Source organism: Schistocerca piceifrons, chromosome 6 (assembly GCF_021461385.2).
Source record: "Schistocerca piceifrons isolate TAMUIC-IGC-003096 chromosome 6, iqSchPice1.1, whole genome shotgun sequence".
In the NCBI taxonomy this organism is placed as follows: domain Eukaryota; kingdom Metazoa; phylum Arthropoda; class Insecta; order Orthoptera; family Acrididae; genus Schistocerca; species Schistocerca piceifrons.
In genome coordinates, this window is record NC_060143.1 from 366,664,038 (window position 1) to 367,151,624 (window position 487,587).

The 487,587-nt window shown below is 41.5% G+C and overlaps 1 protein-coding gene and 1 non-coding gene across 6 annotated transcripts; one reads left to right on the forward strand and one right to left on the reverse strand.

Annotated features, from left to right (window-relative positions):
• Window positions 1–71,848: 71,848 nt before the first annotated feature.
• On the reverse strand, window positions 71,849–71,923 carry Trnat-ugu. Its single transcript has one exon. It is a non-coding gene; the product is annotated as a tRNA-Thr (tRNA).
• Window positions 71,924–220,904: 148,981 nt separating this feature from the next.
• On the forward strand, window positions 220,905–484,401 carry LOC124802628 (ATP-dependent RNA helicase TDRD9). 5 transcript variants are annotated; one of them, XM_047263517.1, is made up of 26 exons: window positions 220,905–221,033; window positions 257,546–257,750; window positions 264,585–264,770; window positions 271,853–272,074; window positions 272,223–272,426; window positions 272,534–272,707; window positions 282,226–282,413; window positions 282,606–282,757; window positions 282,878–283,044; window positions 284,077–284,244; window positions 298,677–298,839; window positions 309,300–309,427; window positions 313,207–313,425; window positions 354,567–354,793; window positions 359,682–359,828; window positions 370,212–370,359; window positions 374,281–374,514; window positions 404,533–404,760; window positions 406,781–406,918; window positions 410,794–410,934; window positions 417,185–417,327; window positions 437,973–438,107; window positions 442,279–442,417; window positions 460,656–460,777; window positions 476,823–477,041; window positions 483,663–484,401. In XM_047263517.1, the coding sequence occupies exons 2-26, from the start codon at window positions 257,565–257,567 to the stop codon at window positions 483,790–483,792; spliced, it is 4,308 nt and encodes a 1,435-aa protein (XP_047119473.1). In that variant the 5' UTR covers window positions 220,905–221,033; window positions 257,546–257,564; the 3' UTR covers window positions 483,793–484,401. The 5 variants fall into 5 exon arrangements, with proteins under 5 accessions (XP_047119473.1, XP_047119478.1, XP_047119477.1 ...); XM_047263521.1 differs by having other exon boundaries at window positions 220,918–220,986; XM_047263519.1 differs by having other exon boundaries at window positions 220,954–221,029.
• The last annotated feature ends 3,186 nt before the right edge of the window (window positions 484,402–487,587 follow it).

Sequence of the window (487,587 nt, forward strand, 5' to 3'; positions counted from 1 at the left end):
ATTGTTACGGGCAATGAAGCATGGGAGGCCTACGTCACAGCAGAATCAAAGCAACAGTCCATCGAAGTTGAGCAAGGGCATAGTTTTGCTGCAAGACCCCGTCCGCATGTGGCGAATCAAACCAAAGATCTCATCACATCTTTTCGATGGCAAACTCTAGATCACCCTCCGTAGAGCCCCGATCTTGCGCTCAGTGACTACCATCTGTTCCTGCACTTGAAGAAACACCTGGGCGGTCAGCTTCTTCAAGACGAAGTCAAAACTGTGATGATACAGTGGTTAACAAGTCAGGCGGCAGACTTCTATGAGGAGGGTATTCAAAAACTGGTACAACGTTATGACAAGTGCCTCAATATTGACGGAAATTATGTCGAAAAGTAGATTAAGGTACAGGCTTTCATGTAAAAATAAAATTATTGAAATATCTTAGCACGTCTTTTTTTAATTTCAAAACGGTACTTATTTAAAAAACACGCCTCGTATTATTATGATCGTTTCTCCCTACGGAGGGGGTGTCAACATAATATTTTCGCATTCGGAAGAGAAAGCTGGCGATTGAAATTTCATAATTAGATCTCGCCGCAAAGAAAATCTCTTTTGTTTCTGTGACTGCCACCCCAACTCGCGTGTTATATCAGTGACACTCATCTGTACTGCGCGATAACACGAAACGAGCTGCCTTCTTTGCACTTTTTCGATGTCCTCCGTCAATCCTACCTGATAAGGATACCACACCGCGCTGCAATATTCCAGCAGAGGACGGAGAAGTGTAATGTAGGCTGCCTCTTTAGTGGGTTTGTCGTATCTTCTTTGTTCTGCCAACAAAGCGCGGTCTTTGTTTCGCCTTCCCCACAATATTATCTATGTGGTCTTTCCAATTTCATTGCTCGTAATTGTAATTCCTAGTTATTTAGTCGTATTGACAGCCCTTTGATTTGTGTGATGTATCGTATACCCAAAATTTATCGGATTTCTTTTAGTACCCATGTGGATGACCTCGCACTTTTCTTTGTTTAGTGCCAACTGCCACTTTTCGCACCACACAGAAATTCTCTCTAGATCATTTTGTAATTGGAATTGATCGTCTGATAATTTTACTAGATGGTAAATTACAGCGTCATCTGCAAACAATCTAAGGGGGCTGCTCAGATTATCACCTAGATCATTTATGTAAATCAGGAACAGCAGGGGGCATATGACACTACCTTGCGGAACGCTAGATATCACTTCTGTTCTACTCGATAATCTACCGTCTATCACTACGAACTGTGATCTCTCTGAGAGGAAACCACGAATACAGTCACACAACTGAGACGATACTCCATATACACGCAATTTGATTAATAGTCGCTTGTGAGGAACGGTATCCTAAGCCTTCTGAAAATCTAGGAATATGGAATCTATCTGATCCCTTGTCGACAGCACTTATTACTTCATGGGAATAAAGAGCTAGGTGTGTTGCACAAGAACGATATTCAGGAAAAACACGGAATTTCTATACCAGGATGGCTGGATGGGGGTTTGTACCGCGGTACTCCCTAATGTGAGGCCAGACTCTTAACCACTGCCTCACATCGCTCGGCTCCAGAATCGAAGGTGAATAAATACAGCTCTGCAGTTGATTTGTCTTTTCTGTGGGAACACTGTCGGTCAAAAATATGGTCGCATAATTGTGTTACATGTCAGGAAGCTAAAAGAAACAAGGGAGGACGCTATCGATGTCGATGTCATTAGAGACGATGAACAACTCGGGAAAGGGGGCGACGATAAGGGCGCAAATGGGGAAATCTGCTGACGTAAGTGACTTTGGGACAGAGCATCTTGGAAACGGTCCTTCTCAATAGCACCATCCCGCGTTTGGACTTCTGTGAGTTTGAAAACCCACGGAAAATCTATACCTGGATTGCCGGCTGTTCGCTCACTACTGTATGGAAAGTGTTTGAAGAACGGTGGAAGAGAAACTGCTCTTGGATTTTTGGTTATCCTTTTTAATTTGTAGACTAGTAAGTGTCCTAACTTATTACTAGGTCAGCAATTTTTCGTGTTATGGGGCCTAGGTATGGGATGTTGGCAAGTATTCAAACTCCCGGTGTATTAAAAATTCATAGTTTCTGTTATTTTTGCCCGAGTTATTAAAGTTCAAACCATATAAAACCCCTTTGTGGGAAACTCTGTATAGCACAACAATGTCGATAAAGATGCCCATATGCAATTATTACATAAATTGCCCAATTTTTTTCAACTTTCCACAAATTTGTATCGGTTGGGTTCAGTCCCTTTCAAAATGTACGGTTCGTTTGAAATTACCATCACGTCCCTCAGCTGCTTCAGGCATAGGAGGGGGCGGTTCCTGTCAAACAGCACGGCCGATATCCTCCCCCAGTCTGGCCTTGTCTTCTGTCCATAACAACCTCGACGTCGACGGCGCTTTAAATCCTTAACCTACTTCCTCTCGTCCTTTCCACTCATCACTGAAGAGAACGCGACGTCACTGATCCAAGTCCTATCCTAGCTGTTCCCCTTGCCCACTTTCTTAGCACAAAAGTGTGCTGCGAAGAAACAGTGAATAGACGACGTGTGTACGGCCTCAGCTTGAAACGGCCCTGGACCTGGACTGGTTCAACAGAGTTCACAAGCCGCATAGTCCAGTCCCCGATTACAAACAGTCCGCTCAACGTGAACTGCATTCAGAAGGCAGGTCTACTCTCACAGCCGCTATATAGGTCCTCTACTTAGCAACTCCCTGTCGTCTGTAGAGTATCGGTGCAACAGAGGGTTCCGATCTAAAAACACCACCGGAAAAGTGCTCCTATCGGAGCACAAAAAAGTCGAATATGTTCCTCTCCAAAAGACACTGACAGAAAAGAGGGGAGTCAGCTGCATCAATCCTCATTCCGCCTTCCTCGCCAAAAATTCTGGCATGCGGACATATCTGCGTTCTTTTATCACAGAACATTCTAAACCCTTTTACCCATCCCTCTTTGTAGTTAAGGCTTCATACTCCGTTTGTCCTCTCACTGCCTCTATACATGTCTCTCTCCCACTGTCTCCTCCTCTCCCTCCATTCCATTGCCACTCTCCCCTCTCTCACTTACACTGTCTTCGTCTGTCTTTCTTTCCCGCTGCCACGGAGCTAAAAAATTCTGGGAGGTCAAACTTATTTTCTTCCTTACACCCACGTGTCCAAAATTTCGGTCCAAAATCCGCCCTCTGCTACACTCTTGTGTTAGTTCGTCGGTGTGGAAGGATCCAGACCCCCAAGCCTCTGTATACTCTCTATTCATCTCTATTTTTCATTTCCACTGTCTCCTCTCTCTTTTGTTCCTACCGCTTCCATCTCCATCCATCTCTCTTCCGCTTTTACTGCCACCTCCCTCTTTGGCTCCCCCTGGCACTGTCTTTATTCACCTCTCTTTCACGGACAGTTCTTATCTCCCGCTGTCCCAGTCTCCTCTCTCTCCGTCCCCCACTGGCACTGTCATCTCTTCCACCGCCACTGACACTCTCTTTCAGTACAAAAAAAGAGTGAACGTGTTCGCACGTCAAATTTTTTGGCGAGGAAAGCGGAATGATTGAGGCACCTGGTTCCCCATATTTCTGTCAGTCTTTTAAAGAGAAACATATTCGCCTTTTTTGTGCCCTGACAGGAGCGTTTCTCCGCTGGTTCCCTCCGTACATAAAACGAATTCTATAGCTCAGTAACGTTTCGAATGTTTATTCATATACTTCAATGCATTGATATACTTTGACATATATAAACAACAAAATAATTACACATAATATAAGGTTAACGCAAAAAACGTTTGCTTTACATTCTCTCTGGCTACTTTTCTCATTGATCGCAATTAATCGAAAACGCCCGGCTTATGATTTGTCTCTTAAAACAGTAAAAACTGAAGTTCAAGCGACCAGTCAGGAAGAATCAATGCACAAAGAAATGGTATACGGAAGTACAAAGGAATGAAGAGATACGCTTGAAGTTCACAGAGGCTATCGATACTGCGGCAATGAATAGCTTAGTGGGCACCTCAGTTGAAGAGGACTGCATTTGCAGTCTTTCCAGTTTCACATAAGCTTTGGCAGTCTTTTTAAGTCCTTTTCAGACATGTTAAGACTTTTTTTGTCACTGCAGTACCAGTTTGCGCACATTTGTATAGGCGTGAAGTGCCCATTATACACAGACAGCGCCTCATAGACTTTTATTGGTGAAAAAATACTGACTACAACACTTAGTTTGGTGATCTCAGAAGCCTTGCGATGACGCTAGAACTCTTGCCATGTATTCACTACGTCAGTTAAAACTACATTTACGCCTCCACCTAATATTACGGGCATATTTTACGTGAATAAGTACGGTAACTTTAAACCTCTGGAACTCGGTAACGGATAATGATATTTTATTTTGCTTGCAAGGTAGCAGAATTCCTTCACTTCGTAGTCCCCAATTTCGATGTTAAGTTTGTCACTAATCTCATTTCTGCTAGCCCTCATTATTTTCATCTTTCTTCGGCTTACTATAAATCCATATTCTGCATTCATTAAACTGTTCGCTACATTGCTTCTCACATTCACTGAGAACAGAAATGTCATCAGCGAATCTTATCATTGATACCCTTTCACCCTGAATTTTAATCCTACTATTGAACTTTTCTTTTATTTCCGTCACTGCTTCGTCGATGTATAAAGTTAACAGTAGTGGCGAAAGACTGCATGCCTGCCTTACGTCCTTTTTAATCAACATTCTTATTGTTCCTTCTTCGTTTTGTTCACATAGGATATTACCCGTTTTTATCTATTGCTTACACATATTTTCCTGTGGGTTTTCAACATCTTGCACCATTGTACACTGTTGAACGCATTTTCTAGGTCGATAGCTCCTGTTAACCCGACTTTGTTTTTCACAAGTCTTGGTTCCATTATTCAAATGCAACGTCACAGCTGCCTGTTTGGCGTCTTTACTTTCCGAAAGCCTAACTGATCGTCATCTAATGGACTCTGATTTTTCTTTTCATTCTTCTGTATATGTTTGTTGTCAGCAACTTGGATGCATGAGCTGTTGACTGCCAACAGTTCTCTCATTTGTTTGCTCTTGCTATCTTCGGAATTTTGTGTTTGAAATTTTTCTGAAATCTAGTGGTCTGTCACCATTCTCATAGATTCTACACATGAATTTGAATAATCGTTTGGTTACCCCCGTCCTCCCCAAATGATTTCAGAAATTCTAAAGGAACATTATCCACGAATTCACTCATATTTAGTCGGCACTTTTCCACAGCTTTGTTAAACTGTGATTCTCACACAGGATCTCGTAAGTCTTGCGTATCGTCTCCAATATTTTCTTCTATCACTGCATCAGAGTACTCTCATTCGTAAAGGTCTTGAATATATTCTTTCCATCTCACACACGGGTGCTATTCCATCGTGAAATAATATTGCATTACTCTCCTCCGAATCTGCATTATGAAGCATGTACTAGGTTTACATGAGTAGCAGCGGTAGTTAAGTGTTCATTAAGTAGTTGTATGAATGACATACACGGCTGCCAGTGATATTACTCACTTGTACTAAATGACGATAATCTAAGAGCCGAAATAGCACGGAAACAATAAACAATTTCAACAACTGTTTTAGTCTTAAGCACGTCATTCATACAATCCTAACAGCTGGGGAGCAGGAAATGCACGAACGTAAAAATTCGTTCCTCCCAGTAGCACTTACACAATAACTGGTTACCACAAGGCGGTTAACTAGCGGAAAATAACCACTTTATGACCTAAAAGTAACGTTCAAGTGCGCGCTGTCGCGTAATAACTCGAAAGCGAAATGCCAGAACTACAGCTGTAGCTGCCGCAGCGTTGCTTCTGTGCGAACCAGAACACACGCGTTCCACACACTACGAATATGCGCAATATGTGTGCGATATTTGGGATCGGAACATCAAACCCAGTATTCTTCCTTCTCTTGTTCATTCCGCGTCAATCTATCGACTCCAACGGCCCCTGTGGGTGAGATAAATGGAAAATTACAGTTAAATCGTACTTCCAAATCGGTGTTAAAATGTCTCCGCTCAGTTTACTGAGTGAGTATGTTAACTGATCGGACTCCACAGTTTGATGCTTGAGTCACACCAACTGTCAGGTTGGGAACCGCTTCTTATATTATACTAGAGAATATAAAAGGCAGGACATGGGGAGCAAAATTCTGTCATCGGGCACTACAATCTCATTTCCGATCCAATGTCACAGACGATAATATACTTTTTTTGTACTGGATGTCACATTATTAAGGTAAAAATACATTGTTTGCTTTGCAACAAAATCTTTCCTTTGCTAACCACATGCCTATCAGTAGTCAGAGCTTTCAGTAGTTAGAATCTTTTCTTTAGCTGCCAGTATTGGTGCTTCCGGCATTGCTGTAGTTCGGGTAATAAAGATTTTTTTGAGGTAAGTGACTTATGTGATGTATAGGTTATTGTTAGGATTTCTTCTTATTCAGGGCCATTGTTTTGTCTTAACTATTTGAAGTCAGGTTATCCATTTTAAAGCAGTCTGATCACGTTATCCTTGAATATTGTGAGTAATTAATGAATAGGAAAAGTCTGAGTTCTGTTTTTCAGGGCAGATTCTGTAGGTCAGTGTTGAAATGATAAAATAGCAAAGAGACAGTATAGTCAGTTTCACTCAGCAGTTTCAGAATTAAATAACGCAGAAGTTATTTCAATTTAAGTAAAAGACTATTAAGTTTCAGCAAGCCTATATTCAGGACAGCGGAAATTAAAATGTCCTGTGGTGCCTCTTCTGCTCCCAGTCGGCCGGTTAACATCCTACCCCCCTTTAAAAAACCTCTCAGTTAATACTTGGTGGAATTATTTGTGACCGGAAGAATAAGAACGTTTCTGAAAATGCGCACGCTTTATTGCTCATTAGCTAACGGCTTTCTCTTTTGTGTGGCATAAAATTAAATATAGGAAACACAAAACCAGTAAAGACAAAGAGACAAGCAAAACAGTACACATTTCTTCAGTCCTTAGCTCCCAGCATTTTTTCCTCTCTTATCTGGCTACAGCTTTATACGGCGTGCTTTGTTTTCTGCTAAAGAATCTCTTAGCTCATTAAAGTTCGTCAAACGTTTTGCTACATGAAAAATCACAATGTCGTTGTCGAATACCGTAAAAGCTGTTAATACGAATAGCACCCAAGACTGGTGTGATTTCTCAATTTGATTACGTCTATTGAAATAGGCCTTTCTAATATTGCAGCAATCGTAATACACGCCAAATACGCGAGACTGTTTTGGCGCAAATGGTCATTTTTATGTACTTCATTTACATAAATAACGCGACAGAACATAATTTCCGAAGTACCAGTATCAAATGCCGATTAGGCCTACTACAAACAAAAAGTTTTATGTTAGGAAATAGTTTCACATTTCATTCATATCCTCCAGTTTCTCAAGCACGAGACCGAAAAGTAGCAATACGAAATTTTTACATAAATTTGGAATCGTCATATTCTTCCATATAAGTTGTGTGATGTCCCCGTTCCTTCTCCTTCCTCGTTCCAACAAACAATCTTGTCATCGCTAATTCTGTAACTGTTGCTGCCATTTTCAAAACTTATTCTCCGGTTCACTTCACTAACCCCGCCAGTATCGCAGGTTCAGTTAGCGCGCGTTTATTCTCCGGTTAGGTGTCCTACGTGTTCGTACAACGCGTTTTCCGCGCTATTCCGAGAATATAACTTAAAATGGTTGATTACCGGGCAGTGTACAACTGGTAGTGTAGTGATCTGGCAAAAATTTTCTGTCAACATTTCACTTTCTTGGATACACCGAGAAGATAATGTGTAATCATTCTTACCTGTTATTCCTATTAGTCGTTTATTTCCACTCTGGTACTCCGAATCTATGGATTTCGCTAGTAATTATAACAACGCTTATCATTCGCACACTCAGTCAAGCACACAAACAAACAGCCGATTGGCATTCACCCATTCGGGTTTATTCGGCTCAGCTCCTATAGCCCTGTCCCTTTTGCTGCGGGAAAGTTTTTTATTTGTAGATGCGACCGGGATTCCCCTGGCAGACACATCACGTACACTATGTACGCATTCAAAGACCAACTTACGATTCGTTCAGAAAACAATTTACAGCGTGTTCAAAAATATTCAAAAACCAACCGGGATACGTTTCAAAATCAAATGACTAATCGATAGAGCAATGAGCGCTGGTTGCTAAGACAGATTTTTTTCTTCATGAATATGAATCTGAAATTGCCGCCCGAGGCAGGTACCCCGGTTTGCACCATCTCCTAGATCCGGGCCTACGCAGAGGTGTCAAAAGAAGGGGTGGACGACCTTCCCATCGTGCGACATGTCCACGATGGCACTGGATAGAATGGTGGTGAAATTTGGTGCCATTGTGACATCACTGACCTACCTTACACCTCGGGTGAACTTCTGAGCTGTGGCTGTTTTTCCACATGTGTCGATACCTTGTCGGCTGTGGCGTCGCCGAGCCAGAGGATGACGTCGCAGGGCGCCACGCTTTTGCCCATTACAAAGGAGGGCTGAAGGCACCTTTGAGTCAAATTTCTATGCGTCGGAACGAGAGACAATTACGGCGTTTCGAAAGAGTGAAACCTTTTTCACGAAGAGTAATTGAGGCAGTGTAATCAAACTGTCTACGCTACAAATATTGCGATAAGTAATCGAGAATACCAGGTTAATTGTGTACAAAAATTATCTTAATAAGCTCTCAAGTATAATTCGTAATCTTATAACCTAATAATTTTAACTCGAGGAAATATGCACAGCGGTGAAATTTAATTCAGAAGATATATCGGCGAGTGCTTCTCAGGCGGAAAACGACGACGTTGGACCCAGCGAAGCTGCAAGCGGTGTACAAGGGACGCCTATATCGGAAAGTAGGGCACGCGTGAAGTACGAGTGTCCCTGCTCTTTCAAACAGCACTATCACTGGTCAGCGCCCGCAGCGTGTGCCAGTTTACGCAGTTGATTCCCTTAACAGAAGCCTTTACCTTACAGAAGTAGCCTCCCATCATCTGCCTTCCTTAATGCAGTTAGACGTCTCGTCCGAAGGAAGGCCTTTAAAGCTCGTTTTACGAGAGCAACTTTCTGGTGAGAACGGAGTAAAGCTGTAGGTATGCGTCTTATGCCTCCATGTAAATCAACCGCCAGTCTCGATCCTAGTGGGTCAATGGCGTCAACGGTCAAATGACTCTGCCCAGTATTAACTTCTAAAATATGGAGTATGCTGCGGATGTGAAAAAACATGGGACTGTGGTATTGTCTGGCAACATGGGAAGTTTACCTAATCCCAAAGAGCATACTCCAGCTGTAGTAATAGATTTTGTGTCTTCTTTTTCTATTTTGTTGCTTGCGTTGCTTTCGTGACTCTTTGCAAAGACAGCTCGAGGTCGTGGTGTTTTTGCTACTACAAGAGAAACGAAATATATGAAAGCAAAAAAGTATTTACACTTTTTAATACATAGACAACAAAATCCTGCATTGTGCATAAATATGAACGTAAATAGACAAGCGTTTAGTAATTAAAACTGATTAAACAATGAAAACGTCAGACATAGATCCGGATGCTAGCCAATCCTGCTGGTTGCGCTGTTGTTTTTTACTTCGAGCGCCACCTGTGCAATGTCCTCAGTACGTTGCAAGTGTCATATGTGGTCAGAATAGTGTTCTGTGTAGTCGTGACTGCACTATAATGGAGCTAAGTGAACATGGGCAAATTTTTGGTGATCGTATTGCGGGTTCTTCCGTAATCAAAACAGTATGAAGTGTTTGGTGTTTCATGAGACGCTGTATCTAAGATCTCTACTGCGTACACGGAAAGCGGATGAACATCATCCGCTAAGTCACAACACGGACGGAAGTGTATGCTGAGTCACCGTGGAGCAAATTAAGACACCAACAGCTGCAAAAGTCCCTGCGGAACTGAATGTTACAGTCGCCAACCCTGTCAGCACCAAAACAATGCGAAGGTAAGAGGCGTGTTTTTTTAATTAAGTACCGTTTTTAAATTTAAAAAATAAGTGCTAAGATCTCAATAATTTTATTTTTTCACGAAAGCCTGTACCTTAATCTACGCACTGACGCCATTACAGTCTGATTCTTCCTTGTTTACGTTGTGTACTGAGTGTTTTAAGATGCCTCCGACACTCGTGAGTCCCGCCGACTGTGAAGTACGGGCTGTTATAAGATTTCTTAGTGCTAAAGGCCTAAAAGTGATCCATATTCATCGTGAGATCTGTGCAGTTTACGGAGAAAACATTGTGAATGATGGAATGGTAAAAAAGTGGGTGAGACCATTTAAGATGGCCGCACAAATGTGCATGATGAACAACGGAGTGGGCGTCCTTCGGTCGTTAATGAAAGTTTGGTGCAAGAAGTGGACAATAAGGTAACAGAAAACACACGCTTTACGATTTACTCCTTGTGGGATGACTTTCCTAATGAAACTTCCTGGCAGATTAAAACTGTGTGCCCGACCGAGACTCGAACTCGGGACCTTTGCCTTTCGCGGGCAAGTGCTCTACCACTTGCCCGCGAAAGGCAAAGGTCCCGAGTTCGAGTCTCGGTCGGGCACACAGTTTTAATCTGCCAGGAAGTTTCATATCAGCGCACACTCCGCTGCAGAGTGAAAATCTCATTCTGGACTTTCCTAATGTTTCGCGTAGTGTTTTGTATGGCATTGTGACCGAGCACTTTAATTACCGAAAATTGTGCGCTCATTGGGTATCGAAAATGTTGACGGATGTGCACAAAACCAAACGTTTAGACAGTGCAATGACCTTCCTTGAGCGGTACCACAACGACGGTGACGATTTCTTAAGCCAAATTGTTACGGGCGATGAAACATGGGTGGCCTACGTCACACCAGAATCAAAGCAACAGTCCATGGAAGTTGAGCAAGGGCATCGTTTTGCTGCAAGACAATGCCCGTCAGTATGTGGCGAATCAGACCAAAGATCTCATCACATCTTTTCGATGGGAAACTCTAAATCATCCGCCGTACAGCCCCGATCTTGCGCCCAGTGACTACCATCTGTTCCTGCACTTGAAGAAACACCTGGGCGGTCAGCGTCTTCAAGACGGTGACGAAGTCAAAACAGTGGCGATGCAGTGGTTAACAAGTCAGACGGCAAACTTCTTTGAGGAGGGTATTCAAAAACTGGCACAACGTTATCACAAGTGCCTCAATATTGACGGAAATTATGTCGAAAAGTAGATTAAGGTACAGGCTTTCATGTAAAAATAAAAGTATTGAGATATCTTAGCACGTCTTTTTTTAATTTCAAAATGGTACTTACTTAAAAAAAACACGCCTCGTAGTTCCATAAGCAAGGAATTACAGGGCGAGTTGGAATTCCAAAATAACTGACAAGTGATACAAATGCCTATAAGAGGAGAACGTGGTACTGAAGACATAAAACCTAGGCTATGGAGCAATGGAAGACAGTCATTTTGACGGATCAGTGTTACTTCACACTGCTACCAAGTTTACGTCCCAAGAGTGAAACAGTTGGGGGTTCGGTGATGATTTGGGCAGCCATGTGGCGTTCCATGGGCCCCATGGTTACTCTGCATGTTCTTATTGTTGCCAATGATTATGTGGCCATTTTGGCTGATGAGGTACATCCTCTGGTACAATGTTTATTTCCCAATGGCGATGCTGGGTTCCAAGATGACTGGGCCCCTGTTCACGCAGCTCGCACCGTCCCGGACCGATTTGGGAGCTCGAGGATGAAGTGTCGCGTCTCCCGTGGCCACCACAGACAGCAAATCTCAGCCTGAATGAGCCTTCGTTGTCTACTTATACTTTGAAGAGAAGGGCGCTTGTTCGCAATCCAGCGCCGTCATCGTTACCTGAGTTTGCCACAATTTTGCGGGAAGAATGGTGTAAGATTCCCTTGAAAACCATACAGGACCTGTATTTATCCATTCCGAGACGAATGGTTGCTGTTTTGAATGCCAACGGGTTTCCTAAGCCATGTTTGGAGGGTAATGTGTTGTGCTTTGGTGTTTCCATTTTGTTGTCAAAAACCTGTATTTTCTCTGACTCACGAGAGGCTGAAGAACTTGAACTGGCAGACTCTTGAAGACAGACGCTGACCACGCCGCGCTAGTCCACTTACCAAATTACGAGAACCAGCATTAGATGAAGAAACTCAAGTGACCTTTTATCCCTCTACGTATCGTCCCCGTAGGAGCCGCGAAGGGATAACTGCGCTACTTTCAGCACTCACATTGGTATTTAAGCCGTCATTCTTCCAGCAATCCATACGCGAATGGCACGCGAAGAAGGCTAACATTTAGGTAATTGCCCTCTGCCATGCACCTCAGATTGGTTTGCTGAGTCATTCTGTGACAATAATGGGAGTGAAACAGAGCATTACACAGAAAAAGCCGAAACATCAAACGTCTTTTTCGAACACTGTTTCACAGAGGAAGATCGTACTGAAGTTCCTCCTTTAAATCGTCGTATAGACGACAAAATGACATATATCGAAATACATGACCAAATGATAGAAAATCTACTGAAATCGCTCAATAGAGGAGGGGCCACTGGACCCGACGGGATAGCAGTTCTACTCTGCTGAAATCATTTCTTCTAGCAGCGATGTAACGTAGGTCTCTAGAGAAGCGAAGCGTCCCTAATGATTGAAAAAAAAAAAAAAAAGCGCAGGTTATTCCCGTTGCAAAGAAGGGTCGTCGAAAGACACACAAAGCGATAGCCATCCATCTCAGAGGTCGGTCTGCTGTAGAATTTTGGAGGATGTTTTGTACTCGCATATTATGACATTTATGGAGACCGAAAATCTCCTCTGCTGGAATCACTAATGTGTGAAACCCAGCTCGCTCTATTCGTCGATGAGATCCAGAAAGTAGACGAAGCAGATGCCGTATTCCTTGACTTCCGAATGGCGTTCGCTGCATTTCTGCACAGCCACCTAGTGAACAAAATACGAGCATACGGAATATCAAACATAATGTATAACTAGATTGTAGACTTTTTAGCAAACAGAATGCAGCATGTTTTTCTGGACGGAGTCTTCAGACGTAAAAGTAACTTCGGGTCTGAACCAGGGTCGTTACTCTTCAAAACAGAGATATAAATGACCTAGCAGATAACGTCGGAGGCTCCATTAGGCTTTTCCTGGATGATGATGATGTTGTATACAGAATAGTCGCAACGCTAGAAAACTGTAATGAAATGGGGGAAGACCTCGATGCAAGGAGTGGCAATTGACCTTCAGTATCTACCAATATAACATACATGGAATACATAGACAGAAAGGCTCTCTATTGTATGATTATACGATAACACAACAGTCACCAGAAAAAGTTACCAGTATAAAATATCTGGGAGTATGTGTACGGAGCGATCTGAAATTATTTTAGAAAATGTATGTTAATTTTGCTGTATTGATTTTTACACATTTATTCCGACCGGTTTCGGATTTCAAACATCATCCAGGGAAAAGCATGGATGATGGTTGAAAACGGAAACCGGTCGGAAGAAAAATGTAAAAAATCAGTACAGCGAAGTTGACATTCATTTTCTAAAGTATATTCATGCTGTAGAATGTCGTTTAAAAACATGTCTGATTCTCTACATAAAATTAATCTTCACGAAATGAAGTCCATCAACAAAAGAAGTAGATTACGCAACAGTCGTCCGACAAATACTTCAATACTGCTCGTCAGTCCGGGATCGGTACCAGATAGGACTGATAGTGTAAATAGAGAAGATCCAAAGAAGAGCAGCACTTTTCGTTACAGGTTCATTCATTAAGCGCCAAAGCATCACGGAGATGTTCAGCCAACTCCAGAGGCAGGCGCTTCAAGAGAGGCGTTCTGCTTCACGGTAAAATTTGCTGTTCAAGTTTCCAAACCGTACGTTGTTAGAAGAGGCAACCAATACATTGCTTCCTCTTACGCATATCTCTCGAGAAGACTATGAAGATAGAGAGATTCATGCCCACATGGAGGATTAGTACAATCTTTCTTCCCGCGATCCATAACGTGACTTTATCAGGAAAAGAGGGAAGTGACACTGGTACACAAACTAACCTCAGCCACACACCGTACGGTGGCTGGTAGAGGGCAGATGTAGATATATGTGTGTAGTTGTAGACAAATTTGAGCAGAGAATTTAAAAAAAGCGTCAAGAGCTAACATCCGCTGTCAGAGACGGCGACAGGTAACCTGCCCTCTGCTTTTGCCCAGACATTCTCGTCTTTGTCGGTCTGGAGCACTCTTGAACTTTGTGCTGTTGTTTCTAGAAGGAGATAAGGTGGTGTTCTCCTTTCTTAGTCCTTGGAGGCTAGGCGTCACCTCCGCTTTCACCACTCCGCATAGATCTTTCGAAAGGCCATCGCTATTGCTGAACCTCGCCTAGTCTAAAAGCTTTCGGTGAAGATGTGGCTTAAACTAACGCGAAAATGGCATTCGGTAAGTTGCCGTCAGATAATTCGAAATGTAAGAAACACTTTGTACTAGAAACGGGCAACAACTTGAAGGCATTTGCTAGGCACATTCAAGCAGTGAATAATATTAGCATTCCGGTCCAACCCCGGACTTCAGTCGGCTAATACCCCTCTCGTCCTAGAACGGGACAGTATTCTATTGCGTTTCCGATCTCAGCCAGATCCTGCGTTCCTGGTATGCAGAAGTGTCTCTGAGAAAGTAGGACACGATGAAGATGGATACTGCTCTTGACTGGCTTAAGGATACAATCTACTTAGTTGGTATCGAACACTTCCTTCCATATTTTCTTGCTTGTCTTTGTTTTTCTGTTCATAATTGATCCTATACGGGTGCCGCTCGATTGTGAAAAACATGCACACCACTGACTTATCTTCAAAGGTAGAGAAAAGCTGAAAAGAGCAAATATTGACGCTGTATTTTCTAACTTTGTCCGAGGACATATGTGACAGGCGCTGGCTCATCCTAGTGGCGCTACAAGGAACCTTCATCATCATCATCATCATCATCATCATCATCATCATCATCCATGATCTGGTTGATGTATTCTAGTCTCGGCCTGCCTTATGTATTTTTCCCTTTACTGTTCCTTCAAGGAACCTACCAGTGTGTTTTTCTGATACCAGTTGTCCGGAAGTAAGACACGAAATCACAGCGGAGCACAAGAAATCAATGATTAATTAATTAATAATCTTTGGATAGATGTACTGGTAAAATTACTTAGCTTTCTTTTGTCTGTAAGCTTCTGTTAGATTAAGATGCGAGCGTTAAGTTTGCATGAATTGTATTTTATTTTTAACTGAGCGTAATCAATACATTGCTGTATTAAAAAAATTCGTTCTAGTTAACGGGTTACAATTAAAAATAGTTTTCGTTCTTAAATGAGGTAAAACTAAAATCGTTAACTCTGCTGAAATTAGTAACTGGTGAACTAACTGGAATAGAAATGATGACTATACACTTAACAGTTTCAGTTGGTGTATTGACAGACGAAAAGGACTGTTGTTAGATTTTTCATCAAAAATTACAGTAGCTGATGTGAGAAAAGTCTGATCTGCTGGAATTTTCTATTGATTCAATTCACATTTCAGGAAAAACTAAACCGGCGGAACATCATCTCCAGACAAGAGGTAAGCCGAGATAGCTATGTTGTTTTTCTTATTGTTATTTTCGCTTTTAACTTTCGACTCTGTCGTTGCCGAACCAGGGTCCCTTACCCTAAAATAGATACATTTACGCTTCTCTATTATCCCTGAAAGTTTCTAACATCATTACAGACTCAATCTGTAATGTACGACTTTTACTGTTGTTTTCGAACTGTGACTGATTCTTTATAACTTTCTAAGAGTGTAAATATACCGTATTGTCGGTATTCCAAAATTTTCCAAGAGTTTTCAACAATTTCTGCCGGGTAAATCAAAAAATATTCCCTAAAAAACGAAAAAGGAAAAATAGCAGACAAATCAAAAACTCTCAAAGTTTCTCATGCTGTACTTCTTCAGAGACATGGCTCAGACCAAATATTACTACAAGTTCGTTAAGTCTAGACACCTTTATCTAAGATTCGACATCCACTATCTGATCAAAAGCATGTCGCGCGGGGTGGCTGCGTAGTCTGGGGCGTCTTGTCATGGTCCGCGTGGCTCTCCCCGTCGGAGGTTCGAGTCCTCCCTCGGGCATGGGTGTGTGTGTTGTCTATAGCGTAAGTTAGTTTTAGTTAGATTAAGCAGTGTGTAAGCTTAGGGACCGATGACCTAAGCAGTTTGGTCCCATACGTTTTTGATCAGAAGTATCCGGACACCTGGCTGAAAACGACTTAAACATTTATGGCGCCCTCCATCGGTAATGCTGGAATTCAATGTGGTGATGGCCCACCCTTAGCCTTGATTACAGCTTCCGCTCTCGAGGCATGTTCAATAAGATGCTGGAAGGTTTCTTGGCGAATGGCAGCCCATTCTTCACGGAGTGCTGCACTGAGGAGAGATACCGATGTTGGTCGGTGAGCCCTGGCACGAAATCGGCGTTCCAAAACATCCCAAAGGTGCTCTATGCGATTCAGCTCAGGATTCTATGCAGGCCAGTCCGTTTTCAGAGATGTTATTGTCGTGCAACCAGTCTGCCACAGGCTGTGCATTATGAACAGGTGCTTGGTCGTGTTGAAAGATTCAATCGCCATCCCCGAATTGCTCTTCAAAGTGGGAAGCAAGAAGCTGCTTAAATCATCAATGTTGGCCTGTGCTGTGACAGTACCACATAAAACAACAAGGGACGCAAGCCCCCTCCATGAAAAACACAACCACACCATAACACCATCGCCTCTGAATTTTACTGTTGGCACTACACACGCTGGCAGATGACGTTCACCGGGCGTTCGCCATACCCACACCTGTCATCGGATCGCCACATTGTGTACCGTGATTCGTCACTCCACACAACGATTTTCCACTGTTCAGTCGACCAACGTTTACGCTCCTTACACCAAGCGAGGCGTCGTTTGCCATTTACCGGCGTGATGTGTAGTTTATGAGCAGCCGCACGACCATGAAATCCGTTTTCTCACCTCCCGCGTAACTGTCACAGTAGTTGCAGTGGATCCTGATGCAGACTGGAATTCCTGTGCGATGGTCTGGATCGATGTCTGCCTATTACACATTACGACCCTCTTCAACTGTCGGCAGTGTATGCCAGTCAACAAACGAGGTCGGCCTGTACGCTTTTGTGCTGTACGTGAGCCTTCACGTTTCCACTTCACTATCACGTCGGAAACAGTGGACCAAGGAGCGTTTAGGAGTGTGTAAATCTCGCTTACAGACGTATGATACAAGTGACACACAATCACCTGACAACGTTCGAAGTCCGTGAACTCCGCGGAGAGCCACATTCTGCTTTCTCACGATGTCTTAATGACTACTGAGGTCGCTGATATGGAGTACCTGGCAGTAGGTAGCAGCACAATGCTCCTAATATGAAAAACGTATGTTTTTGGCGGTGTCCGGATACTTTTGATCACATAGTGCATTTGCAACGAAATCCCAAAACAGAGTAATTCGTACTTCTCAAGTATCTGCACCTGGCATATCCGCCCATGACGTAATTTTGATAACTCGCTAACTGGGTTCTGTTATTTGTAAGTTCTTCAAGTCACTCAGGAATCTGAGAATTTATTCCGTACGTTCGAACTTTCGATAAGAGTCTGTAGTATGGCACTGTGCCAAACGCTTTATGGAAATTAAAGAAAATGTTATCTGCTTGTAGCTCTTCATCCACGCTTCGCAGATATCGTGCAAGAATAGGGCAATCTGAGATTCGCACGAGCGATGCTCTCTAAATTCGCGCTGATTTGTGGACAGAAACTCTTCCGTCACAAGGAGATTACGAGAAGTGATAAAAAACTAAGGCTACATGGTTGATCATCCCGAAGTTTCATCTGTTATAGAGAAATTAAAATCTTGAACACAGCTGGATACAGAAACTGTGGAATGGAATCTTCGTGAGGATAAAGTAAAATACAATCACTTGCAGAAACGAAAGGTTTATTCAGTCGCCTTGACCTAGGTTTAGACAGCTTTAAAAACTTCTTTAAAATGATTAATGGTTGCACCTTCAATAGTTAACATTATATACATTTTAAAGTATAGGTATACAGAAAAAGTGAAAAATAACTCATTACAATACAAATAATTATTTACGTTACAGGTTACATAATGTTGAAATCGTAGGCATGAGGCACCTATGAAAGCTAAAATTCACCTCCTTACTGCTGAAACCATACGAATCATGTTGATCGTCATTAGACAGTACTTCACAGATTTATCTGATAAACTTAGTGCGCCGATATCTCTTATGTTAAGACAAGTTCTGGACGCGAGAGGGCCGTACCTGTATGCGCGGGATGTGTGCGCAAGAGTGAATGACAATAATAGCACTGAAATGGCTTAAAAGAATTAGAACATTAAAATTGTCACTTAGAAACAAGGGATTTAGGGACTATATGATAACAGGAAGACTGAGCGCATTGCATTTTATTAGGTTACCGTACACAATATTTTTTATACAACGTAAACAATAAAATAACATGAAGTACATCATTTGTGAGTGAAAGCGAGAGGGTAAGGGCAAGGGGGTGGGGGGTGGGGGGGGGGGGGGAGAGGAGAAGGTTGGGGTGGACGGAAAGGGCGGATGTAAATATTAGGGACAATTATTATAAAAATATGAGTGTGTGAAAAGAGAGAAATTAGAAATGTGCAGTAATTTTGATACATCCGATTGGCAGCTGGGCGAGTTTCAGCCACCCGCCACATTTCAGCTCTAGTTATAAGTAAACAAATGGCGACTCGTTTGGAAAACTGGTCTCGCTAAGAAATCCGCTCTTTTATTCGATTATTGAGAACCAAACAACTTATCGTAGCTGAAATTCTCCGGCAGCTGGTAGAGGTTTACAGACCGTAATATCTCGGTAGCATGTCGCACAATGGTGTCGAAAGTTGCCGACCCAGCATAGCATCCAACAGACTTGAACATTGCTCGCGTGGAGGAACTGATTCAGGACAACAGAGGGATTGCTCACATGCCGTTAGAATTAGGAATGTCGTTCGGAAGCGTTTGTCACATTGCTCACCACGTTCGCGCGAAGCAGTCAGGAATTCTCACCAAGGACATCATCTTCCTTTACGAGAACGTACGACCTCACACAGCCAAGAAGACCATCATGCTGTTGAAGCAGTTTCGTTGGGACATCATGGAGTACCCTCCCTACAGGACGGTCCAAGCGACTTTCGCCTTTTTCCTTACTTGAGGAGTCATCTAGGAGGCCGACGATTCGCCTTAGACGAGGAGGTAAAACACTTCGCGACAACATGCGACAGGATTTTTACCAGGATGGTATATCCAAACTCACGCCACGAAGCGACAGGCGCCTAAACCGATATGGAGACTATGTCTAAAAATAACCTGATGACTGTACTAGTTGGCTGTATTCGTTGTGTGAAATAAAATTTACATGTTTCACTGCGGACTTTGTAACTTTAGTTTCTAGTCACCCCCAGCATATTCGAACTTAGAATGTGCTCCAGAATCCTTGACAGTTGCGTCAAATTTGTATTTTTAAATGGAAATCTTTAATTTTCGTTGCAAGATGGCTGTATCAGGCTACGCGTTGCTGTGGATCAGTCTGGTTAAATTGGGGAATACGGACGGGAAGTGGATATACCTCTAATCCCCCCCTGCGTCAGCCCATCTCCCCATCCCTTGACACTAATTGCCCATCTCCTCCTCCTCCTCTCTCTGTCCATTATCTCCCCCTCTCAATATCTCCTCTCTCTCTCTCTCTCTCTCTCTCTCTCCCCCCCCATCCCCTCGTGCCCCCTCTTTTCCATAACCTCCCCTTCCTTTCTCTGTCCATCTTCTCTCCCCCCTCCTCTCTCTCTTCCTTTCCTCTCCTGCTTTCTCTCTAAACATTGGACCGATTTCAACCATACTTGGTACACGTATCCCTCACTGGCAACAATCGCTTTCGCGGTAAGAACCACCTACCTTTATAAACAATGAGATGCGTAAAGAGCTCCCGCATCATGTATGAAGTTTTGTTACAATCATTTTTTACTACTAAGACTCCCTCAGTCGAGTCAACTTAAGAAAATCCCTAACACCTAGCAGCGCTTTTGAAAGCTTTCAACTGCGAAGCGCAAATGGCTACATTTGAACACAATACGTCGCGTAATTTTTGAAATTTTGGAGAGAATGTTTACCTTTATGTATTACGTATATATATTATCTGTCCGTCTGAATGTTCATTAGAGTGTTCTGTAAAATTTTAAATACCTCTTTCATCAAGAATCTTTCGAGATTTTTGGTAACAATGTTTCCACTTTATATATTACATATAAAATTTATGTACTACATTTACTAAAATATCTCGCCTATCTCTGTCTGATGTTAATTAGAGTAGTAAATCGGTCGATAATTTTTAGAGATTTTTGGTAATAGCGTTTCCCCTATTATATATTACATATTTATGTTTCTAACGGCAACGTAGTCTTTTAATGTGCGACGAAACCAAACGTTTCAGAGATGTTCAGAACTTAACCATTGTTCTACTAACCAGAAGTACAATCTTTCCGTGGACATTTACGACGGTTGCTTGCAACATGATACGTGTCATTGGAGCTCATGCTCTTGTAAACACACTGCTACATATTATTTCGGATTGTAATGTGCGGTCGAAGGCTAACATGGTCAAAAACAATCTGAGTGTATAAAATGATGCGCGTATGTGAATACAACATCTGTCAAAATTTCAAGTCAATCGACTACTTTTCTAGACAAACACACGCATGTCGAATTTTTGTGCATGAAGTTTTTCATTCTATACTAGATATTTCAACTTTTGCCTGAAACAGTTATTTATTATCCTATTAGGTGCAGCTGTTATCGGTGAAAATAGGGTAAACCTCACTGTTTATAAGGAACCCCCTTGTTAACCGCATGTATTAATTCCATATGGAAAGTGGATGTACAAAATCTTTGTAGAACTGTACTTTGTATTTTTTTAAATGTAGGAGTGTGTTTACAAGAGCATAAGCTGCAATGACACATATGTTGCAAGCAATCGTCGCAAACTTCCACGGAAAGATTGTACTTTATAGTTAGTAGAACAATGGTTAAGTTCTGTACATCTCGGAAACGTTTGGTTTCGTCGCATATTAAAAGACTACGCTGCCGTTAGAAACATTTTGTTTCACAAACGAATGGGCAGCTAAACGCAGTGGAGCCCTTAAGCGTTCTGGCATTTCATTCTTCTCTTCTCTTCCTCTCTGTAGCCGCGCTCTCTCTCTGAGGCAACACATCTGCCCAGTAGGCTCAAGCAACCTCTCTGAAAGCGAATATTAAGGGAAGCTCGGAGCAAAACATACGAGACAGAGCTGCTATATAAATTACTCGGAAAAATGTTATAAATACGAGCGTCGGCGCTCCTCTCTGGCACAACAAAGATTTGCCAACCCCAAACAAATAATAAAAGGGGGCAGGCGAGCGATTTACGAGCGGCAGGTCCGCGCGACGTCTCGCAAACTGGTGCAGCGCGAGGAAACATCTGTGCAAACTGGCCTTGAGCAGCCGGCGCTCAACCAACAAACGCTTGCGCGCTATCACTCGGGCCCTGTGGCAGATTCCCTCAGTCCTGCGAAAATTCTTTCTTCAGATTGGTACCGTATGTGCTACACTTGAGAGTCGTAAATCCACAATTTCCCAATAATTGGCCGATTGTCTCTGTCTTTTACACAGCGTTACATTGTTGTTGTTATGGCGTTCTGTACATGGACCGGTTTCATGCATCTCTTCGTGCTAATCCATCCTGCTCAACACTCTTCATCTCTTCATAACTATCGCAATGCGCATCCATTTGAACCCGCTCAATGCTGTCTGTCCTTGACCTCCCCCACATTCTACAATTTGCACCTCGCCCTGCCCCAAACACAAACGCACTTATTCATTTGCAAACAGGCGACTTTGTGATACTTCAGTATTTATCTGATCAACTGATTCCTTATTTTAATCAAGTTGTGCTTTAAATTTAATTTCTTCCCAGTACGATTTAGTACCTTCTCATTAGCCATCCGATGCATCCATGTGACCATCATCATTATCATCATCATCATCATCATCATTTGTTTTCCTCCCAAAAAATTATCGAAAGTCGCGTACTTCTTTTAATGTCTCGTTTCGTAATCTAATTCCCTCAGCATCATCTGATTTAATTCTAGTACTTTGCCCCTGTTTTATCTCTTTTGATATTCATCTTACAACCTATCCTTACTGTTCAACTCTTCTAAATTTTTCGCGTTCTCTGACATAACTGCACCTTCATTGGCAAATCTCTAAGTTTTTATTTCTTCTCCCAAAACTTTAATTTCGTTAGTTGCCTTTACTGCTTGCTCAATGTACACACTGAATAGAATGAGGGATAGGCTACAAGTCTGCCTCACTTAACTACTGCTTTTCACGCGCTCCACTCCCGCGAATTGCAGTCTTGTTTCCATACAAGTTATGAAATGCCTGTTCCTCCCTGTATTTTATCCCTGTTCCCCTCAGAACTACACGAGCCATGATCCACAGATTTTGTCCAGGAGGGTCAACGGGATGTGGAAAAAAAGTCAAATTCGAATTTTTTCTTTAAATGCAGTGCAGTGAAACAGGGAACGAAAGGTTAACTACAATTTGTACAGAAACCAGACTGCTGCTATAAGAGTCGAAGCACATGAATGGCAGACAGCAGATGAGAAGAGATTTAGACACTGTTGTATAGCCTATCGCCGCGCGGGATTAGCCGAGCGGTCTGAAGCGCTACAGTCATGGACTGTGCGACTGGTCCCGGCGGAGGTTCGAGTCCTCCCTCGGGCATGGGCGTGTGTGTTTGTCCTTAGGATAATTTATGTTAAGTAGTGTGTAAGTTTAGGGACTGATGACCTTAGCACTTAAGTCCCATAAGATTTCACACACGTTTGAACATTTTTATAGCCTGTGCTCTGAGCAAGCAGCAAAGGAAACAAAAGAGACAGCAGAAAAATAAATTAACCTCTTAATGCCGAGTGTCGCGAATTGCAATCATACCAATGCTGTGCTAGTAACTGGAAGGTTAACTGTCTTTGAGCGTCAGTGTCGGTAATTGCTGATTCTGTACGAAGCTACCAACGCTATTGACAAGCGCTCAGTCTCCTGAGTGTTTCGGATATCTTTAAAGCGCCACAGTTTCTGATTTTTATCTTTCATCTAGAAATTTATTCAATCATGAAGGGGTTAAAGTTGAAGCGGTTATAAAAAAATCAAAACGATGGCAATGAAGTCTAGCCAAATTCAATCCGGAAATTAGATGAGGAAATTAAACACTATAACTAGTATATGAATTTTGATAGTTGGGCAAAAAATTAACAAACTATGGCAGAAGTCGAGAGGATATAAAAACCAGCCAATTAATAGCAAGAAAAAGCTTTGCTGAAAAGGAGAAGTACTGTATTTTAACATCGAATATAAATTTATACACGTTTCTTGTAGTGGCCGTTTTCGCAGCAATTGCAATTTACAAATTTAAAGGTAAGGAAGTCGGTGCAGAAATGTATGTCTGGAATGTAGACTTGTATGGAAGTAAAACGGTGGACGATAAAAAGTACAGAGCAAAAACAATGTAGGACCTTCTGAAATGTGGTGCTACAGGAGACTAGATGGGTAGTGGAGCAAGGAGTGGATGTAATTGGGAAGAAGGACTTTGTGATACAATTTGACTAAAAAAATGGATACGTTGACGGGACACATGCCGAGACGTTAAGGAGAAGTGAATTTGGTAATTGAAGGGAGGGAGAGGGAGTGGGACAGGAAGAGGAAAGGGGTGCAGAGATGAACACTAACTTCTCATAAACTAGTGTGGAGAACTACATGAAAGCATACAATGAAATGACTTAACATTATGAAATATTATACTGCTAAAAATTATACAAAAAATTAAAAGTTTCTGACAAGATGCTCTTCAAAGGAGTAAATAGTTTTTCTGCTCAGAAATGTGTGTAATTCTTCACAAAGACCACATTTCACGTACGACTTAATATACTCTGGTGAGTTTCATTACACATGTGTACATGTATTTGACTCCTGTGCTAACTGTAAGACTATCTTTACGGAGGTAGTCTCCAGACCAAGTATTGTATTCTTTTTTGCACTGATCTTCAGGGACCTACTGGTAATAATAAAGGACATTAACGAATGTATTTACTGTGAAGCAGTTATCACAATACGAAGGTTTTTAGAAGGGACTTTACACAACATTCTGCAATGATTACCACATAAGGTGAAGCTGCCATCTATCCAATAAAGCAAAGCTCACGTCTATCCGATAAGGTAAAGCTGTCGCCTCCATCTATTCACTCCAGAAATATAGTTTAACGTGAACTCCGAACACAGGGAAAATTGCCGTTTGTCACATTAACAAGTCGTTGGCAGAGAGGAAAAATTCTAGCATCGAATCCGGCTCAAACCCTTGAGTTTCGCCTTTCTAGTCCGACGTTACCCAGTATGTCACCAAATTCCAGATATTATTGTTATTACAAGCTTTTGTATTCTGGTTTTCAGTTCCCGAAATAGAAGTTCTGTAGCTCGCAAGTAAAGGGAAATATACAGATTAAACACGTTCCTCCATTTTTAAGTGACCTATAGCAGTACTAACGTGCACTGCAAACGTAATTGAACTCTGACACTGTAAGTTAATACTTATGTTTAGCCCCTAAAGCTCTCTAATTGTTGTACCGGGTGGTTATAATGAACGTGCAGCTACTCAAAGGTGTCCAATATGGGCTGTAACTTTCGTATGGCAGCGAAATTTGAGACATATTCTAATGCGTTAATATGGAACCTATTTACGCTGGACAAAATTAGTTCCAATTTTGGCCACCAGGTCAGTTAGTTCAATATGAGCACCGGAGATGTCGATGTCATGCTCCACTCGTAAAACGACTTTATCAACAGTTGCTCACATCAGTTCCGGTGGATTCCGAGCAACGTGATGTTGTATACTGGCCTTCAGATCAGGTATAGACCAAACGTGTTCCTGGCAGTCGCGTTCTTTTATATACTTCCAGAGCCAAAAATCACATGGATTCAGATCAGCTGATTTTGCAGGCCATGATCTGGAAAACCTCGGGAGATAACACGTTGGTGGAAAGTTGCATTAAGCAGATCTTTCACTAGGCGAGAGACATGAGGTGTTGCCCCACCTTGCATGAAAACAATGGTTCCAGAATGAGATTTTCACTCTGCAGAGGAGTGTGCGCTGATATGAAACATCCTGCCAGATTAAAACTGTGTGCCGGACCGAGACTCGAACTCAGGACTTTTGCCTCTAGAGCACTTGCCCGCGAAAGGCAAAGGTCCCGAGTTCGAGTCTCGGTCCGGCACACAGTTTTAATCTGCCAGGAAGTTTCAAAACAATGGTTTCCACGCAGTTGCGGTCTTCCAAAGCAGGAATCACATGCTGTACAAGGTGGTCTCGATAAGGTGCAGACGTCACGGTACACCTTACAGGCCCTCTGCATTATTCTGTTCAAAGAAGAACGGACCGAGAATAAAAAATGGCTCTGAGCACTATGGGACTTGACATCTGTGGTCATCAGTCCCCTAGAACTTAGAACTACTTAAACCTAACTAACCTAAGGACATCACACACATCCATGCCCGAGACAGGATTCGAACCTGCGACCGTAGTTCCGGACTGAGCGCCTAGAACCGCTCGGTCACCACGGCCGGCGACCGAGAATAAAGATACTTGTTGTATGTGACTGCGTGGTGTGGATTCACGAGTGCAATGACTTAGTGTACAACACAAGGTTTAACAGTATCCCAAATCCGGCTGTTCTGTGTATTCGTTGCACCTCTAGTGTAAAATGTGCGTCTTCACTCTACGAAATATGTCATCAGTTACGATCCGCGCCAGAAATCGAAGAGCAAATTCAGAACGTTGCTGCGGGTCAGGAGGTTTCAGTTGGTGCACCGTCTGGATCGTGTGCGGGTGCCACTGTAAAACAGACCGCACAACTTTCCGCATTCTCGACCATGACAAGGAGAATTCTCGTGACTCAACACAAGCATTAGCACTACCCGTGGCACGTGCTGCATGGTCAGTTACAGGAAGCAACCTCGTCCACAGTTTCCCGGTGCCACACCCATCTCACCCGTGTCAGCGAGTTTCGCCGCCATACGACAATACGTGGTCTAGGGGTAGCGTCTTTGATTCACAATGAAAACGTCTTCGGTCCCGGGTTCGATCCCCTGCCTAAATTTTGATAAATAATCAGCATTGGCGGCCGAAGACTTCCGGCATAAGAAGTCATTCTGCCAACGGCCTTGTCAAAGAGGGGCGGAGGAGCGGATAGAGGTTCAGGGCACTCTCTTGTCCTAGGGGTGGGAAATTGCCGCCAAAGGCGGAAGAATCAGCAATGATCAACGACATGAGAATGCAGAAGGCAATGGAAACCACTGCATTAAAGACACGTAACGTGTATCCACAGGACATGTGGCCTGTAATTGAAGAAGTGTCATGATGATCTCTCCATTGGCAAAAGATTCCGGAATAGTCCCCCATTCGGATCTCCGGGAGGGGACTGCCAAGGGGGAGGTTACCATGAGAAAAAGATTGAATAATCAACGAAAGGATAACGTTCTACGAGTCGGGGCGTGGAATGTCAGAAGGTTGAACGTGGTAGGGAAACTAGAAAATCTCAAAAGGGAAATGCAAAGGCTCAATCTAGATATAGTAGGGGTCAGTGAAGTGAAGTGGAAGGAAGACAAGGATTTCTGGTCAGATGAGTATCGGGTAATATCAACTGCAGCAGAAAATGGTACAACGGCAGTAGGATTCGTTATGAAAAGGAAGGTAGGGCAGAGGGTGTGTTACTGTGAACAGTTCAGTGACCAAGTTGTTCTAATCAGAATCGACAGCAGACCAACACCGACAACGATAGTTCAGGTATACATGCCGACGTCGCAAGCTGAAGATGAACAGATAGATAAAGTGTATGAGGATATTGGAAGGGTAATGCAGTATGTAAAGGGGGACGAAAATCTAATAGTCATGGGCGACTGGAATGCAGTTGTAGGGGAAGGAGTAGAAGAAAAGGTTACAGGACAATATGGGCTTGGGACAAGGAATGAAAGAGGAGAAAGACTAATTGAGTTCTGTAACAAGTTTCAGCTAGTAATAGCGAATACCCTGTTCAAGAATCACAAGAGGAGGAGGTATACTTGGAAAAGGCCGGGAGATACGGGAAGATTTCAATTAGATTACATCATGGTCAGACAGAGATTCCGAAATCAGATACTGGACTGTAAGGCGTACCCAAGAGCAGATATAGACTCACATCACAATATAGTAGTGATGAAGAGTAGGCTGAAGTTCAAGACATTAGTCAGGAAGAATCAATGCGCAAAGAAGTGGGATACGGAAGTACTAAGGAATGACGAGATACGTTTGAAGTTCTCTAACGCTATAGATACAGCAATAAGGAATAGCGCAGTAGGCAGTACAGTTGAAGAGGAATGGACATCTCTAAAAAGGGCCATCACAGAAGTTGGGAAGGAAATCATAGGTACAAAGAAGGTAGCTGCGAAGAAACCATGAGTAACAGAAGAAATACTTCGGTTGATTGATGAAAGGAGGAAGTACAAACATGTTCCGGGAAAATCAGGAACACAGAAATACAAGTCGCTGAGGAATGAAATAAATAGGAAGTGCAGGGAAGCTAAGACGAAATGGCTGCAGGAAAAATGTGAAGACATCGAAAAAGATATGATTGTCAGAAGGACAGACTCAGCATACAGGAAAGTCAAAACAACCTTTGGTGACATTAAAAGCAACGGTGGTAACATTAAGAGTGCAACGGGAATTCCACTGTTAAATGCAGAGGAGAGAGCAGATAGGTGGAAAGAATACATTGAAAGCCTCTATGAGGGTGAAGATTTGTCTGATGTGAAAGAAGAAGAAACAGGAGTCGATTTAGAAGAGACAGGGGATCCAGTATTAGAATCGGAATTTAAAAGAGCTTTGGACGACTTCGGTCAAATAAGGCAGAAGGGATACATAACATTCCATCAGAATTTCTAAAATCATTGGGGGAAGTGGCAACAAAACGACTATTCACGTTGGTGTGTAGAATATATGAGTCTGGCGACATACCATCTGACTTTCGGAAAAGCATCATCCACACAATTCCGAAGACGGCAAGAGCTGACAAGTGCGAAAATTATCGCACAATCAGCTTAACAGCTCATGCGTCGAAGCTGCTTGCAAGAATAATATACAGAAGAATGAAAAAGAAAATTGAGAATGCACTAGGTGACGATCAGTTTGGCTTTAGGAAAAGTAAAGGGACGAGAGAGGCAATTCTGACGTTACGGCTAATAATGGAAGCAAGGCTAAAGAAAAATCAAGACACTTTCATAGGATTTGTCGACCTGGAAAAAGCGTTCGACAATATAAAATGATGCAAGCTGTTCGAGATTCTGAAAAAAATTGGGGTAAGCTATAGGGGGAGACGGGTCATATACAAGATGTACAACAACCAAGAGAGAATAATAAGAGTGGACGATCAAGAACTAAGTGCTCGTATTAAGAAGGATGTAAGACAAGGCTGTAGCCTTTCGCCCCTACTCTTCAATCTGTACATCGAGGAAGCAATGATGGAAATAAAAGAAAGGTTCAGGAGTGGAATTAAAATACAAGGTGGAAGGATATCAATGATACGATTCGCTGATGACATTGCTATCCTGAGTGAAAGTGAAGAAGAATTAAATGATCTGCTGAATGGAATGAACAGTCTAATGAGTACACAGTATGGTTTGAGAGTAAATCGGAGAAAGACGAAGGTAATGAGAAGTAGTAGAAATGAGAGCAGCGAGAAACTTAACATCAGGATTGATGGTCACGAATGAAGTTAAGGAATTCTGCTACCTAGGCAGTAAAATAACCAATGACGGACGGAGCAATGAAGACATCAAAAGCAGACTCGCTATGGCAAAAAAGGCATTTCTGGCCAAAAAAAGTCTACTAATATCAAATACCGGCTTTAATTTGAGGAAGAAATTTCTGAGGATGTACGTCTGGAGTACAGCATTGTATGGTAGTGAAACATGGACTGTGGGAAAACCGGAACAGAAGAGAATCGAAGCATTTGAGATGTGGTGCTATAGACGAATGTTGAAAATTAGGTGGACTGAAAAGGTAAGGAATGAGGAGGTTCTACGCAGAATCGGAGAGGAAAGGAATATGTGGAAAACACTGATAAGGAGAAGGGACAAGATGATAGGACATCTGCTAAGACATGAGGGAATGACTTCCATGGTACTAGAGGGAGCTGTAGAGGGCAAAAACTGTAGAGGAAGACAGAGATTGGAATACGTCAAGCAAATAAATGAGGACGTAGGTTACAAGTGCTACTCTGAGATGAAGAGGTCAGCACAGGAAAGGAATTCGTGGCGGGCCGCATCAAACCAGTCAGTAGACTGACGACAAAACAGAAGAACTGACACTGGTCTCCCGTGAGTAGTTCAAAATGGCTCTGAGCACTGTGGGACTTTACTTCTGAGGTCATCAGTCCCCTAGAACTTAGAATTACTTAAACCTAACTAACCTAAGGACATCACACACACCCATGCCCGAGGCGGGATTTGAACCTGCGACCGTAGCGGTCGCGCGGTTCCAGACTGAAGCGCCTAGAACAGCTCGGCCACACCGTTCGGCCCCGTGAGTAGTTATTTAATTTTATTATATTTATTTTATTATATTTATTTTATTATATTTATTTTATTTTAATATATTTAATTTCACTATGACCGTCCGGTATTTGATTGGGTGCCTGTTTTTACAGCATGTGAGTTCTACGATAAACACTAAATATTATTCACTGAGTTTAGTCAAAATTTGAATCCAATAGCCCTCAATAGTTTTTTGACGTTTTCGAGTGTTTCGTGAACTGCCTTTCAGTAAGAGTTTGTTTTTCTCTCTACTTGCAACATTCGAGAAAGAAAGGTCAACCGTTGCTGTTTACACGGTTCCACTTACGTGGCCCAAACCCCAAACAAGTACAAGCAATCGCATTGGTACGCCACTTACATTGCTATTGTGTTTACACAATACTGTATGTATAACTCAGTTTGTTTAATGTCGAGGGATGGTTCTTGTCAGCGGAATGTGGTCTACGTACGTACAGTTATTTCCCATGGCATGTCGCCAATTCTCTGAGCCCTAAAGCAGAAGAACTAGCGTTGTGTTATGGTGTATAATTTGACCTATAGTAACCCCGGCAGCAGTAGGTTTCGCATGTGGCTGGTTGTGAGAGAATCGGGAAGGAGCCCCACAGAAAAACGCAGGCGGTCAGTCAGAGGAAAGGAGACGGCATGAATGAAGGGGGCGGCCATCAGGGAGGAAGGTCGCAGCAATAACAACAACAATAGCGGAGGAGGCCTCGCCTGCGCTTTCCGGTTTGTGGAGGCAGCTGGCGCTGCGCGTGACCGTCCATCTATCTGGAATCTGATGCGCCGGCACCCCGGGCCTACAAAGGCGGACGGGGGAGGTGGGGGCGGCGATGAGTGATGGGGCCTCCGGTGTGCGGACTGTGGCCGTGGCCAGTGGCGGGCCCGGCGTGGCAACGCCGCAGCGTCCCGGCTCTTAACCTGTCACACAGCTGGCGCCGGTACAGGCTGCCACCGGCACCGCACGCTACCCGCTGGCGGCTGCTCTCGACAGTCCGGTCGCGTCGCGCTGCCGCAGACACCGCCTCAGAGGCCGCCTAGTCGCTCGCTGCAGTTGCAGGTCTTCGCGGAATCAATTGCGCAGAAAGGAAAGTACGGATCCGGAGGGGCGGGGGGGGGGGGGGCATGACTCTCCCGAACTCACCCCCACCCAAAAAAAAGAAAAAACTTTTCAGTAAATGCCTGGAGAGGATGGCATACTCCAGAAATGTTAAAAATAGAGATGGGCTCATAAGAACTTACGCTGTCTTAACAGAAATATGGATAATTAAACAGCTCCAGAACGAAATTTTCACTCTGCGGCGGAGTGTGCTCTGAAATGAAGCTTCCTGGCAGATTAAAACTGTATGCCGGACCGAGACTCGAACTCGAGACCTTTGCCTTTCACTGGCAGCTATTTATCAACTCTACTGGGATAGCACTCGCCCGCGAAAGGCAAAGGTTCCGAGTTCGAGTCTCGGTCCGACACACAGCTTTAATCTGCCTCAGTTTCATTTCAACGCACACTCCGCTGCAGGGTGAAAATTTCATTCTGGAAACATCCCCCCAGGCTGTGGCTAGGCCATGTCTCCGCAATATCCTTTCTTCCAGAGTGCTAGTTCTGCAACGTTCGCAACCGGCGCTTCAGTCTGGAACCGCGCGACCGCTACGGTCGCAGGTTCGAATACTGCCTCGGGCATGGATGCGTGTGATGTCCTTAGGTTAGTTAGGTTTCAGTAGTTCTAAGTTCTAGGGGACTGATGACCTCTGATGTTAAGTCCCATAGTGCTCAGAGCCATTTGAACTCAATAAAGGCAAGGCCTCCGGTGCAGACTGTGTCCCAATAAGGGTCCTTTCAGAATATACTGATACAGTATAATAGCTCCATACAGAAGCAGCATACACGAGAAAGTTTGATAAGACACACCAAAACCCCAGAACGGAAACAGGAGTGATCTGCTGAACTGCAGACCCATGTCGCTGATGTGGATTTGCAGTGGGGTTTTTGTAATATACACTGTTCGAACATTACTGATTACTTCGAAGAAAACGATTTATGACAGACAGCCAAAACGTATTCAGAAAATACCGTTCTTGTGAAACACAACTAGCTCTTTATTCCCAGGAAGCTGTGAGCGCTATCGACACGGAGTGTCAAATTGATTCCATATTTTTACATGTCCAGGAGGCTTTTGATATCGCTCCTCGTAAGCGACGTCTGATCAAATTGCGTGCCTATGTAGTATCGTCTCAATTGAGCGACTGGATTCGTGATTTTTTGGTAGAAAGGTCACAGTTCGTAGTAACTGGTGGAAAGTCTTCGAGTAAAAGAGGAGTAATACCTGGCATTCCACACGGAAGTATTATAGGCAGGCCGGCCCGAGTAGCCGAGCGGTTCTAGGCGCTACAGTCTGGAACCGCGCGACCACTACGGTTGCAGGTTCGAATCCTGCCTCGGCCATGGATGTATGTGATGGCCTTAGGTTAGTTAGGTTTAAGCAGTTCTAAGTTCTAGGGGACTGATGACCTCAGAAGTTAAGTCCCATAGTTCTCAGAGCCATTTGAACCATTTGTTATAGGCCCTCTGCTGTTCCTCATCTACAAAAATCTGCCGCCAGTTGCAGATATCAGGGGCTGGCGGTGAGGGCAGTTTGGTTGTTGAGTATTTACTGGTTATTAAGGAGTTCGCCCTTCTTGTTTCTATCTTTATGTTGGTGACACTTTTCTGAGTTGGTCTGATGGAAAGAAAACACTGCATCAATTCATAACATTGAACAGTAAAACAACGTAACTATAAGACAGTATATATCCCAACGAAGAAACTCACCGCGGAAACTGAGAAGGAAGGCAGTCTACCGTTCTTAGACGATGACCTTGGACACTCGAGGTATCATAAAGCGACCCACACATACCGCTATCTCAACGGGACAGTTTCTATCGTCCTGCCGTAAAGACCGCTGAGCTGAACCCACTGATACGTAGAGCAAGAAGCATCTCAGCGCCGGAATAAACCATGCAACCTCGGTGTCGAATGAAAGATGGCTGTCGAGCACTTGAAATGAAGACAGATGTCTCCATAAAGCACAGGTCCCGTTCTAACCAAACAACAAGATCGGCAAAGACGTTCCTCTCGTTCCGTTGTGCAACATCGAGTGAAACTGGACATATCTCGCAGTGTGACCAAAGAGCGCGGTCGGCGGCGTTCGAGCCGCAGCTGGCACCGCACCGAGACAGCTGTGGTGGCGTAGGCCGGAGGACAGTTACCTGCTTCGCTACAAACGATCGACATCTTATGGAAGTCAGTGCCAACGGCTAGGTGGAGCGGGCGGGTAGTCCACGTTTATCTAGACTAATTTCGTTTCGAATGATCGTTCCTGCCATATCAGCGAATATTGACCATTTCTTCTGGAACAACTTGTATACTTTGTGTTCAGGTTACCTCAGCATTTACCGAAATAAAATTAACAGTGATACGTACAAACCAGTGAGAAGTATAAGTACCAAAAACTCGTATTTAAACAAACAAATTTTGAAAGCACAACATACTTTTATGCACCTCTCTTCGAAATTAAGATACATTATTTCTCTCTCAAACAGTTGACAAGCCTAGTCATGGAAAAGGTCGGAAAAATATGTAAATCAAATCTCTCAAAGCCAAAGACTGATAAGGAACCCATTCAGTACAAGGTCGCAGAAGGACAATGATATTTACCGCATTCGATGCCCTCCATATTCCCTCCCATCGTACGACGTGTATATTTCTATTGTCTATTGTCAAACTACAATTTATGAAAGATGTTTATATTTTATTAATAGTATTAAGTAGGAATAATTAATATTTGTCATGTTGGAAATAATTGTGATAGCAGGGAAAGTCTGCACCAAAGTATTGTTGGCAAGAGAGACAACACATTGATATAATTTTAAAAAGGGTGGGAGAGACAGCGTATGGAAACATTTTAAGAAAAGAGCGGGAAAGACAGCGCATTGATACATTTTGTAATGGTAGCAGGGATTGTCTGCACCTGAAAGCATTGTTGGCAGGAGAGACCGCACTTTAGCGTTCGTGGGAAGTCAGTAGTAAGCGAGATGTGAAGCGAGTCGGTAGCAGGTCTGAAGCGAGAGGTTGAGAGGAGCGGTGTGCCTGCCAGCCACTAGCTATGATTTACAAGAGATTCTAAACGGATGTACAGAGAGATCAGCTAACTATTATCATAAGAGGAACTAATATTATTCAATTATTTTTTTGAGAAACTCGTGACTACCGAAGGTATGTTTGCGCAATGCTAGTTGTACGATTATTGTAAAAAGTAAGTCCCATTTGAACGTTTGTAAAAATCATTTCATTCAGCATATAATTAATTTTTGCCAGCAATATTGCATTACTGATTATAATCCATCTCAAAAAAACCATCAACGTAAAACTTCGCAAAATTTTATTGTTGTCAAGAGAAAGTTTAACTATGAATTACGTAACTTAAGTCAAATTAATTAAAGAATAACGTCAGCTTTGGTAATAAATACAGCCACTTATTATGACAGCCCACAGCAGCTAATAGAGTATAGTAAAACAGAGCAAGTATATTCATGTCGCAGTTCGATGTAGCAGTCAGATGGCGATCCAGTAACAGTAAAAAAGGTAAGGAACAGTTTTGGGTTACTACAAATAACAACTGAGGGCCACAACGACGACACATTCTATGTTTCGTCGAAATAATCAGAAAATAACTTTTAATAAGCAGCATTTAAATTTGTATGTGAAGATTGAGAAAGAGAATTAATTTCAAAGGGAAGATTTCATTTTTTATTATTAAGCAAGAGGTAGAAATCCTAAGGGAAGGTTTCATAGGTTATTGTAAAAGGGAAGGTTGCGTAACAACAGAGATATAGAGGAGACGGGAAGGTTTCACCATGCAATCACAATATTGGCTGCTAATGGAAAAAGGGGGTGAGACTGTAAGTATCCATAGGTGAGCACGCCATGAGGCTACGGAGCGTGGTTGAACTGCCTAGTAGACAGTAACTCACAAACGTGCTACAGTACTACTGGTGTTGATACAAAGCAAAACAATGGTAACTATAAACATAGCATTACATCTACAACAACAGTTGACGAATTTGACGTTTCGTCAGAAAGGAACACCAGTGAGAAAGAAGTGGCAGATAAAATGTTAACGTTTCTGCAACAGGAGTCAGTGGAATGTACGGTGTCGTATGTGTTCGAAGAGTACAATGACGTCGATACGTGCTTAACAAGTGAAAGAGATGTTCAAACAGGTGTCGAACTACGTGGTTCATCATCTTTGCCGGACAGAAAGTCACACATCCCCGCTCCAGTAAAACGTAGGAAAGGGCAATCGTTGTGCTAGAAGCGGGTACTAAACATAATAACGTACATGGAAGATCATCCGCAGCATAGTAAAAAAACAAAAATAAACAGATTTCTAATAAGTCCGCAGCAATATGACCTTGTAGTGCATAAGAAAAACTACGGATATTCAAGGGAGGACAAGGCGCACGTGTTACAAAAACTGGAGTTTGCGAGTTTTAAGGATGGTTCGATACAATTTACAGGATGTGCATGACAGCGACCTACTACGTTATGCACATCAAATTGCGTAAGAAATAAGATTACAGTGATTCCAAGGGAAGCAGTGAATGGTTGCGTAACTTGAAATAGCGCTACAGAATTGGAAGACGTAAGATAATGAAATTTCAAACAAAGCGTTAACTTAACGATTAACAGCGAACTACGGAATCGACTCGAAAATTTGTAGATGAGAAACAAACTTACCCCATCATTCAGTGAGAAATCTGTTTTCAACTCGAAACAATCGGGACTTGAATTGGAAATGAGTATGACAGGAACCCTGGAAATTAGAGGTACCAAAAAGAGTTGTATCACGATCAACTAACATCAATGCGTTAACGCGGTCGTATATAATTACGCCGGCTGTTAACCTAGATGGTAAACTGACTGAAAAGTTATTTACTGTGCTGCGAGAAGTTGGAGGTGCTCTCCCCCTACGCTTCATTCTCACGTGCCTGATCTTATGAAGGTAGTAGGAAACATTTACGTCACAGAAAGCCAGAGAGGGAAATGGGCATAAGAGAACTACAAGAATGGTACGAGCACTGCTTTTGGCCAATAGCTGGTCAAAAGAACTTGCTTTCGCGCGATTCCTGGTCTGCTTATAGAAACCATACTGCTTTAGAGCAAACTATCTCTCCTGAAAAGTGTGTGACATTGCAATTCAAACCACCTGGAACCACCGGACAAATTCAACCTCTGGATATTATTGCACTATCTGTAGCTACGCCTTAAAGGATAGCCAGTTTCAGGATAAGCTCCACGACAGACTGCTTCGCAATCTGTCAGTTCTCATCACCCCGTTATACCAACAAGACTCTATATGCATTCTTTAACAGTGGATACCTAGCTGAGCGTTCTGCACGGTTTTTTAATTCCCCGAAATTCGCCTTCCACCTTGATGGTGCGAGTCTTGGTGATCACTGTGGCGCGCCGTTTTTCATTCGGTGTTCATGGTGCAAGTTAATGGTTTGATCTGAACATTTCTTGAATGTCAACGATGTCCATTTTGTGAAGGATGTTATGTTATGTTACCCGGGGACCTAGAAACGACGGAGAGGCTCCGTCCCCGCCGCAGATGCAGTGGTCCACAACCCCACGACGACTACCGCAGTCCACTTCACCCCTCTGCCGCCCCACACCGAACCCAGGGTTATTGTGCGGTTCGGCCCGTGGTGGACCCCACCAGGGAACGTCTTACACCAGACGAGTGTAACCCCTATGTTTGCGTGGTAGAGTAATGGTAGTGTACGCGTACGTGGAGAACTTGTTTGCGCAGCAATCACCGACATAGTGTAGCTCAGGCGGAATAAGGGGAACCAGCCCGCATTTGCCGAGACAGATGGAAAACCGCCTAAAAACCATCCACAGAGTGGGCGGCTCACCGGGCCTCGACACAAATCCGCCGGGCGGATTCGTGCCGGGGGCCGGCGCTCCTTCCCGCCCGGAAAGTCGTGCATTAGACCGCACGGCCAACCGGGCGGGCTTGTGAAAGATAATACATACATCCCCTGAAAAGTTAGTCTCTGTATCTCCCAGACACTCATTTTCTGATGCCCAGAATGAGTCATTAGCAGCTAATATTTTTCCTGACGTAACGGTTGACACAACTTTCAAATGATTGAATTTGCAAACTCGCAGTCAAGGGGTTCCTTGCGAGTGAAAATATTCACTAGATCGATTTGGTTGTTTCGTTCGACTGAAAGAAAGATACTTAGCGAAACAAGATCGACTGGCCCATCGATTACTGAAACCAGTCGGTTGTCTCATCACACTATCGTTAAGGAAGCTTGTAACCGAGAGAAGGCTAGCGACGCAATCAATGGACCGCGCAAGCGTGGTCGAGTTATTGCCGAATTGCAAGTCAACACCGTCCGGAGAAGCAAGCTGCTGCTTTTATTGTGTCTGTGCGTGGGCGATAAGGCGGACGCTGTGTCCCTTTGTCCATGCAGCCGGACGTGTCGGTTCCGCGCTACTGCCAGCTGCCGCTTCCGACTTTCCACAGCACGCCGCAGCCACCAGCTGTCTGCACGGACACACGGCCTGTGTGTGGGGTGCCCTCTCCAAACCCCACCGCAACAAACTGAACACAACTCCCCACAAAACTGCTCCAAAAAGCTTTTACACAGACAACGTGTGGGGACTATGATTCAAATAAAGCAGGAAATGAAAACACGAGTCTTATGAAAATAAATTTAAAAAATTTTGCTGTGAAATACACTAATGTGTCAAAACACTACGACCACTGGCCACAACGAGACTGACAAGGGGACCACCTGGCAATAGAATTTTTGCTGTGCAGTATCTGAGACACTGCGTGGACGATCATCCGCGAAGTGGGATCATTGTTTAGCATCAGCTCTAGAATATTTCACCACAAATGAAAATTTGTGCCGGACCGGTACTCGAACCCGGATTCCCAGCTTGTCGCGAGCGGTCGCCTTCACCACTTTTGTTATCTGAGCACGCTTCCAGGAACAGCCCAAATCTCACCAGGAGATGTAATTCCCAAAAATTCTGCAAAAAAATTGACTTTGAAGTTTTTCCAGGAATTTTAATTAATTAAAGTTCAGGCGATTTTCACGGCAGGCCTTGTGGCTCACTCGGTAGTGACGGAGGATGGTACTGTGTGGTCGTAAGTTCGAATCTTGCTGTGGTTTTCTTTCTCGTTCTATGTTTTCGTTCAGTTCGAAACCTACATCATTCACATATAAAATTCATGCAATGTATGGCAATAAACAAATATCTAATCATCTTTTCATGAAAAATACACGTCGTCTTGTTTCTAATTACATATTTCAGCTTTCATTGCAAACAAATTCTTAGTTACCGATATTTATAAAAGATTGCTAGCAAATTTGTAATTTATTTTTATCTAAACAATCTTTATTAACAACGTTTTATAAAATATCGATCGTTAATAATTTATATATCCACCGTAAACTGGAATTTTGCATAGGGTATCAGTATGTAATTAGAAACAAGAAGACGTGTATTTTTCGTAAAAATCATGAATAGATATGTGTTAGTTAGCATATATTTGACGAATTTTATATTTGAGTGATGTAGGTATTCGAAATGTACGAGGAAAGACCTAACGAGATTCGAGTAGTGATCCCCAACTACAATCCTCCAATGCTACCGACTGAGCCACTCGTCCCATTGTGAAAACGCCGAAACTTTGAAACGTTTATATATCAAGAGAAATGGCAGTCTTTATTCAGATACGGTATTTACCATTATGAGCGTCTTTGGATGCCTGAATGCACGTGTGATACGTTTGTCTTTGGCTACCACAGGCTGTAGTAGGAGCGGACGATAGAGGCTTGCGAGTGAGGAGCTGTGACAGCGGACGTGCTGAATATAGAGTGAATTTTACTTGAGATGCTCCCTGCTGTGTGTTGTGTTTGCTACGGAATATAATACAGAATCGTCATATTCGCTATCGCTTGCTGTGCTAGAATAGAATTATGTTTGGTATTTGTCATAGCAGCACCGAAACACGAATTCTTAGCGCACCACCACGTTCAATGGAAGCTATTTCCTTGCAGGCACACGTCTTTTGCAGAAGCGGTACCAGGAAACACAATTCGTTTGGATACAAAAATACTGTTCCTCCTTTGATCTACTTCGAAGCGAACCAACTGCATTTGATCATTCCTGTGAAAGCAGGTGCACTAAACTGATGCAGAATTAAAGAATGTATCTTCAGGGAAGCTTCCCCCCCCCCCCCCCCCCCGCAATTTCTGTTATTCTTCAGCAAGTTGGGAGCAGTTTTTTTTTGTTTCGTGAAAATCTTAACCTGCTTGTAGAAATAAATATTATAGGCTACGCAAAGTGGAGCACATTTGGTTGGTATAATTTGAGTAATCTTGCATAACATATACTATATAAATTATATTCTGTACGATGAAGCTGAGCCGGCCGTTGTGGCCGAGCTGTTCTAGGCGCTTCAGACCGGAACCGCGCTGCTGCTACGGTCGCAGGTTCGAATCCTGCCTCGGGAATGGATGTGTGCGATGTCCTTGGGTTAGTTAGGTTTAAGTAGTTCCAAGTCTAGGGGATTGATGACCTCGAATGTTACGTCCCATAATGCTCCGAGCCATTTGAACCATTTGATGAAGCTGAAATAAAAGGGCACGGGAAAGATTAGAAGCAGTGTAGCCAGCGGGTTAGCCGTGAATCTTAGCCGCTGCCCTAGGCTCGCTCTGTTGCAACACGACTAACGTTACGAATAGATGAAACGCATAAACTCGGAAACTAAGGGCCGTCGCAAGATAAGCTGCTAGCGAAGTATTCAGGGCAAATCCGTATACAAAATGTGAGGTTAACTGGTCTGAAGGTCCGCTTGTCCGTGAGCGAGTGAGGAAACTGCCGGCTGCGCACTTTCGCACCGCGTGCATGCCTAGCGATGAGAAACGAACGCCGTTCAGGCGTGTTCGTCACGCTGATGCAGTGCCGTACTGCACATCGCATTCTGCGAGGTGTGCATTTCGCGCATAACTTGACGAGTATTTACAGATAAACCTTCCTCCACGCAATCCACCACCATCTATTATTTGCAGAGGAGCCAGCCGAATAGCTTGGTCGAATATTGTAAAATATTCTATGTGCATTTATAAAAATACTTCAAATTATGGTGACATTCGTTGTGAACCTTTTCTCTGTAGACTCCGTCTGCTTTTCGATACTACAACCTGCTTCACCATTCACTAAATGCGTGTCTGCAAGTTTCCGCAAGGAAGGCAATCCGTCCTGTACTCTTTAACAGCACATTTTCACCATGTACATATTACAGAAGATTCTGTATTGTTTTTCGCGGTTGCACCATCAGTGTCGATAAGGATGCAGGTGTTTCTTATGGAACGTAGGCCGTTTATATACACGTCCCTCACACGCAATGCACACTGAAGACCCCGTACCACTCGAAATATTCACTTCCGAATGTTAGTTCAAAAATAGATAATACCCAGTTTAGCATCACATGCTAATAACGAGAACAGTCCAAAGGTCGAAAAAAATAGAGTTGTGGTTCGTAAATGCAAGAGCTCAGTAACCTGCTGAAAAACAAGTGCAAAAATTAGTTAAAAATTAGCTGTATCTGACTGGAGATGAGAGTGAAAACAGTTGAAACGCTTGAGACTTAATACCAAATACGACATACTATAACTTTTTTGTACTGTTCCGAACATTTTGCTTTGTGGAAGTACGTCGCCACTCCTCCTCCTGATTGTCATCAATCATGATAATATTCATTGGATCGTGCAGAAATTTACACTTTACTGTGAAATGAATACGAGTACCACTTTTGACGTGCTTGGATGGCATGTACAGGTACAGCTGCCCATGCAGCTTCAACACGATACCACAGTTCATCAAAAGTAGGGACTGGCGTATTGTGACGAGCCAGTTGCTCAGCCACCATTGACCAGACGTTTTCAATTCGGGAGAGATCTGGAGACTGTGCTTGCCAGGGCAGCAGCCGAACATTTTCTGTATCCAGAGAGGCCCGTACAGGACCTGCAACATGCGGTCGAGCATTATCCTGCTGAAATGTAGGGTTTAGCAGGGAACGAATGAAGGGTAGAGCCACGGGTCGTAACACATCTGAAATGTAACGTCCTCTGTTCAAAGTGCCGTCAATGCGAACAAGAGGTGACCGAGACGTGTAACCAGTGGCATCCCATACCATCACGCCGGGTGATACGCCAGTATGGCGATGACGAATACACGCTTCCAATGTGCGTTCACCGCGATGTCACCGAACACGGATGCTACCATCATGATGCTGTAAACAGAACCTGGATTCATCCGAAAAAATGACGTTTTGCCATTCGTGCACCCAGGTTCATCGTTGAATACACCATTGCAGGGGCTCCTGTCTTTGATGCAGCGTCAAGGGTAACCACAGCCTTGGTCTCCGAGCTGATAGTCCATGCTGCTGCAAACGTCGTCGAACTGTTCGTGCATATGGCTGTTGTCTTGCAAACGTCCCCATTTGTTGACTCTGGGATCGAGACGTGGCTGCACGATCCGTTACAGCCATGCGGATAAGATGCCTGCCATCTCGACTGCTAGTGATACGAGGCCGTTGGGATCCAGCACGGCGATCCGTATTACCCTCCTGAACCCACCGATTCCACCGGCGACAACCTTGTGAATGCTCTGAAAAGCTAATCATTTGCATATCACAGCATCTTCTTCCTGTCGGTTAAATTTCGCGCCTGTAGCACGTCATCTTCGTGGTGTAGCAATTTTAATGACCAGTAGTGTATATACCTCAACACGGGGCCACGAGAGCCCTAACAGTTTTCTACAGAGACAATGTGACAATGTAAGCGGACAACGTCTTGTCTATGTTATCACCATCCTCTAAGACGTGAGTTCCGTAAGAACGTATAATAGCCCTGTCTTCTTACAGCAGGTGTGTGAATGACTAAAAGCATACGCCGCACTTGTCAATTAGCGGAGAACTACCGACAAAGGCCTTAGCACATACAGTGTTTCCCCATTCCGACATTTCCCATTGCGAAGAACGTGTCCGAAACAACCGTCCGTCTTAACTCTCCATTTAGACGGACGTAGCGAGTTTCTCAATCCTCGCTTTTTCTTGTACCGAACAGAATGGATTTCTTCCGCTAACAGAGAGAAAATACTTCTTGAGCAATACCGCTTCCTAGCCCACCAGCTCTCCGGAACCAGTGCCCGGCGTTACTGAATGTTCACTTTTCACGCCGGCCGCCGAGTACAGCACCTCTATGGCGCAGAAAATACAGTCAAGAGAGAATACCTTCGGGGCTCATTAGTACGTAGAACAGAGACCAGTTCCATTCCCTTCGACACCAAGAACAGAAAAACTGCCGTGAAGCCGAAGTTTTGGCAGTAACACCTCAGTGATCTACTATTGTATAGGCATAGTCCTGTTAAACGTGACAGGCTCTTGCCTTCCTCCGATCTTTGACATGGCTTATCCAGATAGTAACAGGAGGACCTATAGTTTAAAGTCGTGCATCTTGGCACTTTTAGCATAAGTAGTTCATTTTCAGAGGAGAGAAAAGGGGTAAGTGATGGAAAAAATCCTAAGATTCCGGACTGAACTTCGGACCGCTGGGTTTATAGGCCTCTATATTTATGACGTCTGTCTGTAGTCAATTTTTGGAACATGGTTTATGCTTGCGTATTATTGACGTTTATGGAGCCCGAAAACCACCTCTGCAGGAATCAACATGGTATCCGAAAACAACGCTCGTGTGAAACCCTGCTCGCTCTGTTAGTCCACGAGACCCAGAAAGCGGTAGATACAGACACCCAGGTACTATTCCTTGATTTCCGGAAGGCGTTCGATACACCTAACGAACGAAACACGAGCGCACGGAATATCAGACCAACTTTGTGATTGGGTTGAAGAGTTTCTAGGGAACACACAGTCAACAAGGATTTAGAAAACATCGTTCTTGTGAAATACAACTAGCTCTTTACTCATATGAAGTCTTGAGAACTACTGATAAGGGATTTCAGATTGATTCCCTATTTCTAGATTTCCAGAAGGCTTTTGACACTGTACCACACCAGCGGCTTGTAGTGAAATTGCATGCTTATGAAATATCGTCTCAGTTAGGTGGATTCGTGATTTCCTGTCAGAGAGTCACAGTTCGTAGGGATTGACGGAAAGTGACCGAGTAAAACGGATGTGGTTTCTGGCGTTGCCCAAAGTCGTGTTATAGGCCCGTTGCTGTTCCTTATCTATATAAACGATTTAGGAGACAATCTGAGTAGCCGTCTTGGGTTGTTTGCAGATGATGCTGTCGTTTATCGACCAGTAAAGTCATCAGAAGATCAAAACAAATTGCAAAACTATTTAGAAAAGATATCTTTATGATACAAAAATTGGCAATTGACCGTAAATAACGGAAAGTGTGTGCTATAAGCAATCCGTTAAACTTCGGTTACACGATAAATGAGTCAAATGTAAAGACCGTAAATTCAACTAAATACCTAGGAATTACAATGACAAACAACTTAAATAGGAAGGAACACATAGAAAATGTTGTGGGAAAGGCTAACCAAAGACTGCGCTTTATTGGCAGGACACTTAAGAAATGTAACAGATCTACTGAAGAGACTCCGTACACTACCTTTGTCCGCTCTCTTTTGGAATACTGCTGTGCGGTTTGGGATCCTTACCCGATAGGATTGACGTAGTACATCGAGAAAGTTCAAAGAAGGGCAGCACGTTTTGTATTATCGGGAAATAGGGGAGAGGGTATCACTGTAGTTATACAGGATTTGGGGTGGACATCATAAAAACAAAGACGTTTTTCGTTGCGGAGGAATCTTCTCACGAAATTTCAATCACCAAATTTCTTCTCAAAATGCGAAAATATTTTGCTGATGCCGACCTAGATAGGGAGAAACGACTGATGGGAAATCAGAGCTCGTGCGGAAAGATATAGGTGTTCGGTTTTTCCGCGCTCTGTACGAGATTGGAATAATGAGAATTATTGTGAAGGTGATCCAATGACCCCTCTGCCATGCACTTAAATGTGATTTGCAGAGTATCCATGCAAAGCCGGCCGTCGTGGCCGAGCGGTTCTAGGCGCTTCAGTCTGGAACCGCGCGACCGCTACGGTCGCAGGTTCGAATCCTGCCTCGGGCATTGATGTGTGTGATGTCCTTAGGTTAGTTAGGTTTCAGTAGTTCTAATTTCTAGGGGACTGAAGACCTCCGATGTTAAGTCCCATGAAAAATAGAAAAAAATATCCATGCAGATGTAGATGCAGAAAAGAACACAGCATGTCATTCTGAACGGAGACATCTTCAGACGTAGAATCAACTTCAGTCGCGCCCCAAGGGAGTGTTATAGGACCATTAATTTTTACAACTTGTTGTTGTTGTTGTTGTCTTCAGTCCTGAGACTGGTTTGATGCAGCTCTCCATGCTACTCTATCCTGTGCAAGCTTCTTCATCTCCCAGTACCTACTGCAACCTACATCCTTCTGAATCTGCTTAGTGTATTCATCTCTTGGTCTCCCTCTACGATTTTTACCCTCCACGCTGCCCTCCAATACTAAATTGGTGATCCCTTGATGCCCCAAAACATGTCCTACCAACCGATCCCTTCTTCTAGTCAAGTTGTGCCACAGACTTCTCTTGTCCCCAATCCTATTCAATACCTCCTCATTAGTTACGTGATCTACCCACCTTATCTTCAGCATTCTTCTGTAGCACCACATTTCGAAAGCTTCTATTCTCTTCTTGTCCAAACTGGTTATCGTCCATGTTTCACTTCCGTACATGGCTACACTCCATACAAATACTTTCAGAAACGGCTTCCTGGCACTTAAATCTATACTCGATGTTAACAAATTTCTCTTCTTCAGAAACGATTTCCTTGCCATTGCCAGTCTACATTTTATATCCTCTCTACTTCGACCATCATCAGTTATTTTACTCCCTAAATAGCAAAACTCCTTTACTACTTTAAGTGTCTCATTTCCTAATCTAATCCCCTCAGCATCATCCGATTGAATGTGACTACATTCCATTATCCTCGTTTTGCTTTTGTTGATGTTCATCTTATATCCTCCTTTCAAGACACTGTCCATTCCGTTCAACTGCTCTTCCAAGTCCTTTGCTGTCTGTGACAGAATTACAATGTCATCGGCGAACCTCAAAGTTTTTACTTCTTCTCCATGAATTTTAATACCTACTCCGAATTTTTCTTTTGTTTCCTTTACTGCTTGCTCAATATACAGATTGAATAACATCGGGGAGAGGCTACAACCCTGTCTCACTCCCTTCCCAACCACTGCTTCCCTTTCATGCCCCTCGACTCTTATAACTGCCATCTGGTTTCTGTACAAATTGTAAATAGCCTTTCGCTCCCTGTATTTTACCCCTGCCACCTTCAGAATTTGAAAGAGAGTATTCCAGTTGACGTTGTCAAAAGCTTTCTCTAAGTCTACAAATGCTAGAAACGTAGGTTTGCCTTTTCTTAATCTTTCTTCTAAGCTAAGTCGTAAGGTTTTAAAACTTATAAATAAATAATATGGTAAACGTCGGAAGTTCCACGATGAATTTCGAGGATGATGCTGTTGCATACAGAATAGTTGCAACACTAGAGAATTGTAACGAAGGGCGGGAAGACCTGGAGCGGAGAGACACTTGGTGCATAGAGTGGCAACTGACTATCAATATAAACAAATGTAACGTATTGCGAATATATACAGAGAAAGACTCTACTGTATGATTATAGAATTGCAGAACAGTCATTGGAAGCAGTTACCTCCATAAAATATCTGGGAATACGTGTACAGGGAGATTTGGAATAGAACCAGTACATAAAATTAATCATGGGTAAGGCAGATGCCAAAGAGAATAAGTGGCAGAATCCTCAGGAAAAAGCTTACAAAGTACTCTCGACTGCGGCTGCGTGCGCAGGTAGGCGACGACATTCAAAGCTCTGCAAGGGAGTGCGAAATTCAGCTACGATAGAAAAGCAGAGCGCGCTTCACCTTGTCCGTGTGGTAGAGCTTTACATTGAAACTAAGTCAACGGCAACGACCCAACAAGCTTTCCGCAGATTCAAAACCAGCACATATGCGTTCCGGATGGCCATACCATACACTTTTTTTTTTTTTTTTTTTTTGGTGGAGGGGGGGGGGGGGGGGGTACGAGCCCTCAGCGGCGAAGTTATCAACGCTCTCGTGTCTAACAGGCTCTGAGCACTATGGGACTTAACTGCTGAGGTCATCAGTCCCCTAGAACTTAGAACTACTTAAACGTAACTAACCTAAGGAACCACACACATCCATGCCCGAGCCAGGATTCGTACCTTAGACCGTAACGGTCGCGCGGTTCCAGATGCCTTACAGGGATGGGTCAGTTCGCGATAGAAAGTCTCCTGGACGACTCCGAAATGTTAGGACACTAGTGATCATCGACGGTGTACGGGCATCAGTTCATCCGATCTGATGGCTCCCGATTTCTTCCTCTGGGCGTAACGTAAGTGCAGAGTGTTCGAAAATCGCCCTGAATGCCTCCAGGCGCTGCAAGCCAACATCCGTAGAGAAGTCGCCGGTATTTCTCATGTTGTACTGGAGAACACTTTGCGTAGCAGCTTCATAGCTCGTATACATGAGTGCTCCGGTAAAGGCTGTGCTCATTTGAGTGACGTGATGTGATCTTTAAGAAGTTAGTGCTATACATCACATGAAACTCCAATGACCATTTCAAAGACCCACTAACTCATGTGCATTTGCAAAACATGAAGACGTATGTTAATAAAGTTTTTGTAAAAATTTGAAAAACGACTTTCTGTTGCATTTATGGATTATCGGCTTGGATCAGAATACTAATACAGACTCTGGATTTGCCATGGCAATAAACATGACAAGGTTAGATAGAGGGGGCAAAAGGAGATGGAGAGTGGGGGAAGAGATGACAGACAGAGAGGCATAAGGAGAACAGAGACAGAGAGAGGAAGAGGAGGTATGGAGCAAGAAGTGGGAGGAGGAGATGGACAGATACGGAGGTGAGCAGGAGATTAGGACGTGCATCCATCTGCCAAAAATAATAGAAATGTGTACTTCCTCTTTTCTTTCTTTTTCATTTAACCAGACTGATGCACAGCAACGTGTAGCCGGGAACAGCTAGTTTATAATAACCTTGTACAGTGGCATTCGACGCAACCTTCGGATTGAGGGCAGGATTACAGTCATGTTTCCCTCGCTCCATTTGAGAGTAGAACAGTAAAGGGGATGACAAAGTACCATCCGCCGTGCAGTGCACACTGCCCTGCAGAGTGTGTATGTGTCCGGCTAGGGGGAATAACAAGTGGCTACTTCATCTCGCACGGGTGGCACCCCTCGCCACGCAGGCAGAGATAAAGAGCGCGGGGGTTGCCGGCGGCTGGAGACTGGAGGCTCCAGAGCGGAGGCGCGCCACCGCTGGAATGTGCCGCCCCCGCACTTGTCCGGCTTCTGCCGGATGCCGGCAGCCGCAGCTTCCCCACACGGTCGGCCCGCCCACGCCACGCAACGGCCACGACAGCTTCCAGCGAAACTGGAGCGCGCTACTTCCTTCCTTCCTCTGAACGCCGCGCTTCTGTGTCCGCCTGGAAGTTTCCAAGCGTCACAAAACGCTTATCGCCGTATCACCTGAAGTACCGTAGTGGCCTAAGACAATTCAGCGGTAATTGCCCCCCCCCCCCCCCTATCCACAGCTACATAACCGCTGGTTATAATTACAGTGCAGCTTCTTACGGGGGGTCCATTGTGGCCTGTAATTATCGTATGGTAGCGAAACGTGGCAGATGTACCGTTGCGTTAATGCGAAACCGATCTCGCTGGAAAAAGTTAGTTCCTATTTTGGCGACCAGGTGAAAATCTGGCGCTGTACAGTATCTCGTCGACATCTCCGGTGTTCATATCGAACAAACTGGGTTAAAAACAACATTTACGTTACGGTTTTCTCACTTGTTTGACCTTTTCTCTCCACGATCCGTTGAGAATCCTATACACGCGGAAACATTTTTATACGTCTTTCTTGCATTCACAGCGTCATATTGCACCTGTTGGCCAAAACTGAAACTTATTTTTTTCTAGTGTAAATCAACACATTAAAGATTGGAATATCTACCAAGTTTCGCTTCCATACGGTAATTGCAACCTACAAGGCACCTCTGTGAGTAGCTGCACTTTAATTATAACCATCCAGTATATAGATACTCAGCTTGCCACCATACGGTGTATGGCGAAGAGTACGCTGTACCACATCCAAGCGTCCCATTTCCTGTTCCACTCGCATATCGATCGAGGGGAAACAACTGACTATACAGTACGTTCCAGAGGGAATGCTCAGTGTTGAGGGATATGACGAAAACGATCATCTGAAGCAAAAAAATCTAGTACACATAGCCGCACAATCAGCGTAACAGCTGATGCATCCACATTGCTGACATGGAATAATATACAGAAAAATGGAAAAGAATTTGGAGGATTTGTTGGATGACAATCAGCTTGGCTTTAGGCAAGGCAAAGGCACCAGAGAGGCAGTTCTGATGTTGCGGTTGATCATGGAAGCAAGTCTAAAGAAAAATCAAGACACGTTCATAGGATTTGTCGACCTGGACATAGCGTTCGACAGTGTCAAATGCTGCAAGATCTCTGAAGTTCTGAGAAAAATAGGAGTAAGCTATTGTGAAAGAGGGGTAATATAAAATATGCGCAAGAGCCAAGAGGGAACGGTAAGAGTGGAATTTCAAGAACGAGATGCTCGGATTGAATAGCGTTTAAGGCAGGGATGTTGTCTTTCAACCCTGCCGTTCAATCTGTACAGTGAAGAAGCAATGAAGGAAATAAAAGAAAGGTTCGAGAGTGGGATTAAAACTCAAAATGAAAGGACATCAATACTAAGATATCAATAATAAGATTCGCTGTTGACATTGCTATTCTCAGTGAAAGTGAAGATGAATTACAGGATCTATTGAATGGAATAAACAGTTTGATGAGTATAGAATATAGAGATTGAGTGTAAGTCGAAGAAAGGCGAAAGTAATGAGAAGAGCGAGAAACTTGATCAAATCGTTTCGAGTTGACAGCCGAGTCAGAGCATCATTATCGGGCAACGTTTCAGCAAGTTTCTTACTTGTCATCTTCAGGCGAATGCCTAGATTTTATCATAGAGATTCTCCGAGGAAGCCTGCATTCTCATACAACGACAAACGTATCAGAATTGGGGATCAGCAGCAAAATAACCCCTGATGGGTGGTACAAGGAGGACACAAAAAGCAGAACAGCACTGGCAAAGGGGGTGCTCCTGGCCAAGAGAAGCCTACTAGTATCAAACGCAGACCCTAAGCTGAGGAAGAAACTTCTGAGAATGTACGTTTGGACACGGCATTGTAGTGAAACATGGACTGTGGGAAAACCAGAAAACAAATGAATCGAAGCGTATGAGATGATGTGTTACAGACGAATGTTGAATATTGGATGGAGTGATAAGAATTGACCAGGGAAAGAATATATGGGAAACAGTGACAAGAAGAAAGGACAGAATAACAGGATTTCTGTGAAGACAACAGGGAATAAGTGCTATAATACTAGAGGGAACTGCATAGGGCGAAAACTGTAGAGGGACACAGAAACTGGAATACATATAGCAGATAACTGGGGACGTAGGTGCTACTCTGAAATGAAAGGTCGGCGCAGTAGAGGAATTCGTGACGGGGTGCATCAATCAAGTCAGAAAACTTAAGACTCAAGAAAGACATCGGCTCGAAAATGCATACCGTAAGAGGGTTGGGTTGTTGTTGGGTGGAGGAGACCAGGCAGCGAGGTCATCGGTCTCATCGGATTAGGGAAGGAAGTCGGCCGTGCTTTTTCAAACGAACTATCCCCGGTATTTGCGTGGAGCGATTTAGGGAAATCACAGAAAACCTAAATCAGGATGGCCGAACGCGGGATTGAACCGTCGTCTTCCCGAATCCGAGTCCAGTGTGCTAACCACTGCACCACCTCGCTCGGTCCATACCGTAAGAGCTATCAGCACTTGTTCAGTAGAAGAAATGTTTCACAATAGCGAAGATGAACAAGTGCTCATATCTCTTAAGATGTGCACTACAGTCCATGTTTACTGGACTTTTTTCCTTGTTTTGGTTCATTTTAGCATCTCTCAAAATGTGGAATGCAACGAGCTTGCAGTAAAAGAGATGTTTCACGATACCAAAGATGAATACGTGCTCATAGCTCTTAAGGTACGTATTTTAGAACCCATGTTTACTAGACCTTTTTGCTTCGAATGATCGTTCCTATCATTTCCCTGAACATTCACCATTCTAACTGGAGCACCCTGTATGCCTCCGTACAAGCACTAATTTCCGTTCTGCAGGCAGCCGCAGATGCCGGTTCTTTAGGTTTCCTCAACAGTGTTTCGCGAAAAGAACGTCGTTTTCCCTCTACAGATTCTCATCAGAGTTCACGCACAAAACTGGCGCGTTGATCGAGTCTCGCAGTAACATATCTAGCAACAAGCCTCTGAATTGCGCGATGTCTTCTTTTGCCGGCCGTAGTGGCCGAGCGGTTCTAGGCGCTTCAGTCCGGAACTGCGCGACTGCTGCGGTCGCAGGTTCGAATCCTGCCTCGGGCATGGGTGTGTGTGATGTCCTTAAGTCAGTTAGGTTTACGTAGTTCTAAGTTCTAGGGGACTGATGACCTCAGATGTTAAATCCAATAGTGCTCAGAGTCATCTGTCTTCTTTTGCTCCAACCTGGTGGGGACCCTAACCGCTTGAGCAGTCTAAATAATGAGTCGCAGAAATGTTCTGTACATCGTCTCCATTATAGATGAACTAAACTTTTCCTAGAATTGTCCCAACGATCCGAAGTCGATCATTCGCCGTCGCTACATCCGACCTTAAGTGCTCATTTCACTTCATGTCGCTTCTGCAACGTTACGTTTACCTATTTAATTGAAGTGAATGTCTCAAGTAATATACCGTTAATACTGTATTCGAACATTACAGAATTGTTTTTCTTACTCGCCTCCATTAATATATATTTTTCTACATTTAGAGCAAGCTGCCTTTTATCACACCAAACAGAATTTCATTCTAAGTCACCTGGTATCTCTCAACGTAAACACATTCCTGTACACTACGGCGCCATCAACAAACAGTCGCAGACTGCTGCTTGCCTTAGCACTATATCGCTATGACTGTACTCTGTTCAAATGGCTCTGAGCACTATAGGACTTAACAGCTGTGGTCATCAGTCCCCTAGAACTTAGAACTACTTAAACCTAACTAACCTAAGGACATCACACACATCCATGCCCGAGGCAGGATTCGAACCTGCGACCGTAGCAGTCGCGCGGTTCCGGACTGCGCGCCTAGAACCGCGAGACCACCGCGGCCGGCGACTGTACTCTGTACGAAACGCAATACACGTAATTCTCTACTGCACTTGATCTCTCTACCCAACTAGAGATAGTGCATGAGGGAGAGAAATCACTAAATATAATGTATATACAGAATGAGTCGCGTAGGATTTAACAACACTTCTATTTCGTGAATGATTCAAGATATTGAAACGACGTTTTCGGCGAATGGTAGAGGGTTACAGGTCGTTGATGCGTGGTTAACAGGCTTAACTCGTCAATGAACCGAGATGATGAAAGAAGCATGTCTTCAAAGAGAGGAGGAAAGAGGAGTAGAAATACTGAACGCTTCTTAACGTTGACATTCCAAATTTTCGCAAAATTATCTGGAAATGAGCTCAAATTGAAAAGTTAGGTCGTCAGAATCGGCTGCTGCGTTGCGAACACCGTTATGTGGCGCTCAAGCAAGGCTCCACTGTTAGGAGCAGCAAGAAGATATGCTTACGCCAAGGTAATATAAGAATCTTAAGGGAAAGTATAATTAATCCATAAAAAACTGAAAAACTGTCACAATTTTGGTGAAATGATTTGTGTAAAAGTAAAAAATAAAGCAGATTAGTGAAACGTTTGATGCACATTATTTGCAATACGTGATTTCGAGCATCATTCAAAGACGTGTCTTATGTTTCTCTAATCTGCTTTATTCCTTACTTTTAGACACATTATTTCACAAAACATTTGTTCGATTTTACAATTTTTTGTTTTTGGTTTCATGTTTTATTCTGGAAGCACGGTCTTATTGACACCTCATTTGCTGCTTCTTTTCTCGAAATATACTAAATTTAGTACTTGATTCGAAGGAAGTCTTTTTCATCTTTATATATACCATCTATGTAACTTTTTATGCGCAGTACGGCTAGGCCTTGAAAAGATGAACTTTTGACATTTCATTTACGTAGCTTGCAGCAGCTGTTCGTAAATTATTTTGATTCGCAGTCAAATGAAGTTCATTATTTTCAAGAAATAAAATATTTTTTATAAAGTTAGATCTCACGCTGATAAATTTTATACTCCTATTGTCCATTTCCCACTCTTAGTTTGGCTACGAAAGGTCGGACAAAAACCCATTGATAGCCAGCCGCGGTGACCGAGCGGTTCTAGGCGCTTCAGGCGGAAGCGCGCGACTGTTACGGTCGCAGGTTCGAATCCTGCCTCGGGCGTAGATATATGTGATGTCCTTAGTTAGTTAGTTAGTTCTACGGGACTGATGACCTCAGATGTTAAGTCCCATAGTGCTCAGAGTCATTTGAACCATTTGAAGGAACAGGAAACGATTCTATGTCAATCAGCGAGCAGTTTCGGTGCACTGTGGTGGTATTCTTCATTACAACATGACCTGGAGCATTTGGATGACATGACATGGGGAAGAATCATCGGGAAACGGGAAGGAGCTCGAAGTGTGACAAGTGCAGGCCTGGAGTACGGTATTACCCACACCATTGTTTCACATGAACGGGGACCGTTCAGAAACACAGGCACCGCAGACTGAAGGAGTTAGTCGACCACTGTCGCAGGCAAGAAGGGACGTACGTCAGACAGCAGGCGCAATTACAACCACATTTAACAGGACAGCAAGACACGCATCCCACGCTCCACTGTGGCAAGGCGACTGCATTGGCGTGGTCTCTGCCCGACCGACCAGTACATTGTGTTCCGTTGACATCTGCACGGCGGCGGTGCCAACTGCGATGGTGCCAAGAGCATAGGGACTGAACCAACGAGGAATAGGTCCACGTGCTCTTCTCGGCAGAAAGAAGATTCAGTGTGAGTAGTGTTTCTGGATACACACTCATAAGGTGGTGCAAGATCCCCTCGCTACTAAACTGATACTGTTATTACTCAGCTTAGCCGCGAGTCCGTAGAAGGTGGTATATGTGACGTACAGTAGAACTGGTCAGCATTTCCACCCGGAGTTTGCGACTGTAAGTCTGACCTTTCTTGATCCGCCTCGGTGGGTCGTGTCGTCGGATTTCCTCCTACCTGTGAGTGGTGCAGCTCTCGTAAATGTCGTCCCGTGCAGATTCTTCATTGGCGCACTGGTTTTGTCTGTCGGTAGAAGCTAAAGATCTGAAACTGCTGTCGATCAACTTTGGCGTATCTATTTACTCGAAATTAATATTCAGTATGCCGTAATATCACTTTTATTCCTATTAGATCAATAATGAAACACTCATGTCAGAAACTACTCGTAACCGAGAGCATGGCTACCATCGAACAAGACAGGAAGAGCGCGTAACACCGACTGCCGACTTCGGCGCGCAGTCCGTATCTCTTACTAGTTTCGTCACAGTTCGTGGATTTCCGATCAAGTTCGTACTTATTAAGATATGCATTTGTTAATGAACGGGTGTGAATCTAAACGAGGCAAAATTGTGATAAATAGTTTTAAACATCCAGAGGCTCCTCCTAGTATTCATGTTGTCATAAATGACTTTAATTATTAAATATAAATAAACAAAATCGGTGACTTTCGTGCCAAGATGGCGGTACTTCCCGTCATGTGTATTTCCCAGGCTAACGCTTGTTGCTACGGTCCAGTGCCGAGCCCCACCCCACTACGCGCGACATATGGTCGCTTCATCACCTAGCCAGCCAGCGTGGGAAATGCTCTCCGATTCATGGCCGGCTACGGACTACAGCACTTCCTAACTAACGTGAATACATCAATAAAAGACAATAATTTATTAAAACTGGTAAAAATGTCTTCCTCACGTAAGAGGCACCTTATAGTGGGAACACGTAAAGCACACAGCAACGATGTCGAACATGATTGTTTTGGTGATCCAGGTGTTGTGGTGTGGGGATGCATGATGCTGGATAGGCGTACTCACTTCTAAATCCCTAACACAGTACAATCACCGGTCGATATTATCGTGACACTGTACTCCTTCCCCATTTGCGTCTTTTCGAGAGTGAATTCCGCTCTGACTGCATTTTTATAGACGACATTGCGCGACAGCATCGAACAGCTCTTGAAACGAGAGGATACTCGGCGAACGGACTGGTCTGCTCATTCCTGGACTTCAGTCTCATCGAGCACGTTTGGGATGCGTTTGTGAAACGTACTGAATCACTCATACATGTACCAACGACCACACAGCAGTCTTCATCCGCGCTGACGTACGAATGGAACGCCGTACCAGGAGAATTCCTTACCGACCTTGTGGCCACGATGGGAGCACGTTGCAGAGCGTGTATTGCCACCGGTGGTGATCACACACCCTGTTCAGGACCATGTCCCGCCTTTTTTTAATGTCCAGGGGATGATCACTAATTGTGGTGAGTTTAGTGTAATTATTGTTTTCGAGTAAAATTGTTATTTCTGTTCGTGGTGTTGCAAATTACTTTCAATTGCTGCCTGTACTATACTGTAGCGATGCTTTCTATGTACACTCCTGGAAATGGAAAAAAGAACACATTGACACCGGTGTGTCAGACCCACCATACTTGCTCCGGACACTGCGAGAGGGCTGTACAAGCAATGATCACACGCACGGCACAGCGGACACACCAGGAACCGCGGTGTTGGCCGTCGAATGGCGCTAGCTGCGCAGCATTTGTGCACCGCCGCCGTCAGTGTCAGCCAGTTTGCCGTGGCATACGGAGCTCCATCGCAGTCTTTAACACTGGTAGCATGCCGCGACAGCGTGGACGTGAACCGTATGTGCAGTTGACGGACTTTGAGCGAGGGCGTATAGTGGGCATGCGGGAGGCCGGGTGGACGTACCGCCGAATTGCTCAACACGTGGGGCGTGAGGTCTCCACAGTACATCGATGTTGTCGCCAGTGGTCGGCGGAAGGTGCACGTGCCCGTCGACCTGGGACCGGACCGCAGCGACGCACGGATGCACGCCAAGACCGTAGGATCCTACGCAGTACCGTAGGGGACCGCACCGCCACTTCCCAGCAAATTAGCGACACTGTTGCTCCTGGGGTATCGGCGAGGACCATTCGCAACCGTCTCCATGAAGCTGGGCTACGGTCCCGCACACCGTTAGGCCGTCTTCCGCTCACGCCCCAACATCGTGCAGCCCGCCTCCAGTGGTGTCGCGACAGGCGTGAATGGAGGGACGAATGGAGACGTGTCGTCTTCAGCGATGAGAGTCGCTTCTGCCTTGGTGCCAATGATAGTCGTATGCGTGTTTGGCGCCGTGCAGGTGAGCGCCACAATCAGGACTGCATACGACCGAGGCACACAGTGCCAACACCCGGCATCATGGTGTGGGGAGCGATCTCCTACACTGGCCGTACACCACTGGTGATCGTCGAGGGGACACTGAATAGTGCACGGTACATCCAAACCGTCATCGAACCCATCGTTCTACCATTCCTAGACCGGCAAGGGAACTTGCTGTTCCAACAGGACAATGCACGTCCGCATGTATCCCGTACCACCCAACGTGCTCTAGAAGGTGTAAGTCAACTACCCGGGCCAGCAAGATCTCCGGATCTGTCCCCCATTGAGCATGTTTGGGACTGGATGAAGCGTCGTCTCACGCGGTCTGCACGTCCAGCACGAACGCTGGTCCAACTGAGGCGCCAGGTGGAAATGGCATGGCAAGCCGTTCCACAGGACTACATCCAGCATCTCTACGATCGTCTCTATGGCAGAATAGCAGCCTGCATTGCTGCGAAAGGTGGATATACACTGTACTAATGCCGACATTGTGCATGCTCTGTTGCCTGTGTCTATGTGCCTGTGGTTCTGTCAGTGTGATCATGTGATGTATCTGACCCCAGGAATGTGTCAATAAAGTTTCCCCTTCCTGGGACAATGAATTCACGGTGTTCTTATTTCAATTTCCAGGAGTGTATTTTGCAAAAACGGACGTAATGTCTGATGGGATACCGCAATCACTGTTTATAAAGTGTTACTTATAATTCGTCTTGATTGCAAACATGTTAATTCACATGACTGGTTTCGGTTCCTCTAGAACCACCTTCAGATCCGCATTTTCGATTACAGGAGTAACGCGTCCACACACAGCAACCTTCACATGTGACGCAGCATGGGAATGTTGCTGTGTGTGGACGGGTTACTCCTGTAACCGAAAATGCAGATCTGATGATGGTTCTACACAGTGCTTTTTTTCTAAAACAAAAAGTTTGAGGGTACTCCGAAATTGGATATAATCCAGCAAAAATCACTTATAACTGAAGCATGGGATACCACCCGTCTACTTTTAGCCTTGACGTCATCAACATATCGAACTACCAAAAAAAAAAAATGGTATCGGACTCTTCAGCTGACTTTACAGCTCAAATGAAGCAGGCGATACCGAGAAAAACCCAAACATACAAGAGAATGTGGTATCTAGCACTTCAGTTTACATCACCTCAAATGAAGCATGCGATTCCCATCAACCCCTGAACAATAAAAGAAAATGGTATCGTACACTTCAATTGACCTATAATACACCTCAAATGAAACAGCAAACGGAACGGCAAACGAATAAAGAACAAAAAAAGAAAGATGGCAATGAATCGCGAAGGATCATGGTAGCGGGACCGTAGAGACATCTATCGGTAGCTCGGCTTTGAGCGTACGCATATCCGTTTAGCACTACCATCGCCCACTATTAGAGGGCGAGGGCACTACATGCTTATCGACCTGGCTGCCAGCGATTAAGTTGTCGAGGACGGTTGCCGCAGCTTCGATATGCTGAAAACAGTCAATGACATCACTTTTCCCACCAAAAACTACACTGGTATCGTTCGTATTGCAATTACCAACACGAAAAAATGAAATAAAAAATTTACGTCCGTGAAATAAATCTTTGGCACTCTTCCAAGTTCTCAACATCGTAAAATAATTGTCGGCGAAAAGGTTTAGGGGTACGCATCCCCCAGAAAAACAGCACTGGTTCTAGATGAACCGAAACTGGTCATGTGAATGAACATTTTTGCAATCAAGACAGATTATAAGTAACTTTCTACGTATGATGCAAGTTTCGTCGAGCCATGTTACTTGGCAGTGATACATACATAATGCGAAAGCTACTTTTGTCCTTAAGTTATTAACACCAGCCGCGCGGAGTGCCTGCGCGGTTTGAGGCGCCATGAAACGGATTGCGCGGCCCCACCCGCCGTTGGTTCGAGTCCTCCCTCGGGGACGTGTGTGTGGTGTGTGTGTGTGTGTGTGTGTGTGTGTGTGTGTGTGTGTGTGTGTCTTGTTTTTAGCGTACCTTAGTTTAAGTTAGTGTATGTAGTGTGTAAGTGTAGGGACCGATGACCTCAGCGGTGGTTTGGTCCCTTCGGAATTCACACACAGTTGAACAGTTATGAACACCAGTGTACTTTGATTGTGATGCGTTCAGTTTATGTGGACGCTACTTGTAACATTTCCGTTGTGCCCGCCGCGGGACACTTTGTCTTCCGTATTTCTACCCAAAATGCGTCTTATCAAGTGCTCGTCCCTAGCGGCGTAAGGTCGATGGCGCTCCAGCACGGCCACGGTCACAGTTACGGCGAATCCGGTGCGACCAGTTTTACACGGAGAGGGCACAGAGCAAGTGCACACACCAGTGCGGCCACCTAGTAATGCGCGCCAATACTTGGACATGCAACCTTTCAGAGAAACTGCTAGAAGCAGATCACTTTGAAATAATAAAAACAGCGATCGACACACGGAAAATGTGTGTATTTTCTACCAATAAGGATCGTGGATAACTCCCTGTCGACTTGTAAGTCCAGTTTTTATATATTCACGGTTCTTCTCTTAAAGATATTGTTGAAAATGTCGACCACAATGATCACGACAGCCCCATCGCCTTGCTTCAAGAACCCCAGAGTTTGGTGTACTACAGTGAACTCGATGAAACTGGAACCATGTATAGAAAGAACTGCAGCAGTATAGCACAGAAGGCAACTTAAGGAAATACACGCCGGCCGGGGTGGCCGAGCCGTTCTAGGCGCTACAGTCTGGAACCGCGCGCGACCGCTACGGTCGCAGGTTCGAATCCTGCCTCGGGCATTGATGTGTGTGACGTCCTTAGGTTAGTTAGGTTTAAGTAGTTCGAAGTTCTAGGGGACTGATGACCTCAGAAGTTAAGTCCCATAGTGCTCAGAGCCATTTCAACCATTTTTGAAGGAAATACACAATAAGACGAACAGAAACGACACTGAAGTCAACGCCATTTACGAGGGTCACTCCAAAAGAAATGCACACTATTTTTTTAAAAATCCATCTCTTAGTCTACATGTTTGAAAGTTTTACAGTGTGTAGATACATCCTTTACGAACAATATTTTCATTTCTCCACATAATTTCCATCCCTCTCAACTGCCTTACGCCATATTGGAACCGGCGCATGTATACCCGCACGGTAAAATTCTGGACCAACCTGTTGGAGCCACTGTTCGGCAGCGTGCACAAGGGAGTTATCATCTTCAAACCTTGTTCCACGAAGAGAGTCTTTCAGTTTCCCAAAGAGATGATAGTCACATGGAGCCAGGTCGGGACTGTAAGGCGCTGCAAACCGTTTTTCTTGTTTCTTTATGAGCCACTGTCAACATCCTGGGAACCCACCTGGCACAAACCTTTTTTAACGCCAACACTTTCAGTATTCTGCAAACACTTCCTTCCCCCATCCCAACTTAGCGTGACAATTCGTTCACTGTGACGCGTCTGTCAGCAGTCACCAATTCGTTAACTGTCTGGACATCGTCTGGAGTGTGTGCAGTGCGAGGCCTGCCGCTCCGAGGCCAACCTCAATATTGCCGTGCCCGCTTTCATCACGTAACCTGCTTGCCCACCGACTAACTGTACTGCGATCGACAGCAGCATCTCCATACACCTTTTTCAACCTCTTGTGGATGTTCCCCACCGTCTCGTTTTCACAGCACAGGAATTCTATGACAGCACGTTGCTTCTGACGAACGTCAAGTGTAGCAGCCATCTTGAAGACATGTTGCGACGGCGCCACTCACGGGAACAGGTTGAACTAAGTTTGAAAACAAGCGGAAAGGATGTATCTACACACTGCAAAACTGTCACACATGCAGAATGAAAACTATATTTTTACAAAAATAGTGTGCATTTCTTTGGGAGTGACCTCGTATGGTTCTTTGAAAATTACAAAAGACGTAATTTGGTGATGCTCTGCAACGTGCTCCCATGCTGTTCATAAGGTTCGTAAGAAGTTGTTGTGATAGGGCGTTCCAATCCTCCAACAGCGAGGTTCACAGCAGCCGGATGGTCGTTGGTTTGGGGTTGGGTTGATTTGAGGGAGGAGATCAAACAGCGAGTTCATCGGTCTCATTGGATCAGGGAAGGATGGGGAAGGAAACTGGCCGTGCCATTTCAAAGGAACCATCCTGGCATTTGCCTGAAGCGATTTAGGGAAATCACGGAAAACCTGAATCAGGAAGGCCGGACGCGGGATTGAACCATCGTCCTCCCGAATGCGAGTCCACCTCGCTGGGTTGATAGTCGTTGGTGCATGTGGACGTGGCGCAATACATCTCCCCAAACGCATCCCACACGTGCTCGATGTGATTTAAGTCGGGGAGAACGGGAAGGCCAGTCCATTCGCCGAATGTTCTCTCGTTCCAAGAGTGCAGTTCGATGAGGTCACGCGTTATCATCCATAAAAATGAAATCAGGGCCGAATACACCCGAGAAGTCGCAACAGTGTTGACCGGTGGTGGTGGTGATGAGTTGGGTTGAGGGGGCGCTCGACATCACGGTCATCAGCGCCCTGACGAAAAGTCAAGATGAAATCTAATGGGTGGGCACGAAGGCTGTCCCCCCATGCAGAGCAGTTTAGAACGTACGAAAGTCTGCCAACTTTCCCCACCAGTTTAGGGAAGAGACCTGATAGTTCACAAAATTTCACCACTCTGTTAACACTGGTATCGGTATCTGCGAGGACGGTGGGCAGATCTCCAGCGAGACCGAGGACTGCCCTATTATCAGTATATAGGACGCACGTAGCTACAATATGCTGAACTGAAAGCGGCACGCGACAAACTTCACAGAAAGATGGATCCTCCCCCCGGAGGAGGAAGCCATATGTGAAAGGGCTATGCCCGATGTGCAGTCTGGTAAGCAAAAACCTCCTTCCAGCGGCGAGGCTGACACGAAGTCCGCCAAGCTTTTGTAGTAGGTTTGAGCGACCGCATTTTGTTGTCCACACCTGCAACCACTTATTCAGTCTCCCACTGACGCGTGATGAATCTGTCAGAAAATGAGACAATGGCGTGAAACGGGATGGGACACTGATGAACAGCACCATCCCAACATGCTTCCTTGGCAGCTGTATCAGCCATGTCGTTACCCTGTATCCCAACGTGGCCAGGTACCCAGCGAAAGATCACCTCCTTGCCACGGCGTTGGAACCGCTGGAAGCAGTCATGAATGTGCTGAATCAGCGGGTCTACCGGATACATCTGGCGAAGCGCTTGCAGTGCACTACGAGAGTCGGAACAGACAAGAAAACTCGTACTTGACTGGTGAGTGTACCGTGTTCAAAGATTTGGAGGTCAGTATGCCCTTGCGACATTATGTCTGCTCAGACCATAAAAGCTGGACCATCAAAGGTGCATTAGGCGTTCCCAACTCTCGCCATATCATTGTATATCCAGAATCACTAGTCAGACAATCTGCTATCGCTACCCATTTCCTCGTTGGCCCAATCACCATGTTCTTGGCACAACCCCAACGAATACCGCCGACTTGTGGGTGTCAACGGAATACATCGTACTGATGGTCGGGCAAAGAGAACACCCCCACGCAGTCCCCGCATCCCTGTGGAACGTGATATTTCGTTCCTCGCAATCTTGTTAAATGTAGTTCCAATTGCACCCTCTTTTTGGCTTGGGTCTCTTCTTGCCTGTTGCATAATGCAGAAGTCTTCTGCAGCTGTAGCTGACCTTGGTCGACCACTTCCACTCGTTAGGGCAGCAGTGCCTTTGGTTCGACGCTCCCCCTGTACGCGAAACAAATCTATGAACAGCACCATAATCCTGTCCGTAGCTCAGTGGTCTGCGCGACAGACTGTCAATCCTAAGGGCCGGGGTTCGATTCCCGGCTGGGTCGGAGATTTCTCCGCTCAGGGACTGTGTGTTGTGTTGTCCTAATCATCATCATTTCATCCCCATCGACGCGCAAGTTGCCCAAGTGGCGTCAAATCGAAAAACTTGCACCCGGCGAACGGTCTATCCGACGGGAGGCCCTAGTCACAAGACATTTACATTTACCATAATCCTGAGCTACACTAGTCATACTTGGGCCTTTCTCCGCTTTTCGATGATTTTTTCCCATGTGAAGTCATCTAAATGCTGTCTACGGGCCATGTTGTAATGAAGAACACCTCCACAGTGCATCTTAACTGACCGCTGATTGACACACAGTCCTTTCCCCTAACTTCAACTGCATCGTATTGCAGGGCCACTACCATATGGCGCTACAGTCGTTCTCACCTCACCTCACGACAGGTGGCGTCCAGCTTTTTGTGCACCACTGAGACGCCTCTGGTAACATGCTCCCGCACTTTCCATTCATTTCCATAGAGCAGTTAATACGGGGTGTTTATAAATGAATATCGGGGTTTTAACGCTTCATAATATTTATTATGTTAAACTTACAGTTATAAATGATATGTCAAATGAAAGAGCAACTCAAACAGTTTTACCAAGAACCTTACAAATGTTCAATGTGAGCCCATTTGTCACACGGCACACATCACGTCTATAGCCGAGTTCTTCCCAAAAGTTGATAAGTGTGTCTTCAGTGATTGTAGTAACAGCTGCTTCAATCCGGTTTCTTAATTAAGGGAGGTCTGCTGGTAGCGGAGGCACGTACACATGATCCCTGATGAAGCCCCAAAGGAAAAAATCGCATGGCGTTAGGTCGGGTGAACGTGGAGGCCATGCAAAGCAAGCCCTGTCATTGGGCCCCTTGCGGCCTGTCCAGCGCTTGGGTACAGTGAAGTTCAACCAATCGCGTACTTCGCTATACTAGTGAATATTTATAAGGTTCTTGGTACTGTTTGAGTTGCTCTTTCATTTGACATATCATTTATAACTGTAAGTTTAATGTAATAAATATTATAAAGCGTCAAAACCCCGATGTTCATTTATAAACACCCTGTATATTGTGGTACTTTACCTATCTTGTCCTTGCGATGTACTTCCGCGGCTGCAAACTCTTAGCAATCAGGTCCACTCTAGTATCTCGTATACTAGTTTCTTCACATGCCTACAGAAGAAGTAATCCATTGTAGTCACGTCCGGTGACAGAATTTGAGAGACCGTGTGAGTATGTGTGTGTGTGTGTGTGTGTGTGTGTGTGTGTGTGTGTGTGAGAGAGAGAGAGAGAGAGAGAGAGAGAGAGAATAAAAAACATTTAAATGAGCTATTGCTTTTATGAATATGTTCCGAAGAAGTGGCAACTGCGCATCTGAAATGGGATAACGTGGTTTCCGCCAGAATTTAGCCCGTTATGTTAATGACCGTGTATGAGTTAGATCTTTGTCTTGCTCATCCGGGAGCAATTAGCGTTTTATTTGAGGCTGTGGTGGTTGCATGCTAATCATCTTCAACAGCCAAACCAGTTAGCTCTGTAGCGCTACTTATTACCAGCAAAGAAACGTCAGGCACAGAATCAGACGAAAATACTCTACTGCGCTTTTCGCAAAGAGATCTTCAACGAAATTTGATCAGTTAGTGGAAGCGAAGTTTTCTGTCGAGCTCAAAGATTTGGCTCACCAGTGAAAACCTGAAATCATCAGGTATGATCTCCAGACAGATTAGCAGTACTGAATAGGGAACGATTGAGTAGCAGAGAACGAAGTGCGACTACGTTTGTCTGTGTCGCTATGAAGAGCAACTCTTGTCCTCATGAAGTATATTTGGCAAATGGTACAACTAGTGACAACAAAGCAAAGGAACTATCAGTCGATCAAAACCGAGCACAAGGACAAAACTTTCTGTAACTAACAAAAAGAAATGACATTAATAGCAAAACCTACAGAAAACAAAAATAAGTTTGCTACGAGTCTAAACATGGAAGATGTTACGGCAGTAATATTGTATTACATTTTCGTCATTTCAACGCAGCAAGCAGCTGTTAGGCTTAAAAGCAGAACAGCGGTTAATGTGTGTGTGTGTGTGTGTGTGTGTGTGTGTGTGTGTGTGTGTGTGAGAGAGAGAGAGAGAGAGAGAGAGAGAGAGAGAGAGAGAGAGAGAGAGAGTGTCGTGGGTCCTCTTCCAAACAGCAGTAGCGCAAACTCTCACACAGATGTCCACGTGGTTAAATGTTTGTCCTGTCGTCCAGTTCCTACACACATATTCAAGTTTGCTTGTTGCAAGAGAAGATCAATGAATACGTCAGTAAAAAAGAGAGCTGGCACGAGAGAACTGATGGAAAGACTGAATCTCTCAGATCTAAGGGTTCTACATGTGCAGATGATGAGTTCGTGCAGACGTCAGCCTTTGACTTCTGTGAGCAATGTGCATCTGTTAAAAGGTTTCTACGCTTTTTGCAGTTTTCGATAATTTAGCTTTTCGGTAACAATTCGGTGCAAGGTTGTACGGGACACGTAAGGAAATTGCATAGCAGGCTCATTAGCTCTAAAGCGACACTCTCTCTCCACTTCTGTACTCGCTTACTCAAAGGGTACGCTACAAATACGAGGGCACGGTGAAGAGTACAGCCTCCGAATTGTGTGACAACTGTGAAAGCTTTTTAAATAAAGAAAGTTTCACATTATTATTCTTCGTGTCTACATTTTTATTTTTCAACATAGTGACCTGGCGACGAACACATTTCTAAATGGTTCAAATGGCTCTGAGCACTATGGGACTTAACTTCTGAGGTCATCAGTCCCATAGAACTATTTAAACCTAACTAACCTAAGGACATCACACACATCCATGCCCGAGGCAGGATTCGAACCTGCGACCGTAGCGGTCGCGTGGTTCCAGACTGGAGCGCCTAGAACCGCTCGGCCACTCCGGTCGGCGAACACATTTCTCCCAATGAGAAACCAGTTTGTTGATACCGTCACGTTGTTTGACTTAGTTAACACAGCCACAAGCTCACTTCTGCCTGCATCGCTTCATCACTAACAAAATGATGTCCTCGAAGGTTATCTTTAACTTTTGGAAAGAGATCAAATCGGGTGGGGCCAAGTCGGGCCTATTTTTTTTTCTTTTTTTTGTTACGTTTTTAGGGCGCAAAACTGCTACGGTCATTAGCGCCCAATGGGGCCTATTTGGAGGATAATCAATGAGAGTAAACCCAAGCCGTCGGATTTTTGCGGATGCCGCAGCGCTCGTGTGGGTCTGGCATTGTCACGCTGAAGGAGACTCCATTTTGCAATGAGTAGTTACAGTAGTGACCGTAAAAGACACTCGGCGTAGTTATTTATTTCGGCTGACATTTCAACTCGCTGTCAGTGACACTTTACAGGAGTACGAGAACTTACCCGCGCTGGAAATATTTGTGGAAGCCACTTCCCAAGCCCTACCTGATCACTGGGGATAACGTGTATTAAAAAAGTTATCATCTACAAAATTCGCAGAAATTTCGATAAGAGCATTATTCCCTGTAGATTAGCACCGCAAAAAATCGACAGAACAGCAGATGGCAAAACGGATGTAAATTGTTGAATATTTCACTGGCACGAATGAACCATATTAAACTTTCCTGTAAAACATCATTACAACAGATGACATGAACCGGTACGTAAGAACTTCAGTCTACGCCAAAGTCTATGCTACCAACAGCTTTATCAACGCTTCCTTACGTGTAGTTAACCAATACATATTGCTTTTTCGGTGAATTACAGCTGTATGATGAGCGACATATATCTATTATGATTAGACATCGATACTGCTAGAATCGATAATCGATATCCCGCCGTGTAGTAACACAGTGACTGTTAGCGTGCAGTTAAATATTAAACAAACCGGTTTGCTGCAGTGACAGTCATAAAAGTCCGCAGCAAGTGTTATGATGAAGCATTACAGTTCATCAATGTACTAGTAATGTAGACGTTCTAGCAATAAATACAAAACTAATGAAGCACGGGAAGTCCGAAATCTAAAGAGAAACTTTTCCTATTCAGAAAAGATGATCAGTGCAGCACAGTAAATGGAAAAACAATCTTCTTGCATCCAACACAGGCTACATCATGCTGCTCCACAAATCTATGAGCTGCAGGACTCTGGGCCCTACACAATAACAACAACAACTGCTAAGACTACTGGACGCCACTTTCTCAACCCCCCACCCCCAATTTTTTCGATATTACCATCATAGTGGACATAATTTATCACATAATTGTAAATTCATTTAGATTATGCATGCAAAAAAGACCCTATGATGAGGAAAAACATGCTGGAAACAAATCGTCGAGTCTTAAATTCAAACAAAATAAATGAGGTGAATGTAGAAATATAAAACAAAACATCATTTCAGTGATATAAGATGAGAAAGTCTTTTAGAGATATACGACCATCTTTCGTTCAGCACTCAGAAAAATTATTAACAATCAGCCTAATCAATTTCTCTGGCTTCTGTAATTTCACCGCTGAGGTGAGTGTACGTAATGATCGTCGCCTTTCTATCAAGCGCTGTTGGTACAAGTTCAAATCCCGCCTGCGCACCTTTTTTCGGTTTCACCGTACAAATGTCCGTTAATTAGTAAATGTCATGCAAAATTATTCAAAAATAGTAATTTTCGCCTTAGTAATTTTATTAACGAATCAGTCATTACGGTCAACTTTTTTCAAACGTGTATTCCCTTTATTACATGATGGATTACAGAATTGTATTACTCGCTACCGCGTGCATCGCTTGTAGTGGTAGAACACAATTCCAGACGGCATTTCTCGTAGAAGCAACCTAAACACAAATTCGTAGATAATGATGTTTGGTTTATGAGGTGCTCAACTGCGCGGTCACCAGCGCCTGTACGAAGTCCCAATTTTTTCACAGTCCAATTGTTACACAGTCCAATGCAGCCACTGTCACGAATTATGATGATGAAATGATGAGGACAACACAAACACCCAGTACCTGGGCAGAGAAAAATCCCAACCCGGCCGGGAATCGAACCCGGGACCCCATGATACAGAGGCAGCAACGCGAACCACTCGACTGCGAGCTGCGGACACAAATTCGTGTATCACCACGCACATTTAATGAAAGCTACTGCTTTGCGGGTACACGGACTTTTCAGAAGCAATACCGAAAACAGTTAGTTTAAATACAAGGAGGCTGCTGTTCTATCAACTTCGGCATGAACAACGCGTGTTTGATTACTCCTGTGAAAGCACGTGCCTGAATTGATACAGAATTAAATAAAGACTTTTTATGAATCTTCCCTCGAAGCGATTACTCTATTAGTCTTTAGCAAGTGGGGAGCATTTTGAACTTTGTTCGTAAAAATTTTAACCTGCCTGTTAAAATAAGCATCACAGGGTTGGCAAATCTGTACCACTAACGTGGTTGTCGTGAAAGTTAAACACTGCGATATGTTCGCATGGTTCAAACATGACGAACATTGCAGGTATGCGAGGTACACATGAAAGTTCCACATCGATTTTCTCGGAAACTAGAAGGCATAGCACGAAAAGTAGCTAGCCAGGTACTCAGGACAGGTGCCTGTATGGTTATGCAACCGTGGATATCAGCGCTGTCAGAATATAGGTTTGTCTCTGTAGCGACGCTGAAGGGCAGCCACCGTTGGCTGATGAAATGCGAAGCGGCAGGCCAATGACTGCAGTGGCTACACACAACATTCAACGAGCAGATGACATCATTTGCTGTGGCCGCCGGATGACTGCAGATAATTTGTTCAGCAGTACCATCCTCAGTAAAGGCAGTGTGATGACGATTATTCAGCAGTTGGGGGTTTGTGCAACACGGATACCAAGAATGTTAACCGAAAAAAAGCCGTTCAATTCTTGAAGTTGAAACATGGGTTCATTTGTTTCGAAACGGAATTAAAGAGACATTTATAATGGAATGGCATCACAGAAACTCATCGAAGAAGAAAAATTTCAAAAGTATGTGATCGATAGGGAAAGATAGCTGCGGATTTCTGGGATGCAGCGGGTATGATGACTGATTTCGTGGAGCGAGGATGCACAATAAATTCTGTCCAATACAGCTAAAACCATGTCTTCAGCGAGTTCGCCCACCAAAAGCTATGGCGGATCTTGTACTTTCCATGACAACGCAAGACCACACACCAGTCGTCACACCACGGAAGACATTGTGAAAACTGGATGGGAAGTCTTGCTTCATCCGCCATACAGCCCTGACCTGGCACCAGCGGACTTCCATCTATTCGGGCCGCTCAAAGCAGCTCATCGTGGGATTCACTTTGAAGATAACGAGGCGGTAAAACGTATGTGCGTCCGTGGCTTTGAACGCAGGACCATCCATTTTACACTATTGACCATTAACATTGCTACACCAAGAAGAAATGTAGATGATAAACGGATATTCATTGGACAAATATATTATACCAGAACTGACATGTGATTACATTTTCACGCAATTTAGGTGCATAGATCCTGAGAAATCAGTACCCAGAACAACCACCTATGGCCGTAATAACGGCCTTGATACGCCTGGGTATTGAATCAAACAGAGCTTGGATGGCGTGTACAGGTACAGCTGCCCATGCAGCTTCAACACGATACCACAGTTCATCAAGAGTAGTGACTGGCGCATTGTGACGAGCCAGTTGCTCGCCCACCATTGACCAGACGTTTTCAATTGGTGAGAGATCTGGAGAATGTGCTGGCCAGGGCAGCAGTCGAACATTTTCTGCGCCCAGAAAGGCCCGTACAGGACCTGCAACATGAGGTCGTGCATTATCCTGCTGAAATGTAGGGTTTCGCAGGGAACGAATGAAGGGTAGAGCCACGGGTCGTAACACATCTGAAATGTAACGTCCTCTGTTCAAAGTGCCGTCAATGCGAACAAGAGGTGACCGAGACGTGTAACCAGTGGCATCCCATACCATCACGCCGGGTGATACGCCAGTATGGCGATGACGAATACACGCTTCCAATGTGCGTTCAGCGCGATGTCACCAAACACGGATGCGACCATCATGATGCTGTAAATAGAACCTGGATTCATCCGAAAAAACCATCGGAGGCGCTCCTGTTTGTGATGCAGCGTCAAGGGTAACCGCAGCCATGGTCTCCGAGCTGATAGTCCATGCTGCTGCAAACGTCGTCGAACTGTTCGTGCAGATGGTTGTTGACTCAGGGATCGAGACGTGGCTGCACGATCCGTTAACAGCCACGCGGGTAAGATGCCTGTCATCTCGACTGCTAGTGATACGAGGCCGTTGGGATCCAGCACGGCTTTCCGTATTACCCTCCTGAACCCACCGATTCAATACTCTGCTAACAGTCAATGGATCTCGACCAACGCGAGCAGCATTGGCTACAATTCGACCTTTATCAAAGTCGGAAACGTGATGGTACGCATTTCTTCTCCTTACACGAGGCATCACAACAACGTTTCACCCGGCAACGCCGGTCAACTGCTGTTTGTGTATGAGAAATCGGTTGGAAATTTTCCTCATGTCAGCACGTTGCAGGTGTCGCCACCGGTGCCAATCTTGTGTGAATGCTCTGAAAAGCCAATCATTTGCAAATCACAGCATCTTCTTCCTGTCGGTTAAATTTCGCGTCTGTAGCACGTAATCTTCGTGGTGCAGCAATTTTAATGGCCAGCAGTGTACTTGTTAAATGACCGACCAAAACTGTGGAAATGGACGGAGATTATATCGAAAAGTCATTAATTAATCGTCAATGTTGTGGTTTCCAACTTAGGTAGTTGCAGTTGAAATTCTTGACAAAAACGAGGCATTACTTTTTGACTGATCTTCGTACTAAATGCATTCACAGGTCGTTGTTCATAGTACGCCGATCCAGTATATATGTGCTTCATAACCAGTCAGTAACGGCGGTAAGGAGGAGGCTAGGGACAGGCCGACTGCTTTCTGCTAGTGTCGGGAGATGGCAGCAGTGAGGGTGGCGGTGTGCTCATTTGTAGGCGTCACAGGCAGTCGGAAGCGAGCGTTTATCACGTCGCGCCGCTAATGCATTCCAGGGTCCCCATTGTCAAGGCGACAATGGCTGCAGGGGCCCTCCTTCTGGTTGGCCGGACACGAGAGGCTCTCGATCGTCTTCCAGTATAAGTGCCCCGCCGTACCAAGAGCAGGAACTGATGAATGCCTCTATTAGGGGAAAAGCGCCGAAGAGCGTCACCACCAACGTAGGCCGCACGCTCAAACTCTGGAGAATAAGGAAAATCGTTCTTTACCATACAGTAATTCACCATCAACTGTTCTGGCTATTGATATCTGCAGCGTTAAATTAATCCTTAAGTACTACGGCCGTTGACAGGAACATGGGTGTATGTGTTTGTCCTTAGGATAATTTAGGTTAAGTAGTGTGTAAGCTTAGGGACTTATATGGAGAAGTCTTTCAACCCCCTTTTGTATCTACCTGCTTGTGGAAGAGAGGAGGATGCAGATCATCATTCTTGTGGATGTTTCAGATGACATGAAAATTACGGCGATCCTGTTACACAAACGTGTACAGCTCGGTCATGTGTTCCAACCTGGCTGATGTGTCCTTCAACAACGTAGCCACAAAGCCTACGACGCATTTTTCAGCTGCCTGTCACTGATCTCCAAGTCTCAGGTAAAAAAATCATGACAAATACAAAACCAATTAAATACATAGAAACAAATGGTTCAAATGGCTCTGCGCACTATGGGACTTAACATCTGAGGTCATCAGTCCCATAGACTTAGAACTACTTAAACCTAACTAACCTAAGGACATCACACACATCCATGCCCGAGGCAGGATTCGAACCTGCGACCGTAGCAGTCGCGCGGTTCCGGACTAAGCGCCTAGAACCGCTAGACCACCGCGGCCGGCTGAGGTCATCAGTCCCCTAGGCTTAGAACTACTTAAACCTAACTAACGTAAGGACATCATACACATCCATGCCCGAGGCAGGATTCGAACCTGCGATAGTAGCAGGCGCGCGGTTCCGGACTGAAGGGCCTAGAACCGCTCGGCCACAACGACCGGCGTACACAGAAACACAAATCGCTAAAAAAGGTTAAATTTTTTTGAGAAACTATACACCAGGATAGACCAGAAGTATTTGGAACAGATGTAAGAGATAATAAAATGGAAAAGAACTTACGGTTTGACAAAAAATACCGACAACTAGAAAAGCATATCTAAAAATTCAAAACTAACACGCTACACCATAATGGTAAGACCAGAATGTTTACATATGTTTACGCTTAAACAAACTATGAGCTCGGCAGAACAGAGGTATTCGAAAGACGGATTATTATAAAAATAATGGGTGCTATACAAACTACCGATGGTTGGGAAATGAGAAAAAACGAGGAGATCGACGAAAACATGCGAAAAATATCAGAAGCAAATGGAAAAGTGAAGATTAATCCTTCTTTGGAGACCTCTACTGACTGAATGAGAACAGGCTAACGAAACAAATATTCCTACAGTTCTGAAAAAAAAGACGGCTGTAGCATTTACTACAGAAAAAACTAGAAAGAAACACCATCAAAGAATTGGAAATAACGAAAGCAAAGCCTTTAAAAATGAAACAGTAAATTTAGATGACTTTTAGGGCAGAAGAAATAAGAACTCTAGAACAAGGGTGGAAGGAAGGAGAACACGACATGAGAAGATGGAATACTGGAAAAACAGGACAACAACAAAGATAAAAGAGGAAATGAAGCTTTTAGAATCTAATTGGTCAACATGAATATATACAGGCACATATTTTATCTATAACTGATAAGAAATTGTGATTTTTTTTATAGAAAAAATGGTTCAAATGGCTTTGAGCACTATGGGACTTAACTTATGACATCATCAGTCCTCTAGAACTTAGAGCTACTTAAACCTAACTAACCTAAGGACATCACACACATCCATGCCCGAGGCAGGATTCGAACCTGCGACCGTAACGGTGGTGCGGTTCCAGACTGTAGCGCCTAGAACCGCTCGGCCACTCCGGCCGGCTTTTTTTTATAGCCAGAGAGTTGTTTATTGATAATAGAGTCATCTGGGAAAAGTTCGAGCTGCCACTAATATATTAACATAGAGAGGCTGTGTTCCGGCGTAACGACAGGCGCCGTCACGAAGATGAAGAACGCAAGAGCAGAGGAGGCTGTGAGACGTCAGGCCCGCTGCCTAGGGCCGCACCACGACAGGAGTGACCTCTAGCCGAAGAGAATATAAGGGCCGCTCCTGACAGCCTCGACCGGACATTATAAGACGGACACCAGTCGACCCGGATTAGAAGAGAGCACTAGAAGAGCTGTTACTTGTGATCCATATCCATTACTTGCATTGACATTCTACATCGCGAAAGACATTATTTGCATGTCGCCAATACCTTGCGACACGACATTGTAAACCAAAGTTAAGCATTAGAATTATATATTAATACCTTTAGCTGCTGACTGGCGTTGATATATATCAACGGGGACAGGTGAAAATGTGTGCCCCGACCGGGACTCGAACCCGGGATCTCCTGCTTACATGGCAGACGCTCTATCCATCTGAGCCACCGAGGGCACAAAGGATAGTGCGACTGCAAGGACTATCTCGCGCACGCCTCCTGCGAGACCCACATTCTCACGTTATATGTCCACACACTACATTCGTAGTGTCCCTACCCAACACACTCATTACTCGTGGAAGACATTCGGGTAATATGTGTGGATCCGCAGAGAAGAAGAAGATCATGGGCGGTTCTGTGTGTGAAATCTTATGGGACTTAACTGCTAAGGTCATCAGTTCTTAAGATTACACACTACATAACCTAAATTATCCTAAGGACAAACGCATACACCCATGCCCGAGGGAGGACTCGAACCTCCGCCGAGACCAGCCGCACAGTCCATGACTGCAGCGCCCCCTAGACCGCTCGGCTAATCCCACGTCATGGCCGGTGTTGCCAGAACTATATACTTATATATTTAAGTATAGAGTTAAGTATTGTCAGTCTACTTTATTGTAATAAAAACTATTAATGTGATTTGCTTGAATTTTTGTATATTTATCGGAGAAAGCAGCATCCTTTAGGCACCCAAAGAGAGGGAAGGACCCTACAGGTTGTATCGTGAATGCATTTGCCAAGTTGTTTTAGTCTCTCCCCCTATGTTTGTGTGGTGCGTTACGCCTATCCCTTCGCAGTTACTTAAGGGGAGGCTCAACTCCGAAACTTCATTTTTCTCAAAAACATTGTAATGACTATTAGACATCGTTGGATTGCAGTATGTACAGCATGAGGGGTCGCGACACAATGACTGCTGCCACAGTGGTCGAGATATTACCTGTCTGTCGGAGACCTGCATCTGATGTACTGCTGGCAAGATGCACTGGTGGCAAGACACGAAATGCAAATGAAAGTTTGCACAGTGTCATTTGGTCCCAAGAGTTTCAAAAGAGAGAAAAAAAAAGAAAAAATAGTTTTTTTAGATGTTTCTCAGTTCAGACGGGATGTTTGACGACTGAAGAGGACAGGACTCCCCCCACTCCTTTATCACCTTCCTAGAAGAAGGTCTGCTTATCTAGAGATCAACGACCGCTCAGGCAGTCTACAAGATGTTGCCTGCAGAAGGAAAAATTCAAGGAAAAGGCTACGCTGGTCTGGAAATTACAAGAAGAATCAGCCTCACAGGAACGGAAAACATACGGTGCTGGCGAATTTTAATGGGTTTGTGTCTCGTACTAGCATTCATTTTTTAATAAAATTTTAAAATCTATTTCCCCGTAAGTTTATTCATCTAAGTTCAGTGCAATTTTTTTATCCTGAATAATAAACAATATGAATAAAATGTTTGCAGCATGAAGTCTTGAGGCATTTGCATACTTCTATGCATGAAATATTGTCGGAAACGCAGTTTTTCTATTTTGTTATCACATTTATGTACTAATAGTTAAAGAAAATTATAGTTTGAAACTTAAAAAGAAAGACTGAAAGTAAATTAACATTTCTCAAAAAACGAATGCATAGAACGGTTGAGAAAAGAGAAATAGCTTTTGAATGTAGCTAAAAAATCTGGATTGTGCAACTTGAGGTCTGAGTACCAAACGTTGGTTTTCAAGAATACCATTAAATCATATTAAAAATTCATAACTAAGAAAAAAATGAAGTTCTGCACTTCAAATGATGGGTAATGTATTTCTTACATGAAAGACAGAATTTTAAAAGCCGGTTGACGTCTGCAAAGTAGAAGAAAATTTAAATTTTTGGGTGGAGTCTCTCAAGCTACAAATTACGTCAAAGACTGTAACGCACATATCCAGTCCACTCCAAATCCTGAAGCCACAGCTGGTCTGTTTCTGTCTACAAACTTTTAAGAGTCAGAGGTTCTTCGGTAGACGTCTACCACCGGGAAAATTCTTTGTCTTTCGTTAGGACTTTCTTCCTCGTTAGTTCCCTCTTTTACCCCATACATGCAAAAATAGGATTTTAGGTTTTCCGGATTTTGGCTTTGTTCACCACGCACATCTCAGCAGCAGTCGGCACTGTGATTTTGCAGTGCAGTGCTTCCCTGCGAACGTCTGGTACAATGTTACCCCTGAGGGATGACCGGCCGGGGTGGCCGAGCGGTTCTAGGCGCTACAGTCTGGAACCGCGCGACCGCTTCGAATCCTGCCTCGGGCATGGATGTGTGTGATGTCCTTAGGTTAGTTAGGTTTAAGTAGTTCTAAGTTCTAGGGGACTGATGACCTCAGATGTTAAGTCCCATAGTGCTCAGAGCCATTTGAACCCTGAGGGATGCATTTGTGCTGCGTGTTTTAATTCGTGAGTATTGAACACCAGTAATTTCTTTTTTTATTGTTCAGCCTGCCGATAATTTTATCGAGACATTCTTCGTTTCTCGCCGTTACGTTTCGCATTACTAGATTAACTACTTTTACTTGAGTCAGGAAGCTGAATTACAACACGCCTTCCCGGAAGCGAAGCTTCGATATGCCACTACGTACCGAGACAGATGCCAGCATGACTCATTTCACAAAGCCGCGGTCGATTTCCTGTGGAAGACTTGTCAACTGAAGTGCTGCGTCTAACGATTTCGACATTCGAAACTGTCTTCCTTCAGAACGACACAATGTTTCGAGAAGTGGAGAATTCGCCAAAGAACTTCCTTACTTATAAATGACCAGTTCTCTAGTCCGGTGTTTCCCAGCCTGGGAATAATTACTCCCGAAGGGTAAAATGAAATCTTCTGAGAGGTAAATACTAAAGAATTCGATTCTGTTTCAGTCACGAAACTAAATTATTTTAAAAGGTCATTACTATTATCACATTTTTGTAAGACTCTAATACTGATTATATAAATTAGCAATACGTAACTACTTTTTCTCAGTTATTAGCAGTAATGCGGTGGACGTTACAGCTTCCCACACAGTTCACCCACTACATACATATTTTGTGTGCTTTGTCCCGTACATCGCTGATGGTAAAAGTGAGACATATACTTAGGAAAGGCTACGAGAAAATGTCTTCTCCAAGTGTACATAGTATCTGCAGTAGTCTAGAAATTACTTCATTACTCACTTCGAAACACATAAATGAAATAATTGACAGTACGACACAGCATTAACTACATAAGGACTACTGTAGTTCTGTACAGAGTATTATTATTATTATTATTATTATTACTATTACTGTGGTCAAATGGTTCTGAGCACTATGGGACTTAACATCTGAGGTCATAAATCCCCCAGAACTTAGAACTACTTAAACCTAACTAACCTAAGGACATCACACACATCCATGCCCGAGGCAGGATTCGAACCTGCGACAGTAGCGGTCGCGCGGTTCCAGACTGAAGCGCCTAGAACCGCTCGGCCACCCCGGCCGGCCGACTGTGGTCAGACACAAAGCATTAACAGTGTGCAGTCTTCCAATTTCGGCCAGTTCAGGGCTAAGCAGCGCAGCAATCAAGTTATTTACGAACAATAAGTACAGTGCAAAGATAACTTGTTTTTTTTTTTAATGGCGTTGCAGTGTCCAGGTCAACTAAGTCCTGCAGTGGGGAAGAGTAATTCAAGGGAGGTATGTTTTGTAACTAATGTCTGCCCTCTCTATGGACAGTCAGTTTTCTTATCTGAGAAGGAGTTCTGAGTAGCACTTGCTATGCATTACGAATTCCTTCGTCATCCTTTATAAAAAACACACACACACACACACACACACACACACACACAAACAAACAAACAATCTAAATATCAATCATCTTTCATCATTTTAAAAACAAAAGGGTTCCAAGAAAAGTCATTCATTCTACAGTTTAGTTAGGTGTTGAAGTTTGTGATAACATGGGGGCGAGGAGGATGCTAGATAATGTCTAATTTCACTCAGGGATAATTGTCTAAGAAAGTTTGGGATACACTACCGATTACAATGCGCGAAATCTTCACTTACATTTTTTAGTGGAGATGGTTGTGGGTTGGCCTTTTGTTAATAACAGAAATTACTGCGTCACAGGGGACGGTAAATGATCAACAGACAAGAAAATGTGTGTGAAATCTTATGGGACTTAACTGCTAAGGTCATCAGTCCCTAAGCTTACACACTACTTAACCTAAATTATCCTAAGGACAAACACACACACCCATGCCCGAGGGAGGACTCGAACCTCCGCCGGGACCAGCCGCACAGTCCGTGACTGTCGCGCCTTAAGCCTCTCGGGTAATCCCGCACGGCAATAGAGACAAGAGTAATATAATTTCTGTTTTATGTAATTTTACGATTGTATTCTGCATAAATTTGGTGTAGCTAAACTGCTGCTATAACTGGAGCTCATTTTCACTTTTTTATATTATTACTTTATTATCTTCAAGCTGCAATACGCTTACATTATTTTGTGTATCTAATTTAGTAAGCGGATAATCTTTAAGGGTATTCCCGTTGTAAATGTCAAAGAGAGTGGGCGAAAAAAAAGAGTCCTTGTTTTATTCCCTGATCAATTTTTATTTCATCTGTCTTCCTCCCTCCTGTATTTATAATTATTCTTATTTCACGATAGCAGTTTTTGCGCGTTGCCCTAATGAGGCGTGGTTGTAATGTTCCTCTTACTTCAGGTCCCATTGATTTGCCATTGTTCGCACTATTTCAATTCAAAGCTGCATGTAAGGTGTATATGCTGCTATGGCTAGCAGTAATGCAGAGTGCTGCTATAAGGCATAGGTAGGCGATTCCAAGGGTCAGCAAGCGTACGATCGCCATATCTGACGTTAGCTGCACTTGTGCTTTTTGCCTGAGAAACCGACCATGCGTGAGGTCGTTTGTATTACTCGCGCAAACAAAGTTGACACTCGGCGCGGTGGCTGATGGAAGCGACTGTAAAGGCATTTCTCATTTGCAGTCACTCCCATCGGCCTGTGCGCCGAGTGTCAACTTTGTTTGCGCGAGTAATAGTGGAGCAACTGCAGGCGCCAGCGACAGTTTACATTTAAGCGCGAAATAGCTACTTTTTCTGTATTACTAGAAAATAAATGCTAGCGACAGTCTAAGATTCATTAAAGCTTTTTTAATATTATTATACTACGCAGCAAACTAATGATAGCGGAGACGCTACCGAAAAAAATACGAATCCTTCCGATGTCCCACGAAGTTTGCTAGTGATTCTTGTTGAACGGCAAGTAAGTCAGTCGGCGTTAAGACTTAGGGGAATCTCGGTAAAGTGGCAATCGTAACGAAAATGTTGATTTTCTTTGCCGCTATGTCGTAGAGCGTCAGTGAAAAAGTGATGCCTCCAATTTTTTTTTCCCCTCCGTAAATAAAGTCTGTTGAGCGAAAAGTTTGAATTTGGCGCTATTCCGCAAAGGTTCTTCTCCAATTCACTCCAGTAGTAACTGTCTGGGTCAACAGATGCCAGTACTGCATTGGCTTGAAAAATGGACGACATCGAAGTTAGTATTAGACAGCAGAATGCGGAATCTGCAACGCCCATTCGCATTCATGAATAGCTAAAAAAATATGTACGGTGATGCAACAGCGGACATCAGCACTGTTAGATGATGGGTTCGTCGCTGTAGCTAAGCTGAAGGACAAACACCGCTGGCTGACGAAACACGGAGCGGCAGATCGGTGACTAAAGAGACTCCACACAACATTTAGCGAGACGGTGACATCATGCGTGGTGGCCGCCGGATAACTACAAATAACTTGTGTCGCATTACCCTTCTCAGTAAAGACAGTGTGAGGACGATTATTCAGCAACTGGCATACTCAACGGTTCGTGCAACTTAGGTACCAAGAATCGTAACTGACAAAATACCGCACAACTCTTGGATACGAAATATGGTTTCATTACTTTTGAAACAGAATCAAAGAGACTTAATGGAATGGCATCACAGAAGAAGGAAAATTCATAAACATGCGATCGGTAGGGAAAGTTATGGCTACAGAAATCTGGGATGCAGAGGGTGTGATTATAGTCGATTTTTTTCTATCCAACACGTCAGAACTGTCAAAGAGCTTAAAGCACGTCTCCAGCGAGTTGGCTCAACAAAAGCCATGGCGGATGTTGTTCTTTTGCATGACAAAGATAGACCACACACCAGACGTCACGTCACTAAAGAGATTGTGGAAATTTTACGAAAAGTCTTGCCTTATCCCGCATACAGCCCTAACCTGGCACCACCAGACTTCTACCTGTTCGGGCGGTTAAAAGAAGCTCATCGTAGGATTCACTTTGAAGATGAAGAGGACGATTAACGTGTGTGCATCAGTTCCTTCGGAAGCAGGACAGTGTGTTTAACCACAGTGGAATACATGCCCTTGTTAAAAGATGGACCAAAACTACGAAAATGGCCGGAGATTATACTGATAAGTCAAGTTAGTCGTCAATGTTGTGGTTTTCAACCTACGTTGCTGCATTTGTAATTGTTGACCAAAAATAGACCTTGCTTTTTGACTAACCATTGTGGTTAAATATATGAAATGTATGTGTATAAACTACATTGAAGCGCCAAAGAAACTGGTATAGGCCTGCGTATTCAAATACAGAGATACCTATATGTAAACAAGCAGAGCCGGCCGGAGTGGCCAAGCGGTTCTAGTCGCTACAGTCTGGAACCGCGCGACCGCTACGGTCGCAGGTTCGAATCCTGCCTCGGGCATGGATGTGTGTGATGTCATTAGGTTAGTTAGGTTTAAGTAGTTCTAAGTTCTAGGGGACTGATGACCTCAGCAGTTAAGTCCCATAGTGCTCAGAGCCAAACAGAATACGGCGCTGCGGGCGGCAACGCCCATATAAGACAACAAGTGTCTGGCGCAGTTTTTAGATCGGTTACTGCTACTACAATGGCAGCTTATGAAGATTCAAGTGAGTGTGAATGTGGTGTAATAGTCGGCGCATGAGTGATGGTACATAGCATCTCCGAGGTAGCGGTGAAGTGGGTATTTTCCCGTACGACCATTTCACGAGTGTACCGTGAATATCACGAATCCGATAAAACATCAAATCTCCGACATATCTGTGACCGAAAAAAGATCCTACAAGAACGGGACCGACGACAACTGAATCCATCCGCTCGATACATTTTGAAACGAGACTCGTCTGTCCAGACAACATGTTTCCAGTCATCAACAGTCCAATGTCGCTGTTGACGGGCCCAGGCGAGGCGTAAAGATTTGTGTCGTGCAGTCATCAAGGGTACACGAGTGGGCCTCTGGGCCTCCGACTCCGAAAGCCCATATCAATGATGTTCCGTAGAATCGTTCGCACACTGAAACTCGTTGATGTCCCAACACTGAAATCTGTAGCAATTTGCGGAAGGGTTGCATTTCTGTCACGTTGAACGATTCTCTTCAGTCGTCGTCGTCGACCGCGTTGTTGCAGAATCTTTTTCCGGCAGCATCCGATGTCGGAGATTTGATGTTTTACCGGATTCCTGGTATTCATGGTACACTCGTGAAATGGTCGTACGGGAAAATCCCCACTTCATCGCTGCGTTGGAGATGCTGTGTCCCATCGCTTGTGCGTCCACTATAACACCACGTTCAAACTTACTTAAATCTTGATAACTGCCATTGTAGCAGCAGTAACCGATCTAACAACTACGCCAGACACGTGATGTCTTTTTTAGGGGTTACCGATCACAGCGTCGTATTCTGCATGTCACGTATCTGTGTATTTGAATACGCATGCCTATACCAGTTTCTTTGGCGCTTCAGTATATTTACTTAATGGCGCTGAGCTTCAAGTGGAAAGTATCTCTTTTCGAATCGATGACAGTAGTATTACGGCCCGTTTAGGAAGTTCAAACAGGTCAGACACATCAACATCAATCTGCAAGACTTCTTTAAAGTCAGTACCGCCATTAGACTGTTTTTTATTTGCAGTGTTACATTTACACGATCACGATCATTATTTCGGTTTGAAAGTGCCATTATCAAGTGTTTTAAATGTTACACAGTGCCTAAGATGGCATACTGTTGTATTCAAAATACACTAATATAACCGTGGCCCCACATTATGAAGAGAATTATTAAATCTGCAAGACGTCAGTGCAGGACGCCTAGCTACAGTTATAACTTCTAGACTGAGTGTCACAGCCAGTTGTGTGATTCAGTTCGTAGTGAAATAGGTCTTCTGGACTCGTATAAAAATTTTCGTCAACATAAATTTCCGCGACTCCAGAGGTTTGCAGTTACGATTATGTCGATATTTTAACTACATACTTCGGCGAGCAACTTTTTTCCAGCGAAGAGAACAAAATCTATGTACAGAACCACGTCCACACATTGCGACGTTAAATCTTATCTTCGAATTCGCAATGCTCAAAAAGTGGCACCATATATTGATGCTTTAGCGGATAGAAAAATTAGCAGAATTCATTGAAATCCAATGTTTTTAGTTTAAAGTGTGAAAAGACTTATCATGAAATGCAATTTGATTTCCATTTAAACTTCGTTGGAAAACTACATTCTTTATGAGGCTGCACCATTCTCAAGAAGTATGAGAGTTAGTATTCAGCAGCCCCGTGTTCTTCGCCTGATCAATTAAAAGACATGTCAAACTCGGGACCTCTTCCTTTCGCGGGCAAGTGCTCTACCATCTGAGCTACCCAAGCACACACGAAACACAAAGGTCCCGAGTTCGTGTCTCGGCCGGGACAAAGTTTTAATCTGCCAGGAAGTTTCATATCAGCGCACACTTGTTATATCTCATCAGTGCAACAATCTTAGAAAATAAATTTGACACGAAAGCTGTTGTATCCGGGAAGTGTGGAACAAAAAAGACTGGAGGCCTCAGTGGAAAAACAACTTTAATATCTCAATTGAAGTTCACACAAGATCTGAATGCAATCAGACGAAATTGTACACCAGGTCACTGTCAAAATCATACAACGCTGTCACCTCAAGTCTCTATACGTCCGTAGTTGCAAGCGTCGAGTCCAAACACTTTGCGAGGATGCAGTCTGACTTCGCCCTACCGTCCATGGGGGGAGGGTGGGCAGAGTTTCTAACTAGTCCAGCGCGCAGGAGTACACAGGCCGCCGATGAGCCCGACGTGGCGTGGCGTGGCGTGATTGGCCCGTAGTCGGTAGGTTGCTATTTCCCATGTACGCCAGCTGGCGTTGCTGGAGTTAGCGCGAAAGCGACTTAGGGGTGGTTGTGTGTGCGGTGTTGAGCGGTGGTAGTGCCGCCGCGTATCGGCCGTGAGCTGAACGCCGTCTGATTCTCGGCCACGGAACACTGTGCGCCCCGGTGCAGTCGTTGATGATATTGTAAAAAGCATCAACTAGCCGCAGCGAAGTGATAAATCTCCGCAGAACCAACATCAGCGACCGTAGAATCGACTCGCTGACAGTAGTTTCTCGTGCCGAGCTGGCTTGTTCCGATTCTTGCTCCCCTCCGCTGCAGTTCCCACCCCTTCCCCCACCATTACAAACCTTGAGCCGCCCTGTTGCTCACTCCTTAGGCGTGAGCGCGAGCCAGCTCTTACGAGCAGATCCGTGAACAGGCTTCGTATACACCAACAACCAGGAATGAAATGACCGTATGCCATAATTGGCTGGGAGACCCATCTCAGGCTTTTCGGCCGCTTAAGGCAAGTCTTTGTCTGACGCCACTTCGGCGTCTTCCGCTTCGATGCCGATGAAATGATGATTCGAACTCGGGACCCCATGCTCTAGGGGCAGCAACTAGATCACGAGCTGCGATCAACTGGCTGTGCGCCGTGTTTACACGGTGAGCAGCGGGTTTATCGCGGACTATAGCCCGGCAGAGTCCGCCACCGGCGGCGCTGGAGCCCGCGTTCCCGTCCTTGCCGGGTCGCCGGCTGCACCTGCCGCGTCCGCTGACGTCACGAGGGCGCGTGGCAGGAATGCCGCCCGGCAGCAAGCAGCGACCAGCCGCGCATAACGGCCTAGGCGCGCAACACCACTCCTGCGGCGTCCGCCTCTCCTGCAGTGCCGGCGACGGTCTAGCCTACCCCGTCTTGTTGCTGCTCTGCTCAAACACACGGTCCAGCCACATTAATATGAACAGCGCCTATGTTCGATGTCAATATGCCGAAACTGCGCACAGACGGCAACACTACTAGCAGTGGGGGCTGTATAAAGCGTGCCACGGGTGGGGGGGGGGGGGGGGGGAGAGGTACGACGTTGTCTGACACTTTCATGCCCCGGGCAGGAGTAGCACTTAAGGGAGTATCACATTCCCAATCTACTCCCTAAACGAAGTAGATTTACCCGAGACCAACACAGTTTACTGGTGCTCCGCAGCCTCCACCATGACATTACAAATAATGACAGATGACTACCTACAGATGACTGTTACGGTGCCCGCTTATTTCCAAGTCCGTATCGATCGTAGTGCTGAGTTTTCACTGAGACGGCGCTTTGGCGCTTGTTTCCGTGGGTGATCGCTGGCCGCAGCTTAGCTGGAGGCGTGTGAGGAGGAAAGAGGTGGCTGCCTTGGCGTGGAGACAGTTCGGCTCGGCTGGGCTTGTTTGCGTATGGACGCCGAGTGGGGCCCGATGGGAAGACCATACCGTGATTTTACGGTTAATAGTGTGAACAGCAGCGTGGTGTGCCGTTTAACTTGATTCGCAAGGGGAGCAAAATCTCGCCTGTTGTAGTTTGCCGAGCCTGTGTTTGAAATACCTTCTATGTGCGGCGGTATGTCATTTCGTCCTCCTGTCTCTCCGTCGCTGGGATTGCTATCCTCATTTACCGTCCCATGGATGTATATCCGTACTCTACTAGACGCTGGTGATGGAAGTGTGTCGTTCAGCGGCACGTTAGTCTGGGTGCTTTATGTTTGATCTTCAAGTGCATAGTCTTCGAGTGGCACTCCTTAGAGTTTGCCTTGCGCTGTTAGATTGGAGTTTATTTTGTCTTGTGGTGCTTCCGCTCTCCGTTAACGAAGGTTAAGCTTGATTCAGCACTCCGTACGACGCTTGGCACCTCAACAGGGGAGTCGGAGCCACCTTCGCGACTAAACGGAAGCCTTTGGACTGAGGGGTCTTGTGTTTTGCATATTGTTCATAAATTGTTGTTTTGGTATTAAGTTGGCTGAGGTTTCTTATGGATTTCCCGGCATTTGGTCTGTTGTCCGGCCCGGGCTAGGTGTCGGAGGAGGAGGAGGAGGAGAAGATTAGTGTTTAACGTCCCGTCGACAACGAGGTCATTAGAGACGGAGCGCAAGCTCGGGTGAGGGAAGGATGGGGAAGGAAATCGGCCGTGCCCTTTCAAAGGAACCATCCCGGCATTTGCCTGAAGCGATTTAGGGAAATCACGGAAAACCTAAATCAGGATGGCCGGAGACGGGATTGAACCGTCGTCCTCCCGAATGCGGGCTAGGTGTCGTTATTTTAGAAGTCGGTCCTTGTTTTGGCTTAGTACGATTTTGGTTTACTGCCTGCTGGTTCTGGTAGTACGCCGGGTCGCTGTGGTTGTGTTGCATTTTGTATGGGGCTGTGTGCTCGGAGCCGTGGAGTACCATGATTTTATTATTATTATTTTAAAGTAACATTATCACTTAAATGATTTAATTCTTGTTGCGTTAATTGCAACTTGGGCACTGAGAAATTTAGTAGTGTAATCACAGAACATTTAATAGTGGCACATGCCCGTTTACCTGTTTTGTAATCTGTTAATTACCGAAAGACCTTAAGCTCATAGTCATATGTGATTTTCTTAAATTATTGTATTTTTATGTCATGTTATTGTTTTTTAATTTGCTGATCACTGGTGTACTGTTCCAAGTATTAAAATGTTTCAGGTAGCTATTACTTGGGTGGAACGCCCGGAACCGCAACGGAGAGAGTAGTTGCGTGCCTTACGTGTCCATTGTTTGTTTTGGTGCATCTGAGTTAAGTATTTTGTTGCCTCCTCCCTTGCGGCCCCGTCGTCTTCTTCTCAAACATTTCCTTCAAGGCATTTTAGTTAATTTTATGCTACTATTATTTTAATTTCTTACATTGGTAAAATTGTGCGGCCTTCATGATGCACACTGTTTGTCATAGCGGTGTTGATGTGCCATTGTAATTTCTTGAACTCCATTGTGTGTGCCCTTCGTGATACATATTGTTTGTCATAATAGACTTAAATATGCCAATAGTGTGTGTGTGTGTGTGTGTGTGTGTGTGTGTGTGTGTGTGTGTGAAATCTTATGGGACTTAACTGCTAAGGTCATCAGTCCCAAAGCTTACACACTACTTAACCTAAATTATCCTAAGGACAAACACACACACACACACCCATGCCCAAGGGAGGACTCGAACCTCCACCGGGACCAGCCGCACAGTCCATGACTGCAGCGCCTAAGACCGCTCCGCTAATTCCGCGCGGCTATGCCAATAGTAATGTCTTATATATCATGATGTGCGTGTGTAATGGCGCAATAAATGGATGATTGTTATTTCTGTTTTTGGCGCCCTTCGTGCCTCCTTTCTTGTCCCTATTGGTACGCTATCCTTGTACTTGTGTTGGTAGGCCACATAAACTACAACACTGGATGCAAAAGTGGAGAATTAAATCAAACCCAACCAATATAAAAACAATATTCTTTAAACACGAAAACCTAAACCAAAAATAAAATGGTGATATTCGACCCACTTTCCTGGGACTGAAGAGACTTGTTCAACGCGACAGTAATGCAACCCTTAGGCAAATTGCTGCAGATTTCAATACTGGGTCATCACCAAGTGTCAGGTCCGTCCCCGGTAGCTGTTATCAAAGTCAAGAAAATATACCAAAACTTAATGAACTTTCAGACCAAGAACATCATAGAACAAAAATACGTCGGTCACTCTTGGCATGATATCTGGAGGAACATACACCACCCGTATTTACCAACAAAAGTGCGGTCATTGTGGTACTACTTTGTGAATAGGAAATTTCCAACGAACTCCAGACTACATTCCATTCACCTGGCTGATTCCCCTTTGTGTACCACTTGCAACCTGATTGATACAGATGAACATCAATTTGTCTGTGGAAATGCGAATAATATATGGTTGTCAATCAGAAAAAAATTAGCAACTATGCAGAGAAAACCGCCGTATTTGATAACGCCAGCGTGCCTTTTATACCCGGAAGAGGAGCTATACCCCACCTGGAAGAAAAATGCCGTCAACTGGTTGAAGGGACACGCGGTATTTTACCTGCTGTCCAGTAAAGAAAGGAGCGATGGAGATTTTTGGACGTACATTTCCGACCAGCATCACAAGCTACTACGCATGAATAATTATTATGATACATACGCCAACTTCCTCAGAAGAACAGTCATGTGAACTCCATTTTCGATTATGCGATTCAGAACATGAAGAAACGAGAGACAATTTGATCTTTGAAAAACAAATACGATCAAGTGACGAACATCACTATCTGGTTTAGACTTGGATTTTTTTTTCTAAAATGCCAAGGAACCTTTGTTTTATTACTTTTAAATGTCAGTTGAAAAATATGTACTACTGTGGAATGTTATGACTAATAAAAAAGATGGTAGAGCAAAAAAAAAAAAAAATGTAGCTGAGTGGTCAGCGCGACAGACTGTCAATCCTAAGGGCCCGGGTTCGATTCCCGGCTGGGTCGGTGATTTTCTCCGCTCAGGGACTGGGTGTTGTGTTGTCCTAATCATCATCATTTCATCCCCACCGACGCGCAAGTCGCCGAAGTGGCGTCAAATCGAAAGACTTGCACCAGGCGAGCGGTCTACCCGACGGGAGGCCCTCGTCACACGACATTATTTATACCAAGTGTCAGCACGCGAACCGTTCAACGAAACATCATCGATTTGGGGTTTCGTAGCCAAAGGCCCAGTCATGTACCCTTGATGACTGCACGACACAAAGCTTAACGCCTCGCTTGGGCCCGTCAACGCCGATATTGGACTGTTGATGACTGAAAACTTGTTGCCTGGTCGGACGAGTCTCATTTCATATTGTATCGAGCGGATGGAGACAACCTCGTGCATGTCAGCAGGGGACTATTCAAGCTGGCGGAGGCTCTGGTGTGAGGCCCGTGCAGTTGAAGTAATGTGGGACCCCTGACACGTCTGCATCCTACTCTAACAGGTAACAAGTACGTATGCATCCTGTCATAACCTGAATCCATTCACGTCCACTTTGCATTCCTACGGACTTGGTGATTCCACTTGTACAATGCAACACCCCACACGTCCATAATTGCTAGAGAGTGGCTCCAGGAACACTTCTCTATTTAAACATTTCCGCTGACCACCAAATTCCCCAGACATGAACACTGGACCTCGACACAAATCCGCCGGGCGGATTCGTGCCGGTGACCAGGCGCTCCTACCCGCCCGGAAAGCCGTGCGTTAGACCGCACGGCCAAGCAGGCGGACACTCGGACAGGTGACACGTACGGAAGCGTCCTTTCTTATCAGCCACATCCATTCATGCCCAGTGTGCATTCCAATGGACTTGGGCAATTTCAGCAGGACAATGCAACACACCATACATCCAGATTGATACAGGAACATTCTCCTGGGTTTAAACACTTCCTCTGGGCGCTAAACTCCCCAGAAGTGAACATTATTGGGCATATCTGGGATGCTTTGCAACGTGTTGTTCAGAAGAGATCTCCACCCCCTCGCACTCTTACGGATTTATTGACAGCCCTGCAATAGTCATGGTGTCAGTTCCCTCCGGCACTACTTCAGACATTAGTCGAGTCCATGCCACGTCGCGTTGCGGCACTTCTGCTTGCTCACGGGAGCCCTACACTATATTAGGCAGGTGCACCTGCTTTTTTGTCTCTTCAGTGCATTAAAATTTGAATGGGCTGTACCATGTGCATACGCAGAGGATAAAAACATGGTAAGAGCAAAATTAATGCATTGGGTTGTTACTGAATTTAAAGTTTTTCCTAATTACAATTTTGCTATGCATTTAAAGAAAATAAAATCTAAAAAACTAAAAATCTGAAGTTGCAGGAGACAGTTTGGTTGGTTACACTGTTGTAGCAGGAAAATCCCTATGCATTTGTGACAAGTTAATATGGGTGACACACGTACACAATAACTGTAGACATTGATAACCTAGAGTGAATATAGGCAACATACTATACGGCACCAAAATCTCTCGAGAGGGAGCAGGCGTCTCTTTCATACCTCCTAGCCGTAACAGAGACGTCACAGATGAAACGATCGTAAAATCGACTTCCATCTCGAATACACTGCGATCCCTCCAATAATCGAAGTCTTGTTCCGTGGCTGCAACTGGGACACATCCGGCTATCAGCGGCCTAGCGCCGGGAAGTCAAGTGCGGGTATAATATTCCCATGGCCAGATGTTCGCCCAGATGGACCCTACACTTCTTTTGCTGAAACGCAGTAGCCGGCCCGACTATAATTATTTCCACGTTCGGCCCGCGCAGCTTAATCTGCCGAGAGATTAAAAGCGCATTAGCCTGGCGGGTCCCTCTCCATGTGCTGCAGGAAAACAGAGCCGTCTGTCGATCCCTGGAGTAATGCTTCGCTTGGACCACTGCAGCGCAGAAGAATGAACGCAATCGCGTTGAAATAAGCTGTATCACAATGCAAACGATTTTATTGCGGGCTAACTTACAGTTGACAATTATATTATACGCGGGTTAATTCTTACAAAATCAGCAACCACTCTCTGTAAATTATGTTTATCACTAATTAAAAATGGCGTCGCTATGGAATCGACAAGTTCATCACCAGACGTCTGTTTCTGGCTGCGGCGGTGGTTTCTTGGGGTTGTGATATCCTACTTCTGTATCCAATTCGGGTGGCCACCAAACGGTGTGTGGTAAAGAGTACTTTTGGTAACTTTATCTTGCCCCCTTCGCTGCTACACACGTGGCGCTTGGGATGAATAAATGCAGATAAGCCTTAGTGTGAGCTCTAATTTTTTTCTGACTTTCTCGTTCTGTTCATTTCACGAGAGGTACGTGGGAAGAAGATGGACGATTTGATTGATGGGATTAAAGGAACCAAAGTACGAGGTCATCGTTCACTCAGTCCTTTGTGTGACACGCCGGGAATGGTTCGCAGAGAGAATGGACACAAAAGACAAATCCCAGTGACTCAGACTGTGTCCGAGAATCAAGTAAAGCAAGAGGTAGAAGCAAGAAGAGGTGAGATAAGGGTATAAGGGGTGAAGGTGGTAGAGCTGCGCCGGCCACAAAACAGCTGGAGGCCGCCGGCAGACTTCATGCGACGGGAGATGCACCCTATGCACCCGACCATGGCTTCTACACCCTCTGTTACAACAAAACTAACTACACAGACAAGTCGATAAAATCTCAAGGAAGAGGACGGAAACGACGAGACAGTAAGCCAACGACAGATGTAAAAGAATGGGGAGAATTAATAATGAAAATATATCGTTCTAGAGATAATTTAGTAATTTCAAATATCCGTGATGTAGATATACAGACCGAAGGGACGAATGAAAATCTGTACTAAGGAGCGAGGAAGAAGGCATGTTAAGATAATCCGTGCAGTTGTGCAAAGCCACTGTACCAGGGTGGCTAGTGGTTAGCGTATCTGGCTAGACAGCAGGAGACCTGGGTTCGAATCCTCGCCTTGCTACAAATTTTAATTCTTCGCTTCAGTTTGTATATATACATCGAGAATTAAAATGATGGGAAAGACAGGAGCCAGGTTGGACCACCGAGCAATCGCAGCCATGGGCCGCTGGGTTGGAGCAAACGCCCGGGCACCCTGCCAACTCCTCAAGCGGCCGACGAGGCTAACGTGCCCTACGTCAGAGAGGAGTAAAACCTACTCTCAAGGGTCAAACACAAAGCCAGATCAGCCGCTTTAGCGTCGCCCGCTAGCAAGCAGAAGTAGCGAGTCTGCAAGTTTGAGATTTCGCTGTAAGGTGGCCAAATTAGGGCTGCTTAGTGGCTATACATCTATACATCCCACCCTACTCCTACTTTCTGATAATTATGCGTTGCTTATGTTCTTTTAACAAACATATTAATTCCTAATTATGGCACATTACTGGAATTTTGCTAATTGTATAGTCCCTAATGGCATATATTTATCTCTTACAGCAAAAATTTTATGGTTCATTTAGTTTTTATTCTGCACACTTTTCAGAATTCTACTTCTAATAGAATCCTGCATGGTTTTAGTGCTTTTATGATCTTCTGATTATGGCATACTACTGTAACTCTGCTAAATGTATAACCAATAAATGGCAAGAACTTTGCAGTTGATTTACGTTTTATTCTGCACAAATCTCTTTCAGCTACCAGCTTTTTATTTAGTGGTGCCTTTCGCGTTATTTACATCACTTTATAATATTTTCTCTCCTGTTCTGCACGCAAAATTGTCAATGGGAACGTGAGCAGCAGGGCTAGTCTCTCCTGTCATTCACTTCCAGTCGCCCTCACAGATTGTGGTGTCACGTACCGATACCACCTCACGGCCGTCGCGAAGTGGACAACGGACTTGCAAGTTTCCGTCAGACGCTGACAGCGGTTGTGCGGCGGACCCAACGGAGCACACCCACTGAGCCGAGCCTCCAGCGGCTGTGGGCTAGCAGCGACCTCTGCCGGGGGTCGCCACGCTTGCGCTCGGAGCCACCAAGTACGCAGACGCCGCCTGGTCGCAGGTCCGACACCATCGTTCGTGCTGTAGTGCAGGAGGCCTCTCCCTTCTTGACACTGTCGTAGTGGGACCCTGTTTCCTGCTGCGATCCTTGCAATCAGTCTTCGTACACTTGGAGAAATACAAGTTAAGTAAATCTTCCGTTTACATTATTATCTTGTTTGCTAATCATTGCCGTCCGGTGTGACCGAGCGGTTCTAACCGCTACAGTCTGGAACCGCGCGACCGCAACGGTCGCAGGCTCGAATCCTGCCTCGGGCATGTGTGGTGTCACAAGGCTTAGGCCTGTCCCACCCTTCATTAAATCGACCAAGACTTACACGAATAATTGTAAGAACAGTTATTATTATGTTGTTTTTTTTTGGATTTTCAGAAATACTGTGGGAAGAAAGTTTATGTTGCAGATAACGTGGAAGACCTTGCCCAACGATCACCACGAAAGTTCGACGTAGCGGCAAGTGGGCAAGGAATAAAACGAATGCTGCAAACGACCGCGAGCCATGGAAGAGCCTGGGCCGTGAGGGCGTCGAGCTTCCTAGGTCGTTGTTGGACGTCGTCAAAGGAAGACATATTCTGCTTTCTCTTTGCAAACAGATCGATCGAGTCTTGAAAGGTTCATGTAAAACGTATAGGTGGGTGACACAGTAGGTGGGACCCGACACCTGCAATACTTCCACAGTTATTAAAAAGTTGTTAAACGGCAAAACCAATAGTTCATCATTTATATAGATAAAAAGTAGTAAAGATATAGGAAAGGAAGAGTTGCGGCGTCAGAACGAAAAGTGATACATCGCTCAGCAACGAAGAAGGGCGTAAACCGCGGGCGTTACGTGGTGAAAACAAATCAACTAATAAAATAGAAAGTCTATAATTAAGCATAAAGCCAGGTAACACTGCACATGAATGTTTGTGATGTCCTTAGGTTACTTAGGTTTAAGTAGTTCTAAGTTCTAGGAGACTGATGATCTCAGAAGTTAAGTCCCATAGTGCTCAGAGCCATTTCCTAATCATTTTTGCTTCCCTACAGGTGTGGGGCGCGTGCAGTTATTCATGTGCAATCCAATGGACTTGGGCAATTCCAGCAGGACAATGCGACTGGCCCGTCAACACCGACATTGGATTGTTGATGACTGGAAACATGTTACCTGGTCGGACGAATCTCGTTTCAAATTGTATGGAGCGGATGGAGACAACCTCATGAATCCATGGCCCTGCATGTCAGCATGGGACTGTTCAAGCTGGTGGAGGCTCTATAATGGTGTGGAGCGTGTATAGTTGGAGTGATACGGAACACCTGATACGTCTAGATACAACTCTGACAGGTGACACGTACGGAACCATAGTGTCTGATCATCTGCATCCACTCCTGTCCACTGTGTGTTCCGACGGACTTGGGAAATTCAGCAGGACAATGCGACACTACGCGTTCAGAATTGCGACAAAGTGGCTCCAGGAACACTCTTCTGTGTTTGAACACTTCCGCTGGCCACTAAACTCCCCAGACGTGAACACTATTGAATATATCTGGGGTGCCTCGCAACGTGCTCTTCAGAAGAGATCTCCACCCCCTCGTACTCTTATGGATTTATGGAAAGTCCTTCAGGATTCATGGTGCCAGTTCCCTCCAGCACTACTTCAGGCATTAGTCGAGTCCAGGCCACGTCCTGTTGCGGTACTTTTGCGTGTTCGCCGGGGCCCTACGCATTATTAGGCAGGTGTACCAGTTCCTTTGGCTCTTGACTGTACAAATGGAAGCCTTGCAATTGAATCGGTGAGATCCATGTCTGTCTTTGGAAGTGTCCCCAGCAGATTTTGAACTATCACACAGGCGAAGAGTAAGAGTACCTTATTGTGGAGTGCTTACAGTAAGACCTTCGGTACACACACCATCAGATTATTTGATTGTCGCTCTAGCGAAGTAGGCGAGTGTCTGCAATATGTCTCGTGGTCTTATCGTGGCGTGTTTATCTTCTGCCGTTAGGTCAGACGATAGAAATGCCACTTGCACCCTTAGAGTAGCAGATTGACGGTGACCAACTTTATAAACAGAACTTGATTAATTTTCACACACATTTATTAAAATAATAAAAATCAGACATTATGTAACTTGATTCTGGATGCCGTTTACAATTGACAATCTGAAGTTCCTTTGGTCTTGGTACGTTAATTTTATTCTCACATATCTCTGATACTTGACAAAGTGTATTCATTTATCTTCATGGCTATGTACAGGAATATGGTAATCTTATTAGGCGCAGACTGAAACTTGACTACAGACTGGTGCAAACTAATGCAGACTGACTAATCGGAGGTCTGTACACTCGTTATAATACCTCGCGCGTTCAGGTATCACTGCGCGAGTGTGATCCGCGAGGAGAAAAGGTTCTACGTTAGCAGCAATCTCATTGGCTGCGTTACATATTAATACGCGGATCGGCGGAAGCAGAATTTGGTCCGTCTCTCAGGCGGCGCCATCTCGTAGTGCGGAGACGGACGAGCGCTGCGCCTGCGCTGTTGTGCTTAACGGGGCGCGCTCTAGTGGGAAAGTTGTGTACGCGCTGACTACGCGGAACTATGTACACAACACTTACAGGGTGTTTAAAAAATGACGAGTATATTTGAAACGGCAATAAAAACTAAACGAGCAGCGATAGAAATACACCGTTTGTTGCAATATGCTTGGGACAACAGTACATTTTCAGGCGGACAAACTTTCGAAATTACAGTAGTTACAATTTTCAACAACAGATGGCGCTGCAAGTGATGTGAAAGATATAGAAGACAACGCAGTCTGTGGGTGCGCCATTCTGTACGTCGTCTTTCTGCTGTAAGCGTGTGCTGTTCACAAGTGTGCTGTAGACAACATGGTTTATTCCTTAGAACAGAGGATTTTTCTGGTGTTGGAATTCCACCGCCTAGAACACAGTGTTGTTGCAACAAGACGAAGTTTTCAACGGAGGTTTAATGTAACCAAAGGACCGAAAAGCGATACAATAAAGGATCTGTTTGAAAAATTTCAACGGACTGGGAACGTGACGGATGAACGTGCTGGAAAGGTAGGGCGACCGCGTACGGCAACCACAGAGGGCAACGCGCAGCTAGTGCAGCAGGTGATCCAACAGCGGCCTCGGGTTTCCGTTCGCCGTGTTGCAGCTGCGGTCCAAATGACGCCAACGTCCACGTATCGTCTCATGCGCCAGGGTTTACACCTCTATCCATACAAAATTCAAACGCGGCAACCCCTCAGCGCCGCTACCATTGCTGCACGAGAGACATTCGCTAACGATATAGTGCACAGGATTGATGACGGCGATATGCATGTGGGCAGCATTTGGTTTACTGACGAAGCTTATTTTTACCTGGACGGCTTCGTCAATAAATAGAACTGGCGCATATGGGGAACCGAAAAGCCCCATGTTGCAGTCCCATCGTCCCTGCATCATCAAAAAGTACTGGTCTGGGCCGCCATTTCTTCCAAATGAATCATTGGCCCATTTTTCAGATCCCAAAACGATTACTGCATCACGCTATCTGGACATTCTTCGTGAATTTGTGGTGGTACAAACTGCATTAGACGACACTGCGAACACCTCGTGGTTTATGCAAGATGGTGCCCGGCCACATCGCACGGCCGACGTCTTTAATTTCCTGAATGAATATTTCGATGATCGTGTGATTGCTTTGGGCTATCCGAAACATACAGGAGGCGGCGTGGATTGGCCTCCCTATTCGCCAGACATGAACCCCTGTGACTTCTTTCTGTGGGGACACTTGAAAGACCAGGTGTACCTCCAGAATCCAGAAACAATTGAACAGCTGAAGCAGTACATCTCATCTGCATGTGAAGCCATTCCGCCAGGGACGTTGTCAAAGGTTTCGGGTAATTTCATTCAGAGACTACGCCATATTATTGCTACGCATGGTGGATATGTGGAAAATATCGTACTGTAGAGTTTCCCAGACCACAGCGCCATCTGTTGTTGAAAATTGTAACTACTGTAATTTCGAAAGTTTGTCTGCCTGAAAATGTACTGTTGTCCCAAGCATATTGCAACAAACGGTGTATTTCTATCGCTGCTCGTTTAGTTTTTATTGCCGTTTCAAATATACCGGTCATTTTTGAAACACCCTGTATATTAATGTTCACTAATAGGTGTCCGAATGCTTTTGGCCTCGTAGTGTACCTTGAGGAGAGACTTTCAAAGAACTTCGTGTTGCTTGTTAACAAATTTGTGTATTTTAGAAAGGCTTTTCTTTCTACTGCCAGCCCGCCTTTTTGTATCCCCTCAACTCCGGCTCTTGGCGCGGCAACCGGTCCGCCTCGCTTCCTCCGTGCGGAGGAGTGGAGACAACGGAACTGGCTTATCAGCATTCATCCCACACATGACGGATGCACGCGGCCGCCGTTTTCTGAAGAAGCTAGCCAGCAGGCGCGGCTCAGTGCTGCCGCAGCCGCCTCGCCGCCGCTTCCTCGGCGCCCTGCCCCAGGGGCCAGAGTGCCCCGCTGTGGGCCGCAGGCTGCGAGATAACGCGAGAGGCTACGCAGCGCCCCTTATCTCGCACGCAGCTGCAGCCGCTCACCTTTCGCTTATCGCACCATCGCGCCCGCAGTTCTGGGAACGAGGCTGCTGCTTCGATGCGCCTCTCAAAACGCGCCACAGCGAATTCTAAACAAGTACAGTAAGACCGCAATCTTTGGTTTTGGTTTCATTTATGCCGATGATGCAGTAGTGGCCACACAGGATAAAACCTTTGAACAACTGGAGGAGAATCTCACAGGAGCCTTAACAGAACTTACTACGTATTACGAAAGCAACAATCTCAAACCAAACCCTAGTAAATGTCAAGTATCCGACTTCCATCTTAGGAACAAACAAGCCAAACGGAGACTCCGAGTCATGTGACAGGGGAAGAGCTGAAGCATACAAATAGCCCAAAATACCTGGGAGTAACATTGGACAGAGCGCTTACTTTTAAGCAGCACTGTCACACTGTGCCAGGAACAACATACTGCGGAAGCTAACAGGTTCATCGTGGGGAGCTCAACCACACGTTTTGCGCACCACAGGTCTGGCGCTGAGTATCTCACAAGGGAACCTCCCAATCGCACTCCCCTCAGATTTAGTTATAAGCTGGCACAGTGGATAGGCCTTGAAAAACTGAACACATATCAATCGAGAAAACGAAGGTTCAAATGGCTCTGAGAACTATGGGACTTAACATCTATGGCCATCAGTCCCCTAGAACTTAGAACTACTTAAACCTAGGCCTAACTAACCTAAAGACATCACACACATTCATGCCCGAGGCAGGATTCGAACCTGCGACCGTTGCGGTCACGCGGTTCCAGACTGAAGCGCCTAGAACCGCACGGCCACAAAGGCCGGCCGAGAAAACAAGAACAAGTTGTGTGGAGCTATGAAAAAAATAAGCAAAATATACAAACTGAGTAATCTATGCGCAACATAGGAACATAAAGGATAGAGTGAGCTCAGGACCGCCGTGGTCACGCGGTTAGCGTGAGGAGCTGCGGAACGAGAGATCCTTGGTTCAAGTCTTCCATCAAGTGAAAAGTTTAATTTTTTATTTTCAATTATTATCTGTCCGTCCGTCTGATGCGATCACTTTTTTGGGAGTGATTATCACATCCACAAGAAAACATAAATCGGGCAAGGTAGAAGAATCTTTTTACCCCTTCGCCAAGTGTACAAGTTACGTGGGTCGACAACATATTCCTGTCATGTGACGCACATGCCGTCACCAGTGTCGTATTGAATGTATCAGACGTGTTTTCCTGTGCAGGAATCGGTTGACCTATGACCTTGCGATCAAATGTTTTCGGTTCCCATTGGAGAGGCACGTCCTTTCGTCTACTAATCGCACGGTTTTGCGGTTCGGTCGCAAAACACAGACACTAAACTTATTATAGTGAACAGAGACGTCAATGAACGAACGGACAGATCATAACTTTGCGAAAATAAAGAAAGTAAACTTTTCAGTCGAGGGAAAACTTGAACCGAGGACCTTTCGTTCCGCAGCTGCTCACTCTACCACGAGACCACGGCGCTCCCAAGCTCAGTCTCCTTGATGTTGCCTATCTTCCGCATGGACTACTCAGTTTGTATATTTTGATTATTTTTTTCATAGTTCCACACAACTTCTTCCCGTTTTCTCGATTGATCTGTGTTCAGTTTTTCAAGGTCTATCCACTGTGCCAACTTATAACTAAATCTGAGGGGGGTGCGATGGGGAGGTTCCCTTGTTAGGAACAAACAAGCCAAACGGAAACTCCGAGTCATGTGGGAAGGGGAAGAGCTGAAGCATACAGACAGCCCAAAATACCTGGGAGTAACATTGGACAGAGCGCTTACTTTTAAGCAGCACTGTCACAACACTAAAAAAAAAGGGTCCGTGCCAGGAACAACATACTGCGGAAGGTTCATCGTGGGGAGCTCAACCACACGTTTTGCGCACCACGGGTCTGGCGCTGAGTATCTCAGCAGCGGAATACGCGGCGCCAGTCTGGAGGAACTCTGCTCACACTAAGCAAGTTGACGTCGCCGTAAACGAAACTGTACGTATTGCCACAGGATACCTCAAACCAACTCCCAAAGACAAAATTTATCCCATCATCATAGGAATAGCACCACCCACTATCCGCAGACAAGTAGCCGCCGAGATCGAAAGATCAAAACAAAAAAATGATCCTCGACACACGATGCATATGCAGCGAAAACAACGTGTCAGGCTGAAATCCCGCAGGAGTTTCATTGAAACTACTGAAGAGCTCGCCACCAAGCCCATCGCAAGGCGACTATCTCTTTGGGAAGAAATGGTGCCACACTCCACAATGGAAGTACTTGAGGAGGGATCTGCAGGATTTCAACTACCTTTTACAACTTGGAGGTCATTAAACTGGCTGCGCGCTGGAGTAACTGGGTGCAAATCAAACCTATTTAAATGGGGCTACAGTGATAGCGATAGCTGTGAATGCGGAGCAATACAGGACTTGGACCACCTACTGATTTGCCCAGATATGTCTATAACGTGCACTAAAGGCGATATTTTGAAAGTCAATGACAAAGCAACCGACGTTGCTATTTACTGGGAAGGGAAAATATAATTGGTGCATCCGGATATGGAAGAAGAAGAAACCGCAATAATCGGCAGACCCGATTGTCTGGTGCGCTTCAGAAATTTTGCTGTCTGGCACAGTGTTTTAAACCCAGAGGAGGCACCAGAACCTGCAAGTCCTCAGACGCCTTATACACTTTTGTGAAACTCGCTGAGAGTAGCCAACAGTACACCGCTTCTGATGTCAAGAATCTCCACATCACACAAAATAGTTTTTGTCAAGAAAGAGTTCAATCAAAGTAACAAGTTAGCATTTCTGAAATGCTCCACGGTGCCAGAAGAAAATTTCATCTAGACCATCAATGGTACAGGGTGTTTCAAAAATGACCGGTATATTTGAAACGGCAATAAAAACTAAACGAGCAGCGATAGAAATACACCGTTTGTTGCAATATGCTTGGGACAACAGTACATTTTCAGGCAGACAAACTTTCGAGATTACAGTAGTTACAATTTTCAACAACAGATGGCGCTGCAAGTGATGTGAAAGATATAGAAGACAACGCAGTCTGTGGGTGCGCCATTCTGTACGTCGTCTTTCTGCTGTAAGCGTGTGCTGTTCACAACGTGCAAGTGTGCTGTAGACAACATGGTTTATTCCTTAGAACAGAGGATTTTTCTGGTGTTGGAATTCCACCGCCTAGAACACAGTGTTGTTGCAACAAGACGAAGTTTTCAACGGAGGTTTAATGTAACCAAAGGACCGAAAAGCGATACAATAAAGGATCTGTTTGAAAAATTTCAACGGACTGGGAACGTGACGGATGAACGTGCTGGAAAGGTAGGGCGACCGCGTACGGCAACCACAGAGGGCAGCGCGCAGCTAGTGCAGCAGGTGATCCAACAGCGGCCTCGGGTTTCCGTTCGCCGTGTTGCAGCTGCGGTCCAAATGACGCCAACGTCCACGTATCGTCTCATGCGCCAGAGTTTACACCTCTATCCATACAAAATTCAAACGCGGCAACCCCTCAGCGCCGCTACCATTGCTGCACGAGAGACATTCGCTAACGATATAGTGCACAGGATTGATGACGGCGATATGCATGTGGGCAGCATTTGGTTTACTGACGAAGCTTATTTTTACCTGGACAGCTTCGTCAATAAACAGAACTGGCGCATATGGGGAACCGAAAAGCCCCATGTTGCAGTCCCATCGTCCCTGCATCCTCAAAAAGTACTGGTCTGGGCCGCCATTTCTTCCAAAGGAATCATTGGCCCATTTTTCAGATCCGAAACGATTACTGCATCACGCTATCTGGACATTCTTCGTGAATTTGTGGCGGTACAAACTGCCTTAGACGACACTGCGAACACCTCGTGGTTTATGCAAGATGGTGCCCGGCCACATCGCACGGCCGACGTCTTTAATTTCCTGAATGAATATTTCGATGATCGTGTGATTGCTTTGGGCTATCCGAAACATACAGGAGGCGGCGTGGATTGGCCTCCCTATTCGCCAGACATGAACCCCTGTGACTTCTTTCTGTGGGGACACTTGAAAGACCAGGTGTACCGCCAGAATCCAGAAACAATTGAACAGCTGAAGCAGTACATCTCATCTGCATGTGAAGCCATTCCGCCAGACACGTTGTCAAAGGTTTCGGGTAATTTCATTCAGAGACTACGCCATATTATTGCTACGCATGGTGGATATGTGGAAAATATCGTACTATAGAGTTTCCCAGACCGCAGCGCCATCTGTTGTTGAAAATTGTAACTACTGTAATTTCGAAAGTTTGTCTGCCTGAAAATGTACTGTTGTCCCAAGCATATTGCAACAAACGGTGTATTTCTATCGCTGCTCGTTTAGTTTTTATTGCCGTTTCAAATATACCGGTCATTTTTGAAACACCCTGTAGATAATGGTCCAACGTAGCCTTTTCCACGCAGTCGGCAATGTCAGATATCTATGGTATTCCTATAGACAGCGATTCCAATTAAACAGCACCAAATTCTTTGTAACAATATTAAATAGCTTGCTCGTGGTCTTTTCAAATCTGTGGTGTTTCTTTTATTTCGTAACTGGCGTTAAAAACTATTTATGCATAATGTTGTTGGTGTTGAGGCAACGAACAGGAACAAATTTATTTTTAGTTCAAAGGTACCGTTACCGCTTTCGAATCATTAAGCTTCATCATCAGACGGCTTTCATGCTTTCATTACAACATGTGCTGCGTTTTTTACTGATTCCTTGCTTCTTTGTCAGCGACGTCGTTACCCTCTTATCACAACGTGGCCAGGTACCCAGCAAAAGATCACCAACTTGCCACGGCGTTGGAGCCGCTGCAAGGAGCCATGGATGAGCTGAATCAGCGGGTCTACCGGATACATTTGGTGAAGCACTTGCAGTGCACTAACAGAGTCGGAACAGACAAGAGTACGGCGATGTCTGTGAACCTTCTCCAGTGCCATCATCAGAATGCCATATAACTCCGCATCATAATTTGTAAATTGTTCTGGAAGACGCACTTTAAAAACCCCATCAGGGAAAACCACGGAACAACCGAAAGTATTCTCCTGCTGGAATCCATTGGCCTGCAATATCACTCGATCTGAATCCACGTGACTTTTGGCTCTGGAAATATTTAAAAGAACGTCTTTATCTGGGACACGTTCGACCTCCATCTGATCAGACGGCGACTACATAGGAACACGTTGTTCAGATTCCACCGCAACTGCTGTGAGCAACTGTTGATCACGTCGTTTTACGGTAACTCATCGACATCTCCGGCGCTCGCATTAAGCAAATAGCTTAAGCAGCGGACAATAATAAATTCAACATTATGCCTCTCTCACCTGTTCGACCTTTTCTGCTCACGTTCCGTTTCCAATCCATTACACACGGAAACATTTCTGTACGTCTTTCTTGCATTCGTAGCGCAGATTTGCACCTGGTGGTCGAAATTGTAACTAATTTTTCCCCGCATTAGCATATCAACCAAGTTTCGCTGCCATACGATAATTACAGCCCACACAGGATCCCTGTGAGTAGCTACACCTTAATTATAAGTACCCGGTACTAACACCTTTATCTTATTTCTAACCCTCACATCTTATTCGCTGTGGAGGGATACTGACTCATTTTTTCAGACTAGCAAAAGCGGATGAATAAAACTGCAGCTACCACCACCACCTCTACTTCTACTACTACTACTACTACTACTGCTGCTGCTGCTGCTGCTGCTGCTCCAGGATCACGATAATTTCACCGCAGAGATCGTGCACGACTAAGCAGCCTTCCTTATGGCGTTATGAACGTTAACACTGACTGACTTGAGCTGCATCTGCCTAGAAACGGCACGAAAGAGCGCGCTGAGGTGGCGCTAATGCCGACAGAGGGCTGTGTAACGCATGCAGACCTCCTGTGTACGGTTGCCTCGGCGAGCACGGCACAGCAGACGGCGCTAGCGTGCGCTGGCAGAGTCCGGCGGACAATGGTGGCCATTGTGCGGGCGGCGACACGTGGGCCGAGGCGGGCTTTGTACGTGGCCGACACGGCTGTCTGCGGAGAGTCGCGGGCTCAGCCACCAACAGCCATCCACTTAGGCATTGCTCTCGGGTGAAGTCTGACGTCAACCACGTACTCTTCCTTTACAATCAACATATATTCCCCAGGTATCGTTATAAATCTCGTATAATACGTAATCGGTACGCATGGGACAGCAAGCGCTACCTATAATGCTCCAAAACGCCGCACATTAAAACGGGATTTTCCCGGCGCTCATATCTATGGTCCTGTTGGTGATAAAAACGTAGGCTCAAGTGTTATGATGAGCCCTTGGGCTAGATACCATTTGCACGAACAACTGAATGACCATCATATTATATCCATCCTACAGTACAGCATCAAAATTCGAGTATTATACACTTCCTTTAGCTTCGGCAAATGGAGGAAGTCGCTTGCTTCTTTTTTCATTATATCTGCTCTGTGGTGCGCCCTAAGAGGCTTGTAGAGTGACCATTTAGTTCACGAGTGCTTCCTGAGAATACCCGAAAAATGTAGATTTTGCGTACTAAAACCGAGCCGCGGATTCCAAGACGGCTGTACACAGAAAATGGTTGTAATTTTTGCGATACACACTACTGGCCATTAAAATTGGTACACCACGAAAATGACGTGCTACAGACGCGAAATTTAACCGACAGGAAGAAGATGCTGTGATATGCAAATGATTAGCTTTTCAGAGCATTCACACAAGGTTGGCGCCGGTGGCGACACCTACAACTTGCTGACATGAGGAAAGTTTCCAATCGATTTCTCATACACATACAGCAGTTGACTCGCGTTGCCAGGTGAAACGTTGTTGTGATGCCTCGTATTAGGAGGAGAAATGTGTCGGATTGTAGCCTATCGCGATTGCGGTTTATCGTATCGCGACATTGCTGCTCGCGCTGGTCGAGATCCAATGACTATTAGCAGAATATGGAATCGGTGGGTTCAGGAGGGCAATACGGAACGCCGTGCTGGATCCCAACGGCTTCGTATCACTAGCAGTCGAGATGACAGGCATCTTATCCGCATGGCTGTAACGGATCGTGCAGCCACGTCTCGATCCCTGAGTCAACAGATGGGGACGTTTGCGAGACAACAACCATCTGCACGAACAGTTCGACGACGTTTGCAGCAGCATGGACTATCAGCTCGGAGACCATGGCTGCGGTTACTCTTCACGCTGCATCACAGACAGGAGCGCCTGCGATGGTGTACTCAACGAAGAACCTGGGTGCACGAATGGCAAAACGTCATTTTTTCGAATGAATCCAGGTTCTGTTTACAGCATCATGGTGGTAGCCATGGACCAAACATTCCGCGTAGTTTGCGAACAGTCTCTGTATATTTGTAACAAGTTTTCAGTACGACAACACGCTGCTCCGTACTTCAGAAACGCGACGATACCGGGTCTGAAATTTTAACAAGTTCTTCTTAAATCTTAGCAAGTTCTTTGCTGTAATATATCACGTCTCCATATTCTTCGTTCAGTTTCATCAAGCAATTTCATCACGTGCTCCGTGCCTGCTAATCAGCACGAAGTGCTTATTGATGTGCCAGAACAATGAATCCCATACAAATCGTCTGTCGATCGTGGTTAATATTTTGCTCTTTAACCTCCACTAAATCTTTAAATTCTTTCTCCGTGGTGTAATGTCACACCACAGCAGATTTGCGATACCCGTCGATAATGCGATTACATGGTAGACACAGAGTTCTGATCCTGTTCTTCTGTGATTCCCATTCATTTTTTAAGACTTGTGACAATAGATCACCATACTGCCTCTTTCTGTGCAATCGGTGGACCCATGAGCTTCCTTTATACCGCGAATAAATAGCGAAGAATAAACAGCACCGACACTACGATTCGGCGGATGAAGAAAGTCGTGGCAATCGCAAAGCGTCGCGCCAAACGCTACATGAAATGTCACGCTCTACCGAGTACTTCCGAGAAGGACCGAGACAGGCCGAACCTCGGACCGTGTGCAGCAACATCGTACACTCGTCATGTTTTGCACACCCAGGCCCACGAGAAAGACAGGCCGTGTCGCGTACGTCACAGCACGTGACTCTGCAGGTCTTAAGGTACCTTCTCACAGAGAACCAACTCCAACAAACAAAAACTTGCAACTGTTGTAAGTTTGGCAAACTTGCAACTGTTGTGAGTTCGGCAAACTTGCAACTGTTGAAAAATGTTGACAACAGTTTCAAACTATTGTTAACACACGTTCGACGTTTTTATTTTTTGTTACATGAATGCAATGGAAATGGATTCTGACTGAAGATTTGCCATTTGTTATGGTGGGAGATGACGCTTTTGCTGTTTCAGAGTACATGATGAAACCATACGCAGGGTGGCAAGATAAAGGCAGCCAGGAAAGAATATTTAATTACCGAATATCTCGCGCTAGAAGAATTGTGGAGAATTTTTTTGGAATATTACAAACAGTTTTTCGGTGTCTTAGCACAACTAGGCACTTAAGTCCTGAAAAAGCAACATTACTGATTTCTGCAACTGTATCTTCTCACAGTTTTCTTAGAAGAAATAAAGAAAGTGTCACAGTTTCTCCCCACCTAGCAGTTTAGATGTGGAAGATCCAGAAAAAGGCAAGGTTTCGGATGCCAGCTGGAGGATATCTCCGGAAAAAAAAATATCTTCAGAGGAAGGGAGGCAGCGCAGGAAGAACCGCAAAGAATATAAGGGATGAATATGCAATCTACTTTGTATCGTATGTTGGTAAAATGAAATGGCAAGAGGAATATGAATAAATAAATATCGACTAAAAAGACAAATGTAATTAAATACTTCTGAACAAAACCCTTATAGCTTTAGTTATTAACAATACAGGCAATTAATTTGCAAACTGCTTTCTATCAGATTTTGACAAAATGATATGACAAGAGAAATAGATAAATTTCCGAGAAAATACAGTCGTAATTACAAAATTTCCGACCAATATTCTTACAGTTTCAGATACGCTAGTAAATGACATTTGACTTAGGGTTGTTAATATTTTTCTCCCTGACTTGTTCACGCCTCCCAAATACTTCATATGTTCGTAAAATACTCATTTCAGAACGTAGATCTCAGTTGTTCCAGACCCACTTTTAGTTTTGACCATTTTACAATGGTCACGATTGTACTGTGTTTTCATTATGTCAATTTCCTTTCACACTCCAGAAGCGGTACACCAATTTTATCCGAAACTTCTTTCAAAAAATCTTTCAAAAATGGTTCAAATGGCTCTGAGCACTACGGGACTTAACATCTATGGTCATCAGTCCCCTAGAACTTAAAACTACTTAAACCTAACTAACCTAAGGACGTCACACACATCCATGCCCGAGGCAGGATTCGAACCTGCGACCGTAGCAGTTGCGCGGTTCCGGACTGCGCGCCTAGAACCGCTAGACCACCGCGGCCGGCCCACCCAGGGAATGCCATCCGGTGTGGTCGCTTCCGGCGATTGTCGCAAGCTGTTCACTTTCAGACGTTTCACGCAGTACACCCCAACGGCCATCTGTCCGATGCAGCATTAAACGTGATTCATCTGAAAAGGCCACCTATCGCCACTCAGTGGACGTCCAATTGCGGTATTGACGAACAGACTCCAGTCTTAGTCGCTGATGAACAGCTCTCAGCATGGGTGCATGAACCGGGTGTGTACTGCGAAGGCCAATTCACAGCAACGTTTACTGACCGGTCGTTGCGGAGACACTGTTGGTAGCAGCTTTATTTTTATTGGCCGGTCAATTGCTCAACAGTTGCACGTCTATTCTCCCGTGCACATCTCCGCAGCTGCGGTTCAACCCTGTTATCTATGACCCATGGAGCACCACAGTTGCCCCTGCGCTGGTTTGCCATGAGCGGTATACGTTAACCACGGTGACACGAGAACAATTTACCAACTTAACCGCTCCGGAAAAGCTTCAATCCTTGGTCCGAAAACCAATGATCATGTTCCTTTGGGCGTCAGATGAATCACTCAGTTTCCGCATTACAACAACGACTGCGCTGTTTTCCCGTCCTCCCGACACGGTTTATAGAGACTCACTGCTAGTGCTTCCACCTGCCACTTGAGGATGGTTATTGCACGTTGAAGTCGAACGTAGGTGGTGCTCACATTAATGTAACTGGAACGTGTATAAATGATCAACCATAATACATCTAACAAGGAGACGGCACGACCGTGGGATCGGGGATTTGTCCGAAATTTTGTGTGGTGAAAGAGGACCCCTAACACCTCACGTGGTTAAAATATTAGGACGCACTACCCGGAAAATCCCGGGAAAAATCGATCCAAAGCTTCTTAGGTGCCGTATGAGTATAAAATGTTAGTGCACTGCCGAGACGCCGTCTGTCCTAGATATTTATGGCTCGGACTCTTACGCCAGACGTCTCGGGTTCGATTCCTCCTCCGGCACTTTTTTTTCTTCTGTTTCATTTTCTTTTGTTATTCCACCAATTATTCAGAAAGTTTCCCAAACCTACATTATCTTTAACAAATTAGTTACATTATTGAATAAAAATTATTTTCTTTTTGTCCAACAACACAATTCATGGCGGTGGGTTTTCCATTTTTCATTGTAAAGTATGTGAGGAGAAACATTGGGTTTTTAATCAGAATAACAAAGTCGATTGGGAAACATTCAATTTTTATACATATAATAATTATAAACAAGAACCGCAGTGGTAATTATCGTAAAAACAAACAAAGCAATAATATTTGCGACTCTTGCTCAACATATAACAGCGGATTTTTTACAATCACAGGGCGTTTGCAATAAATCTGTACAAAAACATGCCCCATTAACATTTACGAAAATGTTTCGAGTTTCTGATAATTTTGAGGCAAACCAGGAATATTGAATCATGTCTCGGAATATTGGTGACGATAATTGATGGTGAATTATAGAATGAATTTTTATACAGTCTTCCCGGGAATTAATTTCACGATTCTTCTGTAACAATACGCTGCAATTTTGCAAGCAACAGAATAAAAAACAGTGCTGGAGGAGGAATCGAACCCGAGACCTCTGGCGTAAGGGTCTGAGCGCTAACCATGTAGGCGAAACGGCGGCTCGGCAACGGCGTAACATTTTATTCTCATACGGCACCTAAGAAACTTTGGATCGATTTTTCTCGGGATTTTCCGAGAAGTACGTCCTAATACTTTAACCGTGTGAGGTGTTAGGGGTCCTCTTTCACCATACAAAATTTCAGACAAATCCCCGACCCCACGGTCGTGCCGTCTCCTTGTAATAAGGAGAAACATTTCTCCTTTCTGAAGAGGCAAGTATTTAAATGAAGCCTAAAGGAGAAAATACAACGCCTGAAAATGCAAATAATATTTGTTTCAAAACTAATAACTGGTTTTCTGCAAGTGGACTGTCGCTGTAGTGACTTTCGCAGCGGTCGCCTTCTGATTTTTCGTCACGATTCCCTCCAATGACCGCCTGTCACGATCGTGACGATCGCTCAACACATGCTTTCCTCCGCTTTACGCCTTAGCGGACGATGTTCTTCCGCTTCCCCTGTATGCGGTATAAATCTTCGACACTGTGCATCTTGAAACGCCAAACACGTAGCTACCTCGGTTTTGGAGGCACCCACAGTACGAGCATCAACAATTTGGCCACGATAGAGAACACTGAACACCGACATAATGCACTTAGAACTCCATAGAACACTGATCACGGCTGACACTTGCAACGTATTAAGGATATGAAACTTGCTCGCAGATTAAAACTGTGTGCCGGACCGAGACTCGAACTCGGTCCGGCACACAGTTTTAATCTGCCAGCAAGTTTAATATCAGCGCACACTCCGCTGCGGAGTGAAAATCTCATCCTATTAAGGATATTGCACATATGCCGAAAGTGGCGAAACACAACAGCGCAACCTACAGGCTTGGGTTAGCATCTGTATTTATGTTCAAGCACGCATTTTTCGCGCTATTTTTGTCCTCCAGCTCTACCTGAAAAATGGAATTATTGCACGACACAGTTCGGGAGATACGACGTTTTCAATCGGGCGTAGGAGTTAACTGGTAACTGGCCGAGTTGCTTACAAGGGAACCTCCCCATCGCACGCCCCTCAGATTTAGTTGTAAGTTGGCACAGTGGATAGGCCTGGAAAAACTGAACACAGATCAATCGAGAAAACAGGAAGAAGTTGTGTGGAACTATGAAAAAAATAAGCAAAATATACAAACTGAATAGTCCATGCGCAAGATAGGCAACATCAAGGATAATGTGAGCTCAGAAGCGCTGTGGTTCCGTGGTTAGCGTGAGCAGCTGCGGAACGACAGGTCCTTGGTTCAAATCTTCCCTCAAGTGAAAAGTTTATTTTTTTTATTTTCGGACAATTATCTGTCCGTCCGTCCGTCCGATCCGAGGTAACTGCGCCGTAGTATGGGGACGCTACACCTAAACAAACATCGAAACACACGACGTCAGTCGATTACAGCGCACGGAAGAGAGAGTATTCCTGGTAACGAGGCTCCCTGGCTGGCAATTGACTGTTCGCTACTTTGGACAAGAGTGCATGTATTCCGTGGGCAATATGAATCCAGCAAATATAGCTCGCGACTTCAATAACAATCACACGGTTTTGCGGTGCGGTCGCAAAACACAGACACTAAACTTATTACAGTGAACAGAGACGTCAATGAACGAACGGCCAGATCATAACTTTGCAAAAATAAAAAGTAAACTTTTCACTCGAGGGAAGACTTGAACCGAAGACCTCTCGTTCCGCAGCTGCTCACGCTAACCACGGGACCACGGCGCTCCTTAGTTCTCACTATCCTTGATGTTGCCTATGTTGCGCATGGACTACTCAGTTTGTATATTTTGCTTATTTTTTTCATAGTTCCACACAACTTCTTCCTGTTTTCTCGATTGATCTGCGTTCAGTTTGTCAAGGCCTATCCACTGTGCCAACTTATAACAAAACCTGAGAGGGGTGCGATGGGGAGATTCCCTTGTTAGAAGCTTCGTTTTTCCTTGTCAACCGTGTAGTGAGGGGCTGAAACAGTGTGCGAACAGAGCGGTCGTCGACAGCAGGCAGGCAGGCAACAGGCGAGCTACTACAGCGGCTCTGGCGGTGGGTGTGTGACCTTCCGTTCCCTTCCCTGCCGAGTTACGCCCACCCACGCGGCGCGGTAAGGCGACCCACGCTGCGGGCGGCCACGCCCATCACCTTTCAACATTTTAGCTGCTCGTTTACACCGCCGGCGGAAAGGGCGTGCGTTGGCCAACGCTGCAGCTACCGTCTGCCCCACTCGGTGCGATCGCTGGCGCCTGGTGACAATTCAGTCACTGCTGACAGCGCATATCGCCAACTTTCGACAAACTACAGACATTGGAAGCATTCTGATAGGGGAAAATCAGTAGGTAGTCCAAGTAACCTACCTCTGCGTACATACTCTGCAAGCCGCCGTACGGTACCGTAGGGTATCATGCTAGGCATTCCCTTACCTATTCGATATTGGGAACCCGAATTCTTGTGTAATGTATGTTACGGTATGGCCAATACGGCTAATAAACTTATTCAGCTACATGACAAATATGCATCCTCAAAAGTTGGAAAAGTAAGAAGGAAACCTGCACCTTGGTAACTGAAGAACTAATACGGCTCATGAACCTTTTCAGAGACGCTGCACATCGGGTATACGAACTATGCCCCACGCCTGAAAATCATATTGCTTACAAACAGAAGCGGAACAATGTCATTCAAGCTGTGACAAGTGCAAATGTGTCATGCCCATGCATTAACCGACAACAGAAACAGACCAGCTGTTCTACGGAAAAATCTGCGTTGTCTCGTTATTGACCCACTACTGTCCACTATAACATATCTTCAACCATTCCATAACGACAAGCATTTTCCCTGAGACCTGGAAACAGGGACTACTTAAACCAGTACCTAAAAAGGACGTTGCCATAGAACTCTCTGGTTACCGACCTATTTGCAGTCTTCCTGCAGTGTCCAAAGCCTTAGAATATATAGTCCACAAACAGATAACAAAATACCTAACTATAAACAACCTACTAGATGAATACCAATCACGTTTCCGTAAACATCGCAGTAGAACATCTGCCATAGTAAAGGTAAGAGATGACCTCTTGCCGTGGATGAACACGACGCGATTATCACGTGCTTCTTAGATTTTAGCAAAGCTTTTGACACTGTCGACTTCGACATTCTCCTTGCCAAAATTAGCGGCCTAAACTTCTCGACACGTGCAGTACTGGTTTCGCTCATACCTGACGTCTCGCCAGCAATGGGCCATGTGTGGCACCATAGAGCCACAATGGAAGCAGATAGCATCAGGCGTCCCCAGGGTTCACTATTAAGTCTTATACTCCTTTCGTCGCACGCAAATGATGTTGCTACAGCAAATACCACATGTACACTGATGACCTTCAGTTGTATCTTAGCGCAAAACCTATAAACCTGAAGACAGCTATTAAGGACCTCAATACCGACCTGTGTTCAGTATTAAAATGGGCGCACGATATAGTGTTAAAGCTTAACCTGTCCGATATACAAGCGGTACGGTTTGATCAGTCTAGACTAATTAGCCCAAATTATCGGGAATTCCTACCATCTTTAACCCGAAATGGGACAAATACTAACTGCTCTCCTTTAGCAAAGGGTCTAGGAGCAAAAACTGTACTGAGCTCGTAACTGCAATGTGCACGAACGCATCAGCATCCATGCTCAACAAAAAGTATAAAAAGCTACTCCCTCTTGACCTGAGAAAGAAATTTGTACAGACACTTATTTCCCATTATTGAATATACTGATGTTATCCCTAGACGTCACATCTTCAAATGGGACAGCCCTTGCTGTGACTTTAGGTCACTCCTGAGAAAAAAATCACCAACTTGACCTCATATTTTAAGGAGTAAACAGCGCACTCACACAAGATATCAGTCGCAGCAATCGATCCCGAGCGAAAACCTGGGCCAAAATTGTGATAGTACGCAGTTATGACCTCCTGAAAGTACAGGTTTTAAACTTCCGAGTGCACCGGCTGTTTGTCGCTCGCTCGGCCCCATTGCGGCCCCCAAATGCCGGAGGACGAAGTACTATACAGCGGAGCGAGTAAGAGGTTGTGAGTTACTGCTGTGATATTGCTAACATGCTTTGTTCATTACGTCGAAGGGTATTCACAAATGTGTAAATGAATGAAACGAATGAGGGTGTCATTAAAGCAGCAGCGTGATGATGATAATGAGGTCCCATAATCCGAGGAGCGTAGGGGACGATGCGGGGGACCCGCACCGCTGTACTAGGCAAGGTCCTAGTGGAGATGGTTTGCCATTGCCTTCCTCCGACCGTAATGGAGATGAATGATGATGATGAAGACGACACATCAACAACCAGTCATCTCGAGGCAGGAAAAATCAGTGACCCCGCCGGGAATCGAAACGGGACCCCGTGCGCAGGAAGCGAGAACACTACCGCAAGACCACGAGCTGCGGACTAGCGCTATTAAATTATTAAGATTGCTGTTGAGCCTTAATTTCTTTGAATTTTAAAGCTGAAACTGTTAAAATATGTTTGCAGGAGATGCGCTATTATTCATCGTGATTTGCATGATAGTTATAAATCGGAAATCATTAACTTTATTTCATAATAATTCTTCGGATGCTTAGGTTTATTCATTTTAGGCGAACGTGTAGCTGCAGAATATCACTACCGAAATATCGTTAAATTAATATTTGACTTATATTTGCGTGAGGTTGATATGTTACGTCGCATGTTACTATTTTTCTCGTAGAATAACATGTATTCTCGAACAAGATTCCAAAACACGTTGGGAAGATGTGCCCATCTCCCCGCTCCTCTTCCCACGCTTTCAACAACCCACGAATAGGAGTCTGGTTGTTCTCCGATATACAGTACTTCGCGCTCCAGCGTTAGGCAGCTGCCGTGAGGCGGAGAGAGTGATAGACGAACGGTGTGCGGCAAACTTCCCGGATTTAAACCCAATCGAGAATCTGTGGGACCACCTCGATCGGGGTGATCGCGTCATGGATCCTCAACCGAGAAACATAGCGCAATTGGCCGCGGCACTCGAGTCGGCATGGCTCCACACCAAACTGTTCAAATGGCTCTGAGCACTATGGGACTTAACATCTAAGGTCATCAGTCCCCTAGAACTTAGAACTACTTAAACCTAACTAACCTAAGGACATCACACACATCCATGCCCGAGGCAGGATTCGAACCTGCGAGCGTAGCGGTCGCTCGGTTCCAAACTGTAGCGCCTACAACAGCACGGCCAGGCTCCACGCCCTTGTCAGTATCTTCCAGAACCTCATTGTTCCTGCACGTCGCGTAATAGTCTGCGCTGGAAAAGGTGGTTATTCAAGCTTTTGATAGGCGAGTGATGCATTTCGCATACGTACATACGATTGCCGGGTGCCACCAGTGTGCATTAGGTGTTGTTACCAGGCCTGGTAGGGTATAGACAGACGACGAAAGTCGTGGGACATCTCCTACTATTGTGTCGGACCCCCTTTTTTCGGCGTAGTGGTCCTACTCGACGTGGCGTGGACTTACCAAGTAGCTGTAAGGCCCCTACAGAAATATTGAACCATACTGCCCCTATAGCCGTCCATAATTGCGAAAGTGTTGCCGGTGCAGCTTTTTGTGCGCAAAATGACCTCTCGATTATGTGGAGGAGGAGGAGATAAGTATTTAACGTCCCATCGACAAAGAAGTCATAAGGGACGGAGGGCAAACTCAGATTAGGGAAGGAAGGGAAAGGAACAGACAATGCCCTTTCAAAGGAACCATCATGGCATTTACCTGAAGCGATTTATGGAAATCACGGAAAACCTAAATCAGGATAGCCAGAAGCGGGTTTGAACCGTCGTCCTCTCGAATGAGAATCCAATGTGCCAACCTCCGCCGCCACCTCGCTCGGTCCTCTCGATTATGTCCCATATATGTTCGATGGCTGGTCAAATCATTCGCTGGAATTGTCCAGAATGCTCTTCAAAAATGGTTCAAACGGCTCTGAGCACTATGGGACTCAACTTCTGAGGTCATTAGTCCCCTAGAACTTAGAACTAGTTAAACCTAACCAACCTAAGGACATCACACACATCCATGCCCGAGGCAGGATTCGAACCTGCGACCGTAGCGGTCTCGCGCTTCCAGACTGCACCGCCTAGAACCGCACGGCCACTTAGGCCGGCAATGTTCTTCAACCAGTCGCCTACAACTGTGGCCCGGTGACATTGTGCACTGCCATCCATAAAAATTCCATCGTTGTTTGGGAACATAAAGTCCAAATTGTCTCCTAGTAGCCGAACATAACCATTTCCAGTCAATGGAAATGAGCGTTTGGCGTCACTGCCTGGGAGGCACCTTGCGGGGCAGGTCCGGTCGCCTTGGTGCAGGTCTTATTACATTCGACGCCACATTGGGCGACCTGCGCTCCGGATGGGGATCAAATGATGATGAAGACAGCACAACACTTAGTCCCTCAGCGGAGAAAATCCCCGACCAAGCCGGGAATCGAACCGGGGCAGGTAGGCCGGCGATCCGTCACGCTGACCACTCAGCTGTCGGGGCGGACATTTCCAGTCAATGATCAGTTCAGATGAAAGGGAGCACCCAGCCCATTCCATGTAAACACAGCCCACGCCACTGTGGAGACAGCACCTGCTTGCACAGTACCTTGTTGACAACTTGGATCCATGGCTTCGTGTGTCTGCGCCACACTCGAACAGAACCATCAGCTTTTGTCAACTGAAATCGGGACTCATCTGACCAGGCCACTGTTCTACAGTCGTTTAGGGTCCATTCGATATGGTCACGAGTCCGATAGAGGCTGCAGGTGATGTCGTGCTGTTAGCAAAGGCAGTCGCGTCGGTGGTCTCCTGCCTTAGCCCGTTAACGCCAAATTTCGGTGCACCGCCCTAACGGATACGTTTGTTATACTTCCACATTGATTTATGGTGTTATTTCACACAGTGTTGCTTGTCTGTTAGCACTGATAACTCTACACAAACGCCACTGCTCTCGGTCGCTAAGTGAAGGCCATCGGCCACTGCATTGGCCATGATGAGTGGCAATGCCTGAAATGTTGTGTTCTCGGTACACTGTTCACACAGTGATCTCGGAATATTGAATTCCCTAACGATTTCCGAAATGGAAAATTGCATGCATCTAGCTCCAACTACCACTTCGGTTTCAAAGCCTGTTAAATCCCGTTGTGCGGCCATAGTCACGTCATATCATTCACCTGAGTACAAATGACAATTCCGCCAATGAGAGCGCCTTTTTATACCATGTGTACGGTGTACTATTGCCATATGTATATCTCCGTATCGCTATCCCACGAGTTTTGTGATCTCAGTGCATAAGAGGCCTGAACAGCGTCAGATGTTGAGTGATCACTGAAGGACACGGTGATGCTGTGTACAAGTGCGAGACGGCGTCAGTAGCACCAGACATACACTATGTGATCCAAAGTATCCGGAAACGTGGCTGAAAATGACTGTCAAGTTTTTGGCGCCCTCCAACGGTAATGCTGGAATTCAGTATGGTGTTGGCCCACCCTCACCCTTGATTACAGCTTCCACACTCGCAGGCATACGTTCAATCAGGTGCCGGAAGGTTTCTTGGAGAATGGCAGCCATTCTTCACGGAGTGCTTCGCTGACGAGAGCTATCAATGTCGATCGGTGAGGCCTGGCACGAAGTCGCCGTTCCAAAACATCCCAAAGGTGTTCTATAGGATTCAGGTCAGGACTCCGTGCAGGCCAGTCCTTGACAGGGATGTTATTGTCGTGTGACCACTCCACCACAGGCTGTGCATTATGAACAGGTGCTCGATCGTGTTGAAAGATGCAATCGCCATCCCCGAACTGCTCTTCAACAGTGGGAAGCAAGAAGGTGCTTAAATAATCAATGTAGGACTGTGCTGTGATAGTACCACGCAAAACAACAAGAGGTGCAAGCCCCCTCCATGAAAAACACGACTACACCATAACACCACCGCCTCCGAATTTTACTGTTGGCACTACACACGCTAGCAGATGACGTTTATCGAGCATTCGCCATACCTACACCCTGTCATCGGATCGCCACATTGTGTACCGTGATTCGTCACTCCATACAACGTTTTTCCACAGTTCAGTCGTCCAATGTTTAGACTCCTTACACCAAGCGAGGCGTCGTTTGGCATTTACCGGTGTGGTATGCAGGCTCTCGACCATGAAATCCAAGTTTTTTCACCTTCCGCCTGTCATAGTACTTGCAGTGGATCCTGATGCAGTTTGGAATTCCTGTGTGATGGTCTGGATCGATGTCTCCCTATTACATATTACGACCCTCTTCAACTGTCGGCGGTCTCTGTCAGTCAACAGACGAGGTCGGCCTGTACGCTTTTGTGCTGTACGTGTCCCTTCACGTTTCCACTTCACTATCACGTTGGAATCCGTGGACCTAGGGATGTTTAGGAGCGTGGAAACCTCACGTACAGACGTATGACACAAGTGACACACAATCACCTGACCACGTTCGAAGTCCGTGAGTTCCGCGGAGCGCCCCATCCTGCTCTCTCGTGAAGTCTAATGACTACTGAGGTCATTGATATGGAGTACCTGGCAGTCGGTGGCAGCACAATGCACCTGATATGAAAAACATGTTTTTGTGGGTGTTCGGATACTTTTGATCACATAGTGTAACTTTAAACCGGCCTCATTGTGGGTATCCACTTCAACAGTTCGTCGAATCGCGCAATTTCGAAATTTGTGGGGCATTCGGATATGACTTCGGCCCAGTGTTGAAACCAAGTGAGATGGCGCTGTGGTTAGCATACTGGACTCGCATTCGGGAGAGCGACGGTTCAAACAATATCCGGCAATCGTGATTTACGTTTCCCTGATTTCCCTAAATCGCTTCAGCCAAATGCCAGGATGGTTCCTTTGAAAAGGCACGACCGTTTTTCTTCCCCATCCTTCCGTAATCCTCGCTGTCTGGTCCTCTCCCACAAATAAACCATCAAACCAACCCGATATAGGATTGTGTGGGACCATGAGGGCAGCCATACTCATCGTCAATGTTCCAGTCGACGACATGCGACCCCCCCCCCCCCCCCCCCCCCCACAATGGAGGATCATTACTGTACCGTGCACCGAGCACAAGGTAACCGCTTCACATTTGCGCCTACCACCCGAGAACAAGTAATCCTTGCACCACTGGCCAGAGACTAGCAGCAGGCGGACTAGGTAATTAGCGTCCCATGCGTGGGCTGCTATTTAAGCCACAACACAAATGGATACTTCCGGAGTGCTGCCGTGACCAGGACGATCGACTGTTGATGAATAGCGTCGCAATTTCAGCAATGAGTCGTGGTTCTGCATTAATACGTGTGACCGTCGTCGCTCAGTGTACGGGCGACCTGGGGACAGGTCCCATTCCTCCAATGTTTTGGAGAGGCACAGCTGTATTATTTCTGGTACTGTCCGCCCCCCGGTAGCTGAGTGGTCAGCGCGACAGACTGTCAATCCAAAGGGCCCGGGTTCGATTCCCGGCTAGGTCGGAGATTTTCTCCGCTCAGGGACTGGGTGTTGTGTTGTCCTAATCATCATCATTTCATCCCCATCGACGCGCAAGTCGCCGAAGTGGCGTCAAATCGAAAGACTTGCACCAGGCGAACGGTCTACCCGACGGGAGGCCTTCGTCACACGACATTTCCATTTCTGGTATTGTGGTGCGGAGAATCATTGAGTATGTTTTCAGGGCACGACTGGCAATGACTGAGCGAACTTTGACGGACATTATGTTTCCTCGCGTGTTACCTCTCACGCGATAGTATCGTGGCATCACTTTTCAACAAGACAGTGCTCCTCTACACTTGGCAGTTGTCTTTGCGTGTTCTTGAGGTATTATGTGGCCAGCAAGATCCCCATATCTGTCCCCGATTGAACAAGTGTTGGACCAGCTCGGACGTCAACTCCACCCTAGTGCCAACATTCAGGACATCAAAGACCAGTAACAACAATGATTAGTCACCCGGCCACAGCAGATGTTACAACGGCCTCGTGACACCCTGCTCAACAGAATCGGTGCATGCATCCACGCCAGAAGGTGTGCAACGTCGTACTGAAAGGTTCTTTGTAACTTTCACTCTATTTTGTTATCACTGAAATAACACCACAAACCTATTCAATCCGTGAAGTTTCATTTCGTTTCCTCCTCTTCTTCTGGTTGCTTACCTTTTTTCTGTCAGGTAGTCTGAAAATTGAACAGGAGCGGAACCAATATCGATTCATTCTAACAGAAATACTGTGCTGGTGCAGTTGAAACGGAAGACAATAGCCTTCTTTGATTTCTTCAGTCTGGAACACGAGATAGTGCATTTTAGGTCGTGTATCCATGAACCTAGCCTATTAGGCCTATATAGTAGGGACGCAACTGAGCTCAGACTTCGTCCGTGGGAGATTGGAACTTTTATTTGAAAGTGCACCTCCGATTAGTCCCCTTTCTCCGATAGTTTTGAAATGCAGGTTTTAACGAAGATGAAGGTTCACTATTTTAACTTCAAACATTAAAACGCCAAACAGCGTTTCAATCCGTACTAAAGTCTGATACACAGTATAACTCTTCGATCATGCTAAAATTTGTGACGCCTCTGCCCAAAAACGGGCAACAGTAGAATCGCAGACCATCAGTACAGTACAAGCTACTTCCAATACAGTAGAAGCTACTGAAAGTAGCCCTCACACTGAGAAAAAATAGATAAATTCAACCTCCAATCTTTGTGATCAAATATTTCAATGGATTTTGATGAGGACTCGGCCCACAGCCTCAGTGTAGTTGTTCAAAGTACTCATTCCAAAAATGGCCATTAAAAAATATTTCTTGCCATTAAATAAAGAACGCTAGAGTCAAAAATAAAGCAATATAAACTTAAAACTGAAAACATAAGGTACTTCGGTTAGATGTTAAAGCCCACTCTACAACGTTTTGTCGTGACATTTCCCGGCATTCTGAACCCAAATACTTGTGGCGGTGTAAGTACGCATATACGCAATTCCATACACAACCTTAGCAGGAGCCATGTGGCAAGTGCAACGGGAACAATCAGCTTGCAGAAAAACAAAAACTACATTCACACCGAAACTAACTGCTCGTGTAGCAATGTAGTGATTATCAGCGGTAAAACGACAAGGCGTGTGTGCTCGAGACTAAAAAGATATTCGTATTTGGAGTCGATATCATATGGTTTGTGAAGCGTGTACCCACAACGGACGAACATGGTGGCCCAGGAGAAATGGTCAGTATTCAGGGATATGAAGGAACGACCACTTAAGCCAAAAAAAGTCTAGCAAATATGGACTCTAAAATGCTTACCTTACAAGATATGAGCACTTTTTCAATCTCTTCTACTGCACGCTCTTTGTTTTCCGTATTTTGAGAGGTGGTTACATGGACCAAAGCAACAAAAAAAGTCCAGTACACATGCGCTCTAAAGTGCATACGTTAAGAGCTATGAGCACTTGTTCCTCTTCGCTACTGCGAAGCACATCTTTTCTACTGAACAAGTGCTCATATCTCTTAAGCTATGCATTTTAGAGCCATGTTTACTAGACTTTTTGCTTCGAATCTTCGTTCCTGCCACATCCCTGAATACTGGCATTCTTGGTGGGACACCCTATGTGTACTAATGTAAAAAGGAATAAATGTAATTTAAAAGTGGGTAATACCCAAATACATACGTACAAGTACATCTAATCGCAAGTGACACTCCATACGATGGCAATGATGTGACTTGCCAAATCAAGGGAAATATTTTAATGAATAGCAATGATAAGACCACTCCAAAGCTAAGGAATATCTTAACCGTTCATGCTATTCTTTGGTTTGGAAATCGCAACTGTTTATTGTACAAAAGATAAATTAACACAATTATAAATTTATTAATTTTTATTTTCTTTCGGTTCTAGTGTTTACACGCAATGTATGTTCCACATGAGTATGATATTTCTTTTCATGGGTGTAACGAACTATCTGCCTTACCCTTCATTTCACTACAAATTAGTTGTAATTGTGTGTCACTTGTTATCTTAATATGACATTGAAGCCATACATTACAAGCGATAAGAAAACTACTGTCGTTTATACCGCATGACTTCAGAGTTATATTACGATAACAAGTGACACACAACTAATTTGTAGCGAAGAGAAGCGTAAGATACATGGAGGTAAATCACAGTGATATTACGGTTGGCCATTATCTAGCAGATTCGCAAATTAAGAGAGCGGAAAAGTGGATCAGCACTTGCCTCTGGAATAATATATATAGTTTAAAGAAACATTTTGGCAAGCTGTGTACGTATCTGCTTCATATCCCCTACTTCATGCCCAAGTTGTTTTATGTTGTTAGAGAGTGTATATTCAGATACGTCGGGTTCTGGACCAAATATTTATTCCGCTACTAACACATGCACATTCTGTGTCACTACTAAGATGTTTCACAAAAACGTAGTTATCAAGAGTCAATCCCTCTTTTTTTTTATTGTTGAAGCATCTTCAACAACCACATGATCTATGCTGTCGGGACTAAACTGCGTATTTCATCTTTTCATAAAACGAAGCATGAGAAGCAGCTTTTTAAAAAGATGAAGAAGAAGAAAAGCTTATGAATCTGCATTAAATACTCTTTTACATTTCCAGCACACAAAATAAATAACGTTATTTTCTGGGATACCAGACTAAATTTACTTTATCAAGGTGCGATCAGTAATTTTAAGCAAGCATAATTACTGTTGAAATAGGATTACTTGCCAGTGTGTCAGGACTAGCGAAAACAATATAAGCAGACTGCTCATACAATGTACATGAGAAATCGCGGATAAATACGGTAAGAGCACACTTATTTATAGTCACATAAATAAGGTATCTTGGGAAATGAAATACGTAGAAAATAAGAACGCCAATCTCTCGAGATTTATGCCGTTTAAACATGTCTTAAATAATTCACCTATTTACGTGTATTTTCTTCATAAACTAAATCCGCAATTCCTGTTCTGTATCAACATGTTCGCATGTGTACAAAAACAAAAGGCCAAAAATTGTCTGAGCGTCGCTGGAAATATATAATAATGTCTTTTTGTGCAGCTGTTGACTTACAATGTCTTCTGCAAAATACTTCGTGCCACTTTACGTTATGCTTTGACTTCGTAAACCAAGTCAGCAGAATGTGGTCTTTATTTCATTTGTTATCAAATTGGGTCCTATCTGAGACGTATTCCGCGACATATCTTAAGACATTCATATCTTGGCTTGTATTTGGTGCATTATTCAAGTGCCGTACAGAAAACAGTATTATCGTTACGCCATCTATTCGTGTACCTATAACATGATGTATTACTATCTTCACTACAGTAAAAATAACAACTGTTTTTTGTAAATACATATGTCCTGGAAGTTGGAACCAATTCTTAAACGTAAGAGACCCATCTTTTTCCCTCGAACGTAGGGAAGCTAAACAGTGCTACGTAGACATGTCCCATTTCGTAACAGTATTAACGTTGCCGAAAGCTTGATGTATCCGCTTTGACCTGTGAAGCGGTCGCAGCAGGTTCCGGAAACCCAGTCCGAAGGCCACGATAAAAAGAAACAATAAGATCGCAGTCCAGCACTAAAACACGCTCAGCCGTTGCGCGGGCGCGTGGCAAAGTCCCTTACGAAGAATATTCCTTCAACTAGTACTGTCTTGCTGTCGTTTCTCACAAGATTTTCATTGCACCATTCTAACGAACATTACCTCAGGTACCAGCCAGTTGACGAGCGTGTTTTACAGTAAAGAAGAGAACGACCTGGAATGACCCCAACCACAAGTGACGTTAACCGATGGCGCAACTTCAGCGACAATGCCCAGAAAGTTTCTGAAATGTGCGCCCAAGAGCACCTAGCTAGAAGGAAAACGGTGCGAGGTCGTGTGTTTTATGCTGACGGTAAGGTTGCAACTCCTTAACTACCGCCCGCTGTTAATAGTCAGCAACCTTGTTTACTCACCACGCTGTCCGTAGAAGGCTGCGTCGTCGGCCTGCGCTGACGCTGTCTCTGGACACAAAACAGTGTTGCGTTGAGGAGCAGGCAGTCTTCTGCTAAAACAATAACACTCCCTACACGGCAGACCCTCCACGCCGAAAGGACGCCACGGCAATAATTAGCGAGCAGGCGATAATAAACACGCAGCGATGTCAGTTGTCTGTGCACTAACTGTGGAAGCACTGTTTAACGATACATTCATTAATGAAGACGTTTTCGTGAAAAACGCGTCGGCCACAATTTTCACTGTCGAAACCTCTGCTGGAGCGTTCACACAACCGCCAAGCGTCACCACGGACGTGCCAGCGAATGCAGAAAACCGCCGGCTGCCGCCCGCTGGCATCACGTGACTTCTTCCCGTCAAGAACAGCGATTTCCGCGACGCCCTGCGGCTGCTACGTTAACTACTAGTAGCGGTTACTACGTCAGCGCCACGTAACGAACCATTTGTCAACTAAGGTGCCCGTGAAGTTTTAAGTTACATCACAATGCACTCGCACTTCATTGCACCGGTAATAGGTGAAAGTACTAATTATTTAGCTGAAATGTACGTAACTATTCGAAAGCACTAGAGACAACGGAGGTATATACTTATTTTGACCGTCGGCAAGTCGAAGGTGAAGACGCAAAACGACTTGCACAGATTACCGCTACGGTTCCCAACCTGGGGGTAAATATTTATTTATTTATTTAGCATCCGTGTCATCGTACAAACCGCGGGGGTAAAATGAAATTTGCTGAGGGATAATATCAAGAGGGTTCGATTGTGTTTCGGTCAAGAAATTATGTTATTATTGGAATTACTTTTTCCACAAGACAGTAATACTGATTACGCATGTTGCCAAGTACTTATTTCCAAATACTAGCATTAGCGCATGACACAATGTGCTGGAGGTTACAGCGTGTGGAAGGATGTGTGAACATTATCTTCCTCACATAGTACATACACTCCACACATACTTTGTACCATGCATCTATGTCAATGTTGAAATATCTCATGGAAATTCCTGCTCCGAGAGTTGTAGGTAGTTACCGCAGTGGACCAGTAACTGCTTAATTATTCACTTTGCAATTGATAAACAAACCAGTTAACAGAACAGCACAACAGTAACTACATGGGCGTGCTAAAAAAGTAATGCCTCCGAATTTTTTTACGTGACATCTCTGAATGCTTTTTTAAATAAGACAAATGTTATTAAAATTCTCCATCTCTACATATTTGCAACCCTCTGCCGCTGAAGGGCGCCGAATTCTGGCAATGTGTGACGTGACTATGTCAGTCCGTGAGGAACAGCATGCTCTAGTCGTTTCGAATTCAAAGAATTCATCCACACGTGGAGCACCATATGCCTAACCTTCCGCATGACAATATCAGACCACACACGAGCGCTACGACAACAATCCGACATCTTGGGTTCAGAGTCATCGATCATCCTCCCGACTTGGGCCCATTCGATTGTCACCTGTTTACAAAACTTAAAGACCACCTTCGAGGACTTTACTTTGACAGTGATGAAGCGGTGCAAGCACAGGTGATGTGGCTCAGTTAACACAATCACGCACTCTACAGTTAAAAGTTTTCACATAAAAAAATCTGAGGCATACTCTGGGTAATACATTGCCACAGGCCCGCACAGCGCAATGACGGAAAAAAACCCAAAGAGGTAGCATTGCGAGATAAACGAAAGTTGGTAGGCGTGTTTCTACATCAGAAAGACGACCTCTATTCAGATTTTGAGCCACTCTCATAAGAGTGGCGATTGTAGCGTCACCGTGAGGATGGAAGTAGAGTTTGCCTTACATATGCGCTGCAACGGTCGTGAGCTTTAGTTATCTTTGAAATTGGACGTAGTGAGCTCATGGTAGCCAAATATGCCTTTAAAACGACAAATATGTCATAACCAGCAGTTCACAGGGTTTGAATGAGGTCGTCCCTTCCGCATACTGCAAAAAAATGGCTCTGAGCACTATGGGACTTAACATCTGTGGTCATCAGTCCCCTAGAACTTAGAACTACTTCAACCTAACCAACCTAAGGACATCACACACATCCATGTCCGAGGCAGGATTCGAACCCGCATACTGCAGAAAGACCTCGGCAGGAATGTAGCCACTGTACATGACTGCTTGCAGCAGTGTTCATGAGAATTTGCGGTCCCAGGAAGACCGGGCTCTGGACGGCCACGTGGCACTACCGAAAGAGAAACACTAGATCAGTATACGGCTGTTGCGCATCATACTGCAGCTGCAGCAGCGATTCGAGCAGCAGACTGCACCGCAGCGACACAACGAACTGTTACAAATCGACTATCTGAAGGACAACTCCTAGCCAGACGTCCTGTAGCGTGCATTCCACTGACTCCAGACCACCACAGTTCGCGATTTCAGTGGTTTCAAGCAAGAACTAATTGGAGGGCAGGGTGGAGGTCTGTTGCATTTCCCGAAGAAAGCTGGTTGTGCCTAGGTGTCAATGATGGCCGTATGTTGGTTAGAAGTAAGGCTGTTGGTAAAATATTGATATATCGATATTTTTCTAGCACTATCGTTCTATATGGGCCACTATTTCCTCCGCCGGCCGGGGTGGCCGTGCGGTTCTAGGCGCGTCAGTCTGGAACTGCGTGACCGCTACAGTCGCAGGTTCGAATCCTGCTTCGGGCATGGATATGTGTGATGTCCTTAGGTTAGTTAGGTTTAAGTAGTTCTAAGTTCTAGGGGACTGATGACCTCAGAAGTTAAGTCCCATAGTGCTCAGAGCCATTTGAACCACTATTTCCTCCCGAAATATCAATATCGAATGGCAATATGGAGTTCCGATATTTGTATTTTATGTTAAATTACTTTCGCAATTTTAAGTAAATATTTGGAATTGTTCTTTTTAAATTGTAGTAAAACATGATTTTACTTTCACTGTGTGAAGGAGTCTTACTACGTTTTGAGCTTTCATCACATCGTCATTCTCTGTAACTGCGCGAAGCAAGTACAGGTGGCGTAAAGTAGTAGTCCGACTGCACTGGGGAGTGGCAGTATCAATGGAATAACGAGACTTCCGCTGTCAAGAAATAGCACGCCAGCTGCATTAAAAAAAAAAAAAAAAACAAAAAAAAACGCAACTAGTGTGCTATTTCTTCACATCGGCATTCCTCAAAAACATTTGCTGAAAATTATGAATAAAAATATAAATGACAGAATTGGTCTTTGCTGTTGGGGGAGACGTGTTAGGGGAAATGCTGACGTAATCAGTGCTCCTCGCTACTAACAGAAACTGCAACGTTTAACTTCACCTTGCTGTTTTGATACTACTACTGCTAGGTCGCTGGCGTTTGCAGAAATGGAAAAACATGGAAAGTCGAAATGAAGTGTTCCGGACAAATTTGATGTGTGGCGAAACGGAACGACGGGCCAGTCAGACGCCTTTTATTGCGCCACTTACATGCAGTTACCATTGTTAGCAAAGTGGTTATCCCCAAGCGAGGGCGTGAATCGTTTTCCTTTCAATTCTTGCTGTAAGGGGGATAAGCAGGCTGCTAGCTTGTTGATCCATATAATATCTAATAATAAATCAGTACTTCAATATACAGGCCTAAAACCGGCAGTATATTTACAATCTACAGTCGACATTTTTTTGGCCGTTACGTCGATATTTTTACCGTCGAGATACAGGGAGTTACAAAAAGGTACGGCCAAACTTTCAGGAAACCTTCCTCACACACGAAGAAAGAAAATATGTTATGTGGACATGTGTCCGGAAACGCTTACTTTCCATGTTAGAGTTCATTTTATTACTTCTCTCCAAATCACATTAATCATGGAATGGAAACACACGGCAACAGAACGTACCAGGGTGACTTCAAACACTTTGTTACAGGAAATATTAAAAATGTCCTCCGTTAGCGAGGATACATGCATCAACCCTCCGTCGCATGGAATCCCTGATGCGCTGATGCAGCCCTGGAGAATGGCGTATTGTATCACAGCCGTCCACAATACGAGCACGAAGAGTCTCTACATTTGGTACCGGGGTTGCGTAGACAAGAGCTTTCAAATGCCCCCATAAATGAAAGTCAAGAGGGTTGAGGTCAGGAGAGCGTGGAGGCCATGGAATTGGTCCGCCTCTACCAATCCATCGGTCACCGAATCTGTTGTTGAGAAGCATACGAACACTTCGACTGAAATGTGCAGGAGCTCCATCGTGCATGAACCACATGTTGTGTCGTAAATGTAATGGCACATGTTCTAGCAGCAAAGGTAGAGTATCTCGTATGAAATCATGATAACGTGCTCCATTGAGCATAGGTGGAAGAACATGGGGCCCAATCAAGACATCACCAACAATGCCAGCCCAAACGTTCACAGAAAATCTGTGTTGATGACGTGATTGCACAATTGCGTGCGGATTCTCGTCAGCCCACACATGTTGATTGTGAAAATTTACAATTTGATCACGTTGGAATGAAGCCTCATCCGTAAAGAGAACATTTGCACAGAAATGACGATTGACACATTGTTCGATGAACCATTCGCAGAAGTGTACCCGTGGAGGCCAATCAGCTGCTGATAGTGCCTGCACACGCTGTTCATGGTACGGAAACAACTGGTTCTCCCGTAGCACTCTCCATACAGTGACGTGGTCAACGTTACCTTGTACAGCAGCAACTTCTCTGACGCTGACATTAGGGTTATCGTCAACAGCACGAAGAATTGCCTCGTCCATTGCAGGTGTCCTCGTCGTTCTAGGTCTTCCCCAGTCGTGAGTCATAGGCTGGAATGTTCCGTGCTCCCTAAGACGACGATCAATTGCTTCGAACGTCTCCCTGTCGGGACACCTTCGTTCTGGAAATCTGTCTCGATAGAAACGTACCGCGCCACGGCTATTGCCCCGTGCTAATCCATACATAAAATGGGCATCTGCCAACTCCGCATTGCACTGACTGCAAAACCACGTTCGTGATGAACACTGACCCGTTGATGCTACGTACTGATGTGCTTGATGCTAGTACTGTAGAGCAATGAGTCGCATGTCAACAACAAAAAAAAAAAAGAAAAAAAATGGCTCTGAGCACTATGCGACTTAACTTCTGAGGTCATCAGTCGCCTAGAACTTAGAACTAATTAAACCTAAGTAACCTAAGGACATCACACACATCCATGCTCGAGGCAGGATTCGAACCTGCGACCGTAGCGGTCACTCGGTTCAAGACTGCAGCGCCTAGAACCGCACGGCCAATCCGGCCGGCCGCATGTCAACACAAGCATCGAAGTCAACATTACCTTCCTTCAATTGGGCCAACTGGCGGTGAATCGAGGAAGTACAGTACATACTGACGAAACTAAAATGAGCTCTAACATGGAAATTAAGCGTTTCCGAACACATGTCCACATAACATCTTTTCTTTATTTGTGTGTGAGGAATGTTTCCTGAAAGTTTGGCCGTACATTTTTGTAACACCCTGTATGATGCCCATTTTCGATATACCGAGGGCCGACAATGATACTCTTTTAAATATCGATGTAACAGATTCAGGATATTTTTAAAAATATCAGCCGTTCTAGTTAGAAGGCGGCCAGTTGAGGGAATGCAAACAACCAGTCTGCATGCTTGACATACTGGACCTACACATGGAGTTATTGACTGGTGTGCGATTTCGTATAAAAACAGGAGCCCTCTCGTGGTTATCCCACGCACCCTGACTGTAAACTTGTATGCCAGTCTGGCGATTCGACCTGTTGTGCTGCCATTTATGAACACCATTCCAGGGGGTGTTTTCCAACAGGATAACGCTCGATTACATACCGCTGTTGTAACCCAACATACTGTACAGAGTGTCGACGTGCTGTCTTCGCTTGCTGGATCACCAAATCTGTCTCCAGTCGAGCACGTATGGGATATGGAAATGGAAATGCCGTGTAGCTAGGGTCTCCCGTCGGGACTTGCGTGTCGATGGGGATGAAATGATGATGATAAGGACAACACAACACTCAGTCTCTGAGATGAGAAAACCTCCAACCCAGCCGGGAATCGAACCCGGGCCATTAGGCATGACATTCCGTCTCGCTGACCACTCAGCTACAGGGGCGGACGTGTGGGACGTCATTGCACGATAACTCCAGTCTCATCCACAACCAGCATTAACTGTCCCTGTATGCTCCAATTTAAGTGCAAGAGGCATGGAACTGCATCCCACAAACTGACATCCGGCAGCTGTACGACATAATGGACGCACGTTTGCATGTTTGCATTCAGCATTCTGGCGGTTACACCGGTTGTTAATGTACCAGCAGTTCACATTTGCAGTGGCTTAACTTACACTTCAGCAGAAACGAAAGGTTCGTTCTACGGATCGGTGCGCGGAGTGTCAGATCCCTCGACCAGGCAGGTAGATTAGAAAATTTAAAAAGGGAAAAGTATAGGTTAAAGTTTGATATAGTGGGAATTAGTGAAGTTCGGTGGCAGGAGGAACAAGATTTCTGGTCAGGTGAATACAAGGTTATAAATACAAAATCAAATAAGGCTAATGCAGGAGTAGGTTTAATAATGATTAAAAAAATAGGAACGCCGATAGGCTACTACGAATAGCATAGTGAACGCATTATTGTAGCCAAGATAGACGTGAAGCCAACACCTACCTCAGCAGTACAAGTTTATACCCCAACCAGCTGCGCAGATGATGAAAAGATTGAAGGAATGTATGATGATATAAACGAAATTATTCAAATATTTAAGGGAGACGAAAATTTAATAGTCATGGGTGACTGGAATTCGATAGTAGGAAAAGAAAAGAAGGAAAAGTAGTAGGTGAATTTTGCACAGAGCATAACTTAATCATAGCTAACACTTGGTTTAAGAATCATGAGAGAGGGTTGTATACGTGGAAGAGGCCTGGAGACATTGGAAGGTTTCAGACAGAGGTTTAGGAACCAGTTCTTAAATTGTAAGACATTTCCAGGGGCAGATATGGACTCTGATCAGAATTTATTGGTTATGAACTGTAGACTAAAACTGAAGAAACTGCTAAAAGGTAGGAATTTAAGGGGATGGAGCCGGGATAAGCTGAAACAACCAGAGGCTGTAGTCAGTTTCGGAGGGAGCTTTAGGGAATGCTCGACAAGAACAGGGCAAAGAAACAGAGTAGAAGAAGAATGGGTAGCTTTGAGAGATGAAATAGTGAAGGCAGCAGAGGATCTACATCTACATCTACATGGATACTCCGCAAATCACGTTTAAGTGCCTGGTAGAGGGTTCATCGAACCACCTTCACAATTCTCTATTATTCCAATCTCGTATAGCGCGTGGAAAGAATGAACACCTATATCTTACCGTACGAGCTCTGATTTCTCTTATTTTATCTTGGTGATCGTTCCTCCCTGTATAAGTCGGTGCCAACAAAATACTTTCGCATTCGGAGGAGAAAGTTGGTGATTGGAATTTCGTGAGAAGATTTCGCCGCAACGAAAAACGCCATTCTTTTAATGATGTCCATCCCAAATCCTGTATCATTTATGTGGCACTCTCTCCCATATTTCGCGATAATACAAAAAGTGCTGCCTTTCTTTGAACTTTTTCGATGTACTCTGTCAGTCCTATCTGATAAGAATCCCACACCGGGCAGCAGTATTTTAAAAGAAGACGGACAAGCGTAGGGTAGACAGTCTCCTTAGTAGGTCTGTTACATTTTCTAAGTGTCCTGCCAATAAAACGCAGTCTCTGGTTAGCCTTCTCCACAATATTTTCTATGTGTTCCTTCCAATTTAATTTGTTCGTAATTGTAATACCTAGGTATTTGGTTGAATTTCCGTGTTTTATATTAGACTGATTTATCGTGTAACCGATGTTTAACGAGTTCCTTTTAGCACTCATGTGGATGACCTCACACTTTTCGTTCTTTAGGGTCAACTGCCACTTTTCACACCATTCAGATATTTCTTCTAAATCGTTTTGCAGGTTGTTTTGATCCTCTGATGACTTTATTAGTCGATAAACGACAGCGTCATCTGCAAACAACCGAAGACGGCTGCTCAGATTGTCTCCCAAATCGTTTCGCCAGAAATCACTTCTGTTTTACTCGATGACTTTCCGTCAATTACTTCGAACTGTGACCTCTTTGACAGGAAATCACAGATCCAGTCACATAACTGAGACGGTATTTCATAAGCACGCAATTTCACTACGAGCCGCTTGTGTGGTAGTGTCAAAAACCTTCCGGAAATCCAGAAATACGGAATCTATCTGAAATCCCTTGTCAATAGCACGCAGCACTTCATGTGAATAAAGAGCTAGTTGTGTTTCACAAGAGCGATGTTTTCTAAACCCATGTTGACTGTGTGTCAATAGACCGTTTTCTTCGAGGTAATTCATTATGTTCGAACACAATATATGTTCTAAAATCCTGCTGCATATCGACGTTAACGATATGGGCCTGTAATTTAGTGGATTAATACCTTTCTTGAATATTGGTGTGACCTGTGCAACTTTCCAGTCTTTGGGTACGGATCTTTAGTTGAGCGAACGATTGTATATGATTGTTAAGTATGGAGCTAATGCATCAGCATACTCCGAAAGGAACCTAATTGGTATACAGTCTGGACCAGAAGACTTGCATTTATTAAATGATTCAAGTTCCTTCACTACTCCGAGGATATTTACTTCTACGTTACTCGTATTGGCAGCTGTCTTGATTCGAATTCTGGAATATTTACTTCGTCTTCTTTTGTGAAGGCATTTCGGAAGGCTGTGTTTAGTAACTATGCTTTGGAAGCACTGTCTTCGATAGTATCTCCATTGCTATCGTGCAGGGAAGGAATTGATTGTTTCTTGCCGCTAACATTCTTCACACACGACCAGAATCTCTTTGGATTTTCTGCCAGGTTTCGAGACAAAGTTTCGTTGTGGAAACTGTTATAGGCATCTCGCATTCAAGTCCGCGCTAAATTTCGAGCTTCTGTAAAAGATGCCAATCTTGGAGATTTTGCGTCTGTTTAAATTTGGCATCAAGTAGGTAAAAAGACGAGAGCTAGTAGAAATCCATGGTTAACAGAAGAGATATTGAATTTAATTGACGAAAGGAGAAAATATAAAAATGCAGTAAATGAAGCAGGCAAAAAGGAGTACAAACGTTTCAAAAATGAGATCGACAGGAAGTGCAAAATGGCTAAGCAGGGATGGCTAGAGGACAAGTGTAAGGATGTAGAAGTGTGTATCACTTGGGGTAAGACAGATACTGCCTACAGGAAAGTTAAACAGACCTTAGGAGAAAAGAGAACCACCTGTATGAATATCAAGAGGTCAGATGAAAAATCAGTCCTAAGCAAAGAAGGGAAAGCAGAAACGTGGAAGGAGTATATAGAGGATATACAAGAGCGATGTACTTGAGGGTAATATTATGAAAATGGAAGAGGACGTAGATGAAGATATGGGAGATATGATACTGCGTGAAGAGTTTGACGGAGCACTGAAAGACCTAAGTCGAAACATGGTCCCAGGAATAGACAACATTCCATTAGACCCACTGATAGCATTGGGAGAGCCAGCCATGACAAAACTTTTCCATCTGGCGAGCAAGACAGGCGAAATACTCTCAGACTTCTAGAAGAATATAATAATTCCAATCCCAAAGAAAGCAGTTGTTGACAGGGGTGAAAATTACCGACCTATCAGTTTAATAAGTCACGGTTGCAAAATACTAACACGAATTCTTTATAGACGAATGGAAAAACTGGTAAAAGCCTGCCTCGGGGAAAATCAGTTTGGATTCTGTAGAAATGTTGGAACAGGAAAGGCAATACTGACCCTATAACTATCTTAGAAGACAGATTTAAGGAAAAGCAAACTTACGTTTCTAGCATTTGTAGACTTAGAGAAGGCTTTTGACAATGTTGACTGGAATACTCCTCTTCGAATTCTGAAGGTGGCTGGGGTAAAATAAAGGAAACGACAGGCTATTTACAATTTATATAGAGACCGGATGGCATTTATAACAGTCGAGGGGCACGAAAGGGAAGCAGTGGTTGAGAATGGAGTGAGACAGGGTTATAGCCTATCTCCAATGTTATTCAATCTGTACATTGAGTAAGCAGTAAAGGAAACAAAAAGAAAAATTTGGAGTAGGAAGTAAAATCCACGGAGAAGAAATGAAAAATTTGAGGTTTGTCGACGACATTGTAATTCTGTCAGAGACAGCAAAGGTCTTGGAAGAGCAGCTGAACGGAATGGACAGTGTCTTGAAAGGAGGATATAAGATGAACATCAACGAAAGCAAAACGAAGGTAATGGATGTTGAGGGAAATAGATTAGGAAATAAGACACTTAAAGTAGTAAATGAGTTTTGCTATTTGGGAAACAAAATACGAGTAGCTGATGATTGTCGAAGTAGGGAGGATATAAAATGTAGACTGGCTAAGGCAAGGAAATCGTTTCCGAAGAAGAGAAATTTGTTAACATCGAGTATAGATTTAAGTGTCAGGAAGTCTTTTCTGAAAGTATTTATATGGAGTGTAGCCATATATGGAAGTGAAACATGGTCGATAACTATTTTAGACAAAAAGAGAATAGAAGCTTTCGAAATGTAGTACTACAGACGAATGCTCCTCCTAATGAGCAGGTGCTGAATAGAACTGGGGAGAAGAGGAATTTGTGGCACAACTTGACCAGACGAAGGAATCGGTTGGTAGGAAGGGCACCTTCTGAGGCATCTAGGCATCACTAATTTAGCATTGGAGAGCAGCGTGGAGGGTAAAAATCGTAGAGGGAGACCAAGAGACGAATACACTAAGCAGATTCAGAAGGATGTAAGTTGCAGTAAGTACTGGGAGATGAAGAAGCTTGCACAGGATAGAGTAGCACGGAGAGCTGCATCAAACCAGCCTCTGGAGTGAAGATCACAACAACAACAACCTGTGAAGTTGCAGTGGTCGCTTAAATATATTACCTATCAAATGTATTTCATTATTCTACATTAATTATTTCTTGGTGTTGGGACTTTTTGTCATCAGTGTATTATTATTGTTATTATTATTATTATTATAAGTGACAGTGTCTGGCACTAAGCACTTGCGGCCCTAAGATGTCAGTTCAGAAAGAAGGAGTCCAGCAACCATGTAATTTACAGACAATAAGTATAGCATACCTATGTTAACTTGGTTGATTTTAAGTGGAGTTGCAGAATGTGGTTGAAGTGAGTGCAGTTAGAGAGTAGAATGGTGCAGAGGAAGCATATTTTTGTAACAAATGTCTGTCCTCGATATGGCTAGTTAGCTTTCTTTTCTGAGGAGGAGTCGTAGGTAGCATTCGCGGTACATTGAGAATTGCTTCAACATTCTATAAAAATTATTAAAATATGAAGTTCCAACTGTCTCATTGAATATTAGTTTGTGGTTTAACAAAACACCTACAAAGAATAAATATCAATTATCTTTCGTCAGTTTAAAAGCAAAAGTGAAGAAAGTTGTTTCCCATTGTACAGACTAATCGAGCACTAATGATGTCGATGATAGTTGCGAGAGAGGGTGTGGTTGGGTACTAGATAATATCTGATTATCTGATTACACTGAGGGGTAATGGTCCCACAAGGGTTGGGAACCACTGGCTTTAGACGGATACATGCAACAGTCCGTATAATAGGTGCTAGTAGTTAAAAACTTCCTCAGTTCTGTCCAGAAATTAGATGATTTATATAGGGTGTAACTAAAGTCTCTTTCCAGATTTTGAATGCTCGTAGTGCGGACCAAGGCAGCTAAGTTTAGCACAGGAACTCATGTCCGAAGACGTTCTGTTTCCCCGTTACACGCAAAATAGCACAACACACGTTGCTTTCTGACTCCCTCTATTGTCTGTGTCCGGTTACAATCGGGGCTCGATGTAACGATTACCGGTGTCAGCTCTTGTACAGTACCTACGACCCACGTTTCAGAACACACGATCACCACTCCCTGGTCCTCCAGCATCTGTCACAGTCATCACCCGTGCCAGTAGGACTTACCTGGATGCCACAGGGGTCTAGTAAAACAAGGATTTCATGTGACCCCACAGACAGTAGTCTAGTGGGTTCAAGTCGGGAGAACGCGCAGGCCAAGCAATCATGTCATCACGACCTGTCCACTGTTTCCCAAATCCTTGATCCAGATGGCCTCGGATCACAGGAGAAAAATGAGGTGGTGTGCGATCGTGTGCAACCACATTTTTTGACGCTCATGCAGTGACACATTTTCCAAGAGTCCATGCAGTAAGCTGTCAAGGAATCTCAAGTAAGCGGCACTCGTGAGATATGGCCCAGTCACATATCCATCCAGGAAACCTGCCCAAATGTTCAGATCGTATCATTCCCGAAACCCATGAGGGCGTGCAGCAAGCAAATTTCATCAGTCCACTCGTGACTATTGTGGAACTAAGAACACATCCCCTGGTGAACTTGGCTTCATTTGTGTAAAGGATCCGCCTTGGACATTCGGGCTCGTCCACACGACCGTGCAAGAACTACCAGCACAAGTGAAAAAAAAATGACTCTAAGCACTATGGGACTTAATATCTGAGGTCATCAGTCCCCTAGACTTAGAACTACTTAAACCTAACTAATCTAAGGACATTATCAGTCCCCTAGACTTAGAACTACTTAAACCTAACTAACCTAAGGACATCACACACATCCACGCCCGAGGCAGGATTCGAACCTGCGACCGTAGCAGCAACGCGGTTCCGGACTGAAGCGCCTAGAACCGCTCGGTCACAGCGGCCGGCCAGCACAAGTGGACTCGTGACGCAGAATCCTGTGGCTGCGTTCCCTGTACCTTTTGGGGGGCTGTGAGTGTAGTTGCTGCTTGTACAGAACATGCCAGACAGTTTGGTGATACAAATTCAGTCCGCCTGCTATATTTCTGGTGCTCGTCATCGCTTCCTTTTTCCTGCATGGAGTAAAAACTCGGATGTAAGGCCCTGCTGGTACAACCGTCTCCGAGGCTCGCTGGTACACCGTAGCAAAGATGAAGTGTAAAGGTGCCTGGCAGTCTGTAAAAGTGGCCATGGGACGGCAGGTGATCGGCGAATGACGTGCATAATACCCTAGTCATTCGCCGAAAGTGCGAGAGATTTGAACGTGTGTTATGGTATTTTGAATGTAACCGGGAAGCGATAAGTTTCCGGACATGAATTCCTACAATAAACCTGACTGTCTTGATCCAACTACAGGTCTTCAACGTCTGTAAAGGGAATTTAGTTGCACACCATAGATACACGGTACAGTCATATTAATGTAACCACCGCCTATGTTCGACGTCAACGTGTGATAACCACTCGCAGACGGTTGATGGCAGCACTAGCTCTGGAGGGTATGAAGTGTGTCGGAGGGATGCGGAAAACAGTGCAGTCGTTGTAACACGGAAATGGAGCGATTTGTATGACGTCCAAAGGGGCATGATCATTGGCTTTCAGCCCAAGGGTGGCAGCATTCCCGAAGTGGCTGAGTTTGAAAATTGCTCTTATGCCACAGTGGTTAAGCTACACCAGGTATGGCAAAATGGCGCTACACAAAATTGGCGCCGATTAACTGTGCACCCCAGGCCATAAGTGACACGGGTGAACGACAGCTGCAGAGATGCGTGCAGGCAAATAGACGTGCAACTTTGCGCATTTGCGCAGATGAACTAAGTGGCTACGAATAGCGTTTCCTCAATTACCTTTCAGCTAACTTTGTTGCATATGGGTCACCGCAGCTGCCGTTTGATTAATCCACCTATGCTGGCTGGTGTTCATCCGTGAATTTGCTGCAATATGCAAGTCAGTAACGTAACAGGACATCCACTGAGTGGTATCAGGTGGCCTTTTCAGATAAATCACGTTTTATGCACCATCGTGCAGAAAGCAGATATCATGCAACAACCGTTGGAAGGGTCAGGATGGGGGAGGGAAAGTTATGGTCTGGGGAATGTTTTCATGGTATTCCGTGAGTGATCTCATCATTATAGAAGGCACAATATATTAACAAAAGTATGCATCTATCCTTAAGGATCATATCCACCTCTACATGCAGTTTATTTTTCCTCGGCACAACGGCATCTACCAGGAGGACAATGCAACGTGTCACATAGCTCGCAGTGTACGTACATGGTGCAACCCTTTATCGTACTCTTCTGGCCACCAAACTCCTCGGATTTAAACCTATTCTAGAATCCGTGGTAGCATCTCGATGAAACTGCTCGCCATTCATCTTCAGTCGAGAAATACAGCTGGCCACTCCACTGAAGTCGGTATAGTTCTACATCCCTCTCGACACCTTCCAGAACCTCAGTGACTTTTCCTGCACATCCTACAGCGGTCGGCGCTGGAAAAGATTTTCAGGCTTTTGACAGGTGGCTGGACATTGTATAAAATAATGAGCATAAAAAATACACGCATAAAAAAACGTTTTGCATCACCTTAGTTCCGTGAGTTCCGTAACCGGCACAGAAAATTGGAATAGGCATCAACATAAACATCATTTCCGCCCTTTTTATTGTTCATGAAAACCACACACTGCATGCTGTACGACAATACAGCGAGACCTTCAGAGGTGGTGGTCCGGATTACTGTACACACCGGTACCGCTAATACCCAGTAGCATGTCCTCTTGCATTGATGCGTGGCTGTATTCGTCGTGGCATACTATCCACAAGTACATCAAGGCACTGTTGGTCCAGATTGTCCCACTCCTCAAGGGCGATTCGACGTTGATCCCTCAGAGTGGTTGGTGGGTCACGTCGTCCATAAACAGCCCTTTTCAATCTATCCCAGGCATGTTCGATGGGGTTCATGTCTGGAGAACATGCTGGCCACTCTAGTCGAGCGATGTCGTTATCCTGAAGTACGTCATTCACAAGATGTGCACGATGGGGCTCGAATTCGCGGAATTAGCCGAGCGGTCTAGGGGCTGCAGTCATAGATTGTGCGGATAGTCCCGGTGGAGGTTCGAGTCCTCCCACGGGCATGGGTGTGTGTGTAAACTTAGGGACTGATGACCTTAGCAGTTAAATTCCATAAGATTTCACACACATTTGAACATTTTTTTGGGAGCGAATTGTCGTCCATGAAGACGAGTGCCTGGCCAATATGCTGTCGATATGGTTGCACTGTCGGTCGGAGGATGGCATTAACACATCGTACAGCCATTACGGCGCCTTCCATGACCACCAGCGGCGTACGTCGGTCCCACATAATGCCACCCCAAAACAGCAGGGAATCTCCACCTCGCTGAACTCGCTGTACAGTGTGTCTAAGGCGTTCAGCCTGACCGGGTTGCCTCCAGACAGGTCTCCGACAATTGTCTGGTTGAATGCATATGCGACACTCATCGGTGAAGAGAACGTGATGCCGACCCTGAGCGGTCAATTCGGCATGTTGTTGGGTTCATCTGTACTGCGCTGCATGGTGTCGTGGTTGCAAAGACGGACGTCGCCATGGACGTCAGGAGTAAAGTTGCGCATCATTCAGCTTATTGCGCACAGTTTGAGTCGTAACACGACGTCCTGTGGCTGCACAAAAAGCATTATTCAACATGGTGGCGTTGCTGCCATGGTTCCTCCATGGCATAATCCGTAGCTAGCGGTCATCCACTGCAGTAGTAGTCCTTGGGCGGCCTGAGCGAGGCATGCCATCGACAGTTCCTGTCTCTCTGTATCTCGTCCATGTCTGAACAATATTGCTTTGGTTCACTCCGAGACGCCTGGACACTTCCCTTGTTGAGTGCCCTTCCTGGCACAAATAACAATGCGGACGCGATCGAACCGCGGTATTGATCGTCTAGGCATGGTTAAACTACAGACAACAGGAGCCGTATACCTCCTTCCTGGTGGAATGACTGGAGCTGATCGGCTGTCGGACACCCTCCGTCTAATAGGCGCTGCTTATGCATGGTTGTTTACATCCTTGGGCTGGTTTAGTGACATCTCTGAACAGTCAAAGGGACTGTGTCTGTGATACAATATCCACAATCGACGAATGTCTTCAGGAGTTCTGGGAACTGGGGTGACGTAAAACTTTTTTTTATGTGTGTAAATTGAGAAGGAATAATATTCCGTTAAAAACGAAAGGTCTGTTGTGAAATGTCTCTCAGATGAGAGGGATTTTTAACTCAGATACACTATTTACCTTTGATTATGAAAGCTAATGCGTTTCGAAGCGTGTTTCTTTGTTTGTATGTCTTTTCATGCAATCAAAAGTATTTTTAGTAACGACAAATGTCTGGGCGTAACAATCTGTAGTGATATGAAACAACATGATCACATAGGCTGAGTCGTAGATAAGGCTCGTGGCAGATTTCAGTTCATTGGCAGGATACTGGAAAAAACGCAGGAAGTCTACAAATGAGGCTATTTACAAATCACTTGTGCGTCCTAGCTCAACAACATTGCTCAAAGGAGTAGGGCCCATATCAAAATAGGAATAACAGTGGAAACTGAAGGCATACAACAAAGAAGTGTGGCACGGGTGGCCACGGGTTTGTCTGACTTGCGGAAGAGGGTAACCGGAAATATTGAAAAACCTGTATTAACAGACTCTTCAAGATAGACAAAAATTATCCCACGAGGGCCTACTTCCGAAGTTTGAAGTACGAGTGTTAAGCGAATAATCCAAACATATTGCTCCACGCCCTACCGTAGGGACTATAAACACAAAATTGGGCTAACGACGAGGTGCATTCAAGTTATAATGCCCCCCTTTCTTTTCTCAGGACTGGAAACAGGTAGAAACATGCAGTTTGTTTTAAAATACGCGTGCACTCGTTGTGAATATGTGAGAGGGTGGCAGCACTGTAAGGTACACAGAATGCTAGCGGCAGCAGTGCTAACGAGTACATAAAATGGCGACGTTGTCATTACAAGAACATAATCTAATCATCCGTTCTTCTCTATTTGCGTAGTGCGACATTGACTGAATTCACCACCAGTTGAGTGAGACATATGGTGACGGTGTCATAGTTGTGGCTAATGTGCGTGCATTGGTGTGACAGTTCAGGGAAGGCAGCACGTCACGTGACAACAAACCAAGACTTGCCTCGCACCAACCGGCCTACGACGCGATCGAACGAATGGAGATAGCGAATGAGAGTGGAACACGTCGCCAGCAGCGTTGGCATTTCCATGGGAACTGTGCGCACAATCCTGCACGAAGACCTGAAAATGCGAAAAACGTCCTCCAAGTGGGTGCCACGAATGCTGACAGACGACAACAAGGCTGCGCACGCGGATTGTTGTCAGGCAATGTTGACGCGTCATGACGGCTTGACTGGGACGTTCTTTTCATCGGTTGTGACAATAGATGAGACATGGTTGTCATTTTTCAATCCTGAAACGAAGCGCCAGTCAGGTCAGTAGAAGCACATGCACTTACGGCCACCAAAATTATTTCGGGTAAGCGCCAATACTGAAATAATAGTGGTGGGCGTGTTCAGAGACAGCGAATGCGTAATCCTTATTCATTGCATTCTATAGGACAATACGGGGACAGTTGCATCCTACCAATATGTTTTGAACAACAAGCTTCTTCCAGCACTGTGTGAAAAACAACCAGAAAAGAATGTATGTGTGCTGTTTCACCAAAACAACGCACCAGCGCATTGGGGGGGCTACGACACTGCAAGTTTTTCGTGACAGCAACTTCGAAGTGATGTCTCATGCTCCCTACTCACTTGACCAGGCTCCTAGGGACTTTTGACTATTTCCAATGATAAAATACACTCCCGGTTATCACACATGCACTAGCCAAGCCATTACTGGGGCAACTCTTTTCTAGTGGTCAATCCGGATTCCTGAAGAAGCGTTCGCAGCAACCATGGAATCTTGGTACCGATATTGTGAAAAATGTGTATAGCTGCAGGGAGAGTACGTCGCGTAATGCACAAGTTTCACAGTTTTCGTGTGATTAGTTTGTGAGAAAAAATGGAGAGTTTACAACTTAAATATACCTCTTGCAGCATGCAGAGAGACATTTAAGTAGTCATTCTACCCGCGCCCCATACACGATTTGAATGGGAAGAAACCCTAACTGCTATGCACAGTAGTTTGCAGAGTATGTATGTACATCTAGAAATATATATAACCATTTTCATCTTAACTTTTACTTTTGTCAAATGGAACTATATCGTTCCATAGACCTTTTCAATTCTCACACATGTATAATGTATGTATGCAGATTGAATCGACGAATGAAAATTTGTACCAACGCGGGGATTCGAGCCCGAGTCTGCTGCCAGGGTAGTGCATGCAGTTGTGCAAAGCCACTTTGCCAGGGTGGTGCAGTGGTTAGCACATCAGCAGACTCAGTTTCGAATACTGGCCGTGGTACAAATTTTCATTTGTTGCTTCAGTCTGCATATATACACCATTCTCCTTCTATGTTTTACTATAAATATTTTGGCTGTTCTTACAGCACAGTTTTTGACCTTTCCTTCGCACTTGCATATCGAAAGCAAACAGAATACGAGTATACATTTTAAACTAGAATAGAGGAGAGCACATTGGACTCGCATTCGGGAGGACGACGGTTCAATCCCGGGTCCGGCCATCCTGATTTAGGATTTCCGTGATTTCCCTAAATCGCTCCAGGCAAATGCCGGGATGGTTCCTTTGAAAGGGCACGGGCGACTTCCTTCCTCATCCTTCCCTGATCCGATGAGACCGAAGACCTCGCTGTCTGGTCTCCTCCCCCAAACAACACAACCCAACAGAGGAGAAAGACTAGAAATGTAGGCAACGGCTTCTAGAATTTGGCAACTTCTAGAACAGTGGTGGTACCTTTTGGTAAGTTCAAATGGTTCAAATGGCTCTAAGCACTAAGGGACTTAACATCTGAGGTCATCAGTCCCCTAGACTTAGAACTACTTAAACCTAACCAACCTAAGGATATCACACACATCCATGCCCGAGGCAGGCACGATTCGAACCTGCGACCGTAGCAGCAGGGCGGTTCCGGACTGAAGCGCCTAGAACCGCTCGGTCACAGCGGCCGGCTTCTGTAATAACTAGAAACCTTAGTAATGAGTGAAAAATGATTTCAGCCTCGCTGCGATTTACTCAGAGAAGTGACGCAGCTGTCTGTGTTTGACTGCACCTGCTGATGTGATGTCAACCCCGCCGGCACTATTATTCTCCAATCCACGTAACACCAACAGAGTAGAAACAAGAACGCAATACATGAAGTCTAGCAATAACACCACCGTACTGTCTCATTTCTAAGCAACCGGCTAATAATAAGCCAGTTAGAAGGCCGACCGAAAAGCACTATGTTTCACCTGCATGCAGATTTAGATTACTAATGTTTTTGGTGCTCCGAAGTTTTATCACAGACACGTCACCATAGTTATGATTTCTTAAAATTAAATGTCAATTAATAATATCGTTGCCGGCAGCTGTGCCCGAGCGGTTCTAGGCGCTTTAGTCTGGAACCGCGAGACTGCTACGGTCACAGGTTTGAATCCTGCCTCGGGCCTGGCTGTGTTTGCTGTCCTTAAGTTAGTTAGGTTTAAGTAGTTCTAAGTTATAGGGGACTGATGACCTCAGAAGTTAAGTCCCATACTGCTCAGAGCAATTTGAATAATATCGTCAAATAATCTGTGTGTTCAGCACGGTCGTGTGATTAGAGATGTCGAATTACAGAGCTGAAGGACCTAGGTTCCACCCTGTTGTAGGTTCGTTTATATGACCACATCAAACTACAATTGTCCGCCCACAACTGTGGGTGCTTTGACTGCTGTGGGGGATGGTTCATCTGAACTACAAGGTATGGAATATTAGTTCATTTTATTACATGAATGGCCGGCCGGAGTGGCCGAGCGGTTCTAGGCGCTACAGTCTGGAACCACGAGACCGCTACGGTCGCAGATTCGAATCCTGCCTCGGGCATGGATGTGTGTGATGTCATTAGGTTAGTTAGATTTAAGTAGTTCTAAGTTATAGGGGACTAATGACCTCAGCAGTTAAGTCCCATAGTGCTTGGAGCCATTTTTTTTATTACACGAATGAATAAAGAGATGTTCTTAAATTGATACAATCCTTTGCTACAGAAGTGCTTGAAAATTTACGACTGTCATTGACTAACAAAGCATCATTTGATGTACCGGTTCAAATGGCTCTGAGCGCTATGGGACTTAACATCTGAGATCATCAGTCCCCTAGAACTTAGAACCACTTAAACCTAACTAACCTAAAGACATCACACACATCCATGCTCGAGGCAGGATTCGAACCTGCGACCGTAGCGGTCGCGTGGTTCCAGACTGAAGCGCCTAGAATCGCTCGACCACAACGGCCGGCATTTGATGTACTATTTAACAAAGTGTTCTCTTAAAGTACAATGTTCAACATTTACAAAAGTATATTTCCATCTGAGAATTGAATAACATATTAGTCCTACTCGATGATGTTAACTACTACAGCTGAGGTCACGAACTGGGGCAGCGCGTTTCCATGCTCGTCTCTATAATGACCTCCGTGCGAGAGTGCTACTGTGCTGAGAGAGAAGCGTGGTCTTCCAGGAATACCTCCCCTTCATCGTGTGGACTGCAGCGGGACTTCACTGACCTCTAGGGTACCGACGTCAGTGATCAACTTTAGTGTGCCACTGCGACTTGATGATACCACACTCGTTTGTTTTTTCCCCTTCTTCGCGTTTGTAGCAGTTTCTGGGATCAGCACTGACATTTATATTCTTTCTTGATACAAATGTTTTGCCGTTTTATCTGAATATGTCGTGAATTCTCAGGATGGGTTTAAGCGGCAGAAATAAGAAGAACATGGTAACCAACATCGAGGATTTCAACAAATTGAAATCATATCTCCTTGACGACTCCTTCTATACCACACATGAATTCTTGAATATGAGTAAATAAATCTGGAGATATAATATATGCATTTTGTGCCATTTAAGGGAATGGAATAGATACACTACTGGCCATTAAAATTGCTGCACCACGAAAATGGCGTGCTACAGACGCGAAATTTAGCCGACAGGAAGAAGATGCTGTGATATGCAAATGATTAGCTTTTCAGAGCATTTACACAAGGTTGGCGCCGGTGGCGACACCTACAACGTGCTGACATGAGGAAAGTTTCCTACCGATTTCTCATACACATACAGCAGTTGACCGGCGTTGCCTGGTGAAACGTTGATGTGATCTACATCTACATCTACATTTATACTCCGCAAGCCACCCAACGGTGTGTGGCGGAGGGCACTTTACGTGCCACTGTCATTACCTCCCTTTCCTGTTCCAGTCACGTATGGTTCGCGGGAAGAACGACTGTCTGAAAGCCTCCGTGCGCGCTCTAATCTCTCTAATTTTACATTCGTGATCTCCTCGGGAGGTATAAGTAGGGGGAAGCAATATATTCGATACCTCATCCAGAAACGCACCCTCTCGAAACCTGGCGAGCAAGCTACACCGCGATGCAGAGCGCCTCTCTTGCAGAGTCTGCCACTTGAGTTTTTTAAACATCTCCGTAACGCTATCACGGTTACCAAATAACCCTGTGACGAAACGCGCCGCTCTTCTTTGGATCTTCTCTATCTCCTCCGTCAACCCGATCTGGTACGGATCCCACACTGATGAGCAATACTCAAGTATAGGTCGAACGAGTGTAAGGAGGAGAAATGCGTACCATCACGTTTCCGACTTTGATAAATGTCGGATTGTAGCCTATAGCGATGACGGTTTATCGTATCGCGACGTTGCTGCTCGCATGGGTCGAGATCCAATGACTGTTAGCACAATATGGAATCGGTGGGTTCAGGAGGGTAATATGGAACGCCGTGCTCGATCCCAACGGCCTCGTATCACTAGCAGTCGAGATGACAGGCATCTTATCCGCATGGCTGTAACGGATCGTGCAGCCGCGTCTCGATACATGAGTCAACAGATGGGGACGTTTGCAAGACAATAACTATCTGCACGAACAGTTCGACGACGTTTGCAGCAGCATGGACTATCAGCTCGGAGACCATGGCTGCTGTTACCCTTGACACTGCATCACAGACAGGAGCGCCTACGATGGTGTACTCAACGACGAACCTGGGTGCACGAATGTCAAATCGTCATTTTTTCGGATGAATCCAGGGTCTGTTTACAGCATCATGATGGTCGCTACCGTGTTTGGCGACATCGCGGTGAACGCACATTGGAAGCGTGTATTCGTCATCGCCATATCGGCGTATCACCTGGAGTGATGGTATGGGGTGCAATTGATTACACGTCTCGGTCACCTCTTGTTCGCATTGACGGCACTTTCAACAGTGGACTTTACATTTCAGATTTGTTACGACCCGTGGCTCTACCCTTCATTCGATCCCTGCGAAACCCTACATTTCAGCAGGATAATGCACGACCGCATGTTGCAGGTCCTGTACGGGTCTTTCTGGATACAGAAAATGTTCGACTGCTGCCCTGGCCAGCACATTCTCCAGATCTCTCACCAAATGAAAACGTCTGGTCAATGGTGGCCGAGCAACTGGCTCATCACAATACACCAGTCACTACTCTTTATGAACTGTGGTATCGTGTTGAAGCTGAATGGGCAGCTGTATCTGTACACGCCATCCAAGCTCTGTTTGACTCAATGCCCAGGCGTATCAAGGCCGTTATTACGGCCAGAGGTGGTTGTTCTGGGTACTGATTTCTCAGGATCTATGCACCCACACTGCGTGAAAATGCAATCACATGTCAGTTCTAGTATAATATATTTGTCCAATGAATACCCATCTATCATCTGCATTTCTTCTTGGTGTAGAAATTGTAATGGCCAGTAGTGTAATTGAAATATTTAGGTATAACACTATAATAAAAAAACTTTTTTCCTGTGCGCATTTATTGTGCATTTGACACGTTCCACATCATAACGGTTTTTCTGTGCTTTTGATCAATGGAACACGTAACTAACTAACTAACTCCAAAGTTATGGATAAATTCTGCAGCAGAAAACAGTGACGTATCGACTTCATTTTTCGTAGTTGAATGAGTACTATTTATTGTTCTACTATATGTTTTGTAAATGTGTTTTCTGTTTATTTTTGTGACGTTGTACCACATGATAAAATCTTACAGGAGTTTTCTCGAGTGCAACAGTGAGCGTGTTTTATTTTTTGCTTCCTACTACTTGACGGAAGATAATATAGCTTCCACAGAGATAATATAGCTTCCACAGAGGGATAGGCTGTAGGCTGCTTGTAATGAGAGGGCATGCCTTGTTGATAGTTAGATCCGCCGCTTAGGTCTGCCTAATCACCTTTTGTGTTTTGGTCTTGATTCCGAACTTTGATGCAGCTATCTACTCGGCTCTATACTGTGCAAGCCTATCTCTTAATGACTACAAGAACCTACATCCATTTGAATCTGCCTACTGTAGCTTAGCGTTTGTCTCCCTCCCCACCTTTCCTTCGAATACCACAAAGGCACGCACACATCTAACTGCAAGCCTGACAAGCATGCAATATCAAGCATTTTGTGCAAGCATACTTGACCATCTGCAGGGTCATTTTGTGCAAGCATTATGGCTATTTAAATTGCTTATCAGGTATACATTTAGAGCTATCAGGAAGCCTTTACGAACGGCTTCAGCTCTGCTAGGAACTCATTCAGTGAGTTGTCTGAATGTCTGTGGTCCCATACGTCCTCAAGAGCCGAAACCAGAGAAGACAGTGGTGCTGGATGCTGGGGTCTGGAGCGAGGTCGCCATTCTGACTAATTCCAAAGGTGTTCCATTTGGTTACTGTCCACAAACCATTGTCTCTGATTTATGACAGGGCGCATTGTCATGCTGATTACAATGATTGTCCCCAAACTGTTCCTGTACAGTACACGGTACACAATGCTGAAAAATGTGCTCATATAGATAAAATTCGCCAGGGATTTGCAAAACACGAATCCTTCTATTGGACTGTCACAGAAAACTCTCACTTCAAGCCACTCTTTTCCAACCATGCAACGTCCTATGCCGCCGCTCTTTACCCTACATCAATAGTCGCTCAGCACTGACTACGGAAATAGGTGGTTTCTGAGTAGCTACTAGACCATTGAACTACTTATTGTGCTAGCTAGACTACTGGCAGCAGTTTGTACCTCACGAGTGATTCAATCCGCTGGTTTCATGCCATTTTTACAATCCCCTCCGCAATGCTCTGTGCCAGTCAGTACGTGATCTTGGTTTAGCTGCTGTTGTTCCTTCGCATTTCCACTTCACACTGTATCGCGAGCAGTCACTTGGGCAGCTTCAGAGAGGTTAAAATGTCTTTGATGAATTTGTTACTCGTGATATCCAATGACTAGTCCACATTCCAAATCAATGAGCTCTACTGATCGACCCATTCTTCTGTTGCTGTTTTCCTGCTGATAACGCAATACCCCCTGATTATTTTTATAATGGTGGGTCCGCCTCTCGTGAAATCTGCTGGCCAGTTCAGCGTACATAGTGGTGTCCAGATATTTTTGATCAGACAGTGTTAATGTATACACATACATGCACTCCGTCTTCAGGTCACAAGTGGCCCATGGGGATGATCCGACCGCCGTGTCATCCTCAGATGAGGATGCGGAGAGGAGGGGCATGTGGTCAGCACACCGCCCTCTTGGTCGTTACGACGGTTTTCTTTGACCGGAGCCGTTACTATTCGGTCGAGTAGTTCCTCAGTTTGCATCACGAGGCTGAGGGCACCCCGAAAAACGGCAAAAGCGCATGGCGACCTGGATGGTCACCCATCCAAGTGCTGGCCACGCCCGACAGTGCTTAACTTTGCTGATTTGACGGGAACCGGTGTATACACTGTGGCAAGGCCGTTGCCATACACATACCTAAATAAAATTTTAATTTTTGTCTGCGACGGCGGGAGACTAGAAATAAATTAAAGTAGTTCCAATTGTCCAGTCCAACCAACTTCTTTGGAGGTTTCCTTTGGTCATTAGACGAATTCTGGAACTTGTCCCAAAAGGGATTCCCTGCGCCCCCCTACTAGCCAGTTGCTGGAAAGAACGAAAGCCTACTACAGCCAGTCCTGCTCTCACAAAAGCTAGCTGTGTTTCAACAATATTGAATTGAAAGCTGGCAATGCAAAGATGGATACTGCATATGTTAAAACTTTAACAAAATTGTCACTCGACAAATTAGTAATGAAACGGGAGTTTGAATAGCCGGCGTTACTCAGTCACGCGGAAGTATTAACAGTCGCCACCCCCGAAGCGTAAACAATTCAACACTGTTACTCGGTCAGAAAGACAGCACCCTCGACACTCTTGAGCGAGACTTCGAGCGAGCTCAGCGTAAAGCCGGTAGAAGAGTGCAGGCCGAACAGCATTCGTAACAAAATCTAAGAAACGCTAGGTAGAACGCGATACTGCCTAGCCGGTGTTCGACTAAGCAGTAAGGACACGCTAATAAATTCGTTAAGAAAATGTAGCGGAAATGAAGACCGCTGACAACTCGAAAAGAACGGAACCGATTCGGTCATTACGAATAACTTCGTAGAACAGTGCCTCTCCTGGATGACCCTTACAGCCTAGACCACTTGATTGTTAGGATCGCTGGTGTTCATGTCGTTCACTCTCGATTCTCACGTACCGAAATAGGTGACGCAGTGGTTAGCACACTGGACTCTCATTCGGGAGGACGACAGTTCAAATACGCGTCCAGCCATCTAGATTTAGGTTTCCCGTAATTTCCGTAAATCGCTCCAGGCAGATGCTGGGATGGTTCCTTGAAAGGGTACAGCCAAATTCATTCCCCATCCTTTACACAATCCGAGCTTGTGCTCCGTCTCTAATGACCTCGATGTCTACGGGACGTTAGACCCAATTTCCTTCCTTCCTTCGATTCTCTCTGTGGAAATGAGCGTACGGCATCGTTGGCCGAGAGGTCCCATCCGGGGAAGTTCGGCCGCCAAGCGCAAGTCTTATTTCAGTCGACTCCACATTGGGCGACTTGCGTGCCGGTGATGAGGATGAAATGATGATGAGGACAACACAACACCCAGTCCCCGAGCGGAGAAAATCTCCAACCCGGCCGGGAATCGAACCCGGGTCCGCTTGCATGGGAGGCGAGTACGTTACCACCCAGCTAAGCAGGCGGACGATTCTCTCTGTATGGTATGGTAACATCTTGTGTGTGAGAATGTTCTACTGTTGGTCTTACACTTGCTGCCTTATGAGAAAATCGATCCGTAGCCACGGATTATGAAGTCCAGTATCCAGTACTGAAGTCAGCACAGCAGGCAGCGCTGATGGGTAGTCCACAGATCTAGCAGCATGACTCCAATTCATGGCAGAAGATGCCCTAAAACTCCAGCGTCGCACGAGTCTGACAACCTACTGTATTGGTGGGCAAAGTCATGACATCGCGGCATCCAACATCGTGGTCCACCAGATGAGACAAAGCGAGCAGTGATCTCTGAGGGACTAAGTACTCCCTGAAAAGGAGTGTGAATCAAACACACACAATGGTCACTGCAATCTCCAAGCAGGGCTACCAAAAGGGATGTCTACCAGTGGGCGGCAAAACGGTGCACCAAGATGTCATTGACTTCCACTCTGGACTGATGCAGCAGTCTTGAGTCTGCTGTTGGATTCAACAGATTCCTCTGGTGACTACGTAGCCACCAGCCATCGCAGAAGACATGGCGACGACTTGCATACTGAGCAATAAGTGGAATACTCTGAACTATGTTTTACTGTGTCTGACAACGCCGCAAAGGTCCTTGGTCTGCATCCTGACAAATCAGCAGTGGTATCCAGCCCGACTGTGGGCGACCCCTGCAAAACACAGAGAAATTGAAGTACGTCATTACTGAAAAGAGAAATTTTCCCAGAACCAACTACAAAGCAAAGCTCCACGTTCTGGGCCCAATCAAGACAAACCCTCCGCCGTCTTGTCATCTGCCAATGGCGTCATTTGAATGCCATATGGAGAGGTTTGGGATCAGCATACCACTATCCCAGCAATTGTCAGCTTTATTAACCTTCGAGCCTCTACTTCTCAATAAAGCCGCTTCTCACTGGGCATCTCGAGGCCTAGCGCACCCGGTTCCAGTCCTCCAACCAATAAAAATATTTCTGCTAGTACGAGGAATCGAACTCAGGTCTTCTGCATAGTATCCAGATGCGCTGACCACTTTTTTTCTTTTGTTATCCGTATTTATTACAATAATACAAAACTGACCTTACGGACTTCTGAAGAAATATATCTGAGAGAGCCCACACAAAATTTTGACTGTAGGTGCAGTTCTCATATACGTCTATGCTAAATAATCTTAAACATACTTTGCACCAAAGTTAATCCAGTAGAGACTGAAACAGTCACAAAAGGGGTTTCTTCATAAAGTAATAATGAAGAATTTGAATCGACACACTGGACATCAGCTAGGTCTCTTCTGACTCAAATGTTCTGATTTTGGCGTATCACACGGGTATGTATTTAATTCTTTGTGATATACAATAAAATCAAACTGAAATGTTACAAAGATACTTCAGTATTTCTACAAATAAAAAAGGTAATGTCCGGAAATTGCCAATTGCCAACCTGGCTGACATTAACAAAGCAAAAACATACTGCTCTTACAAGTGCCATCTGCAGGTCAAGAAAGAGAAAATGGGAAATTTGTCGCAAAAGAAGCCGAGTAGCACTGTGGTGTAGCTGTTATGATACTAACCTGTTGCATGAAGGGTCGTAAGTTCAAAACAAACCTGTACTGCACAATTTTAATTTCTATATTCGATTCGAGTACATTCTAGAAGTATCCACAAAAGTCAAGAATCATTGCACTGGAATGTTCTGTAGCTGCATATATGCTGCATGTGTTCTGGGCGGAGGCAGTTCGCTCCATGCTCTTGCATGTGCTTGTGCTGAATAAACCTTCGTTAAGTGAAGTTAGTGTTGGTCATTTATCTAATTACGCCTTCTACGTGACAATATAGTTGTGTCATTTATTCAAGTAATTTCCCTCTTTACTATAAGGAACGATCAAAAAGTTTACGTTCGAAGGCCGTACAGTCCAGAATCGGAATGTCAATGAGGCAAAATAACCCTGAGCATTGAGGGAATCATCCACCGGCGCACCAGGGTGAAGACACCTATTTGGCGAAACACTGATTCCTGCTGCATGGAGAAGTCCTTGACTGCCTGCTACATATTCTTGTCCGACGGGAATCGGCGACCCTTCAAGGTCTTTTATAAGTGACTGAAGGCGTGATAATCTATTAGGGAGAGATAAGGACTGTAGGACGGGTCCACGAGTGTCTCCCACTTGAGTTGGCGTAACTTCTGCGTTTCATTATTTGCGATGTGGGGACATGTATAAGTAGTATCATGAAGCAGCAGCATTCCTTGGTAATTCGGTGTACCATTACACAATGGCGGTGACCGATGGATGTCTACCGGTGTTTGTCCTTCGGTAGCCAAGAAAAGAATTAGACACGTTGGTCCTGGAAGTAACGTCGCCATAGTTCACGTTTCTGCATTTAGCACACGCACGAAGGAAAGACACACTTGCTACACTATTGTGTGTGTGTGTGTGGTGAGCGAAGTGTTATGAAACAATGTGTGTATAGTGTGTGCAGTGACTGATAGTGAGATATGAGTGAACAATGTGGCATTACATTATTTAATAAGTTATTTGTAAAAAACAGTATTGTATACCAGGAGTAAATCTAATGAATGTCTCTAACTAGAAGTCTGTAAATATATGTGTATACGAATTAGCTTATTTTAAATTGATCTAAATTTGTAAATACTTTGATATGTCCTTCATCCTTGTAAAAAGAGATCTAAGAATGAGTGAAGCTACTACTACTACTACTACTACTACTACTACTACTACTACTATTCCCTTGCCTACATGTCGATGCTTATATACCTGCACAGGAGTTGCGCCTTGTTGCATATAGCAGCAACAATGTCTTCAGATGAAAACTTTTTGATCTCCTCGTATACATTCTTATTTTGCCTTTGTTGGCAGAACGCAGAACCAAACCGCAGGATGAAGTGTCAATCTTTTCCTCAAACTGCAGAAACAGTTTTAACAGATAGATCTATACTTCCATAAAATCACAAAGTTTTGTTAGTATTAATCAATGATTATGTGTCCTCCACAGGATTTACATAGATTTTAAACTTAACATACCACAGCATTCTGTAAAGTAGTAACATACTGTGTGCAAGAAACTCAACAGTTCAAATAGCTACAATAAAATCAATAAATGTGAAATAAGCACGTACTCAATATAAAAAGGACGTTCAATAAGTAATGGAACACATTTTTCTTCTTCTGAAAACAGGATGGTTTTACTCAGGATTCCAATACACCATATTATTCCCCACTCTTCTGGGTGCAAAACCCTACTTTTGGGCATAATCTCCTTTCTTGGCGACGGCGTTACATCACTGTACTGGAAGGGCTTGCATGCTCGCATGGTACCAATCTTTTAGTCGACGTCGCATCCAACGTCTTGCTGCATTAATAACCTCGACATTGTCCATGTACTACTTCCCGCTAAGTGCATCCTTCATTGGCCCAAACAGATGTAAGTTGGATGGCGCGAGATCCGGACTGTAGGGTGGATGAAGAAGAATATTCCAATGAAGTTTTTTGATTTCCTCTCGTGTGCACAGACCTGTGTGAGGCCACTCATTATCATGCAGAAAGAGTAGTTCGTTTGCCTTTTGCTGGCGACGTAAACACTGAAGTGTTGCCCGAGGGTAGCACAATACACTTCTGAGTTTATCGCTGCACCACGAGGGAAGACATCTGATAAAGTGGTCTCTTCATGTTCCCAGAAGACCATCGCCATGTCTTTATCGGCTGAGGTTGGGGCTTTGAACTTTTTCTTTAGAAAAGTGATGATGTGGCCCCGCTCCATGGAATGCGATTTTGTTTCCAGTTCGAAGTGATGAACCTATGTTTCATCACCTTTGAAGAAGTTTTCATCGCCTGTGACGAAGTTCGACAAAAAAATAATCTCGATCAGCCTCGTAACGAGCAAGCAGTTCCACGCTGATGGTCCTTCGTTGTAATTTATGGACTTCTATTAGGTGGTGAGGAACCCAGCGTGCACAAACCTTTGGGTATGCCAACTGGTGGACGAGTGCGTCAGCACTACCAACAGAGACGTCCAATTGTGCAGCGAGGTGTTCGACTGTAATCCATCGATCACATCCAACCAGAGTGTCTGTATGTTCAATCATAGCAGGAGTCAGCTGTGTGCGGCCGGTCGACGCGGAATATCGGACAGATATGCGCGTCTTGGTTTCAATGATGACATACGTTTCGCCCAGCGACTCACCGTGCTTTTGTTCAGTTGCGTGTCTCCGTAGAGATTCTGCAAAGGCCTATGAATATTTGCGATGCTCTGGTTTTCCGCCAAAAGAAACTGAGCGACAGTTCCCTTCTTGGTCCGCACTTCCGTTACAGACGCCATTTTGTACGCTACGTATAGCGGCGCCACCTGTCGGAACTTCATGAAACTATATAAGCTGAAGCGGGAGTATACCACGGTGTTCCACAACAAATTCCGTATTTTTCCAACTTAAACTGGGCGAGAAAAGATAATGTGTTCCATTACTTATAGAACGTCCTCGTATTATATAACAATGCAAACTTCAGCAAAAGAATCAAATAATAATTACATGCAATGATTTATGTAGTTCGTATTTTTCTGAGACTAAAGCATTGAACAAGAGGACATATTTTGAGTGATATGCAATCTGAAGCTATGCAGTAATTATTTCCTTTATTCTAGGGAATTAATACTGTTCATCTGAATTTCAGTATTCGCGACATTCAAACAACCAACTGTTATTTATTTAAAAACATCAAGTACTTCTTTTGTATATACATTGGTTTTTGTCGCCTTACCATGGTATTGAGGGCCCTTTTACAATACTGGAACACCAACAGCAGCAAAACTATCTAAGTATTTGATAAAATCGTGATATATGGAGCTCAGTGATCCTTTAACAAGTATTCCACAGAGCTTCTTAAGGTAAGAACTGCGAAACACAACAGCTACAGCTACAGCCACACTGTAGGACAGTGTAACTTGTAACCTCCCCACAAAATTAATTGAATTGAAATTAAAATAATTATTATGGATAGCGATTCTAATTTTTGTGTGACCTCAGAACAAAATTGGTTCCCATTTATAATCTCCGTGCACAAATGCATTCACATTTAATGTACCCACAAAACTCTTTTCTCATTTAATGTAAGCTCGAAACAGAAAAATTCCTAAATCTCATAATAAAAAATAAATCCAGTAACCTGGTAAAATTTGGACGACAGCAGTGCTGCGTCATGGCCCTGTAAGATCATTCTGAATAAAAAGCAAAAATTCTTATCTCAATAAAAACGGCGAATATATCTGCTCTCACTTAACATTTTTCCGGCGCAGCTCACAGCTCAGTGCAATGCTGGCCTATACATTTGTGATTCGTGAAAGGATGCAACTGATTTTTTTTGAAATGGATGCTTTTTTTAAATTTACTTTATATTGCAAAAATTATTATTAGGACATTTTTTTAAAACATTTGGATGACAGTTCAGATACATTACTAGATATGCGTGACGCTGCTTCTTTACCTTATACAATAATACTCCATCTCCAGATTCCCGACCAGACCAGACTGCAGACAAGCGCAGACAACCTCAGACTAGCGACTAGCAACAACTAACTGCTACAGTTACACAGTTCGTACTGCAGTCAACGCTGCTCTCTAGTCAGTGATTCTATATCGCAGGCAGCGCATACCTCTTACATAACCCTCCACTGGGGGGGGGGGGGGGAATTTGGCAGCGATGGTGAGTCTGAGTCAATTGGACTTGCCATGAGCAACAAATTTTTCTTAATTAACTAAGTTTACAGTCACAGAATATATACATATATGTAAGTGCAGAACATGAAATAAAATATAGTGCACATGCACTGAGTACAGAACATATCAAGCAATGACAAAATGTATACACAATGAGTACAAATCATATTAGCAAATGACATAAAGTGCATACGCACTGTAGTACAGAACATATCAAGAAATCACAAAATGTATACGCAATGAGTACAAATCATATTAACAAATGACATAAAGTGCACACGCACTGTAGAGCAGAACATATCAAGAAATCACAAAATGTATACGCAATGAGTACAAATCATAGTATCTTTTTTTACCATTTTACAAGAACTAGGATAGTAAAGGGAAGGATTGCATCATGGTTGTAGCACAGTAGGTTGCACGTAGCTGCACTGAAAGTCCATATCTTTCTACAGAAGCACAACACCAAGTGAGACAATCTGAAGTTCTCTTCCCTGAAGTATTAATCAGTGTAGCCAAGACACTGAAACGTCGTATTAATATTCAATGTTATCATTTTGGTAGTACATTAGGTACACCAAACAGTGGGACCATAATAACATCTCCATCGCTCAAGGTGGTGGACAGCATGTCGTGTCAACACCACGTTTTTGTAAGGTACACCAACGTAGAATTAGTGCAAAAACCAAATATAGTGCTCCATGATCATGAGGATAGACAGGACAAACGGATATTGCAGTAATTCCTGGTAATTAGGTCGGAAGGTGAAGGACATTAAGTCTTATGCCAGTCATCATTGAGAATTACACTAGTCTATCATCTGATTTGAGTAATTGGTGGCACTCATCGCCTAGTTACTGAACATTTCTGTACTATGGACGAAGTATTACAGAATAATGTTCATAAGTCATCTGATTATAGTGAACATTGGCACTCATTGCCCAGTTACAAACCATTTTATGCATTATTCAAAAGTGATCATTCAACAAGAGTTAATTAATGGCATACTATTTACATAATTCAGCTAGTTATAGTAATCATTGGCACTCATTGGCCAGTTACTAAACATATAGCAAATATTGAATATAACAAAAAATTTTTCATCATTCAAGTGACATACGACATATCTAAAATAATTATTGGCACTCATTGGCCAGTTACAAATCATCAGAAGTCATCCTTCAAAACAGGAGCTAATGAGTGTAGCATCAAGCTACTAGTATACATATATATAGCATGTAAGTGACATAATACAAATATAAGAAACAGTGGCATTCATTGGCCAGTTACTAAACGTATAGCAAGTATTAAATATTACAAAACATTTTTCATCATTCAAGTGACATACGACATATTTAAAATAATTATTGGCACTCATTGGCCAGTTACAAATCATCAGAAGTCATCATACAAACGGGAGCTAATGAGTGTAGAGTATGTATGCATTATTACAAAATATCATTCACTATTACTCAGAACTCATCATTCAAGTGACATATTTAAAATGTAACACACTGTAACTATTACTCAAGGTCTGTGATTAGAAAAACATCATTCAGTATTACTCAGAACTCTCTTAAACTTGTAGCATTATTTGGGACTGTTAATACTTTTTTTATACTAGCAATGCATTGTGTTAGGATCGATAATTGATTGCTGGGGCATAACAATATTTACTCTTGACTTATTGCTGCAAATGAGGATAGGTAACGTCATTCGTCATGAGTCAGCTGTAGCAAGGTTATGAAACAAATAGAGTATATGTGATCACATTCATGAATAACACACACAAATGGGTAAAAAAATGCAAGTACTAGAACAGGTTTAATGACCATCTGCTTATAGCACATTAATTTCATGAATAGCTTCTCCTGGAAAAAATACAAAATGGATTATTAAGCTGAAAGAAGAAACGCATATTATGCTGAAAAGTAGTGAACTTCGAATTAATAGGTAATGAAATGTGTGTTAAATATATATGTTCTCTAGCTGTCCTTTCCAAAACCTTCAGTCATCATACCATGCGACATAAGACATACTGTCAAAACGAACTGCAACAAATACTTAAATAACTACATAGCATTTCTTAACTAACAGTAAATGTATAACTTCATCATTATCCTCATCTGCAAAGAAAAACTTAAAAGTGGTGCATTTGGTGGCCATATAAAGTTTATCACTATCAACACCTGTAAACAAAAACTTCATTATTCATATCACCATAACTTCATTATTATCATCACCTATAAAGAAAAAACTTCATTATTCATATTACCATATTCTTCATCACTATTCATCACCATTCATTATCATCTGCAAGAAGACACTTCATTATTCATATTACCATTTACTTCGTACAACTATTCTTAGTATAGAGTTCCTTATTTCTAGCATATTTCATCACTAAAACTAAGATGTGTAGTTCTGTCTGGCAGCCTGCATCAATCGCCTCGTATTCTGAAAGAAAAAATTAGGTAAGCCCGCTATTATACGATGTGTATAGTATATTCTTGTTAAGGCTTGTTAATTCTGATCCATTTACTCTTCGTGACGAGGTATTGTATCTTCTTTCGTTCATTTCGAAGGTGAAATTCCCATTTCATAGTAATCCACTGTGGTTTGTTTAATTTATTTCTTTTACACATTATTGCTTTCTGAAAATGATGAACAATGATTAATGTCTTGCATTTAAATCATATACCCATTAAATAAAAACTGGTTTCTAGTGATATAATTGAGCATACAGCATAGCATGACAGAAAACTTAATATGTCAAAAACATAGACAGTGTGCAGGTGCAAAAATGTACACAGAGTATCATAATGTAGCAGCAAAAAATGTAAAATAGTCACGATGTTGAGATATCATAAGGCAAAATGTCAAAGTCAACTGGTGTTTGTTATATCTTAAATATTTCATAGTGCATACAAACAAAACAGGAAAACAATCATACATACATGAAGAATGGAAAATGTGCACGGTCTGATGTGTAACGACAAGAAAAAATAAGATAATCATCAGTAAGTGTTCATATAAATATAATTGCATAAGTAGTCATAAAATGTGTAAGTTTATCTGGAAAAATGTGCACGGTGTGATGTGTAACGACAAGAAAAGCGACCTGCTAACCTTACCTTGCCGGGCACTTGCCAAGAAAAAATATGATAATCATCAGTAAGTAGTCACATAAATATAATTGCATCATTGGTCATATAAAAAGCAGGAAATGGCATTACGGTGTGATAAATCATAAAGTATATTCATTTAAGAAAGGGTTTAATATTGGAGACATGGTGATTGCCTTTCCTTTTTCTGGTTCTCAAAGTTTCGACGTGTACTACATTGGGGTGAGGAATGCTGCGAATTCGATATGGACCTGCGTATAGAAGCTCAAATTTACTACACCTATTCTTTCCTCTGTTAGATAAACAATGTATGTGTACTAATATCTTCTGTGAAAGTCACGGCATGTACAAACCTGTTTTTGCTGTCTTCTCCGGCGCTCTGCGGCATGTTTGATGTTGTTCAGCGCAATGTCAATTATTTCATGGTGTCGTAGTCGACGAGATGTAGGAAAGGTTACTAATTCTTTAATTTTGTTAGGTGGTTCAACATTTTTCAGTATAACAGTCGGAGATAGCATAGTAGATTCATTTGGTATGGAATTAATTACATCTTGGAATGAGAGTATGTGTGTGTCCCAATCAATATGTTTTTTATGGCAGTATATTCTACATAGTTTACCAATTTCTTTCATTGGTCGTTCACAAGGGTTCGAAGAAGCATGGTACCTGGATATATAGATCGGAGAAATGTTCCTAGCTCGTAACATACGTGTCCATATAGCAGATCGAAACTGTGATCCATTGTCGGAAATTACTTTCAATACATGCCCTACATGGAATAGAAAATGTTTTACAAATGCTTTCGAAACAGTTTTAGCAGTAGCTTTGCGTAACGGAGTGAAGGTAACAAATTTTGAAGTGAGTTCAACAGCGACAAAAATGTAGCAAAAACCTCTATTAGTTCTGGGAATCGGACCAAAAATGTCTACAGCAGCCATGTGTCTCAATTTAACAGGTACAATGGGATGTAACGGAGGAATATGTGAAGTCGTATCTGACTTAGCTTTCTGGCAGATTTTACATGACGCTAAAACTCGTCGAATACGTTTCTCCATGTTGGCAAAATAACAGTTCTGTCTCAGTATAAGAAAACATTTTCTGGCTCCGTAATGTGCGTAATTTAAATGAGTATACCAAATTAATTTGTTAACAAGCTCGTCAGGAATACATAATAACCAATTGTTGCTGTCAGGGTGAGAGCGGCGAAACAGAATATTATTGCGTACAGTGTAATGGTTTCTAATGGTAACATTATTCCTATCTTGCCGAAGATGTTTAATCTCTTTCCATACGTTGTCTTTACTCTGCTCCTGTGCTATGTCTCGTAATGACGATGAAATAAAATTTTCAAATGCAACTTGTTGAATATACATGACGCTGAAATTTGCTTTGCAGAAGTTGGTTGCGATGTCTTGCTGATTGTTGCTGAGAGAACGGGATAGTGCGTCTGCTACAATATTTTGTGTACTGGGAATGTGAACAATTGTAAAATTAAATTCCTGTAAATAAAGTTTCCATCTGCTTAATCTGTCGTGTGTAAATTTAGCAGAAAGTAAAAACTGTATAGCTCTATGATCTGTGTAAATGGTTGTGTGTCTTCCATAAAGAAAATGCCGAAATCTCGTAAATGCCCAAACAACACATGATGTTTCAAGTTCTGTAACAGAATAATTGCGTTCAGCAGGTGACAGAGTGCGACTCGCAAAGGCGATGCTTTTAATTACTGTAGTGCCATCTTCTTCAATTTCCTGAAAAATGTGTACGCCTAAAGCGGTGTTAGAACTGTCGGTGGCAATGGAAAAATTTCTAGTAAGATCTGGATGTGATAAAAGTGGTGCATTCAGCAAAGCTTGTTTCAGGATCACAAATTCAGAATGTGCTTGCCTATCCCAGGACCAAATAGTGTTTTTACCTGTCAATTGACATAATCTAGGGGTGTCTAAAGCAGAGTAATGAATAAATTTACGAAAAAAGTTAATGAAACCCAAAAAGCTGCGTAGTTGTTTCTTCGTCGTAGGAACAGTAATGTCACGTAAAGCTTGAAGTTTTTCCGGGTCAGGCGCAATGCCTTCTGCTGAAATTACATGTCCAAGAAATTTTATAGAAGTTTTGCCAAAGTGCGATTTACTGAGATTAACTGTGAGTCCTTGTGCACCAAAAGTTCGTAACGGTTGTTCAAGAATCAGATTGTGTTCAGACCAGTTAGCTTCTGCAATAAGAATGTCGTCTACGCACGTTGTGATTCTGTCTTTAAGTTCTGTCGGAAGTATGCTATTCAAACCGCGAATAAATGCTGCTGAAGAAATAGTTAAACCGAACGGTAATTTACAAAATTGATAACAGTCACCAAAACAGAGAAAAGCCGTGTACTTTCTGCAGTTCGGATGGAGTTGAATTTGCCAAAATCCCGATTTCAAATCTAATGTGGAATAAATAGCAGTACCATGAAATTTCTGTAGAAGTTCCTCTAATGTCTGTGGGCGATCTGTTTCATTAATAATAATGTCGTTGATGTGACGCGAATCAAGTACGAGGCGAAGTGAACCATCCTTTTTCTTAACAATATGGAGTGGGTTTATGTACGGACTAACTGCCGGTTCAATAATACCTTGCTCAAGCATAGCTTGCAATTCTTTCTTAACTTGTTCTCTGTGAATGTATGGAATAGGATAATGTTTGGCTTTAAATGTATCGTGCTGTTTAACTTGAAATTCATACATAAAACCGGACATAGTACCAGGAACGTTGTCAAAAACTGGAGCTTGCTGTAATAGAATTTTGCGTAGTTGCGTGCGTTCGTCGTCTGTATTTGCACTGCTCTGTTTAACTTTATCAGAAATCATTTGCATAACGTCATAGTCGGCTTCGTCTGGAGTATAATAGTTGTGTACGTACGTATCTGTGAACAATGTGGAATGACAGTCTATGTTACGTGATGCGGAAATGACCTCTGTACGATTAATTGTTTGTTCTTCTGCAGATAAAGAGTGCTGAAATTCTAATGCCAGTTGTACATTTTCATCCTTTAACATTAAATAGGAATTTTGAAAGTCAATAATTGCGTCGTGTTGTACCAGAAAATTCGTACCTAAAATAACGTCTGTCGTCAATAAGGGAACAATCCAAAAATTTGAGTGAAATGTATGACCTGCAATGCAAAATGATAAATGTGTCTGTAATTTTACATCTGCTCCTTTACCAGATATTGCTCCTTTTACTTTAGTTTTGCCTAATGGTTGCGACGGATAGGTATTCTCTTTGTTACATTCGTTGAAAGTTTCCTCATTTATAACTGACATAGATGATCCAGAATCGATTACTGCTGAAAATTTAGATGATCCAATCTTTACTTCAATGACAGGGTGTGAAATGGTTTTTTGAATAACTGGTCTCTCCTGCAAGAGAGTGTCTCGGATGTCGTCAAAAGTAATAACATTTTCGTGAACAAGATTCTGCGTGTCAAAAGTATTGGTTGTGTTACTGGAAGATGCAACCTGCACTCTATCTAGTCAAATTCTATCTGACGTGCTATTATTTTTGGGAGGATGCTGTGGCATTTCCACTATTTGTACTGTTCTGTTATTTCGTCCTGACGTATTACGTTCGGGATGATATCTACTGTCTGGTTCATTCATGATAATTTGTTGTTGCGGATGATTTTGTTGTTGGTAAGACCAACTGTTATTAAACGTACGCTGAAAATTGTGTTCATTACTTTTACGTCTGTCATGATAGTCATTTCTATACGGTGCATTGCGATAGGAATTGAAATGGTGTGTTTTCTGTATGTACTGATTTCCTTGTTGCTGTGCGTTACTATTTGTTGGAGGTGACGCTATACGTGTAGGCGGCGAAACATTAAAGCTTGGTTGACCTTGCAGACTGCATTGTTGGTTAGGTATGCTAACCGGCTGGCTTTCATGCTGTTGCGGTGAAAAACGTCTATTGTTACCAAAATGTGGTTCCTGTTGCTGATAATTTTGACGATACTGATAATTAAAATTTTGTCTGTTATTAAAGTTCTGGTGGTTGTCGTTCCTGAAACGTCTATTAGCTTTGCTATTGAAATAGCATGACTGATCGTAATTGCTGTATGTTGGTTGTCCTTGGTTATTATATGAAAAATTTTTGTTTATGAAGGAATAATCTGATTGCTGAACTTCCAAAAGCTGTAACAGATCTCTAAATGCCGAAATATTTTCTTTCTGATGACCTGTTAAAAGTGATACTCTTAATGATCGTGGTAATTTAGAAATACATAATTGGATAAGTGCAGATTCACTGTATGGCTCACTTAAGTACTGGTTTTGTTGGACCATGTGTTCAAAAAATTGCGTGACAGTGGAAAAATATGAGTTCTCATAATTCGGTAAGCTAATTAATTGATCCTTGATTCCGCGCTGTGTCGTCTTCGATCGATACGCTGACAGAAAAGCATTCTGAAATTCTTCTACCGAATAGCACTGTCTCCGATCGGTCTCATACGAGCTGCCGGTTCGCCTTCCATAAAACTGCAAATAAATTCAAGTTTGTGTGTTACGGGCCAAGTCGGTGGAAAAGCAAAGCTAAATTGTTGTATCCAATCCATGGGGTGAATCTGTGTTCTGTCATTTTTAAATACTTTAAATTTTCTCACAGATAGAAAATGCTTGTAATCAAAATTATCGTCTCGGAATGTTTGAACAGGTTCAGGATTGTATGAGAATCTATTTGTCTGTGACTGTTTCGAATCTAACTCATGTACTCTTTGTAAATTACCTAAATTATACAGGCTGTGTGAGTGTGAGAAATGTTCGGAATGTGGCGTATGCTGTGACTTGTTAGTGACTGAAACATTTTTCATCTCTGTCACTTCTTGCTGTGAAGTTGATAATTTTCTACGTAATGTATTATTGGACGAATCTATCTCACTGATCGTCTGCTGTAAATATTGGAATTCAGGTGTTTGATTAAACGAAACTGGTGACGTATCGTCTGATTTGGTGTCATTATTATTTTCGATAACATCAACACGACTGGCCAATTCATCATATTTTTCAGTCAGTGCTTTTACCTGATCATCGTTTTTATTATCACAAGCGTTAATTTGTTTTTGTATTTTACGTGTGGTTTCGTTCAATTTTTTAACGTCTGCTTTGATGGCATCGGGATCCTGTATTAGTTCTAGTTGTTCCAGTCTGTCGGTCACTGTCTGAAAGTCTAATGTGTGTGTGTCTGTTTTTGTTTTAAGGCCCGTCCACACGCAACGATCTGTCTGCGCAAATGTCTGTGCACATCACATCTGCGCAGACAGATCGTTGCGTGTGGACAGAAGATTTGCACCAACCTGAGGTGTGTGCAAACCTGGAGGTTGGAGTTGGAGGTTGGTTTGAGCGAAACCTCTCAAATCTGTCGGTTCAAACCACATATGCGCAGACAACTTGGAGCGTGTGGACAGGAGATCTGGCGCGAAACAGCTGTTTGCTCAGTCTAGTGTTTGTATTTGTGTGCACAGGGCATTAAAATGGCTGATACTCGTCAGTGTTCTCGAGAGTTTGTAAGTGAATTCATTGAAATATACAGAAACCACCCATGTTTGTGGAAGATTAAAAGTAAAGAATATAGTGACCGAGACAAAAAGACAGCAGCATACAATGTTCTAATTGAAAAATTGCGGGCAGTTGACGCCTCGGCAAACAGAGAAACAGTAATAAAAAAAATTCGTTGCGAACTGTTTACCGAAAAGAGTTATTCAAAGTTCAGAAATCTAGATCTGGTGTAGGAGTAAATCAAGTATACCACCCAACGTTATAGCATTTTCATCTGCTTGGCTTTCTTAGTGATCAAGAAACGCCAAGACCAAGCAGGAGTACAATTGAAGATGAAATTGGAGTGTCAATGTTCGAGGAAATGGAACACGAGGTAATGTAAAACAATATATTTGACATACGTTTATCAAAGGTTTATTCAAAATAATATATTTGTGTGCAAACATAATAGAAAATTAACTGCTGTTATAAAAAGAAACATGAATATATTTGTCCATGTTTTAGGTTCGCCCTGCAACTCTCGCAGTAAATTTACGTGAGAAAACTGCTTTCGCTTTAGCAGCCACTGTCTACACCATTTTGACCGCTTTCTCTGTTTCCTGTGGTTGGTTTGAATGTTTCTTGCAACACAAGTTGCGAACAGAGACCACAACAGAACTTCCTCCATTTCTATATTTCAAAATAACTTAATTAAATTTTTGACGTTTACGGGGAGCGTAGTCGCTTGCCACTGATATTTCTTTTCTATACCGACAGATGGCAGGCGAGTAGTAGATTGGGGTTTGTGTCGTGTGAACACACCACATTTGCAGCGATCTTTTGCATGTACAGCAGACATGGGCAAACTGAAACACGTAACTGTTTCGAAACAAATGAAACAGTACACTGTAATGTTTCGATACGCTATTTCGAAACACTGAAACAGTTTGTTTTTTTGTGATCCAATAAACCTACACATTTTATCATCCTGAATGTCTACTGTATACGTATGTCCATATAAACACAAATGAGGTGCAAAAGCGCTAATCATTTCGCAGAAAGTATCAAACTATCACTTGGGCGTCTTGGCAGTTTCGTATTTCGTGCAGCAAATGCGCTGCTTTCGTGTTGTGTGACTTTCATACTTTTCAGTTGGCTGAGGACAGCCATAGCTGAAGACAGAAGAACCACCACGAACGGAACTGGAGGTGGGAGCAAACTGCAGAAACAACGGATATGCTACTAGGATTCCCACGTTCCGTTAGTATGGGTAATATACCCATCTTGCTAATTTCCATGCACACAAAGGGAATCACTGTGGATAATAGGCACAGTGGCTATAGACTCACAAATAATGCCAAATAATTCGAATAAATAACAAAATATAACAGAAAAAATTTTGTCTTTCAAGGTGTTTCGAACCGTTACTATAAATTCACCATGCTTCCCAGCCCTTCCCGTTCACCATTTCACTATCAGTGATATGTCAAACAGGTTGCTTGCAATTATACCTACATCAGATTTATGTATATGTCTAATAACTGTCACTCTACGCCTTTTTTTATTCAAAATGTTGTAGGCTTACTTGCGTTTCTTAATATGATTACTGTACATGACCAGAGAAACGTGTGTTATGAAAAAAGTGTGATTTAACTGAATGATTTTCACATATCTATTATTTTGAATGTGAATAGTTTTTCACATATCTATTATTTTGAATGTGAATAGTATGCGTTGTTTTATTGTTTGGTTAGTGTTTATAAAGCAGATGTTACGCCATTTCGGAATAGGACAGTCAGATAGAAACGAAGCTTTATTTTCGGATATCTTAAGCTTCATGCTATTGCTTGTCAAAAAGATTTCGACACTCTTGAAAGTGTTTCACAAAGTGGTATGTTGTGTTTCAGTACCTGTGCCGAGCCCGAATCTCGTCCGACACAGAGCGGAATGAAACATCACTGTTTCCATACAATTAGTCCGTTCCAAGCACAGGTGGATTGAAACAGCCTTATTTTGAAACAACGATACAGTTTCTGTGTCTGGCTCGAGATCGAATCTGTTCCGGTTATCCGAGACACGGGCGGAATGAAACACCACTGTTTCGAAACAGTGAACCACAGCCGTTCCGAAACACTGAAACAGTTCCACGTATCGATACACTGTATCGAAACATAGAAACAGTGGCCAAGTCTAATGTACAGACATCTGCGCCGATGTCTGCGCAGACAGATCGTTGTGTGTGGACCGGGCTTTAAGATCGGAGATTTCATCACGCAATTCGGTGTTCAACTGTTTGATTTCGTCTGATACTGTAGCAATATTGTTGTCTACGTATGTTTTTGCTTTCATAAACAATTTACGCTTATCTTCCTGTCTCTGTGCAGTAATTGTTTCCATGACTTGTCGCTTTACTTTATTCTGTTCCTGTATAAATTTGCGGTAACGCGTTTCACTGTTTCGTAGGTGGTGATTAAAACGTTCCGCAATTTGACTGTTCTGTTGGTCAAGTTTCGCGTCTACTTTCGCGTCCAGTGTGTGTGAAAGTTCTGCTGACATTAATTTAAACTCGTCGCGTAACTGTGTTGCGTTTTCAGAGCATTGTTTAGCGACTGCACTAATTTCATCTCTAAGTAATTTCATTGTAGCTGCTTTCGTATTCCTTAATTCTTGAGCCACAGATCTAACTTCTTCACTACTGCTCCTAGCACAAGCCTTAATTTCCTCACGTAGTAATTGTTCTTTAGTAGTGCAAAATGGCTAAGCAGGGATGGCTAGAGGACAAATGTAAGGATGTAGAGGCGTATCTCACTAAGGGTAAGATAGATACCGCCTACAGGAAAATTAAAGAGACCTTTGGAGATAAGAGAACAACTTGTATGAATATCAAGAGCTCAGATGGAAACCCAGTTCTAAGCAAAGAAGGGAAAGCAGAAAGGTGGAAGGAGTATATAGAGGGTCTATACAAGGGCGATGTACTTGAGGACAATATTATGGAAATGGAAGAGGATGTAGATGAAGATGAAATTGGAGATATGATACTGCGTGAAGAGTTTGACAGAGCACTGAAAGACCTGAGTCGAAACAAGGCCCCCGGAGTAGACAATATTCCATTGGAAGTACTGACGGCCGTGGGAGATCCAGTCCTGACAAAACTCTACCATCTGGTGAGCAAGATGTATGAAACAGGCGAAATACCCTCAGACTTCAAGAAGAATATAATAATTCCAATCCCAAAGAAAGCAGGTGTTGACAGATGTGAAAATTACCGAACTATCAGCTTAATAAGTCACAGCTGCAAAATACTAACGCGAATTCTTTACAGACGAATGGAAAAACTAGTAGAAGCCAACCTCGGGGAAGATCAGTTTGGATTCCGTAGAAACACTGGAACACGTGAGGCAATACTGACCTTACGACTTATCTTAGAAGAAAGATTAAGGAAAGGCAAACCTACGTTTCTAGCATTTGTAGACTTAGAGAAAGCTTTTGACAATGTTGACTGGAATATTCTCTTTCAAATTCTAAAAGTGGCAGGGGTAAAATACAGGGAGCGAAAGGCTATTTACAATTTGTACAGAAACCAGATGGCAGTTATAAGAGTCGAGGGACATGAAAGGGAAGCAGTGGCTGGGAAGGGAGTAAGACAGGGTTGTAGCCTCTCCCCGATGTTGTTCAATCTGTATATTGAGAAAGCAGTAAACGAAACAAAAGAAAAATTCGGAGTAGGTATTAAAATTCATGGAGAAGAAATAAAAACTTTGAGGTTCGCCGATGACATTGTAATTCTGTCAGAGACAGCAAAGGACTTGCAAGAGCAGTTGAATGGAATGGACAGTGTCTTGAAAGGAGGATATAAGATGAACATCAACAAAAGCAAAACAAGGATAATGGAATGTAGTCTAATTAAGTCGGGTGATGCTGAGGGAATTAGATTAGGAAATGAGGCACTTAAAGTAGTAAAGGAGTTTTGCTATTTGGGGAGCAAAATAACTGATGATGGTCGAAGTAGAGAGGATATAAAATGTAGGCTGGCAATGGCAAAGAAAGCGTTTCTGAAGAAGAGAAATTTGATAACATCCAGTATTGATTTAAGTGTCAGGAAGTCATTTCTGAAAGTATTCGTATGGAGTGTAGCCATGTATGGAAGTGAAACATGGACGATAAATAGTTTGGACAAGAAGAGAATAGAAGCTTTCGAAATGTGGTGCTACAGAAGAATGCTGAAGATTAGATGGGTAGATCACATAACTAATGAGGAAGTACTGAATAGGATTGGGGAGAAAAGAAGTTTGTGGCACAACTTGACCAGAAGAAGGGATCGGTTGGTAGGACATGTTCTGAGGCATCAAGGGATCACCAATTTAGTATTGGAGGGCAGCGTGGAGGGTAAAAATCGTAGAGGGAGACCAAGAGATGAATACACTAAGCAGATTCAGAAGGATGTAGGTTGCAGTAGGTACTGGGAGATGAAAAAGCTTGCACAGGACAGAGTAGCATGGAGAGCTGCATCAAACCAGTCTCAGGACTGAAGACCACAACAACAACAACAACAACATATATTTGCCAGTCACACACATATATATAATGCAAGTTAATTTTTTTGAGTCATCATTCTGACTGTTTTGATATGGACCATCACAAATTCTTCTCCCTATTACTAAATGACTGACACCATGCACGGTCTCCTCTCCCCGTTGCAGGTTGTGTAACTAAATCGCTTCCAGTCACGACAAAATTTTTTCTTTCAGTGTTTCATATAATTATTGATAAAACTTTAAGGTGCTTTCATAATCTACTCGCTATGAGGTACAATCTTACATTAAAACTTTAGCAAAATAAATAAAGTGTCACAGTCAGAAACCGTGTGTACATTGTGAGTCAGCGTAACACACAGCGCGGTAATTACCCAGAGTATATTCGAATTGTATCTGACATTACACATATTCCAAACTTTTTAGATATTATTTGTCGGTGAGACGTCCACAAAGTAATGAAAGAAAAATGGTTACAGCTTACTACATTTTCATTGGTCGTGCAGTAAAAAATTGGCATGACTCTTCAATTTATTACTTTTTTATTACTAACTGTATTCGCAACATCTTTTGCAGACAGTATTCACATATACCACTGAACGTACAGGCAAGATTGCATCGTTGTGTGACACGCACCTCAGGAGATATGACATGATAGATACTGAGATACGTGAGAAACTAGCTCTTCATAAACGGAGCGCATATAACCAGGACTACTCATTCTATATTTGATAATGGGGGCACTTAGGGACTTCCAACAAATTTTAAACGAGTCTAATTTCTAATAATGTCTCTACTTTCTCTTGCTTAACGTCAAATATTTAACACATTACCTCATTTGTAAAGCAATTAGAGGTTTGAAACTGTTATATATATATATATATATATATATATATATATATATATATATATATGAGTTCGATTCTTTAAATAATAATGTGTTTATAGCCACCCCTATGCACTCCACAGTCACTTGTAGGATGCTTATGTCGCTGTAGATGTGTGGCGCTACAGCTTTTCTCTCATGATTGTATCCTGATTTATTTTAATCGAAGAAGTTGCGAGTGATAGGAAGTTCAAATATGTTTCTTTATTTATCCTGAAACAATAATACCAATCATGTGGATATACCTTCAGTTCAGAGAAACTTAATGTGAAAATACGTTTTACGTTTAGTTTAACTAATCTTTACCCCACATATCGCGTTTATCCTTTCAGTTCTTTGTTTTTCGCATCCCGAAGAGAAAGACGACAAAACCAGCAAATCATCTTTGCCTGAGGACAACGTATTCGAACAGAAATTAATGATTGCACAAGCATTCTTGGATTGTGTGCAAGCGAAAGGAATTTGCACATGTTCGCACAAAACGCTTGGTCGTACAAGCTTGTCACATATCTAGCTGCGCATGTGGTCGCATTAAGGCAAGTGAAGATGTTTCTTGTTGTGCTCCACAACTAGTGTCCGTTACTTTTGCGCACAACATTATTTCTAATAGCCATTTACGATTTGGATAGTGCTGCTTGAAATACGAGGTACTAAGATGTTTCAGTTCAGCTACTTTTGCTGTAAGGCTTATTTACAACTTCAGGGACATAGAAATCATGTTTTTATTCGCTGGTCTCCTACGGGGTAGTACAGTGTCCAGCCATATTTATGTGACTACCGCCTTTGTTCTACATCAACTTGCAATAACGACTCACAGACGGCACGTGGAAGCACTAGCAGTGGAGCATATACAGGGTGTTACAAAAAGGTACAGCCAAACTTTCAGGAAACATTCCTCACACACAAATAAAGAAAAGATGTTATGTGGACATGTGTCCGGAAACGCTTAATTTCCATATTAGAGCTCATTTTAGTTTCGTCAATATGTACTGTACTTCCTCGATTCACCGCCACTTGGCCAAATTGAAGGAAGGTAACATTGACTTCGGTGCTTCTGTTGACATGCGACTCATTGCTCTACAGTACTAGCATCAAGCACATCAGTACGTAGCATCAACAGGTTAGTGCTCATCACGAACGTGGTTTTGCAGTCAGTGCAATATTATCAAATGCGGAGTTGGCAGATGCCCATTTTATGTATGGATTAGCACGGGGCAATAGCCGTGGCGCGGTACGTTTCTATCGAGACAGATTTCCAGAACGAAGGTGTCCCGACAGGGAGACGTTCGAAGCAATTGATCGGCGTCTTAGGGAGCACGGAACATGCCAGCCTATGACTCGCGACTGGGGCAGACCTAGAACGACGAGGACACCTGCAATGGACGAGGCAATTCTTCGTGCAGTTGACGATAACCCTAAAGTCAGCGCCAGAGAAGTTGCTGCTGTACAAGGTAACGTTGACCACGTCGCTGTATGGAGAGTGCTACGGGAGAACCAGTTGTTTCCGTACCATGTACAGCGTGTGCAGGCACTATCAGCAGCTGATTGGCCTCCACGGGTACACTTCTGCGAATGGTTCATCCAACAATGTGTCAATCCTCATTTCAGTGCAAATGTTCTCTTTACGGATGAGGCTTCATTCCAACGTGATCAAATTGTAAATTTTCACAATCAACATGTGTGGGCTGACGAGAATCCGCTCGCAATTGTGAAATCACGTCATCAACACAGATTTTCTGTGAACGTTTGTTGGTGATGTCTTGATTGGGCTCCATGTTCTACCACCTACGCTCAATGGAGCACGTTATCATGATTTCATACGGGATACTCTACCTGTGCTGCTAGAACATGTGCCTTTACAAGTACGACACAACGTGTGGTTCATGCACGATGGAGCTCCTGCACATTTCAGTCGAAGTGTTCGTACGCTTCTCAACAACAGATTCGGTGACCGATGGATTGGTAGAGGCGGACCAATTCCATGGCCTCCACGCTCTTTTCATTTTCATTTATGGGGCATTTGAAAGCTCTTGTCTACGCAACCCCGGTCCAAATGTAGAGACTCTTCGTGCTCGTATTGTGGACGGCTGTGATACAATACGCCATTTTCCAGGGCTGCATCAGCGCATCAGGGATTCGATGCGACGGAGGACATTTTGAACATTTCCTGTAACAGAGTGTTTGAAGTCACGCTGGTACGTTCTGTTGCTGTGTGTTTCCATTCCATGATTAATGTGATTTGAAGAGAAGTAATGAAATGAGCTCTAACATGGAAAGTAAGCGTTTCGGGACACATGTCCACATAACATATTTTCTTTCTTTGTGTGTGAGGAATGTTTCCTAAAAGTTTGGCCGTACCTTTTTGTAACACCCTGTATAAAACCCGTGTCTGAGGAATGTGGAAAACAGTGAAGTCGTTTTCGTAATGCGGAAACGTCCAAAAGGGCATGATAATTGGCTTTAGGGTCAAGGGTGGAAGCATTTCCGAAATGGCTAAATGTGTAAACTGTTCGCACGCCACCATGGTGAAAGTATACTGTGCATGGCAAAATGGCGCTATCCAAAACCGATACTGAAGCAACTGTGGAGTACCAAGGAGCATAAATGACAAGGATGAAAGACGGCTGAGGAGGTGTGTATTGGCAAACAGACGTACAACTGTTGAGCAGCTGACCACCCAAATGAACCAAGCGGCTACCAACAGCGTCTTCTCAACGACCGTTCGGCGAATGTTGCTGCGTATGGGCCTCTACAGTGGACGCCTTGTTCGTGCACGCATAGTGACTGCTGTTCATCAGCAACGACGGAGGAAAATAGAACGAAATGCCGCAACTGGACGTCCGGTGAGTGACGACAGGTGGCTTTTACAGATGAATCACGTTTTACGGTCCACTGTACAGATGGCCGTTGGTGTGTACACGTGAAACATCTGAAAGCAACCACACTGCAAGGATCCAGTTGGAGGGCATTTCCTGAGTGGGCTCGTCATTCTGGAAGGCACAGTGGATCAACGCAAGTATACATCTGTACTTGGGAACCGTATCTACCCCTGCATGCAGTTTGTCTTTCTGCAGAACGATGGCATCTACCAGCAGAACAATGGGACGTATCATTCACTTCGCAATAAACGTGTGTGGTTCAAAGAGCACCAAGATGAGTTCCTCGACTCCCTGGTCACTAAACTCTCCGTATTAAACTCAATGCAGAATCTGCTGGCACTATAGATCCTCAACCAAGAAACCTAGTGGAGCTGGGCGCAGCACGGGAGTCGTCGTGGCTCTACATTCCTGTTGGTTCCATTCAGAACTTCGTATATATACAGGGTGGTACATTGATAGTGAACGGGCCAAATATCTCACGAAATAAGCGTTGTAACCTCCCCACCGTAGTTTAAAAAGAAAAAGACAATACTTAATACAAATGGTAATGGGAGCCGAGTGTAACCTTCCCACCGAAATTTTAAAGTAATGACAATATTATTTAGGAATGCTAATGGACATTGCGCTAAGCACAACCTGCCCACAATGAAATGTACTGACAATGGCAACAAAAATGTGAAATTCGCAATCTGACTCAAATATAAATTCTTCAGCAAAAAATTAAAGTCTATTCAGTGATAAGAAAATTCAATTAAACCGAAACATCGGTCTTTGGCCCTGTGTAAAACAATCAGAATTAAAGTCTTACCTCAGAATAACTGGATGTCAAATTTCTGCTCTTTTTCGTGCGCACGGCTTGGAGGAACTGCATTGCAAATAATAATATCCTTTTTTTTTTGATTTTACTGAAATTTTTCTTTAAAAAAAATGGAGTGAAATGGGAAGTGCAACGAAATCTTTAGTTCAATAAAAAATAAAATTTTGAAAAAAATGGTTTTGAAATAAAAATTATTATTGGCGCACTTGTTGGAGAATAATTACAATAAATAAATTTTTACATTATCTAATGATTATATTAATTAACAGTATACCTCATTCAGCATCTTGACCAGTGTTGCCGACCGCCTACATCACACAACCGCACTGGGCTGCTACTACTGACCGACCGCTCTGCATGACGACTAGCTACAGACTGAGTACTGCTCTGCATAGCGACAACTAGCGAACTGCTCGCAACACTCGCGCGGTCAAGCGCATACTCTCTGGTCAGAGACGCTGCAATGCCTCGCCATCGCTGCTGCGTTACATACGTGTTTCATAACCCTCCACTGGGGGGGCAAAAATTTGGCAGCGATGGTGAGTCATTTGGACTTGCCAATCGCGGCAAAATTTTTTTTTAATTAATAAACTTCTACAATTTACAGAATATTTAGATGTAGTACATAAATTAAATGTTGTGCACACGCACTAAGTACAAAATATATAAGACAAAGACAAGATATGAGTACAAAACATAGTAACAAATCAGAAAAATGTATATACAAATTATTTGACAGATAACAAAGTGCACAGGCACTGAAAAAATTCATTGGCATATTCAAAACAAATAAACAGACTGGCAAAAAATATTATGTTGACAAGTAACATGAGTGCACATGCACTGCAGTTGAGAACATATCAACAAATGATGAAATGTATATACAATTAGTAACAAATGACATAAGTGCATACGCATTGAAGTATTGAATAGTACAAATCATATTGAAAAATGAGAAAAGTGTACAGGCACTGAAGTTCAATAGAAAACATGTTAACACCTAACATAAGTGCACATGCACTGTAGTTCAGAACATATCATTAAAATAAAAAAATGTATATGCAATATAAAAGACAAGAGTGTACATATACTGTACTTCAGAACAAATCGAAAAATGTCTTTAGCATTTTCGCAATAAATAAACATAATGGCAAAAAAAAAAAATCATGTCCAAAGTGCACACGCACTGAAGAAATGTCTTTAGCATTTTCACAACAAATAAACATAATGGCAAAAAAAAATCATGTCCAAAGTGCACACGCAATGAAAAAATGTCTTTAGCATTTTCACAACAAAAAAACATAATGGCAAAAAAATCATGTCGACCAGTGCCATAAGTGTACTCGCACTGGAGTTCAACAAATCGAAAAATGTATAACCTATGAACATAAATGATGTTACCAAAAAAAATTTTTTTTTTTATGTGACAAGAATCAGGATAGGAAAGGGAAGGATTGCATCATGGTTGTAGCACTTTAGATTGCACACAGCTGCTCTGAAAGTCCATATCTTTCCACAGAAGTACAGCACCAATTGACACAACTTGAAGTTCTTTTCCCATCAGAATTTATCAGCGTAGCCAAGACACTGAATTGTCGTAGTAATATTTCATGTTTTCATTTTGGCAGTACATTAGGTACGCCAAACAGTGCGACCATAATAACGTCTTCATCGCTCACGGTGGTGGACAGCATGTCGTGTCAACACCACGCTCTTACAAGGCACACCAACGTAGAATTAGTGCAAAACCAAAGATAGTGCTCCATGATCACTGGGATAAACAGGACAAAATGGACATTGCAGTAATTCAGGGTAGTTAGCTCATGAGGTGAAGGACATCAAGTCACATAATATTGACAATTACAGACTTAATTAGTAGTTTGTGGCATTCATAGCCCAGTTATTGAACATTTCTGTACCAAGTATGTAGTATTACAGAAAAATGTTCATTAATTGTTTTACATAGAATCAGTAGTCTTCTTTTCCTAGTTACAAAGTATAGCATGGTTAATTAATCATTTGTCATTCCAATAGTATTAATCATTAGCCTTTTCCTAATTATAAAGCATTATTAAACAGTCACATTCATTTCCAATAACAAAGTATGAACATTGAAAACAAGAGCTAATTAATGGCATAATTAATAACATAATTCGTTGATTGACATTAATTATTGGCACTCAGTGGCCAGCAAGTATTGAATGGAATAAAACATAGTTCATCATTCAGTATTACTCAGATCATTACAAAGTCAATATTAAAATCAGTTAATTACAGTCATAGTATTAATAGTCATGGGCATTATAAGTAGTCTCATTACAATAAACAATGTTTCTCCTTCAGTAGTATTCAGATCATTACAAAGTCATTATTAAAATCAGTTAATTAGTCATAGCATTAATAATCATGGGCATTATAAGTAGTCTTATTACAATAAACAGTGTTCCACATTCAGTAGTATTCAGATCATTACGAAGTCATTATTAAAAATCAGCTAATTACAATCATAGCATTAATAATCATGGGCATTATAAGTAGTCTCATTACAATAAACACTGGCAGTTATTAGCTAGTGACAAAGCATTATCTTAAATCTATACCTTTTTTTCTTTTTTTTTTTGTCTCATTAAGAAGTCATTACTCAAGCGACATACTATTCAGAGCTAATCAGCATTACTCAGAATTTTCTCAAATTGGTATCACTATTCGGGACTGGTAATACATTTTTTTTGTTAGCAATGTTTGCGTTGGGATCGATAATTAATTGCTGAGGCATAACACTATTTGTTTTTGACCTATTGCTGCAAATGAGGATAGGTAACGTCATTCATCATGAGTCAGCTGTACCAAGGTTATGTAACAAGGCAGTATATGTGATCACATTTATAAATGATAGACACAAATGGGTAAAAAATAAAAATGCAAGTACTAGAACAGGTATAACAAGTAACAGGTTTAGTAAGTATCATGAAAAGCTTCTCCTAAAAAAAATACAAAATGGATTATTAACCTGAAAGAAGAAACGCACACTATGCTGAAAAGTAGTGAACTTCGAATTAACAGGTAGTGAAATGTGTATAAAATGTGTTCCATAGCTGTCCTTTCCAAAACTTTCTGTCATCCTACTATGCAATGTAACACCTGCTGTCAAAGCAAACTGCAACAAATACTTAAATAACTACATAGCATAAATACATAACTTCAACACTATCCTCATCTGTAAAGAAAACTTCATTATCCATATCATCATAACTTCACTATTATCATCACATGTAAAGAAAAACTTCATTATTCATAATACCATTTCCCTCATCATTATTCATCAGTATTCATTATCATCTGCAAAAAATCACTTCATTACTCATTATACAACTATTCCTTATCTCTAGCATATTTCATCACTAAAACTAAGGTGTGTAGTTCAGTCTGACAGCCTGCATCAATCACCTTGTATTCTGAAAGAAAAAATTAGTTAAGACCGCTATTCTACGATGAGTATAATATATTCTTGTTAATGTTTGTTAATCCTGATCCATTTACTCTTCCTCATAAAGTTATTGCATCTCCTTTCGTTTATTCTGTAGGTGAAATTCCCATTTCTGTTGAATTTATCTCTTACACGCATCATTTCTTTCTGAAATTGATGAACAAAGATTAATGTCTTGCATTTAAATCATATACCCACTAGATAATGACTGGTTTATGGTAACATAATTAACCATACAGCATAACATGACAGAAAACGTAATGTGTCAAAGACATTGACAGTGTTCAAAGCTAAAAATGTACACAGAATAATACAATGCAGCAGCAAAAATGTAAAACAGTCACGATGTTGAGATGTCATAAGGCAAAAAAAATGTCAAAGTCAACTAGTGTGTGTTATATCTTAGCTATTTCACAGTGCATACAAATAAAACTGAAGTACAATCATACACACGAAAAAAAAAAATGGAAAAATGTGCACGGTCTGATGTGTAACGACAAGAAAAGCGACCTGCTAACCTTACCTTGCCGGGCACTTGCCAAGAAAAAATACGATAATCATCAGTAATTAGTCAGGTGAAATAATTGCATTAGTAAATGGCATCATAGTGTGTTGAATCATACAGTGGTTTCACTCAATAAACGGTTTAATGTTTGAGATATGGTGATTGCCTTTCGATTTTCTGGTTCTCAAAGTTTCGACGTGTACAACATTGGGGTGAGGGATGCTGCGAATCCGATATGGACCTGCGTATAGAAGTTCAAATTTACTGCACTTACCTTTTAATTTACTGGATAAATAGTGTGTACGTATTAATATCTTCTGTCCAACGTGAAAGTCGCGGCGTGTACAAACCTGTTTTTGCTGTCTTCTCCGGCGCTCTGCGGCACGTTTGATGTTGTTCAGCGCAATGTCAATTTCGTGGTGTCGTAGGCGACGACTTTTGGGGAATTCTACTAATTCTTTAATTTTGTTTGGTGGTTCAACGTTTTTCAGTATAACAGACGGAGATAGCATAGTGGATTCATTTGGAATGGAATTAATTACGTCTTGGAATGAGAGTATGTGTGTATCCCAATCAATATGTCTTTTGTGGCAGTATATTCTACACAGTTTACCAATTTCTTTCATTAATCTTTCACAGGGGTTCGAAGAAGCGTGGTACTTGGATATATAGATCGGAGAAATGTTTCTGGCTCGTAACATGCGTGTCCATACATTACTACGAAATTGAGATCCATTGTCAGAAATTACTTTCATCACATGCCCTACATGAGATAGAAAATGTTTTACAAATGCCTTCGAAACAGTTTTGGCAGTAGCTTTGCGTAACGGAGTGAAAGTAACAAATTTTGAAGTGAGCTCAACAGCGACAAAGATGTAGCAAAAACCTCTGTTAGTTCTCGGAATCGGACCAAAAATATCTACAGCGGCCATGTGTCTTAATTTAACAGGTATAATGGGATATAATGGAGGAATATGTGAAGTGGTGTCTGATTTAGCTTTCTGGCAAATTTTACAAGACGCTAAAACTCGTCGTATACGTTTCTCCATGTTAGAAAAATAACAGTTCTGTCTCAGTATAAGAAAACATTTTCGTGCTCCGTAATGTGCGTAGCTTAAATGAGTGTACCAAATTAATTTGTTAACCAGTTCGTCAGGTATGCATAATAACCAATTGTTGCTGTCAGGATGAGAGCGGCGAAACAGAATGTCATTGCGTACAGTGTAGTGGTTTCTAATCGTAACATTATTCTTATCTTGCCAAAAGTGTTTAATTTCTTTCCACACGTTGTCTTTATTATGCTCCTTTGCTATGTCCTGTAATGACGATGAAATAAAATTTTCAAATGCAACTTGCTGAATGTACATGACACTGAAATTTGTTTTGCAGAAGTTGGTTGCTACGTCTTGCTGATTGTTGCTGAGAGAACGCGATAGTGCGTCTGCTATAACATTTTGCGTGCCGGGAATGTGAACTATTGTAAAATTAAATTCCTGTAAATATAGTTTCCATCTACTTAATCTATCGTGAGTAAATTTAGCTGAAAGTAAAAATTGTATCGCTCTGTGATCTGTGTAAACAGTGGTATGTCTGCCATAAAGAAAATGCCTAAATCTCGTGAAAGCCCATACAACACATAATGTTTCCAGTTCTGTAACGGAATAATTTCGCTCAGCAGGTGACAAAATGCGGCTTGCAAATGCGATGTTTTTAATTATTGTAGAGCCATCTTCTTCAATTTCCTGAAAAATGTGTACGCCTAAAGCGGTATTGGAACTGTCGGTGGCAATGGAAAAATTTCTAGTAAGATCTGGGTGCGATAAAAGTGGAGCATTCAACAAAGCATGTTTCAAATAACATTCTCGTGAACAAAATTCTGCGTGTCAAAAGTAATGTTTGCGTTACTGTAATATGCAATCTGTGCTGTATCTGGTTAAAATCTATCGTACGTGCTGTTATTTACGGGAGGATGTTGTGGCATATCCACTATATGAACTGTTCTGTTATTTCTTACTGACGTGTTACGCTATGGATGACACCTATTGTCTGTTCCATTCATGATTATTTGTTGTTGCTGATGTTGTTGCTGCTAATAAGATCGACTGTTATTAAATGTACGCTGAAAATTGTGCTCGTTATTTTTACGTCTGTCATGATAGTAATTTCTATACGGCGCATTGCGATAGGAATTGAAATGGTGTGTTGTCTGTACGTAGTTATTTCTTTGCTGCCATGCGTTACTATTTGTTGGGACTGGGACTATACGTGCACGCGGCGAAACATTAAAGTTTAGTTGACCTTGTAGACTGCATTGTTGGTTAGGTATGCTAAGCGGTTGACTTTCATGCTGTTGCGGTGAAAAACGTCTATTGTTACAAAAAAATGCGTTTGCTGTTAATTTTACACATACTGATGATTACGATTTTATCCGTTATTAAAATTCTCGTGATTCTGGAGTGCCTAATGAAAATTGTCACATTCGGTAAAAATTTGTCTTATCGGGTTTTCATTACATATTCTTAATACTAGGTAGAGCAATAGTTAAAGAGCAATTTTGATAGATATAAAGGATAGTAGAAGAAAAGGCAGCAGTGCAGAAAACTAAAGATGAAACAGCACTACTACAGCTCGGGGCCCTATGCTCGCTACGGCACATATTCATTAAAGCGTAATGAATCCCCTGAGGTCAATTACGCACTGCAAATAAATTTTAGCTTTTGCGTTGCAAGCAATAGCGGTAAAATTCCAAAAGCAAATAGTTGTATCCAAGTTAATTCTGGTTTCTTCATTATAGGCAATGCTGTTGTAAATACAAAAATAAATTGTCGCATCTGGTTCAAAGCTAGCTTCTGCATTACAGGCAATAGCGGTGAAAGCATAAAAACAAATTGTCGTATACAGCTCAAAGCGTGTATCTGTGTTCTGCCATTATTAAATTCTTTAGATTTTCTTACAAATGCAAATTGCTCGAAATCTACATTCTCGTCACTCAGTTTGAGACCACGTTCAGGTTTGTGTGTGAATCTGTTCGTCTGTGTCATTTCGGATTTCAAGTTGCATAGCTTTTCAGATTTTAAGTCGCGTGGCTTTTCGGATTTTAAGTCGCGTAGTTGCTGTAAATTTTTCACATTATACACGTTGCGTGAGTCAGTCAAATGCTCGCAATGTGGCGGATTCTGTGACGTATTGGTGACTGAAATAGTTTTTAATTCTGTTACTTGAAAACTTTCGACATTTTGGTTGTTCTGTCGTTCACTTTTATTATTGACTTCCGTAATCGCAGCGTGTGAAACTTCCACTGACTCTAAATTAACTTCGTCGCAAATCTGTACTGCGTTTTTAGGGCATTGTTCAGTGATTGCATTAATTTCGTGTACCTGTGTTTCGTTTGCTGAACATTGTTCGGTGACTGCAATAATCCCGTCTTTGTGTGATTCTGTTGTGCCTGCACGTGTACTGTTTAATTCTTGTGCAACAGTGCCAACTTCTTCATTACTGTTATTAGCACAAGTCTTAGTATCCTCACGTAATTGTTCTTTATTGTCCTGACATTGCACGGTAACAGCTGTAATCTGCTCACTAACTTGTTTGTTCTGTTCATTAACATTACCGTGTTTTTCTCTCGGCTGTTTAATACTTTCAGAAAATTGTTTGTTCCGTTCTCTAAATTGTTTGTTTTCTTCTTCCAGTCGTTTGTTCTGCTCATCAAGTATTTTACTACGTTGTTTGAACTGTTCACTAAGTTGTTTGAGATTTTCGTCATTTTTATCAAATTTTTCATTAAACTGTTTGAAATTTTGCCGCAAAAATGCCATAATTGGATCCGATTCAAAATTAGCATTTCTATTCACTGTGCTATTCAATGGTCGATCTGGAATTGTCTCGTTTTGCGTGATCATTTGGTCATTCTGTAATTTACAAAAAGGTTTGCCAGTTAAACATACACTGTCAGACCCTATTTCGGAATTAAATAAATCCGTCGTACTTTCACTACACTGACCATTTTCATTCGAAAAATTTGTTTGTATGTTACTTAGATTTTCCAAACCGGTTGTGTTAAGCTGGGTAGCGCTCATTACAATGGAGCGTCCCGCGTCATCAATTGTCGTCAAATCAACACAAGACACAATCGAGTTCGTTTGTTCATCATTAAGACAAAAGTCATCATTAGTGGTTGGAATACACTGATTGTTAGTGAACGCAGGATTGTCATCATTACATTGCGTGTCACAATTACTATCAGTCACGTTGTTTAAGTCGGTAATTTCGTTCATAATACCTCGCGATACACTATTCACAGTCTTTCGCGGCATTTTTACAGTAGTCACAATTATTCACAAAACAAATAAGCACAATGCAAAAGCAACACACAAATACAACAAAGCAAACGAATTGTCGTTGATCTGTGGAAAGAAAGTCACAAGTTAGTAAAAGCGTTGCGCCAAATCCTAATTATATCTAAACAAATAAGAGCAGATATCTGACTGTTCCTCAAAAGACTCTCAACGAAATACGATCCTGGACTGGGTGTCGCCAAGTGTAACCTCCCCACCGTAATTTTATAAGAAATGTCAAAGACAATACTTAATAGAAATGGGAGCCAAACGTAACCTCCCTAGCAATTAAATTTAATGACAATAAAAGTGAGAATCGCAATCTGACTCAAGTATAAGTTTTTCATAAAAAAAATTAAAGTCTATTCAGTGATAAGAAAATTCAATTAAACCGAAACATCGGTCTTTGGCCCTGTGTAAAACAATCAGAATTAAAGTCTTACCTCAGAATAACTGGATGTCAAATTTCTGCTCTTTTTCGTGCGCACGGCTTGGAGGAACTGCATTGCAAATAATAATATCCTTTTTTTTTTGATTTTACTGAAATTTTTCTTTAAAAAAAATGGAGTGAAATGGGAAGTGCAACGAAATCTTTAGTTCAATAAAAAATAAAATTTTGAAAAAAATGGTTTTGAAATAAAAATTATTATTGGCGCACTTGTTGGAGAATAATTACAATAAATAAATTTTTACATTATCTAATGATTATATTAATTAACAGTATACCTCATTCAGCATCTTGACCAGTGTTGCCGACCGCCTACATCACACAACCGCACTGGGCTGCTACTACTGACCGACCGCTCTGCATGACGACTAGCTACAGACTGAGTACTGCTCTGCATAGCGACAACTAGCGAACTGCTCGCAACACTCGCGCGGTCAAGCGCATACTCTCTGATCAGAGACGCTGCAATGCCTCGCCATCGCTGCTGCGTTACATACGTGTTTCAGCGTCAAACGAAAAAACTACAAAGAATGAAACTCGTCTAGCTTGAAGGGGAAAACCAGATGACGCTATGGTTGGCCCGCTAGATGGCGCTGCCATAGGTCAAACGGACATCAACTGCGTTTTTTTCAAATAGGAACCCCCATTTTTTATTACATATTCGTGTAGTACGTAAAGAAATATGAATGTTTTAGTTGGACCACTTTTTTCGCTTTGTAATAGATGGCGCTGTAATAGTCACAAACGTATAAGTACGTGGTATCACGTTGTAGGGAAGCAGCCTACTCACGCTGTAGTAAATTCACATCAGTTTCCATTGTGTGCCAGCCAGTCTGCTGTAACTCTGTAACTAGCTCTGACGTCATAAATGTTGCGCAATACCTTAAAAATCAAGCAAATGACCTAAAACTTTTCTGGCATGTCAGAAGTAATACTAAATTAATGTGTGTTAAATATCAGTTCGATAACTTAAGACATTTTCGAAATTTGGACGTTTTTCTAAAAAAATCATTGGAGCAACAGATTCATTTTTCATAATGATTTAATAAAAACAGTACTTTGGATTTCACAAATTAAGACTTTAGTGGAAATTCATGATTTTCTGGTTTTCGTCTCAAAACTGAAGGAAGCAAGATAGATTAAGTAGGTTAATAAATAAGGCTAGGATGTTTAGATTTAAATAGGTTGGAGGTCCGCTATGATTATGAAGATGTGTAAAGTTTCTTTTTAATACCTATAAAATTATAGCGATAGCGGATCTCAAAAGGGGCAGTTCAGAGCTCATCTACTGCATGCAGTGTAATTTAATTAATTCTCTCGCCCAAAGTATTTAACTTAGCCAAGTCAAAATTTTATTATCAATACTTACCTGCGTGCTGAATGCACGTTTAAATTAAAAGCTTCATCGGCCATAAGCAAAAGAAGCTATAAATTATTATGTAACTTGAAGTGGTGCGTTACTAGCCCAGCGGCTAGTCGAGAGAGCCGAAAAGATCAGGCGTTCCCTTCGCCGTCCGCACCGCGGCTTTATATATAAGGACGCTACGCGAGGAAGCAAGGCCCCAGTTCTCTCCAGACGCTGAATGACACGCCATCTGTGTCGGGAGCCGCGTCGCATCAGTGTCACTGCTACAAACAGCCTCGGGTGCCGTATTAAGTTACTAGAGATACGCGGAACCATGAAAACATTTTATGTGAAGTGTTAATTCTGGAATGATTTTCATTATCTAGCTTCAGTTTGCGTATTGTCGTATTTTCACGTGCCGTCGTGGGACAGACATTCTACCAAATATTTAGAGTGGCGTTTGATGAAATATTTTCATCAAATTATGGCGAGCATTCTTTGTGACATTTAATTCGGACTTTATAGTTGCATCAGCGCATTAGACTCTGAACTGCTCTGTTAGTTAGGTTGTAGGGATACTTGTGTTTTTTATCAGTGAATTTCAGAATATACTCAACTATTTTGGAAAACCGTTTTTGATTAGAAATCCCGGACAATCTCCTAATTCCTCAGAGCTATAAGTTGCAGCTATAATTGTATCTCAAATGAAGTGGGCACTAGGATCTCTATTACTGGTTCCATGTTTTATTAAATCACTTTCTGGGTGCCAAAAAGTAAATAGAGAGCCAGTGTTGAGAACGGCGAAAGACAGCATTAACAACATTCTAAAAGCCAGAAACTGATTCAACTTGCAAGTGTTTATACAGCAAACATAATTCATTTAATTGTTTTTACAAACTCATCCGCCGCCCCACAACGTAACATTCCAGCCAGTACAGACGCTATTTGCTTCGTGATACATTACCCGTGTTAAAATGAACCCTTTACCAATTGCGGAAAAGGTCGATATCGTGTTGATGTATGGCAATTGTGATCAAAATGCCCAACGGGCGTGTGCTATGTATGCTGCTCGGTATCCTGGACGACATCATCCAAGTGTTCGGACCGTTCGCCGGATAGTTACGTTGTTTAAGGAAACAGGAAGCGTTCAGCCACATGTGAAACGTCAACCACGACCTGCAACAAACGATGATGCCCAAGTAGGTGTTTTAGCTGCTGTCGCGGCTAATCTGGACATTAGTTGCAGACAATTTGCTCGAGAACCGGGAATTTCAAAAACGTCCGTGTTGAGAAAGCTACATCAACGTCGATTGCACTCGTACCATATTTCTATGCACCAGGAATTGCATGGCGACGACGTTGAACGTCGTGTATAGTTCTGCCACTGCGTACAAGAGAAATTACGGGACGATGACAGATTTTTTGCACTCGTTCTATTTAGCGACGAAGCGTCATTCACCAACAGCGGTAACGTAAACCGTCATAATATGCACTATTGGGCTACGGAAAATCCACGACGGCTGCGACAAATGGAACATCAGCGACCTAGGCGGGTTAATGTATGGTGCGGCACTATGGGAGGAAGGATAATTGACCCCCATTTTATCGATGGCAATCTAAATGGTGCAATGTATGCTGATTTCAAGCGTAATGTTCTACCGATGTTACTACAAGATGTTTCATTGCATGTCAAAATGGCGGTGTACTTCCAACATGATGGATGTCCGGCACATAGCTCGCGTGCGGTTGTATTTTAATTTAAAAAACCGACCTGTTACCAGCTGTTCGTCTAAAATTGTGAGCCATATGTTTGTGACTATTACAGCGCCATCTATCACAAAGCAAAAAAAGTAGTCCAACTACAACATTCATATTTCTTTACGTACTACACGAATATGTGATAAAAAATGTGGGTTCCTATTTTAAAAAACGCAGTTGATATCCGTTTGTCGTATGGCAGCGCCATCTAGTGGGCCAACATAGCGCCATCTGGTTTCCCCCTTCAAGCTAGACAAGTTTCATTCTTTGTAGTTTTTTCGTTTGACAGTTATTTCGTGAGATATTTGGCCCGGTCACGATCAATGGACCACCCTGTATATATATAACTCTGATAGTTTTTTTTTTTTTTTTTTTACAAGCACTCGATATGCGAACCACGAGTGTCCCAGCAGACGTCAATACGGTAATCGTATTCTTGCCATACCTGTCTCAGCATGGCATCGTCGACTGTGGCAGTCGCTTCCCGTATTCTCTAGTTGTAAGTAACTTTCCATTCCCTGTATGTTGTCCCTGTTACTTCCAGAATTTCCAATAGTGTAATTCACTCAGCACCGTCAAAAGCTTTCTCTAAATCTGTTGTTGTTGTGGTCTTCAGTCCTGAGACTGGTTTGATGCAGCTCTCCATGCTACTCTATCCTGTGCAAGCTTCTTCATCTCCCAGTACCTACTGCAACCTACATCCTTCTGAATCTGCTTAGTGTATTGATCTCTTGGTCTCCCCCTACGATTTTTACCCTCCACGCTGCACTCCAATGCTAAATTTGTGATCCCTTGATACCTCAAAACATGTCCTACCAACCGATCCCTTCTTCTAGTCAAGTTGTGCCACAAACTTCTCTTCTCCCCAATCCTATTCAATACCTCCTCATTAGTTACGTGATCTACCCACCTTATCTTCAGCATTCTTCTGTAGCACCACATTTCGAAAGCTTCTATTCTCTTCTTGTCCAAACTGGTTATCGTCCATGTTTCACTTCCATACATGGCTACACTCCATACAAATACTTTCAGAAACGACTTCCTGACACTTAAATCTATACTCGATGTTAACAAATTTCTCTTCTGCAGAAACGCTTTCCTTGCCATTGCCAGTCTACATTTTATATCCTCTCTACTTCGACCATCATCAGTTATTTTACTCCCTAAATAGCAAAACTCCTTTACTACTTTAAGTGTCTCATTTCCTAATCTAATCCCCTCAGCATCACCCGATTTAATTTGACTACATTCCATTATCCTTGTTTTGCTTTTGTTGATGTTCATCTTATATCCTCCTTTCAAGACACTGTCCATTCCATTCAACTGCTCTTGCAAGTCCTTTGCTGTCTCTGACAGAATTACAATGTCATCGGCGAACCTCAAAGTTTTTACTTCTTCTCCATGAATTTTAATACCTACTCCAAATTTTTCTTTTGTTTCCTTTACTGCTTGCTCAATATACAGATTGAATAACATCGGGGAGAGGCTACAACCCTGTCTCACTCCTTTCCCAACCACTTCTTCTCTTTCATGCCCCTCGACTCTTATAAGTGCCATCTGGTTTCTGTACAAATTGTAAATAGCCTTTCGCTCCCTGTATTTTACCCCTGCCACCTTCAGAATTTGAAAGAGAGTATTCCAGTCAACATTGTCAAAAGCTTTCTCTAAGTCTACAAATGCTAGAAACGTAGCTTTGCCTTTTCTTAATCTTTCTTCTAAGATAAGTCGTAAGGTTAGTATTGCCTCACGTGTTCCAACATTTCTTCGGAATCCAAACTGATCTTCCCCAAGGTCCTCTTCTACCAGTTTTTCCATTCGTCTGTAAAGAATTCGTGTTAGTATTTTGCAGCTGTGACTTATTAAACTGATAGTTCGGTAATTTTCACATCTGTCAACACCTGCTTTCTTTGGGATTGGAATTATTATATTCTTCTTGAAGTCTGTGGGTATTTCGCCTGTCTCATACTTCTTGCTCACCAGATGGTAGAGTTTTGCCATGACTGGCTCTCCCAAGGCCATCAGTAGTTCTAATGGGATGTTGTCTACTCCGGGGGCCTTGTTTAGACTCAGGTCTTTCAGTGCTCTGTCAAACTCTTCACGCAGTATCTTATCTCCCATTTCATCTTCATCTACATCCTCTTCCATTTCCATAAAATTGTCCTCAAGTACATCGCCCTTGTAGAGGCTGTCTATATACTCCTTCCACCTTTCTGCCTTCCCTTCTTTGCTTAGAACTGGGTTGCCATCTGAGCTCTTGATATTCATACAAGTGGTTCTCTTCTCGCCAAAGGTCTCTTTAATTTTCCTGTAGGCAGTATCTATCTTACCCCTAGTGAGACAAGCCTCTACATCCTTACATTTGTCCTCTAGCCATTCCTGCTTAGCCATTTTGCACTTCCTGTCGATCTCATTTTTGAGACGTTTGTATTCCTTTTTGCCTGCTTCATTTACTGCATTTTTATATTTTATATTTTCTCCTTTCATCAATTAAATTCAATATTTCTTCTGTTACCCAAGGATTTCTATTAGCCCTCGTCTTTTTACCTACTTGATCCTCTGCTGCCTTCACTACTTCATCCCTCAGAGCTACCCATTCTTCTTCTACTGTATTTCTTTCCCCCATTCCTGTCAATTGTTCCCTTATGCTCTCCCTGAAACTCTCTACAACCTCTGGTTCTTTCAGTTTATCCAGGTCCCATCTCCTTAAATTCCCGCCTTTTTTCAGTTTCTTCAGTTTCAATCTGCAGTTCATAATCAATAGATTGTGGTCAGAATCCACATCTACCCCTGGAAATGTCTTACAATTTAAAACCTGGTTCCTAAATCTCTGTCTTACCATTATGTAATCTATCTGATACCTTTTAGTATCTCCAGGATTCTTCCAGGTATACAACCTTCTGTCATGATTCTTGAACCAAGTGTTAGCTATGATTAAGTTATGCTCTGTGCAAAATTCTACAAGGCGGCTTCCTCTTTCATTTCTTCCCCCCAATCCATATCCACCTACTATGTTTCCTTCTCTCCCTTTTCCTACTGACGAATTCCAGTCACCCATGACTATTAAATTTTCGTCTCCCTTCACTACCTGAATAATTTCTTTTATCTCGTCATACATTTCATCAATTTCTTCATCATCTGCAGAGCTAGTTGGCATATAAACTTGTACTACTGTAGTAGGCATGGGCTTTGTGTCTATCTTGGCCACAATAATGCGTTCACTATGCTGTTTGTAGTAGCTAACCCGCACTCCTATTTTTTTATTCTCTAAATCTACAAACGCATAAATATAGCTTTATCTTTATTTGACCTATCTTGTAAGACATGTCATGTGGGAAGATCTGCTACATCACGTGGTAGAGGCAGTACATACACTAGATCTTTAATGTGTGGTTTTCTGCTAATGACTCTCACTAAATTTTGAGGAAACATAGTTTATATAATTCTGTACAGTAAATGGCACAACACCATTGATAAATATACACTCCTGGAAATTGAAATAAGAACACCGTGAATTCATTGTCCCAGGAAGGGCAAACTTTATTGACACATTCCTGAGGTCAGATACATCACATGATCACACTGACAGAACCACAGGCACATAGACACAGGCAACAGAGCATGCACAATGTCGGCACTAGTACAGTGTATATACACCTTTCACAGCAATGCAGGCTGCTATTCTCCCATGGAGACGATCGTAGAGATGCTGGATGTAGTCCTGTGGAACGGCGTGCCATGCCATTTCCACCTGGCGCCTCAGTTGGACCAGCGTTCGTGCTGAACGTGCAGACCGCGTGAGACGACGCTTCATCCAGTCCCAAACATGCTCAATGGGGGGACAGATCCGGAGATCTTGCTGGCCAGGGTAGTTGACTTACACCTTCTAGAGCACGTTGGGTGGCACGGGATACATGCGGACGTGCATTGTCCTGTTGGAACAGCAAGTTCCCTTGCCGGTCTAGGAATGGTAGATGATGGGTTCGATGACGGTTTGGATGTACCGTGCACTATTCAGTGTCCCCTCGATGATCACCAGTGGTGTACGGCCAGTGTAGGAGATCGCTCCCCACACCATGATGCCAGGTGTTGGCCCTGTGTGCCTCGGTCGTATGCAGTCCTGATTGTGGCGCTCACCTGCAAGGCGCCAAACACGCATACGACCATCATTGGCACCAAGGCAGAAGCGACTCTCATCGCTGAAGACGACACGTCTCCATTCGTCCCTCCATTCACGCCTGTCGCGACACCACTGGAGGCGGGCTGCACGATGTTGGGGCGTGAGCGGAAGACGGCCTAACGGTGTGCGGGACCGTAGCCCAGCTTCATGGAGACGGTTGCGAATGGTCCTCGCCGATACCCCAGGAGCAACAGTGTCCCTAATTTGCTGGGAAGTGGCGGTGCGGTCCCCTACGGCACTGCGTAGGATCCTACGGTCTTGGCGTGCATCCGTGCGTCGCTGCGGTCCGGTCCCAGGTCGACGGGCACGTGCACCTTCCGCCGACCACTGGCGACAACACCGATGTACTGTGGAGACCTCACGCCCCATGTGTTGAGCAATTCGGCGGTACGTCCATCCGGCCTCCCGCATGCCCACTATACGCCCTCGCTCAAAGTCCGTCAACTGCACATACGGTTCACGTCCACGCTGTCGCGGCATGCTACCAGTGTTAAAGACTGCGATGGAGCTCCGTATGCCACGGCAAACTGGCTGACACTGACGGCGGCGGTGCACAAATGCTGCGCAGCTAGCGCCATTCGACGGCCAACACCGCGGTTCCTGGTGTGTCCGCTGTGCCGTGCATGTGATCATTGCTTGTACAGCCCTCTCGCAGTGTCCGGAGCAAGTATGGTGGGTCTGACACACCGGTGTCAATGTGTTCTTTTTTCCATTTCCAGGAGTGTAGACTGTGAACAGAAGTCTGTCGCTATGGCAGAATACACAAAATTTCTGGGTGTTCGTATTGATGAGAAATGGAATTGGAAGAAACACATTGATGATCTGCTGAAGCGTTTGGGTTCCGTCATTCATTCTATTAGAATTGTTGCAAATTTTGGTGATAAACATAAAGGCTACTATGCCTGTTTTCATTCACTGCTTTCATATGGTGTCATATTTTGAGGTAATTCATCATTAAGAAATTATTCATTGTGTTCAAGCACGTAATCAGAATAATAGCTCACACCCACCCAAAATTACCTTGCAGACATTTACTTAAGGAACTCGGGATATTCGCAGTACCTTCACAATACCTATATTTACTTATGAAATTTGTCGTTAATAACCCATCCCAATTAAAAAATAACTGTGAAGTGAATAGCTACAACACTATAAGAAAGGATGGTCTTCACCATTCTGGATAAAATCTCACTTTGGCACAGAAAGGGGTGAATTATGCTGCCACAAAAATCTTGGTCATTTGCCAAATAGTATGAAAAGTCTGACAGATAGCCAGTCAACAACTAAAAGCAAATTAAAAGAATTTCTGAGTGACAACCCCTTCTACCCAATAGATGAATTCTTAAATATGAAGTACTAACTGTAAAAAAAAATTTTGTGTAAAGAAAACTTATGTTAAAGTGATAAAGTGACACATTCCACATCATTACAAAATGTCATGTTCATGATTCATGGAAAACGATTAATGTATGTATGCATGTATGTAATAGTATAGTATGCCCAGAAGTAAGCTTCGTGTTTATGTCATCAATATATAGCAGAAACAGTGTGGGTCCAAGGATTGAGTCTGTGGTGCACCATATCTAACAGATGTTGTCTCAGAGGACTGCACAGTACGCTGATGAACATTAGTATACTTTTTTTGAAACTTTATTTGAACTTTTTGTACCCTGTTTGACAGGTATGAGTCTAACAATTGGTTTGCTCTTCCTCTTTTGCACTTCCTGGTGTTGACCAGAAGTAATTTATTTATTATCTAATGGTTTTATGGTTTTGTTGAGATATTCATACACTGCTATGGTTGTTGTTTTTGTTTGTCTTTATCTATGCTGGTGCTTTGATATTAAAGAAAATCTGTTAATAAAAATTCCAATCTGGTATAAAATTATTTTTTTCAAATATTTTTCAAAATGTTCTGAGTTGTGCTACTTGCCTGTAATTAGCTACATCATTTTCAGAGCAGTGAAGGCCTAAGTCATAACGAGGCCCCTGAAATGGACGATATTCTCTAGAATTATTGCGATCCTTGGAAGAGTTGGCAGAGCTGAGCATGAAAAAACTATTTAACCCGCTGTGCAATATATGTGAGACAGGAGAAATTCCCCAAAACTGCAAGAAGGATTTAATAATTCAGATTTCAAAAAGTTAGGTGCTGACAGGAATAAATATTAACTCATTGTTACAAAAAACTTGTGCAAGTTATTGATGGAAGAATGGAAAAACATATGGAGACTAAACTTGGGGAATATTGGCATGGGTTTCTGGAGAATGTGGGAACACATCAGGGGATACTGGCCACATGACATGTCTTAGAAGATAGGTCAAATAAAGATGAAGCTATATTTATGGCGTTTGTAGATTTAGAGAAAGCTTTTGACTGTGCTGAGTGAATTACACTATTGGAAATTCTGAAAGTAACAGGGACAACATACAGGGAATGGAAAGTTACTTACAACTAGCACATAAACCAGGCTGAGGATATAAGGTTATAGACTATCCCTGAAATTATTCATTCTGTACACTGAGAAAACTGTGAAGGAACCCAAGGGAAAATTTAGAAAGTGATGTAAAATTCAGGGAGAAGAAATCACAACTTTTATGTTCGTTTATGACTTTTTGAATGTGTCAGACATCTACATCTACTTTTACACCGACATCTACATCTATACTCCACAATCCACCATGAGGTGTACGGCAGAGAGTAATCGCTTTGCATCAGTTATTAGGTTTTCGTTCTGTTCCATTCATGTATGGAGCACAGGAAGAATGATTGTTTGAATGCCTTTGTGCATCCGGTAGTTATTTTAATTTTATCTTCACGATCTCTATGTGAGCGATACATAGGAGACTGTAGTATATTCCTAGAGTAATCATTTACAGCTGGTTCTTGAAACTTCATTAACAGACTTTTTCGGGATAGTTTACATCTATCTTCAGGAGTCTTCCAGTTCACTTCGTTCAGCATCTCTGTGACACTCTACCACAGATTAAACAAAACTGTGACCATTCATGTTGCCTTTCTGTGTACACATTCAGTATCCCTGTTAGTTGTATGTGCTACAGGTTGCCCACACTTGAGCAATATTCTAGAACCAGTCACATGAATAGTTTGTAAGCAATCTTCTTTGTAGATTGATTGGACTTCCCCAGAATTCTACCTCCTGCTTTACTCATGACTGAACCTATGTGATGATTCCATTTCATATCTCTACAAAGTGTTATACAAAGGTACTTGTATGAATTGGCCGATTCCAACAGTGACTCACTGATATTATAGTCATAGGATATTACGTTTTTTCGTTTTGTGAAATGCAAAATTTTAAATTTCTGAACATATAGAGCAAGTTGCCAGTCTCTACACCATGTTGAAATGTTATCAAGATCTGACTGAATATGTATGCAGCTTCTTTTGGATATTACTTAGATAGTACTTCATTATAGATAACTGCATCATGTACAACGAGCCTGATAATTTCTGCAAGGTCATTAATCCACAACATGAACAGCAAGGGTCCCAACACACTTCTTTGGGGCACACCCAAAGTTACTTCTACATCTGACAGTGCATCTCCATCCAAGATAACATGTTGCATCCTCCCTACCTAAAAGTCCTCAATTCATACATAAATTTCACTTGATACCCCATATGATCGTACTTTTGACAATAAGCATATATATGGTATAGAGTCAAATGCTTTTCAGAAATCAAGAAGTACAGCATCTACCTGAGTATCTTGATCAAAAGCTTTCAGCATGTCATGCGAGAAAGTGCGAGTTGGGTTTCACATGATCAATGTTTTCATAATCCTTGGTGGTTGACATTGAGGAGGTTCTTTTGTTCGAGATACCTCATTATGTTTGAGCTCAGAATACGTTGTAAGGTTCTACAACAAATGAATGTCAAGAATACTGAATGGTAGTTTTGTAGGTCACTTCTGTTATCCTTGTTGCAGAAGGGTGGGACCTGTGCCTTTTTACGAGAACTGGTCACACTTATTTATTTGAGGGATCTATAATAAATCTTATTTAGAAGAGAGGCCAACTCAACTGTAAATTTGGTATAGAATCGGACAGGGACTCCATCGGGGCCTGGAGCTTTGTTCAATTTTAATGATTTCGGCTGTTTCTCAACACCACTGACACTAATTCTTATTTCATTCATCTTTTTCATGGTACAAGGATTAAATTGGGGCAATTCTGCTGGGTTTTTCTTTCTAAAGGAGAATTTGAAAATGGAATTAAGCATTTAACCTTTTACTTTGCTACCCTTCAATTTTTGTTCTTGTCTCATTCGCTAGGGACTGGACACTAACTTTGGCGGCACTAACTGCCTTTACATACAACCTGAACTTCTTTGGTTTCTGTGAAAGAACACTTGGTGATATTCTGCTACAGCAGTCATCGAAGGAATCACGCAATGCTCTCTTGACAGCCTGAAATAGGTACACACAATGAAAATTGTAAATTTTAACATATTATCCAAGAGCGTAAGCATATATCAATTAAAAACATGTATGTGTGAAAGAATGCTTCGAGGCAGCTATCACTGAGGCAAAGTATGTGTAAGAAAGAGCTAATGTTAGGCCATGCAGTAGTAGGCAGTGGTTGCTCAAGAGGAGCCAGAGGAGCATGCCAGAGGCTGGCACTGTCTGTTGCGATGCTCCGGAGTGGACAGGAACTTAGTATTAAATATTCAGTGTAATAATTTCGGTGTTGGGTATTAATGATTTATGGAAGAAAAAAGATTTGAAGTAAAATTGATTAAGAAAATACTACAAATATTGTAATGAAATTTTGATGAAGAATCTTTCCACATATTGTTACATCAATCTACAATAATGTAATCGATATTCATGTATTTATGCGCTTTTGCTGTAGACAGAATTTGAACGAGACTAGCTTTGTATGTAACCCTAAGTTTTTTGTTCTATTCTTTGTGAAGAATATTTGCATAAATGTAATGTTTTATGATATGGCTTAACAGTTGCAAGTCAGTTTCAGAATATAGTAAGTTTTTCAAGTAAGGTATCACAGTCATCTCCTCAGTCAAGTTCTGTCTCCAAATTCCAAGTCGTTTTTATTTAAACAAATTCTGTGTCTCAGTCAAATATATTGCATTTTGGTTTGTACAACTGTAGTTAGTTTTGTAGTGCTGACAGCAAAACAACACATTATCTAAGGTGACACTAATACAAGGTAAGAAATTTATTTCACACAGTTTATGGATTTCCGCACAGGGACCACTTTTGTACTTATTAAGATTTGCAGGGATGTAGTAAGATTGAGTAGATCTGAATATACTTACTTCTAATTTGTCATTCTCTTAGACAGGTTTTAATTAAACATATAACACGTCAGCCTCAGTTATGTTCAATTATCACAGTTGCTGACAGGGCTGCACAATGCTAAAAATTCTTAGGTTTTAATTAGTTTGTGTTTACTAATATTGGTTTCTTGTTAGGAGACAGTTTGTTTAAAACAGGGTCATGTATTTACATGATATACGTAATCAGATACACAGTCAGCACACCACTTGATATAACTGTTCTTTGTTAGATGTAAATATCACACCTTACTTTAGACATAAACGTTACACTTGGAGAAAACATTGTCAGGATTGTAACTCTCTGAGCATCTTTCGGTTATAACACAGTCAGACTTACGTTCTGCCCTCACTTGCATAATGAGGAGTTTAGTTACAAATTTTGTTGCTATGTATTAACTAATTTGTATTAATTTTTTTCAGCAGGTCAATGGCAAATTTTTTGCTCGATTATATTGTTGTTCATTGCCTTTGTCTTGGTGATTGTTCTGTCATTGACTTTGTTAACTGAGTATGCTGTGCAAAACAGTGAACAGTCAGTAGCGTGCTAGTGTAACAAACACTAATAATATGTCCAATGCACAGAATAACTTTACTGGTGTGGAAAGAGATATTAATAATACTTCATTGCCTGTTGTGCAGCGTACAGCAGACAATGAACACACATCATTAGTGCCTAATGAACAAATTTTCTCAAATGTGACATTTCCGAGTAATGTGAACGATCAGACAGCACATTATGCTGAATCAGAAGTTACTGAAACAGAGACAGTGTTCAAAACCTACATTCTGAACAAATGCACATAGATTGTGTCAATTGTAATACGAATGAAACTGCAACAGAAGTGTCCACAGACGACACAGTTGCGCAAACAACACATGATACAAGCTTAAACCCAGTAGATTCTGGACACATTACATCAGATTCCAGTCCAAAGCTAAGTAATGATATTTCTGTGACTATGCTTGAATCATCTCTCATGCAACAAAATATTTAAAGTACATCACACAGTGAAGTTCAGACGGGAAAATATCCCCTATTGATGATTCTTCAACAACTGAATAATAGTATGAATGAACGTTTTAATCAAATATCTGTGAAACAAGAAACCACAGCAAAACATTTAACTGAGAAATAATACAACATAGCAAAACAGTTAAGTGACGAGATTAAAGCAGTTGCTCAGCAATGCAGTGACACTACCAAACAGTTATGTGACGATATTCAATCTTTCTCACAACAAATGAATGAACATTTTACAGGACAAGAAAATAAGCTTAATGAGCGCTTCACGAGACACACCGAAGCACGTAACACTCGTTACCACCAGTTTACACAACAACAGGACGAAACAGCCAAAAAGCTTCTCCAAATATTAAATGCAGACCCACAGGAATATTATAAGAAACTTTTTAGTCAAGTTAAAACTTTTGTAGACAACAACATAAACACAGTTTCTGGTGCAAGATACAAACATACAGATCCAAGCCGATCTAAATGAACACAAAACAGAAACCAATACTCATCTTCAAAACACAGAAGACATACACACAAAAGATTTATAGATCATCACAGATAGAATTGAGAAGCTGTGACTCGTAAATGATTCTGTCGCATTTAAATTTGACATTAAGAAACTTACAAAGAGCACATGTAGGCTACAGAAGCATATTGACACTATTGATTCCAACAGTACAGGTAAATGCAATCGCTCACTGAGAATTATCATGACCTGGCTACATGAGTGGAAGCTATGGAAAATCACAATATTGCTAAATCTGATGACACTTCACCTATACCATTTATCCATTCGCAAGAATATCAGTCAGTGCAGCATAGCGTTAATCAACTTGGCATACACAACATGTTACATGAGAAAATGAACAGTTCCCATCAGGATGCTTCGATTAGGAATTTCGCGACGTTCAGTCAAAGTAATACTAACTCACAGTCAGAACAAACACAACATTTTGGGAATTCCCCTTTCGCACATAATATTGGTAGATTACAGTGTGACAGAGAAACATACACTGAACACACATCAGCATGTAGGCACTTTCACTGTAGCGAGCCTCTACAACACGTAGGACAAGATGGTTTTGACTCTAAGCATTTCCTCTCAGTTCGCAAGTTTAAAGTCTTAAGAAAAAGTAAATCACAAATACATCACTTAGACTGGATATGGCAGTTTTCATTTTCATTACCACGTAATTGGCCTGTCAGCCCTAAATTAGAATTTATCTGCAGCTTTTTGGAAAGCAAGCTGACCACTCGTGTGAGCTCGATCTCTAGACAATTTTATGCAGTAGAAGAGTTCCAGAATGCCTCAGTATCGGCCTACTGGTCTGAGGTACCCAAAGAGGCATAAAAGACCAATTAATTAGTCTACCGAATTTTGGAAATTCCAAGTTTTCGACAATAATGTCATTCTCTGAACATATAGTTCAACAAAGTCACCACCTCACAGAACCTTACAGCCAATCTGCATTAGTACAACTTTGTATCTCTGAATTACCACAATATATCAGAGTATCACTTTTAACTAGCCAACAAAAGGAAAGCATTTCTGTCTTTCTGATTAATAATTCGCTAATAAGAATTTTTCTTGGGGTAATTACAATAATTGTATGAACAGAAGTAACAACCAACCAGACCACTTCAATAACAAGGGTAATAACCCTTTCCATAATGACAGTAATTATTAAGGAAATTTCAAGAAACAGCGTCATTATGACAATCAATTCCAGCCATACTAGCGAAAGTACCAAATAGTAATGACAATCAAGGATTGCAGCCTCATGTTCAACAACAAAACCAAGCCCTCAGACGAACTGATATGGCATCCAAGGTCAACGTGACTTCAGCATTCCACCGCCGAATTTTGTGGCCGCACTATGGCACAGCAATTAGACGCTGACTCAAAGCACTAACTTTGTGCAGAGAAACCACTTGTCGCACTTGCACTGCGATGCCCATACGAGAACAACTCTCACAGTAAGAAACGCATAAATCATAAACACAATTTTCAGCACAGTTATGGAAGCAGTAATTTCTTTCAAAACCAAACTCAACCTCAGAACAGCAATTTGTTTTAAATGAACCTGATGTTCTCTTTCATTCACAACAAAACTACACTGATGAGAATTACAGAACAGTGGAGATAGTTAAGATACTGCAACAGGATCCCAATTGTAATTTGCAGCCAAACAGAACATGACTAGAAAATACACCCATTGCGTTTTCCAGCAACATAGGGCACACTTCGCAGCCTCTTCATATAATTAGTGAAAACGTAATAACATTAGATGACATAAGAGACACATTGTTACAGGAAAAACACAAAACCCAGCAAACCATTTCTCATCCTGTAATCGATATTCTAATAGGAACACACTTGTATACAGAAATTATTGATTATTGTTCACTTGTCTCAGAGATTAATGAAACAGCCTTTAATAAATACAACCATAGTAATTATTGCGCTAAGCAAAATTAAACTAAGAGGAGCTACTTCAGCAAAGGAGTCCATGTCAACAAACATATTTATCATTTTCAATTGCAGGTATCACATTCCATTCGAACTTCTGGGATGTTCCCCTCCTCACCACTGATGTAATAACAGACATGGATTTCTTAGTTACACTTGATGCGATTATTGATTTTAAGAACTTATATCTGATGCTTAAGAAAGGCAAACAATAAATCGCTCTGGAGTTTAACAACACGCTTTCGTCAGAAGACCAAGACATTAACCATATTGAGCTAATTTTTGCATCTAAAAACACCATTTGCCAAATAACATTTTTTTACAGATACGTATTTTCACAGTAATAATGATCTAGCAAATGATTTCGACTAAGATGTAGCATAAACAAATAATGAAAAGTAAGCAAAGCCAAGCAACTATGGATGATGATAGACAACTAAACAGTTAAATGATATCTTAATGCAACTCTCTCAGATACTTGATATCATTCCCGAAAATGTTTTCATTCTCTTAGACAGAGCTGCTATGTCAATAATAAGGAGAAACGCATATGTCGAGTTCTGGCAACATGTAAGATTTATCAAAAAGCAGAATGATCCACTGTATCTTATATTGCTCCACTGTATCCGACTGCTCCCATTAAATTACCCGCATGGCTGCTGTTGATATTTTTGGATCCATTCCAAGGATGAACAGAGGATTTTGTTATACTTTTGTTGCAGTTAAATTTACATCAAAATTTGTCTCATTTGCGCCACTAAGCATAGCAAGCGCCAAAGTCGTAGCAGGAACATTTACCAAAGATTTTTTTGCCACATGTTGGTCACATCCATAAGGTAATTTCTGATAATGTATCATAGTTTTAACCAGCGATTTGGAAATGCACATTGAGAGCTAAAAATATTTCTCCTATTTACATATCCCAATATCATGCATCTTCCAAACCCTTCAGAATGTTTAATGAGGGAAATTGGTAAACTTTCTCGCATTTATTGCCACAAAAAACGTAGTGAATGGGACAGACACATTTCATCGTTCCAAGATGTCATCAATTCCTTGCCTAATGAGTTAACAATGTTATCTCAGTATCTTCTTTTGAAAAATGTAGAACAACCAAACAAAATTAGAGAAATAGTATCTTTTCCAAAATCACACCGATTACACCACGATGAAATCATTGATATTTCTCTCAACAACATTACGCTAGCAGCACAGCACCACAAGAAATTACAGAAACAGGAGAGTCATTTTTGCGACTTCCAAGCTGGACAGAAAATATTGGCACACATGCATTATTTGTTGAATAACGGTAAAATTCGATGTAGCAAGTTAGAAATTCTTTATCTCGGACCTTAAAGGATTCGTAGGTTACCACTCACAAATGTTATTCATATTGAAACATTGTGGACAAGGATGTCCAGAGCAACTATCATGTTTCTTACATAAAAAAATTTATTGAGTAAACTTTGTCTTTTCTCTCTATTATGATGCACCAGTTAGCATATGTGTCACAAATCAACATAAAATTTATTTAATTTACATAGATTTTCTATTTTAACATGTTTTGCAGTATGTCTAATGCCATTAACATATATTAACCATTTTCTATGTCCTTTTGATATGTTACTATGCTCTTACCTACATTATGTTATGTAGGATTAAGAACCTTTTTCACATTGTAATTTTTACTGTACACTTATCATCATCATTCATGTTCCACGCTCTGATGTGCTATGTAATTATACCGAAATATTGTCCCTTTAGTAAGTGCTAAATTCGCGCTTGGATTGCACTGCCAATGAAAATAAATCATTAAGGCAGAAACGCAGGAATACAAAACAAACTATATGGTGCAAAAATAATTCCTTTCACAAACTAATATTTTTTCTCCAGGTCTTGCAAAAAAAAAAAATACAAAGATAAAACACCACTCACTGTTTACCTTTTCTCTTACCCACTAACCATTTCTTACAGTAACCCACCGGAACTAAGCAATTTGCCATGAAATACTTAGGTTAAGATTATTAATGGTGATGTTAGATTTAAGGATCCTTATGATGTTTATTATGTTTTGCTAGGAGGATATTTATGAAATGAAGCAAATATTAAGGTATGTGCTGATACTATAGAGATTTTGTGAAATGAATGGTTATAAGATATACAATGATGATGCTTTTTTATGATGTTATTTTATAATGTGCATGTCTGTACAATATTTCAAAGTTCACTTGTTTAAATCATTGTTAACACTGATTAGGACTGTTTTTGAGGAAAGTGACTAGGTGTAATAAACTTATTCTGTTCATTTTTTTTATGACCAGTAGATGAGATCTCTCAGAGTTACAGCCTATAGCTAATTGCACTTTAAAATCTTCATTAGTTATCCTCACCCTTGTATGGTTTACTTTAATGCACTAGTATAATGTGGTTCTAGTTAATAATAATTTTTGCATGTCTATGTTATTTTGGCACTATTTTAGCTTAGCAATGTGATCACAAATTTTCATCTGTATTATTTTGTCTTGACTATTGACACATGACTATGGACGCTTACAATTTATATTTTTTAGCTACTAAGTACACTTTGTCTTACTATCTGTATCCCAGTAGACATGGGCACTCCCTAATACCTGATAATTTATTGTACAAATATTTACCCATGGAAGAACAACTATGTACTGTAGGTCTTAGCGTGCTACTTATTATTTAACACTCATGTATCTTGTTGTTAGTGTTTATTGTGTATGTTAGGCCCTATGTTGTCACTTAACAATGAAAACTTTTACATATTATGGTCACAAGTTGTCGCTTAGTGTACTATTCCATGAAGTTGCTATGGTTTGCTATGCATTGTATGCCTTAGCTTGCCACATGTTATTTATCACTCATGTATCTTATCACTATGATCTGCTATGTACGATATGCCTCACATTGCCATTTATTATCTGAAAGTTGAAGCATCTTTTTTGAGTCTCCTTCAGGAACTCACTATATACTTTTGTATAAATAGAGATTAGATACTGTAAGATGTAAGGCTGTAAATATTACAGAATAGACTTTAATCATAGAGACAAGTTCGCACTTCTAGATTACTAGCTTACTTATAAACATTTTCTTTGATTTCCATGGTAAATTATTCAGTCTTTACCTAACTAGGTGTTCACCATCATTTTGTGCTAAATACCATTTCTTATGAGTGTAATATTAGCTATCAGTTATTTATGATGCAGGAGTTGTCTATGTTTTCATACAGGCACAGCGATGATTTTGACATAAGATATACCAGACTGTCAGTTGCACCTTTTAGGTCATATTTCAAAGTGTTAGTACTTACCATTACCAATTAATCATTCAATTACAATCCTGTTCATCGTCATTGCCGTCGAATAATCAACTTACGCTCAAATCTACGATGAAATGTAACAATACCAATAACACGCTATTGACGAGATTCTTCAATAAACCATGAGCTGTGATGATACATGTCATTGCATCCAGAACTGGACCTACAAGACTTTAGTGTGTCAGGTGGTCAAACTATAATGGGTACTACAGTTTCCCATAGACATAACTGCATATGCTCTAGACCACAATACGCAACTTCAGTCGACTTTGTGTAATGAGCTTCGAGTAAAATGAGTTATTATAGTTACACTTCTCATGATATGGTACAGCCACTGTTTATGGACACTTAATGTGTGGAGTACATGAAAGCAGACTCATTTTAAATGACAACTGACTTCTATCTTGATTCTGTCCTTATTCCATTCTTTTTACTACATGCCTCTTGTTATGATTTATTTTGCACTGACATTTCTAAGTAGGGTCATAGTCATATGTTGTTTGTGAGTCATTTGCCACGCTATTCACCAATGTGCAATATGTTTCAACAATTATAGTGCACATGAGCACTATTTGCAATGAATAATATCAATATTATCTTTTTTTCAGTACTACACAATGATATAATGTCACTATTTCGTATCTTCAGTAACAAAACGTTTTGTAATATTTAGATATTTTCACAACTCTAGTGCAATGGAGCACCACAGTCAGTTAATATCTGTAAATTTTGTTAAAAACTCTTATGATTAGAACAACTGTATATGTAGCCAAATAATTTTGTACACTATTTTACTTCAATAACACTTTTTCTACTGCATATTGAGAATTTGTAGGTTTGTCATTACTACAAGCCATAACACCCCAGCCAGGTCCTTACCAGGGTGGCTGTGGGGTTGTGAAATACGTACATATAATGAAAGTTGTAAAATTTTAACGTATTATCCAAGAGCATAAGCGATATATCGATTACAAAGATGTATGTGTGAAAGAACGCTGCGAGGCATCTATTGCTGAGGCAGAGAACAAAGATGTTAGGTTGCGCAATAGTAGGCAGTGGTTGCTCAAGAACAGGAGGAGTAGCACACCAGAGGCAGGCAGTGTCTGTTGCAGTGCTGGTGGGTGGGGAGTCGCTTAGTATTAAATATTCAGTGTAATAATTTCAGTATTGGGTATTAATGATTTATGGAAGAAATAAGATTTGAAGTAAAAAAATTAAGAATATGTAGAAATATCATTTTGGAATTCTAATGATGTGTCTTTCTACATATTGTTACACCGATCTACAATAAGGCAACCAATATTCACATATTTATGCGCTTTTGCTGTAGAACGAATTTGAATGAGACTAGCTTTGTATGTAACCCCAAGTTTTTTGTTGTATCTTTTGTAAACATCATTTGCATAAATGCATTTTTTATAATATGGCTTAACAGCTGCAAGACAGTTTCAGAATATAGTAAGTTTTTAAAGTAAGATATAGTTAGTTTAGTAGTGCTGACAGCAGAACAACGCATTGTTCAAGGCGACACTAATATGAGGTAACAAATTTGATCCACAGCGTTTATGGATTTTCGCACAGGGACCACTTTTTTACTTATTAAGATTTACAGGGACATAGTAAGATCGAGAAGATCTGAATGTACTTACCTCTAATTTGTCATTATTGCACACAGGTTTTAATTTTTTATTTTGATAATAATTGTTGCTATGACCACATCATGGTCACAGATACCAGTTTCGATGTGGACATTCTGAAAGAGGTCAGGACTATTTGTTGCCATTAGATCCAATATATTTCCATCATGAATGAGGTTCCAAACAATCTAGGTAGTTTTCTGAGAAGGCATTTAATGAAGTTTCACAGGATGTCTTATGACACCAACCACTAACAAAACAATATTTTTCCCAATTAATTTTTGGATAATTAAAGTCTCCACTGATGATTACAGTATGATTTATGTACAAGTGAACTGAGGTTTTCCCTAAGTTTTTTTGTTACATCAAGAGATGAGAATGATGGGCTACAGAAGGCTGCAATTATCATTTTTTGTCTTCCCCTGATAATAAATGTCACGCAAGCAGTCTCACATGCATCTTCAATTTCTACATCAGTGATTTGAGTTTCTTGTCTACTGTGACAAATTCACCACCTCCATTTCCCATTTGACTATCCTTTCGGTATACATTTAAATTTTCCACAAAAATCTCACTGCTGTCGATTTCAGGTTTTAACCAGCTTTCTGTACTTAGTATTGTGTGAGATTTACTGCATTTCATGAGCACTTCAAACTCTGGCACTTTGTTGTGAATGCCTTGACAGTTTACCATTGGGATCTTAATATCCTCACTTGTGGGATGCATTTCTTTCGATCTTACATTGATACTTCTGAGTTTCCTATAGCTATCTAAACTGGGTAGAGTATCGCTTGATCCAGAAAACCCTTGTGTAAAACCCACACACAGGCAGCTATCTGAGTGGCAGCCTCTGATGTGTAGTGCACACCTGAAAGTCCGAGCCTAGCTTGTCACAGAACTCTCAGCATCTCTGGTTCAGATCTCCCTCTCGACTCAGAACCAAAGATCGATGATCACTTCTGGAACAACGCTGCAAATTGTGAATTTTGTTGAAGATCCATGTGCAAAGCTGGTCTTCTCAATCTTCGCTACCAGTCACTGGAATGACACAAGAATGACCTCAGAGCTAAGGAGCTAAGACAACAGGCATTGTTTGATCCAACAAATGCCACAATGTGCAGTTGCTTGCACCCTGTTCCCTCAATGGCTGCTGGAATAGCCTCTTCAACATGTTGAATAACACCCCAGGCATACACAATGAGAACACCTGCTGTCCTTTCCTGTCCCTTGCTGCCATTTCCATAAGACGTACCTTCATTCGCCGTACATGTGAACTGCCGACGATTAATAAACACCTACGCTTTTGTGTTGGCCTCCTTCTGACGCTGGACAAAATAGATTTCCCCAAAACAGATGAAGTGAGTCCCAGTGGCTCAGTTTCATTTTTATTGAAAGACACACCTCAAAATTGTTGGTTAGGGGGATTGATACAAAGCTCTGAGTCCTCCCTGGTCCCCATCCACCCAGTACAGGACTCCTAGATCTACCGTTCACATGTCGCTCGCAGTCAAGTGGACAAATAATGAGAGATCCTGTACGTTCTGCAGAGGAGACAGGATCCACAGGAGAGGGAACCACTTGACATACCTCTGGTACAGCCGTTTGAAGTACATGACTCTCAGGACCTCTTCCAACACATCGATTCACAGCAGCTGCCAATCCAGTCGTTTGATAGTAATCAGGGCGATTTCCAGCTGCTTACGAACATCAACCAACTCATCCCAGGCTCGAGAGCAGCGTTCAGAGTGCAGCTGCACTTTGGCTGTGCAATGTATTATAAGGCAGTGAACAAACAAATTTAGCTGCGTATATTGCCACAGTTCGCACGGCTCCCCCACTTTGGAGGTTTGAGCCCATCCTCAGGTGTGTGTGTGTGTGTGTGTGTGTGTGTGTGTGTGTGTGTTTTGTCCTTAGCGTGTGTTAGTTTAAGTTAGATTAAGTAGTGTCTAAGCCTAGGGACCAGTGACCTCAGAAGTTTGGTTTAATAGAAACTTACCACAAATTTCCAAATAACTTTAAATCAAGGCAGGTGAACTAAAAAGTTGCTAATTCCCTATAAGAATTGAATTAAATACACAAAACGAGATTTCTATTAATGTAACACAAAAACCTGTGGTAAAAACTGCAAGTATTAGTTTCCTAAACCGATTTGAGGTTGATTATAGTTGTTAGCAGACTCGAAAACAGAGTTTATTTATGAGAAATGCTGATAATATATAGGAGTAATAGATGTAACATAAAATCTGCTACAGTAACTAAATCACAAACGCCGATTTGCTGCAGATTGCTGAAACGTAACAGTGTAATTGAAACCCATTTAAACACGTAAATTTTAACCATAAACAGTAATTTCTGACATAGAGGTGTACGGAAATGTGTACTTGTGGAAAAGTTAGGAAGAAAATAATTATAGAATCTTAATTAGACTAATGTGTAGAAGTTCTGCAAATGAAGGGAATATTTTCCACGAATGGAGTCTCTAGTAATAAATAAAAAATGTAAATGTATTATTGTAAATACATATTTAAGAATTTATTCTCGAATAAAATAACAGACATGTACTAATATCAAAGTGTACTAACTGTTTTGAAAGAAACACACGTTTATATATGTATTTTCAATTTTTCTATGTCAATTTTAATTGTTAATTAATCAAAAAATGATTCTAAACAATGCCAAGGATTGTTCGGGATTGTTAAGAAAGTATAAATAGTTACAGCCATGTTGGCAAAGGGAGTCAGTACTTTGTGTGATGTTGGACAGAAAGCATGTAGCTTGTGACTAAGATTCATTTCATTATTGTAAGTATGTTAGAAATTATTTGAGTTTTGTAAAGAAGGTTGGATTTTTCAAATAAACAATATTCTGAAACTTAATACTTGATTAAAATTCATTTGACTTATAGTCTATTTTTATAGTTGTTGTTTAAGAATCTGGGACCATGGTTGCAGCATATATGGTAACTTCGAAATAAAGAACGTTTTTAAGTGGTGCATGGAGCTGGGATGCAGTGTAATTCTATAAACTAATCTCGTATTTTGTTTCAGAGTTAATTTGCTTGTTGAAATATTAGTCCATTTTTTCGAAAACTGAAAAACCAAGGAAGTGAGTAACACTACAAATGACATAATGACACTTACATTGAAACGCAACTTGGAGAACCAACTGTAAGTACAAAACTTATTTGAATTTTTACTTTTGGAAATTGTTTTTTTGTCTGCAGTGTCATTATGGAGGATAATAGGAAGGTTAACAACAATAGGGTAGTTGACAATAATGGGGTGGTTAATGGAAACATGCAAAATAGTGTAGATATTACTAATAATAATATAGTTAATGAGGACAATGACATCAGAGAGGATAGTGACCACAGTAGTCTATGTTCACCCTGTCGTGGATTTGAACCTAATGTATCAGCCTTGGATAGGTTAGTTCAGCTTACGGAAGAACAAAAACGGTCGATTGACGAGCATAGAGTCACTCTTGATCAAAAGCTTGATTCAATCGACACAAAATTAGACAAACAGGAACCCACATTTGCGAGACAAAAGAGAGTTTAGAAAAATGCTGGGAAAAAGTAGACGAAAATTCCACAACTGTGACGACTATAGAAGGTGAAATTGTCACCTTGAAATAGGAATACCAGATATTTGAAGAGAGACTAGATTCCCTAGAAAATTTGGAAAAAGTTGCTACTGTAGAGGTGTTACAATTGCAAAAGCTCAACAAAGATTTTTTAAAGAAATTCACAGAAACAGACCAAAATATACAGAATTTCACTAAAATCGCAAACAAGAATTTCGCAGAATTAAAATAAGATGTAGGCACTTGTTTAGGCGAAATTTCGAACTTCAAACCTAAATTTCAAGAAATCAAAGATTCCATTGCTGTGAAAAGTTTCTGTAGTTACAGTCCATTCTGGAACAATGTTAACATAAAAAATTTTCAGGGGAGGGCAATATACATCCAGTTGATTTCATGAACCAGATGAAACATAACTTTGAAAATAAAATGAGCGATAATTTGAAAATTTTAATTTTTTAAAAATTTTTTAGATGGGGAGGCTTTGTCTTGGGGGAAACAATCAATCAAACCCGAAATGTCGTTTAATGAGGTAGAATGAGCTTTCGTGAACAAATTCTGGTAAGAAACAAAACAAACCAGAATTAAGTCAGAATTTTTGAATGGGCCAGATTTCAAACTGGGTAGTGGACACATGAAAATCTTACGTGAATAACAATTACGAACTTTGTTACATCTTGATTGACCACTAGACGAGATGATCCAGATAGATGCATTAAAATGTAGATTGCCAAACAGGGTACAGTGGACTCGGTACAGTGGACTCTTGTCTACGGATCGGATGTTACAATTGAACAATTTCTTAGATATATAGATAAATTAGACTTAGCATGAGAGAGAAATGACAGATGTAATGACAGATCTGATGATAGCAGGATTAACAATAACAGAGCTTTCAATGATCATTTTAATAGTAGATTCAGAAATGATGACAGAAGAAATGGGGAGAGGAATGATGGGGAGAGACCAGAGAACAGGAATTTCGAACCAAGAAGTAAGCAGTATGCAGCAAATTTAAGGAAACAATAGTAACAATTTTGAAAATAGAAGAAATGGTCTAGTAAACTAAGACCTGCACCTTTTGGAGACTGGCAAAAGGGGCAAAAAGACATGGGAATTACAATCAGGTACATGTAGTAATTCCAGATGGGGAAGAGGCAGAACAAATAGAACATACCAAAATTTTGTACCCAGAATACAACATGAAGTGAGTAGAATGAAGTTTGATAGGGAATTTTGGGAAAAATTTTTATCTGAAAACAAAGATGAACAAAAAAGTAAAAATTCTAAATCCGAATTAGAAGAAAACACTTCGACAAATTTCTTTAACAGTAGTAATGCAGTAGTAGTTGTTGATAGTGATGAGAACAGGTCTGATGAGTATGGTTTAGTGGTAATGTTGAGTGACTGTGAAATGAGAGAAAAAGCTGATACTGATGCTGTATGCGTGGAAGCTGATGTTCATGTGCTTGGTAATGGAAATGAGAATGACAGAGTAATTCCAAATGAAATTGCAGTAGGTAATAGACAGGAAAATGAGGATGTGGTAGAATAGAGTAGTCACAGTGTTGAGGTTGTTGAGGAAGTGTGTGAAGAGAAAAATGAATTTGGTGTTGAAAATAATATTAAGTGTGATGGTGATGTTTCTAATGAGAATGTTTCAGATGATGATGATAATGATGTTGATGATGATATGTTACTTACAGAATTACATGGGATGGTTTATGTAGAAGTTAAAGTTGATGATTTGATGCTGAATGATTCTGTAAATTCTGGTGTGTGTTTGAGTAATGAATTAGAAACCAGTAGAGTAATGCATGATAGATTAATGTTACCAGTTGATGTTAGTGATGTTGTGTCTGAATGTGTTTCTGAAAATGGAAAAGAAGATCAAATTAGCGATAGAGTACTAAGTGTAGTCAATGACTATAGTAGCAAATGTCAGTATGGTGATCAAAAGTGTAAGGTCTTAAGTGATATTTGTCAGTGTGTACTCAGATGATAAAATTGCCATAAATAGTATGGGACAGTCTCGTGGTGGTAATATGATTAGTGAATGTATTCAAGTAGTGGAGGAAGGGAGTGTCTGTATTGAAATCAGTAGCTTTCTGACAGATTTGCGGGAGCTTTGCAAAAACAATTACCCAGTTAATGTAAGTATCACAAAACCGAATAAATAACCAGCAAATAGTAAACTTGTGTTGAAGAATGTATACTCTATGCCACACAGACAAATCCATGCTGTACACCTTGTTAAGACACGTTATGAATATTCTGACCCAATAATAATAAAAACACTAATTGAAAGAAAATTGCAACTCATAAAAAGCTCAATTAATGTCCACTGCTTTCTGCGAATTCAAACACTGACAAGTGAGAAATCGGATAACTTAATACATTTGAAACTAATGCTGTAAAATTTTTTGTAGTTTATATTCATATTTCTTTTATGTGTGAATATTTGTATATTTTTACCCGTATTTTGTCTATTCATAGAGTGGGGGTTGAAAAGAGTATTTTTGAACATTTGTATATGCTTTTACCCAGCATAGATTGGAGGTTGTTTGATATTTATGTAGGACCATTTGAATTTGTTGTTATTTGGACTTAGGAATGCGACACAAGTGAAATTGTGCAGACAACCTTAATCACCTGTTTAGCATCATGATATTTGTTCTTTGATATTTGACACACCATTGGAAAATTATTTGTTATGCTTCTTAATTTACACAGTCAAGATCATACTGTATACTTTAGCAAACTCTTTGGCGAGTACTTTAACCGAGTGGAAGTGAAATAAGCAATAAGAGGAAATTTATTTTCATTTTTGTTATTACAGAACATTTGAACATTTTTTTGAATTATTATGTCCATCATAAATTATGAATTAAATAGTGATTTGAGGAATTTAAATAGTTGAGAATACATTATGTGCAATGTATAGTCAAGGCAAAATCTGGGGGTGAATATCCTCTCAGAAACAGTAGTTTGGTGGTGAAATTTAACAGATGGGGGATCTGTGGTACTTTCATAGATACACAATGTGGCATATGGTGCCTTGCCCCAGACAGTGACTCCATATTTATTTTCTGGAATCACTTGACTTTTACTATCCTATCATGTTAGTAAGAGCAGTTAGGATCCTTCTACTATCCTAGAATATACAGTGCGCAATTTGTGAGACACAAGTCTATATCTTAACCAGGTACTTAACTTAGAGCGTGGAACAACAAAACAACACCAGTTTCAATTTTTTTAAGAAACTTGTATTTTTTAAAAAAGATTATATCCGTTTTTCTTATTAAGATTCATTGTGTAGCGATTTGCTACTGTGTACCAGTAAAATACGAACATAGTAAATTAGTATATGGTCCTTCAATGTGAAGGAATAGGATTTATTACATGAAATTTTCAGTGAGAAAGCAGATAATCTGACTGAATGTGGTCTGGTATGGATATTAAGTACATGACAGATGATGTTCAAAAATATTGTGTGATTCTATCAAAGCTATGGATTCTGATGAAACATGTTGTGACAGGCATAACAATTGTGTAAGAACAGTAAGAACTGATGCTATTTCAAATGATGACAACCTCAAATCATTCTAATGAAATCGTACACAGGTGGTTGTAAGCTCTTTTTGCAATTGGGGGGTGGCGAACCCGAGGCTTCAAGCTGGTGTGACTCTTTCCTTTTCAAGTCACATCCTCTCTCACTTTTCTGTACAAACTCACCTTCTTCCACTTTCTGATTTGGACGTATAGTTAGAGACTGGATGCCAAAAGGAACAGGTGCACATATCTCATACTAAGTCAACTGCCCTTTCTGGTTATCTGGAAACGAGTACAAACTTTGAGCGGGTTTAATAATGTGTGGTTTAATAATACAACCAGAGTATGAATTTTGAAGAGAGTTGGTGTAATATTTACTTATCATGTCTGTACAGCTACTCTCACTATGCCGGTAATGTTATACTCTCATTGTGCTGACGATTTTGTGAAAAGTTGAAAAAATGTTTAGAGTTGGTATGAAGTTTACTCAAGATATCTGTGCTGTTATAGTGACATTCTATCACTTTACATCTGGGATGTGATTACAATTAGGTTAGACTGTCTGTAGTCTTATATATGTTTCTCATTTGGTCTGTCCTGTTACTATACCTATTATGTGAAAGTCACTGAATAAATGTTGATTTACTATCAAGTATGAAGATACTCTATGTCATGATCTTGTCCTTAACATGTATTAGATATGCTGTGTAATTGGAAAAGGAACATTTATCAGAAAGAAATTTATTATGTTTGTATTACTTCTGTAATCCATCTGTGGAGTATAAAAAATGGAATTTTATGTTGGAAATAGTTATTGGGACAGAAGTGTTCTGATTCCCAGGATTTAAGAATCACACATTTTTATTTTCATGTGATTTCTACCGCTGCAATGACCCAACCATTGGTAGTCTTATTTAATTATTCCATCTTAGTACTATAAGGTAGGGATGATGTTTGTGACATGTCTGATATCTGTATATGTCATGCTATCTCCTTAGTGTAGATACAAGGTGTTCTTAGTCACAACGTCCACACAAATCTCAAGAAAAAAGGGCTCAGCTATCAATTTTATGTGATACAAAATGTTTGATTTAGGTGCTGTTCAGTACTGCTGTATGTTACAGCAAGTCATACAAATGTTAGCTTACAATATAATTCTTAATGAAAACTGGTTAAATTTCTCCAACATCTTATTGAAAATACTCTGATGACCACTAACGACTCATATGTAATGAGTAGCAAAGGAAAACTAAACATTGAGAATTCCAATTCGTGGTATAGATGTGGTTCTTGCAGACATCTACTATAAATTGAAGTCTAGTTGATTCATTGATACGTAACTGATGAGGAAATATGTATTTACCATACCTTTAGAGTGGCTGAACTAACCATTTTACTCCTAATATTAACCCACTCATATTTAACCACTGGTACTTTACCCTTTGCCTAAAGCTATGTTGGAATTTACCTTATCTGTGCCCAATTTTATTTACTGTCTGATCTAATGTTGCTACATCATGTTTAATGTGGTGACAATGAACAAGAAGTCTGTCAACTGGTTAACTAGCAGTATATATTCTGGAAGTACCCTGCTGGTACTTAATTTACCAATGTAAATTTGATTCTACAGTGGCATGTGGCCATAGTGGTTCTCAGTCTCTAGAAGAAGATGCTGAAAAATTTGGGATGACAACTTTCAAGCTACAAGAACAAGGTGCCTTTGACAGTTATTGTGGGCAAATCCCTTTATCCATCCTTGTGATTTCCTGACTTGAAATGTTCGTGTCAGTTCAGTTGCTCTAAAGTCTGAGTTTGACTGGTAAAGAAACGAGGACGTTTGGTCCTACAAGTGGTACAGTTATTATGTCAATTTCAACAGTTGAAAACTAACATAATTCTCCCAAGAAACTAGAAGTCTAAAAGGCTAACAATTACTGTTTCTTGTAAATTTCTTGACAACTACCTTTACATGATATGATGCATACTATAATTATCTATTTAATCTGGTCTACCTAGACTTAATATAATGATATACTGTTACATGCTACAATTTCACAAACCCTTTTTGGGGTTGTTGAAACGTAACAGTCTAATTTAAATCCATTTACACATGTAAATTTTAACCATAAACAGTAATTTCTGACATAGAGGTGTATGGAAATATGTACTTGTGGAAAAGTTACGAAGAAAATAATTATGGAATCTTAATTACACTAATGTGTAGAAGCTCTGTAAATGAAGGGAATATTTTCCACGAAGGGAGTCTCTAGTAATAAATAAAAAATGTAAATGTATTATTGTAAATACAAATTCAAGAATTTATTCGCCAATAAAAAACAGACATGTACTAATATCAAAGTGTACTAGCTGTCCTGAAATAAACATACGTTTATATATGTATTTTCAAATTTTATATATCAATTTTAATTGTTAAGTAATCAGAAAATGATTCCAAACAATGCTGAGGATTGTTCGGGATTGTTAAGAATGTATGAATAGTTACAGCCCTGTTGGCAAAGGGAGTCAGTACTTTGTGTGATGTTGGAAAGAACGCATGTAGCTTGTTGAGTAAGATTCATTTCATTATTGAAAGTATGTTAGGAATTTTTTGAGTATTGTAAAGGTTGAATTTTTCAAATAAACAATATTCTGAAACTTAATACTTGATTAATATTCATTTGACTTATAGTCTATTTTTACAGTTGTTGTTTAAGAATCTGGGACCATGGTTGCAGCATATATGGTTGAGTACAAACCCCAATTTTAATTATAACTTCGAAATAATATATAGTGCTACTCTTCTTTAAGGACTCTTAAATCTACTGTTCACATGTCGCTCGCAGTCAAGTGGACAAATAATGACAGATCTTGTACTTTCTGCAGAGGAGAGAGGATCCACAGGAGAGGGAACCACTTGACATACCTCTGGTACAGCCATTGTAAGTACATGATTCTTAGGACCTCTTCCAACACATCGATTCACAGCAGCTGCCAATCCAGTCGTTTGATAGTAATCAGGGCGATTTCCAGCTGCTTACGAACATCAACCAACTCATCCCAGGCTCGAGAGCAGCGTTAACAGTGCAGCTGCACTTCGGCTGTGCAATGTATTATAAGGCAGTGAACAAACAAATTTAGCTGCGTACATTACCACAGTCCGCACGGCTCCCCCGCTTTGGAGGTTCGAGCCCATCCTCAGGTGTGTGTGTGTGTGTGTGTGTGTGTGTGTGTGTGTGTGTGTGTGTGTGTATGTGTGTGTTGTCCTTAGTGTGTGTTAGTTTAAGTAGTGTCTAAGCCTAGCGACCAGTGAACTCAGAAGTTTGGTTTAATAGAGACTTACCACACATTTCCAAATAACTTTAAATTAAGGCAGGTGAACTAAAAAGTTGCTAATACCCTATAAGAATTGAATTAAATACACAAAACGAGATTTCTATTAATGTAACACCAAAACCTGTGGTAAAAACTACAAGTATCAGTTTCCTAAACCGTTTTGAGGTTGATTATAGTTGTTAGCAGACTCGAAAACAGAGTTTATTTATGAGAAATGCTGATAATATATAGGACTACTCTTCTTTAAGGGAATAATAGATGTAACACAAAATCTGCTACAGTAACAAAATCACAAACTCCGATTTGATACAGATTGCTCTTAGATCATGCAAAGGACGATGGTAGCTTCCCAAAACTCTCAAAATGCAAGTTTATTTGCTTTGATATACAGCGAATATCAGGGTGATCTATTCTTTGGCAGAACTATGAACCACAAACGCTGATTGGCTATGACACTCATACTTGTAACTTTCGAAAATGTAGTTTTATAAGCGTCCAAAAATTATTAAAATAATCTGTTTCTCACAAAATTGTACAATGAAATTAAAGACCGATTGTTCTGAACCTGGATAGACCTACTGTTGTCACGAAACTTTGAAGACCACAATTGAGTTTAAGCCTGTTGAGGACAACAGTACAAGTTTATCATGGCACTCACATATGTTCAAAAATTCACAATATATATTACAATACAAACGGGCATTCGTATGATCAATGAAACATTACCCAGAATCCACGCAAACAGTAAAATATGTGAATCTGGAACTTTAAATCGGCACACTATCTTGCACACGCAGTCTCATACAATGGAAAATTCCTAACGCGGCTTTTACAATTAAACAAACGTGCATACTGCACGAACTTCTTACTTGGCTGACTCTGTGCACACTTCTGCACTGATATGCCAAAGAAGAACACTGCAGCCTCAGTTTATCTCGATCAAAATCGCTAAAATTTATAGCACCAACAAAGCACGTTTTCTGTCTGTTGCAGCTAACAATGACATGGCAATGGATTGGAATGAGCTGTTCAATAGAATGGGTAGTGCCTTGAAAAGAGATTATAAGATGAACATCAACAAAAGCAAAATCAAATGTGCTCGATACAATTCAGGTGATGCTGTGGGAATTAAATTCATAAAGGAGGCTCTAAAAGTAGTTGATGAGTTTTGCTATTTGAGCATAAAATAGGTTAAGTAGAGAGGATATAAAATACAGACTAGTACTAGCAAGACAAATGTATCTGAAAAAGAGAAAATTGTTGTCATCATATGTATATTTAAATGCTAGATGTCATAGGTACTTGTCTGGACAAATGAAATGCGGATAGTAAAAATTTCAGACAAGAAGGAATAGAAGTTCTTTAAATATGGTGCTAAAGAACAGTGCTAAAGATTAGACGGTTAGATTGAATAATTTGTAAGGTGATACTGAATCCGATTTAGAAATAAAGAAATTGATGATGCAGTCTGAATTAAGAAGGGAACAGTTGATATATTATCATTGATGCTTAATTACTATGTACACACATAATGTAACATTGTACTAAAACTAAATTTCTAATTAGGTATTACTTCTTTGGTAGATTTTTAATCGCTTGTTTATTGCATCTGTCGGCACTTGAGCGAGATTGTTTAAACGCTCTGGTTGCGCCCACTTCCCCTACGTGGGTAGTATGGGCTCCAACAGTCCAAGCAGTGTCCAAGTTTTTATTCGTTAAGGTCGTCTAATATTTTTAATGCAAGATATCGTTCACATTTCTCGTAAATGGTTAGGGGAGAGGGCTTGATGAGACAGATACATATTTCCTTGCATATAGAGTTTGTGCCTATGCCTCTGATCTTTAGAAAACAATACTTCTAATTATGTAAACCATAAGTGAAGAAAAGAAGAGACAAGCGCAGTGTGACATATTTACCATTCTTATCTTTCTCTCTTTTTAATATTCCTCTTCTGTTTTCTGATTGTACCTGTTCTTTGGCTAGCTTTTGTTTTGGGAACCAGATAATGACAAAGCATTGGATTGTGACACTTACAATGGCTTGTCCCATATTACTTGTACACTGGCTGTATAATATGTAATCAACAGGAACAAACAAATAAATAAAATAAATAAATAAAGTGGTGTGTGCAAGACAAAACTCGTATTTGAGTCCTTTTAGTAGGGCGTGTACTACTCCAATTAACAGTGGAGGTGTAGTTCAATAAGAACCCAGTAGCATTTAAATGCCGAAGTTAGTAACATACACGCACTGAATTTATAAATTGCTATTAAGCATCTCTACACATAGAAGTCTGTGGCTGTGTGGCGTCTTCTGTCATCGTCCAGCGCCGACATGCTCGGTTGTTTGAAAGTACAGTGCTGCGAAACTTTCCCGCTGGACGCCAGAGACGTTATACACAAGCAACATTTGTTCTGTGTTTTATTCTTTGATCGTTGATTTCTGTTCCACGTTCTACTCCGTGGCGAAAGCGTGAATCCAAGTGTGTTAGATACGGAATAATTTACCGTACTGGACTTTTCTCACGCCTTCGCACAAGTTATCGATTGCAGTGTATTATTGTCTGTTCCGACCGCAGGGTTTCGTTAATAAATTATTCCATCAAGCTGAGACAAACTTACTTCTCTTAAGCCGGGTTCACACACGCAACGAAAGTATCGCCACAAGTCAAGTCATTCTGGAGTGGCGCTGTGAGCTACCGTTCACATAGGACGCTACAAATTCTTCGTAATTGCGCAGTTTGCAAAATGGCGTCACCCGTCTCAGCTGATTAAACGGCTGTACACATTACTAAATAAGATGTTTTGGAAACATAATAAATGTAAAATATTACTTACCAAAGTGTTTCTCATCTCTCTTGTCTCTGTTGGAATTGTGTGAACAATATATTTCTTGTGTGACAGCGCAAAGCGCACTGCGTAAAACAGACCTCTTTGGCATTGTCTAACACTCTTTGTGTGCGCTAATTATTCTGTTGTGCTCGCTGTTCTTGAATGTGCAAATACAGTTATTAGTAAAATGCCCTTTTTTTCCTCCTTTATACTTATTCAGCTGCGCAAATTCCAATAGGTTATGGGCCCAGGCTGCATTTGGAATAAGTATATCAATAAAATAGTAGGGAGAAAGTATTGGAAAAGTTCCAATTTACGTGAAGTGTGAGTTATCCTTACAAGATGGTCGCAATTTTTTTCCACATTATTTTTCGGTGTTCTTTACGGCAATAAAAAGCAAGTTACCGTTAAGAATGAGTGCGGCACAAATTCCACAGATTGAAAGGCTTACAGGTCGCGAAAACAATGCAACCTGGAAGTTCGCAGTAGAAGCATATTTACGTTTAGACGACCTATGGGACGTGGTAGATGGGACAACGAAATCCACAGATCAGAATTATTCAAGTAAGGATAGGAAAGCAAAATCAAAATTGATATTACTGATTGACTCGGTGAATTATGTTCACGTTGAAAAAGCTGCTACAGCGAAAGAAGTCTGGGACAATTTACGAAGTGCATTCGAGTATGGTGGTCTTACGAGAAAAGTAGGATTATTACGCGAGTTAATTACCACTCGTCTGGACAAATGTAAGAGTGTAGACGAATACGTTAACAAAATAATAACCACGTCGAACCGACTGAGAAACATCAGATTAGAGATCACTGACGAATGGATAGGAACATTGCTGTTGGCAGGACTGTCCAAAAGGTATGCACCTATGACTATGGGACTTGAAAGCTCGGGTATACCAATTACAGGCGACAGTGTTAAGGTGAAAATCCTGCAGGACGTAAAGAGTGCTCCAAGCTGTTGTACATTGGAGAAGGAAGGTGCGTCTGCTCTCTACTCAAAAAACAAAAAGGAGAAACCGGTGAGGTGCTATAAATGTCAGAAGATGGGACATATTGCGTCTCAGTGCAAAGAAAAAGTAAGCCCAAGATCAGACACTCAGCAAAAGAGGTATGTTACTGATAGCCCAGAGAGAAGGACCAATAACAAAGGTAAGGCACTCTCATGTTTTTATTCTTTTGGTGGGATGAGTAATCGTGATATGGAATGGATTTTAGACTCAGGTGCATCTGTGTATATTGTTAAAGATAAATCACTTCTTTATGACATCAAAGATAAGACTCATATGGGAATATCTACTGTTGATAGCAACAAGCTCCAGTGTCACCTGGCTGGGAAACTAGATCTACATGTAAGTGTAAATGGTGAATCAGATGTGGTTACAGCACACAATGTTCATTATGTGAAAAATGTGGCAACTAACCTGCTGTCTGTAGGGGAAATTGTCAAGAAAGGAAATACAGTCACTTTTGACATGCAGGGTGCAAGAGTAATCAGTGAAAGTGGTGAAGTTGTAGCTACAGCAAGTAACGAAAGGGGTATTTTTAAGTTGGATACCATTGACAGTAAACACAAAAATGTTAGTGATTCAGTATATTCAGCAGAAGGTTTTTTATGGCACAGGAGGCTTGGACATCTAAATAGAAAGAGTATGTCTGTAATAAAGAATATGGCAAAGGGAATACAGAATTTTAGTGTGTCCAAGGATCCTTGTGAGACATGTATAAAGGGAAAACAAGCAAGGTTACCCTTCAAGACTAGTAAGAGTAAATCAACAGAAATCTTACAGTTAATCCACACAGATGTATGTGGCCCGGTGGAGTGTGAATCCATAGGTGGGAGTTATTGTTTTCTTACGTTTATTGATGATTACTCACGATATACTCATATTTATTTTCTTAGTTCTAACGACCAAGTGAGAGATATCTTTGAGGAATATTGCAATATGGTTGAAAGGTGGACGGGAAAGAAGATCAAGATCATCAGGCCTGATAATGGGAGAGAATATATTAACCAGAAATTGAAGAAACTTCTGGCAGAAAAGGGAATCACGCATCAAACTACCATAAGTTACAACCCATCTCAAAATGGGGTTGCTGAGAGTGCTAATAGGACCATTGTTGAGAAAGCAAGGAGCATGATGACTGACGCTGAATTATCCAAAGATTTTTGGGCAGAGGCAGTGTCAACAGCTGTATATTTGAACAATAGATCACCTACAAAAGCATTAAAGAATAGAACCCCTTATGAGATATGGATAGGAAAGAAACCTGATCTAAGCAATATAAGGGTTTTTGGGTGTGATGCAATGGCACATATTCCAAAACAGCTAAGAGGAAAATGGGATCTGAAAAAGTATATTTTTGTGGGCTATTGTGAAAATTCAAAGGGCTACCGATTAATGGATCTATTGACTAAAAAGATTGTCACAAGTAGAGATGTAATATTCTTTGAAAATAGAAAGAACTCAAATGAGAGCAAAACCACTAAGTCAACTGTACCTAGTTCAGAAGGTGAAACCTTGTGTGAGGAAATAGAAAGTGAAGAAGAGGAAGACGACAGCCAAGGACAATTGGATACAATTTATGATGACAATGAGTTAGAGGATGTGTACCAAAGCCGAAGGAATATCCGCATTTTGAGATGTGTACAGCACAGTCTTTTAATGATGAGCCAAGAACAGCAGAAGAACCAATGAGTGGCCCAAACTCTCAAGAATGGAAAGAAGCGATGAAGAGAGAATTAGAATCTTTATATCAGAACGAAACCTTTGAATGGGTAGATATGCCAGGAGGTAAGAAACCACTGCAGGCAAGATCTGTATTCAATTTGAGAAACCCTGAAAGCTCATCACCAAAATACAAAGCAAGACTTGTGGTAAAAGGATATTCACGAAAACAAGTGGTAGATTACGAAGAAACTTTTTCACCTGTAGTCAAGTATGCATCATTGAGATATCTTTTAGCCTTGGCAGTAAAACGAAATTTGATAATTCATCATATGGATGTTAAAACGGCATATTTAAATGGGAAATTGGAGGAGGAGATATTTGTCATTCCACCAAGGGAAGCCATTAAAACCAGATCAGAAAGTAAAAAGATTTAGCGTTTGAGAAAAAGTATTTATGGACTTAAACAAAGTGGATATTGCTGGAATCGATGTCTACACGAAACTCTAATAAATATGAATATGAAGCAATCCAAGGCAGATCCCAGCATTTACTATAAGGGGAGAAAAGAAGAATTAATAATAATGGCGATATGGTTGGACGATTTCTTTATCCTGACTGAAAGTGAAGGCCAAATGAGAATTTTCAAGAAACAGCTGCAAACCAAGTTTAAGGGGCATGATTTGGGAGAAGTCAAACGTTATTTAGGTATGCAGATTACTAAGGATGAAGAAAGACAAGAATTGAGCATAAGTCAATCATCATACACGGAAAAAATATTAAAGAAATTTGGCATGAGTGATTGCAAACCCATAAGTACACCAAACCCGATTTCTTTATCCTGACTGAAAGTGAAGGCCAAATGAGAATTTTCAAGAAACAGCTGCAAACCAAGTTTAAGGTGCATGATTTGGGAGAAGTCAAACGTTATTTAGGTATGCAGATTACTAAGGATGAAGAAAGACAAGAATTGAGCATTTAAATTGAGCAGTGATTGCAAACCCATAAGTACTCCAAACCCCCCCATGAACCATGGACCTTGCCGTTGGTGGGGAGGCTTGCGTGCCTCAGCGATACAGATAGCCGTACCATAGGTGCAACCACAACGGAGGGGTATCTGTTGAGAGGCCAGACAAACATATGGTTCCTGAAGAGGGGCAGCAGCCTTTTCAGTAGTTGCAGGGGCAACAGTCTGGATGATTGACTGATCTGGCCTTGTAACATTAACCAAAACGGCCTTGCTGCGCTGGTACTGCGAACGGCTGAAAGCAAGGGGAAACTACAGCCGTAATTTTTCCCGAGGACATGCAGCTTTACTGTATGGTTAAATGATGATGGCGCCCTCTTGGGTAAAATATTCCGGAGGTAAAATAGTCCCCCATTCAGATCTCCGGGCGGGGACTACTCAGGAGGACGTCGTTATCAGGAGAAAGAAAACTGGCATTCTACGGATCGGAACGTGGAATGTCAGATCCCTTAATTGGGCAGGTAGGTTAGAAAATTTAAAAAGGGAAATGGATAGGTTAAAGTTAGATATAGTGGGAATTAGTGAAGTTCGGTGGCAGGAGGAACAAGACTTTTGGTCAGGTGATTACACGGTAATAAATACAAAATCAAATAGGGGTAATGCAGGAGTAGGTTTAATAATGAATAAAAAAATAGGAGTGCGGGTTAGCTACTACAAACAGCATAGTGAACGCATTATTGTGGCCAAGATAGACACAAAGCCCATGCCTACTACAGTAGTACAAGTTTATATGCCAACTAGCTCTGCAGATGATGAAGAAATTGATGAAATGTATGACGAGATAAAAGAAATTATTCAGGTAGTGAAGGGAGAAGAAAATTTAATAGTCATGGGTGACTGGAATTTGTCAGTAGGAAAAGGGAGAGAAGGAAACATAGTAGGTGGATATGGATTGGGGGGAAGAAATGAAAGAGGAAGCCGCCTTGTAGAATTTTGCACAGAGCATAACTTAATCGTAGCTAACACTTGGTTCAAGAATCATGAAAGAAGGTTGTATACCTGGAAGAATCCTGGAGATACTAAAAGGTATCAGATAGATTACATAATGGTAAGACAGAGATTTAGGAACCAGGTTTTAAATTGTAAGACATTTCCAGGGGCAGATGTGGATTCTGACCACAATCTATTGGTTATGAACTGCAGATTGAAACTGAAGAAACTGAAAAAAGGCGGGAATTTAAGGAGATGGGACTTGGATACACTGAAAGAACCAGAGGTTGTAGAGAGTTTCAGGGAGAGCATAAGGGAACAATTGACAGGAATGGGGGAAAGAAATACAGTAGAAGAAGAATGGGTAGCTCTGAGGGATGAAGTAGTGAAGGCAGCAGAGGATCAAGTAGGTAAAAAGACGAGGGCTAATAGAAATCCTTGGGTAACAGAAGAAATATTGAATTTAATTGATGAAAGGAGAAAATATAAAATATAAAAATGCAGTAAATGAAGCAGGCAAAAAGGAATACAAACGTCTCAAAAATGAGATTGACAGGAAGTGCAAAATGGCTAAGCAGGGATGGCTAGAGTACAAATGTAAGGATGTAGAGGCTTGTCTCACTAGGGGTAAGATAGATACTGCCTACAGGAAAATTAAAGAGGCCTTTGGAGAGAAGAGAACCACTTGTGTGAATATCAAGAGCTCAGATGGCAACCCAGTTTTAAGCAAAGAAAGGAAGGCAGAAATGTGGAAGGAGTATATAGAGGGTTTATACAAGGGCGATGTACTTGAGGACAATATTATGGAAATGGAAGAGGATGTAGATGAAGATGAAATGGGAGATAAGATACTGCGTGAAGAATTTGACAGAGCACTGAAAGATCTGAGTCGAAACAAGGCCCCGGGAGTAGACAACATTCCATTAGAACTACTGATGGCCTTGGGAGAGCCAGTCCTGACAAAACTCTACCATCTGGTGAGCAAGATGTATGAGACAGGCGAAATACCCACAGACTTCAAGAAGAATATAGTAACGCCAATTCCAAAGAAAGCAGGTGTTGACAGATGTGAAAATTACAGAACTGTCAGTTTAATAAGTCACAGCTGCAAAATACTAACGCGAATTCTTTACAGACGAATGGAAAAAGTGGTAGAAGCGGACCTCGGGGAGGATCAGTTTGGATTCCGTAGAAATGTTGGAACACGTGAGGCAATACTAACCTTACGACTTATCTTAGGAGAAAGATTAAGAAAAGACAAACCTACGTTTATAGCATTTGTAGACTTAGAGAAAGCTTTTGACAACGTTAACTTGAATACTCTCTTTCAAATTCTGAAAGTGGCAAGGGTAAAATACAGGGAGCAAAAGGCTATTTACAATTTGTACAGAAACCAGATGGCAGTTATAAGAGTTGAGGGACATGAAAGGGAAGCAGTTGTTGGGAAAGGAGTGAGACAGGGTTGTAGCCTCTCCCCGATGTTATTCAATCTGTATATTGAGAAAGCAGTAAAGGAAACAAAAGAAAAATTCGGAGTAGGTATTAAAATTCATGGAGAAGAAATAAAAAATTTGAGGTTTGCCGATGACAATGTAATTCTGTCAGAGACAGCAAAGGAGTTGGAAGAGCAGTTGAACGGAATGGGCAGTGTCTTGAAAGGAGGATATAAGATGAACATCAACAAAAGCAAAACGAGGATAATGGAATGTAGTCAAATTAAATCGGGTGATGCTGAGGGGATTAGATTAGGAAATGAGACACTTAAAGTAGTAAAGGAGTTTTGCTATTTAGGGAGTAAAATAACTGATCATGGTCGAAGTAGAGAGGATATAAAATGTAGACTGGCAATGGCAAGGAGATCGTTTCTGAAGAAGAGAAATTTGTTAACATCGAGTATAGAGTTAAGTGTCAGGAAGTCGTTTCTGAAAGTATTTGTATGGAGTGTAGCCATGTATGGAAGTGAAACATGGACGATAACCAGTTTGGACAAGAAGAGAATAGAAGCTTTCGAAATGTGGTGCTACAGAAGAATGCTGAAGATAAGGTGGGTAGATCACATAACTAATGAGGAGGCATTGAATAGGATTGGGGAGAAGAGAAGTTTGTGGCACAACTTGACTAGAAGAAGGGATCGGTTGGTGGGACATGTTTCGAGGCATCAAGGGATCACAAATTTAGCATTGGAGGGCAGCGTGGAGGTTAAAAATCGTAGAGGGAGACCAAGAGATCAATACACTAAAGAGATTCAGAAGGATGTAGGTTGCAGTAAGTACTGGGAGATGAAGAAGCTTGCACAGGGTAGAGTAACATAGAGAGCTGCATCAAACCAGTCTCAGGACTGAAGACCACAACAACAAACAACAAGTACTCCAATGGAAGTAGGAGTGAAGTTAAGTGTAAATGGGACTGATGTGGAATGTGACAAGAATATTCCTTATTTAGAAGCTGTAGGGAGTCTGTTCTATTTGTCTCAAACGTCACGACCCGACATTGCTTTGCCACCAATGCAGTGAGCAGATATTGCAGAGACCCAAAGGAAAAGCACTGGAAAGCTGTAAAGAGGATATTCCGATACCTAAGAGGAACCTCAAACTACGAGTTAAAATATCATAGAGAAGGTAACGCAAAACTAGAGGGATATAGCGATGTGGACTGGGGGAGTGAATTGTGAGACAGATACTCCACCACTGGCTGCTGTTTTAAATTAATGGGGGGCCTCACATCATGGTCCTGTCAAAAGCAAAAAAGTGTTGCATTGGGCACCATAGAGGCCGAGTATATGGCACTATCTTACACCAAACAGGAAGCATTAAGTCTACGAACGTTAATAAGTGAAATAGAACCCAATTTTATTGAGGAACCTACAGCCATCTTCTGTGACAATAAGGGAGCCATAAACCTAGCTAAAAATGATGTTACTAGTGTTAGGACAAAGCATATTGATATACGGCACCATTTCATTTGGGACCACATAGAGCGACAGAACATTGCTGTGGACTATCTGCGCACAGAAGACATGTTAGCTGACCTTCTGACCAAACCCTTGGAAAGGCAGAAGTTTGAGAAGATTGTGGGACTATTTGGTTTATCTTGTGGAAGCAACACACAAAATATAAGTTCAAGAAGGGGTGTTGGAATTGTGTGAACAATATATTTCGTGTGTGACGGAGCGAAGTGCACTGTGTAAAACAGACCTCTTTGGCATTGTCTAACACTCTTTGTGTGCGCTAATTATTCTGTTGTGATCGCTGTTCTTGAATGTGCAAATATAGTTATTAGTAAAATGTCCTTTTTTCTTCTTAATACTTATTCAGCTGCGCAAATTCCAATAGTCTCGACTACATGTTTGAAGAACCGGCCTACAGCTTCAAACCAAGCAAGGCTGGGTTATAAATAGAGTCTGTAAACGCATCGCTCTTAAGTGATTTCAGTACTTTTTTATGCTCATTCATGTAAGCATTTCGAATGCTTCGAATTTTTAGTTTTGTTGTAGCTACATCAATTCCAGGTACATATTCACGCATACTGTTTACTATTTCAATTAATGCAGCATCCCTCAAATTTCTGTCTTTGTATGATTCGCTTTTGAGGTTCCAAAGGCATTCTCGTTCTTGATATACCTCCAAGAATCTCATAATTGTCGCTGTTGACCACTTTTTCGACATATTAATAGCAAACGCACAAACAAAAGCACCATCTGCGAACGAATACGCACTAGAAAGGTTTGAATCCAGCCGCGAGGTAGCAATCGAATGACGTTATTCGATTGTGGAGAAGGCAAAATGGCGCAACAAAGTAGAACAAAGTTTAACTTTTTGTGGCGTGACGAAAGTTGCGCTTCTTAAATGGCGCCACCGAAATCTAGGAGTTCACACATGCAACTACAAAGCAACTGCAGTTCGCCATTAGCAGCGGTGATACTTTCGTTGCCTGTGTGAACCCGGCTTTATTCAGCCTACAATCACACACAGAAGTTAAACCTTCGATCGCGCTAATTCAAACCGGTACCGACAGTTGTAACAACATTTACAAACCAAAAGCTGCACTGAGAAATACAGCATGCTATTTGAGACCACCATGAAATGAACGTAATTTCAGCCTATAATTTATGGTATTTTTTTATCCGTCTATTACAACAGAACACAGCTACGGGGAATCACCTTGCTAGTATTTTATAAAATCGTCTCATAGGTTTTTAATAATAAATAAACTGAGATACGGTAAATGCTTCTGGGTTGTCCTGAAATCTGTTCTGAAATAACTTAGTAATTAATTATTAGAAATGCTCCTGAAAGATGATTCTTATGAATGTTTTTGAAGAAATTAATTGAATTTTTTGACACAATGTGTTGCAAAAGGGGATATGATCATGGAGGTAAAAATTCTACCTCCATGGATATGATGTTTATTGGTAAGGTCTTTGCTGTAGTTGTGATCGCTTTGTTATTGTTGATATTGGTGGTGCGATTTAACTGAGGTAGCTGGTGATGTAGCTGAACTTCAACGAAATGTGATTGTCATGTTGGTTTTTTTCTTTTAGCTAGCTTTTAACAGTAGGTATGTTGTTACTGTTGCCGTGGATGCCATTAATGTATCGTAAATGTGTAAGTTTCAGAACCACATGTTGTGGGATGTTTATGTTGCAGACATGACTGCATCTTTTTGTGCCTGTAAATAAAAAAATAGAGGCTTCTGTAAGAGCTTTAATGCCGTCGCTGTTTGACAAAATTATACTTATTTGAAGGCAACCTTGATTCATTTTCTGTAATTTTTATTGACTGTTTAGCTTTTTTATAATTTTTACATTACCGGTAATGCTAATGTGCACTAGATTAAATTTTACGTTAAAGAGGCCCAATGTTGAACCTTTCTGAAGTGCAGTATAATTAAAGAACGCGTATTCGAACATCTTAACTTACCCGGTTTCCTGGCCTTTGCCGTGTGGGTGCGCTTATGACTACTATACAGTTGTAGACGAAGAATCAACTGGTCAGTGTCAGGCCGAAAGTGCTGAAGGCGAAGTAATTTGCTGATGATGAAAGTTGACATGGAGCTATTTTCACCGTACGTCCGGGTTTAGGCGATTCGCCCTATCTTTGCAATAGTTCGGCTAAAAACTATATATAAAAAAAGAAATAATTTTATGCTGCTCACAGCACCACAGCACTGGGTTCTTGAAGTCTCTATATCTGGAACACTTCCTACATGTACCTGTAATTGTCACAAATAAGAGATACTACTGCCTTGTGACATTGTGTAAATGTAAATACCGTACACATTTTTTTTTTGCAGTGAAACGAACGAGAAATGATTGATATGACCGATACTGTGCAGATTACATCTACCTTATGGAATTAGTAACGACAATGTATTAATTACCAAATTTTTGTTGTACAAAATACCCATATTTATTGACTGATGGAGAGATGTCAAATAATGAATTTGACTCAGAAAGTGACGTAATATGTAGGACACTTAAATAGAATGAGTTAAATCTCTAGGAAAGGTTCAGATATATATTCCGCCTTATGTGTGTGGAAGGGTCTTCAGACAGCAATTTCAGAATATATACTAGTAAAATACACACGCAGAAACCAGATTTAAACTGCAACAAACTTCCAGAGGGAGGTATAGTCTGTGACCATAATTTATAAATCCTCGTTAACTCCACAGGTAATTCTTGTGAATATTAATAATATTAATTGTAGTATTGATGCACATTTATAATGTCATGACTGGTTTCTTTCAAAAGAACATCATTAGAAACCATGGCCGAAATGTGGCATTATGGCTTAAAAAAGTGTAGTTATCTGACATAATGTGAAAGGAAAATTGTGGAAAATGATCATCATATAAACACTCCATTGATTACCTGGCAGAAACATGGGAAGCAGTGAGTGCAAGCAATGTGGCATGCTGTACACACTATAGGTCCCCAGGCAAGGAACTGACTTTTTGAAATCACCTATACAGTGGTGTTGGTTAGGGTACCAGATATCACCCACTGCCACCATTCACCCTACTGTGCTTTTGCTTGCGAGTAATGAAATATTATGGAATTTGTGTGATGCAATAGAACCTACAGAAGTACAGTACTCATGTGCAGAAGGTTGCGGGTTTGAACCTCATCACGTGCTTTAGTTTCTTTATTTTAAAATCTTTATTTAAATTATTCCACCAATTGGTTCAGCTGAATTCTTTGTCTCCAGCTGAGTCCTTTGTCACATCATTTTAATCATCGTATAAACTTTTTCGTTTTCTCAAATTTTTTCTTTGCATAATTTTTTTTATTTGGGTTTCTTGTTCGTGTGAGTTTAATTAATTATTTCTATGTATTAACTCTGTGCTTTGATTTATTTTCTTTTATCATCTTATATTTTTGTCCATGTTGTTGCATACATTATATTTGTTTCTTACTTTGCCTAAATTTTGTTGTACATATAACCCTCTTCTATTGTTTACATCTTAATCTGTGTCATTTTGTCCATAGTGCAACAAGAATTTGTTTTTCACGTTTGTGTAATGTTTACCATCCAAAAAAGTAAATCTTACACTGAAAAATAAATTTTTAAATCCATTGCAGAGAGAATAAAGATAGACTATTTTGATTTTTAACCAATAGACTGGCATTTTCAGATGGTTAACTATGATAAACAAAAATAATTAAAATCACATGCACAGAGATTCCATGTGGAGAACGACAATTAAGAGAGAAAAAGTGAGAGAAGTGGAAAAAGTTGATAAAATGATCAAAATGACATGATCTAAGTCATTTTGCTCAAGATTTTAAAATAAACTTTTAAAGCACATTACAGAGCTCAAGAGCATTCACACAGGACTCAGAAAAAAATTGTTGATTACTCATGAATAAGGGACCACTAGAGTGAATGGCTGCACAGAGTTGTACATGGGACCCCAACCCACACCACCATATAGGTATTTTCAAATAATTGTCCCCCCCTCCCCCCACCTCCTTGACACCTCTTTTTTTGTCAGAGTCCTTCATGATTATGGAAGACAGAAACCATATACAAGAAAATTTTTATAGAAACCCCCTGAGAAAAGAGAAGCAGCTGTATGAACATAAAGCATCAGCAATGAACCAAACAAATGCTGGCTTGGTCCCTCCTTTCATGTTGTATGAACAGCTGTGTCAAGAGGGTCAGTGAGGAGTTAGAGAAGCTGCTTCGGGCAGCCACTTTGTCAGGTACGGGTTTTTCCCGTTGGTGCTACTGCTAGGTGGGACCTCACAAGACGTAGCCTGCATCTCAATATGAAAGGAAAAGGCAAATTGGCCGGGATGATAGCAAATTCTTTAAGGTGTGGGGTAGGGGTTGGGCACTGAAACTCATAAACTCATGGGAGTACCTCTTTTTTGAAGTTCAGTGTCAAGTGATTCAGTATTAAATGAAATTAAGCATAATGGTAACGTCAGACGGGCAGGTACGAGAGATGTTAAAATATCACAAGATTCTGATAAAAATACAGTGAAAAATAATGTCAGTTTATTGCATAAGAATATCAGAGGATTAAAAAACAAAGTAGATGAACTTCTTGTTTGTTTAGATGATTTAGAAACTGAGGATGGACTAGGTATTCTATGCCTGTCTGAACATCATATAGTCATGGATATGAAAAAAAGGTAAAGATAGATTGATGTAAACAATCAGTACATGCAAGTAGAGACATTAGGGAAGGAGGAAGAGTTACCATATATGTTAAAATTCGTAATAGTGTGAAAAATTTAGAAAGTAAAAAATTTTATTTAGGACGACACATAGAAGCATGTGACTGTGAGCTTAAACTAAATAATGGTATTTTTATAAGTGTTGCTGTGTATAGGTCCCCATTGGGAAATTATGAGCTATTTCTGAAAAATTTTGGTTCTTTGTTGTGCTATCTGTCAGACAGCAAATTATTGTTTGTGAGGGTTTCAGTGTAGATTTTCTGAAAGAGTGTGATAGAAAGAATGACCTTGAAGTATTGCTCGGTTCTCTCAATTTGACATCAGTAATTGATTTTCCTATTCGGATAGTACAGCAAAGCAGCACAATGGTGTATAACTTTTTTATAGACCAAGGTAAATTTGTCAGGTAAATGTTTTTCCTGTTAAGAATGGTCCTTCTGATCATGATGTGCTGCTAGTTACAGTATATGACATAGCTCTATACAGTAATGCAAAACAGTCCTCCAAAATAGCGCGTTCAGTTAACAGTTTAATTTTAGGGAAAGCTTGCAACGGTTAGACTGGGATGAAGTGTGCAGGGAATCTGATGCTAATTTAAAATTTAACCTATTTCATGATACCTTTGCAAGTATATGTGAAAATAGTTTCCCTAAGAAACAGTGAAACATAATTGTAAGGAACCATCCAGAAAGCTGTGGCCTCTAAAGGGATGAAAACACCTGTAAACAGAAAAAGAAAGTTTATCTTATAGCTGAAGAAGCAATGATCCAGAAACAGTCAGACATTATGAAAACTTCTGCACAGTATTAGGAAAAGTTATTAAAAAGTCTAGAAGTATGCACTTAATGTCTGAGATTAGTACCTCTGATAATAAAACTACAACAATTTGGAATATTGTTAAATGGGAAACAGGGCAACCGAGAGCACAAGAAGACTGTATTTCTATCAAACTGGATGAAAAATTTGTTTACAAAATGCCAGAAGTTGAAAATATTTTTTAGTAATCCTTTATAAGTGTCGTAGAGAAAATATGAACCACCTGTTCATTAGCAAACACAAAGCTGTATGTGGAAGAGGCAATAACGCCTATGCAATGAGATAAAATTGAAATTCAACCCACCTCTCTCACCTACTGAAATTAGGAAAATAATAAACTCCTTCAAAAGGAAAAGCTCACATGGAATTGATGGAATTTCCAAAAGAGAACTAAAAGCTTCTTCCCAACAGATAAGTGTGAGTTGATGGTTAGAGGTAGTCTGCAAAAACCAGTTGTTGGACACTGATGCATAGTTTATATGGATAGTGTTAACCCCCTAAGCATTAGCTAAGGCCTGAAGATGGTGCACTGAAGCACCAAAACTGGTAGCCATTCAATAAATGACATCATAAGGACGGTTGTAGCTGTTTCATTTTCTTACGTAGATAAACAGGATTCTCAGTCACATATGTAGTAGCTTACTGAAACAGCATTTTTCTGGACAGGCTGAAATGTGCTCTTGTTAAACCATTGCATACAAAGGGGGATAGGTCTTATGCTAACAACTGCGGCCCAACAACACTTCTGACAGCTTTATTCAAAATTCTTGAAAAATTAATGTGTTCAAGAGCAGCTTCACATATTTCTAAAAATGAAGTCCTCTCAAAATGTCAGTTTGGTTTTCAGAAATGCTTTTGACAGAAAATGCTGTATATGCTTTAAATGATCAAATATTAAATGCTCTGAATAACTGAATACCACCCACTTGGATTTTTTGTGATCTTCCAATGGCTTTTGACTGTGTAAATCACGAAATTCCTCTATATAAGCTTAAGTGTTGAGGTATGAGTGGGACAGTGCACAAATGGTTTAATTCGTATTTAACTGGAAGAATGCAGAAGGTTGAAATTATCATTACAGATAGTCTGCAAAAAATCAGCAGAGTCATCTAACTGGGGAAGTATCAAGAACGGGGTCCCACTGGGTTCAGTCTTGGCTCCTTATTGTTCTTAATATATATTAATAACTTGCCACTCTGTATTCATGAAGGTGCAAAGCTAGTTCTTTTTGCTGTTTATACAAGTATAGTAATCACACCCAACAAACAAGAATTAACTGAGGAAATGGTAAATAATGTGTTTTAGTAAATTATTGACTAGTTCTCAGCAAATGGATTCTCACTAAATTTTGAGAAAACACAGTACATACAGTTCTCCACAGTAAATGCCATAACACCACTGATAAATATAAACTTTGAACAAGTCTGTTGCTAAGGCAGGATATTCAAAATTTCCAGGTGTTCGCATTGATGAGAAATTGAATTGGAAGAAACACATTGATGATCTGTTGAAACGTTTGAGTTCAGCTACTTATACTATTAGAATTATTGCAAATTTTGGTGATAAACATATGAGTAAATTAGGCTACTATGCCTGTTTTCATTCACTGCTTTCATATGATGTCATATTTTGGGGTAATTCATCATTAAGAAAATAAATTGTTCATTGTGCAAAAGCTTGTAATCAGAATAATAGCTCGAGCCCACCCAAGATCACCTTGCAGACATTTATTTAAGTGACTAGTGACATTCATGGTACCTTCACAATACATATATTCACTTTTGAAATTTGTTGCTAGAAACCAATCCCGGTTCAAAAATCTACAGCACCAGAAGAAAGAATGATCTTCACTTTTCTGGGTTAAATCTGACTTTGGCGCAGAAAGGGGTGAATTATACTGCCACAACAGTCTTTGGTCACATTACAAGTCTGACAGATACCCAACCATCATTTACAAACAAACTAAAAGAATTTCTGAGTGAGAACTACTCCTACTCAGATGAATTTTTTAGATTACATAGTAATTGTAAAAAGTAGTAGTAGTAGTAGTAGTAGTAGTAATAATAATAATTTGCGTTATATAGTGTAAAGAAACCTTACCTTAAACTGACACATTCCACATCATTATGAAGTGTTGTATTCATGATCCATGGAACACGCTTTAATGTAATGTAGAGCCCAAGCAAAGAAGAGGAGGCTAAATACAGGTTCTTGAAACTTAGGAAGCAGGGCTTTGTGGAATAATTGGTATCTATCTTCAAATGTCTGCCAATTCAGATTTTTCAGCATTTCCGTGATGCTCTCCCATGAGTCAAACCAGCCATGCTACCATTTTGCCACTATCTACCAAACAAAAGCGCTGGCAGGTCGATAGACACACAAACAAACACAAACATACACACAAAATTCTAGCTTTCGCAACCAATGGTTGCCTCGTCAGGAAAGAGGGAAGGAGAAGGAAAGACAAAAGGATATGGGTTTTAAGGGAGAGGGTAAGGAGTCATTCCAATCCCGGGAGCGGAAAGACTTACCTTAGGGGGAAAAAAGGACAGGTATACACTCGCACACACACACATATCCATCCACACATACACAGACACAAGCAGACATTTGTAAAGGCAAAGAGTTTGGGCAGAGATGTCAGTCGGGGCGGATGTACAGAGGCAAAGATGAAGTTGAAAGACAGGTGAGGTATGAGCGGCGGCAAATTGAAATTAGAAATTAGCGGAGATTGAGGCCTGGCGGATAGCGAGAAGAAAGGATATGCTGAAGGGCAAGTTCCCATCTCCGGAGTTCTGACAGGTTGGTGTTAGTGGGAAGTATCCAGATAACCCGGACAGTGTAACACTGTGCCAAGATGTGCTGGCCGTGCACCAATGCATGTTTAGCCACAGGGTGATCCTCATTACCAACAAACACTGTCTGCCTGTGTCCATTCATGCGAATGGACAGTTTGTTGCTGGTCATTCCCACATAGAACGCTTCACAGTGTAGGCAGGTCAGTTGGTAAATCACGTGGGTGCTTTCACACGTGGCTCTGCCTTTGATCGTGTACACCTTCCGGGTTACAGGACTGGAATAGGTGGTGGTGGGAGGGTGCATGGGACAGGTTTTACACCGGGGGCGGTTACAGGGGTAGGAGCCAGAGGGTAGGGAAGGTGGTTTGGGGATTTCATAGGGATGAACTAAGAGGTTGCGAAGGTTAGGTGGACGGCGGAAAGACACTCTTGGTGGAGTGGGGAGGATTTCATGAAGGATGGATCTCATTTCAGGGCAGGATTTGAGGAAGTCGTATCCCTGCTGGAGAGCCACATTCAGAATCTGATCCAGTCCCGGAAAGTATCCTGTCACAAGTGGGGCACTTTTGGGGTTCTTCTGTGGAAGGTTCCGGGTTTGAGGAGATGAGGATGTGGCTCTGGTTATTTGCTTCTGTACCAGGTCGGGAGGGTAGTTACGGGATGCAAAAGCTGTTTTCAGGTTGTTGGTGTAATGGTTCAAGGATTCCGGACTGGAGCAGATTCGTTTGCCACGAAGACCTAGGCTGTAGGGAAGGGACCGTTTGATGTGGAATGGGTGGCAGCTGTCATAATGGAGGTACTGTTGCTTGTTGGTGGGTTTAATGTGGACGGACGTGTGAAGCTGGCCATTGGACAGGTGGAGGTCAACGTCAAGGAAAGTGGCATGGGATTTGGAGTAGGACCAGGTGAATCTGATGGAACCAAAGGAGTTAAGGTTGGAGAGGAAATTCTGGAGTTCTTCTTCACTGAGAGTCCAGATCACGAAAATGTCATCAATAAATCTGTACCAAACTTCGGGTTGGCAGGCCTGGGTAACCAGGAAGGCTTCCTCTAAGCGACCCATGAATAGGTTGGCATACGAGGGGGCCATCCTGGTACCCATGGCTGTTCCCTTTAATTGTTGGTATGTCTGGCCTTCAAAAGTGAAGAAGTTGTGGGTCAGGATGAAGCTGGCTAAGGTAATGAGGAAAGAGGTTTTAGGTAGGGCGGCAGGTGATCGGCGTGAAAGGAAGTGCTCCATCGCAGCGAGGCCCTGGACATGCGGAATATTTGTGTATAAGGAAGTGGCATCAATGGTTACAAGGATGGTTTCCGCGGGTAACAGACTGGGTAGGGATTCCAGGCGTTTGAGAAAGTGGTTGGTGTCTTTGATGAAGGATGGGAGACTGCATGTAATGGGTTGAAGGTGTTGATCTACGTAGGCAGAGATGCGTTCGGTGGGGGCTTGGTAACCAGCTACAATGGGACGGCCGGGATGATTGGGTTTGTGAATTTTGGGAAGAAGGTAGAAGGTAGGGGTGCGGGGTGTTGGTGGGGTCAGGAGGTTGATGGAGTCGGGTGAAAGGTTTTGTAGGGGGCCTAAGGTTCTGAGGATTCCTTGAAGCTCCGCCTGGACATCAGGAATGGGATTGCCTTGGCAAACTTTGTAAGTAGTGTTGTCTGAAAGCTGACGCAGTCCCTCAGCCACATACTCCCGACGATCAAGTACCACAGTTGTGGAACCCTTGTCCGCCGGAAGAATGACGATGGATCGGTCAGCCTTCAGATCACGGATAGCCTGGGCTTCAGCAGTGGTGATGTTGGGAGTAGGATTAAGGTTTTTTAAGAAGGATTGAGAGGCAAGGCTGGAAGTCAGAAATTCCTGGAAGGTTAGGAGAGGGTGATTGGTACAGAAGCAAATAACCAGAGCCACATCCTCATCTCCTCAAACCCGGAACCTTCCACAGAAGAACCCCAAAAGTGCCCCACTTGTGACAGGATACTTTCCGGGACTGGATCAGATTCTGAATGTGGCTCTCCAGCAGGGATACGACTTCCTCAAATCCTGCCCTGAAATGAGATCCATCCTTCATGAAATCCTCCCCACTCCACCAAGAGTGTCTTTCCGCCGTCCACCTAACCTTCGCAACCTCTTAGTTCATCCCTATGAAATCCCCAAACCACCTTCCCTACCCTCTGGCTCCTACCCCTGTAACCGCCCCCGGTGTAAAACCTGTCCCATGCACCCTCCCACCACCACCTATTCCAGTCCTGTAACCCGGAAGGTGTACACGATCAAAGGCAGAGCCACGTGTGAAAGCACCCACGTGATTTACCAACTGACCTGCCTACACTGTGAAGCGTTCTATGTGGGAATGACCAGCAACAAACTGTCCATTCGCATGAATGGACACAGGCAGACAGTGTTTGTTGGTAATGAGGATCACCCTGTGGCTAAACATGCCTTGGTGCACGGCCAGCACATCTTGGCACAGTGTTACACTGTCCGGGTTATCTGGATACTTCCCACTAACACCAACCTGTCAGAACTCCGGAGATGGGAACTTGCCCTTCAGCATATCCTTTCTTCTCGCTATCCGCCAGGCCTCAATCTCCGCTAATTTCTAATTTCAATTTGCCGCCGCTCATACCTCACCTGTCTTTCAACTTCATCTTTGCCTCTGTACATCCGCCCCGACTGACATCTCTGCCCAAACTCTTTGCCTTTACAAATGTCTGCTTGTGTCTGTGTATGTGTGGATGGATATGTGTGTGTGTGCGAGTGTATACCTGTCCTTTTTTCCCCCTAAGGTAAGTCTTTCCGCTCCCGGGATTGGAATGACTCCTTACCCTCTCCCTTAAAACCCATATCCTTTTGTCTTTCCTTCTCCTTCCCTCTTTCCTGACGAGGCAACCATTGGTTGCGAAAGCTAGAATTTTGTGTGTATGTTTGTGTTTGTTTGTGTGTCTATCGACCTGCCAGCGCTTTTGTTTGGTAAGTTTCATCATCTTTCTTTTTAGATATATTTTTCCCACGTGGAATATTTCCCTCTATTATATTCATATATATATATCTAAAAAGAAAGATGATGAAACTTACCAAACAAAAGCGCTGGCAGGTCGATAGACACACTAACAAACACAAACATACACACAAAATTCTAGCTTTCGCAACCAATGGTTGCCTCGTCAGGAAAGAGGGAAGGAGAAGGAAAGACAAAAGGATATGGGTTTTAGGGAGAGGGTAAGGAGTCATTCCAATCCCGGGAGCGGAAAGACTTACCTTAGGGGGAAAAAAGGACAGGTATACACTCGCACACACACACATATCCATCCACACATACACAGACACAAGAAGATATATTAGTCCTATTTGTTATGGAAACCACATGCTTTTCTAAGATGGGACACAAGACTGATTTATAGGCAATCTAGTCATAAGATATTACTCCTCATCATTTTGTGAGCATACAGGTTTTCATTTCTGAACATTTAAGGCTAATTTGAATCATAATATCCAACTGGATTGTACAGCTTTTTTCAGACAGTACTACCTTTAGGTAACTGTATCATTTACCAACAGTCTGAGGTTAGTACTAATACTGTCTGATTGGTTATTAGTATACAATATGAACAAGGGTCCCAACACACTGCTCTGGGACACACATGAAGTTACTTTTATTTCGGCTCCCCATTCAAGATAACTTGCTGTATCCTCCCGACCAAGGGATCTTCAGTCCAGTCACAAATTTTGTTTGATACCCCCGTGTAATTGTACTTTTGTTAATAAATGTCTGTGTCGAACCGAGTCAGATGCCTTTCAGAAATCAAGAAATACTGCAATACTGTGCCTTTATCTGTGGCTTTCAGGGTGTCATGTGAGAAAAGTACATTTTGGGTTTTGCATTATTTGTGTGTCCGGAATCTGTGCTAGTTTGTATGCAGAAGGTCATTCTGTTCAAGATACCTTATTGCGTTGAGCCTAGAATGGTTTCTAGGATTCTCTGGATGTCATTGACATTGGATGGTAGTTCTAAAGATCTCTTCTGATACTCTTATTGTAGATAGATGTAACGTGTGCATTCTTCTAATCACAAGTCATAGTTTCTTGTTTGTAATGAGGGATAATTCAGCTGCAAATTCTCTTTAGAAGCTGACAGGGATTCCATTGGTCACTGGTTAATTTTATTTGTTTCTTAAGGCCACTGACGCTAACACCTGTGTCACCCATCTTTGTAGTGGTGTGAAAGTTAATATGCGCCCTTACTTCTGTATTTTCTGTTGTAAAAGGAAGGTTTGCAAACTGAGTTCAGCATTGTTGTTTGTTACCCTCAATTTCAATTCTTGTGTCTTTCATGAGTGTCTGAACACTAAACTGTGGTGCCACTGACTGCCCCCGCACAAATGACCAGTATTGCTTTGGCATTTGTGAGAAATCTTCTGATAAGATTCTGCTTTGGTAGTCATTAAAGTTCAGGGAGAAGAAATAAAAAGTTTGCAGGTTGCTGATCATTTTAATTCTGTCATATACAGCAAACGACTTGGAAGAGCAGCTGAACAGAATGTCTTGAGTGTCATGAAAGGAAGATTTAAAATTAACACTAAAAAATGTAAAGAGAGGGTAATGAAATATCTAGGTGAAATAAATCAGGTGATGAGGGAATTAGACTAGGAAATGTGATACACCATGAGTAGTTGATGGTTTAGTTATCTGGGCAGAAAAATGACTGATGATGTACGAAGTAGAGGGGTTATAAAATGCGATTGGCAATTATAAGAAAAATATTGCTGAAAAAAGCTGTATATTTTAATACTGAATATAAATTTAAATGTTAGGAAATCTTTTCTGAAGGTATTGGTCTGGTTTGTGGCCTCATGTGGATGTACATCTTACTTGATAAAGAGCAAAGGTAAGAAAGAATTTTGTTTTTGGTCACCAGTCTACTGACTGGTTTGATGCGGCCCGCCACGAATTCCTTTCCTGTGCTAACCTCTTCATCTCAGAGTAGCACTTGTAACCTACGTCCTCAATTATTTGCTTGACATATTCCAATCTCTGTCTTTCTCTACAGTTTTTGCCCTCTACAGCTCCCTCTAGTACCATGGAAGTCATTCCCTCATGTCTTAGCAGATGTCCTATCATCTTGTCCCTTCTCCTTATCAGTGTTTTCCACATATTCCTTTCCTCTCCGATTCTGCGTAGAACCTCCTTATTCCTTACCTTATCAGTCCACCTAATTTTCAACATTTGTCTATAGCACCACATCTCAAATGCTTCGATTCTCTTCTGTTCCGGTTTTCCCACAGTCCATGTTTCACTACCATACAATGCTGTACTCCAGACGTACATCTTCAGAAATTTCTTCCTCAAATTAAAGCCGGTATTTGATATTAGTAGACTTCTCTTGGCCAGAAATGCCTTTTTTGCCATAGCGAGTCTGCTTTTGATGTCCTCCTTGCTCCGTCCGTCATTGGTTATTTTACTGCCTGGGTAGCAGAAATCCTTAACTTCATTGATTTCGTGACCATCAATCCTGATGTTAAGTTTCTCGCTGTTCTCATTTCTACTACTTCTCATTACCTTCGTCTTTTTCCGATTTACTCTCAAACCATACTGTGTACTCATTAGACTGTTCATTCCGTTCAGCAGATCATTTAATTCTTCTTCACTTTCACTCAGGATAGCAATGTCATCAGCGAATTGTATCATTGATATCCTTTCACCTTGTATTTTAATTCCACTCCTGAACATTTCTTTTATTTCCATCATTGCTTCCTCGATGTACAGATTGAAGAGTAGGGGCGAAAGGCTACAGCCTTGTCTTACACCCTTCTTAATACGAGCACTTCGTTCTTGATCATCCACTCTTATTATTCCCTCTTGGTTGTTGTACACATTGTATATGACCCGTCTCTCCCTATAGCTTACCCCTACTTTTTTCAAAATCTCGAACAGCTTGCACCATTTTATATTGTCGAACGCTTTTTCCAAGTCGACAAATCCTATGAATGTGTCTTGATTTTTCTTTAGCCTTGCTTCCATTATTAGCCGTAACGTCAGATTTGCCTCTCTCGTCCCTTTACTTTTCCTAAAGCCAAACTGATCGTCACCTAACGCATTCTCAATTTTCTTTTCCATTCTTCTGTATATTATTCTTGTAAGCAGCTTCGATGCATGAGCTGTTAAGCTGATTGTGCGATAATTCTCGCACTTGTCAGCTCTTGCCGTCTTCGGAATTGTGTGGATGATGCTTTTCCGAAAGTCAGATGGTATGTCGCCAGACTCATATATTCTACACACCAACGTAAATAGTCGTTTTGTTGCCACTTCCCCCAATGATTTTAGAAATTCTGATCCCTTCTGCCTTATTTGACCGTAAGTCCTCCAAAGCTCTTTTAAATTCCGATTCTAATACTGGATCCCCTGTCTCTTCTAAATCGACTCCTGTTTCTTCTTCTATCACATCAGACAAATCTTCACCCTCATAGAGGCTTTCAATGTATTCTTTTCACCTATCTGCTCTCTCCTCTGGATTTAACAGTGGAATTCCCGTTGCACTCTTAATGTTACCACCGTTGCTGTTAATGTCACCAAAGGTTGTTTTGACTTTCCTGTATGGTGAGTCTGTCCTTCCGACAATCATATCTTTTTTGATGTCTTCACATTTTTCCTGCAGTCATTTCGTCTTAGCTTCCCTGCACTTCCTATTTTATTTCATTTCTCAGCGACTCGTATTTCTGTATTCCTGATTTTTCCCGGAACATGTTTTACTTCCTCCTTTCATCAATCAACTGAAGTATTTCTTCTGTTACCCATGGTTTCTTCGCAGCTACCTTCTTTGTACCTGTGTTTTCCTTCCCAATAGAAATATTTGAAATGCTGTGATCCAGGAGAATGATGAAGATTAAATGGGTAGATTGCAAACTAAAGAACAGTTACAGAATTCAGTTGGAGAAAAGAGATTTATGTCACAACTTAGTAAAAGAAAGGATAGGATGACAGGACATTTCATGAGGTATCAAGAAATATTTGATTTGTTAAGGCAGTGGACTGAGGCTTAAATACAGTAAGCAGGCTCTAATGAAGGTACAGGGTTGCCACATATTCTGGAAATCACCGAATTTCAAACACGTCAGAGAAATCAGGGACATTTGAAAAAAAACACTAGAAAAATCTCGCTTTTGTCTCAATAGATGAAATGGTTTTTATACTGAGGTGTTATGCATTGCCACTGGCTGGGTGCAGCTAATAAGTGCACTGCTTTCCTACTTGCTCATTCCTACTGCTTCTCCCCTTCCTACAACTCCCCTCAGCTTGCAGTCAGTGCCGCCACCACTTCCAGCTGCTAGACTAGCAGCTGCCGATGAGAGGCAGGGAGTTATGAGAAGTGGTTTGCTTGGATCTGATTCTCAGAGACTGTAGATGCAGTGGCCAGAGACGGCAATCATGTGTGCATGTGTTGTATCTGAGTGATTGTGTGAATGTGTGTGATCTCGTTTTCTGACAAAAGTTATGGCTGAAAGTTTAGTTGTGAGAGTGTGATTGTCTTTTCTACGTGCCTGTCTGTGGCCCAGAAGTATTTGAACACGTTATCTGTTGCATGGATTGATCATCATGGTCTCCTTTCATCAACATGCTGTCCGTGGCTCGTGAATAGCTGGCCACACGAGTGGTGCTCCTCAGCAGGCCAGAGGCCATGTGCAATGGATTTCAGGAATTGTGACTGTCTCACCGCAAGTACACTGTACAGTGTGATGTTTTATAGACATTATTGCACAATACGTGTAAAATGATAGATGTAACACAGTGGCTAATAACCGATAATAACAAACATTGTAGAACCAACATTTTATTCGCGGTCACCTACAGTGTTAGATTACATAATTCTTCCCCGCTAAGGTTATTTCTGAAATCAGTGAAGGTATTCTAAACCTGTCTTGCGATTCCAAGGAAATACATATTTTTGTCACCATATGTGTTTCATTTTATTAAAATGAAATAACATCAGTGGTCTTAATGAAACACATAACCATTTGGCTTGCTTTATCCATTTAAATCATTACAAAAGATGTTGATGTTAGTACTTACGATTGTTGCTCACATCAAGAAAAGCCGTATGCTTGAAAGTTGTTTTTTTTTCCCCTTCCTTTCTTTTGCACTATTGTTTATTGTACTGTAGCTGCAAAGACAGATTGTCAACTTACGTCTTAACTTACCCTTGAGATCTCAAAATTTGTCAGGGAAAAATGCCAAACCTAGTCTGGAAATCAGGGAATTTCACTTGGGGAAACTTGTGGCAATCCTGAGGTAGGATGCAGTCATTAGATGCTTCACACATTTTTGTCTTGACAGCTAAATGAGTTCATTCAGCATTTTTCTATCTGTAGCCCTGTGCTTTGTCTTACAGCTGGATGCAAGATGTGCATATCAGACAGATTTCAAGAAGATTGTAATAATACCAGTACCAAAGAAGGCAAGTGCTAATAGGTCTATTATCAAAACCTCTGTTTGAAAAGTCTTGTTTGCAAAATACTAACAGAAATTTTCAGTATAATAATGAAACAGTTGATAGAACATGGCCTGTTGGGGATTATCTGTCTGGGTTTCGGAGTGTATTTACTTGCAAGGCAAAACTGACTGTACATCTTACCTTGGAAAATGTGATGAAGAAAACCAAACCCATCTCTACAACATTTATATATTTAGGAAATGATTTGCTTAGTGTTGATGGAAAATGTTCTTTAATTAGCTGAAATCATCATGGATAAATTTCAGAAAATGAATGTTATCTGCAACTTACACAGATACTAGAGTATGGCTGTATTAGTTGAAGATGATGAATGGGAAACAGTAGTTGAGAAGGAAAAGGAGATATTTGGGAGAAAAGGTGTTTTCACACGTAAAACATGCATATATAATATTAATACTGAAACTAATCCACAAAAAGAAGGATGAAATTTATAATGCAGTTCTGTGGAAACTACAGAGTCCAAGTGTACTATTCCTACACAATGTTGAAAGCTTAAGTGTTCAAGCATTTGAAATTGTACAGAAGAAAAATTCCTGTGCATGTGTCTGCCTTTCTGATGATCACTGTGACTGAAATTCATTTGTGACGGACTTGCTTGCCTATCCAACAATGCTTACATGAATAACAGTACACTTGTATTAGTACATACACGTTATATGCAAAGATTACATTGAAAAACATCAACTTCTATTTTAATTATATATCAGTTCTTTTTTATTTCTCTCTTTCTTATTACCTTTAAATTCTTTTTTTCATGATTACGTCAGCCTACACTTCTTTCTATTCATGGTCCTGTCACAGTCACCATTTGACTGCATTGTTGCTTTTGTAAACCCCCATCCCCAGTTCTGTAAAGGCCGTGCTACTACTACTGTGGAGGCTGAGTTGCTGCTGTCATTACGATACGCTGAGTTTGAGATTTCGTGGAATGGCTTCTGGTGCAGTATACCACTAAGACAATTTCTCCCTGCCACTATTACACAGCTATGCCCCAGGGTCAGGTAACAGGATAGGAGAACAAAGGTTCTGCAACACACCACCAACAAATTTGTAACAAATTCACACAGATGAGTTTAAAAGGTTTTTTGTGACTTGTTGAATAATTAAGTCTACAACAATGCATGTAATACAACACAAAAAAATGCCCTCAATGTCTACGTGCAAATACTTGTTGGTAAACTTCACAGTATATAGCAAATGCAATTTACAACAACTGTCTGTTCATTTCTAAGAGTTCATTAAATGATGTTCCCTGTCTTAAGTCAGCTCTGGACGATGATTTATAACCAAGTGGGTGAGGGCTGTTCTTATATATTCCGAGTAGGCTTCTGTCCATTGTTGTCTGGGCATTTGTGGATTGTACTTGGCTGGCAGTTGGCTGAGCTGAGGTCGATATCTTCGTCCTCAGCACTGCCCGTGGCGCTGGCGGAGCTCTGAAAGTGTCGAGCCTCTGTGGCACCGGCACGAGCTAGTGTTTTTGTGCCTGTTGTGCTTTTGCCCTGGCTGTGTCTTGTTTGGATGACACAGCAGTGGAATGTCCTTAATTCACTAGAAAATAAATTACAGGCTACTGGTCTATTCTGTGATCTGTAAAAGGCATTTAACTGCATGAATCACAGCATCTTTTCGAGTAAATTATATGCTGGGGGAACTATTATGAACTTGTTTGATTCATATTTAGGTAACAGAAAATGCATGTCTTCCGTTTTAAACATTGTTTCATTCCCCTGCAGGCTATTGCCTCTAACTGAACAAGCAAGGAGGTCATGTGTCAATGAAAGTTTGATGGATGCTAAAAGCAGTGATCCAGTTGTGGTTTTACTACTCTGCTTACACAGCCAGGATAAAATCACATTTGCATACCTCTGTGTAGGACATTGCCCCCGCAAATATGATGTTTAGTCTTTTATGAAAACTTACCTTTCTTTTATGGCACTTGCAGGTTCCCTATATCAGTGTGACATATTTTGATGAAGACCTGATGAAAATTTGAATTAGGATGTACCCTTTTATTTTAGGTGCCAATGAGAAGCATGGTATGAGTTTTAAAATTTGGTTTTGAAGCAGATATGGAAAAAGATAAGCCGACATAAAAAATGAAATGAGAAGAATGACTGATGATGTAGGCTTGCAAGATGAAATTTATGAAATTTCAAAGAAGCAGGACAGGACTAACTAGAATGGATAGAGTTGAAAATAAGACAGTGAGAGAAATAATGAAAGAGGAACATATGCAAGAGACAATAGAAAGACAAGATTAAGATGGTATGGGCATGCTGAAAGGATGGGAGTTGGCAAGGTACCAAGACAAGCTTTCAAATGACAGTAGTAGGCAAGAGACCTAGTCGAAGACGGGACAGATGGATTGTTGGAGTGAAGGAATGTTTGAAGAAGTGAAGAGAAAAGTCAGGCATTGAGTGGAAACACAAAAGCACTGTGAGGGCAGGAGAGATAGAGAGGCATATGTTTCAAGCAGAGGCAGCCAGTTGATGACTGATCAATGAAAATGGGTAAAACCAGTGCCATCATTCTGATATCTGGTATTGTGTTTGCTTCCATAACATCTTGAGGTGTAAAGTAAGACTGCACAGAAATCAGTGTGCAGTTTTAATGTTCTAGCAGTTGCTCACGTGTCATTTGCAAGTAAGAGAAATTCCTGAGGGGCTAAGTGAAGTGATGCAGTTATTAGCCCAATGAACTTGCATCCAGGAGGAACATGGTTCAAATTTATACCTAACCATCCTGATTTAGTTTATTGTGGTTACGTTAAATCATCCATAAACAAGGCCACAGCTGACGTAATTTCCTATCCCTTGTGAGTTTTTGCTCTGTGTTTGATGATCTTGTTTCTGATGGAATATTAAGTTAATCTTCCTTCCTTCTTCTTTTCATTTTGTAATGGTCTTCTTGTCCTTCCCTGTAAATGTGCATAATATTCTCTGGGAATCTTTGTGCAAAGAAAATGCAGTGGAACTAGCATTGTTAGTTGCAGAGTTTTTCTTTGATTCTTAAGAAACCTGCTATGGATGATGATGATGATCATGTTTGGATTGTGGGGCGCTCAACTGCGTGGTTATCAGCGCCCGTACAAATTTCCAACTTTTTCTCAGTCCAATCTTCCACTGGCATGAATGATGATGAAATAATGAGGACAACACAAACACTCAGTCATCTCGAGGCAGGTGAAAATCCCTGACCCCGCCGGGAATCGAACCCAGGACCCCGTGCTCGGGAAGCGAGAACGCGACTGCGAGACCACGAGCTGCGGAGCTGCTATGGAAGTTGATACCTCAACACAGAACCAAAGGTAGCAGTGCTTAGGTAGATAATTGGGCTTACAGCTGCAGCTTACAGTTGCTACAAAATTGTCATTTCCTCCAATGTACCAGCATTGCATTTATCAGTAGTACATTGCTGGACACGCCTTATTAACTTACAAAGGTAATTCACTCAACATGTCCTCAGCCATTAAATTACCACTGTGCTTTTCCACTAACCCAAAACATTAGAAAAATGGGTTCACATCCACCAGACAAAGAAGAACTATTTCCAAGATGCAAAGGTATGAAAGACATTAGCTGCCACTGGGCATCGAATTATATCAGTAGGGCAAGTCGAAAATTTGTGCTGGACCAGCTTTCAGATCTGGGTCTCCTGCTTACCACTACGCCATCCGGATGCAGTGGTCACCACAACCGCACTGACTACCCTAGCACGCCTCCTGTCACACCCAGATTCTCATCTTATACCACACACTGCTGATGTAGTGCCCCTGCTCATTACCTTCATTACTTGCAGCCTCTCACTGACTGCTGGAAGTGTTTGAGCTTGGTGTGCATCTGCACTGAAGGGGATCATTGGCCATCATCACCATAATTATATATGTGGTGTCCGTTCTTTCAGATATGAATGGCTTTAAGACACAGGGTGAACTGAAATTTCTAACGCAGAAATTGCTACTATGCTTCCTTACAGTGGGTAAGGTCTAAACTACCATATTCCTTGATTTCATGAAGACATTTGATACAGTTCTACATTCTCGTTTGGTGAACAAAAGTATGAGCTTACCAAGTTTCGGACCAGCTATGTCTCTTGATTCTGAACTTGATTTCAGCTAGAACTCATCACCCTGCTCTTAATGGAACAAAATTGAAAGGTGTACTTCAGGAGTACTTCGAGGAAGTGTGATAGGACTGCTACTGTTAACAGCATGTATAAATGATCTAGATGAATAGTGTCATAAGCTCCATAATGCTGTTTCCAGGTTATGTGGTTGTCTATAAGAAGATAGCAACACCGGAAGCTGTAGCGAGTTGTAGGCAAATTTGCAGTGGATTGATGGTTGGTGCAACAACTTTCTTTATTTCTTTCCTCCCACCCTCATTTTCTCCCCACCAATTCGTCTCTTAAGGTGGTTCTTGAATTGGCCACTTAGCTGCTGTGTCCACCTATGTGCTTACCATTGCCCAAGTCCCACCACATGTGAAGGCAGGCGTCTCTCTCTCTCTCTCTCTCTCTCTCTCTCTCTCTCTCTCTCTCTCTCTCCCTCTCTCTCTCCCCCTCTCCCCCCCCCCCCCCCCCCGCTCTCTGTCTCCCCCTCCCACTCTCCCTTTCTTCTTCTGTTCTTCACATAATTTAACATAAATTTTGAAAACAGAAGGATAAATGATGTTTTGATATTAAAGAAGGTGTATTTGCATGCTTATAGAGCATTTTTGTGGCAGTATGCAAGCCCTGTCTTATACTGCTTTAACTTGTATACAGGCTTAGAGTGCAGTTTTGCAAGAATTTGCCTGCTCTAACTTATGTTCTGGTATAATTTATGTCAGTTGTCCAGTTTGTATGGTAGTAGGAGTGAGTGTCAGGAACAGCATACTGAAAATCCTTGCTGCGGGGGCATGGGGGGTTAAAATGTCACTTTTTATGTTTTTTCTTGAATAACTCGAAAACCACAGCTTCTCATGAATATATTTCCTGGTGCAAAATTAAACTACATTAAATTTTATACAGGAAAGGTCATGTTCATTTTTTTCTCTAGAGCTAATAGTGTCCATGCTGCATGGGCTGAAAAAAATTGGAGGTTATTAAAAGTAGTGTTGGTATAAAATCAATGTTTACCATTAAATCAACTGGGTTAAGAACAAGGATTAAATACCTGTACAATGTATAAATGCAGTTGAGCCCTATTAAGGGTAAATTATAATCTGAGTGTGGAACAGAGTGGAGAATAGAAGGGCGAGGGAAGGTAGGTTTCCAGTTTGCGGTCACGCATTTCACTCCATCGTAAGTCTGCAAATTCAAGATTGAGCAGTTGATTTTCCATTCTGTTTACCCCGCAGTGTTACAAGAAGCAACTACATGGTGTTTTATAAAGTTATACTGTCCCTCTGCAGCATATCACATGAATCGCTTGCACTGCAGTGCGCAGACGTGCCTGAGGCAGGGGGTTTATTTTAAACAAAATTGCGTTAACACTACATGGAATACAAATAAAAGTTACTAATAATATAAATGCAACACATGCCTCTGGACAGAACCTCTGTAAATCTCCTCATATTGTTTTATGCTCCTAGTGGTAGAATTGATTCTTAGTCATTCTGTATGACATCTGTAGTGTTCTTACGGAAAAGGTGATTTCCCCCTGCTCACTTTTCATTTTGCAGACAAACTATACCACAAATCCATGGTTGTGGCACAATCCTATGCCAACTTACTTATTTTTTCTGTCTAGAGAAATCCTACCTACCCAGTCAACAGCTAAAATCTCTTGTGTGGTTCAGACTCATTGATGGCATTTTCATGATCGTGACACTCGGCAAGGACAACCATTGCTTTTTCCTCCATAACCTCAACATATATTGCCAAAACCATTTCACAAGGTCCTTCTCAACTCATTGATCCCCCTTCCTAGATGTAGATCTCCACCTCTCAGATGGCTCCATAAATACGCCTGTCCATATTCAGTGCACCAACTACATTCCACTTTGACAGCTGTCACCAGTTCCATATCTAAAAGTCTCTACCTTAGAACCTTACCATTGTGGACACCACATCTGCAGTGGAAAGTGGGAATAGTCAAAATATGCCGATAACCTTACCAGAGCCTTCCTGTCCAACTCATCTTAAACAAATCTCCTGTGCCATTTGCCCCTCTGACATCAGGAAACCCGTTAACAAGCCACCAATCATCACTCCCGCAAAGGTGTGTTCTGCCTCCCATACCTCCCATACAATCTACACAATATCCTTGTCCATCCCTAGCCCAATTCTGCATCCCATAGGTGGTTGGTCCTGGTGCAAGACCTGTCGCATACACCCAGCCATCACTACCTGCTGCACTCAAGTCACACATTTCCTACCCAATAAAAGACGGGGACTCGTGTGAAACCAGTCATGTTGTATATAAACTATACTTGAGTTACTGTACAGCATTCTGTGTGGGCACAACGAGTAACGAGCTACTAACTTTCGCGTAAATGTCCACTGCTAAACTGTTGCAAACCACAAATGTGACCATCCAGTTGCTGAACACGCTGCACATCACAACAATGATTTCAATAGTTGCATCACTACATAGGCCATTTGGATACTCCCTTCCAGCACAATAGCACAACTGGGAATTGTCTCTAGAGCATATCTGGCGCTCTCACAATCCTCCTGGCCTAAACCTCCATTTACCTCTTCCCACTGCCTCTCCTAAACTTTTCCCTTCTCTCATCTTTCCACCACATCACTCTTCTTCCGTCCAGGTAGTGCACTGCCTTCCTCCACCACCCTTCGCCCCCTCCCATGGGGGCATTCCCCCTTCCTCACCCCCCCCCCCCCCCGCTCTCTCTCTCTCTCTCTCTCTCTCATCTCTCTCACACTCTCTCTCTCTCACACTCACTATCACCCTCACTTCCCTCTTTTTCACATCTCTCCCTTCCCTCCTCCTTCCCTTTCCATCTCTTCATTTTCTCCTTTTTCTCCCCCACCCTTCTCACTTCCCTCTCCAATTTTCTCCGTCCTATTCCCCTCTCCCTCTTGCTGCAGCACTTTTTCCTCTACCCTGTCTACTCATTTACGTCTTGTTGTGCAGCCACAGAGTCATCTGTCCAAAGACCTGCCTCTTTCCCATTACCCCCTCGTTGTTTCCTTCCCTATCCTCTCCCCACCTTCATTAATCCAGGCAACAGCTTCCAGTTATTGAGTGCTAATAATCAGTCTTGCTGTGACCACAGGAGTGTGTGTGTGTGTGTGTGTGTGTGTGTGTGTGTGTGTGTGTGTGTGTATGTGTATGTGTGTGTGTGTGTGTGTGTGTGTGTGTGTGTCGTGGAGGAATTGAGGGGGGACACATGGGTGCGCAAGCGTGCGCTTGTGCTAGAAAAAGAACTGTCGCTTGAAAGATAGTGTGAATGCTGTTTTCAGTTACATGTTTGTGTGTTCCATGCTTCAGTCCACTATAAGTGAGTGGTTGCCCTTTTCTTCTGTTACATGTTGCTCCGTCCAGGAATTTCCATTATTGTTATGCTTGAACACCGCATGATTGCTTGTTTGATGTCTGTGTCCCGGATTGCTTATGAGGGGTTCCTTTTCAGTGATCACTTCCATAGTGTGTAGACTGGTATATTTTCTGCTATCTTGAGTTTATTATTGCTGCACCATTTTGTGATAACATGTAGTGAGACCTGCCTCTGGATTTTGGGGTCCTAGGTTCGATTCCCGGATGTGTTGGGGATTTTCTCCGCCCGGGGACTGGGTGTTTGTGTTGTCCACATCATTTCATCATTGTCATCATTCATTACAGTGGCTGGATTGCGGACTGTGTAAAAATTGAGTCTTTGTACGGGTGCTGATGACCACGTAGTTGAGCACCCCACAAACCAAACATCATCATGTAGTGAGCCACTGGTTTTCTCCTCTAGCTGGTCTCTCTTGCTTGCAGAGCTCTAGACTAGTAAATAATCTGCATCTGCAACAACTTCATCTGTCCTATTCTTTTCAGTCTCTGAGTACAGGAAGTAGTAGTCTAGGACACTGTCGTACAGAGACTGTGGCACCTCTAGTTGTCTTAACCTGGCAAACATAGCAGGGTGTAAGAGATTGTCAAAAGCTCTTGCAGTGTCTATCATTATGGTCATGACTTATTTGTTTATTGCATTCCTGACAATTTATAATGCTTTGGTTGATGAAATCGGAACCTTTGCCAAAGTGTTTGAGACATTTCGGATGATATGTATTTAGCTCTTTAGGATTTCTGTCTGCTGATTTTTTGATTATGACTGCTTTTTATGTTTTCCAAGCTGAAGCTACCCGGCCCAACCATAAGGTTCATTCAGTGACGTTAAAAAAGGGATTATCTGTGGTGTTAGTCTTTTGAGTACCTGTGAATGAACACTATCTAGGCCAGGTGCCTTTTTGTTCTTAAGTTTCAAAATTGCTAATACAACTTACTGTTGCACAAAAGGACAAGTAACTGTGGCAGTGTTATATGGGATGTGTAGTTCTTTTCTGAGGGCAGCTTGGTGTTGTATGTCTGCGTTGATGAAGTCATCAGGAGCAGTTTATACAGGAGGAATTGTGGCATACTTCTCTGTACCTGTATCATCGTGCCATCATCCTGCATTAGCATATTCAGAACAAATGGGGTTTTTATGTTTTCTGTTGATATCTTGTATGATTCCCCCTAAATGTTTTGCTCTATTTGCATTGATATGAATCACACTCATTGTTGTTTGTATGAGTCAAATAGTGTCTATGTATCTCTTTTGCTGGCCTGTATACATTTAGTATTATTTGTTTGTCTCTATCTTGAATTGGCTGCTGTTGGTATACAGATGTTTTGTGTGTTTTTGTATTATTTATGTCAGAATGTGAGTCTTGTAGTCTGTCCGCACATGTTGTTCAGATCATGTTCCTTGACTTCTTCTGATTGTTTGTTCCAATCTATTTTATGAAATAGTAGTTGTGTGGTTGGTATTGTGTCCATTCTGTTCAGGTCTTGTATCAAAGTGAATGTTGTCGTGTTGTGGTCACTGTTGGTTATGATATCATGTACTCCCCAGTCCATTTTGTGTGTGATAGCAGCATTTTTTATGTGGGTAATGTCAATGTTGCTTTGTGTTCTGTCATGTCCTGAGTAAGTAGGTGTTTGGTCTTTGTGTACTCAGTACACTAAATTGTGCTTCTTGTGTTGCCCATCAGTTTTATCTGAATTCCATAGGGAAGACTTGGAGTGGATGTCTGCATTTATTTACAGATTCCGTAATTGGCTCTATATCCTTATTTAAATTTGCTTAAGGCTGTATCCTATGGTTATACCGTGGATGCAGCGAGGCTGCCAGGCACGTTTCCCTACCGTGTGTTACATCCGGCATGACTAAATGTTGACTGCACAACTGATTCACCTTAAAAGTGTTTATGCTCTTATTGGTTGTAACTATTGCTATTTGCAGTCTACACCACAAGTTGCTATGATTGCATTATCAGAAAGACGTTGTAAGCTACCCATTCCGTACATAAAATTCTTGTACACAGAGACTGTCCATATGCAGCTCTTGGCTCACTTTCAGGAGCTTAGCATTTACTAGTGTGCTCCTCATTGAATTGATCTGAAGGATTGTGACTATAGATGTTTAACATGGATCAAGCGTTTAGTGTCAGTTTGAGTGAAGTCAGAGTATGTTCTCTCATGTACCCTGCTCCTTAAACATTTTTTTGAGATTAAGAGCCTCAGCTCTGTGAATCCAAGCACGGCGCATGGGATTGACTAATGACTCGGCAGAGGTGGGGAGACTTTTGATCCTCAGGTCAATACGGTGTGGTTAATCTGTTACTATAATGCACCTTTGGATGTAGTAGACAGGTTAGCATTCAGTCTGACACTTTGAAAAATATCCTTTTTTCTATTCTATTTAATTGTAAATTTAATTCTAAGTTACCATAATTTGATTTCCATGTCATTGGATTTTGCTTGCCAGTTTCGTTTGGCGTTGTGCTTGGTGCGATGATATGAAATGCTATCTGCTTGTCTCTGGGGACTTCGTCTATCACCCAGTTTCCCTTACTTTTGCCACACCCATTTCTGCTAATATATATTTTTTTCATCAGTCTTCTGACTTGCTAACCTCTGTATCTCAGCACTTGCAACCTACATCCTCAATTATTTGCTGGCTGTATTCCAATCTCTGTTTTCCTCTACAATTTTTGCCCTCTACAGCTCCCTCTGGTACCATGGAAGTCATTCCCTCATGTCTTATCAGATGTCCTATCATCCTGTCCTTTCTCTTTATCAGTGTTTTCTACATGTTCCTTTCCTCTCCGATTCTGTGCAGAACCTCCAAATTCCTTATCAGTCCACCTAATTTTCGACATTTTTCTGTAGCACCACATCTCAGATGGTTTGATTCTCTTCTGTTTCGATTTTCACGCAGTCATTGTTTCACTACCATACACTGCTGTACTCCAGACGTACATTCTCAAATTTCTTCTTCAAAGTAAGGCCGATGTTTGATATTAGTAGCCTTCTCTTGGCCAGGAATGCCGTTTTTGCCATAGCGAGTCTGCTTTTGATGTCCTCCTTGCTCTGTCCGTCATTGGTTATTTTACTGCCTAGGTAGCAGAATTCCTTAACTTCATCTACTTCGTGACCATCAGTCCTGATGTTAAGTTTCTATTACTTCTCATTACCTTCATCTTTCTTTGATTTACTCTCAGTCCATGCTCTGTACTCATTAGACTGTTCATTCCTTTTAGCTGATCATGTTATTCTTCTTCACTTTCACTCGAGGTAGCAATGTCATCAGCGAATGGTATCGTTAATATCCTTTCACCTTGAATTTTAATTCCACTCCTGAACCTTTCTTTTATTTTTATCATTGCTTCCTCGATGTATAGATTGAACAGTAGGGGAGAAAGGCTACATCCTTGTCACATACCCTTTTCAATATGACCATTTCGTTCTTGGTCGTCCACTCCTCTTGGCTGTTGTACATATTGTGCATGACCCGTCTCTCCCTATAGCTTACCCCTACTTTTTTCAAAATTTCAAACATCTTGCACCATTTTACATTATTGAACGCTTTCTCCAAGTTGACAAATCCTATGAACGTGTCTTGATTTTTCTTTAGTCTTGCTTCCATTATTAACTGCAGTGTCAGGATTACCTCTCTGGTGCCTTTACCTTTCCTAAAGCCAAATTGATCGTCATCTAGTGCATCCTCAATGTTCTTTTCCATTCTTCTGTACATTTTTCTTGTAAGCAACTTGGATGCATGAGCCGTTAAGCTGATTGTGTGGTAATTCTCGCACTTGTCAGCTCTTGATGTCTTTGAAATTGTGTGGATGATGCTTTTCCGAAAGCCAGATGGTACGTCGCCAGTCTCATACATTCTACACATCAATGAGAATAGTCGTTTTGTTGCCACTTCCCACAATGATTTTAGAAATTCTGATGGAATGTTGTCTAGCTCTTCTGCCTTATTTGATCTTAACTCCTCCAAAGTTCTTTTAAATTCTGATTCTAATACTGGATCCCATAACTTTTCTAAATCGACTCCTGTTTCTTCTTCTATCACGTCAGACAAATCTTCCCCCTCATAGAGGCTTTCAGTGTATTCTTTCCACCTACTGCTCTCTCTCTCCTCTGCATTTAACAGTGGAATTCCCGCTGCACTCTTAATGTTATCATCCTTCCTAGGTGACTTGTATTTCTGTATTCCTGAATTTCCCTGAATATTATTATACTTCCTTCTTTCATTGATTAACTAAAGTACTTCTTCTGTTACCCATGGTTTCTTTGTACTTACCTCCTTCGTAGCTATGTTTTCCTTTCCAACTTCTGTGTTTCACCTTTTTAGAGATGTCCATTCCCCTTCAACCATACTGCTTGCTGACCTATTCCTTATTGCACTACTACAGCCTTAGAGTACTTCAACCGTATCTCGTCATTCCTTAGTACTTCCATATCCCACTTCTTTGCGTATTGAATCTTCCTGACTAATGTCTTAAGCTTCAGCCTACTCTTCATCACTACTATATTGTGATATGAGTCTATATCTGCTCCTGGGTACACCTTACAATCCAGTATCTGATTTCGGAATCTCTGTCTGACCATGATGTAATCTAACTGAAATCTTCCTGTATCACCCGGCCTTTTCCAAGTATACCTCCTCCTCTTGTGAATCTTGAACGGAGTATTTGCTATTACTAGCTGAAATGTGTTACAGAACTTAATTAGTCTTTCTCCTCTTTCATTCCTTGTCCTAAGCCCATATTCTCCTGTAACCTTTTCTTCTACTTCTTCCCCTACAACTGCATTCCAGTCCCCCATGACTATTAGATTTTCATCTCCCTTTACATACTTAATTACTCTTTCAATATCCGTATACACTTTCTCTATCTCTTCATCTTCAGCTTGAAACATCGGCATGTATACCTGAACTATCGATGTCGGTGCGGGTTTCCTGTTGATTCTGATAAAAACAACCCTGTCACTGAACTGTTCACAGTAACACACTCTCTGCCCAACCTTCCTATTCATAACGAATCCTACTCCTGTTATATCATTTTCTGCTGCTGTTGATATTACCCTATATTCATCCGACTAGAAATCCTTGTCTTCTTTTCACTTCATGGGCCCCTGCTATATGTAGATTGAATCTTTGCATTTCCCTTTTCAGATTTTCTAGTTCCCTACCACATTCAAGCTTCTGACATACTATGCCCTGACTCATAGAATGATATCTTTCTGTTGGTTATTCACTCTTTTTCTCGTGGTAACCTCCCTCTTGGCAGTCCCCTCCCAGAGATCTGAATGGGGGACTGTTCCGGAATCTTTTGCCAATGGAGAGATCATCATGACACTTCTTCAATTACAGGCCAAATACCTGTTATGATTTTATCTTTAATAGTTATGCAGTTTCCCTTGGTTTTGTCACATGTATTCCACTCAGGCCTGTTGTGGTACTGGATGTGGTTTGTCGTACTTCATATAATTCGTATGCACAAGTTTCTGTACATATTATCACACATATCTGGATATTCTCCATTCAGTATGTCTGCTCTGACAAGTCTATGTTTTGAGGTTTCTAATGTGTGTGCTTTTCCCTCTGCCAGTGTGTCTGTATGTTGAATTCCTTTGATAGGATTATGTTTTAGTGTGTTTTCTGACTTCTTATCATGCTCTGCCAATGTATCTATATGTTGGCTCCCTTTTTTGGGGTGAAAAATGCCTCCTGAGACATATTTCACTGGCTTAACATTTTATTCACTCTTATGTGTGTTACATAGTTTTCCAGATTGTGGTGTAAGGAATTTTACGGTATAGTGATTGGTATGTTGTTTTACATTAGGTTGGCTGCTTTGTTTGATCTGATGTTCTAGTTTTTGTAGTAGGCTCATCTGGAAGTTAACCCAATAGTACGTTTGTTTTTTTGATATGTTTTGCTGTTTTGTAGTGTATTGACCCACTGTTTTATTGATATACTTTGTCATGTTGATGTAGCTGTCATGGAGTGTTAGTGTGTTTGTTAAGGAAGAGATCTGCTCATTTTCAGTGCAGTTATCTGGTCAAGGAACCTTGTGTCTCTGTCAGGATATTGCTCTTCAATAGAGGGACAGTTTTAAGCTTCACTTTTAGTTTATTGTAATACAACCAATCATATGTACAGCATCCAGTTTATTTTACTGAACACCCATTTTGGTGTTTTTTCTTTCAGAGTCCACACTCTCTGAATGGTGTGTCCATATTAGAAAGTGGTCACTTCAATGAAGATGACCAATCAGTTACCACAGAGACAGCTGTGTGATAGTGTATTGACAGACTGAGAGCAAAAAATGACATAACAGTGCATGCACTTTTCAGAAGACGTACACCCTCTGAAAATATGAGATTTTGAAGAATTCAATCACTGGGGCAGGTGACGGTAGAACTCCAGAAAGGTGAATTACATTAGGTGCAAGGATTGACAGTTGGCCATGAACCTAAATAAATATAATGTTGTGCTCAGAGAGAGGTGAAGAAATCCACAACTGTACAATTCCACTATTGGGGGCAAATCATTGGAATCCATAACCACTGTAAAATATCTACAAGTAACCATCTGGAATGACCTAAAGTGGAATGACCACATAAAACAGATTGTAGGAAAAGCAGAAGCAACACTGAGATTCATATGCATAATCTTAAGAAAATGTAATTCATCCACAGAACTTACAAAATACTTGTTTGACCGAATCTTGAGTTTTGCTCATCAGTTTGCAAGCCTTACCAGGTTAGATTAACAAAAGAGGGAAGATTAGATTTTTAACGTCCCATTGGCAGTGAGGTCGTTAAGAGATGGAGCTTGAGCTGATATTAGGGAAGGGCTGGGAGGAAAATCAGGCGTGCCCTTCAAAGGGATCATCCTGGTGTTTTCGTGGAGTGATTTAGGGAAATCATAGATAATCAAAATCCGGGTGACCAGGCGGGGATTTGATCCATCATCTTTCTGAATCTGAGGCATGCTAACCATTGTGCTACCTTACTCATTACATTAGCTTGGTGGAAGAGGTAGGGAAGCTACAACAACGATTGGTGTGTTTCGTCATAGGAGCATATAGTCAGTGTGAAAACGTTACAGAGATCTTCAACTAACTCCAGTGGCAGACATTATAAGAAAGACATTGTGCATCACAGAGAAGTTTACTGTTGAAATTCCTGGAAGAATCGAACAACATACTACTTCCTTTCATGAAGTGACCACAATAAGGGAAATCAATGAGCTAATGTGGAAGTTTAACAATGATTATTCTTTGCACGTGCCATTTGTGAATGGAACAGGGATGGTGGAACATACAGTGGTGCCAGAAGTATCATTCACCACACAGTGTGAGATGGCTTGTGTATTATACAGTGTGTCCATAATTAAAGTTCCTGCTTGAAAACACTGTAGAAAGGTAATCACTGCTTAGAATGTTGCCAAATTTGAATAGCAAATTATTGATGCAATGGGAAAAGTCATGGGAGAAAAAAAAGGAAAATATGAAATAAAAAAAAAACAACGAAAATTTGACCAGTAGATGGCTCTCTAAGTGTCTGAATATAAAAACCAACAACCAACAGATTTGTGGCAAACGACTGTTCCTCAATTTATTTCCAGGTCGCTTAACTTGAATGTCTCCATGAGATATTGCACACTGCTGGCAAAGCTTTTTCTACAAGAACAGTGGCTGTACACCAGTACCCGTGCAGAAGTTCCAGACACTCATCAGTATGAAAAAAGAATTGGTCCAATGTCTGCTAAGGGTCTGGAGACAATGATTAAAAAATTAATAAAGAGATGGTCTTTTGATGTGCAATGCAGCAGAGGGAGGAAAGCAGTTCATTCGACATATGTCGAAGATTGCAGGAGGGATGAGCATTGGTGTGCAAAAATGCGGGGCATGGGGAATTGCCCAAACGTTGGACATGAGTGCGAGCACCATGCATAAAATTCTATGAAATGCATTGCCATCCATATAAAATCACCCACGATCAAGAGTTTCTTTCTTCTGACCTGCCAGAAAGACAAATGTTCACAATGGAATTTCTTGCTCACATGGAAGTGGACAATGAATGGCCATGGAAGAGTCTGTGGACAGACAAAGCCCCTTTCCATCTCCAAGGTTATGTCGATATGCAGAATTGCAGAATATGGACAATGGAAAATCTGGACACACATCAGCTGGTACCATTTCATTCTGAATAGTTGACTGTATGGTTGGGATTGATGGCATCGTTTTTCAAGGGGATGAGTCCTGTGGGTCTTGTCACCTGTGCTGTCACTGGTGAACGCTATCGAGGTCTTTTGCGCACCATCATCATTCCAACTCTTCAGCAGGATGGATGTCTGGGTAGGATCATTTTTGTGCAAGGTGGTGCTCTTTCATGCATTGCACAGCCAGTGAAGCAGCTGCTGTGAGGGATTTCAGAAATGCTAGAATTATCATCTGTCATTTCCCTAGAGCTTGGCCATCCGGATCACCTGAACGTAATCCGTGTGACTTCTGACTGCGGGGTTATCTGAAAAATGTTGTGTCTAGTGCTCCAATAATGATCATAGTGGAATTGAAGGCAAGTATTGTGCAACACATTCTAAACATGACCACTGAGATACTCCAATCTGTTGTGGAACAACTGTTTCTCGATTTTAACTTGTAGTCGAAAGCAGTGGACGGAGTATTGAACATGACTTGCACCAATATCATGACAATTCGAAACTGTTGTTATGTTGCTTTTTATGTAAGAGTACAATTAAAAACCAATGTCATCTTGCTTTTTATGCAGTTTTGGCTTTAGGGCAGTTAAAAACCGATTTTTCCCATTCAATGTTGTACGACCTTGCTGTGGTGGATGGGCTTCCGTAGCTAATCATGCCACATCTGTTGACTGCCAAACTTGTGCAGTCATGTACATTGAACATAACAGATGGTGTAATAGCTGCTAGTGAACCTTTTGTGATGTGAGGTCGTGGTCCAAGAAACTCTTCTGTCCCTGACATTTCGTCCAGGACTGTGCTGGACATCCTCAGAGGTGCTTCTTTGCTGAGTCTTGCTGACTGAGTGGTCAGACGTCCGAGAGCAACATATATACTATAGGAAAGACGGTGAGGTCGAAGTAACACGTGATGAACAGAGATAATCCTTGTCAAAGATAAAACTTAACTATTGATTGTCATCTTGTCAAAGATAAAATTGTCTAGCAATTCTGCAGAGCTGCTGTCCATATGTCGCTAAGTTTCATTTCCTATTAAAATTATCCTGAGAGGAGGCAATGAAACTTGGCGACAGATGGACAGTAGCTCTGCAGAATCTCTAGACAGTTTTATCTTTGACAAGACGACAATCGATAAAGAAGTTGCATCTTTGACAAGGATTATCTCTGCTCATCACGTTACCTCAACCACGCCCCCTTTCCTCTAGTATATGTATCGCTGTTGGACTTCCGACCAGTCAGTCGGCAAGACTCAGGGGAGGAGCGCCTCTGAGGATGTCCAGTGCATTCCTGGACGAAATGTCAGGAACAGAAGAGTTTCTTGGACCACAACCTCACATCCCGAAAGGTTTCGTAGCAGCTATGTTGTCCGGTCGTGAAAGCCTTCATTCTGTGAGATGGTGTAATGTGCAACTCAAACCATAGCCCTCATATTGCAATTCATCTATCATTTGTAGCCAGCCCCATTTATGTTAAGACGCTTACAGCGCCACTACTGGCAAAATATTCTTAAATTTTTTTTCACATTCCCTTGACATTTTCGCCCATGCCAATAATATGCTGTTCAAAATTGGTGTCATTCTGAGGAGTGATTCTCTTTCTACAATATTTTGAAAGTGGATCTTTAATTTTGGACACCCTGTAGATGAAGACGTAGAATTAGATGCAAAGGCACTGACATGCATCTTATGTTAATTCTTTGTACCTCTATACCATCCTCAGGAGAATGTGCCAGAAGGTGATGTGGCATTCTTCATGAAATACATTTTAGCATTCTTTGTCTCAGCCATTCTTCTCTCTCAGTTACCAAAATTGCATTAGTGCTATGGTAACAAATGTGCTACCCAGTAGAGCGATATTTTCCTCAGTCTATCAGTACATTCTCACACAGCCGTCTCTGTGGCAGTTGATTGGTGATCTCTTTCTAATATGGGCACACCATTCAGACAGTGCTGTCTCTGAAAGAAAAACCACGAAGTGTGTGTGTGTGTGTGTGTGTGTGTGTGTGTGTGTGTGTGTGTGTGTGTGTGTGTGTTCGCGCGCATATGCGTGCGTTTCCCCACAAGAAATATGGGTCATGGGGACAGTCTGATCTGTAGCATAGCCCTAGATCTACATTTGTTCCAAATTTAATAAATTTTTCATTATAATTCTGAGAAGTTGTGGTCCAATGTAGACATCTTGATCTTACTGTCCTCAAGATATACTTATCAAATAAAGACCTTTTATAGATGCTCATTTCTTACTAGTAAAAATACAATATATAGTGAGTTCCACTGGGCAGAACGTTTTGTGGACTTTATTAGCTGCATGTCATCGGATTAGGTTGTTGTTGTTGTTGTTGTTGTTGTGGTCTTCAGTCCTGAGACTGGTTTGATGCAGCTCTCCATGCTACTCTATCCTGTGCAACCTTCTTCATCTCCCAGTATATACTGCAACCTACATCCTTCTGAATCTGCTTAGTGTATTCATCTCTTGGTCTCCCTCTACGATTTTTACCCTCCACACTGTCCTCCACTACCAAACTGGTGATCCCTTGATGCCTCAGAACATGTCCTACCAACCGATCCCTTCTTCTAGTCAAGTTGTGCCACAAACTTCTCTTCTCCCCAATTCTATTCAATACCTCCTCATTAGTTATGTGATCTGCCCATCTAATCTTCAGCATTCTTCTGTAGCACCACATTTCGAAAGCTTCTATTCTCTTCTTGTCCAAACTATTTATCGTCCACGTTTCACTTCCATACATGGCTACACTCCATACAAATACTTTCAGAAACGACTTCCTGACACTTAAATCTATACTCGATGTTAACAAATTTCTCTTCTTCAGAAACGATTTCCTTGCCATTGCCAGTCTACATTTTATATCCTCTCTACTTTGACCATCACCGAGCGAGGTGGCGCAGTGGTTAGCACACTGGACTCGCATTCGGGAGGACGATGGTTCACTCCCGTCTCCGGCCATCCTGATTTAGGTTTTCCGTGATTTCCCTAAATCGTTTCAGGCGAATGCCGAGATGGTTCCTTTGAAAGGGCACGGCCGATTTCCTTCCCAAACCTTCCCTAACCCGAGCTTGCGCTCCGTCTCTAATGACCTCGTTGTCGACGGAACGTTAAACACTAACCACCACCACCACCACCTACTTTCACCATCATCAGTTATTTTGCTCCCCAAATAGCAAAACTCCTTTACTACTTTAAGTGTCTCATTTCCTAATCTAACTCCCTCAGCATCACCTGACTTAATTCGACTACATTCCATTATCCTCGTTTTGCTTTTGTTGATGTTCATCTTATACCCTCCTTTCAAGACACTGTCCATTCCATTCAACTGCTCTTCCAACTCCTTTGCTGTCTCTGACAGAATTACAATGTCATCAGCGAACCTCAAAGTTTTTATTTCTTCTCCACGCATTTTAATACCTACTCCGAATTTTTCTTTTGTTTCCTTTACTGCTTGCTCAATATACAGATTGAATAACCTTGGGGAGAGGCTACAACCCTGTCTCATTCCCTTCCCAACCGCTGCTTCCCTTTCATGTCCCTCGACTCTCTATAACTGCCATCTGGTTTCTGTAAAAATTGTAAATAGCCTTTCGCTCCCTATATTTTACCCCTGCCACCTTTAGAATTTAAAAGAGAGTATTCCAGTCAACATTGTCAAAAGCTTTCTCTAAGTCTACAAATGCTAGAAATGTAGGTTTTGCATTTCCTTAATCTTTCTTCTAAGATAAGTCGTAGGGTAAGTATTGCCTCACGTGTTCCAATATTTCTACGGAATCCAAACTGATCTTTCCCAAGATTGGCTTCTACTAGTTTTTCCATTCGTCTGTAAAGCATTCGCTTTAGTATTTTGCAGCTGTGGCTTATTTAACTGATTGTTCGGTAATTTTCACATCTGTCAACACCTGCTTTCTTTGGGATTGGAATTATTATATTCTTCTTGAAGTCTGAGGGTGTTTCGCCTGTCTCATACATCTTGCTCACCAGATGGTAGAGTTTTGTCAGGACTGGCTCTCCCAAGGCCGTCAGTAGTTCTAATGGAATGTTGTGTACTCCCGGGGCCTTGTTTCGGCTCAGGTCTTTCAGTGCTCTGTCAAACTCTTCACGCAGTATCGTATCTCCCATTTCATCTTCATCTACATTCTCTTCCATTTTCAGAATATTGTCCTCAAGTACGTTGACCTTGTATAGACCCTCTATATACTCCTTCCACCTTTCTGCTTTCCCTTCTTTGCTTAGAACTGGGTTTCCATCTGAGCTCTTGAGATTCATACAAGTGGTTCTCTTTTCTCCAAAGGTCTCTTTAATTTTCCTGTAGGCAGTATCTATCTTACCCCTAGTGCATTACCTGCCATCAGACTGTGAAATATGGGGGAAGTGGTGGTGTTACAGTATGGAGATGTTTTTTGTGATTAGGGTGTGGTTCCCATGTTGCATTTAGAAAACACTAAATACAGAAGCATGTGAATGCATTTTACAGCATTGAGTACTGGGTACAGTAGGGGAACAGTTTGGAGATGAGTGTTTGTATCAGTATAATGCTCCCTGTCAAAAAACACCATCTGCGAGACAATGGTTTGTAGATAATAACATTCCTGAAATGAACTGGCATGCCCAGAGCCCTGTTCTGAACCCAGTGGAACACTTTTAAGATAAGTTAGAATTACAACTTTACTCCAGACCCAGTGTTCATCATCATTACCATCTCTGGTTGTGCCTCTTCAGGGAAAATGGGCTGGCTGCCATTCATCCACAGGCATTCAGACAACACACTGAAAGTGTCCCCCAGGACAGTTCAAGTTGTCGAGAGAGGCAATACAACCTTGTCACAAAACATGTAAATGCATAGTACACTGAGGTGGATTGTGGCCATGCATCATCAAAGAAAAAATCAGTGTACTACATGTATTTACAGGTGTTACACCTGTGTGTAAAATTGTGAGGCACAAGCAACTCTCTCAACTGAAAATTATCAGTTAGAGTCCATGGGTAAAGAATGTATGAATAAATAAATAAATCATTTGTATTTCAGGCTTTGAAAATAGTCAGTTTCTAGCTGTTAGTTATTAGTAAATGTTGGAAGTTGAACAGTTCTCTTAACATCATCTTATACTTTTTACTGCAGTGCAGGTCAAAATTTAAAGTGAAAAAACTGTGTAAGATTGTAACATATGTCCTATAAGTCATCGTGGAAGAAAACATTGGTCTTGAAAGCCTGCTTTGAACTATTATCTTTCAATGATAACTAAGCTCATCCTACTCACAATTTTAATGACAGTGTGTTATTGGATGTAGACAAAGCTAGAAGATGTAACAAGTTTCATAAATTTTGTAGCACAGTTTAATAGCGGCATTTTTAAATTAACCATACAAGCATTACTTGTGTCATCATCAGTACATATTTGTAAACATATATTGTCTTTGTCTACATAAGACTGTTGTAGATTTTTATTAAATATTTTCTTTATTTGTATAAATGACTGAATCTGCATGTGGCAATTTGTAATTTCTATTACTAATATTTCAATTTGGTATTTCAGATTGACAAATACACACAGGATGGATTTAATGGACTTTTTTGATCTTTCAAAAGAGTTCAAACCTGTGCTTGTGGAAGGTAGTCAGACTCAAGTGCAGCTGAAGGAGCTCAGGCAAAATATTGTTATTGAAGAGTACAAAAAGACACACAAAGGAAAGGAATATGCCACAGAATATCAGAAAATGGAAGAAGAGGAAATAAAAGGGGTAGATAATTTAATGAAGAGACTGAATATTTGTATGAGTATAAATCAAATACAGATCACACACTTTAACTTGGCCCACGACTGGAGAATGTGGAACCTACGGATCAACATGTAGCACACTGTCTGGTGGGACAAGCCCTGCCTTCTCTTCCCAGGGCAGCCAGCTTATAGTTTATCAAAGAAACAAATATTTAATGCACGAATGTGTCCTTAGAAGGACCACGTACAGCCCCTGTGCTCATTTTTGTAAATAATGTTAACAATAAGTATGCGCGAGACCACACACAAATCAACACTAGAGTCACAGTTGCTACTTATTGCTGTGGCTCACATACTCTTATGTAGCTAAGGTTAGAAACGAGTGTAAATATTGTGGAGCGACATTGAGTCAGACAAACTTCACTGATCATAGAGGGATTAAGTTAAAGTGTGTGATCTGTATTAACAAGACTTCAATGTACTGAGTGTGCACTGTTGACAAGCATGTGAGACAATATGTATGACGTATGGGTGGGAATGTTAAGTGGGATGATGGTGGGTGGTTATACTTAGTAATGCACATAATGTCTGAACAACAGGTTCATTGTGTAACTGCACAATACAGAATCATCAAATGTCTTACTAGTGAAAACTTGAAATTCGCAGAAATTTTGTACTAACTGAAATCAGCATTCAGTGATGAAAGACTTCAAAGACGTAGTGTGCTTGCCTAGCATATCGTGTCCATAAATGGTTAAAAATGAGAACTGTGATCGTAGTCCACAGATGAGCATTATAGTGAGAACAGTAATGTTATTTTGAAGGCAACCAATATTTGACAATTTCCAAAACTGTGTTTTCTATTAAGTTGTGGTTGCTGTCAAGTTGTCATTACAAATGAACTAGATTACCAAAAAGTATACTCCACGTGGGTCTCGTGCCTTTTGACTGAAAAATAAAAGAGAAAAAGCGTGCAGGCTTGTGAAATGTGCTGAACAATGTCTGCAAATGAAAGGGATGATTTTTTGCCTGTGACAAAACTTGGATACACCCTCTACATTCCTGAGTCAAATCAAGCCAGATTGTCAGAGGAAGTATGAAGCCACTCCCATAAAACCCAAGCCTTGACTGTGAGCTGGTAAGCTGCTTGTGATAGGCTTTTCTGACTGGTATAGCATATTGCACATTGATTTCTTCCAGGGCTGTAACACCATCAACTCTGTGTATCACTATGATCTTTTTTAGAGAGGTTAGACTTACTTATCACAGTAAATGACAACTAACCAATATGAAAAGTCATTGTTCTTCACAACAATGTCCACCCCCATGCTGTAACACTTTATTTCGTAGAAATTAGAAGAAAATGAGAGGGGAACCAATCAACCACTTGTCTTACACTCCAGACATATTGCCCTACAAATTTCATGTCTTTAGGCCTCTAAAGGAGGCACTGATATGTATAAGATTCCAGGCTGATACAAATGTGGAATGACTTTGTGTACAATTAGCTAGTGACATGACATCATTCTTTTATTATGTCGTCAAGAAAATTCCAGTATGCTGAGCTAAGCACATTTCTGAAGTAGGAGGTTACATAGAAAAGTAATGTATACTTTTTATATTGTAAATTTAAAAATAAGCCTGATTTATATTTGATAAGCTTTCATATTATATTTCGCAAATATTTAAACAACAGCATCTTTTCAGTATAGTATAAGCAAAGGTGTAACTTCGTTGGCATTTTTAATCTGTATTACATGTCAGTATTTAATTATTTGGTAAACTCAGTTTTTATGGCTAAACATTACAGATGACTTTCCACATAGATGGCTTAAAGAGAAAATGATATTCCACATTGTATTTCTCAGGCTCTTTACTACACTGATCAGCCAGAACATTATGACCACTTACCTAATAGCCAGTAGTTTCACCTTTGGCACGGATAACAGTGGCAACACATCATCCCGTGGATGGAGCGAGGGCTTGGTAGGTCACTGGAGGGAGATGGACCACATCTGCCCACACAAGTCACCTGTTGTTGTTGTTGTGGCCTTCAGTCCTGAGACTGGTTTGATGCAGCTCTCCATGCTACTCTAGCCTGTGCAACCTTCATCTCCCAGTACTTACTGCAACCTACATCCTTCTGAATCTGCTTAGTGTATTCATCTCTTGGTCTCCCTCTACGATTTTTACCCTCCACGCTGCCCTCCAGTGCTAAATTTGTGATCCCTTGTGCTACCAACCGGTCCCTTCTTCTTGTCAAGTTGTGCCACAAACTCTTCTTCTCCCCAATTCTATTCAATACCTTCTCATTAGTTATATGATCTACCCATCTAATCTTCAGCATTCTTCTGTAGCACCACATTTCGAAAGCTTCTATTCGCTTCTTGTCCAAACTATTTATCGTCCATGTTTCACTTCCATACATGGCTACACTCCATACAAATACTTCCTGACACTTAAATCTATACTCGATGTTAACAAATTTCTCTTCTTCAGAAACGCTTTCCTTGCCATTGCCAGTCTACATTTTATATCCTCTCTACTTCGACCATCATCAGTTATTTTGTTCCCCAAATAGCAAAACTCCTTTACTACTTTAAGTGTCTCATTTCCTAATCTAATTCCCTCAGCACCACCTGACTTAATTCGACTACATTCCATTATCCTCGTTTTGCTTTTGTTGATGTTCATCTTATACCCTCCTTTCAAGACACTGTCCATTCCATTCAGCTGCCCTTCCAACTCCTTTGCTGTCTCTTACAGAATTACAATGTCATCGGCGAACCTCAAAGTTTTTATTTCTTCTCCATGGATTTTAATACCTACTCCGAATTTTTCTTTTGTTTCCTTTACTACTTGCTCAATATACAGATTGAATAACATCGGGGAGAGGCTACAACCCTGTCTCTCTCACTTCCCAACCACTGTTTCCCTTCATTTCCCTCGACTCTTATAACTGCCATCCCTGCTTAGCCATTTTGCACTTCCTGTCATCTCATTTTTGAGACTTCTCATCCCTCAAAGCTACCCATTCTTCTTCTACTGTACCTCTTTCCTATGACATTACTGGGTCTATATTTGAAGGTGAATGTTTCTTTTGGTAGCTTTCTTTACCACTATTCTGACTACATTGGTGTACTCTAGCTAGATTAGTGTCATGTCTCTTATAATTACTATTACTGCTATTGTTATTTATTAGCAAATTTTGACTTTCACTTTGATGTACATTCTCGTTCCTGTCTTTGTTTAGGGCATCAAGTGCATCTACAAAGGATAGTTATTCTTCTACAGTCTTCCACCCACTACATAATATACCTTTCCTAGCATAGATAGGTAATTGCCTTATTAAGATCCTAACTAAGCCTTCTTCCTCCATAGGTTTATCTAAGTACTTTTCCCATGATAAGTGCCAGTCAAAATACCTTCTCATTGTTCCCCACATACTGTTATAATACTTTGGATCTCGCAAATCAGATAATAATTTTTTTGGGCACTCATTGACCAATACTTCATCTTATACTTTTCCTGGAAGTCGGCCCAAGATGAAAAATTCTCCATGTTCGCAGTGCCCCATTCTGAAGCCTCTCCTAAAAGTTACCCTACTGTGAATTCTATCTTTTTAAAGTCTTCTCAGTTTTTTGGCAAGTCTAGGTTAAACAGTTTCAGAAAATGAATTGGGTGTACATCCCCGTCTGGTTTAAATTTTGGTAACTGCCTGGATAGTCCTGAATTTGCTCCACATTGTAGGTCCGTTAATGCCTCACTGGTTAACACCACGTTAGAAGAAATCACTTTTTTGTATACCTTATCCTGAAGAAGTTGGAATTCTTTCCATAAACTATCTATGCCTTTCTTTGTTTCATTAAGTTCCAAAGCTAAATCTGAAGAAATGTTGTTAGGAGCTACCCTCTCGGCCACTTTTCTGTCTATTAACTCTTCTACTTGTTCCTCCAGATTGCTTATATTTGAGGTATCTGATGTTGCTTGTTTCTCTTTAAAATCCCTTTCCGAGGTATCAAATTGAGTGTTGACACATGCAATTTGCGATTGAACAAAAGAAATTAGCTTATCTTGTTTCTCAATACGCTCCTTCAGGGTGTGCAACATCGAAGGTAACATTGCATACACTTTGAAATGATCCTAATTTTTCGGCAAGTTCTGTTTCTAAGTTGTTAAGTTTATCTTCAACGTCAAATTCTAATTTTTTAGTTAAATCTTGAAGTTGCTCATCCTGTCTCTGGTTAAATTCAGTAAATAGTTGTTTAGCATAAGTATTCAAAGAACTAGTGAGTTCACTCTTGATATCTAACTTCAGATTTTGTACCTTATCATTTAAATAATCAAATTCAGTCTTTAATAGAAGTATATTCGCTGCTTGACTGTTCAAGGTTTCACTCTGAGCCTTTAAATTAGAATGTACTAAACCTACTACTCTCCTTAGGGCTTCATTCTGAGCATTTAATTTTTCACTTAGAGTGGCTGAATCGGCCTTCAGGCCATCCAACTTAGCACTTTGGTCATCGAATCTAGCATTTAGTTAAGTATTTACTGAGTCTAACTGTAGACTTAGTCTTTTAATTAAGTTTGCCATTTCAATCCAGTCTGGTGTGTCCCTATTCACTGTCATGGCCATGGCTGGCCCTGAAGTTTGTTGCTGTTCTTGATCCATAATTTTATTGATCTTAGACCTAGTGATCATCTAAAAGAAATTTCACCACTGAGTACAATAACTACACTAAAAGTTTATTATTCACTCATCCCCTCAACTTTTATAAAAAAATTATTGTTTTTCGCTCACCCACAGTAGAGTTCTAGCTGTGTTGGTGAGTGAATGTGTAATCAGTGCCAGAGGACAGCACTGCCGCCTGTGGCATCGGACATTGGTTTCAGTGTCGTCATCGGTGAGTGGACGCGGAGTCAGCACTGGTGAGCAGCAGCTGGTGCAGTTGGCGTCAGTGACTGGTTACTGTGTTGGTGCCTGCGCGATGCACGCGTGTGAAGACTGCTTACTCCCCATAACTGATCTTCTTAGTCAAAACGTTGAGGTCTTCTCTCTAGTTTTCTTCGCTATTACTTTCCCACATCTTTTACAGTATTGCACTCGCGACTTTCTTCCATTTGTTTATTGGACTCAATACGACTTTTGGAAACAGTTCTCGTAACTTGTTAGGACTGGTTGCTATGGCAACGCCCAATATCTTCTTTCCATTTCTGGTTTTAAATCCCCGTTTTCTTTGGGTCCTGTCACTTAGGTCACCACATTCTAACGTTTTCAGACGACAAGAGACAGTGTGGTATTGGGTTGCAAGGCACACACGTGTCTCAGTTCAGTTAACTTGCACGTTGTGTGTAGCCAATCCTCTTCTCTGGGTAATCAGCTACGTCGACCTCCCACAAACTTCTTCTCCGAAGACTATAGCTGGTTAAGGGAATTTATTAAAATACTTCTCTATCCTTGAAATAATTTTGGTACTTTTATAATACTTTTCAGTTCCATCACTTTATATTTCCAGCTTTCACAGGTAATAACTCTGCAAGTTAACTTATCCCTTATATGTTGGACTGATTTATACATATTCAAATAGCATACATGCATCTTGTTTCGTTCGCAGCCAAGACATGAAAAAATTTGAAAGTCTCTAGTCTCAAGTCCAATACATGAATGTGCATAGCACACTATATTCAACTGTTCAGTAGTCTTTTTTTACAATCGCCACAGACACTAACACATCAAAGAATACGACATAAATATTCGTTGAGATCTCCTCATGTCTTCTGTGGCACTGGCGGCAAACGCTTGTCGTCGTCAGTGACTCTCCCCTCTTACAGTCTCCTAATAACAAACTTCTGACCTGCACATAGAAACAGGTGGATCGGTAGAAATGTTCTCATTGTCCCGCCTCGTACTTAAAATATCGATTGTTCGAGACAGTGGAATGCCGAGTGTTTCTAGAATTCTCCCTGAAATTCTTAAGGCACTACACCATCATTCATGTGTGCATTTCTTATGCAGTTGACACATTCCACATCTTAACAGTTACCATGAGATTGATCAATGGAACACGTAACTATCTCTCTCTCTCTCTCTCTCTCTCTCTCTCTCTCTCTCTCTCTCTCTCTTATATGTGCGCGTGCATGCGGATAGGTGTGTGCACGCTGCTGGCTGGACGCTCAATACTGGGATGCAGTTCACACAGTGGTCTGGGATGGAGGTTATCAGATGGAGGGAGTGGAGAGAGAGGGACAGGAAGCTGGGGGGGGGGGGGGGGTGTGACAATTTTTCAGCACTCTTTTTCTGATATGCTGAATGAAATCTTCTGTTTGAGTGCTAGGTCTGCCATGTCTCTGATTATACACTTTCAAACCTGGGACATGTGTTTCAGAACTAATGACTTTCAAAGCTGTGATAGGAATTCAAACTTTTTAATTCAAAACATTGCACATGAACAAACTACCACTTACGCATTCCTGGGGTTGTGGAATCTCTGATAGGGACTTTTTCAGTTGCCCTCCCTTACACTTGTTATCTCTCTCCTGCTGGCTCCTCCATACACACCAAATTCTCAACATTGTGCAAGCATTGAGGTTTAGTAGTTTACTGTTATAAACTGGCCGATGTTCAAAAAATCTTGTTCCATGCTACTAAATTTACTATCAAAATGATGATAACTATCCAAAAAAATCTCTCTCTCGAAACCTGTTAATTAATTTTTATCCATTATAGGCTTTCGTGACATCAAGAAACAAACTGTATGTACACAAAAAGTAAATACATCTTCCAAATGCCCCTCCTCATTAGTAAAAATATTTCAGTATGATTATATATGCAAATTAAATAGAACTTGTCTTTCAGGCAGCACAAGCGGGCCCTGTAAAGTCAGGTGAGAATTATCTTTCTCAGTTGGAAGAATTAACAAGTGTTTTTTCAACTGGCAATATTGATGACCTTATGCAAGAGGAACTGACACAAGTTTATGATAAATATGACTTTGATCAGAAAGCTAAAAATGTCCTTCCTATTCTGGAACATAAGCAAAAGGTTTGTAATTTTCATTTAAAAATTTTGCCATTTGTTGTGTTTTATGATGTACTTTAGTTAAATTAATGGTGATACGTGATCCAATAAAATTCTTTTATGTGATGGTTTAAAGCAGTATGTAAATATATTACTTATCCATGCACTCATCAGTTACTCTTGTGTAACAGTGTTTTCATTCACCAAGGAGACAAGAGAGATAACAGAGAAAGAACATGAAAGGAATAGAATCCACTCTAATGCTCTTATTGTTGGTTGTATAACGAGATGTTTGCTAGTTACAGCAACTTACACACAGATAAAATCAAATAGTGGAAAATCCAGGATGGAAAATAACAATATGGAAAATAACAATATGGAAAAGGATTCACTGCTACTCACCACACCGGACTGCAAGCAACTGCGTGTGATGAGAGAAGCTATCTCGGTGGGAAGAGTAAGGAGGAGGCTGGGATTGGGATGAGAGGGATGACATGGAGGGGTGGGGAATGGTAAAGTATTTCTTGTAGGAGTATGCAGTGATGTGGTGGGGACAGGTGAAGGGGGGGGGGGCAGACGAGCAGAAAAAAAGAAAAGTAGGAAATGGGAAAAAAGACTGTGGGTGTGTTGGTGGAATAGAAGGCTATTTAGTGCTGGAGTGGGAGTAGGGAAGGGGATAGGTGGGTGAAGGACAGGGACTAACGAAGAAGGTTGAGGCTGGGGGGGGGGTTATGGGAATGATATATTGAAATTCAGAAAAGCAATTTGATTCTAGTGTTTGTAGGAAGGATCCAGATAGGCAGCTTTTGAAACACTCATTGAAATGAAGCACGTTGTGTTGGGCAGCATGCTCAGCAACCAGGTGGTCTAGCTGTCTCTTGGCCACAGTTTGTTGGTGGCCATTCATGGTGACGGACAGCTTGTTGGTTGTCATGCCCATGAAGAATACAGTGCAGCGGTTGCAGCTTGGTTTTAGATCACTTTACTCCTTTCAGGTATAGCCCTGTCTTTGATAGGATAGGTGGTGCTTGTGACTGGAATGGAGTGGGTAGTGGTGGGAGGACATATGGGACAGGTCTTGCATCTACAGGGAAGGATTAGAGATGGATGAGGATATTTCAGAAATTCAGTGGGTGGCAAAATATTATTGTAGGATGGTTGGAAATTACAGTGTGCAGAATATTCCTTATTTCAGGGCACAACGAGAGTTAGTCAAAACCGTGACGAAAAGTGTCATTTAGTTGCTCCAGTTCTGGGTGATGCCGAGTAATGAGGGGAGTTTTCATTTGTGGCTGGACAGTGGGGCTCTAGGAGGTGATGGGTGACTGGAAAGATAAGGCACGGGAGATCTGTTTCAGTATAAGTGAGGGAGGGTTATTTTGGTCTGTGAAGGTGTCATGAGGCCCTTGGTATATTTGAAGAGGGTCTGCTTGTCTCTACAGATACTACATCCACAAGTGGCTAGGCTCTGATGAAGGTACCGAAGTAGCCATCTTTGAGGTGGAGGTCAACATCGAGAAAGGTGGCTTGTGGGGTTGAGGAGGATGAGATAATCAAATGTGGAAGGAGGTGTGGATGTTCTGGAGGGATGGGGATAGGGTGTCCTCACACTCAGTCCAGAGCATGAAGATATCATCAGTGAATCTACACCAGGTGAGGAGTTTAGGATTATGGGTGGTGAGCAAGGATTCCTCTAGATAGCTCATAAATAGTTTGGCATAGGATGGTGTGTTGCAGGTTCCCATTGCCATACTACAAATTTGTTTGTAGGTGATGCCTTCAAAGGTGAAGTAACTATGGTGAGGATTTAGTTGTTCGTGGTGCCCATGAAGGAGGTTGTAGGTATGGAATCAGTCAGGCATTGGGAAAGGTAGGTTCAGTAGTGGCATCAATAGTGATTTGCAGGCTGCAGTGTGATAAAGGAAGAGGAACAGTGGAGAGTTGGGGGAGGGAATGATTGATGTCTTTTATATACGGAGATAGGTTATGGGTAATACACTGAAGGTGCTGGTCTAGGAGAGCAAAGGTTCTCGCACTCAGTGAGGGCACAGTAACTGGCCACAATTGTGCATCCTGTGTGGTTGATTTTACAGACTTCAGGAAGCGTGTACAAGGTGGGAGTGTGGGGAGTGGTAGGGGTAGGGGGGGGGGGAGAGAGAGAGAGAGAGAGAGAGAGAGAGAGAGAGAGAGAGAGAGAGGGGTGGGGGAGGGGAGGAGGTTTATGGGATTGGCCTAAGGATTTGAGGAGAGATCTGAGATCCTGTTGGATTTCTGGAATGGGTTCACTTTGGCAGGGCTTGTAGGTGGATGAATCCAACAGCTGGCAGAGTCCTTCTGCCTGGTAATCAGTCTGGTTCAAAACCACGGTGGTGGAGCCTTTGTCAGCAGGTAGAATTATAAGGTCGGGATCAAGTTTTAGGTGGTGGAGTGCAGTTCTTTTTGTGGATGTAAGGTTAGCTTCCATGATGAGGGATTTGGGTAATGATGATGAGGCAAGATTTAAGGTTAAGAAATTCTGAAATATTAACAGAAGGTGATTTGGAGGCTGTGGGGGTGGGTGTCGTTCGGTTGGACGAGTGAACTGAGTCAGGCAGGATTTAACATTGGTGCTGGGTGGAGTCTGATAGGTAGGGTTAGTGGCGAAAAAGTATTTTCACTGTAGGGATGAGGAGTAGGAGAGAAGGTCTAAGTCCACCATTACTGAATTTGGGAGTGGGGCAAACAGTAAGGCCTTTATAAATGACTGATGTTTCTGTGGGGCTAAGACCAGTGCACCCACTGTCTTTTATCCCCTCCTCCACTTCTCTCCTCCACCCACTATCTAACCTCCCGACTGCACCTAGCTGCCCTACGTTGTCCCCACCATGTCCCTGCATGCTCCCACAGACAGCACTTTTACTGTCCCCCACCCCAATGCTGCTATCCCTCCCCCTCCCTGATCCAACCTGCTCCTTATCCCAACCATGCAGACTGCTTATCTCATCAGGCATTGTTCCTAGCAGTCCGCCCTTAGTGGCCAGAGACCGTGGTCGTGTGTGTGTGTGTGTGTGTGTGTGTGTGTGTGTGTGTGTGTGTGTGTTGCCTACTGTAGAAGGAGACCTTTCAGCCAAAAGCTCACGTTTTTATCAGTCATTTTGTTATGCCTGTCTGTGACTCGACATATCCTCTATATGCTGAGTACCAATCTATCCTTTTCATAAGATTAACATATGGGTAACGTGTCCTTTTTGTAGTGTAAAAAATATCTTTTTTTTGGAAGAAATGAGAGAGAAGAAGGTGCAACAGAGTAAAGGACAATTCTGTATATCACTTGATGAAATGAATGCCATTTCGTGGCAAAGGTGGAAAAAATAATTCTCTGACAAGATTCCAACACTTTTGTGAAAGTTCCTAGAACTTTTATTTCTCTACACGGGGAAGCAGGGGAAAATATTACGAGACAAGCAAAGGCCAAATATGTCTTCCACAACCCAAGTCAGTTAGAACCTGCCATATGCATGAAAGGAAGTTCATTCAGAGAAAAGAAACACCAATGAAATGAGACCAAAGGAGATTTTAGTACAGAAAGAGTGCACCAACTTTCCAGCTTAGCACCGACTGAGATGACACATTAAGGCACTGGATTAAAGTCCATCAATCCATATATAAGTGTTCAGTAGTTTCCTCAAATCACGCAAGATGAATACTGAAGTTTCCTGCAATGTCATGCCTTTTCTTCCTAAAGCAACAGAGTAAGGATGTACAGGCCCCTTCCTGCAACTGTTTTCCACTGTTCTAATGCAGACCAGAATCACCCCATTTGTTCTTGATGTACAATTGTATTGGTTCAGGATTAAGTGGAAATCATTGTCTGTTTTAGGGTACAGAGATTGTTTTATTGCTTGTCAGTAAATTTTAGGAAATATCATTAGACATTAATGTTGGCAAGGAGTGTCTCAAGAGCATGGCAGAGAGTGGAAAGGTGTGTTGAAGCTTAATTAACAAAAGCTCTGAACCTCGTAGTTATCTCAAGAGGCTGGGTACATCCAGCCGTCAAGACATTGGAGCAGGTAAGACATATTAGACCTACCAAAATCCATCTGCCCAGCCCATTAAGTGTGTTTCAGGCCACGATGAGCAGGTTTTCAGCTGAAAAACTTGTGCAGTGGCACAATGTGCTGCCCACCTACTTGTCATGTCTTTGCTATTGTGTAGGATCAATTGCTAATGGGAAAGTGACTGACTGGGTGTTGGAGATAACATACTGCCAACAGTGAAGCCATCTTCTGAGACTTCTGATTGGTAGTGTTTGTGATGTGGCTTATGGATGTTTGTTGTGGTTTTCAGTTTGAAGACTGGTTTGATACAGCTCTCCACACTACTGTATCCTGTGAAAGCCTCTTCATCTCTGTACAGTGAATGCTACCTACATCCATTTGAACCTACTCGTTACTGTAGCCAAGCCTGCGCCAGCCTCTGCTATCCCTCCCCTTTCGCCACTTCCATCTGTTATCAAATTGAGATGCTGAGTTGAGTTGCAGATAGGCACAATAAAAAGACTGTCACTCAATAAGCTTTTAGCCAATAAGGCATTGTTGACCAAGTCTGGCTTCAAGTGCCAGAGATTGTGGTCATTTAACTGTAAGTTGCATTTGCGTACATGCATGCGCATGTTTGCGTGTTTGTCTGTCTGTTTTGTGTTTATTTTTGACATCGGCCTTGTTGGCCCGTAGCTTATTGTGTGACAGTCTTTTTGTTATGCCTACCTGCGACTAAGCATCTCCACCGTATGGTAAGTAGTGTTGATGACTCAGGAGATGTCCTGTCAACTGTTCCCACTTTATTCAGATTTTGCCATAATTTTTTTCCTCCAGTTCACTTCAGTATCTCCTCATCAGTAATATAATCTAATCATCTTCAGCATTTTTCTGCAGTACCACATTTTAAAAATTTCTTCTTGTCTGACCTGTTAATTGTTAATGTTTCACTTCTGTACAAAGCTACACTCTAAACAAATACCTTCAGAAAAGCTTTCCTAACACTTAATATTCGAAATTAACAAATTTCTCTTTTTCTGGAACACTTTTCTTGTTATTGCTAATCTGCATTTTATATCCTCCCTACTTCAGCCATCACCAGTTAGTTTGCTGCCCATCTACTACTTTTAGTGTCTCATTTCCTATTGTAATTCCGTCAGCATCATCTGATTTCATTTGACTGTATTCCATTACCCCCATGTCACAACCACTTTTCAAGGCATTGTCCATCCTGTTCAGCTGCTTGTTCAAGTCCGTTGCTGTCTCATACAGAGTCAAAAAATGAAAAATCTGGATGGAATAGCGACAGTATTATGAAAAGGATACAGTGCTACTTACCATATAGAGAAACAAAGATGAGGTGACTTACCGAACAAAAGCGCTGGCAGGTCGATAGACACACAAACAAACACAAACATACACACAAAATTCAAGCTTTCGCAACAAACTGTTGCCTCATCAGGAAAGAGGGAAGGAGAGGGGAAGACGAAAGGAAGTGGGTTTTAAGGGAGAGGGTAAGGAGTCATTCCAATCCCGGGAGCGGAAAGACTTACCTTAGGGGGAAAAAAGGACAGGTATACACTCGCACACACGCACATATCCATCCACACATACAGACACAAGCAGACATATTTAAATATTGGAATGACTCCTTACCCTCTCCCTTAAAACCCACTTCCTTTCGTCTTCCCCTCTCCTTCCCTCTTTCCTGATGAGGCAACAGTTTGTTGCGAAAGCTTGAATTTTGTGTGTATGTTTGTGTTTGTTTGTGTGTCTATCGACCTGCCAGCGCTTTTGTTCGGTAAGTCACCTCATCTTTGTTTTTATATATAATTTTTCCCACGTGGAATGTTTCCTTCCATTATATTTTACCATATAGAGATGTTGAGACACAACAAAAAGACTTATACATTTGAGCTTTTGGCCAAAAGACCTTCTTCTAAAATCGGAAAAACACACACACACACACACACAAACACACACAAAAATCACTCTGCCCACTGCTTCTGGCCACTGAGGTCGGACTCAGTGGCCAGAGACTTTGATCATGTGCTTGTGTTAGTGTGTATGTATTTTCTACTTTAAAAGAAAGCCTTTTAGTTCAAAGCTCAAATGTATTGCAGTTTTTTGTTGTGCCTGTCTGTGACTCAGTGTGTCTTTTTTTACAGCGAGTAGTAGTTGATCCTTTTCCTTACACTGTAAATATTCCAACCTGGACTTATAATATTATCAGAGTTACAATCTGAGTGTGAAATGTTGTTATAATTGTTCAGCTGCATATTAATATTTCTTTTGTAAATAAAAACCACCTTTGCTTGCTGCAGAAGATGGCCATGCAAACAAACTTGTTAGCAGCATATTATTTTGTGATACAGAGGTAATCTTGAGACCGCCTGAGGACTTGCCCAATTTTTGTGGACAATTGCATGACTTGTGTTATGGACCTTATAAATTTCATTTGAGCTTCAAATTCACACTGAAACTCTTAGAAGTGCATAGCTCTCCTTAACAGGCTAACTTGAACCAGCCATAAGTGAACTATTTCTCAATTTGGAATTCTTTTTCGTATTTGATACACTTTTGTAATATGGTGTCTAGTTATAGGCCTATTTTTTCTATTTGTATGATGTAATTGTTTCTCTGTTTTGTTTCTTTCGTACTGGGCAGTATTTATCACCTCATGTATTGCATGCTAACCCACATAACAGCAACTGTGTGTAATCATTTTCTAATATCAGGTGCATGGTATTCCTTTGCATGGACCGTTGTTGAATATGCTATGCTTATAATTGTCAAAACATTCACTGAAGTTTCAGATAATGCTCATTATGCAAGGTTTGAGATACTGATCTTGATTGTGATGAACAGTGTTCAGTTCCATCCAATCAATGATTTATATTTTTAGACATTTCCCAAAGTCTTATTATATGAATCCTGGAATGATTTCGCTATGAAGGAGGCTGCTAATATCTTTGTTAATCTTTTGCAAAGTAGCTATAGCTTTATATGTGACACTGCCAATGTTAAGAACAGTAATAATCTCCATACTCCAGTAGGAAATTACTATGACCTGTATTCACATTTTTTCAGATTGTTTCTGTTATTGAGACAAACCAGGTCACTATAATTCAAGGATCTACTGGGTGTGGGAAGACAACACAAGTGCCTCAGTTTATTTTAGATTCTTGTCGTGAGAAAAATAAGCCCTGCAGAATTATTGTGACTCAACCAAGAAGGATTGCAGCAATAACAGTTGCAAGACGAGTTTGCCAAGAACGTAATTGGGAACTAGGTTCTGTTGTTGGTTTCCAGGTAAGAGAGGCGATAACAATAATTTTAAACTCTCAAAATTGTTAAATGTTGACTTGTGATAGGTGTCATTACTGATAATTATCATGGAAGTGATCTTTAATTTTTCCTTGTAATTACGGAATTTTATTTTCTTCCATCTTTTCACTAGGTTGGTCTGAAAGCAGAAACTTCGAGTGATACTCTTATTCTGTATTGTACAACAGGTGTACTGCTTCAAAAATTGATTGGCACTAAACATATGAGTAACTTTACTCATGTCATATTAGATGAAGTCCACGAACGAGATGAAGATACAGATTTTGCATTGTTGGTTGTCCGTAGGCTGTTGCGCACAGCATCTCCACATGTTAAGGTACCACCTTGTTACCTTGAATGAATGACACATTAACAAGTTCCAGATGTTTATAAATGTCTTTCTGAATTTTTTACATAGTCTTAATACCTCAATTCTTTTCCCAGGTTGTTCTGATGTCTGCAACTATTAATGTTGGAAGATTTTCCAGTTACTTTTCATTTCCTATGAACAATAAATGGGAGCCAGCTCCTGTTATAGATCTTGATAAGTACAGAACAGGAAGACGTAATTACAGAATCAGTATTTACTATTTGTGTGAACTGAAGAAGATTGGGCCTGTAAGTACCCTTTTTAATAATATTTGATATTAATATAGCCAAGAAATAGTGAGCTCTTTTTACAGAGAGGAACTGTTGCTATGAATTTTGGATTTGTCACATTTTGAAAAAAACTAGAAGAGGATATCAGAGGACAAAATTGCTGTTTGACGATTAAAATCAAGCAATAGAATATCCAGGATGGAATAATGACAATATTATGAATATTTGAATTTTGTAATATTGTGCTCTTTCATGAGTGTTATTCATATAGCCCCTGAACAAAGTGAGGAACTTAGATAGTGAATCTGCCCTTTTACTTGATACATATTACTATGCCCCCAAGACTTTTTCTTTGTAAACTGGAAGTTGTTCTCATTCTGTCTGCATCTAACATTGTGTCTTAAATAATTGTCTCTTGTGGTAACTTGATAAAGATTCATGAGCATAACATGGCCCTTTTATACCACTCTGAAATTTCACCAGACTTGGTCATACATGGAGCTTGTCAAAGGCACGAAGTCAGTGTCCAGATAGTCTTGTAAGAGACAGGGACTGAAATTGAGGGTATCAGAGCACAAACAGAAATGCTGGATGTAATTTTCAACTTTTCTTTTACAAAGGAGGATACAGAACTACTGCCTCTGTTTATATCTCACATGTTGCAAAGATGACTGATATGAATGTTAGTACCAGTGCTGTCGAGAAACAGGCAGAATCGCCAAGAGAGAACAAAACCTAGTGCCGATAGAATCCCTATCGTATTCTGTGTGGAATTTGCATGTAATCTATACATAATTTGCATGGTTAATTTCTCAAAGTCCCCTGTACAAAAATTATGCCCAGTAGCTGTGAGAAAGAAATGGTCATGTCTGCCTACAAGAAAAATAGCAGATGCGATACAAAACATCGGCTGATGAGGCATCTGGTACCAAAACTGCCCAAGTCACTGAAGGTGTATTTTTCAGTGTGGATGGAAAACCTCTAGAGAACAAACAGTGATGGTCACAAACAGTTTTCTTTCATAGTTGCATTCTTAATGCTTTGATATTTTAGTTCTGTTGTTTTGTGAAATGCGATTTGTGACAAAACCTTTTTAATTTAAGTTTTGACGTGGTCATTTTTGTTGCAATTTTATATACTTTTCCTGCTTTTTAAAAAAACTGTACTCTTCTTAAATTCCAAAATCATGTGACAAAACAGTTATATGAAAATGAAGTGACATTTTAACTACTTTTCTTTGTAGCAGTAAAAAATGCATTTCTGAATTTCGTAACAACATATTGTAGAAAACTGAGGAGAAAACAAAATAGAGTTTTGTTTGTAGTTCAGTTTGATTTTGAACATAACACACAGAAAATTATTTGCAAATAAAGATGTATGTTGTTATAATCATTATTATGATAGACACTGTTTACACTTACTGAGTAATATTGTTGTTTAAGTCTTCAATTTGCTCTCATTTAGACTACAATATCAGGCATTTCACACGAACCATAACATTACACAATAATGACAAAATGAAAGCACACAAGAAATAGGATTTGTTTCACACCAATTACAGTAAGAAAGCTGTACATATGGAAATTAATGCAAAAGGTTGGTATTGGCAAAGTACAAGTGAAGCATTATGACATCAAAGAATATACAATATAAGGAATTATTTAGCCTACAGCTATTGTCACATTGTTGTGAGTCTGGCGTTACAGCGAGAGACTATGTTCGTGTGTGTGTTGCATTTGTATGTGTGTTCTGATGAAAGCCTGTTTGACTGAAAGCTTTCCTTGACAGTCTTTTTCTTGTGCCTATCTGCGACAGCATCTCCACTACATGGTGAGTAGCAACTTCCTTTTTATAATATTGTCATTATACCATCTTGGATTTTCAATTTTTGTGTAATTTAACATCACAAGATTCCAAATAAAAATGCTGAGACATGAAGGTTATTGTTCATTCCTTGCCACGGCTGGATATGAATTCACTGCCTGCAAGACTTAGCTCAGTCTGTTGCACAACAAGTGCAGGGCGGATTTTTGAAGCATATTGTTATTTCAGCTGATAGTGATATATTTCTATTTTTGTAAATTTTGTGTCTTAGCTGGTTTTGATACTATAAGCGCAGATGCAGAAGTAATTTCAGATGTGCTAAAGGTAGTGTGTTGAGACGCTTCCTGTCCATGTTGTTTCTTAATGACCTAGCAGTAAATATTAAGAGCAAAGTCAGACTTTTTGCAGATGATACAGTTATCTATGAAGAAGTAATATCTGAAAAAAGTAGCACAAATATTCTGTCAGACGTTGAAAAGATTTGCAAGTGGTGCAGATATTGGCAACTTGCCTTAAGCATTCAGAGTGTAAAATTGTGCACTTCACAAAATAAAAAAAGTAGTGTCCTATGAATAAAATATCGATGACTCACTACTGGAATCAGTCAATTCGTACGAATATGAAAAGAAGTGTCACAGTAGGATCAGTTATAGGTAAAGCATGCAGCAGGCTTTGGTTAATTGGTAGGTAACTGCAAAATTTCAATTAGTTTGAAAAGGAGGTTGCTTACAAAACATTTTCACTACCAGTCCTAGAAAATTCCTTGTGTGTGGGACACGTACCAAGTAGGACAATCAGAGAATTTTGTATGTTTATAAAAATCAAACAATGGAAAACCCAGGATGGAATGTAACAATATTATGAGAAGGCAAGTTGCTACTCATCATATAGCAGAAATGCTGAGTCGCAGATAGGTACAACAAAAAGATTCTCACAGTTAAAGCTTTTGGCCATTAAGGACTTCGTCAACACCACACACACACACACACACACACACACACACACACACGCGCGCATACACGCAAATGCAAACGCAACTCTCACACACGATTGCAGTCTCAGGCAACTGAAACCACACTGGGAGCAATGGCACCAGTACATGATGGGAGTGGTGACTGGGTGGGGGTAAGGAGGAGGCTAGGGTGGGGAGGGGGAGGGATAGTATGGTGAGGGTGGCAGACAGTGAAGTGCTGCAGGTTAGACGGAGGGAAGGGTGAAGGGCAGAGGTGGGGGGGGGGGGGGGGGAGTAGCAGAAAAGGAGAGAAATAAAAAGACAGGATGTGGTGGTGGAATGATGGCTGTGTAGTGCTCGAATGGGAACAGGGAAGGGGCTGTATGGGTGAGGACAGTGACTAACGAAGGTTGAGGCCGGGAGGTTATAGGAATGTAGGATGTGCTGCAGGGAAAGTTCCCACCTGTGCAGTTCAGAAAAGCTGGTTTTGGTGGGAAGGATCCATATGGCACAGGCTCTGAAGCAGTCATTGAAATGAAGGATATCATGTTTGACAGTGTGTTCAGCAACAGGGTGGTCCACTTATTTCTTGGCCACAGTTTGTCAGTGGCCATTCCTGCAGACAGACAGCTTGTTGGTTGTCATCCCTACACAGAATGCAGCACAGTGGCTTGTAGACCACATGAGTGGTTTCACAGGTAGCCCTGCCTTTGATAGAAGAGGTGACGTTTGTAAATGGACGGGAGTAGGTGGTGGTGGGAGGATGTATGGGACAGGTCTTGCACCTAGGACTATTACAGGCGTGTGAGCCATGAGGTAAGAGATTGGGAGCAGTGGTTGTGTAAGGATGGGCGAGTATATTGTGTAGGTTCAGTGGACAGCGGAATACCACTTTGGGAGGGGCGGTAAGGATAGTGGACAGGACATTTCTCAAGTGTCACAGAAGTGCTGAAAAACTGGAGCTGCAGACGATTGATGGTAGATGTCAACTATCCAACGAAAACATGCTTGCAAAGTTGTAGCAGTCATTGTTAAATGAAGACTCTAGGAATATTCCACAGCTCCCTAGTTACCTCTCCTGTAGAAACCTTGAATATGAAATTCAGTTAGGTATTCAGAGCACTTGTTCATCCTGCACTCCTTTTACAAATGTTATGGGAAGAAGCCTTAACTTGTGGTACTGTGGGAAATACTCTCTGCCACAAATTCCGTAGTGATTTGCAGAGTATATATTGAGATGTAGACTATTTTACTGAATACAGTGGAGCCAAGGGATATGAGTATCCTGTGTGGAATTACAATAATAATTACAGTAAATAGTGGAATAATTTCCGCCAGTTAGTTGTTTGACTGGTAGGGTATTTGAAATATGAATGAAGAAGCACAGTTTTTCAGTCTAAAGACTTTGTTTGAACCTTGGTGGAATCAAATGTCTGTAGTGGTGTGAGACTGTTACCAATATATTAAAACTATCTACTGTAGCAGTATGAAGTATGATAAAAAATAACAGGAACTTTTTAATTTCGTGGGCTTTATTACATCCGATATTCAAAATTGTTTTTGTATGTTGTTGGTACACATTTTCTGCTGTTTAAAATATTTAGTTTATTACTCATAGTCTAAAAGGTTAAACATATTTTCAAGTGCTTTGCATTAAATTTTTCTTGAAAAATGGAATAAAGTACAGCACCACATTTAAAATTATGACTGTGGCTTTTGGAGAATGTGCTGTGAGTAAGACAAAAGTTTATGAATGGTATAAACATTTTCATGATGTTGAAGCCAACAGTTGCCCTGGACACCCTAGCACTTCAATTACTGATGACCATGTGGAAGAAATAAAGAAATTGGTTCTGGTAAATTGCCGATGTTACAAAAACATCATTCAGAAATTGCCGAATGAAGTCGACAGTGATCCAGAACTTCTAAAGAGGGTTATAACAGATGATGAAACACTGGTATACGTGTATGACATCAAAACCAAGGGACAATTGTCCCAGTTGAACCTCCCTGAAGAGCTAAGACCGAAAAAAGTTCTACGATATGTGAAGGTTCTTCTCGGTTACAACGGGATGTACATCATGAGTTCTTGCCTTATGGTCATACAGTTAATAAGGAATACTGATTGGAAGTTATGTGCTGTTTGCATGAAGCAGTTCAAAGAATATGACCAGAATTGTGGCAGAATGTTGTTGTTGTTGTGGTCTTCAGTCCTGAGACTGGTTTGATGCAGCCCTCCATGCTACTCTATCCTGTGCAAGCCTTTTCATCTCCCAGTACCTACTGCAACCCACATCCTTCTGAATCTGCTTAGTGTATTCATCTCTTGGTCTCCCTCTACGATTTTTACCCTCCACGCTGCCCTCCAATACTAAATTGGTGATCCCTTGATGCCTCAGAACATGTCCTACCAACCGATCCCTTCTTCTGGTCAAGTCGTGCCACAAACTTCTCTTCTCCCCAATCCTATTCAATACTTCCTCATTAGTAATGTGATCTACCCATCTAATCTTCAGCATTCTTCTGTAGCACCACATTTCGAAAGCTTCTATTCTCTTCTTGTCCAAACTATTTATCGTCCATGTTTCACTTCCATACATGGCTACACTCCATACGAATACTTTCAGAAATGACTTCCTGACACTTAAATCAATACTGGATGTTAACAAATTTCTCTTCTTCAGAAACGCTTTCCTTGCCATTGCCAGCCTACATTTTATATCCTCTCTACTTCGACCATCATCAGTTATTTTGCTCCCCAAATAGCAAAACTCCTTTACTACTTTAAGTGTCTCATTTCCTAATCTAATTCCCTCAGCATCACCCGACTTAATTAGACTACATTCCATTATCCTTGTTTTGCTTTTGTTGATGTTCATCTTATATCCTCCTTTCAAGACACTGTCCATTCCATTCAACTGCTCTTCCGAGTCCTTTGCTGTCTCTGACAGAATTACAATGTCATCGGCGAACCTCAAAGTTTTTATTTCTTCTCCACGAATTTTAATACCTACTCCGAATTTTTCTTTTGTTTCCTTTACTGCTTGCTCAATATACAGATTGAACAACATCAGGGAGAGGCTACAACCCTGTCTTACTCCCTTCCCAACCACTGCTTCCCTTTCATGTCCCTCAACTCTTATAACTGCCATCTGGTTTCTGTACAAATTGTAAATAGTCTTTCGCTCCCTGTATTTTACCCCTGCCACCTTTAGAATCTGAAAGAGAGTATTCCAGTCAGCATTGTCAAAAGCTTTCTCTAAGTCTACAAATGCTAGAAACGTAGGTTTGCCTTTCCTTAATCTTTCTTCTAAGATAAGTCGTAAGGTCAGTATTGCCTCACGTGTTCCAGTGTTTCTACGGAATCCAAACTGATCTTCCCCGGGGTTGGCTTCTACTAGTTTTTCCATTCGTCTGTAAAGAATTCGTGTTAGTATTTTGCAGCTGTGACTTATTAAGCTGATAGTTCGGTAATTTTCACATCTGTCAACACCTGCTTTCTTTGGGATTGGAATTATTATATTCTTCTTGAAGTCTAAGGGTATTTCACCTGTTTCATACATCTTGCTCACCAGATGGTAGAGTTTTGTCAGGACTGGCTCTCCCACGGCCGTCAGTAGTTCCAATGGAATATTGTCTACTCTGGGGGCCTTGTTTCGACTCTGGTCTTTCAGTGCTCTGTCAGACTCTTCATGCAGTATCATATCTCCCATTTCATCTTCATCTACATCCTCTTCCATTTCCATAATATTATCCTCAAGTACATCGCCGTTGTATAGACCCTCTATATACTCCTTCCACCTTTCTGCTTTCCCTTCTTTGCTTAGAACTGGGTTTCCATCTGAGCTCTTGATATTCATACAAGTCGTTCTCTTATCTCCAAAGGTCTCTTTAATTTTCCTGTAGGCGGTATCTATCTTACCCCTAGTGAGATAGGCCTCTACATCCTTACATTTGTCCTCTAGCCATCCCTGCTTAGCCATTTTGCACTTCCTGTCGATCTCATTTTTGAGACGTTTGTATTCCTTTTTGCCTGTTTCACTTACTGCATTTTTATATTTTCTCCTTTCATCAATTAAATTCAATATTTCTTCTGTTACCCAAGGATTTCTACTAGCCCTCGTCTTTTTACCTACTTGATCCTCTGCTGCCTTCACTACTTCATCCCTCAAAGCTACCCATTCTTCTTCTACTGTATTTATTTCCCCCATTCCTGTCAATTGCTCCCTTATGCTCTCCCTGAATCTCTGTACCAACTCTGGTTCTTTTAGTTTATCCAGGTCCCATCTCCTTAAATTTCCACCTTTTTGCAGTTTCTTCAGTTTTAATTTACAGGTCATAACCAATAGATTGTGGTCAGAGTCCACATCTGCCCCTGGAAATGCCTTACAATTTAAAACCTGGTTCCTAAATCTCTGTCTTACCATTATATAATCTATCTGATACCTTTTAGTATCTCCAGGGTTCTTCCATGTATACAACCTTCTTTCATGATTCTTAAACCAAGTGTTAGCTATGATTATGTTGTGCTCTGTGCAAAATTCTACCAGGCGACTTCCTCCTTCACTTCTTAGCCCCAATCCATATTCACCTACTACGTTTCCTTCTCTCCCTTTTCCTACTACCGAATTCCAGTCACCCATGACTATTAAATTTTCGTCACCCTTCACTATCTGAATAATTTCTTTTATTTCATCATACATTTCTTCAATTTCTTCGTCATCTGCAGAGCTAGTTGGCATATAAACTTGAACTACTGTAGTAGGCGTGGGCTTCGTATCTATCTTGGCCACAATAATGCGTTCACTATGCTGTTTGTAGTAGCTTGCCCGCATTCCTATTTTCCTATTCATTATTAAACCTACTCCTGCATTACCCCTATTTGATTTTGTGTTTATAACCCTGTAGTCACCTGACCAGAAGTCTTGTTCCTCCTGCCACCGAACTTCACTAATTCCCACTATATCTAACTTCAACCTATCCATTTCCCTTTTTAAATTTTCTAACCTACCTGTCCAATTAAGGGATCTGACATTCCACGCTCCGATCCGTAGAACGCCAGTTTTCTTTCTCCTGATAACGACATCCTCTTGAGTAGTCCCCGCCCGGAGATCCAAATGGGGGACTATTTTACCTCCGGAATATTTTACCCAAGAGGACGCCATCATCATGTAATCATACAGTAAAGCTGCATGCCCTCGGGAAAAATTGCGGCTGTAGTTTCCCCTTGCTTTCAGCCGTTCGCAGTACCAGCACAGCAAGGCCGTTTTGGTTATTGTTACAAGGCCAGATCAGTCAATCATCCAGACTGTTGCCCTTGCAACTACTGAAAAGGCTGCTGCCCCTCTTCAGGAACCACACGTTTGTCTGGCCTCTCAGCAGGTACCCCTCCATTGTGGTTGCACCTACGGTACGGCTATCTGTATCGCTGAGGCACGCAAGCCTCCCCACCAACGGCAAGGTCCATGGTTCATGGGGGGGTGTGGCAGAATCACTCATGGAAATTGCGTCATGTTAATGCTACTGCTCACACCTCAATACTTGCTTATGATTTTCTGACAGAAATCAAAACCTTTATGTTGCCTCAACCACTATATCTGCCAGGCACGGCCTCTTGTGACTCCTTTCTATTGGTGTGGCTGAAGAGAACCATGATGAGATAAAAACAGAATCAGTGAAGGAACTGAGTGTCATGGTGAAAAATAAGTGTCAGAAGTGCTTCCCGGAAAAAGTGCTGGCAGAAATGTATTATATCAAAGAGAGATTACTTTGAAGGGGACAAAAATTGATGTTCATGAATAAATAAGGATTCTTTAAGGAAAACAAAAATTCTCATTACTTTATCATCACACCTCGTATGTCATTGAAATTCCTTGCTGCATTATAAGTTTACAAGTGCCCATGAGAATTCCCTGTATTGTTTAATAAAAGTATGTACCTAGGATAAAATACTTAAGAGTCAGTGGACATTTTCCTTAGATGCTATCAATGCTCTAAGAGTTTATTTCCTGTCCGCTACATGGCATTTAATTGAATAATTTAAATTTGTTACACATTATGATTTAATTTGTTCATTATTAGTGTCTGACATTTGCGGTCCTGTACCTTGTTATATAATAACTGTCCCAATACCAACTAATAATATTCAGATAAATGTTAAGTTATTGACAGAGAACAATAAAGTTCTGCAGTAGTAAAGATGTTCCCACAGTTTATTTGGCTGTTGCAGATGTTTGGTATATGTTTTTAAAAATTTAGGGTTTAAACTGAACTTTTCTTGAACCTAGCACATACCTACATACCAAAATATAACACCAGGGGGAAAGGCACTTTACTATTGATGACTTAAGTTAGCAAATTATGTGCTCATGAAAAATATTGCCTTTTGAATTAAAGGTGCTTGCTGACAATAAGAACATGTTTGCAGATAAACTGAAATCATTTTTGTGTGACAACCCATCCTACAGCATAAGTGAATTCTCTCTCTCTCTCTCTCTCTCTCTCTCTCTCTCTCTCTGTGTGTGTGTGTGTGTGTGTGTGTGTGTGTGTGTGTGTGTGTGTGTGTGTGTGTGTGTGTGTGGAAGGGGGGGGGCAGAGCAGCACATTCCACATTATTGCGATATGTTGTGAAATGATCCATGGAATGTGAAAATGACTAATTAATTGGTAATTTGCATATCTGTTATATGTTTCATTGTATTTAGAATACGTACTTTTTGACAAGGGATCAAACATGTGAAAAAAATGTGTTTTAAAAAAGCTTCCAGAAGTCAGAAAAGACGAGCCTTGTATAACAGAAGAAGGCTATAATGTGGCAACCCGCCTTATTAAAGAATTTGACCGGCTTGAAGAACAAGGAAACAATACATCAAAAGGTGCTGTCTTGGTATTTTTACCAGGGATTCTGGAAATAGAAAAACTTTATATACTTTTGGACAACTTCTCAAAGTAAGTTACCTTTGATTGTATTCTATTCCAGCTTTATTTCATTTAAATATCTATAGGAAGTCTGATGTTTTCTTGCCATAGCATTTTGCTGTAAAGACGATTTAGAGGAAGTCATAGCTTTCAATAAAAATGCTGATTGATAATCATTTTAACAACTTTTTTAAATTATTAAAAATCATGTGAACATTACAGGAATTACAAGTGGTGGGTGAAACCACTCCATTCAACAATCACAACAGACGAACAGGAAATGGTATTTCAGCGACCTCCCCCAGGTTACAGAAAAATAATCCTTTCCACAAATATTGCAGAGAGCTCTGTAACAGTTTCAGATATTGTATACGGTCAGTACTAAACTGTATTTATGCCAAATTACATGTTCAGGAGCTACTGAATTCGTCTCTTAGTGAACTGCCCCATTTGTTCATACTCATGTAGTGTTTTCCTTTACGTTCTGTTTTCAGTGATTGACTTCTGTTTGACCAAAGAACTTTTTTGTGATCCCGATACAAACTATTCGAGTTTGCAGTTGACATGGGCAGCTAAGACAAACTGTATTCAGCGTGCTGGTCGCTCTGGTCGAGTAGCTGATGGCCGAGTGTACAGACTTGTCCCAAGAGAATTTTACGATGTGAGTATCTTCTCTGTTGGAGTTTTGGCCACTAACGTTTTAGTGTACTGAGAAGGATTGCAAATGAACTGACAGAAACACAATAAACTGAATCTTAATTCTTAAAATCTCATGTTCATTATTTGGAAGATAGTACGTGAGTGGAGTGGAGAGGAAAAGAATTGGGGTGGTATTTTATTCTGAATGTCTCAGATTCAGTAGTTAATGTGCTTTTAGTATGATTGTCTAATGAGTATGCCAAGTATCACTATAATGTCAGTTTTATTCACAATGTCTTTGAAGAATGATTGAAAATGAGTATGGAAATGCCATTGAACTTTATTTGAGTTTTATATCTTGTGGACAAGATTGCTATTCTCGTTTTTGTTTGAAGGCAGATTCTCTGCTCTGAGGAAGGGAAACGTTTTGGTCTGTTATTGGAGTGTGTCCTTTTTGGTAACAAATGCATGCACGTGTTGGCATGCATCATCTACTGAAGTTGTATCAATGTCTTTGCACAGTTAAACGATTAACTTGCATATAGTTTTCTGCTGCTTACACCTACATTAGACAGAGACTCATAGGAGAACAGACTTTTACTTTTAGACATAAATTACTGGATGCAACAGAGTAAGGAAGAAGTTGTTTCTGGATCAGTAATGGGACTAACTTATTGAGAAGATTTTCTCCATAGGTGTTAACTAATTACAGAGAAAAAGAGGTAATGTTGAAACAAATTTGTTGTTATTTAAGTGCTACCCTTTACTGTTTATAGGTGCATACTAGAATTCTGTATACCATTTTGTCTACACTTGCCCTAAATAATCAGTTTTCCTTTTTGTCTATGATATCAAGATGATATATGGTTTTAAAAGATGGTTATTCATAATCAATGTTAGAATAATTGTTAAGTATTATCAACAATTCCTATGGTACTTACGTGGACAACTGTATTATCTGCCTCTTTATGGAACAAAAAGCGCCCCTTCCCCCCTGCTCCACACGTGTGCTCTTCTGGAATGTGTAATTCCATTGTATGCTCTTATTTTGCAGAAATGCCTTGCACAGGAAGGCGTTCCTGAGATACTTCGTTGTCCTCTTGCAAAAACTGTTCTCCATGCAAAACTACTAAATATGGGAGAACCCAAAGCTTTACTTGCACTTGCAATGGATCCACCAGACCTCAGTAATATTGAAAGCACCATCCTGTTACTCAAGGAGGTAGGCTGATCACACTCGTATTTTACTTGTTTATTTATAAATATATTAAGTGTTTAATATTTAATATATGTTTTTGAGTGTTTTCAGGTCAAACTGTCCAGGTTGTTTAGTTGTGTAGCCATGTAACTTTGTGCACACTATGTCATATGCATTACGGAAGAGATCGGTATTCATTGACAAATGTTCAAAGGGTAGAAACGCACCTGTTTTTTGATAATTAGCCTTTTGACTTGCATAATCATGGCATGGGCTTCAGGACCAATGTAAGGAGTGACAACAAATGAATAGGATTAGCTTATGGGCTTGAAAAATAAGGTACTTCCATCAAAATATCGAACACCCATACCACATGCCATACATAAATAAATAGGCTAAATTCTTCATTACTAACCCTTCATTTGGGTTCCACTGACTGACAGTGTTTGTAATGCCTACCAGAGTGAGCAGCCATTGGTCAGTCTGGTATACACATACATCTATTTTTATTTTACCACAGAGAGATAAATATGCAAAATAGGGAAATGACAAAAGGCATTAGTAACATATTTTGTTTAATATATCTAATATTATATTAAAGCCCTATTTATATATGATATACGGTTGTATGTTGCTTAAAAGAACTATGGTTAACCAAGTTTAATACATCCTGAAAGTAAACACATAACAGAATTAGTTCACAGACAGTACCCAAATGAAAGATCACACTATATGGGTGACACTGATTGCAACATTGAAATAAATGCAGTATTATATGCAGCTGGTTTAACAAAAAGTTGCATGTGTTGACAGAAAATTGCCATTTTTGTCAGAGGAGATATGAACATAATCTACAGTTTTGCAATGCAGGTCCCACACCAGTAAAGGTTTAGTCACATATTGTTCATTTATCTGTGGTCTGATTATATTGGATAACATCTTGTTGTTTATCTGTGGTCTGATTATCTTGGTTAACATATACAATTAATCTTTCACTCTGCAGTGAACCATGCACTATTTTGAAACTCCCTGACAGATTGATCTGTATGATTTATCAGGTATTTACACTGGAATAATTAACCTGAAACTTGTGTTTTGTGGGCATTGCTGTGGATAGAGTTAAACCATTTGTTACATACAGGGTGACAGTTATTGTACTATGTGATATAAAATCATCATAACTTCTGAACGGTTTGCGTTAGGCTGTTCAAACTGCATGGTTGGCTGCAGGGCATGTTAGGAACTATACTCTATTCATCATAAAAATAAACCTGATGTAAAGAAACACAAACACAATGATTGGTCAGCAACCGTAGCTCTCATACTCTGGTGTTGTTCCACTCTTCCATTTTGGAAACATCCCCCAGGCTGCGGCTAAGCCATGTCTCTGCAGTATCCTTTCTTCCAGGAGTGCTAATTCTGTAAGGTTCGCAGGAGAGCTTCTGTGGAGTTTGGAAGGTAGGAGACGAAGTACTGGCGGAAGTAAAGCAGCGAGGACAGGGTGTGAGTTGTGCTTGGGTAGGTCAGATGGTAGAGCACTTGCCTGCGAAAGGCAAAGGTCCCGAGTTCGAGTCTTGGTCCGGCACACAGTTTTAATTGACTTTCTCAGGATAGTTTACATCTATCTTCAACAGTCTTCCAGTTCATTTGCCTTAGCATCTCTGTGACATTCTCCCATGGATTAAATAAACCTGTGACCATTCATGCTGCCCTTCTCTGAATATGTTCAATATCCCCTGTTAGTCCTATTTGGTTTGTGTTCCACACACTCGAGCAATATTCTGGGACAGGTTGCACAAGTGATTTTTAAGCAGTCTCCCATGTAGATTGATTGCACTTCTCCACTATTCTACCAATAAACCCAAGTCCACCACATGCTTTACCCGTGACTGAACCTATGCGATCATTCCATTTCGTACCTCTACAGTGTGTTACATTCAGGTATTTGTATGAGTTGGCTGATTCCAATGGTGACTCATTCATATTATAGTCATAGGATACATTTTTTCAGTTTGTGAAGCGCACAGTTTTACGTTTATGGACATTATCAAGTTGCCAATCTCTGCACCATGTTGAAATCTTATCATGATCTGACTGACTTTCAGACAATACTTCATTATAGATAACTGCTTCATCTGCAAAAAGCCTGATTTTTTTTTTATTAGTATTGTTCACAAGACCATTAATATACACCATGAATAGCAAGGGTCCCAACACACTTTCCTGAGGCATACTCGAAATTACTTCTACATCAGATAGCGACTCCCCATCCAAGATAACATGCTATGTCCTCACTACCAAAAAGTCCTCAATCCAGTCACAAATTTCACTTGATACCTTGTACTTTTGACAATAAGTATACATGCGGTACTGAATCAAATGCTTTTCGGAAATCAAGAAATACTGAATCTACCTGATTGCTTTGATCCAAAGCTTTCAGCATGTCATGTGAGAAAAGTGAGAGTTGGGTTTCACGTGATCGATGTTTTCGAAATCCATGCTGGTTGGCATTGAGGAGATCATTCTGTTGAAGATATCTCATTATTTTTGACCTCAGAGTCTACAACAAATCAGTGTCAAGGATATTGGATGGTAGTTTTGCAAATCACTTATACTATCCTTATTGTAGACAAGTGTGACCTATGGCTTTTTCCAAGAACTGGGCACAGTTTTTTGTTTGAGGATATTGGATGGTAGTTTTGCGAATCACTTATACTATCCTTATTGTAGACAAGTGTGACCTATGGCTTTTTCCAAGAACTGGGCACAGTTTTTTGTTTGAGGGATCTACAACAGACTATAGTTAGAAGAGGTGCTAACTCATCTGCAAATTCAATATATAATCTGACAGGGATTCCTTGGGGCCAGGACCTCTGTTCAGTTTTAATGATTTTGTCTGTTTCTCGACACAACTGACACTAATACTTATTCATCTTTTTAGTGGTATGAGGATTTTAGTCAAGCAATTCTCCTGGGTTTTCCTTTCTGAAGGAGCATTTGAAAAAGGAGTTAACCATTTCAGCTTTTGCTTTCCTACCCTTGAGATGAAGATGAATTTTCAAATGCTCCTCCAAAAAGGAAAACCCAGGAGAATTGCTTGACTAAACTCCTCATACCACTAAAAAGATGAATAAGTATTAGTGTCAGTTGTGTCGAGAAACAGACAACGGGACCTGAAATTGAGGGTTGTTGTTGTTGTTGTTGTGGTCTTCAGTCCTGAGTGTGTTGGGACCCTTGCTATTCATGGTGTATATTAATGGTCTTGTGAACAAGATGAAGATAAAATGGGAGATATAATACTGCGTGAAGAGTTTGACAGAGCACTGAAAGACCTGAGTCGAAACAAGGCCCCCGGAGTAGACAACATTCCATTGGAACTACTGACGGCCTTGGGAGAGCCAGTCCTGACAAAACTCTACCATCTGGTGAGCAAGATGTATGAAACAGGCGAAATACCCTCAGACTTCAAGAAGAATATAATAATTCCAATCCCAAAGAAAGCAGGTGTTGACAGATGTGAAAATTACCGAACTATCAGTTTAATAAGTCACAGCTGCAAAATACTAACACACATTCTTTACAGATGAATGGAAAAACTAGTAGAAGCCAACCTCGGGGAAGATCAGTTTGGATTCCATAGAAACACTGGAACACGTGAGACAGTACTGACCTTACGACTTATCTTAGAAGAAAGATTAAGGAAAGGCAAACCTACGTTTCTAGCGTTTGTGGACTTAGAGAGAGCTTTTGACAGTGTTGACTGGAATACTCTCTTTCAAATTCTAAAGGTGGCAGGGGTAAAATACAGGGAGCGAAAGGCTATTTACAATTTGTACAGAAACCAGATGGCAGTTATAAGAGTCGAGGGACATGAAAGGGAAGCAGTGGTTGGGAAGGGAGTAAGCCAGGGTTGTAGCCTCTCCCCGATGTTGTTCAATCTGTATATTGAGCAAGCGGTAAAGGGAACAAAAGAAAAATTCGGAGTAGGTATTAAAACTCATGGAGAAGAAATAAAAACTTTGAGGTTCGCCGATGATATTGTAATTCTGTCAGAGACAGCAAAGGACTTGGAAGAACAGTTGAATGGAATGGACAGTGTCTTGAAAGGAGGATATAAGATGAACATCAACAAAAGCAAAACAAGGATAATGGAATGTAGTCTAATTAAGTCGGGTGATGCTGAGGGAATTAGATTAGGAAATGAGACACTTAAAGTAGTAAAGGAGTTTTGCTATTTGGGGAGCAAAATAACTGATGATGGTCGAAGTAGAGAGGATATAAAATGTAGGCTGGCAATGGCAAGGAAAGCGTTTCTGAAGAAGAGAAATTTGTTAACATCGAGTATAGATTTAAGTGTCAGGAAGTCGTTTCTGAAAGTATTTGTATGGAGTGTAGCCATGTATGGAAGTGAAACATGGACGATAAATAGTTTGGACAAGAAGAGAATAGAAGCTTTCGAAATGTGGTGCTACAGAAGAATGCTGAAGATTAGATGGGTAGATCACATAACTAATGAGGAAGTATTGAATAGGATTGGGGAGAAGAGAAGTTTGTGGCACAACTTGACCAGAAGAAGGGATCGGTTGGTAGGACATGTTCTGAGGCGTCAAGGGATCACCAATTTAGTATTGGAGGGCAGCGTGGAGGGTAAAAATCGTAGAGGGAGACCAAGAGATGAATACACTAAGCAGATTCAGAAGGATGTAGGTTGCAGTAGGTACTGGGAGATGAAAAAGCTTGCACAGGATAGAGTAGCATGGAGAGCTGCATCAAACCAGTCTCAGGACTGAAGACCACAACAACAACAACCCTCAATTTCAGGTCCCGTTGTCTGTTTCTCGACACAACTGACACTAATACTTATTCATCTTTTTAGTGGTATGAGGAGTTTAGTCAAGCAATTCTCCTGGGTTTTCCTTTTTGAAGGAGCATTTGAAAATGGAGTTAACCATTTCAGCTTTTGCTTTGGTACCCTCAATTTCAGGTCCCGTCTCATTCACTAGGGACTGGCCACTAACTTTGGTGCCACTAACAGCTTTTACATATGACCAGAATTTCTGTTGGTTCTGTGAAAGATCACTTGACAGTATTCTTCTACAGCAGTCATTGAAGGCATCACCCATCGCTCTCTTAACATCCAAACATGTTTCATTCAGCATCTCTATGTCTACAGACCTACACTTTGTTTTACACCTGTTATGCAGTAATCTCAGTTTCTTTAGAAGTTTCCTTACAGACACTGTATACCATTGATGAGATCTTTGTGATTTGGACCGAGGATGAGGACACTCTTTGCTTTACCCGATCATCCTCAACCCAACAAGCCACCTTTATCGTTGTTGGCCTCCACCTCAAAGATGGCTACACCACTACCTCTGTCCGTATCAAACCTACCTAATACTAGCAATACCTCCACTTCGATGACTGTCAACCGTTCCATACCAAAAAGTCCTTTCCACACATCTTGGCCACCCATGGTCCTTGCATCTGCAGTGACAAGTAGTCCCCCTCCAAATATACTAAGGGTTTCACTGAGGTTCTCACAGACCAAAATTACCCTCTCAACCTTGTACAGAAACAGACCTCCTATGCCTTGTCTCTCCAGTTGCCTACCACCTTCCACATTCCCACCGTCCGGCCACAAAGGAGCACACCCACCATCTAGTCCAGTCACAGGCATCAACTATCCCACCAAAGGTAGGGCTATCTGTGAAAGCAGTTATCTAGTCTACAAAATAATCTGCAACCAATGTGCTGCTTCCTATGTGGACATTAACTAAAACTAAACTTCCCCCACACAGGCCATGAAGGCCAAACGGTACCGACCGGCCACCGTGTTATCCTCAGCCCATAGGCATCACTGGATGCGGATGTGGAGGGGCATGTGGTCAGCACACCGCTCTCCCAGCCATATGTCAGTTGTCAAGACCGGAGCCGCTACTTCTCAATCAAGTAGCTCCTCAGTTTGCCTTACTAAGGCTGAGTGCAGCCCACTTGCCAACAGTGCCCGGCAGACCGGATGGTCACCCATCCAAGTGCTAGCCCAGCCCGACAGCGCTTAACTTTGGTGATCATACGGGAACCGGTGTTACCACTCCCACTGCGGCAAGGCCATTGGCCCTGTGTGGACATGACACAACAAAATGTGCCCAATGGACAACAGGATCACCCAGTTGCTGAGCATGCTGCTAAACACAACGCACTTCACTACAGTGACTGCCTCACAGCCTACACCATCTGGATCCTCCCTACCAACACCAGCTTTGATTAAGTGCGCAGGTGGGAACTCTCCCTGTGATTGAGTCCATGCATAATACTGTGACCGATAGGTGTGCAGATGGCAGGGCATGCATGGGCAGTATAGTAGTGGTGGGGACTGCAGGCAGGCACTGGAGGGCAAATGCCAAGCACTGGAGCCCCCTGCGGGTTCGGAGGTAAGAATAGGCCCGCGGTATTCCTGCCTGTCGTAAGAGGCGACTAAAAGGAGTCTCAACTGTTTCGGCCTTTAATGTGATGGTCCCCTAAGGGGACACCTTACATGGTGCATCTTAAATCCATCTTGGCCTAAGATCTGGCACACATGATTTTTCATGGAGTTGGACTTACATCGCGCTTCCGGCCACATCCACTGCAGTGTGTTCCGGGTTGCATACATTCCCTCCAATGTGCACTTCCATCTTTGCCCTCGTGATGTACATGGATATTTCGACACCCGACATCCAGCACAGTAGCCAGTCCATTGTGGTGGGGTCGTCATGTGCCCTCTTGGTGGTAGCCCCCTGACTACACAGGGATCGCACTGCTGATGCCTGAGCTGCTACCTCCCCACGCATGCCGAGGAGTAGATGCCTATCCCTCTGGGGCATTGGGACTCCCGGCAAAGGCCATCCTGCCAGGTGGTCTTTGCTGCGGCTGGGTGGCGCCCGTGGGGAGAGCCCCTGGTCGGAGTGGGTGGCATCAGGACGGATGACCCACAATGAAGCGTGGTACATCATCTCTCACTGGTGGGCCTCCACCAGCAGTCTCTAAGCGATCGAGGTCTAACCTCAACGGGAAGAAATTTGATCAGAGATCGTTTCCCTCCCTGGCCACTCCATGGGAGGAATGTATGGCTAAAGAAGGCAGTGGAGAATATTCCCCCCGGTACCTCGTGTGTACGCGGGTTGATGGGGAATCATTTATGTCGACCAAGCCCCAGTTTCTTGTGGAGCATTTAGAGGACAAGTTCAGGGAGGTGGAGGGCTTGTCCAAAATGCGCTCTGGTTCTGTGCTCATCAAAACTGCATCCTCTGCCCAGTCACAGATGTTGCTCAATTGTGACAAGTTGGGGGATGTTTCAGTTAGCATCACGACACATAAGAGTCTCAACATGGTCCAGGGTATTATATTCCACAGGGATCTTCTTCTGCAGTCCGACGATGAATTACGCGCCAACCTCGAACGACGAGGTCTTCACTTCGTCCGGCGCGTCCATCGGGGTCCGAGGGATAATCAGGTAGCCACCGGTGCCTTCATCTTGGCCTTCGAGGGTGATGTCTTACCCGAAAAGGTTAAGGTGATTGTTTACCGTTGTGATGTGAAGCCATATATCCCTCCTCCCATGCGGTGTTTTAAGTGCTGGAAGTTCGGGCACACGTCATCTCGCTGTACTTCCAGCATCACGTGTCGAGATTGTGGCCGTCCTTCCCATCCCGATACTCCATGTGCCCCGCCTCCTATCTGTGTTAACTGCGGAGAACACCATTCCCCCTGCTCACCGGACTGTAGGATCTTCCAGAAAGAAAGGAAGATAATGGAATATAAGACCCTGGACAGCCTGACCTACACTGAGGCAAGGAGGAAATATGAGCAGCTACATCCTGTGCAAATGACATCCACCTATGCCGCTGCTGCAACACCGGTACAATCCTCTCCCGTGTCGTCACGTACTATTGCCTCTCAGCTATGTCAGAATGAACTGGCCCCCTTGGTTGTGGGGGGCACTTCACTCCCTGTTGCTCCTGCTCCATCTACTTCACACCATCGGGGACATCAGTTCCCCTTCCCAGCCAGAGAAGCGTAAGACTTCTTCGGCTTCTCTCACCAGGAAGGGGTCCCTTGGGGACCTCCTTTTGCAAGTTCCGACCAGTTTAAAAGTGGACACCCGCAAATGGCTCAAGCAACCACCGGTCGGTGGTCGTAGGGCCTCACGGTCATCGTCCGTCCCTGAGACTGAACCAGGGAAGCCCTCACAGCCTGCACCACCAAAGGCACAAAGAGAGACACAGACAAAGAAAAAGGTTCGTAAAAATCACGACAGTGCGGTGGCACCCGTCCCACTGCTTCCTACAACCTCTGCGTCTGAGGACGAGGTGGAGATTCTGGCGTCCGCTGAGGACCTCGATCTCACCGGTCCCTCAGACACCATTGATAGCACTAGTACTGGTGCTCCATCGGAGGCAGCAGGTGACCCAGTGGCGTAATCTGCCTTCCCAGTCCCGTCATGCCTTTCTCAGCCATGGACAATACCATCCTCCAGTGGAACTGCAGCGGTTTCTTCCACCATCTAGCTGAGCTCCGCCAACTTATCAGCCTTCACCCTTTCTTCTGCATTGCTCTTCAGGAAACTTGGTTTCCTGCAATGCGAACCCCCGCCCTCCGTGGCTATCTGGGTTATTATAAGAACCGGGCAGCTTATGAAAGGGTGTCTGGTGGCGTCTGCATATATGTCCTTAACTCTCTTCATAGCGAGTCTGTCACTCTACAAACAGCTTTAGAGGCTGTCCCTGTTCGGGTGTGGATGCCACAGGCTGTTACTGTCTGCAGTCTTTACCTTCCACCGGCTGGTGATGTCGCGCAGCATGTCCTGGCTGCGCTGATAGCCCAATTGCCGCCACCTTTCTTGTTACTGGGCGACTTCAACGCCCATAACCCTCTGTGGGGTGGGTCAGTGGTAACAGGTCGAGGCGCCAGCGTTGAGCATTTATTGGCGCAGTTCGATCTCTCGATTTTGAATGATGGTGCCTTCACACACTTCAGTGTGGCGCATGGCACATACTCCGCCATTGACCTTTCGATCTGTAGCCCTAGCCTCTTACCATCTGTCCAATGGAGTGTGCATGACGACCTGTGTGGTAGTGACCATTTTTCGATCTTTCTGTCACTGCCATGGCGTCACTCTTCTGGGTGCCCCAGCAGATGGGCTATGAATAAGGCTGACTGGGACTTGTTCTTCTCCACTGCCGCTATTGAGCCTCTCTCTAATGATGACATTGATGCGGTGGTTCAATCGGTCACCACCGGCATCGTTACTGCCGCCGAATTTGCCATTCCCCGTTCTTCTGGGTCCCCTCGGCGGCGGACTGTGCCTTGGTGGTCGCCTGAGATCACTGAAGCGATTAAAGATCGCCGGCGGGTGCTCCAGCGTCACAAGTGACATCCCTCCATAGACCACCTTATCGCCTTCAAACGGCTGCGTGCGCGAGCCCGCCTCCTTATCCGCCAAGGCAAGCAGGAGTGCTGGGAGCGGTATGTGTCCACCATTGGCCTCCATGTCACTCCATCGCAGGTCTGGGCCAAGATTCGACGCGTCTACGGCTATCGGACCCCTGTCAGCGTCCCTGCGCTCTCACTGAATGGAGCAGTTTGTACTGACTCCGACGTCATTGCAAACTGCTTGGCAGAGCATTTTGCTATGAGTTCCGCTTCTGCGAATTACCCCGTGGCCTTCCACTCCATTAAAGAGCGGATGGAACGTTGGAGCGTTTCGTTTCGCACCACCCATCCAGAATCGTACAATGTTCAATTCAGTGAGTGGGAATTTTGCAGTGCCCTAGCCGCTTGCCCTGATACCGCTCCTGGGCCAGATGGCATCCACTGTCAGATGCTGAAATACCTTTCAGTGGACTGCCAGCGACGACTCCTCGACCTTTACAATCGTATTTGGGTCGGGGGGTGAGTTTCCGTCGCAATGGCGGGAAAGTATTGTTATCCCCATTCTGAAACCTGGGAAGAACCCTTTGGACGTGGACAGCTACCGTCCCATTAGCCTCACCAACGTTCTTTGCAAGTTGCTTGAACGGAAGGTGAGCCGGCGGTTGAACTGGGTACTGGAGTCACAGGGCCTTCTGGCTCCATCTCAGGGTGGGTTCCGTAAAGGCCGCTCCGCTGCCGACAATCTGGTGAGCCTGGAGTCGGCCATCCGTACTGCCTTTGCCCGCCGTCAGCACCTGGTTGCTGTCTTTTTCGACATGCGGAAGGCGTACTATACGACATGGCGTCATCACATCCTTTCTACGCTTCATGGATGGGGTCTTCGGGGCCCTCTGCCGATCTTTATCAGAAATTTTCTGTCGTATCGTACCTTCCGCATGCAAGTCGTGGCCTCCCATAGTTCCTCCCAAGTCCAGGAGAACGATGTGCCCCAGGGATCTGTTTTAAGTGTCTGCCTGCTTTTAATAGCCATTAACGGGCTCGCTGCGGCAGTGGGGACGTCTGTCTCAGCGTCCCTGTATGCTGACGACTTCTGCCTTTACTACAGCTCTATTGGCATTGCAGCTGCTGACCGTCAGCTACAGGGTGCTACCTGTAAGGCGCAGTCTTGGGCTGTAGCACATGGCTTTCAGTTTTCGGCTGCCAAGACCTGCATTATGCATTTCTGCTGGCGAAGCACTGTTCACCCGGAGCCGCGGCTTTATCTTGATGGCAAAGTTCTTGCTGTGGTTGAGACACACAGGTTTTTGGGTGTAGTTTTTGATGCCCGGTTGACTTGGCTGCCTCATATTTGGCAGCTTAAACAGATGCGTTGGCAGCATCTAAATGCTCTGCGATGCCTGAGCCACACCAGGTGGGGCACCGACCGATCTACTCTCCTACGGCTCTACCAGGCGTTAATCCAGTCTCGTCTGGATTATGGGAGCCTGGCTTATGGCTCAGTATCCCCATCTGTGCTGCGGGTACTGGACCCTATCCTCCACAGTGGGATACGCCTTGCCACTGGTGCCTTCCGGACCAGCCCTGTGGACAGCATACTAGTGGAGGCAGGTGTCCCTCCCCTGCGGTTACGGCGCCAACGTTTGCTGGCCGCTTATGCTGCCCATGTTTTCAGCTTGCCCGGGCATCCTAACTACCGTCTACTTTTCCAACAGTCACACGTCCGTCTGCCAGAACCTCGGCCCAGGGCTGGATGTACGATCGCGGTTTGCGTCAGAGAGCTTCTCTCCGGGCTTGGGGCTTTACCTCTTCTGCCTCCTTTCCGGGCACCTCTGTGTACACCCCCGTGGTGTGTGCCTCGCCCTCGCCTTCAGCTGGAATTGGCACAGGGCCCGAAGGACTCAGTCCCTCCGGAGGCCTTCCGCCGCCGCTTTCTTTCTATCCTTGCAACGTATCAGGGCTCTGACATTGTTTACACTGACGGCTCGATGGTTGCTGGTCGTGTCGGTTATGCGCTCACTCTAGGGGACCATTCCGAACAACGTTCCTTGCCGGATGGCTGCAGCGTTTACACTGCTGAGCTGGTCACCATCTTTCGAGCCCTAGAGTATATCCGCTCCTGCTCAGGTGAGTCCTTCATGATCTGTAGCGATTCCCTGAGCGGCTTACGAGCGCTCGACCAGTGTTTCCCTCGTTCTCGTCTGGTGATGGCTATCCAGGAGTCCCTGCATACTCTTGCCCGTTGCGGCCGCTCTGTGGTCTTAGTGTGGACCCCCGGTCATGTCGGTATCCCGGGCAATGAACATGTTGACCACCTGGCGAAAGAGGCCACCAGTAAACCACCTCTGGAGCTTGGTCTCCCGGTGTCTGATTTGCGGGCAATCTTACACCGAAAAGTTTTCGATATATGGGACACTGAATGGCGCAACCTGCCCATGCACAACAAACTTCGCCGTATCAAGGCGACGATGACTGTGTGGCGGTCGTCCCTTCGGGTCTCCCGCCAGGAGTCTGTTGTCCTCTGCCGGCTGCGCATTGGGCGCACTCGGCTGACACACGGCCACTTCTTGCGCCATGAGGACCCAACTCTGTGTCGCTGCAGCTCCGTTTTATCTGTGGTCCACATTTTATTGGAGTGTCTGCTTTTAGCTGTGCTCAGGCAGACGTTCGCACTGCCTGACATGCTCCCTGCCCTTTTAACAGATGACCCTGCTATGGCTGGCTTAGTTTTGCATTTTATTCGGGCAAGGGGTTTTTATCATTTAATCTGAGTGTTTGTGTTTTCTTTTATTGTCTTGTGTTGATTCTGGCGTTTGGCCTACGATTTTAAACTGAGTTTTTAATGTGTTCTCGGTGGTTGGCTTTTCCTTTTTTATCTCTATGGTCGGCCAAGCACCGTCACACTCTGTGTGGTTTTAATTTGTTTTGTCAGTTCTTTGAGTTTTTCTTGTCCTGTGTCGTCTGTTGTCTCCATTATCTGTTTTTTTTTTACTCTGTATTGGTGTTTTTGAGTTTTGGAACAAGGGACCAATGACCGTTGCTGTCTGGTCACTTAAACCCACAAACCAACCAACCAACCAACCAACTGTCACGACAACTGATATCCAGAACCACAGTTGGCTGTCCTCACCTGAGCTCATGATGGACTGTCTTCAAGAGCACTGAAGTGAGAGCCTTACAGTGCCGCAGAATATTTGGTGGGCGGCGACCTTTTTCTGTCCCCTTACTGCCACCAGCACAGGATGCGGCCGTGGCTCACAGTCCTGCAGCTATGGCTCACTGTCCTGTGACTGTAGCTTACTGACCTGTGGCAGCAGCGACATCATGACTAGCTGACAAAGTGTCAACACTTCTTTTCAGCACACGCTTACTCGCAGCCATTGACAAACACCCTGAGACACTTTCTAACTCTGTAAGCTCAACCTGAAAAATAAATGTTATTGCAGATAACACTGCGCCACTGATCCTTCAGTTGTAAACTGGACCACTCACGCACTCTCTGTGCTCGGCCTCCTGCACACGACAGGACCCCAGCACTCCGGGTCACAGCAGTTTGGAAAGTAGAGCACAGTGCCCAAACTCCATATTGGCTGTTGTAAGTGATGCTATTGGTAATTGATACAGGTGTCTTCGGATCTGGTGTATTACTTTTTGGAAAGTCCTCAGTATGACCTTGCTGAAATTCAGCTAATTGCCTGTCTTGCATTTTACCAGGAACTTGTCATGTTTACAAAGTTTACCAACCTTGTACAATGGTGGGATGTCAGGACTGGGAGAAAACTTGAATGTAGTCCAGTTCATGAGTGCCAACTATGCGGGTGCGCTGGGGCTCGAGCATCCACATACATAATCTTGTGGGTGTACCACACTGATAAAATTTTTAGTTTGGTAAAAACAAAATAAAATAAATATTTCTCACTTGTCTGCATCAGAAAGTAATGAACTCGTAAAACATTGAGATGGAAATTAAAATTACAACTCTGTTCGTTTCAGATGTCTTTGTGCAAAGGCAGCCAAGCACCACACTCCCTGCTGCTTGCGCTCCTCTGGCCAAGTCAAAGGCATTTCCCACAATAACAGTCATATTATACTGTGAATGGAATCCTATCCTTTTGACTTGCTTTCATGTTTCCTCACAACTGACATATTACAATATGCCCATTACATTCGTCAACAATTCTTTTAAAATAGCAGCTTACCAATATTGAGCGTAATAAAGAATAATCTAAGATGCAAGGCAGCTGATTGTTACAGACTACCTCGACAGGTTTTTTAAATTTTTTAAATGTGAAAATGGTATGGTTTAATATTTCAATGAAATTGTTTTCTCATAATGTGGATTGCTATCATTCTGTTTGTTGAGATAATGGCTTGAAGGACGCAGGAGCTGTGCCATTGATATGCACTCACAGAAATTTTGAAAGTTGCCACCCTTGGTCCAGTTGCACCTCAGAATTGAATGAGTCAGAAAATGGTTTTTACTTCTTTCTTCCCCCAAGGAAACAAAGACAAATCATATGAGTTGAACAAGACCAGATACATCAACTATGGGGAATTAGTTCATGATTCCTCTTTAAACATTATTAAATAATGATTTTATTTTATTTTTGGGAATGGCAATTATACGCATCATATTCCATCATTGCTTATCGCAGATTGTGTTGTATCTCGTTAAATGCAGATCTCATTCATATGCCGTAATACACAGAATTATCTCCAGGTTGTTCTCATCTCTAGATCTTTATTTATGAAATTGTATCGGCTCTTGATTAGTGATCTGTCCCATCTTACAGTAGAGCAGTCCACTGATTCAAAGTTTAAATTGTATCTGGATTTCTATTTTGTTTTAACGTTTTACAGTGGTTTCTCTAGAGTCAGGGAAAACTAGTCTTTGCACCAAAATATCTCATTGTTTATATTTTAACTTGTATTCAGTCTGGATGTTATGGACTTGTGCAGCCTGTGTAGATTGAGTAATATGAACTTTTGTTTTATACATTTTGTTTAATGGACAAGTCTTAATTAGTGCCATATTTTTGTTACAGGCAGGTGCACTTTTACCAACTGTGAGTGGTCAATATTCAGATCATGATGGTGATATTACTTTTATGGGACGTGTGATGGCCAGGTTACCTGTAGATGTTTACATTGGCAAACTTATTTTACTTGGACATGTTTTCAGTGTTCTTGGTGACTGTATTATAATGGGTGAGCCGCAACTTTGTAGGATATGTAGAATGTAAGAACTTCGTAAGTAGATTTTGTGTGCTGTTCAGAATATTTTAAATTTCAGCCATGACAGTCTTTCTGTAGGTAATTGATGTGGACTGGTTATGAGTTTTACATTGACAGTTTCTTGTGACAGCAGATGATAATATCTCCATACATTTTCAACATGCTATTCTAAAGTATGTGGTTTCCATAAATTTGTGAACAACTTAGGAAATCATGTATTGTTTCCATCAGACAATAAATAATACCTAAAATAGGAGTACTGCTGGGTAATGGCTAAAGTAGGTTAAAGTGAAGTCCAAGATCAGCCGTGTTAGGAATTTCATGTCACAGACACTTCTCCTGACAAGGTGAATTGCACAGATGCCATTAATCATGTAGATTGGCTCATCACAAATCGACAATTGGCTCCACAGTTATTAGTGAGCAGTGGAAGTGCATGTGCAATGATTGAGACTCTAGCATATACAAAGATATGCTCAAGATAAGGTTGACAAAAGCTCACAACTAACCATAAGATTCAAAGAAAAAGCATTTCATCTGAACTGTTGGAGCAATTTGAGGTCAGCAGAGAGGACCTTCTTCCATGGAACATTACAGGTGACAAAACATGGGTGTGTCACTTTGAGTGGGGAACAAAAAGACAGTACTCCCAACAATTACCAGAAAGAAGAAATTCAGGGCAGCTCCCTCTGCTGACAACGGTACGATGACAATCTTTTGAGGTAGTGATGGTCTCATTCTTGTGGACGTCTCATCAAAAAGGGTTGGTCATTACTTTAGAGGCTTACGTGAAAACTCTAAGCAAACTCAAGAGTCGTTTCTGATTTGTTTGGACTGACAAGAATCGAAGAGAAATCTTGCTCCAACATGATGATGCACATGTGCACAAAAGTCTCAGAACCTGGAAACACACAGCCAAATTGACTTCTACGTTATTGCCTCATCCACCCTACATCCCAGACTTGGCATATTTTCATTTGCTCCGACCACTTAAGGATTCTCTATGTGGGAACATGATTTCTGTGTAATAAGAATGTAATTTGTGCCATGAAAACATGGCTACAAACTCAGGATAATAGCTTTTACTGACAAGGAATACATCCTCTTACACAATCCTGATGTAAGGATGTGGAACGTGATGAAGACTATGTAGAAAATAGTACACCTTAAAGAAATGTTGACTGCTACTGATACAAAATTCTAACTCTTAAGAATAAATATGTCCTGAGAAAAAAATTGTGGGGCATAATGTATTGAAAGACCCTCATATTATGGCTTTTGCCAGTGGATCTCTCTCTACCATAGAAGCAAGAGCCTGGATATGCACAGTGTTTTTGTTCCTTTAATAAGAATAGATGTTTTATTCAAATGTTTTTATTCCAGTCTTTGATCACAATATCAACTCCTTTGATGATGAATGGTGTCAGTCAATAATGACCATCTTAAGATCTACAATGTTGTTGTTGCGGTCTTCAGTCCTGAGACTGGTTTGATGCAGCTCTCCATGCTACTCTATCCTGTGCAAGCTTCTTCATCTCCCAGTACCTACTGCAACCTACATCCTTCTGAATCTGCTTAGTGTATTCATCTCTTGGTCTCCCTCTACGATTTTTACCCTCCACGCTGCCCTCCAATACTAAATTTGTGGTCCCTTGATGCCTCAGAACATGTCCTACCAACCAATCCCTTCTTCTGGTCAAGCTGTGCCACAAACTTCTCTTCTCCCCAATCCTATTCAATACTTCCTCATTAGTTATGTGATCTACCCATCTAATCTTCAGCATTCTTCTGTAGCACCACATTTCGAAAGCTTCTATTCTCTTCTTGTCCAAACTATTTATCGTCCATGTTTCACTTCCATACATGGCTACACTCCATACAAATACTTTCAGAAACGACTTCCTGACACTTAAATCTATACTCGATGTTAACAAATTTCTCTTCTTCAGAAACGCTTTCCTTGCCATTTACAGTCTACATTTTATATCCTCTCCACTTCGACCATCATCAGTTATTTTGTTCCCCAAATAGCAAAACTCCTTTACTATGTTAAGTGTCTCATTTCCTAATCTAATTCCCGCAGCATCACCCGATTTAATTCGACTACATTCCATTATCCTCGTTTTGCTTTTGTTGATGTTCATCTTATATCCTCCTTTCAAGACGCTATCCATTCCATTCAACTGCTGTTCCAAGTCCTTTGCTGTCTCTGACAGAATTACGATGTCATCGGCAAATCTTAAAGTTTTTATTTCTTCTCCATGGATTTTAATACCTACTCCGAATTTTTCTTTTGTTTCTTTTACTGCTTGCTCAATATACAGATTGAATAACATCGGGCAGAGGTTACAACCCTGTCTTACTCCCTACCCAACAACTGCTTCCCTTTCATGTCCCTTGACTCTTATAACTGCCATCTGTTTTCTGTACAAATTGTAAATATCCTTTCGCTCCCTGTATTTTACCCCTGCCACCTTTAGAATTTGAAAGAGAGTGTTCCAGTCAACCTTGTCAAAAGCTTTCTCTAAGTCTACAAATGCTAGAAACGTAGGTTTGCCTTTCATTAATCTTTCTTCTAAGATAAGTCGTAAGGTCAGTATTGCCTCACGTGTTCCAGTATTTCTACGGAATCCAAACTGATCTTTCCCGAGGTCGGCTTCTACCAGTTTTTCCATTTGTCTGTAAAGAATTCGTGTTAGTATTTTGCAGCTGTGGCTTATTAAACTGATTGTTCAGTAATTTTCACATCTTTCAACACCTGCTTTCTTTGGGATTGGAATTATTATATTCTTCTTGAAGTCTAAGGGTATTTCACCTGTCTCATACATCTTGCTCACCAGATGGTAGAGTTTTGTCAGGACTGGCTCTCCCAAGGCCGTCAGTAGTTCCAATGGAATGTTGTCTACTCCGGGGGCCTTGTTTCGACTCAGGTCTTTCAGTGCTCTGTCAAACTCTTCACGCAGTATCGTATCTCCCATTTCATCTTCATCTACATCCTCTTCCATTTCCATAATATTGTCCTCAAGTACATCGCCGTTGTATAGACCCTCTATATACTCCTTCCACCTTTCTGCTTTCCCTTCTTTGCTTGGAACTGGGTTTCCATCCGAGCTCTTGATGTTCATACAAGTGGTTCTCTTATCTCCAAAGGTCTCTTTAATTTTCCTGTAGGCAGTATCTATCTTACCCCTAGTGAGATAAGCCTCTACATCTTTACATTTGTCCTCTAGCCATCCCTGCTTAGCCATTTTACACTTCCTGTCAATCTCATTTTTGAGATGTTTGTATTCCTTTTTGCCTGCTTCATTTACTGCATATTTATATTTTCTCCTTTCATCAATTAAATTCAATATTTCTGCTGTTACCCAAGGATTTCTACTAGCCCTCGTCTTTTTACCTACTTGATCCTCTGCTGCCTTCACTACTTCATCCCTCAAAGCTACCCATTCTTCTTCTACTGTATTTCTTTCCCCCATTCCTGTCAATTGTTCCCTTATGCTCTCCCTGAAACTCTGTACAACCTCTGGTACTTTCAGTTTATCCAGGTACCATCTCCTTAAGTTCCCACCTTTTTGCAGTTTCTTCAGTTTTAATCTACAGCTCATAACCAATAAATTGGGGTCAGAGTCCACATCTGCCCCTGGAAATGTCTTACAATTTAAAATATCTTGCAATTTAAATGTCTTACAATTTAAAATGTCTTACAATTTAAAACCTGGTTCCTAAATCTCTGTCTTACCATTATATAATCTATCTGATACCTTTTAGTATCTCCAGGGTTCTTCCATGTATACAACCTTCTTTCATGATTCTTAAACCAAGTGTTAGCTATGATTATGTTGTGCTCTGTGCAAAATTCTACCAGGCGACTTCCTCCTTCACTTCTTAGCCCCAATCCATATTCACCTACTACGTTTCCTTCTCTCCCTTTTCCTACTACCGAATTCCAGTCACCCATGACTATTAAATTTTCGCCACCCTTCACTATCTGAATAATTTCTTTTATTTCATCATACATTTCTTCAATTTCTTCGTCATCTGCAGAGCTAGTTGGCATATAAACTTGAACTACTGTAGTAGGCGTGGGCTTCGTGTCTATCTTGGCCACAATAATGTGTTCACTATGCTGTTTGTAGTAGCTTGCCCGCATTCCTATTTTCCTATTCATTATTAAACCTACTCCTGCATTACTCCTATTTGACTTTGTGTTTATAACCCTGTAGTCACCTGACCAGAAGTCTTGTTCCTCCTGCCACCGAACTTCACTAATTCCCACTATATCTAACTTTAACCTATCCATTTCCCTTTTTAAATTTTCTAACCTACCTGCCTTATTAAGTGATCTGACATTCCACGCTCCGATCCATAGAATGTCAGTTTTCTTTCTCCTGATAACGACATCCTCTTGAGTAGTCCCCGCCCAGAGATCTGAATGGGGGACTATTTTACCTCCGGAATATTTTACCCAAGAGGACGCAATCATCATTTATCCATACAGTAAAGCTGCATGCCCTCGGGAAAAATTATGGCCGTAGTTTCCCCTTGCTTTCAGCCGTTCGCAGTACCAGCACAGCAAGGCTGTTTTGGTTATTGTTACAAGGCCAGATCAGTCAATCATCCAGACCGTTGCCCTTGCAACTACTGAAAAGGCTGCTGCCCCTCTTCGGGAGCCACACGTTTGTCTGGCCTCTCAACAGATACCTCTCCGTTGTGGTTGCACCTACAGTACGGCTATCTGTATCACTGAGGCACGCAAGCCTCCCCACCAACGGCAAGGTCCTACAATATAAAAATATATATCTACTGGGCAGTCTGTCTTTCAACACAATACAGCATTATATATCACACTATACTATCATACAACCAGGGAACTCTACAGATAAAATACGGTAAAGTGTACCTGTTCTACACCATGTACTAATGTGATACGGCTGTAATGGCATCATCGAAACATATAAATATACTCAACACAGCATCGTCACAGAGATCTAAAATATGGTATAAAATAGGCCACATCTTCCACACAGTCATTTTGCAACTGGCTACTGAGGTGCAGTAGCTACCAAAAATCTGTTTGCCTGCACCCTTCATAGATGTCGCTATTGTGGGCTTCGATGTAGTCATCATTTACGTAAGAAACATAATCTGATAAAAACACATTAGGTAAAATACATGTAGCAGACTTTTAAATATTGATAACTACTATAGAAACCAATTTTGATACAGTAAAAGACGAGTACAGTTACCCATATAAAATTTTTAAAAGGAAATATACAAAGACAATAGATCTGACACTTTTGTGGCAAATTTATGGTCAAAAATAAAATATACGTAATACATTGCCTGTAGCAAACTATAAATTACCTGTGAAAGATAAAATGTCTATATGACAAAATAACTGAAGAAAAGACAGGTCAATGATCAGTGCTGTCTGTTGGGTCACCAGCCAGGATGTTACATAGGCACACAGCGATTGTGAGAACTTCACCACTAGAGGGCTTTTCATACATCGTGATTTGTCTCCCACAGAAAATGTTTATACAACATATTAACAGTCAATAAATAAAATTATATAGTCTGGCCGTACATTCCATGACTAGGTAGGATATAATCAGTTACAGGATTAGGTTTTCCACTTCAGTCTGGCTTACAACAGAGTCAAAAGGCTCTGTAAACTGAAGCAGAAAATCAGTACTGAGGTAATGACTATTAGATTCAATAAGCTGTGTCTTGCAGTAGGTGTCACACCGAACTGTGTGAAAGTGAACATTAAACAGCGGTCAGCCATCGCCTTGTCAATTAAAGCCAAAAGTGAGATAAACTAGATTAGGGCTCAACTATGTGAATCGTATGAACATAAAGACTTGCTAAGTAAAGAAGCTTTTGATTTGCATTTGCAATTAAGTAACGAACTGCCTAGTACTCAGTTTCAATTTGTTTGGCAAGAATTTTCTAATAATGTTGAAAGAACAGAAAAGAGGCATAACAAAAAGTTAGGCGTACTGCTAAAGTGTGCTGTGCTGAGTATATTTATATGTTTTGATGATGCCATTACGGCCATATCACATTAGGACATGGTGTAGAACAGGTACGCTTTACCGTATTTTATCTGTACATTTCCCTGGTTGTATGATAGTATATTGTGATATGTAATGCTGTATTGTGTTGAAAGACAGACAGCCCAGAAGATATATATTTTTATATTGTAGATCTGAAGATGTCATTATTGACTGAAATTGATATTGTGATCAAAGACTGGAATAAAAAACATTTGACGGTGTTGGATCACTGTTCATATTCGGGACTATGTCGTAGCTGGTGAAAATAGATGTTTTACTACAGTTGTTGTTCTGTTTTGTAAATCATTCTACAGTATATGATCAGGGCTAGCTACTATTTACCATTATTGTTATATTGTTTCTGTTTGGCACAAGGACACAGGATGGGAAGGAATTGCTTACTACTTGTCATATTTACTCTAAGCCAGAGGTCTTCAAACTATGGCCCTTGGACTGCTAATGGCCTCTGAAGGGATTTTATCCGGCCCATGCTTGAGCAAAAGTGTATTAAAAATAGCATAATTTCTTTCGCTCGTTTAACTGTATGAAGCCGCTAGGAGTATCTTGTTCATAAATGACAGAGGTGCCACCAGGAACATCCTGCATGCAGCTGACTTTAACTCCCTGCCTCTGTTTAGTGTGTTGTTTTTCTTTCTTTCAAATACATATGAAATATGTCTATTGCTACTAAAAAGAGAAAAGTGGGTGGTGAGTGAAGTATCTTTAATACAATATGGACCGTGAAACACACTGAAGAGCAAAAGAAACCGATATAGGCATACGTATTCAAATGTAGAGATATGTTAACAGGCAGAAGACAGCGCTGCGGTTAACAATCGGATATAAGACGAGAAAGTGTCTGGCACAGTTGTTAGATCGTTTACTTCTGCTACAATGACAGGTTATCAAGATTTAAGTGAGTTTGAATGTGGTGTTATAATCGGGTCACGAGCTATGGGACACAGCATCTCTGAGGTAGCAATGAAATGAGGATTTTCCTGTACAACAATTTCATAAGTGTACCGTGAATATCAGGAATCCAGTAAAACATCAAATCTCTGACATTGCTGTGGCCAGAAAAAGATCCTGCAAGAGCGAGACCAACGATGACTGAGGAGAATCGTTCAACGTGACAGAAGTCCAACCCTTGCGCAAATTGCAGCAGATTTCAATGCTGGGCCATCAGGTAGTGTCAGCGTGTGAACTATTCAATGAAACATCATCGATATGGGCTTTCGGAGCTGAAGGCCCACTCGTGTACCCATGATGACTGCACGACACAAAGCCTTACACCTCGCCTCGGCCCATCAAGACCGACATTGGTCTGTTGATGACTGGAAACATGTTTTCTGGTCGGATGAGCCTTGTTACAAACTGTATCAAGTGGATGGACCTATACGGGTATGGAGACAACCTGATGAATCCATAGACCCTGCATGTCAGCAGGGAACTGTTCAAGCTAGTGGAGGCTCTATAATGGTGTGGGGCATGTGCGATTGGAGTGATATGGGACCCCTGATACATCTAGATATGACTCTTGCAGGTGACAGTTACATAAACATTCTGTCTGATCATGTGCATCCATTCATGTCCATTGTGCATTCGGATGGACTTGGGCAATTCCAGGAGGAACACCCTACACATTCAGAATTGCTACAGAATCGCTCCAGGAGCACTCATCTGTGTTTAAACACTTCTGTTGGCCACCAAACTCCCCAGACATGAACATTATTGAGCATATGTGGGATGTCTTGCGACATGCTGTTCAGAAGAGCTCTCCAGCCCTTCGTACTTTAATGGATTTATGGACGGCCTCGCAGGATTCACTGCGTCAATTCCCCCCAGCACTACTTCAGACATTAGACAAGTGCATGCCACGTTATATTGCAACGCTTCTTCATGCTTGCGGGAGCTCTACACAAAATTAGGTAGGTGTACCAGTTTTGTGGCTCTTCAGTGTATTTTGTTATGGAGAACGACAACGAACTAATGTGTGTTATCTGCAACAAAAGTTATTGCTGTTCTTAAGGGGTACAATACTAATTGCAACTACAAAAAAGACATGGTGCATAGTTAGATAAAGAGGTGCATTAATTTAATGACAGCTGACGAACTGTTTCCTGAAAATACTGAACAATGTATAGCAGCCATTCTGTCAGAAAATACTGTGGCATGCGGAGTTGAAGACATTGCATTTAATTTATCCAGACGGTTGCAAGAAAAGGCATCTAAGTTTGCTTGGTGCTGTAGTCCTGGACAAATCTAGAGACATCTGATACTGCTCAAATCATCTTGTTTTTAGGGGTTTTAACACAGACTTCAAGGTTACTGAGGAACTAGCAGATCTGATTTCCTTGCAGGTGCAGATGGGGAAAGAAAAGTGTGTGGCAAATATGCAGGTTTTGCTGAAAAATTAAATTCATAATGTGAAGCCAGTAGTGTTACCAGAACCTTGAAAATACACAGTGATATTTATCACGGAGCACTTTGTGCAAAGTCAGTGGATATAGCCTATATGATGAAGCATGTATTTTTTCTTGTCTATTTCATTCAATGCCAATTCAAATATTTCCTTGAAGAGATGGAATATTTGTCAAGTGATCTCTTATACCACAAGGCAGTTACATTAACTTGTGTTAAAATTTTGCCACTCTTCTTTTATTTGAGAATGGACTTTAAATATTTCTGAATCAGAAAAACAACCCTTTGGAAGGCCTGTTGGACAAAGAGTTGCTATGGAAACTACCTTTTGCATTTGACATTGCTCTTCCGTTTCTATGAAATTAATAAAAAATTTCAAGAGGATCACTGTGTCATTTGTGATCTTTACAAACACATTACATCTGTTAGACCAAAACTAAAACTTTTTGAACAGGACGTCTGACAGAAAATTTTTGTGCACTTCTCCAAGTGACAGTCGTGAAAGGTGAACATGTTTCAAGATTTGCACTTTTGTTTGCAATGGAATTGCTTTGTGGTATGAAGAAAGTGTTCTGTTCCAGGTTCCTGGATTTAGATGCTTATTCCATGGAGATCCCAATTTTCCAGAACCCCTTTTTCTGCAATGTGGAAGATGCTCAGGTAGCAGTGCAAATGAAACTCGTAGATCTGTAGGTTTATAACACCACAAAAGACAAGTTTAAAGAAGGCAGTTCTTCAGTTCCTTCCTGAAGAAAACTACCCTAAGATCAAAGACTTTGCCCAAGGTTTGTCATCTGTATTTGGCACTACCTACGGCCAGGAACAAACTTTTTTTTTCTGAAATTTACAAAATATAAACACAAAAGTAACGGTACTGGCAAACATTTACGGACTATTTTAGGCATAAACAGACTAAGTTAGAGCTGTAGTATGAGAAAATTTTGGATTCAAAAAACAAATTTCATATCTCTCACTAACCAAACTAAGAAGTGATAAAGTGTATCTGAGGTTTCCACTGAATATTGTGTTTGCTTTACACAACAATAAATTTCTTTATAATTTTCATCTCAAATTTCTGAAAAAAATATGTTGTCTGGTCCACAATGAGATTCACAACTTGATATGTGGCCCTTGTGCTGTAGTAATTTGGAGACCCTTGCTCTAAGCCCTCTCTCTTGTTTTAAGATAAAATTAGTTTTGCTATAATGAATTCTTCACTTATCCTGCTTTCAGCTGGATATCTCCTTCAGTACTCTGTAAGGACATAATTTGTTAACCGAGAGAGAATACAAAAGTGTGTTAGTAGTTTTCAGGAAGTCAAATTGCTTTTCTTTTGGAGAATATATCTGCAATACGGAAAGGCTAGAGTGCTGCTAGACACGTAGAGGAAGCATTGAGTCACAGACAGGCATTGTGAAAAAGAATGCTAGAAATAGTTCAGATTTCAGACAAAGTCCTTCTTCTGAAGTAGAAAACTCGCATAACCACAACTGACATAGACATGACCACTGTCACCGAGTACTAAGGCCTAGAGACAATGGTCAAGTGGTTTTTTGTGTGTGTGCGTGTGTGTGTGTGTGTGTGTGTGTGTGTGTGTGTGTGTGTGTGTGTGTGTGTGTTCCACTTCTGGAGGAGGACTTTATCCAAAAGCTGAAATATTCTTAGCATCCTTTAGCACTGTCCCTTTATTTGACTCAATCCCTCCTTGCTGTGGTGGTAGCATACTGTCCTTTCCATATTGGCATCTTTCCATTGTGGACTTTACATTCTTTGTAGCAATGAAAATGCTTAAATTGATTTTCTGAATAAAGATGATAAATTGGCAGGTCACAGAGTAATGCTGTGTGTTAATAGAAAGCTGTAAGTACTATATTATTTGGACTTTACCTCATGGTCTGCAAAAATGATAGTTACAAGTAACTTTAAATTATGTTCTTTTCTTTAATTATTTAGGTGCGGCTATGTCAGTGCGGAGTATGTTTAGCACTCCCTTCCGAGAGCGAATGGCAGCATACCACTCGAAACTGACATGGGCAGATAGCTCATGTTCTGACTGTATTGCATTTCTTAATGCTTACAAGGTAAGGATTATTCATAAAGAGGCAAAAGCAGTGTTCAAATTTCACTGTGTCCATAACATTTTTTAAGCTGTTTGCATCTCTTGATTATGAAAACTGACAGACATTTAGAATTCTCTGCTAAATTTGGCTGGTTGTAGATTTCCAAAATTGGGTTCCTAAGTGGAAGTGTGGTGATATCCTCCAGCCTCCTAACACCCCTTCTGCTTTGGCTGCTGTGGGAAATACTACTGTGCTAAATAGTGAGACAGTATATATTAGATGTTGTTATGCTAAATAAGTCTACAGACTCCTTCAGCATCAAGTTTATTAAAGATCCAAGGGATAAATCTTTCTTGGTGCAGAACACTTGATACCACACAGCCTCTGGGACACTGCATGCACTCTGGGTCCACAAATCTTAACCAAAAGGTGTGATGTGCTGCAAAATTTTATTTCCAATTTTAATTTTGCACCTCGGAAAGACTGTGTATGTTGTTCCCAAACATTTTTACCCTGGATAGCAGGGAGTTTTTTGAAATAGAGTAGTCTCGGCATAGTAAGAAGTACTTTAAAGGTGATGCTGATCATTGAAGTGGGTTTACTGCTATAATTGAAACTTATGTGTGAGGGATATTAATAAATAGATCAAACTTTTGAAACAGCTCACCAACCGCTAGAGTGAGCTTACTGCTGTTGAAGATCTCTTAGAAGTAAATTTTGACGTTAGATTACTTTTCACTGTGCTCCATTTTACATATTTATTTCTAGGTGGAGCCATACAAATGTGCATATGTGGAAAATATCTGACAAATATCATTATTATCAATTTAATGAAAGAATAATTTGTGAAACTTTGTAGCAGAATACGGAAAGACAAATACGAGGGTGGTTTGAAAAGTTCTCGGAATCACCATGAGAGATGAGTGCTAGCGCAGCGAGTTGTTCATGTGATATTTATTGGACTGTTGCCTGTAAATACATGCCATGTCAGTGCTCTTGGAAGAGAGCTGTGGCAGTGATGTGACTCTGTTGTTGTTCCCGCTTAACGATTTGCGAAGATGGAAAAAATCGAGATTCAAGCAGTGATTAAGTACTTCGTGAAGAAAGGTATGAAAGCAAAGGACATTCATGTGAATTTCCAGAATACACTGGGGTATCTGCTCCTCCATAGTCAACTGTTGCGAAGAGGACAAATGAATTTAAATTTGGTTGGGAGAGCTTAGATGATCTGTGCAGTGGTCGGCCAAGATGTGTCACTATTCTAGAAATCATTGCAAAGTGAAAAAAATGGTCATGGAGGATTGCCAGTTGAAAGTGCATGAAATTGATCATGCTTGCCAGGTGTCATCTGAAATGGTGTATTACATTTTAATTGAAGAATCAGAAATGAAAAAATTATCTGCGATATGGGTGCCATGACTCCTGATGTGTGCCTGCACACATGTGCCATCGCCATGGCAAAATTACACGAAGTAAGGTATGAATTGTTGCCACACTCTCCTTATTCACCTGATATGGCTCTGTCAGACTTCCATCTCTTCCCAAAACTGAAAATCTTTCTTGGTGGATGAAGATTCACTTCAAACGAAGATTGGATACCCGGAATTGGCAACTATTTTGCAGGCCTGGAGGAGACTCATTATCTAGATGGGATCAAGGCACTGGAATATCGTGGGACCAAGTGCATTAATCTACAAGGAGACTACATTGAAAAATAAAAAAAGTTGCAGTGATGTAAGTACTCTTTTTCTATTCTGTCCTGAGAACTTTTCAAACCACCCTTGTATAAACATTTGAGTTGCTTAAACAGGTGTTTGAAAAGTAATGTGTGTTTATGCTATGATTCATGGAGGTCATTAGTTTATGGTATAAGGGATTACTGATGGAGTGGATATCGTAGGTGGGTGGTGCTTTACAGTTTCAACAGGTAGACTTCACATGAATTGTGTCAGTACAAAATTTCTCTCTCACTTACTGTTTGTGAAACAGAGAAACATAACATACAAATCTTACAACCATGATCCCAAGCAGCATTTCTGCTGCTGAATGCTCGTTTGTGTGGTGAGTAGCACTTACTGTATTCCATCCTTCACTTTCCACCCTTTATCTTCTGGCAGATGAACATGCAAGATGCTTGAGGAGGTACCTGCAAGGTACCCGAAGAGGTACCTACAAGATGACTGGGTAAACACCACATCTTATTCTTGTTGCTTACTTTTGTGCAATCAATACTTTTTTTTATATGGGACGAATTATAGAAGGAATTATTCTGTAAGACATTACTGAGTGGAAATATGTAAAATATGTTAGGAGGTTGATTCATTTGTTTCCAAGACACAGTTATACAAAGAGCAAAAGTTGCTTTAAATTGGAACATTTTACACATTTTACTGATTCTTGTTCATATGCTACATCAATTCAGAATTGTTGAGGCTTTCATAGCCACTTGTTGGCATACTGCCTATTGGCTTCTCTCTCAGGTTCTTGGCCGGCATTTGTTTGATGATTTTTCTGATGTTTTGTCAGCAATGGAGGATGAAGCTTTGACAGTGCCAGCCTCTCTTGTTGTCAGAAAAATCGTAAAACAATTATTGGCCAAAGAACCCAGAATGGGCCAACAGGGAATATGGCTACATCAGTTACTGTTGTGACTATTTTTTATACAGAACTAAATATAGTGTTTTTTCTCAAAATTTAGGAGGGTAGCGAAATGAAAGTGTAGTTGGGCTTAAAGTCTCCCTGGTTTCAGAATTTTCAGTTATTCTGCTGACTTCGAGGAAGATTTTTCATCTGAGTTTCTTTGTACTTAGGTATCTTGCAGAAATGCAATTCTGTTTATATACACTTTCATAAAATTCCCATGAAATATGAATTTGTTAATTGAATTGACTTATGAAACAGCATAAAACTTACTATTAAAATACCACCTCCCAGGCCTAGGATTTCTAACACCTCAACAACTAAGACAAAAGTAATTAAATCTATTTTGGTATTAACCAAGGCTGTTCTGAAAAGAAATACAGTCACAATAGTTTTAACTGATTATCAAGTTTTTTGCAGCCAAGTCCTACAAAATGTACTACCTTCCAGAACTGACAACAACACTTTACTGATCACCGTAACATTGATTATTTTGCTTATGAGTTCTCCTGATGACAAGTAGCTCTTGCCAAGGGGTTCCAACCAGTTCTCTATGATTAAACAGTGACGAATCACTATATTGCCAATCTGAGGTATGATCCTCTCATTCTTACCTTAGGGTACTGTGGTAGTTGGTCTGATACTCAAGAATCTAATACTAGTTCTTTTGAATTCCTACCTCAAAATGAGCTTTGCATTCAATTGAAGAATGTCATTGTTAATCACCAAGGAGTTGCTGCAAGCTATAGGACTACATTTACAGAAAATATTTTGGAGTTTTCATTTTATTTAATGTTGACCAACTTCGTATCTAATAAGGCAGGAAACTTTGAATGAGTTACTGAATGAGGTCAATTTTTTTCTCTTGAGCCTCACATCGGCTAACATTGTACCATAACAGCTGATGTTGCATTAGACAATATTAGAACATCAGAATCTTTCAAGTCACTCTTTTGTGACTGCATCCAGCTTAAAAAATATATTGATTTCATCCACAACTGTAGCCCTTTAGAGTAATTGTAGAGTAGTAGTTTCAGCTTTTTTCCAGTTGTTAAGGAAAAAACTGTTTGTAATGGTTGAAATAGTTGACAGTCATTTTCTACATTATTACAAGTGATATATGATCATTCATAGCAAACCGTCATCTTATCTCTCCATAGGTTTGGCATCATCATAAAGTGAGTGGTTTCTTTAAGCGGTCTGCTGGAGGTGGAGATCTTTCGTGGTCAAAGCGCTATTTTATTCAGCTTAGTGCAATGCAGGAAGTGGATGTCCTTGTCACAGATCTCAAACAAAGATTGAAACAGATGGACATTGAAGAAACGGTAGGACCAGAGAGGGTTCGGTGGACGGAGACTGAATACTCATTGGTTTTGAAGGTAGGTTTTATTGCTCGCTACAAGTTTTTGTTTCAGTTTCTGCCGAGATGTACCCTGTTGTATAGTACTTTAAGATATGTACATACGTATTTTCAGTGAATTGAATTGCAATATTTTTGACTGCTTTTAATTTTTTGGTCTCTTACTATTTTCAGATGCCCTGTTTTCAATCATAATGTAAAGTTTTATAATGCTGCCTTAGTTTATAGAATATTAGTTCTTGTGTATTTTATCTGCGAAAGTGTAGGGGATGAAGATACATCTGGTAATTGCCATCTAATGAAGAAAGAAAACCATTCTTGATATAAACAAATCATTGAGCTACAGACCATTGTCTACGGCACATAAATGAGATTTTGAACCCTATGCTGTCTGGATATCCGTGCCAGCCATATCATTATGAGAGTGAATCATAGTACTCAGGATCTTGTTGTGTACCTATTTATTGCTCTATGCTACCTTCATACATTCGCCATTTTATTTTCTTACATCGTTGTTTGTATTCCATAGAGCTTTTGTTTGGTAATCTGTTTGATAAGTGGAACCCTTGTTAGTTACCACTTTTATCATGGAATCTCTGGGTTTTGTCTTTAGTATATTATTAATGCAAATGGTAAAAATATCAACAAGACTTTTTGTCGTAATTCACAATTTTTTTTCTTTTAAAGTGCCCCAACTAATGACACTAATTTAAACTTTTTACAAGTTTTATTGAGTTTTGTAATACAGGGTGTCCCATTTATCTTGACCACCCTAAATAACTGTTTGTCCAGATGCAAATTACAAAATGTTTCAAGCAAATGTTCTTTAGCCATCAGGGGGCCATCAATCAGCATGGCTGCCTTCATTGTAGCTTTGTTTTTTACAAAGATATGAACAGAGGTATGACTTTTTTAAATGGCACTCTGTATTTTTTATTGGGTTATTCGTTTCCTCTCCTAAAGACCTATTCATAAATGTATCACAGTGTAACATTCACTGAAAAAATGTTATTAATTACATAACCCAACATTGACATTGACACTCTCAGCGCTTAGTGCAGGTACTCAGGGTAATGGAACACATCCACATGCTGGTGTTGACAGAGGACAAATGTAAACATAAGTAGAATGCACACTCGTCATTTCTTCAACCATCGTCAGTTGATGAGTTGCGTGAGTAGAATGTACACCAATGAAGAGAAGGTAGAAATGCTACTCATGTATGGGGAATGTAAGTTAGCAGAACAGTAATTGCAATACTGTTTTCTTATGTATAGGGACATTTAGTAAAGTAGTTTAGTCCTTTTAAATACTGTTGTGTAGAGTAGGCATACAGTAAAGGCTGTCCTTCCTACAAACTGCATCGACGTAACGTTTCTTCTGTTGTTGTTGTTGAACGTAGGCGAAATGCTACACAGGCAGCGGAACTGTGCAGAGAGCGATACCCTGACAAGAACCCACCTTCCTGATGGATATTTTCTCATCTTGTTGCGATGCTTCAGTAAATGGGAATTTTCAACCCATGACAACGCAATCGTCGTAGCACTCGCATAGACGTAGCTGCCGTAGCTGCCGAAGTTACTGTTCTTGCTTCTGTTGCTGTGAATCCACATGTGAGCAAACAACAGCTTGAACACGAGATTGGCATTCCTAAGACCTGTGTACATTGTATTCTTACACATCACTGGTTCCATCCGTACCATATACACCTACCTCAACAATTGCATGGGAATGATTTCCAGAATTTGTACAGTTCTGTCAGTGGGCACAGCAGCAAATCCTAGCCAACCTGAACTTCTTCTCCAATGTTCTATTTACTGATGAATGTTCCTTCTCAAACAAAGGACAGGTAAATACAAGAAATATGTGTTATTGATCCAGTAACAACCCACGATGGCTTAGACCGGTGGAACATCAGCGTCGATGGAGGGCTAACATCTGGTGTGGGATGCTTGGTACTACAATTATTGACCATTATTTCATTAATGGCACAGCGTATGCCAACTTCCTCAGACGAACTCTTCCTCCTCTTCTGGTTGAAGTGCCGCTAAGAACCAGAATGCTTATATGGTATCAACACGATGGATGTCTAGCGCACAAGGCATTGTGTGCACATTGTGTTCTGAACCGAAGGTATCCTGCCAGATGGATTGATCGAGGAGGAAAAGTTACTTGGCCTGGTAGGTCTCCTGATTTAAATCCTCTGGACTTTTTTCTTTGGGAATGCATTAAAGATGTTGTCTATCACAGTATTCCAACAACTCCAGAGGACATGCAGGAACTTATCGTGCTTGCTTGTAATTATCTTCAGCAGGCAACACTGGAAGCAGTAAATAATTCTTTCACTCAACGAATGCACCAATGTATAGGTGTCCAGAGTCACCACTTTGAGCAGCTTTGAATGTTCTACTCCTGGGCAATGCTACAGGAGAGTCAGTCAATTTTATGTTATGTTTTTACTTGGTTTTCATTTGCTTTCCAGCAAGTGGACGAGTTTGTGATCCCAGGCTCAAAGTGAATGTTGTGTAATGTAATTAATAACATTGTGTTTCAGTGAATGGTACACGAATTACGGAATAAAAAATACAGGGTGCCATTTAAAAAAGTCGTACCGCCGTTAATATATTTATAAAAAACAAAGATGCAATGAAGGCAGCCATGCTGATTGATGTCCCACTGATGGCGAAGGAACATTTGCTTGAAACATTTTGTAATTTGCTTCTGGACAAACAGTTATTTAGGGTGGTCAAGATAAATGGGACACCCTGTATACTGCAGACATGGTTGAAAGCTGTGCATTGACAGTAAATGGGCTTTTAGTCCACAATTTGATATTTAATCTCTTCATTTGGAAAATACTGATCAAGTGCTTCATTCAGCCCTTTAAACGCTGAATAACATCTTCAATAAATGTGTTATTTCAACTTATTCCTCTTCTGGAAATCTTTTTATCATTAGGAAACAAACAGAGCCAGTGAATGTATATAATGTCCTTTCTTGAAACAAGAATTTAATGTGAAGATTTACTTGGTGGTCGTGAAGGGTTAAATTAAGTTCACTGATCTGTGTAAAAATATTGCTTAAATAGGCAATTTGAATCGGCCAGTTTCTATTAAATACTTGATCTTTCAATCCAAAATTTTGTTCTAATAAGAAATAATGTGTCTTGTTCCTCAGTTCAGAAATTGTCTTTCCTTGAGAAACCATCTGACCTGGATATGTAAAAGAAGAGATGTATGTACACTTGCCATGTCTTCACGTAGTATTTTAAATAAGTGATTATTTAGTGGTTAAGACTTATTGAAATTTATAATTTTGATGACCACATTAAGAGCATTCTTATTTTGGCAGCAAGCACCTGCATATGGATCTTGCAGTGGCTACTGGAGCAATTTTTGCTGATTTTGTAGTAAGCTGTATAGCCCCAAGAATTTTGTGACTCATAGCCTTAGCTTCATCACACAAGTATCTATGCTATTTTCTTCTCTTCAAGAAAAGAATTTTGAAGAACAAATATTTCAACTGCAATAATACATAAAAAAGGTCCTCCAGTAACCTGTTTTCATGATGATATCTGCCTACTAGGAATGTGAATGTTTGTCCCTTTTAATGACTAATTACATGACTTGAGACAAAAAGTAATTTCATTCTTTTTATTGGTTCTAAATCTCTGCTATACTGAAGAACTGTATCATTCAAAAGTAGGATCTTAGCTAATTCTCTTGCTGATTTTTCACATAATATAGCTGAAGATTTAAAAATTTTTCTGCACCTTAGTAGGCTTCATTGTGTTCAACTACATGAGAACTAATTAAGTAAGAAGCCTCAGTTGGTTTTTTGTTCACCATTTTCGTGGTGTTAGCCAAGCCAGAAACATTTTTAATTTGAAGAGCTTGTCACAGTTTCAAATGAAGAATTTGACATTTGTTTCTTTAAACTCACCACTAACAGAGTTGGCAACACTGCGCCGACGCGGACTCTTCGAGTATTTGCTGCATTAAATAATTATAAAAAACGTTGTTACTAAGCTGTTTTTAAACGTTTACAGTTGTTATAAATATAATCTAAGTGTTGTTAAATTAGTAGGAGTGTTAGTGAAGTATAAAATAAGATTAAACGGGGTAAGAAGCGTATTTTTCTTCTCGCGCCTGTAGCACGAATCCTAGGCCTAATTTCACGCGTGCGAATCGTAAGTAAGCAGTGAATTAAACTTATATGTAACCATCAGTTTTTTTATTCAGTAGTCTTTCAATTTATTTATATCTGCTTGAATAGTTTCTAGGGTCCTTTGCTTATGTTTTAGTCAGTACTTAAATCAATTTATACGATTTCTGTTTTTACCATGAGTGAGAAGTGTGTGACATGCCGTAGGATCGTTAGTTCCGGGGTGTGGTGTGATGGGTGCTGTAGTTTCTTTCATTGGGGCGAATGTAGTGGCGTGGGAAATGGGGACATAAATGAGGTTCACCAGTGGTATTGTAGGATCTGCAGTAGAGACAGGAAAATACTGGAACAGGAAGGGAAAATTGCAGCTCTTCAAGCTGACTTAGACAAGGCAAAGGAGGAACTGGACAGGTTAAAGAGGGAGAAGAGTGAACAGAGTTGGGAAGTGGCAACAGATAATAGGGGGAACAGGCAAAGGAGAACATCAGGCAGCTTTGTCATAAATCTTGAAAATAGATTTGACCTGTTGCCTCAGTCAGAATCGGATGAGCCTCATGTAGCTGAAGCTGTAGAAAGGGCACAACAAGCTTTCAAGGACTTGAAAAAGGTAGGGAAATTTGTAAAGGTAGCTCCCATGGTAGAGGTGTTGGCCAACTACTGCAGGAAAATCTAGGTCCAGAGTACCAGTTCACAAACTTTTTCAAGCCTAGTGCAGATCTGGGTCAGGTAACAGAGGATGTAGGTTCTTTATGCAAAGATTTCACGAAGGAAATAGCATTGACAGAGACTCTGAATATTCCATAGAGAGTGACCTGGTGAAGATAGCATCAGCAACGAAGCATACGAGTGTGGGATTTGTGTCTGTGTTGAGACGCCATGATCGGCCTCATTTGAACTCTTCTGTCAGGAGGGTGAACTTGGAGTTGGAGTGGCTGCTTAGGACGGATGTAGGGTCCCATATTGGTTTGATTCCTGTGGATGCTATCGATAGGTGGGACTAAACTAGGCATGGCCTCCACCTCAATAGGAAAGGGAAGGGAAAACTGTCTGGGTTGATTGCAGAAAACGTAGGGGGGTGGGGGGGTGGGGGGCGGCACTGTCACAAGGGGGGGGGGGGGGCACTGTCACAAGTGGTAAAATACCAGTGGTCACAGGTGTCAGAGGAATGCCTTTTTAGGATAGGGAAGGGGGAAAGAAAACGAGTTTTAAGAGAGATTGGCAGACACACTCAGTTTGAGAAAACAGATGAACAGGAGTCAGATTTTAGCACACAGATTGCGTTTAAACAATGTTTAACAGAAAGTAATCAGAAACTGCCAGTTCATCTTCGCCAAAGCAGTTATAATCCCATTAGTATGCAGTATCAGTTATCTTTATTACACCAGAACATTCCGGGACTCAGAAATAAAATTGATGAACTACTCATTTGTATTGATGAAATGAATTCATCTAACCAAATTGACATAATCTGCCTCCCTGAACATCAAGTGACCACTGGCATAGATATGTTAGACCTTTCAGGATTTAAGCTAGCTTCCTACTTCTGCAGAGTAGATATGGATGGAGGAGAAGTTGCCACATTTATTAAAAACTGCCATAAATTCAAGAACATTGACATTAATAAATTCTGTTTAGACCAGCATCTAGAAGCATGTGCAACAGAAGTAGAGTTCCATAACAGATCCTATATAATAGTAACTATTTACCGAGCACCTGCAGGAAATTATAATCTATTCATAAATCATCTAGAAGCTCTTTTGGGTTATTTAACAGGAAGAAACAAAGATATTTTGATTGCTGGTGACTTTAATACAGATTTTCTAATGCAATCTTCCAGTAAACATTTACTGCAGTTAGTAATGTTGTCTTTCAATCTAACTCACACTGTAAACTTTCCAACTAGGATCACTAAATCCTCAAGGACAGGCATTGATAACATTTTTATAGACAAAGCAAAAGAACAAAATCATATCATAGAACCTGTAATAAATGGACTATCAGATCATGACATGCAGCTCCTTGTTTTAGATGTAAATTCTGAGCAGATTATCAAGACTGCTAAGTCTGAGTACAGGAGAGTAGTCAGTCAACCAAATATTGAGTGTTTTAGAAAACTGCTCAAAGATATGAACTGGAAAGATGTTTATAGTGCCCAAGACATGAAAGAAAAATACAATACATTCATGAACAATGTCAGTACCATGTTTGAAAACTGTTTTCCCCTAAAAGTTACTCAAATTAAACAGAAGTCTATAATAAAACCATGGAATACACAAGCAATAAAGATTTCCTGTAAGACAAAAAGGAAAATGTATCTGTCGACCAAGAATAGCTCCAATACTGATGATTTAGCAAAATACAAGGAATACTGTAAAATATTAAAAAAAAGTAATTCAGACATCTAAACAAATGCACTACGAGAAAAGATAGCAATATCAGGGAACAAAATAAAACAATATGGGATATAGTGAAAGAGGAGACTGGCAGAACCAGAAAGGAACAGGGGCAAATAGCACTAACGGTAGATGACACATTAGTAACCGATGGGCATAGTGTGGCAAATTTATTTAACAAGTACTTTATATCCGTTACTGATAGTATGGGATTGTCAGGATCAGTAAATAATGCCCTTGAATATCTGAAACTAGCCTTTACAAATAGCTTCAGCTACATGAATAGGTCACTCACTTCACCAAAAGAAATAACTTCCATAATAAAATCTTTGAAAACAAAGCATTCTAGTGGTTACGATGAAATATCAACAAAGTTAATTAAGGCATGTTCTTGTGAGTTTTGTACAATTCTAAGTTACTTGTGTAACCAGTCAATTATAACTGGGACATGTCCTGACTGGCTAAAATATGCAGATGTCAAGCCTCTATTCAAGAAAGGGGATAAAGAGATACCACATTAGTAACCGATGGGCATAGTGTGGCAAATTTATTTAACAAGTACTTTATATCCGTTACTGATAGTATGGGATTGTCAGGATCAGTAAATAATGCCCTTGAATATCTGAAACTAGCCTTTACAAATAGCTTCAGCTACATGAATAGGTCACTCACTTCACCAAAAGAAATAACTTCCATAATAAAATCTTTGAAAACAAAGCATTCTAGTGGTTACGATGAAATATCAACAAAGTTAATTAAGGCATGTTCTTGTGAGTTTTGTACAATTCTAAGTTACTTGTGTAACCAGTCAATTATAACTGGGACATGTCCTGACTGGCTAAAATATGCAGATGTCAAGCCTCTATTCAAGAAAGGGGATAAAGAGATACCATCAAACTACAGACCGATTTCACTTTTGCCAGCATTCTCAAAAATTTTAGAAAAAGTAATGTACAGGCAGCTTCTCAACCATCTGACCACAAATAACATATTATCAAGAACACAGTTTGGATTTCTGAAGGGTTCTGATATCGAGAAGGCTATTTACACCTACAGTGAAAATGTACTTAATTCATTAAATAACGAATTACAAGCAGCAGGTATTTTCTGTGATTTGTCAAAGGCATTTGATTGTGTGAACCACAACATCCTTTTAAATAAATTAGAATTCTATGGTGTCACGGGCAGTGCTGCAAAATGGTTCAAGTCATACCTAGCTAACAGGAAACAAAGGGTGTCAGTACAAGGGACTAGTGAATTAAGTCATCAGTCATCATCAGAATGGGGAGAAATTACATGTGGTGTCCCACAAGGATCCATCTTAGGAACATTGCTTTTTCTTGTGTACATTAATGATCTCTCATCAGTTACACTGCCAGAAGCAGAGTTCGTTTTGTTTGCAGATGACACAAGTATTGCAATAAATAGTATGTTGAGTGTAGTTCTAGAAAGATCTGCTAATGATATTTTCATGGATATTAATAAATGGTTTAAAGCCAACTCATTGACATTAAACTTTGAAAAGACTCACTACATGCAATTCAGAACCTGTTAGAGGTTTCCACCCAGCATATGCATAAAATATGAAGAAGAGCAGATAGAAGAGGTTGACAGTCTTAAATTTCTGGGATTACAACTTGATAATAAATTCAGTTGGGAGGAGCACACCACAGAACTGTAGAAACGCCTTAACAAATCTGTGTTTGCAATTCGAGTGTTTGCAGATATAGGCGACATAAAAGTGAAAAAGCTTGCATACTTTGCCTACTTTCATTCCATAATGTCATATGGCATAATATTTTGGGGTAACTCTTCAAGTCAAACAAAAGTTTTCAGAGTCCAAAAGCGTGTAATACGTGTTATTTGTGGAGTAAATTCACGGACGTAATGTAGAAATCACTTTAAAGAGCTGGGTATACTAACCACTGCCTCTCAGTATATTTACTCCTTAATGAAATTTGTCTTAAATAATATATCTCTTTTTCCAACAAACAGCTCAGTTCATACATACAATACCAGGAAAAAAATGATCTGCACAAGGACTTAAAAGCACTTACTTTAGTTCGAAAAGGGGTCCACTACTCAGGAACACTCGTCTTCAATAATTTGCCAGCAAACACAAAAAATTTAGTTACAAATAAAGATCAATTTAAAAGGAGCCTGAAAGACTTACTAGTGGCCAACTCCTTCTACTCCATTGATGGATTTTTTAATAGAAACAAATGATGTATTGTGTATATTCATACTATTAGTATTGTTATTTCAGCTATATAAAATAAAGAAGTTGACATGTTCCACATCTACAAGGATCTCCTCAGCATGGATCTATGGAACGAAAAACCAATCTAATCTAATCCAGGTGGCATGTTTGAGGTGACGCCATAGAGCTGTTTGGGAGTACTTTGCTGCATATAACCCACTGAGGATTATCATTATTGTCCATGAATACTTAAGGGATATAACTTCCTTCATACTAAAGTTTTTTAATAATTTGTCAGGATTGATTATGTGTAGAAGTCTGAACTGGCCTAACTTCTGTTGATTATTGTATCACTGTCATTACTACAATAATTATCTTCAGTGAAAGAGCTTCTAAGGCCGGAATATGTTTAATGGTTGCCTATGTTGATAGTATTGTTAACAAAAGAATATAAAAGTCTGACAGCAATTAACACGAACATACATTCCCCTTTTATATAATTTATTTAAGGGAGTGGGAAAGGAAGCAAGGCGGGGGTGGAAGTGGAGGGGTTGCAAAATGTTATGTAAACATTTATTATTTACAGTTACACAATCATGATTTCAGCTTCAGAGTGCCCTTATCAAGTGTTTTATGAAAGCAGGTTAGACAATAACATAACAAGTGATATAACCGTATAAGAGTCCATATTTGTAATGCTTGCTTACAAGTTTTATAAATTGCCTAAGATGGCATACTGTTGTATTAATGTACAGTATTAGATACATTGTCTAAGAGTTGATATTTCTGGCAGAGCCTACTGCTTTGTTTCATTACTGAGTAATTGCACTGTTTCCTGGTCCTCCTCCGGTACTGCAACAGCGACTCATCAGTTGCAATTTACAGTTAGGAGGTTAGAAGAATGGGCTACAAAGATGGGTTTTCAATTTTCTGCAGATAGGTGTGCGCGCGTGTGTGTGTGTGTGTGTGTGTGTGTGTGTGTGTGTGTGTGTGTGTGTGTTTGTGTGTGTTTATTTTAATTGTTCTCGTTGTATTTTTAATTTACCTGACTTGCATATGAGGGACACCATTCTACATTTGGAAGACACAGTAAGATTTCTAGATCTCATTTTTGACTCAAAACTATTATGGATACCACATCTGGAAGATCTGAAAGCCAGAACCCAGAAGGCACTGAGTATTATAAAATGCCTTAGCGACAGGTTGTGAGGAGCGAACAGGGTGTGTCTGCTTTAGTTTTATAGGGCTTTTGTGCATTCACAGCTAGACTATGGATGCTCAGTGTACGAATCAGCAAGGCCTTCTTACTTGAGGATTATTGATGATATCCACCATGAGGGGCTAACCACAAGTGCTTATAGGACAAGCCCCGTACTCAGTCTCTGTGCTGAGGCTGGGAACTACCGTTCACCATCTGGCAGCAGCTCCTTATGATACATCGGGCATATAAGTTCTTCACAGCTCCAAATTCACCCGCATACCATACTATTGCTCATCCACCTCTGGAATGCCTTTTCTCCCATCATCCATGAACATCAGTGTGTGCTGGCATCACTTCTTGTGGAACACGTCCAACCCCAGATCGACGGTTTTAACCACCTGCCACCATGGTTACTATGACACCCAGTGTAATTTTAGATTTAGTTTAGCACAGGAGAGATTGCGCTCCTCCTTATATTTTTAATTCTTTATTTTATCACATTTTAACTGAGCACCACAACTCTGCAGCAGTCTTTACAGATGGGTCAAAACAACGGGACTCTGTAGATTGCTCTGTTGTTTTCCCTGATCATGACCTCAAGATCAAACAACTTCAAGATTTTACTGTCTTTGATGCTGAACTGTATGCGATCTTGCGAGCACTGGAGCAGATGATGTGTGCTTCAAGTGCTAAATTCCTTGTCTGTTCATATTCTCTGAGTACCTTTCACTCCCTACAACACTGGTACCCAGCAGATAAAGTAGTCCAGAATATCCGGAACACCCTCCTCCAACTACAGTGGCTGTGGAAGGTGGTGTCTTTCTGTTGGATACAAGGGCACATGGGCATTGTGGGGATAAAAGGGCAGATGTAGCAGCTAGGGATGCATGTCATGACCCTCAGTTAGTTCAGTGTGGCCTGCCCCTGCATGCTCTCTTCTAGCTGTCGAGGTCCAGAATCAAGTGTTGATGTGAAGACGAGTGGCTAGAAGTGCCAGATAGTAAGCTGCATCTAGTAAAGCCCACTATGCGGTTGTGGCATACCTCCTTCCAGCCACAAAAATGGATTGAGGTCCTACTTACTTGTCTTTGCATAGGCCATAGTCCTCTGACGCATGGCTGCTTGCTCCGGCATGACGGCCCTCAAGTGTGTGGTACTTTTGACATACAGATCACTGTGCACCACCTTTTACTAGACAGTGTTTTATTCTCAGACCAAAGGGCAGTGGCAGTCTTGCTGGCAGATCTGCCCTCTATTTTAAGTGACATTGAAACAAATGTGGTTTGAGTTTTAAGTTTTTGTAATTTGTCCAACTTGTTTCCACAAATTTTGAGGAGATGATGTTAGTAAATTCAGGGTGACTGTCTCATCCTTGTTTTTTGTAAGTGGTCAGTGAGTCACATTTCCCTGCACTTTTTTTTAGCTCTTCTATGGTTTTACTTCTGTTTTAATTCCATGTCTAGCACCTTTCACCCTTCTCCGTCATATTACGGCCTGTGAGGTAGAGTGATGGTATGGGTCAACACAAGTGAGGTGGGAATTGGTGAATTAGTGTCATTTTATAGGTTTCCTCTTCACTGTGTGACAACAATTTTAAATGTTTTATCCACATTCATTTCTTTTGATATGTGTGGGGGAACTGATAACCTTGGCACTGAGTGCCCGTAATCTCCAAACACACACACACACACACACACACACACACACTCAGTTCCAAGTATCTGCTGTATTTTGGTTTTATTGCCTTTCTTCAACTGATAAAGTGCTTCTCTTTTCGTGGTTTCTAATACCAGTGCACATATGCCTGGAATTACTAACAATCGTAGTAGCTCTCCTTGTTGAACTCTTGTGAATAATGTAGTTTGCTTCACAAGTTGCAATCTCTGAGTTCAAACATACTGTATCCTACAGCTGATGCTAATATACATTGGTGGTATGTTCTGATTGTGTTCAAGGGAAGTCAGAACTGCCTGTTTGCAATGATTATAATTTTGTTCCTCATGTCTGTACCTTATCTTCATACCTCGTGTATGATGTGCAAAGTTATGATGTTCTTCTAGGAACCCTCAAATACCTTGTTATTGCACTTTTTCTAATAGTTCCACTGTTTAATTTTATCTGAGAATTTCTTGCTGGGATCCCTTTCAGCAAGAAATATATGGTTTTTTTTTTTTTGAGGTATTAGTGACAATTTGACACATTGACACCATCCTTCAAGTTCATGGAGCACAACATTACTTTTGTCTTCTATAGTTCTTGTGGAGTCACCATTTACAGTGAATAATGTCTTTTGCAGGTGTTACCAGTTCACTTACATTAACACTCTCATGTAATTTCAGTAGTATGGGCTCCATTCCAATATCCCAAAACCTTGGACCACGCACTGAGCATGGTGGACAGTTTTTTGTTATGGTCATCGCTGTTTTACTTCCTGAGCACATCAAAGTTGCATGTTTCCCATGGCAATAGTCTCTCAGGCATTTGTACAGTACTTCTGGACATTCTAACTCCATAAGGTGACCAAAGGAAGATGGTTATTAAAATCACCATTAAAATTGACCATCAGTGCTAGAGCATGTGTAGAATGAGTATCCGTCACTAGCAAGAGCACCTCATTAATTGCATCTTAAATTGACTTGCCTCTTCTAAACTCATCCTTTGTTGTCTGTGATCTTGTAATCTTTTGCATAGTAGTTTTTCAAATATCTTGCCAAGAACAGTCAGAGGATGAATTGGCCTGTAAGATTTTGGTGTCATCAGATCCTTGTCTTGCCCTTTACTTCTATGTGTACAACATTTGAAGCAGTATGTTTGGGGACATGACAAAGGAGCTTGTTCGCTTCACTAATGTGGGAGAGAGCCATGCTAGAGCTGACTGTGCAAAAAGTATCTGATGGTAAGGTCTTTACCCACAACATGCAAAGTCTGGCCTTGTGCTTTATTTATTGTCAAGGATTTCATAAGCTCGCTGGGAATTGCCACTGTTAAAATCGAAATGGGAAATTGTTAGGCATAAGCAAGATTCGGCGTGTACAAACTCACTCAACTACACCATTTACCAATCAAAATTTCCACTTGTATGATGATACGTAGGAGAGAAGTAACTTTAAGTCCCGTCTCATTACACACTTTTGGTGATCTTAAATTTCGCAACAGAATAATCGAGACACCATTTTTCAAATTAATTTTTTGCAATGGAATGATAGATGCACTAAAGGGGTTTAAACATTCAACTAGATTATTGGTAGGATCATCTTGCACCTTAACTCTGTCAGTAGAGATCTAGAAACTTATTCCTAAAATTATATTTGTGTATTCTATATTTTCTCCCTCAACATAAGTAAGTATGTCTGAGTTAATTCTTGCAGCTCGATCATTTTGAGGTGACAATAGAGCCCTTTCACAGACCCAAGAGTTTTCAAAGTTGATGCTTGCATTTGATTGTCGTGAATGAGATCTTGAAATGAAAGCACTGTATAGCATAAATTACCAGCCAAAACAGTTTGACTGTGTTCTTCTGGATAGAAGCCATGGCAAATATTTTAAACAATAAATCAGAAAACTCCTGCACACTTGTGTTGTCTCTTATTCATGGGCGCATGTTCACTGTTAAGTGCATCCGCATGATGTGTCGCTACAGATTTGAGCTCTTCAAGCATGCTCTCATCTCATCCACCCTTATTCCCTATGGTACATCTGGTAATGTCTGCCTAAAACTTCCACACACAAATTTTAACATCACCCATGTGTTGAGTATTTTGTCAAATGTCTCTGATGGTTCCATCAGTTGCCTCCAATGCTTTACAGTTACCTAGGGTGCACTCATATCATATTATTAAGCAGCAGTTGCTTAGAACAGTGGCTTTGTCACAGTTCCTGGAGAAGTCGCAAAGTGTGTGTTCACTGATATCCAAATCTATTGGGATTTTAAACATTGTATGAGCAGTTTTACCGTAGGGTAACAAAGTGGCTGGTATTTCCAATGAAGTCACAGTAAGAGCTATTTTTCCTTGGGCTCTTAATTGTGCCAATATGATTTAAGTGAGAAATATTTTTCCTCTCTCTAGGTGCATCCATAAACAGAGTTATCCCGTAATATTGTCGACTCTCTGACAAAGGTAATTGAATACTGTGCACTGTTCTTCCATTAGATTTTTTATGCTGTTTTGCAAAGTTTCTACAAGTTCTGCTGCATACTCTCTGGTGATGCATTTTCCTTCTATTTAGTGGTGTTGGCAATCCATACTGAGGAAGAGGATTTTCTCCTTTAAACGTAACCAGATTCTGAATAGCCACCAAGCATTGATTAAAAGCACTAATATGCAATCTATCATTCAGTTCACATTCATTATTTTGTCTGATATTTCTATAAAAGCCATCAGTCATCTTATCTTGATATTTCTACCACAACACTGCAGCATCAGAAAGGGCACAAAATACCAGCAAAATGGCAAACAAATGACACAAGCAATGTGGACTGTCACGAACCCGTGTTTCAGTCAGATCATAATCTAATTGTTTGTCATCATCAAGTAAGTGTCGGTCTTGGCCAGCATCTCAGAAAGTGGGATATTCGACACCATTAACTGTTTGCAAATTAGCAAAAGAAGTAGGTCCTCTTACTGTATGTAAAACCAAGTGCAAGTAGAAACATTCAGCATCGTTTGGATGAGAACTATGTACATTCTTCCCATAATCTGTTCTGTGATGCTGGGCTTGCCATGTACAGCTCTTCCATGCCTTTTACAGTTGAAGACACCTCACTACTTGTCATAAGTATTGTATGATGGAACTTCATCATACAGCAGTTTTCGAAAAATAATCGGTTTCATAAAACCGAAAGTATGCTAACAAAGTTGTTTGTCTGAGTTTTCTGATCGATCTATAACTCAGTGTCTCCCCAAAAAATATATATATACACTCATTTTAGGACTGTAACACAAATATTTATCAAGATATGGAAATATTTCAAAATTCAAAATAATGCTAACAAATGTATAAATCAGCCATTTATTGAAAGTGTTCATATTGTTGGCCATTGTGGTCTTTCTAGTCTTTATTTCGGCACATCCATTTTTAGTGGATGCATTCAGCTTATTGACAGTAGCTGGCCTTGTGGTAGCTGATTTTGTGCTATAAACAGTGAGCTTCACAGGCCCTCGTAGGAAAAAGTCCATGGGGATCAAAGTTGGTGAGCGTGGGGGGTCTCGATATTGCATCTTCATCTTATATATGTTGTTCTGGTAGGTGTTTGTCAAGGTAGGCACTAACACCATTTTGGTAGTGTGGAGATGCTCGATCCTGCTGGAAATACCATTCTCCATACTAATATATCTCTTTGATATGTAATATGGCGTATTCCTGTAGTAAGTTCAGGTAATTTTCACCATTCATGGTATACTTGGGGAAAAAAAGTGCAGTCAAACCAAATGTTTATAAACCACACCACTCCTGGTAGGCTCACATGGTGTTCCACGGTCATGGGAGGATTCTCAGATGCCCGGTAGGTACAGTTGTGACGATTAATTGAGCCATTGAACTTAAAAGTGGTCTCATCACTCCAAACAGCCTTGTATGTGAATGTTTGTCCTGTGTGCATCTGTCTTGGTACCACTCAAAAAATTCAATTCTCTGGTTGTACTCAGTGTCATTTGGAGCACGTAGTTATCTAGGAATAAAACTTTTCCATTGGACACAGTTCGAAATGCGACCGACACCTGTGTATGGAACTCCTGTCTCACAAGCTGCTTGCTGCACAGACTTTCGAGATTGCTGAAACCTATCAATGACTTCTTTCTCCTGTGTCATATACAAGTAATTGTTAGTCACTTTGTTGCATCCCACTGAAACTTCATCCTGAACTGTCTTCGCACATCACTTATATTCTCAGTCTTCCAGTAACACATCAGAATGAACTACTTTTTCTCAAGGATCAGTCCACCTTAACTCGTTATTCAAGCAGTCACAACTGAAAGAGGAGAAAAAAGTGTTGTATTATGAGCTGTGAAAGAGTATATACTATTTTTGGGACAGCCTGTATTTTCAGGGTTAAAATATATTTACTGTCCTCCTTCAAGGTAGACATTGAATTGTAGCAAGGTATCTTTTGTGAATGGAGAAGCTCAAAATGCATCTTACTGCCTCTGAAGAACATATGTATCAATCCAATTGAAACCTCGTGACTTTGTCCTGTTCATTTCTCAAAGCAGATGTGGCTTGGTCACTGCCCTTGTTTACATACTTGCGTGTTTTTGCACATTTCAATGCTAATGTGAGCTTGAAATGATTTAGATATTATTGGCAAATAGGGTGCAACCCATCTGTTTTCCAAAACAATTTCTCAGCCTCATGATTTTATTGTTGCTGTAAACTTGCCTTGCTGAGGTGGACATTTATGACAGGATGGTATCCATCTACTTTCGTTGTCGTTTGCTCTGCCAGTGCTCTTTGATGTCTTTTAGAACATCACTCATCTTGTGTGCAAGGAGAGTTTGTTTGATGTCCCTCAAGGACTTTCAACCATTTGCGTCATATGATGTAAGGTAGTCTTAGGCCTGGGTTATGGTCCATAAATTCAGCCATTATCAGTTTACCGACATCAGTGGGATATTGTTTCATCCAGCCACAGGAGGCTATATGCATGAGGTAGGCCACACTTTTGACCCAATAATGCTTTCTTCTGTGATCCAATTGATCTGCAACTTCAATTTTCAGTGGCTGTTGTATCATGTCAACGGTATGATGCTTGTCCAGCAAAAGTGTGGCCTAGCCACCAGTGGATGATGGATCTTCGGTGATGAGAACTCGCTTTTCCAGCATACTGAAGGTCTCACAAAGGCCACAGCCAGACAATATCCCCAAACTCATCTGTAAACAGATTCCCTGTGCCACATCCTCACACACTCCTGGTACTCCCACCACCTCCAAGACTCTGCTACAAAGGAGTACTCCTCTCATCATCCAAAATCACCCTGGATTGGAACAAATTAACCATATCCTTCACCAGGGCCTTGATTATCTCTCATCCTGCCCTGAAATGAGGGACGTCCTACCCAAGACCCTTCCCACCCCTCCTAAAGTGGTGTTCCATCACCCACCCAACCTACACAACATCCTAGCCCATCACTATGTCACTCCCATACCCAACCCCTTGCCCTAGGGATCATATCTTTGTGGCAGACCAATGTGCAAGACCTGCTCAATCCATCCACCTAGCACCATCTATTCCAGTCCATCAGAGGCCGAGCCACCTTTGAAAGCAGCAGTGTCATATGCAGTTCTGCTGCCACCACTACACAGCCTTTTATGTTGGTATGACTACCAACCAGCTGTCCATCAGGATGAAAGGCCACCCCACAAACTGTTGTCAAGAACAAAGTTGACCACCTGGTGGCACAACATGCAGCTGAGCACAATATGCTCAATTTCAGTGGCTGCTTCACAACCCAAGCCATCTGAATCCTTCCTTCCACCACCAATGTCTCTTTACTATGCAAATGGGCATTATTGTTACAACGCATCCTTCACTCCTGTAATCATTGTGTCGTGCGCCCAAAAAACCGCTCTACTACTACTGTAATCATTCTGGCCTGAGTGTCAGGTAACCCACTGTTCCTGTACCTTCCACCCTACAGTTTCCTCTTCCTGTGTCATGTCACTCCCTCCTGATTCCCATCTCCATCTCACCTTCAGCTTGTGCGGCTTCCCACTGGCCGCTACAATCATGCAGGCCCATATACCCACCACCCCTCCCTCCTGCATTCCTAGCCAGCAAACTGGTGTCAGTTCCCTCTGAGCTCCAGCCATGCATCCCCAGTTCCTCTCCCTGCCTCCCACCTCCCTCGCCCTCTCCCTCCACCAAGCAACACCCCGCACAACCAGTCCAATAGCGTTAGCACTGTCAGTCTTGTTGGAACCATGTAGGGTCATCGGTGTGTGTGTGTGTGTGTGTGTGTGTGTGTGTGTGTGTGTGTGTGTTTTTTAATCTAGCTTGTCAAAGGATGTATCTGAAAGATACAATTTTTCTTTCTTTTGTGAGTGCCTATCAACAATGCATTGCTCCTGCTTTTCTGTGCATGGTCTGTTTTAATCCTAAAGTATCTACATTCAACAAGAACTTCCCTGCAACATTGAAGTAGATATTAATATCCTTGATGTTGAGAAACAGCTAAAATTAAGCAAGACTTCATGGCCCAATGCATGCCCATCAGATTTTATATAAAATTTTCAGCCTGGTTAGTACCCAGTGGAGCCATGAGATACAGAAAATCCCTTGAATAAATATCTGTGCCCACTGATTGGAAAAATACACATTCCACACCGGTATACAAAAGGGTAACATCAGTGATCCCCAAAATTGTCATCTATTGTAGAAGCGTACAACATATTCTGAGCTCAAACATAATGAGATGTCTCAAACAGAAGGACCTCCTCCATGCCAGTTAGCATGGATTCCAGAAACATCACTCATGTGAAACCCAACTTGCAGTTCTTTCACATTACATCCTGAAAGCATTGATCAAGGAATCAAGGAGATACGGTATTTACTGACTTCAGAAAAGCATGTGACTTGACACCACACCAATGTTATTATCAAAAGTATATTTATGTGGGGTATCAAACAAAATTTTTGATTGCGTTGAAAACTTCTTGACAGACAGGACACAACGTGGATGGAGAGTCATCAACAGAAGTGGAAATAATTTGGACATACCTCATGGAAGTGTGTTGGGACCCTTGATGTTCATGTATCCTATAATTACAATATCATCGATACACATTTAGAATCAGTAAACTCATACAAATACTTGCATGTAACAATTTCTAGGAATACGTAATGGAATGATCACATTGGCTCAGTCATTAGTAAGATAGATGACAGACCTTGGTTCATTAACAGGATACTGGGAATGTACAGTAAGTCTACAAAGGACAGTGCTTACAAATTACTTGAGTGCCTCATCTTAGGATATTGCTGAAGTGTTTGGGATACATACAAAATAAGATTAATAGGGTACACTGATGAGCCAGAACAGTGTGACCACCTACCTAAGAGCTGGTATGTCCACCTTTGGCATGGATAACGGTGGCGATGGGGTTATCACATAGGAGGAATGAGGACTTTGTAGGTCGCTGAAGGGAGGTGGCACTACATCTGCCTGCATAAGTCACTTGTTGTTGCTGTTGTGGTCTTCAGTGCAAAGGCTGGTTTGATGCAGCTCTCCATGCTACCGTATCCTGTAGCCTCTTCATCTCCGAGTAACTACTGAAACCTACATCCCTCTGAATCTACTCACTGTATTCCTCTCTTGGTCTCTCTCAATGTTTTTTATCCCACACACTTCCCTCCAGTATTAAATTGGTTATCCCATGATGCCTCTGAATATGTCCTACCAACCAATCCCTTCTTTTGGTCAGTTTGTACCACAAATTTCTCTTCTCCTCAATTCTGTCTCCTTCATTAGTTACGTGATCAACCCATCTAATCTTCAGCATCTTCTGTAGCAACAAAATTCAAAAGCTTTTATTCTCTTCTTGTTTAAATTGTTTATCATCCATGTTTCACTTCCACATGATTACACTCCATACAAATACTTTCACAAAGGACTTCCTGACACTTAAATATATACTTGATATTAAAAAATGTCTCTTCTTCAGAAACGCTTATCTTGCTATTGCCAGTCTACATTTTATGTCCTCCCTACTTCGAACGTCATCAGTTATTTTGCTTCCCAAATAACAAAACACATTTACTACTTTAAATGTCTCATTTCCTAATCTAATTCCCTCAGCATCATCTGATTTATTTTGACAACATTCCATTATCCTCATTTTGCTTTTGTTTATGTCCATCTTATATCTTCCTTTGAAGACGCTATCGATTCTGTTCAACTGCTCTTCCAAGTCCTTTATTGTCTCTGACAAAATTGTAATGTCATCAGCAAACCTCAGCTTTTACTTCTTCTCCCTGGACTTTAATTTCTGCTCCAAATTTTTCTTTTATTTCCGTTACTACTTCCTCAATATACAGATTGAATAACATGGGGATAGGCTAGAAGCCTGTCTCAGTCCCTTCTCAACCACTGTTTCCCTCTCGTGCCCCTCGACTCCTGTAACTGCCATCTGGTTTCTGTACAAATTGTAAATAGCCTTTCGCTCCCTGTATTTTCCCCTGCCACCTTCAGAATTTGAAAGAGAGTTTTCCAGTGAACATTGTCAAAAGCTTTCTATAAGTCTACAAATGCTATAAACTTAGGTTTGCCTTTCCTTAACCTATCTTCTACGAGAAGTCGTAGGGTCAGTATTGCCTTGTGTGTTCCTACATTTCTTTGGAATATAAAGTGGCCTACCCCAAGGTCGGCTTATATGAGTTTTTCCATTCTTCTGCAAAGGATTTGTGTTAGTGTTTTGCAGCCCTGACTTATTAAACTGATAGTTCGGTAGTTTTCCCACCTGTGAGCACCTGCTTGCTTTGCAATTGGGATTATCATATTCTTACTTAAGTCTGAGGGTAATTCGCCTGTCTCATACATCTTGCTCACCAGATGGAATAATTTTGTCATGGCTGGCTCTCCCAAGGCTGTCTGTAGCTCTAATGGAATGTTGTCTACTCCCGGGGCCTTGCTTTGACTTTGGTCTTTCAGTGCTTTGTGAGATTCTTCATGAAGTATCATATCTCGCTTCTCTTCTTCCTTTAAGTCCCCTTCCATTTCCATAATATTGCCTTCAAGTGCACAAGTGCATCTCTCATGTATAGACCCTCTACAAGGGAGATACTCCTCCCACCTTTCTGCTTTCACTCCTTTGGTTGGGACTGGTTTTCCATCTGAGTTCTTACTATTCATGCAGGTGCTTCTGTTTTCTCCAAAGGTCTGTGTAATTTTCTTGTAGGGAGTATCTATCTTACCTCTAATGATATATGCTTCTACATCCTTACATTTGTCCTCTAGCCATTCCTGTTTAGTCATTTTACACTTCCTGTCAATCTCGTTTCATCGGTTACATGTATTGCATTTTTATATTTTCTCCTTTCATCGATTAAATTCAGTATCTCTTGTGTCACCCAAGAATTTCTACTAGCCCTCGTCTTTTTACCTGCTTGATCCTCTGCTGCCTTCACCATTTCATCTCTCAAACCTACCCATTCTTCTTCTATTTTAATCCTTTCCTCTGTTCTTGGCAATCGTTCCTTAATACTCTCATCTGCAACCCTCTACAACCTCTGGTTCTTTCAGTTTATCCAGGTTCCATTTCCTTAAATTCTTGCCCTTTTCCAGTTTCTTCACTTTTAATCTGCAGTTCATAACCAATAAACTGTGGTCAGAGTCCACATCTGCTCCTGGAAATGTCTTACAATTTAAAATCTGTTTCCTAAATCAATCTGAAATCTTCTGGTGTCTCTGGGTCTCTTCCACGTGTACATCCTTCCTCTTGATTCTTAAACCAAGTGTTAGCAATGATTAAATTATGCTCTGTGCAAAATTCTATTAGGCAGCTTCCTCTTTCATTCCTTTCCCTCAGTCTTTATTCACCTACTACTTTTCCGTCTCCTCCTTTTGCTACTATCAAATTCCAGTCACCCATGACTATCAAATTTTCAGCTCCCTTAAATAATGTCTTTTATCTCATCATACATTGTCTCAATCTCTTCCTCATCTGCGGAGCTAGTTGGCGTATAAACTTGTACTGCTGTGGTGGGTGTGGGCTTCATGTCTGTCTTGGATACAATAATGTGTTCACTATGCTGTTCATAGTAGCTTATCTGCGTTCCTGTTTTTTTTACTCATTATTAAACCTATTTGATTCTGTATTTATAACCCTGCATTCACCTGACCAGAAGTCCTGTTCCTCCTGCCACCGAAATTCACTAATTCGCCTAATCTAACTTTAACCTATCCATTTCCCTCTTTAAGTTTTCTAACCTACCTGCCCGATGAAAGGATCTGACATTCCACGCTCTGATCCGTAGAATGCCAGTTTTGTTTCTCCTGATGATGTCGTCCTGAGTAGTCCCACCCAGAGATCCAGATAGGAGACTATTTTACCTTCGAAATATTTTACCCAAGAGGATGCCATAGTCATTCAACCATACAGTAGAGCTGCATGCCCCTTGCTTTCAGTTGTTTTCAGGACCAGCACAGTAAGGCGGTTTTGGTTGATGTTACAAGGCCAGATCATTCAGTCATCCAGACTGTTGCCCCTGTAACCCCTGAGAAGACTGCTGCCCCTCTTCAGGAACCACATGTTTGCCTGGCCTCTCAACAGATACCCCTCCATTGTGTTTGCACATAAGGTACGGCTATCTGTCTATATTGTTGAGGCACACAAGCCTCTCCACTAATGGGTAGCCTCTCCACTAATGTGCACATTTCAGTCATAGTTGCCAGTGTCGTGGTGTTAACATTGGCACTTAATTCCCTTAAATTCCGGGGAGGAGGGTGATGAGCACTGACGCCACGTTTAGTTGCATCCCAGATGTGTTTGATCGATTTCAGATCTGGCAAGGTGGGGGGACAGCACATCGACTGGAACTCGCCACTGTGTTCCTCAAACCCCTCCATCACATATAGATGCCCACATGCATGTTCCCGAGAGCATATTGGAATCACCGTTAGTTTGTCTGTATCACACAGTACAGATGTCGAGGAGCTGTTCCTCTGGAAGATGATGGATTTGTGCCCTCCCATTGGCATGATGTAAAAGGTGTTGGTAGTTATCAAAACGGGCAATGCTCTACCACTATGCCAACGTCCAGTGCCAATGGTTATGTGCACATTTCAGTCATAGTTGCCAGTGTCGTGGTGTTAACATTGGCACGTGCATGGGTCGTCGGCTGCAGAGGCCCATCGTTGGGAGTGTTCGGCAAAGTTCTCTTCAAACACGCTTGTACTCTGCCCAGCATTAAAGTCTGATGTTAGTTCTTCCACAGTTTGTCACCTGTCCTGTTTTACCAGTCTGCCCAGGATATGACATCGCACATGTGTAATGATGAGTGGCCACCCATCTCCATGACGTCTGGACATGGTTTCACCACGTGTTGAAGACACTCATCACAGCACTGCTTGAACACCTTGACATGTTGTGCAATTTCCAAAATGCTCTGGCGGAGCCTCCAGGCCACCACAATGTGCCTGTGGTCAAACTCAGATGACCATTCACATTCCCCATTCTACACACGGACAGCACATTGACCGATACTATGTGCCCCGTGCATGTGTCTGACTAGCAGTCATTCCTTGCCAGGTGATGCTGCTATCACGTGGATGGGTTTATGTCAATAGTAGGTCATTGTTCATAATTGTTTCAGCTGATCAGTGTATATGGAATGTATAAGAAGAAGGGTGGTTCAAATGACCACTAGTTTATTTGGCTAATAGGACAACATCATGGAAATGTTGAAAACCTGAATTGGGAGGCTCTCAAAGACAGATGCCAATTCTCCATGGAAAGCCCACTTACAAGATTTCGAAATCTAGTATTAGGTGATTAATCTAGAGATATGTTGCAGCCCTCCCTGTATCACTTCCACAGGAAACTGAAAAAAAATTAGACTAATTACCAATTTTGATTCCTTAAGAAACAGTTGTGCGCAGTGACCGTAGGCTATAAGGAAGGGGAGGTCGGAGGCCCATTAGTTTTTATTATTCTTGCAAATCTAGATTTCGGCTATAAATAGCTATCTTCAGTGCTAAAATGCAAGGAAAAATTACAGAACAAAAATTAATTTATGTTGCATGGAATAATGAGTCATACGTAGAACAATAAGTTGATGTCATATAGATATTTAAAAAATATATTATAAAACATAAAAAAGGGTTTTGTAACTGCTGTATTGAAACAAAACCTGTTAGTTAATTCAAAACATAGAGGGCATTACTGCAGCACATGACGTCAACTAAGGCTGTTGTATGTGCCATAAACAACCACCTGCCTGTACACCTGTAAGAACATATGGTGACATGTACTGCCACGAATCTGTTGAATTGTAACTCAAGTGGTATGTTGACCAGAGTGAATTGTTGCTATTGGATAATGTGGTGTTTACTTATTGTTCTATTTTAAGTAAATTAGTTCTGATTGTATAATTTTCCTTGTATTTTAGAACTGAAGACGGCTGTTTATAGCTGAAATCTAGATTTGCAAGAGTAATAAAAAATAATGGGATTGTGACTGATTGCTGTGTGCCTTTCTTTCCTCTTAGACTAATTACCTTATGCCGAGAGGCATGTAAGCAGTCATTCTTTGTGCATCTCATGTGTAGTTGGAAAGGGAAGAAACCCCAACATGTAGGTCCATGCTAAGTATCCTCTGGCATGCACTTCTTAGTGGTTTGCACAGTATGTATGACCAAGTGAGGTGATGCAGTGGTTAACACACTGGACATGTGTTTGGGAGGATGATGATGATGATCGAAAACCATGGCTGGCCATCCTGAGTTAGGTTTTTCATGATTTCCCTAAATCACTTCGTGTAAACTGGGATGGTTCCTCTGAAAGGGCATGACCGATTCCTTCCCTAATCCGATGGGACCGATTACCTCACTGTTTGGTCCCCGCCCCTACATCAACCAACCAACCAATAATAGTACTTATGTAGAAGTAGACTGTTTGGAATCCGGCTGCAGGGTGAGACAGACGACAGTGACATATTCAGTGGCCAGCTATCATCATGCCTTATGTAGTCGTTACTTCATGGATGACTTTGGCATCTGCAGGATTGCCACGTGGTCTCTGATGAAGGCAGTCTTATTCCCTGTTGTTGTCACATTAGTGCCTACTCTTCGAATCAGTATGTGGAAGTGAGGGTGATAGTAATTGTTTTGTAATGAATTCTTTAATGCACTTATATACTGCATGTAAGGATTATCTTATGCATTTATCATCTTATTTACAACACTGATCTGGTAAGTTTTGTGTTCATCTACTGTAACTACCAGACAAGTTGATAACATTACTACCAAATAAAGATAGACAAACTTTTTTATTTCAAGATAATGCTAGGTTAATGCAATAGAACAGATGACTTATGTCTTTTGCCCCCAGAGAGAGAAAAGGGGAGGAGTAGGATGATTGTCACAAGAAAACAATGATGGGACAGGATGAGTAAGCATATCACAATGAGAGGCCATTAGTAGGGTAGGTTTCTAATCTTCAGTTGTTAGAGTAGCTAGGAGGAGCAGGACTGGCAATTAATGAATGAGAGGTAAGACAATGAAAGATTGAAAGCAGAAGTATAAATGAGATGAATATGTACACTGACAGAGTGCAAAACAGTGCAGCACTGTGGAGAAGATGATGGGGACAGAAGAGAGCACTTAAGTTACATGGACAAAGGAGGCAAAGACAAAATGTGATGTGATGTGTGTGTGTGTGTGTGTGTGTGTGGGGGGGGGGGGGGCTGTAAACAAAAAAAAGAGGTGATGCCTGTCCAAAAGAAACAAGAAAGAAAATAAAGATGTAAAAAATAAAATGACATTCTAGTAGACACCATTATCGAGAAAACGGGGGTTGATGGAAATAGGCTAATGGGTACCAAGTTGAGGACAGTGAAAAGGTGAGAGATAATGTTGCAGAGCAAGTTCTCACTTGCAAGAGTTCTGGAACACTGGTGCTGGATGGGAGGATCAGAGTGCCATATTTGGTTTAGCGGAATTCATATCTCGTGCTTGATGCCGTAGAGAATGCTTAGTAACTGCATACAGGACATCACTAAGGAGTAGTACAGGCTGAAGTGTCCATTCTTGTGATTTACTAGTCCAGTGCTGACCCCCCTTCCACGCGTGCGCTCTCTCTCTCTCTCTCTCTCTCTCTCTCTCTCTCTCTCTCTCACACACACACACACACACACACACACACACTATATAGATAGTTGTGCAGTAAACATGTCAGCTTGTAAACAACATTATACTGCCCTTATTATATCCCAGGTGAGATGTTCATTGCAAAATTGGGAAGCTCACTGTTGAAACTAACTCTGATATTTACTTTAAAAAGACCAATTTACAATGTTTGTTTTGTTCACCATTGCTGAAAACTAGCTTTAACCCTAAGGGCTGGGATGCACTTGAGACTTCTTTGCTCTCAGGCAGTTTGGTGCTCTCAGATAGTACTTGCGGAATTGTTCACACTATTGGCAAATTTTATCTGATAGTTATTGTCAGATAGTAACTTCCGAGTACTTTCTGTAACTGTCTGAAAGTCTTTTGAGTGCAGATGTCAGAAGCGCTTATGCACAGCATGGTGAGTGAGTCTATTACTCTCCACGAGATTTTTCAAGTCTTTTTTGTGCATGAGAAAGAGGTTACGATGGAAGAGTGTCATGATGCAGTTGCACTTTTAATACTTATAGTTCGTGTTGGATAAGAGAGTGGATGAGGCAGTAGGATGATTTTGGAACATGTAAGAATCTAATTATATAGCTTATGACGGAAGATCCGCAACAGCATCAAAATTTTACAAGAATGACAGGTGATGGGAGGCGGAAGAAAGACTCCTTATAATTGCACCTGAATTTGCCAAGCAAGGCACTATTATGCATACATTCATTGGTGTTAAAGATAGGCTGCTTGTAACACTTAAGACTTTTACCACCACTTATGTTTATTCTCTCTAATATTTGGTAAAGTAAAAAGTATGATGAAATAACATTATACCAGGTTGCATCTTGATACCAAAGCTCATTTAGAAGCCAAGTTTGGCAGATATCTGATAAGTGAAGCATTTCCAGACATGCACTTATGTAAATGTTTTTACTTGTATTGACTTCAGCAATCCCTCATAAATTCTGCTCTTCAAAACATAGTATAATCATATAGTCAATAAATACTGTGCCATAAAAAAGTGTAGATGCAGGTATGGTATATGAAGTTAAATGGCAATTTTCTGAGTCCCAAAATGATTATTTTCAAACATAAATTCACCTGTTTCTCTATGTTAAGTAATCCATGTTATAAAACTACTTTCCTTGATTCCTTCAATTATGGATATTCTGGTAAATTTCTGTGTAGGTATTAAAAACTGTAGCCATTTCAGCCAGCAATCTTCACTTCTTATCTCAGTTTCTGTAACCCAGTAACTGTACATTCCATAATGCTGGCCTGACCTTGTACAAATTAAATGCACAACTTCATACTGAGTCCACTTCCTGGCAGCTTACTTCATCACTTTTGTTCGCTGACACATCACTGATATCCATTTCACTGTGTGTTCCACTGCAACAGATGTCTCAGCTGTCCTGATAGTGTTGGTACATATGTTGTCATATTTCTTGTGTTTTCATGTGTTCATGTCTTAAGAACTGTATGATACATTTGAAATCACAAGTTGTACTCACAGTTAAAAATTTGTCCATGCTGACAGATAAACCCACGTCACAGAAGACAAGCAAATATTAAAAATGATCTGCCTTCGATAAAACTAATTTTCAAAGTGGTTATTACTGAATAAAGATGAATGAGTCATGTAGTATGATTCAACAGCCATCTACTGTGCTGCCATAGTAACAACACATACTTGCAAGCCCACTAGCTCACACGTTGTATCTTAACTCAGAAATTTAACAATTGTTATGTTCATTCCTGGATTTTCCATTGTTTTATTATTTTTGTGAAACCCTGCTGTAAGCTCACACGGCACTGGCGGACATGACACACAGTTTCAAAATCCCTGATTTAGAGAAACCCTTCCTAGTCATCCAGAATCCCAAACCCGACACCTAGTTGAAGTTTGATGACATTTTCATGATTTTCACTGGGGGTTAGAACACTCTATCCACATTCCTCCAGAACTTCAACACCTTCTTCTCTGTTCACTTCACGTGATCCTTCTCAGTCCAACAAACTACCTTCCCAATGTCAACCTCCGCCTCACAGACAACTCCACCAGTACCTCTGTCCACATAAACCAAGTCATCACCCACAGTGCCTCCATTTTAACAGCTGCTACCCATCCCACACAAAAAAATTTCTTCCACGAAGCCTAGCCACTGAGGTCATCATATTTGCAGTGATGAACAGTCCCTCACCAAACATGCCATTACACTCTCAATCATGTCCAGAAACAGACCTCCCCAGTTACCTCCATCCCCCACGTGCCCATTGTCCAGTCACAAAGGAGTTCTCTTGTTGTGACTCTGCACCATCCAGGACTGGAGGAAATGAATCACATTCTCTGCCAGGGTTTTGACTACTTGCCATCGTGCCCTCAAATGGAAATATCGTCCTGACTATTCTCGCCACCTCTCCCACAATGGTATTCTGCTGCCTACCCAACTTCTACAATATCCTTATCCACACCTGTCCCATACGTACTAGAATGCTGTCTTGACTGAGGTGCAACCACTGGCTCCTTTCTGCATGGTCATGACAACTAACATGCTGCCCGGCCAGATAAAAGACAATCACCAGACAACGGCATTTTAATAGTTGCTTCACATCCTGTGCTATCTGGATCTACCCACCAGCAACATTTTTTCTGAAAGAGATAGGTGGGCACTCTCACTGCAACATCACCTTTGTTCCCATAACTCCCTTGCCTCAACCTTTGTTAGTCCCCGCTCTTCACTTTTTCTCCCCAACACAGCATCCCGATGTGGCACCTAGCAGCCCTGTTATGTCCCCACCATGTCCCTGTACACTCCCAAAGGCAGTCCTCGCATCTCCCCCAAGGTACCCTACTATCGCTCCTTCACCTTGCCCCATGCCACTTCTGTAACCTAACTATCCTTCCCAGCAAAGATTGCTGTTCACCTCAGACACAGTCACGGGTGGCCCTTAGGTCCATGGACAACAGTGGCCATGTATGTGTGAGCTGTCCGTGTGTGTGTTTTGCCTGTCTGCTGTTCTTTATCTGCTGTATATGGTGAGTAGCAATCTATCCAGATATTAAATACCAGGTTTTCCATTGTTTTATTTTCTGGAAAGCTTATTTGTTAAAATTAGATTAAGTCTAGTCAAAAATACAGGGTGTACATAAAGCCTGGGAACACTTTCAATTATTTATTGCACAAGGACCAAACTGCTTACAGATATAATACATATGTCATTTTGAAGAGAAACCCTGAAAGTTTTTTGCCATGTATACCGCCACAGCACAGTTTGGTAATTTGCCGATAGTCAGTGCTTGGTGCAAACATGCCGATTTCATGTGTGGAGCAAGCTTTCTGTTTGTTGGAGCTCGACAAAAACAAGTGTGCTACAGCTGTTCAATGGATGTTTAGAACCAAGTACGATACAAAGCCACCAACAAGAAAGGCCATTTACCACTGGCACAACAAATTCATTATGGCAGGTTGCTTGTGCCCAACAAAGAGAAGCGGACGTCCCAGTGTGAGTGAACTGAATGTGGAGCGGGTACAAGAGCCATTCATAAGGTGTCCAAAGAAATCGGCACATCGTGCATCCATTGAACTCGAAATGGCTCCAATGACAGTGTGGAAAGTCCTGCGACAGAAGCTGTCTATGAAACTATTCAAATTGGAGCTAGTGCAGAAGCTCGATGATGATGACAAGCATTTTGAGTTTTGTTCGCGCTTGCAACAGTTGAATGAGGATGGGGATGGCATTGTTGATTGCTTAATTTTTGGCGACAAAGTCCTTTTTCACACTAATGGGAAAGTGAAAAGGCATAATTGTCGAATCTGGGGTACAAAGCATCCACAGGAATGCATTGACTTTGAGCGTGATTCCCCAAAGATAAATGTTTTTGTGCCTTGTCGCGTTGAAATCTGTAAGGGCCATTCTTCTTCGCTGAGAGCACTGTCACTGGATATTCGTAATTGGACATGTTACAGCAATGCCAATGCCTCAAATCCAATCGGACTGTCTGTTATTTTTCAGCAGGATGGGGCTCTACCCCATTTTCATGGTGAAGTTCGTGGATACCTGAACACGGAGCTGCCGCATCGATAGATCGGCCGTGCTACAGAAGGGGATGCTGTTCCATGAAATGGCCCCCCTGATCACCAGATCTCACTCCGTGTGACTTTTTTTCTGTGGGGACACATTAAAGATTTGGTGTACGTACTGCCTCTACCATGTGATGTAGCAGAGCTCTGGGAGAGAATACGGAAAGCGACTGCCACAGTCGACGATGCCATGCTGGGACGGGTATGGCAAGAATTCGATTACCTTATTGACATCTGCCGGGTCACTCACGGTTCTCGTATTGAATGTTTGTAAAAAAAACTTTCAAAGTTTCTCTTCAAATTGCATTATGTATGACATCTGTACAATGTTTAGTTCTTGTGCAATAAATAATTGAAAGAGTTCCCAGACTTTATTTACATCCTGTACGTAAACGATTTTCCTGCATTTACGGCAGCCTACAAGTTTTTGTCAATTTTCGTACCTGTACTGAGGTGACAAAAAGTCGTGAGATACCTCCTAAAATCATATTGGACCTCCTTTTGCCCCGCAGAGTGCAGCATAAGCGGCATGGTCTCAACAAGTCGTTAGAAGGCCCCTGCGGACATATTGAGCCATTCTATTTCTATAGCCATGCATGACTGGCATGAAAGAGTGGCTGGTACAGGATTTTGGTATGAACAGACGACTTGATTATGTCCCATAAATATTTGATGGGATTCATGTTGGGTGATCGTGGTGGCAAATCATTTGCTCAAATTATCCAGAATGTTCTTCAGATGAATTGTGAACATTTGTGGCCTTGTGGTGTCATGCATTGTCGTCCATAAAAATTCCATTATTGTTTGAGAATGTGAAATCTGTGAATGGCTGCAAATGGTCTCATGTGGTTCAACTAGAACAGAGGACCCAGTCCATTCCATGTAAACACAACTCACACCATTATGGAGCCACTACCAGCTTGCACAGTGCCTTGTTGCCAACTTGGATCCATGGCTTTGCTGGGTCTCCACCGCACTTGAAACCTACCAACTGAAATCTGGACTCATCTAACCAGGCTATGGTTTTCCTGTCTTCTATAGAGTCCAACTGATACAGTCACGAACCCAGGAGAGGCACTGCAGGCAGTGTCATGCTGTTAGCAAAGGCACTCATCAGCTGTCTACTGCCAGAGTCCATTAATGCCAAATATCACTGCCCAATGGACATGTTCATTGTAAACCCCACATTGATTTCTGCAGCTATTCCACGCAATGTTAGTGTAGCTTATCCGTTAGCAGTGACAGCCCTACACAAATGACACTGTTCTTGGTCATTAAGTTAAGGCCATCGGCCATTGTGTTGCCAGTGGTGATGAGGTAATGCCTGAAATTTGGTATTCTTGGCACACTTTTGACACTATGGATCTTGGAATATTGAACTCCATAACAATTTCCAAAACTGAATGTCCCGTGCATCTAGCTCAAATTACCATACTGCTTTAAAAATCCTGCTACTTACTGCTATGTGGCCATAATCACATCGGAAACCTTTTCGCACGAATCACATGAGTGCAATGCACTGCAGTTTTATACCTTGTGTTCATGATACTACTGCCATTTATATATGTGCATATTGCTGTCTCTTGACAACTTTTGTCACTTCAGTGTGTGTATTATTTGAACCAGAAAATTAAATTACATAATTTTATTTGTAAACCCTTGTCTGCAATTTTTAATAAATGGTTACAAGCAGGAGTCATCCCTGATGCATCTGATGGGGTTTACTGGATTTGGAAAGGCATTCTGACCTGTTTCAGTTTTCCAATTTTTGAGCCTCGTGTGTACAATCAGTCATGTAAGTGATGCAAAAAGAGACAGCCAGAGTTGCAACTAAAATGGATATTTATGGTGACCGGTTTGCCAAGTAAAATGTCCGTAAAAATGGCATCACAATCTAAAATGAGTTGCTGTCCTACGTTACCCAGCACACTGGAGTTATGCAAGTATTTTGTAAAGAATGAGTTCCTCATCTGCAATCAGTCTGGTTTCTAGCTGGGTCAAAATGAATACTACTGCTAATACTACTATACTGCCACCTTTAGTTAAAATAAGTGAATGATATCTCTTGCGGTATGTAATTTAACTAAAACATTCATTTTCTTTTTAACATTCTTCTTCCAAACCTTGAATTTAATGGGATATAGAGCCAATCTCGGCCTGCTATTAAGTCATTTGAAACACCACAACAATTTGAATCAGTTAAAAATAGATACTTTTCTCTTAAGGAAGTTAGGGCTGGTTTGCTATGGGACTTGGACCTGGGATTATTTATCTAGCATTGCAATAGATGCCTGCTAAGCAGATGACCACACACTACTTAAAATACACTGTCTAAAAATTGTCTATTATTCTTTGTTTGAAACTCCTGGGGGGAGGGGGGGGGGGGCGGTTATTTCATCACAACTTTACAGAGCTGTGAGGTACTGTGCAGGATATGCTAATACCACACACATGATAGCACAGGTTTGCTGTTTTTGCCTAGCTCCATCTGTGAGTGGGACGGTAAAGTGAAAGATTAACAGTGGTACCGAATACCTTGTGGCATGCCCTGTACTGTAGCCTGCAGAGTATATATGTAAATGGAAAAAGACTGTTCAAACATTCAAATAAAAAATTAAATTAGATCTTCATTCAAGGCAGACTCAAAAATACCAGGTGAAAGGGAAACAAGTTGTGAAACATTGCCAGTAGAAATTACCCAAAAACTATTAAGGTAGGATTCTGAAATATAGTAGACATTAGAAGGGGAAACTATGTCATGGTAAAGATTCTTTATGATTCTTAGATCTTCAGTTAATACTAGAATAAGATTCTGTTTTCAACACAATACATATGGCAACTGTACCTTTGTACTATATTCCCATTATGCATATAACTTTTATTTAGAAAACAGAAGTTAATAGGATAGGTGCAAATGATATTTGTCCATATGAGAAGGGACTTTCAAAATATACTGGACAGTTGTTAATTGAAAATGAGAGAATGAGAAGAAATTCCAAATAGAGTGACAAAGAATTGAAACACATGTTCTCTCTCTCTTTCTTTTTCTCTAAGTACAGTTTAATTCTTCCCATTTTACTGTGTTTTTGCTTGCAGTGTTGTGTGCCTCACCTGCCTCTTTTATCGATGTTCTGCCAACACCTGTCACATATATAACAATCAGTCTTCTCATTTCATTACCCACTATATACTACCAAACATTTTCTTCCCGCTTTTTGCTTTTAATTTTGTTTTTGATTAATTTTTGCTGTCTTGTAAATGTTTCAATTTACTCATGTATTTCTGTTTTCATAAACTACAAGGATTGGAACCTCAATAGTGGCAACTATTTATTTAAAATCTATATAAAATAGATACACGTTTCCAAGTTACATGGTGCTTCGGAGTAGTCACCAGGATTATGTACAACTCATTGCCCTTGATGTGGAAGTCATAGGATCCTTAGCAGTAACAGTTTTGTTGATGATTAGTGTAGTGCCATTTATTGCCCAATGAATCTCTACTACTTCCTTCAGTTTAGGAATCAAATTGAGGTGACAAAAGTCTTAAGTCTGGGAGCATGGTGGGTAGTGGGAGGTACAGCATTTCCCAGCCCCGTCGAGGCAACAAATCTGTCATAACTTGTGCCATGTGCACCTGAGTATTGTCCTGTAAAATGATGGGCAGGTCCTGCAGAAAGCTTCCCTGCTTCTTTCTCTAAGCTGGTTGCAGCCTGCATTCCAAAAATGAACAGCTTAGAGAAAGAAGTGGGAACACTTTCTGTAGGACCCACCCATCATTTTGCAGGTGAACATGTGAGTGCATGTGGCACAAGTTGCGACTGATTTGTTCAGTCTGTGGGACTGGGAAATGCTGTACCACCTGCCACACTCCCTGGGCTTAAGCCCTTGTGACTTCAGTTCGATTCCTAAATTGAAGGAAGCACTTCATGACATTTGATTCAGAACTATCACAGAGAATAGTTGGGCAATAGACCACTCCATTCCAACTGTCAACACAACTGGTGCTGCTAAGGATCCTATGACTTCCACATTACTGGTGATGGATTGTACACAATGGTGGTGACTGCTCTGAACTACAGCCAGACTTTGAAACATGTATCTATTTTGTATAAATTGAGAATAAATAATTGCCATTATTGAAGTTCCAACCCTTCTATGTACAAAAATTCAAATGGTATTCAACTTCCTACTGGAACAATGTCTGCCATGTGAATCAAGTGAATTTTTCACCTAATTCTGTAAGAAAAGTACCTGCACTTAAAAACATTAAATTCATGTATTTTAATTATTTTGTATCAGTATTAGTTGTGGTCTGGATGTTGTAATATGGGATAAAATACACTGTTAGCTATTAAAATTGCAACACCATGAAGACGGCATGCAGTAAACATCTAATTGATATCAAGTGTACTAGATTCTATGGTATGCAGATGATTATAATTTCAGCATAACCACACAAATTAGGTAAGAGTGATGCTTCTACAGTCTGTATGTAGGGATAGACGATGCAACAGATTTCTTGTTAGAAATGTTGGAAAGTTGTTTGTTTGTTAGTAAATTGTGTTAAGCCTTAGGTAAGTAGGAGAAATTTCTGCCAGCATGTGTCAGAATTCAACAGTGATTGGGTTGTGGCCCCCTGAAGACTGCTGTTCATTGTTCTGTGATATGGCTGTTTACATTGGTCAGGCCCCCACAACTGTAATGCAGATATGAAATCAATGAGTTTATGAGGGCTGTACTCAACACTTTGCGGAATCTAAATGGCCCCATGTGATAAGCACCTAATAGGATGCACAGGATTATTCCCAGTAAAGGCACAGATATTTTGGTGGATCGTAAGATGATCATTTATTCATATTTGGTACATGGATACTTATGTGTTTTACCATTAAAACTATCAAACAGCACTGTCCTAACTCTAAATTGTCATTGCTTCCCTAGGCATGGTAGCAAAGAGAAATTGAGGAGAACGCCAAGCCAGATTTCATTTGTCTGTTTCATATGGTCCAGCACCGTTGTAATGGTACAATTTGCTGGTATTATTTGTTAAGGTTGGTGGCTGTATCCAATCTTCAAGGTCTCCATGACATTATCTTTCAAGAAGACAACCTATTCGTATACGGAGGATGTTTAATTGTTGTTCTCTGCATCGTGTTGTCCACATCTTTTACCCACTGGTAACATCCGGTATTTGTTACTAAGACATTTACATACCATCACTCACCAGCTACTGCAGTTGATCAACTTAAGTATTGATGTTTGTGTATCTGCCATCCAAGCTCCATTTGGTCAGTGCCCAGTTGTGTTAGAGCCACTGTTGATGCCAGAGTGGCAGCTCTTTGCACTAAATACCTTATATAACCCAAATCATTTACTGAAGGGACAATGAGTGCCTTCATAGAAAAATGTTAGTGGCTGCGTACGGAACTGTGATCGTACCCAGGCATACACCTCTTCGTCTGAAGCAAATCGAAGGCCATGAATGTGTGTCTTCATCAGGCCTCCAAAAATGTGTAAGTCTCATAGGGAGAAATTGGGACTGTATGGAGGATGTGTAACGGCTTCCCTGTGAAACTTCTCCAGCCAAGTTGAAATAACCATGGCAACATGTGGGTAGGCATTATCTTGCATTGGAATGATACCATCTATCAATATTTAGGGTGTTTGGACTCGATGGTACATTTTAGTTTTTGCGAAGTGTCCATGTACCCCTGTGCATTAATTGTGGTGCTGTACTCCAGAAAGTCAATGAGCAGCAGGCCCTGCAATCAAAGAAAAGATCATCATGATTTTCCTGGAGCCGGCATGCACAGCTTTGGGTTTTTTCTATGTGTGTGGGTGGGGGGGGGGGGGGGGGGGGGTGTTGAATACTTGTGCTTCCAATTTTGGCTCTGGCACCTGCTCTCCAGCTCCCATGAAACACGGGGAGGAGATGATATTCTTCATCATGATACCCTTTCAGATGCTGCAGTTTTGAGAGATTCTGTCCCACTTCTGCTCCTCCGCCATGTTCTGGGGAACCCATGTCCAAAGATTTTCCAGAACTTTAGTTGCTCTGTCGTGATGGTGTGAGCAGTACTATGATTGATACCCAAGATGAGCTGAATGACTTCCACCATCCAACATTGGTCATTTCTGCTGGCAGCATTCACCACAGAAGGGGTAATGACACACTGAGCCTGTTCTGGCCGACTGCAAACTTTCAATTAAATATGACCTCGAAATCGTTTATTCCATGCAAACACAAGTGCACATGGTATACTGTATTTGCCACACGCAGCAGACATTCGGCAATGAATTTCACTTCCTGTCACTTCTTCCACAGTTAAGAACCTTACTATACCTTGCTTTTCCTCTTTCTCGGCATCCGTAGTGAATTTGGATGCGCAAACAACTTGCCGACCTCACATCGAGCACGTTGAACAGGCAGATGGCACATGGTTCCCAATACAGGACACTTCTGTACATACATTTACCTGCATTACCAACATCCATGCCCTGCTCATCATATAGTCTATTTTTCATTTGATTGCTTCTTATAATTTTATCTAGTATTCTTCCTACCTTGTGGAAGCGACAAAAAAAGTATGGAAAATTTAAAGGAACATGAAATCTCCGAGATTCATGTTTTACTGAAGCTTGAAACCTAATGTGGACTTCAATGTGAGATTCTTTTAATAGCTTCCACAACAAAGTTGTGTGTTGAAATGTAACAGAAAATCCAAAGCAATTCTGCTCTAATTGCATGATACCAACAGTAATGTTATCAAAGGCAGAATCATTAAAGCAGAGTTGTTACACACAGTTTTCTGAAATTCCTTTGCCAAGGAAGACGAAGTAAATGTTCCAGAATTCTGTCAAGAACAGCTAACTCATAAGTCTGTATGTGTGGATGGATATGTGCGTGTGTGCGAGTGTATACCTGTCCTTTTTTCCCCCTAAGGTAAGTCTTTCCGCTCCCGGGATTGGAATGACTCCTTACCCTCTCCCTTAAAACCCACTTCCTTTCGTCTTCCCCTCTCCTTCCCTCTTTCCTGATGAGGCAACAGTTTGTTGCGAAAGCCTGAATTTTGTGTGTATGTTTGTGTTTGTTTGTGTGTCTATCGACCTGCCAGCGCTTTTGTTCGGTAAGTCACCTCATCTTTGTTTCTATATATAACTCATAAGTAAATATCACTAGTGTAGTGAAGCAGCTTAAATCAATTAATAAAGGGAAGTCTTCCAGTCCAGTTCAATTCCTTTTGGAGTGTACTGATACAATAGCCATGTACTTGACAATCGTATACAACTGCTTGCTCACTAAAAGATCCATACTAAATGAATGGAAAGTTGTACAGGTCCCAATAGTTCTATAAGAGGAAATGGAATAGTCCGGTGAATTACATACCCATATCAGTTTGCTGTAAAATTTTGGAATATATTCTGTGTTCAAACATAATGAATTAACTTTGAAGGTACTTTGATCTGTTCACACTTAATCAGTATGGTTTCAGAAAATATCATCCTTGTAGAACACAACTAACTTGCATAGGGGAAAGAGTGTTGTGGATATGATAAGTGAGTTGGGTGGCTATCGACAGGGGAGCTTAACCTGATTCCATACTTCTAGATTTCCGGAAGGTGTTTGACCCCATTCCTCACAACACACTTCTAATTAAATTACATGCCTATGGAGTATCACTTTAGTTGTGCAACTGCATTCATGTTTTCCTGTTGGAAAGATCACAGCATGTAGTAATCAGCAGAAAATCATGGAGTAAAACAGAAGCAATATATTGCGTTCTCCAAGGAAAAGTTATAGGACATCTACTGTTCCTAATCTATATAAAGTATTTAGGAGACAATCTGAGCAGCTGTCTTAGAGTGTTTACAGATGTTTCTGTCACTTACGTCGTGTAAAGTCATTAGAAGTTCAAAAACCAATTGCAAAATGTCTTAGATGTGATATCTGTATGGTGCAAAATGTGTAGTTGTTTCTTGAATGAGGAAAAGAATGAGGACATCCGCATAGCACAAAAAGATATCCATTAAATTTTGGTTACATGATAAATCACTCAATTTTTGAGGCTGTCAATCCAACTAAATATCTAGGAATTACAAATAACTTCAGTTGGAATGATCACATAGCTAATGTTGGGGGAAGGCAGATCAAAGACTGTGTTTTGTTGGCAGAACACTTAGAAGACACAATAGGTCTAGTAAAGAGACTGCATACACTATGCTTGTCCATCTCCTGCTAGAGTACTGCTGTGAAGTATGGGATCCTTATCAGACAGAATTTATGGGGGGGAGGGGATGATGACAGTGTAAAAGTACAAAGAAGGAAAGCTCACTTTGTATTAATGGGAAATGTAGGAGGGAGTGTCGCAGATATGGTAAGTGAGTTGGGCAATCATTAAAACAAAGGCATTTTTCATTTTGACAAGTTCTTTGCAAACAATATCAATCACCAAATTTCTCCTCTGAATTTGAAAACATTTTACGGTTTCCATCCTATGTATAGAGAAGTGGTCATCATAATAAAATAAGAGAAATCAGAGCTAGTACAGAAAGATTTGAGTTATTTGTCCCACACACTTTAGAGATTGGAACAGTAGAGAAATAGTCTGAAGGTGACTCAAAGAACCCGCTGCCTTGCAGTTAAGTGTGAATTGCAGAGTAGTTATATATATATATATCTAAAAACAAAGATGATGTGACTTAACAACCGAAAGCGCTGGCAGGTCGATAGACACACAAACAAACACAAACATACATACAAAATTTAAGCTTTCGCATCCAATGGTTGCTTCATCAGGAAAGAGGGAAGGAGAGGGAAAGACGAAAGGTGTGGGTTTTAAGGGAGAGGGTAAGGAGTCATTCCAATCCCGGGAGCAGAAAGACTTACCTTAGGGGGAAGAAAGGACAGGTATACACTCGCGCACACACACCCATATCCAACCGCACATACACACACACAAGCAGACATTTGTAAAGGCAAAGAGTTTCGGCAGAGATGTCAGTCGAGGCAGAAGCACAGAGGCAAAGATGTTGTTGAAAGACAGGTGAGGTATGAGCGGCGGCAACTTGAAATTAGCGGAGGTTGAGGCCTGACGGATAACGAGAAGAGAGGATATACTGAAGGGCAAGTTCCCATCTCCGGAGTTCTGACAGGTTGGTGTTAGTGGGAAATGTCCAGATAACCTGGACTGTGTAACACTGTGCCAAGATGTGCTGCCCGTGCACCAAGGCATGTTTAGCCACCGGGTGATCCTCCTCACCAACAAACACTGTCTGCCTGTCTCCATTCATGCGAATGGACAGTTTGTTCCTGGTCATTCCCACATAGACAGCTTCACAGTGTAGGCAGGTCAGTTGGTAAATCACGTGGGTGCTTTCACACGCGGCTCTGCCTTTGATCGTGTACACCTTCCGGGTTACAGGACTGGAGTAGGTGGTGGTGGGAGGGTGCATGGGACAGGTTTTACACCGGGGGCGGTTACAAGGGTAGGAGCCAGAGGGTAGGGAAGGTGATTTGGGGATTTCATAGGGATGAACTAATAGGTTACGAAGGTTAGGTGGACGGCGGAAAGACACTTGTGGTGGAGTGGGGAGGATTTCATGAAGGATGGATCTCATTTCAGGGCAGGATTTGAGGAAGTAGTATCCCTGCTGGAGAGCCACATTCAGAGTCTGATCCAGTCCCAGAACGTGTCCTGTCACAAGTGGGGCACTTTTGTGGTTCTTCTGTGGGAGGTTCTGGGTTTGAGGGGATGAGGAAGTGGCTCTGGTTATTTGCTTCTGTACCAGGTCAGGAGGGTAGTTGCAGGATGCGAAAGCTGTTTTCAGATTGTTGGTGTAATGGTTCAGAGATTCCGGACTGGAGCAGATCCGTTTGCCATGAAGACCTAGGCTGTAGGGAAGGGACCGTTTGATGTGGAATGGGTGGCAGCTGTCATAATGGAGGTACTGTTGCTCGTTGGTGGGTTTGATGTGGACGGACGTGTGAAGCTGGCCATTGGACAGATGGAGGTCAACGTCAAGGAAAGTGGCATGGGATTTGAAGTAGGACCAGGTGAACCTGATGGAACCAAAGGAGTTGAGGTTGGAGAGGAAATTCTGGAGTTCTTCTTCACTGTGAGTCCAGATCATGAAGATGTCATCAATAAATCTGTACCAAACTTTGGGTTGGCAGGCCTGGGTAACCAAGAAGGCTTCCTCTAAGCGACCCATGAATAGGTTGGCGTATGAGGGGGCCATCCTGGTACCCATGGCTGTTCTCTTTAATTGTTGGTATGTCTGGCCTTCAAAAGTGAAGAAGTTGTGGGTCAGGATGAAGTAGTTATATAGATGTATATGTAGATAATGTATATACATGACAAGCAAAATTTTAACAACATAAGGAAAAGGGTAGATTGCTATTCACTGTAAGAACTGTAAGTTGCTGACGTGGCCAATGAAAAGATTATTAAGATTTAGCTTTTGGCCAAAGCCTTCTTCAGACAACAAAATATATGCACACATTCATTTGCACAAGGTGTGTGTGTGTGTGTGTGTGTGTGTGTGTGTGTGTGTGTGTGTGTGTGTGTGCTTTTCTGAAGAAGGCTTTGGCCAAAAGCTAGATTGTAACAGTCTCTTTTCATTATGCATATCTGCAATTGAGTGCGTCATATTTATGGTGAGTTTGTTACTGATATTCCAAAGTGTAGTTTTCATTGTTTGATGAGCAACATTTTACTTGATATCCTTCCAGTTGTTGCAATTTTAATGGGTAGCAGTGTACTTTGACGTGTCTCTCCCCTTTTATCTGCGCCACACATAGAGTTTTTATCTAATTATTCATTTGTTTCTTACTGTGAATGTTAACCAAATTGTTATGCAAAGTGTTGTGAATTTGAAGTATGTTTCTAGGACAGTGCTGTGGTAATTTGTAGAAATAATTTAGGAGTAAAGGAGACCACACTCCAAATAGCAGTAGCGTGAGTCGTCGGCTGGCACACATGAGAGAGAGAGAGAGAGAGAGAGAGAGAGAGAGAGAGAGAGAGAGAGAGAGAATTTGTTAGCTATGAGAATATATCCTTTGTCGAGCTGTCCCCCCCCCTCCTCCTCCCTCCTCTCTCCCCGTACATTGCGTGCAGCACAAGCACAGTGTAGAATGTAGGGGCACAAATGTGTGTGTGCCACTCAACAACGTTTTTGCTATTCAGTGAGTGGCCTCCTTTATTCCTAAATTAATAACATTCTGCCAGAACTTTCCTAATAATTTATACTGCTGTGATAGTTTTGGGAGTCATTCATTGTTCTTTCCTCTTACTGTAGATAGTCATGGCTGGAGCGTTCTATCCCAACTACTTTGTGCGCAGTGCCCAAGGGGGACAAGTAGATGAACGTGAAGCTGTTAAAGAGTTGGCTGGACACAATCCCTACAATTCAGTTTTTCTTCAAGGCATGCCCATGAATCAACCTGGTATTTTGTATGTACGAAGCATCAAAGAAGCACTGAAAACATGTGCAAAGGACATGAAGGTGTCTTTTGATGGGTCGACGTGAGTAAGATAATATTTCTGTGGTTAATAATTCATCATTTTTAAAGAATTTTAATGAAGAGATTAATAACAAGAGTAAGGTTGTGTTTAGAACCATATTATTTATGAATTCTTATGTTTCACTCATAGAAGTCTAGTCATTTTGTGTTTGTACCTTATGTGATAGGGAAGCTAAAAATTTAATATATTTATTGACATAAAGTGCAGTGATTGTGATAGTGGAGACAGTAAGGTGCTCCTATTGCACCAGAGATGCGTTACAAGCAACAAATGACACTTAGCAGTACAAGACATAATCCAAGTTTTAGCTAAGGTATGTTGTTCATCCCAACTTGAAAGAACTGTAGGACTCAGACATGTGCCATTCTTTTTTGCCTTGGAATGATTGTTATGATATTCTGATATGTAATAAGAAATGTCAACAAATTAGTCAAGAAGAGATCTGTTGTAAAGTTTGAGTGACATCCAGTGGCACTTGGTTACCTAGCAGGGTATCATTTGTGCAGATGGAAGAGAGTGTACAGTTTGTGAGACTCCAGTCACTCCTGTTTCATTTATGTTGCTGTTTCCTTTGTTTCACATTTATGACATTCTTCCCACTGGTCCTACTTCCTCATAGATATTTTTGGTATTTCCTTTCTATACCTCTCTGTATGTGTGTCCACATCTCTCTGCATCTTTGCTTGCTGAGCAGTTTCCCTCTCCCATTTCACAAATTTGTCTTCTCACAAACATGTTCATTCCTTTCTACTTACTATCGGATCCAGTACACACTACTTTGTATTCCAGTCACTGTGACATTTTAATGTAACTATTTTGAGACAATCAGTGAATGTACAAAATGTTTAGATGTAACTAACAAAAATAATGAAAAGTCTTCATGTAACAGTTATTAGTTACTGGGAAAGAAACAAGAGTGGCGCCATTACAAGCGTAATAATGTGTGGTCAAGATTGAGGCATGGCCATATGTAACTGAAGCAACTGGAACTGTTTCAGTGAAAAATAATCAGTATTCGTAAAGTGCTGAACAATACAGAGGTCAAATAATGAATGAAAGACCACCAAGGAAGAAGCTTTATATCTTGAAACCTCTATTGTTCAAGGACAAGATGTAAAAACATCAGCCTGGCAGTGAGTGGCCATGTTATTAATAAAAAATGCAATTTCTAATGTAATCTTCTTTTAGGTCAACGTATTTCATCCAGTGTTGTTCTAGTGAATAGCTTCAATTCCTTAAATGTGTATGATGCCGCTTTCCTGAAGTTGGAATTGTATTTTGAGAGTGCTGATTATTTATGGTTGATACAGCACGTCTTTTAGCAACAGTTAGACACTGGACTCGCATTCGGGAGGACGACGGTTCAATCCCGCGTCCGGCCATCCTGATTTAGGTTTTCCGTGATTTCCCTAAATCACTCCAGGCAAATGCCGGGATGGTTCCTCTGAAAGGGCACGGCCGACTTCCTTCCCCATCCTTCCCTAATCCGATGAGACCGATGACCACGCTGTCTGGTCTCCTTCCGCAAAACCAACCAACCTTTTAGCAACATGTGCCAAATCATTTAAATACAAATTTTTATAAATTGTTGGTTGATGGCTCAGTTCTGTTGACAATAGAAGGATATTATCTGTTTGTGGCATTAGATGGTTATGCCTGTTGCAGTTTAATTAATTGATGAGCTGTTATTCAGTTATAATTATAGTTTGGTCCAAGATCGTGTAATTTCTCAAGTGAGTTTGGGTTCATTCTAACACTAAGATTTATACGTCTGAAAAAAATCTGAAATGTGCTGTTCATTTATTTCTATGTGTGTGTAGTTTCCACCACTTTCTACTATTAAATCATGCTCTCATTTTATTTTGCACATGGCTCTTACTGCTTTTATTAATATTCCTACAAGTGACTAAAAACTTCACTCCATGTGCAAATATTAGTCTAAGGCTACTGATATTGACATGGTGCACCGTTTCGAGTGTTGAATTTTACTGTTTATGGTATCTGTGGATGGTTTCCTGTTCACTGTTTCATTCACTGATAACAGAGTTGCACAGGGGGTCTACTTTATAGAGTTCATTTGTGTGCAAAAAGATCATGTGGTTAGTATTAGGTACTGTGGCTTTCAGAGCATAATGCAGATCTTGAATTAATAGTAAATGGACAGTTAGTAAAAAAGCAACTACATGCTTATAACTATTCAGTCCATGGAGGAGTTATTTGTGCAATGGCAAGTCCATTGTATGTGTTGAAAACAAAACTTATTTATAATTGAAAACAAGACTTAATAATAACCTATTTCTACATCTATACTCTGCAAGCTATCATATGTACACTATATGATCAAAAGTATCCGGACCCCCCCCCCCCCCCCCCCCTCCCCAAAACATGCATCTTTCATATTAGATGCATTGTGCTTCCACCTGCTGCCAGGTACTCCATTTCAGCGACCTCAGTAGTCATTAGACATCGTGAGAGAGCAGAATGGGGCACTCCGCGGAACTCACAGACTTCGAATGTGGTCATGCGATTGGGTGTCACTTGCATCATATGTCTGTACACAAGATTTACACACTCCTAAACATCCCTAGGTCCACTGTTTCTGATGTGACAGTGAAGTGGAAACGTGAACGGACTCATACAGCACAAAAGTGTACAGGCCGACCTTGCCTGTTGACTGACAGAGACCCTGACGGTTGAAGAGGGTCGTAATGTGCAATAGGCAGACATCTATCCAGACCATCACACAGGAATTCCAAACTGCATCAGGATCCACTGCAAGTACTATGACAGTCAGGTGGGACGTGAGAAAACCTCGATTTTATGGTCGAGCGACTGCTCGTAAGCCACACATCACGTGGGTAAATGGCAAACGACGCCTCGCTTGGTGTAAAAGGATAAACATGGGATGATTGAACAGTGGAAAAACATTATGTGGAGTGACGAATCATGGTACACAATGTGGTGATCCGAAGGTAGGGTGTGGGTATGGCGAATAATGCCCGGTGAACGTCATCTGCCAAGAATATGTAATGCCAACAGTAAAATTCGGAGGTGATGGTGTTATGGTGTGGTCATGTTTTTCATGGAGGGGGCTTGTACACCTTGTTGTTTTGCATGGCGCTATCACAGCGCAGGCCTAAATTTATGTTTTAAGCGCCTTCTTCCTTCCCATTGTTGGAGAGCAATTCGGGGATGGTGATTGCATCTTTCAACACGATCGAGCACCTGTTCATAATGCATGATCTGTGGTGGAGTGGTTACACGACAGCAACATCCCTGTAATGGACTGGCCTGCACAGAGCCCTGACCTGAATCCTATAGAACACCTTTGGGATGTTTTGGGACGTATCATGCCAGGCCTCACCGACTGACTACAATACCTCTCACACCACAGCACTCTGTGAAGAATGGGCTGCCATTCTCCAAGAAACCTTCCAGCACCTGATTGAACGTATGCCTGCAAGAAATGAAGCTGTCATCAAGGCTAAGGGTGGGCCAACACAATATTGAATTCCAGCATTACCGATAGAGGGCGCCACAAACTTGTAAGTCGTTTTCAGCCAGGTGTTTAGATACTTTTGATCACATAGTGTATGTGGCAAAGGGTATACAACTACCTGTGTTATACCTTCCCCTCCCCTGTACATTTGCTGTTTGTAGTGGGTGCGTGGGAAAAGAGACTGTTGCTATCACTGCCTAAGAATAAAAAATTCTGTAATTTTAGCATTGTTGTCATCACACGAGATGTGTATCAAATCAAACAGCAGGTTTCTATAGTCTCTTGGAAAGTGGACCCTCAGAATTTTGTGACTAAGGTGTTCCATAGTGCACAACAGATTTCATAGTGTCGCACACTGCATTTTGTTGAGTGTATTTATGACATGCTCATGCCGAGTGAATGAACATTTGATGAGCATTGTAGCTCTTCTTTAAATCTTTTCTCTATCTTCAGTTCATCTAACCCAGTACAAGTCTGAGACAGACAGACCAACAAACAATACTCAGGAAATGGTCGAATAAGGGCTTTGTGAGCAACTACCTGTTGTTAAATTTTTCAAATGAAGGAATTAGTGATTGACATACAAAGATTGACCATATTATTTACAGATGTGCTGGGATTGTTGTGAAAGTAAGGAAACTATTTCACATCAACTGATCATGGCTTCTGTCTATTTATGTTATGACTAGTAGAGGTACAGGGTGACCTCCACCACGCGCCATACAGTGGCTTGCAGAGTATGTTTGTGGATGTAGATGTAGATGTAGATGTTGGGAAGACCATCTCTCCAATGAAATAGTTGATGGTTGTCTGTGTGTGTATGGGCGGAAGGAGAGGCTGCTTACAAAAGGTTGTGTCAGTTATGTATCTAAGTGAAATTGTATTTCATATGTTCAGATTCTTTGGTACCAAAATTGTACAAATGCACAAAGTGTCAAAAACTCCAACTGATTTGGCTAACAGTAATGAGCCATGAATGCCATTGGAAGCTTTACATTTTAGATAGTTTTCCATGAAGTAAAAAGTATTACCTATAATTGCCAATCACATGTTGGCCTTCAGGGAATGCAAACAATAAAATATAGCACATTAGAAATAACTAAATGAATATTGCAAGTGATTACAGCAGCTGTATTTGGTTCCAGTAACAGAAGATATAGACAGAATTTTATTTAATAAATATGGGAAATTACATCAAATGCAGACTTCAATATCATCTCTCAGATACTTGCATGTGACAATATAGTCTGCATCAACATTCAGTTGCACTTATATTCACTCTCTAGCCTAAAGTTGACATATTATTATGTGATTCTGAGTGTATGAACTAAAATGACTTCTAGCAGTTTCTAAAAATAATTGCATTTGCTGTTTCTTTATACTACACAGGAAAGTATATATTGAATTTGGACAAACTTTCAATGAACGGGATGACCGTAACTTGGATGCGACTATACCAGGAAAAGTTTCCATGGCCGTATACAGAGCAGTAAAACTTCGCCAATTAAAAATACCAGTTATACTTAACTTGATGCTGTAAGTACTGCTATTGTAGCATATGATAATGCAAATTTTTTAAATAGATCATGACTTTAATTTTGTCACATTTATGTAATTGCCAGAGCCATATTGCTTTATTGATTGTCTCAGCCACTGAGAAGGAGTGATATGAGACCTTTTTTTTTTTGCAAGTAATACTTTATTCGGTCCTTCTTCAATGTGGAGAAAGTGTATTATACCATTTTCAGATGTGTCATATGCCGTGTACACAAATAAAGATTTCATGAGCATTTCCCCATATCGTTAAAGCCCTTCATTGCTAAGTGGTACTTCTGCCGTTGAGCTCATGACACGTTGTGGCCGATACTCTCTCCAGTATTCACTGTTTGAGGAAAACTCTTCTGTGTTCATTTCTTTCTTCTGTCTCATCCATTATTCTTCTGAATTACTGACTCTTAAAATATTGAAAAACTGGGCTAATGTCAGTTTGTTTTAAATGTTCTGTAGGGGGAAGAAGAAAGAAAGAAAGAAACTGAATAGTATATATTCAGATTGTTGTCATTTTTTTTAGTTTACCAGCACTTCAGATGAGGGATGTTTCAAATTTGAAAACCTTGGTGAGGTTCTGGGATGTTATTTGTGTAAAGACTGCCTCGCCTGCGTAATTTTAAATGTAGTGTCTGTAGGTGCTCGGCATTTTAAAAGTCTCAGTGGCAAGAACTGAGATCTCAGTCGAACCAGTATACCCACTTTTTCTAGTATATTAATTATGTCATAATGTGAATATGGTTGCATAGTATACAGATCTCTTAGACACTCCCATATAAATAGTTTAAATGTTACCCACCATGCGGCCATTAGACTTTCCGCAGGGGCTTACCAAAACAATCCTGTACCTAGTCTTTGTGCTGAGGCTGGTGAGCTGTCATTTATTATGCAGCAGCCAGCTACAGGTGGTTTGACATGCATGTAAAATAGAGTCTACACCAGAATCTGCACTATAGCTACACATTCTATACAGTGTTTGTTCAGCAACAACTGTCTTTTCCGCATGAACAAAAAAAATAAGTGGAGGAACTTGATGCAGCTAACATTTCAGTTCTTATACACAGCTGAAGTAAATAACCAGCATGGATGACTGTTAATCCAAGACTAAACGTGGTGATGGTAAGTGCAAGGTGATAAACACCCACCCATAACTCCTGGCAGGGGAATTCTGGTACTCATTGCTATGTCCTCTTACGGAATGTTGTATCCTATGTAACACAGTGTCGCTGTGAAACACTATGGAAGGAAGTGGCTGACAAGAAGTTGTAGTCAGTGAAGCCAACAATTTGACCATTGAACCCATCTTTCCAGCACCATAGCAGGGACAAAGTGGTCACCACTAGCCATTGAAGAACATTTATTCTGTCCAACAAGAAGACCCAAAGGAATACATACCAATTTGGGTAGCAATCACAGTGCACATTTTAGATTCCAGTATATTATATGTTGACAAGATGAAAACTTTGGCCTGACTTTAATTTTAGATGATAATGAGATGCTTATAAGTAAATTGTTAAATTTTTCTGTAATATTAGAGCCTTTTCCCAGTTTGTGCAGAGATTTTAACTTATGGCTGGTTTGTCTTATTAATTAATCAATCAGTCAACCATACATACCTATATCTGCATCATTACTCTGCATTTCATAATTACATGCCTGACAGAGGGTTCATTGAACCACCTTTATACTATTTCTGTACCGATTCACTTTCCAACAGATTGCAGGAAAAATGAACACTTAAATCTTTCTGTACGAGTTCTGATTTCTCTTACTTTATTATGATGACCATTACTTCTTATGCAGGTTTTTGCATTTGGAGGAGATAGTTGATGATTGAAATTGCATTTAAAAAAAAAAAAAAAAAAACTCGCCAAAATGAAAAATGTCTTGGTTTTAATGATTTCCACCTCAATTTGCTTATCATATCCGTGTTGCAGTCTTCCCTATTTCACGATATGCAAAACAAGCTGCACTTGTTTAGACTTTTTCAATGCCCTCCATCAATCTTATCTGGTAAGGATCCCACACTGCAAAGCAGTACTCTAGCAGAGGATGGACGTAATGTTGTCAGTCTCTTTAATAGAAATGTTGTGTCTTCTAAGTGTTCTATTAATAAAATGTAGTCTTTGGTTTACCTTGTCCACAATATTATCTTTGTCATTGCTAAAATTTAAAATTTAAGTTTTTTGTAGTTTTAATTCCTAGGTATTTTGTTGAATTTTAATTTGTGTAATTTATTGTGTAACTAAAATTAAATGGATTTCTTTTTGTATGCATTTGGATGACCTCACACTTTTTCTTATTCAGAGACAGCTGTCACTTTTTTCAACATACAGATAATATGTCTAAGTCATTTTACAATTGGTTTTGATCTTCTGATGACTTAACTAGATAGTAAATGACAGTATCATCTGCAAGCAATCTAAGAGGGGCTGTTCAGATTGTCTCCTAAAACATTTATATAGATAAAGACCTTTCTGAAAGGAAATTATGAATCCAGTTTCGCAACTGAGATGATACGTCATAGGCACACAATTTCATTAGATGTTGCTTGTGAGGAACTTTGGCAAAAACCTGGAAATTTCAAAATATGGGCTCAATTTGACATTCCTTGTCAGTAGAACTCATTACTTCATGCAAATAAAGATCTAGTTGTGTTTCACAAGAACAATATTTTCTGAATCCGTGGTGGCTATTTGTCAATGGTGGGACCTGTGCAATGTTCCAGTTTTTAGGTATGTATCATTTGTTGAGTGAGCAGTTGTATATGACTGTTAAGTATGGAGGTATTGTATCAGCGTATTCGGAAAGAAACCAACTTTTTTCTGGACTGGAGACCTTTTTTTTATTCAGTGATCTAACCTGCTTTGCTACATTAAGGATATCTATGTTTAAGTTATTCATATTGGTTGTTCTTGATTCAAATGCTGGAATATTTACTTCATTTCCTTTGGTGAAGGAATCTGGAAAACTGTGTTTAATAACTCTGGTTTAGTGGCACTGTCATCAGTAACATTACTATTGGTTTCTCACAATGAAGGTAGTGATTGTGTCTTGTTGCTGGTGTACTTTACATAAAACCAGAGTATCTTTGAGTTTCCTGCAAGATTTTGAGACAGAGTTTTGTTGTGGAATCTATTAACATGTTGAGGACTTGGCCGCTAGGGTGTAATTCATTTTGCTGCTACTGTGTATTTTCTGTTGTTCTGAATTTGGTGTAGCAGGTTTTACTGCACGGAACTTAGATCAATTTACTGCATTTGAAAGGTGGATCTTTTTTGTATGAAATGCTGCAAAGAAACACAGACTTACATCAGTGACAATTTTTCTATGTTTTAACATGTTTTGTTTTCAGAAAAACAACATAATTGTTTTCATCTTTAATTTCCTAAATGTAGAAAAGATTAGAATTTTTTGGTCTAAAAATAAAACTGTTTGAAAATTTTGTTTTCTGTACTGAAAATGTGGTTTAGTGTGAAAAATTTCAAATCATTCTCGAAAACGAAGTCCTCCATCACTTTCTTCTCAATATTATCTATCTCTCCTTGCCACTTAGCCAGATCTTGCCTCACTTCTTTCCACACAAACTTTGCATCTTCTCTGAGGCTATTTTGACTTTTCTGAAGCTGAAATTAATTTAGGAAACTGTCTTTCACTGAGTCTATTGAGAGGTGAAATGTTGTAGGTAGAATTTGATTCAACAAAGCCACCTTTGTTCAGCAAAACCTCTGCCAATTCAACAATGAACTCAGCAAGATGTTTATTAGGAGGCCTCGACTTTTTATATAAAAAATATGAATTTACAACTATTATCATAAAAAGATGAAGGGAAAAAAACTTTCTTCTACCACTTTATTTGTTTCCTCTCAAAAGTGTTGTAGCCTGTTAGCTGGTTGCTGTGGTCCACATGAGCCTTGTTTTTATTGTAATAAAAAATACAGTCTGCTTTCATCTTCTCTATGATTCATAACTTCATTCTGACATTGACATTAATTGCTGTCATTTTGTGTTTGTTGTCTATACTGTTCACTGAGTTTTACAGTGTTTCACTTGTGCCAGACTGAATGTGGCCTCAATTTACCTGTTGCATTTATCTTGTCAGTGGTTGTTCTGAGTATAGTGGTTTGCCACGTGTTTTACCACCTACAGTAATTCTTAATCAAAAAAGTAAGTGAAACTATCAGATACAGAAGAGTTCTGCTTAACTTGAATTTAAATTCCACACAATTCTTCAGAAACTGGAAGTTGTGGAACAGTGGGTTCTCATCGGTGTGTCCGCATCTGTCCACTGCCCAGTCAAAAGAGGCAGATTGGTAGCTGGAGACAGCATCAACATAAGCAGCTTCATCTTGAGAGTTCGCTGACACTTCACCATCTGAAATGCCTTCTTCTTCTGTAGCATAAATTGTAAAAACTAGCTTTCAGGTGTACAGTAGACAATTATGTACACTTACAGAAAAAATGTGATGAAACAAATAGCTTCCATCACTGCTTTCAAAACTAGAAATTTGTTCATCAAGCTCAGAATTGCTGTTGCTCAACAAAGACTCTTGCTTCATCACATGAGGCCATCTTGAAAACAGAGCACGAAGCTGACAACATAGACAACAATCAAGACCCTTTGCTCAGTGTATGACCTTGTGAGGTGCTGTGCATAGCAACAGGATAAATTGGAATGCTGCAGAGCAAGTAAAATTCCTTTCCCGCTGATATGAGTGACAGTTGCTACCAATTTTTTTTTTCTTTTGGTAGTGCAAGCATCACAGAGTACCTTTATAGAGATGACAGATGTGAAACAAATGTTGTGATATGTTTGCAGACCTGAGAAATGGCCAACATAGGTCCTAGGTCGGTCAGCTTATTGGAGTAAATCTGTCCAACATAGGAGCAATGTCACTTGTCTCCAATGTGTTAAAAGCATCTCATATTGAAGATCATGCTAAATTTTGAGCTTCTGTAAAACTTTGCCAATCTTGGTGAATTTTTCATAGCTGAAGTGCTTTTCCTTTACCCCTCCATTGGGGAACATTCTTGGAATGTTTTTGGGAATATGTTCTGCATTTTCAGCAGCATGACATCTGAACAGTGTCTCCAGTGTTGTTTGTTCCTTGTTTTCTTTCTTCATTCCCCTTCTCCTATCTATCCTCCACTTTGGCATTTGAGGTTCCTCTTTTTCTTCTTCCTCCCTGTGGACTCCTGAAGGTCGGCCGATGTGGCTGATGTGTAACAGCTGACTGTGTAACATACAATTCACAGCCCTGGGTCGACAGTTAGGGTTCGCACATACCCTGTGGTACAGGCCAGGCCTAGGGAGGGGTGATTGCCTGAGTTGTTACCTTCCCAAATTTCCAGTTGTTCCCCTTTTCAGGTATTCAGAAGGTGTGACCTGAGATGTTTCCTGAGGTGTGAACAATCACCTAAGGTGGGTGCAGCCCCCAGTTGGAAGGAGTGTACCTCTCTGATCAGGATGACATTGCAGTCCGTCGGATGATGAAAAAGGTAGATGCATCCTTAGTGCCCACACACACTCTTTTTCCATTTGATAGAGGAGTGCTTCCATCAAAGATCAAAGCAGGCTATGAAGTTATCACAGTCCGACCATATATTACGAACCCAATGCGCTGCTACCAGTGTCATTGTTAAACCACACTCGAATGTCCTGTCAACATCTGGCCTAATATGTATAGATGCTCACAAGGGTGATTGTCCACTTCTTTCTCCCTACTGTATCAATTGCAATGGCTGCCATGCTGTGTCCTCCCAAGATTGTCCCATGTATTTCATTGAGCGATCCACTCAGGATATACACGTGAAGGAAATGGTGTCTTACCCTGTCACTTGCAAGTTGTTGGCTAGTCTGAAGCCCTGGATTTTGCCATCTGATACTATTCTTGCTCCATCTTACCCCACAAATAAGATGACCATGCAGACATGTGACCTCAAATTCAGCACCATGGTTGTAAAATCACCCAGTGTCATGGCAGCCTCCCGGTTATCTCCTCCAGCTGTGCAACAAGCCACCAAACTTCTGCCTCACAGGGTGAAGTCACCTTCTACGCAACTGGCAGGCCAAAAAGGACAGAGGGAATACTCCCACGGAGACTTTTTACGTCCCTGCAAACAACAGTCATCTGAATTGTCATCTGCCACATGCAAAGACTGCAAGAAATCAAGCAAAGGCAAATGATCCTCTCTTTCTCCAACTCGGAGATCCTCTTCAATGGCGTCGCTACTTGATACCATCAACCAGCCTACATCTGTGATGCCGGTGCGGTGCACACTGCCAACCTCAATGAGGTGACACCCCTTAATTTTTTCCTTTCTTCTTTTCCTCATTATGACTCCACTCCAATGGAACGTTGCCAGCCTTAGGTCCAATGAATAGTAAATACGGCTGCTCTTGAATTGCAGCACCCACTTGTTCTTTGCCTCCAGGAAACAAAATTGCACCCTCGTGACCACTTTGACCTTCCCTCTGAAGATGGCATTCCACTTCATGGGGAAGTCATACTGCCCATCCAGGATGACATTCATAGTCAAACCATCTACCTGACTACCTGGCTTCAAGCTGTTGCAGTCTGTATTTTCCTTCCTCATTTGACCTTTTTCCATTGTACTGTTTACATCCCTCCACCATTTGGTGTCACCAGGGCAGACTTCCTCCAGCTTATTGGGTAACTCCCTCACCCCTTTCTGCTGCTTGGTGGCTGAAATGGCATCTCCCCCTTTTGGGTCCTCCCAGAACCTATTTGAGAAGTGCTCTCTTGGCTGACTCTCTTAGTCAAGTTAACCTCGTTTGCCTTAACACAGGAGCATCCGCTTTCCTTTCAGACTCCACATACACCTATTCCCATTTGGACCTCTCCTTCTACACTGCTCGGCTTGCCTGTCATCTTGAGTGGTCTGTTCTCTCTGACACATACTCGAGCAATCGTTTCCTGTGTGATATCTATTTGCTGCCTCCTATCCCACATATGTGCAAAACCAAATGGCAGTTTTTTAAGACTGACCAGAGGCCTTACTCCTCCACGACAACCTTCCACGAAGACTATTTCCCCAGATTTGATGACCAGGTAGAATACCTTATGAACTTTTATCTTTATCACTGCAGAACATTTCATTCCTCGCACTTCATCTTTAACACAATGTGTCCTGGTCCCTTGGTGGACTGAGGTGTGCCATGACACAATTCGCGTGCGGAGACGTAATCGCCTTTTTAACGATCATCCTACAATGGCAAACTGCGTTCGTTACAAACAGTTACATGAGCAGTGTCTTCACATTCTTCACGATAGCAAAAAAGCTAGCTGAATTTCATGTAATAGTGCTTATAAAAGTTCCACTCTCTCTTCTGTCGTGTGGACCAACCTGTGAATGCTCTCTGAGACCAAGGTCCATTCCCCAATTTCCGGCCTGACCGAAGCATATGATGGCATAGTGGACCCTATTGCTATCTCCAATGCCTTGGGCCTCTTGTTTGCGTAGATTTCAAGCTCCATCCACTATAACCCTGTCTTCCTCCATTGAAGAAAGTGGAGGTGGCTCAGGTGATACCCTTCTTTTCTCAGAATCGTGAATGCTACAATGCCACATTTACTATGAGGGATCTAGATCATGCTCTCAATTCATCCTGATCCTTCGCCCCAGGACCGCACGATGCTCACATTCAGATGTTGCAGAACCTTTCTCTAGTGGACAAGCACTTTCTACTTCATATATACAATTGCATCTGGGGAGAGGGCACATTTCCCAGACACAGGCACAAAGTCGCTGTCATACCCATACCTAAGCCCAGTAAGGACAAACACCTTCCTTCTAGCTGCTGCCCCATTTCTCTCACCAGCTGTGTATGCAAGGTGATGGAATAAATGATTCATGCAGATAGACAATGCGCTAAACAGAAGGGGCTGCTCTCTAAATACTGAAATCCAATCTTCACCAATGATGTAGAGCATATATTATTACCACCAGCTTTCAAATGGCGTAACCCATGTTTTGAATGGTTTTCTGTGGAAATATAAAATGTGGGCATGTTTTTCAATTTGGAGAAAGCATACAACACCTGTTGGAGGACTTGTATCCTTTGTACTATCTACACATGGGGCTTCCGAGGCCACATGCCCTGTTTCCTTCAGAAATTTTTAAAAGATCGAGTTTTCGAGGTACATGTGGATTCTGCCTTGTTGGAAACGTTTATGCATGAAACCTATGTGCCTCAGGGTTCTGTCCTGATTGTCATCCTCTTTGCTATTATCATTAATCCTATTATGGGCTTTCTTCTGCTGGGCATCTCCGGCTCCCTTTTTGTTGACGATTTTGCCATCTATCGGTTCTCCACGGACTTGTCTCCTTGAGCAGGGTCTTCAGCAATATCTTGATGGTCTTTACTCATGGAGCATTGACAATGGCTTTCGCTTTTCCACTGACAAAACTGTTTCTATGAATTTCTGGTGGTGTAATTGGTTTCTTTCATTGTCTTTACATTTTGGGCCTGTTGCTCATCCGTTGTTTGAAACTATGAAATTGCTGGGGCTCATGTTCGGTAGGAAACCTTCTTGGTCCTCCCACATGTCTTAGCTGGCCACCTGCTGTACATGATCCCTCAGTGTCCTACGTTTCCTAAGCAGTGCTATTTGTGGAGTGGATTGAACCACCATTCTCCATTTGGACCAGAGCCTCGTCCGTTCAAAACTAAACTATGGGTGTTCCATTCATGGATTTGCACGTCTGTCCATCTTATGCCGCCTCAATAAAATTCACCATCGTGGCACCTGTTTGGCCACTGGCGTCTTTTTCACTAGATTTTCTCCTAAGCAGATACGCATGTCGTTCTTCTGCGATGCCTAGCCATCCGTCATATGCCTCCTTCTTTGATGACTCCTTTGATCACCAGTATGTGGTGCATCCCTCTTCTCTGTTACCTCGTGGAATTCATTTTTGGCTATAGCTCCAGCAGCTTAACTTCACGCTTCTTGCTGCTTTCCCATTGGGTTGAACCCTTCACCACCTTGGCTACGTGACAGTGGCCTGTTTTCACCTTGGACTTCATTTGCTTCCTAAGGACTCTACTTGAGACTCACTCTATCTACACTGATGGCTCTTGGGCTGACCATGGTGTCTGGTGTGCCTTTGTCATTGGCACCTACAATTTTTGATATTGGTTTCAGGAACACTACCCAGTATTTACAGTGGAGCTCTTCTCCCTCTATCAAGCCACGCAGTACATCCGGCGAAACAGGCTTTTCAAGTGTGCAGTCTGCTCCAACTCTCTCAGTGCCTCTGTGAGCTGTACACCACACATCCTTATTTCAACAGATGCAGGAAAGCTTTCACTTGCTCACTCTTGATGGAGCCACTGTGATGTGTGTGGGTTTCTGGTCACGTTGGTCTTGATGAAAAATGAGGCTGCTGACGCTTCTGCCAAGGCTGCAGTTCTTGTACCTCGGCCCACTAGTTCATCCACTCCCTCAGCAGGTAGTGTCACTTTGGCATCATCGCTGGTCTTCCCTTCATGGGAAAAGCTCCGGGGAATTAAACCTCTCCCAGCAGCTTGGCCAACCTCCTCTCTGCACTCTTGTCATGAGGAGATCATTTAGCTAGGTTGCGTATTGGACACTGTCTTTTTAACCATCGCCATTTGTTATGTGGTGGTCCCCCACCACTTTGTGGTCATTTTCCTCAACCTTTAATGGTTCGCCATTTCCTGACCAAATCCACTTTTTTTTTTCTCATTTATGTTTGCCGTGTGATTGATCGGCCATCTTAGCGAATGACACACAGGCTGTTGACTGCATTTTACTTTTTATCCATTGCAGCAATACGCCAAAGGACATTTAATCTTTAGTTCAGGATCTCTGTTCTCTCTAAGGCTTATTTTATGGACCTTTCTCAAAGTCCCTGTTTTTAGCTGTCTTTCCTTCTGTCAATTGAGCTTAATAGGTAGTTGCTTTTAACTCCTTTTTCATCTTCGTGTTCTATGGCTGTGACATGGGTGCGTATGACCCTAGTTGTTTTTGCGCACTAAAACAAAAAAACAATAATTGGCAATTTTGTGGTCTTTTAACTTTGGCTTGCTTGCTGGTTAGTGCTCAAAATCAAATCAAATGCATGCACTCATTTTATTATGCTGTTTGAATGTAAGAAGTAACATATTCTGATAGTTACCATAGTTTTTAAATTCAGAGCATCTCAAAAATAAGTCACATATTGTATTTACATATGGAGAAAAAATAAAATCTTAAGTGTGTTAAACATGGAAGGATTTATAATTTGATAAAATCTACTCACCTGCAGTAAGTTGTAAGAGCTTTTGATACATTGTTTGAAGCTTAAAAATTTCGTGTACGCTAGTTTATGACTTTGCTTGTGTAGACCTCATCTGGCTGCTGAAAGGGTGAAGAAGTTGGGGTTGTCATCAAAGGGTGCTATGCTGTCTTTAGAGACGAGAGGCATAGAACGAAAAAGTGAGCAACTCCTCCCATCAATTTCGACAAGTTCCATGGAAATTGCAATAACGCATGTGAGTATAGAAACAAGTGTTACGTTAGTTTAATACTGCAAACTGTATTGAATAAAAATTGGAAACGTATTTTCAAAATTGTTGCAAAATTTTTCATGCACTGATGAAAGGAGGTGGATTGAAACACATTATATAAACATAAATAACAATCTTACTGTGAGTTTTGCTTGTCCTATGTAGAACTTGTAAAATGCTCATTGTTTTCTCTGGATTGTACAACTTTAATACATGAATAGAATTATGTCATGTCCCGAGAAAGAATTCTTTTGAGTTAATAATGCATGGTGGACATTCCTCGTAGATACTAAAAATAAATAATAAATCAAACATTAATTTATCTTATAAAGTTATCTGTGATATGCTTTATTGCGATCAATGTATTGTGCTAAAAAATTCCTTCTGGATTTGAGGGATCTATCAGCCAGGTATTGAATGAGTAAGTGGAGTAAAGCTCAGTTGTCTTCTAACCAAACACCAAGTTGAGGAAAGTCTTATTGTAAATGATGATAAACTTGCCTTCGTCTGACCTTTGAAATCGTTTAACCTGCCAGTTATAAGGGTACCTACAGTATAATGTGGGCTCATAACTGTGGTACATCTTCGAGCTTAACATGTTAACAGACCATTGACAGCAGTGATTTTCATCTGAAAATAGCAAAAATCATGTATACACAAAATATGCATTGCATAATGTGACTCACATTATGGGGATGAATGCTGGCACAATCCCTATGTGAAATGTGATAGGTTTGAAAATAGTGGTAATTGTGTGGTGATGGTCATACTGTTTGCACATGATAATGGTGATGACTGTCCCATGAATCACGGACCTTGCTGAGTGGGAGTGGCTCCCATGCGTCAGTGATACAGGTAGCTGGGCCTTAGGTCAATTGCAATGGAGTGATGTCTGAAGGAGAGGTCAGACAAACATGAGCCCCCTGAGGAAGGGAGCAACGTTTTCAGTAGTTGCAAGGGCGACAGCCTTGATGATTGATTGATCTGGCTTTGTAACTTCAGCTAAATGGCCTCACTGTTCTGGTACTGTGAACAGCTGAAAGCAAGCCAAACTACACTCAATATTTTTCCCAAGGGGATGCAGCTCTGCTTTCAGGTTAATATGATGATGATGTCCTTTTGTAGCATGGTAAATTTTAGAGCCCATAACTGGGGAGATAGGTTAGTGAATTTAAAAAGGGAAATGGATACGTTGAAGTCAAGTATAGTGGAAAGTAGTGGAGTTCGGTGGCAGCATGAACAGGATTTCTAATCAGGTAAGTACAGGGTTATCAATAAATAATCAAATAGGCTTAATGAAGGAGTAAGTATAATTATGAATAAGAAAATAAGACTGTGGTTACATTATTATGAGCAGTGCAGTGAGTGTATTATCATATCCCAGATAGGCACGAAGCCAACACCCACCACAATGGTATGAATGATGAACAGAGTGAAAGAATTTATGATGAGATGAAAGAAATTACTCAGATAGTTAAGGGAGATGAAAATTTAGATGTGATGGGAGATTGGAATTCAACATTAGGAAAAGGAAGAGAAAGAAAAATAGTAGGAGAAAATGGCCAGGGAAAAAGGAATGAGAGAGAATCCCACATGGTAGAATTTTGCACATAAAATAATGTAATCATCGCTAACATATGGTTTAAGAATTGCAAAAGAAAGTTGTATACATGCAAGAGACCTGGAGTCACTGAAGGTTTCAGATTGAATATACAGGGCTGCTATAAATGATTCATTTGTTTCCAGTGTTGTATATTTTCCATGGTATTACAAGTTCAGATGTGATTGATACATGAATATAACTGTAAAATCACTCAGTTTGCATTGTTCCCTTCCCACTAATTGGCATTAATAGTGCAGTGCCTTGACAAAATGGTGACAAAGCAAGAAAAGAGTTTTTGTGTGTTGGAATATGCAAGTTGTTTGTTTGTTGTTTTTCACCTATCTGGAAAGGTTAATTTCCACAATGTGAGAGTTTAGGGCACTGAAAATTGTCATGAAATTTTGACACATTAGTAAGATTCACTAGACATCAATGTTTTTTGCAGTGTCACAGACAAAGCAGTATGGGTCATTTTTCTTTCGCCATAAGACTCTGACAGGTACCACTTAACCTTGATATAGCTCCTAAGCTATCACAGGAGATAATGTATTTTATTGATGAAAGAAAAAATGTAAAAATGCACTAATTGAAACAGGTGAAAGAGAATACAGTCCTCTAAAAATGATATTGGCAGAATGTGCAGAATGGTTGAGAAGGAATAGCTAGAGGACAGAAGCAATACACATATATAACTAGGGAAAGTATAGATACCCACTTAAGGAAATCTAAAGAGACATTTGGAGGAAAGAGGAGCAGCCTTAGGGATTTCAAGAGCTTGGGGGAAATCCAGTACTATGAAAAGAAGGGAAAGTTGAAATGTGAAATGGGTATGTAGAGGTTCTTTACAAGGGTAATGCACTGGATGGCAGTGTTATAGAATGGGAAGAGGAAGTAGAAGAAGAGGCGGGAGATATATCTGCGATAAGAATTTGACAGAGCAGTGAAAGACCTAAGTCAAAACAAGGTCGATACACTAGATGACATTCCCTCGGAATTATTGATCTGTGTGGGAGAGCCAGCGTTGATGAAACTATTGCACCCAGTGTACAAGATGTGTGTGTGACAAGCGAAATACTCTTGGACTTCAAGAAGCATGTAATAATTCCAAATCCAAGAAAAGAAGCTTCTGATAGGTGTGAATATTACCAAACTATCGATTAAATAAGTCATGGCCGCAAAGTACTGCCACAAATTATTTGCAAACAAATGGAAGATCTAGTAAGTGCCAAAATGCTAATCATATGACTAACCTTGGAAGGTATGTTAAATAAACTCAAACTACATTTGTAGTAGTTGTAAACTGGAGAAAGCTTTTGACAATGTAGAATGGAGTACACTCTTTGAAGTTTTAAAGGTAGCAATGGTAAAATACAGGGTGTGAAAGGTTATTTATAACTTGCACAGAAATCTGAACACAGTAATAAAAGTCGAACGGAATGAAAGGGAAGGGAGTGAAAAAGGGTTGTAGCCTATCATTGACTTTGTTCAATCTATACATTGAGGAAGCAGTAAAGTAAACCAAAGACAAATTTGGAGAATTAATTAAAATTCATAGAGAGAAAATAAAAACTTTGAGCTTTCCCAATGATACCACTTTTATGTCAGAGCCAGCAAAGAACTTAAAAGAACAAATGAGCAGAACGGACAGTGTGTTGAAAGGAGGATATAAGGTAAACATCAACAAAAGAAAAACAAGAGTTACAGAATGTAGTCAGATTACACAGGCTGTGCTAAAGAAAATGGGGCACTAACAGTAGTAAATTAGTACCTGGGCAGCTGGAATTTAAAAAAATTTCTGTCTTTTGTCAAAGCATGTCTACTGCAGTTCCTCCTCTTGTTAGTAGTGATTTATCCTCATATAGTTAGTTTGGTCCGCCGTGCAACAAGTGGTGGGGGACACAGTGATTCACTTTAAGGCTGTGTGTTGTATGAATAGAGATCAGTATCTGCCTGTGATTGCCCATTCCTATAGACATCTTTGCACCTGCTATATGGATGTTGGAAGCAGAGCATGTGGTATGTCAAGGGTGTTTAAAGGGTTTCACTGGTAACCTGTCATCTAAAGATAAAACTGATTAACAATTACATCTGATTGATTTTTGCCCAAAATACATGCTTGTGGCAATGCTAAAATTGATGTGATGGTTTTGAAAATATTCATGTTTTATCCCTCTGTGAAGTAAGTCAACTGTAAATTACTATTGTTGATTTCTTGCCTTGAATTGAAATTGAATATGTAATTCTGTGTACTTTATCATTGTTGATGTGATTACCACATCTTATGTCCTTGGTTTTATTTTAAGGTGATTGATCCTGGTCATTTCTGGGGAAGAAAGGCCGATGAATACACTACACAAAGAGAAGTTTTATTGCTCACAGAACTGAACAACCAAATGCTACCATGTCTATCAGAACGACCAAAAATCGGGGCAGTTTATGTTGCTCCTTACAGCGACAATCCAAATGCACGTAAGCTGTACTATAGAGCACGAGTTAATGCAATCAATCCAAGAAAAGGAAAGGAACATTTAGTAGAGGTATGAATAGTCTATCATTTGTATCTTTAATTGTTACTGACTGTGTGTGTAGTAGATTTCATTAGTGGAGATGCCGAGTCATAGATAAGCGCAATGGAAAGACTTCTATACATATTAGTTTTCAGCCAGAAAGCCTTCTTCTGAAGTAGAAAACACACACATTCCCACAAGCAAAACTCACGCACACATGACCACTAGCTCTTGCTGCAGTGGCCGGACTGAACTGTAACTGTGCCTGATGGGAGAGCAGTAATCCAGTGTGGGTGATGGTGATAGGTGAGAGGAGGGGGTAGGGTGCGCTGGATGGAAGGTTTAGTGCTGCTTCCTCCATAGTGTCCCCCGACCTGTTGTGTGAATGGATCTCCCATGTGATATGAAGGATCACACAGATCCCAATGTTCATTGCCACAGGTTTCATTCTTTTTCTGATGTGTACCAATGGCTCTAAGAATGATGAGAAAGTTGCCTATCTTTATTGACAAACTTTTTCAAACAATACTGTCTTCCCATTGTATGCAGTGTATGGAAGAATTAGTTGCAACATGCAGAGCTTTCACACATGTAAACCTCGACTTTTCCAGAATTATTGTCCTGTGCAGCGATTCCCTCAATAGCTTAAAGGCAGTTTACAATTGCTCTCAGATTTGTCCATTAATCTCCCTCAGTCACAAACTTTTATATGACATCCGCAGCATAGGAACTTCCATAGTATCCCTCTGGATTCCAAGTCATATAAGCATCCCAGGCAATGATCGCACTGAATTATTAGCGGGGGGACATTCTGCAATGGACCTATTGGTAAGACAAATCCCAGTTGCTGATTTACAGGTACATCTCTCATAAAAGTGGTAATAAGAGTGGGTGATCGTTCTAAATGGTAAAAGCATCCACCAGAAAATGGAGAACATGACTTTGCCTCTCTTGAAGAAAACATTTAGTCTTATTTTGCATCCATATTGACCATACCTGTTTCACACACAGCTACACACTATGTCGAGACGACTGTCCCTAGTGCATCTGCAGAATGGCTGCAGCTATTTAGACTCGTTCTACCTATGGTGTAGATTACATCTTGACAGGTCCCTACCACAGGTGTTACCTGATGATGCTATGAAAGTAGCCCACATTTTAACTTTCCTAGGGGAAAATGGATATCAACATATGGTTAATAGCTAAAGTGTGTGGTGGAACGGGTTTGCATCCAACCGCAGGTCTCCTCACCCATCTCCAGCCATTCTCATACATAAATTCTAAATCTCAAGTCCCTGTACTTGAAATCAGTCGGTGTGTTATTCTTCCTCATCACCCACAATGTATTGTATGACTTCTGCCCTCCATACAATATCATCTTCTGGGAGGGGTATTCTGAAGTACATCATTAACTATAGTTCATGTCCAGGGGTGTGGCTTTAACTGTGCACTTCCTCCCATTGCTCTACCTTCACCAGTGCGTGCTCTACATCTACTTGTACCGATACTCCGATACTCTCAATTCACAGTTTTCCACAAGTAATTTGTGACACATTCACAGCTCTTCACCTACCTGTGTCCTGTATTGCTGTCAAAACTTTACTCTTGGGTCATTAACTAGGAGGATAAAGGAACTAATAAAAAAAAAATCCTCCACTGACATGAGTGGTGTAACAAGGCCATTCTGAAGAGCCTGGAACATTGTATAGGGAAGAGTCAGAGCTTTCCAGAATCTCAATACAGAAGATATGACCCAAAATAACACGCCTGTTCAGAATGCTGAACATCAACACATCTCTGAAAACAGCAACATTCAAGCAGCTGATCAGTCTTTTGGAAGAGAAAAACACCCGCATGTTAGTGTTAATATCTTAATAAAAAAATACCCTCAGCAGCACCAGAAGTAAGTATATTAAAAGATGTGAAAATGTGTGAGCCTTCAGAGTCAGTGACTCCTGCTTGAGGCAGAATGGTTCAAGGGAAAGGAAGAGGGATGAAGGAAAAGTATTGATGGAATTTAGGAAATGGGAAGAGTTACAAGAGACTTGAGTACCTGAGAACTTAAAGGTGGAAGATAGAATAATAAGCAACACAGAGATTACTGAAAAACGACATGAAAGAATCAACAAGAATGGAAAGCTAAGTGCATATGATATACCATAGTCAATGGAGGGCCTGGGGGAAAATACAGAGGTCAGAAAATAAACAATGAAAATAGAAAACAAATAATAAAAGAGAGTGAAGTCAAGGAAAAGTTACTGCAAAGAAACATAACTTTAGCCCATGTGGGTAACGAGAACCAAGCACATATTAAAACCAGTTCCCACTTGCGAAGTTTTCGGAAAGTGGTGTCGGGATCCACAGCTTGTCGTCTTGTTGTCAGCGTCACTGCCCTTAGATCATGGGGTATCATGTTCATTTCCTGACTGCGTCAAGGATTTTTATTTGCCTGGGAACTGGGTGTTTGTGTTATTCTCATTATTTCATCTCAACTTTATCAACATGAAAGTCACTAGAGTGGCATCAAATAGAAAGACTTGCAGCAGGCACCCAAACAACCCCAGATGGGGTCTTTGGCCAGTGATGCCATAAAATCATTTTATTTTCAGTGCTGTCAGGCAGGAGAATCCAGGTGGCTTGTGTGGTGAAACAGGCACCAAGGTCTTGACTGTCATGTTGTAGAGCATCCTCTGCAACAGGACATTGTGTGTCATCAGTATGCTCATTCCTTTTTACTGATAACTTGGTGGTAGTAATACCCAAGTAGAAGGCCATATGGTTGTTACAAAAGTCTAGTAGTCAAAAAATGCATGCAATTCTGCAGAGGGACCTGAGAAAGAATGGTGAAGCAACATTGCATGTTAGGAATTCTTGGATAGCTTGTAAGGGTTGATTTGGAAAAGGAGGTGGTGGTGGTGGTGGTGGTGGTGGTTGTCATCGTGGGGGGACGGGGAAGGATCAGATTGCAGTCATGGTTGAAACTGTTCAAGGAAGTGTTTAGAGAAGGTAAGATATCTTTTTGAAATGAGGTCTGGCCTGTCGTTGCTGTTAGTTGTTGACTTGCATGGTATCATCCATAAAGCCAACTATAAACTACAACAGTAGGCCAGACTTCACCTCCAAAAGCTATCCTACTTTCTCCTACACTAGCTCAACAATCATGTTTTTATCTCTGTCCCACTCCAGCTCTCCAAACAGCCACATCATCGACCACCATTCCTCTCCTATAACCGAGCTTTGGCTACCTCATCAATATCCTCCAGTCTGCACCACCACCTCCCGCAGCAATAGCAACTCATGATCACAACCACCACCATTCTTTCTCAGGTCCCTACAATAAAACCCTAAACTGTCCTCTGCAGAATTCCAGGCACTTTGTTCCCTGAAAATTGGTGACTCCATCATTATTCTTCCGGTGGACAAGAGTGGGAGTGAGTGAGTAAGGGTCTACACCAGCTTTCTGATACTTCTGCATGCACCATCTGCCATCAAGATCTCGCCACTGTGATACAAACTGACCTACAGTGCATCCTTAGTACCCCAGGCCCCCCACAAGGACTGACAGATCAGTCAGTAGAACTTCGTACCCCAACCAAACCACATGTACCCGCCATTTACCTTCTTCCTAAGATCGACAGTACCAACCATCCTGACCGTTCCATACTTGTTGACCTCAACACACCCACTGAACATCTCTCTGCCTCAGTTGATCAACACTTGCAACATATAGAACAAATACTGCCTTCCTCTATTAAAGATACTAACTGTTCCCTAGATTGTCTGAAATCTGTCCCCCTACCACTCTCACCACACATCTTGCTTGTCACCATTGATACCACCTCTCTCTACACCACCATCCGCCAGTGCTGGTTGAGGTAATGTATAAACATGGTCTATCTGCTGCTTGTTACCTCAACCAGCACTCGCGTGATTCCTAACCTATGAAGTTCTTTCTGCTTGTATTAATCAACTTTATACTACCAACAACTACTTTACCTTTGAGGACAGACATACAAACAGATCAGGATGTTATGACATCTTCAACTTTTGTGGTCCTGTCCTCCTCAGGATGTGCCCATGGGAACAAGGGTGGCTCCTCCTTATGCCAAACTTTTCATGGGTTGCTTGGAGGGGGCTGATGTTGACCACACCCTGATTGATGGCCAGTTATATACTTCTGTTCACATTAAACCTATAAACAAATAACAGTACATGTTATCATGCTTCCCATGTCTTATGTTCCCTCCCGTACAGCCTTGATGTTTGAGGCAAACATATTTGTTCAGATGCAGACTCTTTAACAGCAATGCCCCACCATTGTCATGTCAACGTGTAATGTACATAATCATCCCACCAGTGTAGTTTGAAAGCGCATTTCCTGGGCCATCGCATCCAATCCTGGTACTGCTTATCCCTTCAAAAAATAATTTATATGTACACCACTTGTTACTCAGCACTAGCCTGGTCTTGAATGTATTAATCAGTTGCTTTGACAGGGCTCTGACTTGCAAAAATCATGCACCGAAAGGTCCTGTCTGTCTGATGTTTTGCCCTCCCACCTAGCATAGTCTCCTACCCTGCCCCTCCCCTCTCCTCCCTTCCACTCCCATCCCATCCCCTCCCCTCCCCCCCCCTCACCCCCCCTCCCCTTGTGTTTGGTGGAATTCGAATTTATACTTTCGTAATACGAAAATATTCAGTGTGCATGGTGCTGCACATCAGACATCTTTCCAAAAAGTATTTTTTTCCCGTGGTTTTGTATTCTAAATTGACAGAAAATTCTACACTGGTGTATAAAACCATAACCAATCAAATGATTGATAAGTTTAACAGTTCCAAGGAAAAGTATACTGTCACTTAACATGGAAAAAGTGTATTTTCATCCGGGAGAAAGTGTATTTTTAACTGGGAAACCCGGGAAAAATCCGGGAATTTTTTTTCGTCGTCCGTGTGTACACTCTGATACATAAAAAGTCAACAGCCATTTGAATTGTATGCATCTAAAATTTGTTATTTAGAAGGCAAAGATTACATTGGGTGATTTTTTTTTAAAAAAATCCAGGCCAATTAAATACGTTTGTTTTAACAGATAATGAGTTACTTTTTAGTCATGGAGATGTTGTTCAAAAGCTCTCTGTTACTCCTGGGGGTACCTGTGACTTTTGTATTCAAAGACATCATTTTTAAGCGTGATGTCTGTGAGTTAATGCAGTAAGAAACAAACCAAGTTCATCAGTTTAATGTTACAATAATGTAATTAGAGATATAACACTATTTGGGAAATAGAATAAAAATCACATTCATGCAATATTCTTAATTTTGTACTAAACAAAACTTTTTTGAACCATGTAAACTTAACGTCTTATTCTTCTAGAAGCAAAACTGATTTTGTCTTGTCTCTGTTCACCCAAAGACTAATAAATAGAAGCAATAAAGAAATTAACTCTGCTGTTTCTCTTCAACTCACTTTGCAGGATGAATAGAAACATCAAGTTTTTATTTTATTTTTTGTTAGAAAATCATGAGCCAGGTCCAAAAACAAATTACAGTTTTAAAATTAGGCAGAAGACCCATAATCTCATATAATTTATATTTTCATTTTTCTTTTTAAATTTCTTAGTTTTTTCTTTTGAAGGTGAAATTTGTTCCTATTCACCCCATATTACACTATCTATTCCGAGGAGTGAACTGAAATACTATCCACGTACAATGTAGAAACCTCATTATACAACACTGTACGGATAGAAAATAATGAGACACCAGGTATGTTCCACACTTTGGTGAAACTGAAAAGATTTGGGGCATAACATGTTGAAGTATTATTATGTTTGTGTGTTTTGACTTGTAAAAAACAGTATTGTAGATGGGGTGGAAAGGGTTAAGGTGCTGTGTTGTTGAAATGGTTAGGATTGGTTCCCCTGGATCTCTAAACTAATTTGTGGTAGTTGCAAAAGTCACGTTTTTTCAACTATTGTATCATTTCCTTATAGTTATTTTGAGTTTCCTTTTTGGGTTTAGTATCTGAATATACAGGGTGTTTGCAAACATTTATAGCAAATGTTGAAAAAGGGGGAAGGGGATACCTAGAATCAAAACAGATGAACTGGTCGCATGAAACATGTTGCACAGATTATTGTTAATGAGAAGGGTGTAGTGTCGGTAGCTGGACCGACACCGTGATGTTGATTGCTAAAAAGGAATGCTAAACTAAAGCTGTAGCCGATAGTGCACGCACGGCAATAAGCATACGGGCGTGAAGTCTGGAACATAAAAACTTATGAATGAATAAGAAGAAAAGTATGTAGATGCTTTTTACTTAACTTTTAATAATTCCTTGGAATACATCTCTCTTGATTACTCGTAAGCTATAGGCACTGATACAAATGGCTCCTTGCTAGTTCGTAGCCATTAACTTAGCTGATGGCTATTATGTCTCTCGGCTAATGAGAGAGAAAGGCTTCGTACAACTGGGCGATAGCTAGGTTCGCGTACAACTGGGCGGTAGCTTGGTTCTCGTACAACTGGGGTCGAGTCCACTCTCGTATCACGAGACCTGCCTAGGTGGTGGCGCTAGGTCTGCGATCACAGTGGCGACACGCGGGTCCGACATGTACTACATGGACCGCGGCCGATTTAAGCTACCACCTAGCAAGTGTGGTGTCTGGCGGTGACACCACATTCCTCCCCCGCAAATCGGCGAACGGTCGTGAGATAAGGCTTCCGCCCGCCGTGGGGAGGACCACATGTTGACGTATGCGATGAGGTGGGGAGCCTAACAACAGGCGAGGCTGTGCCACCCGCACCCGGCCATCCGGTCCGAGGGGAGCTAGGAAACGCCTGCAAAACTAGTCCAGGGTGCACGTCAACATGCGGTGTATGCGCCCGTAAAGAAACATGAGGGGCCGAAGTGTCGACCTCCATTGCGTCGGGGGAGCCGACGCGCGATGACGTCACGTGGTCCGGAGCGGGCGGGAGTTCCATGGCGGCGGACAGCTGGTCACGGGAAGCGATCGGCGGCGCGTGACCCTGGGAGGCGCCTGGCGGCGGCAACGAAGCGTCGAATGCGGTCGGCGGCGGCGGCGGCTGCTGCTGCTGCTGCTGCTGCGGCGGCGGCGGCACGTCGCCATGGGGCAAAATGGAAGGCAACGTCGGTAACACCTGGGGATGAGGCGAGCCAGTAGATGGGTCCCCAGGGCGCTGACCGGACGGCACCGTCGCTGAAAGCAGACGGGGAGCGGCAGAACCCGAGCGACGACAGAGGCGCAGCTGATTGAGATGCCGACGCACCTCACCAGAGGCCCCCAAAACCAAATACATCGCGCGGCCGAGGCAGCGAAGAATGCGCCCTGCGAGCCAACGCCGTGAACCTCGATAGTTGCGATAATATACAACGGCGCCTGGAGCAAAAGCAGGAGTCTGCCGCTGCGCAGGAACCTGATGCGGCGGATGCAGCAAAGACATCAAGGTGCGATGAGGACGACCGTGGAGCAACTCAGCCGGCGAGCGACCATCTCGGGGCTGAGAGCGATACGAAGACAAAAAGAGCAACAATGCGTCCTCCCGAGAATGCGACTCTTGCAATTTCAACATCTGTGACTTGAAAGTCCGGACCAACCGTTCAGCGGCACCGTTGGACTGAGGCGAAAACGGCGCGGATGTCAGATGTTGAATACCATTGGCCTGGCAGAAAGACTGGAATTCTGCGGACATGAATTGTGGGCCATTGTCGGAAACAATAGTCTGCGGAAGACCTTCAATGCAAAAGATAGCAGACAACGCTTGGATGGTGGCGGAGGACGTCGTGGAAGACATCCGAACAACAAAAGGAAAATTACTGAAGGCGTCGACCAGAACCAACCATCGAGCATTCCAGAATGGACCAGCAAAATCAATGTGCAAGCGTTGCCAAGGGGAAGTGGCTTTTGGCCACGCAAAGACTTTCCGCGGCGGTGCGGACTGTTGTTCGGCACACGCCGGGCACGAAGAACACATATTCGTAATCGCAGCATCGATTCCGAACCAAGTACAGTGCTGACGAGCAAGTTGTTTCGTTCGCACTATACCCCAATGTCCTTGATGAAGAAGCCGTAAAACAGAGGACTGTAACGAACGTGGGACCACGACTCTGGACTGATCATTATCAGAACGCAACAACAAAACACCACGTCGAACAAAAAGTCTCTCCTTGTTAGCAAAAAATCGGCGAACCAACGGATCCTCGATCCGAGACTTTGACAAATGCCATTGCGTAGCAACAAAACGTAAAACAGTAGCAAGGACAGGGTCAGCAGCTGTGGCTGTAGCGACACGACGAAAATCAATCGGAAACGATTCGACCACTGCATCGGTTTCCGAATCAATGAACATGCAAGCAAGTTCGGAAGAATCGAATGCTTTATCCTCAGCAACAGGCAAACGGGACAACGCATCGGCGTTTCCGTGCTTAGCAGTGGACCGATACCAGATATCGTAGCGGTACTGCGAGAGGAAAATAGACCAGCGAATGAATTTCTGCGCTGTACGTGGAGGTACAGGCTTGGACGGATGAAAAAGCGATGTCAAAGGTTTGTGGTCTGTGATGATGGTAAAGTGACGACCATACAAGAAATCATGGAACTTAGTAACACCCAACACGAGAGCCAAAGCTTCTTTCTCTATCTGTGAATAATTTCTTTGCGCAGACGAGAGCAATTTGGACGCAAAGGCAATAGGGCGATCATGTGAGCCAACTTTGTGCGCAAGCACAGCACCGATCCCGAAATCCGATGCATCTACCATCAACAAAAGGGGTTTCTGGGGATCGAATGGCGTAAGGCAAGTATTAGAAAGCAACGCCGATTTCAACTGGCGAAAGGCGCGTTCACATTCCGTCGTCCAGACGAACGGAACACCTTTACGGCGTAAGCGATGAAGCGGAGCTGAAATGGAAGAGGCATTGCGCACATATTTATGATAATAGTTAATTTTACCCAACACACTCTGTAGCTGTTTCACATTTTGAGGGGAAGGCAATTCTTGTATGGCACGGAGGTGCTCTGGACTCGGATGTATGCCTTGGGCATTAATGACATGTCCCAGGTATGGTAAGTCACGAGCAAAAAACACACATTTGTCCTTCCTCAAGCGAAGACCATTTTGCCGCAAGACCTGAAATAAAGTTCGTAAATTCGCAAGATGATCTTCTGTCTGTCCGGAGATCACTATATCGTCCAGATAGTTTGCTGCAGTAGGGACCGACGCACAAAAAGTTTGTAAATATTGCTGAAACAAGGCAGGGGCGGATGCACACCCGAATGGCAGTCTTTTGAAGCGGTACAATCCAAGATGCGTGTTAACCACCAATACGCGCTGGGATTCGTCGTCCACCGGTATTTGCAAGTACGCATCGGCTAGGTCCAACTTTGAAAAATAGTTTCCCGGGCACAGTTTAGCAAAAAGATCTTCCGGGCGGGGCAAAGGAAAAGTAGCAATCACGAGCTGTGGATTCACTGTGGCCTTGAAGTCCACGCAAAGTCTCAATTTTCCGGAAGGTTTTGGCAAAATTACTAAGGGTGAGGCCCAGAGAGAAGCTTGCACACGTTCAATTACACCCTGTGATTCGAGATCGTGTAACGTTCTTGCGACCTCATCACGCAATGCGTGGGGAACATTGCGCGCCCTGAAAAATTTCGGTTGCGCGTTTACCTTCAGTTCTAAATGTGCTTCATAGTTTTTAGCGCAACCTAAGCCCGGTGCAAAAATGTCTGCAAATTCGTCACACAGCCGAGAAACACTGTCTGTAGGCACAGTCTGATTCACAGATAGGACCTGATTTACAATAGACATGTTAAACAACTTAAATAAATCGAGACCAAACAAGTTCACTGCAGAAGAAGAACGAAGAACGTAAAATGACACAAGTTTTGTTTGTCCCTTGTATGTTGCCAGAAGGCTGCACTGTCCTAACACAGGAATTTTCTGTCCGGAATATGTAGTTAGCTTAACATTTGCGGAACGCAACGGAGGTTTGCCCAGTTGTTTGTACGTGTCGTGATTGAGCAATGAAACTGCAGCTCCGGTATCGAGCTGGAATGGTATCACTTGGCCGTCAAAGTCTAAGTCCACAAAAAGTTTATTGTCCCGCTGACGACAAGAGCGACTGTTGTGTGCAATTGGAACAGACACTGGTACAGAATCACTTGCTAATTGACGTGATTTCCGGCGACGTCGACGCACAGTTTTTGTGGGACGATCACAGTCACTGTGAGAGAAAGTGTCACTGGACGAAGTGGAATTAACGACATGAATGTCCATAGGCGAAGGTCCACTAGCCTGAGTGTCCTTGGTTCGATTCCGGCGCGAAGCAAAGGGCCTGGAATGATTGTGATTGTCTGATCTGAGCTTTTTCTGGCAAACACTTTGAACATGTCCTTTCTTATTGCAGAAAAAGCAAATAGCTTGGCGTGACGGGCAATGTTCACGCGAATGTCTAGTAGCACACCGCGGGCATGATTTCACTGCATTTGTGGGCTGGCGCGGCACCTCTGGGTTAGCACGCGGCGGTCGCTGTGTCGCCGTGCGCGAGGCCCGGTTACCGGGCCGCACAGCGCGTCCAGCGGGCCGGTTAATGTTACACACGGCTGGCGAAGTTTCAAAAGATTCCTGAGCACAGTCCAGTGTGTCCTGTCTATCCAATATGTCTATCACTTGTTGAAGGGAGGGATTAACTAGTTTCAATATTTGCTCCCGTATGCGAACATCAGAAACGTTCTGTGCAATAGCATCACGCACCATTGTATCTGAATAAGAAAGACCACAGTCACATTCAAAGGCACAGTCCCTAGTAAGTCCTTGCAATGTTGCTACCCACTCCCTATTAGTTTGACCGGCCGTACGTTTCGTACGAAAAAACGTATACCGTTTTGCAACCACATTAACTGTTTCTTTGAAATAGACATCTAAGGCAGACAAAATTTCCTCGTATGACAAAGTTGCTACGTCGCGGCGGGGAAACAATTTCACTATCACACGGTATGTGGACACACCGACACAAGAAAGCAAAAACGGCTGCCGCTCATTACCTTGAATTCTGTAGGCAGCCATGTGAAAGGCGAACTGACGAGACCACTCTTGCCAGGTCTCATCGGCTGCCACGTATGGTCGAAAGGGAGGTGCAACAGCGTTCAGTGGCAGCGGTATCGAAGAAGCGGCTGCGGCCGCATCGGTGTGCAGCGCACGTTGACCCTGGACGAGCTGTCCAAGGGCATCCAGTAACGCCTGCGTCTGCTGATTCTGCAAGCGATAAAATTCGGACAGTACATCTGGAGAATGTGGCGAAGCCATGACACAAATAAATGTAAGCAATCAGAAATAAATGTAAGCAATCAGAAAAAGGTCCTTTTCCCTCGTCGCCAATAATTGTAGTGTCGGTAGCTGGACCGACACCGTGATGTTGATTGCTAAAAAGGAATGCTAAACTAAAGCTGTAGCCGATAGTGCACGCACGGCAATAAGCATACGGGCGTGAAGTCTGGAACATAAAAACTTATGAATGAATAAGAAGAAAAGTATGTAGATGCTTTTTACTTAACTTTTAATAATTCCTTGGAATACATCTCTCTTGATTACTCGTAAGCTATAGGCACTGATACAAATGGCTCCTTGCTAGTTCGTAGCCATTAACTTAGCTGATGGCTATTATGTCTCTCGGCTAATGAGAGAGAAAGGCTTCGTACAACTGGGCGATAGCTAGGTTCGCGTACAACTGGGCGGTAGCTTGGTTCTCGTACAACTGGGGTCGAGTCCACTCTCGTATCACGAGACCTGCCTAGGTGGTGGCGCTAGGTCTGCGATCACAGTGGCGACACGCGGGTCCGACATGTACTACATGGACCGCGGCCGATTTAAGCTACCACCTAGCAAGTGTGGTGTCTGGCGGTGACACCACAAAGGGAATGGTCAGATTTGTTGTATTGAAATCTGTATTAATTTTTGTCCCACTATTAGCCAACTTAGTAAACATTCCGTATGCCGGATTTTAGTTGCAGACATGAAATAGAAGTTACTAAAAACGTCAATGAAATATGACAATGCATGTTTTCTATTCTTGGAACTCTCTAGTGTACAGCTCTGAATTCTCTCATTATTTGTTGTACTCTCTTGTCACTGCTTTCATTTGTTCATGAGATGAGCACTGAATCAGTGATACAAAACAGTCAAAAGACAGCTTTAAATTTGTAAAGAAACACAACTCATATTTTATTTGTATAAATCTTTCCAAATAGCTAGGAAGTATAGTCAAGCAAATAAATTTCCAACATGTCTGCACTAATTTTATTTATTTTAGCTACTGAAAAAATATGAAATATTGTCATTGCTCCATAAATATATACATATGTATTTCTTGTGTGCTATGAAAATACAATTAAGGACGACATTTGACAGCATTTAGTCGCAGAATGACATTGATGTTTTCATAGAAAACTGGGCTGGAGTTAGGGATTAGTCCAGCCTGTATATTTTGAAGAATGACACACACATTTAAGCAAATTTTGAAATCAAGGAGAGGAAAACTGATAGTGTACTAGTGATTTTTACTTAAGAATATTCTCATGGTAGCAGACTGGAAACAGCATTGTTATATCCGTAATAATTTTCTTTGTAAATATTCTGGAAAATGCTGTCCACTGACAAAAATACTCAGTCCAACAGTTGAAGTACATTTATCATACAAGGGGGAACCTGAAGTCTGACAAGGAACACCTCTTGTGCAAGGTTGCAAGTTCAGTCTTTAGTAAGGTGCATTTGATAGCGTTGTGCTGACAATTATGACAGGAAGAATATTAGCTGCTAATGACTCACCGTGTACTTCAGGAGGGCGACAGAAAATGGTCTGCAGGAGGTGCAGAGATTGACCTTCTATGGGATATAGGTATTACACTTCACAAAATGAACAATGTCAACATTCATGAAATATTCAAAGCAAACCATTAACTTACACCATGAATACCGAATGAAAAACGGCATGCCACATTGATTGTAAAGGTTCACCCCATCAAGATCAGAGGCAAACTCTGTGGGAGTTACAAACCATGCACGATGTTCAGTTAGGTATCTACATTTAAAGAAGGCATATAGTATCATATTGGTGTAATGGGCTGATGAGAACTAATGGAATGTGGTCGTATGCAACTGAATGCAAAACAGTCTGTCGTGGAACTTATCGTGAAACTGGCTGTCCTTTAAGGCATAGCTACAAGATAGTGCAATAATACATTTTATAGGAATGGAAAAGACAAGCACCCAGAGGCTGAATTTGTCCAGTGGTACCTCGTGGTATTAATTGCAATGGAACATACTTTTCAAGAGAGATAGTTTGCTCTAAAGGAGTATCTCCCAAGGGGACTTACCACTCTTTGGTGAGTTCGAGCTTGACTGCCATGGGGCCCCAACTTTCACAGCACCTCTTCACTTTTCATGCTCTGAGTGTCTCTACTCCTGTTCTTTTTCCCCTCCTGTGCGTAACATGTCCTAGTATTTTCTGAAATGGGTGTTGCAATTTCAATAGCCCAGCACTGGAACAGTCCCTCAACTGTTTTTCTTTCTTTCTTCATTCTCCATTTCTTCCCCTTTCTCCGCTACAGCCTGTGAGGTTACCCTTTTTTTCTTCTTCCTCTCTGTGCACTCCTGAAGGCTAGCCTATTATAACAGGTGACTGGGTAATGCATAATTCGCAGCTCCCAGTTGACAGGTAGGGTTCGCATGTACTTCCTGGTACAGGCCAGCCCAGGAACAGGTGACTGCCTGAGCTGTTACCTTCCCAATTGCCAGGAGTTCAGGAGGTGTGACCTGAGGTGTAAACAATCACCTAAGGTGGATGAGCTCCCCTCCGTAGGGACCCCTAGTTAGAATGTGCATGCTGTTGGAGATGCTGGCAATTGTGGGAGATTTTTTCGCAATGATGCAATCACCATCTTAGTCTATATCTACTAAACGTAAACAGAATGAGGCTAAAGATTCAATCACCTAAGGTGGATGAGCTCCCCTCCGTAGGGACCCCTAGTTAGAATGTGCATGCTGTTGGAGATGCTGGCAATTGTGGGAGATTTTTTCGCAATGATGCAATCACCATCTTAGTCTATATCTACTAAACGTAAACAGAATGAGGCTAAAGATTCAAAGACTCTCCCAGCTGCAACTCAGTTCCTCATGCTATCATGTACCGAAGGAGGCCAGTCCTTTGCTACGGTTATTTCTGTTATTATTCAGAAAGGTGTTGATCCAATTGCAGGCCCTGTGAAATTCTGCCCTTGCTTATATAATGGGACTGTGCTTCTGGAGACCAATTGTGCTTTTCAAGCCCAGCAACCGCTTACAGCTTCGCTCCTCCAAGGCTGTACTGTTCGTGTCGAGGGCCATCGAATTCTGAATTCTTCTTGTGGCATTATTTACACTCGGCTGCTTGATGGTTTGACCAACGGAAAAATCCAAATTTACCTCTCTGTCCAGGACATCACTGTAGTCCGTCAGGTAATGAGAAAGGTTGATGCCACCTTTGTATGTACACGTACTCTTTTTTCTCACATTTGATCGAGCAGTGCTTCCATCAGAGATCAGAGGAGGCTCTGAAGTCATCACAGTCTGACTGTGTGTTCCAGACCTGATGCATTGCTACCAGTGTCAATGTTACAACCACACTCACATGTCCTGTCAAAACAAGGCCAAATGTGCTACTTGTGAAAGGTATGCTCACAAGGGCATTGCACACCTTCTTCTCCTCACGGTATCAGTCGTAATGGTGACCATGCCGCCTCATCCCATGAATGTCCCATGTATCTTGATGAGTAGGCCACCAGGAGATACAGATGAAGGAAAAAGTACCTCACCCTGTTGCTTGCGAGTTGTTGGCTAGTCAAAAGCATTGCATTGTACCATCTGGCACTTATAGTACTGTTCTTGCTATGCCTTGTTCCACGAAGGACATGGCCAGGCAGACCTGCGACCTCCAATTCAGCACTGCAGTTGTAATATTGCCCAGTATCATGGTAGCATCCCCATCTCCTCCTCCTACAGCTGTGCAAAAAGCCACCAAATCTTTGCCCTCGGGCATTGAAATCACTTGCTACATAACCCACAGGATGGAAAGGACAAAAGTAATACTCCTGCGAAGACGTTTTACGTCCCTCTGGCGAACATCTGCCAACCGTAAAGGCATTAAAAAATTGAATAAATGCAAATGGTCTTCTCCTGCCCTGACCCGGAGATCCTCTTCCGTGGTGTCACCGCGTAATACCCTCACCCAGCTGATCTCCATTTGGCTGGTGTGCACCACCATCCATTTTTCTGCCATGAAGTCTGCTGACTAACCGACGGAGAATGCCAACACCTCTGTAAATCTCGTGGAATACTATCCTCCAGCCTCTGTGCCACACAACAGTGAGTCTTCGAAGGCTGGCACTCGGCAGCTGCTGAGGTGACTGCCCTATATTTGTTCACTCCTCCCCATGCCCCATTATGACTCCTCCAATAGAACATTTGTGGCATTAGATCCAACAAGGAGGTATTATGGCTGCTTTTGGAATCACAGCAGCCTGTTGTTACCCGCCTCCAGGAATTTCCTTCTGCTCCAATTTGACCTGCCAAACCATCTCACTGAACACCCAGCTGCAAGCTATTGCAGTCCACATTTTCTTTTGTCACTTCACCTTTTCTATTAGCGACATCTGCATTCCTCTGTCATACACTGTTACCAGGGCAGACTTACTCTAGCTTAGGGTGTTAATCGACTCCCTCCTTCCGCCCTTTTTGCTGCTCGGTGACTTTAACGTGTACCATCCACTTTGGGGCTCTTCCAGAACCTGTCCGAGAGGTGCCCTCTTGGATAGCTTTCTAAATCAACTCAACCTTATCTGTCTTCACACCGAAGCATCCACATTCCTTTCAGGCTCCACGAATATCTACTGCCATTTGGATCTCTCGTTCTGCACTGCCCAACTTGCCTATCATCTCGAGTGGTCTGTTCTGTCTGACACGTGCTCAAGCAACCATTTCCTGTGCACTATCCGTTTACTGACTCCTACCCCACCTCTGTGTAAACCCAATTGGCAGCTTTCTAAGGCTGACTGGAGGCTTTACTCCTCCCTGACAACCTTCGACGAATAATGTTTTCACAGTTGTGATGAACAGGTGGAGTACCTTACAAACGTTATCCTTACTGCTGCAGAAAATTCCATATCTTGCACTTCATCTTTACTACGCTGTGTCCCTGACCCCTGGTGGACTGAGGTGTGCCGTGATGCGATTTGCACGCGGAGAAATAATCTCCATATTTTTAACAGTTATCCTATGAGGGAAAACTGTATTCATTATTAACAGTTGCGTGCACAATGTTGTTGCATTCTTCGGGATAGCAAAAAAACTAGTTGGATTTCATTTGTTAATTATTTTAACAGTTTCGCTCTCTCTTCTGTTGTGTGGGGCAACCTCATTTGGCTCTCTGGGGCCAAGGTCCATTCCCTGATATCCAGCCAGTCCATAACAGATGATGTCATTGTGGACCCTGTTGCTATCTCTGCACCTTGGGCCACTATTTTGTGGAGATTTTGAGCTTCACCCACTATCACCCCACCTTCCTCCTTTGGAAATAAGTGGAGGTGGCTTTTGAGATACCCTTCTCCTCTCAGAATCACGAATACTAAAATGCCACCTTTACTATGAGGGAGCTAGACCAATCTCTTACTTCATCAGAATCTTCCTCCCCAGGACTGGACAATGTTCACATTCAGATGTTGCCGCACCTTTCTCTTTCAGAAAAGCACTTTCTCCTTCGTATGTACAATTGTATTTGAACAGATGGCATGTTTCCGAGATGCTGGCATGAAGCCACTATCATATCCTTATCTAAACCTGGTAAGGGCAAACACCTTCCTTGTAGCTACTGCCCCATTTCTCTCACCAGGTGTGTTTGTGAAGTGATGGAACATAATGGTCAATTCAAAACTAGAGTGTGTGTTTCGCTTATTCATCTGCACATTCTTCCATCTTATATCATCTTAATGCAATCCACCATCGTGGAATACATTTGGCCACTGGCACCTTCCACACTAGCCCGGTTGAGTGTCTCTATGCAGAAACTGCTGAATTACCACTGTCATACGGGGGTGATACTGTCCTCAGTGGCTACACATGCTATTTGTCTGCCATGCACGACCGCCCTTCCTTTTCCTTCTTTGTTGACTCCTGTGACTGCCAGTATGGGGTGTGTCCTCCTTCTGTGTTACCTTCCAGAGTTCGCTTTCGGCTACTGCTCCAGCAGCTTAAATTCATGTTACCTGCCACGTTCCCAATGGGTGTGGACCATTCACTGCCTCGGCTTCATGTGGCAGCCTGTGTTCATCTTGGATTTCAGTCACTTCCCAAGGAAACTACTCCAGATCTGATCTATCGCAGTAATTTTCTCACCCTTCGCAAGCAATTTAGCAATAGAACCTACGTGTCCACTGATGGATTGGAGACTAACAGTGGCATTGTGTGTGCCTTCATCATTGGCACCAAATTTTTGGTATTGGCCTCTAGAACACTGGTCAATATTTACAGCAGAGCCCTTTGCCTTCTATCAGCCACCCAGTACATCCGAAGACATAGGCTTTTTAATTGTGTCATATGCTCCGATTCTCTCTGTGTCCTTCAGAGCCTTTGTATGCTATACACAGTCCATCCCTTAGTGCAGCAGGTCCAAGAAAGCTTTCACTTGCTCGCTGTTGAAGGAGGCATTGTGGTATTCCTGTGGGTTCCTGGTCATGTTGGCCTGATGGGAAATGAGGCTGCTGACACTGCTGCCAAGGCTGCAGTCCTCCTGCCTTGTCCTGCTAGCTCTTCCATTCCTTCGGATGATCTCTGTGTTGCCGTCTGTCAGCAGGTGGCGTCACTTTGGCATCACCACTGGTTTTCTTTTCACGGGAACAAGCTCCCAACAGCTTGGCCAACCTCCTTTCAGCTTTCTTGTCATGAGGAGATCCTTCTGGCTGGGTTGCGTATTGGGCACTGTCATAGTCGCCACTGACATTTGTTAAATGGTGATCCCCACCACTTTGTGCTCATTGCCATCAACCTGTGATGGTTTGCATTTGCTGGCCAAATGCCCTTTTTTTTTTTTATCCACTACATTCTAGCGTATGTTTGCCGTCTGAGTTATCAGCCGTTTTAACAAATGACACGCGGGCTGTCGACCGTGTTTTACTTTTTATCTGTCGTAGCAGTATGACGACAAACATTTAATCATTGGTTCGGTACCTCTACTGTTTCTAAGGTGTATTTTGTGGACCTTTCTCCAAGAGGTAGACCTTGTTTTTAGCTCTCTTTCCTTCCATCAATTGGTTTTAACATGTAGTTGCTTTTAACTTCTTTTCTTAGCGGATAGATCACCTCCAACTTCACACAGTGCAATAAATAACTTTCCAGCCAATTAACCATCTGGAATTATAATTGGCATAATTGTATACGAATCTGTAGAGGCATTGATGTTTGTTGGTCTTGATACAACTGTCTTGGTACCTTAATTTTCAGGGTTCCTTTCATATGCACTTCATTTTCAAAACGCAGATGGTCGGAGTTGGGGGTGGGGGGTGGGGGGTGGGGTGGGGGGGGAATCTTTACTGAACAGTGGGATAAGTTTGTTTAGCTCATCTACAGATTTTTTGGCCAATTCCACAGTTTGCTGTGCATTGTCAAGTTGACACTTTATTTGAAATTTCTTTATCTTACATCTTCCAATTCTGTAGCACTGCTTGAAGTTCTGCAACCATCCACTGCTTTCCTTGAAGTTACTGTAATCTGTGTCGTGTGCAGTTTGATGTGCATAATGTAGTACGTCACTATTGGTACACCCTGTAAATTGTATCAAGTATCCTTGAAATGTCAAACACCAGTTTTTGTATCAAGTGCACCTTTTCTTCCCTTACATATCTGTAGTTTTTTTATGCACTACACAGTCATATTGCTGTGGACTTATTCAAAATCTGTTGATAATTAGTTTTTTACTTTGCTAAGGAGGATCTTCCATGTACGCAATTGTGTTTGGTACCCACTGCTTGGACAGTGTTGTCCTTTACTAACTTTTGCTGGAGATGGGATTAGTAGCTACCTGCCTGTCAAGGATGATGAATTACATGGTTTGATACCTGTTTCAATATCACTTACTGCAGACGTGTGTGTGGGTTGTGTGTGTGTGAGTGAGTGTGTGTGTGTGTGTGTGTGTGTGTGTGTGTGTGTGTGTGTGTGTGTGTGTGTGTCTATTGTTGACAAAGGTCTTAATGGCTGAAAGATATAATTGTGTGAATCTTTTTGTTGTGCCTATCACGACTCGGCATGTCCGCTATATGGTGAGTAGCAACTTTCCTTCTCTAATATTGTTACTTTCACTTGTTAAGCACATATTGTCGTCATTATACTCCTCATGTACATTGTCCGCACAGTCGAATGTATACACCACCATACATTCCACTGATTCATCTTGCAGAGATTCTGATATTTAATCTGCCACTCCTTTCTCACTACTTGGACAATGATTGTCCTTTAATACATTTTTCTGGAGATGGGGTTAGTAGCTACCTGTCTGTCAAGAATGGTGAACTACATGAAATTGCTTTGTGATGAAATATCAACTTCAACAACTGTTGTTGTCGATACAATGCGATATTTGCCTTGTTTAGCATTGCCATTGCTCTGCTTTGTATCACTGTTGTGAGTTACATATCGATAAGCAGTTCAACTGTGCTCTGTAGCCTCACACTACGCTCACCATTGTATATCTCCAGTCCCACCCCCTGTTGCCATTAGCACCCAAAATTGTGGTTGCGTGTTAGACAATATGTGGGATGTCGATGTTGTAAACATCATTGGGCTTTCGCGACCTTGCACTCAAGGGGTCCTTGTGAATGAGTTCGAAATGCAGTTGATAATGATTCAGAAATGTGTTCGATTGGTTCATATCTGGTGAGCTGGAGGGCCAGCACATCAATTGGCACTCACCACTGTGTCCCTCGAACCACTCCATCACTGTCCTCTCCTTGTGACATGGCGCATTATCGTGTTGAAAAATGACACTGTCATTGGGAAACATCATCATCATGAAGAGGTATATGTGGCCTGCAAACTTTGTGCGATTCTTCTTGGTTGACATGGTGCTTGCATGAGCTCCACTGGCTCATGATGAATTCCCGCGTGAATGTTTCCCGAAGCATAATGAAGCTGCAACCAGCTTGTCTCCATACCGCAGTTGTTCTCCTGGAAGACATCGGATTCACGCCCTCCCATCAACATGATGGAGGTATGGGATTCATCAGATGACACAGTGCTCTGTCAATGTGCTAATGTCATGTAACATCAGCTTGGTATCTCTCTTCACAAGTTGCCTCCAAGAGACTCCCTCATAGGAGACAAGTTTGAGCCATCGCTAACAAAGCTGTTTCAATCTGTGTTTACGTCAACCTGCTTTCTGTTCGATGGAAATTATTATGAACAAACAGACAGATTAACGATGGGCTGGCACCATCACCAGTCATAGCTAATATGATCATGGAGCCATTGAAGAAGCAGCCCTGGAGTTGGCAGTGTACAAGCCCTCCTACTTTTTTCAATGTGAATTGTGAATTGTTGACAGTTAACAACTCATTCGTATTGTGGTCACATGGATGACATCACCTACAAAACTTTCTGCAACACCTAAATTTGCTACACCAGAATATCAAATTCACAATGGAGATAGAGGAAAACCATCAACTTCCATTTCGGGATGTGCTTATCAAATGAAGACCAGACAGCACACTAGGATACAACATCTACCATAAACTGACACATACAGATTTGTACTTGTATGCCTCCAGCTGTCATGCCCCTTCCAACCCGAAGGTGTCCTAAGCAGCCTAGTGCAGAGAGCACATGAAATGTCATACTGTGACAGTCCAGCAGATAAACTGCAGCACTTACAGGTTGTGTTTCATATGAACAGTTACAGCAACCGCCAGGTACAACAGGCCTTAAAACAAAAGAAGCCAAAACCATAATCTGCTGAAGGCAAAGATAAATCAGTTGCATTGGGAAGACATCGGCAAAATTATGATGAATATTCTGGAAATACAATGTCAAGTGTGTGTTCTGCTGACGAATCAAAATAACCTTTTAGGATCACTCAAGGCTATGTAATACTCGTCAAACTGGGAGTCTGCAGCATCCATTGCAGTGTGGGGAAATGCATGTGGGCCAGACTACCCGGACAATACAGGTGAGGTGCACTGAGCATAAACATCACACACACATTGTTCAGCCGACAAAGTCTGTTGTGGCAGAGCACTACATCTTCCATGGACATGAACTGTCACAGCACCAAGTTTTTGCAACACTCCAACACCTTCTGGCATTGTTTTCTCAAGAAACTGTAGAGCTCTGATGCCCTCGGGGGATCGGCATTCATTTGCTGAGTACGAGCTTGGTGACCCTGAGGTTCCTGAGCTGGGGACTGGTAAGTGAAGCCAGCCCTGTCACCATAAGCTCTAGACATTCTTCAGCGACCACCGTGTGGCACAGTGGTGGAACGGAGATCTTGGCTTGACCACCTGGATCACAAGGATGGTGAAACCACTGTTTAAAAAAAATTGTCAATCACAAGGTGTACTGTGTGCAGATGGGGTGCATGGCCATTAAGGTGGAACAGTTGTCAGGAGGCAGCCTCTGGGGAACCTTAGTCGTATAAGGCTTACTCAGGCACATGAGGCTCTCTCTGAGTGGACCCTTTTGTTTCCCTAGCTGCTCGTGGGACTGAGATGGAACCCTCAAAATCATTTCCCTCTCCTCCCAGTGGGAAGGATATACTGCCCGGGAGTGTTCACACCCATTCATCCAAGAGAATGAGAGAGGCTAGTCTCCCGATAGTAAGAACACTTTGGACTTCAGTAACATGGCTGATGGAGTCATGAATATTAATGTGTTTCTGGTGAACGAGGGGACATTTGAAAAAGTGTTGCTCTTATATATCCATTAGGTTTTGGAAGGCCTTGCTGGCACCTTAAAATGTAGAAAATGACTGTGTAATGTCTCATTGTTGGTAGAAACTAACGAGTCAAAGCAGGTGGAACTTCTTCAGAAATCTCAGAAACTGGGTGAATAGAATATCATTGTAGAGATGCACACCTCTCTCAGTTCCATTAAGGGTGTTGTCACATGCCAAAATATAGTGGACATGGACTTAGCAGAACTGAAGCAAGAATGGGCATCCCAGGGGATAGTCGATGTGGACGAACAAAAGCAAAGGAATAATGGAGAAACTGAAAAGACAGCCACTTTCATTGTCACATTCAGTTCTCTAACACTGCCTGAATATATTATGGCGGGGTTCCATTCACTTAATGTTCAGCCTTACATTCTAACCCTGTGCAGTGTATAAATGCCAGTGTTTCGGCCATACAACCATGAGTTGTGGGGGTGAAGTCAGGGTGTATACGACCCGGGACAACCGGGAGATCTGGGAAAAATCCGAGAATTTTTTCATCCGGGAGAAAACCGGGAAAAACACTGGAATTGTTTACAATTCCGGGAATTTTTCATTGTTTTAGTTTTCAGTTAAATTTTTATGATTTTGACTGGTAAGAACCAATACTCTTAACAAAGGATATTACTGTATCCGGCTACTGCAGTTAATACTGCGGCAACAAAACATGAACGAGGGGGGGGGGGGGGGGGGGATGCAAATAAAACTCAAGTTGCAAAGGAAATGCGCCGTATACAACAAAACACAGTGACATACAAGTGTCTGCCAACAGCAAAGTGTGTGTCAAAGGCTTTAGGAAGACTATGCAATACTTCATAACAACAAATTGCCTCCAATCGTGACATGACAACTGTTTAAATTAGAATTGTTTGAGCAGTTGCAGGCGGGCTCTTGCGCTTGCGCAGTTGAGTCACTTATGAGTAGTACGTTCTCTCGCTTCTGGTTACAGAAGTGTGGCTGGGCGCCACTACTTAATATTGCCCCGGTTCAGAAATATAGTAAATCTGGGGCTGATGCCCAGAGCAGTCCGAGTTGAGGTGGGGAGATGGGTCGTCTCCATGTGACCTGTTTACGTTCAGTGATTTTGTTGTTTCCTCTTCGTTTATTGCTCTCACGTTAAATGATAACAAACGGATTTTTGCGGCCGGAAGCTATCAAATGAATTAAAATACATTCGCATAATTACGGAAGACTAAAATATGTTATTAGTTTTAGATTTTATTTCTACTTTCCTGACAGTCGAGCATTAATCACCTTGCAGAACAATGAAGTTATTTTTGTCGGTTTGCTAAAGAGATTTGGCTTTCATTAATCTTTTCTGCTGAGGCAGTCAATTTACTTGAAACAAAGTGTTTAATTTCACACGATTAGCTAGTTTCAACTGTTCGCTGCATTTCAACACGTATGGCGTTATACCATAATAAAGAACCAAACATTAGAAGATACAGTACTGGTACTCCAAGAAAATTTACATACGAATGTGCATTTCAAACCGAATTATGCATTTTAGTATGGTTCACGAAATCCTGATGCGCTTCAAGTTTCTTTTATGACATAATGCAAGATCTTTTAATGTTTTATATGTACGAACATGGAGGCTTCCTGCATCATCATAGTCGCACAAGCGCAGTGATGCCTGTTATCTGACGCTCTCTTCCAACTGATGAAATGAACCTATTTCTAACAGGTCACAGGAAAATATTGCTAATGGTGGTTTGAAAAGCGTTACATTCAAACCAAATTTCATTTTCAAGATGAACTATGTGCGAGAATGTACGATGATTTTCTTAAATCACAAAGCGTTTGACTCTCATTTAAAAATCCACTCTTTGAGGACGACCATTTAGAAGAATTTCGAGCCCAGAAGATCAGACATTTACGTCGTTATTAAAAATTTTGCTGCCAAACTTGTGTGATGTATCTTAAAGTGTAACACGTGCAAAAAAGATCAATATTATATGTGGAAGCCTACCTTCTCTTCCAGCTTATTAATCTTCGAGACCAGTATTATATGTGAATGCTATTTATATTAGTTTAAACCATTAAGTTTCCTTATTTGTGTTTTCGCGCTACTTGTGAGTGATCTTGCTATTGGCTGACTACATCACATGTCCTGTGCTGTCATCAGCTGGCGAGATCACGTGACATGAGCTATGACTGGCTTACAAAAGCGCATCGCAATCTCGATTTCAGTGCTTCGGAAAGTGGCATGCGGTGTGTGGTGGAATTCAAACTTATACCTTCGTAATACGGAAATATGCAGCGTACATGTTGCTGCACATCAAAGGTTTTCAAAACGTGTTTTTCCCCTAAGTATCGTTTTCTAAAGCTCGGGGAAATTCTACGTCGGTATATAAAACCATAAATATTCAAAGAATTGACGAGTTTTACAGTGCCGAGGAACAGTAAACTGTCACTTAACACGGAAAAAGTATATTTTCACCTGGGAGAAAGTGTGTTTTTAACCGGGAAATCCGGGAAAAACCCCGGAATTTTTTTTTACTTGTCCACGTATACACCCTATGAAGCAATCTGCGGGAAGTGCGGAAAAGCTTCTCATGATGTTGGGACTGACTGTCCGTCTCCAGCGATCTGAATCAATTGCTCTGGGAACCACCCAGTCTGGAGCCAAGACCGCCCTGTTTTTGCTGAGGAACGGAAAATACAGGAAAAAAAAGGATTGACCAAGTGTATTGCCTATGCCAAAGACAAAAAAGAATATATGGTGACGAAACCCCCTGTCTTTGCCACCTTGTAGTATTCCATGGTGCAGAAACCTATTCCCAAGGCAGGCACTTCAACGCACACGGTGTCTAGTGTGCCTGTATCCACCACAAGCACCCATACTTGAACTTGTACATGCCAAGGAAAAAAGATTAAGGACAAAGCAATCCAGGCAGCTGCACCAGGAAAGACCAACAACAGTTCTGCAGTAGCATCCAGAAGGAACAAGAAAAGCAGAGTGCCTTTCAACATCCCCTTTCCCCCTCATCCTTGAAGGTACAGGCTGCAAGGAAAGGCTCACAGTGTTCGGGTCAAAAGCTGTCCCGAGCTCCATCAGACATCATTTTTTCAAGTCTGACTGATAAGGAGGACATCATGGAGTTAGATACCTAGAATCCAGGCAGCCCCTCCACTCCCCCTCACTGTACATGTGCTTCACCTCCTTGGTGCAAAGATAGGGGTAAATTAAAACCACATCGATGAAGTGACTTCCATCCTCCACTGGAACTTACAAGGGTTCAGAATGCATTGGATGAACTCCATCTCTTATCTCAGGGTAGGCCATTGTGTCTGCACCTCCAGGAGACTAATTTCCATCAATTGCATGCCCCTGAGCTACAAGGCTATATCCTACACAGAAAAGTCGACCTGAGTGGAGAGAGAGGTAGAGCAGGCATAGGTATTTTTGTCAGTACCGACTACCACTGCTCGCCCCTCTCACTTATGACGACTTTACAAGCAGTTGCTGTATCAGTGCACGTGTGCCTCGTCCATAGACAATATGTTCCCTTTACTTGCCCCCACATGATGTGCTCGATGAAGAGGCCCTAACTGACCTTATTACACACACACACACACACACACACACACACACACACACACACACACACACACGTAGTGATTTTGATACACACAATGTGCTTTGGGGCTCTGCAACTACCTGCTACAGGGATAGAGCAATTTTGAGGCTTCTCATGTCATCATGCCCATACTTTCTAAATACGGTACACAGCATGTATTTCTGCACAGCAACTGGGTTGTTCTCTGCCATTGATCTGTCACTTTGCTCTCCAGCTCTTGCTCACAATGCTCAATGGGAAGTGGTTGACTTGCATGAAGTGATCACTTCCCAATCTGGATTCATCTGCCAGATGGAGTGGAAACCGGAAAAAAAACCCAATGTGATGGGTGCTCAGTAGAGCAGACTGGACACTTTTTAGCCAGTTGGCCCAGTTTGAACTTTGTGCCAATGCCGGGGCTGTTGTAATGTGGAACAGCACTCCTCAAACCAACCCATGGATGATTGCCTGGACTATGCCGGCCTATTTTGCCACAGTTACTGCAACTGCAAGTCAGAGTCCAGGTTTCGAATGCCATGGAGTGGATGCTGAGAGGTGTAGTTTGGACATCTGGTCCACCAGTGGTGAAGATAACACCTGCCCATTTTCCATGTGGGAGCTGAATTCTGCATTGTCTGTGGCTCATGACACGTCCTCTGGTCACGACAGAATCCATTATAGTATGTTGCAGCACCTCACAAGGTGAAGCAAAGATATCCTCCTCACACTTTTTAGTGCCATTTGAGTGTTGGGTTGCTTTTCCGACTTGTGTTGTGAGGCAATTTTAATTCCTCTTTTAAAACCTGGGAAAGACCATACATCCCCGAGTAGTTACCACAGTGTTGCCCTCACTAGCTCTGTGGGAAAGACCTTGGAGTAGATGGTCTACTGCCACCTTGTCCAGATCTTAGAATAAAGAGACCTCCTTAGTTTCTTTCAGTGTGGGTTGAGGAAGTATCACTCCACCTTTGATAACCTGACCCTCCTGGAGATGACTATATAAAAGGCATTCCTATGCCAGCATCACCTTCTGGGTATATTTTTTTTACATTGAGAAGGCATACGATACTACTTGGTGGCATCTTATCCTGGAGCAGTGTCACGAGTGGGGTTTTCATGGTTGTCTTCTCATTTTTAATCAGTCCTTCCTCTCGTTACGATATTTTAGATACCGAGTCAATGACATCCTGTCTGATCACTTTGGCAGGGGAACGGTGTCCCTCAAGGTAGCGTTTTAAATGTGACTGTCTTTGTCATAGCTATTAATAACATTATGTCCGTAGTGAAAAGTCCTGTCCAGTGTTGTTTGTTTGCGAATGACTTCTCTATGTTTTGCTCTTCTTCAAGCCTCACAACGACAGCACATCAGTTGCAAATAACTATTTGACATTCGGATGAATGGGTGTGGAAGAGTGGTTTTAAGTATTACACCAAGAAGTCTGTATGTGTTCTTTTTAACTACTCTCTTTCCTGAATTGAGGGTGAGGGACACTTTCCTTCCTTTTAAAGACTCAGTGAGGTTTCTGGGCCTCATGTTGGACTCTAAGCTTACATGGATACCACATTTTAAGGCTCTGAAAAACAGCTCACTTAAGTCTTTAAAGTATTTTAAAGAAGGGATTTGGTTGGCCACTGGGGCATTCAGAACAAGCCCCAAACCAAGCCTTTGTGCCGAGGCTGGTGAACTGCCACTTCACATCAGGTGATGGCGAGGCTGGTGAACTGTCACTTCACATCAGTTGATGGCTACTTATGGTGCGCCAGGCTTATAAAACACTGTCCACACCATGCACTCCCACATTCCATGCCACTGTTCAGCCTCCACTGGAAAGGCTGTTTGGTATCCTGCACACGATTGCTTTATAGAAATGGGTGTGGCTGGTATTCATGTTTTACATTGCATTTGGAGCAGAGTTCAATCTTGTCTTCGCCAGAGGTCCAGACATATTTTAGATTGACGAATTTTAAGAAAGATCGTATGTCAGATTTTACACTTCTGTCTCCTTTTTTTTAACATTGTACGTATGCCTCACAGTTTCACAGTGGTGTGCTCTGATGGCTCCAAAAAAAAGGGGATTCCCTTGGCTGCTCTGTCATGTTCCAATATTGGCCTTCCTGACAAGTATACTGTTTTCTCAGCAGAGCTCCACACAATCCAGAAGGCACTGCAACAGATGCATTGTATTCAGGGCAAACGGTTTTGATTTGCTCCGATTCCCCTAGTGCCTGACAATCGTTACAGGACCTGTACCCAACTGAGGAGTTGGTCTGACTGATGTATGACCAACTGTACTTGCTCCGATGGCAGGGTAAGCAGGTGTCATTCTGCAGGGTGCCACGTCATGTAGGGATATGGGGAAATGAAGAGGCCGATCGGGCTGCCAAGGAGGTCTGCAGAGGACAGGGTGTGGCACAGTGTCCTATTCCCTTGCAGGCTGTCGTTTCTGTGCTACACAGGAAGTGCTACACGGGAAGTGCATACAGTACAATGGTTGGGCGGTAATGGCCAATAAGCTGCAGTTGGTAAAGTCAACAACCTGTACATGGCATTCCTCCTGCCAGTTGCTCAGGCAGTACGAAGTGACCCTCACGAGTCTTAGAATTGGGCACTGCTCTCCTCCGACAAGAGGATCCTATGTTTTGTGATGCTTGTAGCATGCACATCTCTATCCACCATATTTTAACATGGTGTGTTTTGTACTATGATGCAAGGGCAGAAGCAAATATCAGTGGGAATATGCCCTGTATTTTAGCTGATGATGAGATTAGTGTGACTAAGGTTTCAAAGTTTTTTGATGTGTCTGGACTCTGGCCTAAACTTGTAGGCTGAAGGTTTTAGTGTGTTGCAAAGGGGCTGGCTCCTCCTTTTTTTTTTGTTTTTGCAGTCAACCAGCCACACCCATATGCTCTATTGTTTTAGCTCCTTGTACCTCTTTCAACCTGTGTTGTTAATGTTGTAATATTGACACAATACTTTGTTCTGTGCTTCTGTGCAGTTACACACATACTTTTCCAATTTTTTTAACTTTGTTTTCCGCACTGTCTAGAGCTCTGACAGCTTGGTGGACCGTAAATAAGGACAGCAGTTTTCAATTAAGCAAGGCCTGGAACCCAGCCTTGAGCATCACAAGAGCACAGTGGCAGTCTACATAGAGTTCCACTCCTGTCAGCTGAATAGGATGAAGAAGCATTGTCACCATGCCAGCAGTGATTTGCATCTAGGTCTGGCCACAGTGTAACAGTGGTCCCGGCATATATCACTCAGACATCAGGAATGCCTGAAGATGGCAAGAAGTCAGCTTGCCAAAATATCACACTTCTTAGATGTCACCCACCTGAATACCAGAGAACTATTCAAAAATTAATATAACAATGGAAACTCAAGGTTGGAGTTTCAAAACTATAAGGGATCTTGAGAATGCAAGGAAAAAATAGTTCGATATTTACCGTAAAGATGACACATTAAGTTGCAGACAGGCACAACTAAAAGACACTGACACATTAGCTTTTTGCCACAGCCTTCATCAGAAAAAGAAAGACAAACACGCACACACACAAGCACACGCACACGCACACCCAAGCATAACTCACAACTCACGCACATATGACCGTCATCCCCGGCAGCTTGGACCAGAATACCAGGATTCTGGTCCAAGCTGCTGGAGATGATGGTCAAGTGAGCATGAGTTGTGCTTGCTTGTATGAATGAATCTCTCTCTCTCTCTCTCTCTCTCTCTCTCTCTCTCTCTCTCTCTCTCTCTCTCTCTGATTGTGTGTGTGTGTGTGTGTGTGTGTGTGTGTGTGTGTGTGTGTGTGTGTTTGTGTTTGTGTTTGTGTTTGTGTTTGTGTTTTTGTGTGTGTGTGTTTCTTTTTTATGAGAAAGGTTGTGACCAAAAGCTAATGTGTAAGTATTTTAATTGTGCCTGCCTGCAACTTAACCAAGTCCTCTTTACGGTAAGTAGCAATCTGTCTTTCCCTTACATTCCCAAAATTTAATACACAGTTTTCCCTATTTTTCTGAGGCCAGTGAAAGTGGCCTAAGGCTTAAACATTTCTTTTCAACAAGATGGGTGAGGTTAGCACCATCTCAGTACCGTCTGGTGAGCCCTTCTTAGGTTACCAAGTGGAATCACTCACTGTAAAATAACCCAACAAAAGCCTCAGCTCAGTACAGAGTTGGAAGTCTTGTAAATTCTTGGCTGTGCCATGTACAGTTTTGGTAGCACCTCACATGTTATTAATTTTTTCATGTACTAACTTCACATTTAATTAACCAATACAATTGCTAATTATTTCTGACAAGAAGAAATTACTATTGAGCACCTGTAGTTCACAAATTATTTATATTCCAATCTTCTTATGCTATTCTTAACTTTTTGGAATTTCTTCTATGATGTATTAAAAAGAAAATTGTATCCCTTGAATAACTGTTATAAATATTGTCTTATGCTGACTTCATTTTAGGTGTTTTTCATTGATTATGGAAATACGGAATTTGTGACATTAAGTGACCTGAGGAATTTCTCTGAGAAAAACATGGAAGATGGTGTGCATACAATCCTGCCACTTGCATGTGAGTTTGTGTTGTCTGAAATAAAACCATCTATTCTGAAAAATCCCCGAGGAGTTTGGTCAGATGAAGCCCATGAAGCATTCAGGGAGCTTACAGAAGGAAAAATATTTACAGCTGAGGTATGATCTTTAAACAAAACTTTTCTGTTTTTAGGTTGAGTATTTGTATGCATATTCTTTAGGAATAATTTTATGCTAATTGTTTAGATAGATACATGCAAGCAGAAAATTTTGCATAGGTTTTTTGTGGGAAACTCATTGTGAACAACTACAAAAGTATTCCAACTTGTCAATTCACAGGAATATGTTAAGACTTGCGGTAGTAAGTGCCACATATGTCCTTTTTGTAGTCAAAATTCAGAAGAAAAATAACAGCCAGCCTGTGAATAATACAAGACATGAAATGTGTCTTGCATTCAAGTATGATAAAATATAATACAAATCATGTTCAGTCGAGAATGAAATTTTCAGCAGTTGGGTTGTTATCAGCATTTGCAAGCTATAAATCAGTGTTTGAAAATTAGCATAATAAATGCTTCCTACCAAATATTTAATTGATAATTTTCCATTAGAGTGTCAGTTGTAGCCAGTTAACACTTTTGCATCATCTTATTACATTAATAATTGCACTAGAATAACAAAAAACAGTGGAATTGATATATCAGTGGAAGTAATCAATTTTTGAAAATATGATACACTTGGATAGAGAAAAAAAATCTACTCACCAAATGGCACAAGGAGAAGACATACACAAATGTATGGAAATGTGAATGCTTTCAGAGCCAGTGGTTCTGGTTAGACGGCTGGAGGGAAAGAAAGAGGAACTAAAATTTCGGTGCTTCATATAGTGTACCACAAAAATACACTGTTCTAACTCTCAGAACCATTATTTCTGAAAGCTGAGATAATGTTGCATATTTTGATACAAGCCAATCAGCAATACTGAAATTTCACCTGCAAACTGACCAGCAATTCTCTCCAATAATTTTATAGTTTTCTCAAGAGAATTTTCCTTTATATATCATTATGAAGCGTAACTAGTATGGAAATTTCAGGAGGGGAAACAACAAACAAAAATGTGAATAGGCAATTATATATGGTGTGTAGTCACATGCATTAGTCCAGAGATTTGTAATATATGTCTATTTACCAAACACTTTTCAGATATAGGTAAGTAGTTGCCTATTCCCAATTTCTGTTTGTTGTGAATAGTTTGTGAGTAAGAGAAAAACTAAAATTTATCAAGGTATGCCAAGGAGCGTACCCAAGCAACATGTTACAACTTCCTTAAGAACATTGCTCTTCCACATGATATGACTCGAAATTTCTGTCATGTAATTCTTTGACACAACTATATTTACATGAACTGTATAATGGAACTATTCCTAAGCAGATACTTTGTAACCAGTTGCCAAATTTTAATACTTATTAATTGTAAAACGTTCTGGTTCCTCCACACCCTTTTATCAAGCGAGTTTGGGTTTTAAACTTAAAACCCTACTTCATTCACTATTTTAAGTGTTTTTACCATTCTACTAGTAGTTTTAAGTTGTCGAATAGTTTTATGGCAAAGTATGTAATGATACTTATTTAACCTGCAAGTACTTGTTCTGACAGAGGCATTCTTAACACTGTGTGGCATGTATTCCTAAAAGCTTCTAATTTATTGATGCGGGATGACATAGAGCCTATTCCTCTCTGAAAAATGTTGAACGGACTGGTGACCTTTGTGGTATGGCCCCTTCAACCCCCACAAACCAACCAAAATGTTGAAGTGTTGTTGCCATTCTCTGTTCTTATGAACAGAACTGGAGAGGTTATGGTTTATTTTTTTTATTTTGTAAGTTTTGTTGTAAACTGTATATTGTTCTGAAATTCATTGAGGGGGCCACATATCTGATTTAGTGCTTCATTACTATATTAAACTGTATAATTTTATTATCCAGATATCTGTAATAGTGTTCTGTGTTTGAACAAGTAGTTTATTTAATGAACATAATTGTTTCATCAAATGATTTATGAAAATTTCTGCTAAATATGCTGAAAGGCTGTTCTTTAAGGTAATTTCCTTTTCTTTGTTTGAAATGTACTAGGAATGTAAATTTTGTGATTTTTTTTTCCCTTCTTTCTCCATTCACAGATCTACTCTGTTGTTCACGGGGTGATTTCTGTTGAGCTTTTTAAACATTATAATGGCCTGAAAACGAAGAGCAGTGTGAACAAGAACTTAATAGAGGAGGGTTATGCCGAACCGGCAGAGGAAAGTTTCTTGTCAAAGGTAATGTAAGAGATTTATGAGTCTGGGGTTTAAAAGCAGAGGGTATTAGTTCAAGGTGTGAAATTGTCATTTGCTGTACATATTGAAATCTGATGACAATTTATTTTTCGTTCCTTCTCATCCTTCCCCATCTTTCGTTTGACTGACAGCTACTATTAACTTTCAGAGTATTTTCATCGTAACAGGTGCACTCTAGCTTTTTCCTCTGTTTTGCCGACTGAAAAACTTAAGATTTCAGAAGTTAATATATATGCCACATTTTGCACACGTCTGCCAGTCTGTTGCTGCTTCAAAGGTAGATAATTTTGTTCTGTCTTAATATCTTTGTATAATTCTTGTCTGTCTCTACTCAAACTGGATGGATCCCTCTCAAACTGAGGTTTGAGAGATCTGTTCCTTCTTTCTAACCTTTTGCAAAGTATCTTTCCTCCTAGAGGGAGAAACTTGCAGTTCCGAGAGCTAGGATAGTTTTTCTACTATTATCGGCAGTGTCATATCCAAAGGTAATCAGTGGCCAGCCAGTTTATCTTTTTGTTAGTTTATAGTTTCCTTATAAATATATTAAGTATTGGACTCCATTACAAGCCAATGTGCTATGTACCAATCCTTAAAAATCTTGTCAAGTGAGGATTGTCTGCTGGTGAATAGTAAGAAAAAGAAGAGACTTTAAGGAAAATGAAGGTGTAAGTTCAAATGGGAAATAAAGCAAAATGTACTCTCTCTCTCTCTCTCTCTCTCTCTCTCTCTCTCTTTCAACACCACCACTACCACTGTGTTCCATGTCTGCACCGTGGAACCACTGACGTTGGGGAGTTGGATACTGATGACATGTGGAGTAAACCACATGCTCATTGTCTCTTTTGTTAATTTCCACAGGATATTTGGTACTTTGGCCATGGCTACTTGTGGTCATTTGTTTTGATACATTGCCTCTTAAATGAAAATATGTTTCAACTTTTTAGCTAATTCCTCATTCATGAGGACCATTTTCCTTAGGCTCGGTGGTAGTAAAATTAGCATCCTTTTTTTAAAAATAAATATGGTTCATATATTCTTGTTTTGTGGTATGTTCCACATCGTTGAGAATGTCCTCAATACAAATCTGTGGAACAAAAAATACATCTAATCTAAAATGACAGCTCATTGGTAGTCATACTGACATACAGTGATAGGAAAAAAAATTGAGTTGTAAAAAAATAGGCAAAATTAACTGGTGTGTTGGTAGATAGTGTGTGATGTTCTAGGCTGTCCTTATACTGAAAAGATATATTTTACTATTTTTGGGCTGAAAACTGTGATATTTAAAAAATGAGCTGGTTTGCTGGGAGTTCTCATGGATGGTGAATAAAATAGTTATCATCCTTCTTAAAGGATGCAGATTGTGTACAGTTATAGTGAATAGTCAACTACAGTAGAAATTTACTCAATGGGTGAGTATTGAAACCAACAATGGAAGGATGACCTGTATGATTTGATTTTTGCTTGTTGAGAAATAGGTACAAAGTGGGAATTTGAACTTGAAGTTTAGTGCAGATCATAATGGATTCAGGAGTTTGTATCAAAATGAGACCTGAAGTTGTAGAAGAATTTTGACATTAGTTTGACTGTGTGTGGTGTCATCAGATAGTTGACAGTGGCAACATATCAAGGGCAAGAGATCAATTACTGTTGTGCTCTGGTAAGTGAAAATCCAAAACAATCATTTAAAAAAAATGAAATAGGATATATTAACAACAGTATGAAAAGGATAGATTGTTACTCAACATATAGAGGAGGCGTTGAGCAATCAGACTCATTGAGAAAATATTGCTATATAATTTGATTTTATCCAGCATCATTAATGGTTGGTAAAAGCCTGAAACCATCAAAACAATGGGTTTGTTTATAAAATAACTTTTTCTACTACCAATCACAGTTTTCTCTTTGTTTGTTGCCTAATGCTTTTTTTGTAAATGTTTGCAATTTTCATGTGTGTTTTTCTTGCATTATACCCTCTTGAAAATGGGCAAACTACTACAGAACAAATATGTACACAGCTATTGTACCAGAGAGAAATGAATGTAATCCAAAAATATCACAGAATGACAGCCTATCAGAGAAGCACAGTTAACATTGGTGTGATACTACACAGTAACATACCAGAGGAGATAAAAATTGCTACATATCCAATATTTAAAATTAAGCTAAAGGCATTTCTTATAAAACACTGTTTCTAGTCAGTAAAACAATTTCTGAGTATGTAACAAGAAAAAAGTTATTTGAAAATTAAATTGTAAGAATGGATACTTAATGTTAATTCACCTAGTTGCTAATACTATCTATTATTGCAACTTTTCTTTGACCTGTTCAGTATCAGTTGTACAAAGTGTACTGTGTGATAAAACTGGACCAATAAAAAAAAAATCAGTCAATCATCATGAATATATGGCACAACACACAAAAAACTAACTTTGAAATAGGACTCATTTCAGAAAATGCATCATACAAAATATAAACAGAAATAAAATTGTGACTGGTAGCAGAAAAAGTTATTTTATGAACAAACCGATTGACTACTAGGTATTATTAGGTATTAGGCTAAGTCCTTTGTCAGCCATAAAAATGTGTGTGTTCTTGTTTTGTTTTGTAGTGTCTGATGAGGGACTTAGTCCGATAGCTGACTATATGTAACATTTTTTGTCTAATGTGCCAGCCCACCACTCAGTGCCTCCTTTATGAGATGAGCAGCAATCTGTCCTATTTCATATAATTGTTATTCCAGCCCAAAATTTTCTACTGTTTGATATAAAAAGAATAGTAACTGTCAGACCATAAACAAGCACAGAAGGAAGTGAAAGTAATCTAAATTTACTTTTTCATTCTATTCTGTTGTAATTTCTATGTTAAAAGCCAAACCATGTTGTAAAAATTAATAACACTTTAAAACTGTATTGAGGCATTTTTTCATGAAGTGTTAAATTTTAGACTTCTGAATAATTCTATTTTGTTGGCCAGGAGGATAATATATTTGTAATTTGCACGCAACAAACCTCAAATTATTTCTCATATAATAAGCCACATTTCAAAAGCAAAGTTTTATTTTTAGAGTTATGTAATTATTTATGTTGTCAGTGAGCCAGTTCTTTCTCAAGATTGAGATAATCTACTAATATCTGGAAATGTTACATTCCTAGCAGAGCTATAGACCTGTAAAGCCAGACATTACGTCTTACAGTTGTTGCTTTCATAGCTGCTGTTATAATGTTGTCTTTACCAGCAACATTCTTGGAAGATATGGCTTCTCAAACACAATTTTTACACAGACATTTCACCATTCACTGTATAAGTCACATGTTAAAAGGTTTAACAAATATTGCCACAAAATATCTGGCTGATGCATTGCTATCAAGAATCAACAGCCTTGTTATAAATCATGACTAATACTTTCATTAAAAAGGTTTGTGCCAGTTTGATGCATGTAATATTCAGACGACTGCAGTTGACATACCAGTGATATATTTGTTGAAATTTGTATTAAAAAACTACATGTTGCCAAGCAGGGCAATCCAAATGGCACCATTGTGGCATTATCTGAATACGGAGCAGTGTGATTTAATTTTAAACAACTCAGTCAATAATGTAGTAAAAGCCTTTGTTGTCAGTGACTGCCCTTATGTTTGTGATTTTCTTCATAATTGAAAGAAGAAAAACTTTAGGATGTTTATGACCATACAATAATGATATTGTGACTCAGTTATAACTTTCTTTCCACTCAAAAGTTTATGCATTACTAGTTAACATTAGGTTTTTTTATGTTATAAAAATGATGATTTCTTGGGGCTTATTATAAGATTCAAGATGCATACTCATTATCCCATGAAACTCTTTAATTTCAGATAAACCATGATCTACGTCTTCAGCATAAAGAATGGACAAATGAGCAGAAGCTAGCTTACAACCGTCAACAAGAGACTAATTTGCCGTGGGTGGAGGAAATAGAGCCTGAACCGCCGAGACCTGAAGAATGTCGCATAAAGGTCAGTGGTCTATCAAGAGATGTTATGATGCTTAATGTAACATAATCCATGGACATTTTATTTTAGTGTCTACTTCCATTTCTGTTCCCACCTGACCATATGCCTGCTTTCTCCCATAGGCAGCACTAGCAACTTTGCAAACCCCTTCCCTGCTACCCTTCGCTCTCCCCACCACATGCCTCTTCTGTACTTCCAGCCACCATAACTAAGGATGCTGCTCGGCTCAAACACAGTCACAGTCTTACACTCCAGAGGCAACAGTGGCCACTTGCTTGTGAGTTGTGATTTTGGAAATGTGTGTGTGTTTTCTACATCTGATGAAAGGCAGTCCAGAAGCTGAATATTTCTAGTATTCTTTTTCATTGCCTGTCTGCAGTTCGATGCCTCTTCTGTGTAGTGGGTATCAATCTATCCTTTCCATATAATTTTTATTCCATCCTGGAATTTATATGAATAAGTGCAGTGCATGCATTAGTTGTAATGGAACCGGTAAGTGTTTTTAGATGATTGTGAAGTGCTTTGACGTTGTAGTTTTATCTTTCATGTACCAGCATAATGGAAGCCTATTATTCCACACATCTTTAATGATACCTTACAAATGCAGGTCTTGTATAATAGCAGGCAGATTACATTACAATTTCAGCTGTATCGCAGTAATGGAATAACTTGTTGTCATTTGTTTACTGGGTTCTGTAGATCATTCTTAATAGCAAAGGGCTTGCAATAGGAGATATGTATTTCACAGTAACAGAGATGAACAAGTACTCATGGCCTTTAGAGTGCCTGTTAACTGGACATTTGTTTCTTGTTTTGATCCATACTACCATCTCTCAAAATACGGAATATATTTTTAAATTTTTTTCCTCCTAGACACTGCTCTTCAAGACCTGTCCCATACATCCTCCCACCACCACGTACTTCAGTCTGGTCGCAGTCATCACCTATCCCATCAAAAGCAGGGCTACATTGGAAAGCAGTCATCTGATCAACACCTTAAGCTGCAACCACTGTGCTGCATTTTGAGTGAGGGTGATAACCAACAAGCTGTCTGTCCGCATGAATGGCCACTGACAAACTGTGTCCAAGATACAGCTGGACCATCCAGTTGCTGAGTGCGCTGCCTGACACTCTGTTCTTCATTTCAATGACTGCTTCTCAGCTTGCACAATTTGGATCCTTACCACCAACACCAGCTTTCGTGAATTGTGCAGATGGGAACTCTCCATGCAATATATCCTTCGTTCCCGTAATCCTCCTCACCTCACCATTTGTTTGTCATTGTCCTGTACTCACCTATTCCCATCCCTGTTCCCATTTCAGCACTACACAGCCTTCTGTTCCAACACACCCAAAGACTTTTTCCTTCTCTCTTTCTGCTGCCCCCCCCCCCCCCCCCCCTCTCTTTGCCCATCCTCTAACCTTCTGATTGCACCTAGCTGCCCCACCACCTTCCCCCACCTTGTCCCTGTATGCTTCCACAAGCAGTACTTCACTGTCCTCCACCCCTACTCTGCTGTCCCTCCCCCTCCCCACCCCAGCCTCCTCCTTACCCTCACCACACAGTTTGCTTCTGCCATCATGCACTGCTGCTTGTAGTCTGGTCTCGGCAGACAGAGACTGTGCTTGTGTGTGTGTGTGTGTGTGTGTGTGTGTGTGTGTGTGTGTGTGTGTGTGTGTGCGCGCGCGCATATTTGGCATATTTTTGAGATTTTTTAACAACATATTTCTATGTTATTTATGTATTTTTAAGCATTTTTCTCCTCCACCATGGATCCTTACTCCTTCCATCCGTGTCAGTACAGAAAAGTTTCCTAATCGTTAGACAGAATCCTATCCCACATACTGTTCCTGCATTGTTGCTTGGCTCATGGAATCACCCAAATAGCCTTACATTCAAATTACTCACCTGCGGCTGTAAATTGTCCTTCCACAATGACCTCTACCTGTTCAGAGTCTGCCAGGCTTTAACCCTCACCAACATAAAACCATGTCAATCAGGCCCAAACCTCCTTGCAATACCATCTCTCCATCTATAAAATTCTCCTGCTATGCAATCCCAAATTCCTATATCCCATATCACACATTGCAACGCATGCTCTCCAGGAACTAGAGCAGCATGCACAACACCACCTCAAAAAACTTTCCACCCTGTTCACTTCCTTCTGCTGCCTTGGACTAACACTATCCATCACATCTACAACAACCTCCAAACCTCCCCCACATCACCTCATCGCTGACAGATGCTGCCTTGCAGACCTACTACATTTACCCCACTCTCAAAAACTCCCTCCCACCACTGTACGGAATCCAGAACCGAAACAGACTTGAAACACAATCCTCTAGGAACCTTAGCCCCACAGAAGTGTCAATCCTTTCCAAAGGCCTCACCTTTTGTCCAACTCCCAAATTCAGTCATGCAGGACTCATTAAAGTTATTCTTTCCTTCACCAGATCCCTACATTGGAAACACTTCTCAGTACCAACCCTACCAATCAGACTCAACCAGAGACCCATGTTGGACCCTGCCTGCCTCAGTTCACTTCTCCAAGTAATCCTGATCCACACCCAATGTGCCCTGAGTTACCCACTGTTAACTTTCCAGGATTTTGTAACCTAGATCCTTGCCTCACCATCATTCCCCAAATCCCTCAACATGCAAGCTAACTGTACATCCACAGAAAGAACCACAATCCAACACCTAAAACTGATCCTGACCTTATAATCCTACCTGCTGATGAAAGGCTCCACCACTATTGTTTTGAACTTAGAGGATTACCTGGTAGAAGGACTCTGCGAGCTGTCACATTCATCCAACTACAAACACTCCCACAGCGACCCCATTCCAGAAGTCCAGCAGGATCTCCAGTCTCCCCTCAAATCCTTTGGTCCATCCCAGAACCTCTCACCAGAGTCCATCTTCCTCCTCATGCCTGTCACTCCACGCACTCCTACATTCTACATGCTTAATAAAGTCCATAAACCTAACCACCATTGCAGCCAGTTACTGTACCCTCACTGAGAGAATCTCTGCTCTCATAGACCCAACTTCTTCAGTCTATTACCCACAACCTGGCCTCCTACATAAAAGATCCCAACCATTTCCTCCCCTGACTCTCCACAGTTCCTATACCTTTACCATATGATGCCGTGCTCGTCACCATTGATTCCACCTCCTTTTACATTAACATCCCTAATGCCCATGTCCTTACCACTATTGAACACTACTTTTCCCAACACTTGACGGGTTACAAACCTACAGCCTCCTTTTTAGTTGCCATGACTAACTATATCCTTACCCACAATACCTGTCCTTTCAAGACATCATCTACAAACAAATCTAGGGTACAGTTATGGTTACCTGCATGGCACCTTCCTATGCCAAGCTATTTGTGGGCCATCTAGAAGAATCCTTTCTAACCACCCAGAATCTCAAAACCCTAACCTGGTTCAGATTCATTGATGACATCTTAGTGACCTGGATTTAGAGTGGGGATAGCCTATCCACATTCCTCCAGGACCTTAACACCTTCTCCCCCATTCGCTTCACCTGGTCCTCCTAAACCTAATGAGCCACCTTCCTCAATGTTGACCTCCACCTCAAAGATGCCTACGTCATTACCTCCACCCATATCAAACCTACCAACTACCAACAATTCTTCCATGTCGACAGCTGCCATCCATTCTATACCAAGAAGTCCCTTCTGTACAGCCTAGCCAGCCCATGGCCATCACATCTTTAGTGATGAGCTGTCCCTCTCAGAACATACTGATATTCTCAAAAATGTTCAAATGTGTGTGAATTCCCAAGGGACCAAATTGCTGAGGTCATCAGTCCCTAGACTTACACACTACTTCAAACAAAATTATCCTATGAACAACACATACAACCATTCCTGAGGGAGGACTTGGACCTGCTGTGGGAGCGGCCGTGCAATTCATGACATGGCACCTCAAACCACGCTGCCCGAGATTCTCACTGAGGCCTTCAAAGATTGTAATTACTTTCTTGGCCTTATGCAGAACCATGTCCTCTACCTTATCTATCCAGTCACCCCCACCCCTTATTATTCGAGTACCACTCAGGACTGGAGCATCCGAATCACATACTCTGCCAGGGTTTCAGGTTTCAACTATCTCTCGTCGTGCCCAGAAATGAGGAATGTCCTACTCTCTATCCCTCCCACAGTGGTATTCCACTGCCCAACGAACATAAGCGATATCCACGTCCATTCCTAAATAACCCCTGCTCCCAGCCTCTTGTCTCATGGCTTGTATCCTTGTAATAAACCTAAATGCAAGACCTGTCCCATACATCGTCTCACCACCACCTACTCTAGTCTGGTCACAAGCGCCACCTATCCTATCAAAGACAGGGCTACATGTAAAACCAGTCATGTTATCTATAAGCTAAGTTGCAACCACTGTGCTGCATTCTATATGGGCATGACAACCAACAAACTGTCTGTCCGCATGAATGGCCACTGACAAACTGTGGCCAAGAAACAGCTGGACCATGCAGTTGCTGAGCACCTGTCCAACACAACATTCTTCATTTCAATGACTGCTCACAGCCTGTGCCATCTGAATTCTTCCCACCAGCACTAGCTTTTTTGAACTGCAGTCGGGGAATCTCCCTGCAATATATCCTACATTCCCATAACCCTCCTAGTCTCAACCCTTGTTAGTCATTGTCCTATTCCCACTCCAGTATTACGCAGCTCTCTCTTCCACCAATGCACTCAGTCTTTTTACTGCTTTCCTTTTCTGCTGCCCCCTTCTCCCCATCTAACATCCTGGCTGCACCAAGCTTCTCTCCCCATCTCATCCCTGTATGCTCTCACAAGCAGCACTTTACCATAACCTGTCCCTACGGTGCTGTCCCTGCCCCTCCTTGCCGCATCCTCCTCCTTACCCCCACCACGCAGTTAGCTTCTACTGTCACACGCTGTTGCCTGCAGCCTGGCCTCAGCAGCCATAGATAGTGGTCATGTCTGTGTGAATTTTGTGTGTGTGTGTGTGTGTGTGTGTGTGTGTGTGTGTGTGTGTGTGTGTGGGTGGGTGGGTGGTCTAATTCCAATGAATGCCTTTTTGGCCAGAAGCTTGCTTGCCGACAGTCTTTTTGTTGTGTCTATCTGTGACTCAGCATCACCACTATGTGGTGAGTAACCACTATCCTTTTCATAATATTAAACAGTGGAAAAGCCAGGATGGAATGTAACAGTATTATGAAAAGGAAAGTTGCCACTCACCACATAGCAGAGTTGCTGAGTCGTGAGAGGCATAACAAAACAACTGTCACAAATAAAGCCGACTGAAAAGAATTGTTCAGCGTGACAGGAATGGAACCCTTTCATCAGCGTGTGAAACATTCAATGAAACATCATCGATATGAGCTTTTTGGAGCCAAAGGCCCATTTACGTACCCTTGATGATAGCATGACACAAAGCGCTACGCCTTGCCTGGGCCTCTCAACACTGACTTTGGACTGTTGATGATTGGAAACATGTTGCCTGATCGGATGAGTCTCGTTTCAAATTGTATTGAGCAGGTGGATGTGTATGGGTATGGAGACAACCTCATGAATCCATGGACCCTGCATGTCAGCAGGGCACTGCTCAAGCTAGTGAAGGCTCTGTAGTGGCGTGGGACGTGTGCGGTTGGAGTGATATGGGATCCCTGATATATCCAGGTACAACTCTGGGAGGTGACATGTATGTAAGCATCCTGTCTGATTACCTGTATCCATTCGTGTCCATTGCACATTCCAACGGACTTAGGTAATTCTAGTAGGGCAGTGTGACACCCCACAAGTCCAGAATTGCTACAGAGTGGCAGCAGGAATACTCTTCTGACTTTAAACACTTCCGCTGGCCACCAAACTCCCCAGACTTGATCATTATTCAGCATATCTGAGATGCCTTGCAACTTGCTGTTCAGAAGAGATCTCCACCCCGTCGCACTCTTACTTATTTATGGATAGCCCTGCAGGATTCATGGTGGCGATTCCCTCCAGCACTACTTCAGGCGTTAGTAGAGTCCATGCCAAGTCATGGTGTGGGGACCCTACAAGAAATCAGGCAGGTGTACTAATTTCTTTGACTCTTCAATGTAGTAATTAGTAAAATTAATCTGGTGGGTTTGTGAACAGTGAATGCACAAAGCTGGAGGAGGTGGGTAGACACAGATTTAATCTGTTACACCTTTATTTCTGTTAGTGTTTGGACTTATAAAGGAATTGCTATTTTTCAGGTGGAATTAAAGGGACCCAGAAGCCCTCTAGAAATGAAATTATATAACCTGACCAGAGCTGGCCAGAGGAGAGATGTTGGTGTGGAGTGGAATTCTGTCAATTCCGTACTTCTTGACACAGATCCTCAAGATCCACATGAGAGGTGGGTTATAATTTTGTATCAGTATTTCTAAATCTGTTTAATGCAACCCCCCCCCCCTCCCCCCGCTCTCTCTCTCTCTCTCTCTCTCTCTCACTCACACTCACACACACACACACACACACACACACTTTTTACTTTTTGTAATACACAGTTTACTCTCACATTGGAGACAACTCGAATCAGTCCATATATACTTAAGTCTTCCAAATCGAGGTTTAACTTTGCAGCTTCCTCTTCTGCTCTCCAAGTCTGTTTCCCTTTCCTCATCAATTATGTTGTAGGTTTTTTGTTTACATATTTATAGTTTATATCTTATGTTGCTGTTTCTTAGAGTCACCTTTACTTCTCCATTCTGATTCATTGTGGACCTGTCTGAACCAGTTATTACTGATTTTGTGTTCCCAAAAGGTCTTGAATAATTGTTCCACTAGCTTGTTTTCTGGTAATCTTGATATATGGCAGAAAAGGGAATCCTCCTTTTTCAAATTGTACCAGTTACTGACCCACTTTCCTGATACACCAGTTTGTTCGATATCAGTTTCCACTGTTCGTATATTTGGTGTTTTCTTTAATGATCTTTTGCATGATTCTTCTATCTGCTTTCTGTATTTTATCTGTTGTTGATTTGGTATTCAACTTGAATAGTGTTTAACTTCTGTATTTTGATTTCTGTTTAACAATAGAACAGTAGCATATCAGTTTGGTGTTCATTGAGAGTGATTTTTTTCTTGTAGACTGGTCAAGAGTCACTTTGTACTTGTTTTTTATAGTTGTTCTGCTTTCTATTGAGGCTTTCACCTTTGATTTCCACATTATGATTTCACCAAGATATTTGAACATACTTAGAATCTGAATTTGTTTCTTATTGTTCAGTTGAACATCTGACATTTCATCCTTGAAGGATGACAACATATATATTTTTTGAAATGAGATTTGCAATCCAACATCTGCTGTTATTCTTTCCATGTCCTTCAGCTTGAAGCTTAGCTGCTTCCATAATGTTTACAAGTAGTGCGAGATCACCTACAGATAATAGGCAATTAAGTTTGATGTTTTTACTGATCCTGATGTATTGTTGGCATTTCTTAGTCCATTCTCATGTGACATTCTCCAGTGTGAAGTTAAACAGTAATGGTGAGAGCCCATCATCCTGTCAAAGACCAGTTCAACTCCCACATGATCCAGACTGCGGGGTCCTGTCCATTCGCATTGTATAGGGTGCCTAAAGGATGCTGCTATACAACGATTCAAGCATATAACGTGTATAGTTTTATTTCAATGAATACTTAACTTTGTGTTTAGAAGAAGTGTCGTAAGCAATGGGCGACATGCAAACACTATTGTTTTTTGTTATAAACAAAGTCCAAACAAGCAATGGATGTGGATCACTAACAACTGTTCTCATAGCATTCTCTGTCTCAGGCCATGCTAATACTCTGTGAATGTTGTTGTTGTCTTCAGTACTGAGACTTGTTTGATGCAGCTCTCGGTGCTACTCTGTCTTGTGCAAGCTTCTTCATCTCCAAGTAACTACTGCACCCTGCATCCTTCTGAATCTGCTTAGTGCATTCATCTCTTGGTCTCCCCTCTGTGATTTTTACCCTCCATGCTGCCCTCCAATACTAAATTGTGATTCCTTGATGCCTCAGACCATGTCCTACCAACTGATTCCTTCTTCTAGCCAAGTTGTGCCACAAATTACTCTTCTCCCCAATTCTATTCAGTACCTCCTCATTAGTTACATGATCTACCCATCTAATCTTCAGCATTCTTCTGTGGCACCACATTTCAAAAGCTTGTATTCTCCTCTTGTCCAAACTATTTATTGTCCGTGTTTCACATCCATACATGGCTACCCTCCATACAAATACTTTTAGAAAAGACATCCTGAAACTTAAATCTATACTCGATGTTAACAGATTTCTCTTCTTCAGAAACAATTTTCGTGCCGTTGCCAGTGTACAATTTATATCCTCTCTACTTCATCCATCATCAGTTATTTTTCTCCCCAAATAGCAAAACTAATCTACTACTATAAGTATTTCATTTCTGATTTAATTCCGTCAACATCACATGATTTAATTCGACTACATTCCATTATCCTCATTTTGCTTTTGTTGTTGTTCATCTTACATTCTCCTTTGAAGACACTGTCCATTCTGTTCTACTACTCCTCCAGGTCCTTTTCTGTCTCTGACAGAATTACAATGTCATCAGCAAACCACAAAAGTTTTTATTTCATCTCCATGGATTTTAATTCCTACCCCAAATTTTTCTTTTGTTTCCTTTACTGCTTGCTCAGTATACAGATTGAATAACATCGGAGATAGGCTATAACCCTGTCTCACTTCCTTCTCAACCACTGCTTCCCTTTCACACCCCTTTTGTCTTATAACTGCCATCTGGTTTCTGTACAAATTGTAAATAGCCTTTCACTCTCTGTATTTGATCCCTGCCATTTTCAGAATTTGTAAGAGACTATTCCAGTCAACATTGTCAAAAGCTTTCTGTAAGTCTAAAAATGCTATAAAAATAGGTTTGCCTTTCCTTAAATTATCTTCTAAGATAACTCATAGGGTCAGTATTTCCTCACGTGTTCCAACAATTCTACGGAATCCAGACTGATCTTCCCTGAGGTCAGCTTCTACCAGTTTTTCCATTCGTCTGTAAAGAATTTGTGTTAGTATTTTGCAATCATGACTTGTTAAACTGATAGTTTATAGATACACACAAAACAGAACCAAAAATTTTACGTTCCTAGCTTTCGGAACAAATGTTCCTTCATCAGGGAGGAGAGAGGGGAAAGAAAGGGAAGAAGGGAAAGTAGATTCAGTTACTCACAACCCAGGTTATGTAGCAACAGGGAAAGGAAAACAGGGAGGGTAGCAAGGATGGAGGCATGGTTGTCAGAGGGAAGCCAAAGATATTCTACTGTAAGTACTGTGCCAGCTACAAACCAAAGAGGATGCATACAGAAGTAAAGAGGTATATAGTATAAAGATAAACACAACTATGTAGGATGAAAAGATGCGTGAATGGCTAAAGAGGAAAGGGAAAGAGGAGAAGACTGAAGAGTAAATGGGAGTGAGGTGGTTTAACGTAGGTTCAGTCCAGGGGGATGGCGGGATGAAAGGATGTGTTGGAGTGCAAGTTCCCATCTCCGCAGTTCAGAGGGACTGGTGTTGGGTGGGAGAAGCCAAATGGCACCTATAGTGTAGCAGGTTCCTAGGTCCCTAGAATTATGCTGGAGGGCATGCTCTGCTACTGGGTATTGGACATCTCCTAGGCGGACAGTTCGTCTGTGTCTGTTCATGCGCTCAGCCAGTTTAGTTGTTGTCATACCGATGTAAAAGGCTGTGCAGTGCAGGCATGTCAGTTGGTAAATGACATGTGTAGTTTCACATGTGGCCCTGCCTTGAATTGTGTATGTTTTACCAGTAGCGGGGCTGGAGTAGGTGGTTGTGGGGGGATGCATGGGGCAGGTTTTGCAGCGGGGTCGGTTACAGGGGTAGGAACCGCTGGGTAGAGAAGGTAGTCTGGGAATATTGTAGGGTTTAACAAGGATGTTACGGAGGTTAGGGGGGCGACGAAAGGCAACTCTGGGTGGTGTGGGGAGAATTTTGTCAAGGGATGATCTCATCTCAGGGGTTGACTTGAGAAAGTCATATCCCTGGCGGAGTAATTTGTTGATGTTTTCGAGGCCAGGATAATATTGGGTGACAAGGGGGATGCTTCTGTGTGGTCTGGGGATAGTTGTCTGAGCTGTGTTTGGGTAGCCCACAAATACTAGACCCAGTGTTGAACCCTGTCTAGAACAGTTCCGACTGCCTTCTCAAAGGGATCCTCCTCCCTTCCCCCAAAACCACCCCTTGCAGACATTTCAGGAATTCCTCACATCCAGTGTTGCCTCCCAGTCCTTCTTGAAGAACATCCCGACAACCCCCAACATCACCCCAGCTGAATCCCGTGCCATTAAGGAGCTGAAAATAGACCGTTCTATTGTCATCCTCCCGGTGGATAAAGGCTCCACAACTGTGGTACTTGACCGTGTGGAGTATGTGGCAGAAGGACTGCGTCAACTCTCCGACACCTCAACCTACAAAGCTGTTACCCAGGATCCCATTCCCTCCATCCAGACTGAGCTGCAGAAAATCCTAAAAATCCAAGGTCCCTCACAAGGCCTCACAACGGCTTCCATAGACTTACTCACTTCACCTGAGCCACGTACCCCTACCTTCTACCTATTACCCAAAATCCACAAAGAGAACCATCCTGGCCGTCCCATTGTGGTATGCTTCAAAGCCCCAACAGAACATATCTCAGCTCTGGTAGACCAACACCTCCAACCTATCACCCACAGACTCCCATCCTACATCAAAGACACAAACCACTTCCTAGAATGCCTCAAATCCATTCCCACTCTTCTCCCACCTGAAACCTTTCGTGTCACCATAGATGCTACATCCCTTTACACAAACATCCCACATACCCATGGTCTCTCTGCCCTTGAGCACTACCTCTCCCAACGCCCACCCGAAGATCTTCCAAAAACCTCGTTCCTTATCACACTTACCAACTTCATCCTCACCCATAATTACTTCACTTTTGAAGGCCAGACCTACAAACAAATCAGGGGAACGGCCATGGGAACCAGGATGGCTCCGTCCTATGCCAACCTCTTCATGGGCCACATGGAGGAGGCTTTCCTGAAGACCCAACAGCTGCTTCCCCTGGCCTGGTATAGGTTTATAGATGACATCTTTGTGGTCTGGACTCATGGTGAAGAAACACTCCTTAATTTCCTCCATAACCTCAACTCCTTTTCGAATCTGAATTTCACCTGGTCCTTCTCCAAAACCCAAGCCACCTTCCTGGATGTTGACCTTCATCTTGTTGAAGCTCACATCCACACCTCTGTCCATATCAAACCCACAAACAAACAACAGTACCTTCACTTTGATAGCTGCCATCCATTCCACATCAAACGCTCCCTTCCCTACAGCCTAGGTATTCGTGGCAAACGTATCTGCTCCAGTGACGAATCCCTCAACAATTACACCAATAACCTAACCAGTGCTTTCCTATCCCACAACTATCCTGCAGACCTTGTCCACAAACAGATCTCCTGAGCAATACATTCCTCCCCGTCCAACAACAATGTTCCTATCCCCAGACCACACAGAAGCATCCCCCTTGTCACCCAATATTATCCTGGCCTCGAAAACATCAACAAATTACTCCGCCAGGGATATGACATTCTCATGTCAACCCCTGAAATGAGATCATCCCTTGACAAAATTCTCCCCACACCACCCAGAGTTGCCTTTCGTCGCCCCCCGTAACATCCTTGTTAAACCCTACAATATTCCCAGACTACCTTCGCTACCCAGCGGTTCCTACCCCTGTAACCGACCCCGCTGCAAAACCTGCCCCATGCATCCCCCCACAACCACCTACTCCAGCCCCGCTACTGGTAAAATATACACAATTCAAGGCAGGGCCACATGTGAAACTACACACGTCATTTATCAACTGACATGCCTGCACTGCACAGCCTTTTACATCGGTATGACAACAACTAAACTGGCTGAGCGCATGAACGGACACAGACGAACTGTCCGCCTAGGAGATGTCCAATACCCAGTAGCAGAGCATGCCCTCCAGCATAATTCTAGGGACCTAGGAACCTGCTACACTGTAGGTGCCATTTGGCTTCTCCCACCCAACACCAGTCCCTCTGAACTGCGGAGATGGGAACTTGCACTCCAACACATCCTTTCATCCCGCCATCCCCCTGGACTGAACCTACGTTAAACCACCTCACTCCCATTTACTTTTCAGTCTTCTCCTCTTTCCCTTTCCTCTTTAGCCATTCACGCATCTTTTCATCCTACATAGTTGTGTTTATCTTTATACTATATACCTCTTTACTTCTGTATGCATCCTCTTTGGTTTGAAGCTGGTACAGTACTTACAGTAGAATATCTTTGGCTTCCCTCTGACAACCATGCCTCCATCCTTGCTACCCTCCCTATTTTTCTTTCCCTGTTGCTACATAACCTGGGTTGTGAGTAACTGAATCTACTTTCCCTTCTTCCCTTTCTTTCCCCTCTCTCCTCCCTGATGAAGGAACATTTGTTCCGAAAGCTAGGAACGTAAAATTTTTGGTTCTGTTTTGTGTGTATCTATCGGTTGTACTGAGCTGAGGTAAGTACTGGCCAGCCCCTCTATCTCTTTGTTTGTATTTGTTTCACATCTTTATATGAGATTTTCCATTAATCATTTAAACTGATAGTTTGGTAGTTTTCACACCTGTCAACACCTGCTTTCTTTGGGATTGTTGTTGTTATATTCTTCTTGAAGTTTGTGGGTATTTTGCCTGTCTCGTTCATCTTGCTCACCAGATGGTAGTGTATTGTCGGGGCTGTCATTCCCGAGGCAATCAGTAATTCTAATGGAATGTTGTCTATTCCAGGGGCCTTGTTTCGACTTAGGTCTTTCAGTACTCTGTCAAATTCTTCATGCAGTATCATGTCTCCCATTTCATTTTTATCTACGTCCTCTTCCATTTCCATAATATTGCTCTCAAGTCCATCGGCCTTGTATAGACCCTCTATATCCTACGTCCACCTTTTTGCTTTCCCTTCTGTGCTTAGAACTGGTTTTCCATATGAGCTCTTGATATTCATACAAATGGTTCTCTTTTCTCCAAAGGTCTCTTCAATTTTCCTGTAGGCAGTATCTATCCTACTCTTAGCGATATATGCCTTACATCTTTACATTTGTCCGTCCCGGCTTAGCCACTTTGCACTTCCTGTCGCTCTCATTTTTGAGACATTTGTATTCCTTTTTGCCTACTTCATTTACTGCATTTTTATATTTTCTCCTTTCATCAGTTAAATTCAGTATCTCTTCTGTTACCCAAGGATTTCTACTAGCCCTCATCTTTTTACCTACTTGATCATCTGCTGCCTTCACTATTTCATCTCTCAAAGCTACCCATTCTTCTTCTACTGTTTTTCTTTCCCCCATTCTTCTCAGTCATTCCCTAATGCTCACTCTGAAACTCTCTACAACTTGTGGTTCTTTCAGTTTATCCAGGTCCAATCTCCTTAAATTCCCACCTTTTGCAGTTTCTTTAGTTTTAATCTACAGTTCATAACCAATAGATGTGGTCAGAGTCCACATCTGCTCCTGGAAATGTCTTAAAATTTAAAACCTGGTTTCTAAATCTCTGTCTTACCATTATATAATCTATCTGAAACCTTCCAGTGTCTCCAGACCTCTTCCACGTGTAAAACCTTCTTTCATGGTTCTTAAACCATGTGTTAGCTATGATTAAGTTATGCTCTGTGCAAAATTATACCAAGCGACTTCTTGTTTCATTCCTTGCCCCCATTCCATATTCACCTATTACTTTTCCTTCTCTTCCTTTTGCTAGTATCGAATTCCAGTCCCCCATGACTAATAAATTTTCGTCTCCCTTCACTATCTGAATAATTTCTTTTATTTCATTCTACATTTCTTCAATCATTTCTTCATCTGCAGAGCTAGTTGGCATATAAATTTGTACTACTGCAGTAAGCGTGGGCTTTGTGTCTATCTTGGCTACAATACTGTGTTCACTATGCTGTTCGTAGTAGCTTACCCACACTCCTATTTTTTTATTCACTGTTAAACCTACTCCTGCATTACCCCTATTTGATTTTGTATTTATAACCCTTTATTCATCTGACCAGAAGTCTTGTTCCTCCAGACACCAAACTTCACTAATTCCCACTATATCTAACTTTAACCTATCCATTTCCATTTTTAATTTTTCTAACCTACCTGCCCAATTAAGGGATACGACATTCCATGCTCCGATCCATAGAATGCCAGTTTTCGTTCTCCTGATAATGACGTCTTCCTGAGTAGTGGCCACCCAGAGAAACCAATGGGGGACTATTTTACCATACAGTAAAGTCGTTGCGAATACTGTCCACTAATGTCCGGCTGAGGCTGGCAGGAGCAGCACTTATATTCACGTCGGCTAGATGCTGCTCCTATCATGGCGACGTCCTGGTCAGCATGCTATTGGCTGATGTCATCTCACCGCCTTCTGTGGTCTTGCATTCTTCTTCTTCTTCGTTCCGATGTTTGTGGCTACACCAGAACACAGACAGTTCATCTCTAAATTGAACTTTTGATTTAGTATTCTTATGGTTTATTCCATAAAGTTTGAGTTTTTGGTGTAGACCAAAGTCCATAAAGTTTTTTTTTTTTAAGTGAACAAAAGTGATGAATGAACTACTTGTTTTGAACTCTATTATTTTTCAGGATCCACTTAAGATTGATACACGGATCAGAGAAGCTTCTTCGTTGTCAAAATCGTCCATGATATTCTCAGTTGAGTTGTTCCTGAAGTTTTGTGTATATAATCCTAGACAAAATCCTATATATGACCTCAAGTAGAGATATCCTGTGATAGTTAGTTGGGTCTCACTTCTTGTGTAATGGGTGCTTTTCTTATTTTTTATACAATTTTTATGCTATTCTTTCCAATTTCCTCCTCTTTTGCTTCCTACTTCATCTCTTTCTTCTTTTTGATTCATCTTTACTCCCATACCTTTTCTCTCGTCTCTGAACTGTTGCTGTCACAATGCTTACTAATTTACTATCGTAGATTTTCTTCTCTCTCTCTCTCTCTCTCTCTCTCTCTCTCTCTCTCTCTCTCATGAATTTTCTTTCATATTTGGCTCTCTTCCCCCTTGTGCAAGACATTTCCCCCTTTGCCTGGGAGTGCAAGTGACTTGCCTGGCCCACCACACCCCCTTCCTTTTTTCATGGTCTACCAACCTCTTCCTCTCTGCTCCTCGAAGAAATCCTTTCTCCTCCTTGAAAGAAAAACCTGTCTTTGCCTCTAGCCAAGTGTGCTTTGATCTACTCAGATACTTTCTGTTGGCTTTACTGGGAAGGTTGTCTCCCAAATGTTCACTAAGTAATTCTCACCCCAACTGTCTCTTCATAAAGTTAACAACTTTATGTACTGAAATGTGGTGCCACTAAAGATGCTGGTGATAAAATAGGTAGATTGGATAATTAATGAGGAGATACCAAATGAAATTGGGGAAAAAAGAAATTCATGGCACATCTGAACTAAAAGAAGAGATTGTTTAATGGGACACATCATCAGATGGCAAGGAAACAGGAAACTTCAGTCTGGTAGTGGAGAGAAGTGTTGAGGGAGAATGGAGAGTATGGGGGGCAAAAATTGTTGAATGTGACCAACAAGGCTTGAGTGCTGTAAGTAGATTGAATGTGCTCTCAGTTGCAGGAGCTATGTAGAAATGAAGGGGCTTGACAGGATAGACTATTGTGGAAATTCACATCAGATCATTATTTGGTGTGAAGGCGACGACAACAACAACAACATGAATTGAATCTGCCTTTTTACACAGTAAACAGTAGAAAAAGTACAATTATACCTGTGGAAGGCAGATAGCTATGTGACAAATGGAATGTGTGCTAGGTAAATTATAATTGCAAGAAAAACAGTCCAACAGCACTGAAATATGTGTATAAAAAAATTATAAAGGCATATTTTTTGTTCATGATGGCATTCTGAAAAAGTTGTTATTTTAAATATATTTTCCTACTTTTTCTTTTGCTTTTTTGTAAAATCAGTACATTTTGCACCCAACTGAGAAAGTGAGAGGATATTAAAAGCGAAAGGTACATTTTTTCCCTGGATTAAATTGGCCCTTTCTTTATTTTGTTTGTGTAACTTACAGTCTATACTGTTATATAATTGCCAGTCTATACTGCCCTACTGCTTTGCTCCCAAACATCCAAAGTGACTTTTAATGCTGACATCAGTAAAGTAGATTTCTACTATTAATTTTTTGTAGCTACACACTGGAAATCCTCTTTTTTACAGATCATTTTACAACTACAAATTCTGAGTCTGTTATGTGCATTGCAGATTATGTCACCTCTGATGAGTTTTGTAAAATTCCTCTGATGCTCATTGTATGACAGTAGTTTTAGTTATTATGTGTTGATTATTTTCAGAATGGCAGTCATTGTCTTTGAAAAACCGTAATTGTTTCATCCTTGTTGGGTGGTGGTGTTACCAAATACAGTCTTTTACATTCCAAATTTCAGTGGCTGCTCTTACTATTCTTCTGGTAGTACCCTGTGAATCATATTGATTGAAGTCTAATACAGACAATCTTCAATGCTTTATCAATCAATGCTGTGCTGGCCTAATAAGCAAGACTGTATACTCGCCCTATCAAGAGCTCAGCATTTGTTTCCTGGGTACGGGATTGGCGACCTTGGGGTTCCTGAGCTGGAATGTAAGCACCACCAGTCCCCTGTCACCATAAGCTCTGGGCATGCTTTGGCGACCATTATGCGGCGTGGTAATGGAACGTTGTACCTCAGGGAACGCAGATCTTGGCCTGACTGCCCAGATCATAAGGATGGTAAAAACCTCTGTAATAAACCCCTCAGGCTCGAGATGTGCTGTGCACTGATGAGATGCATATCTATTGAGGTGGAAGAGTCATTAGTGGGCGACCTGTAGGGTACCTGCTGCACCACAGACTTATTCAGGCACATGGGCTCTGACTGAGTTGACCCTTATTTCCCTGGCTGCTAGTTGGACTGAAATGGATCCTCCAAAATTTTCTTTTCCTCCTCCCAGTGGAAAGGATGGGGTGCTGTAAGGTACCAACACCCAAACTAAAATGTGGCTTGTATAGCCAGTCCTCCTGATTCAGTCAGTAGTAACACAATGCATGCTGTTCCACAGAATGTGTTTCTTATAGTAGTTTCGAGAAAGTTTCTCCATTTTACATACAGAAAGGCTTAGAAGGCATTGTGGGCACCTTGACATCTGTTAAGCGCTTGCACAGTGGCACTGTGTTGGTTGAAACATCCAGCTCCCAACAAGTAAAGCACAAAGCCTCAGGGAGTGTGCAAACTGAATAGCACAACACCTTGAACTACGAAAGTGTTGTGAGTTGCAGGGATCTAGTTGACTTTCCCTGAGAAGAACTAGCTGAGTGATCCCAGGAAGGCATTGTCGACGTGCAAAATGTTATGTAATGGTTGGATAACAATCTTGTCAAATCAGACTCTCTTTTAACAGCGCAAAACTACCAATGCATGTCAAAGCAGGTTTCCTATGCCTAAGTGTATGACCTTATTTCCCAAACCCAGTGTGGTGTTTTAAATGTCAGAACTTTGGGCAAATTACTCTTGGTTGTAAAGGAGAAGCGACTTGTGGCAAATGTGGTAAAGCTGCTCAAGATGGTGTTGGTTATTTCTTTTCTCCAAAGTGTGTCAACTGCTCTGGGGATCACCCTGTCCGGAGTAGGGCCTGCAGAGTTTTCCTTGAAGAATGGAAGATCCATGATATAAAAATGACGAAGTACATCCCGTATGGTGAAGCCAAGAAGTTATACAAGTCCATGCAGGTGCCCACGTTCACTGCCTCATTATTTTCTGTTCTCAAACAGCAAGTCCAGAAAACTGATGTCACTACACAAACTGAGGTTGCTATTGTCAGCACTAGCACCTGTGCTTGTCTGTGCACTTGTGCTGCTGCAGTTTCCTTGAAGCCTGCTCCCTCCCCCCAAAATTTCAGAAAAGGACATGCTTCCTGACATCCTGTAACTACCTGCCCCTCCGAAGGTCAAGTCTTGCCCAATGCTCAGCACTGCTGCTACCACCACCACCACTTCAGAGGTTGTGGCTCCAAATCCACCTCAGACCAAAAAAATCGAAGTCGAAGGCAAAGAATTGCTCACTGATGGAAGTATGCAGTCTGATGATATTGACGTCATCATATCTGATGTCTTTCTTGAATCTTCTTCGGAGGTCATGGAGCTTGATGTCGGCTCGACGCGTATTTAAGGAGAGCAAGAAAAGGACATGGCTGGCGTTTCTGGGTTCTATCATTTGTTCCACTTGCCTTACGAAAGTATGGGAAGTCATCCGGAGGAATTTCAGTGGACAAAGTCGTTTACTGATAGCAGCAGTGCGAATTGGGTGTCTTCAAACAACACTTGGAGATATTGTTCAAACGGTGATAGAGCATTTTGCGAAGACTGTAGCCCCTGCCAGCCAAGATCTGGCGTTTTGCTGTTACTGTGCACCTGTAGAGAGGGGCAAGTTAGACTTCAGATCCCACAATTGAGTCTTACAACTGCCCTTTCTCCATGTGGGAGCTGGAATTGGCACTGTCTGAGACTCGTGATACTGCGTCTGGTCATGATCAAATCTGGTTCTTCATGCTTTGACATTTGGCACCAGCATCAAAGGAAATCCTCCTTGAACGTTTTTAATTTTATATGACAGTAAGGTCAATTCCCCAACTCATGGAGAGAGGCAGTTTTGGTACCTCTCCTCAAACCAGGAATGGACCACGCATGTCCCAGTAGTTATTGGGGTATTGCCATAACAAACTGTGTAGAAAATACCCTGGAGTGAATTGTTAACCCTTGTCTGGTCTGGTTGTTAGAGACCAGGTAATTCCTTAGTGACCCTCAGTGTGGATTCCAGAGATTTCGGTCCACTGTCGATAACCTGACTCTGCTAGGGGTGGCTATTCAGCAGGCTTTCCTACGTAAACATCAATGTGTTGGTGTATTCTTCAATAACAGTAAGGCATACTATACTACTTGGAGCACTGTATTCTTGCACAATCACTTCAATGGGGCTTTTGTGGCTTCATAAAGTATTTCCTGTCTCAGCAGTTTTTTAGGAGTTGAGTTGGTGGCACACTGTCAGATGGTTTTTAGCCGGAGAATGGTGTCGCTCAGGGCAGTATTTTAAGTGATACCCTCTTTGCCATAGTCATAAACAGTATCACATCTATGAGAAAGAGACCTGTACAGTGCTCCTTATTTGTGGATGATTTTACTGTATTCTGTTCCTCCTCCAGTGTTGAAAAAGCGAACCATCAATTGCAGCTTACATTGCAGAGGTTAGAGGAGTGAGCTGCAAAGACGGGACTTCAGTATTCTCCAGATAAGTGTGTGTGTTCATTTTAGTCATTCTCGTCATATTTTTAATTTACTTGACTTGCATATGAGGGACACCATCCTACACTTAAGAGACTTGATGAGGTTTCTTGGCCTCGTTTTTTACTCCAGATTGTCGTAGTTGCCACACCTGAGAGACCTGAAAACCAGAACCCTCAAGGCACTGAACATCACAAAGTGCCTTAGCCACAGGACTTGGGGAGCATACAGGGCACATCTACATCTACATCCATACTCCGCAAGCCATCTGACGGTGTGTGGCGGAGGGTACCCTGAGTACCTCTATCGGTTCTCCCGTCTATTCCAGTCTCGTATTGTTCGTGGAAAGAAGGATTGTCGGTATGCTTCTGTGTGGGCTCTAATCTCTCTGATTTTATCCTCATGGTCTCTTCGCGAGATATACGTAGGAGGGAGCAATATACTGCTTGACTCTTCAGTGAAGGTATGCTCTCGAAACTTTAACAAAAGCCCGTACCGAGCTAATGAGCGTCTCTCCTGCAGAGTCTTCCACTGGAGTTTATCTATCATCTCTGTAACGCTTTCGCGATTACTAAATGATCCTGTAACGAAGCGCGCTGCTCTCCGTTGGATCTTCTCTATCTCTTCTATCAACCCTATCTGGTACAGATCCCACACTGCTGAGCAGTATTCAAGCAGTGTGCGAACAAGTGTACTGTAACCTACTTCCTTTGTTTTCGGATTGCATTTCCTTAGGATTCTTCCAATGAATCTCAGTCTGTCATCTGCATTACCGACGAACAACTTTATATGATCATTCCATTTTAAATCACTCCTAATGCGTACTCCCAGATAATTTATGGAATTAACTGCTTCCAGTTTCTGACCTGCTATTTTGTAGCTAAATGATAAGGAATCTATCTTTCTATGTATTCGCAGCACATTACACTTGTCTACATTGAGATTCAATTGCCATTCCCTGCACCATGCGGCAATTCGCTGCAGATCCTCCTGCATTTCAGTACAATTTTCCATTGTTACAACCTCTCGATACACCACAGCATCATCTGCAAAAAGCCTCAGTGAACTTCCGATGTCATCCAAAAGGTCATTTATGTATATTGTGAATAGCAACGGTCCTATGACACTCCCCTGCGGCACACCTGAAATCACTCTTACTTCGGAAGACTTTTCTCCATTGAGAATGACATGCTGCGTTCTGTTATCTAGGAACTCTTCAATCCGATCACACAATTGGTCTGATAGTCCATATGCTCTTACTTTGTTCATTAAACGACTGTGGGGAACTGTATCGAACGCCTTGAGGAAGTCAAGAAACACGGCACCTACCTGTGAACCCATGTATGTGGCCCTCTGAGTCTCGTGGACGAATAGCGCGAGCTGGGTTTCACACGACCGTCTTTTTCGAAACCCATGCTGATCCCTACAGAGTAGATTTCTGGTCTCCAGAAAAGTCATTATACTCGAACATAATACATGTTCCAAAATTCTACAACTGATTGACGTTAGAGATATAGGTCTATAGTTCTGCACATCTGTTCGACGTCCCTTCTTGAAAACGGGGATGACCTGTGCCCTTTTCCAATCCTTTGGAATGCTACGCTCTTCTAGAGACCTACGGTACACCGCTGCAACAAGGCGGGCAAGTTCCTTCGCGTACTCTGTGTAAAATCGAACTGGTATCCCATCAGGTCCAGTGGCCTTACCTCTATTGAGCGATTTTAATTGTTTCTCTATCCCTCTGTCATCTATTTCGATATCTACCATTTTGTCATCTGTGCGACAATCTAGAGAAGGAAGTACAGTGCAGTCTTCCTCTGTGAAACAGCTTTGGAAAAAGACATTTAGTATTTCGACATTTAGTCTGTCATCCTCTGTTTCAGTACCATTTTGGTCACAGAGTGTCTGGACATTTTGTTTTGATCCACCTACTGCTTTGACATAAGACCAAAATTTCTTAGGATTTTCTGCCAAGTCAGTATATAGAACTTTACTTTCTAATTCATTGAACGCCTCTCGCATAGCCCTCCTCACACTACATTTTGCTTCGCGTAATTTTTGTTTGTCTGCAAGGCTTTGGCTATGCTTATGGTTGCTGTGAAGTTCCCTTTGCTTCCGCAGCAGTTTTCTAACTCGGTTGTTGTACCACGGTGGCTCTTTTCCATCTCTTACGATCTTGCTTGGCACATACTCATGTAACGCATATTGTACGATGGTTTTGAACTTTGTCCACTGATCCTCAACACTATCTGTACTTCAGACAAAACTTTTGTGTTGAGCTGTCAAGTACTCTGTAATCTGCTTTTTGTCACTTTTGCTAAACAGAAAAATCTTCCTACCTTTTTTAATATTTCTATTTACGGCTGAAATCATTGATGCCGTAACCGCTTTATGATCGCTGATTCCCTGTTCTGCGTTAACTGTTTCAAATAGTTTGGGTCTGTTTGTCACCAGAAGGTCTAATATGTTATCGCCACGAGTCGGTTCTCTGTTTAACTGCTCAAGGTAGTTTTCAGATAAAGCACTTAAAAAAATTTCACTGGATTCTTTGTCCCTGCCACCCGTTATGAACATTTGAGTCTCCCAGTCTATATCCGGCAAATTAAAATCTCCACCCAGAACTATAACATGGTGGGGAAATCTACTCGAAATATTTTCCAAATTATCCTTCAGGTGCTCAGCCACAACAGCTGCTGAGCCCGGGGGCCTATAGACACATCCAATTACCATGTCTGAGCCTGCTTTAACCGTGACCTTCACCCAAATCATTTCACATTTCAGATCTCCGTCAATTTCCTTCGATACTATTGCACTTCTTATCGCTATAAACACGCCTCCCCCTTCACTGTCCAGCCTGTCTCTGCTTCAGTTTTATGAAGCTTTCATGCATTCCCAGCTGATCTATGGGGGCACAGTGTATGGATCAGAGAGGCCTTCTTATTTGAAGATCATGGATGCTGTCTACAAGGGGATTCGGCACGCCATGGGTGGTTATAGGACCAGACCTATACCCAGACTCTGAGCTGAGGCTGGTGAACTGCCACTCACCATCCGGCAGAAGCTCCTCATGGTGTGTCAGGCACAGAAGTTCCTCATAGCTCCAACTTCACCCACATACCATGCTCTTACCCATCCGCCTCTGAAATGTCTTTTCTCCATCCGTCCATGAACCACAATGCCATTTGGGATCCGTGTGCTGTGAGTGCTGGAGTCACTTTGTGTGGAGTAAGTAAAAGCACAACTCCAGGGTTTTAACAGTCTGCCACCGTGGTTTCTGCAGAGGCCCAGGATAATTTTGGACTTGGTGCCATACAGTAAAGATTACACTCCTGCTTCTGTTTTTAGTGCGATATTTTCTAACATTTTATGTGAGCACCGCAACTATGTAGCTGCCCTCACGGATGGGTCTAAACAGTGGGCCTCAGTTTGTTGCTCTGTTGCTTTCCCGGATCGTGTTCTCAAGATCCAACTGGCTCAAGAATTTACCATCTTTGATGCAGAAGTATATGTGATCTTGAGGGTCCTGGAGCAGATGAGACATTCTTCCAGTGCTAAATTTCATGTGTCTTCCAATTCTGTGAGTGCCCTTCACTCTCTGAAACATTTGTACCCAGCAGACAATGTAGTACAGAATATCCAGGATGCCCTCCTCCAGCTATGACGACTGGGGAAGGTGGTGTTTTCTGCTATACCAGGGCACATGGGGCTTGTGGCGATTGGAAGGGTGCATCTAGCAGCCAAGGAGGCATGTTGTTAACCTCATATATTTCAGTGCGCCATTGCCCTGCATGCTGTAACCTTGCTGTTGAGCTCCAGAGACTTGAGTAGGTGGGAGGATGAGTGGCTGGAAGTGACAGACAATAAGCTCCATGTAGTAAAGCCCACAATGTGGCCAGGGTATACCTCCTTCCAGCCATGTTGATGGGAAAAGGTCCTCCTTACTTGTCTTCGCATAGGCCACAGCAGTATAACGCATGGCCTCCTGCTCGGATGAGAGGACTTTCCTATGTGTGGTGCTTGTGGCGTCAGATAACTGTGTGCCTTATTTTATTGGACTGTGTTTTATTTTCCAACCTGTGGGTGGTGGCAGACTTGCTGCCAGATCTGCCCTCTATTTTAAGTAATGTTCAAATGAATGAGGTTCGTGTTTTTAGGTTTTGTGAATTGGCCAACATTTTTCCCAAGATTTTAGGGCAATGGTTTAAATATGTTAACGGGGTGATTGGCTCACCCATATTTTTGTAATTGATCAGCCAGTCACATTTGCCTGTGCCTTTCTTTTAGCTCCTTTGTTGTTTCTACTTTTATTTTAATCATATGTATAGCTACTTTTATTCTGTCTCCGTTGTTTTAGAACATGTAAGATAGAGTGATTGTGTGCTCAGTTCGAGTGCATTTCTGATGAGCAATTTTTGAGGTTTTAGCCACATTTGTTTATTTTAATAAATGTATGGATGCTTTTATGACCTCGCTGTTGAGTGCTTATAAGCTCCAATAATCATCATCATCATCATCATCATCATCATCATCATCATGTGTTCATCCTCATTTATTTTTCCCTAAATTACTTAAAGTGGGTGTTTCGATTCCTTCATTAATTTTACAGTGGTTTATTTCCTCATCTCCCCATCTTCTACTGAGGTCATTGATGAGCTGCTACATTATCACCTTCAGTTTCCTATTTGTGAGCTCAGGAATTAAGTATACAGTTCAGTTTGACTCTTTCATTATATAAAGGTTTTTAACGTCTTAACGGCAATTTGTTGATTGGTTTGTCAGCTTCTGTTGTACCATCTGAATGGCTCTGCATCCATCTATATAGAAACAGTCATCTCACGCATCATTAGTCTTTAAGTTAAATATCTACCAGAGAAAATTCTGTAAAATGACAAAAAGCATCTGCTCAGTGGTAGACATAAGATGAATTACTATGAAAATGTTTTGCCCATTTGTTTGAATGTGTGTGTGTGTGGGGGGGGGGGGGGGGGGGCATTAATTTTGTTAGTATGAAAAACAGTAATGTCACGTCTTTTGGAGCTCCATTTGAGGAAGTTTCATCATATACTTCATATACATTACTTGAATTATTTATCATGAATTCTTGCACTCATTTTATTAAATGTGATTATAGCCAATTGTTTGCTAATGCTGTAATGCAATGAAACCTTGATTTTTCAAGCAGATGGTCAACTTTTTTTACAGTATAATGCCTTGAACAATTCACGTAAATATGAACCGGAGTTATTTTATTGTTTAATATGCATAATATTTTGTGAGTGAATATATCAGTGGGGCAGCACATTAGCAGAGTAAATTGTGATTTACTAAATATATTATTTCTATTAAGGCAATATATTGTTCTGGGGGAAGAAATAGAGAATGTCAATAATTAACTGATCAGTATTTATTGACACGTGGCCTGTAGCGTTTCTTATATATTTCGCCAGTCCAGAAATATTATTGTTGATAAGTTGGATACATATTGCCAGTTCCATGAAGCAGGCAATAATTCCTGCTTTAATGTTTAAGAGCATTTTGTTATTGTGTTGTTTCTTATTGTGTATGTTATCTGAGTACAGCCACAGTATTTCAGAGAGGGTATCAAAGTGAGAAAATAAAGTAGTTTTTGAAAACAGCCACAAATCAGATTTATTATTTTTTATTGGTGGTTTTGATCCTCAAATGAGCAAATTGAGATAATACAGAAATTTACATTGACATAAACTTACATTGATGTAAAGTACATGTTCTATTTCCAGTATGGTGGTATGGGATTTCCAGCATATTGTCTGAAATTTTTCGTAATGACTTGGAAATTTGGTTTCTGATAAATTTCACAAAATAAAACAGAAAACATTTTATTATCACTGGTATGTTGATGACAGTATATTTCTATTTAAAGGAACCAAGCAAGATTTAAATGATGTAATAGACAAACTGAACCACATCACCCAAAAATTAAGTTCGCAGTTGAACATGAAAGAGAAAATAGCATCAATTTTCTCAATTTGGCAATTAGTAGATTGAATGGGAAACATATTTTTAAAGTTTTCAGGGTGCCTACATATTCAGGTATAATTATTGGGAGTAATTCAAATTGTGCAATCCAGCACAAAAATGAATATTTCTATTCAACTTCACACAGAATGTTACAGTTACCAAAGATGAAGACAGAGCTACAGAATTACAGACAATCAAAAAGATAGCTTTAGGGAACAATTACCAAGAAAGTGATATAATGAAAGTGTACCACACCATACAGAAAAATATTAAATGAAAGAAAGAAAAAAAAAACAATACAGACAAGGCAGTAGAAAATAAAAGGTATATTTCACTCACATACAGAAGTCCTATAACAGACTAGATTGTGGGATGTTTCCCAAGACAGAAAGTTAAAGTAGCATTTCAAACTAGCATCTGCCTTAAAGGCATGCTAATACACAAAGAGAACGTACACAAAGGACACATACAATAGTTCAATAGTATATAAAATGAAATGCTGGAATTGTCAGAGCATGTACATTGGTTAAACTGGAAGTTAGTTAGTTAGTTAGTTAGTTAGTTACTTTTAATACGTTTAAAATATTTTATATAGAACATTTCAATTTAAATTCAAATCCTACAGCACTGGATGAACATTTGTGGACAACTAAACATACAAGGACAAGATAGTATGAAAATTATTCTCACACAGTTAAAGATCCTCTGCTAAATTTTTTGAAAGATTTGGAAATTATTGTAAAAAAGGAGAAAAACCCACAAGATCTATTAAATGAACAAAACAAATTTAACCTACATAGATTCTTCCATGTATTCATGACGTACTGTTGATAAGGAACCGAAATATAATACTTGCACAATATACTAACAGAAATATTTTTAAGAATGCTAATTCTGAATGTGTATTTATAAAGACATTTTTAAATATGCATTTTTTATAATGTATTTTAAAAGATATTTTAATTTTTACAAATGTACTGATATCTTTTTGAAGATAAGCAGATATGTACAAGTATGAGATGTCTGTGCACAAACCAATAAAAGAGACAATTAAAATGCAAATTTCATTTTCTGTCTTTGGATACACTATACCTTGGATATTACACATACTGTTGTTCAGTCAGTTTAATCTTTGGCATTGTCAATGTCATCATTTACTTCTGTACTGTAGTATAGCCAGTTCAAACTTTAGAGCTGCCAGCCAACTTTAAATATAATCTTTAATGCTATCAGCCAACTTTAGGTGCAAGTCACCATACTGGAAACAGCATATTGTACTTAACATCAGTGAAAGTTTGTCAATGTAAGTTTTCTGTATTATCTCAATTTGCATCTTTAACAGTGTATATTCTGGTGACACTTTTGTTCATTTGAACACAGAAACAGTTAAATAAAAAATACTAAGTCCTTCTTTGTCTAAGCAGTTGCTCCCCATGCAGGGAATGCCTGCTCATGCTAGACAAAATAAAGGATCTGTGAGTGTAGCAACAGGGTTTTCTCTTACTATAACTACAGTTTTGCATCAGTTTACTGCTGAGTTTTGCGTCAGTTTACTGCTGTGGCCCACTTATAGAATAGAAAGCAAAGTGACTTGACTTAATAATACATTTTCTGACCATATTTCTTTTACAGGATGCTTGTAGCAGCTACAGTTTCCTTAAACCCAGCTGGTGATCGTATGAACCTAAGGCATACCACATTGATGCCAAATATTCATGGGCTTCCAGCACTCTTGTGCCTTATTTTTGCCCCTGAAATAGAACTCAGGTAATACTGCTGCAGTTACTGTATATTTTGACAAATGAATTTGTAATTTTCGTCTTGGTGAATTGAAGTGGTCCTGTAAAAAGACATGGTGTTGATACAGCATTCAAACTAGGAACCAAGGTGCACACCACCTGGATTCCACAGCAGACATGCATCTTCAGTTAGTCATGGGTGGAATAAACATTATCCACTGCACATTCTGTCAAATATACTTTGCAATCACTTAAAAAAGTATTTACACACAGGTTACCACATGCTGGACCAGTGTAACACCATATAAATTCTCCAAGACTTTAGTTCTATCCAGACGTAACCATTCTTATACTAGTTAATGCAGAGGCAGTAAAAATTAAAAATGTGTGGAATAAGAGAAATGGACTAAGACTTAAATTAGACAAATTTTCCTCCTTGCTGTTGACAAAATAAACTCAACCAAAAATCAAACAATGGAAAATCCAGGGTGGAATGTAACAATATTATGAGAAGGAAAGTTGCTACTCACCATATAGTGAGATGCAGATAGGCACAACAAAAAAATTTTCCGACTTAAAGCTTTCGGACAATGGCCTTTGTCAACAACACACACACACACACACACACACACACACACACACACACACACACGCATGCAAACGCAACTCACACATGCAACTGCAATTTCAGGCAACTGAAACCACACTACAAGCAGCAGCACCAGTGCATGATGGGAGTGGCAACTGGCTGGGGGGAAGGAGGCGGCTGGGGTAGGGAGGGGGAGGAATAGTATGGTGGGGATGGTGGACAGTGAAGTGCTGCAGGTTGGGAGGTGTGATCCGGCGGTATTTATACGGGTACCCTTCCTTTTTCTCGTGCTTCGTCTGGTTTGAATTGATTGCTTATTTTTCTTTGATCTCATAAGCGCTGTTCTCTTTGCTATAGGTGTTTATGTCACTCTAAGCTGAAAATGCATTACTGTACTGTGTCATGCATTGTTTGTCGCATTCTGATAATGAGTGTTTACGACCTGTCGCCGCTCGCGGCATGACTTGCTTTTGTGCGCGCTACCGCCGCATTCAATTTAAAAAAAATTAAAAAAAAGAGGAACCATCTCATTAGCGAAACAATGACAAGAGACTGCTTGTTACTTACACTGCTGCTTTCTTTGATAATGATCAACAAGAACCAAATAATAGACTGTGTATGATACAAGATGTTCTGAACGAGAGTTTAGCGAAAATTTTTCTCCGTTTGAAAAACTTTGCAGACACCTCTTTAGTACATTACATTCTGCACAGAAATTAGAACCATCTTACATTAAAAAATCTAGTCAATTGCCGTGCTTCATCTCTGGCTGTTTGACTATTAGGTACAAGAATAATACGAATATAAACATGACATGATATGTATGTTCTGCTGCGTTTGCTGTTGTCTCGCTCTAGTTTCATAGTTTGTTAGGCAGACAGGATTTAAATGAGATAGCAGCCAACACGAAAGAATACATGGCAAAATGTTTATATTCATATTATTCTTGTGGTGAAGAGAAAACTGCATGTGATTCACAATTCATGAAAGTTCCTATTACCAACCATCTCTTCTCACAGGTAGGAAAAAATACAGAATGTACAGTTGGCCATATTGACAAAAACCCCAAACAGTCTTGCCAGTCGGATTTTCGTAGTACATTGAAATGCTACTACATTCGAAGATGAACAATACGGAATTTGTATTTACTTCGTTGGATAATGTATGAAAATGCAGTGGTCGAAACTCGGGGCGGAGGAAAAAGCTCGTCTTCCATTTCTCTTTTTTTTTTTTTTAAACTTATTTACTGGCGCAAAGGTTTTGGCGCCAGTATTTATCTTTGTGCCTGCAAAGCAAGCCTGTGTAGCGCTACATATATTCGACGGCATAAGTTAGTTGTGGCAGCACCTACCAACATTTTTCAGAACTTCCGCTTACTTTGCACTCGATTCTAAGCCACAGGGGGTTTTTTTGGATTACAAAAACCGGAAAAAAGTGCGGCTTACATTCGAGTAAATACGGTAGTTGCTTTGTAGAACAGTGAAGCAATTTTTGTCAGTTTTCTAAAGAAATTTGGCTTTTATTAATCTTTTCCATAGAGGCAGTCAAATGATTTGAAAGGAAGTGTTTCATTCCATACTAATAGCTAGTTTCAACTGTTCACTGAATTTCAAGCGCACATTTTCATCCTCTGGCACGTATGGCATTATGTCACAATAAAGAACCAAACATGAGATAATACTCTAAGAAAATTGGCTTCCGGCTGGCCAAAAACCACAATGAAAAGCTTTAGTATAATTTTACATTTCTGCCTTCCATGAAACGCAGTGTTTTTCGATCCCAAGAAATGTTTCAACACTTGACTGGTACTGCCTCTAGGCCTGACGTTATTTCAGAATTTGTATTGTTTGCATTTTAAATCTACAGAACACCATTCTTCTGTAAATTATGGACTGACAACACACCATATTTTATCATTGTAACTCCCCACAAGGCTTTATATTTACTCCTGGAATATAATATAAACTGCCAGTTATGCAGTTCCTTGGCGTCACAAGTAACCTTGTTAAGCTTTATACGTTTTGATAAAGTTATAAAAAGCTTAATTTTCATAGTTCTGGTGTATACAAACAACAGTTTTTATTTTTGCAAGAAATTTGTAATTCTTCTTACTAGCTTTTTGCACTGCTGTTTTTGTTAAAGTCACCACGTAGCAAAATATTAGGGTACTTTGAACTGTAGAGTCTAGTTTTGAAATGAATATTGTGCCAAGCACTGCTTTCTAATTTTGCATTCCTTATCGGGATAGGATATGATAAAACAATTGCCCTAAGTACATTAACTCCCATGTCACCGCATTGCTACACATGGTCACATGATGCCACACTATGCACAAAATTCTAAACAGAAATGCGACGAAAGGTGTACATGAAGAGCAAATACCAAGCACAGGCTTCCTGCATTATCACAGCTGCATGTGCACAGTAACACCTGTCTTCTGGCATTCTATGGCAACTGCTCAAGCGAATCTCTTTCCAACAGGTTGCAGGAAAATATTGTGAATGACGGTTTGAGAAGAAATGAGCTTTTACGCTACATGAATTATGTTGTGTGAGAACATGTGATGAATTTCTTAAATCGCAGAACATTTGACACTCGTTAATAACATAACACATTGAGGACCAGCCACTTAGAAAAATTTTGGGCCCAGAAGACCTGACATTTAATGTCGTCATTTAATATTGTACTAGCTCATTTGTGTTTGAATTCTCTTAAAGGGTAACAAACACAAAAAGACCAATCTTACATGTGAAACCTTAGCTTTTCTTGTAGCTATGCTATGTATGTATTAATTTGAATTATGAACATTTCGTATTTGTGTATTCACACTACTCAACAGTCATGTTGCTATTTACTGAATGCATCAGGTGTCCTCTGAATATCTACTGTCTTGACTGGCAAGATAATGTGACATGTGCTGTGTTTGGTGGATCCTACATTTATATTTTCGTAATATTAAAATATGCAGCCTACATGTTGCTGCGTATCAAAGATTTTTCCAAAAAGCATAATTTTATTTTGCTGGGTTTTGTTTCCTGAAGTGCTGGAGAGCTCTGTGGCAGTGTATAAAACCTTTACCATTCAACGGATTGATAAGTTTTACAGTTCCAGAAAAGTGTATTTTCACCATAAAAATATGTATTTTTAAGTGGGGAATGCAGAAAAAATCCAGGAATTTTTTTTTCCTTGTCCACGTGTACATTGTGCATATGGTGAAGAAATGATAAGTAGAAAAATACGCCTTACATTATAGCTTTAGTAGTGGTGGTGCTGGTGGTGGTGGTGGTGGTGGTGGATGTACTAGTAGTAGTAGTAGTAGTAGTAGTAACAACAACAACAACAACAACAACGACGTCACCCTTAAAGTGACCTAGAAACAAAAAATTCTGTGTAAATCAAAATATTTAAATTATAAATTCATATTTTCAGATTTGAGGCACTAATAGATAGAAATGTGTCACATATTTAAACTTCTGTTTGCCAAACATGTTGTATAGACCAGTTTAGTTCAAGACTATTTGTGTGTGCGTGCATGTGTGTGCACACCTGTTTTATTTAAGATCAGTTTCTTGTTCTGCTGTAGTTATTGTTTATGTCTCATTGTTTCCAGGACTAATGAGGCAGTAACACAGTACACTGGTGCCTTATGCGGTCTGGGATGCAATCCAGACACAAACAAGCCTATATTCCCAGATCATGACCTGGAGGTCACATTTGACACAGAAATCACCATTAGTGATATTCAGAATGTAAGTGACATTCTGTTTTGGAATAGTTACCTATGATGTTTATTGAATTTTAGACTTTGCTAATGTTTGTAAGAAAATGAACTCTCAGTTTTGATCACATTTTAGCCTTTTCCTTTTATCTTGTTCTGTTTACTTTCATGTTTGGAAATTAAATTATTAACAGTGCTCATAACTTGCCTGGTTGACTTCAACTGATTCTTAAACAAATAGAAATTTTATGCCAGTGAATGGTTCTAGGTACTCAGTTAACTTTTAGAACAGCAGTGCATAGCATGTGGGCTGCATGCGGCCCACAATCAATCAGATGGTGGACCGTGCCTCAGCGTTCTTTCTTGTAATTCTTTTTTTACTCATCTTTCATCCTCCCCTTAAAATGGGAGTATGAGCCCTTGTGGAACTTAGTTCTTTTATGCCATGCCATAAAATATTTTTTTGTGAAACAAATGATGTGAACCACACACACACACACACACACACACACACACACACACACACACACACACACACACACAGCGTTTTGTGATTTGCAGTATTAGTAAGTCCGTACACCCCTGGTTTAGAACATGCTTGCTTCTCCGCTGATGAGCATAATCTTGTATTAGTTTGTGTATCATCTTATGTACAGAGTGCATTGAAAGAACTTCACCAAGTATTTATGTATTTGTTAATGTAACTCCAATTAATAATAAAATATAATATGCAGACTAGATATAACTATTGATCAGCGAGATTTCATGAATATTGCCAGGTTTAGTTAACTTAATGCAGTGTCATTTTGGCTGTGTTCTTCCTGACCATCTTTTGCGTGAGCCTAAACTGTGAGAAAGTAGTCATACACATATCAGGGAAGAAGATCAGTCTCATTATGAATAACGGAGAATAACATTCGTCATGGGAGATTAGAAAAAGGGAATTTTGATATAGTTTTAGTTTATTACAGGAACATTCATGGAAAGATCCCAGAACTAGTCACACATATAAATTGTAACAGTGCCCACATAGTGCAAGGGACAGAAAGGTGGATTAGATTAGATTAGTTTTTCGTTCCATAGATCCATGCTGAGGAGATCCTCGTGGATGTGGAACATGTCAACTTTTTTTTTTTTTTAAGCTGAAATAACAATACTAATAGTATGAATATATACAGTACATCATTTGTTTCTATTAAAAAATTCGTCAATGGAGTAGAAGGAGTTGGCCACTAGTAAGTCTTTCAGCAGCCACCACAGAAGAGACCAGCAACAGTTCTGTAGTGAGTGTCATGAAGGCACACAACAAGTAAAGTACCTCTCAATGCCCTCTTTCTCCCGCATCCTCGAAAGGACGGTAGAGAGAAAGGTTCATGAAGTTCGGGTCAAAAGCTATCCCGAGCACTATCAGACATTATTCTTTCACGTCTGACTGAGGAGGAGGACATCGTGGAGTTAGATGTCTTGGAGGATCCAGGCAGCCCCTCCACTCCTCCTCGCTCTACAAGTATTTCACCTCCACAGTGCAAAGATAGGAGTAAATTAAAACCACATCGATGAAATGGCTCCCATCCTACAGTGGAACTTGCAGGGGTTCAAGACCTATGTGGATGAACTCCGTCTCTTATCTCAGGATAGACCACTATGTGTATCTCCAGAAGACTCATATGGATCAATCGTACATGCCTGAGCTAAGAGGCTATGTACTCCGCAAAAAGGATGACCTGAATGGAGAGAGAGCTGGAGCAGGCGTAGGTATTGTTGTCAGTACTAACTACCACTGCTCGCGTCTCTCACTTACAAAGACCTTACAAGCAGTTGCTGTATCAGTACACATGCGTCATCCGTTGACAGTATGTTCCCTTTACTTGTCCCCATATGATGTGCTCGATGAAGAGGCCCTAACTGACCTTATAACACAGCTCCCTGCCCCTTCATTCCCTGTGGCAATTTTAATACACAAAATGTGCTTTGGGACTCTGCAACTACCTGCTCCAGGGGTAGAGCATGTCATCATGCGCATACTTGCTAAATACGGTACAGAGCATATATTTCTGCACAGCAACTGGGTCGTTTTCTGCCATTATTCTGTCACTTTGCTCTCGAGCTCTTGCTCACACTGCTCAATGGAAAGCGGTTGACAACTTGCATGGAAGTGATCACTTCCCAGTCTGAATTCATCTGACAGACAGAGTGGAAACCAAAAGAAAACCACTGTGATGGGTGCTTTGTAGAGCAGACTTGACAGTTTTTAGCCAGTTGGCCCAGTTGTGCCAATGTCGAGGCTTGGTTGGGTCATATTACCAAAATGTCTCTGCAGCATTCGTTTCACATACCACGGGACAACAGAAGAGGTAAACTGTCCCGTGGTGGATTGACAAATGCCGTTCTGCAATCAGGACTAGGTGTATGGCTCTGCGTAGGTTCAAGTGTCGGCCAAACACAGAGAATCTTGCAGCCTTTTGGTTGGCGAGGTTAAAGTGTCACTGAACTATTCAAGAGAGCGAGAAGAGGTCATGGCTACAGTTCCTGAACACCATTAATCATGCCACCAAAAGTTCGATTGTATTGGAGACCATCAGGAGAATTTCTGGGAGAGGAGAAAGGTTCATCATGGCTGCTGTAATGGGGAACGACACACTCCAAACGAATCTGCAGGACACTGCCCACACTATAGTGGCGTATTTTGCCACAGTTACTGCAACAGCCAGACAGAATCCAGGTTTCAAATGCCATAGAGCGGTTGCTGAGAGTAGTAGTTTCGACTTCAGGTCCACCTCTAATGAAGATAACAACTGCCCATTTCCATGTGTGAGCTGGATTCTGCATCGTCTGTGGCTCAAGACACATCCCCTGGTCACAACAGGATCCATTGCAGTGTGCTGCAGCACCTCGCAAGGGGAAGCAAAGATATCCACCTCACACTTTTTAATGCCATTTATATGCTGGTCACTTTCCCAACTCATGGTAGGGGGCAGTTTTAATTCCTCTTTTAAAACATGGCAAAGACCATACTTCCCCAAGTAGTTACCATATTGTTGCCCTCACTAGCTGTGTGGGAAAGACCTTGGAGCAGATGGTCAACTGCCACCTTGTCTGGATCTTAGAATAAAGGAGCCTCCTTAGTTGCTTTCAGTGTGGGTTGAGGAAGTATCACTCCACCTTTGATAACCTGGCCCTCCTGGAGGCGGCTATACAATAGGCATTCCTGCACCGGCATCACCTTCTAGGTATATTTTTTGACATCGAGAAGGCCTACAATACTACTTGGAGGCATCTTATTCTGGAGCAGCTTCACAAATGGGATTTTCATGGTTGTCTTCACATTTTTATTCAGTCCTTCCTCTTGCCACAATATTTTAGATACCGAGTTGGTGATGTCCTGTCTGATAGCTTTGAGCAGGGGAGCGGTGTCTCTAAAGGTAGAGTTTTAAGTGTGACTGTCTTTGTCATAGCTATTAATAACATTACCTCCATAGTGAAAAGTCCTGTCCGGTGTTCTTTGTTTCTGGATGACTTCTCTATGTTTTGATCTTCTTCATGCCTCACAATGTCAACACGTCAGTTGCAACTAATTCTTTGACATTTGAATGAATGGGCACAGAAGAGTGGTTTTGAGTTTTCCACCGCGACGTCTGTATGTGTTCTTTTTAACCGTTCTCGTTCCATTTTAAACTTTCCTGAGTTGAGGATGAGGGACACTGTCCTTACTTTTAAAGACACAGTGAGGTTTCTGGGCCTCATATTGGACTCTAAGCTTACGTGGTTACCACATCTTAAGGAACTGAAAAAATGCTCACTTAAGGCTTTAAGTATTTTATAATGTGTTAGCCACAGTACATGGGGAGCAGACAGGACTTCTGCTCCAGTTTTACAGGGCACTTGTGCGATCTTGGCTCAATTAGGGATGCACGGCGTATGGGCCTGCGAGACCTCTTATTTAAAGATGTTGGACATGGTGCACCATGAAGGGATTTGGTTGGCCACTGGGGCATTCAAAACAAGCCCCATACTAAGCCTGTGTGCAGAGGCTGGTGAACTGCCACTTCACTTCAGGCAATGGCTGTTCATGGTGGGCCAGGCATATAAAACACTGTCCACACCATACACACCCGCCTACCATACCACTGCTCAGCCTCCACTGGTAAGGCTTATTGGTAATTGGCAACAGGCAATGAGGCCCTGTGGGATTCCTGTACAGGATTGCCTTCTAGAGATGGGTGTTGCTGGTCTTCATGTTTCACATCGCGGTGGGGGCAGATTTCCATCTTGGCTTCTTTGGATGCCCAGATTTATTTTAGACTTGACGAATTTTAAGAAAGATCATATGTCTGATTTTACATTTCAATCTCTGTTTTTTAACGTTTTAGATATGCATCACGGTTTCACAGTAGTGAACACTGATGGCTTCAAAAAAAGGAAATTCCTTTGGCTGCTCTGTCATGTTCCAAGATTCACCTTCCTGACAAGTATACCGTTTTCTCAGCGGAGTTCCATGTGATCGTGAAGGCACTGGACCAGATGCGTTGTATTCGGGGCAAACAGTTTCTCATTTGCTCCAATTCCCTTAGTGCCTTACAATCGTTATAGGACCTGTACCCAGCTGAGAAGTTGGTCTGGCTGATATATGACCAATTGTACTTGCTTCAGTGGAAGGGTAAGCAGGTGTCATTCTGCTGGGTGCCAGGTCATCTAGGGATATGGGGAAGTGAACAGGTTGATTGGGCAGCCAAGGAGGCCTGCAGAGGAAAGGATGTGGCGCAGTGTCCTGTTCCCTTGCAGGCTGTCATTTCTGCACTACACAGGAAGTGCATGCAGTTGTGGGATGAGGAATGGCTGGCGGTGTAGGCCAATAAACTGTGGTTGGTGAAGTCAACAACCTGGCCGTGGCATTCTTCCTACCAGTTGCTCTGGTGGGATGAAGTGACACTTCCACATCTCTCACATGTGGCTTTTTAGTAAGGTGAGAGTGTACCCTGTTGTGAGATGCTTGTGGCATGTGCATCTCTATCCGCCATATTTTAAAGGATTGCATGGTATATCATGATGCAAGGGCATAAGCAAATATTGGTGGGGATCTGCTCTCTATTTTAGCTGATGATGAGACGAGTTGATGTGAGATTTTAAAGTTTTGTGATGTGTCTAGACTCTGGCCTAAACTTTTAGGCTGTAGGTTGTAATGTGTTGCAGAGTGGGTGGCTTCTCCTTTTTTTATTCTTGTGGTCAGCCAGCCATATCATCTATATTGTTTTAGCTCATTATACCGCTTTCTTCCTGTGTTGTTAATGTTTTACTACTGACGCAATACTTAATTTTCTGACTTTTGTTACCTGTCTTATACGTGCTGTTTTATCTTCCTGCTTTGTGTATTTTACGGACATTCATCTCAATCTGTTTTTGCACAGGTGCTAAAGACCTTCCTGTTGTGTGCCCATACAAACGTGTCCACATCCAGGTCCACAGAATCGATTATCATAAATAGATTTCTGATTACCCAAGTTGTTAACATCAAACATCATCTCTGAGACTGAAAATTTTGAGCATAAATGGTCAAAGTTCAAGACAGCCATATTTTATGGACTATAAGTTGCATTTTTTCCTTCAAAAAATTGCCCCCAAAATTCAGATGTGTCTTATACTCAAAATTGACATAAAAATGTCCAGTGTTTGATTTAAAATTCCCAACAGTTTTAAAAATGGCCATATCTTCAATGCCATGGGAAATTTATCTCTATCTGGCAGCGTATGATTGAACTGGCAGCAGCAGCGCACCAATGCAACGAATATCAGTTATAGGGATACACAAGCTTGGTAACACTGTCTCCTGTCCACCATACCATCAAAAAGTGAGAACTCTGTCCAGCCTGTCATGCATCATTGCAGTATTTGGTGCCAGTGAACATGAATTGAAAGTGATTTGTGTTATCGGTAGCAGTATAATAATTTTGTTAGTAGCTAATTTTGTAATGGAAAAAAATGAAAGTAATTCATGTGATGTGGGCTAAATATTGAAAGTAATAGCATATGCAAAAGAACATGGAAACAGAGCAGCTGAGTGGCAGATCTGTTATAACGTCAAGTTGAACACACATATTTCATGACGACACAACACATGTTAAGTCACAGAGCAAGTTGACAAAGCAAGACATGTGAACACGGTAACATTCAAATGAGCACTGAGTCCAAGTCTAGTGGCCGCTGGCTGGCTGGGCACTTAGGTAGGTGGCGCAGCTGCTGCATGGCTGGCAGACAGCACCGCATGTAGAGGACATGCGTAATTGCGCAGCGGCACTTTGAATGGTCGGCGAGTTACAACAATATCCATCAACAGAAAAAACCATTTGCAGTTGGCGGGCTAGTAAAGAAGAACTGAAAAATGGGGAGGACTAAATTCGCAAATAGAGGACTGAATGTAAAACGGTCAAACAAAAAAGGTGACATATTGAAATGGATTCAAGGACACCACCAAAATGGCACTGAAATTAATACAAAAATGATTGAAATACACACTTGCAAGCTAGCGCTACAGTGGAACTTAACAGATTTTCAGGGTGGGGTTGGTTGGTGCAACAGGTTTATGAAGTGCCATGGACTTAGCATGCGAACAGAAGCCAGTATGTCACAGAAAATGCCTCAAGAGTATGAAGAGAAAATATTATCTTTCCTTTGCTTTATTATTCAACACCAAAAGAAAACCAGTATGGAACTAAGCCAAATAGCAAATACGGACAAAACTCCTCTGACATTTGATGTGCTGGGTAACAGAGCTGTTGCCATGAAAGGTGGTAAAACTGTAACCATAAAAACAAATGGACATGGCAAAATGCACTACCCTGTTGTTCTCTCATGTTGTGCTGACAGTGCTAAACTTAATCCAGTGATCATTTTCAAGTGCAAAATAATGCAAACATCTTCTGAAATACTGCCAGAAGCTGGTGCTCACATACAAGACAAGGGTTAGATGGACAACGCTGGTATGAACTTATGAATTTAACAGTGTTTGGGAGAGAGGGAAAGGTGCTGTATTGAAGATGAGTTCTCTTCTTGTGTTTGATCAGGAGAGTACTCATTTGTAAAATTTTATGAAAGAGAAATTGAGACAGGAAAAAACAAAGCTTGCTGCTATTTTGGGAGAACTTACTTCACAATTGCAACCTCCTGATATTTTGATAAATAAACCATTTGAAGTGTATATAAGAGAGGAATGGAACAAATGCATGATGGATGAAACTCAGTGTGAAGTCACACCAAAGGGAGCTTCAAAACAAGCTACAGTCAAACTTTTTATATCAGTTGATAAAACGGTCATGGTGTGCGGTGAGAGGAGACATTATTGTGAAATTTTTCAAGAAGTGTTGCATAAGCAACACTCTTGATGCCTGTGAAGACCATCTTATATATGAAGAGGACAACAATGACAATGAAGAGGAAGAAGAAAGTTCAGATGATGATTTTCAGGGGCTTTAAAGATCAGGTTGGTTTTATAAACCAAGAATTTTTTTTATTCTGCCTTTGTTGCAACAAAAAAAAAAGCTTAAAAATTAAGGTGCATATAATAGTCTGTAGCATTTTATAGTCTGTAACATAAGCTATTGTACAACACTCATTAAATTGGTACATGTTGAGCAAGGTTTTGAGGGAAGTGAGGACCAGCATTGGTTCGACAGCTGTGTCAAAAAAAAGCTGCTTCAAAGGAAAGTGAGCTTCATAATAAGAAACAAAATTGAATGAAGCCAAAATTAATGTGAAAAGAGCCATGTGTGATTGTTCAACAATTTCAAACGTAAAATTCTATCTACCAATCTGGCAGAAGATCCAAAAAATTGTGGTCTTATGTTAATCAGGAAACAGATCAAAACCATCTGACCTGACTCTCAGTGATCATTATGACACTGAAACCGAGGCTAGCAGAGGTAAGGCAGAAGTACTCAGTTCCTTTTCTGAAATTGTTTCACGGAGGAAGATTGTAATACAATTCCTCCTTTCAGTCTTCACATGGAGGTAAAAATGATAGATGTTGAAACAAGTGTCCATAAGATATAAAATCAACTAAAGTTCCTCATCAGTTGGACGGACCTGATGTGATACCTATATAATTATACACAGAGTATTCAAAAGAACTTGCACATAAGAAGTTGGATTGTTGGGCATTATGCAGGGGCAAGGTCCTGCGTAACACGTAATGTACGAGCCAGTGGCATCATTCTCTGCCTCTGACTAAAGTATGTTCTTTGGTTGCACACAGAACACTTAGTGTTGATTTTAATGTTAATTCAGGTGTGGTGACAGTACTTAGCCACTTAAGTGTTCAAGTTGCATGAAGCAGATATGGCAAGTATTACATTAAGAAAGAACAGTGATAGTTTTCTGAGCATGCAAATTGTCTAAGGAGAGTCAGAATCAGAAACAGTGTCCCAATGTGGTGCCTAACCCAGTGACTCCAATTACTAGTGGAGGCCACGTCCGGAGGTTGTGGATTGGGATAGAGATAGAGATCGTGTTGGTACACCGGCAAAGTATTCTCCATCCCCTTCTGTGCAAAATGCATCACGTATGCCACTTCTTTAGTGCACATCTCTATAGCAGCAGTCTACCATAGGTCATCGGAGGAACAAAATGTTGCTAAGGTCAGCCTGTTGTAGAATTTTAGGGCATAATGTAGCTGTGACATAAAGTCACGAAGGAGGTATATGACCATATTGAAAAATATATGTAGTGTGCTAAATTCTGCATAGGTCCTGAGGGAAAAGTCATTCACTGAATGCAAAATGACTTTATTAATTCAATATTATGCATTTTGGTGTTTGCCATTATGAGATATTGTGGAGTTGCAGGTTGTAGTGGTAACAAAAGTGAGCAGTTACCACAACAACACACAACTTTTATGCCCACTGGTTACTTGAAGTTCCAGGATACCTGACGATGCCAAATGTCGAAATGCAGAACTTTTGATTAATAGTGTCACTTCGCACTGAGTCAATGAATTTTCCCTCAGTGACCTATTCAGCATCTTGAAGACTACGCATATTGTAGAAAATGGTTTATGTTTTCTGGAGTCCAGAGATCTCATCTGTAGCAGCTCATGTAGATTTCGCTAATGACAATTGGGTTTTCCGCTAGTGGTGATTGTGTGAAAGCAGACTTCCTCTGTTAATCTGAGAGATCTAGACCTTTCATTCTGCAGCAGTGTGTGTTTTCCTTTATTCCAGGAGTGCTAGACCACAAGGTATACAGGAGTACATCTGTGAAATTAAGTAGGAGAGAGGTAATAGCAGAAGCAAAATTGGGAGAACAGATTGTGACTTGTCTGGAGTAGCTCAGCATCTGCACATGAAAGGCAAATGTTCTGTCGTCAGTTCAGCACTCAGTTTTAATCTTTTATCTCTTTTGTTGGTTACTATTTTCTGTTTTTTTTTCTTCATCCTTTTACAGTTTTTCTGTTGCTTGTCATACCTAGTTTTCATTATCTCATCTCACAATGTCACGTAGGCCTTACAAATACTTTTATTTAATTCTTAGTGAGTATCGTACTGTGCACCTGTTATCATTAGCTTAAAATTACCATCTTCTCTTTAATTGTGGTCTTGTTCCAATTGCATTGTATAACTTTCATTTTCAAAGATACTTAATTTTTTTTGGCAAAAAATCAAACACATTCTGTTAAAGAAAATATACTGTGCCTTAGTAAGTATTTTGTTGTTAGTTTCTTGCCCCCATTATTTACATTTGTGTTTGAATTTGTAGATTTGTGATTTGTTGTGATGGAAGGGGTAACAGTTATATTATTAAGAATGACAACAAAATAAAGTTCTTGATGACAAGTCCAAATGATTCTCTGAAAATACAGTTATTGAATTTTCAACTTCTCCACATCATTTATGAAATGGTATAGTCACTGTATTACAGCTGTGTCATCAGTTGCAGAGTTACTATTTGAGTACCAAAACTGTACAGATCCTCTCCAAGCTCAAGATCAATTGCAGAATCTTTGTGTTCTTGTAATGTCATTACAGTCAAATTCTTATCTTCACCTACCATACTGCATGTTACAAGTTGAAGCAGAGAGGCACTGATTGGCCCTCTGTCTGTGATGAATTGTGGCTGGTTCACACCTATATTAGTTGCATCCTCAGAAGCATATGAACAAACTGTGAACTTGATTCCTCCAGAAGTTGCTGGAACCTGGACCTCCGCCAACCACTTAAATGTGATTTGCAGAGTTTCCATGTAGATATATATCACTTACTGTCTAGCCATTTCACTACAAGAGGATTGATGCTAAACTACTGTTATGAGTAACTTGTCAAAATGTTCAAAATCTGACAAGAAGGAGGTTGTTGCGATTAACATTGTTTTTGTCTCAGATACCAATTACAGCGAAAGTATGATCTGAATATGGTTACTGATCAACTGAAACTGTTATATAATTACTATTGTATTGGATTGTGATCAAGACTATTTAAATTTGTAATAAATAATATATATTGCTTTGTCTCATTCACCTGACAATGTCAGCTATTACAGATAAGCAGTCCATATTTAATGTGCAGAAACTCTCACCGTGCTTTCACTCATGAGGAACCACTTTTGCCACCTGGCCAATGTCCTTTGCGTACCATACTGTGCTCCTGACTTGCCTAGGAAACCTGTTAACAGTCCCAGAAAAACCATGCCATTATTAATTTCTACCACCATGAACTTAAGCAACTAAAGTTCAACTACTTCTAGGGCTTTGACAACTTTTTATTATTAGTTGAAACATGAAATAGCCTCCTCAAAATCTTTCCTACCCCTTCCCAAATATTATTTATCTCTCTTCCACCTTCCAGATGATTCTTGGACACTAATACATTACTCCTGCTCCAATTACACATCATATACCTATGAAATTCTAGCTTATTTTTCAACTCATCATTTGAGTAGAAAGTCCTGGATCCAAAATGCCGTATTGTCTCAAGCTGTAGCATGTTTCAGCTTGAGTGCCCATCGAAAGGCAGCTGAGTGCCCATGGGCAGAGATGGAAAGAAGCGGACAAACAGCTGAGGTGTGGCAGTCAAACAGCTGGACTGTAACACACAAAACCATACTTCTTCACCAGTCAAGCACACATGGCCAAGTGGTTCGCACTTCTGCAGGAGAAGCCTATACGAGCTGTGCTTGTCCGAAGGCGAGCTGGAGAGGGGGTCTGCCATGGGTCACGCGGTTTGGAGAAGTGTTGGAACACCCTGGGTTAGGTGGTCAACATCATCGTAACCATTGTTAAGGTTTCTTTGTATGTGTGACAATCAATAAAGTATCATTAGAATGCTAAACACCTAACTGGTGAAGGAAAGCTCCCAGTCACAAAGCGTGCCACGTAAGGGGCTGAAGTTCCAGTTTCAAAACACTGTAGAAAGATTTCAGGAATTACTGCTACCAATTGCAGTTTTTTCTTCAATTTTTATTTATTCATGACAGGTTTTGAATCGCCTGGCAATTCGTCATTAGATGATACAATTTAGTTTGAAGTATTGTGGAGGGTCGTGCATCTGTGGCAAATACAGAGATGAAAAAGTGAGCACTGTATGTGGAAAGAATATTAAGACTGTAAGATTAATTTGATGGTTTTACTCACTATTTTTATTCTTGTGGCAGGTACTGCTCTGGAAAACATAATGTGTGCTTACCAGTATCATTAAATATCAAGTGAAACAGGCATTTTTCCACCAATGGCGACTCCCACATACTTTACAAAATATAAACTAACCAAAGTGTGTGGCTGTTGTTGTCTCCAAAGAGTTTTGTGAAGGCAGAGATTTTCTTTGCTCATTTTTCATTTTGTGTGGCATTCGTAAGAAAATATATATTTATTACATTACTATCCTTATAAAAATTATCATCATGTTTTTACATTGCAAAATTTTCTTGTGCTGTTTACAAAATCTACAACAAAGTGTTAGGACAATATTTATGGTAGTGAAGTTATGTTTGACATGTTTCTCATTGCTCAATAAACAGGATAGTATACATATGGGGAGGGGAGGGGAGGTGGGGAAGGAGGGAGGGATGGGGGGGAGGAGAGAGAGAGAGAGAGAGAGAGAGAGAGAGAGAGAGAGATTCTGATTCTGTCTGTGTGTGTGTGTGTGTGTGTGTGTGTGTGTGTGTGTGTGTGTGTGTGTGTGTGTGTATGTGTGAAAAGAGGTAGAGAGGAAGGTGTTTAGGTGTGGTATGAGCAAGGTGGGAAATGGGTATGGGAGTGGATGAGTACAGTATTTATTAGTTTTTCAAATTTAAGGAACCCATAAAATTTTGGAACAAACGGTTGTTTGTTAAACCAATTTGTTCATTTAAGATGGTGTGGGGTGTTTTAGTGTTATGTATGAAAATTTATAATTGTTCCAAGAGGTCCATTTTTATTATTTCTTTGTCTACAATGTGTAGAATGTGGAGGTTGGTTTTTATATCTGTGATTGAATGACTATTTTGGGGTAGATGGGCTGCAAAAGTGGATTTATTTATATTTTTTAAATGGAGTGTGTCAGTGTGCTCTTTGTATCGGATTTCAAAATTTCTTTTTGTCTGTCCTATACAGTAGCAAGAACAGCCATCACAAGTTAATTTGTATATACCTGATTTGTGATATAGTGGGCTGGTTGTTTTAATGCTGTGAATTATTTTGTTTTGTATCTTGTTGTTTGTGTGGAGACTGATTTTGACTTTGTGTGGTTTAAATAGTTTTGGAAGTTGATATGATACATTACCAAGAAAAGGCATACAGACATACTATGTTTCTTCTGGTGCTAAGGAAAGGTTTGTTTATATTTTGTAAAGTATGTGGGAGTCGCCATCAGTGGAAAAGTGCCTGCTTCATTTGATATTTAATGATACTGGTAAGCACACGTTATGTTTTCCAGAGCAGTGCCTGCCACAAGAATAAAAACTGTGAGTAATACCATCAAATTAATCTTACAATCATAATATTCTTTCCACATACAGTGCTCACTTTTTTGTCTCTGTATTTCCTACAGATGCAGGACACCCACAATACTGCAAACTAAATTGTATCATCTGATTATGAATCACCAGGCGATTTGAAACTGGTTGGGAATAAATAAAAATTGAAGAAAAAATGACGATTGGTTGCAGTAATTCCTGAAACCCTTAACAAGACAGTCGCTGTGTTCCAAATCCAGAATGGATAAAAGTTTTACTGTAGAAAGAGAACTACTGCTCAGAAAGACATCAAATTTCAACAGCATATTAGTAATGCAGGGGGAAATGTCTTGGGGAAGGAAAAATAATTAATGAAAATTTACCAATAGATGGTGCTGTCTTAATGTGAGTGCGGACCACTACAAATACAGATGAATCGCAGTATGACAACTGTGGTTTGAGTTGCATATTACACCATCCATACTGTTCACTGTCCATGACTGTTGGTTTCTAATTGTAGTGAGGCTGGCACAAGACATGTTCATGTGCTATCTACTGCTTTCTGCCACAAGTTGAAATCAAAGAAACAGCATGTTCTGCAACAGATCGGAGTGTCTCGGGGGTCATGTTCAGAATGCATTGCGCAATGTATCCCCGCAATTCAGCTACGTTCGTAATTGGAGCACTGAACACATCTTTCAGATAACCCCACTGGTTAAGATCAGGTGATCTGGACAGTCAGGCTGTAGGGAAATGATGGCTGACAATTCTAAAATTTCCGAAATGTAACTGTTGCAGCCACTTTACAGGCTGTGCAATTTGCAGAGGAGTGCCATCTTGCGTAAAACTGATCCTACGTACACATCCATGCTGTTGAAGGGCTGGAAGGACATTGGTGGCTGGGCAAAAGACCCCTATAGTGTTTACCAATGACAGTACAGATAACAGGACTCATATCCTCACAAAATACAGTCCTATGATAAACAACGCTGTCACACAGGCACCTTTGCAGAATGAAGTGGTACCAGCTGATGTGTGTGCAGATTTTCCATTGCCCATATTCTGGAAGTCTGTGTATTTTCATGACCTTGGAGATGGATGTGGGCTTTGTATGTCTGCAGAGTGTTCCATGACCATTCATTGCCCACTCCCATGCCAGCAAGAAATTCCAGAGCAAATGTTTGTCCTGCCGGCAGGTCAGTGGGAAGCAGCTTCTGAACATTGGTGATTTTGTGTGCATAGCATTGTAGGATGTTTTCAAACAGTGGAAACTGTAGGATGGAGTAATTACAATATTATGAAAAGGTTAGATTGCTATTCACCATGTAGTAGAGATGTTGGATTGCTGATAGGCACAACAAAAAGATGATCAAAAAAATAAGCTTTCGGCTAGAAAGACCTTCATCCGAATTATACAAAACAAACACACACACACACGTGTGCATCCCCCCCTCCCACACACACATACACACACACCTTACATTGACAATGTAGGAAAAGATATATTGCTACTTGCTGTAAGTAGCAGACAGGCTAAAATACACTCACTCATAGCTTTCGGCCACAGCCTTTGTCCATAAAGAGGACACACACACACACACACACACACACACACACACACACACACACACACACACACACAAAAGCAGGCACACTTCATTCACACACGGCCGCTAACTCCAGCATCTCCTAGCTGGAATGCAACATCACGTGGGATGCAAGAAGCAATCTGGAGTGGCAGAGAAGGGGAAGGTATAGTAGAGTTATGGGTGGGGAGAGAGACGAACATTGCCTGGTGGAGTGTGCAGGGACAAGACCGCCAACAGGAGCAGCGTCAGGGGGTTATGGGACTGGGATGTGGGGTAAAAAAGGAACAAAAAAGGAGAGAAGTGGGGAAAGACGGACGGATGCGTTGGTAGAGGGCTCCAAATAAACAGGGAGGGAGATGAAAATGAGGAGGATATGGTAGGACAGAAGGGATGGAAACTATTGGGTGGAAGGTGTGGGGACTGTATGTTACCTTAGATTGAGGCCAGGATAATTAAGAGAGCGGATAATATGTTGTAAGGATAACTCCCATCTGCACAGTTCAGAAAAGCTGGTAGAGGAAGGAAGGATCCAGATGGCTCAGGTAGTGAAGCAGCCATTGAAATAAAAGTGTTTTATGTTCAGCTGCGTGTTGTGCCACAGGGTGGTCTACTTTGCTCTTGATTGTAGTGTGGCCCTGGCTGTTCATCCTGGTGGACAGCTGGTTGATAGTCATTCCTATATAAAAAGCTGTGCAATGATTGCAGCAGAGCTGGTAAATGACGTGGCTGCTTTCACAGGAGGCCTGGCCACTGATATGCCCAATCCACTCACCCAGCACTTGCTATTCCAGTCATGTCACAGGTTTATCCTACACCATCAGTGGCTAGGTCACCTGTGAAAGCAGCCTTGTCATTTACCAGCTCTGCTGCAATCATTGCACAGCTTTTTATATTGGTGTGATTACCAACCAGCTGTCCACTAGGATAAACGGTCAGTGCCGAACTGAGGCCAAGAGCAAAGTGCACTACCCTGTGGCACAAGAAGCAGCTGAACATAACACACTTGATTTCAATGGCTGTTTTACTACCCAAGCCATTTGGATCCTTCCCTCCACCACCAGCTTTTCTGGACTGTGTAAATGGGAGTTTCTCTTACAACACATTCTCCGCTCCCATAATTATCACAGCCTCAACATACAGTAACATATTGTTGCCACACCTCCACCCAACAGTTTCCACCCCTTATGTCCTATCGTATCCTCCTCATTCTCAGCTCCCACCCGATTTATTTGCAGCCCTCTGCCAACGCGTCTGCCTGTCTTTCCCTGCTCCTCTCCTTTTTTGTTTCTTTTTCACCCACCTCCTGTCTCACAATCTCCTGACACTGTATCTGTTGGCAGTCTAGTCCCTGCACAAATCACCAGACAGCATTTGTCTCGTCCCCCACCCATACTCTCCCTTCCCATTCCCCACCCTCTCCAGATTGCTGGTTGCATCCCACGTGATGTTGCATTCCGGTGTGAGATGCTGGTATGTGAACGCTGTGTGTGTGTGTCTTCTTTACTGACGAAGGCTGTAGCCAAAAGCTATAAGTGAGTGTCTTTTAATCATGCCTGCCTGCAACTTGGCATGTCTTTTATATGGTAAGTAGCAATCTATTCTAGATTGATACTCACCATATAGTGGAGATGTTGAGTCACAGATAGGCACAATGAAAAGATGGTTAAACAAATAAGCTTTGATCCAGAAAGGCCTTCATCAAAATTACACACACACACACACACACACACACACACACGACCACAGTGCCTGGCTGCTGTGGCCAGAGACTGTGATTTTTTGTGTGCGTGTGTGTGCGTGTGTGTGTGTGTGTGTAGGTGTGTGTGTGTGTGTTTTTTTTTTTAAATTTAGATGAAGGCCTTTCTGGCTGAACCTTACATGTTTTACAATCTTTTTGTTGTGCCTATCTGCAGCTCAACGTCGCCAGTATATGGTGAGTAGCCGTGTATTCTCTTCATAATATTGTCAGTGGAGGATGTGTATAGGATTTAATGTACCATGCTCAAAGTCATGTCCAAAGTTTGAGCAATTCCACATGCACTGCATGTCTGCACACCACTGCTCCTCCCCTCTCCCCTTCCCTCCCCTAGCCCCCCCTGTTGTGCTGTGGCCACAGCTTCAACATATGTCAGATCAACTGCTTTCCTCCTCCTGTCTCATAGCACTTCAAAAGAATTTGTATTTCTGAATTTTGTAATCATTTACTCCAGAGCCTTAGCAGACATAGTTCAATGCCTTTTTTCATAGCCTTGAGTGTCCAGAAGTCTGCAGGCCTACTGGTGCACAGTCACCATTCTTTTAAAAGAGCTTTACAAGCAGCATGTGATCCTTCATGGAGCCATTCATGATAGGTGTTGCAGTCCTGAAGTTTGGAACATCCTTGTATTGCATGTTTGTCAGTTTGCAAATTTGCGTATTAATATACTTACAATATCATCTGTTAGTCAAATTTTCCCCTCATGACATTTCCCCCTGCATCAATAATGCACTGTCCAAATTTGACATCTTTCCGAGCAGTGGTTCTCTTTCTATATTGTTTTGAAAATGGAACTTTAATTATGAACACACTGTACTTACATGCTTCTCTGAGCTGCACAAATAGGATCTCCTCACCCTCCTACCCCCCCCCCCCCCCCTCTGCCACGACACACACACAAGTTGTTGTTATGCAACCTGTACTAGTTTGTTTTGCTCACTTGCTTCTGCCCCTTTTCCAGTCTTCTGCCATTACATTTGTTATCACACCATTCGTCATTCCTTTGTCCAAACTAATTTCATATCTTACATGCTGCTCAATATATTTTGTTTGTTTATCTCACTCAATTCATCTCTTTCTCACTATTTTCTCAGAGCTGTTCCTCTATTATGGGCCCGTCCCTTCTTTGCAAATGGGCTTGCCACTACTCAGTAATGCCTTGGTGTGCATTTTATCAAAGAAACTGTACTACTACTTTTTTTTAAACTATAGAATTAGAGCAGCTTTTTGTATTTCCTCCACCCGACTGCTACGGTCGCAGGTTCGAATCCTGCCTCGGGCATGGATGTGTGTGATGCCCTTAGGTTAGTTAGGTTTTAGTAGTTCTAAGTTCTAGGGGACTGATGACCAAAGCAGTTCAGTCCCATAGTGCTCAGAGCCATTTGAACCATTTTTTTTTCCCCCCCCTCTAGGATCTGTGTTAAAGTTCTAGGCTAGGCCAAAGTTGATAAGCTCCAGTAAAACAAATTAAAAGTATGTTGTTCTTGTTACATTATTGTAACTCAGCTAGTAACTTGAAAGCGGTTCAGCCTATCCAAGTTTGTCAAATCGTATGCAGCTAAGAAAGCAACTTTTCTGCACAAATCTTTGTGTACACTTTGAAGTAACATTTGTGGATTTGTGGGGGCTAAATACATTGATATGTGCATAAATTCTATGAAAAAGCTTTCAGTGAGCTTAGATATGACACTAATCTCTGAAATATAAGTGCATAACAAAACATTTTGATGGTGGTGGCGGTGGTGGTGGCAGCGCCCATCATCATCATCATCATCATCATCATCTATCTTCCCAAGATCAAGTTCCTTCCCAAACCTTGTCATTAGTGGTTTGTGTTTGTGTTTAGTAAATTTGTTCCTCTGGAACAAGTAAGAGAAAATGTGAAATCTGCTGCACAGGTATATGAAATCTACTGCATATCATGTCCTGTGCTCATTCTGATACCATGTTAACTGTCTTCTAGTAGTCATTGTAGTCTGTTGTGTACCTCTCAATTTTTTGTTAATTTATAGATCAACCGGCTTCGTTACTGGATGTCAATGGCACTTTACACCGAGGAATACCAAGAAACATTGGAAGCTGGAGCTTTGAATATTAATACATATCAGCGAAAAGTAAAGGAAATACTTTTTGAGTAAGTATGTTTTCTCATTAGTACAGTCCTGCCATTTTCTCTAAACAAGAACTAAGAATAGTGGAAGTGTAAACAGAGATATGTAACTAACAATTGGATGACTTCTAAAATCAGTAGCTAACTCTAAACAAAATGATGGATATTACAGAACATTCAAGGAAAGGTTTTCATTTTGTGATGAATTCCCCCCATTTTTAAAAAAAAGTAACATTTAAAAAAGGATAAATTTTAACTGAACATATTTTACACTACCTAAACTAATTGTAAGGTCCTACATTCTGTTTCTTTAATACATATTTTGCATTGTAACAATTAAAGATATAAAGTAGTGAAAGTAGTGGACATTTAACTGCTTTTGCTAGGCAGTTAAAAGTCAATGCTGTATCATTCTTAAGAGTAGAACTTCATATTATAATTGTATATCATACATTAGGTTATTTAATGTAACTTACTAACATTTAATCAGTTAATACATGCTGTTCAATCTTGCTAACACTGATACTGGAAATATTGTTCGCTTTTGAAGTGATATCAGAGTGAACCAAATTATTTAAAGCTTGCTAACATTGACAGTGGAAATATCATTAACTATTGAAGTGAAGTGCCGTCAGAGTCAAGCAGATTATTTTATTGAAAACTGCTGTTTAATAGTTTCATTTTCAATATATTAGCTCTGATGAATTTGTAGCTGGTAAGGCATTGTCATTTCACAGAAGTCTATAAAATTCTTCTTCTTCATGTGCCGTCTCCTCTAAGAAGGTTGGCTGTCATCATGGCAATTTCTGATCTTGATTTGGCTGATCTAAGGAGTTCTGACGTTGAACAGTTGTACCAATTTTTTAAATTGTCAATCCAGGATGTCCGTCTTCTACCCCTCGTTCTCTTCCCACAAATTTTCCCTTCTAGTATTATTTGCAATATTTTGTAATTTACTCCCCTAATAACATTGCCTAAATATTGTAGCTTCCTTACTTTAATAATTTTAATTAATTCTTTTTCCTTTCCCATTCTTCTTAGGACATCTTGATTAGTAATTCTCGACACCCAACTAATTCTAAGTATTCTTCTATATGCCCACATTTCAAAAGCTTCTAAACTGTTCATGTCCTTCTTTTTCAATGTCCACGCTTCCATTCCGTATAATAATTTTGAGAATACATAGCATCTTAGCAACCTCATTTTTGTGTTTAAACAAATGTCTCTTGAACAGAATGCATTTTTCATCTTATTAAAGATACTTCTGGCCTGTCCTATTCTCGATTTAATTTCTTCTGAGCTTTCAATCTCCTCATTTACAATTGTTCCGAGATATTTAAATTTACGTACTTGATCGACTCTTTCCCTATTGTTTGTAAGATTTTCTTGTTGGTGTGTTTTAGATATCACCATGAACTTAGTCTTGCTTACGTTAAGAGTCAAGCCAAATTCTTCACTTTTTTCTGCGACTTTGTCAAGAAGTAATTGTAGATCTTTGAGGTTTCCAGCTAGTAGTGCAGTGTCATCAGCAAACCTAACATTGTTAATGTTTAGCCCATTCACTTTAATGCCAGCTATTTCATCTGATAGAGCTGCCTGGATTATGTCTTCTGAATACATATTAAACAATAAGGGTGAGAGAACGCAACCTTGTCTCAAACCCCTCTTTATTTCTATATCATTCGATAACTCATTTTCTACCTTCACGGTTGCGGTTTGATTGTAGTAGAGGTTATATATAATGCGGATGTCTTTCTTATCAAGTGTTTTCTTTTCTAACAATTCTATGAGATGATCATGACGAACTTTGTCAAATGCTTTATTATAATCCAGGAAGCACACATATAGTGGCTGGTTAACTTCCATACATCGTTGCGCTAATATGTTAAAAGCAAACAATGCTTCTCTTGTACCGAGGGAACTTCTAAAACCGAATTGTGTTTCACTTATACCTTCTTCTACTTTTTTGTATATTCGTTGGTGTATAACTTTTAGAAATATCTTTAAGGTGTGACTCATTAAGCTTATTGTACGGTGATCATTACAAGTTTTGGCATTAGCCTTTTTGGGTAATGTAACAAAGGTAGATGTCAACCAATCCCTAGGAATAATTCCCGAATTATAAATATCATTAAACAATTGTACAAATTGTATAAAATTAAACAATAGAAAATCCAGTATGGATTGTAACAATATTACGAAAAGGATAGTTGCTACTCACCACATGGCAGAGATGCTAAGTCACAGACAGGTACAATGAAAAGACTATCAAAAAGTGAGCTTTTGCCCTACAAGGCCTTTGTCAGAAATAGAACACACACACACACACACACACACACACACACACACACACACACACACGACTATAGTCTCTGGCTGTTGACACTTCATGTGTGTGTGAATTCTGTTCGCATGAGTGTGTGTGTACATTGTCTATTTCTGAAGGTGGCCTTGTTGGCCGAAAGCTCTCTTTCTGACAATCTTTTTGTTGTGCATATCTGAGATTCAGCAAGTATGTAAAATTATGAGACAGAACTGTAGGCCTGAAGTTACCTGCAAGAGGCGAAACATGTATTACTACTAATAGTCACAAATAAAATTACATACATATTCATCTTTTCGATTTGCAGCTCTTGTATTTCTTCCATGTTTGCAGTTAAAATTATTGGATACAGGTTCTGCCTTTTATGCAACACACTGCTTTTCTTGTTACCCAAACATGTTTCAACACCTCTATGCCATCATCAGTGGGTTTTATTTATTGGACAACTGTAAAAGTAAGCGTATTTTAGGTTTACACAACACAGAACAACATAACACTCAGACAATGATTACATACAAGACACAACAGTGCAACACACACACACACACACACACAAAACAAAATGGCACATACTCACCTACAGTAATAAAATTGTCCACAGAATAGACAACATAGTGGATTAACAGGGACTTAAAATAGGATACAGGGACTTCAAATAGGATACAGGGACTTCAAATAGGATACTGGAAAGATAACACAAGACAGAAGAAACTCGGAATGCAGGAGACGCCCACAGATAAATTCAAGAGATCAGGAATGCAACACTTGCCAATCAGTATACATAGGACCAACATGGGAACTTTAAAACAAGATACTCAGAACACCTCAGCACCAATAGCACATTTGCTGACCAGACTTAAAAACACTAAAATCCAGCCACAGCCTATACCGCAAACTAACAATAGAAGAAAACTTCCACATACAGAAGAAAGTGGCAGAAGGCAAATAAGTTTTAAATGAATTCACTACACTCTGAAAAGGCACATTATTTAAAACATTAAAGGAACTGTACAGAAAAGGCAACACAAACAAAGAAGCTTACTCAAGCGCACAACCCCATGCACACCACCCACCCTTTCACCCCCCCCCCCCCCACACACACACACACAGAGAGAGAGAGAGAGAGAGAGAGAGAGAGAGAGAGAGAGAGAGGGAGAGAGAGAGAGAGGGAGGGGGGGGGGGGGGTAAACAAAATTCAAATTCTGGACCAAACTCACTTGGGAACAAATGAATGCCGACAACATCGTGTACACTGTGTTCTGCAAAGTGAAAAGGTGACTGCAAAGCTGAAAATATGCTAAGTACATTTCATATGTGTGTGCAGTGCCCTTGGAATGAGAAAGGAGGAGGATCAGTCACAACAAAACATTATTAATAACAAATAATTACATAAAACATGTTGACACACCAAAATTACATTTTTTTAAAAATCAAGGGATAGGTTAGCTCACTGATTAAATTCACATTCGACAGCGTTTGGTTTGCAGGTGACAAGGTACCAATGCAGGACGCCATACACATAATCGTGCGAAACCATGTAATATAAAATCAAGGTAAGAATAAAAACTGTCTTTAGGCCTCATTGTGTTAGATCAGTTACAACGTAAAATATTTTCAATTTTACAGTTGCCCAATAAACAGACCATGCTGATGATGGCACAGAGGTACTGAAACATGTTTGGGTAACAAGAAAAACAGTGTAATGCATAAAAGGTGGAACGTATATCCTATAAATACAACTACATACACTATTGTAGCTTTCATACTTAATGATCTCTTCTTTGGGGATGAGAAGAGAAGGGATTCGGAAAGTTTAAAAGGAAGCACAGGTCACTCAGGCCCGTGATGAGAGGGACACACTGGTGTGAGGATGAGAGGGGAGCTACTATTAATTGTTATCCACACACCCCTCCTACCTTCCCCTTACCCTGCCCCTCCCCCTTACCCTGCCTCTCCCACTTACCCTGCCCCTCCCCCCTTAACCTGCCCCTCCAAACCCACTAAGTGAATACTGGGCTGATCCTCACATCCCACCTCAGTTACACGAATTGCAGACATTTGAAAAACATTCACACTATTTCATGGCTTACACTAGACGCAGACAGCTGGGGTACACTAATTCTGTCCCGGGGGGGGGGGGGGGGGGGGGGGTACAGGGTGGTGACACGGAGGGCATCCGGCCACCCTTTGACACTAACATTGTCAAATCCATAGTAACAAGGCCCAAAGGAAATGATAATGGTAAAGTTTTGATAGTGGAGAAAAATATGAATTATATTGATTGTCTTCTTTCCATGTGTATGTTAATAGAATGTAACGTGGATTATAATTAAAGAGTGGAAATGGAAAATGTGCTAAGCATCATATCTCGCATTTGTCATGAGGGAAAAAATTATGTATCTCATTTTGTACCTAACTTATTTGGATCCAAAAAATTGAGAAGATATTAAGGTGCCCACCTCACCTGTGCAAAAAATAAGAGACAAATTAGAAAATGAACAATTGATTGAGAACATTCTGACAGTAAGATACTATGCAAAGAAAACTCTAAATATTGACTGCTGTTTCTTATACAACTTAATTAATGGGATCAGATATTCCAAAGTTTACTGTAAAATTCCCTGTGTTGTTGAGCAAGAAATGGCAACATCATCAACTGGTCTTTTTATTTTACCTTTCTTACTGATGAAGTATGGTATGGCATACACCTGCCATGGTCTTTCCTTTTTTTGAATTCATTGACATTTTTTCACTCTTTTGTTGGGAATAAGATTTTTTTAAACATCTGTTTGAGACAGATGAGTATGAGAAACTTCAATCGTACTACATTTGGAGATCTTACCAATGTTTTAGCAGAATCTTTAAAATCAAATAAGTCAGTTGTATGATGGGATGGCTTCGTAGCTTTAGCTGAATTTACAATCTTGTGTAAATCTTGCAGATGAAAGACCTCCTATACATTTCTTTATTCCTCAATGATTGCAAAATCTCTGTTACACCCCAAAAAGCTGTGGCCACTCACCAAAAACATGTGTGTTATCTTTTAAAGGCATCCTTATGTTAATGGAGGAGACCTTAGAACTTTGGAAGGAAGCATGGCTTGTCACAAAAGGCATAACCTTCTAATAATGAATGTTTGAAACATTTTCTCCATGATTTGACATATGGAATAAGTCTGGAGACATGCAATGGAGTACTGTGAACACACTATCACTGAAGAAGCATTTTGTGAATAAATGACACTTGGAAGATTTTACATTCCCACTCTACAGTTAACGTTCTCTGTCCTGCAAAGATGAAACATGAAGAAAGTAGTATGCAGTTGTTATCATCTAATTCTCCTGAAGATCTGCATATGTGTGATTTGCTGGTTAATTTCTTGGCTTTTAATTGAATGATGTTTACATTTCAGTAAAAAATTAGAAATGATCAGCATAATAATTCTGACAGTTCAGAGAATTGTAATTCAATTGATGATAGTTGTTCAGATCAACAGTCCAGAATGAGAATACTTTCCTAGCCCAAAGAAACCGTGCACTTTAATAACTTTTAGTGACAAGGAAAAGGCTGTGTGCTTTTGGTTAAATGAAAGAGAGGAAAAATGCTTCGAGTTGAGCAGTGTACAAATCTGATTCTGTTTTGTAAAATTTGTACACAAATTGTGCTAATGGAAGCAAGAATTACATGAAGAATGAAATGTACACAAAAATGAAATTAGAAAAGTTCAAAAGTTTATCACTGCACAGAGGAGACAATGTGCCATTATCAATGGAAGTGTGAGTTATTGGTGGATCTGACTCAAAAGCAAACTGGACATTGATGATTTCAGGCTTTTTCAAACTGTTTAAGCAGACTCAAGGTAGTGTAGGGGAAGTCATAACATTACAAAGTTTACTTTAATTCTTTGACTACTGTTTATCAATTAATTGACTTCACTGTACACATTAACTGGTCACAGTCACCTGCTTCCCAAGAGCTGTGTATAAGTTTAAGTACAGCATTTGGAATTTCCTTCACTCTCGATGAATTAACTTGGGCCTCCTTGCTGACCCATGAGTGGTAATACAGGTACATGAGTGCTGTTTGAGTTTAAGTGTAGAGCGGAATTTCTGCCTTATATCTCAATAACTTCGCACAGTTCTGGCTGCAAAGTTGTGTTCAGGTAATTGTACTGTTATAGACTTGTTTTGCTGTATTCAACTTCACTTTGTCTTATTATTCATAAGGATTGGTATCTTCCTTCATCATCTATTCCGCAAACAAACTAGCTAGGTGTTGTGGTTACAGGGATGGCTTATTCAAGGTCAAAATAAATAACACCTCCACAGATTCTGAAAACGACAGTACTGAACTGCCTACATCACCAGTTTTAACACTAAGTTTTGTGTTTTGACAAGGGGATGTAATTGATAGTTCTTTCAAAATGGAAAGTTATTGTAACATTCAGAGGTGTCCAGAGAAATTTCATCAGAAACTGTTACAGAAAATGCCATGTCTGCATTGACCATAAATTCACAGAAAAGCTCCAAAGCCATTAATGAAGAGAAGGAGACATTGCAGTAAGCACTCCAGAAATATTCAGCACAAGGTGAGGTAGGACACACAGGTAACCCTAGTCCAGGTAGAAACCCAAATGCAGGATACATAGTGCAGGTAGATGCTTTAGGTGATATTGAGGTAGCACATGGCTTTGCTTGTTGCAAGCATGTCTACAACAGCTGAAAGATTAAAGAAAACTGTGGAGGAGGTGCCATTAATCAGTAATATTATAGAGAGACTCATAGCTGATGAAGCTTGCTGTTATCCCTGCAATGGCTGTGTATAACGCTGATCAGTCAGGTAATGTGTGTGTGGGGGGATGTGAAAATTGCACTTTTGCACTTTTTTTTATGGTGAAAAATGAGTGTATTACTCATTCTAACACCTTTACATCTATCATGATTAAAAATTAAAAAAGAACTTTACTTGCAAAAATATTGTATTCTATATATCAGAATCTGGAAAAATACAAATGAGTAATTTTCAACATTTCATTCAAAGATTCTCACCAATTGCAAAAAAATAATTCTTTACCTTTGTTGGAATCATGGCTTGGACATAACAACACATCTGGCTTTCAGAGGACAGCAGAAAGCCAACTGATATATCTTGGATTCCAAAAGAATGTTTTTGACAGTGAGAAGCATTTATCAGAAAATCGTTGGACAGTTAATTTTTGATAACTCTTTGTCATTTCAGATTTATCAGTAGAGCAGTGTTCTTAAACTTCAGTCATTTGTCCATTATCATTTTGTATTTCCACATTTTGCAAATTTGGTAAAGAATGCCTGGTATGTAGCAGAGTATGCAGGGCAGTGGCTAGGACCATTTCTTATCCCATCGGAATTCTGCTTAACAAAATTGGTAATTACTGTGAGGTGCATTATCTTTTCGTTCTTTAGGTGTGACTGGTCTAAGGAAAATGTTTGTTTTCATCACATAAAAGACATCCCCATTTTTGTTATGACTATAAGGAATAAGCAAAGAACTGTTTCTTTCTGAAGATGAGAAGACCTCAGTTATAGCTATCATAATTGGCTTACGTTTGGCAGCTAACTTATGTACCATCTAAAATGAATGACTCTTAAGATATGTTGGCTCACTAGTATCATATTTTTCAGAAAACTGCTCCTTAAGTTCGTGACATGCAAATTTGATGGGATCTGTAGATAACTAAAAATTAAGCATATTAATCATCATACATAGAGCCTGCAGGCGTTGTATTTTCAGAACTGAATTGCAGTTATGAAGCCTCAAAGAAAAATTGTAACTTGGTGATAACAATACACTGGATACCATGGTTTTTTTTCTTTGAGTCACCTTTAGTAAGAATTACAGTGGTCCTTTATTGTCAATGCTGGACGTAATACGAAACCAAACTGGTTTTGTTCTGTCAGGCACAGTCATAATAAAACAAAAATAAATAAAGATACGCACATTTCCACTTGATAAACACACAAAAAAAGCCTTAGAAAAGATTCCACTGCAAACACTACACTTTCTTCTCATTTTAATCTTGTATAACACATTATAACACATTGTTGAACCAATTGGCCCTCCTCATAACTTAAGACACTTTTGAATGTGATTGGGCATACTTCTTACCACGTTGTCCAGATAAGCTTGTCAGATATTGTCCCATTCCTCCACAGTGATCTGTAATGTCTGGGACAGGTCAATTGAAAACCACTCATTTTAGCATGGTCCACGCATTATCAATACAGTGAGATCTGGAAAAATAGAGGCCGTTCCATCCAACTGATTCTGTGCTCCACAAGGAAGATGTTCACAAGATTGTGACAATGGGGACATGCAAATGGTATCCATCAGCATGACTTCCTTCCACTCCAATATGTTCACCAAATGGAGGTACTTCATATCAGTCGTCTTCCCATGAATTGGCATAAGGTGTGCCCTGCACCAGATTTGACACCACCACAAAACATGACTGAACTGCCTTGATGATGGTGGCAGTCTACAATGCAGTTAGGGTGGAATTGTCCTCATTGCCTTCACACACTAATAGCAGTATTTTCAGGGCTGGAGACTGATATGGGTGTCATCAGAAAAGTACATTGTGTTCCACTGTTGTCTAATCCACAAAGGCGGTTTTGTGCCCATGCGACACAGGCCCTCTGTAAACCCGATTTAGAGGAGGTGGTCTTCTGGCACATAATCCCTGCTACTTGGTATCTTTTCTGTTGACACCTGCACTCGTATAGCTGTTTGGGACTATCACAACAGATATTTGGCATTGTGTTGTGGATTTCTGCTTGTTGTTATAAACAGATATCGGTCCTGCACACCTGTTGTTTTTCTTTTTCTTCTGCTGCTATTTCTGTGAAGATCCTCAATTGATCCTGTTCCTGGAAACTAGTTCCAAATTGCAGAGACATCATTTTAACTCACAGCAACATTCGTTGTGACATCCACCTGTCTCATTCCCTGCTCCATTATACAGACTGTACAGAGCTTTGATTGTACATTATTGTTGTCCGAACCATCCTGAAGCAACACATCTCTCGCAATGAAACACAGCACAAGTACTGCAAGGTTTGCAGGTGAAATAGTTGCAATGGACTGCCCCATCACGGTAGAAATGTTGACTGTTTCCGCTATAATTAAATTGCAAGCAAACCAAGCTATTGATATGGCAATGTATTTCTGTATCTTTAGTATTAAAGTTTTGGCAATAAGCAACATCTATTTTAACCACTGTACATCTGCAACAGTTTAGCTGTTGATATGAACATTTTTGATGATCAGTGTTATATGTGAAAGCTTAGCTTTTTTTGAAGCTATACTGTATGTATATTAATTTAAACAATTAACTTTTCCTATTTATGTGTTCACACTACTTAACAGTAATGTTACTATGACTGATGACATAATGTGTCCTACGCTCTGACTATTTGCTGTCATTGGCTGGTGAGATCACATGACATGAGCTCTAATTGCGTGACAAAATCACATCATGCCATGCAAACTGATTTCAGTGCTTTGGAAGCTATCATGCTGTATTTGGTGGAATTCATATTTATACTTTCATAATACAAAAATATACAGTGTACATGTTACCATTTGCAGGATTGATAAGTTTTACAGCTCGAGGCAACGTGTATTGTCACTTAAAATGGAAAAAAAATGTACTTTTGCCTGGGGTATAGCATATTTTTACCTGGGAAAATGTCTATTTTTAGCTGAGAAATCTAGGAATTCTGTCATCCGCATGTACATCGTGGAGGTACATATCTATCAAATGCATGGTGAAGCATTCTTCTAAACATTTCTTCTACATGTTTCTCTCCAGAACTAATTGTTTTGAGTTCATTATTGAGTTATGACAAATTCCTCTTTGTTTAGTTTTCTGAACATTCAGATCCATCTACTTGGTTTAGTTGGTCCTTGTGCTTTGGTAATCATTGCTACTACAACTGCCTCATGGTCACTGATGCCAGTTTCAATGTGGACATCCTCAGAGTCGTCAGGTCTATTTGTTGCTATTAGATCCAGTGCATTTTCACCATGACTGGGCTTAGGAAGAATATGTTCTAGACAGTTCTCAGAGAAGAAAATTAGTAATGTTTCGAAGGATGATTGATCAAAGTCTCTTTCAATAATGACAGTATGATTGTGGGAATTGTGTATTAGTGAACTCAGGTTTTCTCTATAAGTGTCTGGTTATTCCTGGAGGTGAATCTTATAGTTGATAGAAGGCTCCAATTATAAGTTGATGCCCAGCTTTGATACTGAGACTTGCCCAGGCAATATTGCATGCAGTTTCAATTTCTGTGCCAGAAGATTTGAGTTTCTTGCCTACTGCGTAAAATACATGACCTCCATTTACCATTAGTCTACCCTTTTACATACACATATATTTTTCTAAAAGCTTCCTTGCTTTCAATTTCAGATTGTAACCAGCTTTCAATACCCAGTATTATGTGAGCTCCACTGCTCTTCAGGAGTGCCTCAAATTCTGGCATATTGTTGTGAATCCTTCTGCAATGAATCAGTATGATTTTTATACTCTTGCTTGTGGGAGGCATTTCTTTAGATGTGACTCTGGCGTTTCAGGGTCCCATACAGCTATTGTTGTCTGGATTGGATGGAGAGCGACCTGATGTAAGAACCCCTTGTGTGCATCCCACACACAGTTACCTGGGTAGTGGCTTCTGATGTGTATGAAAATTGCATGAGCAGGGCTGGTATTCTCATTGCTCTTTGTTAGTTGCTGGAATGATCTAAGTATGGCCTTGGAACTCAGACAACATTCTTTGTTTGTTCCAGTGTGTGTCACTGTCTGCAGTTGCTTGCATCCTCTTCCTTCTGTGGCAGCCAGAATAGTCTGTTCAGCATATTGACTGAGGCCTCCGATGTCTGCACTGAGTGCACCTGGTTTTCCTTTCCATACTTTGCTGCAATTTCCCTGAGGGTACCATTGTTCATTGTACGTTTGAACTGCTAACTATTAATAGACCCTACTTTTGTGTTTGGTTCTTCTCGACACAGGTACATCAGGTTTCCCACAAGTGAAGTTAGTCTCACTGGATCAGTTTCAGTGGAAGACAGTGCCTCAAACACATTGGTGCACAACAACATGAGGAAACATAAATTTCATTGAAAATCTGTGTTTTCTCATTTTGATATACACTAAAATTCAGGGTGAACGATTCTTTGAATGAAGATGCTACTGCTAAAATTGTATAAAGCGCGTATGTTGATTAAATCAGATGCTAAAGCATGAAATGCATTTTTTGCAGCACTGTGTATGGTTTTGATGCAATCAACAAAGAAAACCTGCTTAAATTTGAGGTGAAGTTTTTGGACCTAAATTTTTGAGGCAAATTTAATTGATGTGTGATTTTACTCTTTACTTGAAATACTGGAAGGTGGCTTATATACATAAATAAAAGTAAATAAATGTGCAAATTGCATTGATTTTGCACTTAGCTGGTTTTGTGACATTGTAACATTAGTAAATCTCACAAAAATGACGTAATAATGAAGCACAACAAAGCAAGTCTTCCCCTTGGGGCAGCAAACAGTGCAACAATATTGACAGTCAGAAAGTCGGAGAAAGCCACCACAAGAAAGAACAAAATGTTAGGCAATGTTCAGAATCTACATCCAGGATCCAAAATAAGTATGCCTCCAAAACCCAAAAGGACAGATTCTACATAAAGAAGTACCACCAGAGAAATATGATGCTATGCGGTATGTCCATTAATGACCACTTTGACTCTTTAAGTATCCTTTTTCCAAAATGTACAATGTTTAAGGAATTAAACCTACAAATTAGAAGTCTTGGTGAGTGTTCACCTCAGGGATATGCATGGGCTGGAAAAAGGATTGGAATGTGCGGCTAGTACTTCAGATTTTGAAGTCATTAGTGACTTTTAGTAGGAAAATAGGGCAACCATAAAAATAACAGTGATAAAAATTAATCATGTAAAATGTATTGAATGAAACTTTGAATATTGTTTTTGTGAATTAACTGTCGGCAAAGGTGTTAACGTGTGTTTGTACTGTTGGTGTCAGTGAACTTTATAATGCTTCCTGAAAATATTGAGAGGCTAATGAATGAACTGAAATATCATCATAAAATGTACACTTGTGCTCAATGACTTCAGTGTCAACTTTAAAGCAAAGCAACGCTCTGCCATTCTGGCCTCAGAAAGGTCTATCAGAACTGATTAACTGCGATGTCATCCTACGTCAGCAACATCATTGGATGGAGTATAGATGGATGTGGGGGCAGCACATTGCTCTCCTGGCTATTGCCAGCTTTCCTGACTGTGGAGCTGCTGCTTCTCGTTTGAGGGGCTCCTCAGTCGGCATCACAAGCCTTAGTGCATCCTGGTCCAGACCTCGCACCACGGAAACAAAACTCTGGTGGTACTGGGAATCAGATCTTGGTCCTCTGCATATTAGTCAAACATGCTGACCACAGAGCTATAGAGGTGGACTTCAGCAAAAGCCATTAGATCTCTTCAGAAAGTATGACTGCAGCTGTGCATAAGTTTCACCAGTGCATAAGTTTCACCAGTGCATAAGTTTCACCAGAAATAAATAACAGTAATCTTGTTGATAATGCTCTGCAGATTAATAGAATATAGAGTGATTGTAAAAGGAAAACCAGATTTTAGTTGTTTATTACAGACAAACTATGAAAGATAGAAACAAATTGCATGTCATTGGATAGAGGAAGGTTCCTAGTTTTATGTTAGCACTGACACCGTACACTCGGTGTGAGCACCGTGCATTGCTCGAAAAACATGGAACAGTAGTTTGTTTAACTCCACACATGAATCAACAGCTCCCTGTTCATTAAATTGACAGCTTCAACAATTTGGTTTCTCAGCTATTGAAGAGTTGCTGCCATAGGTTGGACAAAGACTGTGTCTTTTATGTACTCCCACAGAAGAAAGCACAAGCTGTGCAATGTGGTGACCTTGGAGACCAAAAACAATGAACAAGATCTTGTTGTTACCCTACTCCAATTCGGCATTGTGGGACAGTGTTAAGATAACGCTGCACCTCGATGCGGAAGTGAGGTAGAGTGCCAATGGGCATAAAAATTGAATCTTTGTGGCATTAAGGAAGCGAATAATTTTGCAGCATGTCCCGGTATCACATTCCTGTCACAGTTCCCACCGCAAAAAGTAAAGGTCCATAAACTGTGCAAACCAAAATGGCAAAAAACACATTTAGTTTCGATGAGCTTCTTTCGTGTTTGATGACAACACCAGTATTTTGTGACCCCCAAATTCTTACAGTATGGCAGTTTGCTTTACCCTGTATATGATATGTCAATTTGTCTGAAAAGATGAATTGTTCAGAAAAGTGTCATCTGCCATATCCTGCAGAATGGAAAATTCTTGCCTTCTGTTATGGTTGCCAGGATGCAATTGCTGCAGTAACTGGAACTCAATAGGCTTCATATGCAGGTGTAGTTTCAGTACACACCACACTGTTATATGAGAAAGTTATGTTCCTGCCTCACCCATGTTATGGACGTCCGAGAGCTGCATGTGAATGCATCTCAGGTACATTCGACATTTTCATTAGACTTGTGTGGCTCTTCCCTTTGCATGTGCAACCAACTTCCAAGAATTTTGTATGCCAGTCATAAATCGCTTTTGCAGAGGCAGCTTGTTACTGAATCAGCACTGGCGGAATGCGCATTGCACTTGAACACTGAATTGAATTCACATAAATTCCAATAAAGAAAATTATTTCTCTTGTATAGTTTCCATGTTGCTACAAACAAACAACAGCAGAGCTGTGTCAAAATTTTGATCCTCCTTCTATGCAGTGAAATGTGTAATATGTTTCTAGCGTTTATAGTTTGTCTGTCATAAACAACTTAAATCTGTTGTCACCTGGTATTTAGTGAACACTATACAAGAGTATCCCAAAACTTGATTTAAAGCACTAGCTTTTCAAATCTCATTGTATAAGTTCATATGAATGAAAAAAGGAAAGAAGAGGAACTGTGTTTATGTATTCACAAACTCTTGTAAGAGTAAAAGGTGCTATTTACAAGTTGAAAAACAAAATGTCATATGGCATTGACGGTATACCAGATAGAATACTCAACGCAGAGCAGAAAACACAATTTCTGCCCTTGCATTCATTACTGAAATCTCATTTTCCACAGGACTATTCACTAGTAATCTCAAAAACTTAACAGTGGAACTTTTTTGAAATAAGAGGACAGCTATGAAATAACAAACTACAGGTCATTGTCATTGTTATCCAGATTCGCAAAAATCATTGAAAATATAATTTATGAAAGACTATCAGATTTCCTGAATCAAAGTAAAGTACTTTTCTTATTTAAAGATGGTTTTAAGAAAACAAATCCACTGAAACTTCAGTATTATTTTGACACAAGTTTTCAGTGCTGTGGACTATAATGAACTAAACTGTGGCCTGTTTTCGGAAGGTCTTCAATGTCATATGTCGTGATCATCTAGTCAGTAAGTTGTATTATTATGCAGCTTGGGGAATGGTCTGTGCTGGTTTAAGTCTTATCTGTCGGACAGATACCAGAGAGTGGAAGTATCTTAACAGTGGTGGAACTTTTATCCCAACCTTCAGAAAAGTGCTGTATTATGCCCTTTGCTGTTCTTAGTATTTATAAATGATTTACTACTACAGTTAACTGCAGCAGGAAACCCAAAGAGGTAGGAAAATGGTTTTGCTGTAAGTTTTTGGTAGTAAATGGCTGGATGAGATTCAGTCACTTACATTTAGGAAAACATAGGCTTTCTGTAGACCCACGAGTTCTCAGCAGTTTTAAATAGTAATGTTCACAGGTATGAAACAGTGAACATAGAATATTTTTAGAGAGAAGTGTGCAGAAACACCTAAATTGTTCACCATTGTTTTAAAGAACTACTATTTATAACCTCTAAGAACCAAAATACAGAGACACAATGCATACATCATTTTTATATAAAGGCCACAGACAGTGATTTATAAGTAAAATCAAAAAAAGTTAGCGTAAGAGGGAGAAACCAATGATAATTGACAATGATAACTGATTTTTCTTTAGAGCTTTGCCTCATAAGGCTCGAGCAAATCTCAGGACTCATCAAAAAGGAAGTAAAAAACAGGCCCACAGTAAACAGCTTCTAAAGCATTCATGAACTTAGGATACATCACCATTAAGTTAAATATAATACGTGAAATTGAGATGTAAGTTATTCTGTGACATAAAATAAAATAGTTTCAGGGATAGTGCAATGTGACTAGTGACAATGATGTATAATTTGGTGTGTAATTTTATTCTTAGTGATCTAAATATGCATCATAAATAAATACAATACAATATGATCAAAGGTAGCTTACAATATTTACTATAGTATAGAGATATAAGCTGTACAAACATGTCTCATAAAATAATATATGGCAAATCGTGTGTAGGTATTTGTTGTTATTAAACAGTGCGTACATGTGCTAATTGAAACAGAGTATACTGAATCAGTGTACACACTAAGGTGACATCCATGCATTGTATATTTTCTACAGATGTATAAATAAATAGTGTTATTCAGCTTGTCAGTAGTTTATAGAATTTTAGTGTTTGCAGTCTCCTTTGAACTTTTTTTGGAAAGAATTTCTTTAAACTGAATTCTTAGTATGTTTTTGCTGAATCTTCTATTGTTTCATTCATCAATTACATTTATTTTGATTTTTCAGGCTCCTCAAAGTAAAAAGAAAAGATGTTCCAATGGTTGTGCCATTGTCACAGTTTGCTTGGAAGTTGGCACCAAAACACCTCCTCCTCAGTCCAGGAGATGCTCCTGGGGTAGATCGTATTATATTCAGACTTCACTGGGCAATAGAACTGCAAGAAGAAGACGAACAACACGTCTGGATGAAGCAGCATCTTGAGCAGCTACACTCTCTTGTTAAAATGTATGTCATAAAAAAGAATCAACTGCCAAATTTTAAGAGAAGATGCACAATATTATTTTCTATGTCATACGATCACCGAAGTTAAGTGCTGTCAGGCGTGGTTGGCACTATCCAGGCCCCATGCGCTGTTGCCATTTTTCGGGGTGCACTCAGCCTTGTCATGCCAATTGAGGAGCTACTCGACCGAATAGTAGCGACTTCGGTCAAGGATACCATCATAATGACCGGGAGAGCGGTGTGCTGACCCCACGCCCTTCCTATCCGCATCCTCCATTGAGGATGACACGGCGGTCAGATGGTCCCGGTAGGCCACTCGTGGCCTGAAGACGGAAAGTGTGTCATACTTTCCTTGTCAGCCTGGAAAAATATTGTTAACTGTATTCATTAATCATATTTTAAGCAAGCTAGCTCTGTCAGTATTTTTCATTCATTTGTTATACACAAATATTCCGCATGTCCAGGGCCTCGCTGCGATGGAGCACTTCCTTTCACGCCGATCACCTGCCGCCCTACCTAAAACCTCTTTCCTCATTACCTTAGCCAGCTTCATCCTGACCCACAACTTCTTCACTTTTGAAGGCCAGACATACCAACAATTAAAGGGAACAGCCATGGGTACCAGGATGGCCCCCTCGTATGCCAACTTATTCATGGGTCGCTTAGAGGAAGCCTTCCTGGTTACCCAGGCCTGCCAACCCGAAGTTTGGTACAGATTTATTGATGACATTTTCGTGATCTGGACTCACAGTGAAGAAGAACTCCAGAATTTCCTCTCCAACCTTAACTCCTTTGGTTCCATCAGATTCACCTGGTCCTACTCCAAATCCCATGCCACTTTCCTTGACGTTGACCTCCACCTGTCCAATGGCCAGCTTCACACGTCCGTCCACATTAAACCCACCAACAAGCAACAGTACCTCCATTATGACAGCTGCCACCCATTCCACATCAAACGGTCCCTTCCCTACAGCCTTGGTCTTCGTGGCAAACAAATCTGCTCCAGTCCGGAATCCTTGAACCATTACACCAACAACCTGAAAACAGCTTTTGCATCCCGTAACTACCCTCCCGACCTGGTACAGAAGCAAATAACCAGAGCCACATCCTCATCTCCTCAAACCCGGAACCTTCCACAGAAGAACCCCAAAAGTGCCCCACTTGTGACGGGATACTTTCCGGGACTGGATCAGATTCTGAATGTGGCTCTCCAGCAGGGATACGACTTCCTCAAATCCTGCCCTGAAATGAGATCCATCCTTCATGAAATCCTCCCCACTCCACCAAGAGTGTCTTTCCGCCGTCCACCTAACCTTCGCAACCTCTTAGTTCATCCCTATGAAATCCCCAAACCACCTTCCCTACCCTCTGGCTCCTACCCCTGTAACTGCCCCCGGTGTAAAACCTGTCCCATGCACCCTCCCACCACCACCTATTCCAGTCCTGTAACCCAGAAGGTGTACACGATCAAAGGCAGAGCCACGTGTGAAAGCACCCACGTGATTTACCAACTGACCTGCCTACACTGTGAAGCGTTCTATGTGGGAATGACCAGCAACAAACTGTCCATTCGCATGAATGGACACAGGCAGACAGTGTTTGTTGGCAATGAGGATCACCCTGTGGCTAAACATGCCTTGGTGCACGGCCAGCACATCTTGGCACAGTGTTACACCGTCCGGGTTATCTGGATACTTCCCACTAACACCAACCTGTCAGAACTCCGGAGATGGGAACTTGCCCTTCAGCATATCCTTTCTTCTCGCTATCCGCCAGGCCTCAATCTCCGCTAATTTCTAATTTCAATTTGCCGCCGCTCATACCTCACCTGTCTTTCAACTTCATCTTTCCCTCTGTACATCTGCCCCGACTGACATCTCTGCCCAAACTCTTTGCCTTTACAAATGTCTGCTTGTGTCTGTGTATGTGTGGATGGATATGTGTGTGTGTGTGAGTGTATACCTGTCCTTTTTTCCCCCTAAGGTAAGTCTTTCCGCTCCCGGGATTGGAATGACTCCTTACCCTCTCCCTTAAAACCCATATCCTTTTGTCTTTCCTTCTCCTTCCCTCTTTCCTGACGAGGCAACCATTGGTTGCGAAAGCTAGAATTTTGTGTGTATGTTTGTGTTTGTTTGTGTGTCTATCGACCTGCCAGCGCTTTTGTTTGGTAAGTTTCATCATCTTTCTTATATATATATATATCTTCCCCCTCCCCCTCAAATTATTTCTTGCTGTATGGTTTAGTTGTATGAGAATAGTCTTGTACTGTGGGAAATTGTGTGATAATTTATTTGGAGTGTATAGCATGTCTCTTTTTGCTGTCAGCAAACAGTGAATCATCATCAGAAAATTTTGTAATGTGGAAGACAATTTGTCTGATGTGGCATGTTAAAAGGATTTTATTGTTTTATGGATATGGTCCTAAAACATTTCAAAATTTTATGAATTCTCTTTTCTGGAAAATATTTGCAAGAAAACTATTATTATGATGATGCACTTTGGGAGGATTGTGGAGTGCTTCATTTTTCATTCTCTTGATGGCATTGTTGTAGTCTAAAAAAGTAAGGAGGATTTTCTTTTAAGTAATGTGAAAATTTACTCATGGTAAAATGATGGTGATGTGCAAAAATACTTCTTTAGCATACAAGATAGTGCAAATATGGTCTCTCAGATCTTACTGACCTACCACAAAGCTACAAGCAGTGTTCCTGACAATAACTTGTTATCTTTGAACAAGTAGAAATTTTAGGGTTCCCTGATACACACCTAACAGTTAAACACTTGACTGAGAGCCAGCATTTAGTCTGCAATAAGTCCATGAACCTGCATCATGAGCTGGATCCATTGCATGCTGACACACAGTGAAAGACTGAAGAAGCAGTGTTGAAAATATATAAGCAAAAAAAGTCAATAGTTCAAGAATAAACACTAGATCACTTTCAGTTTCATCTAGCAAATATGATAAAGATGCCTTTCTCATCTAAAAAGATGTTGCGGAGTTTATTGAAAATTAGTTTTCTGCTTACAATGTGTTTAAAAAAGGGCACCAAGTGAGGTGGCACAGTGGTTAGCATACTGGACACTCATTCGGGAGGACAATGGCTCAAACTCGCGTCCTTTCATCCCGATTTAGGCTTTCTATGACTTCCCTAAATCGCTTCAGGCAAATGCCAGGATGGTTTCTTTAAAAGAGTACCACCGACTTCCTTACCCATATTTTCCTAATTCCTAATCCGATGGGACCGATTACTTCTGTGTCCCCCCCCCCCCCCCCCCCCCCTCCCCCCTCCCCACCAACCCAATTCAATCAACCAAAAAATGGATTGAATTTTGCCACGCAAAATGGTTCAAATGGCTGTAAGCACTATGGGACTTAACATCCAAGGTCATCAGTCCTCCTAGACTTAGAACTACTTATACCTAAATAACCTAAGGACATCACACACATCCATGCCTGAGGCAGGATTCGAACCTGCGACCGTAGCAGCAGCGCGGTTCTGGACTGAAGCGCCTAGAACCACTCGGCCACAGTGGCTGGCTTTGCCACACAGTATTATGTGTTGATGGAACTAAGCCTAAAGTTAAGTGTAAGAAGTGAGAAACAGCAAAAGGTGTTCCAATTCATCCATGACAGCATTCTAATAAATGTGTCCAAATTACCGCAACTCTGGTATCTGGCTCCGCTGAAGCTGAATGCCTGCCAGATGAAATGGGCCGAGATGGGATAGTATTGTCACTGTCTGACCACCTGAATCCACCCGCCAATAGTGTTTCTTGAGGCTATTGTAAATATGGCTGCCCAGCAAACGGTTAGGCAGTTCTGTACTCACATGTGATACTGTTGGTTACTATGTCAGGCAACTCAGGCAACTGTAGCCACACTAGCTACAGTTGTCTGAGACTGCAGTTGTGTGTGTGAGTTGTGTTTGGGGTGTTGTCTATTTTTGACAAAAGCCTTTTGGGCTGAAAGCTTTATTTGTGACAGTCTTTTTGTTGTGCCTATCTACGACTCAGCATTTCCACTATATGGTGAGTAGAAACTTTCCTTTTCATAATATTGTTTTAAGTTGTGCCATAAATTTATTTGCTACTCAGTCTGACTCAGTACCTCTTCATGACTTTCTGATCTTCTGCTCTAATCTTCAGCACTATTATGCAGCACCACGTTATACAACTAGTATTCTCTTCTTATCTGTACTATTTATTATCTGTGTTTCACTTCTGTGCAAGGCTACATTCCAGACACACTTCATTGCAGAGTGAGCAATCCGTAGTTTTCGAATAAAATACTCCAGAAATTTTTTATGCTATTTTATTACTCTCTTTTTTTTGTCCACACTATCTTAGTCGACTGCCTCTAAATGCGAAAATTTATCGACTTGTTCTGTGACTTCATTTTTAATTTTTACTTTATTGATTTTGATGTGTTGGTGAAACATTTTTTTTTTAAATCTACTTGTGATTAAATTTTAGGCCTGCTTTCAGAATTTCTTGATGTTGTTGATTTATTGTTCAGGTTTATCTGCACAAGAGATGCAGTAGAATGTCATCATCTAAATTATTCATATGCCCTTAACACACATGTCATTTTCATGTTCCCACTTTAGGAGCCTGAAAAGCTTTCTCTGTGACTGCTAAGAGTAGTTTTGGTGACATGGAATATCCTTGTGTGACTCCTTTCTCAATCCTGAGTTAGTCACTACCCTGATAAAGTCTAATGAAAGCTTCAGCATTGAAATATGTATTCCTCCTTGACTATCGTAGGTTGATTCATTTCCCCCCTGATTTATACCTGTACAGTCTTCAGTAGTTCAAACTTTCTTCATGATGAGTCTGTTTCATTCTACTTTGTATATATTTTTACTCTGGGAATTATGAATCTAAGCTCAGTTTCATTTTATCCCTATCTTGTTCTTGGAAAGTCCATATTCTATGTGCTTGCTTCTGTATGTGGTTATGCCATACATGCTTTTGTTCTTGGCAAATACTATTAACGTATTACCAGCCATTGGTATTACAATACACAAAGTTTCCCCACTGAAAAATGATTCTTTAGATTTTCCTTTGAAATAACCCTATTACAAGGGGCATTCAAATAGAAACGAGCCGTAGTCTGGAATGTGCAAATCAGTGAGAGGAGGGTAATATCGTGGCATGTGTAACAAAGTGTGGCTCCAACCAGAGCCTGGAAGTTTACAGCCCGTCGCTAGAGGGCACACGTACACGTCACATGACTATACAGAGCTAGCAGCACCATGCATCAATCATCCACTGCTGCTAGTCGCATTGCAAACCGTGACATGGAGGAGTCAAAAGAAGAGAAAAGAGGTGTTGTTCGTGTTCTGACAGCAGGAGGAGTAGGAGGAACGGAAAATCATCGACTAATGTCACAAGTGAATGGCAAACACTGCATGTCCCTTGTCAAGGTGTGGCACAAGCGTATCAGGGAAGGACGGGTGTCATTAGCCGATGGTGCATGGTGTGGAGCACTACACTGCATTACCAATGACATTGTCCAGCTGGTGGAGACACTCATTACCCAGGACCACCAAGTGACAGTGAAAGCCATAGCTGCTGTGGTTGGATTGAGCATCAGAAGTGTTCACACCATCATGAAGAATGACTGCACATGCACAAAGTAAGTGCCCAGTGGGTGCCCCACAGTCTTCAGTCACATCCTGGAAGCATGTCGAATGGCCCATTGTCTTGCTCATCTGCAGCATTATGCTCAGGAAGGTAATGCATTCCTGGCATGAGTGGTGGGTGGAGAGGAGTCATGTTGTCATCACTTTGAATCAGAATCAAAATGACAGTCTCCAGTGGAAGCATCCAGGGTCACCACTACCCAAAAAAGCCAAGGCCATCCACATGAGTGCAGGAAAGGTTATGCTGACATTATTCTTTGACCAAGATGGCCACCTTCTGATTCACTTCCTGCAGCACGGGACAACAGTGAATGCCCAGTGTTACTCGCCAACCTTGACCACCCTTTGCCAAGCGATCAAAACAAAACAACCAGGCATTCTCAAATGTGGGGTGATTCTGCTCCATGACAATGCAAAGCCTTGTATGGCCAACACAGCTGCGGCACTCCTCCAGAAATTCAAAAGGGAGGTTCTCGGCCACCCTCCCTGTGATTATGTGATTTTTAGTCCCCTTAAAAAGGCTCTGAGGGGCAAAAGATTCAGCTCAAATGACGACGTCTAGCTGTAGGTGCAGAACTGGTTAACATCGCAGCCCCAGGAATTTTATGAGACAACCATTCACCACCTTGTGTCACAGTGGGACAAGTGTCTTAACAGCCAGGGTCAATACTTCTAACATACGGGTTCTGGTTTCTGCAATTATGCCTCTGGTTCATTTCCTTTTTAATGCCTCTTATATCAATATACAGTGAAAAGAACAGGTGGTCATATTGTGTGTGTGTGTGTGTGTGTGTGTGTGGAGGGAGCGAGAGAGAGAGAGAGAGAGAGAGAGAGAGAGAGAGAGAGAGAGAGCGCCCTTCTTCTGAGAAAGGCCATCGTCCAAAAGCTTGTAAGTTTCTAGTATTCTTTCCATATTGTTATTATTCCATCCTGGATGTTCCATTATGTGGGAAATTATTTTATGTATTTATTTTTTCAGGCCTCATCTGAAAAAAATAATTCAGTGTAAACTGTGTGATGTGGAAGTGAATGGGACATCTTCTCTGAAGATTCACTTGGAAACTGAATTGCATAAAGGGAAGGAGTCAACTTTTACACACTACTGTTAGTGTGTAGTATCAAAAGCCTCTTTATATTAGATAATGTCTTGTTTTGGATAGACTACATGTTCCTGTTGGAAGGTTGTTGTGATGTAATATTTGTATTTTGGGACAATGTTGGGACTTGAATCTACTAGTTTTTATACAAAGAAGAATTTTTTATTTTATTTTGACGAAAGAGTGATTTGAAAAGAAAATGAAACAAAACTTTTGTACCATAATAAGTTTCTATATGGACAGTAAGTTTCATATAGTGTATGTGAAAGAAATGTGCCCAGAACTCAAGAATTTGTGTACAGATTTTTGCATTGTTTCACTTTATTATATTTATGTTGCACATTATTTTTCTGTGAAGGGAACAGGAATCATTTGTATTTTTCTCTTCATCTCACTTTATCTTAACTATTATTCCAAAGCTATTTCCAGTGTTTATATCAATCTTCAGTACTTAAATTATGTGCAGTAATTTGTTAGTTACAGTTTATTCATCAGTATTATAACAAAGACAATTGTAATTGTGAAACTCCTAGTTTGTGCAACTCTGTGAACAAGTGATTGTGATCTGTGTCATTGTTATTTGTAAATATTAAAATTGTATTGTAAGTATTTTGTTCGTAATATGTGTCATTGAATTTATAGTTACCTGAATTTCATTTGTGCAAATTAATTGGCACTTTTTGTGTAAAGCATTTTTTTTTTTTGGGGGGGGGGGGGGCATTTGCAGGGAAGCTGCTGAGAAAAAGCATTGTGGATGAGAGTCCATAGATGAAGGGAAGGCTGTGCCAGATATAGAGCTGATGAGGCAGAACATTGAATGAGATCAAAGACAGAGATTGGAGTAATACCTGGAACTATAGTAGTGTGCACAAAAGGTGAAGAATAATTCAGGGAGAGGAAGAGAATACATTTTGACATTACCAGTTTCTGCTCTATTTCTCTTCCTCTCTTAGTGACTGTGCTGTTGTGCATGTCCAGACAATATATTTCCATGTGTTGTTGCTATTGTGATAAGACTGAGACCTGGAGGATTACAGTACAAAAGGTGTGATGGAGAGATAGTTTCCAGCTACACAAATCAGACAAGTTGGTGGATAGGACGCATAGCTACAAGTTGGGAAGCAACCATCACTAGGTAGCCAATCTTGCCCTTATGGAAAGGTATAACTGCCATTTGACTGTATGACATGCTTTATTACACAATCTAGATTTCGGTCTTAGGCCATTTTCAAGTGTTATAAATGTAAAAAATTATCTGAGTTGTGTGGAACGCAAGTCATCGTTAAAATATGTATTGTCAGTTATATAAATCTGATGTTTTAAATTTTATAACCAAAGATATATATTTTAAAGATGACTTGACTTGCGTTCCACACAACTCGTATGATATTTGACATTTGTAACACTTGAAAATGGCCCAATGATGAAATCTAGAGCATGTATTAAAGTTTATCATACAGTCAAATGGTAATTATATCTTTCCATAAGTTTTTGTGATTGGGGCTCCAGGAAAAATCATCAATCTTGCCCTTGTCGACAGTTTAGCAATGACCATTCATATGGGGGACAGCCATCTAGAGTAGATACTGTAACTGCTGTAGCAATGTTACAGTGAGTAGAGCTACCACCAATGGCCTGGGATATACTGGGGGTGGGAGGTAAAGTGGAATATGTGTCTGTAAGGAGTGCCATAAAGATGGATCAGAAAATCCTGTGCATTGTGTGAGTGAGAAATCAATACTTCAAGAGGAGTGGGAAGAAAGTGGCAAGGCCATACAAGAGAGAAATTTTGGTGGGAAAGGCTGGCAGATATCAAAGTGGAGGCTTTTTTGGCGAGTTTACTATGAACTGAGGCTTTTGTGAAACTGGGAGAGAGGTGGAGGTCGATGTCTGGGAAGGTGCTGCAAGGTCTCCATGTGTAATAGATATTTGTCATCTAACCACAACTCCATAGAAAGTGATGTAGGTGACATACAGTACAACTAGTTGTTCCTCCTCATTCATGACTGCAAAAGTTAACGTGACCCTTCCTTGGATCAACTTCGTGAATTGATGCTTAGAACTCCTCCCCGTGTGTTCTGTGCAGTTATCTCACTGATGTAATCCGTTGAAAAGTTCTTGAAGCATATTGGATTTGATCAAAAGTCTACTGATGTGGCTATAAGTGGAAGTACAGGTAGCTTATCTACTTTAAATAAATTCCAGGATGCCATTATGGTGCATTTATTGACAAACACTGTAAAATAATTGACATTCATACAATCAAACACAAACCACCCAAGAATTAAGGAAAACTTGAGAGCATAATTTGCGTAGAGATTGTTTCTGGATTGCCTCCTAACCAATTGAAAAGATTGGTGTCCAACATAAATCTTTAGTACACTTTGTATGGTTTAGGAACTATTCGTACACTGTTGGCAGAATAATAATTTTCATTTGTTCTCTGATATAATTAGTTCACAGCATAGCACCACTGTAGAAGCAAAGGTTTAATGATATGTAGGCTTTCCCTAGCGTTTATTATGCTCAAGTTGAGTTTTAATAATAATATTTAATAAACAAAAAAGTCTTAATTTCATGCTAAATGTTGGTAGGTGTTCCTGTCATTGAGAATTGCAGAGTATGAGCCACTCTCACAGCTTACACATAGTTCCTACTACCACATGGCAGGACGAGTCTCTCTGCCTGTGTTCCAAACGTGAGAACTGCGTCTTACTTGTCACTGTAGCATTCTACATTACTACTCAAGGAAGCAAGTTATTCCTGTTGACTGGGGAGCATCCCATTTGTGTTGTAATAAAAAAATTATTACTACTAAATATGCATATGAAAACACTCTTTAAACTGATACAACACGATTGTGCTACTAGAAATGCCTGGGCGTCATTATTACCCATCGTACTTTATACCTAAAGTCGCACATCTTCATCATCCTACATACGAGAGAGTGTAAGAGTAAAAAATAAAATCATGTATGCGCATTCACAATTAACATCTCTGCCAACTCGTACATTCAATCAGTTCTCTCTCTCTCTCTCTCTCTCTCTCTCTCTCTCTCTCTCTCTCTCTCTCTCTCTCTCAATAAATACTAACTTCACAATATCGTGGGGGTTCTTTCATCATGCACCTACACACAATACAGTGTTAAAATTACCAAGTAAAATGTTATCCAATATAAAAGGAGCGTCACATACCATCTTTGGTTTTTTCCTTCCCCCTCATGGCCACCCCCTCCCCTCCTCCCCAGTTAAAATAAGTAATGTCATGATATTACAGTAAAAAAGAGTAGCCTTTACATTTAATCATTTCTCTCTACATAGCAAACATATGCATCCAGCATCAAAAACAGAATTTTAATTAAACCTGTTGAATACTTATTTAACTTAAGTAACTAAGAAATGAATTTTCATTATGAACTTCCCTAAATGCAAATTCTTCATTAACTGATTTCCTTAGTGTCTTTACAAATTAAACAAATTTTGCAAAATTACAGAAATACCCTATAGTATCATTTACTTGTCTTTTCATTTTATTACAGTTTGTTACAGCTCATTCTGTTCATCGCAAGTCTTTCATGAAGCACTTACGACTATACAGTTGTTATTTTAGAATACAGTTCACTGAGCTTGCCCCTTTTATTTATTTATTTTTTTTTTAACGATTCTGTCAAATCTGATTGTTCGCCATCGTCACACAGCCTCCAACTACGTCCTTTTCTTTGCTGATGGGGTTTCTGATTTCCTTGAACCTTACTGATTTATTCACCATGGCTTCAATCGTGGACCAAGATTACAAAATAATTTTACA

What these genes read in the sequence shown, in the direction of transcription:
- LOC124802628 (XM_047263517.1), top strand. Translation starts at nt 257,565, where the DNA reads ATGGATTTAATGGACTTTTTTGATCTTTCAAAAGAGTTCAAACCTGTG. An exon ending in GTTATACTTAACTTGATGCT is followed by an intron (nt 359,829 to 370,211) that starts GTAAGTACTGCT and finishes TTGCTTGTGTAG; the next exon opens with ACCTCATCTGGCTGCTGAAA. An exon ending in GCCCCTGAAATAGAACTCAG is followed by an intron (nt 438,108 to 442,278) that starts GTAATACTGCTG and finishes CATTGTTTCCAG; the next exon opens with GACTAATGAGGCAGTAACAC.